The sequence below is a fragment of the Halichoerus grypus genome, chromosome 8 (assembly GCF_964656455.1).
Source record: "Halichoerus grypus chromosome 8, mHalGry1.hap1.1, whole genome shotgun sequence".
Lineage (NCBI taxonomy): Eukaryota > Metazoa > Chordata > Mammalia > Carnivora > Phocidae > Halichoerus > Halichoerus grypus.
In genome coordinates this window covers 96948128-97524843 of record NC_135719.1, presented here as the reverse complement: position 1 = coordinate 97524843, position 576716 = coordinate 96948128, and the positions used below count along the sequence as shown (strand labels likewise).

The 576716-nt window shown below is 35.3% G+C and overlaps 1 protein-coding gene, 1 long non-coding RNA gene and 1 pseudogene across 10 annotated transcripts; 1 reads left to right on the top strand and 2 right to left on the bottom strand.

The window, feature by feature from the left end:
* Window positions 1-140927: 140927 nt before the first annotated feature.
* LOC118553944 (protein unc-119 homolog A pseudogene) lies at window positions 140928-141567 on the top strand (annotated as a pseudogene).
* Window positions 141568-167838: 26271 nt separating this feature from the next.
* LRFN5 (leucine rich repeat and fibronectin type III domain containing 5) lies at window positions 167839-426138 on the bottom strand. Of its 9 annotated transcripts, none has more exons than XM_078053618.1 (7): window positions 421186-426116; window positions 420747-420872; window positions 306301-306472; window positions 193166-194570; window positions 189747-190459; window positions 183429-183472; window positions 167839-177130 (listed from the first exon to the last, which is right to left on the bottom strand). In XM_078053618.1, the coding sequence occupies exons 4-7, from the start codon at window positions 194548-194550 to the stop codon at window positions 177113-177115; spliced, it is 2160 nt and encodes a 719-aa protein (XP_077909744.1). In that variant the 5' UTR covers window positions 194551-194570; window positions 306301-306472; window positions 420747-420872; window positions 421186-426116; the 3' UTR covers window positions 167839-177112. The 9 variants fall into 9 exon arrangements, 8 of the variants coding, with proteins under 8 accessions (XP_077909744.1, XP_077909743.1, XP_077909746.1 ...); XM_078053617.1 differs by having other exon boundaries at window positions 420786-420872; XM_078053620.1 differs by lacking the exon at window positions 420747-420872 and having other exon boundaries at window positions 421186-421333; window positions 421816-426116.
* LOC144382778 (uncharacterized) lies at window positions 387776-391690 on the bottom strand. Its single transcript, XR_013450177.1, has 3 exons — window positions 391498-391690; window positions 390331-390351; window positions 387776-387808 (listed from the first exon to the last, which is right to left on the bottom strand). It is a non-coding gene; the product is annotated as an uncharacterized LOC144382778 (long non-coding RNA).
* Window positions 426139-576716: the final 150578 nt, after the last annotated feature.

Below are 576716 nucleotides of genomic sequence, written 5' to 3'. Positions count from 1 at the left end.
CTTAGGCTATTGCTTTAGGTCCTGAGGAGAAGCTAACAGAGAGCATCTTCTCGCAAACAGGGCAGGACCGGCTTTCCTTCCACTGCCACACCTGCATTTGGTCATTACCACTATATTCCCCACCTAATCCCCTTATCCATCAAATGCAAGGTAGACTTTATCCCTCTAGCTCAATAAACGTTACTGGATTTTACTAAATCTTTCTCAGACAGAGCAGGCTTGGAAAGCCACAGGAAGTTTCAACTGTATGGGTAACACACAGGTAAGATCCAACCTGGGGTGTTGCTGTGCTCTTTTCAGAATAGAGGATGCAAACTGATGGGGAGAGGACACGCAACAGAAAAATAGAAATACTGCAAACCTTCCTGAGGCTACTTCCTCTGGGCCTTTGTGTCCAGCTGAGACTAATGAGACAAACCATTTACCCCCTCAAGATATTTTGACAGTATCTTAGTATTTTCCCCTATCCAGAGACCTTTAAAATGGATCTGAGCAGGATAGTTTTCTTCCATTTAGTTTACCTTAAGGCCACAGGGTACATCCAGCTAAGTTACGTGCTTTGTTTTTCATTTCAAACTACATCAGCTAAGTAGTACAACAAACTCACAAGGTAACACAACGAGCCCTAGATTGCCATACAACTAAAACACACTCTGTCTACCTATATGTATTGTATCAAGTGTGAGATGCCTCAAGTTCACTAAGATTTTTCTAAAAACATAATAGGAACATTTTTACTCTTTAATTCTCATGTAAATCACTTTCTTGGTAGTTTCATCTCTCAATATGCCAAAAATTCTAGAAATTTTATCTCCAAACCAACTACCCTACTAAAACTTCCACTATGTCCCACTATCTCCTTCCATCTGTACTTAGATGCCTAATAGACCTCTCATATTTTATGTGCTTGTGGCATTCAGCCTCCAAACCTCCAAAATGGCCCTAGTGAATTATACTTCCATTATTCATGCCTTTGGAGACCGCTGCCACATTGATTTTGGGTGGGATTATGTGATTTACTTAATCCAATAAATGCTAAGGAAATAGGTACAAGTTCAAGTTCCAAGCCTTACGAAGGCCTACCAAGTTCCCCTTTTGTGCTTTTGGTGCCTTACACCATCACTTAAGCAGTCCAGCTACTGGGCTAGAGAGACCAAGTAGAGACACCACATGAAAAGGCCCCATAAAGAGAGAGAAGCCCTCCTGGTCTCCATGTCCTAGATTTCCAGCCATCCATACCAAAATACTAGACATTTGACTAAAGCCATATTGGACATTTCAGCTGGGTCAGTTTCTGCCTACATCCCTATGAGACTTCAAACGTGACAGTCCAAAACTCTACAGCTGAACATCAATCATTCCTCAGAATTATGAAAAGTCATAAAACGGCTGTTGTTATATACCAGCATGATTTGGGGTGTTATTTAGGTAGCAACTGGTAACCTCATCTGGATGCCTAAGGTACATTCTCATTTGGGTGCTTAAGAGACCTCTTAACCTGACATCCTCTTCCCACCTAAACGTTCCACACCCAGGCTTTCTCATCTCGGTTGATGGCAACTTTGTGTCTTTTCTGTGGCCTTTTCTCATTCTATATGGTCATCTGTCAGATTATTCTTCAGTCTCTATTTTCAAAAGGTACCCAAATTCCAACCACTTTTTGCTACATTCAGACATAACACTCTTCCCTAACCCATCTCCACCCTGGATTACTGTAATAGCCTTCTAACAAATTTCCCTGTTTCTACCCTTGCCCTGCTACTGTCTATTCATAGCACACAGCAGTTAAAGTAAGTCAATATCACTGCTCTTTTCCCAAATGTCTCATTTCAAAAACCAAAGTGTTCATAATTGCTTTAAAGCCCACGTAACATGGGGCACCGGGGTGGTTCAGTCGGTTAAGCATCTGCCTTCAGCTCAGGTCATGATCCCAGGGTCCTGGGATCGAGCACCACATCGGGCTCCCTGCTCAGCGGAGAGCCTGCTTCTTCTCCCTCTCCCTGCCACTCCCCCTGCTCGTGCTGTCAAAAAATAAATAAAATCTTAAAAAAAAAAAAAATGACTCTTAAAAAAAAAAAAAAGCCCACATAACTTATTCCCCATCTCCAAACTTCCTGATCATTTTTCTTATTTTCCCATGTTCACTCTGCTGCAGGCCTTCTGAACCCCCTGATGTTCTTCAAACTTGTCTGGCACATTCCCAGTTTGGAGCCTTTTCACCAGTTCTTCTCTATGCCTGGAATGTTCCTCCCCTGTTACATACCTGCAAGAGTCACTCATTCTTATCCTTCAAGCAATGGTTGAAATGCTTCCTTCATGAGGTTTATCCTGAAAATGCTATTAAAAATTGCAAATTTTTCCCCAAATACTACAGATTCCTTTACTGCTTCTTCCCGCCCCCATAGCATTCATCCAATATACTAAGCAATGTACTTACTACAGTAGTGGTTTTGAGTATCCCTTATTAGAATATAAGCTACTTAAGGGAAGGAATCTCTATTGGCTCAATAATATATCCCTTACACATTCTATGGTATATAGTAGGCAATCAACAAATATTTGTTGAATTAAGTATGATCCAATGCCAATACTTATGAAATTTAAATGAAATCACATGTATTTGAAATCACAGTAAAATTGGTATACAAGATCTATTATTACTTCATGACTGGCTTTGGCTCTAAATTGTCTTTGTAGGATTCACTCATATTGTATATGTAGTTGTAGATCATTATTCCTCATTGCTACACAGTATTTCATTGCATGACTATACCACAATCTATTCCACTCCTGTTGGGGATCAGGTCGTTTTCAGTGTGGATATTGTGTTAGTTTTGTAGGACTGTTGTAACAAAATATTGGATGGTGGCTTAAACAACAAATTTACTTCCTCACTGTTCTGGAGGTTTGAAGTCTAAGATCAAGGTACCAGGAGGTCTCATTTCTCCTGAGGCCTCTCTCCTTGGCTTGAGGATGGCCATTTTCCAGCTGTGTCTTCACATGGCCTTTTCTTGGCACACACATTCCCTGTGTCTCTACCTTTTCTTATAAGGACACCAGTCATATTGGATTTGGCACTACCCGTATGACCCCATTTAACTTTACCTCTTCAAAGGTCCTGTTTCCAAATACAGCCACATTGGGGGTTAGGCTTCAATATAGAAATTTGGGAGAGAAAACACTTCAGTCCATAACAAGAGGTATATTATATACTGTGATACAAATGTATTGTGATGAACCTTCTGTTATGTATTTTGGTGATCCTATACACTTATGTTTCAGGTGTTCCTTAAAAAAGGAATTTCTGGATTGTATATCAGTTTTCTGATTTAATTGATCTTCCCTATTTTATCAAAGTATTTGTAGCAATATTCTCTCCCATCAGAAGCACTTGAGAGTTCTGATTGCTGCACATCCTTAGTCTACACCCTTGCTGTATGTGTGTGTGTGTGTGTGTGTGTGTCTATAAAATATTCTCTCCTCAGATTCCACTTATACTTGTTTTAGGTTTTTTCACTGTATTCCTGTGATAAACAGACTTCTAAGTGGCCCAGTGATTCTTGCTGCCCTTTACCCACACCTATGTGTAATTCCTTGCTTTTGAATGGAAGCAGAAACAGACTTCCTTCTAGCCAACAGAACAAGTCAAAGGTGAAAGGGTGGTCACTCCCGAAATTTTGTGACATAATATAACAGTCTACCTTAGCAGACAAGAGCAAGAGAATCTCCTGCTAGCCTTCACAAGTTAAACTTCCACATTTTGAGGGAGAGGCACACTGGGAGAAGGCCATGGGAAGGAATTGCAGAAGATCTTTAAAACCTGAGAGAAGTCCCTAGTCAACATTCAATGAGAAAATAGAGACCTGGGTTCTTCAGACACTGAATTTTTCCAGTCACCACATGAACTTGAAAGAGGACCCCAAGCTTCATAAAAGAACACAGCTTGACTCACAACCTGAACACAACCTTATGAAACTCTAAGCAAAGGACCCAGTGAGATGATGTTCATACTCCTGACGAATGACAACCGCAACATAATAAAAACATGTTGTTTTAAGGTGCTAGGTTTGTGGTAATTTGTTGTACAGCAATAAATAGAATTCCATGTACCTCTTACTTTTTAAAAAAATATTTTACAATTCACCAGTTTACATTTCATAATGCCTAATATCTGTTAATAGCCTTGGAGCTGTTGGTATTTAGTTACTTGGTTTAAGAATATATTAATGGGTTCTATAGCATTTTAACTTGCCACCTATTTTCCTTCAGCACAGTAACTATATTAATCTTAGTTAGATCTCCATTAAGGCATCAGTCCCATCTTATTTTTGTACCTTCAAAATACATCATTTTGTTTTTCCTGCTTTTAAGATTTACTCATATTTGGTTTTCATAAGTCTTGATATTTGATAGTTTGAAAATTTTTCTTCCCATTTTTTATATTACTTCTATCTTGTTTCTCTTCTCCTTCTAGGACTCCAAGTGCATATATTAGACTTTTTCACTGTACCCCATATGTCTTTTATACAATTTCCTGTGTCTTTTATCCTTTTTCTCTGGATATTTTCTTCTGAAGTCTTATAGTATACTCACTTGCTTTTTACTATAGTTAATCTTCTATAACATAACCTATTGAGTTATAAACTCCAGTTATTGTAGTTTTCAGTTCTAGACTTTCCATTTGGTTCTTTTCAATAGATTTCAGTTCTTGACTTAAATTCTCAATTTTGTCTTACTTCCTTAATCATCACAAGCATTTTTATCCTAAAGTCCACATCTGAATTCACAGGGGTTTTTGGTTTGTTTGCTTTTTTACTGTCTATAATGTCTCTTGATTTGCCGATTGAAGGTCATTTTTCTACATATGAAGTTACGATCCTATTTGGGGGCAAGTAGCTAGGGTAGGAGGTTAACAATGACAGAACACATCAAGCCTGGTGGTTAACAATAGCTGCTCCACTTTGGTAGGCATTGAATTCCAAATTCCAAATTCTTCCCTAGTGCTCGAATCCTCACAGATACTAATCAGTCTCTCAATTTCTCAGCCATAATTATGGAACTGGAAGAAGACTTGAACTAGAAGTAATTCTAAGTGCCAGAGTTCTTTCCTTCTTTTTCTCACACATTGTTTCCACAGTTTCTCACTGATTTGTTAGCTCTTCCAATATCTTTAAGAAAAATCTTTAAAAATTAATTTCTTCCAACTTCCTTGGCTATTCTCAAGAGGAGAGTTGGTTGCAACCACTGTCAGGAGAAGAGTCTTAATGTAAGTATTTTACATAATGCAGGGGCCAACTAATTATTCTTAGGAAAAGCTACATCTTTCAGGATAGATAAAAATAACTGGCCCAGGTAAATAGGTAGCTAAAGCACATTGCAAAGAGAGAAACAAGTTAAAGCCTTGGGCAAGACTTTCAGGTCTTATAAGGAAAATACACTTTTTAAGTAAGAAATTTGAAGCAACAGAATTATCCAGTATGGTTGTATAAAAGAAAAACATTCATCTAGAATGCAGTTCATCTGTTTGCCGTCCTAAGGTTCTACACGTTTAGTCTGGGCTAATTTATAAACACTTCCAAGAAAGAAAGTTTTCGGTATACCTGAAGACTTTTTTCCCATTCAAAACACTATGAATAATTAGAGTATTTTATATTGATACTTACACCCAACACATTGTTACCAGCATCAGACCTTATTATCATGTCGAAAACACATCCAAACTGATTTTTCTCTCTTAAACTTGTCCACCTATCAAAGCTACGTGATACAAATAGAAAGACAGGCAAATAAAGTATTGATCATTTTAGGGCTTGAAGGATTCTAAAGTGGATAGCTCAACATTTGATTGAATAATTCCCTAAGGCATGACAAAAAATAAGTGAAGTGGCTGCAGGATTTAGCTGTGTTCTTTTTTTCTTTGATAAGTGGCCTATTCTTTTGTAATAGTAACACTTTGAACTGTTTCAGAGCAATTTAATAGCTATTAGCTCTTTTTTATCCTCAAGGTAGGAAGAACAAGTGTTATTATCCAGAGAGGTTAGGTGAAATGAGAAGATCACAGAGCAAATTAGTACAGAGCAGAGACAAGAAATTCTTCTGGCTTTGTGTTTTTCCATTATACCACATTTCCCCCTTGTGATGTTATAGGATACATGACACAAATGTATATGTATAATGGTGAGAAAACGAACTTCCCCTTACACACAAACTCTGTTAAAAACCACTTCAATGCGTGTAATGCATGTAAAAAATAATATCTTAAGAGATGCAGTCGATTAAAACTGCAGAAAGTGTTGTTCTCGGCACAAACAGCTGTTCAAATAGTATTCCAAAGGGACAGGCAATATTACAAAGAGACACTCCAGAGTAATAGGAAAGGAGAGATGAGGGAGGCAAATGAGGGAGCAGCTGAAGCATATCAGCAAAGCAAGAAAACTTCAGGAGCCAATAGAAAGGCTAAAAAGTCGATTTATCAGGTCTACAATATGCTGACTTCCAAAGAGGCTAACTTTGGGCTGTTCCGATTCTTGCAGTAAAGAACTTTATTGGTATGTTTACATTTATCAAGATATTTATCATTCTCTTGAGCTACTCAAAGATATTAGAATGATTTGGTTTTTTAAAGGCACCTCTCCTTTACCAATGTCATTGCTCTAGGCATGTGGGATATATAAGCTAATATTGTTCAGTATTCTATCTTTTAGAAAACCACAAATTGGCCATCATCATATCATTATGATTTTGTAAAGTCAGTATTTGCCTTAGTCATGTGATTGTTAATATTTTGCTACTTTTCCTTGCATCTTAGAACTTCCAAATATAATTTTTTTATATAAACATATTTTAGTCACATTCCAGTTAACACACAGTGTAATATTAGTTTCAGGTGTATAAAAGTGTTGAATTGGTATATTGTACAACACCTATTTCACCCATCCCCCTCACCCACCTCCCTTCTGGTAACCATCAGTTCTCTACAGTTAAGAATCTGTTTCTTGGTTTGCCCATTTTTTCCCCTTTTGCTCATTTGTTTCTTAAATTCCACACTCAATATTTTTTCTTACATTTAGAAGAGCCTATATTGAGAATTTGGTTAACCTAAACATAGTTTCCACTACAATATTAAAATAGTTTTCTCAATACATAGTTTCAGCAAGTATTTTTTTTTTCTTATAGTTGAATGGTGGATAGGACTTCCTGTTTCTATTACTGCTATTGAAAAATTAAATGTTAGTCTAGTTTTTATTCTTTGTAGGCTGTTTTTAAAGTCTTCTCTTTACCTTAAGCTTGACTGGCTATCATAATCTGTTTGGATTATTTTCTAATTGTACTTTAGTTGTAGAAATTGTTTCTTTTTCAAATGTTTGGCTATTTATGAGTTGCTACTTATTTCATGTTTAAGCTATTTTATTAAAATATGAAATGCAGGGGCGCCTGGGTGGCTCAGATGGTTAAGCGTCTGCCTTCAGCTCAGGTCATGATCCCAGGGTCCTGAAATCGAGTCCCGCATCAGGCTCCCTGCTCTGCAGGAAGCCTGCTTCTCCCTCTGCCACTCCCCCTGCTTGTGTTCCCTCTCTCGCTGTCTCTCTCTGTCAAATAAATAAATAAAATCTTTAAAAAAATATATGAAATGCATTTATAGGTGAATTCTATACTATGGACGTGATAATGGACCTGCGATTTTTTTGTGCATGATTATGCAGTTGGTTATTTCTCTGGACTCAGTCATGGTGGTTGGTTTTCCCATGTGATTTTTGTCTGTGATTTTATTGTGAGCTATCTTCCTTAAACTTTTATCTGTGGGGTTCTTTAAAGCCTGAATGTGAAATAACTCCATGGAGGATTTGCTTCTGTTTGGTAATTGAAGCCACTTTAAATTTTTGGCAGTGCACTGTTCAGGACAAAATATAAATTCCAGAAGATTCTGGTTCAAAATGGTGATATAGGAAGATCCTGAACAGACCTCCACCCACAGACCTACTGAGCCTATAGTTACATATGGAAAAACTCCTTTTTGAAAAAAAAATGCAAAGGCTAAGTGACAACTACACATTGGGCAAATGGAGACAGAATCTCACCATAAACCCCACTCCTGGTGCAAAGACCCATAACCTAGCGGGAACTCAAAACTAGAAACATCTCCCTGAGGAGCCGAGGGTTCAAACCACTCCAGTCATCTGAACGTTTAAGACATACATTTGAGACAAGCCCTAAACACATGTAACTCTGAAAACCAACAGGACTCATGTTGCAAGACCCACAAGACTGTAACATCAACAGAAACTGCTCTTAAAGGGCTCACACATTCAAACTCACCCCCCCCTCTAGAGCCCAGCTCAGAGGCAGCTGCTTGTGGCCAGACTTAAAGGGAAGGAAGTTCACCTGCTTATATTAAAGCCTCGGCCTAAGAGGCAAGCAACTAATTTAAGACACAAAGCTAGTAGCCTGCCGTAATATTCTCTGGGGATGGAGACTGGCAGGTACCATCTTCACACTCTTCCTTTGCTGTGCTCCAGAGGACCAGTATCTTCCAGAAGGAAGCTTTTACACACATCTGGTGCCCTGATTTTTTAATGGCTGCCACTTACGGGATGCTTCTTGATCACCTGGCTCCAGAGGCCAGGGGAGTTTGTATTTCTGAACCAGTGGACTGTAGTAACTGGTGTCACCCAGAAAAGAACTCCTACCTTTGTGCAGGGTCCTGATTTTTGTGAGTACTGCCAGGGAACACCTCTACATTGCCTGGTTCTGGTGGTCAATAGGGCTTATGCTCATGGGCCCCACAGGACTGTAACCAACAGAGAGCATCCTTAGACAGCCACAACAAACCCAAGCTCAGTCTTTCTGTGAAAGGGGCCTATTAGCTAACCATTATGATTGTGGCCTGAAGGGAACACTGCTGATTAAATAGACATTATCTAGGGGCCGACTATAATCTTATCCAGAGAACTGGGAGGGCGGACTCTTTCTTCGTGCTCACCCTCCACTGTACTCTAGGGTATCACTGTCTCCCAGAGGGGAGATTTCCAGGTGTCTGATGCCTTGGTTATTACATCTGATGACCTGGTTTTTGCAGCTGCTGTCGAGGGAATGCCCCTCAATCACCTGGCTCAGGTAGAGTGGGGGCTTGCGTCCCTGGGACCCAGGGGCCTGTAACAGTTGGAGAGTTCTTGGCAGGCTACCACCCCCAGGGCACTGCACTAATAGCAGACAGAGGCTAACTTGCCTGCCAGTCTTTCTGTGAAGGAGGCCTCTTTGCTTGTCCTGGAGCTTTGGCCTGAGAAGTAGGCTTCGGGTTTGCCACATGTTTAGTGGCCAATGAAGCTGCCCCTCAGGGAACAAAAATGAAATGGCAGTCCCCTGAATGAGAAGGTATTTGCAAATCCTATATCCAACAAAGGGTTAATATCTAAAATTTATGAAGAACTCCACCTCAGTAACAAAATCCAAAAAGTGGGCAGAGGAATTGAACATTTTTCCCAAGATAGCATAGAGTTGGCCAACAGGCATAGGAAAAGATGCTCCATATGCCTAATCAGGAAAATGAAAATCAAAACCACAATGAATAGCTATTCTGAGAGGTATGAGGTGATATTTATCAAAAGTAAGTTTTGACAAAGATGTTGAGAAAAGGGATCCCTCATGCATTGTTGGTTAGAATGTAAATTGGTGCAACCACTATAGAAAACACTATCAAGGTTACTCAAAAAATTAAAAACAGAACTTCCATACAATCCAAAAACTCTACTTCTGTGTGTTTATCAGAAGCACAACACTAACTCAAAAAGCTATATGCACCTCCATCATCACTGCAGCATTATTTACAATAGCCAAGATACGGAAGCAACCTAAGTATCCATCAATGGATGAATGGATAAAGAAATTTTGGAGTGTGTACACAATGTGATATTGTTCAGACATAAAAGAATGGCATGGTGCCATTTGAGACAACTTAGATGGACTGCAAGGGCATTATGCCTAGTAAAGTAAGTCAGAAAGACAAATATCATATTCTCTCTCTTCTATCGAATCTAAAAATAATTAAAATTAAAAAAACCCCTCAAATATGAAGAATAGACCTATGGTTGCCAATTTCCCTTTTATCTGAAACCAAAAGAAGTGGTCTGTTTCCAGTTCACTCACTGGTATTCTTGCCTTTTCAACTTACTTTTTTTTAAAGTGGGGTGGTTGATCCAACTTTATTTCTTGGGACCTGGGCTTTTTCTCCTTTCATCTCTAGACCTTTTAAAAATCCATATGCTACACCACCAGATAGTAGTAGAATTTTCCAGAATAAGCAATAGCATAATGGATGGAATTGTGATTTCTCATCATTTCTGGGATCTGAGTATTACATTACTTTCCTCTACCTCTGAAATATATTTTTCTTTTTTAAAACTGACTTTGAATTTTGGCCCAAGTGAGATCTCTAAAAATAGAAATGCCATTTTCATAATTTTGTCTACGTCCCTTTCCAGGAAGTCTTTCCCTTTTCAACCTGAAGTAATTCAGGAGTGAGGGAAGTTAAGTGATAATTGATCAACCACATTTGAAAGTATGAATATAGGATAGTCTTTACTCCACTTCCATTCAAGTACAAGCTATTTTAAAATTAATGCAAGTAGAATTTTTAAATAATTATTCCTGAATGAAAACAATCACAAATTACCTTGAGAATTCTTTTGCTTATAATCTAAACAGCTTAGTTCAGACTGGAAATATTTTACTCAAGAAATGAAAGTACAGAACTTTCTTTTGGTTTTTAAATCCTTTATGCTTTGTCTTGTCACAGGGAGTATGTTTACCAATATTACTAAGTTCTGAGAAATGCCCACAGAGTTACAGATATTCCCCCACTTTCTAGAAGTTCACATTATACCACTTTGCTTTTTTACCAGAGATCTCCATTTCTTCTACAAGCAAAAATTCTCTTCAGATTTATTAGTGAAATCAAGTACTAATGTACTTCATATGCTAAGTGGCTTAATGCAAACTTTCAGAACGTGGGAAACACTCTTTTCTTTACTCCATTTCAGCTTATGAGAAGTTCCATCGGAGCACCATACTTTCAGATAGTGAGGGAAATTTTTACATATGAAAACATGTGAAATTCTGGCTCAAATCTCTTAAATTCTGAAAGACAAGGTACATTTAGCTCAAGCTGTAAATTTTCACAAATATAAAGTTATATTTGGGAGAAGTCCAACACACACATTTTGAACTCTGGAATTTGATGACAAAGGTTTTGGAAAGGCCAGTCTGTGCACGGAGTCTCAGAATGGGACTCTGCTCAAGCAGCAGGTACACCTGCAATGACAGGACTTAGTTCAAGACACTTCACAGCTAGATCTTAGGACTCCATTCACATTATGAACTAGGGAAAGTAAAAGCAACATGTGCTTAAATAATTTGTACGTTATACCAGATAATATCCACAGCACACTAATGTGTGGGGATAAAAAAAAAAAAATCCTAATAGACCATGCCTATGTTCATGCATTCTTCATTGTAGTAGAATAGAGAATACTGGTGAAAATATATGGATGTGAAATATTAACTTAAGATTCTGCTTTATCAAAATGGTCTACATGACATATTGGTCTTGTGATACTTATTAGTCTTGTATAGTTTTCAGTGGGCTGACAGTTTGTTTAGTTAGGCCTCTCCAAACTCCAAGTGTATATATTGGAATATTTCTTAAAGTGTGTATATATCCTTAAATTTTACAACAGCAATTTTTTAGTTCTTTTGTATTTATAGTTGAGAATGAATTATTTTTATTTAAAAAATATTTTATTTATTTGAGACCAAGAAAGAGAATGCATGTGCACACACGAGGTGGGGGGCAGAAGCAGGCTCCTTGATGAGAAGGGACCCCAGTGTGGGGCTCGATCCCAGGACCCTGGGATCATGACCTGAGCCTAACGCAGATACTTAACCGACTGAGCCACCCAGGTGCCCCAAGAGGATGAATTAATTCAAAAAATACTTATTGGGCAACAGCTCCGTCAGACACTGAAGACCAGGAAAACACAACAGTTAACGGAGAAGAAAGGTCTGCTCCCGAAGAGCTTTCATCCTAGTGAGGCAGTGAGAAAATAGATCTGTAACTCATCAGGTATGCATAAGTACTAAGAAAAATTGGTCACAGGGCTAGAAGATGATATATTCTATTTTAGATTGTTAGAGATTGCCTCTCCAACATCAAATGAAAATTAGTAATAGCAAGATGAATTTTCTTTCAACTTTTTTTAAGCATTGCATTTTTTTGTGCAGTGATTTGATGCATGTGAACTGTATTCAAGTAAGTTAACATTTACTTTGTAATAATAAAATTTCAACTTACCCAATTACCTCTATCTTTTGACTCCTATTATGATAAATGACACATTTAGATACAAGGTTTTATCTAGAGCAAGAGACATGATTTATTGACATAGAGCATAACACATTTACTTGGCTTATAACAAATTAGTTCATTAGCACACTGCTTAACCAATTTGTTTAAAATATATTTTGTAGTTTCATTTCACTGTATCTTTTATATAAAAATCTGTAATCATGGTTAAGGTGTTATGTTATGAGTGAGTAAACTAAAGCAACATTACATTGTTTCTAGAGATGACTGGATTATGCTTGTTATTAACTGGTAACTCAAGAGCCAACACTAGGAACACAGACATCTACTGAGATGGTATCTTCTGTGGTTATTCCAAAAATCTTTCATTATTGGAGTTCTCAATTTTCTTGGATTATTTTCTTTTACCCTGCTGAGTTAATACACTTACATCTGGGATCTGAGTTGTAAGATAAGGAATTCTTTATGCAAAATATAATTTAGGTAAGATGACTGTCATCGTGTTGATTGCTAGGAGTTTATTTTTGCCTGGAGAAAGACCAGCAGAGGTTATGCTTATATACATATTTTTCCATGTAATCCTTTTGTTGCTTGAATTTTTAATAAAATCATTTCCAGAATAGATAGGTAGGTAGTTAATGACAGAAGGAAATTTACTCTATTTAAATGAAGTTGTCAATAATTCAGTTTTATAAACTATTCTTTTTCCAGATAAAACCTAAAAGATATGGAAAAACAAGATGAGTATATCAATAAACATGCATGCAATCCAATATGCTAAATCTTGACTAAATTCCTTCTTGTTCCATTTTGCAAACCCCTTACATATTAAATAAAGTTAGTTTTCCAAAAATTCAAACTACAGTTTATACGTTTTCATAGAAATCAGTGAATTCGTTTTTAAAATACGCCATTGCTAAAATAGTATTTTTAAAAGTTACATTAGGTATAGCTCATGTTTATAAAGATTATGAGAGGCATATGGACATCTTGAGCTTTCAAAGGAATATCTAAAACTTAGAAAATATTTTCACCTCAATTTTCTATGTTATTGCAAGTTACTATTTGGAAAATATTTTATTGTCACCAGTCTTTTTTAATCTTAATTTTTATCTTTTTTATGTCTTTGTGTCTTTTTTCTAATTAGGAACATACACATGTTCTGTGAGGAAAGTTGAGAAAATATAGCAAATATAGAAGAAATAGATTTCCAATACCAAAGACTCATTATCTTCATTTCAACTGAAAACTGAGTGGGGGGATCAAAGTCCTTCTCGTCCAACACTGTGTATTCAGTTGCTAATAGTGTGCCTGGAACAGCTGGACTAAGCGTTCATCCAAAGAATAGACTGTAAGTTATATACATTCTTCCTTTTAGCTTCCTGTTTTTATGCACGCGTGCGCACACACACACACACACACACACACGCAGGAGGGCTTTCTCTATATAAATGTTCTATACCATGCTTCTCAATTTATTAAAGTCTCTTCTATCCTGTTCCCACTGCCTGTAACATCATTCCTTCCATTTTTAGCTCATAATCTTAAGAACTCTCACCTTTCAGCTACTCAATTGATAATCAATAGACAAGTTATCCTTTCTTTTTCCATCCAGCATGAGTTCAGTCAGTCCTCCTTTTCTTTCCTAATTTTGTTTTTTTTTTTGTTTTTACCTTCTGCTGCATTCAGTCTCATGACCTCCCCCATCTAATTGGCTCTACTGATGAAAAGCCCCTCTTCCGGAACTTACCATCCTACAAGCAAGTAAACTTAAGGTTCAATTTGCTAAAACAAAAACAAAAGATAAACACTCCACTAACTCCATTTCCTTTTCTAGCTACAGCTCTCTTGCTTGTTATGTCACCGTAAAGCTTCTTGGAATTTAATCCCTTCTTTGGTTTTATGTTTCTTCATTTTCTAGTTAATCCTCAATCACTGCAATTTTCTTTCTGCTCTCATAGTGCTCTTTCCCGCTTTCAGAAACATCAATAGGTGTCCATTGGCAAGTTTACCAGACATTTCTTGCTGTTATGACAATGACAAGTGTACTTTCCTTTAAAATCATCATAAATAACCATGGTTATTCTTCACATTAAACTTAATTATAAGTGTTTATTAGAAAAGTAAACCTTTATGATTAATCATATTGTTTAGCCTCCATTCCCCTTTTCTGAATAAGTATTTCCAGTTTATGTATTCTTCTAGAGCTAATTTACATATACACACTTATAAAAATATGTATTTTATCTCTTAATACATGACATGAGACTTCTGAAAAACTACTAGAGTTTAAGATGATTATAAACTTGTCCTTAACACCAGAAGGATGTCAAATCCCTGAAAACGATTTTATGAAAGCAGTGTATCAACTATTTGGAAGAAATCTTATCGATGTTTTCAAGAATATGTAAGAGAACACGACATCTATAAAGATAAGCAAGAAGCGATAATGAGAAATGGGTAAGATGGCAAAAACACAAAGCATAGTAAGTAAAAATGAAAATCAACCAACTTTCAATAGTGCAAATATTACTGTAAAGGAAATAAATTTAACACCGCCAAAAATGTAATTGAGTACACTGTATTGTTCATAGAGGCTTCTAGTATATTGGATGGGGGAGTAGATCACATTTAAGAAAATTTTCCATATGAAACATAGTCTTATAAATCAAGAATCTTTAAATCACAAAGACGAAGTTCTAAAAAATATATATGAAAATGGTCTACATTTAAATATATCCCAGGAAATAAAGAAAAAAGCAACTCAGCAATTAGTCAGGGAAAAACATGTTATCTCCTCAAGCTGGCCTCAAAATTTTCTTCTTCAAAACTATGGACCCAGATGTTCTTACCATATTATATTTTCACCATGAGGGATATAAGGAACGTAGAAAAGACTTAAAATCCAGCATATTTTAATGGGGAGTATTAAATTTGCTTTTTCAAAGATTTCAAATATCATCTCAAAGGAATATATTTTACTGAGGTTTATACAGATAATATTTGATCCCACAATTTACAGAAGAGAGCAATTTCCTATTGATTGCTTTTCTCATTTTCTTTCCCATCGTCTTCTGTAGAAGACAGCACAGCTTAGCTATAGACTGACAGAATCTGGAGCCAACTCATTCCCTTATTTGTGAAGACATTAACTTATATAAGACGTCTTTAAAAAAAAGAGATCAGCTGACCCAGTATGAGCCATGAAAACCTGCACACACAAACAATCGAGAGACAAATGCATCCAGACAATCACAGCTTATATCTGCTTAGAGAAGCTGAAACCATAAACTGTAAGAAACATTGAAATAGTAATTTTGAAAAGTTGCTGGAAATGGAGAAGGAGCAACTCATGGGCCTAGAGTCTTAGGGAGCTCCCACATATCCATGCTCCTTAAAATCAGGAAAGCCAACATGTTCTAGAAAAGATTTCATACCGATTCCCTGATGGCCTGGGCACAGAAAAAAATATTCACTGTGAAATACACCTGGAGAGTTCTCCATAGCAAATGCCTACTTCACAGGTGATACTTTGCCAGAGCCCTTCTCTCAGCTAACGTAAGGTAATCCCTCTGAGCCCAGTGCCTTCCAGCCTTTTTGTATCACCTTAGAGTATAATAGTTAATGGACGACAGAGCTTCGAAGAAATAGACTGGGAAACTGTGGACAGGGAATGGAGTAAGGACCCGGAGGAAGAGCTATACCACCAGAAAAATACTGGCAAATGTCATAGCCTCAAGACACAATCTCCCTGAAGCCATAATATTCAACTGGAGATTATTGAACATGCACCTTGCCTGCACCTTACCACCATACTAACAAATATAGGCTCAGATATAGTAACAGGGGATTATAGCTGGATTAGATAAGAGATACAGAATCTGAGAAGTATTTAGGTAAGACAAAAATCAGGAGGGATAAAAAAGATGTATAAAATGCAGGGACACTAGAAAAATCTGAAGCCCCTGGCACCCATAGCTAAAGCAGATAGTGAACACAGCTCAGTTCCCAACCAGATCGCCATAAATCCTCATGCTGCTCAGTTCCTAACCAGATCGCCATAAATCCTAATGCGAAAAGCCTGTTTACCTCAGTTGTTTTGCAATACAACTCATCTTTCAGTTAAAAATTTACAACGCAGTCCAAAATGTAAAGAAAATCACAGCCTAAGGGACAAAACAATCATCAGAACCAGACTCAGGCAGGACATGTATTAGAATTATCCGAGAATTTAAAATAACATTAATATATTAAGGGTTCTAATGGAAAAAAAATAGACTATAGGCAATAACAGATGAGTAATATGAGCAGCGAGATAAAAAAGAGTGAATTAAAAGGAGAGTTTTTAAATATTTTATTTATTTATTTGACAGACAGAGAGAGGGCACAAGCAAACAAGAGTGGCCGGCAGAGGGAGAGGGAGAAGCAGGCTCCTCGCTGAGCAGGGAGCCTGATGCGGGGCTTGATCCCAGGACCCTGGGATCATGACCTGAGCCGAAGGCAGCCGCTTAACCGACTGAGCCACCCAGGCACCCCTAAAAGGAAATATTAAAAACAAAAAAATCCAACAAATCAGGAATTCTTTAATGACATCAGTAGACTAGATACAGGCAAGGAAAGTGTCAGTGACCCTGAATATAAACAATAGAAACTACCCAAACTGAAGTGCAGAAGATTCAAGAACTGTAGGACAATTTCAAGTTGTAATATACAATTGGAATACCAGAAGGAAAAGATAGAAGGATCAGGAATATTTGAATACTGGCCTAGATTTTTCCACAATTGTCACAAAACCATAGAACTAGAAAGTACAAAGTACCAAAACAAGCAAACAAAACCCAACAACACTGTGGCATATTCCTTTAACTACAGAAAACCAAAGACAAAGAAATTCTTGAAAAAAGCCAGAGTAGGATAAACATACTTTACTATATATGGTGTATATAATTTTTTGTGGCCGAGTATATAATTTTAGTGTGTGTACAGCATTCCGAGAATATGGAAAAAAAAATTTTAAGATAACATTCTTTATAAATCTCTTAAATTATGCTTGATTATATTACTCAAATATTCTAATTTTGCCCACATGGAATTATAAAATTACAATAAAACTTAAATTTTATTGTAACAAGTTACCTTGCTTCTAGAATTCTAATTCAGTGCTTCACATTTTGATGCAGGGTTGTGTGCTGTATAAGGATGCAAGTTACTTTTGTACATCTCCTATGGATGGTCATAAATTGTTGTATAAAGTCTTTTATTCTGGTTAGTACAGATAGACTTAATTTTCCTTTGCCCTGATACAAACATAATGAAGTGTTAAATATTAATATTTGTCTCTTAAAAAATTTTAGTGGACTCCTCAAAATCATAGAAGCAAAGAGAAAGTAAGTGAATTTTTTTAAATGTTAAAAAAGAAAAATTTCAGGGGCACCTGGGTGGCTCGGTCGTTGAGCGTCTGCCTTCGGCTCAGGTCATGATTCCAGGTCCTGGGATCGAGCCCCGCATCGGCCTCCCTGCTCGGCTGGAAGCCTGCTTCTCCCTCCCCCCACTCCCCCTACTTGTGTTCCCTCTCTCACTGTCTCTCTCTGTCAAATAAATAAATAAAATCTTTAAAAAAAGAGAAAAGAAAAAAAAAGAAAAAAGAAAAACTTTCAACTTATTATTATATACCCAGGGAAATACCCTTTTTTAAAAAAGATTTTATTTATTTATTTTTATGAGAGAGAGAAAGAGCACAAGCAGGGGGAGGGGGAGAGGGAAAAGCAGACTCCCCGATGAGCAGGAAGCCAGATATGGGACTCAATCCCAAGACTCTGGGACCCTGACCTCAGCTGAAGGCAGACACTTAACTGACTGAGCCATCCAGGTGCCACCTAGGGAAATATCCTTAGAAGAGGAAATTGAAATAAGATTTTTCTCTTCAACATTTATGATAAAACTTTCAAAATGGGCATAGAGGAAATGAGCATACCTCAATATACAAAGACCATATATAACAAGCCCACTGTTGACATTATTCTCAGTGAAAGCTGAAAACTTTTCTGCTAGGATCAGGAACCAGACAAGGATGCCCACTTGTGCCACTTTTATTCAATTTAGTATAGGAAGTCCTAGTCAGAGCAATCAGGCAAGAAATACTAATTAAAATCATCCAAATTGTAAAGGAGGTAGTAAAACTATCACTATTTGCAGATGGCATGATATTATATACAGAAAAACTCTAAGACTCCACACAGAAAGAGAGTGTTACAACTAAATTTTTTTTCAGTGAAATTGCAGGATACAAAATTCAATATATAAAAATCTGTTGCATTTCTATATAGCAATATACTATCAGAGTTATTAAGGAAACTATCCCATTTACAATTGCATCAGTAAGAATAAAATACCTAGGAATAAATTTAACAAAAGAAAGGCCTATAAACTGAAATCTTTAAGACATTAAAGAAATTGAAGACAACACAAATAATTGAGAAGATATGCTGTGTTCAAAGATTAGAGAAATACTTTTAAGTCCACAGTATCCAAAACAATCTACAGATTCAATGCAATCACTATCAAAATTCCAATGGCATTTTCACAGAAAAAGAACGATCCTAAAATTCTTATAGAACTACAAAAGACCCTAAATAAACCAAAGCAATCTTGAAAAAGAACAAAGCCAGAGGTTTCATGATCCCTGATTTCAAAATAAATTACAAAACTATAGGAATCAAACAGTACAGTATTCACTTAAAAACAGACACATAGATCAATGTAATGGAATAGTGCGCCCAGAAATAAAGCCATGCTTACATAATCAATTACATTACGACAACAGAGCCAAGATATACAATGTGGGAAAGTCTATCTCTTCAATATTATGAAAAGGGGAGAGTGCAGAAAATCAAAGGAGTACATTTCTATACTTCACTTGAACTAATAAGTCTTGACACCTATCTTTGTGGTAATGAAATAGTTCTGTATCTTGATTGCAGTGGTTATATTTATCAAGACGTGATAAAATGGCATCTATAAATACACTATATACATTACAACAGTTTTGCTAGTGTAGATACTGTAACATATTAATGTAAGCTGTAAGCACTGCTGGATACTGGGTGAAGAGTACAAGAAACCTCTCTGGAAGAAAAATCTCAAACAGCATAACTTTACACCTGAAAGAGCTAGGAAAAGAACAAAACCCAAAACCAGTAGAAGGAAGGAAATAATAAAGATTAGAACAGAAATAAAATAGAAAGTAAAAAAACAAAAAACTATAGAACAGATCAATGAAACCAGGAGCTGGTTCTTTCAAAAGATCAACAAAATTGACAAACCTTTAGCCTTGAGAGAGAGACAGGGGGAGGGGGCTCAAACAAAATCAGAAATGAAAGAAGGGAAATAACCACTGACAACGGAAATACAAAGGATTATAAGAGAACATTATGAAAAATTATGTGGCAACAAATTGGGCAACCTAGAAGAAATGGATAAATTCCTAGAAACATAACCTTCCAAAACTCAATCAGGAAGACACAGAAAATTTGTATAGACCAATTATCAACGAAGAAATTGAATTGGTAATTAAAAAAGGAGAGAAAGAGAACAACAAACCTCCCAAGAAACAAAAATACAGGAGCAGATGGCTTCACAGAAAATTTCCACCAAACATTTAAAGAAGAGTTAATACCTATTCTCCTCAAACTATTCCCCAAAATAGAAGAGGAAGGAAAACTTCCAAATTCATTCTAGGAAGCCAGCATTACCCTAATACAAAAACCAGATAAAGACACCACAAAAAAAAATAAACAAATAAAAAACCTACAGAGCAAGATCTCTGATCAACACAGATGCAAAATCCTTAACAAAATATTAGCAAACCACATCCAACAATACATTAAAAAAAATCATTCACCACAATCACGTGGGATTTATTCCCAGGACTCAAGGGTGGTTCAATATTCACAAATCAGTGTGATATATCAACAAGAGAAAGGGTAAGAACCATGTGATCTTTTCAATAGTTGCAGAACAAGCATTTGACAAAGTACAACCACCATCCATGATAAAAATCCTCAACAAACTAGTTTTAGAGGGAACATACCTTAACATAATGAAGTCCTTTATGAAAAACCCACAGCTAACATCATACTCAATGATGAGAAATGGAGAGCTTCACCCCTAAGATCAGGAACAAGAGAAGGATATCCACTCTTACCACTTTTATTCAACATACTACTGGAAGTCCTAACCACAGCAATCAGACACAGTAGGGAATAAAAGGCATCCAAATTGGTAAGGGAGAAATAAAACTTTCACTATTTGCAGATGATACTATACATAGAAAACTCTAAACACTCCACCAAAAAACTGTTACAACTGATAAATGAATTCATTAAGGTCGCATGATACAAAGTCAATGTACAGAAATCCACTGCCTTTTAAACACTAATAATGAAGCAGCAAAAAATTAAGAAAGCAATCCCATTAACAATTGCACCAAAAAATAATAAAATACCTAGGAATAAACTTAGGAGGTGAAAGACCTATATTGTGAAAACTATAAAACACTGATGAAAAAAATTGAGGATGACACAAGCAAATGGAAAGATATTCTATGCTCATGGACTGGTTGACGAATATTGTTAAAATGTCCATACTATCCAAAGCAATCTATAGATTTACTGCAATCTCTATCAAAATACCAACAGCATTTTTCACAGAACCAGAACAAAAAAAATCCTAAAATCTGTATAGAATTACAGAACACCCCGAATAACCAAAGCAATCTTGAAAAAGAAGAACAAAACTGGAGGTATCACAATCCCAGGTTTCAAGATATACAACAAAACTGTGGTAATAAAGGCATGGAGCCTACTTAAAAAAAAAAAAAAAATCAGAAACAAAACAAAAACAAAACCTTATGAGATAAAATTAGATGCCCAGCAATCAAGAGAAATAGTGGAAGTTGAAGCAGGTGGCAGGTAGGATGGATATAGAGTCAGAATGGTTATGATGTTCAAAGCTCCTGAAAGAAAGTCAGCCTCTTTGTTAGGACATATAGATCAAGCTTTAAGCATCTAAGAACCTTGAATCACAAGCCACTAGATGGGATAGATTTTTAAATATTTCAGTATCACTACCTTTTGGATATCCTGAAAGCTTCCAACTCAATAATAATAGTATTGAATATAGTAATAAATTACCTTGTCTTCTTCTCAGTAAGTAATGTCTCCAAATTAACTATAGCAGCCACATCTAAGTTTCAAATTGAGTATCTATGATAGTAAGTTATGTTATTTTGTCACATAATGGGAGCAACAACATTAATTCAACTCAAACAATTATTGCAAGAATGAAATTATAGACTTAAAGTCTTTTTAACTATATATTGATTTAAGCACTAATGTTAAGCATTGGACATATATGCTTCAGAGTGATCTATACCTCACACTTGCATAGAACTTACACATTCATATTTTAAAATATACTTAAAATATAAAATATGTATTACATTCTATAAACATAAAACATTTTTAAGTAATTATGTAACATTTACCAGGCACTTAGCTATTTATAAAGAAGCACTTTCACTTCTTTTGTCTCATTGGTCAGAACAAACTTTTGAGGGAGGCATAATTAAGCCCATTTTAGAAATGAAAAATGACTGACTCATGAAGTGGCTTGCCCACAGACACACAGCTAGAAAATGGTAAATCTGACCTGGGGTGTCATTCTTATGCCTAGAATTCTCACCTTCCTTTTAGTCTACCCAGATATGTAAATTATTGTTAAAAATGAAAATCAGTAAGAACGTAATATAAATGAACTACGGCTTTACCTAATAATTTTTAAACACATTAGTATAAAAATCAGATAAAGTTCTTAATGGAGACAACAGCATGAAAATTTTCAAATTGATTAGATAAGTCTGGATAACAGTAAGAGAAAAAATTTGTTCAGATCAATGTTGATTTCTGTATATTAATGAACCACGGGGTCAAAAATAGTTGAATGCTGCTTTCAAAGGGAGTACAATATAAAACTGCAGTGACGGAAAAAAAGAAAAAAAAAAAAAAAGACAGTGCCACTTAGCCAATACTTGCCTGTTTAGCAAGCTTGTTTTTTGTTGTTGTTAGCAAGAACTTTAAGTGTTCCTGGTCTGAGACTTAACAAGAGAATTTAATATTAATGGAGGAAAAAGTAAACACATAAGGGCCAGAGTAAGTTAAGGATCACAAATCTTGAGCATTTGGGGCTCAAACACATCACAATATAAAGTATTGGTTTACCTATGGCTCAATGTCTTATACACCTTTTCTTGGTTCGACAATTCTGACAGCTTACCTTTAATTTCCTTGTCTTACAACATTGTTCTAAATCCTAGATCTTCCTACCTTAAAACCTGTAATTTACAGATGGCATTGAAGAACTGAAGGCACAGTAATACCATGAGAAACAGTACAGAGAACAGGGATCCACAGTGATATTTTAAGAAAGGAAGAAAGTGGGTTAAATTCCACTTTCGTATTTTACCAGACTGAGCAGAGACAGAATTAAACTTCATCCTTACTGAATGGGAGATGCCTGCAAACCTAGGATTTCAGCGATTACATGCTCACTGTACAGGGAACATGGCTAAAAGAACAAGATTGGGAACATCAAGAGTTTTAAAATCCGTTGTGATTATTGATTTCAAGTGATCATCCCCACATTTCTTCTCAACCAGCAAGAGTGATACGTGTGATGGTAATAAATACTGGAGGATCAGATTACATGGGTTTGGATCATGACTAGAATAGTAAATATCTAGGTGAAATGAAGTGAAAATCTAGGTGAAACTTAACATCTTTAATTCTCCATTTCCACTTTTGTACATGTCCATTAGTTATAATTATGGAAATAGTGCACTTAGCAGTTGCTGGCCCAAAGGAAGCGCTTGATGACTTCTCTAGCCATAATTACTAACTAGTAGGAATGCATCTTTGTCGAATACGAGGACTTCTAGAAGAGAAAACTAAAAAGTTTAAAATAGCTACTTTTGCCATCTAAGGGGGATGCTATAATAGGTTTTATGATAAAAAAAATCTGTTTATTCATTTTCCCTCTAGCATATTTGTGAGTAACGGAAAAGTAAACATTTCAGATTTTTTTTTTTATTTTGGTCCTGTAGTCACTGATTCACCAACAGTACAGAACATTGATGAGTTCAAGGATACACAACGGTAAGCAACCATAATATGTAGGAGTGGAAAGTTAAATTGCTATGTGAAATGAAGATTGTAGAGTTTGAGAAATCATCAAAAAGATCAGGTTCCGAAAATTGTGAAGAAAATATGTGAAGGGTGTATTCACAGGAAGAAAAGAAGTCCAGCAATATACTAATGGATAGGTCTGCAGGTGCCCTAACCTCATGAAAATTCTATTCATACATGAACATGCATGTGTGCCTGAGATGACTGATACTTTCCAAGGGAAATCAGAGGGAAGATTTGGGTCTCATCTGGAACCATCAGCAGCAGAATGGGTACACATTGGAGGAAATTGATGATGTCCTCACTGATGCAATTTTATAGAGGCAGAGATTTAGAACTTTAAGAGGCTCAAAATATTCTTCATTGCCCTCCCCACTCTATTCTGCAGCATGACTGAAAGGTCTCCAGGCACCAATTAACATACAACAGGATTCAAGGGGATTTAATGTGACACTTCGAGGAAAGGTATCTAACTAGCATCTGAGTTAGACTGAGCATTTAAAATAGCTCATCTTGTAGTCCTCCAGAGAATCAAACGGTCATCTGTACTCCTCTTTGAAAAGTTCCAGCCTTGGTGGTGGTTGATTTTTTTAATCTCCATTCTGGTTTTTGTATTTGTCTAATATTTTCCAAGAAATGTTGGAGATTTCTCCCTGTTTCTAGGTCTCATTTATTGTTTTTACAAACTTTTAAAGTTGTCATTTCCTACTTAGTAATATCAGAACATATGATCATTTTCAGTATGAATGTTTAATTCATTTTTCTTCAACATAAAAATTAAGTTATAAATTGCTATTCTTTTAATCATTCTTGATTCATATGAGAGAGAGATGTTTCTGTCACCCTCTGCTAATTCATCACCCAACAACCTAATCTCCTTTACTGTTTATACTACCTCTTTAACTTTCCTAACCAGTTTTTCTTTTTTTTTTTTTTTTAAACTTTTTTTTTTTTTTTTTTTTAAGATTTTATTTATTTATTTGAGACAGAGAGAATGAGAGAGAGAGAGCACATGAGAGGGGGGAGGGTCAGAGGGAGAAGCAGGCTCCCTGCCGAGCAGGGAGCCCGATGCGGGACTCGATCCAGGGACTCCAGGATCATGACCTGAGCCGAAGGCAGTCGCTTAACCAACTGAGCCACCCAGGCGCCCTCCTAACCAGTTTTTCTTATCATTAAGAAATATTATAACACTTCCATGCTCATAAGTAACATGTTAGTACAGGAACTCTAAAGTTTTGTTCTCTCTTAGCCCAGCCATACAGAGAGAGATAGGAATGGAGTGTAGGTTTGCATACCCATGGTAATGGAAGAAATGAAAGCAGGGGCGCTGCAGCAGGTGAGAGCAGGTAAGAGAGAACAGGTTAGTCAGGCAGAAGGAGCACCACATCTAGGCTGTCAGGGATTGTGGTTGGAATGAGGAAATTATACAACAGAGCCTCAGTTTTAAGGAATCCAATCTCTAGGGAAACTCAATAGCAATATAAAACTGCTTTGGGTTAATTTGATTTTACGAAATATTGTCAAGAAAGACTGAGGTACAGAGAACCAATATAACTTCATAAGTTTGAGAATGGAGGTAGAAAGTTTAACATTCATATTTACTCATTCAAAAGAGGTGAACTGAGCATGTAGTATGTGCTAGGAACTGCTGTAGAAGGGTAGGAATCACCAAGGGGAAGAAAGTTTCACAAATGACCATTGTAGAGACTCAAACCCTGAAACATGTTCAAGTAAGAAAAAAAATGGCTATAAAACTAATAGAAATTAATTCACCAAAAACAAAGTAAATGGGATCATTGAATTCAGCAATGTCTGATTGGAGACCTTAGGGAGAATATCATCGGTCATGTTGTGGGGGCTGAAAGGCAGACTGCTGGGTGTCAAGTAATGAATGAGAGGCTAAGAGCATAAAATATCAGTTCACATAACAGATGTATGGCAACATTCTTCACTAGAAGAGTTTTTTATAAAATCTTTATACATCATCAAGGTATTGCCTAATGGCACTTACTTAGATTTAACTCACAAAATTGTTGAGCATCTACTACATGCTGTATACAGTTCAGGACGCAAAGATACAGAAATAAATGAGATGTAGCCTCTGCCTTCTTGGTACCAATCATATAGCTAGCCATTGATGGTAAAGATGAGCAAAGAACAGTTTATTAGACAGTGTGAAATATTAGCTGCCCAGAGAACACTCTAGGAGCACTGACAAACATGCTTAATATTTGTGTGTGGTATGGAAAAGGTGATTTTTGAACCATGCTGTGAAAAGTGTGTAAGATTTTTGCCAGGCTTAGAATAGAACATGTTAAGGGGAAAAAAAGTGTACACAAATAAAAATTCATCGAGTGTTTGAAAATGGGAAATAGTGTAACCAGACCCTCTGTAAGGTATACAATGGACGTGCATATGTGAACATGTGCCTGTATGCATGTGTGTTGGGGTTAGGGTTAAAAGAAATCAGTAAAAGCAAAACGAAGCCCGTTTTTTGAAAGTTCAAGTGCAATCTTTAAGAAATGGAAAGTTATGAGGGTTTTTTGTTTTCTTAATCAGGAAAATTACATGACCAGAATTGTGTTGTAGAAAGATCCAAACTGGCAGCAGCTAGGAAGAGGAACTGAAGGAAAGGCAGGAGGTAGAGCTGGACTGGAACAAAGGAAACCAGTTGGGTGGCTATTTTAACATTCCTACAGAAAACCAAGAATATACTGAACCAAAGCAATAGCAGTGGGAGTAGAAAGCAGGGAGCATAGACTTTAAAAGGTATTTAGAGCTTGAATTAAAGTGTCCTGGCAACTGACTGAATGATGGGGTTGAGCAGCAAGGAAGATTAAAAGATACCTGAGGTTTCCCACTCAGTCCCATTAACAGAAGAAAAATCTAAAAACATGCTTGCCAAAAAAAAAAAAAAAAAAAAAAAATCAAGACGAGATTATGAAATTGCTTTTGGATAGGCTTCTTCTGATTATAAAAATAGTTTGTCCAATGTTGAATACATGCAGTATAAAGGTAAAATGAGAATCATAACCTGGCCCAAAAAAGCCACAAGGGTTAACATATTTAATCCAGCTCTTTTGTAGTATATAACTTTTTTTAAAAGATTTTGTTTGACAGAGAACATGAAAGAGCACAAGCAGGGGAAGCAGCAGGCAGAGGAAGAAGCAGGCTCCCCGCTGAGCAGGATCCTGAGATCACGATCTGAGCCGAAGGCAGATGCTTAACCGACTGAGCCCCCCAGGCGCCCTTGTAGTATATAACTCTTAAAATATAAAGTCATATAGCATTATGTATCATGTTCATTTGCTTATTTAAGCATTGCCACAATAAGTCTTTGTAACCATGCCTCTTATTTCTACATAATGCAGTTCGATAAACCATGTTCCCACTCTAACATTAACAGTGATGAGAATCTTGTACATAAAGATTTACATTCAAGATTAAACGTCAAGATTAAAGATAAATTCCTAGAAGCCAAATGATCTAGGCAAAGAGTTAAACACAAATGAGGCTTGTGATATATACAGCTCAATATTTTCCGTTGAGGTGACTTTCTCTTACACCACGACAGGAGTTCTTTCTGAGCACTTTTTTTTTTTTCCTTTAGTGATTAGAATTTATAAGTCATTAGTGCAGAATTTGGACATAATGGTTTTAAATTGTAACAATTTGATGTTGAACTTATTCACATTTATTCAATTTTCCCAATTATTTATTTATTTATTTTTGTTTTTCTATTTACTTGAATGAGTACTTTGTTATATAACCCATTTATTCTTTGGCTTTTATATTTTATTTAGAAGGATAAATTTTAATTCCATTGCTGTTTCTTCCATTAGTTTTAATAAAATGGGAAGAACAAAATCTTTACCTTAAGTTTCAATTTTGATTTTCTCAATTCATATTTCTCCCTGGAGTAGTATGTTAATTCACAGAAGTCATGTGTATTAAGATTTTAGGCTTAGTGTAACTGAGAAAAGCCTTTTATGTCCATGCATTTTTTAATTCAATTTTATGGGAGTATGTTTAATGTTTTTTGATGATCATGGATTCATTAAGTATACAATTATGGTTCACATCTGTTTATTTTCATGTTAAATATTTAGTATGTATTAGACTCCAGTTAACTTGGGGGGTGATGGGAAGATGTAGAAAAAGATGGATTCCTACTTTATAGTTCTTAGGCAAATTAGGAATTTTGCTTTCATGCATTTCACCCAATCCACAGATTATATATATGGATACAGACAATAGATTGAGTCAAATAATATACAGTTCCTGTTTCTTTTAACTCAAATGGAAGATGATACAGTATGGGTAGAAAATGTTTTTGGAATTCAACATAGTTTATCAAATTCTGACTGCTGCTTACTAGCCTCAGGCATTTATATAAATGATTTGAACCTCCATGTCTCCATCATTAAAATGATAATAGCCATAGCCATCTTTGAGGTTTTTTTGTTTGTTTGTTTGTTTTAGGATATGAAGCTTATTATGTATGGTAACATGAGACTTAACAGGTATTCAAAACATTGCCCTCCTATGATATTTCCTCCCTTCTCTTTCCCTGCAACATTTCTAGCAAGGGATGAAGAGCATGAATTCAACAGTAAGTGATTACAAGAGGAATGTAAACTCATCAGCAATTGCCTAATTTGTTTCTTTTTAACTGTAAATTACCACAGTATTAAGGAAAGTGGGCCTATTTTATGTTTGATTTATGATTTATCAGTATTCAGAGATACTGAATTTTAAAAGTAGAATTTAAACAGATCAGTAATACATTGAAGAAAAACTATTTAAGGATGGTCTTTTTTTTTTCATTCCTTCCCCCAGCCCCCCCCCAACACACACACACACACACACACACACACACACACACACACACACAAACCCATAGAATGACTGGTTCCTTATCCGATCATCCCAGGAATCCAAACTGTCCTTAAATTCCTTTTGACAGTTGATACTACGCTCAATCCCTGTTTGATTTACCTTTACTCTTTTTTTTTTAAAACCACTCTACACATGACTACAGACAGTACATTAATTTTGTTGAAGTCAGTAACTGAAGTCCAGTGGGAATAATTTTAGGATTTCTTCTGTAGGTGGTAATAGATCAACTTTTCAAATGTGGCCATAACAAGTTTCACTTATCTGATCCTTTTTCTGCCATATTTTTCCAACTTTGCAGTAGAGTGTTTTATTTGCCTTAAAAAATAAAAGTGATAGACCTGTACTGCCTAGTGTTCACTGGTTCATCTCAAAAGCCTTTGGTATAGAATGAAGCACCCTCAAATCAAAGCCTACTGTGAGCAATGCAGTAAATTGAATCCCATGTGGGTGTTTGTTTCCTTTACTTCACTCCTCCTCTTGGAATGTCTATTAAAGTAACAGTAAGGTAAGTTGCATTAGTTTCATTCCTAACAAGAATACCAAGTATTTAACTGCTTTTGGCAGTCCAAAAAGTCAAAGTCAGATTTGGAAGTTTTACATTCAAATGAAAGAAGCTGAGTAATGTGAATGTTATTAGATGAGGTATACATGACTAGAAGTTCAAGCCAAAAATGATTCTTCACCCTGAAAGGGAAATGCAAAACATTTGGAACTTTTCTAGATATGGGAACAACATCTGAAAACAGCATGTCATTTCTCATTACATGATCTTCGTCAACACAGAATTTATTCAGCTTCTTTTAAGACATTGCATAAAGGATGAAATATTTCTATGATTAACAATTTACTTGGGTAAACTTGTTTTTATTTTTGGTTGATTTTTGGTTTTGTTTTCAATTGATTTTTAAACAAATGTATGAAGTATATTTTACATAAAGATTCAGCAATTTTAAGGGCCCATTTCAGTTTTGCCAAGTATAGTTGAGTAACCATCACAATAATATTCCCCATACAACCAAATTTCCTTTCCCACCCTTCAATTTTCTCTCGGCTCTTGACAACCAGTGATGTACTTCCTGTCACTGTAGTTTTGACTCCTCTAGTATTTCGTATCAATGGAATCATACTGAATTTGGTCTTTCACATCTACGTTCTTTCATTTAGCATAGCATGCTTTTGAGATCCAGTCATATGATCAAGTATAGCAATAATCTGTTCCTTTTCGTTGCTGAATTGTATTGTATGTCTATACCACGGTTTGCCAATGCAATCATCTACTGATGGATACTGGGTTGCTTTCAGGGTGTAACAATTATAAAGAGATATTTGGAGTATTTGAGTACAAGGTGTTTGTGTGGAAATATGCTTTCATTTCTCAGGTAAATACCTTCAAAGCAGCATTGTTAGGTCAGGTGGTAGGTTCTCTTGAACTTTATAAATAGTTCATGTGAGCTTACAAAGCATGTATCTTCTCTACACTGAGTGGGGCAGTTTACAGCGTACTACAAATAACAGATCAAACTTGTAAATTATGTTGTTCCAAATCTTTACATTTGTTATGATTTAGTACTATTAATATCTTATCATAAGTGTCAATTTAAAATTTGCTTTGTAGTTCTATGATTTGGCTCAATATATTCTATTCATAGGCTCAATTTTTTCATGAATAAAACTTAATGATTGTGATTATTTGTGGTAGATTTCTTTTATCATGTAGTATATCTTTCTCCTAATTGTTTCCCTCTAATTTTATATAAATTTAACAATAAAAGTTCTGGCCTCATAGAGTGTAACTATGTTATGATAAAGAGACTAAAGGAAAAAAAAGACAGTGTATTGGATGCTGGACAGTATATTAGATAAAGAAAAGATACAATAGGAAAGAAGGGAAGAGAATTCTGGAAAGGAGACAATGCAATTTAAACAGGGTTGTTGGGAAAGGCATCATTGAGATTTTGTATTTGAGTAAAGATCTCAATGAAGGAATGAAAACTTCAGATCAGGGAAAACCAGAAAGATAGAAAAGCAGATAAAAAGGCCCTGTGTGTATGATAAATTAATAAGAGTCCGAATAAGTGAGGTGAGCCTGGCATGAATGAAGGGACAGAACATAGGAGATAGTGAGTGAAAAGATACATAAGAGATTCATCAGAAATGTGAAAGTTATATGTGGAGCTTCGAGAAGCCTTTGGCTTTAAGTGGGAATAACATGAGAAGTCATTAGAAATATTTCAGTAGGGAAAGGCGATGAGATGATTAAACCTTTAATAGTTTTTTGGGGGGGCGAAGGGCGGATGTTGTGTAGAGACTATGCTGAAGCAGGCTACTGTAATAATCCAAGTGAGTGCTGCTCATATCTTGGACCAGAGTTTAGATAAACAGAGTTAAAGAGAAGTGATTGGAAAGTCTAGTCAAGATCTGCTGATAGATTATATGTGAGTGTGAGGAAAAAAATGACCCCAACTTTTGACTTAAATAAATATGAAGTTGCCATTGACTTAGGGTAGATAGTTGGAGGAACAACTTTGGAGCAGGGAGAAGATTAGGAGCCCAATATTAGCCCTATTACAGTACATATAAAAATACATATTCAGATATATACAAGAGAGAAAAGTTTGGGGTTTTTTTTGCATTCAGTAGAAAAATCATGGGCTTTGACATCAAAACAGCCAGACTACCATTAGTTAACACTTACGAATTTCATGACCACAAATGAAATTTAAAACCTCTGGCCCTCACTTAACTGATCTGGCAAAAGAACCCAAGGAAACCATGGGTTTTTGTATATAGTAACAACACTTAGCCATATTTATTCAACTTTTACAGTGAATCTACACTAAGTGCTATATATACATATCATATATCTATATGACAGCCAGATGCAAAAATGACCCCCAATTTCTCCCCTTCCTGACATTCACACTCTTCTGTAGTTCCCTCACACTGCACCAGGATTGGTCTGCGTGATCAACTGCATACAACAGAAGTGATGTATGTTCGCTTTTGGGATTAGGTTATAAAGACTCTGGCTTTTGTCTTGGCCTCTTGGCCACTTCTTTCTGTTATTTTAACTCAAGAAAATAGCAAGTGACTTCCCAAAATTGAAAAGTAAATACTAAAAAATACTAGTTGAAATAACATGTTCCAAAATGTCACTGAAGAGACCATGAAGAAAACTCCCCAATGCAATTATTGCTATACAAGTTTTGTTTGGTTTCGCCTTATTTTCTAAAATATACTCTGATTTTACTTCAAGTTCTTTCACAACTTTGTCACTCTCACTTGGCCATCTGTATGCTCCTGGCCTGTGCCACGAAGCTGCAGTCAGCATTGTTTCTGGACAGGATTATTACATAATTTGAGAGTTACTGAAGATAGCTCATAATAATTTAAGGTAAGAAGTAAAAATTCCCAACAACAAAAGTCCAGAACCAGAGTTGGCATTCTATCTAATATTTAAAAATTAATACCAAAACTTCTCAAACTTTTCAAGTTTTAAAGATACCATTCATCCCTATACTTGGTGATCGGGTCCAGTTGGTTGCCTCAGGGCTACACCAATGCCTCAGTAAAATCATGCAAATCAAAAGGGAAAGGCACAGTCCATTCAAGTCAGGTACTTTGATAATTTAAAACCATATATTATGCAATTAAGACATAAAAATTGAGTCCTATTCTGCTCTACAGATGCCTAAAAATCATTTTTTTAATGATTTTATTTATTTATTTGACAGAGACACAGCGAGAGAGGGAACACAAGCAGGGGGAGTGGGAGAGGGAGAAGCAGGCTTCCCACGGAGCAGGGAGCCCGATGTGGGCTCGATCCCAGGACCCTGGGATCATGACCTGAGCTGAAGGCAGACACTTAACGACTGAGCCACCCAGGCGCCACCCTAAAAATCATTCTTGCCATTTCATTGTGGTGGCTTTGGCTTTACATATTTTATGATGGGATAAGTAAGGAATAAAGTAATGGAAATAAATATTGGAAACATGGGATAGCAGAATTTTTAAAACCTTTCAGTAAACACATACTAAATATTTGTCTTGAGTCACTACCATTTACAATTCATTTCCTAAACTGGATTTTGTTAACAATTTTAATTTTGTTGATACCATCCCTTAACTATTATGGGTCTCTAGTCAATACATATTTCTAAGTTTACTCAACTGTAGAATAACCCATTTCAGTTTTACATAAACATGCATGTGTATAACTATGTATGTTTTTGTGTATGCACATACATATATGTATGTTTCATGCATATGTTTAAGTATATTCCACAACTCCTTCTAGCTTTAAAATGTTAGCTAATACAAAAAAAAAATTAAAGCATTTGATAAAGAGGGAAAAATAATTGTAACATCTGTAACAAAGTTAGCATTCAGAATTTTTTGAACTTCCACAAACCAGGAAGATGAAAACAGATTATACGGCAAAAGGCTGTGAATAAGTAATTTACAGAAAGTAAATGTGGAGGACAAAAAAAAATAAATAAGGAAAATATATTCAATTTCATTAATTTGGGTGAAATGTTAACAACTGTTATGAACCCTCATCCCAGACTCATGGAATCTGGAATACAAGCCTGAATCTACTCTCCCCAAATACTGTTCTCCAAAATATCGCAATTGAAAGTAAAGTGGGAGCGCCTGGGTGACTCAGTTGGTTAAGTGTCTGACTCTTGATTTAGGCTCAGGTCATGATCTCAGGGTCCTGAGATTAAGCCCCATGTCGGGCTTCCGGTTCAGTGGGGAGTCTTCTTGTCTCCCTCTCCTCCTGCTTATACTTTCTCAAATAAATCAAATAAATAAATAAATAAATAAATAAATAAATAAATAAATAAATAAAGTAAATATTGAGTTGGTAGGATGGTTTGCTGTGAAATTCTTGACAAAATTTGCCTCCATATTGGCAGTGATGAGAGTTGGCACCACTTAACCACTTGGTTAAGTGCCAAGTATAAAAGATTTATCAGGAATGTAGAGGAACTTCCCACTTCAACTTCATGTTTTATAACTAAGGCATCCTGAAATAGGGTAGAAATGCCTTACAACTACACTTGAGATGTTGCAAGATGTCTTGGTGTAACTGCTGCCTGGCTATGCACTGGATTGTCATTTTGTGTCCTTCAAAGCTAGTAAAACTGGTGTTGGATTCATATTGATAGTATTTCTATCAATCATAAACCAGAGACAGAATCACATTAAATCAATGGTCATGGAGCACCCAGCTTGGAATCAGAACATACTACAAAATGGAATCAACTTTTGAAGAAGAAATCAGTCACTTTCAAGTGTTAAGGATTTCAGGGTGATTAAACTCGCATATGGTGATGGTACAACCACTTTCAAGCGAGAGAGATCTAATATAGTTAAAAGAAATACTACAGGGGCGCCTGGGTGGCTCAGTCGTTAAGCGTCTGCCTTCGGCTCAGGTCATGATCCCAGGGTCCTGGGATCGAGCCCCGCATCGGGCTCCCTGCTCCGCGGGGAGCCTGCTTCTCCCTCTCCCACTCCCCCTGCTTGTGTTCCCTCTACTCACTGGGTCTCTCTCTGTCAAATAAATAAAATCTTTAAAAAAAAAAAAAAAAAGAAAAGAAATACTACACAAGTCTATTTCCACACATATCTAAGAATAATAGTTTACTGCTCTCTATACGTTGGAGCTCTTGGGAGTTATAAGGAGGTACACAGCCACATACACAGGATCTGGACTTCAGGAAGAATCTGGGGTCCAGCCCAGGCAATGATTTTTTTTTTTTAACTCCTTAGGGCATCCTAACATACAGCTACTGTTGGAAAACAACTTCTCTATAATGAATTTCTCCAAATGACAAAGGAGAGATTTATAAGCCTATTCACTAAGTAATTTTTATAATGGCCTCAAACTGGAAAGCAACCCCAAGTCCATTAGTAATTAAAGGGGAAAAAATGTCATATTCAAAACATAAAATACAGCAGGCAAAATTAATAATATATTGATATAAATATGGCAAATCTCAAAGTAATGGTAAAGAATAAAAAGTTTACAAGATTAAAGAAAAATGTAAAAGTTTGCATGAAAAACACACATATGATTCTTTTAGGATTACATGTAGGAATAAAATCATGGAGTATTATATATATGACCATTTCCTTAAGGTGGTTGACTCAAATATAGTAGGAAGGAGAAGTTTTGAAAAGATGAACATAGGGGAAATTCAACCTTATCTGTATGATTTTATATTTTGACAAAAGAATGTAATTGTGAAAAATATGTTAATATTCATTATTTGTAATACGGGAATCCTTGGAATGAAATTTGTATTTCTGAGTTGTTCTAAAAACTTTTTGTGTAATCTGTTTTACAGAAGAATTCCAAATACATGCAATACTTTCCCCCCTAAGAAGTGGAGTTTAATCCTCTTTCACCCCTTGAGGGTAAACTAGGCTTTATTTCAAAGAATATAGTAGATATAAGGAACATTGTTGTACTTTTTAGTGGAGAAACCTGGCAACATACTACCCAAGTGATGAGGCTTAACATCACCAATTACAGTATATGGGTACGATGTCATCTCTGATATAAATTGAGCAATAGGACATTTCAATTCCAATATTATTTCCAAAAATCCATAACTTAAATCTAATCATGAGAAAAACTTCACAGGAGTCCAGGTTAGAGGACATTCCACAGAATATTTGGCCATTACTCTTCAAGTCTACCAAGGTCTCGGAAAATAAAGGCAGAGAAACTGTCATAGTGAATTGGATCCTTGAACAGAAAGAGGAACTTGATGAAAACATTGCTAAACTCCAAATAAAGTCTGGAGTTACCTAATGATAACATACTAGTAGGAGTTTTAGTTTTGACAAATGTACCATGAAGTGTAAAAATGTTAAAAAGAAGTTAGATGAGGGTCAATATTCCCTGTATTACCTTTGCAACTTTTCAATAAATCAAAATATATTCTAAAAATGTTAATTCAAAAATATTTATGAACCAAATTCTAAATGTAAAAAAAGCCCTTGCTCTTCCCACTGAAGAAAAATTCCTGTTCAGTTTTCCAGAGTGATATAAAAGTTTAAGAGTTCTATGTATATTGTTTTTAGAATAATATAATCATAAATTTTAATATGGTGACTTTTGCAGGTGGTCTACTATTCCCGATACACTTGTCAGTGACTAGTAAGAATCGTAGACAGAAAGCCAAGTATGTATTTGATTTCCAGCAAAGGGCAGTAAACTATTTTTCATTTCAGTTTAAATCTTGCTATCTAAAAGTTAATGATTCTTTTTTTGAAATTTTTGCCTAACTTCCCAAATTCACCAAATGTTTATATCCAAATGTTTAAAAAAAGATGTAATATAAGAAGTCTTCCCTTATGTTCAAGGAGTACAGAAGCTTGTCTATTTCCCCCTGTCACTGAGGCAAACAAGCTTAGTTATTTGTACAGGACTGGCTTGCATTTGCTAGTTTGGAAAATTACTAGTATTGACCTCTTAATTTCCTTGAATTTTCAGCTCTTTATCCCACAAGAGGTATCTCTAAATTTCTCCAGAAAGGATAGCAATCTAATAAAAAGATGTACTAAAATTACTATTTGTTAAACTATAAACAGCACAGCCATTTCTTTCAAAAACATGACAAATGTGTTGATTAAACCATTGAATATTCAGTTATTTATAAACTAAAACTATTTTGCTATGTCAGCAGATCTGGTTCTTTTGTATGGGTGCATTCCACACCTTGGGTATCTTACTCTTGTTGAAATCGTGAGACAGTTTTCATAGCTTTTATCTTAAAAGTTTTGGAGAATCTGGGCACTTAATGAAGGCAGTAAAGTTTTGAAATTATTGGGAAGTATTGATTTTAATTCATTTCTAGCATTTACCTCTTATATGTGCCAAGCATATAAGCATACAGTTCCCGGTCAACAAATGGATCTCATTATTCAAGCTCGTTTCAAGAGTGTCAGTCCTATTAAAATTTTCCTTTTGCAAGCATAGCAGTCAGTCTTCTTTTACCTTTTTAAAGCATGGCTTTGATTTTCTAGGTCCTTAACTCCCAACATGCTAACCAAGTCCTGGGCTTCAGCATCTTCTATTTCCATTTTCCCATTGTCCTTTCCTCATCTTCCATGGTCTATGTGTTAATCTCTTTATGCTTCTCCAAACCATCCTGTATACCCCGTCACACTGGTTTCCCTATGGTATTTTAAGAGTTCTATTATAGATTTAAGATCAATCAGTGATGGAAAAAACAGCCCAAAGTCCAAGGATCCAAACTGGTGGTAGGAGTCTTAGAAGTAAATGATTTTCTTTTTAAAATAATGTCATTGAACAAATCATTTAACCCATTCCCACAATTGTACAGGGAGAAGGTTGAGCCAGAAAATTTGATATCCAAATTTTTTTCCTGCTCTAAAAACAGAAGTAGAACTAAAACAATTTACAAATAATCTTTTTTTTTTCCTGATCATATTGTTTCTCACTTTTCATATAAGAAAGATTAAACCTCAACTATGAAATCTGGTTGCACTCTAGGAAAACGTGTGTGTGTGTGTGTGTGTGTGTGTGTGTATGTGTATGAGTATGTGTGTGAAACAGTTTAGCTCAACCTCCTATGTGGCAAATCCTCTTTGCCAAATAAGGAATAAATGCTTATTTTAATTCAGTCCACTAAATGTTATGCAACTGGATGGCATCATGATTTATGCATTTCTTCATGTTGTACAAAGGAATAGGCCTCACATAATTACCAATACTTGTTTAAGCAAGCAATTGCTCCATTGTATTGAAATCTAATTTCTGGAGAAATGATTTTTAATAGAACAGGACATAATTTGAATTTTGTACTTTATAAGCCATGCATAAATAAGTGAAGTCCTATCAGGTTTTGTTTTCTTTTTGTTGTTAAGAAAGGAAAGAGCTAAATAAAGTTTAAATGATACGATTATTTAACTAGCCATCTGGAAAATTCAAAGCAGATAACATACCATTGACATGGAGAATAGATAGTAACTGGATACTTTTATGTCCATACATTAATGAAACCCACTGGCAAATTATTCAAATTCCAGTATCTTTTTCTCTGTAAAATTATAGTTTCAATACCTGCTTGGCATGGTACTAGAAGAAATTGGCCTAATCATTTTGTTTATTTTCACAGAGGGCATAATACATTTGCATTACTTTTCATCTCCCTTTCATTAAACCATTGAACTGATTTTAATTCACCACAGATTTCAGAGAAAAATATGGATCTTTGGAAATCAGATCTTTTAATTACTCAATTTGAATAGGTACACAACTGAGTTATCACTCTATGATTGCTCTTTACTCTGTAGTAAATAGAAAATGCATAATGTTGAGGATATAACAGGTAATATAGAAACAAATAGTGGTAAAATAGAAAAAATAAGTGGGGCCTTGAACAGAACCATGAGGATAATGTGCCGTGAACAGGAGAATAATTAAGCCGATCCTCTGCACCTGAGATCCAGTCAAAAACAAAAGGGAAGACAAAAATACTCAGCCATATGAGACCTATGAAATGGAGCTTAGTGTTACTAGTTTCTACATTATGTGGGGGGTAGGCAAAATATGACCTACTAGAGAGTGCATAGCCCCAAGTCTGATGATGTTTTTCTCAACTTTACCTGAACATACCATGTACCTACTATACTGTCAATTTCACATTTTTTTTGGATTCTAAGTAAAAGCATGACTTGGTGAGAAACATGCAAAACTGCAAACATACAAAAAACCCAAGAGGTCCAATATTTTGACAGTCTTATGTTATTAAAATACTTATTCTTAATGTATCTAGATCTTATTTCTAAATACAGGGTTCTGCTTGCTATCTAGCCTATGTAACTTAACAAAATGCAAAAATTGAAAAATTCAAAGTGAATTTCTTGTTCTCTCAATGGGATTGATCAATAAAATTTCTAAAAATTTAGACTTTACCAGATTCTATCAGGAAAATAAGTTTTCTGTCTGAGCCATCTTTTACTACTTTCCCATCTCTGCACTCAATTCTGCCAAACCTACTTCCTTTTCTCAAATATTCTAGGCAATTGTATTGGTTATTCCCTATGCCAGAATATTACATGTCTAATTTAACATCTACTTCAAATAAAGCTCCTTCAGTAGGACCTACTCTGCCCTCCATATTTAAAATTTCAACTTTTCAATGCTACATTTTCCTTCCACCATGCTGATTTATTCTTTAGTATTCATCACATTTTAACTTAGCATGTGCTTACTTATTTACTGTTTATTGTTAATTACCTGTGTCTTCCTACTAGATTACAAACTCACCAAGGACTATGACCCTTCCATGCTAGTTACTGATAGGACTTTAGAAATTAAAACTGTATGGGGCATATCAGAAGGCACTTGCTGAATAAAAGATTTAGATTAGCAAGAAACTAAATTTGTTTATTTGAAATATATTCCTAGAACTTTAATGGATTTTCTTCATGTAAATGTGTTGTAAAATTAATCCTTGACAGATACGTATTTTGTTATTTGAAAGCATTAAAGTATAGATCACTTAAAAGCACTAAAGAAAAAGAGTCAAGGATATTAGCTATATATTTAAAATAGTTTTTTTCTGCACTCAATGTGGTATAACAGTACACAAATCCGTATGATTTATCCTGTTTGAATATTCAATCTGAAATCAGAGATGCTTATTTTCTTAAACATTATCTCTAATATATAAATGTAGGGATTCAATAATGACATAATAATTGATTTGCCAGCCTAATTTCTTATCATCTGAAACAAACTTTTCAGCACTAGAAAGGACTATCCTACCAGTCTTCAACATGAACACATAGAAGTTGCTATTTCCACAAGATATTCAGGGCCTTCAAAGAAGAAATACATCTATTATCATTGTATTGAAGGTGATCACACCTTACAGAGTAACCAAATCTAAAGGTATGAAAATAGGTATGGGGTAAAAATAAATTACCCTGAAGGGGCAATGTCATGATTGAATTGTATCCCCCAAAATTAATAGGTTGAATCACTGAAACTCATGTGGCTATATCTGGAGATGGGGCCTTTAAAGAGGTAACTAAAGTTAGATGAGGTTATAAGGGTAGGTCCTACCAATAGGACTACTGACCCCATAAAAAGAGGCACTAGGAGGGACTCAAACAGAGAAAAGTTCATATAAAGACACAGCAAGATGGTTATCTTCTACAAATTGAGGAGAGAGGCCTCTGGAGAAACCAAACCTGCAGACACCTTAATCTTGGACTTGCATCCTCTGAAGAGTGAGAAAATTAATTTCTGTTGTTTAATTAACCCAGTATGAGATATTCTGTTACGGCAGCCCTAGCAGGCTATGCAGGGAGAATGAAAGGGTTATATTATCTGTCATTTGTTTTATATAGGACAGGTTATATTCATATTTTTATAAAATATGTCCTTTATTCAGAAATTGCAACAATTTGTTTTTTCTTTTACATATTCTCAGGAAAATCCATGTTGTCATGTCTTAAACTTTGGCTACGAGAATAAAATAAGTACCTGACTTCCTGTGTTAAGCACTTTCTGATACTGAGTAGTTTAGAATAATGAGTAGCAGATTAAAAGGTATTATTTAAATCTGGTAATAATTCTAATGTCTAGACACTTTAGTTTTAGGTATTTAGAGTATTCTAATTGTACTGGCTTTTGATCATCAATTAAGTTAAATGTACATGGGCTTATGGTTTATAAGAAGCAATGTTTTCAGGTAATGGAGCCAATTCATGAACTGGATTCTTACTAGATTATTTTACCTGTTTGTCACAGTAGCATCATTCTGCATAAAGTTATCTTCTGCAAAGAGATATAACCAACAACTTATGCATTCACAAGCTTTTCTATTGAACACACACAAGCATACATAACAAATTTATATACCACTACGGACAGAAATGACTTGTACCGTAGGAGCAATGATGCAAGACTGACCTTCTGTGGAACATGGAAAATGGACACCAAGGAAAATGGATTGTTGTGATATATCAAATTTGTGCAACACACAAAATACTTTTACTTGGAGATCTATTATTATTTATTAGGAAACTGTATATGTATTTTAATATGGGAATTATTACAGCAAGTTTGCTGAAGGAAAAGACCTGGTTGAAAGGAAGGACTTTACAATGAAGGAAAAAAAGGCAACAAAACATGATAGTAATAAATAAAATCCACTGATTATATTAATAAAATAATTATACTATGTTAACTATCATATTGGATTACAGGGAGAACACTGTTGGAAACCAGTCATTTTTCAATTATATGAGCAAAGACATTTTACTGACATTTTCAGAGCAGTGAGATCACCTTTTATTCTGAAAGCAGTACTTGCTAAAGAGTACATTTTTTCCTTTCTCTGAGGTTTTAATTGAATGTAAACTTATTTTAGACACAGCCTCTTCATTTTGTTTAACTCAAATAACCACCTGTCCACTGAGTAATAGGAGTGAACTTTTGTGAAGAGATTTGTCAGATGCTCATAAGCTCAGTCATTCTTGTTATTAGTGCACTCACCCATGTGAGCTTGAATGTGGCTATTAGAGTCGCACCGAAGAGATAGAAACCAGGAAAAAAAAAAAAAAAGAATGAACCTGTATTTAAGGAACAGCAGAGAGGTTAAATGGCTGGCAGGAAAGTGAAACTCAGAGCCCAGCATTTTTCCAAAATATTTTTAGAACTACTATTACCCTAAGGTCCCCAAAACACTAATTAAGTTTCTTTTAGCTATTATGTTTCTAGAGAAGTTTATTTCGTCTATGTCTGATTTTGCACATACTAATTCTTCTGGTACTAATATTAAGCTTTCTGGATCTGACAGTATTCATTCAATTTTTCTAGGATCAACTCAATGACCTATTCCGTGTGAAGACCCTTTCAAGGTGAATTATTTGTTTTGTGAACCCACGTCCATTTGTACATAATTTAGTTAAAGTATAGATTATGTATTCAACATTCGATTTTGGTATTTATCTCATGAAATTGCATTCCTTCAGAACAGGATCAGTATGGGGTGCCTGGGTGGGTCAGTCAGTTAAGTGTCTGCCTTCGGCTCAGGTCATGATCCTGGGGTCCTGGGATCAAGCCCCATATCGGGCTCCCTGCTTAGCAGGGAGCCTGCTTCTCCCTCTCCCTCTGCCTGCCACTCCCCCTACTTGTGCTCTCTCTCAAATAAATAAAATCTTAATAAATTAATAAATAAATAAATAAGAACAGGGTCAGTATCTTATTCACATGACAATGCTTTTGTTTTATAAATGTGCTGTGAAGAGTCAAATATGAAACATTGTTTGGTAATTCAAATGAAATAATGAGGAAATCCATTCCCAATGAATTCATGTATCTGTCCTCTTAAACTGCAGATATATAGGTTAGTTTTAGATTTGACAAGAAATATGGTATATTGAGGAAGAACAAAAAGCATATACTCACCTCCAGAAGTATAGAACCAGAAGTATACAAAATGAGATGTTAAAAGAATATAGAATTTTACAGAAAGGTTACAAAGATCCATGTGATAAATCATTTAGTGAATTCATTATAATTTTAGGAAAAAACGTGTACCAAATTTCTTTAGGTAAAAGTATTGGATTCTGATAAACAGAGGTGGATTTGGGGGTGAGCAAATGATAATAGCTAGGGGAGAAAATAGAAAATTGCCTGACCTATTGAGTGCAGTTTTATTTTTTGGCTGCCTGAGATTGGTGGTAGGTAGGGCAAGGCAACACCTCTTGCTGCAGAACTCATAGGAATTCAGATATTAGGTCACCCTCCTCCCCTCCAGTGATTCTTAAGTTTTCCCATCCTAAACTTTGAAAACAGAGACCCATCTGGAGGTTTTGAATCAAGAATGAAACCATGCAAAGAGATAAGAATCAGTTTAAAATCCATATGCTTAAATTGTATTTCCCTCTACTCTCCTGAGCTAGTCACCACATTTCTACTTCCTGCCTTCCATTTATTGAAATTTTACTGCACTCCTACCAATTGTATCTTTCTGTATAGATTAATATTTTTATTGTGTTTTGGTGGGGGTACTGGTACACAAAGGAGATAAAATATCTATGGGAAATCAACTACGATTTAACTCTCCAATATTTGAAATTTCTATCCTGATTATATAACTTACGTTCTATTATCAATAAAAACTCATTGTAAGATTTAAATATTACAAGTGGATTTAAATATTTTACTTAAGCTACCGATATTAGAAATTTTATACTGTTTCTATAATCTTCTGTTAAATTAGACATTCGAACCACTATCATTACACATAAAAGTTTTCTTATAAAATTAAGCACACTGTATATATAAAAAAATAAAAAAGTGAAGTTACCAGGAGGGCATTCATAGTTGAATTTTGATACATATTGCCAAATTCCCTCTGAAGAATTTTGTCATTTCCATTGCTACCCTAAAAAATTGCTGCTGTGGTCAGTTGTGGAAGGTGACACTACAACACTCTAGTGAAGCCATTCCCATTATAGTCTGTATCAGTGGCATCCCCTGGAGATTGGAGATTTTCATAGAATTATTTATCTGATCAATTTGTGAGGTGAACACCAAAATGGAGGATTTCTCTCTAGATAATCAAACGTCACAATCATTTATTGAATATATTTTTCTTGCCTAATAGAAATTGGTCTAGTTTATATTTAACTTATAGGAAAAAGTAGGATCTTTCCTGGTGGGCAAGCAGAATGATTGCCAAAATGCCTAAATCCCTAGAACCCGGGAATATGTTACTTTACATGGCAAAAGGGATTTTGCTGATTCAGTTAAAAATCTTGAGATGAGAGCACCATGGACTGTTCAGGTAGGCCCAGTGTCATCACCAAAGTCCTAATAAGAGGCAGCTGGGTCATAGAGAAAACTATAAATATGAAAGGTAGGGATTGGAAGAGGTTATACCTCTGGCTTTAGAAATAGGAGCCATGGGTCTAGGATTGCAGGCAGCCTTTAGAAACTAGAGAAGGGAAGATGAAGATTCTCTCCTAGATCCTCCAGAAGGAATGCAACCCAGGCAACCCATTCTAGACTTAACTCCAGAGCTATAAAAAAAAATTTTAAGCCACTAAATTTATGACAACTTGTTACAGCCACAATAGGAAAATAATACAGTGTATTATTAATTTTATTCTATTAACTGGTACTGCCTAAGTGCTCTGAAGGCAAACTATACTTCTCCCATCACAGGCAATTAATATATAACAAATGTTAATCGCTATTCACTTTTCAATGCGCCCAATACCAAGCAAAATGGTAAGCCTTTTTTTCTTTTAGTTTTTTTGTTTCAAGTTTTTAAATTCCAGTTAGTTAACATATAGTATAATATTAGTTTAAAGAGTAGAATTTAGTGATTCATCACTTACAAATAACACCCAGTGCTCATCACAAGTGCCCTCTCTAATACCCCATCACTTTTTTAGCCCATCCCCCACCCATGCCCACCTCCCTTCCATCAACCCTCAGTTTGTTCTATATAGTTAAGAATCTATTGTGTCAAGCAGAGAAAGACAATTATCATATGGTTTCACTCATCTGTGGAATATAAGGAATAGCGCAGAGGACCATAGGGGAAGGGAGAGAAACTGAATGGGAAGAAATCAGAGAGGGAGACAAACCATGAGAGACTCTGGACTCCCAGGGAAACAAACAGGGTTACAGAAGGGAGAGGGTTGGGGGCAAGGGGTAACTGGGTAATAGGTAGTAAGGAGGGCACGTGTTGTGATGAGAACTGGGTGTTATGCACAACTAATGAATCATTGAACACAAACTAGTGATGTACTATATGTTGGCTAATTGAACATAATTTTTTAAAAAAGAAGGTTTTGTAATATTGGTAAGCCTTTTGAAGCAAGATCTTCTCCATTAAATATTTTATTTTCAATGCCTAGTAAAATATATATTGTAGTCAATAACTATTGCATGAATTGATAGGGTTTTTATTGATGCTATGAAGATCCTTCATAATTTTATTTCAAATTTTTATTATTTTGAAGTATGCTGATTCGTACCATTTAAAACCTTTTCCAAAGAAGGGATCACTACAGAAAATTTATAGACAAACATTTCAAAGATTTTGTATACACCCTAAGTTTTATCATTAGGGCAAATAAGACCATCATAAAACTTTGTAATTTATAAAGTACATTTGTGGCCTTCCCAATGTTTTCACTGATTTTTGTTTTAAGTGAGGGAGACTATAAAAAATGAATTCATGTGAACTTTTCCTGCATGTACTACTGGAACAATTTCTCTTGCTCTTTCATTACTAAGAATATTTTGCTCTCCCTTGGCAATGTTATTGTGTGCTGGTTTGTTGTGTTTTGCTTGGGGGTTTCTCTTGTACAGAAGAGATCTCCAAGTGATCATATTTCCATTTCACTTTATCCACCATGAAAGATTTTATCCAATCTATAACTGTACAAATCACAGTTTTACAAATTTGCAAATTATAGATTACAACTGTAGGATCACATTTTCCTGAACCTACATTTTACATTCAACTATGTATGTTATAGTCAAGTGAAGTCATTTGTTGTCCAAAACAGATTATAAAACAAATACCAAATTGATTATTATTGATAAAAAGCAAAGCTTGTGGTATATACAGTTTGGTTTTTATCTAACTACTTTATCAGATTCCTTATTTTGATAGATTAACATTTTCTTGATATGCCCTTTTACTTACAGAATGGAATCATCTGTCTGAATGTATTAAGTACTTATATGACTTATTGATGTTTTATATCATTTAGAATTTTTGTATTTTTAAACTAATAATGAAAGCAATGGTGCTATTTATAGCATTTGTAGTTAAGCTCATTTATGGACATTAATTCCTACTGCAAAACGTTTATATATTTTAAATTTATTTTCAATTTTAAATGCTGTCATATTTCAAATATGAGCTCAGAGGGTGGAGGAATAATGACTTTTATTCAACAAGCGTTTACTGAGCTCAGATCATACACCAATGACTGCCCACAAATTATTCAGATAAAATAACTGTCACTTTCAGGAAATTCACAGGGTACTTGATAATTGCAGTACAGATTGCTGTGATCCATGTCACTGATAGAGTGTCTCAGAATATGGTTCTAACCCAGGACCAGCAGGAGGACAAGTTTATAGGAAATTTTCCTTGAATTCATCATGTTCACATTTGTATTTGTCATCTGTACTCTCCACAGTAAAAGGGTTAACTGATAGTAAAATTATACTGTAATATAACTTTCCTGAAACAATGCTTAAATAAGATTTTATAAATAGTTGAGTGTTTATAATTGCAAGATGCTGAATGCTTAACAATCATTCTATTCTTAATTGTTTTATATAGAATGATTTGCCAATATCAGTCTTGATATTTTTAACATGCTCATTTTTTGGAATTAAACCAGAGAACAGATATCATAGCAGCTTTACAAATGAGGTAACTGTGGATCAGGGAATTGGGATACTAGGACCACGGTTACATAAAAATTAGTTATTTATGCACTCTATATTGAACCATTAGCACTAATCTTAATGCTAGTTCTCCACTCCCACTTTATTTTGTTTACAATTCCCAAATATATAGCTGTACCTAAGTAGTTGTAGGAATATATAGGTTACATATGCATCTAATATTAAATATTGCATATACATGTAATATACTATATATACACATACTATAGATATAAACCTCTCCAGTTGGAAGTAAATGTCAAAAACCTCTACAAAACTGAATTCTTCATTTTCTCCCCCAAATCTGGGCCATCTACAATCTTACTTGTCTCAGTTACTGACCAATTCTTCCACTTGCTTAGGCCAAAATTTGTGAGTCAACCTTGACATCTATTTATCTCACACCTTGTATTCTTTCTACCAGGAAATCGTGGAGACTATACTCAATGTGTACCAATCCAAACACATCTCACAACCCTGGTCACCGCCCCCCCCCCCCCAACCTTCCCACCATAGTTTATCCTCAATACCACAGCCTTGGGATCCTTTAAAAAAATCAGATTGGGACACTCCTCTGCATACAACCCACCCCAACTCCCTAATTCAGTCAAAATAAAAGCCACTTCAGGCCCTGATACTTCCTCCCACTACCTCTGATAGTATTTCCTACCACTCTCCCAGTGGTTCACTGTTGCAGCCATAATGGTTTTCTTACATTACCTGGGGCTGGTCAAACATGCTCCCACGTTGGGGTCTTTGTATCCCTCTAGCTCTGCTTGTACCCCTCTCCTCACTGACATCCAGATGCCAATTTCCTCACCTCCTTCAAGTCTTTGCTCAAATATCAGCATTTTAATCACCTTATGTAACATTTCATCTACTCTCCCATTCTATTTCCCTGTATCTTTTTAGCACCTTGTTATGTACTATAAAATGTATAATTTACTTACTATAAAGTCTCCTCAAGTAGAGTATAAGCTTCATAAGGGCAAGGATTCTTGTTTGTTCCTTTGACATAGCCCAGCATCTGGATTACGCCTGGCATAATTAGGTGTTCTACCAGTATTGGATGAATTTTAAAAGGTGGGATATTGAAATGTTGTAGTATCATATTGGAATCACTTCTGAAATAGTGAATGTCTTAATAAAAATAGGATAAAGAATTGTTTTAAGAAAATTTCATTGAGAAAGTTCCTTTGAATCAAGTATAGTTCTTTTAATCTTAAATATACGAATTATACTTGTCTGGTAATTCAAAAATTTAACTTTTTATATTCCAATAAGTACACTTTGCACATACTTTATATTATAACTGGTTTTCCCACTTTAATAGTACAAAATTACAATTGTATCATTTCTAGTTTGTGTCATAAATATATTGTTTTATTTATCTATCCTATGACAGAGTTTCTCCTTTCCAAACTTCTGGATCCAAATACCAGACTGAAAAAAAAAAAACAACTCACATCCTGCCTCAGGGGAGGGAAAAAAAAAAAAGTAAGAAAGAAAAAACAAAACAAAGATTCCACTTTAGTCCTTTGGATGATATGATCCTTGACCCTGTAGTTTCATGTAGTTTCAATAGCCATGTCTGCCAAACTGAAGATAGAAAACCAATTCTACCTCCTGCTGTTGCTGCTCAGGACTGTATCACTGAGCACTTGAAAAGACACCTTCTCAAAAACAGCATGGAGTAAACGGCTTTCTAATATGAGAAAAACAACCTTGACTCTGAACATCACTTGGGGGTGAATCTCATTCTCTGAGCTCTTTGCTTCATTTTGAAGGAGTTTTTCAGACCGTGCTCTAGATAGAATCAAACACTCCTACTCGCATACATACACACACACCAAATATAATTTTCTGTAACCTTGCCTATAACTTTGCATTTTAAATCCAAGTACATGGGTCTTAAAATTGGGCACAAATCCTCTCTCTCCTCCCCCACGCCCATTTTGCAATCTGAAGTAACTGGATTTAAAGACCTTAAATTGATTCATGAATGCAACATCTGATTTACATGTTTAAGTATATATTGGTCATGATTGCCAGTAGAGCTGAAATATGGACTCTGTATTGGTTTTTGTTGTGGCTGTTTCTTCCCCAAACTCCATCATAATCCTGCAGCTACCTGTGTCTTCCACAGCAACATGCACTGCTTTTCATTTGGGTCATTGTGTAAGGAATTATTTGCCACCATAAAGTTGTCTGATGACGGTATCTGTCAAATTTTCAAAGGCAGTGCTGTCCAGCGGTTTTTAGTTTTTAAAAATAAGTTTGCTATATTCAGCATCAATAGATGATTAAAAGCCACTTGATAAAACTCAACACCCATACTAAGAAAAATGTAGGGGTGCCTGGGTGGCTCAGTCGGTTAAGCATCTGCCTTCGGCTCAGGTCATGATCCCAGGGTCCTGGGATCGAGCCCCGCATCGGGCTCCCTGCTCAGTGGGAAGCCTGCTTCTCCCTCTCCCACTCCCTCTGCTTGTGTTCCTTCTCTCGCTGTGTCTCCCTCTGTCAAATAAATAAAATCTTTAAAAAAAAAAAAAAAAAAAAAAAAAGAAAAATGTAATATACAAATAAACTAATTCACTAAATTTAACAAAAAGCAAGTATCTTAAATGAAAAAACACTGATAATTTCAACATTAATTAAAAATTTTATCAAGTATCTGGCTTCAAGATAAAGGTTTAAAAAAGAGCAAGGTTTTTTTTTTTTTTTTTTTTAACATTCTAGCCAAAAAAAAAACCTCACAAAATTGGCAATGGAAATTATTCCATTTCTATTAGCAACTCAAATTAAAATACTCAGGTATTAATTTAACTAACATACAGGGGACCTATGCGAGGAAGGATATTAAGAGACACAACAGAGTATCTGAATAAATGGAAAGGTACATCATGTTTTTGGATGGGAAAAAAATCTAAATTTAAGAACATCAGGTTAATATACAATGTTAATTAGAATTTCATTTGAATTACAATAGTTTCTTAGAATTAGGTAAAGTGTTTGTTGAATTCAAGATTTTAACCCCCAAACAGCTTAAACTTTTTTTTTTTTTTAAAGATTTTATTTATTTATTTGAGAGAGAGAATGAGACAGAGAGAGAGAGCATGAGATGGGGGAGGATCAGAGGGAGAAGCAGACTCCCTGCTGAGCAGGGAGCCTGATGCGGGACTCGATCCCGGGACTCCAGGATCATGACCTGAGCCGAAGGCAGTCGCTTAACCAACTGAGCCACGCAGGCGCCCAACCCCCAAACAACTTAAACATTATAGTAAATATAACTGGGAGTCAGTTTGTCAACACACCTTACGAAGACACTTTAATCTCTTGATAATGGCAAAAGTATAGTAAACGAAATAGGAAAAGGACATATTTCTTAATGATACTGTTACTCAATAACTACAGGAAAAAAATAACTGAGTATTTCTATCTTACATCACATAGAAAAATATATTTCTATCTGCTTAACAAATTAGATGCCAAAAATTGAATAAAAATCTTGCATGGAAATTTAAAAGACCAAATTTAATATATAAGGATGAATACCTTACTTCATGATGACAAAATTATAAGCTATAAAATGAATATATGTACATGTTCTTTTAAAATGTTTAGGTGTGGAAAATAACAATGTTAATATACAATTTCTGCATCAGGAAAATATTTTAATATAGATAAGAGAAAAAAGCATTAATTTCTATAGTAGTTGAACACAGGAAAAGCCTTCAATAGATGAAAAAATTATGAATAGAAGAACAAAATTCAAATGGTCAAAATATATGAATATGCTCAATCTAATAGTCAGGGACATACAAATAAAAAGTAAATTATCAATTTATGTCTTTCAGACTGGCAAAAATTTTAAATAGCTCTGCAACCAGTTGTTTGAAATGCAGATGAATTTTGTATATCACTGATAGAAATGTAAAGTGTCAAAGTCTCTTTAAGACTATAAGAAAATAGCTATTAAAATTTAAAATTCTTAAACCACAATACACAGTCATTCCACTCTTGAGCAATGACAGCACAAGAATAAAGTGTCAATTCCTAAGGACATATATAGAATGTTTATTATGGCACTAATCTTAGAGGACAAGAACAAGAAACGATGATTGGCTGTGGTGTGATCTATCCAGTGAATGAACTACTATATCTTTTATGTAAAAAAATCCATTGAGGGGCATCTGGGTAGCTCAGTCCATTAAGCATCTGCCTTTGGCTCAGGTCATGATCCCAGGGTCCTGGGATCAAGCCCCACATTGGGCTCCCTTTTCTCCCTCTGCCCGCTGCTCCCCCTGCTTGTACTCTGTCAAATAAAATCTTCAGTCAGTCCATCAATAAGCAGCAATTGAGTTTACCAGTGTAATATGTCCAATAGTATGTTGATAAAAGATGCATAAGGTGTGCTTAAGTTATGCCCCTTTTACTCCATTTTTTAAGACAATGAGGGAATGTATGCAGTATTATCTAAACATGAAATAGGGGAGATACATATAGAAGGGGCATTTAGTAGACTGTTAAACATGGCATAATGAATAAAAACATTATGTGGTGCTATGTATGAAATATTATATTACATGTATTATATTACATGTATTTAATGTATTACATGTACTATAATATGTATAGTAAGTATAATAAGTCAGAGAAAGACAAATTTGATTTCACTCATATGTGGAATTTAAGAAACAAAACAGATGAACATAGGGGAAGAGAAAAAAAAATAAAAAGAGAGGGAGGCAAACCATAGAGGACTCAGAACTGAGGGTTGCTGGCGGGGAGGTGGTGAGGGATGGGCTAAATGGGTGATGGGCATTACGGAGGGTACTTGTGATGAGCACTGGGTGTTATATATAAGTGATGAATCACTGAATTCTACTCCTGAAAAACAGTATTACTCTATATATTAACTAACTAGAATTTAAATAAAAATTTGGAAATATAAAAAAAATCTAGTTTGTCTCATAAGTGTGGCTACTCTGGCTTTCTTTTGACGTCCAGTAGCATGATAGATGGTTCTCCATCCTGTCCCTTTCAATCTGCACATGTCTTTAGGTCTAAAATGAGTCCTGTAGGCAGCATATAGATGGGTCTTCTTTTTTAAATCCATTCTGACACCCTATGTCTTTTGATTGGAGCATTGGGTCCATTTACATTCAGAGTGATTATTGATAGATATGAATTTAGTGCTATTTGTATTACCTGTAAAGTCGGTGTTTCTGAAGATTTTCTCTGTTCTTTCTAGTCTTTGTTGCTTTTGGTCTTTCTTTCATACTCAGAGTCCCCTTTAATATTTTTTGCAGGGCTGGTTTAATGGTCACAAAGTCCTTTAGTTTTTGTTTGCCTGGGAAACTCTTTATAGCTCTTCTTATATTTTGAATGAGAGCCTTGCTGAATAAAGTATTCTTGGCTACATCTTTTTCCCATTCAGCATGTTGAATATATCATGAACTCACCTGACTAACTCAGTTGCCTATTGCACGAATAATTAGCTTAAAAAGGCACAAGACTATTAAAGGTCACATTTAAACTCACCAGCAAGTAATTTAAAGTTGAAGAGACTGGAACTGTCCTTCCCCATATTTCTCCTATTTTGCAATTAACGCCATGTTGACATTGAAAAATGTAACTTACACAGCCACAACTTCAATGACTATCCATTGCGTGTTCTTTCGAGTAAACTCTACAACCAAACATTCACCGCTATACACAAGTACGAGGTGGTGGTGCAATCTTATCCCCACTGTTAGATTTCATGTACTTGTTATTTATTGGTCAGACCCTATTCATTTCAGCTCTTTCATCTTCATACCTGGAATTATTTAATGGGATTACTACTCTCTGTACCTAACCCTACTTATCTCTGCAGCTGCATCTAATATATTAGTTCTTTCAAAAGCTGTTTTTTGCCTTTTGCCCCATTTCCACCTATTGATAACCCCTACTTTTTATTCCAGTATTTACCTTTATCTCTTTTAAAGCATGTCTCATATTCTGTTATTCTATCAATGTAATTGCATTAGTCTACCCCAACTAGACTTTTAAGCTCCTTGAACAAAGTTATGTCTTACATAGTTTTGTATCTCTCATAAGGCCTAGTGCAGTGCTCTGCATCTACTCAAAAGGCAGTAAATGTCTGTCAGCGCTAATAGAAGCTTGTATTCTAAAGATTTTTTTTTGAGAGAGAGAGAGAGCGTGAGCGGGAGGGGGGGCAAAGGGAGAGCGAGAGAGGGGGCAAAGGGAGCGCGAGAGAATCCTCAAGCAGACTTCCCACTGAGTGCAGAGCCAGACATGAGGCTCAATCCCAGGACCCTGAAATCATGACCTGATCCAAAATCAAGAGCTGGCTGCTTAACCAACTGAGCCGCGCAGGTGCCCCAGAAGCTTGTGTTCTAGAATGCCACCAATTATCTGGGCATGAACCGTGAATGGAAATTGAATAGGGGTTCTGAGTTCCTTAGTATTAAGTCTTTTTCTCTATTACTAAATTTTGTATACTATTTTATTGAAGACAAAAAAAATTTACATCAACTCCTATAAATTGGTAGATATTGTATTAGAAGTGTAATCTGCTTAATTTATACACAATCTCCACGTTTTTCTGTGAATTTAGTTCAAAACCTAGGCAAATTTGAAGTTATTACTGTGCCAAAAGTAAAATAAAAAATAATACAGGCTAGCCAAAATGGATGCAGGCTGTATTCCTTCCTGAAGTGACCAGAGTAACAGAGAAATCATTACCAAATTATGCATATATTAAATTTTAATAGGTATGAATATATACAAGCCATGTTACATATTATAGGAGTAGGGAAAAGAAATGTATTCAATATCATACCAGATACTAGAATAGGCCTGATTTTATTTTCTTACTGGATCCCCACAAAAATTCTATGTAATGAGTATCTTCCCTTTTTGCATATATGGAAAAGGACAATTATATCCAAGTCACACAACTAAGACTAGCAGAGCCAGGATGCGATCCCTCATCAAAAATCACGTGAAACCTCTTTTGTACGGTTCTTAATATGCCTGGCCTTTCATCTTTCAGGCTTCTAAGATAACTGCCACCTCCTCAGAGAGACCCTCTCTGGCCATGCTGGTTAATAGAATCTGCCACTACCATGCCACTTAATCTCACCTATGACCATGGTTCCTTTCACAGTATTCATGACATCTTACTCTGTTTGGGCTCTTATAACAGAATACTTCAAATTGAGTAATTTAAAACCAACAGAAATGTATTACTCATAGTTCTGGAGGCTGTAAGTCTGAGATCAGGGTGACGGCAGAGTTGGGTAAAAGCCCTCCTCTGAGTCAGATTTCTCTTACTCTCACCTGGTGGAAAAACTGACGAAGTGCACTCATCTCTCTTTTATAAGGCTATTAATCGTATGCTCCGCCCTGATGACCTTATCGCCTCCCAAAGAAGCCCCCCTACTAATACCATCACATTGAGCATTAGGACTTAAACATGTGAATTTGAGGAAGACACACATATTCGGACCACAGCAATGACCATCAGTATCTTCCTTACTTAGTTATTTGTTGTTTGTACCTCCCAAAGTAGCATAATATCCATGAGGGTAAGGATTCTTTCTTGATCACTGCTACACCTGCAATGCCTAGACCAGTGATTCTCATGACCAGCAGCATTAGCATCACCTGGAACTTGTTAAAAATGCAAAATCTTGGGCATCACCGCAGCTTCTACTAAATCAGAACCTCTAGAGAAGTGACTGAGTAATCAGCGTGTGCTTCCAGGTTATTCTAATGCATGCTGAACCTTAAGAAATGCTGGCCTAGAACAAGGCATTTAATAATTATGTATGAACAATAAAAGCATACGAATGATTTTAAGTAATAAGTAAGGATTTAAAACATATGTAACATAACAATATAAATGAGAGTAGGAAAATAATATAGGAAAATAATATAAAACAGATACAATCATTTGCATTTAATCGAGATGAATGTTAACAACATAAGTTTATTTTGATTGTTTCTCTCTTTTTTAAAGATTTTATTTATTTATTTATTTATTTATTTATTTATTTATTCATTTAAGAGCAAGAGAGAGTGAGCGTGAGCAGGTGGGAGGAGCAGAGGGAGAGGGACCAGCAGACTCCATGATGAGCGCAGAGCCTGACACAGGGGCTTGATCCTGAGATCACGACCTGAGCCAAAATCAAGAGTTCAACGCTTAACCTATTGAGCCACCCAGGTGCCCCTATTTCTCTCTCTTTAGCCATTGGGAATTCTGAGAAAAAAAAAACTCTACCCTTATAGGTGATTAGTCCCAACTTGAACAGATTAAGATTAGTTAAACAATTTCTGGCTCAGTCTCTTGCTCTTGGTTTTCTTCCAAGAAGCATGAAAGTTCTGTGCTTCATCAGAGTATGAAGAACTAGCAAAGACCTGTTCACAGTCCTTCTCATAAGCTGGAATTTGAGAGGCCATCTTTAGTGAGAATGTTGAAGAATTGGAAAGGAATACCTGCGTACCCATTCTTGAAGCCTGAATTCTGATGAAGAACGAAATCAAGTAAATAACCAAATTCAATGAGACATATGATTTGCATGGCTCTTCCTGATGCACCAGATTTCCATTATGATAAAATTAGTTGAATCTCAAGTTAATCAAGCAGGTCAATTACAAGATTATAGGACCAGCTGATCTCATCCATCCTTGGTAAGTAGCATCAACTTAGTTTTATAAATAAGGAAAATGATAAAATGTTTCAGTTCTGACACACAGTCCTTGGAGTTCAGTGCTTCTCTTAACCAGTATGTCTTTACTAAATGATACAGTAGCATGCAATTAATTTTCTCTTAATGTTATAATGACTTTACACATCACAAATATGGTATAGATATTTATGTATAAATTTAAGATAGGCCTTGAAAATAAAACAGTTTAAACAAGAATCAGTGTGCCAGAATTTGAGCCCATATTTTTCTATCTCTCAGTAACAAGCAGCACTGTAAACTGTAAACAAAAGGGCAGATCACTGTCATCTTGAGCCTAAAAATAACTATAAATGATAATGACATATGATTTATTTAAAATATTTAGTGAAATATTTTTTATCATTCATTGCAAAATACCCCAAAAAATCATCCAGTTTAGTTAATAAGAGAAAGCCGCAGCATCTTTGTATTTGATTTTGTAAGGATTTTCCATCCCTTTAGATCTACCATAATATTTTGAAAGCTTCCCATTTCACTGCATTGTGGGTGTTCTACCTGATCCCACCAATCAGCACTCCTTCAATATGTCACATCTCTAACAAAAAGAACCTCCACATCCCAAAGGCACAGAGTAACAAGGTCTGGAGATATTTGAGAAAATTGTTTTATTGTGAGTAGCATCACAAGCTTTTCCTCTCTATTTCTAGTGGGAAATATATTTTAAAATGTTTCTATAAAGAGTATTTTTACTACTATCTAACATTTACTTCTCACAAATCCCTTTTTTTCTTCACCACATATATAATTTCTGCATGTCCACCCATTCAGTGACCAATTTTTACATTCCCTACACCTTCAGCCCAGAGGATTTGGCTGCTGTGTGAGACAGTAGGCCCTCAGGCAACTTCAGGATAACACAAAGGTACCGATTTTCTTTCTTTCCAAAAGGCTTTACCGCCAATTTGGATAGACTGAATATTATAGGATGCCAGCCCTTGCTAGATTATTTGGAAGTTGATATCTGTCACAGAATGTATTCATTTTTAGTTTTTCTCATTAAATAAATTTAATTGAGCTACTTGCTATCAATTTTAATACTAATAGAAGTGCAATACAAATCATTTGCCATATATTCAAGTTTTGAAATGAGTTGTCAACAAAACCTACACACTTAAATAGATTATATATATTCCCAAGAGTTAATATAGTCATTGTACTTTCAAAAAATAAAAGTAGGTATACCAGCTATGAAATACTTGAACTTATTGGTGGAGATTACTTCATCTATCTCAGCGCCAACATGGAAAATTTATAAATCATGTCGCTGCATGGACTACACACACACACACACACACACACACACACACACACACATTTAACGTTACACAAACAACCACCCCGCACCACTCTCACCCAACGACAGACTGGATGCATTGTTTTAGGCCATTGGTGGGAAGGATGTTACCTAGATCAGTTAAATAAATCTCTCCAAAAATTGACTAAAAGTGGGTTTACTTTCTAAACAATGAGAATTGAAAATAAAATCCAAAATAAAAATATTGTACTTTAAAATTGATTTTACAAAAAATGATCTAACTTGTTAGATATGATTTTAAAACATAAAAATTTAAAAAATAAATAAACACAAAGAAGTGAGTAAGGACAATTGGTATAACATAATTGGCAAACATATGACTACACCAAAAAATACTTGTGGTGCAAAAAGACAATGTTTTTGTAGCTTTTAGCTTTAGCAACCATTTATTTCACACTTCTGTTAAGTGCCTATACCTAGGGATACCCTGATAATCAAGATTCACAGGTTTCCTGCCTTCATTAATGTTATGGTCTAGTAAGAAAGGGAGAATGACAAAAAAGTTTTCTAAATATCCCTTTAGGGGAAGTAGATGGTGCAAGTAAAAAGGGAAAAAAGAATTAAAACAAAAAAACAAACATGTTTATGCCATTAAGAAATAAATTTGACCTGAAACCATAAAAATCCTAGAAGAAAACACAGGCAGTAAGCTCCTTGCCATCAGTCTTGGCAATGTGTTTTTGGATTTGACACCAAAAGCAAAGATAACAAAAGCAAATAAATAAGTGGGAACACATCAAAGTAAAATCTTCTGCAAACCAAAGGAAACCTTAACAAAATGAAAAGGCAACCTATTGAATGGGAGAAAATATTTGCAAATCATATATCTGATAAAGGGTTAATATCCAAAATATATAATGAACTCGTATAACTCAATAGCAAAACCAAACAAACAACATGATTTAAAAAATAGGCAGAGGATCTGAATGGACATTTTTCCAAAGAAGACATACAGATGGACAACAGGTACATGAAAAGGTACTCAGCATCACTAATCATCAGGGAAATGCAAATCAAAACCACAGCGAGATATCACTTCACACCTGTTAGAATGGCTCTTGTCAAAAAGATAAGAAACAAGTGTTGGCAAGGATATGGAGAAAAGGGAACCCTTGTGCACTGTTGGTGGGTATGAAAATTCTTTCAGCCAATATGGAAAACAACATGGATATTCCTCAAAAACTTAAAAGCAGAACTCCATATGATCCAGCAATTCCAATACTGAGAATCTATCCAAAGAAAACAAAAACACTAATTCAAAAAGATATGTATATCCTTGTATTCATTATTTACAATATCCAAGGCATGACACAACCTAAATGTCCACTGATGGATGGAAGGATAAAGAAAGTGTGATATATATATTATTCAGCCATAACACAGAAAGAAATCTTGCCATTTGAGACACCATGGGTGGAACGTGAAAGCACTATGCTAAGTGAAATAACAGAGAAAGATTAATACCGTATGATCTCACTTATATGTGGATTCTAAAAACAAAAACAAAAACAAAACCCCACAAAAAAACAAAAACAAAAACAAAACACACCAAGCAGCTCATAGATACAGAGAACAGATTGGTGGTTGCTGGAGGGAGGAGGTCAGAGTGTATGAAATAGGTGAAGGGGGTCAAAAGGAAAAAATTTCCACTTATAGAAAAAAGTCATGGGGATGTGATATAAAGCATAATGTCTGTCTATAGTTAATAATGCTATATTGCATATTTGAAAGCCTAAGTAGCTGGACTCAAATCAAATAAATAATCATTTACAATGTAGTTAGATACATTGTATCTCACAGATGTAAAAACAAATAATTTTTGAAATGTATATAAACTACCCCTATTTATTTTGTTCCGAAATTTCTAATTTCTTTCTCTTTCCCCCCACCCCCCAGAGGGGGAATATTTCCTTTCAAACCATAACAACAGATTTATACAGATTTATTGTAGAAATGACCTGATATTTTAATTTAATTGCATATATAATATATATCCCCTCTGCTCCTTGGTCCTGCTATCTCTGAGAATCTTAAGCAGGCTCCATGCCCAGCATGGAGCTCAATATGGGGCTCGATCTCATGACCCTAAGATCATAACCTGAGCCAAAATCAAGAGTTGGACTACACTGTAAATGATTCAGGGCCAAAATGACCATACACACAATTCCTCACAAATTCATATAATCATTAAAGTGAGATATACCTGGAAAGATTGTAAAATCATAATCTTCCCAAACCATTTCATTTCTGTTTGAGGAAAAATATTTTTTTGATAAGAGTGTATTAATGTCAAAAAACTAGAAACTGCATAAAACAAATTATTTATTTGATTTGAGTCCATCTACTTAGGCTTTCAGTGAATAGCTGATGTAAGTAAAAAAATCCTTCCCACAAATCCTAGCTCAAATGATGGTAGCTAGCTTTCTTTTACCCAGTAATATAGAGAAATTATCATGAGAAAAAAGTTCAGGCATCTACAGTGGTACAGGGATAATACTGAAAAGCTTCTGTGAATAAGGCCTGTTCCTTTTCAAGATGCTTATAGAAAAGTGAACAGAAAAATCAAGCAGTAAAAGGAGGGAAGACACAGATCAGTTTCCCAGCTACACTATAAAGGGTTTGAGAAAAGATCAAGTTACCTATAAAATGCATTTTCTGTATTTCACCTCCTTTATAATCTATAAAATAATAATCTATAAGGTATTATAAAATAAATGTAAACCAAAAAACACATAAAAGTATTTAGAACAATAGATGATATAAAATAATGGTTATTTACTGAACATTGAATGTAATTATCAGCATCCACCTACTCCCTTGTTTTCATCATCCCTATCAGAAATCTAGCTTTAGGGGTACCTGGGTGGTCAAGCGTACAACTCTTGCTTTTGGCTCAGGTCATGATCCCAGGGTCATGAAATTGGGCCCCACGCCCAGCTCCATGCCCCGCATTGGGCTCCACACTCAGGACAGAGTCTGCTTAGGACTTTCTCTCCCTCTCCCTCTGCCCCTGCCCCCACTCGTGCTAGCACATGCACTCTCTCTCTCTCTCTCAAATAATGTTAAAAAAGAAAAAAAGAAATCTAGCTTTATTAGGGTGGCCCACCCTTCACTCCCTACTTTTGACCATTTGCTTTCAAGGTGACCAGTTCCCTCCTTTAACCTCATGGGAGGAGATGTCTGATCCGAAGTGATCATGGAGTTCTATTTCCCCATCAGTGATTGTAATAGCTAGAAATGAGGAATAAAATTCTAGTTAATGAGATGCTAGTGTAATTCTAGGAAAAGTTTATTCAGTCTTTTTTTTTAAAGATTTTATTCATTTGACAGAGAGAGAGAGGTAATGAGAGAGAGAGCACAAGCAGGGGGAGCTGCAAGCAGAGGGAGAAGCAAGTTCTCTGCTGGAGTCCGATGCAGGGCTCGATCCCAGGACCCCGGAAGCATGACGTGAGCTGAAGGCAGACGCTTAACCGACTGAGCAACCCAGGCAACCCAAGTTTATTCAGTCTTAAAAAGGAAACATTGGACATATCTCCCTCTGAGCAGTGTTGATTCAGTAGGAAATGTCTAGATTTTTTGAGTAGTAGTATTACAAACACAGGGGGATATATCTTTTGATGGAATTTCTATTACAGTTGCCAAAATGGACAAATGGAAGCAACTTGGGACTTTAATGACATAATTGATTGTGCCATCTTCTACTTTCAGTTGTGTAAAATAACACATTTCCTATTTGCTTAAGACAGTCTAAAAGGAATATAATTTTGCCAACATAAAACCACAAACATCTGAAGTGATACATTATATTAGCAAAAATATACACAATACACATGAAAACTAGCCTATATCCATGTGCAATTAACACATTTTAATGGCCTTCACTTAAAGAGATCACGTAAACGTAGTCCTGAGATTTGCATTAGCCTGACTCCTTAAAACGGTAGTATAGTAAGACTATTTAAAAATGTATGTGTTTTAAGTAGGTTCAATTAATAATAATGGATACTATTATTTAAAAGTGCAAAATCCCTATTGGAAATCATTCATTCTCTCCTATGAACAGCATAATTCTTAAACTTTTTGTCCTTTCTTTTCAAACAGTGAATTATTTCCATTGAGCATAATCTTCTTGAATAAGGACAGCATTCAGAACATCTGATGAAGAACATGACTGAATCTAACTGTGCAATATGTAGTTTGGTTTATAGCTAGAAAACAAACCACTAGTTCTAATGGCCAGGACATAAACTGCCCTCGGGATAACCTAAACCATGGAAGCATCAAGCCTAATGAAACAAAGCAGTGAGGCAAAAACAGTTAAATGTGCTTTACTGTTGTTTTGGGTTCTATTTTATAGAATTCTCTAGGATGATTGCTAACTCTTCCTTCTTTCTCATTGTATTAACTGACACTCAGTTTTCCTTTGTGACACTCTTTTTGAGACTACTCCTTCTCTAACACTTCACATTCTTCAGGATCAGATAACAACATCAATGTCTTCTTCACTTCCATGTCACTTCTAGATGATTACATCTCTAACCTTTTAGAAACCTCTGCTTCAAGACTTCTACTTCCAGCTAAGATAATGTGGCTTGCAGCAAGCCAAAGCTCTGGGATTGTAGGGGAAATTTTGCCATTTGATAAAGAACATCCACAATTAACTGAACTTTATTTCTGTCCCCCCAGTACTACAAGACTTAACAGCAATTTTGTTGGAAACTAAAAACAAATAGAAAACAAGAGGCAACAACAAAAAGCAAAGAAGTAGAAAAACAACCAGAAAACAACTAGAAAAGCTGACTATGATAAAAATAACTATAAATGAATTTCTGATTATATGGAAGAGTCTTTGAGGATGCCAAAAGTTGAAACGACAAAATCTTAAAGAAGAGGGAGCCATGAAGAAGTGAGTCAATTTGCAGCCATTTGTTTTTTCCTCGAAGCATTCACCAATTCTGGACATGAGGAAAGAGTCTGAGGATCTAGGCAGTGAGCCCAGGAAGAGGGATCATCCTGAGAGGCAAAGAAAACAGCAGGACTTTGGCAGTATCACAGGGCTAAGGAGACAGAAATGTGAGACTGGAAGTGTCAGGATCATGGTAGAAAAGGAAAAAAAAATACCTAAGCCCAAAGCTCATCTGATCATCCCTTCAAGATTTCTACTGAGTTCTGAAACTATATGATCCACCAAGCTAAGAAGCCAAACAAAAAGCCTTAGAAGAGCAAAGTAAAGGGGCACCAGCGTGGCTCAGTCAGTTGAGCCTCTGACTCTTGGTTTCGGCTCAGGTTATGATCTCAGGGCTGTGAGATGAAACCCCACTTCCAGCTCCGCACTCAGCCCAGAGTCTGCTTGAGATTCTCTCCCTCTGTCCCTCCTCTTGATTACACAAGTGTGTTCTCTCTCTCTCAAATAAATAAATCTTTATAAAAAAATAAGAACAGAGTAAAAATGCTGGGAGTCTTTTGCTACGGGGGCAGGTAGGGGCGGGAGAGAGAAGGGAAACAAGAAATAGAGTTCAGTATGCTTTTTAAGATATTCCTTATCAAATTTATCAAATTGTAAAACGTACCGTATTCAATTCTAGATTTCTGAGAATTTTTATAATTAGTGAATGTTGAATTTTTTCAAATGCTTTCTCTGCATGGATTGATATGATTTTTCTTTCTTAGCCTATTAATATGGAAGGTTTTTTTTAATATTGAACAGCCTTGCATCCTGGAATAAACCCCATTTGGTCATGGTATATCATTTCTTTAATATTATTACATAATATATCAGATTCAATGGTTTATATTTTTGAGGATTTTTGCACTGTATTATTCAGGAAAATCGATCGGTAGTTTTCTTTTTTGTGCTGTTTTTGTCTGGTTTAGGTATCAGGGTAATTATGGCCCCATAAAATGAGTTGGAATTGGTTCCCTTCTCTTGGATTTTCTTGGAAGAGATTGTGGAGATTTGGCATTAATTCAGTGAAAATATCCCAATCTGGAGATTTCTTCTTAAGGAGTTTTTAATTATGACTTTAATTTCTTTAATGGTTATAGAACTACTCAAAGTTTCTTCTTCATATTAGGTAAGTTATGATAGTTTGTGCTTCTGGAGAAAATTATCTGTCTCATCTAAATTGACAACTTATGTTTATAGAGATGTTTTCAGTATTCAGCCATTCACTTTTTCATGTCTGCAGGGTCTGTAATGATGTCATATGTTTCATGCCTTATATTGGTACTCTGTGTCTTCCATTTCTTTGTCAGTCTTGCTAGAAATCTATTAATTTTATTGATACCTTTAAAGAATCATATGTTTGTTTCACCCATTTTTTTCTCTTTTCCTATTTTTTATTTCATTTAATTGGTTTATGCTGTTTATCATTCTTTTGCTCTTCTTTTCCTACTTTCTTGAGGTGAGAGCTTAGATTATAGATATGAGACATTTCTTCTTTATAATATATAGATTTAGTTGCTATAAATTTTCCTTTTAGCCAATAGAGAAAAATCGGGCAAGAATTACTTCACTTTTTAGAAAGAGTTTCAAGGTAACTCTTTCAACATATAAACATCAACATTCTAAGTCTACAACTGCTGTTATATTTTAGAAATAAAATAGAACTTTGAAATAGTTTAGCTGATGCAGCTGCCATTTAAGCACACTCAATATATCAAAATATGAAAGAAGGCCTACTATATTCAGAACACTCTTGGACATATAAAAGTGAATAATTGTTTCTGCCTTTAAGAGACTATATGAACTTTTGTTTGTTCACCTCCAAACTACATTCATCCATTTCTTTCTCTACCAATTTCTGTATTAAAATCACACACATAAAAATTTACAATAGCTTTTTAATGGGTTCCACTGCTTCCCTATAGCCTATTGCCCACATAGCAGTGAGAGTGTTCTCAAAAAAAGAGGGCAGGTGGCGGGGGAGCAAGTTGGGTTATGTCACTTCTCTGCCTTCATATTGTCAATGACTCCATGCATTTAAAATAAAAACCAATCACCATCTTCTGAACTAATGAGGCACCCATAAGCTGGGTCTTTCCTTTCTCTTAGAATTAATTTCTTAACATCATCCCCTCTTTCTTCCTTCTCCCACATGGAAAGTCTTTTCATTTTTAAACATCCTTTAAATCTGCTGTTCCCGCTGAGTGTGAACACTCTGACCTCCGGTATTTGCTTTCCTGGCAACTTCTTCCATCCAGGGCTCATCTCACCTGAAATCTTTCTCTTTAGAGTGGCCTTCCATGACCATGACCATTTAATCTAATTTGGCCCTCTAAGTCATCTTCTACAATGCACAATGTTTGTTGTATTTATAACAGTTATCAGTATTTTAAATCATTTTGTTCCATTAGTGTTTCATTTCTTAAATTGTCTCCTCCATTTACCATTTCTATCTTTCTCAGTGCTGTATTCTCAGCACATACAGCAGTTCCTGGTGTGAGATTAATACTCAGTAAATATTAAGTAAAATATTATGTGTAATAGAGAGCCTACACAAAATATTATGATGTGAGGCAAAATGATATAAGTAATGTAAATGCAGAAGTATTATCAAACAACAAGTAAGGACTGTTGGTTAGGGGTGTGGGCTCTGGAGCCAGACTGCTTGGGTTTAGAATTCTAATGCTATCATGATTAGCTGTGACCCCAAACAGATCAATGAACTTTCCTGTGACTTTGTTTCCTCTTCTGTGAAAGTGACATATTAATAGTAATTACCTCATAGAGTTTTGAGAAACAAGTGCAGTTTTACATAGGAAACACATAGGACAGTGACTGAAATTAATAAGACCTCCATAAATATTAGATATTATTAACATTAAATTATTATATTTATTATTATCATTATCATTAATGTTAGAAATAATGGAGGGATCTTTGGGATTGAGTAAATTGGAGTTTCACAGAGGTTTTGGCAATTGAAGATAATCTAAAAGTTTGGTAGGATTGTGGTCATAAAAGGAAGTACATCGAATGAATGAATTGTATTATATTGAACTTGTATATATCTATATATGTATATTTATAGGCTATATGTATGTATATCTACATGTATCTATTTATCTATCTACCTATCTATCATATGTCACAGAATACAAAATGCTATACAAAGAGAAACATTTCAATCAATTCAATTCTGCTTAGGTAAATTCTAAGAAAAGAAGATGAAAAAAGTAAATTTATCGACTATAATTAGTCCATCTGCTATCCAAGAAGAGGAGGAGGGAATCAGAAGGCAGGCAGTCAGTCTATTTAGATCTTTCCTTACTATGGAATCTTAATTAAGTGACTCAGGCACTAAGATGCTTAGTTTCATTATTAAAAAAATAAAATAGCACTAACAAGATGCACCTCATGGGATTACTGTGGATATTAAAGACAATGTATAGGTTAAAATCTAGTGGATGAATGAGTGATCAAACACACATGTGGTAGTAGTTTCACAGATGTAAATATATACTAAATTTCTAGTAGCAGATAAAAATTAATAAAATATTTACCCCATTTTATAATAGCTGAAAGATTACCTGTGAAACAAATTGCTACATATCTTCTCATAGCATTTTGCTACCTATTAATATTGCAAAGAGAAAAGGGAGCAAAGAACAAAAGATAGACAAAGGCATAGAGACAGAGACAGAAAGAAGAAGAAACAGAAAATGAGAGGAGACATTTCCAAGTATGGTCTTGAGATAGACAGGTAAAGATAACCTGGTATATAATAGATGCTCAATAAATATATAGCATTAAAAATATGACTTTTAAAATTTTGTCTCCATATTATTAGCAAAACCTCTCATCTTAGTAAATATTCGTAGTTTAAAAAAACACTATTTCTATTGTCAGTTACTCATTAAAGGATACTTATTTTTTTTTAATTGTTTAGGGAAATATTATAGATTTGTGTTTCAAACCAAGCATTTTGAAAACAAGCTATAATTGCATTCTACTTTTGAGAGAACAAAAATAATGATAATATTCTAGTTGAATATCTGTATTTATGTTTTCTATTTCTTTATAATCTCTAACTTTGGAATGATAGCTGTCAATACTGAAAAAAAAGCATGTTTAAAGCCAATATATTTTCAATAAAGTATTATGTCATAATTTTAAAAGTTACGGTTTTATCATTGAATAAAGGGAAAATATATTCATTCAATGTAAGGGTATGAAAATTTTCTGAATTTTTTATTTTGATTAATAGGACTACCAGAAACAAATTCTGTCCTCTGAAGATGGTGTTGTGAAGGAATATGACCAAATTCATTCTGATTATGCTTTGAGTTATGTAAGCAATACTGCTTAATACTTTCATACAATTCAAGATCAGTGTCATTTTCTCACTTGAATTTCAATATGATCAAATAAAGAATGGTTTAATAATAGTAATATAATAATTTTTCATGGAAATAATTGGATTATTTGGAGGGTTAAAAATCTGATCTGAATTTATATATCTCAAGATGTATTTATATACTTTCAAGGACCACAGACATATTCTGCACAACAAAAATAATTATTTTTAATTATTTAGCAGTCATATAGTAGATTGGTAACATACAAAAGTAAGATTATAACTTTTGTTTTTCTCAATATTTTATTGGCTTATATAAATTATATAATTTAGTGGCTTATATGTACACAGTATTTTTTTTTATTTGAGAGAAAGAACACAAGCAGGGAAGAGGGGCAGAGGGAGATGAAGAAGCAGAGCCCTCTCACCAAGTAGGGAGCGCCAAGTGGGGCTCAATCCCAGGACCCGATCCCAAAACCTGGGGATCATGACCAGAGCTGAAGGCAAACACTTAACAGACTGAGCAACCCAGGTGCCCATCCACAGTATTTTTAAAATAGTGGTAAAAGCAGGCACATTGTTATTTTTAATGGTTATCTTTCTGGTATTATACTGTTAACTATTTAATAATTCGTGTCCAGAAGCCATTAAAAGTGAAAAGTATCTCACGCTTTAGAAGATACACAAATGAATTTACCTTCTCCTCATTTCTACCTCCAGTTCAGTGCTTTGTGCTTTTAGACCCAGGGCCCCATGCTAAATTTTACCGACCTACAGAACCATATCATCACCCGGGAAGAAGTTAGAAGAGAAAATGTGTGACTCAGTACAAAATCCCTCAAGAACAAACACAGATAAATAATTCCTTTCCACATGTTTCAAATATGACATTCTATTCCTCAAAACTTCATTTTGTGCTTACAGTGCTTGGTAAATTCCTCAGGCAAAAACTTCATTGTGTAGTACCCTCATGTCCTCATCTGAGGATTTGAGCTCTCTCCAGGGCAATATGCATCAGCTGAACCAACATCTCTATTCTGTTCAGCATAGTCCTCCTTTCAAATAATTCATTTCTGATTTTAACAGGTGCCTTCTGGAGACAGTGTTTTATCCAGAAGAAGGGAGTTTAATTAAAACGTGGTTTTTGGCCAGTTGACAATGGTCTCTGAAAGCCAGCCACACAGTTGGCCACCTCCTCCACTTACACAGTAGTTCTCAGTTGCAGAAATGGTAAGTTTTCTAAAAAGAGGCAAAAGGGGGGGCGCCTGGGTGGCTCAGTCGTTAAGCGTCTGCCTTCAGCTCAGGTCATGATCCCAGGGTCCTGGGATCGAGCCCCACATCGGGCTCTCTGCTCGGCGGGAAGCCTGCTTCACCCTCTTCCATTCCCCCCTGCTTGTGTTCCCTCTCTCGCTGTCTCTCTCTGTCAAAATAAATAAATAAAATCTTAAAAAAAAAAAAAAAAAAAAGAGGCAAAAGGGGTGTTTATATATCTTAAGCATCCTTGAATCAGGCTCTCAATCCTAACTTTGCTGCTTTTAAAATTGTCATTCTTAGACCAAAGTAAGCGCTGAATGGATATTATATATATCTAAATATTAAAAAAATGAGCTTATAGATTTTGAAATTATCGTAAGTGATAAAAGACAATATATATGACATTCTATTAAAGACCTGGGCAAGCTGAAAATTTTTTTAAAAAGCAAGTCTGTAAGAACATTTGAATTTTTTTTTAAGATTTTATTTATTTATTTGACAGAGACACAGCGAGAAAGGGAACACAAGCAAGGGAGAGGGAGAAGCAGGCTTCCTGCAGAGCAGGGAGCCCAGTGCAGGGTTCGATCCCAGGACCCTGGGATCACGACCTGAGCTGAAGGCAGACACTTAATGACTGAGCCACCCAGGTGCCCCAGAACATTTGAATTTTTATTAGCAATTTATGTTATCTAATATTGAATAAATCATAATAAAGAAAAAGGATATGACTGGGGAAAATGAAAATAATCTCTAAAAAATATTTATGTATAAGGCAATCTATTCCATTCATGTTGTTATTGCAGGTTAACAGAGTGAATATGAATTTGGATTCCAGTTGTGGCTAAGGATAAATACTCTTTATCCTCCATTTGGATGTGAACTAGGACACTTCTAACTTAATTATAATGATTCTGATCTGGTTCTACAGAACCAACAAAATAACCAGCACGGGGATGTTGCCTGTTGCTCTATTTACCAGACGTCACTATAAATCTCCTGCTGCAGTCATCTCATTGTGTTTGTCATTCCTGTATCGTGACTGCAGAACATTAATCTTGTAAATTAGAAATAAACACTTTCGGCTATAAAACACTGAAATGCTTTTGAAGTATATATACAAAGCTGGCGTTCTGACACAATTATAATTAACGCTTTGTCTTTTATTAAATGAGTAATAATGAGTTAAATGATTAAAACAATGCATGTTATGGGTTAAAAAAAACTCACTATATAAAAGTGAGAATTAAAAAAAAAAAAGTATCTGCCTTCAAATCCAAAATTTTGTAAGAAAATTTCATCCCCAGGGCACCTGGGTGGCTCAGTTGGTTAAGCGTCTGCTTTCAGCTCAGGTCATGATCCCAGGGTCCTGGGATTCAGTCCTGCATCCAGCGGGGAGCCTGCTTCTCCCTCTCACTCTGTCCCTCTCCCTACTCCTGCTCGCTCTCTCTCTCTCTCTAAATAAATAGAAAAGAAGAAAGAAAGAAAGAAAGAAAGAAAGAAAGAAAGAAAGAAAGAAAGAAAGAAAGAAAGAAAGAAAGAAAGAAAGAAAGAAAGAAAAGAGAAGAGAGAAAAGAAAAGAGAAAAGAAAAGAAAAGCGAAAAGAGAAGAGAGAAGAGAAAAGAGAAGAGAAGAGAAGAGAAGAGAAGAGAAGAGAAGAGAAGAGAAAAGAAAAGAAAAAAGAAAATTTCATTCCCTTTTGGAAACTGAATGTTTAATGTTGAAGTAAAAATCACTACACTAATGTGAATCTCCATCCAGCATCATTTTCTGAAAATTATAGCTTCATATGACATATAGAAATTTAACACAGGGGCGCCTGGGTGGCTCAGTCGTTAAGCGGCTGCCTTCGGCTCAGGTCATGATCCCAGGGTCCTGGGATCGAGTCCCACATTGGGCTCCCTGCTCAGCGGGAAGCCTGCTTCTCCCTCTCCCACTCCCCCTGCTTGTGTTCCTGTTCTCGCTGTCTCTCTCTGTCAAATAAATAAATAAAATCTTTAAAAAAAAAAGAAGAAATTTAACACAAAGGTGACACATTTTGATATAAACTTTTAAAAATAAGTGGCAATTATAATAAGCTATCAGCCTTAGGTCCTTACTATATTTCAAGTACTATTCAAAAAACCTACCAGCATTGCCAACTTAAAAAAAAAAAAAAAATAGGATGGATGGTATAAACATACTAGTAAGGATGAGGAAATTGAGGAATACAAATGATTAAATATTAGGTTAAACCTTATGAGACTGTCATTTTATAAATTAAAAAATCTAAATATCAGCAATTTCATATGGCTCATTCTAAAACGGTAGTCAAGATCACTCAGGCTGCAAATGGCAGTCAGGATGCAGACATGGGCAGCCTGGCTCCTAACCAGGGCCAGCCATTCTATCTTGCTTCAAATACATTTCCACAGATATTTACTGAATATTGACAAGTTAAAGGAAACTAGGGAAGTTCATTAGACTTTTGGATCACATAGACCTTGGTTGAAATTTTGGCTTTGTCATGGGCCTTTGAGAAAATTATAATAGTTTGATCTTCAACTTCAACAACTATAAATTGAGAATGATAATGCCAATTTTGTAAGACCCTGATAAAAATTAAAATTATTTTATAGAGAAAATAGAAGAGTTAAAGAAACCAAGCTCATTTTATGAGGCTAGTATAATCTTAATACTAATACCAAATAAGTACAACGCAAAAAAATTATAGACCTACTTCACCTTTGAACTGCAAATAAAAAATCCTAAATTAAATTTAAATGAAAATTCAATTATTAATAAATAAAATATTACATTAAAATTAGCTAACTAAATCTAACAATGTTCTCAAAAAATATTGTGTCAGATTCAAGTAGCTTTACCTTTAAAATGCAGGGATACCTCAACATCAGAATAATTGCAATGATAATTTACCACATTAATAAGTTAAAATTTAAAATCCTATGACTACCTCAAAAGATGTGGAAAAGATGAAAAATATTAAAACTTTAAAATAGAAAGTATTGTTGTTAACTTGATAGAGTGTTTTACTAAACAAAACCAGAAAATATAAGATGCCCATAGTCCTCACTACTGTTTAGCATAGTACCACTATCCCTGATCACCAATATTACAAAATGAAAATATATAAATGTGTAAATATTGAAAAGTAAATTGTTACATTTACAAATGTCTGAAAATTATTTTAGAAATCCATATTCAACAATTTTTTGTTACTGATAAAATAATTCTGCAAAGTTGTTAGAAATAAAATCAATTCATAAAATTTTATTGTGTCTCTCTATACCATATGTAATCAAGTAGAAAACTATTTAGAGTATCAGCTATAGAGATCTTAAGAGACCTTAAAACTCTAAAAGAAATGATAGCATGAAAAAATAATAACACAAAGAGGCTGCTTATTACCCAAATTATGCCTTATATGTTCATTCAATGCAATCCCATTCAATATTGTAGTTTGAGATTTTTCAGGATTTCAACGCAGTTACTATAAAATCTACTCAAAAAATAAAGATCCACAAATAGCTAACTTAACCTTAAAAAAAAAAATGAAAAAAGTAGCAGGAGGAAGTGCTCTACTAGACGTTAAAACACACAACAAAGCCATAATAAAAAACATTGCATAGTATTGTTGCACAAACAGAAAAATATGTAGTGGAAAAAATGGAGTCCTGAAAGAATGATCCTTAATATACATTACATTACATGATATACATGACATACATGATATACATGATAAAAATGACCCAGCAATTCAATGGTGAATGTACAGACTGCTCAGGACACGATGTTTGAAAAACTGACTCATTACATAAAGACAAAGCTGAATTCCTATCTAATATGACATCCAAGAGTGCACAGTGGATAGAGCAAAGACCTAATGTGAAAGGAAAGTATAATGTTTATAGAAAATGCAAGAAAATATCTAGAGTCCAGAAGAGAATTTTTAAACAAATTTTCAAATACACAAATTATTAGAAAATAGATTAATTTGATTAAATCATAATTAAGTATTTCTATTCAATTAAAACACCACTACCAAAATTATAGAGAGAAGGTGATAGGATGATAATTTACTTTTTATATAACAGAGACACATGAAATATGTTAGAATATTTTCCCAATCAAAAGGAAAAGTCAGCATTATCAGTGGGAAAAATAGGACAGTTATAAAAGTAAGTACAAAAAAATGATCTCTTTTAAAAATAATAATATATGGGGGCGCCTGGGTGGCTCAGTCGTTAAGCATCTGCCTTTGGCTCAGGTCATAATCCTAGGGTCCTGGGATCGAGCCCCGCACTGGGCTCCCTGCTCAGCAGGAAGCCTGCTTGTCCCTCTGCCTGCCACTCCCTCCCTGTTCCCTCTCTCACTGTGTCTCTCTCTGTCAAATAAATAAATAATCTTAAAAAATAAATAATAATAATATATGCAAATAAGTCCATAATTAATAGATAAATGAATGTTAAATAGTTAAGCAATAATGAGATATTCTTTTATGCCTCCTGGACTTGTTAAAGTAAAAACACTGTAATGCCTGGTGTTGGCAGGATAAAAAAACTACAGGAACCATCATGATCTGCTGCTTAGGGTCACTGAACAGCCATTCTGAAGAGCAAGCTGGATGTACTTGATCAAATTAAATACAAGTATATCATATGGCTCAGCAACTCTGTACCAACACATATTTTTGTTGAAAAAACTCCTCCATAGAACCTTAAGAGAACATGTTTAAGATTCTTATTATATAGTTACAGCTTGCCCTGCATTGAAATGGGACTTTGTGATTTATTCCAACCATAGGAATGTAGGTAGAAGGAAGAAATAACATGCACACTAATATTGGTCTGCATAATTGGACCAAAAGTTCAATAGAGTAAAAATATTTGGCTGGAAATCATGATTTGTCCAGATCACAGCAAAAATATTAGATTATTATTTTTTAAAATTCTTTGCCATCTCTTCGGTTATCTATTGCTGCAAAAATAAACTATGCCAAAATCTAATGCAACCATTTTATTTCGTTCACAATTTAATGAGTCAGGAATTTGGGAAGGGTGTGATGTGTTTGTTCACATCTGATCAACATGGAGTCAGCTGGAGCAGCTAAGGCTGCAGGATGCCCTTCCAAAGTCTCTTCTTTACTCATACGTCTGGAGACTAGATGTGCTCTCGCTCGTGGTATTCCTCCTCCAGGGTCTTTCCATGCGCCTCAGGCTTCACAAAGCACAATAATGCTTTTTACGTAGCAACTTGTTTCCAAGAGTCAAAAAGTATAACATTACAGAGCAGTTAAGGGCTTCACCAGGAGGTAGCAGAACATCAAGTCTACCTTATTCAGTGGGTCAAAGCTGTAATATGTGCCAGATTCAAGTGGGTGAAGAAGGAAACCGATTCTTGGTGGACAGAGCCAAAGTCAATAGCAGAAGAACGTGTGTGGGGAGAGATACCGTGGTGTAAACATTTCTGAAAAAGGGCCATGGTTGTTATTGGAGAAGGTTTTTCAGGATATATCAGTATCATACTACTTATGTTTTAAGACTAACACATCTGGTTAATTATGACAAAGAGACTAGAGGTAAAAATACAGAAACAGGAAGGAGTGAGAGAAGAAAGAAGGCAGGTAGGCAAATTAAAAGGCTAGTACATTGTATTCTAGGTAGAATGTGACGAAGATCTAAATTAAGGCAAAGACTACAGGAATGAAAAAGTGTGGCATAGGATTAACTGTGTGGGGAAAATAGAATTTTTTTAAAATAAACTCAACGTAAAGAAGTTGGAAAAGTTAAAGATAAATTATACTTTATAATCTGGATGATTAAAAGGATGGTAATGCAGTTGACTGTTGTCGAAACACTTGGGAAAGAACAAGTTTCTTGGCTCCGAAGTACTATTTGAACAAAGTATGCTTCTGTCAAATTGTGCAATTGGAAAATAGATCCAAAGCTCCCACCTAGGGACTCTGAGATGAAAGTCATCTGTAAAGGGGTGACAGTTAGAGTCATGAGACTAGATAAAATCTCACATGGGTAGAGTTATGAGAAAAAAAAAAGACAAGGCCTAAGGATAAAAATAATAACTAACCTAACTATTTTGACCTCTGCTTCAGATGGAAGCTTTGAAGTTCTTTAAGTCATACTAATGTTGATTAATTTGGACATCAATCAGTTCTGGGCTACACAAAGTGTTTTAGTTCTAATATACATGCCAGAGGTATTGTCATGGGAAGTGACTTCTAACTTTCCTCAAGTAATATTGCAAACACTTACCTTTCAAGGTTATTTCTGAATCCAAGGTCATGTTTTACTTTAGAGAAATGTTAATGGAATATCATTATATTGATTTTTTTAAAACTAATTGTTTCATTTGTATTTGGATTACAATAAGATGACTGGAAATAAAGCGAATTAAAAAAAAAAAAAAGCTCATTGGCCAAAAAAAGAGTTAAGGTCCCAGATTTTGTTTATTATGACTCATGAAAACCCAGAACAAATACTTAAAATTTTTCATGAATGTCATAAGTGATAAGCTTTTGAAGATTTTTATATGAAAGTTTGTCAAGGTTTCAACTCCATTTCATGAATCAAAAAAACTTCACTTACTATCACTTGCATTATGTTTTTTGTTTGTCTTACTCTTAGAATTGGTTTTAAAGAATTGTCCCTTTAAATGTGTTTTTCCAAGCATTTCTCTAATATCCTTGGAAGTCAGTTCAGAGAAAAATAGATGTGAAAATTAGCCAGTATCATGTGAAGTGGAACTTCAAAGCAGACATATTAAAGTGTTGAATTCAACTTTTTTTCTTTCATTGGCCATGCTTGTTTTAATAATTTTGATTATAACTTAGACTAATGGCTATTTCAAGTATAGTATATCAAATATTTTTGCCAATAGAAAGGGAATTGTGTATACAATCTGGGACTGATTTGTCTAAATTTCAGAACTTTGAATAAGGACAAAATGAAGTAAATATATATGTGTAGTTAAAATGGTTTCTCAGAATTTCTTAGCGCTGCAGGTTTTAAAGTTAAAAATGCACAATTTGCATTCTACATCAGGAACTTGGTGATAGTGTGGAAAGATGGAAAGGGATTAGTGAAGTCATTATGGCAGCTACATGGATAAATGGTGATGATATACAGCCATTTAAATAATGCAGGGGATAATACCCTTCGAAGTAAAAACACTGAACTTACATTGTTAATGAAAGTTGCCAAGTAGTAATTCTGTTCAAGATGACTCATTAAATATGTTGAATGCTCTTTCCAAAATGAAAACAAAACAAAAATCATAACACTGGAAGTGAAACCAAAGCCACTAGCAAAAAATGAGGAGATTCTTCATCCAGGGAAAAAAATAAAGCTGCTCAAACACACTAAAGAAAAAAACATGAGTCTGCAGGCCCCTGCCCTTCTTTTCCTCACCAAAACACTGGAACTAGGGACCCTATAACCAAAACCTGCACTCCCAGACGTTCCCAGGTGAGCTAAGGAAGTACTGTGTTCTCCACTTCCCTATACAGAAGTCTCGCCTTATCCATGGGGCATCCATCTCAAGACCCTCAGTGGAAGCCTGAAATGGCAGATAGTACTAAACCCAATATATACTATGTTTTGTCCTATACACGCATACCTATGATAAAGTTTATTTTATAGAATAGGCACAGTAAGAAAGTAACAACAGTAACTTAAAATAGAACGATTAAAATTATACACTGTGGTAAAGGTTATGTGAATGTGGTCTCTCAAAATATCTTACTGTCCTATGCTCATCCTTTTTCTTTTAGTGATGTGAGATGATAAACTGCCTATGTGATGAGATGATGTGGGGTACATCACATAGGCATGATGACATAGCATATTAGATGACTATTGACCATCACCTGGCAGCACATCAGAAAGAGGATCATCTGCTTCTGGGCTGCAGTTAACTGTGGTAACTGAAACCATGGAAATGAGACCATGGAAAAGGCAGGACTACTATATTACTCAAATTACAGATCTGACCAGTCAAAAATTATAATACATATGATAAAAACCAAACAGCTAGAAGGAAATGCCATGAACTCAATAGTTTTAACTCTCAAAGCAAAAGAATACACCAGAAAACAGGAGAAAATTCTAAAATAATTATAATTAGTGATTAATTTTCTCAGAGACTTTTGACTAGCTGCCATACCCAGAAATGGAAAAGCCTTCTCAGAACAAAAAATACTACAATTTTTGGAAACTAAAGATATGATTGTTGAAATTAAGACAGTAACACTACTTTCAAAATGTCCTGATAATAATAATTAACACAGCTGAACATTAAAAATAAAATGAGTAGGGAAAGTAAAAGTCAAACTAAGGAATTTTCTAAGAATGCAGAATAAAAGAACATGGAAATTGAAGTATGAAATAAGTGTTGATAAACAGAGATACAGAGACATAGAGCCTAAAATTCCAACACACATCCTTTTAGTAGTTCTTGAAAAAAAGAAAACACAAGTGATAGGAGATAGAAAATAAAATAGTAATGTAAGAAGAAAATAATTATGTGCTTCAAAAAGACCCAAAAACACTATTAAATATCAAATATGAATCTTGGTAAATTATCCTCATTTTGGTTCATCCAGGTGAAATTTCTTAGCTACAAAGATAATGAGAAAATGCATGGAGCGGGCACCTTCTTTACTAAATATTCATATAGATAAAACTATTCTTATAGAATACAAGAAGGAGTAAAAGCATAACCTATGAATAGTGACATTAAAGATAATATTGTTTTACATTTTTAATTAATTTATTGAAGTTTCACTTACAATAAAATGTGCCCATTATAAAGTCTTCTAATTTAATGAATGTAGCCTATTTAACTTCTACCCTAAAGAAGACTTATATTTCCATCCCAACAAAACATTCCCTCATGCTCCTTTTTGGTTGGCCCCTTCCCTATCTCTGATCATAGGACACCACTGATCTGTTTTCTGTCTCTAAAGGTTAGTTTACTTTCTAGAATTCCATATGAATTGATCAAAAAATATATACTCTTTTGTGTGTGAATTGTTCCACCTGGTATTGTATTTTTTTAAATACCTCACTACAGTAGCATACATCAGTATTCAATTTTTAATTTTTTAAAAAATATTCCATTGAATATACCATGGTTTGTTTATCCATGTACCTTTTGATGGATATTTGATTTCTTCCCAGTTTTGAGGTCTTATAAATAAATTGATTGGGCTACTAGAAAAAATCAATCTGCAAGACATTTTCTGGACAAATACTTTAATTTGTCTTAGATATTCATTTCTCTTAAGAGTAGAATTGTTGAGTCATATGGTAAGTTCATGTTAATTTAATATAAGTTAACTACCAAAATGTTTTGCAAAAAAAATGTATGAGTCCCAGTTTCTCCATAGTCTCATCAACATTTGCTATCATCAGTCTTTTTTTTAATTTTAGGGGATCTAGTAAGTGTGTAGAAGTATTTTAGAGAGAAATTTGCATTTCTCTAAAGACTAATGATATTAATCATCTTTTATGTTTTTAATGGCTTTTTTTTTATCTTTTATGAGGTGTATGTATAAAGCTTTATCCATTTTAAATTGGGTCATGTGTCTTTTTCTTATTGAGTTGTAAGATTTTTTCTTATATTTGAATAAAAACATTTAAATATATGCATATATAATAAATATAAAATATGAAATGAATACAAATATAAAATAAATATTTAATATGTGATATTAAATATAGAATAAATTTTAAATATATAATATATGAAGTTATGAAATGTGAAATATACATGCATTTTCATATTAAGGTTATCTTTCAAACCAAATATTTCTTAAGATGATTAAGTTCAATGTAACATCCTTTTCTTTTGCCATTAGTGTTTTTTGGTGTTCTCTGTTTATGAAATCTTTGCTTATCATAAAGTCACATAAAGTCTTTCTTATGTGATCTTTTTGTTGGCTTTATGTTTAGGTGCATGCTCCATTTTAAGTTATTTTTTGTGTATGGTGTGAAACATGAATTGAGGTTTATTTTTTTCATATCAGGATCTAGATATTACAGCACCTTTTTAAAAAAAGACTACCTTGGGGCGCCTGGGTGGCTCAGTTGGTTAAGCGACTGCCTTCGGCTCAGGTCATGATCCTGGAGTCCCTGGATCGAGTCCCGCATTGGGCTCCCTGCTCGGCAGGGAGCCTGCTTCTCCCTCTGACCCTCCCCCCTCTCATGTGCTCTCTCTCTCTCTCTCATTCTGTCTCAAATAAATAAATAAAATCTTTAAAAAAAAAAAAAAAAAAAAAAGACTACCTTTCCATATTTAATTCCTCTGTTAATTTTGTCAAAAATCAATTGGGAATATTGTGGGGACCCACTTCTGCACTTTTTTGTTCCAATGTTCAATATGTCTATGTTTATAGCACTGTCAAATTGTATTGATTATTGCAGTGTTAGAAAATCTTAAAATCATGTAGTTTAAACCCCTTTGTTCTTTTCCAAATTATTTTGGTTATCCTATGCTATTTGCATTACCACCCAAGTCTTAGAATCAGACTGTCAATTTTCATTAAAGAAAATTGATCTATGAATCAATTTAAGAACTAACATCTTAGCAGCATTTAGTCTTGCAATTCATGATCATGGACTATCTCTCAATATATTGGTATATTCTTTATTTCCTCTAGCAATGTCTTGTTTTTTTTTTTTTGCAAGAGTTCTTATAAATATTGTGCTAAATTTTTCCCAAATATTTCATGACATTGTAAATATTTTTTTATTCAACTTTTTAATTGAAGTATAATTAGCATACAGTGTTATATTAGTTTCAGGTGTACAATCTAATGATTCAACAATTCTATACATTACTCAGTGATCATCAAGGTAAGTGTACTCATAATCCCCTTTATCTATTTCACCCATACCCCCACCCACCTCTCCTCTGGCAACTATCAGTTTGTTCTCTGTATTTAAGAGTCTTTTTTGGGGCACCTCGGTGGCTCAGTTGTTGGGCATCTGCCTTTGGCTCAGGTTGTGATCCCAGAGTCCTGGGATTGGGCCCGTATCAGGCTCCCTGCTCGGCGGGAGGCCTGCTTCTCCCTCTCCCACTCCCCCTGCTTTTGTTCCCTCTCTCACTGTCTCTCTCTCTCTCTGTCATATAAATGGTTAAATAAATCTTAAAAAAAAAAAAAAAAGTCTTTTTTTTTTTTTTTTGGTATGTCTCTTTTTTCTTTGTTTCTTCAATTTCATATATGAATGAAATCCTGTGGTATTTGTCTTTCTCTGACTGACTTATTTCACTTAACATTATATCCTCCAGGTCCATCCATGTTGCAAATGGCAAGATCTCATTCTTTTTTTATGGCTGAGTAATATCCCATTGTATATATACCATATCTCTTTTATCCATTTATCTATAGATGGACACTTGGGTTGCTTCCATATCTTGGCTATTGTAAACAATGCTATGATAATATGCTATAAATAATATTTTTTAAGTTTCATCATTCAACTGTTCATTGTTAGTATTATAACAGTATATATAAGTAGAAATATATAGGTTATAGTGCAATAATATATAGAAATGGAATTGATTTTTGTGTATTGATATTTATTATGGAACTGCTAAATTTACTTACTAGTTCTAAGTAGTTTTTTGTAGATTCATTAGGATTTCTATGCTCAAGCTCATGTCTTAAACACTTACTTTGTTTTCAATATGCATATATTTTATGTAATTGCCTTATTGAACTGTTTAAGGTTTCAAGGTTAAATTATAAGGTATCCTTTAGACATGCCTCCAACATTTTTGGAACACAGCATTACTTGCTGGCACTATAAGATATTTTAATCTCATCCCCTGGAGACAAGTGTTTTCTCTAAAGAATCCTCATTGTTTATTTGAGAATGGCATAGGCACTATGTGTGTTCATTGCTACTGGCTTTTCTTGCCTTCTAGGCCCCTCAGTGGACAGAACTAGGAAACATAAGCATGTATAATACATTAACACATGCATATATACACATCAACATTTATCTCTTAATCAATCTGTAGATGGAGACAGAGATACAGACAGAAAAAGCACGAAAAAGCTGACATGGAGTTGTGGGGAGAGGGGCTTGGGCTCACCACCCTGAGATCATGACCTGAGCAGAAATCAAGAGTCGGACTTAATCGACTGAGCCATCCAAGCACCCCTGTGTCATAGTTTATTAAAACATAATCCAATATCGAATTATTTCCTATATTTCAATTATTTGAAATCCCCCAAAAGAATGTTACAATGAATAATCTTTCATTGAGAATGTTTATGCTCATATTGTGGGAGATATAACATCATGACAGATTTGTAGAGGTAGAATTACTCTATTGGGAATAAGTGCATATGTAGGCTTCTTATCTATTGCCAAATCCCACTTGAGAGGGTTATACTGCTTTATATTCTAACAACCAACGTATAAGACAGTCTATTTCCCCAACAAAATGTGCTGTCATATTTTTAAATTTTTCACTTTTTTTGTAGGTGAGAGTTGGTATTTCACTAGTTTGATATGCATTTCTCTGTGAGTTTAAAATTTTTTTCATATTATCACTTTTATATCTTTCATTGCATTGTATTTTCATGTATTTTACTTATTTTCATCTGTTTTTTGATCCTTTGTTCTTCAGTTTTTAGGAGTTCTTTATATGTTAATAATATTAGTCCTCTTTCCATGCCATATGTTGCAAATATTCTCTTTTGCCACTATTTATGATAGTTCTGCTGTTATTGTTTTGCCAGGCATATTTTTATGTCATCACATTTATCAGTTATTCTCAAAATCTTTGGATTTGAGTCATACATCAGCATTCACCCATGTTTTCTTTTAATAGCTGTATGGATTCATTTTTTTAACATTTAGTTCCTTAATAAATTCATAATTAATTCTTGTGCATGGTGTGAAGCACAGAACTAGTTTCATCTTTTTTTTCCCAAATAGCTACCCAGTTGACCCAACAACATTTACTACAAAGCCTATCTTTGTCCCAGTGATTTGAGTTGTTAACTTCATCATATGCTAAATTTCTATATGTACTGTGAACTATGTCTTTTCTGTTTAGTATGAGTACTGTTATATTACTATTATTTTAAAATTACATATATATAATACATAATATATATATACATATATCATATAACCTATATTTCATTAAAAATGGAAGTAATTTTTAAAAGCCAAACCAACTAACCAACAGAAGCCAGAGAGCAACTGTTTTTCTAAGCTTAGACAGGATATATTAAAACAGTGTTAAGAATATATTAACAAGGGGTGCCTGGGTGGCTCAGTCATTAAGCGTCTGCCTTCGGCTCAGGTCATGATGCCAGGGTCCTGGGATCGAGCCCCGCATCAGGCTCCCTGCTCCGCGGGAAGCCTGCTTCTCCCTTTCCCACTCCCCCTGCTTGTGTTCCCTCTTTCGCTGTGTCTCTGTCAAATAAATAAATAAATAAAATCTTAAAAAAAAAAAAAAGAATATATTAACAATGAGGACGTCTGGGTGGCTCAGTTGGTTAAGCGTCTGCCTTCAGCTCAGTTCAGGATCCCAGGGTCCTGGAATCAAGTCCCACATCAGGCTCCTTGCTCAGCGGGGAGCCTGCTTCTCCCTCAGCCTGCCCCTCCCCCTGCTTGTGAGCTCTCTCTCTCTCTGACAAATAAATAAGTAAAATTAAAAAAAAAAGAATATGTTAACAATGGACTTCCTTCTGTATTTATTTATTTTTTCAAATGTCTCCCTGTTTCTAATCTGAAAGAGAGATGTGTATTCATTTTCAAAAGACATTTCCTCTTGTTTACATGACATCATTATTTAGAGCAACAGTAGCTGGTTTTACTGTGCTCACCTGTGCTAAAATTCTGAGCATATGGCAATTTAAACTGCAAAATTTATTTTTTAGACTGGAGCACAATGCACAGAAATGGACCTTTTGGAGAATAGAGCATAACACTCTCACTTCATTAGATTCAGTGGGACCAAATTATGTTTTTACCATCATCCAACATTAGGGATTAAGGCCATGTCTACACATACAAACTAAAGGAATTAAGTAAACATCTGGATAATTTGAATAACAAAATAATGTTGCTTTAAACAAAAGAATATTCTAAGAGGGCTTTTGGTAAAATCTACAGGTAACTGCCTTAGTTCTATTTGATTTAGCACTTGCAGCCATCAAATCATAGAATATGCTTGTGAAGTTGGTTAATTTTATAGGTTAAATCTTCAATATTGTTTTATATATTTTGTTTTTATTATTGTAATTGTTGCTGGTATTTATACCAATTAAAATATACTGTATTTACTGAAATATATTTGGGGGGATAATATTAAAATTTACTTAGGCGCTTTATAAATTAAAATTACTCTGTCATTTCCAAGCTTAAATGAGCTCAGAGTAGCAAGTAAAATTTCAAAATCTCCTCAGTCTTTGGGAACATACAACCCAGATAGGTAAGATAAAATTTACACACACACAAAAAATGTTTCCAACTATTTTAAAGTAATGCATAATTGCTTTATTCATAAGAAACAGTATGTGATCAATATTTGATTTTCAGAGAATTGATATATTTATAAATTAAATATGAATTTACATTTTGGCTTATAGACATGTTGCATTAATTTGGAGATTAGATTGGAGGTAGTCAAGCTTTAGAAGGTCAAAATTGGGATAGATTTATAAGAATATGAAAATGGTACGGTTCATCTCAATTGTATTATTACATTTGAAATATAGAAAATGTCCCTTTAAAAAGGCAACACTGACACTTTGAAAATAAAATATGCTCACATATCTTGCAAACATAATATATTCTGCCATGTTAAAATTACATTTGTTGTGCAGCTAAATTGCTTTTGATGTTTTTATTACAGTCAGATATGCTTTTCCATCACTCTCATTTTATAGGAATCAAGAATATGTATTATTTTATCATGCATTATGTTTTGAGCAAGGAATGGATAAAAGGAAAATAGATTTCACTGAGTCTGAGAAGCTTAACTATTTAAGAGGAAAGCATTTTGCTTATAATGAATTAGCATTAGCTTAAGGAAAAAAACTATGGCTGACAAAAGCACTTTCACTAGCTATTAAAGAGGTTGAAACAGTTGACAAGAAGCTACTGCTGAAGCAAAAGAAAAGATAGATATTTGCGGCACCACACTTCTGCTTGATTAGAGGCAACCAAGGTGAATGCATAGAGAAACAAGCTGATATTCTAATATAACCAAGGTATTGCCCTTAAAGTCGAAATCAAAGTCTGCATTGGTTTTAGGATGTAAAAGAATGCTTAAAGGTTGTGGTATTAGTTATCAACTGCTACATATAAAAATTACCCCCCTAATTAGGTGCTTAAAACAACAGTAAACCTTTCTCATTACACAGTTCCTCTGGGACAGGAATTCCATTAGAGCTTAGCTGGGTGGTTCTAGCACATGTTCTCTCCTGAGGTTTATTAAAAGATAAAATATTTAAAATTTTAAGAGTTTATTTGAGCAAAAAAAACTATTAGAATTGGGCAATACCCAATCTAACGAGTAGAAAGGAGCTCTAAGGAGCTGTACAAAATGAAAATCTTATATAGGACAGGAAGTTATAGTAGGCAAAAAAGTGGGTTGGTTGTAGCAAGTTTACTTTCCTTTAGGGAATGGCAGAGGGTTATCAGGGAGATTACCTAAATAATACTGATCAGCGGATTCCTGATTATCTGGTTTAAGATTCCATTCCTGGGAAAGCCACAACTGTGATTAAGTCTTGGCTTGGTGATGTGGGACTTAACATAAGGAACCCCATTTTGATTTTGCACCTGTTGTCTGGTTTTTCACAGGTTGTTGTCAAGATACAGACAGGCCTGGACCACATTCCTGTGAAAGCTTGACTGGGGCTGAAGAATCCACTTCCAAAACGGCTTAATAAAATGGCTAGTAAGTTGGTGCTGGCTACCCTGGGGAAACATCAGTTACTGCCATGTGGCCCTTTCTGCTGGGCTTCTTGAGTGTTCTCACAATATAGCAGCTGGTTTTCTTCAGAGGCAGTAGTCCACAAGAGAGCAAGGCAGAAGCCACAAGAGCTGTTTTGAACTTGCCTCCAAAATCCACTTTCATTTCTTCACTATTCCATTAGTTCCACAGGTGAGAACTACCCAAAGTGGTGGGGACTACACAATGCTGTGAATAGTGGGAGAGAAGGATCAATGGGGTGTCTTGGATTGGGTCTTTAAGAAATCAATGTCATTATAAAATCTCTCGATTCATCATAGGAAAAAAAATCAAAAACACCAAAACAATAACTTGTCATTATTGTTTTAATTAAAAGTAGATAATCACTGAGTGTATGCTTTTAATGTGGTATGTTTTCTGAAATATTAAGATGGTAGGAGATACTAAAAATTAATTTGCAAGATTTCTACTTCAATTAATTGTATGTTTAGGACTCTACTGATTATTAAAATATATAGCTCTAGGAATAAAAATATTGCCCACTTAAATACGTACACATTGCCTATATACCATAGTTGCCCTAATCAATTAGAACTTCTGTGAAGGCAACTTGTCTTTTACCAATGCATTGTCAACAGCACCTACATAGTGCTATACACAGAAGGCATGCCATAAATGTTAGTTAAAATATAATAAAATTTTAGGACACAATTCCTCAGAACAAATACATTAATATTCATGATGGTCTTGCTAAGATGTATTGGCATTTGATAGCATGCCTCCACAAATAGAAATACAAAAACATGTCAATGCCTGGATTTTGTTGTTTCAACACTGATTTGAAGGTAGGTCTTACTCTAAGCAAATTATGGAGTAGGCAAAGTTATTCTTTATTGCACTGATCTTTTCCAACTCTTGGTTCATTTTTCCTTTCATGGTAATCTTTCTCTTTAGCTGGGCTTAGAATTCATCTAAGGTGAAGAATTGTTTTGCCCAGAGTCTTCCTAATATCAAGCACTGTGTCTTTCATCAAAGTCTGAAAGGATCTGACAGATCTATTTTGTGAGCTTTTGCATTCTCAGGGGGCTCTTTTTTTCCTTCCCCAGGGGTGTTTTTTCCTCTTCAGATACCCAGTGTTCCCTTTTCTTTAGCTGCCTCTTTTGAACACAGAGAAACACCGTCACTCTATCTGTCATGTTCACTTGTTAATTGATGGATTTTTCTTTGAAATAAAATAGTTGCTGCCAATGTATTACCTAAACCAGACAGTGCACTTCAAATGTTTCATCTCTGAGCGGTAAGTCTGATAGAATCCTTTTAAGCATTCCTGACAGCCAGAGGAAGGTATTAAAAAAGGTTCTTCCAAGGTATTTCAAGCCAATAGACACACACCAGGAAACAGCTTAGCTTGGGCTTCAGAAAGACCATCCGGCCACCACAGCAGCCAAAGGGCCTAAATTACAACCTCTTTAAATGCCAGGACATTCCCTACCCTGTCTACCTCTCATAGATGTCTCTGGAAAATACACTTCATACAGACTTTCTCATACCTTTCATACTTTTTTGTTTTGCTAGTTAAGCTATGGGTACCTCGCCCTCTTCTCTTTTGGATGATCATTTTTTTCTATAATTTTTAAACATTCTTCTACCTCCTTCTAAAGTGCTGATACATATTTTCTTTCTTTTCTTGATTGCTTCTACTTCTGGTGTTGAAGATTTGACAATAAAACATGTTGCTGGGATGTGATGTATCTTCTTTATTAATAGATGTTATTGTACCATGTAAATTATGAAAATGAATTATAAATACACAATGCCTAGTAATTAATCAGAAACAAATAGGACTGGATGTTCTTTTTCCCTATAAAAATAACAAACAAGAGGCACCTGGGTGGCTCAGTCAGTTAAGCATCTGCCTTCGGCTCAAGTCATGATACTGGGGTCCTGGGATCAAGCCCCAAGTCGGGCTCCCTGCTCAGCGGGGAGTCTGCTTCTTCCTCTCCCTCCCTCCTCCCCTTTCTCGTGCTCTCTCTCTCTCAAATAAACAAAATCTTTAAAAAATAAAAAATAAATATAAATAGCAAACATGATAAAATGGGAATTACTATATGGTATGATAAATATAATAATGTAAAAGAGATTAAAAGATGGTAACATTTTATAGCTGGATTTAGATTCAAATGAGGTGAAAGAATTAGATCCAGATACTTGCCTAAGTATGCATAGCTAAAAGAGCATTTTGCTGGAAATACCACAAATCACTGCTGCTCAGGTCCTCAATGATTTTCAAAGTACCTATGATTTCACGTGGGAAAGTGGTGAGCAAGAGATCCTGAACTGAGCATTTACACATGTAGAGAGAAGGGCCAGAAAGAGAAAACCAAAATGAATAATGAACCAGTGGGGCTGGACTTCAGCTACTACTGCCTTAAGGGGCCTAGATGTATTCATCAAGCAACACTATGAAGGTATTACTACATGTCAAGCCCTGTGCGAGCATCCTACCCTCTCAGGATTTACAGTCTAATAGAAATAGAACCCAGGGACATAATCAGTCATAATACCACCTGACATTATAACATAGTGAAACAAATAAGATTATGACAAAATATTTCTAACATAAAATATTTTTTTAATTTTTTATTGTTATGTTAATCACCATACATTGCATCATTAGTTTTTGATGTAGTGTTCCATGATTCATTACCATAAAGTATTTTTAGAAGCATTTGAAGAAGAAATAAAAAAGAAGCATTTGAAGAGCAATTTATGTATATACAAACTAAATTATCGAAGCATCAGAAGCAAGGTATCCAAAAAGGGAAGTATATCAAAAATATCAGCAAGTGCTCTGTCATGTTTTAAGACCTATATGATAAAATAACCAATGTCTGTTTTTTACTTCAATATAAGAAAAGTGGCATTCTTACAGGTAATCATTTTCACATATTAAAGTTTATAATCCAGGTCAACAGTATGGTGTAACTGGCAAGGAATTTATTAACTTGATTGCTGCTACACACGTTTGTCTCCTAATATATGTCTATCAGAGTGTCGTGAGCAGTCCTCAACACCGGGTAGCTCTTAGTACCATTTCCAAGGGTGGTATTTCCTTCCTATCATTCAGTGCATGCTGCCTGCCTATCATCTGTTTGGATGTTGTTCATCAGGGCAGGGAACAATGAGAATTTCCTATCGGCACTCTTGTTTACTCAAAAGTGAGGACAATCAAGAGCTAACACTCTCTTCAATGTGGGGGTGAGGGAGCAGAAAGAAGGAAAAATAGAGAATAGAGCAAGACTGCCAAACTTAACTTGTGGCTCAAACTTTGTGCTGTTCAGCATGGTAGTTACCAAACACATGTGGTTACTAGACACTTAAGGTGACTCGTGAGAATAAGAACCTGAATTTTTAACTTTATTTAATTTTCATCAATTTGCATCCAAATAGCCAACATAGCTATTAGTTACCTTATTGAGCAGTGCAGGTCTAGAGACATTAAATACATAAAAACAGTGATTCCTTAAATGTGGTCTAGGGATGTCTAAGACTCTCTGAGAACCTTTTACAGGGCCACAAGATCAAAACTATTTTCTATAAAATTACTAAGAGGTTATTTGCTTTTTTACTTCCATGCTTTCACAGTGGCATTTTTCAGAGGCTACATGACATATGGTATGCAACAGACTGAATGCAGCAATAGATTTGAGAATCCAACTGTCTTTTCTTAAGCTAAACATAACAAAAGAAAAAATAATGTCAGTTTCTTTTTTTTTTTTTTAAGAGTGAGAAAGAGAGCCCGTGAGTGTGGAAGAGAGGGAGTGAGAGAATCTTAAGCAGGCTCCATGCCCAGTGCAGAGCCTGATGTAGGGTTCGATCTCACAACCCTGAGATCATGACTTGAGCCAAAATTAAGAGTCAGACACTTAACTGACTAAGCCACCCAGGTGCCCCAATAATCCTAGTTTCTATTTTTTTTGAAAAATAAAGTTATATTTTATAAAGCATCTGTTGACATATGCATACATGTAATTTTAATAAATATTATATATTTTAAATTATCAATATTAATTTTTAATATGGTAAGTATCAATAGACTCAACTCATATAAACAAATCTCTTTGGGGTCCACAGTAATTTTCAAGAGTATCCTGTGACCCAAAATTTGAGAATTGCTGGAGTAAGCAACGCAATAATTTCACTGCCTATTTTGAGAGGAAAATTCCTTGCATGTATAACAAAGCTTTGAGAATCCTTTGTGTTGGATGATCCTTTGAGTATGATTGGGAAGTAGTCCAAAACACTTCTAAATGTTTCCCAAAGCAATCAATAATCAATATCTCCTCCTGGGTCAGACTCTATCTTTAAGAGGAGCACTTTTCCCACAGCAGCCCTGCTACTCTGGAGGATTTCAAGCATACAGAGAATGCAATTATTTTTTAATACCAGTAAATTACCCAGCATCAGAACATCTGGTTTTAATGAACAAAAGTTAATGCATATTAATTTCAGAAATTTATAGGCAGATCAGCATATGTAGATAGAATACTATGATATGCAATATTTTGCACTGAATAGGTCCTGTACAACTAAAACTGTTTGCCGACCATGTGCCACCACCATGGGCCAGAAAAACCACACCCTATTTAATGATAGCTCCATTATCTCCCTAAGGATCCAAAGTCATTATGCAAGGAATATTCTTTGAATCAGCACCAATTGCTTTAACTCTACCTTTATGAGGTTCCAAATCTTCATAAAATACTCCATTAATTAAATGTTCTACTCTTCCTAAGAAGAACTGTCTTTAGTCAGAGCTTATACTAACCTCTTAAAGGCCCAATTTTTGCTTTCCACTACTGTTTACTGCTTTGAATACTCCCGTTGAGCTCTACGCTCAGTAGGGGTTTAGGGTTATAAAACACACAAGCTCTTGTTGATACATCTTATCCTGTGGAGGAGCCTCTAGACATCAACCTTACTAGTACAACACTGCCCTTAGATGTGAGCAAGAGAGGCAACTATCCTGGGTTTTGCAGTAAAGAAAGTCCCGTTTGGGACTTTCTCTGACCAACTCTCCACCCCCATTCCCATGGGAAAAAGAGTTGCAAGGTCAAGGGATGTATCCAGCCTGAGAACAAACTTCCCACGTCTAGACCATGTATACCAAAGGTCTCAGAATTATTTGCACAAATGACCCAAACCTTGTTTCTAGGACCTGTTCTGGCCTCTCCCCTGGATCTTTCTTCCCAAAAATGTATGTATATTTCTAGTCCTAAGGGATAGCCAAAGGATCAGAAGTTCATAGGGTTTGAATATAGAGCTTAGGTGTTTAAGCTCAAGTAACCATAAAAATACACAAGAGGGTCTTCCCTGTACAATATGGAACTAGATGTGGGAATAGAAGGGAGCAGGGTGTCATTCTAGCACACAACAAAGAGCATATTTTATATTTTGCTTGATTGGCAACTTTTAATATTAATACATTATTATTTGGGCCTCCATTTATACTCTTGCCATGAGCCACAGAAATGTTAGGAGTGGGCCTGAGCCTTACCTTTCTTTTTTGGGAAACCCTGTGATTCTATCATCCACACTAGTTCAGATCTATTCACCAGATAAGGAGTCAGTGATCTGAAAAATATGGGCAATAGAGATTCAACATCCATAGATTTCAAGTACAATAAATAATGACTAAAATTTTAGTTCCCTAAAGAGACAACGTATTGTTATCCCTTAGCATATGGAAATTGCATGCCGGAGACTTAGTATCAATCCATTTAGAAAAGGTACCTGACCCTGAAACTAATAATATATTATATGTTAACTAACTTGAATTTACATAAAAATAAAAATAAAAAATAAAATAAATATAAAAGGTACCTCACCTATATACTTCTTATATGTATTTTTGAAAGGCTTTAAAAAAAAAAAAAAAACCTACAGGTTGTAGGTAGGTCAATCAACAATTATCCTGTCAATCAACAAATGGCATCATCTTATTTTTTCCTAAATTCTTAGATATAGCTCCTTTTCTAAGTCTTCTAATTTGGCACCTCAGAGTGTAAAGGCTTCTGGCTGGTTGGCAGCTGTATACAAACACATGTTAATTCATCTATCTCTTCACTCTCTTAGCTCTCCTAGGTGCAGGGAATGAAGACAGAAAAATTGTTTGCTTTTATGCTTATCCCTAATTGGGAAATAATTATTTTCACATATTTTAATGGAAGAGAGTCAACTGTAGTACCTTGTCAGTTTCATTCCTGCCTTCTCTAGATGACCAGAACCCTAATGTGGTTTTTCTTTTTCTCTTTCAATGTCCCTACTTCCTTCCAAACAAAATTATATACCAGCACCTCCAAAAAAACCCTATCTCCAATTCATCTCTTTTAGTTTTCATTCATTCAGCATTTATTGACTGCTGTCAGTACATAGTATCATGAGAACTGGAGATACAACAACAAAACAATGCCTCTTCTATCATAGAGCTTAGATTCTAGTATGTGCACAATATGTGGAAAGGGTGGGGAGAGGTATATCAGTAAACATACAATATGCCAATGAGTGTTAAGTGTTTTAGAGGAAGGAGAAGCAGATTAAGATGGAAACGGAAGAGCAGGTGTTACTGCTTTGTTTTATAAAGGGTAGTCAGGAAAGTATTACAGATAAAGTGATCCTTGAACACATATAAAGGAAGTGAGAGAGAAAGTCAAGTGTAAAATTGGGATAAGAGTGTTCTAGGCAGAAGAAATAGCAAAGGAATGGGTGGATGTGCCTACCGTGTTCTAAGAAGAGCAATGTCACAAATATGTGGCTACGTTAGAAAGAATGAATTGGAGAGTCAAAGAAAGGTTAGAAAGTTAGAAGAAAGAGTAGAACTGTGTTTTACTCTGAGCCACTGGAGAGGTTCATGAAGAGGAGTGAACAATATGATGCTTTAAAATGATTGTTCTAGATGCTGTCTTGTGGGTAAAATTTGAGTTTGTAGTAATTAGGATAGGCTAAGTTATGCTACCGTGACAAATATCCTAAAAGCAAATGATTTGCAACCATAAAACTAGTTCTCATTTGTTCTATATCTCCATTGTTAGTCAGAAAGAGGATTATGTTCATTGCAGTTACTCAGAGATCCAAACCAATGGACTTGTTTTCATAACCAAAGTATAAAAACAAAGGCATGACAAACCATATATTGGCTCTCCAAGCTTCTGCTACTGAGTGCTACTATCACTTCTGCTCATATTTCACTGGACCATGCAAGTCTTATAACCCTGACTGCATTGAATCTGGTAAAGAATTTCAATACTAAAATTTGTCCAAAGCAGAACAGACATTTTTTAACATCCTGACTGACAAACATGCTTTCCTTATGATCACAAATATTTAGTTTGCTCCCTTCCCCACATGCAAAATACTTCAAACCCTCCCCCAAGAGTGTTCAAGAATTCTGTCCAATAATATTATCAGATCTAAAAGCACAAGATCCAGTAAGTATATATGTAAAAGTCTAGATGTGCCACTTCTTGTTCTAAAGACCTAGAAATAAAAAAAAAAAAAATGCATACACAAAAAAGTTCTACAATCTACCTCTCTATCCTACTCCCATTGGATTCACAGAAGAGAAATAGAATGACTGGAATAAATATTCCTGGTAAGAAATGGGAAAAATGGACATGGGGAGGAAGCACCTAGAAGTCACTAAACCATAGAAATTCTGCATTCCGAGTGGCCATTGAGAGGGTTATCTACCCGAGAGTAGTTCTCAAGCCTGCAGTTCTCAAGGGTCCTAGGCTCTGACCTCTACACCTTATCTTCACTGTATACATCTGAAGAGGATATAAGAAAATGTAGTCCACTCAGACCTGAGCAGCTTGCTAAGCCTTCTTTACCACCGAAAGATTTGGGGCCCAGGGACTATTTTAAGTCTTAATTGTCACAGTTTCACAGGCTGGTAGGGTTTTTGATAGTACAATTATCGCAAAGCTATAGTCCTCTTGTTCCTAATGTTTTCAGTCATCTTCATGTGCCAATAATCTTACTTACAATTCTTTTGGAGACGTGCCTTGCTCTCTGGACTTTATTGTGGGTATAAACTTAACAGATATCCTGGGAGAGGCCCACCCCTAGTATTTTTTCTCTAGACCTTCTGATTCACCAAAAAGATTTACAAGGTGAAGAATAAATTCATTCAGAGATTTTACGTGTGTCTGATGGCCATTGTTTTTTTTTTTTTTTTTTGGCCCTTACTGCTGCTAGGCTGAATTTTAGTCTTTGTTTTTTAAAGGCCTTAACAGTTTTATTTTATCTTTTTACTGTTGTAACATGTCAAAATGAAGTTAAAAGTAAGAAACTAGTTGTTGATATTTGCTAATGCTCTTGTGTAGAGCTACAAGCCAATGGGTACAATGTTTACTTTCCATGTGACCATAGGTTAGAATTTTACCACTGTATAACATGAATCAACATCCATCTGGTCTCCAATAATACTTCCTTGACACCTACCACCCATTGCTATACTAATGCCAAAGATTTTTGGGGTTTGTTCTTGTTGTTCTGGCATCTCCTGGAACAGTTTATCAGTTAGGATCGGCAAAGTTAAACTGGCTGCCAACCTGAAAGTCTTAGTGACTTAAGGCAACGAAATTGATTTTCCTTTTATCCTACATATCTACCCATAGTCTGCGAGGTTGTGGGGCTTGTAATAGGAACCCTAGTGAATGGATTATGTAAGTTCCATCTATCACACTGGTTCTGAGTGCTACTACCCAGAAAGGATACATATAAATAATTCTTATACATTTCACTGGCCAATCAAGTCACATGACCAAAACAGGAGTTTAAGTGGGGAGAAAAGTAGATTTCTACAATAGGGCCAGCGTGAGAAAAATGACATTAGCAAAAGGTCCTAATGAATACCACTGTGGATAGGGATGGAACAAGGGAGACCATGTAGAAAGATACTGGAGTAACTCAGGCAAAAGATGTTTGTGGCATGGATCAGGGGGATGTTGTAGTAAGAAGTCATCCAAGTTTCAGTGCATTTTGAAGAGAGATCTAATAGTTTTTGTTAATAGAATGAGGTATGAGAGAAAACGAAGGAGTCAAGAATCAATCTAAAGTTTTGACCTGAACAAATAGAACAGAGGTGTCACAGATATAAAGATATAGAAGGAGCCATTTTGGGAGGTAGTATCCAAACTTCAGTTTTGTGCATGTTAATTTTGAGAACCATACTCTGCATTTGGCTCTACACAGGTAATGGTTTCTGAAGAGAGGTCCCTTCTTCTATGATGGCTATCTGGCTACACCTACTCTTTAAAGCTGAAACTGAAACCATTCATGCTGCAGGAAATCTGGTGCACCTTGGGCTTGTAATGATACAGCGATCACTCTGTCTGTGTTTTCAGTGTTCTTTTACCCACATATATTCTAATTTTACAAGATTTATTACGTATTCCTACATTCAGTGACCCATAATACCTGCCAGACTAGAAGCTAATGGCATTAATTAAAAGTTCTTTATTATGCTCTCTTTAGAAAAATTGATCTTGGAGAAGGCAATCATTCTACAGCACTCCCAAAAGTTCTGGGTTATTTTTACTCCATTAAACACTATTTCCTTTTTAAGCAGATCATGCATGTCTCACTTATAAAGATAGAAAAATACTCCTATCTTGTAACTACCCTTTAAAAAACACTTAGAGGCTCAGGAATTATTAAAATCAAATCTGCCTTAAATGTCTCAGAAACTGGGTCCAGTGCTTCCTGATGTTTTTCACAGGACTCTTAGCAAGTACATAATAACATTACCTATCTTATTAGCAACAATAGGAAGTAACTTGAAAAACAAATTTTATTTGATTTCAAATAGAACATTTACTCAATCATGCCTTTCAATTCTGGACACACTTTTGCAGAAGTGGCATTATTAGGTAGTCTCCAGTCTCTTCTGCAAAAACCCAGTTTCAACACACTATTCCCCAGGTTATTGGAATCTGTTTGTGATCAGTATAAAGGACTATAACTTTGTGAATTGTGGCCTGAGTCATACATAGATCAAGCACCACTCCAATGGCTAAAAGTGGTGTTAACTTGTTATTCACTATCCAGTAGCATTTGCCATTAATTACCCATAATTCCTGCTCATGCTTCTTTACTGAGACTTCACCAGCCTTCTTAAAATTTCCTGAAACTTCAGACTCAGCTCAGACTCAGCGTTTGGCCTCATTTCCTGGACTTCCACTTGCTTTGGTCTGGAGCCTTTGTCAATTTCCCAGTACCATAGCTCCGTGGATATTCACTTTTTCTTTTTTTTTTTTTACAAGGGATTTCTTGGTTGGGTGGATTCCAGAGTACTCACTCTTTCCATCTATACTAGAGGAAAATGGTCAACACAGTTAGTAACTTCCTGAGTCCTACACCCAACTCCACTCCAATTAAAACTCATAATATTCTGATACCTACTGTCTTTACTAGGACTGCAATTACTTCAAAATCATCTCAATGTCTAACTCCTATGCATGAAGATGCAAATGTGGGTCATAGACCTCACCACAACCACACAATCTTATTCTTTTGTTTTGTTTTATGCTGTTTTTTTGCCCTCAACTTGCTTCTCCTACACTTATATTTGAATAAGATTAGGCCTTTTGTGTGTTGAAGTTGGCTACCATTTCCCTGGCTCGGGGCTGCTCCTGTAATCACAATGTTTGATCTTTGATTTTGGGTCATGTATTTCCAGTACAGGCCACAATACTCACAAAAAAAAAAAAAAAAAAAAAATCTAATCTCATAAAACTGCAAGTTCTTTTATCCTTTCCCTGCTGGGTGCTAAAAAACTTATGCTTCCATAGAAATTTCTGCCCTGCAGAAAACTTGTTCTATATTCAGTCAAACACAGATGCAAAAGCCTTCCCAACTTTCACCCCATGTTCCAACTTAAAGGATCTATCTCTGCATTATCCAGCTGTGTATCTCTATCTCTAAGGCATTTGATTCTTTTCATCTTTCCCCAAGGGTGTTCAGTGTGTAGTCCAAATTTTTCCTTCCCAAGCACACCTCTTAGCCATCTGAAAAATGGCTGAACTTTTTGTCATATTTTAATTATATCACACAGAGATCTTTCCTTCCCCAGGAAACAACAAAAACAAACAAAACAAACCAGCATTCATTTTACATTTCATGTTAGATAAAGGAGTACATGAATCACCTTCCAGATGCACTGTTTCTTCAAACTTCCTGCATATTAGCTCTTTTCTAACACTACGAAAATTAAGTTCCTGCACTATGTTTGAAACATGCATGTTTGACATTACATCCCCAATGGGCCCACTAGTCATGACCACCAGCTTCCATAGAAAGGGATGTCCACTGCAATTGCTACCTGTTCTGTCTGGCCCCCTCTCCTGAGCACTACTCGCTGACAGTTTAGAAGCTGTCCTTGATTGGCACTAAAAGTATACTTTGATTCTAGCAAGGCATAAAATACCACAGTTCAGGAAGCAAAGACAGTAAATTCTTGCCTCTGGCCCTCAAGTTTAAAAGCTTAAGATAGAACTATACACAATTTACTACTAAGCAAATATGTTAACATGTGAAATCCAGAGGTTGTTTTAATAATAATAATAATAGAGAACATATATGGGGATACTGTGTGCCAGCACTACTTAAGTATTTTATATTTCTTAGCTCATTTAATCTTAACAACATCTTATGAGTTCAATACTATTGTTTATGTAAGTGTGGAGTAGGAAACTGGAGGAAAAGAGAGGTTTGGTCATCTGCCCAACATCACACAGTTGAGAAGCAATAAAGACAGGATTCCAAAAAGACACATGCATTTACAATGAAGTTTCTTTATAATTCAGATGAGCCCCCCCATTCCTCAAACAGCATCAGGGAATCAGTCTACTCACGTCCCCTTCTTCCTATGCTATTCTACTGCTTAACCTGCTCCAAATTCCAGAGTCCCTGCTTGCAGGCAATTTATTTCATCTAGTTTTTGTTTGGTGTTTGTTTCTTTGATGGAGGTATAAAGTTTGACTTCAGTCAGATTTGAACATCATTTCTTTTGTTATTATTTACGACTTCTTTTCACTATCTTACTAAAATCCACTGAACAAGGAAGTCGCAGGTATGGGTTGAAGAAACCCCTATCTGACCCAAAAAACTTTCAATTACTTGTATGTATTTATGTGTATCAAGCAATTAGTCCAAAGTCACATGGAAAACAAGTGGTGAAGTGAAGCTTTGACTACAGGTGGCATGGCCTTCCCTCTGTGCAGTTAACTCTGATAGTTACTACTTCTCACATCATCATCATTTTATGATAATATAATCTACCTATATGGTGGTCACTATGAGTATGGTTCTTAAAAAACTGTCTGGCATATAGTGCTCAATAAACTTTTGTTATTTTACTTAATGTTAAGGATGAGATTATTTTTGGTTGGCTTAAAAATACATCATATTGTATCTATTCCTCTGCATTTTTTTTTTCATGTCTTCAGTTGCCCTCTTACTTTCCCTTCACACTGACAGGTAAATCTGATTTTTCAAGGAAATTCTATCATGCACTACCCAACTTATTTAAGCAATTTTTAATGGTTACACTGTGTCCTAAAGATAAAGCCCAACCTCCTAAACACCCGGCTTCCCCCAACTTCTCCAATTTCATTTATCACCAAACTCCTTACTCTAGAACGCTGAGCCATGTCCCACCTCCCTTACCCCTTACTCCTCAAACTGACTCCTACCTTCCTTCTTTGAACTTTGGCTCAGATTGCATGACCCCTGGCCCTGCCTCCCATGTAGCCAAGACTGAGTGAAGACCCTTGTTCTGTGCACTCCACAATATATAGTGAAGGCACTTAATTTTTCCCCTGCAGCATGTATCACACTGTACAATGATCTGCTTATTTATTGAGATTTCCACAAGCCTATGCCTTTCTCAGAGGCCAAGTGTATGTCTGCTCTGTTTAGTATCAATAAAAGGCCTGACACATGTTAATGACCCAAAATATTTTTGTGGAATAAATCAATGTATAAAAAACAATTTAATGAATAACATTATAATCAGGTCTATGGAAGAAGAATAATGCAAATGTTGGAACTACAACCTCTACTTTTTTTTTTTTTTTTTTTTTTTTGTCTTTGCAAAGCTGGATAGTCAATTACTGATATGTAGCACTGAAGTACAAGGAAGGAGGGTATTGCAACTCAGGAGACAAATTCACAATTACCACCTGTGGTAAGTAAGCAGAGTAGACAGGATGCTTCCAGGCAAGGCTAAGAGAAGAGCAATTTATCCTGGAACCAAAAGTTTTAAGAGAGATTGTCTATGATAGAGATGGAAATAGAAAGGTGAGTATGGAGAAGGACAGAAGGGAAGGAAATGAGGGGGACGAAAGAAAAAAGGAAAAGAAGGAAAGATGAGAAGAAAGGAGAGAGGTAGGGCAGGAAAGGAGGAGGGACAGAGAAATTAAGAAAGTTCTATAGATACAATGGAAGGCAGATACATGTATCTGGTAGGATAAGGTAATGTATTAGCCTGAAAGAAATAATAACTAGGATGATCATTTTAGAAAAGAAGTTGTTCTACAACAGAACCTAGTCAATATATATATATATATTGTTTCTTTTGTAAGTGTCTCTGAGGCTGAACAAACGTCAACACTACAATGCCCCTCCCCCTTCTCAAAGACAGTGCAAGTGATTCATTTAATCCATAAAAATACTTTCTATATTCCATGCATGAAACAGTGAACAAGGATAAAGTCTCTTCCTTAACTGTGTTTATATTTCAGCCAGAGAGTGGGAAATATGAATTTTTTATAATGCCCCAGGCATTGTGCTATGTACTATGCATGCATTTTTTCATTTAATTCTTAAAATAACCCTATAATAATGGGGCTATTATTACACCCATTTTAAAGATGGGTAAAATGAGGCTTGAGGTGACATTATTAGCCCTTGTTATCTGTTAGGATCACTAAGGGAGCTCTGTGAGGCAAGAACCCAAAACAAAAGGTCATGATTTATTTGACCCATAATGTGTACTAGTGATGAATACAGTTGACCCTTGAACAATCAGGAGTTAGGAGCGCTAACCCTCCGAGTAGTCAAAAATCCACACATAACTTTTGACTTCCCCCCCAAACTTTACTAACAGCCGACTATTGACTGGAACCTTTCCCGATAATATAAAGTCAATTAACACATATTTTGAATGTTATGTATATTATATACTGTATTCTTACAGCAAAGTAAGCTGGAGAAAAGAAAATGTTATAAGATTTTAAGGAAGAGAAAATATATTTATAGCACCGTACTGTATTTATTGAAACAAATCTGCATATAACTGGATCTATGCAGTTCAAACCTGTTGTTTAAGGGTCAACTGTACACATTTTTAAACTCTCAGTAATTCCAATATGCACAAAATTTTGAAAACTTTTGGCTTTGGCTGAGATTATAATTTACCCAAATTTATTTCACTCGTAAGTGGTAATCCGGGACTCAAGACCCAAGTCTTTCTGATACCACAGCTTGTACACTTAATGCCTTGCCGTGTCCTTAGGCTAACATCAAAAGATATCAAGAATAGTGCACTGTAGGTTGTTCATTGAAACACACGCCTCTTAATAGTCTAAAGATCCATGATGAGTTAGACTATCGAAAAAAAACGCATCAGGAGAATGGTATTAAAAAAAAAGATACGTTAGATATAAGGATGATATATTTCTTCTGGTTTCTATGAAGAGGTTCAAAACAAATTAAGGCTAGCATTCTCACACAGTAACCTGCTTCCTTCATGTTGAAAAAACTCCTGACACAAGAGACACTCTATGGTCACTACCCCTCTCCCCATCCAATTGGATATTGTAATTGAATACACTCAATGCTCTCCTTCATTCCTGGATGTTAAGTGAAAATTTCCAAAATATACATTTCCAAGTGGTTTTCAAGAAATCCTGACTGGAATATATTGCAGCAATCTAATGGTAATATAATACATGTCCCAAAGTAATATTTAAAAATAAATAATTCCAAACTCTTTAGAAGAATATATTTTAAAATATCAAGACACAAGACCATTTCTGTTATATAAAATGAAAGAGTAAAGTAGAGCTTAATGAGACCTTACCGAAACAAACCAGCAAAAGAGAATAGCATCCATTTTAAACAATGTCCTTTCTCTTCTTATTTTCTTCCATGTTTAAATTTGGCAAAGGTTTTGGTTGCACCTCATTTTCTCATTAACCATAACATTAATAAATCTTTAGTAACTAATGGAAATTAGGGAATCAAGTTAGACAGCTGGAAGACTTCTAATAATTCACTCATTCACTTCCTTCACTAAGGGGAGACAAATTCATTTTGCATGTGAACTTTGAGACGGAACTGCCATGTTGTTTGAGAGGTGGTTAAAGACTTTTCTAGCTTATTTAATTTTTCATATTTCCCCTCAATTTTAAATTCATTTTCTCCCCAAATTCCACCTTACTTTCCATAATAACAAAAGAAATGTCAATAAAGTCCAATGATTTTTTTAAAGTATTGTTTAATTTTTAGTATACAATTGACCCTTGAACAACACAGGTTTAAGTTGTGCAGGTCCACTTACATGCAGATTATTTTTTTCAATACAGTACTGTAAATGTATTTTCTCTTCTTTATGATTTTTTAATACACTTTCTTTTCTTTAGCTTACTTTATTTGAAAAATATAATACATATTACATACAATATATGTATAAATCAACTAGTGTTATTGGTAAAGCTTCTGGTCAACACTATGCTATCAGTAGTTAAGTTTTGAAGGAGTCAAAGTTATATATGGATTTTCAACCGCACAGGGGGTCAACACCCATAACCCTCAAGTTGTTCAAGGGTTAAATGTATATAATGTTACTATTAAATGGATTACTAATAAGGTAAGAAATTTCCTTACTTTTATGACTTTATTTCACATTTTAAAATAATATTTTGAAGATTATTACTCACTTACGGCAGATTGGACAAACAATGGATCTTCTTTCTACACTACACTGCAGTAAACGAGATAAAGCAGGAAAACCAAGTATAAATCATAGGAATAAAGAGAATGGGAGAGAAGGTAACCAGACAAGAGATTCCAATAAAGCTTTGGAAAATTGAAAGGAGACAGAATAGGATGAATTTTAGTTAGGGAAAAATCTACTACTTAAGTCCTTAAAAGGGAGAAATCTCAAAGAAAAAATATTCATGGGACCCTGGACTTAAAGTTTCCATAATGAAGATGTAAGACATAGGCTGAAATTAGGGTGGTGTGTTAACAGTCTGAACACAGACGGGATGGACACCATGGTTCCAGCCTCTTGCCCTTGTGCTGGAGAACACATCCCTCCACCCCAAGGAAATGTAGTCCTTATTCTCAATAGAAATTAAAGAGGCTTTTGAAAACAAAGAACAAAAGAAAAAGCAGGGCGCCTGGGTGGCTCAGTTGGTTAAGCGACTGCCTTCGGCTCAGGTCATGATCCTGGAGTCCCTGGATCGAGTCCCGCATTGGGCTCCCTGCTCGGCGGGGAGCCTGCTTCTCCCTCTGACCCTTCCCCCTCTCATGTGCTCTCTCTCTCTCTCTCTCTCTCTCTCTCATTCTCTCTGTCTCAAATAAATAAAAAAATCTTTAAAAAAAAAAAAAAAGAAAAAGAAAAAGCAGAAGGTAAAGTGAGGCACAAGGCTGAAAAATGGGGAATTAACTGAAAGTATAAGTAACCAAGGTCTGTTCACTGCAGAGGACTGCAGTTCCCGGAAAACTGGATTTCAGGCAAACATTGACCTAGAGACAGGGCCAGATTCATGGGTATGTATCTTCTGTCATCTCATGGGGACCCACACTTAAAAGGATTACATTTTATTTTAAAGCTCTGTGATTGCTGTCTTGAGATTCTTAATTTTCACCAAGGAGCTCTGAATTTCAGTTTGCATAAGGCATCATAAATTTTGCAAGGCTGGCCAGATAAATATTTGATAGAGAAGAATGATTAAAGAGAAAAGACCTCCAGCTATAGGCAAACCTGACTACAAACACTAAGAGTCTAATTATTTCTTTCATACTTCACTCTTATATATGAATAGATATCTAGAAATCAGCAGTGATTTGAGAAAGCTTATTACATGAAAGAAAGAGAAAAGAACACAAAGCAAAATATAAAAATGAATCCAGAGAAAAAAGAATACAGAGAAAAGAGAAAGACATCCTCATGCAAAGAAACTATAATGAATAACTCTGAAAGCTATAATATTGCACATGATAATGTAACAATGAATATTCATCAAAACTAATGAGCTTTTACACATTAAAATAACTAGAATGATAAATTCAATAAAAGCATTGAAAATAAATGTGAAAAAATAAGAAGTTAAAATAAATTCATGAAACAATGGAAAGTAGGGGGAAAAGATAAAAAAAAAAATGAGAGGAATATTCCAACAAATCCAATAGCTGACACATAGCATAATTAATAGAGAAGGAAGAAATGAGAGAGAAGAGCATTTCAAAGTATAATACAAACAAATTTTTCCACAACTAAAGCTCATGTGTATAAACACAATGGCTTATTGAGTAGTAAAATTAAAAAAGAAAAAAGATTCTAAGTAAGTCAAATTTTAGGAGACCAGTTAATTAATGTTATTGCTTTAAATAGTGGGGTTTTCAGAGATTCTACTATTAAAAGTCTATCAGAGAGCACAACAAACCCACAAACAAGTGAAGGGAATACTCTAAGTAAAGCCAAAGTAGTAACAAAACTAAATAGTCAATGAATATTCATGACTAAATATATAACACATGTGCACTGGAATACAGAATTTATATAGGGGCAGAATAACAACAATACTAAAGATAGCAACTGAAATTGTATACACTTTACCGTTTTCAAGGAACAGCCACATCTGTTATTTTGCTATTTAAGATGCAATAAAAAATGTAAAGAGAAAAATAAGCTAATAATGTGACAATAGTTAAATGAACAGAGCCAAAGACAGTCAACATTCTTCTTTTGTTTCAATTATCTGGGTGTTTCAAGACAAAGGACTTCTATAAACTAAATTATTTGGATTATGTCTTTATATATACAAATTTATCAAGAGAATATATAATCATGTAGTCCCTTTACCAACTTAAATGGCAAAGAAAAAGAAAATTAATTTAAAAGACATGAAAGCCCTCTAATGTTTTGCTAAATTACTTACCTTTTTTTAAATTTGAATCCTAAATTATTAATCTCCTCCAATCTACGAAGGTCTCCAATACAATCTCCAGCCATTCCAGCAGTATTTTATGGTATCCCCCTCAAAAACGGTATAAAACTGCTTCACTCTCAGTCACAGCATTTGGGAAAGTCTTTGCCATATGATTTCTGTCATCCTCTATAGGCTTCATTTGCATGAATTAAACTGAATGAGACATTTCATATTTTTAAAGTGAATTTAAACCAAGTAAGTGGAGTGGAATGAAATTCTTTCTCTTCAATTTTCCATTTCGTTCTTGGCTATGAAAAATCAGGTGGCCTGTTGTGCACTTTGCTCTGTTCCAATTGGGGACATCAAGCTGTTCAGCAACATGCCAATGAAACTCCCCTCAGGATTGTGTTTTTCTGCTCTTGTTTCAAGAAAGATGACAATGAAAGTTTAATGTAAAGCCTTGTCACTGAAATGTCAGGAAATTCCTATTTTCCTTCCTCACAAACTTCTGGATATGTTTGAAACCAGAATAAATTTCACTTATAAGAAAATTATTAAAAATTCCAGCTGCAAAACTGAAGACAGAGAAAAATCCCGACTCCATTCAAAAATCAAGAAAAGTGGGGCACCTGGGTGGCTCAGTCGTTAAGCGTCTGCATTCGGCTCAGGTCATGGTCCTAGGGTCCGGGGATCGAGCCCCGCATCAGGCTCCTGAAGCAGGGGGAGCCTGCTTCTCCCTCTCCCACTCCCCCTGCTTGTGTTCCCTCTCTCGCTGTGTCTCTGTCTGTCAAATAAATACATAAAATCTTTAAAAAAAAGTCAAGAAAAGTGAATTCAACACTTTTGTTTTAGTATTTATCAAAATCATATTCTTAAAGTCCTCCTCATTAGTCATCTACCACCAGAATCAAGGAAATAATGAAATAGGAGTTTAAGCTTCTAGGAATAGAACTCACTTTTTATTTTAATAGCACGTAAAAACAATCTTTAATTTGTGGTTTTTCATTTCAAAAGCCTTGGTCAAGGTCCAAGACAGGAAAGAGACGGAAGACAGAATGCCTACCCCAAATTCCTTCTATCCTACCATACCTATGCCAGCTAAATTCTCAAAGTGAAGGTGGGCAAGAACAGAAAGCACCAGGGAACTTATCTATGACCTAAGGGCCATTTAAGTCCCACAGAGGTCTCTGGACAATAACATTATGAAGATTGGCAAGTGATGTCTAGCCAGATCTACTTTGTACAGTTTCAGAGCCTTTCTGTGCCCACCCGAAAATGGTAGAGGCAAGATGGACAATCAAGATCATGGAGGGGTTTCACAAATATAACAGCCCACCATATGCAAAGTAGCATAGGTCATACAACAGAAGACTAACATGAATAGTACAGTGTCTTGAAATGAATTGTTCATATTTGCCAACTTCTAGCAGCACTATCTAACTTTGCTATAAACAGGCATGGTTATATCAATATTCATAAGCTAGAGTCAAGTATAATAAAATATTTTTTACCATTTTACTTAGGAATGTAAAATTAATGATACTTATGCATGATATGAAAAGAAGAGCAGTGTCTAAAAATTACTATGCAATTATTCTTTTATTTTTTTTAAAGATTTTATTTATTTATTTGAGAGAGAGAGAGAGCATGAGAGGAGAGAGGGTCAGAGGGAGAAGCAGACTCCCCGCTGAGCAGGGAGCCCGATGCAGGACTCGATCCAGGGACTCCGGGATCATGACCTGAGCTGAAGGCAGTCACCCAACCAACTGAGCCACCCAGGCGCCCTATTCTTTTATTTTTTAACTTATACTGGGTAGATAATGGAGGCTATAACATGCCAGAAAACCTCCCCCATCACACACAAAAAAAGTAAACACATAACATAAAGCAATATCACATACAGTAATTTATGGTCAAACCACAATAGTTATGGTCAGGAAAAATACGAAATAAAAATATATTGAGATAGAACAAACTATGCATATACACATATATAAAAAACTCCAAACTCTTCTGAAGGTATAAACATTGAGAACTCATGAAATAGATCATATTAAACAAGTTCTTTTCTAAAAAGTATTAAGATAGATTGCCTAAATTCATTGATCAGTTAATGTTAAATACTATTCCACTCATAAAGAAGGATGATTGAGTTTTTGAAAAAGCATATAGAACTGGAGATCTTTTGGGCCACCAGAGTCCTGATGTAATATATTGGGAGAAATCTCATGAATCTCTTTTCTTTAATACTCCACCACATCCTAATATGGTGCTACTCATTCTAACTCAGTGCCACTACAGCTATGATGTAGAGAATGAATGTTACTCTTGTTTTTTTTTTTTTAATTTGAATTCCAATATAGTTAACATACAGTGTTATATTAGTTTCAGGTGTACAATATAGTGATTCAACACTTCAATACTGAATGCTACTACTTGCAATCTCAGGCAAATCATTTAATTTATCTTAATCTCTGTTAAATGGGAATACAGTAATTCCCAGTTATACATCATCTTGTTGAAGATAGAATGAAATATAAATGGTGAAAACATGTTACAGAAAACCTACCACCAAGCAGATAATGGAAAAAAAAATCATTGAGTTTAAACCTGTTGTAACTTCCTGTGAAATTCAAAGGTAAAATAGGAAGGTAACATTTACAAGTCTAACAATAGACTAGTAATTGGGAGGTAATCAACAAGTGGTAGTCTTTACTATAATGTTTATCTTATTTTTAAAAGACATGATCACTGCCTTCCATTAATGAGGAACAGGAAATATTCATGTTTGGAAAATTAATGAAAATTAATAGGTAATAAATAGTACTTAAAAAGTACACATACTATAGAAATTCAGAGAAAAAACTTGAGTTCAAGGTGGAATAATCAAAGTAAGCTTCACAAGGATGTGCTACTCCAGCCTAATAGCCATCAACCTCAGAGCATTTTATGTGTTCCAAATGTGGCTTCCATTACTAACCATAGTTACCCAGACTGAAATCCTGATTTTTTTTGGTAAGATTTATTTATTTGTGGTTTTTTTTTTTTTTTTTTTTTTGCGGGGGGGGTAGAGAAGAGGGGGGAGGGGGAGAGAGTCTTCAGCAGACTGCACTGAGTGCAGAGCCCAACACCAGGCTCCATCTTATGACCCTGAGATCCAAGAGTAGGGCACTTAACTGAATGTGCCACCCAGGTGCCCCTAAAATCCTAAATTAAAAAAAAAAAAACTATTCCATACAGATCATTTTCATCTGAGTCTATAAAACTTGCAGCTACTGAGTGGTTTCTATGTGTCTACATGGGATGTGTCTCAAAAGTTTTTAATGAGTTTCTCATTTTATGTTACTTCACAAGTGAAACCAAATAGAAACCAAAGCCGAATATGGGCAGATGGTGAGAGTGCTGAGAAGCTAAGCAGCAGAGAAAGCATTTCTTGAATTAATCAAGTTCTGTCAAAAGAAGTGAAAACTGTCTCATTTACTTCCAACTATGAGCTCATCCTTTGAGGTACTGACTCAAAAGTGTAACCTTTTGTCTAACATTTATCTTCAATTTGCCTTTTGTCTGCCTTCAAATATATTATTAGTTATTATTCTTTTCCAGATAAGATATAATTAAGTTGGGAGTCATATCATATTTGAAAGTATTGACTGTTATTAATACTTCTTCCTAATATTACTCTCAATAGTCACCAAATTTCAATGTATACAAAGTCATGCTCACTGAAAGGAATAAATAAAGTTTACACTTTACTCAAAATCTTAATCTATTGACTCTCAGCATAAGTACCAAAATGTATTATGTAAAAATGCTACTGTTATAATTTGTGCAAACATTTTCAGGAGTTGGTATATTATTAAATCTTGATTCAGGAACATAAAATGACTCCCTTTTCTATGAATTTCCAGGTAAAATGAGTCCATGAATATAAAAGAAAAATTTTGATCTACCCTTTGAAATCAGATGTGCTAAATACACATTCCTCAGAATATGAAAGTTTCTATGGAGTCAGGAAAGATAAGGAAGATGTGGTGGGGACCTCCATACTTTACCAGTTCCCTGTTTCTAGTTGTGCAGGGGAGATCCCTCGACTGCTAACCGGTGCAGTCCCCATCTTTAAAGATCACTCTGTGAGAAATTACGCGAAAAGTCAAACTCTACATAAAGTCCTGCTTTTGTGCAAAGACCTGTCTCCACTTGCTCTCAATATCCTGTAGCTATCTGCTGGAGAGGAAGTTTGTCCTGCAGCATTCTTTGAATAAAAGGTCCACCTAGCCAATTAAACTTTAGTCATATCTTATATCCCTATCTAGAGAAATCTATCTTAAAAGCTACCATGGAGCAACGCCTGGCTGACGCTATCATTTAAGCGTCCAGCTCTTGGTTTCTGCTCAGGTCATGATCTCAGGGTCCTGGGATCAAGCTCTTGTCAGGCTCTGCATTCAGTGGGGAGTCCGCTCGAGATTCTCTCTACCTCTCCCTCTGCCCTTCCCACTTGTGCTCTCTCTCTCTCCCTCTAAAATAAATGGATAAATCTTTTAAAAAAAAGCTACCATAGGAGAGTTTATAAGCCTCTGGTTCTGAAATCATACCAAACTGGGTATGGTAGAATTCCCAACTGACCTTGCATTGACTGTGTTACATAATCATTGTGTGTCATTCCTCCATGTTTTTATCCCAAAAATAAGTATAATCATAAAATGCACCCAATAATATTACAATTAAGAAAATGCATGTAAAGTGGTTAATGTAAGATACTTCAGAGGGTAAAAACTCATATTAGCTATTATTTTAATGTTATTAATATTATATGATTATATTATAATCTTATCTCTATAGTTGTTCATTGTAAAAATGTCAGCCAAAATATTTGCTGTAATGTGTAGTCACTGACATAAGAAATATTACTATCCCCCTGTCTCAGACTTAGAAAGGTGAAATTTGGTTACGGTCTAGCTTTCACTTATTACATAAGTTACTTACTAGAGTTCTTCTATGAAAATTTTTTTTCTTCTGTAAATTAGGGAGCTTGATTTCTCATGACATTTATCTTGGCAGTCATGAAGTACAACTCTAATCTTGTCATAAAGGATGTTGTAGAGGTAAACCTGAAAACTATAGGACTAGAAAGAAAGGAAAGGAAAATAAAAAGGAAACAAAAAAAGACTAATTTAAAAAATTGTTAGAAATGAAGAAAGAAGGATAATCTTATGTTCTAAAAGAAGACTGTTTACTAAAAGCTAAAATATGGCTGCAATATGGCAATTCCTAAAAAAGAACACTGAATACTTTACCAAATATGTATAGCTACATATATTCACCACTTAAAATTTTGATCAAATAGTAATTATTCTTATAATAGTGAATAACATTAAAAAGTAACATGTGGGGTGCCTGGATGGCTCAGTCGGTTAAGCATCTGACTCTTGATTTTGGCTCAGATCATGATCTCAGAGTCGTGAGATCGAGCCCTGTGTCAGGCTCCATGCTGGGTGTGAATCCTGCTTAAGAGTCTCTCTTCTGGGGTGCCTGGGTGGCACAGTTGGTTAAGCCTCTGACTCTTGGCCCAGGTTATCTCAGGGTTGCGAGATCAAGCAGGCATTGAGACCCATATAGGCTCTGCACTCAGAGGGGAGTCTGCTTAAAAGACTCTCTCCCTCTCCCTCTGCCCCCTCTGCCCCATGCTCACTCACTCGCTCTGCTTCTCAAATAAATAAATAAATCTTTTTAAAAATTCTCTCTTGGAGGACATTAGGAGAAGGAAGGGAAAAATGAAGTGGGGGGAAATCGGAGGGAGAGATGAACCATGAGAGACTATGGACTCTGAGAAACAAACAGGGTTTTAGAGGGGAGGGGGGAGGGGGGATTGGTTAGCCCGGTGATGGATATTAAGGAGGGCACATACTGCATGGAGCACTGGGTGTTATATGAAAACAATAGATCGTGGATCACCACATCAAAAACTAATGATGTACTGTATGGTGACTAACATAACATAAAAAAAAAAAAATTCTCTCTCTCCTTCTCCTCCTATCCCCCACTAGCTTGCATTCTCTCTAAGAAAAAAAAATAAAATTAAAAAAATAAATAAAAAGTAACATGTATCATAAAATATACAAAATAGTGTACTTATGTAAATGAAAGATGAAGATGACTAATTATATAATTATATAACATTTTACTATTAAATGTTAGACTAATATATATATATATACTACATATATATATATACCAACACATATATATTAAAATAGTAGCAGTCTTTCCAATTTCATCAATATTACCATATGACAAAAAAAAATGAAACAGTGAAATTAGAGCATCATATGTATTTCAGTATGCAGTTGTTGTATATATTTATCGTTGTATGCTTATACTCTTCCTCTTGGGGAATTTCTCATGGTCTATCTTTATTAAGTGAGCAAATACTAGTGATTAGGATAGAGAATCTGGGACAACTTCCTAATTGCTAACAGTGTAATTTTAGATAAATCATTTAAATACTCTGGTCTTCATTGGTAAAGTAAGGAAAAAAATAATGACTCTTTAAGTGAGATAATAAAGTGCTTGGTACACTACTTAACACATGAAAAGGGTTATTGTCACTATCATCATCAACATCACCAGAAGTTCTGTGAAAGTAGAGATGGTGTTGCCTGAAGCCCTATAATCCACTGAAGGAGCATTAGTGAGATTTAGATGATGATATCCCTAGTTCACTGCTTATCAAATATTACTGTTTTATTCTGCTTCAATTCCCACAGATTTTGTTCATTTTGACCTCCACGTTTTTAGCATACTAATGACACAGTTTTATTTGAAAGCCTTGTTACCAAAGTAATTTAGTTCTTTGAGAGATTTCTCCTAATGCTTACAATATATTATTTATAAAAACATTAATCATGGGTATTAAAGAGGGCACGTATTGAATGGAGCACTGGGTGTTATACGCAAACTATGAATCATGGAACACTACATCAAAAACTAATGATGTAATATATGGTGATTAACATAACATAATAAAATAAAATAAAAATATTAACTATACTTTAAGTGTTTAAGGTGCATTTGTTAGAGTAACCATAACAAAGTATCATAAAAGTGGCTTAATCAACAAATTTATTTTCTCACAGTTCTGGAGCCATAAGTCTGAAATCAAGGGGTCAGAAGGGTTGGTTTTTTCTGAGGCCTCTCTCCCTGAACTGTAGATGGCCATCTTCTACTTGTGTCCTCACATGATCTTCTCTCTGTCACTGTCTTAATTTCCTCTTTTTATAAGGACATCAGTCATATTGGAATAGGGGCCACCCCAAAGACCTCATTTATAACTTAACTACCTCTTTAAAGATCCTATCTCCAAATACAGTCATCTTCTACAATCTAGGGATTAGAACTTCAATTTATAAATTTGGAGGGGATACTATTTAGCCCATAATAGTTATTTAATTCATGAAAAACCACAGTTTAATTCCTTGTAGTTAAATTTCATTCTGTATTTTATGCTTGCATTTTTTCCTTTCTTAGGACTCAGTCTTGGCTTTAATCTTTTATAGCATTCACATGACATTCTTTTATCAATCATAACCAATTATTTTGAGATTAGCCATTCTTTTATGGAAATCTCTTTAATAGAAACAAACTTGACTTTTCACTTTTTTCTCTATTACAAATATACTTAATCATAAGCCAGTTTTCCTTCCTAAATGAAATCTATTGCAACTTTCAAGAAATAGTCAGTTTTCATAACATGATAAACGTCCTTAGACATCTCTAAGTTTTAAAATGATTGGCAGAGGTTGGCATTTCATGTGTCCCTATATTATTTTCTATTTCATTAGATATGTGATATATGGCCAGAATTATTTGTATCCCTATCATAAGCTTAGGTGCCTAATTTTTAATTTTATGTATATACTTTGTAAGAGCAAGTTCAAGAAGAATGTGTACTGAGGTATATCCTATTTTTTTTTTTTTTTGGAAAAGCCAACAGAGACTGGAAATGCATTATAAATATATTGGATTTATATTAAATTGGATAACCACAGTATTGGTTAAGTTCTATTTTTATTGTTATAAAAAGACACAGAGTATATTAAGTAATGGGCAGGGCTGACCAAAAGGAGGGTGAATGTGCAAACTGTGCAAGGTCTCCAATTCTCTGAGGGCATATATCTTAAATTCTCGATATATATTAGTGGGATTATATATACAATCTTTTTATTTGTGTTTGTTACATATTATTTGTAATATATAAACATTCACAATGTTGTGGCAATTTAATAGTTTTTAAATATGTCAAGCACCTCAAAATGTGGAAATTATCCAGAATTATTCTTATTCCTGTAATGTACCCACGTTAGGGGTATGTATGTTATAAGTGTACAGGAGAAGCAAGAAGTCCAGCAAAAGATTTAGAACAGCACCGTGGGTTGCAGCACTTGCAAGAATGGAATGTTAGCCAGCCTCAGGAGGTATGAAAGCAGTGCATTTGTTTCAAAATTATTTCACACAGCAATAGAAAATCTTGGTTTAGTATTATTATTATTTCTCTTGAATACTATAAGCCTTAAAATATTTAAAAATCTATGATGAAATAGTGATTTTTCACATTTAAAAATTGTTTTTAAAAAAGAAAAAAACTGTTAAAGAATTGCAGAATTGTAGAATTGACAAAAAGCAGCATAAACATTTTTTTTCATCAACCTCATTCCATGGACAAGGGTGCTGAAGCATATTCACTCAAACAGCATGTAGTGCATGTGAGCTATTAAATACCACCTCATTTCTAAGCCTGTGTGGATTTGGTTCCCACTTCTGCTTGTAGCCTACACTCTCTGTCCTCACTCGTTCAAACCATCCCTCAATTGTTAGGCTACATCCTATTCTTTGTTTAAGATTCAGTTTGACACCACTTGGTATCTTGTAGTATGAGGTAAAGATAATGAATTGATAAGATTAATGGTTAAACAAAGAAAAAAATAAACTTAACCATACATAGTGGAATGCATGCTTCATAGTTTCATATAAAATGAAATAATCAGTGTGTACTCTATCATCAAAATTTAGCTTGATTTCATTAAGTAATTAATTTCACAGTAAATGTTCATTATCACCTACTATTTGCTATATGCTATACACCATGCTAGAAGTTGAGGAAATATTTTTGTTTATAATAAGAATAAAGGAGAACTAGAGCAAACAATAATTGAGTTCAAAATAAATTAGCAACTCAATATGAGGAACACTTTTTACTTATTAATATTGTATTAAAAGCTTGTTATTCAATCAACCCCTCCTCAATTTTTCTTCATGTGGATTTAAGAAACTTTGACATCAAAAGACTTAGTATGATGGATTACACCAGCAAGAAAGGATTGCTCTCTGTAATGCTCTATTGCTGGGCCATTAAAATTTCTGGGCCATTAAAAGTCTTTTATTGTAATATTGAACATTTATAAGAGAAGGATGTGGTACAATTTAAAGGTTAAATAAGAACAGCTCCAGTAATTATAGCAATAATAAGACTATCAATATCAATATTTACCAAGTGCTTACTTAGTACAAAAAATGAGCTAATAAAAATATAGGAATTATCTCACTTGATAATAACCTAGCTTATTTCATATTTAGAAATTAATTAATTTTACACTTGCACACACACACATATATATAGAAAAGCCATGTTCATTTTGTTTTCTGTTTGCCGTATCACCATTTTCTTCCTTATATATACTTTTGTCATAAAAGAAAAAAATATTTTTAAGTAGTTTAAATATTACATTCTCTAAATAAATTATCTCTGTCTTACAATTAGACATTCTTAACAGGATGCATAGAGGAATCTAATGGCATTCAATCAAATCATATATCTCACTGAAAGCTTTAACTTTTAGAATTTTGATGGTGGATGACAATAGCTAAGGGAAAAGGTCATCAGAAAAGTCTCTAAATTGACATTTTCACTGCTAATGGCATTACCTGGAAGAATAACAATATAGTAACTTTCTTCTTACATAATGAATACAAAAAATATATCCAGGTATAGGTTATAAGAAAATGCTATAATTTGTATAATTGCTATTATTTGCATTGCTTTAAAAAGAACAATCATTTAAGCACTAAATAAAGTTAAAATATTAATTCCACTTAAGAGAGAAGGAAAGAAGACCCAAGTGTTTGTGAGAAGGTGTGCTATGATTTTTTTCTTCTGGAAAATTTTGAAATAAACTTCAAACGTATTTTGCTTTATGTTAGTCAATGTAGAAATGTTAATGAATGCATCCTGTTCATTCATTTATTCATTCAACAAGTTTTTATTGGGCAGGAAATATCTGCCAGATCCATGGCAAGAGATACATACTTCGGTGAGCAAAACAGAACTGTCCCCATTCAAACAGCCTGTTGTCTAGTAAGGCTAGCTAAGCATGAATCAAATGCCAAAATAAACATAAAATTATAAATATGACAAGTGTTCTGAATGAGAGATACATGGCACAATGGAAAATATAAAATAGGAGAATGTTATATGGTCTGCATAGTTAGGCAAGCCTTCCCTAAGGAAGTGGTTTTTGAATTTCAATTTGCAGATTGTGTTTTCCAGGTAAAAAGAATGGTTACAGTTTTTCTCCCAAGAAGAACTAGAATATGAAAAGGCTTATGACTCCAGGAACCTGATTATTAACCTGTAGGCTACATTAAAGATTTAGATTATTAAAAACAAAGGGAAATAATGGAAGTGCTTTATGAACATAATCAGATTTCTGATTTCATAAAAACACTCTAAGCGAAACAAGACTGTTGAAGGTAGACAAGTTAGAAGATAGGAAGCTAGATGGTGGGAATAAATTTCTTTTTTTTTTTTTTTTTAAAGATTTTATTTATTTATTTGACAGACAGAGAGAGCGAGAGCAGGAACACAAGCAGGGGGAGTGGGAGAGGGAGAAGCAGGCTTCCTGCCGAGAAGGGAGCCCGATGTGGGACTCGATCCCAAGACCCTGGGATCATGACCTGAGCCGAAGGCAGACGCTTAACGACTGAGCCACCCAGGCGCCCGGTGGGAATAAATTTCAAGAGAAGTAGACAGAATCAAGATAACTTAGGAGGTAAAATTCACATGGTGATAGAGTTATATATGCAATAAGTATGATTGAAATGGTGGAGTTGACTCCTGGGTTTTCTGGCCACTGAACTCAGGGTGGTTTTGTGGCATGCAAGAGGAACATTGCATTATGATGGGGGGGGGAAGGGAAATACTAAATGTGTGCACAACTAATAACAGAGCTTCAAAATATATAAAATCAAAATTTTAAAGGAGAAATAGAGAAATCTACAACGATGTGAAAGGTTTGTTTTGGTTTGTTTTTAAATATTTGAACAAGGAAGCAAAAACTCATTAAGGATATACAATTTTGGGACAAAAGATAATCCCTGAAGATAAGGAGAGCATTTTTGGTGTAGCGATCTTGTCAGAAATCAGCCCATGGCTTCTTTAAATAATTTAGTGATACTTGATTATCTAAAAGATCTCCACTTATTTTCATTTTCTGTGTCCTAATCTTCTGCTATTTTGCTACATTTAAGATAGAAGACAACTTTGAAAATTCTTGGAATTACAAGATAACACTAGTTATCCCAAGAACCTGGGACAGAAAAAAGTTAAATAGCCTCAAAACCAGACTCAAAGAAATCACCCAAAAAGGTTAAAAAGAAAGTATCACCTTACCAAATTAATATAGTTGTATAGGAACTTCTTCAATGAATTAATATTTTCAAAAGGATCTGAACAAAACATGGAATAAATGATTTTTAGTATGATAATGATGTTTCAACTAAGCAATGGAAAAATACCATGGGTAACACAGAAAGGTAGACAAAGAGTAACTCCCTAGCCCACAAAACAGCAATTTAGCCTTATTACCAATATAAGTACATATAAAGGGGGGGAAAGGCACTGTGAGAAAGGACAATCATCCTTAATAAGAAATAAAAAATCTGGTAGTCCATGAGGTAGAACAGGTAGATTATATCAAGAACTGAGCAGACACAAGAAACACTGATCTAGGAAACCAAAAGTGTCTAGTTGGGTATTCTTTAAAAGACAAAAAGGATTAATTAGGCTTCACCATGACTTAGGACAAATATCCTTGAATACTATCAATTGATCTCTTTTTTATTCAAATCAATGCCCTCCCCATTCCTTAGTTACTCAGCTTCCTCCAGTATCATAATGCTAGGACAGCAGGTGGTATGCGTACTGAACAATTGGGTAAGTAAAAAGACTATCTAGGGGTGCCTGGGTGGCTCAGTTAGTTAAGCATCTGACTCTTGATTTCAGCTCAGGTAATGATCTTGGGGTTGTGGGATGGAGCCCTGTGTCAGTCAGCCTCTGTGCTCAGGGCAGAGTCTTCTTGTCCCTCTCTTTCTGCTCCTCCCCCTGCTCTCCCTCTCTCTCTCAAATAAATAAATAAATAAATAAATAAATAAATAAATAAAATAACTTATTTTTTAAAAAGGATTATCTATCTGCCCTGGACATTTAACAAATCGGCATTCTTAGGTGTTGGTCTCACATACATTATGCTAACAATGATCTTTCTCACATATGAGCATCCCAATTAACTTTATGGACCTACACAAGTGAGTATAAGACCTGAACCCTAAAAAATTCAACAATAGAAGCTAACCCAAGAAATATCTAGTATTAGGCTTTCTTGATGACATCCTGATGATTCAACACACCCTTCCCTTAAAATGTCTATAGGCAAATATCTAAGGACTAATATTAGATGAACAGCACAAATCTCTCAGGAAACATTCAAGAATACAAATATACAGGTAGCCAAATTAATCTAGATTTTCAAAGAAACAAGTTACATATGGACAAAGAGTGAATAAGAAATGCAATCTCTACTTTTATGTTGTCTTCTTCCCTGAGAAAATTGCTCTTCGATGTGTAAGAAATATGTATGAAAAGAACTGATAAAAGCAAATGCAAGATAGTATCTAAGTTCTTAATAAACAACTACAACTTTTGGGAGTTTAATGAATTATATCACAGGGTACTGAGAAACTCTCAAATAATATCTCTGAAATGCTGCTAGTAATTTTAGAAAAATCATGAATAACATCAAAAGAAGTAAGTATAAATAAAACTTCATTAAAATGGTGGGATGCCAAGAAATATGTAATGGTAAACATGGGGTTAAGTTGGGGAAAGAAATTTGTTGAAGAGGAAGCATGTAGATATATAAAGAAAATTAGTGAATATCAACTATAATGAAATTGCTAAATCAAGTATAAAAAATGTGTTGACGTCTTGTTCATTGTTACTAGACTTGAATATAAAGAAAATATGGTACATTTATCATACATAGATATTAGCAAGATGCTCAACAAATTCTATTTTGACAACTCATATCACTTTGTTAATATTCCAAGCCCACTAATCAATTGTCTGATTATAATTTAGATTGCTGAGTAGTCTGATTTATTGAAAGAAAAATATATGGATCAGAATTTTCAAGTATTTGTGTACTTTTTATATAATTCTTACTGTCGATTGTTATATACATCTGTGTTGTGAGAACCTGGTTAGTGAGAGTTCATTCTTAAGAAACAAACCTAATCTCATTTATGTTTAAAAAGGAAAAAAAAAAAAATTCTGAGTTTATAATCCTGAGTACTAAAGTTAAAATCAAGATGACTTCCCCAGGGGCGCCTGGGTGGCTCAGTTGGTTAAGTGTCTGCCTTCCGCTCAGGTCATGATCCCAGGGTCCTGGGATCAAGTCCCACATCAGGCTCCATACTCAGCAGAGAGCCTGCTTCTCCCTCTGCCCCTCACTCCGCTTGTGCTCCCTCTCTCTCAAATAAATAAATAAAATCTTAAAAAAAAAAAGATGAATTCCTCAAACCCAGCAAAAGAAAGGAAGTAATACATATTAGAGCAGAAATAAATGACACTGAAACTTAAAAAAAGTAATATAACAGATCAATGATATCAGGAGCTGGTTCTTTGAAAAGATCAACAAAATTGATAAACTTCTAGTAAGACTCATTTAAAAAAAAAAAAAAAGATGAGATAGAGGATCCAAATAAACATAATTACTAATAAAATAGGAGAAATAACAACCAACACCACAGAAATACAAACAATTGTAAAGAATATTATGAAAACCTATATGCCAACAAATTGGACAGCTTAGAAGAAATGGATAAATTTCTAGAAACATATAACCTACCAAAGGTAGAAGAAAGAAAAAAAGTAGAAAATCTGAACAGAACAATTACCAGCAATAAAATTGAATCAGTAATCAAAAAACTCCCAGAAAACAAAAGTCCATGACCAGATGGCTTCAACAGGCTAATTCTACCAAACATTTTAAGAAGAGTTAACACCCATTCTTCTCAAACTACTTCAAAAACACAAGAGGAAGGAAAACTTCCAAATTAATTCTATGAGGCCAATATCATCTTGATACTAAAACCAAATTAAGACACATAAAAAAAAGAGGACTTCAGGCCAATATCTCTCATGAATATAGATGCAAAAATCCTCAACAAAATATTAGCAAACTGAATCTAACAATATTTTTCTGATAATAAATACATTTTTTATTATGTTAATCACCATACATTACATCATTAGTTTTTGATGTAGTGTTCCATGATTCATTGTTTGTGTATAACACCCAGTGCTCCATTCAATACATGCCCTCTTTAATACCCATCACCAGGCTAACCCATCCCCCCACCGCCCTCCCCTCTAGAACCCTCAGTTTGTTTCTCAGAGTCCATAGTCTCTCATGATTCATCTCCCCCTCTGATTTTCCCCCCTTCATTTTTCCCTTCCTATTGTATTTTTAAAAAATCATACACCATGATCAAATGGAATTTATTACTGGGATGCAAGAATGGTTCAATATTCATGAAACAATCAACATAATACATCACATCAATAAGAGAAAGCCTTAAAACCATATGATTATTTCAATAGATGCAGAAAAAACATTTGACAAAGTAAAACATCCATTCATGATAAAAAAAAAAAAAACCCTCTACAAAGTAGGTCTAGAGGAAACATATCTCAATATAATAAAGACCTTATATGAAAAAGTCACAGCCAACATCATACTCAATGGCGAAAAACTGACAGCTTTTCCTCTAAGGCCAGGAATAAGACAAAGATGTCCCCTCTCCCCACCTTTTTTTTTTTTTTTTTTTTAATTAAGTAATCTCTATATCCAACATGGGGCTTGAACTCACAACCCAAGATCAGGAGTCATATGCTCTTCTGACTGAGCCAGTCAGGTGTCCCTACTCTCAACACTTTTGTTCAACATACTACTGAAAGTCCTAGCCACAGCAATACGACAAGAACAGGAAATAAAAGGTATCCAAATATCCAAATTGGTAAGAAAGAAGTAAAACTCTCACTATATGCAGATGACATATTGTATATAGAAAATCCTAGAGACCCCATATAGAGAAAACCCTAAAGACCCCACCAAAAAACTACTAGAACTTATAAATGAATTCAGTAAAGTCATAGGATACAAAGTCAATGTACAGAAATCTCTTGCATTCCTATATACAAATAATGAAGCAGCAGAAAGTGAAATCAAGAAAACAATACCATTTGCAATCACACCCAAAAAATAATAAAATACTTAGGAATGAACTTAGCCAAAGAGGTGAAAGAGTTGTACTCTGAAAACTATAAAATACTGATGAAAGAAATTCAAGACAATGCAAGGAAATGTAAAGACATTCTATGCTACTGATATGGAAGAACAAATATTGTTAAAATGTCCATACTACCCAAAGCAATCTACATATTTAATGCAATCCCTATCAAAATACCAACAGCATTTTTCACAGAACTAGAACAAATAATCCTAAAATTTCTATAGAACCATAAAAGACCTCAAACAACCAAAGCATCTTGAAAAAGAAAAACAAAACTAGAGGTACCACAATTTCAGATTTCAAGTTATATTACAAAGCAGTAGTAGTCATAAGGGTGTACCTGGGTGGGTGGCTCAGTCAGTTAAACATCCAGCTCTTGGTTTTGGCTCAGGTCATGGTCTCAGGGTGGTGAGATTGAGCCCTGCTTCTGGCCCTGTGCTCAGTGGGGAGTCTGCCTGGGATTCTTTCCCTCTGCTCCTCCCCCAACTCATGCACGCACACTTTCTCTCTCTCTCATATAAATAAATCCTTAAAAAAGATAATGAAATCTTGCCATTTGCAACAAGGTGGATAGAGCTAGAGAGTATAATGCTAAGTGAAATAAGTCAGAGGAAGACAAATACCTTATGATCTCACTCATATGTGGAATTTTAAAAAACAAATGAGCAGGGCGCCTGGGTGGCTCAGTTGGTTAAGCGACTGCCTTCGGCTCAGGTCATGATCCTGGAGTCCTGGGATCGAGTCCCACATCGGGCTCCCTGCTCGGCGGGGAGTCTGCTTCTCCCTCTAACCCTACCCCCTCTTGTGCTCTCTCTCTCACTCTCTTTCTCAAATAAATAAATAAAATCTTTAAAAAATAAATAAATAAATAAATAAATAAATAAATAACAAATGAGCAAAGGAAAAAAGGAAGAGAGGGACAAACCAAGAAACAGACTCTTAACTATAGAGAACAAACTGATAGTTACCAGAGGGGAGATTGGTGGGGGGATGAGGTAAATAGGAGAATGGGATTAAAAAGTATACTGATCATGATGCAAAAAATAAAATGAAAAAAGAGAGATCAATATGTGAATTGATGGATGTGTTCATTAACTAGATAGTAGGAATCCTTTCACAACATATACCTATATTCACCACAATGTATACCTGAAATATCTTACAATTTTATTTGTGCATTATACCTCAATAAAGCTGGAAAAAAAGAGAAAAAAGATGAATTCCCCAAGATAAACACAATTTTATATTCTCTATGGGCAATTGCTCATCTCACTTTTCCTGTCTGCCTAATGAAGATTAACTTCTGTTGGACAGCATCAAAAATGTACAGTCTTCTAAGACTATTGACTAGTCCCTCTTTAAATTAAGGTCTTTCAAAATAAGAAGTGACTACTTATTAAATGGGTAGAGGAAAAAAGATAGGAGTGGATCCAATTCTTCTATTACCATATTCTTGATATTCGGGGCGAAAATTCATTGCTCTGGGCTTGCTTTGCTATTGGATCAATATGTCTAACCACTCCTTTGTTATAGGGCACCATTAGTTATTATTGCCTCTCTACTTTCCCAGAGAGAGCTGGAGGATCAGAGCCAGATCAAGTCTCCATCCACTGAGGAGGGCTTTAAGCAGATAGCAACAGTTTAAAGATTGCCAGGACTCAGAAATTTTTTTAAAGATTTTATTTATTTATTGGAGAGAGAGTGAGTGAGAAAGAGAGCACAAACCAGGGGCAGAGGAAGAGGGAGAGGGACAAAGAGACTCCCCATTGAGCAGGGAGATGTGGGGCTCGATCCCAGGACTGGGATCATGACCTGAGCCAAAGGCAGACGCTTAACCAACTGAGCCACTCAGGTGCCCCCAGGACTCAGAAATTTATAGTGACTGTCCCAAATTTTTCTCTGTCAATCAAAACTGATTTCTTACTACTCCCTACTCCAAGGCAGTTACTTCAGTAGTGTGTGAGTGTGTGTGTGTATGTGTGTAAGAGAGACAGAGAAAACCAGGGTAGGGCATAGAAGTGTGGAAGTAGTTTAGAAGAAAAGAGCTTCTCTGAATTGGCTTATTTCCTCCCTAAGTACAAGGTTATAAGATAGAAGTCTTTTTTATTAAGATTTTATTTTTATTTATTTGTCAGAGAGAGTACAAGCAGGCGGAGCGTCAGGCAGAGGGAGAAGCAGGCTCCCGATGAACAAGGAGCCCAATGTGGGACTTGATCCCAGGACCCTGGAATCATGATCTGAGCCAAAGGCAGATGCTTAACCGACTGAGCCACCCAGGCGTCCCAAGATAGAAGTCTTGATACCATTAGTATAAATCTCTACTACTTAAGCTGAATAATAATATAGCCTTAGTCTCCTACATTTATATAAATGGAAGAAACATCTAATATAAAGCACTTTACCATTTTCCCAAATCCCAGTGTTAAATAAACACAAGAAAATCTTTAAGTCTCTACATTTCTAATTTCAATTGACACTTGTAACATTAGGTGAATTGACTGCTTAACTGGCCACACTTAAATGTTGATATGGAATCACTGCCCATTTTGACAATGTGGAAAGTCACAGAGCCTCATTTTCTATCTTATTAATGACTTGCATTAAAATATTCAAGGCAAGTTCAGAAAATATATGAATTATATGAATTTGGTAGGTATGATGATCATGCTCCAAGATCTTGACAGGTTCAAGTGATGGGCCAAATTTAACAAGACGGATTTAATCAAAATAATTAAAAGGTTACACAAGGGATATCTTATGTCCAAAAATCTAATTGCACAAAATGATTGGAAAGAAATGTGGCTTACTAGCAAAAAGTATGGTAGAAAATTATAAAGCAGCTTAGGCGTTTCAATTGATATTCTCTCAATACTAATTGTCAATGTCATAAGATGAATGTAAAAGCAAGTTTCAACTTTTCAATTGATTAAAAATAAACATCTACAATTTGATACCTATTATAGTCAAACCATACCTAGATTGTTTTCTTTAGTTATACAATCTGCCTTTAAAAAAATATTAAAGATAGAGGGGTGCCTGGGTGGGTCAGTCGGTTAAGCATGCAACTCTTGATTTCAGCTCAAGTCATGATCTCAAGGTCCTGGGAGCGAGCCCTGCATCAGGCTCTGTGCTCAGCAGGCAGTCTGCTTGGATTCTCTCTCTTCCTCTGCCCCTCCCCCCACTCATGCACACTCTCTCTCAAATAAATAAATCTTTTAAAAATATTAAAGATAGAAACACATCCAGAGAAGCATGATCAGTTAATAAGATTATAAGTCTTGAAAAATGTTATAAAAATAGTTGAAAGTCTCTAGATCTTTATTTTAAACGAAGGGATTTATGTGAATAAGGCAGTAATATTGTACAATCTTAAGGTACTACTGGGTGAAAGCTGGAAATAAACTGATTTTAACTTCTTATGAAGTAAAAAAGGTCATGAGTAAATATTTGTAGAGTGTGTACTAGGTATCAGGTGTTATGTAATTGAACCTCAAGATAGTTGCTACTTTGCCTATTGGACACAGAAAGTGAGGGCTCAATTGAGTTTTCAGCCACAGATGTGACCATATCCAAAGTCTTTGATAATTCCAATTAACCTTTTTCTTATTATCAAAAGTTTTTCTAACTCTCAGATGGGCCCACAGGTGAAATGAGCCATCTGAAAAGGCAATGTTTTTCAAACATTGGAAATGTTCAATCATGGGATAAAACACCATTTGCTATTTAATGAATTCTACTAAAAATACCTTTCTTCTAATTTATCATCTTTACAAATGCAGTGTTTCCTTTAGTAAGTGTGTTCAAAGCATTTCCATAAAGCCATGATTCTTTGAAGATTTTATGAATCTGTCATAACTAAACGAAGAATCCTATTCAACCAGAGTCAAGTCCTACACTAATGTTGATTCACTACTAAGTGAAAATAAAAATTAGGAAAGCACAGACGATATAAGCTCACAGACTTCAGAACTTTCGTCTGAAAACCTCTGTAGTCCATGTTTATACACACACACACACACACACACACACACAATAGCTCACACATATATATGTGTATGTATTCACTAGAATTCCTTAATGGTTGCTAATTATAAACGATAATATAGTGCTTATAGATCATTTAATCTGTTCCAAGGACTATAATTCTACTCATAATAAGATATTTAATCCTCACAACAAATCCATGGGGCAGATTTTACAGATGAAGTGACCGAATTATTGAAACATTGAATTACTTGCTCAAGGCTGCACAAATAGAAAAGGCCCAAACACAATTCAAACTAAGAAGTCTTACTGCTAAGTACATACTCTTAACTACTAAGGATGCTGCCTTTCAAAATTATCTGCCATGGTAATCAAAATAACAAGTAACTTAAATATAAATGTCTTACATTTTGAATTTTAGTGTTCATTGGGTGAGCATGTAAAAAATGTAAATATGTAATATATGAAATTTTTAATAATATAATTTATTTTGGGGGTGCCTGGGTGGCTCAGTTGGTTAAGCATCTGACTCTTGATTTCGGTTCAGGTCCTGATCTCAGGGTTGTGAGATCAAGCCCTGCCTCGGGCTCCATGCTCAGCGCAGAGTCTGCTTCTCTTCCTCTTCCTGTCTCTCTGCCCCTACCCCTGCTCATGTTGTCTCTCTAAAATAAATAAATCTAAATATATATATAATTTATTTGGGGTAAGTGCCAAGTATTTTGTTTTATATTTTTAGCTTAACTTTATCACATAACGCCTTTATTTATTTAGCCATAGAATATGGAGCCCTCATGTGTATAATGAGTATAATTTCTACTAACCTATCTTACAAAAATCTAATGAGATCAGCTATACTCAACTAAAATATACAAATCCTTACAATATGTTTGGCACTGCGTTATAGGTTAGAGAATTTTCGACAAGAATACTAGAAGGTCTCTGCATATAAGGACCATACTATTTGGGTAGATAGAAGTTGAAAAATATTGCAAATCAATGTTATATACGCTATAATTATATAAAAGTGCAGGAATAGAACAGACTGTTTTGGGAAGGGCATGCCAGGCACTGCACTGGGAAATGGTCCAGTGAAACTTCAGCAGTATGTCAGCTGAGTAAGCCTTTGAAAAGTGGATATGGGTTTAGCAACCAACAGAGACTTCATGCACAATAGGAGGGAGGGACTGTGTTTACAAAACGTGAAGGAATAAAACAGCTGAGTGAACAATGGAAACTATATATAATTCAGTATGGGAGTAAAAAATGAGGGTCAGAGTGATATAGGGGCTTGAGCTTGCAGAAGAGTGGGCAACATGTGAAGAGGTACTGCTACTCTGTCCTATAGCCAGCAAGGATCCCAAGGGACAAGCTATGCAGTGTCCCAAATAGGAGAATGATACGTGGATTATTCTGGTGGCAGTGGGGAGTATGAACTGCAGGTAGGGCCAGAGAGAACAGCTCACAGTTCTAACAGTTAGGAGGCTATGTTACTATAGTCTCTATAGTGTTTTGAGGACCCGAACTTAAATATGTAGAAAAGATGGAGTGAACGGGAGTTGAGGAAATTTAAGAAAGTCTAGAAGACCTGGCTTGAGTAATTAAAGGAATGATCGCACTACAAAAAAGATGCCTGGGTTGCATAATTGGAGGGATAGTGGTGCTACTAAACTGAATTCTAAATACAGGTCAAATAATTGCTTTGGTGAGAAAAAAAGAAAACACGTTCAGTACTGGAGTTTGAGGGGCCTTGTGTCATCCATGAGAAATTTGAATATATGAATCTGGCACTCAGATGATAGATTAAACCAGTATTTTTAAACTTGTCGTTGGCAATTTAAAATTATGTAAGTCATTACAATCACACATGGAAAGTAAGTGAAAAAAATGGAAAGCCCTCCAACAAATATGAACTTATACACCAATGTATAAAGTTGATGATATTATTATTAAACACTTGCATAGTGGGATTGGTAAGAGAAGAGGCACTAATCTTTGGTTTCTTTGTCAGAGACAATACTGCTGTAATAATGATAATAAGGTGCAAGGCTTTAAGTTACAGATTGCAACAGATGACAAGACAGGCAATTTGTTTTGCCCAGATTCAGGCCTACCCTAGGGTTATCGTGGAAGAAACTGGCACTAAATTACTATCAGATTTAGGTCAAAGCAATATCGTGAGCTTTTTTAGGGCAGAAATTCAATGAATTTTTGTGGACAGCCTACAGAATTTTTTTTTTTCACTTTACAGATCAGGCATGAGAAGAGCAGATATTTTTCTATTAGAACTAATTTATCCTGAAGCTTTCCCCTATCAACTTAATACTTCAGAAACATTTATTTTCCATCTACAACGATTAATTAGAAAATGTCCAACTGCTATAGAATTGGTGTGAGACTGAGCAAGCAGACAACACAGTGGGAGCCTAGCCATTAATAGCTCATGGAATAAAGATGTTCATTTAAAAAAATAATAACCTCTGAACTGCTTAGAGAATCCTTAACATAACCACATTTCCATCAGGTTCCCTTACAGAGAGCAAACACGATCTTTACAGAAAATGCCTTTAGTTCCTTCCTACAGTTGTGTGGACAAGAGCTCCCATTCCCTGGGTTATACAACGTCATTTGTATAGCAGAAAGTTCTCTGCCAATCAATGAACAAAGTAGTTGTGCTTTGTACTTTGTGTTTAGTACTGTTTTATCTCTTTCCGCAGCTATAAAACAAACACACAAAGCAAGCTTAGGTGAGAAACGTCTAAAATTTAGTTGAAAAAATAAGTTTGTATATAGATGCAGATGAGAGGCAGGTCAAATCAATTCCATGAATGTTCAGTGGAGGAACTTCAGAAGACAACTGGAATAGCCAGAAAAAGCTTTGTGGTAGAGGTAGACATTGGGAAAGGCTTCTATGTTGTAAAAAGAGAAGAAAAGAAGAAAAAAAAATCTCAGATAATGAATTGATCAAAGGCTGTTCAGGTTATCAGATTATGGTTGGTTTTGAAAGCCAGCATAAGGAATGTATAGTTGATAAAGTAAAATATTGACATTTCTCAGTTTAATTTTTTGAACATTTTTTTTTCCATCGACAAAGAACCTTATTTGATTCCCTCATGAATAGAGTGCAATCTCCACTCCATGGCATACAAATTGCTCTGAAACCTAAATTGTGTTTATCTCTAAACCATCATCATATACACTCTGGAACAGTCAATGAATAATTTAATCATAATTTCATTAACCACAATATGCTCTAAATAGCTTTAAGAATTTGCCCAAAATATTCACTCTGTATGGAATATTTTCTTGAGTTGTCCAATCTATGAAAATTGTGCTCTGTAAAGTTTCAGTTAATGTTACCTATATTGTAAAAATTCCCTTTCCTATAAATTTTAATTACTTACTTCCTTTGATCTGAGATAGATCTATATATATTCACTTATCCATTTGTGTGTATGTGTATACACTCACATATACAACTAATATAATACTTGTTAATTCAGCTCAGAAATTCAGCTGAGGGTTTGTGTATTAATTTCCCCTCCTATATTGTAAACTTAAAGACTCATAATATTTTAAAATTATTTTCTGTAGCCCATATGCTTAACACAATTTTTCCATGAGAAACACTTAAAAATATGTGTTAAACACATACACACAATATATACACACATGCAGAGCAGAATTTAACTCACAATCCACGTTTTTCATAATAGATATTAAAACAAACCTCTATGGACTTTACCAGTGGGACTGATTATGATGAGAACAGATTCAAATACATCGACCATGTTTCAGATGGCTAGGGAGACTCCACAGTTTGTGTTCCCCTTCCACAGTAAAGAATTAGTGCTAGGAAGTAGTTTCCCAGCCTTTTGACATTTAGGTCTGGTGTTGTTAGTGATTCTTGCCAACAGTATACAAATCGAACTGGTATGTGTTAATCCCTCATTTTATAAAGAGGCAGGTGTTCCTTCTCTATGATCTCCTTTTTTTTTTTTTTTTCTTCCACAGGCTGAAAACTGAGGTCAACAAAGCCTTGTGGATAGCAGAGCTGGATCCAGAGAATCTTCACATGGAAAAAGTTTAAGGTTCACTTTGATCCGGCAGGGAAACTTGAAAGTGTAAATTATACTCACTGTGCAATGCTGGCCTTTTCTACTCTGCAATCAGTCCACCAGTCCATCAGTGACTAAGGGTACCCATTGGTGATATAACTCCCACAGGCACTTCTGACTCTCTGTGCGTGTATGTAAAGTGGTTGAAGTAACTCTTGGAAATTTCCTGGAAGAGAGTCACAAGTATAGCTGTTAGAAGCAAAAGAACACAGGAACCAGAGGAGGCATGCATAGAAATAGTGAAAGAGACCTGATGGCATCTGAGCAGAGCACTGATAGCATCTGCTACACATACTATGTAGCCAAAAATCATTTGGCCATAATGAGTATGACTAGTGCCCCAGTAGTACCTAATATAACTTCCTACCTAGGAGGAGATTCTAACCAGAGATCAATGGCCTTCTTTTACACTATTCTCAGAAATCTCAGGAAAAAAATAACTATTAGAAATAATAATTGAAATTGATAAATTATGGTTTTTAATATTCATAAGCATTCATATAGATACACATAGGAATAGGTCATGTGAATCGACCCTAAAAGTAGCACAAGTGGAACTCATTATTCAGAGATTACCTCTAGCAATGGAATCTGTCCTATGTCAGAGCCCTGCAAAGAAGAGTGCTACCATTGAAGCCTCAGTTATTTCAGATAATGATTTCAGATGGTTGAATTTTCCATAAGAACTAAAATTTAACCTCGAAAATTCACAGACATAAATGTCTGTGCAAAGACATAAATGTATTTAATATTAGTCTCTAATGTTATTGTTCTTATGAACCTATTTCATGATGTTCTATTCAATTCTATTTCTTTATCCTTCATTAAAGCACCATAAACTCCAACTGTGCAGTAATACATTAAGATAGTGCCTACTTACTACACTACTGGCAATGAAACTGATTTTTCTTCACACTGCTAACCTTATATGCATTGATATCTCTATCCTTCATTTGATCAGATACAGACTAAAATATGAATATCAGAAGAATATTTTCATAGTTCAAATTAAACTGAAATTATAGGCTAAAAAGGTAGCCTAGACAAAGATATAGATAAAAGAAAGCTCATAAGGGGGGCAGCTGGATGGTTCAGTCAGTTAAGCAACTGAATCTTGATTTTGGCTCAGGTCATTATTTCAGGGTTGTGGGACAGAGCCCCATGTGTGGCTCCACACTCAGTGCGAAATCTGCTTGTCCCTCTCCCTCTGCTCCTGCCCTCTCCCAAATAAATAAATAAAATCTTTACAAGAAAGAAAGACAGAGAGAGGGAGGGAGGGAAGGAAGGGAGGAAGGGAGGAAGGGAAAGAAGGGAGGGAAGGGAAAGAAGGGAAGCAAGGGAAGGAAGGAAAGAAAGAAAGGGAAGCTCATAGTGGTTTAGGATATGAGGGCGTTGATTAATGATTAGAGGTTAGGGGATAGAGGTACATGCAGATAGGTTAGGTCAGTGGATCCTAAATAATTAAAAAATTTAAAATTCATGATAATTCACTTGCATTTAACTATACAGATAAAGAACTTCATTTTTTTTTTCTTTTTGAGAAATAAAATCACACACCAGCTGTACAAAGGATGGGCTAGAGATGTAGCAGAGACGTAATAGCAGGATCCTTTAAGAAACCCTTATTTTTGCACAGTAGGCAAAATTTACCTCTAGTCTGTAAGGGTCTTCAGCTGGGCCTGAGGATTTAATTGGCATAAGACAGTAACAGGAGAGAAGCATACAAATTTATTTAATGTAGGTTTTCAGTGACACAGGGGTCTTCAAAAGGAAATGAATTTCCAAAGAAGTAGTAAAACCTAAATGCTTTCATATTAGGTTGAACGAAGGGAGGCAGTTGTGGAAAAGTTACTAAAATATATGAAAAGCTAAAGGAATATAAGAGTTATTTTAACAAGATTTGTTTGTACAGAATGCTCTCGTTCCCTATTCCTGTCTCTGGTGATAAGACTGTTCTTTCATCCTTGTACAGGGAGGACATCTTTCACATGGGAGTTTTATCTCCTGCTTTCAGGAAGAAAAGAGGTCAGAACACTCTTCCTATACCTGCTCTTGTTGAGGTGCCTTTAGCTCAAAATAATCCTTATGCCAAAGGGGCATATTTTGAGGTGGTATATTTTGCCACCCTCCACTTTAATAGGACACTTTAAAGAAGTTTAAATCAGAAAAACTGGTGGTCTGGCTTAGAACAGCAGCAGTAAGTAAGAGACATATGATACAGGTTGCAACTGTAGATGTGGTTTTGCTTAAAATATGGGGGTAATTGACATTAGATGTAATAAATCATTACAGTGGTTCTAATCTAAGTAAGGGAAGCTGGTTATTGTACTACTAAAGATACAGAATAGAGAAGAGAGAACAACTACCTGGAAAGATGTGTTCTGCCTGAAATCCTACCTTTAAGAGTAAGAAAATTATGTGGATTTATACAATTGAAAATATTATCAAGTCACCATTTCATTAAAAAAAATAGGCACCAGGAGTACTTTTATTGCATAATAAATTCAGTAAAATTTTATTTGTCTAGACTTCTAAGTATCAAAATCAACCCAGATCACAATGTCACATCCACTTAATATCTAACAAAATTAAGGGGCACAATAAATACCAGCAAAAATTTCAACAGCAGAAATCAAACAATTAAATTGAAAAAAACCTTCATTCAAAACCTTCATAAGACAGCTGCAAAAGAAACAAAGAGAAGGTCCTGATGAAAATGAGTGAGACTCATCATTGCTCTAAAACTCTACCTGCAACCTTCAGAAGCCTCTAGAACTTGGAACTTGCAACCTCTAGAACTTCTGGCCTCTAGAACTTGGAAAGAAACACACTGAAGAGTATCCTATCCTCTCCAACTTCTAACTCAGGCAAAAGGTTGGAATAGTGCTGAGGTGAGACTGGGGAATTGTAGGAAATGAAAAATGTATATTGTAATTTCTAGGTCAACCACTAAAAAGTATAATTCATACACTAAAAAAAGAAGACAAAATGAAATAATATAAAATGCTCAAAATAAAACCAGAGAAGGCAGAAAAGAGGAAGAAATAATAAAAACACATGAAATGAATTTAAAAAATAAAACTTTTACAGTGGATATTAATCCAAGAAAACCAACATTCACCTTAAACAGGAGTATAATCATATTTAACTCATATAAAGATGAGATTCTAAATACCAGTTAAAGCACAGAGACTGTCTGGGTGAATTAAAAAGAAAATCCAACTGTATGTTGTCTAAAAGAAACCCACTTTACATATAAAGTTTCGGATTGATAATAAAGAGATGGTAAAAAATAAACCATGCTAACATAATCTAAAGAAAGCTGTAGTAACTACATTAATCTCAGGCAAAGCAGTTTTCAAAAAAAAGGAACACTGTGACAAATAAAGAGAAACACTACAAAATAATAGAGTCAATTCTTTAAAAAGAACTATAATCCTAAATATGTCCTAACATAACCTAACTACAAAAATGTCAAAATGCATGATACAAAAACTCATAAAACAGAAAGGAGAATTAGAAGAATTTACTATTAAAGTTGAAGAATTCAACACCCCTCTTTCACTAATTAGTAGGTTAAGCAGACAGAAAATCAATAATATAGATGACCTAAGTAACAGCATCAATCAACTTGATCTAATTGACATTTATAGAATGCTCCATCCAACAATAGCAAAATACCCATTCTTTTCAAACTCATATGGAACATTCATCAAGATAACCAATATTCTTCGCCATAAAACACATATTAACCAATTCAAAAGAATAGACGTCATATAAGTATATCCTCAGATGACAATAGAATTAAACTAGAAATCAATAATAGAATAAGAGTTGGAAATTTTCAAAACACATCTCAACCATTTTATGAGACCAGCATTACCCTAGCAGCAAAAGCAAATAAAGAATTACAAGAAAACTATGCCACTATCTCTCATGAACATAGACACAAAATCATTAAATATTAGCAAATCAAGATCCAATAATAAATAAAATATGTCAGTAATCCAAGTAAATGTAAATATGGTAATCTTTTCAGTTGAAAGCATAGGTTTTCATTTTAAAAAAATACTAACCAAAAAATAGCAAGTACAATTCTATTGAAATCACACTATTATCACTTCTATTCAATATAGTATCAGAGGTTCTAGCCAGCACAATTTGTCAAATTTAAAAAAAAAAAAAAAGGTAAAAATTAGAATGGGAAAACAAATTTGTTATCATTTCCCATCTATTTGGAAAACTTCAAATAACTTATAAAAAATACTGTAATCAATAGATCTGACCAGTGTTATTATCTGTAAGATCAAAAAATGAAATATATCCTGTTTATAACAGTGAAAGAAAATGCAATTTCTACAATTTAAAACAGTATTATGTTACCATTTAAAAGAGCAAAAAAGAACATAAATACTTCCATATGAATAAATATGCAAAAGAAAGAAGAAAATTATAACTTTTAATTCAAAGGTATTAAGAAAGTACATAAAACAATTGTATTTTTATAGATATCGTACCAATTTCTAAAGATGTCAATGCTTCCCAATTTATATGAAGTGTCATTGTAATTCCAACTAACATCTCAACAAAATTTTCATTGACTTGACACACAGGCAACTAAAATTTACATGGAATTCAAAAGGCCAATGAATATTCAATACTTTCAGGACCAAAAAAAAAAAAAAAAAAAAGGTGGTGAGTATATATATGACCTAGCAGAAATAAAGATCTTACAAAAGGAAGACATTAAGATATTAAGTGGTATGATACTGACATGGTGATGGAGAAATAAATAAATGGCACAGAACAGGAAGCTAAGAAGAATACATATACATATGTAAAAACTTAATATATGACAGAGGAGCCATTACAGGTCTTTGGAGAAAAGATGGATTATTTAATAAGTAGTGATGGGACAAATGAGTATTGATATAAAAAAAGCTAAAAACCTATGAAATGCCATTTATAAAATTTTATGTCAATATGTAAATTCATTAATTAGAAAGGAAAAATTTTTTAAAAATAAAGATTTTCTATTCGATTTTGGGATTAGAAGTCTATCTTAACAGGATACATAAAGCATGAGCACTGAACCAAGGACTGAACAAAGATTGAACATTTTGACACAAATTAAGAACTCCCCTCAATAGATACCCCAAAGAAAATGAAAATACAAGCCACTAACTGGAAAAAAAATATTTGTAACAATTAATAAAAATAAATATATGTGAAGTCTCTACTTAGAATAAAAGCAATTTCCCAACTATCATCCCCTGAGCACTGAATATCCTCTAGCATAGAATAGGGATGCTATTTTACATTTTATAAAGGTAAAACTATGGGGCTTTTCTGCCAAATCCAGCAGGGACAGAGCAAGATGCAAACATTCAGGGAGTCGAAAGCAATCTAATATCACAGGCCAGATATTAGTAGTGTATTGATTGCAATTCTTATCCAATGCAAAAATCTGCATTCTGTTAGTGTACTGCATATGGATTGCATATTCGACTTTATGGATGGGATTGGAAAGCATTTCCTCCTTAGTAACACAGAAAGTTAACTGTGTATATAATTTGATATCTTTAGATTGCATAGCAACACATTTCCCAAGCACTTCCTGATGTGAAATTTAACTTGAAAGTTACATTTGTGTGCTCCAGCTCATGAACTTGACACTATTCTGACTACCACCACCGGCAAGTTATTCTCCGCATGGTATGGAATTTTGGAATTTAATTAGAGATGCTACATGATTTCAGCTACTTGTGAACTGTTGAAATGGAGATATGATAATCCTCAGGAAAATGTTCTGACAGAGAAAAAGGATAGATATGCAGTCGATTTGCATTTTAGTGTTTGATGTAAGGGTGACTGCTTTAGAGAAAACTGCAAAATTGTCTATCATTTATCATTTGCTCATAGGGTCTGTTTCTGGTGTGACATTCCTCCTGTGACTATACAATTGATCAGGAAGTTACAGGACCAGGAATTTTGATGTTAGTGGTAATTAAGACTAAAGGCAATGCAAATAGATCTGGGGGATAGGAAACTGAACTTCTTTTTAAATAAAAAAGGCACTCATACAAATCAAGGCATGTAGAAGACCAAATTATACATGATTTTGTACATCTATAACCACCACTCTGCCATCAGCTCCGTGAAAACAAGGACTATCAAACCTAACTCAGTGCATGTTACATGGAGGGCACTCAATATATAATTGCTGAATGAATAACTGAATGACTAGATGAAATGAACTTTTTCTTCTGGGTGAATAGATTGTTAAATACAAAGATGATTTTTTCAGTGTTCTGTGGTAGATACTCTATATTGTAGCAAATTTGCATTCTTAGAGAACCATCAGAACCATCAAAACACACTGTCCACAATGCTGTGGAGAGGGGGAGAAGGCTGTCAGGATTAGAGTTAATTTTAAAACGATGCAATTTCAAAATGTTCTAAGCATAAATGCTATGAGAAAAGTAAGTTATTATTAATTATGGTATTTTCAGCCATCTCTTTACACTATAGTTTAAATGAGGCCAGGTAGGTGCAAGTTAATTATATAAATTTTACAAAGTGCTCTTTAAATATTAGTGTTTTCACTTATAAATCACATTATAAAATGTGTTCATATCAAGCAGAGCCTCAGAAATTTGATATTTCCCAAAGACAAATGGTCTAATGATATTATTGGCCAAACGATAGTATATATTCTAAAACCACTCAATAAAGGGTAACTTAGTGCAAACTTCTGCAAAAAAATATAATAGTAAAAATGGACTCTAGATCTTTTTTTTTTTTTTTTAGATTTTATTTATTTATTTGACAGAGAGAGACACAGCAAGAAAGGGAACACAAGCAGGGGGAGTGAGAGAGAGAGAGGCAGGCTTCCCGCAGAGCAGGGAGCCCAATGCGGGGCTCGATCCCAGGACCCTGAGATCATGACCTGAGCTGAAGGCAGACACCTACCGACAGCCACCCAGGCTCCCTGGACTCTAGATCTTAAGCAAGGCACATAATATCTTTTACACATGCACCTAAAATAATAGATGCATAAGTATATATTCAGCACATTAAACAATTGTCTTCACTTGTATGTTTTTGTTTTTTTTTTTTAAGATTTTATTTATTTATTTGACACAGAGAGAGAGAACAAGTAGGCAGAGCGGTAGACAGAGGGAGAGAAAGAAGCAGGCTTCTCGCTGAGCAGGGAGCCCGATGCAGCACTCGATCCCAGGACCCAGGGATAATGACCTGAGCCAAAGACAGACACTTAACCAACTGAGCCACCCAGGTGCTCCTATATGTTAAACATTTAGCCTAAAAGAACATTAACTATTTAGAAAATAATTGCTATGATTTAACATTAAAATTTCACAATGTTTAACAGAATGTTCTAGATTACTATGAAATGATGTTGGAATAAATTTGTTTAGAATTATTTTCTAAGAAATAAACTATTAATCAGAAGCATTCAAAATATTCCCACAAATTTCCTAGTCACCCCCAAAACAGTACAATGCTCACCCACTGTGTATTTTTTCTGTAATTGGTAGTAGTGATAATGATGACAAGCTTTTAAAATGTCTGAAGAATAATCAAATCTATCTTCTCTTAAATCTTTCCTACCAATCTATTTTATTCCAAACAGTCTTAAAATAACATATGATGGATATCAGAACTTCAGTTTTCACTGGAAAAACATAAAAGGGAAGCCTTTATAAATTTATCTGAAGCTTTTAAGATTCTAACCCTCCTTAACTGATACTAAAATTGCATAAATATTCCAACAACAAATGCTCAATTGTCATTGTGTCTTCACTCAGTGAGTGGATTAAGGCACCTAGGGTATGGACATTAATTAGATAATGCTCAAAAGTAGAGTAGGGAAATAAGCTTCCTACATTTGTAGGTCAGATTTATACTGGTGACTTCAGGAAAGTTGGATTAATAGAATAAAACAGCTAGCATTTGTAAAGTCTTTAGTATATGCCAGGCACTTTTATGTGATTGACATTAACCCCACATCAACTGAGTGAACTCAGTACCATTATTCACTCCATTTCACAGATGAGAAAACCGAGGTACAGAGAAATTAAACAACTTGAGCTGACATTCAGACCTAGGCAATCTGGTCTTAACCCAAGCTTTTAACAACTAGGCATAATGCCTTGCAATGGATTAGATGGATTTGAATTGAAACAATTTGGGGGGCCAGTCACTGGTGTTATCCTGTGAAGGAAGCAAAGACAAATAATACAAAGCAGCTTTCAATCTCATAGATGTTCATAAATACTGAACACTTAGAAAAGTATTCACAGATTTTTGGCATGCCAAATTGTCTTTTCATTTGACGTACGATATTACACCTCTACAAGTTTTCATCTCCCTTCTCTGAATTCCTTGGTATTTAAGTGGCCTGGACTGTTTATTTTAGCATCAAATCATCTACTTTTTCCTGTTGTGTACAGAGTCGCTCACCTGGACAACTCATTAAAGCCTATATTGTTTAAGGAACTATAATAACATTATTTTTGTCCTTTTTCAACCAGATGTCTTCAACCTAGGGTCCTAGGTTATATAAAGACTTTGAAAGAGGTCAGCATGCACAGTTTCAATGGAATTGATTTCTGAATTCTCATATTCTTTTTTTTTTATTCTTATATGTCTTTCTTAAAATTTATCTGAGAACAAATCTAAAGTCACATAGCATGTTCCCACTTTTTACAGTTACAGGCTGTATTTTACCCCTAATTTTAAGAAGGTAGATTAACCTAAGGTTTAAAAGACTCTAGGATGCTAAAAAAAGGGACACATTTTAATACTGATTATAGGAAATTTTCCTTTAATCATTATTCAAAGCTGTCTTAAACCTTTCTTCTTTTTATACAGACAAACACATAGGCATACAATATCAATACAAATGCACATGCAGAGTTTTATATTAGAAATGGATATTCTGACCTATGTCTAAAGACTGCATTCAGAATAGCCAAAGTATAAGTTGCTGATGCTCCTTCTTTAAAATGTTAATATTTTATATTTTCTGCAGGAGTATTAAATCCTGCAAGGTTTATTAGACAAAATACATTGGTTTTTTCGCGTGTTTTATTCAATTATATAGTTTAAACTGATTTTATAAATATATGAAATATTTATTACTATTTCAATGAATTTTCAAGTTTTTTTCATATTTAAAAATGAAACATATGTTATCTGCTTCTTAATACTAAGAAATATAGGGGCACCTGGGTGGCTCAATCAGTTAAACATCCAACTCTTGATCTCAGTTCAGGTCTTGATCTCAGGGTCATGGGTTCAAGCCCCACGCTGGGCTCCTGCTGGGCATGAAGCCTACTTTAAAAAAATAAACACATATATTAATATTAAGAAATCTACTTATTTCACCTTAGGATTAAAAAAAAAATCTCAGATGTGTGCTTAAAATATGAAAGCACGTACGTAGTTTTCCCCAATTATTTCATAAGCAGTAAAAAAATTTGAAGAGAAAAAATTGAAGAGAGCCTAGAGAAAGCTATTACTATTTAAGCTCTTAAAGAACAGAGTTCTTATGAATCTACAGTAAAATTTTATAAGTGAATCTCCACTTTTTTAAGCTGAACGTGTATGTTAAAAGACATGAAATACTAGAAGTTTAAAAAAACATAGTCCAATACTCCACTGTAAACATTCCATATTAATTAGTTTTGCTGGGAGTTAAATAATAGCTCTTCGTATGGCAATGGTTGATACAAATCTTTCTCTATAGCACCGATAGACTATTTTTTGCCACTACAATGATCTATAACATTCATGAAAGCTCTGTGTTGTACATCCATAAGCATTTGTTTACTCATGAATCTGTTGGTTAGCAACAGACTAATCAACTTAACCAACTGGGAAAACTGGAATACTCACCTCTGCATCCTGTGTCATTCATCTTCCAGTAGGAGCCAAGGCATCCCTCACAGCAATGGGAGGAACATAAGATAGCATGGAGAGACACTTTGACTTAGAATTGATATAATGACACTTCTACCTCATTTCATTGGCCAAAGCTAGTCAAACGACCAAGCCCCACACAGAACACCGTAAGGTTACATGGCAAAGGTCACGGTTACAAGGAGTGGTAAATAATTGTAATCAGGGCCATTTTTGCCATCGAGCTCAGATGTATACATCTGGGATCACATTGTTTTTCCCTATTATTTTTATAGAACAGTGAAATCTCAGTTTGCCTAGATGTTAGCTTGGAAACATTTTTAACAGCTTTGAGTTAAAGTGACAATATCCTGAATATTCTTGTCTAAGGAAAAAAAAAAACCCTCACTTTATATAGAATCAGAATTTCCAAACTATGCATTTCAATATACAGGATAATTAAAATAGGTACTATTATGGTTAGAAAAGAGGTAAAAGAAAGACTTTGCAATGTTGTAGGGCCTAGGGTTAATTTGATTATTCTTCCTGCTTTTTATATGTGCTGTATTTAATACCTTCCTATTACATTTGTTTTTTTTCTCTACTTGTCTATTAGTATAATGATTATGTAATACAGCTATAATAGAAAAATTATGGGTCAATAATCAGAAGATGAAAATGAGTTATTTTAATACTTAATTTAAGTCTTCATTTCTCTAACTGAATTTCTTAAGTGAATGATCTTTCATTTTATCTTCTTTGCCTTCAGATATATGAATTTGTATAGCACATTAGCAGTGTAAGAGACAACAAATTTTCTGACTAAATTGTGATGTTAAAAGAAAATTGTGTTTGTGAGGAAAACTCTGGATGAGGAGAGAGTAATTTCACTGTTTAGCAAAAAGAACAGAAATATTAAATTACTACTTTCTATCTATGGATAGGAAGCTTTATATGATATCAGTTGAGAAATGTCAACAAGGGAAATGATGTATTCATATGGGCTTCAATTACCAAATCTACTAAGTGGCCTAATTAGAGTCAGGTGGAGATATGGCCTTTGTGCAAATATTTATGGTGATCTTAAGAAAAATCATTGGCATTAATCGTGAAGCTCTACATTTCACAGAATAGGCTACTGAAAAATAATACAGTCCTGATGATAATAGTGACAATGTATTTTTCCTCCGGTAGAGTAATAACTGATGAAAGCAACAAGCTCATGATAGTGAATCATCTTCCATTTCCCCCAGAAAATATACTCTTTTCTATACTCTCGATGTCCAGTTTTAAATTCCATTAATGTTACACCATTCTGTGAATACACATTTGATGCCTTCTACATGAAAAACAATGGACTAGACATTTGGGATAAAAAAAAAGGGGGGGTAGGGAGTAAGTAGTGGCCTCCCCTTAAAGTTGCTTATGAATTATTAAAAGAAGGCATGTATGCAAATAACTAGAAGACAAAGGTCTATTCTTTATAAAAGAGAAATAGATAAAGTGGTCTAGAACTTCAGAGGTGGGGCAATAGTACCACACTAAAGCAAAGCCATTATTGGTTGCCTTAGAAAATAAGGAACATAGTACAGTCAGATAAGCAACAAAGTACTTTGAAGTTTCCTCTCTGGCCCCAGTAATATGCTAGCAACTGTGATAGAAAACAAAATAAAACAAAAAGACAAGCACAGTGACTGCCCTCCGTGATTTGTCCCTAGTCACCTAGAAAAAGACTTGATGAAGTACAGAATGTAAGTACATTTGGGGCCAACGAAAAAGAGATCAGTGGAGCCTGGCAGGAAATGCTTCAGGAAGAAATGAAACCCAAGGTGAGGTAGAAAGACAAGGGAAGACAATGTCTGAGGTGAAGGCAAGGGCATGAGCAGAGATGTAGAGTCCATAACGAGCACCTGTGTTCCAGGAAGAGTGAGCAGATACATTCATTTTTATAAATGTCTCTTTGGAGGAAATAACAATGAAATAAAAATTTATTATAATAAGGCAAAGGGCAGACAAAAAGAGAAAATGGAATTTAAATAGTAAAATTTGATTCAAAATGCAGTCAGGAGAACTTGGAGTTTTATAAATGAGTTAAGATTTGTTTGGCAGCTAAATGCAGGATGGATTGGAAGAGGCAGAGGGAGGAGAAACAGATGTCAGGAAAATTTCAAATTCTTTTGCCAATATAAAACTATATTCCATTCATCACTCCCCCTTGAGGAATGAAGGATTTATTTCCCCATCTGCTAGGAGTGCTGCCAGCAGACAACTTTAAATTGTCAGCCCCCTTTGGGGATTCTTTCAGCAAAAGGGAAGGACCCTGCCAAACATCACACCCCCTTTCCAGGGTGGTCTGCATCCAGTATTCTTGCCTCAACTGGGGAGATCTCTGAAGGGTCATGCCATCTTCAGAAGTTAAGAAGCTTAACTTCTTCCTCAGTCCAATTCTGCTTCCTTCCCTTCCCTTCCCTTCCCATTCCTTCCCTTCCCTTCCCCAGGACATCTCAAGAGCTCTCCTCAGTAGATCGCCATCTTGGAGTCTGTTTCACAGGGAACCCAAGTTGTGAACATTCTCTTTTGCCTCTCTTTACAGAACTATAAAACTGTTCTTTGAGGCACACAACATTGCCAGAATGGATGTGGTAACAGTGCTTTGGCAGCTATGTTCTCCTGTTCCTGTCTCTGTTCTTGCCTTAAGGAGTTATACTGTTAACACTGACATCTGTACTAAGTACTTCCACAGGGCACAGAAACACTGAAAAAGCAATGGCAATAGCTACAGAAATGTTAAGAAAAATAGTTTTTTTTTTCATTTCTAAATGGTAAAGAGTAACTATATCTTAAAATTTTTCCCTCACTCCATTTACCCTTGAGCCATCTTTTCTTGTCAAGAGACATTATTTCAGAGAAATTTAAACAACATATTGTCGATTCCCTCCTCTCTTCAGTGTACCTCCCCACTATCTCCATCACCTCACCTCCACTTTAGGTAATCTTGTGTGCTGAATTATTCACTTTATGACCCAGCTCTACCTTCACCATTTATGATAGATTAGGCCCATAAGAATTGTGGGAAAAGAAGACAGGTGTATTTGTTGGTAAGTTGGTTTTCTTTTACAAAAGATGGAGAGGGCATACCACTTCTTTTGGAGACTTTTACTGGTAGCAAGCTTTAACAAGTAGAACTAAACAAATTAAAATGCCCTATTCATCTACACATGTTCACTTAAAAAAAATTGGTTTTTTTGTTTTGTTTTTTTTTAAAGATTTTATTTATTTGACAGAGAGAGACACAGTGAGAGAAGGAACACAAGCAGGGGCAGAGGGAGAGGGAGAAACAGGCTTCCCACTGAGCAGGATCCCTACTCGGGGCTCGATCCCAGGACTCTGGGATCATGACCTGAGACGAAGGCAGACGCTTAACATCTGAGCCACCCAGGCGCCCCAACGAAACATTTGTTTTATGTGTTTAGAAACCTGTTTGAAAATGTTTAAAATGCTGTAGTTTGCAAAATGTGACTATACTAAATTTTTAAAATCATTTGACCATTTGAAAATACTATAGATTTTAATTAGGATATTGGAGAGACCAAAGTGATATTTAAAGTGAAAGATAAAGTGGAGCACCTGGGTGGCTCAGACTATTAGGCCTCAGATTCTTGATTTCTGCTCAGGTCATGATCTCAGGGTCTTGAGATGAGCCAGGCCTCCAGCTGGTGCTCAGCTGAGAGTCTGCTTGGGATTCTCCCTCTCTCTGTCTGCCCCTCCCCCACTATTTCAAATAAATAAATAAATCTTTAAAATAAAATGAAAGATAAAGCAAGCATACCTGATACAACTTGTTCTCTTCATAGTCAAGGTGCAGAGCTTTTAAGGAGCTAAAAAAAAAAAACATTACTCCTCTCCAAAATTGTTTACTCATTGACTCATAATGGAAGAAAAAATCCACATTTTTTTGATAGTGCAAATTCACAAGCAAAGCTAAAAGGTCACAACTACTATCATTTAATTCATTTAAAGGAGAATGCTCCAATTAAAGTTAAGAATGGTTCAAACTTTTTTCAGCCTGGAAAACCATTAGCCTGAGGTCTGGTCTTCCGGGGAAGCTGACGGGGTGCGTTTAATCTGGGGTCTTTGGGCCTAGGCACCGGAGGTCAGAGGGTGTCCGGAACGGAAGAGAGGGTAAGGTGGAGTTTCCTGAGGAATGAGGGCGCTCGGGCGTCTGTCCAGGGAGCTTTGTTTCTGCTGGGTAATAAAGGCTAATTAAAGGGCCTGCAGGTGCACATCCTGTTCGCCTGGCCACTTGCTCTGCAGCCCAGCAATCAAGGACCCTGCGCGCTGCCTCTGTCCCTGGGCGTCAGTGGACGTCGATCACCCCGGTTTCCAGGACGGCGAGCAGGGGCTGGTCCCGAATGTCCAGCCAAAGCTCTCGGGGCCTGAACCTGGACGGAGCAGGGCCCCACTTCCCTGGCCAAAACCGACAGGCAGAAACAGACCCCAGCCCTCCTGTCAACCCCCATGGCCGCTTCCCCGCCTTTGGTGTCCCCTGGGGGCGCAGGGAAACCTTGACTGCAGTGGGTGGCAACAACTAAGGCCAAGCAAATTGGGGAGACTGTGCGTGGGATAGGACACCCACAACCGAGGAGTCGAGTTGGGTCCCCACCTGGGGTGGGGCCTGCGTCTCCCCAGGGCGGGCCACCTTGGGGCTCCGGAGGCCTGGGCCACTCTGGCTCTGGGCACGGGCGGAGTGGAGGGCAGTGGCCTGGGTGCTAGGGGAGCAGACATAGCCCCGAGTCTCGCTCAGGCGGGAGTGAGGGGAAATGCTACTTCGTTTCAGCCCCTTTGTCCAGGCATCTCCCGTTCTGTAGCTTCTTGCACTGTAGGGGAAGGAAGACGGAGATTTCCTCAGTCCTGAGCCTACCCAGCCCCCAAACACACCCTCCCCTCACTCTCTAGGTTACATTTTCTGGTTCTATTTTTTTCACTTTGGAGGGAATTGGGTCCTAACTAATGAGGAAAAAAGAAAAAACACACACACACACACACACAAAAACAAGAAAAAAGATTTTCTTTCCTCAAGGAAAGAAAACAACATCATTTTGCTGAGATTAGATTGTGCACCTGAGCAGAGTGTCTGGACTTTCCATCAAATCGTTATAAGTCCTGTAAAATTGAATTTCTCACATTTGTAGGGAAACTTCATTTTAACTCTAACCTTATTTGCATCTACAGTACACCCACCCACCCCCCTTATCCATGGGGCAATGCTTCTGAGAGCAGCAGATATCTGCAACCACAAATAGTACCCTATATATACTATGTTTTTTTCTTATAGGTACCTACCTATGATAAAGTTTAACTTATGAACTATGCACAGTAAGAGATTAGCTTAAAATAGAACAATTATAATAACGTGGATGTTATGTGAATGTGCACTCTCAAGCACTCTTAAAATAACCTATTGTACTGTACTCATCTTTCTTGTAATGATGTGAGATGAAGTGAGGAGAAGGAGGTAGGCATTGTGACTTAGCATTAGACTACTAAAGACCTTCTCAGGTTAGGGGAGGATCTTTTACTTCCAGATTGTGGTTGACCCTGGGTAACTGACACCATGGAAACCGAAAACTTGGATAAAGGGTAACTATTGTATTATCTGTTGTCACTAGGGCTCTCCACCAGTACAAATGCAAATGAAATAAATTTCCCATAAATCCTGCAGGCTGGCAGGGAGAAAAAAATAGAAGAAAGAAGAAAACAAAGATAAGGAAGGAAAAAGAAAGAGAAGGAAGAAAAAAGAGAAGGAAGAAAAGAGAAAAAAAGAAAAGAAAAAAAGATGAAGTCAAAAAGGGAGCAAGGGTTATTCAACAGATTGCCCTTCTCCGACATTATAAATTGATTTAATTTTTCTGAGTTTATGCCCAGAGACTTACAGAAGAAATGCTTTTGCTATATAGATTTTAAGCTACATTATACTGTTAATTTTGTGTATAAAGAAATCTAAATGTAAATGAGCCTCTCTTAATTATGCAGAAATTTAGCTAAATAATACATATTTGTTAAGTAAAAAGTTGTATTATATTTATTATCATCTCAAATGTTACAATACTGAGTTCCTCACACAATATTGAGCAAAACTGTCAGCTTTAAAGATAAAGGCTAAAAAATAAATAAATAAACAAAATAAATAAAAATAAGGCCAATCAGTAAAAAACACTTTAGTATTTTCTGGTAACCAATTAATGAAAACTGCTCTTCAGCTGGGAAAAGTTAAGCTTTTACAATCTAATACCTGGGTTGATGTTAGCTAAAGAAGTCTCATCTTTGAACAGGCATATTTACATCCTTTCAAGAAGGGCAAAATGTCCCCCTTCTCTCCGCTCCAGCAGGAGAGGGTGGCCACCGAGGAAAGGGCGAGCGGCAGCCCCTCTAGGCCATGAATGTGAAGAAGGGCTGAGATGGGGTTGGGACCAGGGCGGAGCCCGCTCCAGGGACCTCAGGCCACACATGGAGCCCAAGCTGGAGCCCCAGCTGCAGGAAAAATCGGAACCTGGGTCTGAGTGGGAGCCAGCACGTGGCTCAGGCTGGGGCCACTGCAGAATAAGTGGCTCTTGGGACAGGAGGACGTGCTGGGGCTACGATGGATCATGGACGATTTACCTATGCTCCCCTGAGGAGAACATCTACAAAATCGATGTCATCAGGTTCAAGATTTGAGACATAGATTCAGGCACTGTCCTCTGAAATCAAGAAGCCCCAACCTCAGAGCGGTTGCCCATCAATCCACAGGACCTGGACCCCAATGCTGGGTGCTTTGTCCGCCCAGCCACCAGTTCCGCGCCTACAGGCCTCCGCCTGAGGCAAGTGGGAGCCACGGAGGCGTTCACAGTGGGAGACAAGCCTGTCAACAGCTTCCACATGTTTGAGAGGTACTGATTCGCAACCAGCATCTCAAAAGCTTTGACTTCCACTTAGGCTTCTGCATCCCCAGAAGCAAGAACACCTGTGAGTACATCTATGACTCCACGTGTTCTGTCTTGGGGGTTTTCCAAGAGCCCTGGACCCTGAGTCAATGATGGGAGGGAGGGGACCTGATGTCCCCAGTCCAACTCTGTGAAGCCCATGGGGCTTGGCACATGGGGTGGGGTGGTAGGAGGGTTGTCTGCCTCCATGTACAGGAAGGCCTCCTGTGTAGGGACCCATTCCCTTCCCCTGCCCACCACCAACAGTCCACTTAGAGTTGTAAATTCACAGATGGAGATCCACGGTGGGGTCTGGCTGCCAAGCTTCCAAAGGGAGTCTGGGCCCTGGCCTGAGCCCCAGCCGCAGCCCCAGCCCCAGCCCCAGCCCCAGCCCCAGCCCCTACCAACAGGGACAGAACCACTGCCTGAGATGTGGGAGGGACCACCCCAGACTGTAGCCTGCGGTAGGAACTGGAATAACTCTATGTAGTTTTCAATAAACTCTTCTCCTTTTCTGTAAATAAATAAATAAATAAATAAACAAACAAGCAAAATATTGGAGAAACAGGAGTCTGAACAGAAAATAACATAAATATGGCAATTTTAACATACTCTCTTGTTTACTAATATCTTCATTCCCTGAGGTAAACTGGCTCACACTTAAATGGATTTTATTCCCAAAATAGCTTCTTCTATGAGTAGTTATTCAGCACTTCAATCTATTAATTAGCATATCAAATTTACTACAACTTGTAACTCTTTTTTTTTTAAGATTTTTTATTTATTTATTTGAGAGAGAGAATGAGAGACAGAGAGCACGAGAGGGAAGAGGGTCAGAGGGAGAAGCAGACCCCCGGCTGAGCAGGGAGCCCGATGTGGGACTCGATCCCGGGACTCCAGGATCATGACCTGAGCCGAAGGCAGTCGCTTAACCAACTGAGCCACCCAGGCACCCCTACAACTTGTAACTCTTAACTGTAGCCTGCTAAAATTGTCAAATAGTGTATTTAGATAATAAAAACATAGTCATTAAGAAAGAGCATATATTTCCCATTTTCTGTGTAGAAGAATTTTGCAAAAAGGACACCACAAACTTAAAGGATTAATTGCAGGAGGATTTGTTTAATAATCTCAGAATAGTTCAACAAACATCAGAAAAGTTTATGAAAACACATAAGTTAAAAATGGCTTCTAATTTCAAATACATAAAACCATAAGCATTCTTATTAAAAAATATCCATTTTTATATGTGCTTTCCTCCCCTCTTCCTAGAATGTTTACAACCTAAAAATAGACATTGCTTTGTTAAATATGTTTCTACTAGATATTGGTTGTTTCTTTTTCTTCTTTTGGTATTGGTTGTTTCTTAGTAGAAGGTCAATACATATTCTTCAACAATGATAAGATCTACTCAGTGTCTTGAAGTACTTGAGGTTTGATACCCATTTCTCTGGATACACACACAGAATAATACAGCTTTGCAAAGATCAGAGAACTCTGAAAAGGTTCATGCTCAGTCTCCTGGATCCCTGGAGCAGCAAAAGGCCTAATAGCAGAAAGAGTAAGGCACAAGAAAGCCAGAAAGCCACCTGGGGAGCAATGTGGTTAGTTAGGTCTATGTAGTTACAGCCTGAGTAATTGCAGGGTGCTTGCTACGGGAGCAATTTAGTTTTCTAGGTCTCTGGAGCCTTGCAACAAGCAATAGATCAGACTAGCCACCAAGGAAAGATCTCACGTTACACAGCCCTACATATGGCAAGGAAGGCAAAACAACAAAGGATAGGAATCAATCTTTTTTATGACCTCCTTTGGAAAACCCAAGTAACATCATATGGTACAAGACTAAGTGACCTACCTTGGGAGAATGCAATTGTACCAATTCTTTGAAGCATGTAAGCAGCTCTGTGGATATTTGGTTGAATGATACATGGCTCCTAAGTATACTGTTGGGAGAAAGGTGTCTCATTCGAGTGAAATGTTTTGCACCATTATTTTCTAGGTTGGGTTGTAGAAACAAGGCTGTTCTAGTTTATTCTGTTGTGGGTTTAAAAATAATATATGCTGGTTTCCTAATGTTTGATATTCAGTTGATAATGGGTCAGTATTCTTTCCAAAAGCCACTGTCTTCATTTAAAGAAATTCCATTTTTTAAAGATTTTATTTATTAGAGAGAGAGAGAGAGAGAGAGAGAGCACGAGCAGGGGGAAGGGGCAGAGGGAGAGGGAGAAGCAGGCTCCCCACTGAGCAGGGAGCCCAAGGCAGGACTCCATCCCAGGACCCTGGGATTATGACCGGAGTCAAAGGCAGACGCTTAACCAACTGAGCCACCCAGGCGACCAAGAAATTACATTTTTATAAAGGGACTGAGTCTATACAATACTTAGCATTGAGTTAGCTTAGCTGAGGAATCATGTATCTAAAATTCAATTTCTTATAGAGAAAGACTGTGTTTCAGATGCACAGTTACTAAGCAGTCGGGTATCCAATCAAAAAATCAAACAAGTGAAAAATGGGTAAGATGAAAATGAATTTCGTCTGAAATTGGTCCCAATTATTACATTTTGTATTTCATAACCACATTCTTTTTAAAAAGAATAAACTCTCCTACTGTAATTGCATTAAAATCATCACAACATGAAAACATGGGAGGGAAGCTGAAGGCCCAATAAAGACAGTAGAGAGATGATTTATCTCTCCTCCACTCAAAGCCATGATTGAGGCCAAAAAGAATGTTAAACAACTGTCCCATCCACTGAGGTAGAGAGCTCTATATAGAATTCCAGGGAATGGAAGGGGCCAAGACTCTTGGATAAGCAAAGTGAACTCCAATGACTTAATACAAAGCTTAGGACAGTAAATGGAGAGTAGAAAGGATAGGAATGATGATAGACATCATTTTCAGAGGAGTAGAAATGTCTTCTGTACAAACATCTCTGGTGTTTAAGGTCAGTAACACAGTATTATTTTCTCAAATATAACACTTACAGTCAGGTTATAAAGACAAAGTTAATAACCATTAGGAGAAAATGAATCACAAAAGAAAAGTAACTTGTTTCTATGCAGGGAGGATACTTCCACCTTGTTGATAGAGAGGTCAAAGAAAGGGCTGATTTTATGTATGTTCTTCAATTATTTTACAAAAACTTGGAGCAGCTTGATCTTTGAGAATTATATAGTCATTGCTATCGGATTTTCTGGCCTTGGGGACAGATTGACTCAAGGAAGCTGACTTAGTAACTCTGTCTCTTGCTTTACGGCTCAGGTAAAATACTCCAGAGGGGATCCCAAACCCAGTATCATTCTTTTTTCTGAGCTTTACAACCAGACTTTTATGTTATGCCCATTTAAATTATTCAAAAATAAGAAAGAAAATTCCAGTAAGGCAGCAAGTAGGTACTATCTACCTCTGTTAAATGCTAGAACATGAGACATCAGGTTAGTCCATGTGGTTTCAGAAATAATGGAGTTGTCTGTTCCTCGTAACAATCCAATCAAAGATAATCTTAGTGTGCATAAAACTAAGAAGGTTTATACATCCTCTCCATCCATAGTCACAAAAAGTATCTATATATAATATATATTATACATATAATATATAATTTATAATTTAATATTATGTATGAAATATGTAACATATGCTATATACGTATATACTATAGTGTAATAATATATATATAGTGAAATGAAAGAGGACTTCAGTTGCAACTAGAAAGTTACAAACTTTCTAGTTGGGTGAAAGCTTGTCTCTTGGCTCAGGTATAAAACCCTGAGGGCAAAGCATCCGGTATTGGAAACTGAAACTACTCCCTGGAGCAATGAGGACCGCCCTGAGCCAAAAAGACCCCATTCATGAGTGACTCCAAGACAGCGATCTCTTTAACTTTCATCATCTACCCGCACATACCCACCCACCTTTGCTCCACATTTTCCTTGTAGAAACCCAGAAGGATTTTCAGCACTTTGGAAATAGTCTTTGAGACACTAGTTCCCATCTTCCCAGTGTCAGTCTCACTGAAATAAATTCCTTTTTGGTTTCACCACCACTCATGTCTCTGCCTTTGGATTTTGTTGGCAGCAAGTGGCTGACCCTGGTCTGTGTGAGACACCCAGAGCCAGGAGCTCTTGTACTCCTGTGCCCTGCCTATAGTAAGAGGCTTGCATAGAAATATTTCAAATCATTTTGAGGCATCAGAATCAGAAAAAACATGTATGAGCTTAACTGTATTGGAATTAGTTTCACAGCTAGCATTTTGTTATCCACCTGGAATTGACCAGTAACAAAAATTAGATCAGAAATATCAATTATAATATCATTGAAGTACTTTAAAGGCTAAACTTTTAGTCTCACAAAGAAACTAAACCCTTTAGTACACATCTTCTTTGGATGGCAGTAGGAGAATGAGGAGCATCAGGAGAGAGATAAGTAATAATATAACATTGATATAATTATTATTAGCATTTATTTATTACTTAATATAATCCAGGCACTATATTAACCACATCACATGTATTAACTCATTTTTAAAAATTTTTTAAAGATTTTTTTTAATTTACTTGAGAGAGAGAGATAGAGAGCATGAGCAGGAGGAGGGGCAGAGGGAGAGGGAGAAGCAAACTCCCCTCGGAGCAGGGAGCTGGATGTGGGGCTCAATCCCAGGACCCTGAGATCATGACCCAAGCCAAAGGAAAACACTTAACTGACTGAGCCACCCAGGCGTCCCTGGATTAGCACATTTAACTCTCTATCTGGACTGTAGGAACTACTGTTGCATTTTCCAAATAAGAAAACTTGGGCAGCGAGAATAAGTAACTTGCTCAATATGACAGAATCATGTAGTATCAGAGTTGGGATCTGAACACTAGCATTTTGATACCAGTGCCTATGTGAAAGTGAACGATCTAAGATGTGTCTAGATGAGCACAGAACGAGGATTTCAAAGGAAATAGAGATAGATCCCAAGATTTGGCATAACTGGCTGGTAACCCAAAGTTATTAACAACAGTAAAGATGAATTAAAAGTTAACAGTAGATTCCTCTGTAGTGATAGTTGTCAACTACTTAATGTTGCCACAAATAAGATGCGTATTTCTATACCCTATACACAGTATATAGTTCACCCTTTGCTTAATTAAACCATGTTGTTCCCTCCATAACATTTAAAAATTAAAGAACCACATCAGACAACAGCTAAGATGACATACCTGAATTTTTTGGTTTAAGCCACCTCTGTAATTTCTATTTTTATATTCAAAATGAGAAGTCAGAAAAGACACACTTTTACACAATGATTTTGACTGTGACTTCTTGGTATAATTTGTATCTACCTACGGTTGTATTTGTTTACTATTCATTGCCACGATCTGCTGAACTTTTGAGCTTAAAAAAAAAACAAAAAACTAAAAGTTTACTAGATGTGATGTCACACGATGCTTTCATTTACACTATCACAAAAAGCTTGCTGCATCCCTTTAAAATATACTCTGTAAAGTATACTTTTAAATCATATTCTGAAATTTCAGCAGTATAAATTTCATTGTCATTAATGGAAACTGCCCTGCTAAAACCCCACATGATGGCCCCATAATGTACACTGTAGTGTCTGGTGACCAATATGGCCTATAACATATTAACTCACTCAGACACAACTAATGCACTATTTTGCCTAGTTTTATTATTATTCTCCTTCAAAATAAAAATATTTCTTCTATTAAAATTACAACTCATGACTTAGGAACTATAAATAAAAGCAATTGCATTCCAACTCATATTAAAAGGCCAATATTGAATTTTTAAAAATGAATTATAATTTTATTTGTCAATTATATCTCAGTAAATCTGGGAAAAGTTCTTTAAGACAAATAAGGAAAAAATTGTAATAGCTATAGATGACCGACCATCCAAGGTAATTCTTCAAGATATAGAGAACTCTGCTCTGGTTTATGAGATGTCTTGTGCAGTATTCCTCAAACAACTTCTGGATAAGAAGATATTATATCCTGTTTGACATAGAACAGTCCAGGCTATGCCTGATGTCTCACCATAATCATTAATAGTAATCCTTTACCTTCTCAAAAGTGCCCTTGTGTGGACTAAAATTATGTGGTTACTTAAAAAAGACTAAATATCCCCTGACCTTTCTGTTCATCAAGTTAGCCGATATTGAATTTGATCTTATTGAACAAAGTCTTGCTGCATCAAGGTTGAGGATATCATGTATTATCCACACTTTCATGGCCATAGAGTTAATATCGTACTACTGCAGAATAGAATTCTGAAACACAAAGCTACTGACTTGAAATGTTTCTTTTCAAGTGTACAGATCTAAGAAGCATTCCTTAAGTAATTCTACCTTGCTTAGTAATTGCTCAGATTTCTGTATTGTTTTTTTCTGTTCTTAGTACTTGTAAAATTGTATTCATTATAAACACAAAATGACTTGCAATAGGTGAATAGTATTTCAAGAAACTTATTTTATTCTGTTTTCTAGCCTATTCCACTTTTTAAAAGTGAGGTAATTAATTTTCTCTGAGGGATGCTAAATCAAATCTAAATACGTATATATAATCATTAAGAAACCAGGATTGCCAGTCAGGAACACCAAGTGTGTAGGTTAAATTTCTTAGCTGAGAGAATTAAATGAGTTGTAGAGAGTTGGGTTAGGCATTTCATTAAATATAGTTCTAGAGAGAAAATTATTTTGATGTTAAATACAATCTATATGAACCTTTTAGGGATTCTGTGAATGTCGAGAGCACTCAATGTATCCTGAGAAGAGATGAGCAGAAGATGGAAGGAGAGGTAGAGTTCAAACTGAGATGGATTCAAAATGCCAAATTTAAGAACACTAATTATTACATAATTTTCAATAGTAAATCCGCTTTCTTGATAGTTGCCCGTTGTCTTATTTTCAGAAGTCCATTTATGTGTATTTACACTAACCAAAAATTCTTAGATGTACCCTAAAAAGAGGGAGACCCAGTTTTCCAGTGTTTTGATGCTGGGATCATGCTGTTAAAAATGTTTAGTCTTGTTCAGTGAGAGATTTCAGCCCTAAGGTAGCCCTATAAATATGTAGATGTGAAATATTTGGCTGAAATTGACACATAATTCTCCTAATTGGATGTGATTTGGATTTGTACACAATACAAAGAAGAAGGTGAAGGAGAAGGTAACATCTAGCATAGTTCTTCTGTGGAGAATCATAACTCTGTAAGATTTGTTACCTCCTCCCATGTTTCCAGGAACTATTGCCAGTCTCCAGACGAAAAAAAAAAGGAAAAAAGTGTCTTCTCTCTGGAACACAAAGTATTACCTACAAATCCAAATCACATCCAATTAAGAGACTGATATGTCAGTTTCAACCAATTATTTCAGTTTATTCCTCAGGTTAGCAAACCTGATACCTAAATCTCCCCTTCTTTCTAACTCTATTTCTATGCCTCTTTAGCTGCATCTCTATGCTCATTGGTTCAAATATCTTATTGAATTATTTTCTCATGTATAGTAGAGCAATAATTACTTTTAAATAAAAGAAAACAAATGCTATGGATATAAACGTGCTGCCCAAAATTAATTTCTTAATCTTTAGGCTCTAAATTATATTGTCTGAGAGCAATACCATCACATTTGGCTCCCAGAGTGGATCAATTTAATCAATGTACAATAATTATTTGAAGATATTTGGTACATAGTAAGTGATTTTAATAAGATAAGAACGATGCCATAGAGTACTCAATCAAGTTGTGGTGTATGTGTGTAATCAGACGGAAGATTGAGAGGGGTTGGGGAATGGGTAAGACCTGATGAGGCAAAGTTGCCTTAACTTTAATATTGTTAGGTCATATATAGATGTTCCCTTGGTCATATGCAAATGCTTATCTTCCTTAACAGGGTTTTGCAAACATTTGAGTTGGAGGAAGAAAAGGAGAGATTATCGGAAGTTAGAAGAAAACACGTATTAAGTAACATTGTGTGTCATGCTGTATATTAACTGAAATATACAATGCATTCTCATTTTAATCCAATGACCCAGTGAGGCAAATAAAACTCACAATTGAAAATCTGATTTCTAGAAACTTTTCTAGGCAGTCCTATACCCCTTTGCCAACCTCTCCCACTCAGAGGTCAAACCCCCCATTCTTCCGTTCAACCTTGAAAAAAGAAATAAAGTGACACTTCTGAGTTTTCAACATGAAAGGTTCAAATGAGAGACATTTTATGATCCTGATGAGACTGACCTAAGACTGAATGAAGCTGCTTTTCCTGTGTGCATCATGGAAGTTCTTTTGTTACATAATAGCCACATTTGACAGTCTGGACATTTATTAATGATCTTTCTCTCACAACTAAGAAATCATATATTTTCTAGCATATGTTTTTGGGATGCCCTTTTGATTAAAAAAATAAATAAGAACACTGTCTCTACCTTCATAGTTTTTATGCTAAAAATCCTCTAAACCTCATGGTTGAGGTTCTTGCTTATCAGGTTTGAAAGGGAGGGATATTTTATCCAGTCGCCAAATCACATGTTTGCACTCAGTAGCCTCAAGTGCAAGTCACCCTGTAAGTCCGAGCTACACAAGTTGGGGGCTTCCGTGAGTTACAATCAGGAACAAATAAGCTGCTCTGTACTGATCTAACAGGAGTTTGATGAAACTTCAAGCTTTCTCACAGAGAATTTCAGAGAGGTGAGATTCTGGGGTGAAAACCATAAAAGCCAGAGAACAAAGTAAAAGAATGTGTCTCTTTGTTGTCATAGTTATGTTTTCTAAATAGGAAACAAATGGCAGTAAATAAAATGTAAGGCAATCAATAGAAGGTTTATCCTGAAATACATTTTTTGACCACTATACTTCCTTTTACCCAGCACCACTATCACTCAGGAATCTCCTGGAGTTTACCTTTTCCATCATGGAATTCATGTCCAGGTTTTCTTTTTTTTTTTTTTAAAGTTTTTTTTTTTTTTTTTTTTTTTTTTTTTTATTTATCTGAGAGAGAGAATGGGAGACAGAGAGCATGAGAGGGGGAGGATCAGAGGGAGAAGCAGACTCCCCGCTGAGCAGGGAGTCCGATGCGGGACTCGATCCTGGGACTCCAGGATCATGACCTGAGCCGAAGGCAGTTGCTTAACCAACTGAGCCACCCAGGCGCCCCTTCATGTCCAGGTTTATGGATCACTCACATTCTTCTCTTTGTGACCTTCCTGAGAATCTTACCACCAAGAAGCCCTTACTTTTGCATCTATTTAAATCATTGCTTCCATTACTCAGCAATACTCTCAGAATATATGAGAATAGAAAAAAGTACAGAAAAAGATGTACAGACTTATTTTAAAAGCATTTAATTAGATCTGCAACACCTCAAAATAATTTCCTTTTGAGGAGTCATGATTTATATCCAAAAATATAAATTACCTAAAGCTTTAAATACTGCTTATAATATGTGTTCTATTTGTGGGTCTTATTGCTATGTTTATTATTAGACTTGGAGTAGTAGTAACAAAATTGATATGCTTCCCAGGGTGCCTGGGTGGGGCTCAGTAGGTTAAACATCCAACTCTTGGTTTTGGCACAGGTCATGATCTCATGGGTCATGAGGTAGAGCCTGGCGCCAGCGGATGAAGATGTTGGGAATCCGGACTGAGAAGGGAGTCCGTTTGAAGATTCTCTCCCTCTGCCCTCCCACAACTCTCAAATCAATCAATCAATCAATCAATCAATCTTTAACAAATATGCTTTTCTTTCTGATGATGAAAGAGGAATACTTGTGAAAAGATTTAATCTGTACATGGCATCTTCAACTTCCCATTTTGAATTACTAACATATTTGATTTTGTTATAATAAACAAGGAAGATTGATCAGCAAAATTTTAAAAAAAAGTCCTTAAATGTGCTACTTATATACCTGAGGTTGTATAGATACAGAGATTTTTTTAGATACATGTGTATTCACATGTATGAATGCAGATAGAAAGTTTCATAGAAAGAAAATATTTGTTTGAAAGACTGAAAGGTAATAATCATGGAATTTCTATCATTATCACAGAATGGAGCTGTAGGCAAGTTATGATTATCATAAGAAGCTACATTTCTGCATTTCTTGACTGTAATGGTTTTCCAATCTCCATCTGCCACACTGTAGAAAACCTCATCCCTTGTTGCCTTCCATAGTAAATCATGCCTGATTGCTCAGCACCAAGCTTTATAATTTGAATCTCTGGGCCAAAACATTTACTAATGATCACTGTTCCAAACAGGAATAATCAATAGAGCCTACAACTGCAGCAGCACTGGCCTTTCTGGTTTTAAAAAGAAAACTGTTTTTCTGCAGCTAATTATGTTCCATTTTAAGCAAATACAACATTTTCCTTTAAAAATTAATTTGTGCCCCTATTATGCAGTCACAAGTAATTTATTTAAAAAGAAAAAAAGACATGTTCCTGTAAGATACAAAGTAAATTGAAATCCCATAGACAAGATGCTAATACTAAATAAAATGCTCAAAAGTAAAATCTTGAATACCACAAAAAGACAGGAAACTCTAGATTTTTCTTTGTGTATTGTTTTCATTCAATTAAATAATTTTCTTCCTTTTATATTTTTCCATTTTTTTGCTATTTTCTTCTATAAGTTTTATCGTGTTTTCTTCAATAAAAATATCAGCTTTCTTGCGTATATAACAGAATGCCATCTGAAAGACTCTAAGATATATCTAAATTGAAGACTCTGTCCTATTTTTTAAAATTTTTTTAAATTTAAATTCAATTAATTAACATATAGTGTATTATTAGTTTCAGAGGTAGAGTTTAGTGATTCATCAGTTGCATAGAACACCCAGTTGTTCATTACATCACATACCCTCCTTAATGCCCATCACCCAGTTACCTCATCCCCCCACCTACCTCCCTTCCAGCAACCCTCAGTTTGTTTCCTATAGTTAAGAGTCTCTTATAGTTTGTCTCCGTCTCTGACTTCATCTTATTTTATTGATTCTGTACTATTTTTAAGGGTCCATTCAATTAAAAGATACCTGCTATCACTAAAATGATTAAAGCCTATCAAATGCCTGTTGATCTTGAAAAGATCAAAGTAGTTACGTCCTTCCTCTTTATTCCCTGACTTGACCAATACTGACACTAAATGTGCCTGTTGATTAGAGACTTGTCATTATAGGGACAATGTACTAATCAGCTGATTGTTAATGGACATCATTAGATAATTCACTGCCACATTTAACAGGAAAATTCTATTCCCATAATTTCCTCCGGAAATTTACTTGATTCACCTCTATTTTTATGTGCTTTATAGACTGAAAATTGCCATACAATACTAATTTGCTCACTTATGCCAATTTTCTTTCAATAAAAAATTTCAAAGTCATGAAGAGAGCAGTTAATGCTGTAGGCAACATTTTTGAGAGGAATACTATCTTACCAGGATACCACATAAAGGTAAATAAACTCATTTCAAACCAAAACGTGGTCCCATCTTCCAAAAAATCTGGAGTGAAGATACAAAACCATGAAAATTCCTTTTTCTCAACATTCCAGGGAATTTCTGGTTGTTTTCAAATTATAATTTGTGATGTAATTCATGAGAAAAACTATAACAATTGAAAGACATTTTATACCATCAGTTTTTTCTCTATTTCCATCACAATTCCCTATTTTGATCTCAAACTATTTCTACATTAATATTGTAGATCATTCACAGTTAGACATGAAAATACAACGAGTTAATGCACGCACAGGCATTGTTTATACACATCAGATACTTATATTTGAGTTGTTTAAAAGTTAGAACGGCTGGTAGGTTTATCTTTTTTCTTTTTTTTTTTTCTTTTCTTTTCTTTTTTTTTTAGAAAGGGAAAGAGAGAGAGCATGAGTAGATGAATGGTGGGGCTGGGGCAGAGGGGAAGGAGAGAGAATCTCAAGCAGACTCCCGGCTGAGCAGAGCCTCACGTGGGGCTCGATCTCATGACCCCGAGATCATGACCTGAGCTGCAATCGACAGTTGGCTGCTTAACCTGAGCCACCCAGGCACCCCAAGGAAGGTTTTTTTCTTTTTAACTTTTTTTTTTAAAGATTTTATTTATTTATTTGACAGAGACACAGCCAGAGAGGGAACACAAGCAGGGGGAGAGGGAGAGGGAGAAGCAGGCTTCCCACGGAGCAGGGAGCCCCATGCGGGGCTCGATCTCAGGACCCTGGGATCATGACCTGAGCCGAAGGCAGATGCTTAACAACTGAGCCACCCAGGCGCCCTGGAAAGTTTATTTTTTAATAAGAGATTATCTCCCCCAACTTTTACCTTGGTTTATCTAATTTTTTTTGTGAATATAGAAAGAATCATGCTTGAAAACTAAGAAATTACATCTAGGAATATTTTATATAAGTAAAATAAAAGGAATAGGCATACTATTTTACTTCCTTCTGAATGTTTCTCTCAATCACTACTTTGGGGATCCGGTAGTAAATAGTTTGAAGTTCTTACAGCCATTCCTCCCATTTCAAAAATACACAATAGCTTCATACATTATCTTAGTTAATCCATAGGATAATCTTTGAAAGTAGTCATTATTATTCAGTTTACTGTAATAAAAATAGGGTTCAGAGTTTAAATTACCTGTCAAAAGACACAGAATCAAAATACCAAATACTTGTCTTAGAGTTTGAACTCAGTACTCTCCACCGTCCGTTATCTGGTCATTTCCAGGCCAGGCTGCATTCCCAATGTGAACGGTCAGGCTGTATGGTATATGAAGTGGGTACCAGTTGTAAGAGCAAACAGCAGCCCAGTGAGAGTGGATCATGGCACTACATAAGCCCATCTCCACCAACCACCACCGTCACCACAAACCAGTTCAGCAGGCCCCTAGGTACTAAGGTTAGTTTAATCAGCTTAGTGATGGTAGAGAGAAGTGCTTTTGCTTTCTTCCTCAATGTTAGAATTACCTGCAAGTACTAGTGTAGAACCGCCTGCCATTCTTCCTGTGGGTCTGAGTTAACTAGAGCTGTCTTGAAAATATCAATATTCAGAGACTATTTTAGATTTTGGTTTTCATATCTATAAGTACATGTATCTGTAGCCAAAAGAACAAAGACTTTTTAGAATCCCCTAGAATAGGGCGCCTGGGTGGCTCAGTTGGTTAAGCGACTCCCTTCGGCTCAGGTCATGATCCTGGAGTCCCGGGATCGAGTCCCACATCAGGTTCCCTGCTCGGCGGGAAGTCTGCTTCTCCCTCAGACCCTCCCCCCCTCATGCTCTCTCTCTCTCTCAAATAAATAAATAAAATCTTTAAAAAAAAAAAAAAAGAATCCCCTAGAATAGAGGTGTTTGGGAAGGATTTCATATGATAAATAATGAAATTAGACTATCAAAGTCACTTGTATGGGAAACAATGAACATCAAATTGACCTGGCCAGAAAAATTCTAATACAGATTTTTAGTTTTTATTGCTGATATAAGAGTATAAATATTAATATAAACCTATATATGGAAGACAGACAATATTCTCCCTAACCTAAATACATTATATTTTGTAACTTGTACATTTGCTACAATCTTATATCTGAGGTAATGTTTTTCATTTTTATTGATTGATTGCTGATATGATGCATTTCTTTATATAGAGTTGTTGAGTCTATGGGTATATTTAGATGAGATATTTTAAATAATATGTTATTCATACATATATTTTGCTGTTTACCCATTTTACTGGGAAAACGAAGTCAAAGTAGTTTTCAAATCAAATGGAGGAAACTTTTTAAAAAATGACATAAGCAAAGGGACATATTCAAAGAGGAACATTAATATGATTTCATTGTAGCCATAAATATGTAAATTTGATGAGAAAAAAATAGCCTGTAAGACTGTAAAACTAATGAGATTTCATTACAAACAGTGTGTCTGTAGTTAATACTACTCTTCTGTAGATAAGAAGATAAATTTTATGTTATGTGTTCTTTTTACCACATTAAAGAAACTGGTGAGATTTTAATGTTTCAAATTCATTTTAAGGATGGAAAGAATGTAAGATTTAAGATTAACACAATTAAATAAATTTTAGCTCAATATTATTATTGGCATGCTTAATAAACAAAATTATGACATTATCATGGAAAAATTTACAAGTATAAATATATTTTATAAAGGATCAATAACAGATGTTGCCAATTTTCATGGTTTACTTAAAAAATATACACTCTAGCTTAAGTTTTATTTTTCATGACATTAAACATGGCATATTTTGTTTGAAAAATGAGAGCATTACAATCTAAACCGAACAATGTCATAAATAATAATACAAAAATATAAAGAAAGATATTTAAATAAATCACCATTTATTTAAAGATTAAAGAACTACAACAGAATCCTTTCTTGGGATTTTTATAACACCAGAACACAACGACAGTATGGATCTTACCAATGAATGTATTTGATCACTTTTGTTTTGTGCTATTGTTCTTATAAGCAACAAACTTCCTGGACATTATTATTAGTTGAAATAATGTGCCTATAGAACATGTTGAGTTTTCTAGATGGATGTGTCCGTTCAAAGAAAGTGTTGTTTTTGTCCCTTTATTTTCCTTGCCTTGGTGCTACTGACTGCAATTTCCAGCACATTGTTTATTACAACAGGCAGGGGTGGGTATCTGTGTGTGTGCATGCGAGGTTTTGATTTAAGGATGATGTCTGTTTAGGTTTTCGTGATCTCAGTATTTATAGTGGTAATAGGTCTATAGTTCTCTTCTTGTACAGTTTCATTCTCCTTTTCTTTGTTCCTAATATTATTCTTAACATAAAGCAAGTGAATGAATTCCTTCTTGTCTAATCATTCGGTACAATTTGTATTGTATGGATTATCTGTTTCTGAAGTTTGGTAGCATTCTCTTAAAAAATCATGTGCAGTTCATCTGTGTGAATACTTACTGGTCTGTTTTGTTTTTCTTTTGTTATCAAATCAATTTAGATAATTGCAGCTTTCTGGAACAGTTGTCTTTCCTTTAGGATTTTAATTGTTTTTTTTTTTCCTTTTTAAGTGAGATATGTGACATATAACGTATTATTATGTAACTAACAAAAACATATAACTTAATATCATACAATTGGTTTATGATATTACTTATTTTAAATTTCTAATATTCTATATACTATTTGTAACTTTATCTTTCTTAATCAATCATCCCAGATGAGATTTTTCTGTTTAATTCCATTTATGAAGAAATGGTTTTGGTTTTTCTTGTCACCTATATTTTCTTTTATTTTTACTCTAAGTTCAACAATCACATATATTAATTTCCCTCCAACCTATCAAATTATCATCTTATTCTTTTGCAGCTTTTTGAGTTGCTACACATTAATACTCAATCTTTCTCCCTTTCTAATATATGAATCTATATTTATAAATTACCTTCTAAATGCCATTTTAGTTACATCCTAGAAGTATGTAATGCTATGTTCATGTATTCAGGTGTCTTTTTCACATGAAATTTTTTCTTCAATATATTATTTTGCAGTACATTTTTAAATTCATGAAAGTAAGACATTAAGTCTTATCTCTTCATTATTGACTTCTTTTTTTTTTTTTTTTTTTTTTTTTTTTTTTTAAGATTTTATTTATTTATTTGAGAGAGAGAGAATGAGAGACAGAGAGCACGAGAGGGAAGAGGGCAGAGGGAGAAGCAGACTCCCTGCTGAGCAGGGAGCCCGATGTGGGACTCGATCCCAGGACTCCAGGATCATGACCTGAGCCGAAGGCAGTCGCTTAACCAACTGAGCCACCCAGGCGCCCTCATTATTGACTTCTAATAATCCATTGAGAAAGAGATCATATTTGGTGTGAACTCAGTCATTTAGTCTGTGCTGAGTTTCTTTTGCAACTCAATACATGGTCAGTGTTTATAAATATTTCATGCATGGTTAAAGAAAAGTGTTTACTTAATTTTTTAAACCAAAATTCTGTATACGTTCTTTAGATCAGATTTGTTAATTACATTATTAAAATATTTTGTATCTGGGCGCTTGGGTGGCTCAATTGGTTAAGCGTCCGACTCTTGATATTGGCTCAGGTCATGATTTCAGGGTAATGAGATCGTGCCCCACATCTGGCTCCGTGCTCAGTGGGGAGTCTGATCTGCCCCTCTCTCCCTCTGTCCCTCCCCCTGCTCTCTCTCTAAAAAATAAATAAATCTTTAAAATAATATTTTGTGTCATTGTTCAATTTTGTCAATCTTATCTATTTGTTGTAGATAGATTCTATTATTTATTTGTCTGTTTGTTTGTTTGTTTTTGTTAAGTAAGCTCCATGCCCAGCATATAGCCCAGCGCAGGGCTTGAAATCTTAACCCTGAGATCAAGACCTGAGCTGAGATCAAGAGTCGGATGCTTAACTGACTGAGCCACCCAGGCACCCCATAGATAGTTTTTATTAAAATCTTCAAATCTGACTTTCAGTTTCCATTTGTCAATGTTGAATTGTTTGCTTTATGACATTAACATTTTATTTGAGGGATATATAGTTTCAGTACAGTTTTATCTTTCTGTGAAATCATAGAAATAATCTAAGTAATTCTCTTTGTCACCAATTTGCACACACATATAAATACATACTGGTTTGTAGACACACACACTGATTCACACACATATATATAATTTTACGCATTTGATATTTTTATTCTCTATTCTACCCTTTATTTCTAAATATAATGAGTAATATATATTCCTGTATATTATGAATATATAACTAACATGTATTACTATATATACTCACCTGCCTGCTATTTTATTTATTATGTTTGCTTCATTTTTTATTATTTCCTCTCCTGCATTAGCAATTAAACTTTGTGTATTTATATTTGTAACAATATGTTTACACTTTCACAATTATTTTTGACTTTGGAAATTTCAGAATTTAATCATTGTCTCTTCTAGCCTCCTTCTGAATAATGTAGAGTTTGAATGCTTTAATTTTAATCAACCCAATCCTATCTTATTTATTATATTTATTTACTCCCAAATAGGTAATTATTATCATTACTGTTTTCCACAGTTTGTGTTTGCTCAGATTTACTCATAGATTTAGCAATTTATTTGTGCAATATTGCTTCAAGCATTTCTCTTAATCATCAGGACTCAATTCACTTTTTTATGGATGTAAAACTTATGAAATTTATTTTCCTGAAAAAAAAGGTCTTTACTCTTATATTGAGCTTACAATGTTAACTCAGTGAGATATAGAAATATAGGTGGACATTTATTTTTGCTGACTTTTTATTTTATTGCTATTTGGTTCAGCAAGTCTAGGTCTTTTTAGCCAAAAATTTACAAATTTTCTTAGTCCACTATTTTTCCAGAATCAGGAATGAATATTTTATTATTGATTTTTTATGAATAGAGTAATAAATGCCAGTTCATTTACCTCAAAGTTTAGTTGTTTGTGTCACTATTCAAAATGTTATTTTTTAATAAAATAAGATCTATGAAGATAAAACATTAGTTTTACTAAATTGATGTATTACCAAGAACTCATGTAATTTGCTTTAAATAATAGCATAAAAATATAATAGTCAGAAAGTCATTATAATACTGATGAACAAACTTTTTAACTGTACTAAAATAATTGTCACTAGAGTTTGTGCTCCTTCAGCTGTCATAGATCCTGTTTCCAGAATCAAATGATGCTATTGCTTGTTTTGACAGGAGTGATACACTTCTGGATGGCTCATTGTATTTGATGTCTAGATGACTCATTAATTAATTTGACTAAACACATTGACTGCATTACAGCTCCTTTTCTTCATCATAGTAATCATATCAATATTCTTATTATATTTTAGCAGTAAGATATAATGCTACAAATAACAGCTAACATCTTACACTTGAGCACCTAAACGAAATAGAGATTTATAATTGAACACTTCCAATTGTTTAGCACTGTTTTAAGTATTCTAGTGTTATTAACTTATTTATATTTTACAAGAAACCTGAAGAAATTTTTCTGCTAATAACTCTATGTGATAGGTAAGAAAACAGAGGTAAAAAGAGCTTAAGTTTCTTGCTCAAGGTCACACAAGTAATGAATGATGAGATGTGTTTACAAATATGCTGGATTCCTGAGATATCTGAAAAGCTCTGTGATATTGCTCCACCATTCAGTGCCATGCAACTGAAAGGGACACTTGCAGAAATTACCTTGCAATTCAAGTATCAGATAATTCAGAAAAAATAAAAAAAATAATATCCTTTTCACTTTTGAAGGTTACTCTTAAATTCACTAAGAAATGTACAAAATCACAGGACAAAAATTATAAATCTTAACTCAAAGACAAAAGAGAAGACTTGAAGAAATCACATTATATTCCTGGTTTGGAAGGCTCAAATGTATAAAAATGTTATTTCTTCCTTAATTCTTTTATTGATTCATTAAGAAAAATACAAGACACTTTTGGCAAATAAATGCATAAAATAAAAAGAGTTCTAGAAAAATTTGCATTTAAGCATGTAGTATAAAGTTAAATAATGTGCCCCCAAAATATGAAAATTGGCATGACAGTCAAGTTGATACAACAGAATCAAATGTGTAGAAACAGGCTGTGTGTGTATGTCAATGTTTCTGTACAGTATTTGGCTTCTGAAACGTAATGGGGAAAAGCACTAAAAAATGGAGGAATTAACAATTGGTGCAAATGAGAAAATTTTAAAATTTGAAAAATCAAAAATACACTCATCTAGCATATACCATATGACAAATATATATTTCAGACAGAACAGAAAGTTAAAAGGAAAAATAAATTTCTAAATGATACAGCAATTTAAAGGAAATATTGATGAATATTTATTATCAAGAAAGTGAAGAACTTTCTAAGCATAAAAACAAAGAACTTCCCAGAAATTAATTAATATATTTAACTACATATAAATCAGATGTTTGCAATTTATCATATGAAAGTATAAGTCAAATGACAAGCTCAAGAAATAGGTCAATATTCATGACAATGAGTTATTGATATTATGTTTAAAGTCCCTAAAATCAATGCAAAAAAATTTTTGTCCCAATAAAACTGTGGGAATGTATATAGACTAATAAACATGTAAAAATGACCAAATTCATTATTACTTGAGGATTTACCCACATAATTACAATATTTTTTCAAGGCTAGAGTTCAATCAAAGACTTTATTTTCTTTAATGCTAATTCCCCATTTTAATGAGGGTTTGGTAAGAAACATGATTCCAGGCACTATTGGTGGATTGATAACTTAGTCCAACTCTTCTCAATGCCATTTTGTCATATGCATCAAGAATCTTCAAAATGGCAATAACCACTGACTGCTAAAAGTACCTGTAGGAATTTCTCACAGTTGTGTTTATACTATTCAAAAAGAAAAGAAAAGAAAACACCTAATACAATAGGTAAGGGTACAGTGTGATTAATTATGATCTATTTATTTTTTAAAAAAACTGATTCTGCATTATTTTATATCATATTTTCAAAGAGTACTGTAACAGAGAAAACAGAGAAATATGTGTGATTCACTGATCTATGAAGTGAAGTGAACAGGTGTTACATTGTGTAAAATAAAAGGAAAATATGCTTTGTTGATATATGCTATTATTAATACATATAATATACACACATGTTATAGATAGAAGTTTATGAAGGTGATAAAAAATTTATTCTCTGCTTCTCACAGCTCCAGGAAAGGAGGGGATAAAACTGAAGAGAGGGCCTGGTTTGGAGCTATCCAGGCTACCATGGACTTCTTTCCAGTGGTGGGGTGGGGACTAGGCTGGTGTTTAGGCCACCACCCCGGAAGTTCTGAAGGGTGAAAGTGTCTCTCAGGTGCGACAGGTTAGCAAAGCCACCAGAGAGACACAGGTGTGGTAGGATGCTTCCCTTATCCAGAAATATCACTACTGTCTTGTTGGGATAATATAATGTTCACCTTTGGATATCTTGCTTTCCCTGTTATAGGTTACTTTTTATCTCTTTATTCTTCAGAGTAATTCTGTTTTACTGATTTAGAATAGTGTTAATATAAGAATCCAACTGCAGGGAAAAAGGATGCTGGTGCTTCGAAAACAGACTTGGTACATTCTTCTATTTGCACCTGGTTTCAATACAATAATGTGAAATTATAACCAAGTGAATGGGTCTATATTTATAAATACAATGAAGATTTTCATTGCATAGATTAACTAATAAATCTCACCAAGAATCTGATCAATTTCCTTAAATAAAATCAGATTATCCTATTATGTTATGTAAGTTATAAAAAGCATCCCAATAGTCGATTTTTTTCTAAATTGGTCCTTAAGTAAACACCCAATTAAGGTAAGTATTTAGGGAGAAAAATTGTTTTAATGGTAAAACAAAACAAAGAAACGTGCAAACAAATTATATTATTCCCATATGATTTTGATGGCTTACTTTAGAATGTTTGAAAAATATTTTTTCTTCATATTAATTTTATTTATTCATTCAACAAGTATTTGTTGACTTTCTACTTCATGTTATGCACACATTTATATGGATTATTACTTACATTTTAAATTAGTAAATTACCTGCCCTCTTAAAATGTAGTGGTCACAAGCCCTCCAAATGGGAGAAAATAAATGTTTATTTTTTTTTTAAGAGTAAAATAATTAATGAATTAAGCTTTTCCTTTCCTCTTAAGCTTTTAAGTTAGCAACTTTGAACTTTCAAACACTTTCAGATATTTATGTGGTGTGATTTTTGGTTTGGATTTTTATTTGAAGTTTATTCAATCTGGAAAACATTCTCTAAGAGAGTCCAGAAAGAGTTCTGTACATGCAGGTCTACTCACCTCCATGCATTCTGTCTGTGGCTAATTATAAATAGTTTAATACTTTTAAATTTACATACCAGCTGTTTGCCTGAACTGACTGCTTAATATTTGGTGACTAATCAGTTCAGTTCACCCAACCACTAGGATCTAATTAAAAGCAGTCTCTGTAACGCCATGGAAGCAAACTTCTTACTTGTTGGTGCTGATACTATCTCCTACTTCTTGAGTGGATTTAGTCTTCTGAACAGATAGCAGTGGCAACAAAAGACGGCTTGATCTCCATTCGATCCATTCATCCCCATTCTTGCAGATAGACAATTAAAATAGTCTCAATCTCACGTAAAGTATTATGAAAAACACAGCCTCGATCTGTGCAGTTCCAACTGCATACTTTAAATAGACTGCGGCCATTGCATGTCCTCACATAAAGGATTTTCTGAGTTGCCACAGAGTATTGGCAAGAACCTTACAGATGTGCCACCTGGTCACATTTGAGGGATTATTCAAAGGTGATGAAACAACATTTAAAATACACTTGCTTGCTCGACATTTCTATCAAGACCTGTGAGTATACCAATGAGAATAAGGCTCAACACACTGTATCAGTAAGTATATAAATATATTATTGTACCACATGAAGCAAATAAAATATTAAAGAATTATGTTAGGGATTGTAGAACTTTAAATATCTGTCCTCTAAAATATGTCAGCTTCCTCATGCTAACTAAAATTTTACAACCAAACTAGAAAAAATAATGCTGTGTCAGTTTTTCATAGTGAATCCAGGTTTCCATCTCCTATACAATGAAACATTCTATTTTTGAAGACAAACATTTCAACTGTAATTTAGTACTGAATACACTTATAAATGATGCTTAAATAATTTAAGCTAAGTGAATTAGACCACACTTACAACTAAAATCAATTTATATTTGTTGGATGAAATAGCTACCTCTCTCATATACATGTCTCCTGGCTCTAAACCCCAAATACTAGACTATGGTTTTTAAAACTTTATAAATTATTTCTATGGTGTCATAAAAAGGTCATCAGCATGTACTCTAGTGGTTGCATTCAAGGGTCAGAAGTCTTGAGTTATATTTTCACTATGTAAGTGATTTTTTTAATACTCTGGAAAAATCAATCAAATAACCAATAGCCAAATATAATTAGTTTTGAATAGAGACTGATGATACTACACTGGGGGTTCTAAATTAGGGCATTTGATTCAGCCTGACTTTAATTTTCCTCATTCTAGGGCACCAGGCTTTGGCAGTTTAAGAAAGGAAATACGGGTAAGATTAAACAAAATTTACAAGTAGAAAATATCTATTGGTATCTGTCTGACTAAGCATGAGAAAAAAACTCTAGAAGACACAGATGCACATGTAAAGTTCATTGCTATTTCAATTTTAGCATGCCCTCTGCTTATTGTCTCCACATCAAGGTATCCTATATTATTATGTTGTTCCTCTTTGGAAATTAAACCTATTTCTTTATGTTCTTTCATAGCTGGTTTAGTCTCTAGACAATTCAGAATTGACTATCCTAGACACTCATCCACTATTGGTGGGAATGCAAACTGGTGTAGCCACTATGGAAAACAGTATGGAGGTTCCTTGAAAAGTTGAAAATGGAACTAGCTTATGATCCAGCAGTTGCACTACTGGGTATTTATCCAAAGAGTGTGAGAACATTAATTCAAAGAGATACAAGCACCCCTATGTTTATAGCAGCATTATTTACAATTGCCAAGATATGGAAACGGCCTGTGTTCATCGATAGATGAATGGATAAAGAAGAGGTGGTATATATATACACAATGGAATATTACTCAGCCATAAAAAGGAATGAAATCTTGCCATTTGCAACAACATGGATGGAGCTAGAGAGTATAATGCTAAGCAAAGTAAGTCAGAGAAAGACAAATACCATATGATTTCACTCATATGTGGAATTTAAGAAGCAAAACAAACAAGCAAAGAGAAAAAAATAAGAGAGACAAATCAAGAACAGACTCTTAACTATGGAGAACAAATTGATGGTTGCCAGGGGGTGGGGTGGGTGTGTGGGGATAGATTGAGTGGGTGATGGGGATTAATAGTACACTTGGGACGACCACAGGGTGATGTATGGAGATGCTGAGTCACTGTGCTGTACGCCTGAAGCTAATGTAGCACGGTATGTTGACTAACGGGAATTGAAGTAAAAACTTAAAAAAAAATTTAAAAAGAAACAAAAAATAGACTATCTTATCAAAACTTAAGTGTTATGTGTCTCATTTACTGAATATGTCTTGGGTCTAGAAGAACCTCTCATAAGTTCATTGTCATGCTCTTTTCCTTATTCACTAATTTCCCCATTAAGAACTTTTGACAATTTTCTACTCTATACCTGTCCTCAGATTCCATATAAAGTCAGCAAATCCATCCTACAGATCCAGTCTTCAATTATTTTAATATACCTCCTCTTCCTGTCCATATTCACTGCCTTGGTCTCTATATTTATATACAGTACTTAACTTCATAGATCCAATTCCCTACCTGTTTTCCCTGCTTAGAGCTTCTCTTCTAATCCAATAAACAAATCTATTTTCATTTACTATTTCTACATGACCTTTACATATATTTGTAAATGGCATTTTTTTTCATCTACTGTATTTAGTACATTTAATCTTTCTCTTATGCATACCTTTTTGGTTATTGTTAAATTGAATTATTATTACCAATAGTAAAATAATTAATTTTAAGGACCGTAACAGTAATAGAGTTACAGTCAACACCAAGAAAGAATCATGTAGCCAACTAAGAGAAGAAACAAAGAATCATGTGATTAAATCATTGTCAAAGATTTTGAGGTAAAAATATAAGAATACAGTTAGATATGTAAATTATAACTCACAGAGTAAATAGTACAATTTAAAGATAATTTCACAGACCTTATGTTAAAAATTTAAACTGTTGAATATCACATTAAAATCTACACCATAGAACAGAAGAAGGGTATGTCAAAAAGATGAAAAAACAAAAAAAAATAGTAATGGTAGAAATAAGATATTACTCAGAATTTAAATATCCAGAACTCTGGGGAAAGAGAAAAATTTATCTTATCTACTTACCTAAAACAATTGGACATTGATTAATTATCCAGTATTTTATCTTGCCTCTAACTTCAAAGACTGTCTGGAAAGAACTGTCCTGTGTAGATTTCCTTGGATGCTAATTAAATATATAAATACAGTATACTTGATGCATTAAAGAATTGATTGATTTAACATCTAGATGTTTCTTTTCAAATACAACCATTTGAGGTGGCTTTTATGGTTGTAAAAATACAGAGCATTAAATAATAAACAGAATTACTATTGACATAGAGACATCATATATCTTCACTGATTTAAAAGAAATTGAGAATAATTTGACCATTTTAATGAAGTAAATGTCATTACTGTCATTGAAATATTTTCTGAATTACTAATGTTGATTTATTCTCTTCCTTTGTGTCAAAGACTTATCTTAATCACCATTTTGCCACATTTTGAGATCTGAGGAAATGTGAAATTCTAGGGAATGCAATAATAGTGACTAACTTGATATTTTTTCCTTTGGAAAATTTTTAATGCTATCTACTTCTATATTCCTCTCTTGTGAGCTAATGCTCAAAATAATGGTGGAGGCATTGCAGTAAGCATCTTTAGAGATAAAATAATTTAATACTTTTTGGCATTTGGAGGTTGCTTAGTGTATTAGAATATTACCTTTATATAATTAAAAATTGCAACCAATTTTTCAATAATTTCGCATGAAAGAGTAAATTACGATTTAAGTGATGGATGGAAGATGCAAACTATTGATATACTCTGCCCCCTCCCCCACAGATTTCCTAAAGCAGGAGTGAAAACCCAAAATAGATTTATTTCTGAGATAATTCTGATGTCCACTAAGTTTGAGAAATGTTGTAGAGACCAGTGTCATTTAAAAAAATGTTGAAAATACTCTTTTGAAAAAAGGGTTTGTCTACACTGTGTTATTCATTCTTGAATAAGAGAGAGTAGGGAAAGTAATAGGGCAATTGGACCATAGAACTGGAATTTAGAATGATTAAATTGTACTGTTTCAAATAATCTGCCTAAAGCAACATTAGAGTGTTGGTATCTAGTTATTATGGATTTCATTTACCATGTAAACAAGTAAAATAGTTTTTGGATCACAATATCAGAGATATAAATGATAATGTATTTGCATCTAAATAAGAATCATTGTAAATTTTAATTTCCCATATTATTGGAAATTATATTTTAAAAATAAAAATAAAGTAAAATTATCATTCTAGTTCTTGACTGCTATTTATTCAAGCATTTGTCAGTGAGTTACTAGAAAAAAAACAGCAGAGCACTGAAAAGACACCAACATTGAATTATTGGCAAAAATTCCTATTCTTCAAGCATTTAAAGTAAAATCAACTTAGATTTATTTACCTTTTACAATGGCAATTTATTTATTTCCTAATTTAATGGAGTAAAACACAAATTAGTACTAACAAAAACAGTAAGTAAAAAACATATGAAAAAACCCACAGAACATTGAAATATATAGAAAACATATACAGCCAATTTTAGCTATTCACAACTGCCAAGGATGTATGGTTTAATTCACTTGACTCAAATCCTTTAGTTCAGTCAGGGTAGCCACCATAGAGAAGGGAGCATTAAGCAGTTTTGAAAGGAGAATCTAGGAAGAAATTTGAATAAATTAATCATAGTATAACAGAAATATTGTGTGAAGACTGCAGTGGCTTTTGGAGAGAAAATAAATTTCTTTTCCTAGAGAAGAGCAAGAGAAGGATAGTTAAGTACCCCAGAACGGTGGTTTAAATTTTATTTTATATCATATATAGTTACATACATATTCCCAGTGTCAAAACTCCAAATTTTTATTGCTATTATTACCAATCAAAATTTTACATGTTAAAATAGGTTCTGGTTACCAGTTCCAATGGGGGAAGGTTTCCCATACCAACAAGCAATTCTCTGGACACCTACTGGGTGTCTCTACAACTCTACTCAATCTTGATCCTATCTACCTGAAGATAGCATCAGATTTCGCAGGTAAAGGTTCAGTCCTATAAAACTGCTTCTCCCTGTAGACACCAGTCACAATCCCAGTACAGAGTGTCACCTGTGCTTCTGACCTGGCTACAAATTGGAGGTTCCAGTAATTCCCTCAAACTCAGGATACCAATCACAAGCCCAAGTTATTATCTGTACTTCTGACCAACCTGCTGTAGATCAGAGGTTCCCATGACCCCTTCCTTGGGTTTGATTAATTTGCTAGAGGAGCTCACAGAACTAAGGAAATCATTTTATTCATTAGACTACTGGTTTACTATAAAAGGATGTAACTCAAGAACAGCTGGATGGAAGAGATGCATAGGGCAAGACATGGGGAAAGGACAGAGTTTCCGTGCCTTTCTCAGCATACCACTCTCCCCAAATCTTCATGTGTTCATTAACGTGGAAACTCTTTGAACCCAATCCTTTTGGGTTTTTATGAAGGCTTTATTACAGAGGTGTGATTGACTAAATCATTGATCATCAGCAATTGATTAAACCTCCAGCCCCTTTTCACTACCCAGATGTTGGGGGGCAAGGGGTGTGGTGGGTGGGTGAGATAGAAAATTCCAATCCTCTAATCTCATGATTTGTTCTCCTGGTAATCAGCCTCCTTCCTCAGCTATGGGACAAAAATCACCTCATTAACATAAAAATAACTTGATCACTCTCATCACTTAGGAAATTCCAAAAATTTTAGGAGCTGTGTGCCAGAATTAAGACAAAGAACAAATATATTTTTCTTACTATAAATCACAATATGATGCATGTCAAGAAAGTGGAAGAAACACTTTATATCACTCATCTTTTCCATTGCTCTCAGTGTTAATCACCATACTTTGGGATACCAAACTCAGAAACACATAATCATTTGTAATTACTTATTCTCTTTGTTTCTCACAGTGTGTCTATTATGCTGATAGTACATATGCTATGTCTTGTTTTAGAACTTGCTGTTGCTGCATCTATCTACTATACATATGAGCCATCTTAGCCCAAGAACAAAATTTTCTATGATACTTACTAAATTGATCAATATAAACACATAGATGTTCAAAGGTCACCTATTCTCTATCTTGATCACTTAAAAGATTAAGAAGCACAAAATTCTACAAATATGTGTTAAATAAATATGCTTATCTAAAAATAAATGCAGGTTCTATTGGCACTTTTTGTATCTTATTTCAATTTCTCTTTGTTAGATATTATCCTAATCTCATCACAGACTTTTCCCCATCCTTAGAGCTGACTCCAAATTTGCCATTTGTCAGTTCTCTCTAGCTACTATTGCAATATTTTTACACAGAAAACATATGACTTGACTTGTGTATTCAAAGCACTATTCTGAGCATCATAGAAGATCCAAAATTGAATAGGACAAAATACCTGATCTCAAAAGACTTTCAAGTTAGAGGAAGGTACACATTTCTAAGAAATAACACAAGAGGACATGAAGTTCAAGGCTCAGTGAAGGTGATTTGAGTAGATGTGGTAAAGTACTGAGGGTAGTTTCAAAATAGGATCATAAAGTCTTGTGGTTCCATAAATGGAATTATGATTTGGGGACATTATTCAATCTTATTCCTTTTAGTGGTCATGAATTCTTTAGTTTTTGTTCATCTGGGAAACTCTATCTCTCCTTTATTCTAAATGATAACCTTGCTGGATAGAGTATTCTTGGCTGAAGATTTTTCCCATTCAGCTCTTTGAATATATCATGCCACTCTCTCCTGGCCTGTGAAGTTTCTGTTGAGAACGCTTTTACTAATTTTAAGTAGCACCATTGGGATGAGCTATATATTTTTTTAAATCTCTCTTGCTCGGGTGGTCATTGGGTTGGTTTGTACTGTGCCTCCACACCGCTGTGGTTCTAAATCCCTAACAATGTCACTTCTTGTGTAAACATATGTGTGCTATGGTCTTACACTTTGCGTTTCTCCTCACACCTAATCAATATGTTGCAATCTTAATACCCAAGATAATATTAGGAATTGGTGGGCCTTTGGGTAGTACTTAGATCATGAGGGTGGAGCCTTCTTGAATCGGATTTGTGCCTTATAAAAGAGACCCTGGAGATATCCCTAACCCCTTCTACCATGTGAGGGCAGAGTGACAAGGCACCACCTATGAATCAGGAATTCACCTGAATGCAACCGTATTCAGAACTTTGAGCAATAAATTTCTGCTGTGTATAAGCTACTCAGTTTATGGTATTTTGTTAGAGCAACTTGAACAGACTAACACAAGATGTCTACACATTTACCTACCACCTAAATATGAACATTTGTGTCATTTATTTCTTTATCACCAAATGATAGTACCAGACCCAGGACAAATTAAATGTTTAACAAATGGTTGCACAATTGAACGAGTTTGATAAAGGTGGTTGGAGATTTTGAAATCTTCCCTTAGAAATAAAAGAGTCTTTCTAGGGATTAGAGACTCCCTGTGAACATTCTCTAAGCCACTCCCCTCAGAAATATATTCAAATAAAGTTTCCAATCACATTCAATTAAATTTCTATATCTAAATTGTTAAATATGATAATGTATGACTCTTAATGCCCCAATTTTATTTTCTTAATTCAAGTGGGTGAGTCAGACCCACTTTATTGTTTTCTTCTTCTAGACATTTGCACATTTCATACTTCCTAGGGGTCATGCAATATCTTATTCCCTAGCTTAATAGGCACCCCTGATGTTCCTTTTCCTTATAAAGGCAGAACAACAAAAAGATAGCTTAAAACAACTCTTTCAAAAAGACTTCATGGACTTCAACTGACTGGCATTTATGCCACAATAATATACTTAGAATATTTATTGTTGGCCTTTACAGGTATTCACAATGTTATGCTACTAAAAAATTGTGAATGATTTATGCAGATAGATAACTTATACATTCTTTTGGAAAGCATTATAGTTTTTGTGGTCTCTTAATTTTTATGTCAGTATTCAAATCATAAGGGCAAATAAAATTGTTTATGACCCACTTTACTAACCTCTATAGAGAAAAAATATCTTTGCTGGTGATCTGATGAGGTGGCATTTGAGAATGCTGGTTTGTGGGGGCAGTCTCCAAGGGGTTGGTATATGTTATTGACAAAGAAACTAGCATATTGATTAGTTGATAAGACTCAAGTGGGTGATGAGTATTAAGCCTTAAAATTGGATTCCATTTAGGAGGACAGAAATGAAAGACCAGGTTTACTTTATGATGTAAGAAAGAAACCAATGATAGTTTGGGTTGTAAACCAGTGAAATAGATGTGACAATGGACCTAGTGAACTCAAAACAAATTCATTCAGTTAACAATTAGGATAATTAAATTTGTGACATTTAAAAACATTCTAAAACCAGTCATATCATCAAAAGAGTATCAATTGGAACTTATATATACTAGCAAACAGTGTCCCAAAATATATGAAGCAACACTGGACAGAACTGAAAAGATAGACAGTACTACAGTAACACTTGGAGACTTCAATAAGCCACTCTAAAAAAATGGATAAGAATGACCTTACATAAAAAGAATTATAGAATACTAGGACAATTGTACATCAACAAATTAGATAGCCTAGATGAAAATGCCAAGCTCCTAGAAACATATAAATTACCTAACCTGACTTGAGTAAAGAGAAAATCTCAACAGACTCATAACAATAAAAAATTAAATCAATAATGCAAAATCTCCCAACAAAGATACTCCAGGACTAGATGACTTCGTTAGCAAATTCTATCAAACACTGAAAGAATTCACATCAATTCTTCTCAAACTCTTCCAAAAAATAGAAGAGGAGAAAACACTTCCTAACTTATTCGGAAGGGCCAGCATTACCTGAAACCAACATCAGATAAAGACATCACAAGGAAATAAAACTACACACAATATCTATGGTGTATAGAGATGCAAAAATCCTTAACAAAATACTAGCAAAACAAATACAACAACATATTAAATGGTTTATATACCATGACTATGTGGAGTTTATCCTAGAGATGCTAAGGTTATTAAAAATAAGAAAATCAATGTAATATACCACATTAATAGAATGAAGTTAATAAAACAAGACCCATGATAATCTCACTGATACCAAAAATCATTTGAAAAAAAATTAACACACTTTCATGATTAAAACAGCAGAGACTAGGAACAGAAGGGAAATTCAACACAATAAAGCTCAGTTTTAAAAAATCCATAGTCTACATCATACTCATCTTGAAAGATTGAAAGCTTTCCTTTAAGATAAAAAGTAAGACAAGAATATCTATTTTCACCACTGCCCTTCAATATTGTGCTGGATTTCTAGCAAGAGTAATTAGACAAGACAAGAAAAGAAAAAGCACTCAGAATAGGAAAGGAAGAAGTAAACTATCTTTATTCACATATGGTATGATTCTATATATAGACATCCCAAAGAATTTGTAAGAAAGCTACTAGAGCTAATGAATAAGTTCAACCAAGTTGCAGAGTACAAGATTAACACCCAGAAATTATTTGTTTGTAAATATCTGCAATGAAGAATCCACAAAGGAAATTAAGAAAGCAATTCCATTTACAAGAGCATCAAAAGAATAAAGTACCTAGGAATAAATTTTTTAAGGAGGTGACTTGTGCACTGGAAACTGTAAAACATTGCTGAAAGAAATTCAAAAAGACACAAGTAAATGGGAAGACATCCCATGGTCATGGATTGAAAGACTTAATATTGTTATGATGTCAGTACTACCCAAATGATCTACAGGTTCAAAGCAATTCTTATCAAAATTCCAACTGCTGTTTTGCAGAAATGGAAAAGCCAATTCCACAATTTATTTGGAATTGCAAGGAGCCCAGAGTAACCAAACCATCTTGAAAAAAAACAAAGTTGGAGAACTCATACTTCTGGTTTCAAAACCTATAAAGCTACAGTGATCAAAACATTGTGGGTACTGACATAAAGACATATAGACCAATGGAATAGAAATAAACATCTGTGGTCAACTGACTTTTGACAAGCCTGTCAAATCCATTTGATAAGGAAAAAATAGTTTTTCTACAGATGGTGCTGGGACAACAGGATTTCCGCATCTATAGGAATAAAGTTGGAGTTTTACCTCAAAATATATACATAAATTTACTCAAAATGGATTAATCACCTAAATGTAAGAGGTAAAACCATGAAGCTCTTAGGGAAATACACAGAGATAAATTTTGGTGACCTTGGATTGGGCAATGAATTCTTAGATATGACACCAAAAGCACAAATGCAAAAGAAAAAATACATAATAGGACCTCATAAAAATTAAACATTTTCGTTCATCAAAGGATATAATACCAAGAAAGTGAAAAGACCTACAAAATGGAAGACAATAATTGCAAATAATATATCTGAGAAGGGTTTAATATCCAGAAGATATAAAGAATACCTTCAACTCAATAACAACAAACAATCCAGTTTTTAAAAATGGGCAAAGAAGGGGCAGCTGGTGTGGCTCAGTCAGTTAAGCATCTGACTCTTGATTTCAGCTCAGGTAATGATCTCAGGGTTCTGGGGTCAAGTCCCGCAATGGATTCCATGCTCAGCAGGGAGTCCGCTTAAGGATTCTTTCTCCCCTTCTCCCTCTGCCCCTCCCTCTGCTCTCTCTCTGTCTTTCCCTCAAATAAAAAAAAAAAAAAGGGGGCAAAGAACTTGAGTTGACATTTCTCCAAAGATATGCAAATGGCCGATAAGCACATGAAAAGCTCAATATCATTGGTGATTAGAGAAACGCAAATCAATATCACAATGAGCTAATCCACACCTACTAGAATGACTGTTAAAAAAATTGGGAATTATAAACGTGGAGAAATTGGAACACTTGCACACTTGCACATTACTGGAATGAATGTAAAATGGTATAGCCATATAGAAAACAGTCTAGCAGTTCTTCAAAAGATTCAACATAAGATTACCCTAAGATCCAGCAATTGCACTCCTGAGTATATAGTTAAAAGAATTGAAAACTGGCACTCAAATATATACTTGACTAACAATGTTCATTGTAGCATTATTCACAGTGCCCAAAAGGTGGAAATAACAGAGTGTCCATCAAAAGGTGAATTGATAAGCAAAATGTACTACATATATTCCTGGAATATTATTCAGCCATAAAAAGTTCTGATATATGCTTCAACATGGATGAACCTTAGAAACATTACAGTAAATGGAATAAGCCAAACACAAAAGGACAAACATTGTATGATCCCCCTGGTATGAAATATCTAGAATAGGCAAATTCATAGAGCTTACGAGGGACTGAGAGAAGGGGAATGGGTATTATTGCTTAATGGCTACAGATTCTGTGTATGGGGTGACAAGAATGTTTTTAAAATAGTGGTGATGGGGGTGCCTGGGTGGCTTAGTCGTTAAGCGTCTGCCTTCGGCTCAGGTCAAGATCCCAGGGTCCTGAGATAGAGCCCCACATCGGGCTCCTTGCTCAGCAGGGAGTCTGCTTCTCCCTCGCCCTCTGCCCCTGCGTGTGTTCCCTTTCTCACTGTGTCTCTCTCTGTGAATAAAATCTAAAAAAAAAAAAAAAAAAAAAAAATAGTGGTGATGATTGCATAACACTGTGAATGTAATTAATGCCATTGAATTGTACACTTAAAGTCGTTAAAATGTCAAATTTTATGTCATATATTTCGCACAATAAAAAAATGGTTTTATAAAAAAATCTAATGTGGTTAGTTTCCTTATATATTATACTTGTTTATCAAATAAAACAATCATGTTCTAGGGCCTTTTACTTTGGTTGTACATAACATATTCTGCATCACTTGCATTTTTAAACAATGGCATATGCCTTGATAGACACATGTACACACACACATACACACACACACCATTTAATAAGTAGATCTATGATATATCAGTGTAAGTACATTTTGGAATTAAAAAAGGAGTAAGTTCCTAACATATGGAAAGCAGAATAAAAGTAGAAATAATCTGAATATATTTTGGACAAAACAAACCAAAAATGTGTTAGAAAATATTCTACAAATATGAAAAGGGGTATTATATAATTGAACAAACAATAGAAATTTGTAAAACTAATCTTTGAGCTACTAAATTACAAATAAAGAGGAAAATTAAAATTATTTGAGTTTTCCTTTCCATGTGTAAGTTATTCCTTTCAATACTAACAATAGTGCTTTATTACTAATCTTTGGTTCTACAGATCATGGCTTTCAAAAATCATGATTGTAGATTTTCAAAATATAAACTATAGTTTTCAAGCCATTTTCATGTCTCACAAATTGTACCTATGCTGCATTCAAAATACTTTCGATTTTCTTGTGTGTTTGATGTAATTTATATTATGTGTAAGATATGTCACAAGTTGAACTGTGAATATTCATACTTATTACAATATATATTTTTAGCAACCGGATTACTTCCAGTATTACTCAGGATTGTAGAATAACAGGAAAATGGAAGCGATTTCCAATGTATATTCAAGAGCTTTACAGTTGAGACTTTTTACCATCCATTAGATCACGCCTGTGACATTATAAGCTCAGCTAAAGAAATCGCTTCTACTTATCCTCAAGATATTTCATCACTTTTTTGCAAAACTTATTTTGCGATCATTATTTCTATTTAGTTATGGGTGTACACTGGTGTTCTCTTAATCTCATAGTATAAGAAGTAAATATCTGTCCATATACAATTGAGTAGTGCACACTTACAGAATCAGAGACTGTGCCTCAGTCTTCCTTACAAATGGCATTTCAAAAAGAGAAACCAAGTACACTAGGAGTGCCCTGATTGATGTTGTTTGAATGTGTGCAAAAGGGGAAGTTTTAGATTTAGGTGTAGGGGATGCAGGGCAAAGATTTGAAATGATTAAGTGTAATTTTAGTTGTAACACATTTGAATTACATGAAAAATCATGTTCCTTGTAGCACAATAGTATGAACATCCTAAAGAGGTGAAGAGGTCGGGCTACATTATCATCAAGAAAAATATCAGAATAGACAAGAATCAGGCCCAAGGGAGAGGGAGAAATATAAACAGGAGAATGGCCTTAAAGAAAAGTTAGCCGGTTTTCCTGAGACCTTAAAAAGTTAAACTCTGCACAGAGATCCAGGAAAGCCATTTGTGTTCCTATCACTTTATATTTGAGGACAAAAGTTGTATAGATCTGTAGATGCATTGTTCAAGTTGTGTGTCTTTTGTCACTAAAAACATTTATCCATGCATATATACACATACACACACATAAACAGGATTGCTCCAGGGCATTAGAGTTGCCAGGAAACAGAATGAAGCCATTTGCCCATAGTCACAAATCAACTACATTTCAGTTCAAACTTGCCACTTCTGTTTCAAGCATGCACTGTGTGTGTCTGCAAGGGAGTGAACTTCTTTAAATTGTTGTTTAGTTAGGCTCTGAGCACAGATTCCAAGTGCCATCTAAACGCTAACATTCCGTAACTTCTCTTTGGATGGTTGGATATTTATAATAGTCTAAGAGATGTGGACTAGCTAACAGATAAGCTAAATTTCTTAAAAGACAGTTTCCTGGCTTTTAAAAAAAAATAAACTACATATTACTTTTAATGATCAATAACTAACAGAATTGTAAAGGAACAGAAATAAAATCTCTAACGTTTTAGAGAACCTGCACTAAGTTGCTAATACTTTTTTTAAATTAAACTTATTGCTTACACCAAGTACAGTGATAAGTTTACATATTTTCAGATTTTACAATATTTCTCCTGTGAGAATATGGAAGAGTGGGTAACTGGCCAAATTTGCTCAGATCTAGAGTTCGAACTCAGGCCTGCTTGATACCAGGACCAGCCCTTGAATGCTAGGCTTGGATCCTGCCTACGTATGTTTGTATTAACATTTATTAGCCACCAAAGATGTCTTAACTCCTATTTTTGTTGGTGTTAAATCAGATGTCTGTTCTTCCTTATTTACCCTGGAATTCTGCAAAATGGGTTAAATGGGCACTTACAATGAAATATAAGGCCTGAAATTATTAAAACCTCTTTGTCCCGGCTCTCCAGAAAGGCAATGAATCAATTTGGATTAATTACTATATGTGCCTACTTTGAAGCTTTCCGAAGCTCTACTAGGAGAAGAGATCCCTCATCACTTTCTGTCTTACACTGAAGCATAAGATTGCTGTAAAGCTTTTAAAATAGCTGTACTGCTCTCCCACAGATGTGGGTGCACTTCAGTCATGGCAGAAATAGGTCCAATATTATAAAGCAAATTTGATTCCTTAAGGTTTTGCATTACATAAATGTAAAATAGCATTATTAGTTCTTACAGTCATCATTGCACCATTCATACTTGAAGCAATTGATATTTCCACAAATCAGGCACTGTACAAATTCTGTCATAGTAAAACATTTATTTGTTAAAGTGATATAGATTATTCAGGATTCTACAGTCTTAAATCATGGATGGCAATGTAACATGGATTGATACAGAACTCGATGCCAATGTAGGCTTTTCTGTTTCCTTCTTTAAAAAAAAAATACTTGTAGGCCAGAAGAAAAAAAAATTTTGGCTTTAAAAGGGGATGAACCATGGTCTGATAGAGCCAGTTCCGCCCGCGCCAGAGACTTCTGCTTCGGCTCCTGTGGACAATTTCTTCTAGGACACCAGTTCAACAATTAGCCTTTGTGAATTGAAACATTTTTTAAATTTTATCCAGTAAAAATATCAGTGGCAACTTTTTTCAGGAGAGAAAGAAGTAGTGCTCTTCAGATTAACTCCAGCCTCTGAAATGGGAAAAGAGAACACGAAAAAAAAAAAAAAAAGAAAGAAAAAAGAAAAGAAACAAAGAGAAAATACGTAGGTAGTAAGATCATTGTGCTAGTAATTTAGAAGTTACAGAACTATAAGCAACCAGGCAGGAGTTTATTGCTAGAGAATACAAGATACACTCCTAAGAACTATCTAGAAATGCACATCAGCTCTTAAAATGTTGCTTGGTAATTTCAAATTCTGAATATATAAAATAATCTCATTTTAAAAAGGAATCTAAATGCATTAAGCCTAAATAGTTATGCAAGTCAAAGCCAAATTGTGGAATGGCAGTTTCCCTTGCTTTGTTTTTCACATTTACATTCTCAAGGAAAAAAAAATAATGATTTTATTCATTAATGCATAGCATTTAAATTTTAACAAATAATCATACCGGTTTTAAAACTATGAGCATATTAGGCCAAATCTGTTCATCACATATAAAATCTAAGTGATCACTACTTTTTAAATATAGTCTGTTGGGAGTTTTGTATCATATTGAAATTTTATAAAATTTAATTATACATTAAACGTTAGTGAAGACTATTACTCCTCTTCATAAATTAGTTCCTCACCCACAGAACAAATAAATGTGTAAACTGACAATAACTCACAAGAAAGGCATTCCATAGTTAATGTGATTTTGAATAACATAATATAAAAACCATTTAAAAATATTTAAATATCAAACTGTAAAAATATTCTTCCTCTAATGTGGATTCTCAGCATCATAGATTTAAGATATGTCTATAAATTCCATTTTGAATAGGGATGAAAAATAATTTTTGATAAATATATAATTTCATAAATATGAAATAGAAGTAATTTTTGTCCCTTCCCATTCAAAAAGAACTATGTTTACAAGTTGGGGGTTATAAAATGCATGGCACAGATGAATCATGAAATATGGAAGACTATTTTATATCAAAATGCTGATGTAGAACATATTTGGTGTAGAAAAAACTTAACGTGATAAAGGTAGGAAAAATATTGTAGAGATGTTTCATTTAAGAAAATATTTCATCTGGGGGCACCTGGCTGGCTCAGTCAGTGGAGCATGTGACCCTTGATCTCAGGGCTGTGGGTCTGAGCCCCACACTGGGTGTAGAGATTACTTAAAAATAAAACCTTTAAAAAACGGGGGCGGGGCGCAGAGAAAATATTTCATCTGAATAGCTGAAGCTACTTTTGGCACAAACAATAGTTTTTGAAAATTATTAAACAAAGGATTTACACCATGTTTGAAAACTGTTAATAGATGTGTAACCTATTTATAAAAAATAATTACCTTGGAAACGACTGAAATATAGATCTCACTATCATTCTTTACCTGGAATGTTCTAAGGAAAACTTCACAAAATCACTTTAAATGACAATGGGAGGGGCGCCTGGGTGGCTCAGTCGTTAAGCGTCTGCCTTCGGCTCAGGTCATGGTCCCAGGGTCCTGGGATCGAGCCCCACATCGGGCTCCCCGCTCAGCGGGAGGCCTGCTTCTCTCTCTCCCACTCCCCCTGATTGTGTTCCCTCTCTCGCTGTGTCTCTATCAAATAAATAAATAAAATCTTTAAAAAAAAAAAAATGACAATGGGATTATATATAAATTCCTATCTATTGGGTTCATAGCATAGCTTATTTTGGTGAAACTGGATTACAATGAGTTTATTTCTGTTTGTCTTTCCAATAATATGTTCCTTTTGATAGAAAAAAGACGTAGTTGTACTATACCAAAGTTCAAGTTTCAGGAAGCAGTAATATAGAAAAGACTAAATACAAATAGAAGAAAAATATAGTGGACAATATAACTAGTTTGACTTTAGAAATAATAAATTCTTCCAGAATAAAAAACCATTTTAATATCAAGTTAATGAGGGGCTCCTGGGTGGCTCTGTCGTTAAGCATCTGCCTTCGGCTTAGGTTATGATCCCAAGGTCCTGGGATGGAGCCTCTGGTTGGACTCCCTGCTCAGCAGGGAGTCTGCTTCTCCCTCAGCCCCTCCCCCCCATGCTCTCTGTAGCTCTCTCTTCCTCTCTTAAAAAAAAAAAAATCAAGTTAATGATTGTATAAGCTTACATATTATAATGAGATTCATTTCCACATTACATAAAAAAACTATTAACAAACTACGGAATTATGGCTTTTATAAAAGCTGTTAATTTCAAAGATTAGACAATTAGCGATCAGCTTTGGAAATTATGGTATGAATTTGCCTGCCCTGAAGCTACTACCATTATTGAAATGGTGACATAATATGAAGCTGAATAAAAACTTGTATATGTAGGATATTCAAAATAACACTTTTTACTTCACTTATCAATAGACAAACTCTTACAATGATTCTATAAAGATCTAAATATAAACACAAATTACAAGAGCATCACAAAGGAAAAAAACAGACTATAATAATCATGCTAAATTGTTACAAGAACTAAAGATAATGAATTTGAGATAGGCTCAGGATGTTTTGATAATGCTCCTTATTGAACAGTGAAAAGGTATCATGCAAAATACTGGGGACAGTTTTATGAACAGTACTATAAAGAAAAGAGGAAATTAAAGCTACCCCAATATTAAAAAAAGGAAAAATGTCCTGACGTTGAATGGATTGTGGGAAAATGCTGTTACTGCCCTTACTCTGAATGCAATTAAGAACTCTGAATGATTTTTATCTTGAATAGTTAGGATATCTAAAAAAGAAGGAAATTATTTCTAAAAATCATTGCTGATACTAGGGTTCTAGTTTTTTCTGACTTACTGTAATGTTCAAGTAAATGTCAAAAATGGGCTTAATTATTATAAAATTAGTTAAAAGTTTTCTACATATGTGCCTATTCTATTACTCTTATTTTTAAAAATTTCACTTGAAAGGAATATCATAGAAAAAAACCAACGCTACAGAACCAAATACTTTATAATGGTAATTTTTACTGGGAAATAACATTGGAAAGATATCTGGATCATATATACACATTTGCTTTGCTGTTTAGCTCTTATTTCATATTTTTTCCTAACCCTATGTTAAATGTTGCTGTTTCTTTATAATCAGCATTACTTTTTATTCATTTATACCTTAATAGTTTCTCTAGGGCGCCTGGGTGGCTCAGTTGGTTAAGCGACTGCCTTCGGCTCAGGTCATGATCCTGGAGTCCCTGGATCGAGTCCCACATCGGGCTCCCTGCTCGGCAGGGAGTCTGCTTCTCCCTCTGACCCTCCCCCCCTCTCATGTGCTCTCTCTCAAATAAATAAATAAAAATCTTTAAAAAAAAAAAATAGGTTCTCTAAAAAAAGTGTCTCTTTTCATGGTTATTGCACCTGTAGCAGGGGTTTTATGACAAATTTTAAATTTGTTAAATACCTTAATTGATACTAAACAGAATAATCAGAAGTCAAATTAATTAGAATCAGGAAGCTATTTCCTTAAAGGCTAGTGCAAGCAATTGTAGATTAAGGGGTATTTCTTGTGCATACTTAAGCACGCGCACACACACACACACACACACACAGTACACATATTTTGTTGGTCCGAATATAACAAATACTTTTTAAGAAAGGTTATTTAAGGCATTTTCAGTATAAATGCAAGTAGTCAGGGGAAGCTGGGGGGCTCAGTCGGTTAAATGTGGGACTCTTGATTTTGGCTCAGATCATGGTCCCAGGGTTGTGAGATTGACTCCCCCATTGGACCCTGCACTCAGCAGGGAGTCTGCTTGAGATTCTCTCTACCTCTTCCTCTGCTCCCCCATCTCTCACTCTCTAAATAAATAAAAAAATGCAACTAGTCAATCGTTCCTATTTTATACTTCTAAACATGGCATATGAATTGTTTTACTGGATTTAAGTATAACAATCTTTTCAAACATAAGGTTAACATATGCAAGTGCCAGTTTACATGTAATTACTACCAGTTTTACTGATTCCTTTTCTCTTTGCTCTCAATTCATCTGAGTGTGATTAGAATCTTATAATTTTATTATAAAAGGACCGTATGTGATATATCAAATATTTTAAATTCATTCTATTTCTATACACATGCAGGGAAGGTCTTAAGGGAAAAAAAATGGCATAGGGCATATTCTGGCTAATGGAAATGATATAAATGTATTAATTCTTCACCCTTAGGGAAAAAAATGATCTTAGCAGATACCTCAGTACAAGGAACACCTATACCACTGACTGGATGAAACCTTTCTGTCTTTTATGTACCTTCCTATTAGAGTTTGATGCTATATGAGGGACTGTGGTATAATTAATTTAATAATGTTGCCATGGAAACATTTTGTTATATTAAAAACAAAAATGTGTTGTAAGGTGTTTTGTTTGTTTTTTGCTTACTTTTTAAAAAAAATATTTATTTATTTATTTGAGAGAGGGAGTGAGCAGGGGGAAGGCCAGAGGGGGAGGGAGAGAGACAAGCAGATTCCCCACTGAGGGCAGATACCGAGACAGGGCTCAATCTAAGGACCCTGAGATCATGACCTGAGCCAAAACCAAGAGTTGGATGCTTAAGTGACTGAGCTACACCGGCACCCCAATTTTTTCTTACTTTTACTGTATGTATGTATATATATATATATATGTATGTATACACACACACACACACACACACACACACACACACAGGTAGCCTTTTAATTTAAATTTAATGCATTGGGCAGTGTCCAAAATTTTCGAAAACATATTTGCCTTTGGGTAGTAAAACACATTTGTTACCATCCTGCAGGAAATAAAAATTTAAAAATTTATATCCCTTCCTCCCCCCCTAAAAAAGAGCTGGGAAGCTGTGAGCACAAGAAATCTCCACCAGCTCTACCTCACTCCACTCACACCTGGGGAAGTACTACTAACCATGGGAAAGGCACAAGACAGCCACGTAGGTCAGTCTCTTCCAAGGGGCTTCACTGGTAGTATGGACAGGGTAGAAAGGATAGGTCTCCTAAGGCAGAAATCATTTGCCAAGTACCAAGAAGAGTTACACCGAGGTCTCATCATACTTTAATTGATAATTGAAAAATGCCTTAGATTGACTCTCCTGCTTCCAATTCTTGATAAAACAGCACTGTTCTGGACTGTGCTTCTGATAGATTAACCATTTACTTTCTAATCCCTTTCTAAAGATATTCTCTTTCAGAACAGCTAGATGTCCAAAGTTACATGATAAATGAACTTTCAGAAATCAAAGGCAGAGAGAGAGAGGGAGGAAAGAAGGCAGCAAGAGAGGTAGGGCAGGAGAGAGAGAGAGGTTCAGAGTGAGAAAGGGAAGCACTGGGGGGTGATGAAACAATGCACCTTCACGCAGGGCAGTTCAGTACACAAAACAGAACACAAAGTGTGTGCCAGACACTGGGCTATTGATTGTTTCTAGTGAGCCATCTGTTCATTTTTTGCAACATAGGATTGGGATCCTGAACTCAGAGACATGATGCATGAAAAATACGGTGTTTAATTTGGGAGTGGAACTCATTAGGGGAAACCCTGAATGATTGTCCAAGTTATTATCTTTTAAATACAAAATGTTAAAAAAAAAAAAGACCCTATTTTTACCACTAAAAAAATAAATCAGTGGCCTTTTTTAGAACTTTGAAAAGCAGAATATTTTTTCTGTGCCAAACCTTAAGCCAATGGCTGATGCCTCCAGCTGTGTGAACAGATTGCTAAAGTGCTATTCTGCTCTGGAAACACACTTTCTGATCCAATTAAAATGCAGGAATCAAACACTCATTTGAAACTTCCAAAAAGGAAAAAAAAAAGAAGAAGAAGAGTAATCAGTTGCTGACAAAAGGAATACCATGAATATTTCATATGTAGTCTTTTGCTCCATTTTATAGTGGCTTCATTCATTTTGGGTAACACTGAAACACTTCTGTTCATCCACTTCCAGGGAGGTATAACGTATCATTTCCGCTCCTATTAGGATGTGGAGGTCAAGGATAAGGAGTGAATACATTCTTATCAAGCTACTGTCTTCACATTGGGAAGTATTTGTAAAAATGCACATTATATCATGCATGGGTATAAGAGTGACTCCAAAGTCACATTAGTATTCCCTTTATTCTTACAGTATGAATCAGAAATGTTCAGTTAACCAGAAATATGTCTAAATTTAGTAACTGGAAATTCATTTAACCAACTAAACTTTAGTTTGTACCACTGAGCACTGAGTAGTTTTAATGGAAAATTTCAACAAGTTACATAAGCTTGCAAAAAATTTAAAAAAATTATTTATAAAAGAATATACCCACTTAATGATGAACTATGAGACAGGTAACAAAATCTCACCTGTGTTTCCTGGACAATCTGGTCAACATTAGTCAGCAAAGCATCTGGGAATAAAATTTTCAGTGTCATAAACAAATACACAAATTCCATTTTTAAGAAACAGACCCGAAACACTTCTCACTGAAATCTTGATAAGATTTCTCTTAACAGAAATTTATCTAGACTTCTTTTAAAAAAACTTACCTGTTCTTGGGCTAATTGCAATTGACTTTTGCAAATACTTTGTAGTTGCTATGGCTACTTCCTGATATATAATACACCATAAAGGTAGAATTTTAAAAATATTGTCCCAGTTGCTAAAGTGAGTAATTATTATTATGGAATGCACTTTTCCTCAAAGAGTTCAAGAAGGGAATCAGGCTTCTACTCATTTTTCCCTACTCAAAGTTAACATTTCAACTACAGAGTTGCATATGATTAATATGGAAAGATACACCAAGGACAAGAGAATCCAAAATAGGAAACATAGCTTCACTATGTTCAACATGCAGAGTATTAAATAATCATTTACAATAATCATTATTCAATAGCCCCCAAAATAATATCATGTTTTATGAAGTACCCAGTATCCTCATATAAAACACTAATGTTCTATATGCAACCATTCTGCCTTTAAATGTCCATATGTATGTTCCAGTTGGCTATAAATGTTTAATACCATTACCTAGCCCTGCATAGCACACATTCTATTTCTTTCCAATATGTCCTCTTTTAAAACAAATACTCTTAGTCATTAAGAAGTGACACAATGATAAGAAAAAATATTAGGAAAAAATTATTCTCAGGGTTCACAGGTAAGTGTGATGAGAAGAGTACAAAATACTTTTTTATAGAACCTCCAGCACAAATATTCAAAGAAATTTATAATTGCCTCTGGAGATTAGGTTTTACATGAAAGCAATAATAAGACATGTTCACATTATCCAGGAAAAAAAATGTTTAGGAAATTACATTATGGTAGAGCCAACATAGGATATTTCATAAGCCCTTCATGTTATTTGAATAATTTATTGGACATACTCTGAGCAGAATCACAATATCTAGTTCACGTTTCAGGCAAGATCAAATGTACATCCACTTCCAAACACAAAATGAAAAGGACTTCATGACTTTCTCTGAATGCATTTGAAAAAAAAAATTTTTTTTAATTTTAAAATCCATGGACATAAAAGTCATCTATTTGAAAAGAGTGGATGAAATTAGACAAGTTGTAGAGATCATAATCATTAGGAAGTTCAGAAAAATAAATTTCTACTAGAGAGTTTATATCCCATTGTAATCTTATAACTAAGTGATATAGCTTGTACAGTTGTTCTGGGAGAAGTTCTCTGGTAGTTAGCCCATTTAAATATAATTTTGCTACATCAATTACAATCTATGTTGCAAGATACAAAATTCTGATTTTAACTGATTAATTTGCTAAGCATACATATTGGTATATCTATATATTACATATATAGATATGTAAGTATATACTGTGTATATATTTTATCAATGGTAACTTTAGATCCTAAATTTCGACTTTGAGAAATAGCTGACAAAACCAGAAGACAATGGTACACTAGTTATTATACTGACTACTTGTAATATTTGATAAAATTGCAAATACATTACCCTTATTTAACAAGGAAATTTCATACTTAAATAGACTCCTAGGTAGAAACTGCTACTTTCTGTGTCCCACACTTCAGACAATACCACATTTTTAGGAAGACTCAATCACAGTAATACTCTCACCATTCTTTCGATATTAAGTGATCCTCGGTACTGCTATAAGAAGGATTGGTTTTATTTCAGAAAGCAAACAAACAAAATCCCCCAAACCTGACAAAAGTAAGTGTATGTGTAGTCCCAGCATGCATTTATCTAGCATGGGAGAAAAAGGATGGACTAATCTGAAAAGACCGAGCTCTGAAACTATTACAAAATCCCAGGCATTCCTTTTGGTTATTTTCTCTTTTCTCTATGAAATTTTAAAGACAAGATATTTTTTATCCATAAATTTGACCCCCCAAAAATGCTTCACTCACAACCATTATAACGTAAATAATAATAATGACTATATAACGATAGTGATGATGATTATCATCAACTGCGGAGGATAAGAAAAATAGCCTTTTCCCATCCAGACCACCTCTGGGTGGACTTCAGTCCTTTCCCCAAACACTACAAACACTTACAGACAGAAGCATCCACATTCACTCTTAAAGAAGAAAGACTGGATGCTTCCTGAAACACAAGGGATGACTGAGCAAGGAAAAGATCATAGTCTTCATTCTGTATAATATAAATGAACATTGCTTTCTTAGCAACATAAAATAGAAGTGAAATTTTGTCATACCAATAAGAAAATGGGTTCAGATCTGCAGTCCTTGAAAAATGACCCATTTACCTTTGCAATTCTATGTACAATAAGATGCTTTATGTTTTTTTAACTATTGGCATTTAAATGATTGTTGTTAAGCTTATTGTTGTGAATAAAAAGGAAAAATGAGAAAATTTCAGAACTAAGAAGCCATTGTTGTGGATCTTGTGATAATTGTTCTAGTTTTTTACCTTTATAAATGAAATACTTAGTTTCCTTTCAGTAATACAAGCAAATAAAATAGTTAAAATTTAGTTTGGAAGTTAAGTACTTTGTGAGTGCTTTAAAGTGAAGTAGAAAGTACTTCTCAAGAAAAGATAAAAAGAGATTCCTGTAGATAAATGGAACACATTTAATTTTCTTTTAATTTCTCAACTTCTTGTGGGAAAGTATGTATCATTCAGATAATAGATTTGTTATGTCTATAAATGGTTTACAATAGTTCTACAACTAATATTCTAAAACATTTTTTGGAAAATATATCTACAGAGCAGATAAAATCAACTGTCTGAAAGCATAAAATAGCTTATTGTGGCCTCAACCTAACTACATTTAATGGTTTAAAAAAAAAATTAGGAAATAAATTGGTCCCAGTGAGGGTATTTACGTATCTAATTTATTTATTTAATGTACCTCTGTTTCAGTCTATTTGTAGGGTCAAAATAAATAGTATTCATCAAACCAAACTTTGTTTCCTCTTAGGATTCCAAGGCAGCACTGGATGCTTCATCATCCCTTTATGATGCTTGGATATTACATATATTAAATAAAAAGACCTACTTTAATAATAGTTGGACATTTTGGAATTGGGGGACACTTATCCAAAAGAAACAAAAACAACACAGGAAGACATATAATTAAAAAATGTTTGGAGCAAATATCTGTAAATATATTGTTTGTTAGTTATCATATTTAACAACCTGTAACCATAGTGTAGCATGGCTAAAAATAAAAGAAAAATAATTTAGGACTTGGAAGCAAAAAACAATATATATAACCTATACATAGTCAGCAACAGCAAACCATATGCTTTGGATCACACACACATAGCTGGTTAAATGAGAAATGCAAGAAATAACAGAAAGAAAAACAATAAGAGACAGAATTTCTTGCTTATAGTAATAAAATAGCTGGATCACAAATCAACATTGTGCATATAATCAAAATTCTTACTATTGCACCTTCCTCCCTGGCCCCATTCATTTAATTATTTATCTATCCATTCACTCATTCATTCATTTGAGTAACTAGTGTGTTTCGGATATTATACCGGGTACCTTTAAAAACCCTCAACCGTCCCATAGATTTATTTTTCAGTCACTTCATACTGAAACTGCCCTGAGCAAAAAGTCTTTCATATATTCGTAAACAAAAACAAAAACATTTGACCCTCTTGATAGGCCAATCTTTCGTTGATCTCTCAAAATATAAACTTATAGAAAGACAGAAACATGAGCCTTTTTATCACTTCTAAAAACATGTGTTCATGCATTTGGTTAATATACCCTGAAAACAGTCTTGAGTAAAACTAATAAAAATTTAAATGGTTTCAATGATTTTAGTCAAACAGAATAAATTTCACATGATTAAATATTATAGAGTTCTAAATGTTTATAAGAAATAAAAGATATTGAATTAACGTTTCATTTGAAACATAAGCAGAAAATTGATTTTTTAAAATACAGGCAACTGGAAAATATAAAATAAGCTAATCAGTAGCTTGGAACAGATATGCTAAACTGTGGCCTTTATGCATGGTTTCAGAGCCCCCTTGACTACAACCTTCATAATGCCAGAGATTTCTTCCTTGGGGATTCACTTGTTTAAGTCTCAAAAGCGTTTATATATTTGGGACTTTTTAATACCATATAGGTAAAAACTAGGAGAGGGAAAAGCAATATGCTTTTGTCCATCAGCACCTTTTGAAGAATTAAGTAATTGATGTTAATTAGAAATGTTAAATTGGGATTAGAGCATTATTACAGAAATAGTGTTGAAGATACACTTCATTCTGTGTAATGTTTTTGATTTTACAAAACGTGATCACACATGTAATCTCATTTATTCCTCAAAAGAACTATACATGTGACCCATGAAAGCTGATTAGATTTTCGAAATGTGAAAGGAAAGCTTTAGAAAGGGAACCAGGGCAGAGGAGGCATTTATGAAACACCTAAGATAATACTAGCCCATTAGATAATTTTTTTCAAGACTGGTGTGGAAAATAATCTCTGCTTTAATTTTACCTGCTTCTGAATGTCATCATGATAAATCGTGTATAAAATGTGTCTGTGTCAAGTTAAAATTAACTGAAGTTTTTACATATGCCTCTAGTAGAAGAAAATTAAACTAATGACTACCATCTGTGTTTTAATGATATTTCCAAATGATCTGTAAGAGATATTAAACTTACTGTTTAACTTACTCCCATGGAGTATGTTATATAAATAAAGTACATATCTTATTATATTATGGCTAAACTTTTTTGTGCAAGATTCTCATGTGAGCCTTATTTTCAACCTCCCATCCCAAACACCAAAGAATGCCTTAATGTTAACCCCCATCTACCAATCTTTAATAAAACACCATCAAGTTGCAATATAATGTAAGATTTTCAACGAGTAGATAGGAACATTTATCTATAGACCTTGATTTCAGTGGATATCCAAGAATGCCATATATCAAGGAGCAATATTATTGTCTGATTAAATTTAAGAATTTTTTAATGATGGATTCCCACTAAGCTGCATGATTTCTAATTAAATTTCATCACAGGTTTTGGTTAAAATAAATGCATTTACTCTAAGAAAGAAACATTCCAATTGAGAATTATAGGCAGAAGGGGAAAACAAAACCACTATCTGGTTAATGAGCAATGACTTTATATTGCTTATAAATGTAATAAGAATTCCATTAGAAGTATTTTTTTTTTTTACTTCACTTAGTGATAACAATAGACATTCCTTTGATAATGGGAGCCTGGTATTTTTGTCTCCCTTTTTAACTTACTTAAAGAAAAACATAAAACTCATTCATTCCACAAATGTGTACCGAATGAATGAAAACACCTTCCTGCGCCTAGGGTAGCAGCATACAGAATTCTGGCCTGTGACTTGAAAGTGAACTGGATTTCTTTGATAAATGCAAAATCACTTGAATTTTCTTTTGCTCCCCGCCAAAAAAGCTATGTCACGGATGAGAAATACCATAAATCCATTAAGGCACCTGAACCAAGAATGTTGTTTAGAAGTGTACCTATTTTAACACTGTCTGGGTATACTTATTGAATATTTTATTTTAAACACCATAACAACACAGAGTTGTTCTTTTTAATATCTGCCTAAAAACAAATGCCACTGTCCTTGAAAGAAAATAGACAATCTACTCACTGAAAAATACTAATCAGCCTAGGTGGTCCTTTGTAAGACTGGAGGAAATAGCATTATTTATGTAAGACTTCTTTGTCCCATGACAACCTTTATTTTGTGCTCTGCTATTGTAGAACCTAGAGGTCAGTCCTAGGGCAGGGGAAGGCACTGTCATGTCATGCTTTTCCCCCTAAACCATCTTATCTGTGTTATCTTCACATATCAAACTGTACCTAGAAGGTTTATACACCTTGGCTCTATGAGGCATGTATCAGAGAAACAAAGCTGGAATTTCAAATTCCAATTTCCTATATGAGTTTTCAAAATAATTTCTTCATTAAAAAGAAATAATCGGTTACACAGTGCTTTCCAATATCCACTCAGAATCTGAGAGAGATGCTTTTCCACTACGCCCATCAGAACTGTTGGACTGAATTAACATCGCATTCATAGACATGCTTCTTTTAGAAAACAGTCCACACGTGTTCCGTGAGTTAATATAACAATAGTATTCCTTTAATTCTCCATTCAGGGAGAACCTGTGCCTCGCTCTGGATCTGTCAGCAGGCAAAGTGAGAAACTTACTTGGCTTTGAATGTGCTCTTTTAGATGTGGGCCCCTCTGTGACAGAATCAGGAGGTCGACTAGCTAACTGCAATGCAGTTGAGTTGTTCCTGTTAGTGTTTTGGGACTCAACATTTGTGACAGCTTCATTCTGTGGTTCGGCACTTGGCTTTGTGCCAGTCTTTCTTTTCTGCTTTTGGGACACAGAAGCGCTTGGAGTCCAGGTAGGAGGCAAAGCAGAGGTAGTGGTAGAGGAGTCCTGACTTGAACAAGTTTCTGAAGACTGCATCACGTTGTCATTGGCAACTTTACAACACTGGGCATTCTCTTCATGTCCCACAGCTTGTTTGGACACGGACTGGGGCAGCGTGACACTGCAGCCTTGTATCTGAGCCCCATTAGTTTGAGAGTAGACATTGCTGACCTTGGTGACCTTGTGTTGCCCGTTATTGTTACAAACCTTATACCGGATCATGAGGATGATGATAAAAACCAGCACAGATGCTACAATTATTCCACCAATAATAATAATCATGGTGCCTCCCAAAAACTGGGACTGCATGAAATGGCATCGCACATAATCCTGTTCCGTCGTAAACTGGATGCAACCCACGACTCTTGTGGCGGTGAGGGAAGTGATGCCGTCGTCATATATTGCCAAGACACACAAGTCATACATAGTTCCAGCAGCCAGGTTATTGACAAGAAAAGTTTTGCTCGTAGGAGGTATCATTCTGAGGGACAATGGAATTTGTGTTAATGTTAAAAACAAAACATACAGACACACAGAGCCATTATGACTTCAGGTCTGTTTCATTCTGGTACTCATTAAGATAAGCACATTTATAACAGATATGAAATATGGGAAAATGATCTAATCTTATATATGCCTAGGTAAAATGGTTAAAAGTCATTGCTGGATTCTGCACTGTATTAATGGTGACTGCACCGTGCCTTGACAAGCTTCCTAATTACATTGCTTGGCAAAGCAGAACTCCTAATAAAAGCCACTGCTAAAAAAATCATTTATGGCAAATTGCTTTTGAAAGGTGTGACTGTGACATTATCTGACTACTAAACAAATCCATTTAGCACTTACAACACCTCTGTGACTAAAAGCCAATTTGAAGGAAGGGAAAACACTGACAATCACATTAGAAACCAGAATGGAAATGCATCGGAGTATTTATTTTCCAAATCAGTTATAAGCTGCTATGGAATGGTACCCAGCAAACCTATATTTTGTAACTACGATAATTACTAAGATTAAAGTACTTTATTTACAGATCTCAGCCTTCTCTTATGCCAGCAACACTTGGTTCCCAGTATGTTTTTATCTAAAAATGAGGTTGATGAGAATGTATGAGGAGTATTATCTTAAAAACATGAACGGGGCAAGGCTGTTGACCAGAGCCTAAATCCCTCATTCTGCCCATTGTGGGCTGATGAAATTACCTTCAGAACAGTTGCTAAGTTTGATAAAAGTTTACAGATACCTCTGAATCCATTATATCACAAAACTCTTCTGTGGGTGCTTTTTTCCCACTAACTTTTTTTTAAGTAGCAACCAAATATGACCTAAGCTAAGATTTCATTTAGAAAAAAAAATGCTTGAAACTATATTTTCCCTGACAGAAATTTTTAGGAAATTTTAAAACTTGGCAATGCTAATCTGTTATACAACCTAGACAATGTGTTCTAAATGAACTAGGAACCTTTTAGGGCACAGTATGTATTTGTGATTTGTGATCAAAATCACTATCATTTAGTGAGTGTATGATAAATACCAGGCATTACTAAGCACTTTATATACACTATAATTTTATTCTTTTTTCTTTTTCTGGAACACTATAATTTTATTCTTACGATGACTGTATGAGGTAGGCATTACTATTTTATTTGTGACAAACACTGAAGTCAGGAAATTTAAGCAATTTTCTGAAGGTCACCTAGAATTTTCTTGTTATAGCAGGATTAGGATCTTAGAATTTGGAAAGTAGAAATTGACCTATGGCACATTATATATATATACAGTGTTAGTAGCTACAGGAAGCTGAGGGGTGCACATTCTTTGACAATGGGTTAAATAATGGATAACCCAGGTAAAGAGCAGCTGAGTATAAGAAGGACAAACAACTTTATGCTAATATGCATGCATCATAGTCTACATGATCATACATTTAGTGATGAGAGAGATATTAGAAACTGTTTACTTTAATCTCTTGCTTTTAAAGATGAGGAAATTAAAACTCAGCAATGTAGGACTTTGCCCAGGATCGATCATACAGCTAGCTGGGCCAGTTTTGTTTTTTTTCTACCAGCCCATGCTCATTTAAAAAAAGTTCTCTCATTTCCATACATGGGTGAAAATCAAATTATCTTCAAGAATTCATCTGGGTATATAAGAATTGAGTTGATCTTATTCCAGAAAAGCTTCAAGACAAAATATATATATATATATGTATATGTGTATTTCAAAACCATGATTTTGCATCATTTCCTAGGAGTAATAATAGTCTATTATGAGTGAAATTATATGGAGAGGTAAAAATGTATATTTCCAACTGAAAATTGGACAAGATGTGACTATAAATCAATGAGGCTGAACTTTAGAAAAACATACCAGAAAATCTATAGTCAGATGCAAATTCTCCATCGAATTCCTTATGAGGAGATTACGTACTTAACTCCAGTGATACTTTCACTGCTCAAAATATTTATAAACTTTCTCTTTGGAACTGTCTTAAGAACCAGTGTATATGAAATAATACACATGCACATAACTCAATCACTCAAAAAAATCAGTCTCATTATTTTATAGTTACATCCTATTTTTTTGACCAAAAATGGCAATACCCATCTTGATCACCCACCTTATTCACAAGACTTGGCTCCAAGTGGCTTTTGCTTGTTTCCAAAATTCAAATTCACCCTCAAAAGACGAAGATTTGCCACCACTGAGGATATTCAAAATAGTATGACGAAGGTTCTAAAGATAATTCCAAAAGTGCTTTGAGCAATGCCAGCATCATTGGGATAATGGAATAGCCTCCCAACGTGACTTCCTTGAAGGAAAGAACACTCATGTGGATGTGTAAGTTCTGGTATGTTTTTGAATTTTTAAAATAAATCAATCTTGTTCTCTGATAGTCACATCTCTTAGATGAGGGGAAAAAAAGTAAGTAAGCAGAATATTAAATATAAATTTGAACTCTCTAAAATAACACCATTCAAAATATTTCCCCACAGGTAATCACCTTTCACAAACCTTACATTATACACTTTAAAAAAAAATGGAGTGCTGTAATTACAACACAGAGTAGCACTGCCAATGAGAAAAACAAAAACAAAACAAAACAAAAAACCAAGTCAGTAGTACCTTAACAAGCCCTACTAATGTAGATGCATGGTAGTATAAAAATTTGGTTAATTTTTCTTACCTGTAAACAAGGGTGTCATCATAAGTACCATTGTACTGGATTTGGAACATACGTATTCCAGGAATATTCCTTTGAAAATTAAATTTAAGTAGCGCAGTAGATGATGTCGCTTCTGCTACTACAATTTTATCTTGACTCATTTTAGTATCACCATTACTACTGCTTGCATTAGAACCTGACTTAGTAGAAGTTGAAATATCTGAAGAACCAGGATCAGGCTCATGGATATGGTTTGTACTATTTAGTAAGTGAGGGAGCTTAATTATATGAAGATCCACTGTTTGTGTTGCTTCCCCAGCAGGATTGGAAGCGATGCAGGTAAAAGCACCTGTATCCTTTACAGTTGTTATAAGAATATCAAGTGTTCCATTATCATACACCAGAGATCTTGTTGCATTTGAAATCAGCTTCCCTTCAGGAGAAATCCAGTGAATTGCAGGTTCAGGGTCCCCCCTGGCTTTGCACCTCAGGGTTGCCCTCTGACCTTCCAGGACTCTCATCTCATGTGTATGACGAGTAATGAGAGGAGGCTCACATAAAAACTCTTCCTCAGGAATTGACCAAAAATAGCGGCCAGTTAAAAGTGCTGGAGAAGCACAAGTCTCTAGGTCATCTTCTCTGGACAGACGCCTCAACCACAACAATTCACAATTGCAATGCAAAGGGTTTCCACCGAAACTTAATGCAAAAGTTGATGGGCTGATTATTCCTGAGGTTGCTAATACCTGAGCTCGCTGAAAGAGAGGGTCAGGTGGTAGCTTCTGCAATTTGTTTGATGTTACATCTAGCCGAGTCATCTTGTGCAAGTGGGAGAAAGTCCCCTTAGGAATGTTATCAATCATATTGTGATCCAAACTAAGGGTGTGCAAGCTAACCATCTTCTCAACAGCATCCCAAGGAATTGTTTCTAAATTATTGTAGGACAGATCCAGCTCCTCAAGGGCAAAGACATCATCAAATGCTGTAGAAGAAATTAAAGTCAGTTGATTGTTGTTCAGTATCAAATGATGGAGATTGGAAAGCCCACTGAACATATCATTTGTAATTTTAGTCAATCTGTTGCTATTCAAATGCAATGCCCTCAAATTTCGTAAGTCAGCAAAAGCATGAGGTGTAATAAAACTTATTGTATTCCTGGATAGAGTCAGGTCCACCAAGCTGGTCATATTGGCAAAATCTTTCCTTTTAATATTTGTAACAAAATTGTCTGCCAACCGCAGTTCCACAGTTCTTCTGTCAATGTTTGGTGGAACAAATAAAAGCCCTTTCTTGGCACAAAGGGTTGCGAGATTAGGAGACAAAATCTGACAGACACAACGCTTTGGACAGATCTGAGCTCTCACTGCTATGCCAATGAAAAACAGATAAAAAAGAAATTTTTCCATTGTAGATCAGATTTAAGAGCCTGTAAGAAAAGATACAAAATGTAGTGTTAGCATCCAGTCATTTCACTAATGTTCATATTCCTAATGGAATAATCCTTTGTATGCAAATTGCAATACAGAAATGATTTACTCATTTGTTTACTTAACAAACAAGTATAAAATATCTACTCTGTATTGCAGGCTATAATTGACACTAAGTTGAAAAATACACCATTCCTTGGCCTCATGGGATTTAAAATCAAATGGGGGAAAACAAAAAAGCCAACAGATTATTACAATTCTGTAAATTATGTGCTATTTTTGAAATATGTCCAGGGTCCTTCATGGATGTACAAAAAAAGTGACATTCAGCTGAGACTGGAGGGTAGGAGTTAGGAAACTTGCCCATAACCCTGAAAGATATCTCATAAGTTCAAAAGATTAAAGATATATTTAAGGATTTGCAAGCACTTCAATTTACTGAGTAGAAACAATAAAAGACAACATTTGTTATTGTTAACTTTGTGGCATAATATTTGAAAGTAATTAATCATTAATCAAATTTTATTCATCTTTACAAACTATCTTGAACATAGTACAACCTTCACAACCTAACTGCAAATGCAAATAAAGGCTCTTATTCTCAAAAATAAAAAGGCTAAAAATTTACCACAAGTGCTCTGAGCTTCTTAAATATTAGAATATTTTATTTGATGTAAAATTGGATTTTAAAAGATAATTTATGAAAAGTAGTCATCAAAATTCTTGACATTGAGTCCCAAAAGATGCTATAATTCCATTTTTTTCTTTTAAAATCTTAAGGCATTTAAATTTAATCCAAATATAATTTTTAAAAAATCTTGATAGTTTCATTTTCCAGTTTGATCTGATTTGTTCTTGAAATTAATCATCAAAAATTAAAATATTAATACATATGCAATCAAAAGTTCTCATAAATTACATGTAGTTTTAAATGCCAAGGAAAATAGCTAGAGAAAATAAAATTTTTTAATTGATGACAATATAAAATACAGAATTATTCTAGAAATAATGTACCTGGTTTTCTAAATAAAACATATTCTTATAGTTTTTATTTATTTTATATCATATTCAATGTGGATGTAATGAGTAAGAACTGTCATGCTCAACAAATGAAATAGTCTTACTCTTCTGTTCATGGTGGAATAACTGGTACTAAACTAGCCTTTCCACAATAAGCAGTAACAAAAAGTACAAAATATATCTATAACTATAGATTTCACACATTGGAAAAAAAAGAAGCACAGAATTGTGATCCTTGAGAAAAGTGAATAAAAAAAAAAAACGAATGAACCCTATCATTGCTCCTGGAGACACTTTTCAAAGCATAGCACAAGGAGGGAAAACAAGGTGACACTTGAACAGTTGAAGAGGATAGACTGGAGTGCAGAGAGTCTCCAATGGCCTGAATTTATGAGGCAGAATACCAGAAAGAAGAGAGTTATCCAAAGAAAGAACTTCAGTAATCCTATAGATAGAAACAGGGTAATAGATACTAGCCATACTGAAACACCGGGGGGAGGGAGGAAGTTGGAGGAAAAAAGTAAACAAAACCTCAGTGACCTGTGGGAAAACATTAAGAAGTCAAAAATATTAAGAAGCATATAATTGGAGTATCAGAAGAAGGCTGTAGACATAAAGGCAGACATTTTTCACATTTGTAATAAAAAGCAACCCATAAATCCAAGCTCAAAACAAGGAAAACTATACCAAGACATATCATAATCAAATTGCAGATAACCAAAGGAAAAAATAATAATCTTAAAAGGAGCACAGAAATAAGACACATTACAAGAAGATAAAGTGAACAAAATAAAAAATAATGGCTGACTCCTCGCTGATTTCTCATTGGAAATAAAGCAAAATGGAAAACAATTAAAAATATATTTCAAGCATTTCAAGAAAAGAAAGTCTGTCAACCTGGGTGGGGGCTTATATATTCATAATGAAGGTAAATTAAAAACATTTTGAGACAAACTGAGAGTTTTATTACCATAAGAGCTGCACTATAAGAAAATATAAAGAATATTCTATTCAGGTTGATGGAAAATTGTACCAGATGGAATCCTGAATCTTTATAAATGGATAAAAAACAACAGAAATGGTGTATCTGTGGGTACATATAAAATATTTTTGCTGTGTTTTAATCTGTTTATAAATAGTACTTCTGGTATGGATATTAAAATTACAAAACAAACAAAAACCAACCCCACATCATTTGCACCCTGGCAATCAAGTAAGCTGGATAAACTGGACATCAATTTTTTAAAAAATAACAAGATCAAAATGCTGAGGATATAAATTTACAGTAACTATATTCCAGAAAGCAGTAGTCTTTGATGGAAGGCAAGAGTTCCATAGATGTCCCCTGATGTCCCCACCCAACAGAAAAGTAAATAAGAGGACCTATCTGGCATAAATTAAGGTAGGGAGAAACTAGTCTACCTTTCAAAAATTTAACAAACTTTTTTTTAAAAGATTTTTAATTTATTTATTTGAGAGAGAGTGAGAGAGAGCAAGTAAGCAGGAGCGGGTGGGAAGGGCAGAAGGAGAGGGAGAAGCAGATTCCCTGCAGAGCACGGAGCCCAACATGGGGCTCAGTCCCAGGACCCTGAGATCATGACCTAAGCCAAAGGCAGACACTTAACCGACTGAGCCACCCAGGTTCCCCTTAACAAACTTCTTTTTAATGCTTTATTTCTTAGAACAGTTTTAGATTTACAACAAAAATGAAAGGGAAGTACAGAGATTTCCTATATACCAACTGCTCCCACAGCAGGCTTCTCCATTATCAATATCCCTGCCAGAGTGGGACATTTGCTGCACTCAGTGCATCTACTTTGACACATCGTAATCACCCAAAGTTCGTAGTTTACAGCAGGGTTCACTCTTGGTGTCGTACATTCTACAGGTCTGGACAAATGTACAATGGCAAATATCCACCATTGCGGTATGTACAGAGTACTTTCACTGTCCTAAAATCCTCTGCACTCTGCTTATTCATTTCCCCCTGGCTCATCCCTGGCAACCACTGGCTTTTTTCTTTTTTACTGTCTCCATAATTCTGCCTTTGCTTGAATATCATATAGTTGGAATTATATAGTATGTAGCTCTTTCAGGTTGACTTCTTTCACTTATTAATATGCCTTAATAATATATTCCTCTATGTCTTTTCATGGCTTAATATTTCATTTCCTTTTAGCATTGAATAATAACCCATTTTCTGTATGTACCGAAGTTCCTTGATCCATCCACCTACTAAAGGACATCTGATTGCTTCCAAGTTTTGGCAATTCTGAATAAAGCTGCTCTACACATCTGTGTATAGGCTCTTGTGTGGACATAAGTTTTTAACTCCTTTGGGTAAATACCATGGAGTGTGGTTGCTGGACTGTATAGTAAGATTATATTTATATTTAGTTTTGAAAGAAAGTGCCAGACTGTGTTCCAAAGTGGCTCCACCATAATTCCCAGCAGCAATGTGAGACTTCCTGTTGCACTATAACCTTGCCAGCCCGTGATGTTGTCAGTGTTCCAGATTTTGGTCATTCTAATAGGTGTGTACTGGCATCTCACTGTTCTAATTTGCATTCCTTGATGACTTATGATATGGGGTATCTTTTCATATTTTATTTGCCATCTGTATATCTTCTTTGTTGAGGTGTCTGTCAAGGTCTTTTGCCCATTTTTAAATTATGGGTTTTTTTTTTAATTATTGAGTTTTAAGAATTCTTTGTATATTTTGGATAACAGTCTTTTATCAGATGTGTCTTGTACAAATATTTTTCCCTGTCCCTGGCTTGTCTTCGCATTCTCTTGACGTTGTTCTTGGTCTTCACATTCTCTTGATGTTGTCCTTGGTGGAGCTCAAGTTTTTAATGTTAATGAAATCTAGCTTATCAATTATTTCTTTCATGGATCATGTCTTAGGTGTTGTACATAAAAAAGAATCACCATACCCGAGGTCATTTAGGTTTTCTCCTATGTTATCTTTTGGGAGTTCTATAGTCTTGCATTCTATGCTGTGCAGTTCTCTCAGTTTGTCATTTGTTACAGTATTATGATAATTCAGTTCACTGCAGCTTCTTGAGACCGTGGTTGGACATTTGCTATTTGGGAAGACATGGGATGTTAACACTAGGATGGTTTTGAAAATCTGTCTTTTATAGATGAACTATCTGATTTTCAAACATTTGGAGAACTCAGCCAACTTTATATCTCTGCTTCCAGGTTTTTTTTGGTGGCCAATGAGAGCTCTTTGATCTTTCATCTCAACCCTGCATTTCCTTGCTTTTGGCTGCAATTGAGTTACCCTAGATTCTATGAAGGTAGAGGATTCCTCTAAGAAGTTTCTGGTATCTCACCAATGCCACCCCAGAAATTCTGTGGTTGAAAGTCAAACATACCTGTATGGGAAGAAAAGGACTGAGGTCTCCATTCCCTCTCTCAAGTCTTTTTATAGCTGAAAGCCCTGAGTGACTGATTTTTCCTTGTGCTCTTCTGCTTCTTACCTATCATTCTTCCAAAGTCTGGGTTGCCTGGAAGATTCATTTCAACTTTCTTTTCCTCCCCCAATTCTTACCCCATTTTTTCTTATTTGAAAATATAGAGAACCTAGGGAAATTGTCTCAAAGAAACAGAAAATGGAATGGTAGTTACCAGGGGCTGGGTGGGGGGTTGGGAAACTGGGGAGATGTCGAATGAGGGTACAAACTTACAGCTAATAAATAAATGAGTCCTGGAAATCTAGTGCACAGTGTAGTAATTATAGACAACAATATTGCATTATAAACATCAAAGTTGCTAAGAGACTACATTTTAAATGTTCCCACCACAAAAAAAGAAATAAGCATGTGACATGATAGGGGTGTTAGTTAATGCTATAGTAGTAATCTTACTGCAATATATATGTATCAAATCAACATGTTTTAAACCTTGAATTTATACAATGTTATATGCCAATTATATCTTTATCAAAAAGAAAAAGCTGAAGTCTTAATCCCCAGTACCCCTGATTGTGAGTATATTTGGAAATAGCATCTTTGCAGATTATCAAGTTAAGGGGAGGTGATTAGTGCAAACCCTATTCCAATATGATTGTGTCCTTATAAACAGAGGAAATCTAGACACAAAGACAGACATGCACAAAGGGAAGAGAGTGTGGAAGCACAATGAGAACATTATCTATCAGCCAAGAAATGCTTAAGGCTACCAGAATCTAGGGGAGAGGAATAGAACAGATTCTCTTTCACAGCTTTCAAAAGGAACCAAATATGCCAGACACCTTGATTTTGGACTTCTGGCTTCCAGAACTGTGGGGCAATAAATTTCTGTGTAAGCCACCCTGTTTGTGGTATTTTGTTATGACAGCCCTATCAAACTAACTCAAAACTCAAAAAACATTTTCTGTAACAGAAGAATTTCAGAAATAAAACGATACATGTTGTAAGCTTCCAAGTACATGTGCATTTAGAACAGACAAAACTAATCTACAGTAACAGAAATCACACCAGTGGTTGCCTAGTTGGAGGGTGGTTGAATGGGAAAGAACACAAAGAAATCTGGGGGTCGGGGGTCATGGAAATAGCTTGTATCTTATTTGAAATAGCGATGTCCAGGTGTATACATTCATCACAATTCACTGACCATACACTTAATATCACTGCATTTTATGTCAAGTGTACTTCAATACAATAATCAACTATGATTAAGTTTAAAAAAGGAAATCTGGGTTTCCACTATGTTTCCAAATACTGGGTCCAAAGGAAGAATTTATAAAGTGACACATTATTGGTGGCTAATCAGAATTTAGTCATATTTTAGAAACAGGTATTTTCTTAGTTCCGCCATATCGCTTCAAAGATGTGATTCCATTCTAACTCAAATCATGCATCCTATTTCATAAGCTGATTTCCTTCATCAACATATATACTGCCTGATATGATTTCACTGCCCATATGGTGATTTAGAAAGTAAGATTAAGTTTAGAATAAAATGTGGGCCACTTTCTTAATTCTATGTTTATATTTTGCTAAAGTGAGACATGTAAGTAATGAAAGAGTCATATGAATTATGATTAATGACCTTTCCCAAGTTATCTTAGGACAGAGTGGAGATTTCAAAATTTCTAGAAGACGGAAGATAAGGAATCATGTAAAGAAACAGCTTTCACTTCCTGCAAGTTCACAAACTAATCACTGACATATTTATTAGAATATCTTACCAATTGAGGAAAATGAGTGTGAAGGGAAGAGCAGAGTAGTTGTCATGTTTTGTTGGATTTCATGATTTAAAAATTTATGAAGATCATCAAACATACTAACCTCATTCTTATCTAGTTAAGTTAAACTCTTTTAAAACATTTTTCTATTGCCTTCTCTAACTGGTTAAATGCAAACAACACAGATCTGTTTTTAATAATAATATTTGAGTGGGGCTATAACTCAGTAAATAGTCATACAGCTGTAGCTCTCTAAATAATATTTACATTTCTCTACATTATATATCCTTTCAAGCTAATTCTTTTCAGACACAAAGTGACACGTTTATAAACAAAGAAGAGTCTATCACACAAAACTGGAAAATGATTTTCCAGTACTGCATCCTCCTTTCAGCCCATGGCTATTACACAACATATGGTCAAGAGAATCAGTATTTATTTGGCAACTAGAACAGGATATACAAGCAAATTTTGATTTTACAACCAACTGAGAGTATAATCTATTCTCTGCAGAAACCAATATGGTACCAATTTATATGTTGAGTTAAAGGAAAGCTATTGGACTCCTCAGGAGCTGCCTTGCCATCATTCAGTGGAGCTCTACCAATTCAATTAGTGTCCCTTTGCCCAGGCTAATGCCTGGGAACAGAAGCTGATGCCTATTGACACTGATGAGTTGTGTTAGGATGTGTCAAAACGGTCACGGTGCTGCAAATGATATTTTATAATACAGTTTAGATAATGAAACACATTTGATATTCATTTCTAATATTTTAGGTTTTCTGCTTATTTTTTCCAAGGAGTATAAATGGACAATATTATCACTCTTTCCTCTACTAAAACATACACAGAGGATACCACTATTGAACAGGCTAAATTCAAGCTTCCAAACAAGGCAACTATAACCTTGAACAATTATCCTTTGATCTTTGATTTTAATAGTCTCCAGCAAAATTCCTAAGTACACTGAAAATTAAATCTTTAAAATATTCACTCACGCATCTATCCACTCATTCTTTTACTAATTTCTTCAGCAAGATTTATTTAGCATCTGCACTACAGGCAAGGTGCTTGGCTAGAATCTACCAAATTTAGAAGGCTGTGATCTGATCAGGACAAGCACATTCACAATTACAATAGAAGGCAGACTGTGAAAAGTTTTAAGTCAACATACATTTTAATATTCAAATTTACACAAATAAAATGGGTCTTTGAGGACTGGGTAATTTTTGTTATCCATGTGTGTATACATATATATGCTTTTTATTCAACACATGTATACATAAACCCATATTATTTACACTGATGGAGTACAGATAAGAGCCCAATTACTAAAACAAACAATTATTTAAAAAAATAATTGTTACCATTCACTGAGCATAGGTAACATGAAGGAAGCAGTGGTCTCTTTATTGTATAGATGTGGAAATGAGATTGAGATACTGATAACATAATTAAAACAGTTTACTAAATGGAATATTTGTCATGCTCTATCTAACTCGTAGATGTGTAGATATTTTAGCACTTCTTTATTTTTTAGAATTAAGGTGAAAGCTACACAGAGAGATGTCATTTCTTTTATAAAATGTTTTAATACTAATTTTGTTAGCTTACATCAGAAAGCTAAGATTGACTTGTTATGCAGTGTACTTACCATACCAAAACCTATTTCATTTTTGCACAACTGAATATAAAGTCGTTATTTTTTCTTATTTTATATGATGAAATAAAATTTAAGAAATCTCAAGGAATCCCTTCAAGGCCACACAGAAGGAAAAAATAAGGTAGGTCTAAGATGGAGATCTATCTATTTCCAAAACCCATGCTTTTCCTAGGATAAGATGATGCTTTATATATATTATTTATATTGTATTTTTCTGATTTTGTAGCACTTGGACAAAAAGGGTTGTTGATTCTAACAATAATGACTCCTTAAGTTCATCAAGTGTTTTCCTCATTTATTTTCCTGGTCTCTGTTCATAATCAAATTACATTTAAAAGGTGCTAGCAGATTACTACAGTGGAGACTTAAGAGCATCTTGACAGAGACTTAATGACAACCCGAATGACACATTTCACCAGCATCATTCATTTCTTTTTGGCATGTCAAGACATGACTGAAGTTACCCAAATAGGTAAGTCCATAATACTAATTATTCTTTTAGGAATATAAATTCTACTTCATAGAAAGGAGATTGATTACTGTGTATAAAGAGGTCTCAGTATTTTCCCACTGATATGGATTGAGTTGTCCCTTTCCTGGCCCACTTGGAAGTCTGCCTACAGAGACTCTATAATGTCACTGAGCGTCCGTGGATTCTGAGAGTTAATACTACTAGTAACTCTGAAAGAGAATGTATTCTCTCTTGCAGAAAATAGCTTGGGGAGAGAAAGCAGCCTAAAACAGCCCAGTGCTAAGAGGCTGTGAAGATTCCCAGCAGTGAGAACAGCAGTGGTTTGAAGCTGGGTCAGCAGGCACAGGTGGCAAGTGGTTTGCTAAAATGAATTTCTGTTGACTGTAAGCACTCCTTACGGATGTTCAGATACAAGTGGGAAATATGTGGGAAGTGGGAGGGGGGATGTGTGTATCAAAGTGTAAGAGAGTTTATATTTAGAACTTCAACTAATTAAGACAGTAGTGCCTCTAAGGAATAGGTATAATTTATCTGGGGAGTAGATGGTTATTTCTTTAGCAAAATAATTTGATAACCCATTTTGTATGTGAATGGTGAGTAGCCGAGGCATGGATTTTAAAGGCGGCAATGAAAGAAGAGCTAATCAAATTCCAGTCTGATAAATTAAACACAAGTTCACTGTGTGGAAAAGGAAGGAGAAAGGACTAAAGGAAGTACACACGAGGAGAAGATTCTGCATAAAGTGTTTAAGGGCTGGGGCCTTCACACAGACAGTCACAGAGAAGGAAACTCTGAGATGCTGAGATATTTGCCAAGATATTACACAGTTGCTTCCCATTAACTTCAAACCTGAAGTGTATACCCCGCCCCCGGCCCCAAACCAATATCAAGCCTGTGGGAAACATCAGGGTAAAAAGAGCTTGCATTCCATGCCTGGACTGGCATTGAATGATGAGGAAACTGAATCTCAGTGAAAATTTGAAAACATTATTAGTCATCTAAAACTCCAACCTGGATTGCATACACCCGTTTCTCTTTCTTTTGCATCTCATCACAGGATAATCAGGTTTCAACAGACATAGGGGAGAAGAAAGGTTCAGGATAGGGAACATTATCACAGACGTGAAATGCAATGAAATCACTAGACTGCCATTGCAAAGTAGCAGATGATCTCCGTTTTCTCCTAATTTCCAAGAATACAGCAGCTCCCGCCTCAGGATTCACCATGATTTTATGACAATTTGAAATGGCATAAAACGGGTTATAACACAAATTTAAATGCCATTAATCAGTGTTTCAAATCTAGTAAATGATTTACCCTTTTTCTTTGGAATTCTGAAAGGTGAATCTCTGAGCCTTTGAGATGTCACGCTACCCATTATGTTTCCATTTCCTAATGGTGTTTAACATTTCATGTAACGAGTCTCAAGTCTTGGTGGTTATATTGGCTCTATTGTGCTGTTGCCATAGCAATTAAAGAGGCACCGTTGTAGAGCAATGCAGACAGGATGATCAGCACAGAGATGTTATTTGACACAATTCAGGCATCTAGAAATCTGGATACTTCTTCAGAAAAAAAAAAAAAATGTGGTTTATACTTTCTCTTGATATTATTGTGGGCATTGAGGCAGCCAAGTTATCTCCAATGGAAAATCTAATTGAAAATCTAAAAAAAAAAAAAAAATGGAGAGGAAAGAAAGACATACACATATACAGAGGAAGTAGTGAATTTACTGAGGGTTTAAATACTAAATATGTGTGGGTGGAAAGTTCCGGCAGTACTCCTACAGAAATGTTTTGACAAACTGAGACCATATGGAAGCTTTTATATCACTGAAAGCAATGTGTGCTTTTTTTTTTTCTTTCTTCTCTCTCTCTTCCTGTCCCTCTCTTTTCCCCTCTTCCTTTTTCCCTCTCTCCTTCCCTCCCATCTCTCTCAAACACACCCACATTCCCAGTCTTATTAGATTCTCCTACTTTTTGTGTTAAAATTGTTTTGCTTTTTATAACATAATGATCATTTCAATTTGACATTATTCATATTTCAAAAAGTAACATGATAGTATTATTACATAAAAAGCCCATGCCCAATTATATAAAAATTATAATTTAAGAGATAACTGAACAAAGAATACAGACATATGTTTCTTAGAAGCCTGGACCATTCTCTTTCTGTATTAAACTGCCACTTATCCATTCCACTTTGATTTCTAACACTCTCAAAATTAACATGTCTGCAACTGAGCTCTTAATTTTCTCTCTCAAATCTGCTTTACTGCTACGATAGTAATTCTCTATAATTATTTAAAACCTACTTCTTTATTTTATTTTTTAAAGTAATCACACCCAACATGGGGCTTGAACTCATGACCCCAAAATCAAGAGTCACATGCTCTACCAAGTGAGCCAGGCAGGCGCCCCTAAAACCTAGTCCTTTTCAAAGTCCAGACCCAGAACATTGGAATTATTCATTACGTCTCTCTTTTTGTCATATACCAAATCCAGTTCACTAATAATCCTGTACACTATACAGGAAGAATATATACATGATGGGATCATACCTATTGCTGTGACTTTTCATCACCTTTCCCTTGGAACGTAACAGTAGCCTCCTAACTAGTTAACCACTTCAGCTATTATCCCCCTTCAATCTCTTTTCCAGAAACCAGTCAGAGTGACCTTGTTAAAACTTAAAGAAGATCAAAACCTTTCTACTGGCTTCTCATCTCACTTATCTTTTGTTCACCACTGCATCCTCAACACCTAGGGGAAAGAATGGCACAAAATCAGTTCTAAGTAAATATTTGTTGAATGAGTGAAGATGGAAATCCAACTATTTAGTAACTGAGAAAGTGTTCAAAGTTTTGGTAATTAAAATGTGAATAAAAATACTACATTTGTAAAACAGTTTTAAAATTACAATGTCAGTGCTGGTGACAATACAATGAAGAGAGATTCTCACACACTGCTAGAGTTAGTAGACATTTAGAATTTTACGTCCTCTAAAATTAAAAAAAGAAAGGGTACTGGAGGCTGGAGAAAAGGATAAAGTATAGAATGAGGGAATAAGAGGAAAAAAAGGGAGAGGGAGGCAAAAAATAAGAGACTCTTAACTATAGATAACAAACTGAGGGTTGATAGAGGGAGGTGGGTGGTGGATGGGCTAGATGGGTAATAGGTATTAAGGAGGGCACTTACTGTGATGAGCACTGGGTGTTGTATGTAAGTGATGAATCACTAAATTCTACTCCTGAAATCAATATTGTATGTTAACTAACTAGAATTTAAATAAAAACTTGAAACAAATGAAAGAGAGAGAAAGAGAGAGAAAAGCCCAATATTGGCAGGCTCTTGACAAGGGTTTCACTGCCCTGATTGATTCAACTGCCTTGAGTTGTGAAAGAAGTGAGAAATTACGAACATTATATATGTTTTATTTTATCTTGGGTGGTGCATTTTCCTCTTATACTCCCTAAGAAAATCTTAAGCAAAATTTGCATGCTTTGTAAATGCCTCTGGATTTGTTAACCTTCAGTGCAACACTATGCTAGCTCATGCCTGCAGACAGGTGTAAAACAAAATGACCAGTTCATGATAAATGTTCCACGAGTGGAAGCAGCAGCAAAGCAGGTATTTAGTGAAAAACAAAACAAAACAGGATAACAACTGTATATATATATATATTCATGTACATCCCAGGCTATAAGTCTATCTATATGTGTGCATATGTATATGAGTGTGTGTGTGTGTACTAGTTGCGTTTTCAATATTTATTCTTCCCTTCTTTAGTAACAGAAACCCAATTTTTACCTGTTGTATTTCTTCCCAGAACGAAGTTTATTTTCTAGCTTCTTTTGCAGGGAGATATAACCATGTGAGTCTTTTTCTTCCAATGAGGTGTAATTGAAAATGGTGACAAAAACTTCAGAGACAGCTGCTTAAAGGGAGGTGACTGACATGGGATGTACCCTTCCTGTCTTTTTGTCCATCTACCTTCTTCTCAACTATAATTTGGACATGATGTCTGGAACTCTAGCAGCCAACTTGTACATTGAAGTAACCTTGAAGATGGGGGTCATGAGTCAAGATGATGGAGAGGCATTCCTGATTATCATGGAGTTGCTCTATCAGTCCTGGATTATCTTCCATCATATTTAAACTACTGTTCAGAAAGGTCTCTACTACTCATGGCCAAACTAGTCTCAGCTGGTTCCAGTATGATTTTAAAAACATTAAAGTACCAAATATGAATATAATAAAAATGAGTAGGATGAAACATATCATGCATTCAATTATATGTCTATAGATATTTCAAATATTTTTAAAACATTATATGTAGTGAGCACATATTTTCTGTAAAATAAAAAAATTTAAAACTAACCTGGATTCCTTTAATACTAATTTATATGTGTTAGCAATGAGTCATACGACTATAAAACTTGTCGATTAATTGAGAGATTTTTGGCTGGTATTCTCTGGGCTATAACAAACCCCACAACATTGCTAAAAACAATATTTTATGATGACCTAAGTGAGTAAACACATTTAGCATACATCTATCATATATCAGTAGTCAATCCCTGGGGTATTTCTTGATAGTAAGTTAGTTTGAAAAGTTCATTAATTATTTCAAGCTAACCAAGGAAAATTTTATAAAATTCAGGCATTGGGTCAACCACAAATATTCTCTGATTATGTGAATGAAATATAAAAATATTTATTTTATGGAAAGATATTAACTTCAGATATAATTTAAGATGGAATACTCATCTAAAGGATCTAAAGATTCAATATAACATCTATAAATGTTCCCGCTGCTTTTTTTTCCAGAAATTAATATGCTGCTCCTAAAATTCATATGGAAATATGAGGAACTCAGAATGATCATAGTTTTGAAATAAACAAAAAGTTGTGGGACACACACTCCTGACTCCAAAACTTGCTCCAAAGATACATAATTAAGATGTGATATTGGGATAAACATTGACATATAGGTTAGTGGAATATAGCTGGTAGCTCAAAATAAACTTATATGTGTAAACGACTGTAGGTAAGTGCAAGTGTTGGCTCACTTCCTCAACTTTGGCTTGGGTGGATCAGGTTACATTGACTATAATATAGAGCCTATATAGGAAAGAAAAAGTTTGCAGCATATATAGGAGAGAAAAGAAGTTTGGATGTGATGAGAGATAACAAGTTTGGTTTGAGATAATCTATTTTTTGAAGCTGGATAAACTTTGAAATAAACAAGATACTGGTATTAAAATCTATAAGCATGCCATCCCTGAAGGATATGATGGATATGGCTGGTTTGCAGACCATGGAAATACATTATTTTAAATTTCTTGATAGCACTCTCTTGTCTAAATTTGGGGACATTTTTCATTGTTATTTATTTGTTTACAAAATATAATTATTTTTTGATTTATGATTATTTTTCAAGTGTCACCTGTCAAAGCTCATGGCACAAACATTTATTAAATAAGATGAATCTAGTGTCTAGTATTTGCCTTTAGGATTTTGAAAACAGAGCTAGCTAGACATCAAGTAGTATTTTTTATAATGTAGCGACTCCTCATTTTTTCCAGTTTTTAAGGACCACTGCTCTGTAGCTAGAAAAACTGAGGCCCAAATATTTTTCAGATATGATTAGAGCTTTCCAAACCTTAAAAACTTGGCATAATAGAGACATATAGATGGTCAACAGACACATGAAAAGATGCTCAACGTCACTCATCATCAGGGAAATGCAAATCAAAACCCCCACATTGAGATATTACCTCATACCTCAAAAATCAAAAAGGCCAAAAATTACAAGTGTTGGTGAGGGTGTGGTGAAAAGGAACCCTCATACACTTTTGGTGGGAATGTATATTGGTGCAGCCACTGTGGAAGAGTATGGAGATTCTCAAAAAATTAAAAATAGAATTACAATATGATCTAGTAATTCCACTATTGAGTATTTATCCCAAGAAAATGAAAAAACTAATTCAAAAAGATATATACACCCTTATGCTTATTGCAGCATTATTTATGATAGCCAAGATATGGAAGCAACTCAAACATCCCTTTATAGATGAACAGATAAAGAAGATGTGGTATATAGAGAGTGGAATATTATTCAGCCATAAAGGGACAAGATTGTGCTCTTTGTGACAACATGGATGGACCTGGAGGGTATTACGCTGAATGAAATAAATCAGAGAAAGACAAATACCATATGATTTCACTTAAATGTGGAATCTGAAAAACAAAATGACTACAAACAAATAAATAAAAAGCAGAATCAGACCTATAAATACTGAGAATAAACTGATGGTTGCCAGAAGGGAGGAGAGTGGGGGAATGAGCAAAATGGATGAAGGGGAGTGGGAGATACAGGCTTCCAGTCATGAAATGAATAAGGCTCAGGAATAAACGGTATGGTAGGAGATACCTCAGTGGAGAGCACAGCATAAGGTATAAACTTGTTGAATCACTGTGTGTACACCTGAAACTAATGTAACATTTTGTATCAACTATACTCAAAGTGAACTTTTAAAAAAAAAATAGGCATAATATTTTATATCTATTAAAACATAAATATATCATGATAATCTAGTGTTCAAGTAAATTATAATTCATGTTTGAATGCAATACAGTCATGAAAAATATTTGATAGTTAAAAATAATAGGAAAATGCATGTTACAATGTATGGTAGGCAGAATTCTAAGATGTTCTCATTATTCCCATTTCATGGTGTATATATTTCCTGGTTTAACCTTCCCCTTGAGTGTAGCAAAAACTTGCAACTTGCTTTTAACCAATAGAATATGGTAAAAGTAAAGGGATGTTGCATCTGTTATTAAGATGCTTAATTATTTGACTTTGAGTTAATAAAAAGAAAGATTATTCTGAGGGTGAGTCCTTTATAAAAAGATTCCTGCTTTCCTCTCAGTTAGATATTCCAAGTAGTAGAGAGGAAATGTATTTTACCAACAACTTGAGGAAGTTTGGAAGTGGTTCTTCTCTAGTTAAGCGTCCAGATGAAAACTTAATTTAGCCAACAGTTTTTTTATACCCTTATGAGCCCTTGAATATAAGAATCAGCTGAGATATGCCCAGATTAATCTATGAAAACTCTGAGACCATAAATGTGTATTGTTTTAAGCCTTTTATTGTAATGCCACAGCAATAGAAAACTAATACAAAATATTTAGATGGAAAAGTAGGATGTAAACTTAGATGTGCACTATGATCACAATTTAAAAATAAAAAACTAAACTATAACTATAATGCTTGATAGAATTCTTATTCCTATAATGTGGGGCTAAATAATATGGTTCACTAACTATTACTAAAAACGCTGAATGAAATACTAATGTAAAGCTTAAAAAAAAATATCTCCATAAAGTTAACAAGGCAGTGAAGCATACTAGATTACATTTTAGAAAACATAAAATCCCATAGAAATAAACCTACTTCTCAAAAACAATTCTGCCCTGAGAGCTTTTCCTGATCATGAAAACAGAGACTTCTTCAAGGACCTGTGGTGTTGCCCATGTGCTCAGAAGATATGTAGAGAAATGTTCTCACTAGTATTATTTGTAATAACCCCAAACTGGAAACAACTCATTTGTCCATCCATAGTAAAATGGAAATATACATTGGAGTATATTTAAACAAAGGAATACTATAAATCAATGAATATGATTGATTTGCTGCTATAGGGAGCAGCATGTTATTTACAAATATAATGTTGACAAAAAAAGAAAGACGTGAATAAACACAATGGACTCTTTAGTTATATAAATTTGAAAAACTAGGGACATATTCAAAAAACCATAAAGAAAAGCGAGTAAGTGATTAACATAAAAATCTGGATTATGTTTATTTGTGAGGCATGGAGGGGTTGGATATGGTCTCCATATGACAGATAAGACATCCGGGGATACTGGCATGTTCAATTTCTTAAATGAGAAGGAGGCTCTATGGATATTCATTTTATGATTACTCATTGTACTATACAAATATGTTTTATGCACTTTTTAGTATGAATGATATAATTCACAAAAAAATGTTTAAAAATGCTTAGGATATTAAAAAGTAGTCAAAGTGTTCTGTGATTAATAATAGTCTTTATTGAAGTAATTTTTCTCTTTTAGGCCAAGAGGGTACCACTAAGGGAATAGAAGTATCATAGGAGTGGGGGGAGATGTGCTCCAAAGATACATTCCAGGCATGGCATATTTCATTTATACCATGCTTCATTAGTTAGTGAGCTCCTGGAGAGCAGGAGCTCATTGTCTGTGATCTTTGGAGAAGTCAGAGGGTTAAGAATTTATTCAGATTTTCTTACAAGAGTTAATGACGACTACCACTATTATCACTGCTAAATTTAGAACTATTAATACTGTGGCCACCATTTGCTGCTTGCTTTCTTTATGCCAGGAACAGTGCTAAGCTTGAGGAACATGAAAGTTTAAAATACTAGCCAATGAGGTATTTGTTTTTTGTGGTGGTGTTGTTGTTTTGTCTTGCAACAGCTTAATCCCTTTGTACATTCCATTGTTCTTTCTTTCCCCTGGTCACTTAATTAGAACCTTGTCATTCACTAATGAAGGGGTAACAGAAAATAAAGAAAATACAAAAAAATAAAGAAAAGTTAAATCCTACCTTATGAGTTTTCAAAGGTCTATGTCTTGAAAAAAATATATATATATATATTTTATAATGTACCCTAGTATATACTTAGTTTGGTATTGCCTTTTTTTTTAAGTCATAGTGGAGGATTTTTTAAAAAGATTTATTTATTTATTTTAGAAAGAGAGAGAGAGCATGAGCAGGGGAAGGGGCAGAGGGAGAGGGAGAGAGGGAATCCTCAAGCAGACTCCTCATTGAGTGCAGAGCCAGACAGAGGGCTCAATCCCAGGACCCTGGGATCAAGACCTGGGCTGAAATCTAGAGTCAGCCTCTTAACCAACTGAGCCCCACAGGCACCCCCATAGTGGAATATTTTGAAAATATTCTGGCCTAGAGAAAGAGTACAAAGGCAAATGTGTATACAGGGAAAATATCTCCAAGGTATGAATATAAAAAGAAATTGTAGTTAAAACATTCACACTGTCTCACATTTACTATCTGGATCCCTGGAAGACATTTTTTCTCAAAAAAGTTGTCTTAACAATCATGGCATGAGATGTATAAAAAAGCTATATATCAAAGACAAAGGAGACATCAAGTAATATACCCAAATAGCATAAAAGAGCACCACCAAGAAGCTTGGGGTGGATGGGGTGGATGGAAAGAGAAAGGGAGGAAAAGAGGCAGGAAAGGTGAGGAATTGTAAGTATAAAGAATCTGTATGAGAGAATCATCAGTCAATTCATCATCAAACAAAATGGCAAAGATAAAACATCTGTACAAATGTTAATATAGAGGTTTGCTATTATCTGAGAATAGCTTGGATGATGTATACAGTAAGCACCAATGCCAATGTAGACTCATATTACAGACTTGACCACCATCCTGATAAAATTTAGTTGGCACTCTGGAAAAAAAGAGTGGAAAGGAGTAAAACATAAGATGGAATTAAAAATAGGTTGAAATGTAGAGATTTTGATTTATATAAATTATAAATTAACTTTTTAAAAAATCAGAGTACCTAGAATAAAACATTTCCACTGTGTACATAAACACAGATAGTGTACTATATCAAATGTCATTCACAATGACACTATGCTGTAGGTGTTACTATAATCACTTTAAAACTAAAAAACAAAAGGTTTAAGTAAATTATCAAGAGTTATAGTGCTATTAAAAAGTATAGCTCGAATTCTACCTACACTTGCAACAACATACATAAAAGCACATGGTTCATAAAATATCATGATCTAATACTGTTTATCTAATAATCTGATCTAGGTCGTATTCTGGATTCATGAATTGTGATTGCTCATTGATCTTTTGAGAGACAACATGGGTAGCTGTCTATGTTAGTGTTCTTAGAGTTCAAATATTAAAATCAGGTACATTCACACTTCATCACTTAAATGCAACCTTTTAATGATGGGATAATTTTAGATTATGTGATATGCCCCATAAGGAAGCTTTTCTGTTCCATACTGATTTTTCCATATAATTTATAACATCATGATAGAGATAGCAAGAAAATGCAGGGCTTTTTTTCTCTTATCTTATATAATGATAAGAAACCCTGCATGGGGTTATCAGGGTGGATTGAAGATGAGGCAGCCACACAATAAGAACAGGTACCAAGGAAGTCTGATCAACATGCTCATGCAGTTTACTGGTATCTTCTGGAAATTCTTAGGCTATGTTCAGATACACCAGGACTTGGGTGAAATGTCTTTCCTAGCAGAGAGCAAAGAGTAGAGCATTTAATAGTGGCAGTGACTTCAACATTTACAATGATAACCTGAACTTGGTTCTCACCCATATCCCCTCTGAGCCTGCAGAAGACGAGGACCTCCTTCAGAGGTGTTGTCCTTCTGGTCTGCTAGAGCATAAGAAAGCCTGTTAGCACAATCTGTAATCATCCAACTTCCCAGGAAGAGAGAAAGATAAATGACGGAGAATGAATCCACTTCCTTACCTCATACACAAAAATGAACTCATTGACCTAAATGTAAGCCCTAAAACTATCAAACTGAAAACATGGCAGTAAATTTTTATGACCTTCAATTAGGGAGAACACTTTAGGTGGGTAAATTGTGTGACATGTGAATCTCAATAAAACTGTTCCAAAATTATAGTACACAAAGTATTTAAAACTCAATAAATGGAAAAGTAAAATTCTGTCAAAACAAAGAAAATAATATTTAAATGTTGGGTGGTTTGTTGCTTGAAAAGTGGCAAAATAACTGATTTAGTTTTCTTATAATAAATTAAGAATATATGCTGTACAATAAAATAAAATAAGATACAAAAAAGATATGAGAAGAGTTAATAGAGAAGAAAAAATCAAATTTAAATATTCAGCATATTTAATCATATAAATCATACAAATATTAATCTAATAATATATAATTTAATTATATAAAATCATATAAATATTTAGTATATTTAAACCAAAATCTATCAGTTTTACATTACATGAAATTTAAATGGGGTAGATGCTTTGTTATGCATTGAATTGTGTTCCCTTATAATTCATATGTTGAAATCCTAATCCCTATATCTCAGACTATGATTTTATTTGGAAATAGGGTTAATGCAGATATAGTTAAATTGAGGTCATACTGGACTAGGATGGACTCCTAACCCAATATGATTGGCATTCATATATAAAAAAGGGGAAATTTGGAAACAGACACATAGAGAGACCACCAAGTGAAGATGAAGACGGAGCTCAGGGTGATGCTTCTACAAGCCACGGAACATCAAAGATTGCCAGCAAACCACTAGAAGGTAAGCAAGAAGTACAGATTCTTAGAGCCCTCAGAAAGAAGCAACTCTGCCAACGCCTTGATCTCAGACTTGTAGCCTTCAGAATTTGGAGACCATAAATTGCTCTTATTTAAGCTACCTGGTTTGTGGTACATTTTGGTTGCAGAAGCCTTAGCAAACTAATGCATACTTTAATTAAAAGAAAATGTTTGTCTTGCTGAATTTAAAAGTTAAACTTCATGCTGCTGACAGGAGATACATATACAATGTGAAAATATATAAATGCTGGAGCGCCTGGGTGGCTCAGTCAGTTAAGCATCAGACTCTTGATTTTGGTTCAGGTCATGATCTCAGGGTCGTGGGATGGAGCCCTTTATTGGGCTCCGCACTCAGCTCTGAGTCTGCTTGTCCCTCTGCCTCTGCTTCTCCCCCACTCCTCTAAAATAAATAAATAAATGCAATCTTTAAAAAATATATAAATGCTGAAAAGAAAAGATGAAAAAAATCCTTTCATTTGTAAAAGCTGAAAGAAGAAAGTATAGCTATAGTCCTATCAGAAAATGTAAACCTTTAGTTAAAAACATTATTAGGGAAAAGATACACTTCAATAGAAAGATATACAAATGATAAAATTATATGATTTTTTTAATAATATCACTTCAAAATGTATGAAACAACATAAAGTCATAATCATCAGGTATTAGTTAATACTCCACCATCTTTTCTATGACAGAATAAACAGAGTAAATAATCAGTAAGGATATAGAATAGATGAAAACACAGCTAGTTGCTCTAATAAACATTTCACATACACATACATATTACACTTGTGCATCAACTGAAAAATACACATTTCTTAAACACAAAATATTTAAAAAAGAAATAGATCTGTACCTCTGAAACAAATAATACATTATATGTTAAAAGAAGAAGAAGAAGAAGAAGAAGAAGATAGCAGGAAGGGAAAAATGAAGGAGGAGAATCGGAGGAGGAGACGAACCATGAGGGACTATGGACTCTGAGAAACAAACTGAGGCTTCTAGAGGGGAGAGGGGTGGGGCGATGCGTGAGCCTGGTGATGGGTATTAAAGAGGGCATGTTCTGCATGGAGCACTGGGTGTTACAAGCAAACAACGAGTCATGGAACACTACATCAAAAACTAATGATGTAATGGATGGTGATTAACATAACAGAATAAAAAAAAGAAAAAAAAACAAAATTTTTTGCATTAAAACAAGTACGCAAAAATTTCAGAGGACTAGAATTATTGAGAATAATTTTTTAGGCCACGAGCAATTAACCAAGAAATTAATAAGAAAAACATCTATAATATATGCACATGTATGGAAATGGACCTGCACACTCTAAATAACCCATGGGTCAAAAGAGAACTAAGAATGCAAATGAGAAAATATTTTGAATTAAATGATAATGAAAACTCTACATTTTGAATCTTGGGGGATATATCTAAAAGGTAAATGTATATCCTTAAAGACATACTTGGAAGAGAAGTCTGAAAAGCAATGACTAATCATCACTCTTAAGATGTTTTAGAAGAAACTGCAAATTAAGCCCAAGGAAAAGAAAAGAAAGAAAATAGTGAAGACAAAGGCAGAAATTATTGAAATTAAAAATACGTCTATAATTCAAAAGATCACCAAATCAATGATATTTAAAATAACTATGAAAAGTGATTACTTACTATCAAGGCTGATTAGGGCAAGGAAAAGGGACTTCATTGGAGATAATAAAGTTACTAATTTTAAAGATTTTATTTATTTATTTATTTGAGAGACAGAGAGAGAGCAAGTGCAGCTTGGAGCAGAGGGTGAGGGAGCAGTGGACTCTGTACTGAGCACGGAGCCTGACATGGGGCTCGATCTCACGACCCTGAGATCATGACCTCTGCCAAAACCAAGAGTCAGACGCTTAACTGACTGAACCACTCAGGTGCCCCAATAAAGTTATTTTTAAAAAATATATGAAGCTGGGGTGCCTGGGTGGCTCAGTTGGTTAAGCAACTGCCTTCAGCTCAGGTCATGATCCTGGAGTCCTGGGATCGAGTCCCATGTCGGGCTCCCTGCTCAGCAGGGAGTCTGCGTCTCCCTCTGACCCTCCCCCCTCTCATGTGCTCTCTCTCTCTCTCTCTCTCATTCTCTGTCTCTCAAATATATAAATAAAATCTTTAAAAAATAAAAATAAATAAAAAATATATGAAGCTATTAGAACAACTGGGGCCATATATCTGAAAATTTACATGACATGGACAAATTTTTTTTAAAAATGTAATTACCAAGTATGGCATGAGAAAAATAATAAAATTTGAATATTCCTATAACAATTAATGAAGTAGAATCCATAATTAAAAACCTCCTACATGGAAACTTTTAGGCACAGATGGTCTTATTGATTAATATTTCCAAACAAGTAAAGAAAAAATAATAGCAATTTTATGCATTCTTTCAGAGAATAAAAACAAATAAAACACTCTCAAATTTATATCATGAAGTCATAGCATTAATGCTAAATACTGATGAGGATGTGGTTAGAAGAAAATTATGAACTGATCTCACTAAGGAACATAGGCACAAACATTCTTAACACATTATTATTAAAGTAAGTACAGTAATGATATGTGATGATGAGTTTGGATTGAAAATGAAAATACATAATGAAAATGAAAATACATAATGATGAGTTTGGATTGACCTCAGGATATTTTTTTAATATTTCAAAATCAGTCTAATTCTTCAATACAGTAAAAGAGAAAAACATGGCAATTTCAATAGAAAGCATAAAAGATATTAATAAAATTCAGCATCTAATTTGATTAAAAAAAACCTTTCTAGATTAGGAATATATGGAAAGTACTTAACCTGATAAATGGTATCCTAAAAATATTATTCTTCATGATAAAATATTGAATGACTTCTGTTTGAGAAAGTAACAAGATGAGAATGTGTCCACAATCACCACTTTTGTTTAACAATGTACTAGATGTTCTAGATGGTAAGACAAACAAGAACACAAATAAAAGCTACACATAATGGAAAGAAAGAAATAAAACTATTATTACTTGAAAACTGGTAATGTAGAAAGAAAAGCTAAAGCTGCAGATAGCAGGAAAAAAGTCAAATACTTAAGATTACATTTAATGAGAATGACATAACAAAAACACAAACAAACATAAATAAAATATAGAATTAAAAATAAGTTAATAAAAACACTAGGGGGGATAAACTCAAAATGGATGAAAGACCTCAATGTGAGACAGGAATCCATCAAAATCCTAGAGGAGAACATAGGCAGTACCCTCTTTGACATTGGCCACAGAAACTTCTTTCAAGATACATCTCCAAAGGCTAGTGAAACAAAAGCAAAAATGAACTTTTGGGACTTCATCAAGATAAAAAGCTTCTGCACAGCAAAGGAAATAGTCAACAAAACAAAAAGGCAACCCACAGAATGGGAGAAGATATTTGCAAATGACACTACAGATAAAGGGCTGGTATCCAAGATCTATAAAGAACGTCTCAAATTCAACACCCAAAAAACAAATAAGTCATGAACAGACACTTCTCAAAAGACATACAAATGGCTAACAGACACATGAAAAAATGTTCATCATAATTAGCCATCAGGGAAATCCAAATCAAAACCACACTGAGATACCACCTTACACCAGTTAGAATGGCAAAAATTGGCAAAGCAAGAAAGAACAAGTGTTGGAGAGGTTGTGGAGAAAGGGGAACCCTCTTCCACTGTTGGTGGGAATGCAAGTTAGTACAGCCACTTTGGAAAACAGTGTGGAGGTGCCTCAAAAAATTAAAAATAGAGCTACCCTATGACCCAGCAATTGCACTCTTGGGTATTCACCCCAAAGACACAGATATAGTGAAAGGAAGGGCCATATGCACCCCAATGTTCATAGCAGCAATGTCCGCAATAGCCAAACTATGGAAAGAGCTGAGATGACCTTCAACAGATGAATGGATAAAGAAGATGTGGTCCATATATATACAATGGAATATTACTCAGCCATCATAAAGGATGAATACCCAACTTTTACATCAACATGGATGGGACTGGAGATTATGCTAAGTGAAATAAGTCAAGCAGAGAAAGTCAATTATCGTATGGTTTCACTTATTTATGGAACATAAGGAATAGCATGGAGGACATTAGGAGAATGAAGGGAAAAATGAAGGGGGGGAAATCGGAGAGAGAGATGAACCATGAGAGACTATGGACTCTGAGAAACAAACTGAGGGTTTTAGAGGGGAGGGGCGTCGGGGGATGGGTTAGCCCAGTGATGGGTATTAAGGAGGGCACATACTGCATGGAGCACTGGGTGTTATATGAAAACAATGAATCATGGAACACTACATCAAAAACTAATGATGTAATGTATGGTGACTAACATAACACAATAAAATAAAATAAAATAAAAAAAAAAACACTAGAGGATTCAATATTCCAAAAAGTACCATTGATTAAAACTCCAACCACCAACACAAGATGTGTAGATTTGTCCTATTAAATAGAACAGCTTATTATAGAGCTGTGGTAATTAAAATAGTATGACACTGGGCCCCATAAAAACAATGTAGAAGCAAGCAACTGTCTAGAAGATATTTGCTACACATATAATAATAAAGATTTCATATTCAAATTATGTAAATAATCCCTATAACTCTCTATAAGAAAAATAAAACCAATAAAAAATAAGTAAAAAGATTTGAATAAGCACTTCACTAAAAGTAGCTCATTAAAGGCCAATATACATATGAACTAGTATTATACTAGATTAGCCATCAAGGAAATGCTGAATAAAATTGCAATGGGTCATCACTACACACCTACATAGCCACCACCACCAACAAAAAAGTAACACTAATTTGCCAACAGGGTACAAGAGTACCTATTGCTCCATATTCTCACCATGTACCCTGTTGGCAAATTGCATAATCATGACCTGGCATTTTCAACTTAATATGGAACATACATATATATATTATGACCCAGCCTTTACACACACGGCATATATCCAACACCAATGTATGCTCATAAGCACTAAGAGGCATGTATTAGAAAATTCTTATGAGTATTATAAACAATAGTGAAAAAAAAAAAAAACAGAAGAAATTCAAATGTCCACAGCTCATGGGTATTCATATAGTTCAACATTATACAAAAGGTACAATGAACTGGACCACTTCTAACATGTAAAAATGTGGATAAGCATAATATTGGGCAAAAAAGATTACACACAAAAATACTAGATGATTCTTCCACATAAACTACAAAACCAGACAAAAATGATTCATAGTGTGAAGTCAAGATACTTTTGAAGAGGAAGGATAGATTACTGACTGGGCAGGGCATGAGGTGAGTTTCTGGAGTGTTGGCAACAATCTTGACAAGGCAGTGTTTACAGAGGTTTTCACTTTGTAATAATTAATTGAGCTGTATATTTACTTTTTGCATTCTTCTGGTTGTACTTCAGTAAACATTTAAAATAAAAGTAATTCACATGAGAGCTGTTGCAGCCCTTTTTTTATCGATCCAACAAGTGTTTGTTGACCACTACTACAATCCAAGTTTTCTGTCAGATACTGGAATTAGAGATGAATGAAACAAGGTTCCTCTCCTCAGAGAACTTTAGTGAAGATAAAAAAAAAAAAAAAAAGCATACAAACATTCATTAAAAATGCAGTGCAGTATTTGCTAATTGGCTAGAACCTTACTGCTCAAAACATGTTTGAACATCAAACTATATCATAGCACTAGATTATAGTCAGTTGAATAAAACAGGAATCCAAGAGTCAATACTGATAACACTAATAGAAATGAAGAAAGATATAAACAAGTGGGGGAGAAGGAAATGATATTTCTTATGGTAGTAGAATGCCAACTGATAAATGTAGAAAAAATAATAGAGCTAGAAAAATCACCATTAGGCAAATATCATGGTAATAATTGATTCAGGCATAATCATTAACAGATGTTAAAATAGTCAATGAAAGTTTGATGAAAAATAGGAAAAATATGTTAAAAGAGACTAGAGACCTGAAAACTCTGTGGATTGGACCATGGAATAGAATTCTGTTTTTTTCTATAAAGGACAATATTGGGATACTTGGCTTTAAAACACTCTTTAAAAGTGTACTATTTGTCTTTAATTATATTTCAATATGTACTAGCAGAGATTTCACTTTGTAGTAGATGTCTGTTGCTTTTGTCAAGCATTCCTTCTTCCATATCCATAAAGAACTGCTCTGTCTCCTGGAGAACCACCTCTGTCCATGCCAGGTGGTCCTGGGGAAATGACTAGTCACAGTACTCTGCCTGCCTGCCTGCCCTAGACACAGGGGTGGGCATGTGAGCCAAAAGAGGCAAATTTGGGTCACTGCCTTAATTATCTAAAATTGAATGGAAATGGAAAGGAAACTTTCCCTTTCCTCATTTAATTCTTACAATAGCAGTTCCTGCAAAGTGATTAAATATAACATGGAAAAAGTATCTATGAACAGTTTTGTAAAAAATGTTATAAGTCTTGGTGTATACTCTAGAAAAATGTCCATAATAAAATGTTAATGAAAAATGATTAGTTTCAGAATAATCTCCTTTGCTGAATCCATTTATATTAAAAATGTTCTCTATGTGGGTATATTAATTTGTACTTGTGTAGAAACAGATCTAAAAATATGTAAGTGGAAAACAAAACTGCTAAGATTGGGAAAGAAAAATCATATTTTTCCTTCTAAAGCCCTTGTAGTGTTTGAAATATTCATAATTATTTTGTAAATAAGGCAAATGCAATAAAAGCAAGTTTTTTGTTGGTGTTCATTATTGTATGTATGAAGAGTACAAGATTTTTTTTTTTTTTTTATGCTAGGTGTCTTATTATGCCTTTAAATGTCCTGTTTTGCTTTGTTTTCTGGGCCATAGTAGAGATTCTAGGCTATATTCTTTTTAGAAAGCTGTTATTATGCTAAGGTGATGCTAGCAGTAAGAACTATCTGGACCCATAGTCCTGGAGTCAATTCTGGACTACTTGGACAAGATTCAAGCAGAAGAATGTATGATGATTACACCATTCCCATGTACAACCCATGTATCTTTCTGTGTCTGGGAACCACAGTAGCTGGCTCCAAGACCCTGTGTGGAAGGTACAGTAGCGTGACTGATGTGATAACTGTTTAGTTACAATGTAAAAGAGACCTAGCATAAATAAGAGGAGAGAAGAAATCAAGATTCGGGAGCTTACCTGACTGAGCTAGCTAGGTGCCCCAACAAGTACTTTTAATATGGTGAAATCAGTGAGGGAGTGTTAAAGTATAACAGTAACAAAAATAAAATGGTATAATATTTATTAAAATATTATTGGAGATAAACTCAAACAGAAATGTCAAAACTGCTACTTTTTTCCTAAGTAATTCCTGCCAGGATGGCCTCGAATTTCTATCCAATCTCCTACTCCAATCATGTGCTAGATAGAGATGGCCCTCACTGATTTGTGAGAGACAATTGTTAAATTTTCAGGAATTTTGTGAGCTAATTCACCTCACAATGATAGCTTGAAATTGGGCCCTGGTAAGAATAATTATATTATATAAATTCACAAATGCTACTAATCAGGATTTCTCCCCCAACTGCTGGCCAGCAATTTATTATACATTTGCCAAAACACTATTATTTGGTAGTCTGTCAGTTAAATAATCTTTGTCTTAATTTGTAACATCATTAAGATCACATGGAACATGATTCTAGGACAGAATTTGTACAGGAAATAGAAGTAGAACAAAAAGTAGGAAAAACAGTGTCAGCGAGGAGAGAGTGCAGAAAGCATTAAGAGGAGTAAACGGTGTGGAATGCCTAGAAAGCCCAAATAAGACTGTGATTGAGATATATCCACTGAAGTTTACAGTTAACAGTTCATTAATTTTTGCGTACTGGTGGAGAGAAGAAAAGTTTGCAGTGAACTGAGGAGAACATGGTAAGACAGGAAGTATAAAAGTGAGTTTCTTTGGAATACTGAAAAGTCTGGCTTTGAAGAGGATGCTGAAAGAACAAGGCTTAGAGAAGCAGGTAGATCAAAAGGATTTTTACTTTGTTGTTTTGTTTCATTTTGTTTTTAGCATAGTCTAAGCCCATACTAGGCTGAGGAAATGAGCCAAAAGAGACAGAACAAACCTATGACAGAAAAAGTACTTGTTAGAGCAAGGCTGCTGTGAGGCCAGGAGGTGATTAAGTCGAGAACAAAATCTGATCAGGAGACAGGAAATAAAGAATGAGCTATACGTAGAATCAGATAAAGTTTGTTTGGAAACAGGAAGTTGATATAGTGTGTCTGTAATGGCTTCTTTTCTCAGAGAGGAAGAGGTGACACAGTCTGCTGATCATGTGCAAAGGTGGCATGGACTGGGTGATGCTCAGAGAGAGAGGAAAAGGTTTAGAATAGGCCTTGAGGTTGGTGAGCAAGGACACTGCCTAGGGAACAGCTAAAGTAATGAGAAGATTATGTTCCTGCTCTTGTATTTACTTTTGGTTGCTTCTCCTCCAGTTTATCCATCAGCTGGCTCAATGAGGTGACCTTTGAAATGGAAAAGTCAAAATGTCATCCCTTGACATAAAAATATTTGCAAATACTATATAGTATATAGACTTACAAAATAAAGTTAAACTTTCTTCATTTATGGCTCTAACCTGTTTTGCTGCTCTCTTCCCCCGTCCTCCCACCCTCACCCCCCAGCTCCCTGCTCTAAACACCCTGGCCAATTTGTTCTTAGACCACTCATTCAGGCTTTTTCATCTCGTTTAAAAAGGAAATACACCTTTTCCTTTCTTGTCTAGTGTAATTAATTCTCAACCTTCAAGTTCCAGCTTAAATATCCTCATCTCCACAAGATATTTACTGACACTCCTGCTGAGCATATATTATCTCTTTTATCTTCTAATAACATTTTTATAAGACCTCTTGTCAAGAACTTACAAGACTACATTATCATTTGTTTTCATTTTTGTGTTTCATTCCCAATTGTGAGCTGAACAGGTGTGTATAGGACATGTGTTTTAAGCTTCTCTTTTATCATAGTACTGAGTATAGAATCTACAATGGTGTTTACTATGTGGGATGTACAAGAGAAACACATTTAATAAATTTAAGGATGAATGAATGGATGAAAAGATGTGTTGCACCCAAGAGATAGTAGAAGAATCAGAATTATAAATAGCAGTGCCACTAACTAAAATAACATGTTATCTGATGGTGGAAAAATGAATAGCATATATACTGTAAAATCAGAATCTACAGAAAGATAGTTTCTAGGAGTTATATAATTCCACCTACCTATTTCCCAAGTGTTTTACTGCATAGATAACAAAATTAATGACTTGTTTTCTGTTTGAGGCAAACAGTATAATTAAATTAGTTAAAATTGTGAGCTAAATTTATTGGGCTCTACCAAACCTTGGCTCTGTCACTGAACACCCTATGGGGCTTTGAGCAGGTCACTAAAATCTTTGGTATCTTGGATTTTATCAATAAAATTAGACTAATAATGATATTATTTAATTAATTGTGGAAATAAAATACACAAATGAAGTACTTAGATCAGCTTTTTCATGGTGTTCATTAAATGTAAACTATTATTATTGGCTACTAATAATTAGGAAAGTATTCAAGTATACCTAGAATATTCATTAACAGAAGTGGACAATTCAGTGCCATACACACACACATGTATGTGCACGTGTGTGTGTATTCAATAAATGGCTCAGAAAACAAAAGTTTGAAATGCTGGCATTCAAGGGGAGTGCACTTCCCAAGATTCTTTCTTCTATTATTGCCCCCACTGGGGCATTAGCTCCTTGAGAAGAAGTGCTATGTATTATTTAAATTCCTATTTAATACATAATCAAGGACTACCTGTTAAATATATGAATTCATAGGTTAAAATCATACATTCAGTATATAACTTTTGGTCATGTGTTTATAGAAAATGATTCTCCCTGTTTATTGACTGGACCCCTAGCTATGGTCAGTAGTTTCACAAAGACAGCCTTTTTGCTAGGTTGTTAAAAGAAGAACAAGATAGAGCGCATTAGTGCAGGCATGCCACATTCCTTTCCTGAAAAAGACTACTGAGATTTGACTTTTCATTGGTGCTAAATAAAAATTTCACTTTCTTTGTTAATATAACAATCTCAAATACATTCATGGAGGGCAACTCCTCTTATGGTACAAAATGAATTGCCTGCAAATGCCTGGATATCAGGATAGTGAAGGGGGAGACAAAGGGTTACCTGCTGATTTCTGAAGTACTTCAAAAAGAAAATGATTATTGAGGATTCTCTAAGTTGTATTATGAGGTTCCTAAATATGAAGAAAAAAAATCTACAATGACACACAATTTCATAAAATAATTTTTTTAAAGATTTTATTTATTTATTTGAGAGAGAGAATGAGAGAGAGAGAGAGAGAGAGAGAGAGAGAGAGAACGCACATGAGAGCGGGGAGGGTCAGAGGGAGAAGCAGACTCCCTGCCGAGCAGGGAGCCTGATGTGGGACTTGATCCCGGGACTCCAGGATCATGACCTGAGCTGAAGGCAGTCGCTTAAACAACTGAGCCACCCAGGCACTCCATAAAATAAATTTTTATTTGATTATATCCTAAGAGGTAGAACAATTTTTTGGTGAAGACATCTGTTTTACTGAACTCTTTGGGTTATTATAGGTAAATCAAAAATTTATTTTAGCCAGTAGGTCTAATTAAACATGTATAGAAATATTTATTCAGCTTGCTAACAGTAATCATCAGGAGCTTTCTTAGGGGACAAAGGTCCCTTTGGGATTACATTTTTCAAAATGAAAATTTGCCTGGGATGCTAAGTGGTTAAAATATTTAGCTTTATTTTAACAGACAAAAAGCACACCTATATCTAGGACATCTTTGACAACTGTACAAAAGAGCATTGTCCTCAAGTGTTACCCTAAGCTTAGAATAGAAAGGATAATATAAGGAAAATTACACCAACCTAAAGTGTAGCTAGATAAGTTCAGTGGTATTAAAATATCATACATTCCAAATTACCAAACAGTAAAGCTCATTATCTACTTCCAAATATATTGTCTAATCACTCTACTGTTCAAAAGCCTCCTAAGTCTCCCACTTTATTACAAAATAAATCTATACTCAGCATGATATTCAAGGCCCTTCACAGTCTGTCCTTAATATTGTATGTGAATTATACCCTACTATGACTTTATTCATCCTACATTTAAGCCAAATCAGCTTTATTACTTCTGGTCATGCCTTTGCTCACCCTCCCATCTCCATCTGGAATACCCTTTCCTCAAAATTTTACACATCAAAATCCCCTTCATTCTAAGAGTGTCATCTGAAATGTGTTTTTCTCTGTGAACCTTTCAAGATCATTGGGTTTAAATGCACCCTTTTTTGAGCTTTGACAGAATTTTATTTATTTTTCACCTGGAGCATTTAATTAATTCATGTCTCGAGTCAAGGATCCTTGACAGAAATTCATGTCACAGATACTTGATGAGTGTATGCTATTTGTGAAACATTGTTTTATTGAATGGAGATGTGAAGATTCTCAGAGCACTGAATACAAAATCTACACGATGATCAGGCTCCCCTCCACAAACCTATCCTCTTTGATTATTTTCAATAAAACAACAACAAAAAGAAGCAATCAAAAGGGAATTACCTTCCATATAAAAACTATATACCAACAATACAGTCATATTGTACATTTATTCATTGTTTCTTCCCTCCAGTTATACTGATTTCTTCAAAGACTGACCTCTTCTCCTGAGTTCTGGATTCTGGATTTTCTTCCTTTTTACCTTCTTAAGGACATGATTTTAATAGTTACATCTTTTTCTTACATTAGCAATTTTTCTGTCTACTAGGTCAGAGCACGCAATGTGTTCTAGTGTCTCCTTATTAAAAAATGAACAAACAAGATCTCACTTCATGCTGGAAAAGTCAATTTACTCCTCTGTGCCTTAGCTGCTCCTTATGCAAAATAAAGATAATAACAGTGCACACACCATTTGGTTGCCATGAGGATTAAATAGGTGTTCTAGAATAGTGTAAAATGCTTAGGATACCAGTTGGCTCAGAATAAGGACACAGTAAATCATAGGCGTACTCTTGTCACTACTACCACGCATTTCTGTCTCCTATCCATCCGACATCTAACATTAATGTTCTGCCAGGATTCAGAAGTTTCTTTGAGCTTCTATTCTTTATCTACATTCTTACCTAAAGTAACTTCATCATTCCCAATGGTTTTAAATAATTTCTGTAAGGTTATTATTGCCTCCAAATATACTTCTAGTTCTGACTTCCATTCTGAGTTTCTGACACTTCTGTCTAATTGCTTCTTGACATCTACATTTAGATGTTGAAGAAGTATCTCACATATATCACATCCAAATGGAAGACAGATTTAATTCAACAAACCTGCTCCCCACAACATCATTTTCCCCAGCTCAGGTGCTAAGAAGTTCATGTAAGAGTTATTATATTATTACCTTTCCCATGTCCCAACATCCAAGTCATTGGTAAATCCTAACAATACACAACCAAATATATCCTGAAGCCATGTTTATCTTTATTGTCACTTCCCTAGATCAAGATGCCATTATTTTTTGCTTAAAATGCTGAAATTTTTTACTAACTGGTCTTTTTGCTATCTAAATTGGTACTCCACTTATTGTATCTAGAATAGATCTGAGCCAATTAGCTCTAAAGTAGTACTTGTTACATGAACTAATGAATAAAAGCATGCCTTCCTCCCTTATACATAAAAGATAATTTAATAGAAAACTTTAAATTTATTCTAATTTTAAAAACTATTTACTTAAAATGCTCTCCATTTTCAAACTGGGAGAGTAAATTCAAAAGTGCTATGACACTGGCTTTAAAAATAAATCAGCGGGGCGCCTGGGTGGCTCAGTCAGTTAAGTGTCTGCCTTGGGCTCAGGTCATGATCCCAGGGTCCTGGAATTGAACCCTGCGTCAAACCCCACGTTGGGCTCTCTGCTGAGCAGGGAGACTACTTCTCTCTCTCCCTCTGCCTGCCACTCCCCCTGCTTGTGCATTCTTTCTCTCTGTCAAATAAATAAATAAAATCTTAAAAAAGAAATAAATCCATGTTAACTCCAGATCCTTTTTGTAAGATTAATTTTTTTTTTTTTTTGCATTAAAGTACTTGCTATGGAGACATATCAACGTTCCTTAATTATCCCATAAGGGGTAGCCTGGCAAAAAGAAAATGCAATAATGATTTCAGTAGCAAAAAATAAAAACAAACAATTCCCTTTTGAAGCATCTTGCTAGAAGATGACCAGAGTCTAAGAAAAGACAGAGGAGTCATGGCACTTATCCCAATATGACAATTTACTGGTGACAGTAAAAACATGCAGATAGTTTCATGATGTGATCACCCAGTACTGTCAAAGAAGCGATAATTTTTAAATGAATATTAGCATAGAGGTTTTTTGAAACCTGTGAGTTTAGGAGAGTAACATTTTGGCAAGGGGCTTAGAACTTAGTAGGGAAAGTTAGCACTAAAGCAAAACCTGGTTTTCAAAAAGGACAAAGTATTAACCATTCAATTCAGGTAAAAGTATATCAAAAGGAAGAGAGGTAGGGGGAAATGGGAGAAACAAATTTTTGCATCACTGTGTAGTATCTAAAAGCCTGGATGCCTGTCACCATTTACTGCACTTATTTTTAAGTTGTTTGGGTTAAGGTAAGGAAACAAATTAATTGTGAACTACCTAGGAACTAATGAAAAGAAATCAATATATTAAAGAAAAATTTACATGACATGCTGAAAATTCATTTGTCATAGATTATTAATAATTTTGTATTAATGTTCATGGCAGTAATGGATTAGAATGTTGTCTTCCTTTAAATATGTATCTTTGATTCTGAATGTAAAAACATTGAAGAATAAATTCATTTGATTATGTTATCATTTGACAGCTTCTGGGAGTAAACTAACATAATTTCATCTTGCTCATAGTTAGAGATACTTTCAGGTAGGATGGTAATAACAATAATAAGGAGAAGGTTGAAAATTGTGTATTAATCATTATGATTCATAGTAAATGGTAATTTAGGGAGTTTAGATGTAGCCACAACCAGCACTAGAAAAGAGGATGTAATGTGAACAAAGCAGAAAAGAAATGATGTCATGGTTTTCAGGTTCTCTTCCTTTCCCTGCATTTCATTACAGCAATGCTGACAAGAATTACTGTTGCCAGAGAATGGAGATCAAGTTAGGCATTGGTTTTTATGTTAGAACTGAATCATTAATAAAACATCCCAATTTCTAACTTTTCTCAAGTGCAACAGACCCATCAATTTTGGTTTATTAAGTATGTGGAAAGGACTGAAATGTCAAATGCTTGGACTTAAATTTCCAATTCTAATAAACTGCCCATGTAATATAAATTGATGTTTTTTTAATCAGCTTTGCTATAGCATTTGGTACTTTAAGCCACCCAATCTGTTTAGGAAAATTAAACTAAAAATTACATTTATAGTATTTTTATTCAATAACCCTTGTTGTGAACAGCTTCAGAAAATGAAACAACTGCCATAAGTTTCCATGTTAAACAGATGTACCTGTTTAATTTAAATTCATTTATGTAAAAAAGTACCTTTATACATATTTTTAATTTTTCACAAAATTATGTTTCCATATTAGGGAATCTCTGCATAAGTGTTTTATGCAAAAATTTAAACACCATATGTAACAAAATAAAAAACCCAGCTTTTTACTCTTTGGCTCTTATATTTCAAGAGAGATTTGGCTTTAAAATCAGGATATTTATGATATATCTGTAATCATATTTAAAATTCTTTCCATATAAACTGGAAAATGCATTTTCCAGAATATAACTCATATGTTAGGATTCTAAACCTGCTTTTTTTTTATTATTATTATGTTAAGTTAATCACCATACATTACATCATTAGTTTTTGATGTAGTGTTCCATGATTCATTGTTTGCATATAACACCCAGTGCTCCATGCAGAATGTGCCCTCTTTAATACCCATCACCAGGCTAACCCATCCTCCCACCCTCCTCCCCTCTAGAACCTCTCAGTTTGTTTCTCAGAGTCCATCGTCTCTCATGGTTCGTCTCCCCCTCTGATTTCCCCCCCTTCATTCTTCCCCTCCTGCTATTTTCTTTTTTTTTTTTTTTAACATATATTGTATTATTTGTTTCAGAGGTACAGATCTGTGATTCAACAGTCTTGCACAATTCACAGCACTCACCATATCACATACCCTCCCCAATGTCTATCACCCAGCCACCCTATCCCTCCCACCCCCCCACCACTCCAGCCTGCTTTGAAAAGTCTGTGATAAGAAATGTTCTCTAGTTTTATTGTTTTACACAATTTATATAATATGTGTATTCAGGTGACATTTTCACCGTTTAATTGGAAGCAGTGGATGCACCCTGCAACTCTTCTGAATACATTTCTTAGTTCTAACAGTTTTCAGTGGTGTCTTTAGGGCTTTCTCTATATTGTATCATGTCATCTGCAAATAGTTTGAATTCTTCTTTTCCAATCTATACGCCTTTGATTTCTTTTTCTTGTCTAATTGCTCTGGCTATGATTTCCAATACTCTTGTTGAATAAAAGTAGGGAGAGTGGGAATCTTTGTCTTGTTCCTGATCCTAGAGGACAAGCTTTCAGCTTTCACCATTGAGTATGATGTTAGCTGTAGGCTTATAATATGCGGCCATTATTATATTGGCATATGTTCCCTCTATACCCATTTTGTTGAGGGTTTCTTTTTTTATCATAAATAGATGTTGAATTTTGTCAAATGCCCTTTCTGCATCTTTTGAGATTATCACATGATTTTTAACTTACTTTTGTTAATATGGTACATCATGTTGATTGATTTATGAATGCTGAACCATCCTTGGATCCCTGGAGTAAATCCTACCTGATCATGGTGTATGACCTTCTTAATGTATTGCTAAATTTAGCTTGCCAATATTTTGTTGAGGATTTTACATCTGTGTTCAATGGGATATTGGCATGTAATTTTCTTTTTTTGTGGTGTCCTTATCTGGTTTTGGTATCCAGGTAATAATGCTGACCTCATAAAATGAGTTTGAAAACTTTTCCTTTTTTTCATTTTTTTAGAAGTGCTTGAGAAAGATAGATATTAAATCTTTGAACATTTGGTAGAACTCACCAGTGAAGCCATCTGGTCCTGGACTTTTGTTTGTTGGAAAGTTTTTGATTACTGATTCAATCTCCTTACTAGTAATTGGTCTATTTCCTATTTCTTCATGATTCAGTCTTGGAAGATTGGATTTATCCATTTCTCCTAGATCGTCCAAATTATTGGTATATGATTGTTCAAAGGTTCTTTGATCCTTTATATTTCTGTAGTATCAGTGGTAATGTCTCCTCTTTCATTTCTGATTTTATTTATTTGAGCCCCCCTCTTTATTTCTTGGTGAATTTAGGTAAAGGATTATCGCTTTTGTTTATTTTTTCAAAGTATCAACTCTGTTTCTTTCTTTTTTTTTTTTTTTTGGTAAGATTTTATTTATTTATTTGTGAGAGAAAGAGCACAAGCAGGGGGAGCGGCAGGCAGAGGGAGAAGCAGGCACCCTGCTGATTAAGAAGCCTGATGTGAGCTGAAGGCAAACGCTTAACCAACTGAGTCACTCAGGTGTCCCTCAACTTTTAGTTTCATTGGTCTTTTCTATTGTCTTTTTAGGCTCTATTCTATTTATTTCCACTCTGGTCTTTATTATTTCCTTCCTTCTGGTAACTTTGGGCTTCATTTGTTCCTTTTCTAGTTCTTTAGGTGTGACAATAAATTATGTATCTGAGATTCCATTTGTTTCTTGTAGGCCTGTATCGCTATAAGTTTCCCTGAGAACACTTTCGCTGCATCACATAGATTTTGGAGTGTTGGGTTTCTGTTCATTTGTCTCTAGGTATTTGTTGACATCTTTGATTTCTTCTATGACCCAATAGTTGTTCAGTAACAAGGTGTTTAATCTCCATTTTTTTTTTCCCGGTTTCTTTTTGTAACTGATTTCTAGTTTCATACCATTGTGTTCAGAAAAGATGCTTAATATGATTTGTCTTATAATTTATTAAGACTTGTTTTGTGGCCTAACATGTGACCTATCCTGGAGAATGTGCCATGTGCAGTTGAGAAGGATATGTATTCTGCTGCTTTGGGTTAGAATATTCTGCATATATCTCTTAAGCCCATCTGGTCTAATGTGTCAGTTAAGACCAATGTTTTCTTATTGATCTACCCCTTGATGTCAGTGGGATACCAAAGTCCACTACTATTATTGTATTGCTATAAATTTCTCTGTTTAGGTTTGTTAATATTTTCTTTATATATTTTGGTGCTCCTATATTGCGTACATATATATTTATAAATGTTATATTTTCTTGAAGGATTGACTCTTTTGTAATTATGTAGTGCCCCTCTTTGTCTTTCATTATAGTTTTTGTTTTAAAGTCTACTTTGTCTGATATGTGTATAGATATTCCAGCTTTCTTTTTGTTTCCATCTGCATGGAACATCTTTTTCCATCCCTTCACTTTCAGTCCATGTATGTTCTTACTTCTGAAGTGAGTTTCTTGAGTTTCTTATAGATGTGTCTTGTGTTTTTATCCAATCAGCCACTCCATGTCTTTTGATTGGAGAATCTACTCCATGTACCTTTAAAGTAATTATTGATAGATATGTACTTATTGCCATTTTGTTAATTGTCTTGCCAATTGTTAATTGGCTGCTTTTATACTTCCTCTCTGTTTCTTTCTTATTCTCTTTTTGTCTTTCTTTGTGGTTTGATGTCTTCCTTTAGTGTTATGTTTAGATTTCTTTCTCCTTTCTTTTGTATATTTACTATAAGTTTTTGCTTTGTGATTACCATGAGGTTCACATATATCATCCTAGGTATATGATCGTCTATTTTGAGTTGATAGCAACTTAAAATTTGAACACATCCCAAAACTATGTTTTACCCCCCCCAAGTTTTATATTTTTGATGTTATATTTTACATCTTTTTATTTTATGTATGCCTTAACTAATTAATGTAGTTTTAGTTGATTTTACTACTTTTGTCTTTTAACCTTCTTAGTGTCTTTATAAGTGGTTAATCCACCTTCTTTATCATATATTTACCTTTTCCAGTAAGATTTCTACTTTTGTATGTTTTCTTGTTATTAATTAGTCCCATTTCTTTTCACCTTAAAGAAGTCCCTTTAATTATTTCTTATAAGGCTGAATTAGTAGTGATGCACTCTTTTAACTTTTGCTTCTCTGGAAAACTCTTTGTCTTCAAATATGAATGATAACTTTACCAGGTAGTTATTCTTGGTTGGAAGTTTTTCTCCTTTTAGCACATTGAATATGTTATGTCACTCCTGTCTAGCTTGCAAAGTTTCTGCTGAGCAATCTTCTGATAGCCTTATGGACTTTCTCTTGCATGTAGCAAGTTTTGTCTTAGGGATTTTAAGATTCTCTCTTTATCTTTAACTTTTGACATTTTAATTATAATGTGTCTTGGTGTGGCTCTCTTTGGGTTCATTTTGCTTGAAAATCTCTTGGCTTCCTGGACCTGGATGTCTGTTTCTTTCCCTAGGTTAGGGAACTTTTTTGCAATTAGTTTTTCAAATACATTTTCTGCCCCTTTCTCTCCTCTCCTCTGGGACCCTTATAATGCAAATGTTATTCTACTTGATGTTGCTCCAGAGGTCCTTTTTTTTTTTCAGTTTGCTAATTCACACTTCTACTTCATCCAGTCTGCTGTTGAACACTTCTAGTGCATGTTTCTGTTCAGTTATTGTATTCTTCAGCTTTGTGACTTGTTTAATACTTTATGTTTTCTCTTTGTTGCAGTTCTCACTGACTTCATCCATTCATCACCTGAGTTCAGTTGAGAATCTTTATGACCATTACTTTGAATTCTTTATCAGGTATACTATTTATCACTTTTCATTAAGGTCTTTTTCTGAGGTTTTTGTCTTGCTCTTTTGCTTAGAATATAGTTATCTCTTTCCTCATTTTACTTGACTCTGTGTTTCTACAAATTAGGTAAAACAGCTACCCCTCTGTCCTGAAGTGCCCTTGAATGGGTGCTGGTCCCTCTTGCTCAACCTTACCCTCACTCTTGGTTGTCTCTTGAACCTTTGTGATGGTCTAAACCACCTGATTATTCTTGCTATGCTCCTGCTGTTGAAGGCATGTGAAGACCTGTCAGTGACCCAAGGGGAAGAATTTCATTTAGTGCCTAGTTTCAGATTGATTCGAAGCCAGAACCTCAGACAGCAGTTTTTGTACGTATGCAAATAAATACAGTCCTGTCAGTTTGCAATTGTAATATCTGCTGGCCTCCAAACCAGGAGATCTGGAGGTGCCTTCTGGGCAACAGTTGCAATAATTGTGGCTTCAGATGAATGTATAAGCTCCTTTCTGGAAAGTCTTGTTGAGTTGCAGTGAAGCCTCGGAGATGCACAAGGATGGTGTTTTCCTGCTTACATTTCCTGGGATTACTTCCTTAGCTCCCAGATGTGTGGGAAACTTGAAGCCTGTCCCTCAGTCTGAATCCCCAGGCTAAGTAAATAGGGTTTTTTTCACAGGAGGATTGGGGTTGTGTTTCAGTCTGTGGTCTGTTCAGTGCCCTAGAGGTGGTCACCTGCCAAGGACTGTCATTTTGATCATTAACATCCCATAGTACTACGGAACACCAGCCCTCTTGGCCACCAGGACCAGGAGATGAAGAGGTGTCCCTTGAGTGAGTTGAACATAACTGCTAGTTTAAAGCAAGTAACTGGAGAATATAGTGGGTGGTGTATGCTTGCCGGCTTCAGCAATGCAGCAGGAGTGACTTGTCTATGCACGAATAGGGGGGTTTAGGCTAGGAGTGGGAGAATGCACTGACTGCTTGGGGCGCCTGGGTGGCTCAGTTGGTTGAGCGACTGCCTTCGGCTCAGGTCATGATCCTGGAGTCCCGGGATTGAGTCCCGCATCGGGCTCCCTGCTCAGCAGGGAGTCTGCTTCTCCCTCTGACCCTCCCCCCTCTCATGTGCTCTCTCTCTCCTCTCATCCTCTCTCTCAAATAAATAAATAAAATCTTTAAAAAAAAAAAAAAAAAAAAAAAAAAAAGAATGCACTGACTGCTCACACTTGCAGACTTTAGCGAGGCAGTAGGAAAACTCCATGACCATTCGCACTCAGGCACGCCAGCCAGGGAGCAGAGGAGTGCTGCAACCACCTGTGCTTTACAGGCTCAGCAAGAGCTGCCACCACCTCCCTCCATCTGTCTCAGCAAGGTAGAGCGAAAGTGCGACATCTGAGCTCACCTGCCTGTGCTAGTAGGCCATGTGAAGAGTGGAACAATGCTGTCCACCAGCACCTCCATTCTGGGAAGCATTTCAACTGCTCCCCCTCCCTCCAGCCAATGTCCCCAGATCAGCAAATGAATCTCCATCACATATAATCTAGGTATATATATATTGCTGGGTCTCAGGGTGAACAATATCATACATGTGACCTCCAAAAGAGGTAGCTCAGTTTCTTACAGCACTTTGGAACCCCCAGACATTAGCTCCATTGGTTTTCTGAGTCAGGTGTTCTGAGGACTCCTATTTCTGGTGCTGATCCCAGGGGCCAGGGTGCCCAATGTGGGGCACGAACCCCTTGCTTCTCCAAGGGAAGTACCTGTCTAGTGAGATCCCCCCCTGTTGTATGTTGGTATGGTGGGGAGAGGGTTATCTGTGACAGTCTCTACTTTTATCCATCAGGATATGGTCCTTTTATCCTTTGCTGTGGAGAACAGTTCATCTAGTTTTCAGATCGTTTTCAGAGGGGAATGATCTGTATGTAGCTGTAACTTGGTATGTCCATGTTAAGGATTTTGCTCTGCCACCACCTTGGACACCCCTCTCCAATGAGCACATATTATTTATAGGTTATAAACAGCATATGAAAGATCAAGAGCTGAACATCAAAATATAAGTAAGCCATTGTTTCTGCCCTCACCCTTGAGAAGCTCTCCATCTAATTTGGGGAAATGGTAGAGGTATCAATTACCTAACAAGTAAGTGCAAATTCAGTTTGAGAAGTGAAGTACCATTTTTTATAAAGTCTTCTTTTAACAAAGTTGACTCCACCAAAAAGAGAAATAAAAATCTCGAATCTCTTAATTAAGTAACAGAATATGGCATTCACTTATCAATGAAAAATAAAAAAAGTAATTTAGAAGTTAGGAAGAGGATGGATGAGGAACTATTTTATAATTTATCAAAGTCTACATACTATGCCTCTTTGAGACAACACACAAAGAAACAAAATAAATTCACATCAGCAAACAACATACTAAACAACTGGGGTGAGAGCACATAATTCTATTGAGGGGAGAGAGGGAAAACTTCACAGAGATGGTGATATTTGAGGTGGTTCTTGAAAAATGAATAGGAGTTTATCACTTGGAAAAGAGAGTGGAAGAACATGAAGGAAAGACAGGGAAGTGTGAAGAAGCAGGTGCCCAAACCAGTGTTCATAAGGGAGTTATAGAACAGCATTTGCAGAGGTTTAAGAAAGGCCTTCTTTACCACACTATGCACATCTGATACTATCTTATTAGGTTATAAGGACTTGTTGGAAACATTTTAAGCAAAAAAGTCAAGTAAGTATTTTAGAAGGAAACTTTCATCATAAAACAGAAGATGGTATGGGGAAAGGTAAAAAATAGAGACCAGGAGATGTGTTAAGATACACTGGCACTAGCTTTGAGAATTTGGGAATATAACTTCACCTTGGTTTTCTCATCTGTGAAAGGGGGTTAGTAATTCTGTAGAAATAGCACATATGAAACAATTACAATAGAGTAAAAGCACAATCAATATTTTTTAATAAGGCAAGAGAAAGTGAGACAATAATAGTGGTGATATAATGAAAAATAATTTCAGAGATATTAAAGAGTTCAATATCAAAATCAAGGAAAATAATTTTTTATGAGTAATGTTAAGAGCTTCACAGGGTACTTTTTTTTTATGTTTCATGTTCTAGTATATTTGGGAAACAATGGGTTAACACAACTATGGAAACTTCTTTACTGCAGAATATCTCAGAACCTTTCTATAGTAATGCATATTATGACTCCCCATGAGGGAAGATAGCAGTCAGGGTTTCCTGAGCTTAATTAAACATTTTTTAAAGAAGTTCACTTTTAACATAAAATCTGGTATGATCTCAGGTAGCTTATGAATCTCAGGGAGTTTGGGGGCAAATGGTATAGGCCCTGAGGAAGACTCTCGCTCTAAGGAAGAATAATTATTCTTGAATTACTCTTGTCAGGATATGGTTTTAAAAATATTTTTGTGAAAAGTTTTAATTTGAAATTTAATATTGTGGTAGGCAGACTAATGACAGCCACAATGATGTCTAAGCCTTAGGGCCTGGAACCCAAGAGTATGTTATTTTACATGGCAGAAAGCACTTTGCAGATAGAAGTTACAGACCTTAAAATGTATAGATTATCCTTAATTATCTGGGTGACCATAATAAAATCTGGGCCCTTAAAAGCAGAAGAGAAAGGCAGAGAGGGAGATCAGAGAGAGCTGTGACAACATGAGAAAAGGTAGGAAAGATGTGAAGTATGGGAGGGACCTGACCCACTGTTGCTGTAAAAAGGAAGAAAGGGGCCAAAACCATGGAATGTGGGGGGCCTCTATAGCTAGGAATGGCCCTCACTGACAGCCAGCAAGGAAATGGGGACCATGGTCCTACAACTTTAAGAAACTGAATTTTGCCAACAATCCAAATAAACAAGGAAATGAGTTCTCTAGTCCTCCAGAAAGGAGCACGGCATAGCTGACACCTTGATTTTACCCCCGTCAGCCTTCTGACCACCAAAACATACATACAGGAAAGTACAGAAAACATAAGTGTCCCACTGGATAAATTTCCAAGTAATAAACATTTGTGTAACCAGAACCCAGATCAAGAAACAGACCACTCCCTCCAATTATACCACTATTCTGACTTCCAACATAACAGCCTTGTCTGTTTTGAATTTTATGTATATGGAATGATACATTATGTATTCTTTTGTATGTGACCTCTTTATTTCAATATTGTTTGTAAGATTCTTCCATGTGGTTTCATTTCATTCTCATTGCTATACAGTATTACATTGCATGGATATAATGCAATATACTTATGCATTCCATTGCTGCTGGGCACCTTTTCTAGATTTTGGTGATTGCAAATATTGCTATTATGGATATTCTTATACTTCTCTTTTTTGAATATATGTAAACATTTATTGAGTTTATAATGAGGAGTAAAATTGCTGGATCTTAAAGTATATGTGTGTACATACTTATTTTTAGTAAATACTGACAAATAGTCCCACCCTCTCCCCAAAACAAAGAATGAAAAGAAAAAAGAAATTATATACCTTATATATGAAGAATGCTCGTTTAACTACATGTAAAATGCATAAATATATATGTATGTATACAGTGGAGAGACACATACAATGTATATTATATATACATATACTCACATACATATATAGTATAAATATGTGATAAATGTGGATATAATAAATAGAATAAAAGGCTTTCTAACAAAAGACTGTAAAAACTATTTTATAATATTTTTTACATTCTCTATACTGCAATAATTCTGTCATGTCTTTTTTTTTTTTTAAGATTTTATTTATTTATTTCTCAGAGAGAGAAGCAGGCTCTCTACTCAGCAAGGAGCCCGATGTGGGACTTAATCCCAGGACCCTGAGTTCATGACCTGAGCCGAAGGCAGACGCTTAACTGACTAAGCCACCCAGGCACCCCAATTCTGTCATGCCCTTGAATAATATTTTAAAAATATTATGTATAATGGCTGCTATTAACCAACTGCATAATTGGATTACAATACTTATTATTACGCATACAGAATTTCTCCAAGGAGTTGCAAAAAAAAAAAAATTCAATACTTCAATGAACTTAATAGTAGATAAAATTTCTGCACATCCATTTTCATTTTCTTAGAATAAATTCCTAGAAGTAGAATTTCTGTATTAAAAGATGTATTTAGACTTGATGCTTATTTCTAACTTGGCCTCCAAAATCTTTTAATTTCACATTTTAAGTATGAAAAATAAACCATATTCAGATCCATCTCCTCAAGTGTAATTAATTTTATCTAAAAGAATGTTGTCAGGGCACCTGGGTGGCCCAGTTGGTTAAGCCTCTGCCTTTGGCCCAGGTTATGATCCCAGGGTCCTCGGATCTAGTCCCCACATTGGGCTCCCTGCTCAGTGGGGAGTCTGCTTCTCCCTCTCCCTCTGCTGCTCCCCACCGGTCATGCTCTCTCTCATGCTTTCTCTCTCTCAAGTAAATAAATAAATAAAATAAAATAAAATAACACAAAAGAAGGTTGTTAATATAGAGAACAAACTGAGGATTTGTTGATGGAGGGAGATAGAGGGGATGGGCTAAATGGGTGATGGGTATTAAGGAGACCATGTATTGTGATGAGCACTGAGTATTATATGTACACTAAATTCTACACCTGAAACCAATATTACCATATATATTAACTAGAATTTAAATAAAAACCTGAAATAAAAAATAAAAATAAAAGAAAAAGAAAATTAATTTTATTTTTTGTGTAACAATTTACTGCTATTTAAAAAGAAAAGAAAAAAGTTACATACAGTGGAATCCTTGTGCTGGCTTCTATTAATTTACAATAGACAACTGTGAAATTTTGTGAGTGTATTGCTAATCTATTAGTAGCCTAAAAATGGCAAAACCTACATCAAAAACATCAGCAAATGTTATAAATCAGAGGTTTACAAAGCTAAATTATCACCATGATTATGTATAACCCTTGGCAGGGTAGTTTAAGCAATAATAATGTGATATTGGTATTCTTAAATTGTCTTTAAAATGTTGGTAATGATTTTAATTTAATCAGGAACTTAAGAGAATGCCCATTTTATCACAAAATCAAAACCATTGTAAATCAGGTCTGTGGATCTAATGTATAACATGGTGACTATAGTTGACAATACTATATTGTATAATTGAAATTTGTTAAAAGAGTAAAACTTAAACATTTTCACCAAAAAAAATAAGGGAAATATGAGAGCTGATACTTGTGTTAATTAACTCGGGTGGGGGTCCCTTCACAATGTATACATGTATCAAATCATCACATGGTACACTTTAAATATCTTACAATTTATTTGTCAATTATACTTCAAAAAAGCTAAAAAAAATAATGTATGTAAGCACTTAGTACCATTCTTAATAAATCATCATGATGGTGACAACATGAAATTCTCCTCTGCATGGCAAAGTAAGCAAAATGAAAATATTCTGAGTTAATAAATCTGTATGAATTCCATTGTATCATCAGTGGAAAGAACAGAAAAAAAATCCTTCTGAATTATATACTGTGAAAATATTAATTTGAGAGTTGAATTGTGACATTATAACAGTTTGCATTTCTCTAATTATTGGTATAGCCAAAACTTTTCATGAGTTTGTCATCTACTTTCCCTCTATTATGTATGAGTTATCTGTTCATCTCCTTTGCTCTTTTATCTGTTGGCCCCTTCATGTTTTTTGTTACTTTGCATTAATTATTTGTGCAACAAAGACTATTAAGAATTCATCTTCATTTAACCACTTGTTGCAAATATTTTTCCATATCTGATATTCTAAGTTGTTAATTAATTTTAATGAGATATAATTGATATATAACATGGTATTAGTTTTAGGTGTACAACATGATGACTTGACACATGTACATATGTTAAACTGATTACCACAATAAGTTAACATTAATCACCACATCTAGGCTCTTTCCATAGTTTGGCTATTGTGGACACTGCTGCTATAAACATTGGGGTGCATGTGCCTTTTCGGATCCCTACATTTGTATCTTTGGGGTAAATACCCAGTAGTGCAATTGCTGGGTCATAGGGCGAAATAAGTCAATCAGAGATAAGTCAATCAGAGACAGACAAGTATCATATGATCTCACTGATATGAGGAATTTGAGAAACAAGACAGAGGATCATAGGGGAAGGGAGGGAAAATTGAAACAAGATGAAACCAGAGAGGGAGACAAATTATAAGAGACTCTTAATCTCAGGAAACAAACGGAGGGTTGCTGGAGTGGAGGGGGGTGGGAGGGATGGGGTGGCTGGGTGATGGACTTTCGGGATGGTATGTACTATGGTGAGTGCTGTGAATTGTGTAAGACTGATGAATCACAGACCTGTACAATAATACATTATATGTTAATAAAAAAAAATTAATCACCACAGTTAGAAAATTTGTGATGAGAACTTTTAAGATCTATTCTTTTAGCAACTTTCAAATATACAATACAGTATTATTAACTATAATTATCCAGCTGTACATTACATCCTCAGGACTTACAAGTGAAAGTTTTGTTGTTTTTTTTTTTAAGATTTTATTTATTTATTTGAGAGACAGAGGGAGAGAGCACAAGCTGGGGGAGTGGCAGAGGGAGAGGGACAAGCAGCCTCCCCACTGAGAGGGTAGCCTGACATGGGGCTCGATCCCAGGACCCTGGGATCATGACCTGGTTGAAGCAAGATGCTTAACTGACTGAGCCAACAGGTGCCCCACATCTGAAAGTTTTTTTTATCTTTTGTCCACCTTCATTCACTTCACTCACACTCACACTCCCAACCCCAACCTCTGGCAACCACCAATCTGTTCTCTGTATCTGAGTTTGGTTTTCATCATTGTTATTTTTATATTCTACATATAAGTGAAATCATACAGTATTTCTCGTTCTCTGACTTCTTTCACTTAGCATAATGCCCTCAAGTTCCATCTATGTAGTTGCACATGGCAAGATTTCCTTCTATTTTTGTGGCTGAACAATATTCCTCCGTGTGTGTGTGTGTGTGTGCATGTGTGTGTGTGTGTGTGTGTGTGTGTGTGTGTGTGTGTGTATGATCTTTATCCATTCATCCATTGGTAAACACTTAGGTTGTCTTCCATGTCAAATAATGCTGCAAGGAACATGGGGATGCAAATATCTTTTTGAGATACTGATATTGTTTTTTTTTTCTTTTTTCAGATAAATATCCACAGGTGGAATTGCTGGATTGTATAGTAGTTCTATTTTTAATTTTTTGTGGAACCTTCACAATGTTTTCCATAGTGGTTACACCAACTTATATTCCCACCAGCAGTGCACAAAGGCTCCCTTTTATCCCCACCCTCGCCACCATTTGCTCTTTCTTGTCTTTTTGATAATAGCCATTCTAACAGGTATGAGGTGATTTCTCATTGGGGTTTTTATTTACATTTACCCAATGATTAATGATTTTGGGTACCTTCTCATGTACCTGTTGGTCATTTGCATGTCTTCTCTGGATGATGTCTATTGAGATCCTCTACTTGTTTTATAATTGGGATTTTTTTTTCTATTGAGTTGCATGAGTTTTTATATATATTGGATATTAATTCCTTATCAGACATATGATTTACAAATATTTTCTCCCCTTCTGTAGGTTGTCTTTTGATATTATTAATGGTTTCCTTGCTGTATAGAAGCTTTTTTAGTTTGATATAGTCCCACTTATTTATTTTTAGCTTACTTATTTAGCAGTTGGTTTCTAATAAACTATTTTCTTAAGTGGTATGTTAAATGTTTAACAACCAGCTCTCTGAAAAGTAAATGTATGCATAAGTACATACATACATAAATTTTTAATAAATTTTACTGATATAAATGATGTGTAATGCTCAATGTACAAATGAAACTAAATACACAATTCTATTTATTGTAAATTTTCTATAGCCAATTTATTCTAACACAAAGATTGTTTTGTATCTGTAGCTAGCCTGCAGTCATAATTGATGAACATGACTAGCTTTGACTTAAATATTTATTGGTATTTTTGTTTATATTAACCTGCAAGACAAAAGTGAAACAACAAAAAATGTATGTCACTGTTTCTTCAATGCAACTTATTTGCTAACTCAGATAATAGTTTCTAAATACCAGAAGAATATTTCTTCAAGTTTTTGTGACATTCACAATGTAATGTCTAGATGTGAGACATCTTTTTTTTTAATTAATTTATTTGGGGGGGAGGGGCAGAAAGAGAGGGAGAGAGACTCTGCGCTCTGCACTCACTGCAGAACCTGACATGGGGTCTGATCCCACTACCCCAAGATCATGACCTGAGCTGAAATCAAGAGTCAGACCCTTAACTGACTGAGCCACCCAGGTGCCCCTAGATGTGAGATGTCTTTAAAATTTAATCTGTGTGAGGGACGCCTGTGTGGCTCAGTCAGCTGAGCATCTGACTCTTGGTTTCACCTCAGGTCATGATCTCAGGCTCGAGAGATGGAGCCCCTTGTCAAGCCCCACCTTAGTGGGGAGTCAACTTCTCTCCTTCTCCCTCTCCTTTTGCCCCTCCCCCCTGCTTGTGCGCGCTCTCTCTCTCTCTAAAATCAATTAATCTTTAAAAAAATAAATTAAATAAAATTTAATCTGCATGAGTAACATTTTCTCCATCACTCCTAAGTCTAGACCAGCAAAAAAAGACAGAAAAAGAAACAAAACAAAAAATCCAGCCCTGATTTGTAATAGCTACCAAATTCTGTGGTCTAAATACTAAATATTCCCACCAGATCTGATTTCATATTCATTGTGACATTACCAAATGCAGAGTTGGAGAAAGATGCACAATAGAACATTTTAATACAGCATTTCTGCCATGTAGATATATAAGAAATAAATAAACTCAATAGCATAGATAACATTAAAATATAGTAATTAGAGTGTGATGAGTTTAAGAATTTTTTATTTTATTTTATTTATTTGAGAGAGAGAGAGAGAGAGCAAGCATGAGTAGGGGGGAGAGGAAGAGGCAGAGGGAGAAGCAGACTCTATGCTAAGCAGAGAGCCCGACACAGGGCTCAGTCCCAGGACCCCAGGATCATGACCTGAGCTGAAGGCAGACACTTAACCCACTGAGCCATCCAGGCGTCCCATGAGTTTGAAAATGTATTCACTTTGTTTTCAATATAATTTAAGTGTAAATTAATATAATTTCATTTTTAATAATATCTGTATGTAGCAGTCAGTTCTCTGAAAAGTAAATGTTATGCATATAAGTACATCTATATTTTACAAGCAGCAATGTATTTAACAAGCAGCACTCATGAGTCAATATATGGTTGTACCAGCATACCTATCTAACCCATGATCAGAAACTTAATATTTAAGTAATCAGAAACTTAATACATATATGCATATGTCTACAAAAAGATTTGTACAAGAATGCTCAAAAAAGCTTATTCATAAGAGCCCTAAAGCGGGAAAAAACTCATAGGACCATGAGAAAAGTATTCATCAAGAAAGTGTGATATAGGGGTGCCTAGGTGGCTCAATTGGTTAAGGGTCTACTTTCGGCTCATGTCATGATCTCAGGGTCCTGGGATGGAACCCCCCATGTCAGGTTCCCTGCTCAGTGGGGAGTCTGCTTCTCTCTCTCCCTCTGCCCCTCCCCCTGCTTGTGCTCTCTCTCTCAAAATCTTAAAAAACAAAAAAAAAGGGAAACTGTGATACATTCATACAATAGAATAATACACAGCTATACAAATAATTATTGATAGATGAAAAACATGAATGAATCTCTAAGATATGCCACCAAGTATAAGAAATCAAACATAAAACAATGCAAAACACCTGATACCATAAGTGGATATGCACGCATGCAACATTCCTCTCTTCCCACCCCAACACACACATATACATATGGATGTACATAAACCAGTGAGATTTACGAACTCCTTAGAAGGGAAAACGAGGCAATGTATTTCCAAAGCCCTAACTTTAGAACTGGCTGTCCCCATCCAGTAAAGCTATTTTTCTCCTTTGTTATAAAATATGCTTCCAGGAATTCCCTTTTCATATTCATAACTAGGACAATAAGAGATAACACCCTTATTATTATTATTTTCTATACTGACTAATAAAAAATATCCAAATATCACAAAGGAGTTATTGATTTAATTTTAGTTCCTATATTTATTTATTTAGTTATATATTTATAATTTACTTATATAGTTACACATTGCCACTGGGGAGGAAAAATTTTTCATTTTCATATTGCTACATGTATATGCTATTATTAACTGGAGTTTCAGGAATATATACAGTTCTCTTGAATACTAACATTATGGAATAAAATTTAAATTCTAACTACTAAAATAAGTAACCCACACATTGATACTGTATATTTGCATTACAAAAAATAAAAACAAAATGCTATCAACATTGAGTAGATTCTTATTCTGATTCAAAAAATAATTCTATCTCTGGCTTTGTATACTAAATGAATCACACATTATTAAAACATTAATATCAAAAAGAGCTAATTATGTAAAATTAAATAACAATGTTATTCACTTAGAACTATTTTAGTTGCCTTCCAACCCTTTGAAGGAGATGATGATGCGTTTGGCTCTCTCAGCTAGCCTGTAAGATAATACAGTGGCAGGGTTACAACTTTCCCTACTTAAGGGATGAAGGGATAAAAGGGTATTCATTATTGATGCATACAAAAGATACTTATGCCTGAGAGTGCTATACCAGAGTTCTTTAAAGGCTATTTAAAATTGCATTTCAATACCAATAAAAGATTTTACATTCTACATCTGTAATTCTGATGTTTTCTGCATATTATTATACTGAAATATTTAATAGGTATGATTAAATAATAACAAGTTATTTCATGGCACCATTGCCTGTCTTTCTGGAATAGTCTGTTTGAAAATAATCACAAAAAAACTTCACTAATAGTATTAATATTAATTTGTTTTATAAGAGAACAAAGACATTTAGAAATATTCAGTCATTAACCTACATATATGTTGCTTAAATTCCTTAGTGGCATAAATACTTTTACACTGGTAAGAAAAAAGTCATGTAAGTATTTTGTAACTTCCTTAAGGCTATGCACTCAGCCTACCACATTGATCCATTTTTGTCTGTGTCTTTCAGGACGTCATGGATCATTTAATAGGTTACTGGATATTTCTCTCTAGCAAAAGTGATCTTTTATAACTAATGCACATTTCAGAGTTGCCTTCCAAAGTTAATGCACATGCCCAAATTACCTTCCCAAATATTCATGAAATTAAAATTACAGATTGGGATTATATGGAAAGAGAGAAAGAATTAAGAAGAAACAGAATACCTAGGATAATGTGACTATTTATAGCAAGAACAGCATGCATATCTACATTTGGTGATTCTTTGCTTGTTCCCCTCTGTATTATCAAAGTTGGGAATACGTGCACACAGCATGCTTTAGCAATACCTGCTGGTTAGGAATTGAATTAGCTGAAGCCAGGGGAGTTCAATCAAAAGACCTCAGCAAGGGTATAGAAATAGGTTCACAATGCATTCAAATCAGGAAGAAAAAAGTGAACGACGTTAACGTCCCTCCATGGAAATAGCTACGGTAACTTGAACCATCTTTTTCCCACAAATTTAAATCTATTGTTAATATAAAGTAAATCATTTGGTTAATATTTAGCCTGAACTAGTAGTTCTCCCAGGATGCATATGCCTTGAGAAAATGGTTTGACCTTGCTTAAATGGAAAACATGGTATAGCATCACCAGAGAAAAAGCAAGATGGTTGCCACCTGGGTTGCAAGGGCTAGTTATAAGTATAATGGATTAATGTAAAAAGAGAGAGAGATTATATAGATAACATAGACATTCTATTGAAATTATTGTTACTGGATTATTTTAAGAATTACACATTGCTTATACAAAAAAATCTTTGAAAATATTTTACTTTTCATGAAGAAGCCCATTCTTTAAAAAAAAAAAAATCTATTCTTAAAGTCAAAAGAAACAGCTAGGACATCATATCTATTCAAATACTCATTCGTTTTTCTTTCTACTCTGAAAATTATTTTGCTTATATATAAAAGAGGGGGGAAAGTTGTTAATAGAAAAATTTGAGAAAATGGAAATCATGAAAATATGACTTTCTGACTAATTTATGAAACTACAACTCTGTTCTGTATACTACAGAACAGACTATTTGGAACCGCCAAAGACGTTTAGAGGAGACTGACATAATTTGATATGGAAACCTGAAGCTACAGAAAATAGATATAAAATTAATGACAACAAATTATATTCTCCAATAGCCTGACTCCCCTAAGGGGGAAAAAAAAGGACAATATTTTGAAAACTGCTCTCCTTCTACTCTCTTTAACAAAGAAAGGGGTTTCTGGTCATATGTTTAGTGGTAATAAGCCAAAACAAAACAAAACAAAACAAAAAAAACATACATTCATGGCCACCAATATTTTCAACATTACATTTTAGAGTCAACATTTCTCACATCAGTCTAACATAGTTAATTTTACTTTCTTTACAAACATATTAAATATTCATTCATTTGTAAAGCACTTATTACTTAATGACTTTTTCAAAAACAGAGCCATGTTATGCCTAGAAATAATCTGGCTTAATCTTATTTTCTTATCTTTATGTATTTACCTCCTCTACCCTACCCATCTTAGTTTCTTTCAAAACCCTAAAGAAGAGAACACGGAAAGATACAGGACGTAACTGCCAGGAAAAGGATAAACATTATTGTCCGACTCTTCTTATTTTAGCTTACATTGTTTATTTTAAATTCCTTTGAATTTACTTCAATTCTTTATTTTAGCTTTGTTCATAGCTGTAAATGTAGAAATTATGAACAAATTCGCAAATAAGTTACATAGTGCTGGCAGGTATTATAATAGGATGCTGGAGGAAAGAATAGAACAAGGGCCTTTCTCCTTGCATTTGTAGCTCTCATACAATATGGTGCCATTCCATCCCAGTCCTACTTCACTGAAGTGTCTCTCTTGGGTGGGTGATACCAGGTATTACCTATACAATAATCCATATTTTCCAAAATGAAATGCGTAACATTAAAAGTCACAATAGTTGATGTATTATATGAGGGATCATCAAAGGAGAGAAAAGGAATGCCAGTGTCAAGTTTTCCTTTGATTTGGTCTTAGTAATAAGTAACATAACAGGCTGACATAGTTCATATTAGTGTTTCCTGGAATTTTACAAAATGCATTAGTACAATATGCATACATCCACCTATTTCTCTTTTTCAACATATTGGTGTACTTTATAATGTAAAACACTTATTTACTGGGTCTTAAAATCTTTCAGATGATACATATTTTTCCCCCAAATATTAGATACAGTTCTCTGTATGTCCATGCCTACATTTTCAACATTGAGTATATTTGTGAAAAATTGGTCCGCAAGATAGAATTAAACTAGAATTATACCACTATTTAGTTTTCATCGGTCTGCATTAGAAGCTTCAATGCTAAATATCATTTTATAAACTCCCAGATAAATTATTTGAGCTATTTTAAAGCAGCAACTCTTTAAACATAGTAATTTATCTGTATGGCTGAGAGGTTGCACATGCAGGAAATAAATCTCTAAAACATGCCTCTGGTATAATTGTTGTAAAAAAGTCCCTATTTTCTTTTTCCAAACTATCCCCTCCATCTTTATTCAGCAAATATCATTCACTGTTTCCCATTACATGTAAATGTATCTATAAAGTGGGTTGTTACTTTGGCCAGATTCTATACTTTCAGATTGCTTTCAGTGAATAAAACTCCATGCTTCCAGTGCAATACTCCAATCTCTTTTCTGATTCAGAGCTCTCCCGTCCACCATCTCAGGAGGTCAAGGTGACTAAAATTTAGGTGGGAGTAGGTTCTGTCTTTGCCTGTCTTTCCACATTGTCCCCTTCTAAGCCATAGCATTTCAGCCTTGGGCAGGCTAGCGGACTGGGAAAAAGTTCAGATTTATCTTAACTGCAAGCTGTGGATGGATGCTTCTCTAACATAAACTTGACTGTTGAGGCCACTAAGATTTTTTTTCACCCAAATGCTGGCCCTGTTGTGGAGTGCATTTGAGAATCCTTCAAAGTCCCTTGAGGGCCTCTCCACTTCCCAGTTCCCTGATTTGGAAAGCCAACTGGAATTAACTGCTTTCACCTTTCAACTCCCCAGAGCTTCCTGCTTTGGTTTCCTTTCTTCAGAGCAATCCTCCTGGGTGGGAAACTGGCAAAATCACTCAAGCCTAGACAGCTTCCCAAATGACCACTAGTCTCAAAGAAAATTTGCTCATCTTAACCCTGTCAATTAGGGAGCTACACATTGCTCCTTTGTCATTCCCACTCTGTGCTTTGCTGCCCCTATCTTCCTCCTTCCTGAGGAAGGCACAGGCTTAACAGGAAAAAAAAAAAAAAACCCAAAAAACAAAACAAAACAAAAAACAAAAAACCTCATTATGCACATACCCAATAAGGAGGGAAAGGACTGTTAAAAAGAAGGGAAAAGATGCAATCATATTGAAATATATAAATGTATCATCAGCATGCTGTATACTTTAAATTTATACAATGTTACATGTCAATGATATCTCAATTAAAAATATTCACCACAAAAAAGAGGGGAAAGGAATACCCTTTTTTGGAGACATTCCAATCTCTATGAGTGAGTCTGTTTAAGGTGCTGTATTTGCCTCATACAAAGGCAAATAACTGCCTCACAGAACAAGCATTACAAATCCCTCAAGGCCAAAGATTCTATTAGCAATCTGAGAAAGATATGATCCATCAATTCAGAATAAATATAATTAGTCTCTCTTTTTCTTCAGCTCTGGGACCCACTCCCCAATTGAGAGGCAACAAAAAGTTTCCTTTTAATATCCTATAATAAATATTCACATGCATGCATTATAACAAATACACACATGCATATACATAGACACATAAGTAAATGCAAATGTTATATATATATATGTATATCAAATATATATAAACAAATGCATAAAAACATACATATTCATAATATGTGCTTCCTTTTACTTTAGGTGTTCAAAATGTATTTGCTTTCTTGGTGGATATATATATATATATATATATATAGCCTTTACTTGCTGAGATCTGCAAAGGGAAAAGTGTCTCTTTGCCAATAGCATATATTAGAAAATTCTGTCAGTCAATACTACCCTTGTCGGTCAATACTACCCCATTTGTAGTAATAATGGAAGCACAATTCACACTTAGAGCGCAAAGCTGAAGCTAAAGTTTGAGTTCAAAGAAATGTATACTCGTCCCTTTTCCTCTACTCCCCAAGTAAACGGGTTTCATTCATAGGGGTCTTTTATATCTTTGATGGTATTTTTTTAAGATGGAAGGTTATATAATTTCTGAGCTTGAGATTTATATCTTTACAGAGTGGTCAGTCCCATTATTATACTTGTAATACAGTGAATTCAGAAGACAACTGAAAGCCACATTTTCAAACATTAAAAATAAGATTTTTTAACCAGGATTAAAATTATTTTTTGATTACATGCTGTTTATGGATGCACCATTACTTTCATCTAGAATCATTATTTTAATATGAACTACAAAGATTTCCATCTACATTTCTAAAATCTTTTTCTCTCCACCTCATTTATTCACCCATTAGTTTTTAATACTCCCTTGACTACTTTTACCTCTATTTAAAGTCATGAGGTCTATTTGACTTCAAAGTACTTAACAGGTGTTCTATTTCCAAACAAGAGCATCTGCTTAAATTATACAGACTAGAGGTTCATTTGAACTCCTTGTTCACTGCCCAAGTTTGTGTCCTAGACAGAAGAGGCAGTACTCCATACCATAGCCTAGAGGCATAGCAGAGCGAACCAGTGAAATGCAGCAACGGGTATTCATTGACAGCCACCACCTCTCTCAACGGAGTTTAACAATCCTGGCTTCAATCCACTCTTCCTTCTCGACAGGGCATTTGCAGACTGAAATTGCCACGTATGTTCTCTCTTAAATCTTAATTTTTTCTCAATTTTTTAAGCACAAATATTCAGGAAATAAGAAGTAATGATGAAATAATTGGCTTCCATGCCCAAGTTTCTGATTTTCTCCTATTTAAGACTTTATTTCAAATTCCTTCTCGTGAAATATATCAGAGACCTACATTCAGATATCAGTCCCTTTATAGTATTTAATATGATTGTCAAGTAATTAGATGAAGATAGAGACTGTGATTATTAAATGTTAGGTTGAAATAAAGATGTAAAACACTGTGTTGTATGATTAACATGAAGAAGATCTCAGCCGACTGGAAGGATAGACTGAGGTTAATAGAATTAAATGTCCTAACTTTAGTTGGGTTTGAAAAGTAAACAGATAGCTCATTCAATATGGTGACTTGAGCCCCTTGGTTTAACTTCTTCAGCTCTGAAATACCCAATGAAATGACAAACAGAATGCAAATCAAAACATAAATAATTTCACAATCAAACAAACCAACAAATATAAGTAAAAGAAAATGAACTTAGAAAATAACAGAAAACTTTGGGAGTGATATTTAAATTTTTTGGCTATCAAACTGAGGCCTAACTATACTGAGGTCCTGTAAAAGCAAAATAGCCTTTAGGGATAAAGTGGATTATCCCTCCATCGGAATCCCACTGACATCTTTAGCTCATAGTGTGGATCTGGTAAGTACACGCCATGCTGAGACATAAATATAAATGTCTTCTTGAGCTCCTCTCTGCTTCCCCTGGACAGCAGGACACTACTGTAGTAAAGTAACATACAAACATATAAACACACACAAAGCACCCCGTTGCATAATATCTAGGGTACAGTTTGTTGAATAAGAATCTACCTCAGCTTTCAGATTCCCAATAATCATAAATACTGACACAACTTCATCTTGTTAAGGCTACTCAGAGTCAGGAATTCAAAAGAAGGAATCCAAGCAATTCTTTCTCCAAAGAGATTTATGCCAAGGAAAGGGAGAAACGAGGAGATAGTTATCATATGAAAAAACAACTTGACAAAGTTAAGAAAGTAGTAAAAGTGAATGATAAATTGGATATTTCCCAAAAGCCAGTAATTGATTATACATGGCTAAGAAGTAATTCAGATTTTCTTTACTCTTGATTGAAAATCACAAATATGGACAGCAGCAGCTCTAACATTAAAATACCACTCAAGGTGACCTTGAAGGACAGTGGTGAAGGATACTTTCTCAGTGGACAAGACTGAGCAGTGTATCTGCTTGCAAGCTTGCCTGGAAAGAGAGATGGATAGAAGTATGGATTTTCTCTAATTCATGGGTAGTGTCTAATATTTTGGCTGTGCAATAAAGGATTTGGAAAAAAATATATGATTAAAAATTTGGTAACAAGAGATTCTGTGGAAGCGGCTTATAGATAGACCTCTCTAGGTCCAGAGAACAAAGAAATCTGTGTCCTTTGTGAATGCTCAGCACACAGCACCTCAGCAGGGTATCTTAATAATCAGGTGGATACAGTAACTTTTTCTGTGGATATTAGCCTCTTTCTCCAGCTCCTTCCATCCTTGTGAAAAAAACAAAAGTTGTCATAGTAGCTATAATGCTACAATGTTTGAACCTATCAAAGTGAATTTCTACTTACCAAGGATGTCTAGCTAAACTACTAAATGATCAAAGTTTTAGCAGCAAAGATCAATAATGGGACCTCTAATATAGCATGGTTCCCTGAGATGGGACATCCAACTGACTGGTAACAGGTTGATTATACTGGACCACTTCTAAAACAAAAGAGACAGCATGATGTTCCCACAGGAATAGATATTTATTCTGGATAGAGATTTGCCTTCCCTGCTTACAATGTTTCTGTTAAAACTAGTATTTCACTTCATAAGAAAGAATGTGGTAATGGGCTTACATTCTTAGAGTTCACAGATATGGCCATATCTACCATCACCCTAAAGCAGCAGACTTGGTAGAAAATGGAATGACATTTTAAAGACTTGGTGGCAATGCTCCCTGTGTGGTAACACATTGCTGGGCAATGCTCTGAATAAGTGGGATATTGGACATGCTTTGAATAAGTGACCTATATGTGGTGCTGTTTCTCCCACATCTAGGATTAACAAGTCCGGAAGTCATGTTGTGCAAATGTAAATAGTTCCTTTAACTATTGCTGCTAATGATCCTCTACTGAAAATTTTGCTGCTCATCCCTGCAACTCTGAGCTCTGGTAATTTAAGAATCTTAGTTCTGAAGGGAAGAATATTTCTCCCTAGGGTCACAACAATGGTTCCACTGAACTGGAAAATGAAAATACCACCTGGTCACTTTGGGCTCCTCATGCCAGTGAATCAACATGCACGGAAGAGGCTGATTATCCTGGTCATTAAGGTAAAATTGGATTGATACTGTAAAAAAGGAAGTAAAATGGGGCATGTTTGGATGGAGCAAACACTATTGGGGACTTTTTTAAATGCTTTCACATCCTGTGATAAGTCAATGGAAAATTGCAACAATCCAATATGGGCAAGACTGTCAATATCACAGATCATTCAGGGATAAAAGTTAAAAGTCCGGGTCATCTAACTAGATGAGAATCTATTACTAGCTGATCATTACTTGATGAGGGCTGCTATGGATTCAATTGTGTCCCCCTGAAATTCAAATATTGAAGCCCTAATCCCCAATGTGATGGTATTTGGAGATGGGGGCTGGGGGGAAGTAATTAGGGTTAGATGAGGTCATGGGAGTGGGGCCCTCATGATGGATTGGTGGTTTTATAAGAGGAGGAAGACAGAGAGACTGCAATCTCTTTTTCTCCACATTTAAGAAAGCAGTGGTCTGCGAGCCAAGAAGAGAGCCTCACAAGGAGCCAAGCCGGCCAGCACCTTGATCTTGAACTTTGCAGCCTCCAGAACTGTGAGAATAAATGTCTGTTGTTTAAGCCACCCTGTCTATGGTATTTTATTATGGTAGCCTGAACTAAGACAAGGGCAAAGGAAAAATAAAATCTGTAGGGTTAGAAGGAAGATGCAAATGTCACCTTGGACCATATGATCAGGTGAAGGAACAGCAGATTGTTGCAGTTATATTACATAAAATGTGGGAAAAAATACGTATATACATTGCATACATTGTACATTTATATATTGTATATTATATGCGTGTGTGTATGTATATTGGATGATGTGTGTGTATATGCATGTATTTAGGTATATATATATATATATACACAATCGTTTTCCTTCACTTATTCCCCCATTCATTAAACATGTTAATAGGGGTTAACTTATTTCTCAGTATTTAAGTTACAAGCTATCAAAGGGTGAGTGTGATTCAGCTAGAAAAGAAATGCACATTACTCAGAATTAGATAAAGTGACTTGCATCCTCTTTGGGGGAGGTTAGGATGTTCTTGGTTTATGTGGGATAGTTGCATCGGTGTTCTATCACTTTATTCAGAAAGAATAAGATTTAAAAAGTGAAATATAAATGCCACATTTTGAAAGGTGGACAATGGTAGTGTTAAAATGTATAAATCTGTAAGCTGGAGTGACATTTCCCAGAATTCCTATTACAGATAAACGGTAGAGGTTGTCTAAAGAGAAACTGTGTGAGAGGTGGAAAGAGGAAGTGAAGTAGCAGTGATTGTTCTCTGCAGATGCCCATGTGAGATGAGGGGAAAGACAAGCAGAGGTGCTGGTGGGTTCCTTCTTTGTTCTGCCACTCCACATCTAGCTCTTCTTTCCAACGGCTGACACTGCTGACCAACGGGCCCACAGCAGAAGGACCATTGAGAGCCTTTTTCCCGCCTTCCCTTATGGCCCCTCTCTGGCAGCCCGGCATGCCCAGCTTCCCTGCAGCTCAGATTCACCTACCTCTGCCAGTGCTGCAGGAGCGCTGACTGGTGACCAATCTCTGACTTCCCAAGTGCCACTTCTGTATTTTACCTCCCAGAATACATTCAATATCCAAAGTACTTATAGTAGTTCTGTTTCTCTGACCAGATACTGACTGATACAGAAGGTTACACATACGGGTACAATAAAGATAAAGCTCTCATAACATTCTGTACATCAAGTAACAGTATTGAAATAAAATAGAAAGCTGATGAGAAGCATAAGAAAAAAGTCTTTTTAAAATCTTAAGATTTTTTAACATTGTTAGCTTTGATTTCTCAGGAACACATTTATTCAAACTAAATTAGAAATTACTCAGGAACACGTTTATTCAAACTAAATTAGAAATTAAAGTATATGGATATCATACATATTGATCATAGAATAGGCCTGAAAGAAAAATTTTGCCAAATCAAAACAAAAACAAAACAAAAACTGTGTGGGCCACATAACTCCACTGCAATTCAAAGGAGACAGATATAAATATCAAAAATATCAACCAAACATTTGGAAGTTAATAATAATAATAATAATAATAATAACAATAACTCACTGATCTAAAAGGAAATAAAATATCTTTTTATTTATTTATTTATTTATTTATTTTAAAGATTTTATTTATTTATTTGACAGAGAGAGACACAGCGAGAGAGGGAACACAAGCAGGGGGAGTGGGAGAAGGAGAAGCACGCTTCCTGTAGAGCAGGGAGCCCGATGCGGGGCTCGATCCCAGGGCCCTGGGATCATGACCTGAGCCAAAAGCAGACGCTTAATGACTGAGCCACCCAGGTGCCCCATAAAATATCTTTTTATAAAATATTTACCAGACAAATATAAAAAGATCATTAATCAAAAGCTAATTTATATAGCAGAGACATTATTAGCAATAAATCCAAAGCTTAACAGTTTCATAAATAATAATGGATAAAATACAGAAGACGTAAACATTGAACTAAATACATTTTTAAATTAGCCACAGAAAATAAGTTCTGAAAGAATTACTTTATATTAGAGGAGACTCCTGTTCCCCTTGCTGTGCTCTCTCTCTCTCTCTCTCTACTCCTGTCAAATAAATAAATAAAAATCTTTAAAAAAACAAATAAATGTTAAAGGAGAAATTTAAGAAGTTATTACCAAAAAACTGTAGGATCAGAAAATTCAAGAAATACTTGTTTAGGAAAAAAAAAAAAAAAAAGAAATAACACCTCTCAAGCTCTAGTCTAATCAATGAAAAAATAAACACATACATATGCAAATGGATAACATTTTAAATGAACAAAGGAATATAATCACTTAAAGGAAATTTGAAAAATAAATGATATATTTGAAATTGCTAATGAAATTTATTTATCCTTAGAAAGGCAGTAATTTTCATATTGATTCAGAAAAATGTAGGAAAAAAATAAACAGGTAAATGATCATTAACAGAACTGGAAAAGTTGTTAACAATTTACTTCTTATTAAGATAACTGGCATTTTTAAAATAATTTACATACTTTTAACTTCTAAAAGGCAAAAATTTTAATGCCATTTAAATTGTTGTATAGAACACAAAATAAAATATTCTGCAAAAACATGGTTGTTATTTACCATGGATAAGTGGATTTAGTCAAGAAAAGAATACCTGAGGAAGTGACTTCTAAATAACTAGTGAAGTTAAAGAAACTATATGTGAGTAGTTCCCATGTAGCAAAACAGGAATTGAAGGCTTTGAGGAAGGCAGTGTTGATAAAGGATTTGGAGTTTAACCTAAATGAAATGGCATTTAACTGAAAGGAGTCTAAACAGAATATAATCACAATTGCCTTTGAAAAAGATCACTCCAACTGCTATATAGAAAATGGACTGGAGGAGTTTAGAGTGGATGAGAAAAGATCAGTCAGGAAGGTATTGCAATCATCTATCAGAAAGATCAAAATGGCAACAGATGGAGAAAAACACTTATACTGGAGAAATAGTTTTTAGGTAAGAATAACAGAGAAAGACATGTATCATATGATCTCACTGATATGAGGAATTCTTAATCTCAGGAAACAAACTGAGGGTTGCTGGAGTGGTGGGGGGTGGGAGGGATGGGCTGGCTGGGTGATAGACATTGGGGAGGGTATGCGCTATGGTGAGCGCTGTGAATTGTGTAAGACTGTTGAATCACAGACCTGTACCTCTGAAACAAATCATACACTATATGTTAAAAAAAAGAAGATATTAGGAAGGGAAAAATGATGGAGGGGGGAAATCGGAGGGGGAGACGAAACATGAGAGACAATGGACTCTGAGAAACAAACTGAGGGTTCTAAAGGGGAGGGGGGTGGGGGATGGGTTAGCCTTGTGCTGGGTATTAAAGAGGGCACATATTCAATGGAGCACTGGGTGCTATACACAAACAATGAATCACGGAACACTACATCAAAAACTAATGATGTAATGTATGGTGATTAACATAACATAATAAAGTTCAAAAAAAAAAGAATAACAGGATTTTGTGGTATATTTGATGTGTTACAGTGAGGAAGAAAGGTGTCAAGGTTGACCTTCTGATTTCTGATTTGTAAAAATAGTTGGGAGAAGATGTGATGGACATCTCTGAGATGAAACTGAGAAATAATTCACTGAAATAGAACACAACTGGAAGATCTCATTTGGTGGTTGGATGGTATAAAAGGAATAATATTCAGGCACCATTTGGCAGAGAGAGAAGGATGATGAATGAATACAATATTGGATATGAATTGGAAATGCCTCTGAAATAGTCAAGTGAAAATATAAAACAAGCATCTAGCAAAATGAGACTGAAACTCAGTAAACTCTGAGCCAGAGAAAATTATTCTTGAAATAACTATCATATAGATAATAATTAAAATCTTAGAGGTAGAACAGACTACCAAAGGGAAATGCATAGAATGAGTTTGAAAGCTAAGATCTTTACTCAGAAGGATTTCAATATTTAAAGTCTTATAATCTGAAAAGATGGTAAAGGGACACAGCAGGGGAACCAAGAGTACCTGGCATCATGAACACCAAGGGGGAAAATTGCTTTCAGAAGGAAGGGGTACACAACAATGCCAAATGTTGAAGGGAGGCTGAGAAATAGGAGAACCAAAGTAGGTTTATTATAAATTTCTCACAGAATTGCAGTTTTAGTAGTGGGGCGCCTGGGTGGCTCAGTTGGTTAAGTGACTGCCTTCGGCTCAGGTCACGATCCTGGAGTCCCTGGATCGAGTCCCGCATCGGGCTCCCTGCTCGGCAGGGAGTCTGCTTCTCCCTCTGACCCTCCCCCCTCTCATGTACTCTCTCTCATTCTCTCTCTCTCAAATAAATAAATAAAATCTTTAAAAAAAAAAAAAAAAAGAATTGCAGTTTTAGTAGTGATAGGAACACAAGCCAAATTTATTTTAGTGAGAATTGAAGAAATTAAGATAACTCTTTCAAGAATCTGAGCTATGAAAGGACAGGAAAACCTGTAGGAGAGTATGAAGGGAATTATTTTTCTTACAATTGTTCTTAAATACAATATTTGGGTAGGAAATTGCACATTTCACAAGTGTGTGTCTCTTTTAATTAAAAAAAAAAAATTAACTGAACTCTATACCCAACATAACTGGGACTCACAACCCCGAGATCAGAGTTGCATGCTCTACTGACTGAGCCAACCAGGGTCCCCTCATAAATGTATATCTTGATGAATCTATTCATCTAGTGAAACTAGACACATAGCCAGGACCTGCATAAAGAAACAAAACATTAATGGTATCTTAGATGCCTCCTTCTCAACTTCTCTTAAATTTTAAAAGCATAGATTAGTTTTGCTTGTTTTTGTACTTTACAGAAATGGAAGTAACTACTAGGTATTTTTTGGTGAGTGTTGTGAAGAAAGATTTCTTTTAAAAAAAAATGGTAAATATTTAATGGTTCATAAGTCACTGTGTTGAAGCAATTCTTTTGAAAAGAAGTTTGGTGCACAAGAGGCAGAAGAAAAAAATGAATCAAATTATGGCAAAAGGACTGGCCCCACAAAGGGGGAAGTACCTCCCCTCTACCTCAAAAGGGGAAGGAAAAAATCTATGTACATGTAGGCAGATTTTTACTCCTAAAAGTGGGAAGTTGAGGGAGTTCTCTTCTGGTGCTTTCTACTTGTCCTTTTCTTTTTCTCTTTCTTTCTTTCTTTCCTTTCTTTTTCTTTCTTTCTTTCTTTCTTTCTTTCTTTCTTTCTTTCTTTCTTTCTTTCTTTCTTCTTTTTCTTTCTTTCTTTCTTTCTTTCTTTCTTTCTTTCTTTCTTTCTTTTTCTTTCTTTTTCTTTCTTTCTTTCTTTCTTTCTCTTTCTCTTTCTCTCTCTCTCTCTCTCTTTCTTTCTTTCTTTTTTCTGTGAAATAGTATCTGCTAGATTTGGGGCAAGTTCAGTGGTGGTTTTGCTCTTCCAAAGTTGAGAAAGAATAGAGGAGGTTTGAAATGATTATGGTGAAGAACTAGAGAGAATGTTAATCAGATAGACATAGATCAGCAGGCCATGTTGACAATTTGTCTGAAATTGGTAATCATGAATTTTACATAAAGAAAACTGTAGCATTTTCATGAAATAGATTTTAAAAAATAATTCAATGGGAAAATATGATCTCTTCATGGAAATAAATATTCATGATCTCAGTGGCCTTTTGGTAATATTGAAATTTAATATAATTCTCTTTAAAAATTTATTTGTGGGTTTTGTTTTTATATTATCTTAAAGAGAATATATATATATATATATATATATACATGTATATATACATATACATGTATATATAATGAGTCTATGTTCACAGAATCAGTTTTTGTCTTCATGTGGTGTATAGTGGAGGTGGAGGTAACAAGGAGTAAATGTAATTATGAAAATGACTAATATAAAGAAAGACTATGTTAGGATTATAAAGCTGGGAATGACTATATTATCAGAGAAGTAAGAAGCTTCTCTGAGGAAGTGAAACATAAGCTAAATTTTGGTAAATGAGTAATGGTTAAGTCATAAAACAGAAGAGAGATGAGTGAGGAGAAAGGAAAGAATATGACAATAAAAGAGATCATGTATAAGGCCCTGTATCAAGAAATACAGAGTTGTCGTACAACTGAGAAAGGGTCATGAATCAGTGATTGTTGTAAAGAAATTGCATGAAATGAGGTTAGACAGTTATAAAGAGGTATGGATATGGAAAAACCATAAAATGAAGTCCATGGTAAGTATTTTCAACTTTAAGAAAAATGTTCCAGTAGTAAATTTGGGATTGGAGGAAGGCATGATGTTACAATACTCAAGGTGAGAAATGGTAGTGTCCTTGACTATCACAGTATTGACAATGAAGCTTGAGTAAGTGGACAGATGTGGGAACTAATTAAGAGAGAGAATCAATAGGACTTATTGAGGGGCACTGGGGTGGCTCAATCAGTTCAGCATCTGCCTTTGGCTCAGGTTGTGATTGCAGGGTCCTAGGATAGAGCCCCACATGGGCTGCTTCTCCCTCTCTGTCTGCTGCTCCCCCTGCTAGTGCTCTCTTGCTTGCTCTTTCTCTCAAATAAATAAAATCTTTAAAAAAAATAGGTCTTATTGACTTATTAGATTTGAATGGGTAAGGAAATGGATGGTTGCCATGGATGATTTCTAGGTTTCCAAGTTGAGAAACTGAATGAATCTATTGAGAAAAGTGAGGGAAAGAGTAGGTTTCAGATAAAAGATCATGAGTTCAATATTGGACATTTGATTTTGGGTGTCCCTGTTGTTAAATAATTATTGGTTATGAAAAAAGAGGCCATATGTATATATGGCCTGGAGAAGAGAGGTAGATGATTCTTTTTCTCACTCTTTTACTGTTCAGATAAATTTTGGTGAACATCATTTACGACAAGCTCAAAAAAGAAATAACATCATGATGAAAAGACTCAACCATATGTCCTGAAGTATCATCATCTAGAGAAGAAAAGGCAAAAGGAGGACATGAGGGCTGAAGTAAAGGAACATTCTGCTTTATTTGGCAAAAGATGACCTATACATCCAGGGCCCTAAATGTAATGTATCTTCATCCACTACCTGGTTGGTTTGCTTTCAGTTAGAGATTGTGGAGAATGTAACTGGATTCTGTTAGCACTACTGTCCTCTCAAGCTAATTTGATACCTATAAAATAGATGATCCATTCAAATTTCAAGACCTGAACTATGATAATTATAACTATAAATTAATTAATATTATAGAACAGGAAAAAATGAAGCAAAAGTTTTGTATTTAGGAAAAATAATGGAAGAAATCATATTAAATCTGAAATATTTTCTCCATATCTAAAATCTAAAATGTATAGTCTGTTCTACTGACATAAAACTTATGACTAGAGAAAGCTAAGTATTTCTCTTTCACTTACTTCAGTTTCATAATAAAAAAATTTTCACTTATTTTTATTGTGAAGAGATATAGTCCTCTTGTGACATGAACCAAACATTCAACATTAAGTATAACCTTGAGGCAAGTGCAAGTTTGAAGGGCAAAAGTTGAAACTTTTGAGGAAAAAAGCACATAATAAATAAAACAGTGAAGATCATGTCTGTTATGTTTTCTTTTACTGTGAAAGTAAAGTACAGGAAGAGAAACACATAAACTAGAATTAGCTCCTAAACTTAGAAACACATAAGCAATAAAACTTGTTGATACTTCAGAATATTATTATACACAAATAAAGCATTGTCAAAACAAAGGTTCTAAATTTTAAGTTTTGGAATGATATCAGGATCTTAATCATAATTAGTGAAGTTTTAATTTGTAAAACAAACATTTGACCTGTGGATTTGTTGTCATAATTCTAGGAAATTAAATTTTTTTTAAATTTCTGAAGTAAAATTTGAAATCATATTGTGCCATTATGGGAATGGCTAATGAATATGTCATTCATATTTTCATTTCTATTTCATTTTCCTCCTATTATTTTGCAATAATAGCCTTGATGCTTCTCTAAGTCATGCAAATATATGCTTTTCAAATATATGTTTCCAAGTAACATAAGCAGTAATTTTTGAAGATGTTTCTATCTTTATTTTTATGCATTTACATTCATTTTCTAGTATTGCCTACAATTTACTTCTTCATGAAAATTAGAAATAAATGCACAGATTTCTTTTTGTGTAACTGAGAAATTCAATTGCCATCATGAGCTTATCTTAAAAGCTCTGCTTTTATTTGCTATGCAAAATGCTAGCATGCTAACATAAAAGAGAAAGCTTTAAAATGACATTAAGTTTCACAAACATGAGAGGAAACAGACTATGTATAATTCAAAATTAATAAACTTGATATTGATCTTAATTAATTTCTATCTAGTAAGTAGGGGTAATTTTGCTCTGATTATATGTGTTTTAATTTCAGATTGTGAATTGAACAAAGCTAATTCATATTTCTGGAACTACTTATGAGACCGTAGTAAATTACCTTTGCTAAGTTGAATTTGATCTGTTTAACTCAGTGTTAATCAGAACTAAATTTTTAAACCAACACTTACATAGCACTTGCAACATGTCAAACATATGTACCTAATGTGTATTAGCTCATTTCATTCTTACAAACCCTAAGAGCTACATAGTATTATTTTCCCCATTTTATAGACAAGGAAATCAATGCACTTAGTTAAACCACATGCCCAAAGGCATAGAGCTAGGCACTAGCAAAATCAATATTTAAACCCAAGCAGTCTGGCTCCCAGTTTATGTTTTTAATCATTATTCAATACTGCTTTGTAATTTATGTAACAACAAAACTACTGAAATGACATATCAAGTCAATATCAAAACATGTCTTTCTTATTATTTGGTATATATTTCACCAAATGACAGACTGGGCATCTTCTATATTGTTAGGGCCGGATGGTAAATCAAACAGATGGGACACTTACTGTGATAAATAAACAAGAGAAAGAAAACACTTCTTAGATGGAAGGACACTTAAATTTGGTATGGCAGGAAAAAAGTGCATTCCTGGTTAAAAGAGAATGGGAGATTCAACAGTCTTGCATACTTCACAGCGCTCACCATAGCACATACCCTCCCCAATGTCTATCACCCAGCCACCCCATCCCTCCCACCCCCACCACTCTGTACCTCTGAAGCAAATAATACATTATATGTTAAAAAGAAGAAGAAGAACAAGAAGAACAACAAGAAGAAGAACAAGAAGAACAAGAAGAACAAGAAGAAGAAGAAGAAGAAGAAGAAGAAAGCAGGAGGGGAAGAATGAAGGGGGGGAATCGGAGGGGGAGATGAACCATGAGAGACTATGGACTCTGAGAAACAAACTGAGGGTTCCAGAGGGGCGGGGGGTGGGAGGATGGGTTAGCCTGGTGATGGGTATTAAAGAGGGCACGTACTGAATGGAGCACTGGGTGTTATATGCAAACAATGAATCATGGAACACTACATCAAAAACTAATGATGTAATGTATGGTGATTAACATAATAATAATTTTAAAAAAAGACAGTGGAAGAACACTTCAGACTAAAGGAACAGCATGCAAAAGTGTCCCAAATGGAAAAGGCATGCGTGGCATTTGAAGAACTAAAGGAAGTCAACCAAGATTAGAACTTCATTGTAAGGGAAGTATGGTACAAGATTATTTTAAAAGGTATGAGTGGCCTTTAAGGTATCTGCATAATGTTTACAATGCAATAGGAAACCTTTTATTAAGATTTTATTTATTATTTGAGAGAGAGAGTGAGCACAAGTGTAGTGGGGAGGAGCATAGGGAGTGGGAGAAGCAGACTCCCCATTGGGCAGGGAGTCCAACACAGGGCCCTACCCCAGAACCCTGGGATCAGGACCTGAGCTGAAGGCAGATGCTTAACTGACTGAGCCATCCAAGTACCCCCAAACTTCTTTTTTTTTTTTTTTAAGATTTTACTTACTTATTTGAGAAGGAGAGAGAGAGAGTAGAGGGACAAGCAGACTCTGCACTGTGTGCAAAGCCCCACACAGGGCTCAATCCTACGTACGACCCTGAGATCATGACCTGAGCCAAAGTCAAGAGTTGGAGGCTTAACTAATAGAACCACCCAGGCACCCCTGTAATAAGAAACTTCTTAGGGTTGCAAGCTGTGAGTTGGTTATAGTTAATCTTCAAAACAATTCCTTGTCTGCATACCCCTACCTCATAAAACCCTTTGAAAATGATAGTAAAGGGATGTAATAAGAAATTAATGCAAAAAGACAAAGATAAGTGGAGGAGCAACAATAGAAGTCAATATATTTTAACACATTGGTGATGGTTGAAAAGAAAAGAAATAGCCACAACAGGCTGAAAAATCAGAAGGAAATAGCTAATTTGCCCACACAAAACAAAAAAAATCTATTTAAGACTTCATGGCAAGTTGCACTTGAAAGAATGGGAGGTTAAAGAACCAAAACAAAAGTTTTGGTCAATAGTTTCCATATAAAATAGTAAGACTTTCCAATTCTCTACCCAAAGCCAACATAATGAAGCGATGACACTTCCTCCACCTCCCAAAAAATGACAGCTTTGTCCGTTTAAATTGATTTATAAGTCAGTATTTGAAATCTATATAAAAAATAACTGGGGGTGGGGCGCCTAGGTGGCTCAGTCGTTAAGCGTCTGCCTTCGGTTCAGGTCATGATCCCAGGGTCCTGGGATTGAGCCCTGCATCGGGCTCCCTGCTCAGCGGGAAGCCTGCTTCTCCCTCTCCCACTCCCTCTGCTTGTGTTCCCTCTCTCACTGTGTCTCTCTCTGTCAAATAAATAAAATCTTAAAAAAAAAAAAAAAAAGAAAAAAGAAAAAATAACTGGGGGTACCTGGATGGCTCAGGAGGTTGAGCGCCCAACTCTTGATTTGTCTCAGGTCATGATCTCATTGGTCATGAGACTGGCACAGCATGGGGTTCCCTGCTCAGTGGGAGTCTGCTTGAGGATTCTCTCCCTCAGCCCCTCCCCCTGCTTGCATGCTCTCTCTCATTAGAAGAAATAAATCTTAAAAAAAAATGTAAACTGGACACAAAAACAATTTTATTAGAAATTAAGATAGATGGAATTAAAAGTTAAAAGAGTTGAAGATATAGTTGTGGACTGCATCCAGGAATTAAAACAAAATGTCATTAAATATTAAATAGGAAGAGAAAGATAAATATGCTTTTGTGAAGTAAAGAAGAGTGGAAACAGGGGGAAAACTAATTATGAAAAATAACAATGAAAACATTCCCAGAACTAAAGAAAATTAACCAAGTTTAAGTGAAGATTCCCATATGTACAGAGGACTATCAAGTCATACCAAAATGATTTAAGATCAAAATGGCTTTGGATGTCATAACATCAACACTGGAAGCTAGAAAACAATGAAGCAATAAATACAAAAACTTATGTGAAGTAGATTTTATCCTAGAAAAACTTCCTATCCAGCAAAACTAGCCGTCAAAAGTGAGAGAAAAATAAAACATATTTAGACATGCTAGTAAGATGCTAGTAGGAAGCTAATAGATGCTGTGACTCAAAAAAATATGGGAATAAAACAAGAGAATAAAAGATATGTTATCCAGGAAAAATTGGTCCAACATAGGAAAACTACAAAAAAGAAGTTCTAGCATCAAAACAAATGGAAGCCAAAATTAGTAATAACATATTTAGAAGCCAAAGAATGGAAGGCATGGAAAGTAGTATCTCTCATCCATAAATTAGATAATTAATTTATTACAATAAAATAAAGAAGTAATTGCCAGAACATAGTGAAATCATTGATAGACATGTGCATGTGGTCGATGTGTTAGATCTTTTGGAAAAATGAAGATGGATTCAAAGAAAACCAGGCAAAAGAAAAAAGTAAATATATTACTACATCCAGGAAAAATACAGGATTATAGAGACAAGGAAGTATGGTCTTAGTGAATCATGCTTGCTTGTATAATCAAAAGAATATTAATCATTATTATAGATTTAATAACAATTTTAATATTTAATAAAAATAAGGACTAGAGGGAGAGGAGTGAGAAAAATTGCAGAAGAGCCAACAATAAACTATGATGAGAAGTTAATTTAAAAATAGGTAAATTTGAAATATAAAGAGTTTTAATATAAAAATATCATTCACAAATGTGGAGAAAAATAACAGGTAAAACAGCACCTCTGGTACAGCAGGACTGTGGCTTTGGAATGGTAAGCCAGGGGAATATTATATCCCTCTTCTGTAACAATCTGCATTTTGAACTACCTACCTATATTACTTTAATAAAAATTAAATATTGACATGATTACTCTGATTTCTATGGGAAGAATTAAATAGAGAAAGAAAAAATAGTTATGATAACATTTATTGGGTGCTTACTATATACATGAACAGGGTTTTGTGTGTATTAACTCATGATTCTCATAAAATACTGTTAATACCAGAAATATTAATTACAAGGTTATTACAATTATCTATGTGACAGATAACAGATGTCTGAATTAATTAGTATAAGTGAAGAGGGAGATTAATTTTTGACATCTAGATATATTTTGAAGATACTATTCATAATACTTGGTGACAGATTAAACACAGTAATAAAAAAGAGGACACATAAAAGATATCTCATAGTTTTAAGGTTTGACCAACAATTCAAACATCATGCTTCAATTCTTTAGCCTAGTTTTTCAGATTCTCTGTAATCTGCTTCCATAACAACTTGCAAATATCACTTGAAAAACTTTAATATTTTCAAGCTGATCTCCTACTAAATATAAGCATAAACATCGTGTCTCTTGCCAAGCTCTGAGAAGCTCTGCTACCAGGAGCAACACTTGTGAGTTCAGACTTAGGTATACTCAGCTACTGAGTTGTGAAGACAGACCCAAGAGGAAAATAAATTTTCTCTTAACATAATAAGGCCTGGGCTAATACCCAAGGAACAGGGACAACAGTACATTAGCAGGATGAATTAATGCTTCCTTCTTTAAGTACAACTAGACTATGTAGTTTTAAGAAGGAAATTAACTCTCCATGGCAAGAAATTAAGGAGAAAACTGGGTACCAGCAATCTTTGTAGATAGGGTAGATGGGAGTCAAAGCACCTGCCATATTCCTATGCAACCCAGAGGACCAGAGCTCACCATTCCATATGCCAGCATTGAGGAACCATATTAGATGGCTAAGAGTTAAGAGTTAGAATATAGTGGTAAGAGACAAGAAGTATTGCATGATTAAGAATTTTGTATCATTTTCTCATTTGTAAAATGAGATGATAATAAGAAAACTCCCCTTTTAGGGCTGTTGTAAAGACCAAAAGAATAAATCAAGTTCTTCAATAATGTTTTACTTACTTCCCTCAAGCTCACTTAAGGCAACAGCCCTTGCAAGACACAAGAAGGAACCTGGTGTCAAGTGACCTGTGCTCTGTGCATTCAGGAATGAGATGAATACCAGATGGGGCAAGACCCTCATGTGTGAGCCCTGGAAAGAGCACAGCAGAGGTTAAGGAGATTAAACTCAGGTCTTCCAACTCTGTACTGTCCTATTATGTCTTTATTAAAAGAACTGTTTGATCCACCATTAGAATTTAATGTGATGTGATATTAGGACTGAAGGTGGTCCAGCTTCTAATCTGGAGATGGAACGCGAGATATTGTCCTTTCTCCTGGATTCTTTGGCAGAATAAATTAAAGGCTAGATAAGACAAAGAAAATAAAAAACAAAAACAAAAACCCTCCCCAAACCTAGGAGACCATAGCACTGATTTCTCTCTTGTCAGACAGAAAGGTCTAGGATTCAGATATCACCTTCAGGTTGTCTTAATGCCCTCTTTGTTGCTTTCCTTCTGCTAAAATCTCATTCCTACTGTACATGCAAGATAAAAAGCAAAAACAAAACCAAACAAACAAACAAACAAACAAAAAACCTATCACCTTCAAATAGTTTTTAAATTATGAGTCTTAAAACATAGGTAATGTAGGGCAGCTTGGAATTTAGAGTCAAAAAGTCTAGACTTTGGTTTTTCTGTTGCAAACTATTTGAGTTATATTGATAGAGCTAATGATTTTGAGTGTTAATTTCATCACCTGAGAAACATGAGTAATTAGGATTCTGAGATTGCTGAGGGATTTCATTTTGTGATGCAGACAAACGAAGTTCAGTACCTGGTTCATGGCAGAATTGTATTTCCTGATCTATTTGGATCTTTACAGATTTATTTTTGTACTTTTTTTAATGTTTTTTGTCTGCACACAAAATGTTCCATTTATTTATTTATTTATTAAATATTTTATTTATTTATTTATTTGAGAAAGAGAGAGAGAGCACACGCAGGGGGAGGGAAAGAAAGAGGGAGAAGCAGACTCCCTGCTGACTCAAGACTGGATCCCAGGACGCTGGGATCATGACCTGAGCTGAAGGCAGACACTTAACTGACTGAGCCACCCAGGAGCCCTAACAGAATTTCCCATTCAGATGGGTTCTATGGTTATCTGTCTATAGGGTTCCCTATGTGCATTTATTATATCCCCAACTTTATTACAAGCTATTTTTTGGGCAAGGACTATGTTCTCCACCTTGTTGACCATTCCATTTAATTTAAACCTTGCTACTGTTAAATTAATGCTTACTAAAAGCCAGTTAAAAAAAAAAAAAAAAAGATCTTAAGGGTAGCCCTTTATAGACCAGACTAATGAAATCATAATAAGAAATTATTAGAAAACATGTTCTAAAGCATTGGCTCTCTGAATCATGTTCACAATCAGAGGGATGGAATTGTTAAAATGGTTACAAATTGTTGTAAATAGTTGTTTCTGTTGTAAATTAAAAACAGATCTTTGTGAACTATATGACCAATTTAACCTAGTATCCAGAATCTTGCTTGAAATCTTATCTGCATAAGTGACCAGCGCTTGTGAATACAGTCATTTCTAAGGATGAGAAACAACTTTCCTATCTTATTTCTCATCACTTTGAACACACACCTTTATTCAGTTAGCACCCTCCACTTGGTTTCCTCAGTTCACAGATATCTGTGTATGTTCTTCTTCTAGTCTGAAGGGTGGTTCCTCTGTTTCTTCAAGTCTTCACCCCTTCCTTGATTTAGGTCAATACAACTGCCTTCATGAACCTTTTCATCAACATATCAACTTACACATTCTCTTTTTGAAAGTATACTGATCTTTATTAAGTGGAATACTGTTCAGAAGGTAATAATTTAAAGATACAATCATTTAAAATACACTTGTACAGAACAAGCCTTTCTCTTTTTTTTTTCCCTTTTTTCACATTTTTATTTAAATTCTAGTTCATTAACGTATAGTGTAATATTGGTTTTGGTAGAATTTAGTGATTCATCACTTACATACAACACCCAGTGCTCATCATACCCAGTGCCCTTCTTAATACCCATCACCCATCTAGCCCATCCCCCATCTACCTCCCATCCAGCAACCCTCAGTTTGGTCTCTAGAGTTTGGAGTCTTTTATGGTTTACTTCCTGAGAGAAGCCTTTCTTAAGAGTGAGATAACTGCCATAATTACAGTGTAAATGACAATTACAAAATGTGGTAAATGCACTTGATAAAATGCGTACACTCACAGTGATGTTGAATAAGAGTAGGTGAGACAGAGCATTATGCCTTCAAAGACAGTAATTTGAGAAAATAGGGGATAATTACAAAAGAAAAAGGCCACCACATCAGGCATAATAATACATGGCTTATTGAGAAACAAAGAGAAACAGTTTTATCATCCTACTGGTTCCCTCATTAATGAGTTAAATAAATCTTTGATACATGTTCACCTTAAAAAATTTTACTCTGATAGTTCTGGAGGTCTCTCCAAAAGGTTCAAGAAGATTTACCCTCAGGGACCAATTAAATTGTGTAGCTTGAGAAGTTTGCCTCATTGGTTCTTTAAGCCCAGGCATGTATATTCCTGGTTCTTGAAGTGAACCCTAACGGCAATAGAAATTTCTTTACTGATTCTTTTTTGCCCCTCTCACCCCCTTTCATTTTGTGTTTTTAGACTTTATTTCTTGTTCTTAGCTAATTCTGCTGGTCCCATCTGTATCCTGCTTAACTTCTGGGGTGGGCTATTTGCTATTCCATGAACAGGTTCAAGAATAAATGTGTCCAGTACCCACAAGACCAGTTTTTCTACTTGACAGAGCTGTCTTTGTATACTTTGAGTCTGATTTGTACACATAGGAAACATTATTCTGCATTGGTAAAGGCACACTCTGATTTATGCTTGAATGTGTCCCCTTGGTTATCTCTTTCAGGATGATCAGATCTATTCTCTGTTGAGTGAGAGAGGACAGAGAATGTAGTTTGATGTTCTTTTGGTTTATCTTTTTGAGAGCACAAATCATTAAAAATATACCTTCGTACCTACTAGAAGAGAACAGATCTTTGTGGATTTTGTCTGGCTAATTTGTATATGTATTTATGTCTACTTTTGGCATGTGGCTGAAGTTATAGAAATAAAGCTGCAAGTTTTCTATGTGCCTATATATATGTAATTGGGAATAATCGGGATATCATTGTTTGAATATAAAATATTTTCCTACCTCTGGAGGTTCTTAAGAAATTAAATGTCTTAAAATGTAAGACCTCTGCTTCGATTAGCTTATAGAAACAGAGTTTTTGCTCCTTACATTCCCATATCCATGGGCCATGGGAATAGGGGAAGGTGTTCATGCTAATTTTTCCCTTTCTTCAAAGCAAGGCATTCAAATCCTTATTAACCTACTCCTGCTTTTTGGTTTTTTCATCACATGCTGCTCCTGTGCTCCTGCATGAACCTAAAAATACACCAAAAGACACTTCATAATCCCCTCAGCTGATACACTGGTCCATGCTTCCTCGTTTTTGCATCTAGTGCTCAGGATCACCTCGAAGCAGAATTTAGTTCCTATTTACTCTAGTTTTAGTACGTAGCACACGTTATAAACTCAGTAAGTGTTTGTTGAACTGAGTTTCATCAGATTTTCCATATTCTTAAAATGGCTAAGATATTCTAGACCATTTTTCTTCTACTTACAAAAAAAAATCTACACTTAAACATGGGTGCTGAATGCTGATAACATATCATCAGTAGTTATTTTTTGCCCAACATCTGACTACATATTTTGAACAAAGTGATTTCTATTATTTAATTTGTCCCCTAAGTGATGTATACAAAGCCACAGTGTTATTTCGAGGCAAAAATATATATATATATTTAACTGAATGGCAAATCTGATCGGGTCATATTTATTCAATAGATGATCAAGTCTATAGACATATTTTCATTTCTAGATTCTGCCTAAAATATCAGCAAATTATTCTCAATGTCTGCATCACTCATTCCTCTTATATGACATATGTTATTTCTTTTTCTCATATTGATTCTTTTTTTTACCTATTAGATGGTATGAATTCGTTCAATTTAGATGTTGAATCTTCTCTGGGCAGTGCTGGAAGAGCAAGTAGTGAAAGGTTTTGAGAGGTGAAGCTGTGAGAGGAGCAGCGGCTCCTCTCGAGTAGCAAACTGGTTACCAGGCTTGGACCACCCGATTTCATAGTTTAGGGATAGGGCTTCAGAAAAGCTCTAGATTTTCAAGCTTTTGTAGTTGTGACTATCAAGAGTCTCTCCATGAAAGAAGAGCTCAGGCTAATAGTTCTGACAGTTGGGACTGCGTCATCAATGAGATTAGTGGGCTTCTCCAGGTCTGTTATAGCAAACAGGCAAGGGTACTTTGGCTTCATACACAAAGGGTATCTGCTTAGCTTAGGGAGACTTTGGTGGTCAAAGCTCAGTCTTTAACTCAGGCTTCTTTAGACATTAGATTTCCTAGAAATAAGTTTTGTATACGTCGATATTCTTGAATTATCCTCAGAATTCAGTTCATCTCAAATGAATCCTATCTTAATCCATAGCTAAGTCTCAATCATACTGTGCTCCAATTCCATTTTCCACCAAGTATCTGGGTTCACTTTACATACTGTATAAAGAATGTGGCTTTGGCCCTGGTTTATTACTTAAAGATACCCAGAATATTGGTCATTATCACATAATCACTGTGAAGCTTTCAGTTGCTAAAAGTCCATCTTAAGTGCTATACTTCTAGGAATATCTCTGTTTACTCTAGTGGTAATAGTGCAATAAAATAGCAATTGACTACCTGGTATATTTTTCCATGTCATATATTTGTGTTTTCCCTAAGAAAAAAGCAGTAAATTCTGGCTAGACAGGTGGCACATATGTCTATATTCCCTGAATGCTGAACACAACAAAAGCAGTCAAATCCAGAGGTGTCAAGTTACCTATGTTGAGAAGGGTATATACCTATCTAACTGTGCAATGTTTCTGTGGAAGGTTATCTTACAGCTCAACTGGGGTATCACTATGCTTACCTTTGGGGTTCCTGGAAGTCCAGTGTTGAACTTTGGTCACAGTAAGGCCAACATGAGCTAATTAGTGCTTTGTAATGTGCTGTTTAAAGTTTGATACTCTCAACTTGGCACCCAGGATTAGCTTGCCTCTATCGTTTAGGGATATATAGACAAATGGTTTTACACTTAGTTTAACTGGCTACACAGTCTGGCTTGGCTGCAAGGTTAATGGTCTATCCAAGACCCCACTGCACTTTTGTCTGAGCTCCCTGAAGCCAAAATTCCTTGTACATATCTCGATGGCTCATAAACTGAAGAACAAGTCATGCTGTGCAACAAATAAAGCACCCTGAGGAACTGTACCAGAAAGCAACTCAGCCCCTATTCGATGCCTGCATTTTTGTCCCAGGTCTGCTGTACCCTATCCTTGAATAAAACCTGATATGAGTATGTCCTGAGGAAACTCATGAGAACTTCCCATGATTGACACCTGTGTAATTGGTCCAGTTTCCCTTCTATATTTTACTCTGTGCTTATGATATATAAGAATTAAAATTTAATCTAATATTCCTGATATGTTTTCCACTTCCATAATTATCAATCTGGCCAACATTTCTTCCCATATAAAAGGCTCAGATGTTTGTTAACATCCAAAGTCTTACTTCGGGGACAAAGCAGGCACAGAATTATGCTGTAATCCAGTTTTTATTTAAATTGAAAATACAGATGCTATTTATTGCTTTTCTTCTATAGCTAATCTTAGTAACGTTATCCTCCATCTGCCTCTTGATTCACATTGATCTTCTCTCTCTCCCTTCATCTGCAATAAAACCATTAGCACCACTAACAACCTAAAGATATTTTTAATACAAGTAATAGCTAATATAATGATTATTTCTAGAATTAATGAACTAAAATTTCAAAAAAGGAAATGTACATCTCTATTCTGAATGTTTATTAGTTTAAGAGCTAATGTCCATTTCTGTTCAGAACATTATAAGGCAATTAAAAGTTAGAAAAGAAATTAAGAGAGTAAGTCACTCATTCATTTAACAAATATGTTTTGAGAACTTGCCATGTTCCAGGCACTGTTCTAAGCATATCATTTTACAAATGATATTATAAAACAGCAACATAATTAAAATGTATGCATACAAATCTCTGTTCAATGAGTTGAATTAGCTTTTGTAACCCGATCACATTACATATATAATGTAGTTTTGAAAAATAATATACATAAAACTTAAAAACTTTATCTTCATTAGCTATCAAAAAATCAATGAAAAATACTGAAGATCTCTCTTCTGGTAATAATTCATATATGCTATAATTTATTATTTAAATAGACTGATTTTTACATACAAAGAATGTGATGCTATTTGGAAACTGCTAATTGCTTTCCAGTACTGATTTTTTGTTTGTTTGCTTGGTTCTCTTATTGGGGGAGAGTATATAACTTAAAAGTGTCACTTTGTCTTGGTACCATTACTAAGGCACAAATATTAAGCAGGACATAAAATACTCTTTATTTTTTAAATTTTAATTTTATTTATTTTTTAAGTAGGCTCCACGCCCAACATGGGAATTGAACTCACGACCCTGAGACCCAGAATCACATGCTCCGCCAAATGAACCAGCCAGGCACCTTAGGACATGGAATAGTCTTATAAAATTTACTTTTTTATACCCAGAACACAAAAAAGGATGATGTCCTCCCCTCCAAAATTAAGTGGTGTTAAAATTTGTCTATAATACCATCTAATTCCCTCTCCTTTTATTTTCTGTCCCCATCTTAATGCCAAATAATTCTTGACCCTTCTCAGATACTGTCTTTCCACTGTATACAATTGATTAAGCAACTTAAACACTGATTAAAAAAAAAAAAAAAAAAAGATATGTTTCAGAGCCTAAGGTTACAGGCAAGGAAAGAAAAAAACAAAAAACAAAAACATTGCTCCCTTTGTATGGCATCTTCACTGTGACTTTAGCCTAAAATTTTCTTACCTGGAAGCAAAGATTCTCATTTTGCAATTAGAACGTAAGGACCTGAAAACTCAAGGCTAAGAAAATGTTGTCCTAGACTATTAAATTTTACTATGGTTAAGGCTGACTATTAGCAATTTAATGTGGCTGAGAGATGATTCTAAAGGGGTGGAATGATGCCGAAAATCAGTTGCCAAATATTCCCATCGTAATGCCATTTCATCTCATCTCATTTCTCCACCACTTGACTCCCCCAGTCTCCCTATTCTAGGGATTTAGAGCCCATTCTTAGTCTGCTTCTTCACTTTGGGTTAGGTCCCTCTCAGTTCCTAGTTTTCCATTGTTTCAAGGCACGTATTACCATAACCAAGTGGAGATGTCAATGACCTCACAGGTAAGGCACTCCTCCTCCCTCCCTCTCTGTGGGAAATGCTGCTTTCCCCCCAAAGGTTTTAGAGCTTTCTCTCATTCTCAGCAGAGCAATTTATGCAGTCATGACCGTCATTCAAAGTTGGCAGGGTGAGATAAAACCTATTTACCATCTCAAACACACTCTGTATGGTGCTTCAAGTGCCCCAACATCCAGGATGATGAGCACATGCTGTGAGCATTAGGCTCCTCAAGGACCCATCATAAAGAGGAGAAAACGGGTTTGGGAGAAAACTGGAAAAATGAGAGAACACTGATGGAGCACAGAAAACCTTAACTCTGAAGTGACTGTCAATAGTAAGGGAAAAGAACATTTTGAGTGTAAAAACAAGTGTTCTTGTCTTTTAAGATGTGTGCAGGTGGGTGTGATGACTCAAGCTCAATATTAATAATAAATATTAATTTCTGAATGAAGGACGAAGAAAAAGACATAAATGTCTTTGCAAGATTTTAACTGTCACTAATTGCATCCCTATCACTACTCTGTTATCTATTAAGTGCTTTACGAACATACATGTACTTAATCTTCACAATGATTTTTTTAAGGGATTGCTCTTGCATTTTTCACATGCAGATACTGAGTGATTGAAGACTTTTGTTCAGCCTTTACAGCTAATGCCAGAGACCATATGTGTATTAGGTTCCAAAATCAGTTTTTTTCCTGCTCCATTACAAATCTTTCCACATGTGTATTATTTCATATTGATATCTGATATTGTTAGCTAGAGTGAGATAATGTCATGATATATCAAAAGTGCCATATTAACTTTGCTATAGTTTATTGAAAAGTTTAAATACTATATATGTATTTCCAGTTTTTATGTTTGACTCAGAAGTCAAGAGTGCTTGAATTTTATCCCTTTTTCTTTGGAGTCCTGCTATTGAGAACTAAGATTTTTTAAAGTAGATATCTGCCTCTCCTTTTATAACACTTTGGCAGTACCACTGTTTTTTTCCACAATATTCTCTGAATTGACTTTGTAGTCCTTTCCTCAGGGGACTCATGAATTAAGAAGGACATAGCATCTAAATTTTTATTCCACTCTTATAGTATATGTTTTCTTCTACCACATATTTTTATATTTAGAAATTTAAAAAGAACGTTACTCCACTCGTTAATGAATTACTTACTTTAGTTTGTATCTCGGTTATATAGCATATAGTTAAATTCATACTAAATAAAGATATTGATGTTATTTGTTTTGCCTACATCTCTAGTTGTCTACTGTCCTGGGCATACATAAGTTGCTTGTACATTTTTAATTATTGAACATATTCATTCAATTATTACAAATTATTTACATTGAGAAGTCATGATCAGAATTACCATTTCTTTACAAAAAAAAAGGATAAAACTAGATAACATATACATAGTCATAAACTCTCCACTTCTACTAATCTTAGGTTATTTAAATTTGAGGAAGTCCAGCATTGTGGGGCTAAAATACTAACTTATTAACTATTTTTTATTTAGGGATAATGAGAATTTTGTTGTTGCTAGCTATGCTCAGTATTTTGAGAAACAACAATATTAATTGCACATAAATCCTGCCCTTCAGGACCTTCCAATTTGGTGGCAGCTGGTTGGGAAGAGAAGGAAGGATGCAGAAAAATAATTATAGGATGCAATATGACTTCAAATTCTAAATGAGCCACATGGCACACCATTAAGGTGTCAGATTTTGGAAATGTCTTTTAGAAATTGTAGCTGGTTACAATAATATATGATCACAGGATTGCTGTTAGTTAAATGAAATACTTTGTCCAGTATCTAACAAATAATTGAAAGTGAATAAATGTTTCATTTCCTTCCGTTCCTTTCCACTGATTCTAATTCATAGGCAGAGATTCTTATTTCCTTCAATTATGCTTTTTATTTAAAAAAAAAAGATGTGTAGGCCACAAACACCACCTATCACTTAAAAATTGTAAAACAACGACAGAAAGAGCAGCAAAAGCCCTATTTTTCCAACTCCCAAATCCAGTAAGAGACTAACACTAACCACATGAAATTACCTCATCTGCCCTGTCATAAAATGATAGTAAGTCAATTTTAAAAGAAATGTATCCACATTGATGAGGAAAACAGGTTTGAAAGTCCACTCCAGAAGAAGTTATACCTGGAAATGCTAACTACAATGGAAAATGAAATCTAGAGTAGAAAACAAAGGGATGAATTCTGAGGGGTTTTTTTACATTTTTAAAATTTTTTTTATTATGTTAGTCACCATACATCACATCATTAGTTTTTGATGTAGTGTTCCATGATTCATTGTTTGCATATAACACCCAGTGCTCCATTCAGTACGTGCCCTCTTTAATACCCATCACCAGGCTAACCCATCCCCCCCCCCAGAACCCTCAGTTTATTTCTCAGAGTCCATTGTCTCTCATGGTTCATCTCCCCCTCCGATTCCCCCCCTTCATTTCTCCCTTCCTGCTATCTTCTCCTTTTTTTTTTTTTAAATATTGTTTGTTTCAGAGGTACAGGTCTGTGATTCATGTGAGTTTTTACTTGGTTTGGTAATGTGCTCCTCCTATCCTAGCAAACAGGCAAACAAACACACACACACACACACACACTACTGTGCCTGGCAGCAATCCACTCTGCACCTCCCTAGGCAAAAAAAATTGTAAGAGTTTTCCCAAAACAAAGATAATAAACTCTGTAAGGATTAGAATAACTTTTCGGTTATTCGTACTCTACAGCAAAAATCTTCATATTCTGGTATTTAGTGGTCTCTTGACTCAGTACAGCAGCCAGCAATCTATCTTCTTACCCTCAAGCTAAGTTCACTAGCCGACAAGCTTGGATCATGCACAATGCTCCCAATTTGATTTATGCTTCATTTTAAAATTTGAACATACAACTAAGTTTTCCAGGTCATCCAAGGAAAATCAGACAGCAAGCTAAAATAAATACCAGGGAAAAAAAACCACAACAGAAGGTCACTATAATGAAAAAAGGCCACACCTCACAATAAATCCTCAATTGGTAGCCTTCAAAAGATTTAAATAAATTTACATGGATAAAAATTAGTATGATACTATGGTAAGCGAATAGTAAGAGACAAGAATGAATGTATACAATATGTTCAAATGAAAGAAAATCCATAGGATTATGTGATAAAATCAATAAACTGACCTGAATGTTTGAACAAAACAAAAAAGTAGACAATCTGACAGTAGGTGCAAGAGTCATAAAAAATTAATAAAGAAGTTTAACCTCTAACAAGACAAAGTTTCAGTAAAAAAAAATAGTGAATTAAATCATTAAAAATTTATATAAGAGAATTCCTATTGCTTCAGGTTAGAACATTTCTAATTGAAGGCGCTGCTGAATGCTAAACAAATGCTCATAAAAAGATATATTCCTAGAACTGTTCATTAGGATTGTCTTTCTCTCCCAGTTCTGTGGTAAACCATGTGAGAACAGGAATTTTGTCTATTTTGCTCACTGTCCTGTCTTGAGTACACAAAATGAAACATAGTCAGCACTTAGTCACTATTTGTTGGCAGGATGAATACATTAAACAGTTCTTAAAGTTTCTAGTGAGGAAGAAATGAAGACATGCCACATGGGTATTGGACTCTAGTCAGCAACACTGGTGCTGGCAAGAAGTGGAACGATGTCTTAAAGCCAACCTACAAATTAAGAAAGAATATTTCCGGAAGTGGAAGATCTCACCAAGATTTCCTCCCTAAAAACTTTCCTAGAAAGTATTTGAAAATTGGTGCAATAAAGTGAGTAAACCAAGAAAGAGTAAAACCTGTGGTCCAAGAAACAAATTGATCCACTGTTCGAACCAGGAGAGCAATTAAGGGAGGTCCCGGTATAACCATTTACAGCAGTCCTAGAGAGCAAGCAGTAGCCCAGGATGAAGCAGGACACAGACAAGTCCAAAAGGAAATCATTTGTGAAAAAATGTTGGTTATCAGAAATAAAGATGTGAAAACCTAAAGAATGAAAGAAAAACTGAATAACAATTAAGAAGATCAGGAAAAGCGAGAAGTCTTTTTTTCTTTAAGATTTTATTTATTCATTTGAGAGAGAGAGAGGGAGATAGCACAAGCAGGGGGAGGGGCAGAAACACAAGCAGACTCCCCACTCAGTGAGGAGCTCGTTGCCCTGAGATCATGAATTGAGCTGAAGTCAGCCACTTAACCAAGTGAGTCACCCAGGCGCCCCAAGCAAGAAGTCTTAAAAAACAGAAAATGTAAACACAGTAAATTTTAAAACTGACAAGTAATATGTGTATGATAGATATATCAGGTGAAGTATAGATTTCTTTTAAGAAATTCTTATAATATAAAATGAAGAAATAGTTTGAGTGAGACAAATGAATACCTGGGATGTCAATTTTCTCAAAGATGATAGATAATTTGCATAATTTATATATTAACATTTACATTAGTAAAATCCAAAAATTTCCTTTGGAGGGAAATTTAAAAAATTCTAAATAGAGAAGTATAGAACCCATTTTGATGAGAAACTTTTTAAAAAAGAAAAAGAATGACAAAGCACTTTTCCAGTAAGATACTGAAAAATATTAGCAAGTTTTACAAACTTAAAATAGAACAATACTATCAAAAGCATCAAGTTAATAAATAAAAATATATTCCAAAGACCAAAATTTGAATATAAAATTTTTAAATCATCACAAATGGAGAGGTGTTATATTCACCAATAAATGGCACTGGAAAATCTGTTTAAATACTGAGAAAATAATCCAGCTGGGTATCATATTTCATGGTACTCAGCAAAATTAACTTCCAAATGGCCAAATAGATAAACAATTTTAAAAACCATAAAAATCGGGGCACCTGGGTGGCTCAGTCGTTAAGCGTCTGCCTTTGGCTCAGGTCATGATACCAGGGTGCTGGGATCGAGCCCCGCATCGGGCTCCCTGCTCAGCAGGAAGCCTGCTTCTTCCTCTCCCACTCCCCCTGCTTGTGTTCCCTCTCTCGCTGTGTCTCTCTCTATCAAATAAATAAATAAAATCTTTAAAAAAAAAAAAATCTATAAGAAAATATAGTTGACAAGTCAATCAATCTCATGATGAAATTTCTTTTTTTTTTTTTTTTTAAAGATTTTATTTATTTATTTGACAGAGAGAGAGAGAGCGAGAGCAGGAACACAAGCAGGGGGAGTGGGAGAGGGAGAAGCAGGCTTCCTGCCGAGCAGGGAGCCCGATGTGGGACTCGATCCTGGGACCCTGGGACCATGACCTGAGCCGAAGGCAGACACTTAACGACTGAGCCACCCAGGCGCCCTCATGATGAAATTTCTATGCATAAAGTATCAAAACTTACCAAAATATTTGATACATTCAATTTAATATATATTTAAGATTCAGTAGATTAAAAACCACTAGAAAAAATATTAGTAACCAAATAGGAAAATATTTGCAACAAAGGCTCTCTTAGTAATCAATTTAAATAAAGTTAATTTTTTAAAATAAGTGAAGGATATAAATGGAAAAGACAAAAATAATAAGAAATATTAGAATTATACTAAAAATCTTTAATGATTAAGATATAGAAAAATACTAAGAAATTATTACCTTCTATACCCAATTGAAAATACTTGGAAGTGTCTGTTTAGTGAACATGCTTAAAGCAAGAAATAGGACAGTTAGATGGGCATACGTGTTTCAATGCTTATGAGATTGTTAACTAGGGCAATATAGCCAAAGAAGATCATGTGGAATTCTATGGTATATAGTACTGTAGAATTAATATACACTGATACAGTAATATCAGTAATACAGTAATACAATTAATATACACTGATACAGTAACACCTAATAAAATGATCCCTAATTACTCCCTAATGAAGTAGAGATACAAACAAAAATTTATGTGATATATTAAAATATTCATAACATAAATATAGCAAAGGTTAAATCTGCTAAGATATGCACAAATAAAATATTATTCAGCCTTTTTAAAAACTTATTTTTGAAGAATATGAAATAATATAGGGAGAATGCTCATGATAGCTTAAGAAAAAAATCTGAAACTATATAAAATACAATTTTAATGAATTTACTTATTTATCTACCATATATATTCACATCCACAAACTTACAAAAATATAGAATATTGGATAGTCTTGTAGCAACATTTTAATAGTTGTAATATCTGAGTAATGTTTATGAATTATTTATAATTTCTTATTTTTGTGCATTTTATATAATAATCACACTTGACTATTAGACAAAATTACTTTCTTAGAAAATTACAGCATCAGTCTTCTATTGAAATATCATATGATAGGCAGGGATTATGAACACTGTAGTATTATTAAACAAAGCAAATACACATGAAAGAGAAATGGTCAGAGGTAGGACATGGATGAAGTACAGCATTATGAGTACATTGCAGATTCTGAGATACAGTTTGAAATTTCCTGAAATCTCTAGGAAGTGATTATATTATTTTCATGTGGGTCATGACTTAAATAAGTTGTCACATTAAAAATAAAACTCTGGTAATGAGGTTACAGGAGTAGACCACAGACAAGAATACCATTGTGGAGGGAGCCATATTTATAAACATGAGACTTGATATGACAGAGCCAAAGCAGTGGAAACGAGAATGATAAGGATGAGTAAAATCAATGAAGTTGGTGACAGATTACTAATAGAAGTAGATGACAAGAGGAAGCTATAATAACTCTCTGTTTCTGGTTGCGGCAAAGGAATACAAAGGCAGTAGATTTCCAAAGATAAATTCAGTTCCAGGTATAATGTACTTGAGGAGCATTTGGGACATTCAAGTGGATATTATCAAAAAACAAATAAATAAACATTTAACAGCAAAAATCTCTAGCCAGAAATTGATGAGTTACCAATCTTCTTTGTGCTTGATCCACATTTCTCATTGGCAGGATGATCATTGGTATTAATATTTTCTTTAGGAGTAGGGTGATTGTATATTATGGTTATGTTTGGATGAGTTCCAGTTGATGCCCATTGCCTCAGAATACTGGCCAGATTAACATTTGTCCAGCTAAAAGTGTCCCAGTTTGGTCAATAAATTTTAATGTTACCCTACCAGAAGCCAGTGGTCCTGTGTCCAAACCAACAGATCTTTTGAATTATTTTCAAGCATTAGAGACAACAAAAAATGCACCATTATGTGGGCAAATAAAAAGTCTTTTCTAGTAAAATTATATCACAAAATTTATAATGTTATGAAATTTTCTTTTTTAATGTTATGAAATTTTCTAAGAAAACGATTTCAATAATGAAATACATATTTATTATTAAGCATGGGATTTTTGCGTATCATAGTGCACAGAGAAAACTCTGACTCATATCAAACTTGTATGCTTGCTAAGCTTTACATATAATTTTGTAATGCACTTGCATTTATCGTATTTGCTGTAAACCCATAATAATTTGCTGTTTTACCATACTGGATAACCAAACTTAAGGAACTGTATTCCTTTTTACAATGTTTTAAGTTCTAGGTATAGCAGTAATCACTCCTTAGTAAATGAGTGATATTCATAAGGCTTATCTAGCATAAATTTTCAGGATAGCCTCACCTTTAAATAAAGAATGGCCTACTCCGTCCTATAATAAAGGATGGATATCTCATCTATTTCAGCAATATGACCTGAAAATTGAGATGAAATAAACCTCTTAATGGAAACACAGCACTGCCAAGGGCACTTTTATCAGTAATAAACCAAGATAGATATTCAGTGACACGGTTAACAGGAAATAATTTTAAAATGAAATGATTGTGGCAAAAACTACCAATCTAAGTTTTAATAAGTCTTGAAACTTTTACTTCCCATATCAGAATTGAGTAAATATTCGGGGAAAAATTAAATGAAACAAATGTTGATCTAAAATGACAATAAACCATATGTAAAAAGTTTAATTATTTTTACCTACTATAACCTATTGATCTCATTTTATTATTGATGACTGGTCAGTCCTTACATGCAAGTAAATCCATTATGCACATGAAACAGGTAGATAACCACCTCTGAACTCTTCTCCTGATATTGACTAATCATCTACATTTCTAGAGAAAATGATCATGACAGATCTGTTATCATCTTATCTTCAAATTATTCTTGAGGTATTTTATAAGCAGTGGTGTACTGAACATCTAAGCTATAATTTCAATAAAGTTAGAATGATTTCTAAAAGACATTTTTAAAAATAATAGGTAATCAAATGACTGCTTTAAGGCAAAAGCATTATACAGATAACAAATTGGCTCAAATTTCAATTCACCTGGAGGCCAACACACTTTAAATATATTTTCACCAAATAGCATAGCCTCAAAATACAGAGAGCAAAACTTTGCCAATTTATGAAGAAATAAGTAAATCCAAGACAATACCTGGGGATTTTAATATATCTTTCTCTGTTATTGATAGAATATAAAGGAAAATGCAAAATGTATATAGATTTAATCACAGTGAACAGGTGAATCCAGTGAATATATAATGTACCTTATAACTAACAATTATAAGATAGTTATGTCATGCATTTATAAATAATTTTAAAATTTAACTATATGAGTCCATATGACAAAGAATTAACATATTTAAACAGAAAGACTACGGTTTCTGAAAAAATGAATAAAGTTTTAAATCAATCATAACTGTTACAAAATAAGAAATATTCCTAAATAATCATTTACAAAAAAAAATGTAAATAAGAAAATATATTGATACAGTGATGTGTGTCAGCTAATTCTCAATAAAACTGGAAAACAAACCCCAAAAAAGAAAAACTATATTGAATTGAATGTTGATGAAAATGCTATACATCAATAATAAGTATTACAACTAAATCAGTACTTAAAACAAAAAAATGGTTAGCCTTATATATACATATTACTTAGGAACCAGAGTTGAAAATTAATTAGCAAAAATAAAATAAAATAATCCAACTCCAGGGGTGCCCAAAAGCATTTGCCTTTGGCTCAGGTAATGATCCCAGAGTCCTGGGATCGAGTCCCACATGAGGCTCCCTGCTCAGTGGGGGGTTGGTTTCTCCCTTTCCTTCTGCTCCTCATCTCCACTCATGCTCTCTCTCTCAAATAAATAAAATCTTAAAAAAAAAAAAATCAAACGCCAGTAATTAGAAAAAATACATCAAAATAATTCACAGGGAGTAACAGGAAGGGAATAATAGTGATGAAAGCTGAAATTAATTGAACAGAAAACAAACATACCAGAGAAAATATCGATACCAACAGCTATACCTTTAAAAGACAAAATACACAAACAGTTCACAGATCACTGATAAAACTAAAAAAGAAAAAAGACAGAAGCACAAATAACCAAGACTGGGGATGAAAAAGGAAATAATACTACTGAAGATACAGACATTAAAATAATAAAAGTGTATTTAGCTTAAAGGTATTAGCTCCTAGAAAAAAAAAATATCTTTCAAAACTAACTTAAATGGAATTGAAAAACCTGAATAGTCTTATAATCACTAAGGAAGTGGAATCTGTAATCCCAAATCTTCATATACTGAGAATTCCAGGCTTAGACATCGTCATTGTTAAATACTACAAAGCTTTCAAAAAAGAAATAACTTCAATCCTACATCAACACTTTTAGAAAATATAAAAGGGATATTTTCCCAAAGCATTTCATTTTATTTTATTTTTCCCCAAAGCATTTTATAAAGCAGCGTTACCATTAAGCATATGAGAAAAGATGATTATAGGAAAATCTCATTCATAAACACAGATGTATATATATATCTTAAGAAAAATATTAGCAAATCAGATTCAATAAAACATAAAAAGGATCACATATCATGGCCAACAGAGGTTTAATCCAGGACTGTAAAGCTACTTGACATTGTGAAATCATACGTTGGTCTCAGCAGTTGTGGACAAAAAAGATGGATGATATACCCTATCATTAATGTTAAAAATTAAGATCATTGGCAAATCAAAATTAGAGAAGAAAGCACATATAATATTTATAGTGAAACATTTAATGTATTTCTTTTTTAAGATAAGGAATAATGATACTTTCCACTACAAATTCTATTGAAAATTCTACTGGATGTTTATCAGAGTAAGGCAAGAAAAAAATAATTAAATAAGAATTGTAGAGGACAAAACAAAGCTGTCATTGTCCATACTGTAGTATAATTGGGAGTAGAAAGTGCATGAAATCTACAGATACATTATAAAATAAAGAGGAAATTTCAGTGAATTTGTAAGATATAAAATCTAAATGTAAAACTCTATTTTGAGTTTTCATTTTGACAATGACTAGTTTGATATGAACCAACCCTCCAGAAAAGAAGTGGGTGTGTCTATGTGTGTATCTGTTTAAAGTGTCTAAGGTAGTGAAAGTTTGTGCCAAGATCCAGAAGAAGAGGAAAGTTCTCCACTGCAACCCCAAAGTGATTCAGGTATTTGGGTCACTATAAACCTAAAGGCAAATTCTAATTCTGCAATGAGCTAGAAGACAGTGACGCAGCACACACCCTCCCCACGCTGCGAATCGTGCAAGACTCTTGAATCACAGACCTGTGCCTCTGAAACAATACATTACATGTTAAAAAAAAAAAAAAAGGAGAAGATAGCAGGAAGGGAAAAATGAAGAGGGGGGAATCAGAGGTGGAGATGAACCATGAGAGACGATGGACTCTGAGAAACAAACTGAGGGTTCTAGAGGGGAGGGTGGGGGGATGGGTGAGCCTGGTGACGGGTATTAAGGAGGGCACGTTCTGCATGGAGCACTGGGTGTTATATGCAAACAATGAACCCTGGAACACTACATCCAAAACTAATGATGTAATGTATGGTGATTAACATAACATAATAAAATTAAAAAAAAAAAAGAAGACAGTGACAGGCAAAGATGTTAAACACAGCTTTTGAGAGTTCCAGGGTTTGAAGCCAAACAAACAAACAAACAAACAAACAAAGAAGGAACTTGGGCTTTCTAAGTAGGAATGGCCTTAGTAAACATACAAGAATTTTACATGGGATCAAGAAGAGCTTCATCTACAAACAAGTGTTAGGCTTCATCTAAGAACAAGTGTGAACTACAAATAGATCAGTCTTCAGAAGGACTAAAGTCAAGCCTTAATTGGATTGAAGTGAACATCCCTCACCTTACTTGCAATTTCTTAGCAAAAGTACATCCTGAATGTGATTTTGTCTACTGAAATATCATCCATAGACTCAAATTATTTTCATATCCAATATTTGGAACAAAATTAAAAAAAAAATAAGCAGCCAAATAGAAAGGCAACATTTGACTGCATAGAAAAAAGTAAAAGATACAAGATATCAAACTTTTTGTTTTATTGGTTGCCAGACACAAACCTTAACATAAATTTAATATGAACCAGAAGTTAAATGACAAAATTTAGGATTATGCAAGAAAACTAGAACTTATTAAAAACTTCAAACAGGGGCGCCTGGGTGGCTCAGTCATTAAGCGTCTGCCTTCGGCTCAGGTCATGATCCCAAGGTCCTGGGATCGAGCCCTGTGTCATGCTCCCTGCTCAGCAGGAGGCCTGCTTTACCCCCTCCCACTCACCCTGCTTGTGTTCCCTCTCTTACTGCCTCTCTCTCTGTCAAATAAATAAATAAAATCTTTAAAAATAAATTAATTAAAAAATAAAAATAAAAACTTCAAACATAAATTCCAGAACAAAAATTCAGAACTCAATAGATGGATTTAGTAGGAGATTAAACATTTTTAAAGAAAAACTGGAAATTTGGAATACTATATTGGAAGACAATAGCTAGATTAAACATTAAGAGGAATGATGTTTGGGAATCCAGAAAAGAAAATTAGAAGCTACTTGGAACATGGTGAACAGATACACCATACATGTAACTGGAGTCCCAGAAGAACTGACTTCCAGACAAGGGGGAAGAAGTAATATTCAAAGATACAATGAACAACATTCCTTAAAGCTGGTAAAAAGGTATCAAGAAATTCAAGAAAACCTATGAATCCTGGCATGAAAAATAAAAAAGTATACCTCACTGTCTTAGTCTGCTCAGGCTGCCATAATAAGATGCCAAAGACCAGGTGACTTAAAGAGTGGAAATTTATTTTCTCACGGTTCTGGAGGCTGACAGTCTGGCATGAGTATGCCTGTGTGGAGTGACGAAAGTTCTCCTGGCTTGCAGTTGACCAGTCTCAGAAGAAGCAAACTTTGCATCTGGCGACTCTTCATATAAAGTCACTAATCCCAACCCATCATGAGGGCCCCACTCTCATGACCTCATCTAACCTTAATTACTTTCCAAAGGCCTCATCTCCAAATACCATCACATTGGCACTTAGGAATTCAATATATAAATTTCAGGGAGAACACAAACATTCAGTCCATAACACTCAAGGAGAACATCTAAATAGCAATAAGAGAAAACATATTATTCCTTCATACTACTTCAAAGAAAAATAAAATTAAAGGAACAACGGAAACTAGAAAACAATGAAATGAAACAAAATATCCACAAACTTAAAATACTATGCCCAGAAAATTTTCAAAAATTAAGGTAAAAATAGAATTTTCTGCTTCCAGCTATGATGAAGTAAATGGGACTGATACACCCTCTCACATTTTAAACAACTAGAAAAATATGATAAAATTCTTACAATACATTGTATAATACAATTATAATATTGTATCATATTTTGTATATTGGACAACAGATAGCACAGAAATGAAATTCCTGATAGAAAAATAGCAATGAGATTATCCCTAAAATTGTCTTTGCTTCCTGTCTGAAGGCAATTTCCACGTTGTAACAAGGGGAGGAGTGACCCAAACAGAACCCAGCAATCTTCCTGATTATGTGGATAGTGATCAGAGTTCAGGGAGGTCAAAGGTCTAGAATATATATGCAGATATTAGAGAAAAGGAAGCTATAGAGAGACTTCAGAGATCTGCATAGGGATCCCTTTGAATCCAGCAACCAACAATATAAATTTATTGTGACTGGCATCCATGTTAAAAAATACCAGGAATGCAAAGAAGCAAGAAAATATGACCCCAAACCAGAAACACTCAATTAATAGAAAAAAAATGTAGAAATGAAAGAGATGATGAAAATAGCAATGACACTAAAAGAGTTATAATAAAGATGATCCATATGCTCACAGAGTTAGAGGAAAAAAATGACCCATGATGAGGAGAAAATTGGGAGATACACAAAACAGACCATGGGGAACTTTTAAATATGAAAACTGCAGTATCAAAGATGAAAAAATAATTTCCTTACACCACACACAAAAATAGACTCAAAATGGATGAAAGACCTAAATGTGAGACAGGAATCCATCAAAATCCTTGAGGACAACACAGGCAGCAACCTCTTTGACCTCAGCCACAGCAACTTCTTCCTAGAAACAATGCCAAAGGTAAGGGAAGCAAGGGCAAAAATGAACTACTGGGACCAACAGTGACCTGTGAGAACAATCACACAGTCTAACCTATTTGTAGTTGGAATCTTAGAAAAGTTCCTGAGCAAGAAATAAAGTTGAAGCAACTATGGCTGACATATTTCCAAGGATTATTTAAAAAAATCATAAACCAATAGATGGAAGATGCTCAACAAACCCCAAGCAAAAGAAATCTGAAAAACTATACCAAGGCATAGCCTAAACAATTTTCTGCAAAACACAGCTAAAAAACATGCACACTACATAAAGAAGAACATAGCTGTAAGAACAAGAGTATACTTTTTCAAAAATTATGTATAGAAGACAGTGGGAAAGAAAAGAGTGGAGAGACATCTTTAAAGTATTAAAAGAAAAAAATATGTAAAATTGGGGTTATAAAAATAACTTTAAAATAAATAAGTACTTTTGAACAAATAGAAGCTGACAAATTCATCACTTCTGGAGTTATAATACTAGAAATGTTAAAAAAATTTCTTGAGATAAAAGGAAAATGATACTAGATAGAATGAAATTATGTAAATGGTAAATATGTGGGTAATATGAAAGTATTTTTCTCATTGTTCATTTCTTTAAAATAAAATTATTTAAAAATAATAGTTGTAGATTTTATTTTACTTTACACATGTTGAGTATATTACATATTTTACTCCTACATAGGTAGAGTTCTACAACATTGTTGCTATACATTCTACAACAATGACAAAGACAGAGTAGAAATATGGGCATAAACCATTGTATATGTGATATGGTATATGGGTAATATGGTATAACATAATTTAAAAGTAAACTGTGATACATTAAAGATGCATATTATAAACCCCAGAACTCTGAAAAATTAAAACAAAGTGGTAAAACTATATAATCTAATAAGTAAATTTAAATAGAATAATAAAAATACTCAATTATTCTAAAAGAAAGCAGGAAAAGCAGAAAAAATTGAACCAAGGATTTATAAGACAAATAGAAAACAAGTAGCAAAATGGAAAATTAAAACCCAACCATATCACTAATCACATGAAATATAAATGCTATGAACATTACAATTAAAAGGCAGAAATTATCAAATTGAATATAAAAACAAGACCCAACAATATGCCCTCTAAAAGAAATCCATTTAAAAAAATTTATTTATTTACTTATTTATTTGAGAGATAGGGGACAGGAGCATGGGGAAGAGGCAGAGAATCCCAAACTGACTCCCCACTGAGCGCAGGCCTCAACACAGAGCTCAGTCTCAGGACCCTAAGATCATGACCTGTGTAGAAATTGAGAGTCGGTACCTCAACCGACTATACCACCCAGGTGCCTTAAAAGAAATCCATTTTAAATTTGAAAATGCAAATAGATAATAGCAAAAAGGTGGAAAACAGATCATGTAAATACTAATCAAAGAAGCTATAGTGTCTATATTAATATCATTCGAAATAGATTTCAGAACAAATAACAGAAATCAAGGGGTCAATTTCTTTCAGAGTACGTAATGATACTAAATGTGCATTCAAATATCAACAGATCTTTATATATGAAGAAAAATGAAGACATTATCAGATAAACAAAAAGAGAAGATATATCAGCAGCCAAACCACAATAATGGAAAAGCCAATGGGAGTCCTTTAGGGGAAGAAAATAAAAAATAGGATAGAAAAAAATGGAGATGGGGCACCTGGGTGGCTCAGTCAGTTTAGCCTCTGCCTTCGGCTCAGGTCATGATCCCGGGGTCCTAAGACTGAGCCCCGAGTGGGGCTTCCTGCTCAGTAGAGAGCCTGCTTCTCCCTCTCCCTCTGCAGCTCCCCCTGCTTGTGCTCTCTCTCTCTCTGCCAAATAAATAAATAAATAAAGTCTTTAAAAAAAAAATGGTGATAAGGGAAGGAATAAACAATGAGGTAAATTTAAATGACTGCTATGGTTGCAATAAAACCTGCTATGAAAAGCTAGGATTATTATGAAATACAACAATGTTGGAGGATTAGCACTACCAGATAACAAAACTTATGATAAAGCTACACCAATTATGGTAGTATGGTATAGGTATAGATATAAACAAATAAAGTGAGGAACATAATAAAGTATCCAAAACACTATCTTCATTTCACTGCTGAACTCTGCCACATTTGCCATGCATTAAGTGTCCATGTATACATAATTTTTAAGAAAAGTGGCAGAACATAGCAGAGGGGCAAAGAAAAATTTATTAATAAGTCATATAGCTATTAATTTAAGAAAAAAATCTTAATCTTACTTTACACTATATGTAAAAAACAATGCCAAATAGATTGTGTATGTAAATGTGAAAGGCAAAGTAATTAAGCTTCTAGAAAATAGCGTAAGATGGTATATTCATGATTCAGAGACTATAGAAGTTTTCAAAAATCAATAAGTAAAAGTTAAGAAAATACTGATAAATTGTACTGCTTTAAAAGTAAATGTAAGGACTTCTCTTTATCAAAATCTACCATTATAAAATTAAAAGGGCAAAAACTAGAACGAGACATGATATTTCTAACACATATTTGATAAAGGACGCATACTGAGAATACATAAAGTCCTTCTACAAGTCCCTGAGAAAAGGACAGACTATTTAAAAAAAATAGGCAAAGTCCTTTTTTTTTTTTTTAAGATTTTTTTTTTAAATTTATTTTACAGAGAGAGACACAGTGAGAGAGGGAACACAGGCAGGGGGAATGGCAGAGGGAGAAGCAGGCTTCCCGCGGAGCAGGGAGCCCGATGAGGGGCTCAATCCCAGGACCCTGGGATCATGACCTGAGCCAAAGGCAAACGCTTAATGACTGAGCCACCCAGGTGCCCCAAAACAGGCAAACTCTTAAACAGCAATGCATTTAAAAGAATATCTAAAAGGACAATAAACATTCAAAAAGTTGCTAAAGTTCATTAGTCATCAGCCCAAATGCAAATTAAATCCTCTAAGGCACTAACCAGAGTGGCTACATTTCAAAAGACTCACAGAGAAAGACAAATACTGTATGAGCTATGAGCTCACTAATATGTAGAACCTAAAAATACCAAATTCATGGAAACAGAGTGGTGGTTGCCAGGGGCTAAGGAGTGAGGAAAATGGAGAGATTTGGGTCAAAGGGTACAAACTTTCAGTTATAAGATAAATAAGTTCTGGGGAGCTAATATACTGCATGGTGACTATAGTTAACAATCTGTACTGCAAACTTGAAAATTGCTATGAGAGTAGAGCTTTAATGTTCTTCTCATAACAACAACAGAAACAAAATGGCAATTATGTGAGGTGAAGAATATATTAACTAATCTTATTGTGGTAAATATTTCACAACATATATGTGTACCAAATCATCACATCCTACACCTTAAATTTACACAATATGTCAATTATATCTCAGTAAAGCTGGGAAAAAATAAAAGACTGGAAAGGTTTCTTCTCTAACATGTAAAGAACTTGGAAGTTGTCATTCTAGTCCTTGTAACGTAAAAAAAGCTGAACAAACAAAATGTCAGTGACTTTTCTTGCGCCAATTAGAGAACTGAAGTCACAAGAAAAACTGCCACCATGAAATCTGGAAAACCAGGTACATCCAGAGAGACACAGCCAGCACACACTTACCTGGGGCAGAAGCTGCTGGAGCCATAAACTGTTAAGAACAATGTAATAGTAATTTTGCTAAATTGCTGAAAGATGAGAGTTAAAGTGAAGCCACAGTCTTAAGATCCCCCACATCGATGGCTTTTACCTCCGTAAACATGGAGGGACTCAGAGGGAAAAGAGAAGAATAATCCCCTTATGTTTCTAGCAAGGGGAAGGGGAAAGTAACCATTTTTAAATACATTTAGATCATTCTCCATAACAAAGGCATACTCTTCAAAGGAAAAAATTTTACCAGAGCCTTGTTCTGCCTCTAGACCTCTGAAAAAAGATTCCCAACCTCCAGAGCTACATTTAGCCTTTCTGACTCACCTAATAAGAGGAAAAAGCTATGACTCCATAGAAAAACTTATGGAGATCACAGACAAGAGCGACACCTCACCTAAAGACAGACTAAATCATAAGATTATAGCAGATTTCCCTTTCCCCACTTGCTACCACCAAAACAGAGCTCCGATATACTCAGAGTGGATTAGCTACAAGACAAAGACTCTTTCCAAGGAGGAGTACTAAGAGAAGCACAAAGTTATGAGGGAAGACAAACACAAAGACACTAGATGAATTTGAAGACTCTGGCACTTACTTATACTAAAATAAATACTAAAGAAAGCCCATCCCTCGCCAGATGAATATAAATCTTCAGATTGAAGGCCTATTTATTTCAATTCCTTTTATCCAGTACATGTCTGATGTTTAATTTAAAAAAAAATTACCAGGTATGACAAAAGCAAGAAAAACAAACAAACCAAGCATCAGAACAAGACTTGAATATGACTTAGATATTGTAGTTGTCAGAGATAAAATTTAAAATAACTATGATTAATTCATTAAGAGCTAGCTATAACGGAAAAAGTAGACAACATGCAAGAACAGATGGATAATATAAGCAGAGAAATGGCAACACTAAGAAAATTAAAAAGAGGGGCGGCTGGGTGGCTCAGTCAGTTAAGCGTCTGCCTTCGGCTCAGGTCATGATCCCAGGGTCCTGGGATGGAGCCCCATATCAGGCTCCCTACTCAGCGGGGAGCCTGCTTCTCCCTCTCTCTCTGCCTGCCATTCTGCCTACTTGTGTTCTCTCTCTCTGTCAAATAAATAAATAAAATCTTAAAAAAAAAAAAAAAGATGTGAGGCAAAAACTGACAGAACTGAAAAGAGAAATAGATGATCCCACTATTGTAGCTGGAGACTTCAATACCCCTCTTTTAGTAACTGATAGATCCAGCAGGCAGGAAAAAAGAATTAAACAGAACTACCAATTAGCTTGAAATAATTGACATTTATAGAATACTTCATCCAACAGCAGAACACACAGTCTTCTCAAGCTCATATGGAACAATCACCAAGACAAGAGCACAATCTGAGCCATAAAACACACCTTAACAAATATAAGAGAACAGAGGACATATACAGTATATTCTTAGTTGACTATGAAAAATAATGTTATTAAATCAATAACAAAGCTCAAAATATAAAAATTATTGGAGATTAAGAAATGCACTTCCAAATAACTAATAGGTCAAAAGTCTCAAGGGAATTTAGAAATATTTTTAACTAAATGGAAATAAAAATACTAATTATCAAAAACAGCAAAATACAGCAAAGCACTGCTTATAAGGAAATTTATAGCATTAAATCCATATATTAGAAAAAAGAAGATAAAAATAATCTAAGCTTCCACGCTTAGAACATAGAGAAAGATGAGCAACATTAACCTAAAGTAAATAGAAAACAAATGATAAAAAATCAGAGAAAACAATTAAATGAAAAACAGAAAAATAATAGAAAAATAATCAATATAACCTAAATCTGGGTCTTTGGAAAGATTGATAAAATTGATAAACTAATAAACAGGCTAATCAAAACAAATACAACAACAAAAACAACAACAAAAACAAAAAACAGATCATACAAATTACTAATATCAGAAATAAGAGGGTCATCTACACTGATTCAATGGACATTAAAAGCATAGTACGGGAACAGTCTCTATTTCTTAACTGAATCAACAATTAACAATTTTCTAAAAAACAACACACCTACCCAAACTGAATTAGTGAATTCTACCAAACATTTAATGGGAAATGATATTGATTCTATATAAATTCTTCCATTTAAAAAAAAAAAAGCAGAAGTAACACTGCTTAACTCATTCTATGTGGCAGGCATTAGCCTAATACTAAAACCAGATAAAGAGATTGCAAGAATAGAAAACTACAGTCCAAGAGTTCTCTTTAACATAAATGTCAGAATCCTTAAAACATTAGCAAATTGAATCCAATGATAAAAATATATATATATATATACATATATATATGTATATATATATATATAATAAACAAATGAGTTATTCTGGGCATAAAAGGCTATTTCAAAAGCTGAAAATCAGTGTTCCATAACATCAACGAGCTAATGAAGAATTAAGGTATATATCAAATTGATACAGAAAAACATTTGGCAAAATCTAATACCCTTTCATGATAAAAATTCTCAGCCAACTAGTAATAAAAAAGAACTACCTCAACTTGGTAATAAACATCTTCAAAATGCCTACAGCTATTATCATACTTAATGATGTGAAACTAGATGTTTTCCCTCTAAGATTGGGAACAATGCAAGAATGTTCCCTTTCACCACTCCTATACAACAGCATACTGGAAGTCCTAGCTAACACAATAAGACATGAAAAGGAAATAAGAGTTATATAGATTGGGAAGGAAGAAATAAAATTCTTTGTAAATGATATAATCCTTGACATAGAAACTTTCAGAGAACTAACCAAAAAAAACTGGAATTAATAAGTGAGTGCAAATCTAACAAAATATATACAGGATACCTAGGTGAAAAATCTATGTGTATGTGCAAAAATGTTCTTTATTTGCATACCCTTACACTTGAGATAACCTAAACATCCACCAAAAAGAGATAAATAAATTTTAGTATATTAATACAACATCACTATAGAGTGATGAATATTTACAATTTGCAACTATATGCAACAACTGAAATACATTCCAAAATATTAAAAGCAGAATTATAAGCAAAAGAGACAAGGTACAAATGGTAAGTACAGAATTAACCCATTCCTATAAAGTTCAAAATCTGACAAAACTAACAATTTTGGTTATTGAAGTATATATATAGAAGTGAAACGCTAAAAGAAAACAAAGAAATTATTATCACATAGCTTACATTATTATACAGTTGTTAGTTTAGTGAAAAAGGATAACATTTCAGATAAGAAGCAGAGTAGGACAATGGCAATGTTCTATTTCTTGAACTGAGTGTTAGTTTCAGTTACCTACAATGTAGTTATTCATTAAGATGTACATATGCTTTATGAACCTTTCTATAGGTGTTAAATGTTTCAATAAAATAAGAACAAATTTTTAAGTAAAACCTTAAGCCATAATCATAATGATAATAATCATAATAACAATGACCATTGACCAATAGAAGTAAATGGCAGTATAGAGAGCAATGATGATCAAAGAAATAAATTGGAACATGGAAAGCCAAGAGATTTTATCTTTAAAACAGTCCCAAAAGAACTTTAAATTTTTAAAGGTATACCTTAGAGAAGATAAGCCAGTTTCTTAATTGTCTGTGGAAGTTCAAATAAATGAACAATCTTTTCATAGCTCCTAATCTTTCAATTATAAATAAAGTCAAGCTGTTTAAAATTCTATTCAATTATGTGACTATCTGCTTACTTGCTTTTTTATTTAAAAAATGTATTTCCTACTTACTTCTAGATTCAGACTAGAAATTAGATTTCTATTTCCAGTTATCATAAAGATTTTGTATTTAAATATGACAAAATCAAGTTTGAAAGTAGAGAAGGACATTATTCTGGAGGTGGACGAAATTCTAATAAAATGAATATTATTAAATTTTGAGGGTTCCAAAAGCATAATCCTGTCCTTCCCCAACCCCAATTTTGTTTTAAATAAGCCATGAATTTCCTTAGTGGTATTTTAATGCTGACTACAGTATAAATTGGGGAAAAAATAACACATTAAAGACAGACACTGGGTTAGGGTTTGATGAGTTCCATCATCATGATCCATTAAAAACTCAAACTGATTATTGCAATAGAAACTCCATATAATGTTCATTATGAAGAAAATGGTAAAAAGGACAATTATGCTTCTGTAGTTTGAAAAAGTGTATATATCTCAAATTACTACTTACCATAAAATCATCTAACACAAAAATCATCCACTGTGGCAAAACATGAGAAACAGTTCCTTTAAAAGTCAAGAAAAATATAAGAATGGCCACACTCACCATTTGCGTTCATCACTGTTTAAGAGATCTCCTAACCTGTTCAATTAAGTAATAGAAATATAATACAAAGGAAATTGTAATGATGCTATGTGCAGATACATAAATAAAATTATATAATTATAAGAACAGCTGCAAATAACTAAAACTAATTAAGAGTTTATCAAAGTTGCTTAGAAGACATAAGGATAAAAAGCAACGTTACAATACAGACACAATCATTTGAAAAAAATATAACATTTTAAAAGCTCATTCACAAAAACACAAAAGTTTGTGAAGAAATAGAAAAAAATACAAGACATATAAGGAGAAAGGTATAAACCTTTATCATCAGCCTTGAAAAAGTTCATTGATAGATAAATTTCATATTAAATTTTTTTAAAAACTATTTCTTTCCAAGCCAAAATAAAAATTACTACAGTAAATGTGACTCCAGTAAAATTTAACACATGATTTTTCATCAAACTTGTCTATTCCCAAAATTGAAACAGAAAGGTAAAAAATAAAGAGCCAATGTTATTATAGCCAAGGAAATTTTGAAGGAGAAACAAAAGCAGTGGATTCATTTATTTTACAATCTATCAAAACTTAGAAGAATAATTCAATTACAGCATGGTACATGTGCAGGGATGATGAGGAGAACAATGAAATAACACAGAAAAACTAAGAAATATATCTGTGCATATATGAAAACTCTGTGTATGGCAGCATTAGAGTTGCAATTCAATGGGGTAAGGATGGAATATTCAATAATCAGCATTAGAACAATTGGTTATCAGTATAAAAAAAAGAAAATAGAACCGAACTTTACTCCAAATCCATTTTAATCTCCACCACTATATAAAAAAAGTGAAGAGACTTATTTTTATTAAGTTATTTATTTATTTATTTATTTATTTATTTATTTGACAGAGAAAGAGACAGCGAGAGAGGGAACACAAGCAGGGGGAGAGGGAGAAGCAGGCTTCTTGCTGAGCAGGGAGCCTGATGTGGGACTCAATCCCAGAACCCTGCGGGGTCAATGACCTGACCCCAAGGCAGACGGTTAATGACTAAGCCACCCAGGCGCCCCAAGAGAGACTTTTAAAATATTAACAGAACATATAAGAAAAAATCTTTATTTAATAACAGAGAATAGCTTAAACAATGCAAAAAAAAAAAAAAAGAAAAGAAAAGAAACACACACACACACACACACACACATTCCCCAAACCAAAAGAAACAATTGATAAACTTGCCAAATTAAAATGAAAACATTTTATCTGGACAAGGACTTCCTGGGACATTCCCTTTCTTGGAGCTTGGGATCCTTTGTGCAAATTCCTCTTTGTAAAAACGATTTACTTTCTCACTGCACTGTCCCTTAAAATTAAGAACTGAAATTATTAAATATTAAAAAATGCTGATGAAAACTTGATGACAATACAATACACTGAATTAAGTCATCCATCCTATGTGTGAAATATTAAATGTGTCAGTAGCTTTATATTTAAAAAACTATCTCTGGGTTACTAGTATAGGTAAGCTTCCGATTGCTCACAGATCTACACTAAATAAGACCTAGAAAAACTCTCAGCTGACACCATAAAAGAGGGTGCTTAATGACCATCTCCCCAGTACAATCTGAGGCAACATAATCTTTCCCCTGACTGGATGGGAAAGGGTCACGTTTCCTTGGGGATCTGCCAGCTGTAGGAAGGATTCCACAACCCCCACTCCACTTTTACTTTAGTGTGTATAAACAACTCCTGAATGGTTAAAAAATATAAGCTATATCTTATTTCCCACTTATGCCCTTTTGAGTGTCAAGGGTCTGGTGCAGCATTAAAGCAAAGTTGTGTATTACTCATTATCTTATGAGTTTGTATCTCATTTAGGAAGAAAAAATGTAATTCCTGCCTCAACCCCTGAACTTACAATACTAGTCCTTGATGAACATGGTATAACATTTTAAAGTGCAAACACTAGCCACAGATTGGGGCAATTTTATATAACTCAAGAAATCCACAAAAGACTAGAATGCAAAATACATTTTTTAAAAACTACTATAATCTGATAAGAAAAACACAAGCTAATATGAAAATTAACAAAGGACTTCACCAAAAAGAAAATCTGAAAGGCCAATAAACTCATGCAAAGATTCTCAATCTTAGTAAATCAAGTAAATACAAGTCAATACAAGAATGAGAAACCATTCCATATCAAATATGGCCATTCCATATACAGTAATATTTCATAATATATAAGGAATTTATTTAAAACCTGAAACATAGAAGAATGTAGTTCAACAATGAAAACTATGGACACATCTATACAATTTTTTTAAATTAAGACTATTTTTTCAGAGCAGTTTAAGATTCACAGCAAAATTGAGGGGAAGGGAAAGAAATTACTCATATACTCCCTGGATCACACATGTAAACACTCTCCTGTTAATAATATCCACCATAGTGGGACATTTGCTAAAAATAATGAATGTAAACTTGACACACCATAATCCCCCCAAAACCCATACATAGTCTATACTATCATTCACTCTTGGTGTTCCACATTCTATGGGTTCGGACAAATGTATAATGACACATATCCATCATTCTGATATCATACAGAGTATTTTCACTGCCCTAAATCCTCTGTGCTCTGTTTACCCCCTACCCCTAAACACTTGGCAACCACTGATCCTTTTGTTGTTTTGATAGTGTTGTCTTTCCCAGAATGTTATAGAGTTGGAATCATACAGGATGTAACCTTTTCAAATTGGCTTCTTTCACTTCCTAGCAGGCATTTAAGTTTCTTCCATGTCTTTTCATGGCTTGATAGCTGTTCTTTTTTAGTGCTGAATAATTTCATTGTCTGGATGTACAGTTTATTTATCCTTTCACCTACTGAAGGACATCTTGGTTGCTTCCAAGTTTGGCAAATTATGAGTAAAGCTGCTATACAAATCTGTGTGCATGTTTTTGTATGGACATACATTTTTAAGTTTTTTGAGTAAATATCAAGAAGGATGACTGCTGGATCTTATGGTAAGAGTATGTTTAGTTTTGTAAGGAACAGGCAAACTGTCTTCCAAAGTGCTGCACTATTGTGCATTCCCACCAGCAATGTATGAGTTCCAGTTGCTCTACATCCTCCCCAACACTTGCGTTGTCAGTGGTTCGGGTTTTGGCCATTCTAATAGATGTGAAGTAGCAGCTCATTGTTGTTTTAGTTTGCATTTCCCTAATGACACATAATGTGGAGCATATTTCATATGCTTTTTTTTTTTTTTTTTTTGGACCATCTGTATACCTCCTTTGGTGAGGTGTCTATTAAGGTCTTTGGCTCCTATTTAAAACATGTTGTTTGTGTTTTCACTGTTGAGTTTTAAGAGTTCTTTATATATTTTGGGTAACAGTCCTTTATCAGATAGGTCTTTTGTAAGTATTTTCTCCCAGTCTGTGGCTTGCCTTCTCATTCTCTTGATATTTTCTTTCACAGAGTTTTTAACTTTAATGCAGTTCAGCTTATCAATTATTTTCCTGGATTCTTAGGTGTTTTATGCAAAAAGGCATCATCATACCCAATGTCACCTAGGTTTTCTCCCATGTTAGCTCCTAGGTGTTTTATTGTATTGCATATACACATAAGGCTTTGATCCATTTTGAGTTACCTTTTGTGAAGGTTTTATGATCTGTCTAGATTCATTTTTTTGCATGTGTATGTCCAGTTGTTACCACACCATTTGTTGAAGAGACTGTCTGCTCCATTGTACTGCTTTTTTTCCTCTGTCAAAGATCAATTGACTATATTTACAGGGATCCATTTCTGGGCTCTCTACTCTGTTCCACCAATCTATTTGCCTATTCTTTCACTAATCCCACACCTTTTTGATTACTGTAGCTTTATAGTAAGTAGCTTTATAGTTAAGTCTTAAAGTCGGGTAGCATCAGTCCCCCAAGTTTGTTATTCTTCAATATTATGTTGGCTATTCTTTGTCTTGTGCCCCTCCATATGAACTTCAGAATCAGTTTGTCAATAGCCATGAAATAACATCCTGGAATTTTGATTGGGACTGAATTGAATCTACATATCAAATTGGCAATTAATGACATCTTGACAATATTGACTTCTCTCCATGAACATGGAATATGACTTCTCTCCATGAACATGGAATATCTCTCAATTTTTTTGTTTATACATTTATGCTATTTTAATGTTTTACTTGCATGAGATCCTTTTATAAGTTACAGAATTTATAATTTGGGGATCATATTATATTACATATTTGGGTTTGTGATACAAGATAATTATGTATAATTTTAATCAAAATTATTTTCAGCTTTATTCTTGTTTTCAATAAACTTCTGTTTATTAAGAATGATCATAGAATGCTGGTTAATTTACATTCTAGTGAAGTAAAAAATTACTGAATGCCCTAAACACAGATTACTAAATTTCAAGGAAATACAGCATACCAAACGCACCTACTACTGAAACAAGAAATAAGATATAAATCTCTAGAGATTATGGACTCTGAGAAACAAACTGAGGGTTCTAGAGGGGAGGGGGTTGGGGGATGGGTTAGTCTGGTGATGGGTATTAAAGAGGGCACGTACTGAATGGAGCACTGGGTGTTATACACAAACAATGAATCATGGAACACTACATCAAAAACTAATGATGTAATGCATGGTGATTAACATAACATAATAAAAAAAAGATATAAATCTCTATAACTTACCATTCCTCATAAGGATTTCCAGTGCCTTGGACTTGTCATTGTTATTTTTAATGCCTTTGATATATGTATTTTTAAAGTAAATCCCCGATATCTGTTGTTTCACATGAGTATTTTGCATAAAAGGACATTGCAAAATGTGTAAATAAATGGTCTTTTTGGCTTATTTGGAGTAGAATAAATAGACTTTTTTGTATCATGGTATGTCTTATAGACTGAAGTTACTATTTTATTAATGTCTGGACTTATTTCTGAAGATGGCTCAAGAAGTATCCTGAGAAACAAAAGCATTTAAAAAAAAAAAAAACTTACTTCAGCAAAACACCTGTCTAGGTGTAGAGGAAAGACTTGATAATTTCTGAGGTCTAATTACTTGTTCACATGGGTATCATGTGGCAAAAATAAATATAAAGATACTACTAAGACTGGAGAAAGATGAGCTGGACTTAGGCTTGATGACTGCTAGATTCTAATTGGATGTTTTCTTCAATATCTTCCTTATTTATCATTATGATTCATAATGAAGTATTATAGATCTCTATACATGAATACCCTTGCACAGTAAGTCATATATATGGATTTTGTCTCCAAATGAAATCAGGTAAACCACTGAGAAACTGCCCACAAACCATAGTAAAGCATTACCAAAGAATTTTAAAGAATCTCCTATACCTTTAATAAAAGTTACTTACACACTATGATGACTAGAGAACAAACCCAAAAAGTGATTCAGATGTTGTATTTCTGCTGGACTCACTATTATGTGACTCATTCTTGGATACCAGTTTCCAGACTGGGGACATTTGAATATAACTACATCAACAAAAGCCATGAATGCCATAGGTCTACTTCATTATCATTATAATTATTAAATGGAGTCATTCTTTAACTAAACCTGACCTAAAATTTTGAGTTTCACCATGTCATTTCAAGATACACACAAGAAATATTGAAAAATGCTCCAAAATATAACTTTGATTAAATGAAAATATTACATTAAATTACATATAATTTTATTTGTCAGTATATTCTTTTAAGTAGAGAATTCTCAGAAAAAGTTTACTCTCTTTTTCTGTCTCCTTATAAATAATGAATGTATGTTTTCAACTGTGGATTACTTCTGCACTGAGATCATTATTGTAGTAGGTATTGAAATAACCTAAAAGGCACTCATTTGCCTGTAATGGAACTCTATCTTCAAGACATAAATAAGTAAGCAGGTATTAAAAGGTTATTTGTTTTTCAGATATTAAACAGTATGTTAAAACTTCAGGCTTTAGAACAGTAATCCGTATCTGCATGCAAGTGATCAAAAAGAAAGCCAGATTCTTATTATGGATTTAGAATTAATTGCCTGACACTAAGAGGAACAGTCACCTTAAAAAAGTTGCTTTTTCGCCTCAGCAACAAAGCTTTTACCTCAGCTTCCAAATCTTATGTGCCTGATGTTTTGTATAAATATAGGGGGAATGCATTTTTATGTCAAGTAAATTACACCTTCAATATTCCTAATGACTGAAGGTAAGATTAATTAGACAAATGAGATTAAGCTACTACCTGCCAAGTCACAGTCATCATCCAGCTTTATCTACGTAATGAAGGATGATGGAAAAGGTTATCATTCGAGACTAACCCATATGTCTCCTCCTGTTTGTCCCCATCCCCAACTGGTGTGTTTTACTTATCCCTTCTGGGTGATAAAATATCTTCAACACCAGTGAGGTTCTCCAACATTCTAGATATTAAATACTTCTGTGTCAAAACCATATAATCTAAGTTAACTGTGTTAGATATCTAGATAGCACTTTTCGAAATCAAGTCTCTAGGTTTTCCTAAATTATTAATGTTTCCAGCCATAGGTCTACTTCATTATCAAGCTGGCACTGATATGTCTACAAAGTCCCTGATTTTTTTTTTCACACATCTTTCCATGTAGTTCTGTAATTTCATTGTGTTTTCCCCTTCATAAGTCATTAGTAATAATAAGCGAGTGTTTATAATCAGTGTAGCCTACACTGATTCTTTTAGTCTGTGAGTTTCTTGCTATGGTAAATCATAGATTTTTCTCTAAATGAAGTCTTTGTACCCCCAATTGTTTTCCTTGCTATAAAGTCTCCCATGGTCTTTTTAATATTAGTAAGAGATGCCTCAGTTTACCCAGAGAATTCTAAATTTGACATATGTTAAAATGCCCCCAATGCAGCCCACAGTGATATAAGGGAGGTTTACTAGACATGAAACAGGGTGTTCATCACAATAACTGGGATAATAACCTAGGTTAAGTCTGTACAAATTGGACTTTTTCCAATGAGTTCCATAGCCAATGCTTTGCAATTAAGCTTGTTGCCATACATCTAATGTCAGTTGCCAGGAATACTCTCCACATGACATCAATCTCTCCTGGTCCTAAATGTAATCATTATCTCCTAAAGCAAAACATTTATTCAGACCTCATCCCAGGACACTTCATAGTAAGAGCTATAGTATTAGCAACCCACAGAAATGACACTAACAGTAGGCTGAGAGAGCAGTGGCCTTTCTACATCATGTATTGCCAGCTAAGACATTTTTAGTTTTGGTGTCAGTACTTAAGGGCTTTTGGGAGAACTGTGCATTATCTCTCTAGCTTCTGGGATATTTACCTAAGTGAGACAACACATCAGCACATTAACAATAGTCTAATGTTGAGACCTATCTCTGAGGTTCAAATTCTACTTATACTAAGTAGCATATTTGCATAATCTCAGATGGAAAAACTTCTTTTTCACTGAGCTCACATGACTATATGTAGTTTTCCATCACTAGTTATGGTAGTTATTTCTGCATTGCAATACCTGTATCACTCCTACTGATCTATAATTATTTTTCAACAAAAATTCCAATTGGATTCATTTGTACCTGCTTCATAACAGCAAGGACAGGGTCTTGATCAATCACCTATCAGAAAATAAGACCCTAAGGAATGTAGCCAAGACTAAGAAGGAGAGAGGGTAGCAGTATAAAGGCACTAGAAAAATAAACACCCATTGAGAATGGCAAGCCTGCAATAAAACTTTGACAACAAGAAAACACAAAACCAAAGAGATTTCATAGTCGGTGCTTAAAAATTCTATTCCAGTTGATGTCCTTGAAACCCCCACGGTGGAGTAGGGCTGGGGGGGAAGGGGGCTCTAGGCCCATGTTCATAGTGCCTAAAAAATGAAAAGAGGTTTCCATGATGAGCAAAATGGACATGGATCATGACCTCATAGTGCTCACATTCTGAAAGGGAGGTCAACATTAGATAACTGCATGAAGAGACATAAACTTGTAATGAATTTCAGTTATACGGTGCTGTGGAACCAAATGATAACAGGTCATGATCTGGTCAGGCAGAACAAGAAAGGCTTCCTTCAGGAAGTGACTATTGTGTTGAGATACTAGGCAAAAAGGAACTGGGAGTGGTGATCTGTTGAGGGAGAAATAATCATGTGCAAAGACTTTGGTGGAAGGTCATATGATGTGCCTAGAATGCAAGAAAGGTGAAGAGCACAGTGTGAAATAAGTGGGGGACATTTAGAAAAGGGCTAAACCACTCGAATCAAATAAGTTAATGTCTATTAAAAAGTACTGGAAGGTGTCAAATAATAATATATTGATTATTACGATAAATGGTTAAGCCACTGTCAATTAATGTTATCAGAGTTGATAATTTCCAAGTCTTAAACATAGGGAAATTTGTTTCAGAAAAATAAAAATATGATATATTTAATGTCAGTAAGAATACTTAATATTTAGAAGGCATATTAGTTTTGTAGAGTGATTATCATTACTGCTGTGCATATAGTAAATTATCTTTAGATACATATATACATATGTATATATTTAGACAGGCATGCACATTTCCTGTTCAGATATTATTGTTTATTGTTTAATTTTATCACAGTGCTTTAGTTAAACAAGAAGGAACAGTAGAAACAGACAAAAATACTATTTTACTGACCAAGACTAATTGAAAATGCCACAGTGAGAAAAATAACCATCATAACAACAACCACTACCTCAACTGTCCTCCACTAGTAACGAATAGATATTCCATTGCCTCATTATTTTACTACTTCTCCATGCTTTACTTCCTCTAAGAAAGTTCCTAGTATTCCATTTATTTTTAAAGGGATTTTAATGGACGTGCTATGAATTTTCAATGAGCTATTTGAAATCTGAGGAACCTAATTAGGAATGTATTTACTTTCTCTTTTTTTCAGGGTGATTAATTCCATGCAAGACTTTCAGCCTAATGTTACTCCAAAGAAAAAAATAGAAAGGAAAAAGGAGGTTCTACTTCTACAGACTAATGGACTGGTAATTTAAAAATTGAATTAAGCATTAACTCAGAAGAGTCCTTCTCAATATATAAATTATTTCTGTTTAGCCTTCTATTGCCAGGTTAATTAAGGAAATCCTCCAGCCTTGATTATAACCATTAGTAAATGAAAATGTATTTGAATTCACTAGTCTTGTGATTTACACTAGAGAATCTATGTGAGTAAATATATTTCCTATGCTAACAGCTTTCATAAAGTCAGATGTGTTATTTAGAAAAGTCAGCTTTATCTGTGGAAAACAAAAATTTATTAAGTATCTAATTTATTGTTTGGGCATATAAAATCTCTGTAGGTTCTTGTGGGGTTGCCTTTAAGAAACAAACCTTATATATCTCTATATCTTCAAGATGTGTGAAATCAACTCAAGCTTAGTCGGTCCTCCATTTCTTTAAAAAAGCAAAACCTAGAAAATCTGAAATGTCTCCCTCAAGTTGCTTTATTTAATAAAAAGCGCAAGAACAAAAACAGCCAAAGCAATTTTTAAGATAAATGAATAAATGATGTACGAAAAGAGTACAAGGTAATAAAACATGCATAGAAAAAACCTACACTAAAATAATGATTTGTAATCTATCTTCTGCATACTCAGACTCATCATTTTATGCTACAGTTATAGTTATAATGAATTAACTTCAATATAACCTAATATATCCTATTTGTTTATGTCTTAAAAGTAGTCCTTCTACATTACTTTGAGTACACTAGCAACAACATACTGAATGCCTGTTTTAACTATTAAATAGATAGCACCACAATTCAGAAATAAATTCTTAACAACAGTCTTTCTGTTCCCTTAAAGATATAGACCTATCTATTGCTGGCATATTGAAGCTGTAATATGTTGCAAAATAAAACTAAGGTTATTAAGTATTTTCTATCCATTCTCTTCAAGGAAATTTTAATTGCTAAGCACCTAATTAAAATAAATAATCTAGGCTAAATCAAACTTTTACTGTCTATAAAAATGCACTCATAATCATTTTGTGTGGTGACATTTTGACACAAATATATCCCTAAGAGAAGCAAGGGACGCCTACACCGAGTATTTGGGAAATGGGAAAAAAGAAATATGTCAAATTTAAACCAAATAAACTAGAAAAATGGCAAAACAATAGGACTAGAAGTATGAACTAGGAAAGTCTGAACATTCCCCAAGATACCGTTTTTACTTTTCAAATCCTATAAACATAAACAATCATGTAATTGATGTATTTACCTGATATATCCAGTAATTAAAAAGCCCAAAGATAAGTATGCAGCTGGGAATTGGTTTGGGGGTGGCGTGTAATATATTACATTACGCATCTTGTACAATCTTCATGTCCTGATTTCAATCCATGTCCCTACCTGTGATTTCTCTTTTATTTTTTAGTATGCATATTTGTAAGTTGCCATAAATTCTCCTTCAAGGACACAGAGAACACGTTACTCAGTAAACCAACAAATCAAGAGAAATGTCATTTCCTGCACCAGTCTCTTACTCTCCATATACCATTGGAGATCACAGTCATGAAAAGGGTAGTTGATATTTAAGAATCAAAAGACCAGAGATTTTATTCCATCTTCTTAATTCATTAGACAAGCAAATTTAATAAAATATTTGGTCATGCTGAATCCATTTGCTTATGTGCAAACATTATTTTAATCTCTCCCCTTTCTATGCCTCAAAGCTGCAAATATAAATCATGATAACCATGTGAAGCAATCCTGAAAAAAATCTCAGAAAACCCCATAAACATATGGGTTATCAACATAAAAAGTAATAACTATATCTTCAGAAAGATAAAACTCAAAAAAGAAGTCAAATAGTTAGTGATGAATAATCCTGGTTTTAATTTGTATATGAATTTGCAAGATTTCCAGTTAGCCTCCTCTAAGTATTTTTAAAACCACGGGCAACGATCAAACTGAATGTAGTCAACTTACTTCTGGAGCCAGAAGAGTTCCTCACTGCTGTGAAGGAGTCAGCACTCTGCCTGGCTGCTGAAGAAGACGGACAGGGTGAAAGCATCTCCAAAGCTGATTCTGAGGATAGTGTCAGAAGGGTGCTCAGCTACTACATATCTTCCCAACACCTGGCTGAATGGTTACAGGGACTCTTCAAAGGAGACAAGCACAAAAAGAGTGTATCAAAATATGTCTATAAAGTATCTTTGAAAAATAGAGTTGCTGTTAACTGTGTGATCAATCCCAAAATATATCAGGAATATCACTAAATATAATTTGAATAGATTTGCATAATAAGGCTTTGTAATGGCCCTGATTCCAACAGCTATGTCAGCGTTGTGTTTTTCATCTTTAGAAGTTTTCTTATCTCATAATTGAAGATAGTTTAAACAATTGAAAGATAAGATAGTTCAATTTTCTTTACATTTCAATTAATTCAACTTGCAGACTAATGTTAAAAAAATTACAAAAGTCAAGAAATGTTTAACCATCATCTACTATGTACCAGGCACATGATACTGGCCATTCAGCAGTGAATGAAGCTCATAAATCCTGCCCTCATAGCAGCAAACTGTTTTATGTTGTGATGCCTGTATTTCCTTCAAGACAGAATCTACTTATTTAAACACATCGATAATCTACAGAGGAAATCCTCAGATGTGCCACTTGTATTTGAACTTCATGTCAGAAGATTGCTGATTTCTACCTATTTCTGAGAGTCCCGTATTAATCTAAATAATAACTGATCTACCTCTAGGAGACACAATATTTAACTTTCTTTCCCCTAACATCTATATAATAATGCCAATTAATATTCAACCACTATCACTTTTAATGCAGAAATAGGCTGAATTGTTTAAAATGTTTTTTTAAATGAACAAAGGCATTGTAATTTTACTTAGGCCATGATTTATTGTATCTGCAGAAGCAAAAGTGAGGAATAATATAATTCCAAAGGGTATTATTAAGAATCATGTAAGATGATACAAAAACAGTTTGGGTTTTGTTTATTGTTTCTGCTGTCTCCATTTGTAAAAATGTGTGAATGATCTTATAAAGTCAAAATTTAAGAGGGCGATTATATTGTCCTGAGATGGCTGATAATTACGGCTTAAAAAAAAAAAAAAAGTAAAGCTACTGCTTAAAGTTTATATTGAAATTACTCAGGAATGTTAAAAATCAATGAACAGATTAATGGTAAAGTGGAATAAAAGTAAATTACAGTTCATTTCAAATTACCTTTATGAATCTGCCAACTGATGTTATCTTTTTAAAATTTATATTTATTACAAAAGATAGATGTGTCTTAGAGAATTAGGGAATAACTTAGATATACCACATACACACATACATGAATATAAGTCAATCATATGCCAACCATTCTGAGACAGCTATCATTTGCCTTGTTATTTATTTCTTTCCATGAATATTTTAATTTTTACATTTTATATGCATGATAAAAATATAAGAAATACAAAAGCAAATCTCCCTCCAAAGCAAGACATATACCCCTTAGAAGAAACCAATTTCAAATTTCAAGAACATCCTCCCAGAAATACTTTACGCATATATGAATGTGAGTCTGTGTGTGTGGATTTTTATACATATATAATATTGTACCCTATTTTGCTCTATTCCTTTTATTTCATACACCATGAAGATCACTCCTGTTTTCTATTATCGACCCTATTCATTCTATCCATGAGTTTCTATTATATACATACAATATAATCTGCTCATAATATGTCCAGGTTGAAAATTAGCAAATGTCCAGGATTTTATCATAAGATGATATAATCAATGTCCTATTATACATCTATCTATGTACACATATTAGTGAATACATTTATGACAAATTCCTAGAAGTAAAATGTTTAGGTACAGAAGCCTGTTATTGAAACTCTGATTATGCTCCCTCCCTGTAGTAAAGAGGAAGTATAAAGCAAGAGCAAAATATTATTAATATCTCCAATTATTATACTAACAATAAAAAAGGACTGATGATCAACAGTATTTCCATGTCTTCATTTTAGCGTGGAAAGCATAGTAACCGCTACAATCCTTTCTAAATTCTAATAACCCAAAGCTCTTTTTATCTACAGTTATATCATTTATTAATGATAACATTTTCCCTTTTCTTACAATAACTTTTATTAAGTACTTACTATGTGCCAGCTGCCAAAAAGCATCTATTATCTAAACCAATTCTCCCAAGAATCAAATGAAATAAATGCATATTCTTATACACTGCTATGAAAAGTAGGGATAGAGGCAAGTCAACTAGCCTTGAGCAAGGTCATATAGCTAGCACCAGGCAAGCCTGGGACTCTTAATCTAGGGCTAGCTCACTCCAAATCAATGCTCCTATATCTGATATTGTAAGTGAAGATTTCAGAAAGCCATTATAGGATTCTATAATAAAGAAACACAAAGAAGGTGCTGGGTTTTTTGTGGTTTTTTTTTTTGTTTTGCTTTTTGCTTTTTAGTCCATATATTTTGGTCAGTGCAATGCCAAAAATAGTAGGTTTTAGACTGGTATTCCAATACTGCAATTTTGTAGTGCGATCTTACAAAGATGTCCTTTTCTACTTGATAATATCTTGAAATAAAACATCTTATGAGAAATTCTGATCAGTCCCTTAGTTCCAAGTTGTTGCTATGTTGGCCTTCTTCCACAGTCTTAGAAAATTTGGCAACTGTTATTGTTTATGTACATGTATTCCCAAGAAATATGGTTCTTCCTCCAACAATTATCTTGAATGCCAACATTAAACTCTGAAAGAACTCAGGAAACATGGGCAAGACTCAGAAAGTTATTAGGGAATATTTTTTTCAAAATGGAGAATCATGATCCCTTCCAGATCCTAGTGGCATTTTCTTCCCCTCAAGGTCTTCGCTAAGTGCTCATCAGTTGTCTGAACATATACTTTGATTCAAATCTCACTATCAAAAAAAAAAAAACAAATCTCACTATCGATAAAGGCAGGACTTTAAAAGTCTTATGAGCCTTGACTGGAATCATAGCAATGACCATATTACTCAGTTTTCTCTCTTAAAATGAAAAACAGTATTACAAAAAGTTGTCATTATTTCAAGGTATCATACATCTGAAAGTACCAATCTGGAATAGAATTCATTGTAGGCATGTGATAATTTTGTTTCCCTCAGGAAGTTTTTCCTAAGGTTGCCCTAAGTTTTACCACATTGATCACTAAAGAAACCCTTGAAATATTTGAAGGTAGCAGTAACATAATCTTAAGTATTTCCTTCAAATTTAAAGATCCAGTTTGAGGGCACCTGGGTGGCTCAGTTGGTTAAGCGACTGCCTTCGGCTCAGGTCATGATCCTGGAGTCCCAGGATCGAGTCCTGCATCGGGCTCCCTGCTCAGCAGGGAGTCTGCTTCTCCCTCTGACCCTCCCCCCTCTCGTGCTCTCTCTCCCATTCTCTCTCAAATGAATAAATAAAATCTTTAAAAAAAAAAAAATTTAAAGATCCAGTTTGAGCAATTATGAATCCACCAAAAAGCATCATTACTTATCTTTCTCCACCTTACCTCTAATAGTACAAAATAAATAACATGAAGGAGCTGATCTCATTAGTTTTTAATTATATCTACCTTGTGTTGAAAATGATTAAAAATTAAACATTTAGTCGTCCAGATGTTTCAGCTACATGATGCAAAAACCCAGCTGTTTTGAAATATATGATGAATAAATGAATTAGATGGTTTCACTGTAATTTAGTCAATCACTTATTTGATAATCATATAATAATATATTGTTTGGTATAATATAGCCATGATCTTAGTGGACTACTCCAAAAATGAGGGTATAATATAAGAAATACTATTTTATTAAGACAAATAACTTGAAAAAAAATTTGGACCAGAAATACAGAATAAAATCAGAAATTATTTTTTGATAATGGGTTTTTGAAATGCATAAATATTCAGGGGGATTCATAAAAATGCTATTATTAAAACATGCTTGCCTCATCACCAGTATTGTTAAACCTAATTTAAAAATTAAATCAGAAACCCTGATTGAATATGACCTCACTGATATGAGGAATTCTTAATCTCAGGAAACAAACTGAGGGTTGCTGGAGTGGAGGGGGTGGGAGGGATGGGGTGGCTGGGTGATAGACATTGGGGAGGGTATGTGCTATGGTGAGCGCTGTGAATTGTGTAAGACCGTTGAATCACAGACCTGTACCTCTGAAACAAATAATGCAATATATGTTAAGAAAAAAAAGAAGAAGATAGCAGGAGGGGAAGAATGAAGGGGAGGAATCGGAGGGGGAGACGAACCATGAGAGACGATGGACTCTGAGAAACAAACTGAGGGTTCTAGAGGGGAGGGGGGTGGGGGGATGGGTTAGCCTGGTGATGGGTATTAAAGAGGGCACGCTCTGCATGGAGCACTGGGTGTTATGCACAAACAATGAATCATGGAACACTACATCAAAAACTAATGATGTAATGTATGGTGATTAACATAACAATAAAAAATTTTTAAAAAAAGAAACCCTGATTGAATATGGAAATCTATTTGTGTTACTGAATAAAGTGTACCATATACCCAGCTATAGGAAAATGTTTACAAATTATTATACACATCCAGGATCATATGATAAATAAATTAATGCACCACTAGAACATTTGTTGCTTAATGTAAATGTCACTTTGTAAATGAGAACAACTAATCATTCCTTTCCTCTAATAGCAAGTGTTCAGCAGTTAAATAAAACATAAATCTTGGTGACCTAAAAATTTTACTACTGCATTTGTAATTTCCTGTTAACAACTCAAGAAAATAATTTTAAGTGATGCTGTATTTCAGTAAGATGCAACCCAAGGTGGAGGCTTATTTGGGAGGGGCAGGGAGAAAGTATAGACAGTTAACAGGAGGAACTGTGGTAATAGAACTGCTCTATATTTTGACTGTGTTTATATCACCTACATATGTGATAAAATTTAGGAAACAAAATGTAAATACCCACAAGTATATGTAAAACTGATAACCTGAATAAGATAAGTAGATGGACTCAATGTCAGTTCCCTGGTTGCAAAATTAGATATTGTACTACAGTTATACAAAAGGTTACCATTAGGAATAAAACTCTGCATAGGGTATATGGGATCTCTCTGAATTATTTATCTCAACTGCATATGAATCTACATAATGGTATATCAGGTGACTCAGAGTGACCCTTAAGGGCCAATAATTTCAGGCTGCAGTCTCAGCATTCATTAATAGAAAAGGAATATCTAGAACACCAAGTTTAAGATTGCAATGAATTATTTGGTCCTTATCAAATCACATCTGGGTTACAGTGTGTCTCACAGAAAGACTGGGAAAAAACTTAAATCCATTAGTCAATGAAAAGGATTGAATTGCTCCTTGCTTTGGGTGCTAGAGTGCATCAGTGACATTATTGTCAGGACAAGGATTAGATTTTATACCAGGAATGTGGTATAGTAAATTATCTAACTGCTGAGTGCCCTACTGGGGTGAGGTTGAATAGAGTCTCTACCTGCTCTTAACTGGTATTTTCCTTTCTTAGTTAATAATCAAAGAAAATGTAGATTTCTTGTGTTTGGGAAATGTGAGGTGGTTTAAGAGTGGAAGAAAATGCTTAGTAGTGTGGACAGGAATTCTGTGGGTTTTTTTGGTGGTGGTGGTTGTTTCTTCATTTTTAATCAATGTTAAGCTCTTATCAAATGCTTAACAAATTATATTAAAAATACATCCACTTAAAATTTATAAATCTAAACAAATGCATCTATGATATAAGTAAATTGAACCCACAACAGGCATACTATATAAATATATATAGTATAGTAGAAATATCTATACAGTATATATATTAGAAATATATACTTTAAGCATATATGAATAAAGTAGATATTTTTATTAAGCACACCCACATAAGTGTGTACTAGAATACTATAGAAGTATATATAGTGGGATATTTTAATGTATATAGATATAGGTGGATCAAAAGAGAGAAAGAGAGAGAGAACATGCTCTATAATAAGAACCCTAGAGCGTATATATTTGACTAAAATCAGTGAGTTGAACATCAGGCTGTAAGTCCTGAGTAACTACTGAGAAACTGTGATTAAATGATTTTGGAGCAATCTTAGACAATCCAAGGACTACATGAAAACTGGGAGCTGAAAACACTGCAAATATGCTGAAAAGCAATATGCGTGTAGAAAATATCTAAAAGCACAAGGAATACTTCTTTGTGGGGATGAGGGCTGGCTTAAAACCATTCTTCCAACTACAGAGAAGAACTAGGAGAATGGAAGTGAGAGAAAGCACACTTATAATGTACGACTAAAGGCACCTCGTGTACCCTAGATCTCCAATTGGCCTATAAATTCTTTGAGTCCCTGGAACATCATATGGATAACGGTGTACCTCATAGCATCCACCGTGCTCACTTACATACAACAGACACGTGAGAAATACAAATTAAAGAATTTTAACTGCAAACAAAGGAAAACCATATACTAAAAAAACTCAGGGAGTTAACACTTGAAGAGAAAGTTTCTAAGAGAAAAGATGATTTAAAAAGAGAAGAAAGTTCTAAAAGTAAAATCTGTATGATACAATTAGAAATGATTTTTGATGGTAAAGAGGTTATTGGAAGGTAAGTTAAACCATGAAGACTGCAGAGGAGAAATTCTCCATAAAGTCAGATTATAAAGTGGCAAGTATAAAACAGATGGAAGGACGTAGAACCAAAGATGAATATAAAATAGTGTTTGCAAAATCACTTTCAGATACATTATTTCATTACACAGTAACCCCGCTGTCCTTGGTCTTTTCTTGCTCAGCATTTTAATACTGACTTGCAAGAGGACATAAGAAACGTGCTTATTAAATCTGTGAATCTGTGACTGACACAAAACTGGGATTTAAAAATGTCTCCATAGGTTTAATGGATGGGCCAAGACTGTCAAAATGAAATATAATGGAGCCAAAGGTAAAGATGCTTAGATTAAAAAATTAAGCTATTATAGTGTAGGGTGAAGGATATGTCTTTAAAGGCAGTTTATATGAAATACACTTAGAGTATTAATTGTCCCCATGGTCCTAAGGGCCAATAGTTTCAGGGCTGCAATCTCAGCATTCATTAATAGAAAAGAAATACCTAGAACAACAAGTTTAATAGTCACAGTGAATTATTTAGTCCTTATCAAACCTCATCTGAAATACAGTTTGTCTCATTCTGAATTCTTGCGAAACATGCCTAGAGACAGACTCCCAAAGAAAGCATGGCCAATCCCAACCACTACAATGAAAAACAGTTGAAAACTAAAACTGGAAATATTATCTTGGAAAAAGATTAAGAAACAGGGCAGATATCTTCAAATACCATTTGTAAGAGGAGGGAGGAGGTGGTGTTAAAGTCAGAGACTCAGAATGAAGAATAAGAACTTCCTGGGGATTTTGTACATTAAGGATCATGCTATTTTCATAGTACTGCATTAGTATGGTCTGCCTGAGAGCTCACTGTTAGCCAACAGGTTCATTCTATATAACTATCAAAGATGATGTTCTTGCATGGGACTTAAGGTCAGAAGAGATGGCCATGAGAATACCTTCTAATGTTAATATTTTATGAGATTGCCTCTAAGGCAAACTGACTTTCCTGCACCCTGAGAGTGTGGCTCTGTGGAGTGGCCTCTTCCAAAGCTATGAGAAAAAGAGATACATGTATATTTCATCACTGAATTTATAAAATGATAAATATTTACGATTATAAATGAGAAAATTTACCTCAAATTCTAAGACATATCTCTAAGCAATAGATTCCTACTCCAACACATATGTGTGGGGGGGGGGGTTTAGTGTTAATTATTTTTTCAATAAGTTCTAGTTTGTGATTTTGATGTTTGACCAAGGGAACTGTAACTTCCTTTATAACTAAAAATATGTGCATTTAAATTTTACTGTAAGTGCTATTAGCTCTGTAAACTTTTTTTTTTTTTTTTTTTTTTTTAATATTTTATTTATTTATTTGAGACAGAGAGAATGAGAGAGACAGAGCACATGAGAGGGGGGAGGGTCAGAGGGAGAAGCAGGCTCCCTGCCGAGCAGGGAGCCCGATGCGGGACTCGATCCAGGGACTCCAGGATCATGACCTGAGCCGAAGGCAGTCGCTTAACCAACTGAGCCACCCAGGCGCCCTAGCTCTGTAAACTTTAAGTCTCTAAGACCACAATTTAATTTTCTTCTTTAGGGTGATTATATGCATTAGCTAAATGAGTCTGCATTGGTGTAACTAACCTCAGAATAAAATAAAAACTAATTTCAAACTTTTATGTTTTACCATTTTCAAAGCTTTTTCACACATATTATTTAGCGCGGTCTTCAAAATAGTCTTACAAAGCAGGTAGCACTGTTATTTGATCTCATTTCAAAGGCCCAAATATAAAAAGGCATTTGCACAAAGCCATACTGCTCTTTGGTAGGAGGTAAAAGAACAGATTATAGAATCTCTGATTCTTATAAGTCTCTTTCCATTCAACTCCATTTTAAACAATTTTAAAAAAAGTTATTCATGCACAGGAAACTTCAACCAAGTTATGTCAAGAAAGAAGAGAATTGATAGCACTATAAGGGATGTGAGCAATAAGAAATAAAATGGAAATTTAACTCATAGGAGCCAAATTGGTAAATCATTTATGCACACTTCTAATTTATTTTGGAGCTAACGGCAATATATGTTGAAATTTATCTCAATATATCAAAAATGAATAAACTGAAGAGAAAATGTATTTTAATATAGAAATGAAAGTTAGAGACAGTTTCAAAATGTGCATGTATGCCTATTGATGTTGGCTTTAAGTTACTATTTTTGAGATTACATTATTAAAATATGTGGTTTTCTGACCTCTATCAGTAACTACACTTCTTAATTATTGAAATAATTGAATGTTAATGGCACTTTAAATTAGGATAAAATTTTCTCATCTAATCAATGAAGTTCTCTTGATTCAACAGCCTCAATATCCTAGATCTGTTTGCACCCGTTCCTCACTACCATTATCGTAATTCACTATTTCACTATATTTTACCTACATTAATACAACAGCTTCATAAATGGAATTTTTGTTCCCATCTTATCACAAGACAACATATTGTCCAAATTTTCATTTTGCCACCACCATAATTATCTCTATAAAATGCATATCAAATTATGTGCCATATATAAAATTCTAATATGGCATACAAGGCCCATAAGTATCTGGCTTCAAACATTCTTCATGCCCCTAAGCTCCATGCATACTAACCTGTATCTTTTCAAAGACAAACTTGAAAATCTCACACCATACTTGCAAGTCCTCAAAACAACTCGCCTTTTGGATATGTGAGGCATCTGCATTGGCTGTTCCTTCAATATTCCTCTCTTCTTTGCCTAGCTAACTCCTTATCTTCCAAAATTAGCCCCAATGTTGAAGTGAGACAGAGAGGGGAAAACACACACACACACACACACACACACACACAGAACAAGAATGGGTCACATGATCAAATTTATATTAACAAAAAATTATTCTGGCTAATGCTGGCCAATGTGGAAGAAGAGAAACACGTTAGGAGATGATTTCCACAGCCCAGGACACAGACAAAATTTTTAGAGTAGGATGGTGGCATAAACACAAATGGAACTTGGTACACATCTGTCTGCTGTTGAACCATTGCAAACCTCATGCTACAAAGATCATACCTAAAATTGTGACTCTATCACTGACTAGCTTTATGATTATGAGAAAGCCCTTTTACCTAAGCACCAATGACCTCATCTAATATATTTTATGTGAAAATTAAATGAGATCATGTAAGTGAAGAATTAACACAAAAGCCTGGAATATAGCTGCTAGTCAAAGGGGGGATTACCTTTTAAAAAGTATCAAATAAGGTAAGTTTCAGAAAAATTTAAAAAAGTAGAGGAACATTACAAATACCAGATGCACACTTAGAGAAGAAAATGACCCCCAAAATTCATATGATCTAAAAACATAATGTTAACAACAATAACAACAAACCAACCAAAAAAATCAAAAGGTTTAGATAAATTCAACCATAAGCAAAAGGAAAAAAATAGAATGACAAAGACTTATAGTCTGTGTGTGCTCAGACCTTAGTCCTAGACTCAACACTGAACACTCAATATTTTTTTTGTTGTGGTTGTTCTTGGGCAAGTTAATTAATTTCTTGAATTATTAAATATTTTAGTTATAAAGTAAGGCACTTGGACTATATAAATACAAAGTTTCTTTTCACTTTTGAAACTGAACATCTAGATACCAAATGCTCATTTTGTGCAAGGCACTCTACTGGGCACTACCCATTAAATAACCTCACAAGGGCCTTTTATTCAATTTCAAACCAGAGTGCAAAAATACAGAAAAAAAAAAAAATTCAATTTAAAAAATCACCTCTTTCCAGATGGTAGCTACACTTGCTGTGAGCAGAGCATAACATATAGACTTATCAAATCACTGTGCTGTATACATGAAATTAATATAATATTGTGCATCAGCAATAGTTCAATTAAAAAAATCATCTCTTCCATAAAAGTATTGAAAATATCAAGAGCTGTTCAAGCATTATTTAACCAAGGTAAGAAATTATTGAAATTACAAAAGTGCTTTCATTCAAACTAATAATCTCCCTGTACTTAAAAGGGATTAATGTAAAATAAATAAATAAGGATAGGGAATACAGTTTTTGATAGCTTGATTACATGATAAATTGCAAAAAGTGAGCTTACTATTGGAAACCTTCACTTTGGATTTCTAACTACAATTCAGATTCACTTTTTAAAGATGCCATATGTAAATAGTTAATTCATGTATTGAACTGAAGGGGAGTTTTTAAGCCAAAATGGATGGGTCTTTAGCATTATCAGTTAGTAAGCTCATTTTTCTTAAAAGGCCTCACAAAAACAACATACTTGATCAATTTTTGATGGAGTCATTAAAATTAAAGTTGCCATTTTTGTCAAAGTGATAAAAATGTCTCTCATCTAAAATGCTCAGATATTCAACTGAGTTAAGAACATTAGAACCAAGAGACTCATAAAATGTTTTGGCTTCAAGATAAAAGACAGCTATAAAATTTGGAAAAATTCCCAATCTTATGCAGTAGACTTGATGGATTCTCTTAATGATGAAGAACTTAAAAAGAAGTCTAGAGAAAGACTACAACTCTTATTTGCAAAGGAAATCTGAGAGTTAATTAAAGGACTAGAAACATATGTAAGGATAATGCAATGTCTTACACTCTTGTCTTATTAAAACATAGATAGGGATACAGGTTTCAATTTATTTTATTTTTATAGTCAATTTTTTGGCCAATTTTTGAAAGAGGTATGTTTTTCCTTCATTGAGAATCTTTGAGTTCATTAAGATGATCTATCTCTATGAGGCTCAGACACTGTCAGATTTTTTTGCTGAGTGATTCTATCCAGTCTTTCATTTTCCTCTCAATTACAGATTGTTTTAAAAATTTTTAGTCTGAACTCTCAAAGAGGTAGTTACAGCCATTTTATTTGTGTTTTCTTCAAAAAGAAGCAACACCAACTAATTTTGTCTGCACGTATTTTACTGACTGCTGACCCTGCAAGTTTATCCAATAAATGTGACTAACGGCAGATTGCCCAAAGTGAGGTACAGCCCCTTAGATTTTGTAAAAGCCACACACAGAGCAGAAATATTGCCAACATCATCGCCAGAATCTTCCCACTAAATGAGGACTGATCTGAAAATAAGGACAGGCCATGTTATTGCAGTGTCATGAAAACAAAGCAGATACTACCTGAAATGAAAAAAATAAAAGCTCCTTAAGGATGTCCTAATGTAATTTGTGTGTGATTAAAGCTAGAAGAAATTCCTAAAGAAGAATATGAGGAGAAATAAAAGTGGTCTTCTTAGGACACAGATCATGAACAAAATTACTTTAGGTGAAAATGAATTTAGGACCATTCAGATGGTTTTCTTCCAATAGACTTGTCATATTCTCAATAAATCCTAAATGCTACAATAAGTTTCTTCCAAAAAAAAAAAAAAAAACTCTGAAAGAAGATCTGGGTGTTTCTTAACATGGTGTTCCTGAAAAGTAAAACTTCTTTTGATATTTCAAAAAAGCATTTAATAATCAACCCTTAAGCAAAGATGTAAGGAGGTGAATTTTTTTTTTTTTTAATCTTTCTCTTTTGGCCATATGGCCTTTTTCAGTATCCATTCCTGATATGACAAGACCATAAATATCTCCATACTATCCTGGAATATCAAATTCAGTCCCATCTGCAACTGGCCTTTCTGGAGTGAGAGAGAGTAATCGCATTTGAGATTATTGGCTACCCCCATACTTCCTGCCCCTCAACACACAAACCTCCCAAAACCAACACAACTTTCATGGTTGAAATATTTTAGTCATACAGACAGTAAAAGGACTTTGGTTCAGAGTCATATATGCAGCCAAAGGCATTGACAGTATGAAGATCCATACTTTCCAGACTTCAAGTCTGAATATTTTGAAATTTTTTATTGTTGATAGTTTGTTTTTATTCTTAATTTTTCATTATTTACTTTTTTTTACCACACCATGCTGCTTGACTTTTGCTACTTCACCTCAATTGCTGAAATTTATAAAGCACTTACCCCAATATTAAATGTTATTAAGGTAAAACATTACCAATAAACAGCTCATCATTTAATTTAAAAATGCCTTTTAAGTTAATTTCCAACATTAAGATTATATTCCTCTGGGCATGTATAAAATCATTAGCCTCAAGTAAATGATTAATAAAAGTTTTTCACTGTGAAAAGCCAATGGACGTTCCATTTTCAATTGGAAGTGCCTTACTGTGTACAAGTATTCACATATTGCAAAGGTTTCATAAAATGCTACAATATTATAACCCTGTCCTGGAACAACATTCAAATTAAGACTAAGATATGGAAAAAGAACTAGTAAACAGCCTGAAAACCAAATAAATAATTTTACATAAAAATGTTAATACATACAATTACCTTTTATTTATTCATGTTAATACTATATGCATATATTGCTCTGGCAAATATTATGTTGATTTAGTCTTTTTACTGACAACTTATCAACTATCTATTAAAGTAGTACTCATATTACTATATGGCATATATTTATACAGTTTAACAGTTTAACTATAATATGTTTTAGAACTCTGAACCTCACGTAAAGGAGGAAGGTTAATAATAGAATAATCTGACAGAGGAGAATATGGTGCATCAAAATCTAAAGAGCCTTTGAAAAGTAATGACTGATTCCTATGACGGTCATTAAAAAGTCAAAAGAGTAGGAAAAGGGGCACCTGGGTGGCTCAGTCATTAAGCATCCGCCTTCGGCTCAGGTCATGATTCCGGGGTCCTGGGATCGAGCCCCGCATCGGGCTCCCTGCTCAGCAGGAAGCCTGCTTCTCCCTCTCCCACTCCCCCTGCTTGTGTTCCCTCTCTCGCTGTGTCTCTCTCTGTCAAATAAATAAAATCTTTAAAAAAAAAAAAAAAAAAGAGTAGGAAAAACACATGAACCCTTATTTAGATTGTGGTGAAATTATCACTAATCCTTTTTATAAGGATTTTATTTATTTATTTGAGAAAGAGAGAGCACGAGGTCGGGGAGGGGGAAGAGGAGGGAAAAAGGAAGAAGGAGAAGCAGACTCCCCGCTGAGCAAGGAACCTGATGTGGGGCTTGATCCCAGGACCCCAAGATCATTACCTGAGCCAAAGTCAGGCACTTAACCAACTGAGTCACCCAGGTGCCCTGAAGTTCATATGTATTTACAGGGGCACATCAGGCTTCAATTTCAACACTCTAATGTCCTTATGGAAATTCATGCATGATCGATATTCTACTTGTTATTTCTAGAATGTTCCTAAAAGGATATATGTGTGTTATTTGCTCTAATGCTCATTAGCAAGAATTACATTTCATATAGTATACTGCTTATTTAACAAAGATTGAGTTGCACTAAACTATTACTTAAGAAAGAGGAGTTTTGACTGATAGGAATTGGGAAGGAAAAAATGAGGTACTTTATAGAAAAGGCAAGCAATAATGAAAGTTCCATGGATTCCTTTGAATAATCAGATTTACAAAATTGGATAATTAGGAACACAGATGTTGAAAATAATAAATAAGGGAAACAAAGACTGTATTCTACTTTTGAGCTCCAAATAGGCACAGTCCTATAGCAAATAACAAGCCAAGCTATTTAAGTAATGTGTTCCCATTTTGTCTAATTAATCTATTATGATCATTAATCACACTTGGTACTATATGCTTGGGTCTGTAAGAGTAAGCTTTAAAAAAATAACTAGATAAAAGCACTATCAAATAACTTATGAGAAATTTCAACCAACTGCATCATAATTTTCTATTCAGGAGAGAAGAGGTTAACAATTTGAACAATAACTTTTTCCAACATTTTTTCAGCCTAACATGAGAGAAAGCAAAAAATATGTAAAATTGCAGAGTTAGGAGTAAACAGTGATTATTTCAGAGAAGAAGAGCATATGTCTTCAGCATACGGGGACCTAGAAATCCTATGAAGTAGATCTATATTTCCTGGGCGATCTTCAAGGATTTTAAAAAGTAAAGCAATATGCTTCAATGGAGATTGAGAAATGTTATTTGGCCAGAAACTCTCTGAAATAATTACATAGCTGTGAAAATTTATAGTAATCCTAGCAAATATTAAGCAACTCCTAACAAATAGATTGGGCTGAGGGTAAGAAAGGTATAATTTTTTTCTCTCCAAAAGATGGCACAGTAACTGAGGAATTAAGGAGGACTTCTGGGTTTCCATTTTGAGCCAGCTGACTCGTTTCCATGTGTCAGGCAGTGGAAAATATCTGGTGAGAGTTAGAAGAGACAGGAAGATATCTTGCTAGGCCTGACCTAACAGCCACATGATATACAGGAATGAAATTTGTGAAGCAAGATGTAGTCAAATGTCAACTGTTTCCAAACAACAGATGAAGCCATGCAAGCAAATGGGAAGCAGAAAGCATAAGGTAAAACCTTGGGTTCGAAATTAGATAAGCCCTGGATTGTTATGTTGACCCTACTTCTTAATAACTATCACCTGGGGATGATGTGAACGTCTTTAAGCCTCCAGTTTTCCATCCCTAAAATGCGAATGCTTGGACACCTGAGTGGCTCAGTCAGTTAAGCATCTGCATTTGGCCCAGGTCATGATCCTAGGGTCCTGGGACAGAGCCCAGGGGCTGGATCCCTGCTCAGCAGGGAGCCTGCTTCTCCCTCTCCCTTTGCCCCTCCCCACCCTGCTCATACATACTCCCACACTCTCTCTCAAATAAATAAATAAAATCTTAAATAAATAAATAAATAATATAAAATGTGAATGTTAATTCTAGTGGTAATGCGATCATAAAACTTAAATGAGAGAATGAATGTAAGACCCTATGCCTGACGTGCAGGTGCTCCTTAAAATACTGTAACTCCTGCTAAACTTGATTAGTCATACTAAACTACTAGGAAATACGAAAGGAAAAGGACAAAGCCCCAAGGGAAAAATATCGTAGTGGTTTTCCAGCCAATATGATCAATAAAAATAACAACTCGGGATCATTAAAAAAAGAATAATCTGATAGAATGCAGGAAAAAATAAGGGAATTTCATGCTAGAAAATCTACAGGGACTTTGAAAAGTAATAACTGATTACTGAGATATGAAATAAAAAGTGCAAAGAGTAGTAAAAATGATGCTTTTACTGTGGTTGTAGGGAAAAGATGAATTAAGAACTGATATGATAATCATATGGTGGGTAAACAAGATTACGTGTATAGATGAAAATAATTATTGCAATACAATAAATTCCTAAGTTTAGTTTATTATGTTATATTGTATATTAATGATAATACATTCCTGAAAATATGCTTACAATTTTAAATTTCTTAACCATGTTTATTTGGATTATATCTATCCTCAGCAATACAAAGTACAACTTTACAATGTTCTATAAAAAAGGAATATGCATATTTATTACATTACACAAAGATAAAAGAAAAAACTGATCATATTGGTCATTTTTCTGCTTAAACCATACTGTAATTTAATATGTCTTTGTACTTTTAATTAGTATAAGTCAATTCATGTGAGCTCATGAACATCATTTTTAAAGCTCAAATGTAAATTAGGATAAATTTTAGATAAAGGTGCTGGCTAATTGATAATGAAATATAATGTCTTAATTTGTTTCAAAAGCTTTTAAGTTTGTAATTCTGGTGACCTCCAAGACATACTGCAAACTTGAAAGGTTATTTCAGTCTTGCTAAATCTGACAAGTCAGGCATGGCTTTCAATGTTTTGAAATCATTTGAATAGGATATTTAAAAGAAATACTCTTTGGTGGCGCCTGGGTGGCTCAGTCGTTAAGCCTCTGCCTTTGGCTCAGGTCATGATCCCAGGGTCCTGGGATAGAGCCCCACATCGGGCTCCCTGCTCAGCGGGAAGCCTGCTTCTCCCTCTCCCACTCCCTCTGCTTGTGTTCCTACTCTTGCTCTCTCTCTGTCAAATAAATAAATAATATCTTTAAAAAAATTAAAAAATAAATAAAAAATAGAATACTCTTTTTTTTTTCTTTTAACAGAAACTGTCATTAGATTTTTTTTCCTTATTGTATTGTGGTAAGAACACTTGAGATCTACCCTCTACACAGATTTTTAAGTTACAATACAGCATTGTTATCTATAGAGACAATGTTGTACAGCAGATCTCCAGAATTTATTCATCTTGACTAACTGAAATTTTATCCCCATTTCCTCCTACCCCTCAGCCCTTGGCAACCACCATTGTATTCTTTGCTGCTATGAGTCTATTTTAGATACCTCATATAAGTGAAATCACACAGTATTTCTTCTGTGACTGGTTTATTTCACTTAGTATAATGTCTTCAAGCACAATCTGTCATTTCTTATGTTGAATTTTACCAAAAACTTTTAGCAAACATTTTTGTTTATATATTTTTTTTGGTCTGCTTTGTTTGGTTTGTCTTTTGTCTTCTCTTCCAATATTATATATATATATAATATATATTATACATATATATATTCTCTTCCAATATTTTTATATATAATAAAATCTTAAAGGATGAAAAGAATAAAGTTATTTGAACAATATTTGGTTTGTCAGAAACAAAAGGTGTGATCAGAGAGAATGTAGGAGAATATAATGAAGTTGTATTAGAGGTAAACTGAAGGTTACAGATTACTAAGTGAGTTTTATGGTGCCATGATAAAAACAGTGGTGAAGATAAAGGCTGTATGTGGGTGGCCTGAAATAATAGCTCTTATGATAGTAAGGTAATTTTATCAGTGATTTCTTAAAATATACATATGCATAATGGATATAAAAATACCATGCAATATGACTACAAAAGAATGCTATAGTCGTGGGCTGTTTTCATATTTTAAAAACGCATACATTTTTAAAGCTATCAGCTTAAGGATAATAAAGTCCTCACTCAAAACATATAAATTTTGCTGAAATGGAAAGACTTAAATAGAACAAACAAGATTATATATTTCAATAAATACGTACATAAGCCCCTTTTAAATGATTTGAGTGCCCAAAGTCAGGATAAGAGTGAAACAACCAAAAGAACACAGTCCTACAGAAGGTGATCTTTTTTGCTTTTCATGATGATGACTAAAGACAAAAGATTCTACTGGTTCATAATTCTGGAAGGCCAGAGGGAAAGCACTTCAGAAAAGTCACTGAAGACCCTAAATCTCTCTAGTCTGACACTGCAGTCCAGCATTCACCTTCATACTAACGCTACTCCCCTTTGTGATTGTAGGATGGCTTCTGATGGCCCTTGCTTCTTCAATTCCACCTGCCACAAGGGAAGTGGCAATAACCTCTCTCTCTAATCCTGAAAAGTACCCTTCTATGGCTCAACAGAGGTCACATGTCCACTCATAAAGTAGTAGCGGAATGTCAATCACTAATGTGCTTAGAGCTGAGTTTCTGAAACCCATTGTTAACAAAACAGGTAGGATTATTATGGCTGGCTTAGATTAATCAAGCCTGAACTGTGGAGCTTTGTCCCATCCCCTAAATGGCGATGCAACTGGGGAGAAGTAAGATGGATTTGAGGAAATCAAATTTCCTATTGCACCTGACAAGGACATCCTTTCCACACAGACATGGCATGATAAACAACTAATATAAACAACTATAATTCTAGAAATAAAGCATTCTATGTTATGATTTTTAAATGTGCAATATAGGTAAGTATGTGTACCTATTGCACCTGACAAGGACATCCTTTCCACACAGACATGGCATGATAAACAACTAATATAAACAACTATAATTCTAGAAATAAAGCATTCTATGTTATGATTTTTAAATGTGCAATATAGGTAAGTATGTGTAAAATATAAGCTTAAGAATGGTTACAATAACTGGTACTTTTGCCTGTTTTTAGCAAAAGACATATTTCTCTGCCCTTTCTAATCCTTGTCAAACAAATCAAAGGACAGGTACATAACTTGACATTTAATAATATGGTTGGCTAATTCAATAAGCTCAATGGTCACTTGTACTAGTGATACTTCAAATTGCAAGACAGAAAAGTACATATTCTGGAATTACATCCCATAACCATCATATTGTGAACCTAGTATTTGTCAGTCTTTACCTTTAATAAAGTAGATATGCTTTTCCCTTCTGACAGATGAGGAAGTGGAGGTATAAAATGGCTAAGTAACTTCTCTAAGGTCTCTGAGTTAGTAAGAGACAGATCCAATAACATAGTCAGTTCTCTTAATATAAGTCCAATTATCTTTCACTATATGCATTGAAAGGTGTTTACATTGTTATCTATGCCTAATAAGATGTCAAAAGTGGATATGCTCTGTCTTAGTTTTGGGAGAAGTCACAAAAGCTAAGAGCATAAAAGTGACAAGTACGCTTGTATTTCACAGTGAATGCATTTCCTCTAGGTTGCCATGCATGATTCTTGTTTCAGCCATCAGAAATTTGTCTATTACCCATATTTGGGTAAACTAAAATAAACCCAGTCTTGTTTGCTAACAAGAGTTTCACATCTGATCAGTTGGAAACAGGTACTTCTGACTCATCATTGATGGAAGTATAACCTCCTTTACTTTCTATGTCCCTATTCAGAATGGCAGCCATATAGCCCAGATCATGAATGCAGGATCTAAAACTTGTTTAGTAACTTTTGACTCATAATCCTCTCATAAGGCAAGTAAGTGGTTTGTGACTGAAGAAATGAGCAGAGAGACTTCTTCTTGGAGGAATTTGTAGGAATCTTGTGGCATATTCCCCTCCTTACAGCTCATACAAGAAAGGGGGTATGCAATTCCCTCTCTCTTAAGTTCAATGAGGAACATCAGAGGGGACTGTTCCTAGAAATTGACTTGTGCCTGTTAAAGATTACAGAGGAAGCTGAGACTGATACTAGACCACAGTTTGGAAAATACTAAAAATAAGGTGGTTATATGGCTGACATTCTGGCTAGGGTCATAGAAAGCAGAGAGACATGGACGCCTTAAAGCACTAATCTATAAGCTCATGAAATACTATCACAGGAATATGTAAGAAAATGATCACTGATATGAGATTGCGTGTGTGTATGTTTCCAAAGCAGTAAGTATAAAGTGAAGATTCTATGATTTAGGATATAAATTGGTTTAACAAAAAACAAAGGTTGAAAGAATGAGGGAGAAACTAGAACTCAGAAAAACAATTTCATTAGAACAAAGATTCCATTGAGAACTAAGACTTGAAGAAGAGAAGTCAGGAAGAAAGCCAAATAGGAACCAGGAAGAATTATAAACTCATTTGTTTCTTTTTTTTTTTTTAAGATTTTATTTATTTATTTGACACAGAGAGAGAGAGAGAGAGAGAGAGCACAAGCAGGGGGAGGGGGAGAGGGAGAAGCAGGGTCCCCACTGAGCAGGGAGCCTGATATGGGGCTCGATCCCAGGACCCTGGGATCATGACCTGAGCCGAAGGCGGATACTTAACCAACTGGGCCAGCCAGGCACCCAAACTCATTTGTTTCTGAAAGAATAGTCTCCACCTGCAAATTAAGACCAGATGTGAGATATGATTTGAGGTCTTTTTGTTAAAGGAGGAGGTTAATAAAAACCAAAGACACAGAGCTGGAATTCGGACCTATGGTATGGAGTCATAGAAAGCCATTCTAATTCCTACACTATAAAGCTATTTTAAAACCCAAGATAAAGTCAATTAAACATTCCATATGACTGGATCAGAGGATAGAATGTTCTGATGACTCAATACAGAGGAAGAAGACAAGAAGAAAAAATTTTTAAATGTCAAAGATCTGGTCTTATTAGAATTCCTCTTTGATTTTTAAGCAAACCATTTCAGAATAGTAATGAGGAGCCATTTATTTGGGGAAGCACTATATGTGGGGAATGTTTTCTCTCTCATTTATTTTTCATTCTTTCCATTTCATTATATTCTTTTCTTTAAAATATACAATTTCCTTTCATTCATGATTACTCATGAATATGAGGAACCTGGAAATCTGTCTGCCTCTATATTCTTTACCCACTAATATTTCATATAAACCCATTAATAGTCCTTATTCTGGGAAGTTTGAGGGATATACGAGAATAGCACTGTTGGGATGAGAAGTTCTGGAAAATCATGATGATTTAGTATATTTGACCAAAAAATCTGTAATACCACTAACCTCTGCATCATAGAAAATAAGAAAAGCCTGTCTTTAAATTCCTATCAAGAGTAGGAAAGTTCACCAATGGTTCACTATGGCAAGGGGAGAAATTTAATCTGAAACTGTTAAACAAGAATAGTTTCTAAATAATGAAGACTATTCAGCAACTATTTCTGTATGGTAATTATGTGTCAAGTATTACGTACTTGGCTTTCAAGGTAAACCAATACATTGATGCTGTCCTGGTAAAGCTCATGATTTAATGCAAATCTTTAAGGAGATGCATGACCAAATATGTAAGGGTCACCAAAAAAGAAAAAGAAGCAAGCACATGGACATGTTCATACTATCTCAAGAAAACAATAATAATGACTCTCAAGCCCATGTTCCTCTCCATTTTATATTTCATCCATAAGCAGTAGCCATGTTCTTGAGTCTCATATTTTCCATTTCTATTACATCATTAATTTTGACTGTTTATGCTGTATAATGTCCCCATGTATGAATATACCACAATTTACATATTCACTGCTCTGTCAATGGACATTTGGATTATTTCTGACTTTTTGCTATTATAAGAAATGTAGCCACATTAAGAAGAACTTCTCTGGAATTATATTACTATAGTGAAATTATCAGGTTATAAGGTTTGCACATATTCAAACTTACAAATTGTAATGACAGATTGTTTCACAAAGAGATTGTACCAATTTACCTCTTACCAGCAGACAAAACTACAAATGTTGGCCTATATATTCTAATAACTTGATTTATGAATGTTTTAGGGTTTGTCAATATGGTCAACTTGAAATGGTATCTTACTTTGTTTTAAATTTGTATTTCTTTGATTACTAGTAATAGTAGATGCATTTTTATTAGTTTATTAACCATTCTTATTTCCTCTTCTGGAAAATATCTATTTATGCCTTTTGCCCATTTTACAAGGTGATTGTAGAGATTTTAGTTTGTGAATAGATTTTTCACATATCCTGATACTAATCTTTTGTCAGCTATAGGTGTTACATGGATCTTCAAGTTTATATTAATGAAGAGAAGTTTATGGCTTATCCGTGTTTTACAGAATATTTATATATAAAAAATCTAATTTAATGGGAGTCACATTTCTCAATATTATCCTGTATGGTTTGCACATATCTTCCTACTGTTTACTGTTGATACATTGCTTAAATATTTTCCCTTATATCATATCCTCCCATTATTTACTTTAAAATTTTTTAAAGATTCATTTTTGCACATTTAAATCTTTACTCCAACTACAATTGATCTGAGAGTACTATAGCCACAAATTTCAAGTATTTTCACATGTATAATCAATTGTTCCCAAAGCATGATTAATAATCAATTCTTTCCCCCTCAATGATCTGCAAAGACCCTTCTGTTTTGTATAGCTTTCATATTTGTTTGGATTTGTTTTAGATTCTTTTTCATTTGACTCTTTCTTGAGTATCTCTGTGCTAATTCCACATAGTCTTAACTACTCAAGTTAGATGAACACTGTTGCTCTTTGGTTTGGCCAAAATCTAAACTTGTTTATTTTTAAAATGTGTCTTGACTCTTCTTAATAATTTGTGTTCTTCATTAATTTTACTAATTGTCAAGTTTCATAACAAAACCTATTATAATTTTCTTTGGAATAACATTTAATCTATGGGTCAGCTTTAGAAGAGGGTATCAATAAGTAACACGATCTTAAAATTCAAAATATTTTTCTGGAGAAAATTATAATTTTTTAATCCTTTCTTGAAAGACATTAAATGATACACGCACAAAAAATAGATATACCTAGTTTATAGATAAGAAAACTGTTTTGATATATATTAGATTCTCCAAGCTATCCTTCATGTCTCTTAATATCTCTTGCATATCCCCCATTTCTACTTCCATTGTTTTTTTGTGTAATTTCCTCAATTCTCCCTTCAATTCATGATTTCTTCCTTTTATCATGTCTAATCTGCTATTCACTGGATTACTAATTTTAACATTATTTTTTCATTTGGCTCTTTTCATAGTCTCCTATTCCTTTCTATGTATCTACTCCACACACACACACACACGTTTTATATTTTGACATCCTTCTAAAATCTGAAAACACTGAGTCTGGTTTTGTTTTCTATTACTTCTGCTTGGTCTTCTTGTCTCATTCATAATTCTTTTTCCCCCCTCATACATTATCTGATGTTTTCTTGTGGATTTATGTTAATAAAATCTTATCTATGAAATTATTTGAATCCCATGTTTAAGGAGGGTTTCTTTTAGGGAGAAACTATGACTGCATCTGCCAGTTGTCTGGAACCACTACCAACCAGGCACTAATCTGAAAATAATTTACATCTTAAGAATGTCTGGAACCAGAAGTATAATAAATTGATATCACAAATCTATTCCATATATGATAGTCAGTTTGAGGCTTTGAGTTCTCAGGAGACCATTTATACACCTCCCATAGCCCCAGGGCTAAATTCAAAGCCGTGAAGTTTGCTTGTTTTTTTCCCCCTCTGTGTAAAGCATTTCTTACTTCTCTCATTCACTAAGCATGTCATTCCCCAGGACTTTGGCTTTAGAGAGGCATCTCCTGTGTGTTACCTCATCCGATATGTGTCCTGGCTTTTGTCTCCTGTCCCCAGCATCATATGTACCCATCCAAAAAAAAAAAAAAATGGAAGTCCAAAATCTCCCTGAGAACAACTAACAAATTTATAAGTTGCTTACCTCTCTAGTTTTCTATTTTAAACTTCATTTTTATGCTTCAGTCAGCATCCATTTATTTCTTACAAGGTGTGTGTGTGTGTGTGTGTGTGTGTGTGTGAGAGAGAGAGAGAGAGAGAGAGAGAGAGAGAGAGAAAGATTTAACCTACATTTTTTTCTTATTGAAACTAAGATATTTGTTCAGGATGTCTGGTCCTCCCTTCTGACAGAGAAACTCAAAACAAAACTTAAATATATATTTCCAAATGTTATTTTTTTAGTAATTTTTAGAATTAAGTCATTAAATTATAGATCATTAAATATGACAAATTAAAAAATGCATCTTATACTATTTTCTTGATAGTTACATCAAAATGAATTACTGTTACCTTCATTTTAAAACAGCTTGATGTTGTTACTGTAAACACATTTGCACTAATAGGAAACCCTCTATTGAGTACATATTTGGTACAATAGACCATATTACTTCAAAAAAGATTCAGAAAATTTATGCTAAATGCTTTCTAAAACTTTGCCCTAAGGAATTTTCATAACCTATGATGCAGGAATACACCATAAATGAAACTTGATTAATCTTAGGTTTTTTTTCAAAATGACTATGAACTAAGTAAAAGTAAGGTTCTTGGTCAGGATCTAGAATTACTTCATACTTATGTCTACACTAATATATTGATACTTCCATGTACTTTCAAATTGAGGTGCAGAAATAACTAATCTACTGTATTTATATCATTACTTTAAAAATGTTTTACCCCAAAACAATCCCGATCTATAGTCGTTGAAAGTTATAAATTATGCAATGTATTATTTTTTAATAATAACAACTATGCACTCTCTCATTATATTTGAGTTCAGAATAGATAATAATTTATATTTAACACTTCAGTTACTCTACCCCCAGAGAAAGAAATCTAACTCAGACCCTGGGTTTCAGTATTACACTTTGTTTCACCTTGTTCTTTGTTTCTTTGGTTGTTGTATGTTTCTTTAGGCATCCTTATATCTAATGATAAAGTCACTTAGGCCAGAATATGCCATATTTTCCTCCACATCTTTATATTAGATATATCTTAACATTTTTACATTTAGGTAAAATTGAGATGAATCTATTTAATATTTCCAAAATAAGCTTATATTTTCTTTTAACTTACTCACTATATTATTTGGATTTTATGGGTAAATATTCCTAGAATAATTAAATTTCAAACAAGTACAGACTAAATAAAGAGGGATGGCATACAATAAAATTTCCACATACAAAAGGAAATCCCAACACCATAGTTAATGCTATATGAAGACCGGAAGGTAAGATTTTTAATAGGCATAAAACATTTCTTTCACATATTTTAGGAACTATTCAAAGCAAAATATGGTAAGTGGAATCCAAAAATGTGAAAACCAATATATGAGTGTCAGCCTAACAATATGTTTATGAAACAATGTAAAAAATGAAAAGTAACTTCAAGTTCTAGTCCTCAGAAACCCAATCGGATTCCAGGTCTGGGTTCAAAAACATACAAGAAGAGTCTGTTATCATCTAACAGATAAACAAGGAAGATTACTGAGGTCTAATCAAAAGTCCTTAGCAAGCAACAAAAGGAGTTTTACTAGACAAATTTGGGGTAATTTAAACATAGTGTTGGTGAACAAGCAATCAATCCAACAAATTTAAAAACATACTGATTATGTTTAGACGATGTCAGGAAACCAAAAATTTGAAACCATGTAAATAATTAAAAGAATCAAGCATCTATTCTGCTCTTCCTCTACAAGAACTATATATACCTAAGTGTAACAGACAGGTGATGAGAGTTAAGTTTTACTTTCTATATTTTCAGCTAATAGATAAAGAAAGAATGACAAACCTAGAATCTAATGAAATAATGAATCTCAATAGTAATCAACAAATCACTAGTGAACAGCTAATGGATAACTGGGTAACAGATATGTGAATACTTGAGAGCTCATACTTGAGAGAAACCTAGACATCATTATCTCCTGATGAAAAACAATTGGAAGTACACAGCACAATCAATAAAGAATACTAGTCAAAAAAAAAAGAAAAATATGGATTTAAATCTTATCCAGCCTCTATATCTACCAGTCTACAGGAAATGCAGTCAAGAGAAAATATGTAAAAAAGTAGCAGTCAGTAAATCCATAAGGTGGGGATCTATAAAATACAGAGCAGCCTAGTGTCCTCTCTTAATTCATTGTAAGGAGGAAAAAAAAAGGAATGAGAATTCATAGATTAGAAGATACCTAAGAAATATCAACTAAATGTACTTTTGGGAACACCTTTGAATCTTGATTATAAGAAACCAAATATGAAAAGAATGTTATGAAGTAAATATGGAAATCTGAATACTGATTATTTGATTATATAAAGAAGTAATGGTAATTTTTTAGGTGTGATAATAGTAATGCATGTGTGTTAAAACAAAAATTCCTTATTTTTTTATTTTATTTTTTTTAAGATTTTATTTATCTGACAGAGAGAGACACAGCGAGAGAGGGAACACAAGCCGGGGGAGTGGGAGAGGGAGAAGCAGGCTTCCCGCCGAGCAGGGAGCCCGATGTGGGGCTCGATCCCAGGACCCTGGGATCATGACCTGAGCCGAAGGCAGACGCTTAACGACTAAGCCACCCAGGCACCCAAAAATTCCTTATTTTTTAATTTTTTTTTAATTCCTTAACTTTTAACAATGCATACTCAAACATCTACAGATGAAATAGTGTGATGTTGGAGTTTGCTTTAAAATAATTTAAGTTGTACAATGAGATTAGCTAGATGAATGAAATAAGATGGGCTATTTGATGATAATTATTGAAGACGGGTAATGCGTACTTGGAGGTCTATTACATTGTTCTATTTTTTTTAAATGTAAGCTTGAAATTCCTATAATAAAAATAACAAAATTATTTAAAATGTAATGTAATACAATGCTTATTAGAGATGCTTATCTCGAAAACAACTTCATTAATAATGAAAAACAAAGGGGTGCCTGGGTGGCTCAGTCATTAAGTATCTGCCTTTGGCTCAGGTCATGATCCCAGGATCCTGGAATCAAGCCCCACATCGGGCTCCCTGCTTGCTGGGAAGCCTCTTTCTCTCTCTCCCACTTCCCTTGCTTGTGTTCCTGCTCTCGCTGTCTCTCTGTCAAATAAATAAAATCTTTAAAAAAAATTTAAAAAAAAATAATGAAAAACAAATACTAATATGAAATGTTTTACTCTCTAGTTCTCTGCATGGTCTTTTTTAATGTCAAAAATTGGTTTTGATAATTTATTGTATAATTTGTATGAGTGTGTATGTATGTCATCTTATTTATTGTTCAAAACAGTTAACAAATGATATTTAAACATCAACAGATGTTTAGTTTCTGAATACCTATAAATTTGGTGAAGAGCCACCCAATTAGCCATTCAGAAGCAGCAAACTTCTGTAAAGGGATAATTGAATTTTAGGTTTTGTGGCAATACGATCTCTGTTACAACTATTCAACTCTTCTAATGTAGCACAAAAGCAGCCATAGATGATATGCAAATGAATGGCATGATCATGTTCCAATGAAACTTGATTTACAAAAACAAGCAGTGGGGTGTATTTGGCCCATGAACTGTAGACGATAGTTTTCCAACCTCTGAAAAGTATGTATGGTATTCACCATACTTCAAATCAGTATAGTGTTGATAAAAGAATAAGAAAAAGACAAGAAGAGAAAGCCTAAAAGTAGATTTCAATATATGTAAAAACAATAAATGGCAAGGGTGGTATTTTAGTTCAATAAGAAAAAGATTATACATTTCATCATCTTCATCAATAATGGTAACAAATTTAATATCCGTTAAGAAAAAAGATCATTTAGGCCCTTAGCCACATTATCTATGAAAGTATGTCCAGACTGATTAAATATTTAAACATGCAGAATAAAGCAATTACAGTCTTAGAAAAGCTTTATATAATCATGTACATTCAATGATTTGGGAAGTGTTCCAGAAAACTTGGAGGAAAAGGACATACCTGACTATATGAAAATTATAACTTTTATGCAATAAAGTAGTTCATAAACAAAGTTAATATACAAATGATATACTTTGGTTAATATTTGCAATCTAGGTATCAGGGAATAACCTAACACTTAATGGAAAAGACAACCCAAAGCAATATAGAAAAGGATATGGTTGGCAGAAAATGTCAATGGCTTCCTAATGTATATGCTTGCCTTCTTCCTTAGTAACAGGAACCTGCTTTTAAGCCAGGTATTCTGTCAAAAGTTTAAAATATTATATTTTACAAACTATATTGTAACTACATACAGCAATACCTACCTTCTAGCCAATGTAATATAGGCAGGAAAAGTAAATATGTGCCTTTAAGGAAGATTTATTTTAAAGGAAGGAAGCAAGCACTTATTCCTCTTCTTACTTCCAAGTGTCTGGAATTTAACAGCTAAGGTTCCAGCTTGTGATAATGGACTCAATGGAATATGCCAAGCAGGACAGAGCACAGAATAGACCCAGAACCCAAGTCACAACAGAAAGCCAATACTTGTACTGCTTACTTGTAGATCCCTTCTGTTCAGTGTACTACTATTTTGAGTGTTTCATTTAATGTAGCTGAATCTAGATCTAATTAACAATAAGAACACAATTCATATAAAAGAAAAATGAACAGCCAATAAACACATGAAAAGATGCTCAAACTCAAATTAACAGTGAGATATTAGATAATATCCATCAGTCTGACAGAAATTTAAATTAATAATAACAACAGATGGCCTGGATATGGGGGTATACTCACATATTGCTAGAGGACTGTGAATTTTGATAGCCTTTTTAAGAAATTAAATGGATAATAGTAACAGAATTTTTGACCCAAAAAGTCTTCTCCTGGAAATCTACTTCATTCAAGGGAAGAAAAAAAAAAAAAAAAAAGAATTTAAAGATTTATGGATAAAGGTCCTGTATTTTATGTTGCATGGTTATAGTGGTAAAAATCAACAGAAACAATGTAAGTGTTATCAATGAGCATATGGATGAACCAACTATTGGCAGATTTATTATGAAGGAATTAAAATAAATAAGGTATACTAGTTAATGTGGCAGAATTTCCATGAGGTATGCTTAAATAATGAATGTGCATAATAATGAGCCGAGGCTTATAAAAGCTAACAGTGATAACACACATGGATAAGTGTGGAGTTTGGGTATGTTTGATAGAATTAAAAAATATTTGTATTGCAGAATACAGAAAAAAAGATACATGTATAGACGGTGTAAAGGTCATTTACTCTAAATATGTAAACCCTATACATATCATATATATGATATACAAGCATAATGAGACATACAAAATTATAAGCTTATCACCAAGGATTACCTGGGGTAGGGATAGACTCTGATGTGGATAAAAAGGGGTAGAGCTAAGAAAAGAAGAAAAGAAAGCTTTATCTCACTTGAAAAGGGTCTATACAATGGTTTATACAATACTGTCATTGGGGTATGGTGTGTGTGTGTATGAGAGAGAAAGAGAGAGAGAGGATGATGTAGGAATAATCACCAAAACACTAATGGCCATTTTAGAATGATTACTAAAGATATTTTATAATTCAAAATAATATGTATTATTTTTGCATCAGGTCTTTAACCTCAAATTGTATTATTTCATTTGTAAATAATTAAAAAATTATGTTAGTTACCTTAAGAATTTTCACAATCTAGAAGATATTTTGAGCACTGGAAGCTATGATGACATCAATATTTACACGCATTAGTATCTTTGCAGTCTCCAGGAAAGCAACTGAGACCACAGCGGCTGCTTAGAGTAGTGTGTTATACTGGTTTGTTTGGGGATTTTTATTTATTTATTTTTACATTTTAACTGAATAGATTTTGAGGCTTATTTGAAGTTATATTAGTAAATTTATAAGAAAAATTGTTACTTTCTCCTTTTGAAAAAATGATACATTTTCGTACTTTAAAATGTTTCTAGAAACAAATAAGTGAACTAGTCAAGCTACATAGTAATTTATCCTTATAATTAATGGATGATGCATACAGCTGACTGCCCTACATACATCATTTCATACATTACATAAGATATAACAAAGTATATCTTATATTTATCCTTCATTAAGAGCATTTAAATCATGAGCAGATAGAAACCAGAAACCTAATTACTTACAATAAGCTTATTTCTCCAGAGATATATCATATATTACAGCTAACATAATAGGTATCTTCTTTATTTCCTCTCCTAAAATATTTTTAGAAAGACATTTATTCCCTGTTGAGTGCAAACCAAGGAACTAATAGGAAAGTGACATGATCCTTCATACTTGATGGTGGCTAGTAGATTTGAAAAACAGCCAAGGAAGTGAGTTGTTAGAAGGAAACTTGTCTTAAATATGGACAGTAGATAGAGGTGGAAGGACTATTTGCAAACCTAGGAAACAAGCTTATAAACTAATAATTTGTTTAAAAAAAAGTGTGCAAAAGATAAAAAGAGCCCTAGCAACTGATATAATGGGTGACAATATATTTTGGACATGAGGATAAGGAAAATGATGTCAAGTAAATAATAAATCTAGAAAACGGAGGTGAAATTCTCATTGGAGGCTAAGTACAAGCAATATTGTACCTGTTATAAAGTACTGAGAAGATGAGACAATGTGAGGGAAAGGGGACAAAGAGAAATCATACAGCTACTCTGGAAGTTGGAAATAATTCCCCAAACTACAGCTGTGGCTGCTACCATCTAAAGATGGCCTCTGTATAGAGAATAAGAGAACACCCTAATTTTAAAAATATGCAATCCAAAAGCCATTTAGAAAGGTCTATTTTGGCCACTGCTGGCCCACAGATTTTTAAAAATGTACCATCCTTCATCCACTTCTTGTGGAGCTATTATCTCCTTGAATCTAGAATACTGAGGTCATATTCTCAGGGTAGAAATTTTGGGATAAATAAGGGAGTTAACTAGATTGGAATGATGAGCAAATGAGACACAAATTTTCAAGAACCTCTCCATCCTTATGCTCTGCTTCACATTATTACCATGAGCATTAAGTCCCATTAAAAGAAAAATTTCCTTGAAAAAGTCCCACTAAAAAAATAAAAAGTTAAGTGATTTCACCCACTAATATTTGTACAATAGGGATTTTAGGAAACACTTCAACCTTAAAATAAGACTGGGCCCATAACAGATAGCACCAGCTAGGTGACACTATTTGCAAGGTTGGGTGGGGCAAGTTTCTCCAGAATGAATACTTGAATCAATATCCAAAAGGTCCAGGAATCAAGGGGTGGAAATGGAAGTGGCACTACTCACTGCTGCCCCTATGCTGTCATAGACTCACTAGCAAAATTTCTGATTCCTGTTCCTATGACTTTATGCTCTGCTAGCCTAGAGATCTTAGTTTCAGAGAGAGAAATGCTTCCAGGAGGAGATACAACAATGATTCCATTGACCTGGAAATTAAGACATCACCTAACCATGTTGGGCTCCTCATGCTTCTGAATCAACAAGCAAGGAAGGAAGTTATAGTGCTGGCTGGGATGACTGGTCCTGAATACCAAGGTGAAATACTCTACAATGGAGGTAAGGAAGAGTATGTCTGGAATATAGGAAATGCCTTAGGTATCTCTTAGTATTACCATGACCAGCGATTAAAGTCAACGAAAAACTGTAACAACCCCATCTAGGCAGGACTGCTAATGGCCCAGATCATTCAAGAATGAATAACCCCACCAGTGAAGTACCATGACCAGCAGAGGTACTTGCTGAAGGCAAAGGGAATACAGAATGAGTAGTATAAGAAAGCAGTTATGCAAACAATGAATCATGGAACACTACATCAAAAACTAATGATGTAATGTATGGTGATTAACATAACAAAAAAAAATTAAAAAAAAAAAGAATTAGAGGGAACAGTACGCTGGGCTCATATAAGGAACAAAGCATATTCCAAAAAGCCATAAGGAAAAACTTTATAATTAATGGCATTGGTTAGAATACTCAGAAGGGTTTTAGTTCAGAAATGAGAGATAAGTAGCACTAGATTAAATGCTGTTCTGGTCCCACCAAAAAAATATTAAAAGACCTAAAGGATCAAACAGTTAACATGTAATCCAACTGTGCCCCAATATAAAGCTTCATAATGTATACCAGACCCTTGAACAGCATGGGCTTAGACTATATGGGTCCACTTACATGCTAATTTTTTTACAGTACAGTATTATAAATGTATTTTCTCTTTCTTATGATTTTCTTAACATTTTCTTTACCTTAGTTTATTGTAAGAATAGTATATAATAAACATATACAAAAAAAAAAGAAAGCAGTTACAAAAACGAGCTTACAACCATGTGACTTGTTATAAAAATAGGGATTGCCATTGTCATAAGTATTTCCCCTAGTATTCATAACAAAATAAGGGGAAATACTTAATATACATATATTAAGCAAATAACCTTTTTTTTTTCTTTCTTGGTTTTTTCCTTCCTTTCTTATTCCCTTATCATATGACAAAAGTTGTATTGACTTTATATCAATATTTAAGTATTGTTCATTTTAAATCATAGCAGTTGAGTTACAAGATATCATGAGAAGAATAAAACCTTCAAGGACTTCACACCCTCATCTGGAGAAGGGACTAGTGTTTTCATTTGTATACAATATAGTTGTATCATGTTAGGTGAAATTATGTCCTTGTTATTGCTTTTACTTGGAGATTAAGTATGGTTTAAGAAGATGTATATAGGTGTCAAGTTGACAAGTGGTGGACTTGTGATGGTTAATTTTATGTTGACTAAGGTAAGGAGTGCCCAGATAGCTGATAAGACATTATTTCTGAATAAGTCTGTAAAGCTGTTTCTAGAAGACATTAGCATTTGAATTGGTAAACTGACTAAAGCAAACGGCCCTCCCCACTGTGATTAGACATCATCCAATCCACTGAGAACACAAATAGAACAAAAATGTAGAATAAAGGCAAATTCCATCTCTCTGCTTGAACTAACACATCCATCTTCTTCATCTGCCCTCAGACATCTGTGCTCCTGATTCTTGCTTGGGCTTTTAGACTGCAATCAGGACTTACACCATCAGCCCCCTAATTCTCAGGTCTTTGGATTCACACTGAATTATACCAGCAGCTTTCCTGGTTCTACAGCTTGCAGTCAGCAGAGTGTGGGATTTCTTGGGTTCCTTAGCCACATGAACCAGTATCTATAATAAATCTCCTCTTATACATATTTCTCTCTATATATATCCTATTGGTTATTTTTCTCAATTGGACCTTAAAATAATTGGCCCCATGACAGATCAAAATTCAGAACCTTAATGGTTTAATGTACTATGACATACAGCAGATTGGAAATTGTTTCTTTTTTTTTTTTTTTGCCATGAATAGACATCTTTCCAAAGAAGACATACGGATGGCCAACAGGCACATGAAAAGATGCTCAACATCACTGATCATCAGGAGATGTATGGAAGTGCTGATCACTAAACTGTACAACTGAAACTAACATTACACTGTACTGGAATTTATTATTTATTTATTTATTTATTTTTTGGATTTCTTTTTTTTTAATTTTATTATGTTATGTTAATCACTATACATTACATCATTAGTTTTTGATGTAGTGTTCCATGATTCATTGTTTGCATATAACACCCAGTGCTCCATTCAGTACGTGCCCTCTTTAATACCCATCACCAGGCTAACCCATCCCCTCACCCCCCTCCCCTCTAGAACCCTCAGTTTGTTTCTCAGAGTCCACAGTCTCTCATGGTTCATCTCCCCCTCTGACTGTTTCTAATCAAGAACAAGTAGAGGCGCCTGGGTGGCTGAGTCAGTTAAGTGGCTGCCTTCAGCTCAGGTCATGATCCCAGGGTCCTGGGATCGAGTCCTGCATCCAGCTCCCTGCTCAGCAGAGATCCTGCTTCTCCCTCTCCCTCTACACCTCCCCCTGCTCATGCTCTCTCTCTCTCTCTGTATCTCTCTGTCTCAAATGAATAGATGGAAAAAAATCTTTAAAAAAAAAAAAAAAAAGAACAAGTAAGTACTTCTGAAGACTAATTTAAGAAACCCAAAAATTACCTCAGATTTAAACAGAATCTCAACATGGCTATCTAAAACATTTGGAGGCTGTCTTCCAGAAAGAATCTCCTAATACGAAAAGGTGCTAGACCTTCCATATGCCTGGACTGGAAAGGTAGAGGATTAAAAATAAATAACTTTCCATGAAGAGGAATCTTTTCATTCATAGCATTAAGGTGAAAAAGCCTCCTCCAACTCAGGTGATACTAACCTAGCTCTGAAGACCAGATTTCTGATTACAGTTTCAACCAGAAATGCGCTACCTTGTGGGCCAACCTGATGCCAAAATGCCATCTAAAATATCTCTTTTCAATGTGATGAATGCACCTCAGAACCCTGTGCTACAGAACCATTTATGTGATACGCAGCTTTAGAGCTGAACGTGTCTGATGTTCCATTTTCCCACATCCACCTGAATCATCTACTGCCCATAATTATGGGCTCCACTTAGTTACAGGGAAAAGGGGGGAATTAAATATTAAGGCTGGCTCCTAGGAGAGTCAGATTTGCAAATACTGCACTTCTCACATATAACGAAAGATAGAAAAAGATATTCAATCCTTTACAACCCCAAAGAATGAAGCAATACCATCATCAACATTTAGGCTAATTCTACACACAGGCAAAAAGGGAAATAAAAATGAAAGTTTGTCTCTAGGAGAGTCAGATTTGAAAATTCCACCAACTCTCATATATTAAAATATTATAAAGATGTGCATTCCTTTCTGGCCCCAGAGAATGGAACAGCATCAATCATCTACACTAAGTAATTCAGGATTAGGCAAAAGGAAGTTATAGTCTTAAATCAGATGTCTTCCTTTTTTCCTACTTCAGAGAAAAGACTTGGAACTGAGCAGAGAAAGCATTTTAATGTGAAGGACACTCCACATTGATACACTGAGTTTTAATTCAGGTAAGAGTTGAGTATTCTGGAAAGTCAAAGAGGGACTTTTATATTGTTTGCAGTGTTTTTTGCAAGGTAGAGAATATATTCCTCCCATTTTATTTAAGAAGCCAAAATACATGAAGGTCAAAGTCCTCCAAAGAAGAAAAAACTACACTATCAGGGTGTGATACAAAAACAAAAAAAAGCAGACATAATGATGCCGATAAAACACTTTGACATCTATTGTACCACCTAGCAGTACCATCTTAGAAAAGGAAGTGTGCTGATTTCCTAGGGCTTTTACAATGAAATGATCATCAAATCTGGGGCATTTACTCTGGGAAATGTGCACAGTATTCTAGACAAGTATTTATAAATAGTCATTCTCCTAAAGGAAAGATGACAAGGAGCAAAAACTGAAGCCCTTTTAAAAAAGCAAACACTTTAGCCGAGAAAGAATTGTCTTACTGTCATCGCTCTGAAGACCATTCTGTTTAATGGAAAAAAAAAAAATGTACTCAAAATAGATAACAGAAAACTGGTCAAATAGACTGTAATTAATGCCATTTTTTGAAAGCAGAAAATGTTTTTACTTCATGGACCTGGAGAATCAATTTGATTTTTTCAAGAAAATAAAAAAGGAATAAACCCAATGCTAGTTTATAGAAAAGTTTCTTCTAAGGAGCCATTTTTGAAGCAACATTCATTAAAATTCTCATCATAAGATAATCACATGGTGCCTAAGTCAGACTCATCATCATCAAATATCACTACCCATCATCTATATTAAAAAGATTGGACTAAATTAAGTTAAGTAATTAAAATAATTGAATTGGGGCGCCTGGGTGGCTCAGTTGGTTAAGCGACTGCCTTCGGCTCAGGTCATGATCCTGGAGTCCCTGGATCGAGTCCCGCATCGGGCTCCCTGCTTGGCAGGGAGTCTGCTTCTCCCTCTGACCCTCCCCACTCTCATGTGCTCTCTCTCATTCTCTCTCTCTCAAATAAATAAATAAAATCTTTAAAAAAAATAAAATAAAATAAAATAAAAAATAAAATAAAATAAAATAATTGAATTATTTACTTGCTAATTACATAACTATATTCCATTTGTGGATAAATATAGACATCATCATCAGCCTTTGAATGGCTACACTGCAGTCTTAAAATATTCCTAATTTTTAAATTTGGACTTTCATTTTTTTCTTCTTGAAGTCTTACCAGAAGATCTAACAGGATATTCCAATAATTAAGTTAGACGCTGGAATCTGACAGTGGTAAGAGCACCATGGTTTGAAGAGCTATTTGGCTTACTTAGAGTCTATAAAAATATACTTTGAACTATTTCAGCTTGAAAGAAGGGGGCTATTTCACCAAGTTCTTTCTACGTCTCTAATGAGAGATAGAAAACTTATACACTTAAGTAGTACTATATATCCCCTGGTCTCCAGGGAGTCCAGTGGGAATTAATGTGATTAGGTTTATAAAACACACTGAGCCCTTAGACAGAAGCTGGCCTTTTTATAATCAGGATTTTAGTTAATTTTTGTGCCAGTGTGTCCACATTGACTTAATTTAGAAGTGTAGGCTGTCTACAAGGTGTTGGATTTAGTGTTTAATCATTCTCCTGCCAGGCCCGAAACCAACTCTATCTTCATCCTTAGAAGTCACCATCATCAACATTTAGGCTAATTCTACACACAGTCAAAAAGGGAAATAAAAATGAAAGTTTGTCTCTAGGAGAGTCAGATTTGAAAATGCCACCAATTCTCATATGGAATTGAATATTTATAATATTTAAAATATTTATAATATTTTAACATTCATTCACCTTCACTTCTGGGGGCCTCCAATATCTCCTCTGATTTTTCGCAATCATTCTTGTGAGCTACACCTGCAACTCTTACCTTGTAACTCTCATTTGAATCAACTTAGTTTCTTTTGGTGATATTTCATATCAACAGAGTCCTGTTACTACCAAATTTTTATCACCTTCCTTCTCCACTTTTTTGTTTTAGCAGAAACTTGGCATTTCCTACACATCAACAGCCATCTTGCCCAAGTGCCCATTATGAAAAGGCCATATTGTCTCTCCTGGCTCCTGATTATGTGTGAAAATGTAGTGAGGACATGATTCTTGCCAGCCAGGTCATTTCTCATTTAAAATACTGGCAGGAGAGCAAAAAGAACAGACTCTGCCTCACCCTGAGGAAGGAAGTTCACTTCTCTGAGCTGTAGTGTCTTCATTTGTAAAGTAGACAAAACCTCAATTTTTTTCTAGGCTTCACTAACTTGTGTTTACAGATGGAGTCATGTTAATAATCATTACGAAGATTTCATTTAAATTCTCTTTCATCTGCTCCCAGAACATCTTTACCCATCAAAAAAAGCAGTATAGAATCTTCGTAAGTCTTACACCTATTCCTGGCAAGGCTGCTCTCCCTGACATTGCCACTGCTCTGCTTGGTTCTGTTTCAATGAACTGCTTGGCCAGGGATCACCCACTTTAAGGTGGGAAGCTTGTTAAAATGCAGTTTCTGAATCCATAGATCTGGGGTGGAGCTTGAGGTTCTGCTTTTCTAAAATGCTCTCAATATGATGGTGATGCTGCTGGTCCAGGGGCTAAATCTGAGAGGTCACAGACGTTCAGAATAGTGTGCTAAACTGAATGTTTCCTTCTGGTGTCACTCTGAACCTTCTCAACAATGAGCAATCCGTGTCAAAAGAGTTGAAGGAGTTTCTCTCTCCATCACATTACTCATTTTCCCAAGTATTCCACCAGTTATTGCAGCAGCCTTTCTTCTTGCCAGCAGAACACACATGGTAACATACAGCTAAACTGGGGGAAAGGTTCCATCTATCACATCAGAAACTCCCATTTGATAACTAATGGTTTTTGATCGACCCACTTCGGCCTGGCATCTTCTTTGTTTTAGGAGACATTCTTTGCCAAGAAAATCCTTAATCCTCCTTATAAATTATCTTCAATGTGTTTTGCCCAGTGAGTTCACCATATATTACTGGCCTGAACTTTAGTAGTAGGAAATAGCATAAGTACATCAGGTCTCCCATATTATAATTATTACTTTCAAGAGTTGTAATGTGAATAAAAAAATATGTACATCATATGGTTCACAATGTGTGTTCAAAAGTGTTATCTATTCTTACTGTCCATCAATACTTAATAAGCACTTGAAGTGATTGGCATTCAATAAACATTTCCCTTAGCAGTCATAATTCTACAGTAGCAGCTAGCTGATTAGCAAATCCTAAATTTAAAAATGTGTTTTAAACATATATCCAGAAGATATACATGGAATAACAAATATCTATTAGGGATATACCAGGGAATACACCAGATAAAAATCACTTCCGTCATGGAGGGAACATTCTGGAGGGGGAATTAGAATCAAAAAGTCATTTTAGTTTTTTGTTTGCATTAGCTATGAGCAAAGTTCCCATCTACAGTAAGCCCTTGGTATGCACACCTAAGCTCCTATTGTCAAAAATGCTGCCATCATCTTCACCAGTACAAAGAACAAGAGAGGTCAATCATCTTATATCCTAATTCCAACTCTTTTCTAAGAGATTCGTGTTTTTGGACAAGTAATTTACCTTCTTTATTATGAGCTTCCTCATCTATAAATTATAAGCATTTGTATTAGCTCTAAATTTCTCCCCAACCATATTGATCTATTATATTATTATACACTTTTTACAGAAGTTCAAAACTGGGATCCATTTTCTCCTTCCTTGACAAGTTCAAGAACTGGCTTGTATGTTTTTTTTCCATCCCATATTTGCAGAAATCTGTACTAATTTTAATAATCACATTGTGGAGCTCACACCACAATCGTTTCAAAGAAACTTCTCTCCCTCAAGACATTCATGATAATAGTCACTCTATATCAGTCATCTCTGCCTTGTGTAACCATGTTTTATAATTTATCATCTCATACCATATTCTTATCCCAAGATTTCAAATACCTTTTCACCCCCAGATCTCATAAAGTAACACATTTCCCTCTTTGTGTTCATCAGAAACTTAGATGAAAGTGCCTTTTTTTTTTTTAAAGATTTTATTTATTTATTTGAGACAGAATGAGAGAGAGAGAGAGAGCACATGAGAGGGGGGAGGGTCAGAGGGAGAGCAGGGAGCCCAATGCGGGACTCGATCCAGGGACTCCAGGATCATGGCCTGAGCCGAAGGCAGTCGCTTAACCAACTGAGCCACCCAGGCGCCCATGAAAGTGCCTTCTAACTCACTCAACTCATTGGTCATTTCTAGCTACTTCCATTTCCCCTGAAATGTATGGTCAGCCATTCCCATGTAATCCTTACTCCTCTCCACAATTAGGTTCTGTGATGCTATTAACAGTAGTCACCAGTCCCTGCATACACTCAGCTACTTCTCCAGAGACTCCCCTGGGCTGCAGAACATAGATGGAGAAAGCATCAACACCAGGCACCAATTCTGCCAAAAATGTATGTGTCTCATAGCAAGTACACTCTTAACGTTGCTTTAAGAGTGCTTTAGTCCTGTCTTGCTGATTATTTTTTTCCTGATCTATAAATCCTCTCCTTTTCATCACTATTGACAGATACTCTTTCCTCTTATTCCCCTAATATGAACAGCCCACCAATACACTTTCACTTTTCAGTTTTTTTTGTTTGTTTAAACAGACAAAAATGGGTCTTTTCTCTTTCCATGGTTACTCTCAACTTTAATGTTCTTACTTTATTTCTTTCATTGCTCTTTGTAATATTCCTTCTTTCACTTTTACTATTGACCATATCTCCATATAAAGTACATGTCAGGGTGTGTGGGTGGCTCAGTTGGTTAAGCGTCCAACTCTTAATCCCAGCTCAGGTCTGGATTTCACGGCTGTGAGTTCAAACCCTCAAGCCCTGTGTTGGGCTCCATGATGGCCTTCAAGCCCATTTATAAATAAATAAATAAATAAATAAATACATACATAAATAAATTGCAGATCATTTTCTGATTAGTATCTGGTGTTGACTCAATAACCCTGTTCTCTGTAAGGCTCTCATCCACACAATATTAATGTCACATAAACAGGTAAGGACATGCATTCATGAAGTATGTGGATTTTTATACTATGACCAAAGTCAGTTGGAAATAAAACAGCCCAGCTGTACCCTAGAAGTTCCTAATCTCAGAAGTTTTATTTACTCTTTTAAAGGTGAACCAAGTTCTGGGGTGCTTAAGTGGTTCAGTCAGTTAAGCCTCGGACTCTTGGTTTTGGCTCAGGTCATGATCTCAGGGTCATGGTATCGAGCCCCTCATAGGGCTCCGTGCTCAGCACAGAGTCTGTCGGAGATTCTCTCCCTCTCTCTCTCTGCTCCCCCCCCTTACTCATGTGCTCTCTCTCTCTCTCAAATAAATAAATAAAATCTTTAAAAATTAATAAGAAGATGAAACAAGTTCTTCCTGAAATAACCTTACCTTTGTAAACTGCAGAAACTCTTTCCCCAAACTCCCCCTTCATATTATTTTGACATGTTGCTCCACTGGAGTTTATATCATTTTCACCTGTATTTCTTAAAGTGGTGCCTTAGTCTTGCATTTGGGTTTGGGGGTTAGTTATCAAGGAAACTAAGAAACAGGCATGAGCAGATCAGTTTTTAGTGAGATCTTGCTCTGTTTGTATCATGTAGTAGAACATCCACTCCTTACTGCTATAGGTGTGGTCCCAATACCAGAAGCTTTTCATCACCTAGAAGCTTATTTGAAAATCAGAATTGTAGGCCCTACCCCAAGACTTACTAGGTCAGGATCTTCATTTTAACAAAATCTCCTTGGTGATTCCTGTGTATATTAATGTTTGAGACTGATCTAGTCCTTCTCACTACTCTGGTGGGTGGAAAAAACGGGAAAAAAATCTGCAAGTCTGTCATTTACTTTTTCCCGTTTTGTTTTTCTCAAACTCTCTTCAACTTATATCCTAATAAATTCATTGGCTTATACAGTTTCATTTCTACAGACCAACTTTGATTACTTTTCCATTTTTGATACAATAGATGCTTCTGATCAGTACTACATGCTTAATTCCTCGAACAGCTACAACGAGCAAACTTTTTTACCACCCACTCACCCAGTGACCCTATACAGATGATTACCACCAATCTATTATGTGTTGCCAATTATCTCTGAATTTATAAATCATAGACAGCAAAATCAGATGATTTAGGAATTGGAAGGGGTTTGGAGATCATTAATCCAACTCCTCTCATGGTGTCTGGCACAAAGTATGCCCTTAATAAATATTTACCGAATACAAGAAAAAAAGATACAAAGAGAAAACTGATTTTGTAGAGGATAAATAATTTTTTATCAATAGCAGAACAAAGACTAGAATCCAGCCTCTGAAATCCTCTCCAGTTCTCCTTGCTCTGAATTAACCAGTTCAATCTTTGTTCTCTTCTGTATCCCTATAGCACTGAATCTCAATCTTGGCTGCAAAAGAGAACCACCTGAGAAGCTTTAAACATACTGATTCCTGAATCTCAAGAATCCTAAGAGTTCTCATCACAAGGAAAAAAAATGGTTTTTATACCTATATGAGATGATGGAAGTTCACTTACTGTAGTAAGCATTTCACAATATCAAGTCACTATGCTATACACCTTAAACTTACACAGTGTTATATGTCAATTACATCTCAATAAAACTGGAAAAAAGGGGAAAAAATTACAACTATCCTCTCTTGCACAGGATTGTTAATTCCCACCGCCACCCCAGCCTCTGCAATTTCCCAGGAAATCAATAGCTCAAATATGTGTTAATTTTAATAATTTTCTAACTAATTTCTCTGGCCTCATTCCCTGTCTTAAGCAATGATATAGCCTAATTCTCCTACAGCAAAATCCCCATCATTTTATTTTAACTTCAGAAACATTTTAATAACTCATGTTTTCTATGATATAAAATAAAAATCTTATATAAATTACGTTAAGATGTAAACAGACCAATATTTCATTTAAAATACAAAGACTGAGGGGCACCTGGGTGGCTCAGTCAGTTGAGCATCTGCCTTCAACTCAGGTCATGATCCCAGGGTCCTGGGATCGAGCCCCACATCAGGCTCCCTGCTAAGCAGGGAGCCTGCTTCTCCCTCTCCCTCTGTCTGCTGTTCCCCCTGCTTGTGCTCTCTCTCAGTCTCAAATAAATAAAATCTTTTAAAAAAATAAAAAATAAATAAAATAAAATACAAGGATTGAGACACTGTTTAAAAACTATATTATGTTTATAACAGTCATGCCTTAAGTAGGAGGACATAGAAAAGTAGAAAATAAAGAGATGGGAAAAGATAACTTTCTCCAAAAAAACCACTAGTGAAGCTGTATTTACATCAGAAAAATGTTTTGAAACAATATCCCCTAAAATAGAAGAAAATTTAATGTGTCAATACAAAAGGAAATATTAAAATTATCAAAAATATCTGCTTTTTATAGTCTCAAAATATTTAGAGAAAAATTACAAAACTCAAGGAGAAATAGACAAATCCAAGATTTTAACATCTCTCACAATAATTATAAGATAAACAAAATAAATAAGAAGACTTCTGCTTCCAAACGGAAGTAGAAAGTCCTAAAAAATTACTGACTTCTTAAAGCAAAAAATAGTAACAATGTATTTTGGAGTTTGGGGAACGTGTTGATATAATAATTGTACTAACAGTAGGAAAGAGTATTGGATAGATAATATAATGAATATTAGAGATAGATATCAAAGGTGAATATTGCAAACTCTAGAGCAATCACTAAAGCAGTAGATGTGAAATTGTAGATGGAAAAGCAATAGAGAAGATAAAATGGAATATTTTAAAATATTCAGTTAATACGGAAGAAGAAGGAACAAAGAAGAAAAGAAACACATGCAAAGCTTCTTGGCAACTCATACCTATAGCAGAGCCGCCATACGTGGGGCTGAGTGGTGTGGGGATAATGAAAGTAGCCATGGTTCAAATGCCAGTCTCTTGCTGTTCTTACAAAAATACAGTAGATATTCTTGAATGGATGTTTCTGTTTGTTGTATTCCCTTATGGTTAATTTCTGTAGACCTTATTTTTTTTAAGTTTACTTATTTATTTTAAGTAATCTCTACACCCAACAGGGGGCTCGAACTCACCCCAAGATCAAGTCACATGCTCTTCTGACTCAGCCAGCCAAGCACCCCAATTTCCATAGACTTTTGATATTTTATAATTTTCATATAACTTGTTTGGCTGAGAAGTTGTGCCAAGCACCTTACTTCATCTTCCTGGAAGTTAATCAACCACCATTAATTTTTTTTATTTTTTTTTAAGTAGGCTCCACCCTGGGCGTAGACCCCAACACAGAGCTGGAACTCATGACCATGAGATCAGGACCTGAGCTGAGATCAAGAGTTGGACACTTAATAGACTGAGCCACCCAGGTGCCCCTGTTTAATTTTTTTTAGTAATCTCTATACCCAACATGGGGCTTGAACTCATAAGCCCAAGATCAAGAGTTGGATGCTCTATGGACTAAGCCAGCCAGGTGTCCCTTCCACCATTCATTTTTTAAAAGCTCTAATTTCATTTGGTCAGTTGTGGAAAAAAATAAAAAGAATTATCCCTTTAGGTCTTCATCTAATAAGATAAAATAAAAACAGAATCTTAATAATCTCATATACTTAATTCTTAAAATGCACTAGATCTTGCATTGAAAGCACAGAGTTTAAGAAAATGATAAAATAAACTTATATAATAACATGATAGAATATCCACTATTGATCAAATTGAGTATTATTAATTTGGTTCCTACTTACTAAAGAGGCATGGATAAAAACAATAAATTAAAAATGGTTCCTTACATATTTGTGGGCCTACCACCTATCCTGGGGAAAATACGCATATTCACATACTCCAAATTCTACACTTTCAGAGGCTTTGCTCCCTTCTGAAGCCCATTCACAAATCCCAGTGAAAGGATTCTTATATTCAAGGAACATCCAATGATTATCATGTAAAAATAGAAAGACATGTGGATTGCCAGGTTATAACTTTTTTCCAAGTTGCGTCCATAAGAAATATACATAACATGTAAGAAATTTGTTACTTTATTGATTCTGTCTCTTTGTGAAAGAAGTCTGAGCATCCAGACATTAGATGGAATCAAATAATTAAAACATAATCTCTATTCCTGAGAAGTATCTGATTAAGAGCTAAGTGAAATTTGCAGTCTAGTGCTATTAGGTGTCTGGCTGAAGTGCACAGAGATACTTGTATCAGAAAGAAGTCACTCAAACTGTGATCTGCAGGAAGGATAGAATTTGAATAACCAGAGATGAGGAGGAATAGAATCTTACACAGGAGACAGAGATGTACCTAAGACAGAAGTCAAATACAACCTTGACTCTTCAAGGAGGAAGGGAATAAAAATAGCTAATATCTGTAGAGTGATTACTATATATGCCAAACACATTTCTAAAATGTTACATGTGTCAACCTCATTTAATCCTAACAGTATCTAGTAATGCTAAGTATACTTTATCATCCCAATTTCACAAATCAGCAAACTGTAGCATCTAGAGAAAGAGCACTTGCCCTTGCTTACCTACTAAAGCTAGAACTTGAAAATGAATTAAACCTCTGGCTTCCAGAAACACTAGTGTTAAGAAGAGAGGAAATAAGTCTCTGTAGACCTTGCAACATGGCCAGATGCTGAATAAATAGATCTTGAATCAAGATTTGACTCTGAGGTATTTTCTCTCTCCTGAACATATTATGAGATATTGGAGCTTCTTCGTCTTGGAGATGATACAGTAAGGTGAAGCTTTAGAAAGATTTATTTAGCAATCTTGTTTGAAGAGAGGTGGATTGTTGAAAGAGGTACTGGAGTGAAAGAAACAGGATTAATTGCCTCAAGAGAGGCGAGGATGAACAGATACAGATGATGAGTTAAAGCATCCGGTATCTAAGATGTAAGAGCTGCAAGCAAGATGTTAAAAGTGGGGGGGAAATAAAGAGGAAAATGCTACTTAGTTGCCCTTCATTTTTAGGATAAAATAATTATTAGTTTCTCATTCAGATAATTTTTAGACTTCAGGAAATAAAGTCCAAATTCTCATCTTAGGCTATTATCGTATTAAGAACTTGATTTCTTTTTAAATTATAAATTTTCTTGATAATAGAAATATCTTTAAATAATTTTGTCAAATATTCTAGATATATCTTCAAAGTATCCTCATATTAGAAAATGAATTCCCTTTGTAGCAAAGGATGACCTTTACAGACTAATAATAAATTAAAAGAAAAAGATATTAGCATTTTTAGTTTGAAATTCTCATGTTCCATTTTGCTAACATTTTGTCCTTGCAGAGGCAGTTCAAGGTTTTTACAAAATAATAAAATAGAAGCTTTTAAAGCTAAAATAGAACATATAGGAAATGACAGCACAATGTAATAGAATTAATCATCATTGAATACTGACTAGAAGTTAGAAAATAGAGTATTTAGTCCATTTCTCCCACTACCATGCTTTCTGACATTATGCAAATGTAATCTTCCTGGGTCTTTATTTTGCTATCGGCTGAAATAAAAATGATTCAAATTTCAGGACTATTCCAGTGAGGAATTAGGACTTTATAACTTAACGAAATATAACCAAAGGTGAAATTTAAAACAATGAACTTCGGAGGCCCAAAGATCCACTGTGCCAAAATAATGAATGAAATTAATATTGTTACAGATGGCTTGAAACATAAGTTATAGAAATATAATTTATTTTGAGTTTCTCAAAGGGATACTTACCCTAATTAACATTTTCTATTCAATTTATATGTATTTTTGAATAGGTAATGCATATATGGTATTCATAAATCAAAAACATACACAAAATTATATAGTAAAATGTTTCCTTCTAATCCCTGTGTTCATACATCCAGTTCCCACATTACACCTCCAATAATACCCATTCTCCCAGAGGTTTATATATATATATATATATATGAATACAGAAATACATATTTTTATTGGACTGTATTTTTGCTTTATGCTATTTACTTCACATACCATACAGCAACTTCTTTCTTTCTTTTTTTTTTTTTTTTCCTGTTAAACAAGCTCTGGCTAGTTTTATTAAAGAAAAATTTTTCATGGTTTACTTTTCACCAGCCTGTTCTAGCATGGCTTCTAATGATATCCTTATCACCTGGATCAATGATAGTCAGTGTGCATACTCTAGTATTTCCCACATGCTGTGCCCAATTCAGTATTATTGCCACTATAGTGACATCAGTTTTGGCCAACATGGTGTAGTACTCCATTTCAGATTTCCACAAGGCTGGGCAGTTGTTGGTGAGGATAACCAGTTTCCCTTTGCTATGTCTGATCATTTGCAGAGTCTGCTTGTACCTCAGCACGTACTTTCCACTTTTCATATCAAGTTGGAGCCTAGAGTTGATCGACTCCAGCGACTTTTTCATCTTTTTGCAGCCACCATCTTCCTGCCTTAGGTACAGGATGGCACCAACCAAGAGCAGCCACCACAATGGCCAGGAGAGAGAAAGGAAAGAGCTCCCACAATGCCTTGATTCTCTGCCAATATAGCTTGATTGTCTTTCATATCTCTGTATTGAAAATTTCCTTATTCATTTTGTTTTTGTTTTTATTTTTAATTATTAGAGTTTGAGAGCTTTCCATTGTATGGACATACTTTAATTCATTTAACCATCAAACACTATGAAAGTTTAAGTTGTTTCTGCTACTATAATAATACTACAGTATAATTTTTAATGCTTTTTCGTGTGTGTGTGTGTGTGTGTGTGTGTGTGTGTGTGTTTTAAGTAAACTCTACCCCCAACGTGGGGCTCAAATTCATGACTCAATCCAGAGTTGCATACTCTATCAAATGAGCCAGCCAGGCACCCAACAGTATAAAGTTTTATACAAATTTTATTTCATGAATATGTAACCATACAACTAGTAATAAATTCCTGGGAGAAGAAATGCCTGGGTTAAAAGATGCATAGAGTTTTAATATTTATAGATCTTGTAAAACTATCCAACATGTGAGATGTACTGTTTACACTCTCACAAGCAACACGTGAGAGTGTTATTTTGTTTCTATCAATTATACCAGTAGTGTGGGTTTAAGAAACTTACAGATGTAAATCAATTCAAGAGATTAAATTCTATCATTGTTGCTTTAATTTGAATTTCTATTAGGATTCTGATGGACATTAGGGTTAAGATTAGGACATCATTCCCTATGTGTAAGAACCATTTTATCATTTTATTTTATTTAATCTCTGCCCTTTTTGTTCAGATTTAATTTTTGTCTTATTCTTGATTTCTCGAACATCTTAGCAATATTAGCACATTTCTTTGCTATAAATTGCAAATAGTTTTCCCTGTCTTTGTATTTGATTTTTGTATCTTTGCAATATAAATTCTATTCTAATGTAACTGATTTTTGTAATGTAATGTTTTTCCTTCCATGGTTTCTAGATTAGGAATTATGGCTATGAAGCCCTGCTCCACTGTAAGATTATACATTTTCTCAGGTTTTCTTCTTATATTATTAAGAGTTCATATTTTACATATAAATGTTTTATCTATTCATGTTGGAATATGTTTTTTTGTTGTTTTGTTTTGTTTGTCTTGTTTTTTTGCTAGGTAGCTAACAATATCTCATAACACTACTTACAAAGTAGTCATTTGCCTCAGTAAACAAAATTATATATTTCTACTACATAGCTGCCAAGATTATTCATCTTGATTTTCCACTTTTTTCTTCTCTTCTACAGGGCACAAGTGCTTTAAAAAAAATAAGCAATTACCAACATATACATGCATATATATATATATATATTTATATATAAATTGAATGTTTAGAAGACTAGAAGCCAGAATTAAAGTCAACTGATAAAGTCAGTGGTACTGAATGAGGATAAGTACACAGTGTCCTTGGCTTGGTTATTCTTCAGGAAATCTGATTTTCATATAAACTCTGCCTGGTATCTGGTATAGAGATACCAATTATAAAACAAAAAAAAATATTTCAAACCTAGGACACACTAATTCTAGTAAATAAGTATAGGTATATGAAAATAAAAATCATTCTCGGGGCACCTATGTGGTTCAATCAGTTAAGTGTCGAACTCTTGGTTTCGGCTCAGGTTGTGATCTCAGGGTCATGAGATGGAGACCCTGTGTCAGGCTCAGCACTCAGTGTGAATGAAGTCTGTTTGAAATTCTCGCTCCCTCTCCCTCTGCCCCTCCTGCTCATGCTCTCTCCCTCTCTCTCTAAAAAATAAATAAATAAATCTTTTTAAAAAAATAATTCTCTTACAAGTTATTTGAAAAGCTATCTTGAGCTTGGGGACAATATTCTGCATGGAAAAATTCTAACGCTTTTTGGGGTAGTGGTAAAACCCAAAAGGGCATATATAATTAATAACTGACATTTTTAAAACTACCTTCTAAGAATTTCTAGTTGTTATTAAGTTAGGCAGTAATGGGAGATAGGAAAGAAAAAGAAAATACACATACATTTAATGGCTGAAGGTTATAGATTAGAAAACTCTGGGTGAACATTGAGTGTTGAATGCGAATTTCAAGTTCTTGAAGTTGAGTATGTAATATAGTCTCTTTCTTAAGACCCCCCCCTACAAAATTTTCAATCTAAATTACAAAAAAAAATTAAAAAGAATCTTATTTTTGTAATATTCTGACATATAATAAAAATGAAGAGCTAAATGAAGAGTTTTAATCACAGCATCTGATGTAAACTACTGAAATACTGTTACTAATGGTGATTTATATGGCAATCTTTATATTCAATCACCATTCAAAGCTCCTCTCATATTAACTCATTTATTCCTCAAGTAACCAAATGAGCTAGGTACAAGTATTGTCTCCATTTTATAAGTAAGGAAGCTAGAGCAAAAGGATTAAATAATTTGCCCAAGTTTCTACAGCCAGCAATGATCCAGCTGTGCAGCAACAAAATGAAAAATGACAGCTTCATCACCAGATCTGGCATGCAGGGATCTAGGATAGCTGTGGAAACTAGCTAGAGAGCCCTAATGAGCACAGCCAAGATGTCCACCGCACACTACAGAAAGGAACTTCTATGTTTAAGAATCGAAAATCACCAATTGCGAATGGCTGTAACTGTCAGAAGTCATGCCCAGTAGTTGTCAGTGTAAGTCAGAATTGGAAGGAACAGGATCCAGTCCCAATTAAAAAAGAGTCAGAGAAAGCAAACAGGTCACCAGTGGTCCAAAGCTAGAGGATGACTAGGAGATGTCGGCTAACCAAAGACTTTTATAGATAGAGATCTAGTTCTTCAAGCTGGGCCCACATAAGGGAAAAAGGAATGCTCAAATTTGTAAATGAGGTAGGGGTCAATGAGCCCTAAGAAAGAACCAGCACTCCATATATTCAGGAAAGGAACAGGGGCATGGACATCTAGCAGCCACTTCTGAGCTCTCGTGCTACCCACATCACTGTCCAGTGTAGTAGTCACTAGCCACATGGGGCCATTTAAATTTAAATTAACTAAAGTTAAACAATTGAAAATTCAGTTCCTCCCTCACATTAGCCACATTTCAAGTGTTGAATAGTACAAATGGCTACAAATATCACATTAAACAACAGTGCTACAGGATATAACAACTTTATCAAATATCCCCCTTGTTAAATAAGGGTGATTGTGTTCTTTACTACTGTTTTACATCAAATTTTAGAATGAACTGACTCCAATCCTAATCTGGACAATATGTATACACAACCATGAAATTTAGGAATGTACAGTCCGAAGAAAACAAAGCACTGAAGCCACCATTCTTGTCTAAAGTAACATTCCATCATGTCTTGTTTCTCTCGATCCTTAGAACTCACAAACTCCAAGTGTAATGGCTGAGGAGTCCTTCCAAAGAAACTCCTGCCCCATGGAAAGGTATTAACAGGAGTTAGAATTTTTCCTGGCTTTTTTGTTTCCCTTAGCTGAACAATTCCTAAGCCACAAAATTGAAACTTTAAGAGAATGAAATCCAACTATAAACTATAACCTATAGTTTATATACTATAAACTATAAAAATAACACTTTCATCGGTTGAAAATTAATTCCCTTAGCTTGCATTTTTCCCCTCATAAACATGCACACTCCCTACTTAAAAAGAGCCTTGAGAAACTACAAGGGGAGAAAATGCAAAATCTATTGCAGGATTCATTTTTCCATTCAGCAGAAGTAGTGATAAGAATTTGAAATATTCATTAAGGAAACTATTAAAATAGATCATCTTTGTTGATTAATGTGGCCCAGCACAGGATACTTTAAACAACACTCTACACATCAGTTTCCATTTCTGAAAAATGGGGATAAGACTAATATCTTTCTGAAAAATGGGGATAAGACTAATATCTTCCTCTAGGATTTTGAGATTTTGAAAAATGTAAAACTCTTCTAAATGAACTTCAATGTCTTGTAACCGCAATTGCGACTCAGGGCTTCGACAAATGAGAAAAAGAAGCGGCACAGATTAAACGTATCACTGGTCAATTTTCTTTCACAGCATCGAGAAACATCCAGATAAAATAATTTAAAAACTCTTGGAATACGTAACTTCTGTGACTTCTTACCACCTTTCAATTACTGTTAGTAATACGGATTTTCCTTATGTGAATAAAACAGAATGCTGGTTAAATTTGAAGAAATGATCTCTGAAAAAATCTTACTGATTAAAAGAAATTATCCATGAACTAATATACAACCAGACATATTTAATACTGACACAAAATATGCCTTGATAACAAAGTTGGTAACTTTAATTTTAGGAAATATTCAGCCATAATGGGAAATGAGAGAAGTAAAAATAAATTTAACATGGTATTATAATTGGATTTACATTTCTAACTAGAAATGGACATATATATCATAAAAGAAATGTATTTTGTAATTTAAGTGAATAGTAGGTATTAGTTCTAGACATTAAAACTGCAGTGGGAATTTTTTAAAAAAACCGCTATTCTCTTGTATGAAGGGAGCTTCAGCTTCATCTCATTCCTGGTTTCTAAAAATAGAAATTGCATGTTTATACTAAAAATTTCAGAGCTAAAAGAAGTAAGAAACTAAGCAGGATCATATGATAGTAAAGTTTAGTAGCCCATGGACTGAAAATCCTAAATATATCTTCCTTGTGTGATGCTTTTCTTGTACTCTGATATTTATCATCTCTTACCTATGTAAAATGTGTTTCACTGACTGATAATTAACACTATCAAACCAAGAAATGAGTAAGTGGTGGGAGAAAATGCCCAAGTGGGTTTCCTGCACTGGATGGAGGATAGATTAGAGACTTCTACGTCCCATCCAATTACATGGTTTTCCTGATGGTACCTTTTACCCCTCCTTTGTTAACCCCTTATAGAAATTCCTAACGTAATTTACTGCTCTACTTCCCTTGGTTTTCTTTAGCTTGGTACACAAAAATGTCCCTATGAGAGAACATTTCATTAGTGGCAGTAGCATCTCATTGTCTTATACCTGGTCACAAGCACCTTCCTGTATAAAACAATACTGGAAACCAGACAGCATGAGTATTCTGAGACCAGCCATTCTCTAAAAAGTCAGAAAAGGAAGTCAAATTTAAGAATGTGCATTTTCAAGCCTTCCAGTCATGATATATAACATATATATTACTTATGTAATATAATAATATTGATATAGTAAGCAAAATGTATATTTTGAGAAAAATAAGTATGATTTCATAAGCCAAAGAGAGCAAAATGGCTCCCTGACAAATTATCATGTGCTGACCAGCCAGCTGAAATACAATCATTGGTACCCAGACATTTGGCAGTTACCCTGCAGATAGAATTACTGTCATCACACACAACTTGTCTTCTCATGTATTGATTTGTGTGGACCATATCTCTATTCAATCAATACCAACACATTAGGAGAAAGTCTTTTAAAAATTCTTTCTGATCGGATCCTATCTCACATTAGAAAAACAGTTCTTCTGTGATTGAATGTACATTGCATAATTATTCCAAAGTGGGTTTTTTTTTTTAGTGTCATTGGATCAAAGAAGAAATTCTAGAATGTTTGAGTAATAAGACACCCCAAGTAAATTAAGAACGTATTTACTTAGCTCTCAAGCTAGTGAAAGTCAAACTCATTAATCTTAGTAAATATCACCAAGAAAAATTGCCAGTAGGAAAAAGATACAAAATGTTGGCACGAACAACTGAAAATTGCTTTACGCACTGTTCTGGTATGCTGTTACATTTTACAGTTAGAGAAATAGCATACATTTTGCATTTTTAAATAAAGTTTTTTAGCTTTTTTGATATCATTTTAAAATTAGGCTAAAGGCCGGGGCGCCTGGGTGGCTCAGTCGTTAGGCGTCTGCCTTCGGCTCAGGTCATGATCTCAGGGTCCTGGGATCGAGCCCCGCATCGGGCTCTCTGCTCGGTGGGAAGCCTGCTTCTCCCTCTCCCACTCCCCCTGCTTGTGTTCCCTCTCTTGCTGTCTCTCTCTCTGTCAAATAAATAAATAACACCTTAAAAAAAAAAATAAATAAATAAATAAATAAATAAAATAAAATAAAATTAGGCTAAAGGTATAATATAACGTATAAACTTGCCCAATCACTATGTTGTACACCTGAAACTAATGTAACATTGTGTGTCAACAATACTTCAATAAAAACAAATAAATAAATAAAAACTAAAGGTACAACAGCACTCATATAAAATTTAGCAACTGCCTGTGGGAGAGAATCTTACTGTAATTTTAATTCCCCATGTCTCCCCTACAAATGATTTGCAAACACTTGTAAGGAGAGCTTAATTTTGCAGTTATGTTTCTGGGAAGGATGGAAGGTGAGATGAATGAGGATATTTTCCCAGTGTTTATAACAGGACTACTATGTGAGAAAAAAGGGGAGGGAAGAAGAAACGGAAAACATTTTATTATGATTGCTACTGTGATCACATTAACAATTCCAATCCAAACTAAACCTATGTTTGGTGCTTAATGTGTATTGATCAAGTTGTATTCCTCCCATGAGATATTTTTTCATTTTCAAAGAATAACGTATTTGATTTTTATGTAAGCTCATCTTAATATTTAAATATAACCCCTGTATAAACTAGACTGGATAGGTGTTATTTACTACCACCACCCCCCGAAACTTGTAACTCTTCCCGCATTCTTGAACTGAGTACATGGCTCCATGTCCTGCTTTGTGTACATACAGACCAGACTACAGAGCACATAGAACAAATTCTCTGCTAGATTCTCACTAGACTATCAATACACAACTAGGATAGATAGCCAGGTTATGCCAGAAAATGAAGAATGGAATAATTCTATGAGCAGTTGCTTTACATATGAGTAATGTTTTCCAAAAGGAAAATTAGACTCCATTCAATTGATCCTTTCTTATTATTTTTTTCTGATAGCTACATCTTTCTAGGTACTCTTCCCTCTCTATCCCTACACAAAGCGTTCAAAGTAGATTAGGAACCCTATCAATACCAGTGCAAACAATTTACCTCCTAATAGTTCCTTCTGTCCTACGAGGCTCTGCACTGTATCTCCCAATCCTCTTTGCCTTGGAGAGCTGCGGCCTCCTGGTTGGCCTTTCTGTCAACCTCTGACCTATTCACATCACGGGATGAAAGTCAGTCCTACATAAGAAGGAAGAAGTGTAAACACCTACCAGAATGCTGGACATTCTTCCTATCATTATTCAAACTAATAATGAAATCCTGGTTTTTCTCTCAATAGCATAGTGGTTTGACTATACTCCATAGTCTAACAAACTCTTTTTTTTTTTTTTTAAATAGAAAGACCTTATAATTTTGGCATATTAGTTAACATCCATTAACCTCAGCTCTTTCATTTGTTGGAAGAGAATGATAAGGTAACTTCCCTCTCACATTTCTAAGAAGACAAAATTAGATTAAACTGTATGTAAATAATTCCCACAGTTCTTGCAGATCATAAATAGTCATTAAATGCTGTCTCTTTATAGTAGTAAGAGAAGGAAGAATAGGAGCAAAGTAGTAGTCTATCTTCTGATTCACATGGCATCCCTTATGTTCTTTTTTTTTTTTTAAAGATTTTTATTTACTTCTTTGACAGAGAGAGAGACAGCAAGAGAGGGAACACAAGCAGGGGGATTGGGAGAGGGAGAAGCAGGCTTCCCAACAGAGCAGAGAGCCCAATGCGGGGCTCGATCCCAGGACCCTGGGATCATGACCTGAGCCAAAGGCAGATGCTTAACAACTGAGCCACCCAGGCGCCCTGGCATCCCTTATGTTCTTATCAAGGCAAAACTTCCTAATATACATGGAAGCACTACAACTCCCAAAAGCAAAGCAAAGAACGTTGGCCATATAAGTTACCGGGTGGTTGTGTTGTGGCAACTTGGTTAAGCTGGGAACTACATTTCCCTAAATTCCCTTCTTTGAATTGCCCAAGTTAGAGTTAACCAAAAGTTGAATTTCCACAAGATTTATTTTTTTTTTAAGACTTATTTATTCATTTTATGGGCGCCTGGGTGGCTCAGATGGTTAAGCATCTGCCTTCGGCTCAGGTCATGATCCCAGCGTCCTGGGATCGAGTCCCGCATCAGGCTCCCTGCTCGGAAGGGGGCCTGCTTCTTCCTCTCCCTCTGCTGCTCCCCCTGCTTGTGCTCTTTTGCTCTCTCTGTCAAATAAATAAATAAAATCTTAAAAAAAAAAAGACTTATTTATTCATTTTAGAGAAAGAGGGAGAGAGCACACAAGTAGGGTGAGGGGCAGAGGGAGAGAATCCTCAAGCAGACTTCCCGTTGAGCCCAGTGCAGGGCTCTCTGTTCCAAGACCCATAAAATCATGACTTGAGCAAAAGAAACCAAGAGCCAGTCCCTCAACTGACTGAACCACCCAGGCACCCTGAATTTCCATAAGATTTAGAAAATAGAAGTGAAGCAACTGTCATAACTTTCTGACAGTCTTTTTGCAAACAGATGTGGTGACAAACAGATACACAGGTGCCCTGTGGGTTCCATGCAGTTTCCACTCCTCTGCTCCGTGTATAGCTCTTTTTCCTAATTGACCTTGTGACCAAACACAGATCCAGGCCCACAACAGATGCTTATCTGTGAACTCTTAGAGAGGGGAAGTTACACAGAGTTCTCCCTATGAACTTACCTTTTTGGTCACACTTGCGCAGGTGAATGTGGTTGGTTTCTTGGATTGGCTGGTTAGTGACTTCTCCAACTTTCCTTCCAGAATTTTACTCCCCAACAACTCCACAATTGTGTAAGGTAAGGTCCATTCCTATAGCTCCATTATCCCATAATACTCATAGTATTAAGTGTGAATTGTGGGCCAGAATATCTGTTAAAATTATTTCTCCCTACATGCCTATGGTTGCTATAATCATCATTATTTGGTATTTAGCACAGAAGACAGTTAAAAAGTTTAATATTATCTGGCATAAAAATTATGCTACTATTAGAAATATAAAGCATGGGATAAAAGCTTAAGAATGATGTGTTAAGGGACACCTGGCTGGCTCAGTCAGAAGGGCATGCTACTCTTCATCTTGGGATTGTGAGTTCGACTCCCACGTTGGGTGTAGAGATTACTTAAATAAGTAAATAAATAAACTAATAGAAGGAGAAGAAGAAGAAAGAGAAGGAGGAGGAGGAGGAAGAAAAGAAGGAGGAGGAGGAGGAGGAGAAGAAGGAGAAGGAGAAGAAGAAGAAGAAAAGAATGATATGTTAAACTACCTTTCAATGAGAAACCTAAAAGATTTTTATTGAAATGAATGATAGGACACAGTTTAAAATACAATTCTGTCCCTATCACATCCTAGCTCTGTGATGTTCAACAAACCACTTAACCACTTTGAGATCATTTTTCTTCATCTCTTTTTTAAAAGATTTTATTGATTTATTTGAGAGAGAGAGTGATAGAGAGAGAGAGATCACAAGCAGGGGGGAAGGGTAGAGGGAGAAGCAGACTCCCCACTGAACAGGGAGCCTGATGCCGGACTCAATCCCAGGACCCTGGGATCATGAGCTGAGCCAAAGGCAGACGCTTAATCAACTGAGCCACCCAGGCACCCTCTTCATCTCTTACTTAGAGATATTACTCATCTTCAATAATAATATTTGTTTATAAAAGTGCATGGTTCATAGAAAGTACCAAGTTAATATCATGTCAATAATATTCTAGACTTTAATGAAGTAAGTTTTACTCTTAAATAAGCAGTTCAAAGGTCTTTTATTCTAAGTCTTTTTTGGGGGGGAATATGCTTAAATATTGAAGATTCCTAAATAGATAAATTAGATCACAATATTAGCAAATTAATACAAAACTACAACCTCAGAACTCAAATAAAAGTTATTTGGTAACTAAGCACATGATCCAGAGTATCTTCCGAGCTTTCTAATCAGAATATTAACAAACTTAAGTACTTCCACGTTTCCTATTAGTTCAAACAAAATACAAAAACAAAATCTTTCCTTGACTTAATCATCTTCCTATTTCCTGCCTTGCTTTCATAACAAATCTTGTCTACACTTGCTTTCGCTCCACTTCCTCTCCTCTGCGTACTGGTTAAAGCTGTGCAGTTGGTTGTGCCCCTACCACATACTGAAATATATTTCTCTAGCTCACTGGTTCTCAAACTCCAATGTGCAAAATATTTTTCAATCAAGATCCTTATGCCGCATACCCCAGAGATTCTAATTTAGTAGTCCCAAACTGGAAGGCAGGGATCTGAGTATTTATCAGCATCCCTAAATGATTCTGATGTAGGTGGTTAGGTATAATATCATGAATAGCTAACAACCAGATCCTGTTGGCAACTCCTCAGCTCTTATTCACATTTGACCTTTCTGCAGTATTTGATACTCTAGGATATCTCCTTGAAATTTCATCTTCCCAGATGCTCAAGGCCCAGGTCCTTGAAAATCGCTGGCTCTCCTGTAAATAATTTATCAGTGAGTTCGTAAGACTGAGTTACAGACAATATCATCCACCTTAAGTATTTGCTTAGTGCTTGATGTAATAAAGCTTCAGTTACCCCAGGCCTTCCCAGATGTCTTTCATGGGATTCTCTTTTCCATTTCTTATAGTCTTAGTCCACTGTTAAATACGAATAATGACAAGTATTTCCTGAATGTTTATGATGGGTGCTAAGCACACACTTACTTCCTGTAATAATCTTGTATGTCACACTTTCCCTCATCACAAATTTTTGTTGTTTACGGTCCCCCCCTCCCAAGCTACATGCCTTGCCTGACAGCCCCAGGCCACATTCTACTCCCCACACTGGGGTCACTTTTTCTGTGTATTTTTCCTGATGGCCTTACTGAGACTCCTTTCCCTGTGCTCCATATCACAGGATATGCTATGAGTGGTTCATTTGCCTACTTGTCACCACCATCTCTAACCAGTGGGCTTCTTGAATGGTAAGGACTATATCTATTAGCCCAGGACCTGTTGTAGAACCTAGCTGAATGGTTTTTTTTTTTCCTAACTAATTAAAGCTGGTTATCAGGTCTCATTTATTTAACTCTTCAACCCTTCGAGCAGGATATTGTACTTCACATAATGTGGTCCTTGGACCACTTACACTAAATCTCCCTGGATGATGATTAAAAAGATAGTCTCCTATGCTCCCTGCTTCCCATAGCAAGATTTCTGAGGTTGAGCCCTAGAATATTCAATTTGATAGGTACCTTAGATGATTCTCATAAATAATAAAATTTTCGAAATATTGCTTCAGTGGGAAGAGTTCCTACTGAGACTGAAGAGACAGTCTTCTACTAGTGACAATACCAAGAACAAGCTTGTGTTTAATTTAGAAAACCTTTAAAAAGACTAGATTTTATGTCATTTAGAAACAGGGGATTAGAATAAATTATCTACAGTGTATCTTCTATCTCTGAAACCTTTTAGTTTTAATAAATTGGAAGGAGTAGGGATACACTTGCAAGTAAAATTTCTTCTAGCCATCTGAAATTGAAGTCTATCTTTTGTACCTCATAGAAATGAATGAGTAATAATTTCAGATCATACAAGGATGCAAGAGATAGAAGTGCGATGAATCCAAGATTGGAGCCAGAGCTATTCTTCTTGTTGCAATTAGGTAGGAAGGAGTATTGGATGCTCAGACTTGGCCAAAATATCCTAACTTCTTTAATTTCATATCCTAAGTAGTACACATATGGAGAAAATTAACTTTTTTTTTTTTTTAAGAGTATCATCCTTGGACCACATGCACCAGAATCACTTAGGTTTCTGCTTAATACTGTAGTTTCCCAGGTAACACCCAGTACCTACTGAATCAGAATGTTTGAGGAACAATAAATATCTTCACAAGCATTCCAGGTGACTTACTCAACTACCGTTTGAGCACTGCTGATACACATAATCTAAGCAGTTGCACTGAGGTGTACATGACAAACGAACAAATTGTTCCAATCTCTAGAGCAAAAGGATAAATAAATCCTCTAAGGTCTTATGCAAGCCAGTCTTCTGAACATGCACAGAAAATACTTGCACAGTCATGTGGACTAAAACAGCATGTTTTCTGACTTTAGTAGGAGTGGGAGAATCCAGGCTATGGGCCAGGACACAATTATAATCCAGCGTATAACTAGTGCCTTGCAAATGTTCAAACATTTTGATCCAGCGTAATTCTGGGTAGCAACAGAGGCAATGAACAGGATTTAAGAGATGACCAGCGGCACCTGGGTGGCATAGTTGGTGAAGCGACTGACTCTTGGTTTCTGCTCAGGTCATGATCTCATGGTGTTGGGTTGGAGCCCTGTGTCTGGCTTGGCACTCAGCGCAGATTCTGCTTGAGATTCTCTCTCTCCCTGTGCCCCTCCTGCTAGACACTAAGCTTTCTCTCGCTCTCTCTCAAATAAATAAATCTTTAAAAAAAGAGAGAGAGAAAGAGAGATGACCAAAGAGTGGAAGGTGGCTCTAGGGACTGAGAAAATAAGAAACAATCATAGTACACAGAGAGGCAGGAGAAGAGAACAATTAAGGAATCAGATAATGAGATAAGTAAGTGCAATCAGTTTTGCTGAATTAGATAAACTGGCATTGACCCTAAAATCTGTGATTAGAAATCATCTGATTGAACAAAAATTACATGTATTAAAATATAGTGACCATTGATATATCATATCCAAGGGCATAGGTATATTAAACTAATAGTAAATAAAGATCTTCCTTCTTTTCTAAAAGGAGAAATAAACAATGAGAAAAATTTTACAAGGCATTAAGGTATTTGGGGAAATTATGCTAAAATTTCAAAATTGTACATGTAATTCAATCTTTTAATAGGATAAATACATGTCATTGGCTATATATGTAAAACTTTCATGAAGTTCATTATGTTACTCACATTTACATATGAGAAAATTCTATATAATAAGAAATGAATTTCATGACACACATGGAAACAAAAATGGTTTGAAAGATACAAAATTTCAGAGGCTACTTTCAGAGAGTAAAAAGTGAATAACCATAGCAACAATGATTATTCACCACTTTTCCTGAACAAAGTTGTATGTATTAAGTTGTGATTTAAGGAAGATGGTACAAGTGCCAATCACACATTTATCAGAAGTGTATCAAGTAAAATTATAGGTTATTGTTCCCCCTTTATAATTCTATGAATAAAAACGTCTGTCTGCTCATTGGAAAATTAGTCTGGTATTTTCTCAAGGTCAAACTTCTCTGACAAACATGTTTCCAATATCTTGTTCAAATATAAAATACTAACAGCTATTGTCTGCATTGGATCTAAAATGATTTACAGATCCCTGTGACATTACTTTTTAAGCACAGGACCTATTTTTTTAGATATAAGATTTAAGAAAAACTTTTCTTGTCCCTTTATTTAATGGTTAAGTAGTGTTAAATTGTTGATTATTTAAAACTTTGTAAATAGTTAGACTATAGATTAATTTGATAATTAAGGCCTGAAAGAGCCCAGGGAGGCCATCCTCTCTTCCAGGGCCAGCTGGAGGCTGGCATGGAGAGGGTCAAGGTCTCCCAGGAGGTGCAGAGTTTCAACAGTACTGCATGCAGAAAGCCTGTAAGGATGCCCTGCTGGTAGGTGTTCCAGATGCAAGCAACCCCTTCCAGGAGCCCAGATCCTGTGCTTTATTCTAAAGACTGTAGGGAAGAAGTTCACTGAGGAACACTTTTAAGCACAAAGTGATGAATGACTGCCTCCAAATCTCAAGAAAACACTTTTCTCCAGCCAAATGACTTTTAGATATTTCAGACCTTTCCTGTGGCCTGGTCCCACAGCCAAAATTCTACAGAAATGAAGGAGTTTCTACTCAGATAAGGAAACTGGGTGAAGGAGGATACTTTAAATAATAATGACCTGGTTCTTTTGGTAAAGTGCTTTTATATTCAAGACAAACAAAAATGTTACCACCAAATGGTCTCTTTCATAAGTGTTGATGTCTTAATTTTCCTAAATGAGACTGTTTTATTTGTAACACTAAACATGGGACTGTTTCTTAGCAAACTTGTTTAGAAAGATTCATGTTGTGTTGTGTATTAGATTACCCCATCCTGTATATGCAGCAGATTTGGTCTTTGTCTTAAGTTCCTCTCCTTTATAGTTAGGTTGTCCTTCAAACAAACAAACAAAAACTACATTATTTCATGTCTTTAAAAAAATGTTTACATGTGATATTCAGACACTGCAAATGATTAAAAACAAAATAATGTGAAAATACTACAACCTAAATGAATTCTTAAGGTCACAAGTGTTTTACTTTGATGAGATGCCTTTGATTTAATATAGGACACTTTTCAAAGGATACTTGTTTGTAACAATCTTTGATGAGCTTAGCAATAAAATTGCTGCTTAATTCATAAAAAAATAAGGCTTGAAAAAATGTAGATATAGGTTACAGTTCTATTTTTTTCAAATCTAGTTTTCAAAAGCCTCTTTCACCTTACCAAACAATTCCTATTCCCATTTGATGTGGGGAACAAAGGCAAAAGAAATGTAGATAAAATAAAATTTCCTTATAATTTTCAGCCCAGTGACAGAAACTTGAGGCAGGCAGAGTATGACATTCCTCCAGGAACTCCCAACTGTCTTCCCTAGAGGGAAAAACCACCTTAGCTTGACAAAAGCTAGGGCCCCAGAGTTCTGTGAGTCTTTTTTAGCATATGAAAATCCTTTTGTAAACTTCCCCTGTCCTTACCTCCCCCAACTCCATCGTATATAATCAGTTGCTCCCCACAATCCTAGGGCAGCCTTTTCTGCTCACTAGTCCTGTCCTTGTCCCCTTGTTGTCATTAAATCACTTTTCTGCACAAAAGACGTCTCAAGAACGCTTTCTTGACCATTGGCTCCAAACCCCAACATTTCCACATCACTATTTTCTATGTGAAAGAAAGCAAGAATATTTCTGATGAGATGAATGGACAAAGAAGATGTGGTATATATATATGCAATGGACTGTTATGCAGCCATCAAACAAAACACGAAATCTTGCCATTTGCAACAACATGGATGGAACTAGAGGATAGTATGCTAAGCGAAGTAAGTCAATCAGAGAAAGACAATTATCATATGACCTCACTGATATGAGGAATTTGAGAAACAAGACAGAGGATCATAGGGGAAGGGAGGGAAAAATGAAACAAGACGAAACCAGAGAGAGACAAACCATAGGAGACTCTTAATCTCAGGAAACAAACTGAGGGTTGCTGGAGTGGTGGGGGGTGGGAGGGATGGGGTGGCTGGGTGATGGACATTGGGGAAGGTATGTGCTATGGTGAGTGCTGTGAATTGTGTAAGACTGATGAATCACAGACCTGTACCCCTGAAACAAATAATACATTATGTTAATTTTTAAAAAAAAAGAATATTCCCAATGACAAATAGATTTAAGATTCATCAATTCCACAGGGTGCCTTTGACAAAAAGGAATGAGGGATGGGGCTTTTTAAGTTATTTCATACCTATTTCAAGCCCGTTATAACAAAGCTTTCAAAATGACTATGGGTATCTATGTAAATTTGGCTTCATCATGTGATCACAATATTGCCTAACAAGTTATAAGTACTTAAATATTTTAAATGGCTTTAAAGGCTTCTCCCATATTTTGAAGGTGCTCATGAATATCAAAGGATTTTAAAAGCCATTTGTATCTTAGTTACAAAGGAATTTTTCAAGTTACCTTATGAGCTTCCTACCAAATGCTGTAACTATTTTTATAGAGTTATTTTATAATTTTAACTCTAAAATGCTGCATTTCTGATATCCTCCTGAGATGGGTCAGACAAGAGAACTAATTCCAGTGACAACCATAGGACTCTTCCACTTGCTCTTACATCATTTAGGGTAAAAGTGAAATGCTAATGCACATGCTTGCTTAACAGGTTACACAGATATCCCCAAACCTTTATTGAAAACAGGATTGTGAAATTATTTTGTATCTGTCTTGTACTTAAAACTTAATTAAACCTATAAACTCACTTCTTCTCCATAAAACTTTTATAAAGCAACGCAAAAGCTCAAATATTACACTTTTTTTTCTGCTAATTAGGAGAGTTCCAGTACCTAAATGACCAAGATTTCAAAATGCAATTGTAGGTCTGAAATGTAGTTGGGAGATAAAGATGAGCCACTGGAAAGCAAGGTTGTATTCCTTTCTCTTAGTAAGCAAATGACCCTGTGATTTGGTTTCTCTCAGCCTCAATTCCCTTTTCTACTAATTAGGAATAATTATATTAGCCTAAGAAGCATAACTCAATGGGTGAAAGAATGAAGCTTTTTAGTTTAAAATAAGTCCACATGAAGAAATATCTGTGAGTAGCAAACTAATGTAAAATAATGAACAGTGGTGGTGCTATGTATTCCTACCTGGTTTAGGAAAAATATACAGGGTTGTTTTTTTTTTTTTTCTCCAACCTCAGTCTCAGTAAGAACCTGACAACTGAAATAAGGAGAACAAAAGCCATACTCAGTCCCTTGGTGTTCTTTCCTTAATTTTTGCCTAAGTGATCAAGGCTTTACAACTTCCTCCCCTCCAAAGAAATGCTGTTGAAGTTCCAGTAATTATCACACACTAGATTTGCTGAGCATTAAAAATTGTTAACAGTTGTGTTCCATGGCTGTACCCTGCATGTAATGTGCAGTATGTGCAGTATGTAATATGCACTAAGGTATGGAGCCCTCTTAAGCTGAATGACTTAGACATATGTTCTAAACTGCCTTTTGCCTCACTCCCTTCCTGGGTCCAATATTCATCCTGAGTGAAAGATTTGGGTTCATTAAATCTTTTTAAAAGTGGTTCAATAGAACTGCTCAGGTCTCAATAAATCCCAAACTGCGAGATATAAAAAACAAACCTCACCAATAAAAACATTCAAATATTACCAAACAAGAATAAAACTCAGTGTGAATGACTAATGCATTCAAATTCATTTCTTTCATGCCTTTAAGTGGCTAGGATTAGCATAAAGAGCCTTCTCAGAGTGTAGGCAACAATAAAAACTGCAATCCCTCATACTTTGTAGTGACTTTCATTTTTGAATCTAGGTATTCTTTAATTTTCATAATAGCCTTGGGAGGTAAATATCATTATCCTCATTTCGTAGGAGATGAAATTGAGAGATTAGTAATTTGCCCATAGCTACACAGTAAGTGAACTATATGCTGATTTCAGTCCTAGGCCCTGGCATAAGATTACTGCATTACTAAAATTTATATAGCTAGATGGTTAGCACTTGAGAGAAATAGTGTTAAGGTGACAGCCAAGTTAAAATCCAGAAGTCAAAAACATGAAAACAAACAAAGGCATAAAGGATAGAGTGGAAAATAACTGATAGGCATTAAAAATAATAAAAAGCTAATATTGATTGATTGCTTATCACATCCTAGGCACTGTTTAAAAATACTTTATATGAATTAACCATGTAATCCTTATCATAGCCCTAAAAATCAATGGCCAAAATTATGAAGCCATCCTTGATTTCTTTCATTCTCCCACATTCTACATCTAACCTGTCCACAAATCCTGTGGTCTTCAGCTTCAAAATATATCTAGAATCTGACCATCTCCCACCATCTATCTGTCCCACCCAATCCACAGGATAATGCAGGATCATTGCAATAGCCTCCTAACTACTCTTTCTTTTCCTAATCAAGCCCTCTTCAGTCTTTCGCTAACCCAATGGCCAGAATAATCTCTTTAAACCACAATCGGATGGTGTCATTATTCTTCTCAAAACTTTCTAATGGTTCCTCATTCACCAGGCAGAATACAAGTCTCTACAGAGTTCTAAAGGCCCTCCATGGTCTGGCCTCCTCCCTGCCACTCAACTTTGCCTCCCACTGCTCCAGGCCCACTAACATGGCTGCTCGTCCTAGATCATTCTAGGTATTACTCACCTTTCTAAGGGGTTGTGTGCTTGCAATTTCTTGTCTGAAAAACTCTCCTAGGTATTAGCATGATTTAGTCCTCAACTTTCCTCAAGTCTCTCTGTGTAATGTGGTGGCAGAGTGCCTGCTTCTAGCCACTGAACACACTGCTCTCTAGATAAATTCCAGGGACCTAAAAATACCTATGTTACCGACTACAATAGCAGTACTGTCCAAATGCCCTGCCCTCACATATTTTCTCCTGTTGTTATAAGGCTGCCTTTTAAAAAGACATCATTAAAACCCAATGCCCAGACCTTGGTTTCTAAACAGAACTAGAGCTCCTGGAGACATAACTGATACCAAGAATGGTAGGAAGAGGATAAAGTAAAGAGAACTTCTTCTGCCAGAAAGTAAGGAAATACTGGAAAACTGATAACCTGTGTCAAAAGGATATATATAAATCTATCTATCTATTTATCTATCTATCTATCATCTATCCACTTACTAACTACCATGTGCAGAGCATCATTCTCCCCAAATCATCTCTGCATATAGGATACATGCAGCAGTGTATCTCATATAGGCAACGATGTATCAGATGCAGTCATTTCTACCACCTAGTCTTTGCCTAGTGGAATTACAGAAAGGGAAACTGAGAACACAGTAGGTAGAAAGCATTGAATTCATGAGTCTGCAGTGAAAATCATAGAAGGAAAAGAAGGAAACAGAAGAAGGAAGGATTAAGAGGTGAGAAAACAAGAGAGACAGGTCGTGCGTAGGGAAGGAAAGACACAGTAACAATCAAAATAGAAAATAATCACTTTGCCACAAGCTTTTAATTCTTACTTCAGTCAAGGTTCATCAATAGGATGAAAAGTTGTTGGAAAATGGGATTTTCACACATTCTTAAAATATCACCTCTCTGATTACTAATTAATGACAAAAGGAAAAGGGTAGCTTTCTAATGGAGAAATAAGTCAGACACCACTGTTAACTACAAAGACATGATATCACCAATAATGGGGAAAACTAATACCACAGGTGTCCTAATGCAATACCCTGTGACAAATGTTCACCTTGAATCTAATCGTGAGGAAATGATCAGACAAAGCTCAGAAATATTCTGCAAAGCACTAGCTTGGACTCCTCAAAAACATCAATGTTATTAAAATATTATCTTTAAAGGCAGAGAAAGTAATCCTGACAACTAAATGCAATACATGATCCCTGTTTGCCTCCCAGATTAGGTTAAAAACTAGCTATGAATGGCATTACTACACAGTTGGAGAACTTTGAATATGCTGTATTTTAGATAAGGGTATCAAATTTGTGTTACATTTGCATTGCACACTGTATTATTTTTATATAGAAGAATGTCTTGGTTCTTCAAGGAGGGACATGCTCGAGTATTTAGACGTCTTGCGTCATGATGCCTTCAACAGTTCATCTAGATCAGCAAAAAAACTTACACCTATAGCTAGCTAGATATCCATTTATCGGAGAAACAGGAAGAAGAGGTTAATGTGACAAAATATTAACAATTACTAATCTAGGTAAAAATTTATTGGGAATTTATTGTATTTTTTCAGCAGTACTGTCATTTTTTTTTTCCTTTTTTACAACAAATAGTTGGAGAAAAGGCTATCTTTTGGGTTCCTGGACCCAGATCCAATGTGTGTGTGGATGCTTCCCCACACCAATAGGCAATTCTTGAACACCAGCGGGCTGTCCTAAATTCAACTCAAGTCCGACACTATCTACCCGGAGATAGCGTCAGTCCTACAAAACTAGCCCCTGCCCTTCTCCCACTCTCGATGCCAGTCACAAGCTTAGGTTGTTACCACTATTTCTGACTGACCTGCTATAAATCAGAGGCTCCAACGACCTCCTCCTTGGGTTCGATTAGTTTGTAAGAGTATCTCACAGAACTCAGAGAAACATTTTACTTACCAGATTGCTGGTTTATGATAAGGAATCAACTCAGGAACAGCCAGATGGAACAGATGCATAGGGCGGGAAAGAGCAAGGAAATCTCACGCCCTCTCCAGGTTCGCCACTCCCAGCATGCACCAACCCGCAAGCTCCCTGAACCCTGCCCTTTTTTGGGTTTTTATGGAGGCCTCATTACTTAGTCATGATGGATTAAATCATTAGCCACTGGCAATTGACTCAACCTCCAGTCCCTCCCCCTCCCCAGGGCTCAGGGGCGGGACTTAAAGTTCCAACCCTCCAATCACAGGGTTGGTTCTCCTGGCAACCAGCTGCCATCCTCCGGTCGGTCCAACAGTCACCTCATTAACATAACAAGAGGCACCTTTGCCGCTCTCTTCGGGAAATTCCAAGGCTTTTAAGAGCTCAGTGCCAAAAATGGGAACGAAGACCAAATATATGTTTTTTTCTTATAAATCACACTATCACGGGCTGCTTTCTAAAAGTATTAGAAACATTGAAACGTTTTTAAAACTTTATTTTTTTAAGATTTTATTTATTTATTTGTCAGAGACAGAGCACAAGCGGGGGGGGGGGGGGGGGGGGGGGAGGGAGCGGCAGGCAGAGGGGGAAGCAGGTTTCCCGCTGAGCAAGGAGCCTAATATGGGGCTCCATCCCAGGATTCTGGGATCATGACCTGAGCTGAAGGCAGCCGCTTAACCAACTGAGCCACCCAGGCGTCCCTTTTTAAAACTTTAAAAAAGTAAAACCAATTTGTTGTCCCAGGTCCCTTTGTGTTACTACGGGAGTTTTTTGGTGCCCTGCAATTCTTCCATAACAATTCAAATTCTGTAACTTTTCTCCATTGTTTACATTGATTTTCACATATTAGAATCTTAATACAAAAAATATCAACAACAATGGTTAAATTTGAAGATTACACAATAACTGAAAGTAGAATTTGTGTCAAATTCACTTTTTTTCCCTACCATTGGGATTCTCCTAAATATTTCAAGTTTGTAAATGGGGTCACAGGTTAAATTCTAGAAGATTACTTCCATAGAACACTAGCATTAGCTCCCAGAGCACATCATACATAGTGTTCACTTTAATCTCTGACCCAAATTTAAAGGGTTAGATTTTCTATGTGCTGTATGAAAATATCTATTTAAGCCCAGCATTCCCTCAAAGGTACTAAAGTTATTTATAGTATCAGTTCATTTTGCAGTCATATTGTTCTCTAAGTCAGCTTTTTAGGAAGCTAGTTATCTCTCAAAAATGCAAGTGTGTCTGTTCTCCTGCTCCTGTGGCAGAGACAACTAGCTACTAAACTAGGAAATGTCTCCCTCTTTTGCAGAGAACACAGTTGTTGCTGGGAAGCAGCTCAACTGTCAAGGATTATTCCAAATGCCTCTCCTTCCACCCCGCCCATGTGAGCAATCCCTTTCAGGCTGAAATTACTAAGTATCAGATACACAATCTTCCTCAAATTGGCTCGGTTCTTTGGGCAGCTGAATGCTGTTAATGCAGCAGGGGAATCTGAGGAGACCCTAAAGTACCAAGGAGCAAAGCGAGGGAAGGACCTCTGAGAGCAAAGGACCTCTGAGAGGAAAGCCACCCAATAAACCTCCATTTGACTTTATATGAGGAAGAAATAATTTTTTGTTACATTAAGCCTTTGAGATTTACATTTGTTACCGCATGTATAGTTAAATCCAATATTACATGTAGAAATCTGTTGACAGCAAACTTCCCTAAGAAGAATCACCTACACTAGCTTAGGTCTCCCTATTGAATTTGCTTCCTAAAACCAAGTCTTGCCTGTTCATAATGATGTGGGGAACAAAGGCAAAAGAAATAATTAAATTTCCTTACAACTTACAGCCCACTGACAAGTCTTTGAGACAGACAGGGTGACTTTCCTCTAGGAACTCAACTGCCTCGATGTTAATATTTTACTACGGGCAAAAGGCAATCTTAGCTTAACATTATCCTGACCTCCAGGATCCTGTAAAGTCTCCTTCAACATATAAAAATTCCTTTGGAAAGCACCCCCCACACACACCAAGATATATGTTAGCCGCCCTTCTCCAAGCATATGGCCCACCGATATACCTCTGAAGGGTCTCATGACTAAGGTTTTATTAGACAGTAATAAATGACCTTTTCCTAACAATAGCTAGCCCCCTCAAGGTCCTGGAAACCTTGCTTCCAAAATTCCTTAGAGACTTACCCTATCCCAAACCCCCTCCCAACTTGAAAGTATATAATGGGCCGGCCACTCCTCATGACCCCAGTGCAGCTCTTTCTGCCCACCTGTCCTGTCCCTGTGCGTTAATAAAACCACTTTTTGCATCAAAGTCATCTCAAGAATTCTTTCTTGACCGTTTGCTCCAAACCCCAACATTTCCACATCAATAATACTCATCATATTTAATTATAGGTTTTGTTAGCATCTACTTCTGTACCTAGCCTAGGGCCTGACACACGTAGGCATATCATAAATACCTCAGAAATTAATGAGTGACTCTTGTTTCAAGTAACATTTCTATTTGAGAACAGAAGGGTGAATAAGAAAATAATTGAGGGGCCCCTGGGTGGCTCAGTTGGTAAAGTGTCTGCCTTCAGCTCAGGGCATGATCCTGGAGTCCCCAGATCAAGCCCTGCATCAGGCTCCCCACTGGGAGGGGAGTCTGCTTCTCCCTCTGACCCTCCCCCCTCTGGTGCTCTCTCTCACTCTCTCTCTCAAATAAATAAATTAAATATTTTTAAAAAGAAAAAAAAGGGGTGCCTGGGTGGCTCAGTGTTTAAGCATCTGCCTTCAGCTCAGGTCATGATCCCAGAGTCCTGGGATAGAGCCCCGCATTGGGCTCCCTGCTCAGTGGGGAGCCTGCTTCTCCCTCTCCCTCTGCCTGCCGCTCCCCCTGCTTATGTGCTCTCTCTCTCTCTGACAAGTGAATAAATAAAATATTTTAAAATAAATAAATAAGAAAGAAAGAAAGAAAGAGAAAGAAAGAAAAAAAGAAAAAAATTTAAAGAAAATAAGAGTATGTTGGTGAGGGTAATTCTTGATTCTGGAAAACAATGTCATTTCGAGAGTCACTTTATAGTATTCCTAAGCTACTCAGCAGTATTTTAGATACTTCTACATACATGTGAGTGTGTGTGTGCGTCTGCACGCACACACACTACACATCAGCTCAAGAGTCTCTCTCCCCAATTATCCAGTGAATGAGTTTCACCTTATAAAAGTAACATCCATTATCTCTCATAATTGACTTACTTATTTCTTAAAAAAAAGAGAAAATTTGATGATTCTAGTTAATACTTTTTAACTCCCCAAACCCATATATTACTAGATTGTGTGTCCAACCTCAGGCAAATCATCTACATTGAGGAGGAGGAGTTTTAGGAAAGGAAAGAATCTATCCTAGTAGTATAAGCAAAGGACATTTATTATAAGATATAAAATGGTTTTAAAAATCACTGAGAGAGGGGCGCCTGGCTGTCTCAGTCAATAGAGCATGCAACTCTTGATTTCAGGGTTGTGAGTTCCAGCCCCACATTGGTTGTAGAGATTATTTTTTAAAAAAATCACTGAGAGGGCCCAAGAGGCAGATTCTAGGCTGGGCTTCCAAAAATAATGCCTCTTCCTTGGGTACCAAAGGAGCTGGTACTCCTTCCACTATCAAGAACCAGATGTTGGGGCTGGGAATTGCCAACTCCAGAACCATTTTGTCTCTGTCACCATCTGTACCAGCAGAATGTGATGGCTTTTTTCCCTGTGCCTTCCTCCCCTTAATCCAGTTCCAAACTCAAGTCTCACCCAAACCCATTTGATTAACGGAACCTAAAACGCATACAGAAACTCTGCTGAAATTTGCCTGGGTAATGTAGCCTTTAGTCTTCCAACCTTTGTTGTATAGGAAGGTCCATTAGATCGTGGCTGGTATAGACACTGATTTAAGCAATTCAGGATATGACAGATACCTTGACTGACCTATACCCGACAATGATTTAAAAATACCTCCAGCCACAGGAAAAATCCAGAACTCTCCTCCTCCCAGCTTCTCCTCCCAGAGTCCAGCCCTTCTTCAATCACCTCCTTTTCCATGTATTCATTCTTTCAAGACTACGACCAACTTCCCTGAATGGTCTTTGCAAATTTTCCTTCCTTGACAAAATTTCACTAGTCTCGGGGGTAGCTTCCCTGATATCTTAAATAACATCCAGCCCTAAAGACCAGAGATATTACCATGATGCATTACAACTATTCCTCATCCATCCATCATGAAAACACTAATTGTTGTAATTACTGTATTCAAGAACCCTCCCCCACAAGACTTATTACTATTCCCTTTAAAACTTGCTCTCTGATACTCTAAGTTTTCTCTGAAACTCACTTCAACTTATTACTATGATACTTGGCTCTTCTTGAAGACATGCTTCCTCTTCCCCTTCTCAAGAACAGGTTTTTGGTTTTTTTTTTCCTTCCAATACACAGAAATAGAGGAAGAAAATAAGCAGAGTAAGAAAGGCGTGGAAGCAGAGTGAGTGTCCTCTTTGCTTCTCCTTGATATTTTTTTAACTGTTTCCTCCCTTTTTCAAAACCCCAACTCCTTTGAAATGCATGTCATCAGACTTTTCCAATCCATATCCTTCCTAGTTGTCCTCACCTTTTGATAGTCTCCTTATCATATTCCTCATTCACTGATGATTTTTGGTTCCCGGTTTACTCTCCCCCTATCCACAAACGATACTCTCACCATGCATAGCTACATTAAAAGTCAGGATAGGATCCATCTACCACAATGGCCTTTTATTTCTTTGCATCCTTTGTCTCAATGATCTTTTCTTCAGCTTTACCTCAGTCACCCAAGCACATGGTTGTACAAAAGACCTCTCATAACTGATAACAACACCTCCTATCTGACTATCACATCTAATCCCCCCAGGTCACTTATTCTAAATTTATCAACAATTTTCTGATCTCACTGAGGCCTCCTCTCTACCATATCATATTTTCACAATTCATCACCTTCTTCATATCTTCATATCCTTCTTGCTCAGACAACACTCATTTCATTTTCTCCCATTCTCTTGGTTGCACAGCAAAGAAAACCATCAACAAATGAAAAGGCAAGCTATAGAATGGGAGAAAACATTTGCAAACCACACATCTGATAGAGTTAATATCCAAAATATATAAAGAACTAATACAATTCAATAGCAAAACCAAACAACATGATTAAAAAATGAGCAGAGGATCTGAATGGACATTTTTCCAAAGATGACATATAAATGGCCAACGGGTACATGAAAAGGTGTTCAATATCACTAATCACCAGGGGAATGCCAATCGAAACCACAATGAGATATCACCTCACACCTGTCAGAATGGCTAGTATCAAAAAGACAAGAAATAACAAGTGTTGGCAAGAATGTAAAGAAAAGGAAACTTTGTGCACTTTGGGTGGAAATATAAATTGGTGCAGCCACTATGAAAAACAGTATCAAGATTAGACAAAAAATTAAAAACAAAACTACTACTGTATGACTCAGCAATTCCACTTCTGGGTATTTATCAGAAGGAAACAAAATCAGTATCTCACAAAGATTATCTGCACGCCCATGTTCATTGCAGCATTATTTACAGTAGCTAAGATGTGGAAGCAACATAAATGTTCAAATGATAAATGGATAAAGAAAATGTGGTGTATATATACAATGGGATATTTTGCCATTGGCAAAAACACAGATAAAACTTGATGACATTATACTAAGTGAAATAAGTCAGACAGAAACAGATAATACTACATGACCTCACTTATATGTGGAATCTAAAATAAGAATTAAAAAAAAAAGAAAGAAAGAAAGCAAAAAACCGAGTTCATGGATATAGATAACAGACTGGTGGTTATTACCTTAGCCAGAGATCGGGAGGTAGGTGAAATGAGTGAAGGGGGTCAAAAGGTACAAATTTCCAGTTGTAAAATGGAAAGTAACATACAGTATCATGACTATAGTTAATAATACTGTATTGCATATTTGAAAGGAGGAGGAAAATGAATCTTGAAAGTTTTCATCCTAAGAAAAAAATCATATTATGTATGGTGATGGATATTGACAGGACTTATTGTGGTGATCATTTTATGTTATATACAAATATTGAATCATTATATTGTACACCTGAAATTAATATATTATGTCAACTGTAGCTCAATTAAAACAAAAACAACAACAAAAAATACTCAACCCAGTAGTTGAACAATCCTGATTCACTCAACAGAACCTGTCAGCTATATTTCCAAAATATATCCCCAATTTAGTGACTTCTCTCCATTTCCACTTCTTCAGCCCTTCTGGAATACATCTTTACCTCTTTCCTATATGAGTGCTGCAGCAATTCTCTTGGTCTCAGTGCTTCTCTTCCTGCCTCCTTCCTGAACAAGAGTGATCTTTCTTAAGTGTTGAGGGGGTCAAGTTACTCTCCTGCCCCAACTCTTCAATGGAATGCACTTAAACTGAAAATCTAAACTCTTTAGGGCAACTCCCAAATTTTTCTATAATCTGAAGGCCCTCCACTTTCTTTTATCACATCATTTAAGTCCCAATCACCTTATTTCTTCCCTTTAAATACTTGATCATTCCATTCGAAGGGTTTTTTTTTTTAATAATGTTATATTTCTATTTATAACTTGGATGTATTAAACTGGTGTCTCTCATCTACACTGCAAATATCTTTTACCAATATATCATTTGTTTTATTAACTTTGCTTTTATTTCTTTTTATCAAAAAGAAAAATGTAATGCTTACATAATGAAATCTCAGTATTTCTTAATGACTCTTGCCTTTGAGCACTACAAAAGGACAATGTGTTCCCCTCATTTTATTTTAGCAGTTGATAGCTAAGTAATTAATATTTGGGTATTTATTTTGATCTATGATGATAAGTAAATATCTTACCTTAAGTATTTTCCAAATTGGAAAATGATCTCAACATTATTTACTAGAGTCAGCTGAGTGATGTTGCATTATTAAAGCATAACTTGAACATTCATTAAAAGTTTCCATTAAAGAAGCTCAAATTGACTGTGGTTGCTCAGGATTGATGAGAGTGTTGTGATAGCAAACAATTTGCACAATTTTATTCCTTTCCATGAGCTGAACACAGAATGTATTTTCTGTTTTCATGTCTAAATAAATGAGACAATACTTACAAATAGTCTTATCTTTCCAACCACAAATTAATATATGCTTATTTTATGTATAAAAGAGTACAAAGTAGAAAATGAAGATAATTTATAGGCCTAGTATCATTTTTCTGAGATGTTGGTGTATCAACTTCCAGCCACTATATATGAAAGTCTCTCTCCCTTTCCCTTTGCCTGTCTCTTTTTTTCTTAATGGGATTGTATTACACATGTAGCCTATAATACTTACTTAAGAGCATATTGTGGACATGTTAATTTAAGGATTTGATGGCCCCACCACATTCTTTTTTTTTTTTTAAAGATTTTATTTTTATTTATTTGAGAGAGAGGATGAGAGGAGAGAGAGAGCACATGAGAGGGGGGAGGGTCAGAGGGAGAAGCAGACTCCCTGCTGAGAAGGGAGCCTGATGCGGGACTCGATCCCGGGACTCCAGGATCATGACCTGAGCTGAAGGCAGTTGCTCAACCAACTGAGCCACCCAGGCGCCCAGCCCCACCACATTCTAATGTATGTGTGCGTGTGCATGTGTATGTGTATACATCAATGTACTCTAAGTTAACCATGATTGTTATAATTGAAGATGTTTTCCTTTTTTGCTTTATAATATTGTCTGTAAATCCATATTTTTTTCCAATTATTTTCTTAACAGATATTTCTCAGTGTGGATTTTCTGAAATAAAAGGCTTGCTAATCTTCAAATTTTATACATACTGTCAGGTGGCCCTTCAAAAGGTCCCATCAATTTATCCTCCAACAAAGAGTTCATGTAAATTCCCATTTGCTCACAGACTTGCACATATTTGTGCCCTGGGGCACATATGTGACTGCTAATGAATTTAGTCATATCTTCATTGTTATTGACCCTGACCATTTTGCCTATTATAAATCACCTAATCATTGTTGGTCTTGTTTATATTGTCATATTTTTATTTATATCATGGACATATTTAACCTTTGTTTCTCATCTGCATTGCAAATATCTTTAACCAGTATATCATTGGTTTATTAACTTTGTTTCTGTTTCTTATCAAAAAGAAAATAATAATGCTTACATAGTGAAGTCTTTTTTTCTTAATGATTCTTGCTTTTAAGCACTACAAGGGAAAATTTATCCACCTCTTTTTCAGTGAATAGTTAGATATTTAATACTTGGGTGTTTATTTTGATCTATGGTGATAAATAAATATCTTACCTAAGTATTTTTCCAAATTTAAAATTACCTCAACAACAAAAATAAATAAATAAATAAAAATAAAAAATAAAATAAAATTGCCTCATCATTATTTACTAAACAATCTATTTTTTTCTCAAGATTGTAAAAATTCTATGGGGTATCTGGGTGGCTTAGTCAGTTAAGCATCTGCCTTTGGCTCAGGTCATGTTCCCAGGGTCCTGGGATCGAGCCCAGCATCGGGCTCCTGCTTAGTGGGAGCCTGCTTCTCCCTCTCCCTCTGCTTGCCATTCCTCCTGCTTGAGCTCTCTCTTTCTGTCAAATAAATAAATAAAATCTTAAAAAAAAAAAAGATTGTAAAAAGTCTAGCCTCAAAAGTAGATTGTCATATTTACTTGGGCTTGTTTCCCTAATAACTTTTTAGTCTCATTGAATTCCTTGTCAATCTTTTTCATCAATATTTTAATTACATGTTAGAAGTTGACATGTTAACAGTGCAAGTTTTATATTATTATTCTTCTTTACCATAATTTTCCTGATTTATTCTTTCAATGTACAGATTTATTCTTCAAATGAAATTGGGAATTATTTGGTCATGTTCCAAAAAAGGGTGCCATTTTGTAAGGAGTGGGTGGTAGGGGGATTCTAATAAATGCATAAAAATATCTTGGGAGAAATGACATCTTTACAATAGTAAGACATCTCATCCAAGAGAGTTAATGTCATTTATTTTCATCTTGTCAAGTTTCCCTCATGAATGTTATAGTTTTATTTAATAAAGTACTTGTACATTCTGGTTGAGCTTATTCTTGGGTATATTATGCTTCTGTTACTATTTTGACAACACAAGCATTTTATTTCCATCTGATTATTGCTGATTTTTAAAAGTAAGCTCCTGAATCATACACATTTATATTCTGACCAGGCATATGAATCAACTCTTAGTATTTTTAATGTATTTATTGATTTGGGGAGATTTCGAACAAATAATCTGCAAATAATAATAAACATAACTCTTGATTTCCAACATCTATTTTTTTCCAGTATACTTCAAGAACAATGTTAAACAATAATGATAATTTCCATTCCAGAACCTTATTAATTTAATTTTATTTTTTTAATTTCTTAAGTTATCTCTACACCCAACATGGGGCTCAAAATCACGACACCGACATCAAGAGTCGCATGCTTTACCAATTGAGCCAGCTAGACACATTCTGGAACCTTGTTAAATAGTATTGGTAATAACAAGAATTACTGTATTGTTTGATGTAATAATAATGGACTTAATGATTCCCCACTAAGTATGATGCAAATGTAGCTTGTATATTAGCTACAAAGTGTACTCCTATTAAAAAAATGATAAAACCATATGGAAAGCTAGAGAAAGATACCAATACAGATAAGTTTTTATTAGCTATGATTATATTCACTCCTATTGCCTATGTAATTTTTACTCTTCTTGAAATTCCCTCAGTTCAGAATTTGTCATCACTCTTCCCACCATCTTGGTCCACTCCTCTCAATTTGTTCCCAATTGATAGGCTCATCCATTTAATCACTTCAACATTTCTCTGATTGACCCCAAATCTCTTGATCCAGCTTTGAACTCCCTTCTTACTTCTATTTTATATTTTGAATCCCTGCTCTTATCCTACTTGCAACACAAAATCAACTTAAAATCAGTATGTCCAAACCTGGACTTACCCTCTTCCTGATAACCCAGATGCTCCAGCCTTTATTACCCTTCTTAAAGTCATAATTCTTCCATTAATTAATCAGACAAAAACCCATAGTATCACCTTCAACTAATCCTTTCCTCCTTTTCTCTTCCTGCCTCATTTGCCAGTGTGTTTGTGGATTGTGCTTCTCCACGGCCTCTTCATCTTCTTCTCATCCCTACTACAAGTCTCCTGATGAACCCCCATCCTGTCTCCTATGTATTGCTATCCATGTGAAATTGCTAGTCATGTTACTTCTTGCCTAAATTCCTCCATAACATAAAATATTCATAGAATAATGTTCAAATTCCTTTGTCTGGCCTCTGATGACTGATATGCTTTCCCAGATAACTGGGGCCAGAGGCCCATATATGAACCATAGTCTGGGTATGTAGACCAGGCATTGGCATGTATCATCTTTTGTTCCTGTGGTATGGGGATTGGTGACAACTGAAATCATTTTAGAATACGCAGAATCAAAATCTCTTCATGTTATCCAAATACATAAATTATAATAACAGGATGAGAGGAGCTACTTGTTATAAAGCCCACAACAGTATAAACACCAGGAGAAGTTGATGAGACAGGGCTCAAAGAAGGTGGGAGTCAATTCCCAAAATAATCTTTGAGCTAATGTTCAGGTGCATATATGGATGTATAACAACAAAAGGATAATATGGACATTTACACTTCAAAAATCTTTCATCGAATTCACCTTTCCAGTTATGTCTCCTACTTCCTCACAGACTCCCGGGAAACCAATGGAGTCCTGCTGTTCTTTGAATACTCTCAGCCCTTGCGTAAATTTATATACGCCGACGGTGGGGACAACACAGGCTGTGCCTTGATCCAACTCCAAGTCAGTTAGACTTGAAGGCTATTGGGAAGCCTCCTGTCACTCCCACTTTTCCACCAAAGATAGCTCCCGAAATTGCCCTAAGACCCAAAGCCATTATCAAAGGTGCTTCGTGAGGAGAGAGCCCCCTAATAACAGGGAACACAGTCTTTCACAGCATAGATGTTCAATAAATATTCACTAAATTGAACTAAATTTTCTAAGAAAACTGAGGGTCCACTAACATTAAAAAAAAAAAAAAAATAGCCCAAAGTAAACTGATGCTGCCAGCTCATCAGGGCGTAATTAGCAGGCAGATTTCTCATATTATCTTACATGGCCAAAAAAAGTATTTTAGGGGTTAGTTACAGGGGCAAGTGAGCCTAGGAAATGGGACAGAAACAGGAAGTTTGTGTCCTGAGATTTCTGCCTTGTCGAGGGAGCACTATTTCTCCTTCCCCTTAGAATATCCTCACCAGGAAATTCAGGCAATACTTGCTGTAGTTCAGCAACAGACGAGATGGTCTCAGAGGCTTAAATTATTTTTATAGACATAGAGGGAAATTTCTTCACCAAGACTTAAAAATATCAATTAAACTAAGACAAATATACATGATGAAGGAAACATGGTAACGGCATCCAATCACAGGGACAGAGAATAAAAATCATTTCAGATTTTGAGTTGACTACAAACTTGGTTTCAGTGATGTTGCTGAAAATTTCATGTGTCATTGCCGCAACATAACAAGAAAACTTAACCTGTTCAAAATGAAATATGTAACTGCCACCATATGCAATAGCACCACTGGCAACAGAAGCCGAGGACACAGGAAAGTGGTGGTGATGATTTTGCTTGACTCCTGCTCAGTCTGCTAGGAATATTGTATTGAGTTTCTATGGAAACACTAACACATGCTCAATATCCAGAGGAGAATAGTCCTAATGATAAATCATGTCATATGAAGAGATAAAATAACTTAGAATTTTTAGACTCAAAAAGACTTAGAGAAATGTTACCTGTACTTAAATGGTTCTCATTTGGAATAGCTTCCAAAAACCATAAACTCTTCTAACTTGTAAAAGCAGCACGCTTGTTGTTTGGGTCTTAAAATATGGAGAAAAAACTTTTTAATGAGCTCTCCAACAATATAATCATATGAAAACAACTGCTAATAGGCATTGAGAGTTTTTTCCAGGCACTATGCTGTACTTTAAGTGCATCATTTCTTTTAATCTCCTTAACCACTCTGAAGTATTATTACTAACTCTGTATTACAAAGAAACTGAAGCATAAAAAAATTAAACTTTCTGAGCTAGCAAAGGTAGAAGAGATAGACCCAGTTGGACTGATCCATAGCAATAGCTGTTAACCATTACATTAGTTACTTCGCTGTGGTTGTTCTAAAGGAACCAGACAGCTGCTTTTAGGAGACTATAAAAAAGAAATCATGCTTTAATATGGAATGGTAAAGATGATCCTTGAAATTTCTTCTCATCTCATTTTTAAGATTCTCTGCTCTTGTGGTCTTTAGGAAAGATAACCCATGTCTTTAGCCAACATTCTCCCAGGATTCCAGCTACCATCTGTTCTTGTCCTCAGTGTCTGGGAAGTAAACTATCAAATAGAGTGCCTGAAAGTTGAAGGAAGCAGGGGAAGGACATAAAACACATGTGATAGAAACATACATTTTGCTTAGGATGATTGTTGTTCCCCCTTTCATCACAGGGCTCAAAAACTATCCTCAACTTTAACCTCTAACACACATACATATACTCTCTCTCTTTGTCTCTCTCTGCTTACCCCAATCTGCCATAGTATGTTCTATATCTATATGGTTCATGATATGTAATGAAACGGATGGCATACTGTGTATAGTAGGATATGTGTTATTTTATAGATTATGTGTTATATATAGTTATCTATTATAAAATATAATTTATATTTCATAGTCATTATGCTACAGAAGCATTAAAAAGCAGAGTCAAAGAAACTATATTTCTGGTTACATGATAGTGTTAAACAGTTACTGAAAGCAACATAAATGGTTTTCATCCATTCTATATGCTCTAACATAAAGCTATGGTTTTTTTTTAAGATTTTATTTATTTATTTGAGAGAGAGAGCAAGAGGGAGAGAGAGTGCGAGCATAGAAGGAGAGGAAGAAACAGACTTCCCACCGAGCAGAGAGCCCAACATGGGGCTTGAGTCCAGGACCCTGAGATCATGACCTGGACCAAGGCAGACATTTAACCAACTGAGCCACCCAGGTGTCCCAAAGTTACGTTATTTAAAAAAGATTCAATGACCAATTGATAACACTTGGACTCTGCCTGCATGCATGTTGTAAAGACACACGGTTTTAAGTTTTCTGGAAAATCTGAAATTCACACATGAAGTATCTGAACTATCAAAACTGGTTACAATCATTTTATAGGACTTTCAGGATCTTAGAGTATCTGTTAATTCTAAAGCTCTCAGAGGTTTGCAAAAACAAAGCAATGAATAGTATCAAAAATGAAACATCACTTTCATTTTCAACAGTGACTTCAAGCAAGAAAAATATCCTAATTACTTCTAATTTCAATTTTCTACATTAGCAATTTATTTTTATATCACCATCTGTTATATGGGGCAATTTGCCAAAACGTGCATTGGCTATAGTGGTTCTGAGAAGGAAAAGATTAGTTTTGGAATACTGAAGAATTCACTTTGAGACTTTGACAGGTAGAGATTAGAAGCAAAGGTGTTCCATGCCCAGGAAAAATCTGAGCACAGGCAGAGAGAGGAAAATAATGGTTTCCTGTGTAGGAAAATATGAGAACACTAGAGCATCTAAAGCAGAGGGTTAAAGAATATATGGAATTAACAGTAAATAAACTTAAGCAGAAAGTGTGTGGTGTGTCCCAGTGGAGAAGGAGAGAGTGTGCCTAGGGAAGATAATTTATAGAGGAAAATGCAACAACATTACTAAATTCACCTTTATTTTTAGGGCATCCTGGGAAGCTACTGAAGTTGGAACGAGGATCTTGAATTAACTCAATCATGCAAAAGCAGTTGATTTTCAAATATACCAGAACATTTAGAAACTAATATGCATAATCTGTTGGGGAGGTACTTTAGTTTCAAAGATACCATGAAAGGAAATATTTTCTAAAATATTTTTCCACCTCAATGTTTTCAAAGGATATTGCATAAATCAAAATATATATCTTTAATTGTACTAGTATGCGTTCAATATTCCATTGGTTACAATTGTTTAGTTTCTATTCCATCATTATTTACTCACAGTGTTGTGAAAAATGTAATAAAATTAAGAATGCTTTTAAACTCAGATTGGTATATTTTCCTCTTGCTTTATTTTATGAAGGAATTACCAATTCATACCTGTGTAACCCTATATTAGTTTACCAATAAAACAACTGGAGAGTCAAAAGTACATATGATTTCCCTAAGCACTAGATTTTGCTCCTCAATTATAAATCAGTTAAAATGTATTTTTCATACTACATTTATTGTGATTGTTTCATACTGATTATGTAAGGCTTTTAATCCACTTTTATTACTTTTTTGCTAAAATATATGGTATAAACTGTGACAAAGAAGTATGAAATAACAGCATACAGGCATAACAAATTATTTGTGTTTAAATGACTGGTGATTTAATCCAGGTAATTATGTTTCTCTAATCTTTACCTAGCATTCAAAACACCTATGTCATATTATTTACAATTTTGTATATCTTCCTCAGCCTTTCACTTCAGAGTACAAGATGCTAAGAAAAAAAAAAAAGGAAAAACAAAAGACAGTTAATAAGTAGCAAGCAGGGGGGTCTATGAGTCATGATGCAAATTGTCTTTCTATCAATTCATATTGGCAGTCACCATTTAATCCAAGTCATCAGGAATGGAGAAGTGGGAAACAGGGCTAAAATCCTGGAATCTATTCCAGTATTTCATGATATTCCATGTCTCTTGGCAGTCAGCCTGCTTTGACCTTACAATGGGAGAAACTAAATATCAAGGAGAAGAAGCACCTGCCTTAGCCAGTAGTTTTGGCGTACACATTACCTCAATCTGCACAGCAACTTTCTTTCAAAGCTCTGTGAACTATTCACATATGCTGTCTCATCTATTTCTGTAACATCCATTGAGCTAGATGAAGACTAATGTTATCACCATTTTCCAAATGGAAAATGTGAAGTGCAAAGTGATGATACGGTAAATCAGAAAAACTAGTATTCAGGTTCTAACACAAACAGCCTTTTGGTCTAGAATTTATCTTCTCTGTATGTTTACTAGACAGGTGTACTTTGTAGTAACACAGATGATTCACCACGCATACATATTTCAACACCTTGTTGGAGGACAGAAGTGTTATAAGAGTTATGATGGATAATCTGTTAAGCCTTACATTGAGTATAATGCTTGTGATGTTTCCCAAATGCTACAAAAAAATTCAAAGAATAAGACAGATCTTACATGGGTTTTTTGCAATGAAAATTATTTTTGCATCTCTATTAAGGCATAAAACAATAAATATCAACACATGAAAGGAATCTATTGTCAGAAATAAAACATGGTTTAGGGTCAATTTCAATAACTTCAAGGTATTATAGAAATGCACTTACAGTGATAAATACACGCTTTTCTTGCTCAAGAGGCTTTTATGCTGATGCATTCATTTTCAACAAGGGAAAATATGTTGAACTATGAAAACAAAGGGAAATTGGTTGATTTATGTGACTACAGTAATGTTTCACATTTTCAACTTCTGATGTTTCAGGACAGTAGAACCTTTCAAAATCTTTTAAATGTAAATCATAAAGCCATTCTCAAACCACAAAGAAGCCCATGAATATCTGATATAGGACTCTACAGACCAAATAATTATTACTTTGGCAGCATATTTGTCGAGTTTAAGGAGCAATTTGGTGTTAAATTTTGTGTTATCTTCCCAAGAAAATGAAAAATATCAACATAAAAAATGCATAGAAAAGTCATGCCATGCTAAAAGTACTGACGTGTACATGAAATGAGAAAAAAATAGTAATCTTATTGCTACAGCATGGTGTTTTGAACACTGAAAAATATACTATCATAAAATAGCTAAAATTTGCAATTTACATTAACCAAAATATTACTCTTTCCAACCTATAAGCATGTAATAAAAAACCGTACAGGTCATATTTTCTTAATGATGGTGAAAGAGAGATACTAATTTATTTTCTTCATCCTTTTTGTTTTTGAAATTCACAATCAAATGCATTCCCATTTTTCTGGAGTTCTCTAATATAATACTTGAATGTAGCTAATATTTCATATGACCCATCCAATGTCCTTTTCAGACCTTCAGAATAACATTTTCAAATGCCCACCAAATAGATCATCCTGTCTCCAGGAATGATCAAATATGTCTCAAGATACTGTGCTGTGGTTTTACATTAGGAGGGGAGTATCGGCTGCCAGTTTATATAATTTGCACTTGAGAGGGTGAATTTTTTTTATTCTTTGTCTACTCAGCCATCCTATATCTTTGAAAAACGTAAAGTTCTTTGTGCCATTTCTTCAAATATTCATCCTTGAAATTCTAACACCAGGGGATTTAGATACAGTTCTAATGTAATGCCCTATGTATTCTATTTAGACCTGAGATCTTTCATCTTTCACTGATATAAGCTACCAAAGATAAAAATAGGTCACTTAGGGAAAGAACCCTAGAAGTATGCAAGACAGAGGTGCAAAATCATGAAATATGAGACAAAGGGCAAAGAAATTTGAGGAAGAAACTACTTGGATGATCTTTTAACTTGATACTGTCTGTTATACATGGTAGATACTTTGACAATAAAGAAAGTTCAGACTTATCTAATTATAATACCCAAATACAGGTTAATCAGTGACTATGATATATAAATTTAATAAAGAATGAAATGACCTACTTCTGTGTGTGCTGAGGGCATTTAATTTTTCATGAGTGCTCCACATGACTGTATCTTCACAGTGTCCTAGTCTTTCCTATCTGTTGCTCCTTCAAAGATATAAATGCAAGTAAAATGTGATGTAATAAAGGTCATGATGGGAAAAATTAGGCTGTGGAAACATATCTTCAATTTGCTTATCTAAAAGGAGAAGTTTTCCTTTAGTGTAGAACTGCATTACAATGTAGTGCTTTGGTGCCTTAGAATGCTGGAATTATTATAGGTTTCTAACAATAGCATATTCCCACTTGCTTTGGCATTAAAAAAAACATATGTTTCTATATTAACAGCCTAAGGCAAAGGAAAAATGGCACTCCAACCTACCTGAAGCTGTAAGACTATATTGACAAAGCTTACTTGGAATGTCAGGATCTTCAGACTGATGATTAAATATGTTTTCACTTCTGACATTTTCATTACTTAAGTTTCCTTTCATCTCTGATCCTAGTGGATATGGGACCCAATTAAAGAATGTGCTAGGTATTGTCAGTGTGGCAGTTTTTATCATAACTCTAGTTACCTGATAGTAATTTCTCAACATAGTAACCAGAATTAGACATTATTACTCTGTATTTGTCTAGTCCTCTCACATTTTTCAATTTCAATTTTACCTATAAAATGTTTTCCTCACACCAACCCTATGAGGTGAGTGGGCCAAGTTTTATTTTATAAATGAAAAAAACTAAGGACTGAGAACTTTAAATGATAATCTCGAAGTTGTATACGTTAGTATCAGAGGCAAAGAAAAAATCCAGGTGCCCAGTTCCTAGGAGGGTTCCCTTTCTACAAAGGCTATCCACTCAACCCAGCAGAAGAAGCTTCTCTTTGCTCAATTAGTAATATTATAGGAAAAAAGATAATATTGCATCATGTTGTTGGCTAAAGGAACAAGAGACAAATTATTCCCTGTGTCTGTGATTTGCAGATTAGACTATGACATGGTCTATAAAAAATATTTATCAGACCATCCATCCTTTGAGGGCCAAGGCAGTCATTTACTTTGCATTCCCAGTGCCTAGCAAAATACTAATCATAAGAGGAACATAATGGATACCTGCCATTGTTGAACAGTTCATGAGCTCTGTCTTTAGGGAAAAAAGTATTATTTTAGTGTTTCAATAGAGGCCACATAATACTAGGAGTGAGAAGAATACTGAGCTACTAGAATATTAAGAGTCCATTTCTGTCACTTTTCAAGCATGTTTTACTAAACAAATTTCCTATCTGTACTGTAAAAACAATGGTACCAACCTTTTCTACCTCACAGCATTTCTGTAAGGATTAAAAAATATAACATGAGAAAAATGCTTTCTAAGAGATGCAAAGAGATATACAAATATCATCATTTCCATCTGTATTTGAAATACCACATCTAATGTATTTCCAGAAGCATAATTTAAAGGCTCTGATAAAAATATTTAATACATATTAACATATTTAGTTATCATTACTTTTACGCTTTATAAAATTTACATTTGCTTATATATTATAGAATTTAGCTTATGTTATAAAAACTACATCTTATATAATTAGGTTATATTAGTTTTAAAACAGACTTCCAAAAATTAACATTGCTTGGAATTATTTTTTTGAGAACTAGGCTCTTTCTTTCAAAGAATATAACTTTTTGTAAGAACTGATATACAACACTATGCAAGCTAGAAGTTGGTAAGTCAGATGTTTTAAATGTCTTTTTTTCATTTAGCAAGAGCAAGAATATTATATGAAATGTTGTTCAAAGTTTATTTTTTCTTCACTAAATGGGTCTCATCATTCAACCCATCAAAAATATATTTAAGCAAGAATGTAGAAGGCTGCCTTACAGTAATTTCTGAGGATAGCAGCTCCTGACAGTGTAGAGTTGACTATTAACAATACACAGATACCCCCACTGCATTCTAAGCAAAATATGACAGCTCTTGGTAAAACTATCTTGGTTCCTAACCCCCTACCATTTTAATAAGAGAAACAACTTATCTGATATCTAGTATAATATGAACATATATTAGCATCTACAAAGTCCTCACTAATAACAGCAGAAATCCCAGAGACCCAAAGTCCTCAGGATGCATCATTTCTGTGACCTGAGTAAAGAAATAGGGGTCTCATTACCTGTGTGGATGACTGATCTCATATTATAGCATCTATTAAGATTTCAGAACTTCTAGCAAGTGGAGCCAGTCCAGTCACAAAGGGCCACAGCAGAATGGGTTTGGTGTTGATATGATAGGCATAAATGAGTCTGGGAGTAAGGGAAGATCTTAATCTTAAATCCAAGAGAGAAAACAAGCAATGGAATCTGGATTTGAAGCAAAACCTGGAAAGATTCCTTAAGGGAAACTTCGGCTTGAGAAAGAAACCTTCCCCCCACAGTGGAGCCCAAGGGCACAGAAGAACTGTTCAAGGTGCTGAAATGACTTGAGCATCTGTTCCTGACAAAGGTCCTAAAGACTTCCTTGAGGGCGCCTGGGTGGCTCAGTCGTTAAGCGTCTGCCTTTAGCTCGGGTCGTGGTCCCAGGGTCGAGCCCCGCATCGGGCTCCCTGCTCGGCTGGAAGCCTGCTTCTCCTTCTCCCACACACCCTGCTTGTGTTCCCTCTCTTGCTGTGTCTCTCTCTGTCAAATAAATAAATAAAATCTTAAAAAAAAAAAAAAAAAGACTTCCTTGAAATTGTGGAGAATGTGGTCATACCTCTGGGTCCTTAATAAAAAAAAAAAAAAAAGGCAGGGGCGACTGGGTGGCTCAGTTGTTAAGCGTCTGCCTTTGGCTCAGGTCATGATCCCAGGGTCCTGGGATCGAGCCCCACACCGGGCTCCCAATTCTGCAGGGGGCCTGCTTCTCCCTCTCCCACTCCCCCTGCTTGTGTTCCCTCTCTCGCTGTGTCTCTCTCTGTCAAATAAATAAATGAAATCTTTTAAAAAAATAAAATTTTAAAATTTTAAAAAAAGCAAATCCAGGGCGCCTGGGTGGCTCAGTTGATTGAGCGACTGCCTTCGGCTCAGGTCATGATCCTGGAGTCCCTGGATCGAGTCCCGCATCGGGCTCCCTGCTCGGCAGGGAGTCTGCTTCTCCCTCTGACCCTCCCCCCTCTCATGTGCTCTCTCTCATTCTCTCTCTCTCAAATAAATAAATAAATAAATAAATAAATAAATAAATAAAGCAAATCCAGCAGCTCTTGCACTTTTGATTCTGCTGTTAGATACAGGCTGCAATTTTCATTTAGCCCTAAGCAATCCTATGTATATCTAAAAACTCTAAATGAAGTGTAAAAAGCTCAGAACAAAAATAAATACATACATACATACATAAATACGTAAATAAAATAACATGGGAGTTATCCACACAGGCCTGGCAATTGACTGAGATAAACCCCAAACTTGGGTAAACAGAATAATCCCAGTCCTGACTATTGTTCTGGGATAGCAGGTTGAGGGTAGTGTATGCAAATTCAGAATGGAGTTCTTTAAGAATTAGAGATGACTATGGACAGATTCTGGATCTAATCAGAACACCTTGATTTATACCTAGAAAGGAAGAAAGGAGATTCAGAAGAAGAAGTAAAAATCCTGTCCTCTTTCTTACCTCAAATGCTGGGAGTTTTAAAGTGTCATGAATGATTAAATGAAAACAAAACAACATATCTGAACATGACATGCTGAAAACCATGTAATTCCACCACCATAAGATGATAGATGTACATGAAGAGAGAGTAACTCTCCCTAATTGTAATCATAGTCTTAAGAAGCCTGACTAGTGAGGGGCACCTCCTACTGAAGACCCTAGCCTGAGCACCTTTTATCTATCTGGCCTAAATAATGGAACTGGTACTGAGGGGCCCAAAGGTCATAGCAAATGCCCATAGTCAGGAAGAGTATGGGAGATCCATGAAATAAATCCCTTTCAGACTGAGAACCTGAGATGAAAAGAGAGTTTATTATTAACTCCTGTGATCTCACAGAAGACAATGTATTAAAACAAAATTCCTAAATTCAAATGAAAGTAACTGGAGTTCCCTGAGGTCACTGAGCCAGATGCTTATTTCCTTTTTTAATACAAACTCCACAATGCAGGTCCTTATTGCTTCCCACCCAGAATGTTTGTGCTGTCTTTTAACCAGTTTCTTTGCTTCCAATATGTCTCTAACTCATCAGATGAATCATTTTCTGATTATACTCACAAAAGAAGTTCCAACTGTATAATTCCTCAACTCATTAAACTTCAATGGCTCCAAATTTCCATCAAAATTTCATATGAATTCCTTACCTCTAAAATATTTTCAGGCATTTTCTTCCATTACTCTCCTATTTATACCCTAAACTCCAGTGATATTTAGGCTAGTCACTCCTAAAGATGATTTGTTCAGCCTTCTTTTGTTGTTTTCTTCACATGGTCCCCATATTCTAAAATGCCTACTCTTGGGGCACCTGGCTGGCTCAATCAGTAATGGGTAACTCTTGATCTCAGAGTTGTGAGTTCAAGCTCTATGTTGGATGTAGAGATTACTTAAAAATAAAATCTTTAAAAACAAAAGAAAAGAAAATGCCTACTCTCTTACTTCAAACCACTCAATCCTACCAGTTCTTCAAGGACCATCTCAGCTGCATCCTTCTTTTTTTTTTTTTTAATTTTTTTATTGTTATGTTAATCCCCATACATTACATCATTAGTTTTAGATATAGTGTTCCATGATTCATTGTTTGTGCATACCACCCAGTGCTCCATGCAGAACGTGCCCTCCTCAATACCCATCACCAGGCTAACCCATCCTCCCAACCCCCTCCCCTCTAGAACCCTCAGTTTGTTTTTCAGAGTCCATCGTCTCTCATGGTTCTTCTCCCCCTCCGATTTCCCCCCCTTCATTCTTCCCCTCCTGCTACATTCTTCTTCTTCTTTTTTTCTTTCTTAACATATATTGCATTATTTGTTTCAGAGGTACAGATCTGAGATTCAACAGTCTTGCACAATTCACAGCGCTTACCAGAACACATACCCTCCCCAGTGTCCATCACCCAGTCACCCCATCCCTCCCACCCCACCCCCCACTCCAGCAACCCTCAGTTTGTTTCGTGATATTTTCTGGACTCCTAACTAGATCTTATCTTTCTCTCATTTAACCTCATAACCCAATGGTCTCATATTGCACCATTCACAATCTGCTTTGATAGATTCATTTGTGAGGTTGCCATAGTTCCCCCAAAATATAACTATTTTTTAAAACAAAAATTACCACTTATCTTCTTATCACTCACATTACAGAACATAGTGTATTATGATACTTGGGAAATGGGGAGCCTGGGTGGCTTAGTCAGTTAAGTGTCTGTCATCACCTCAGGTCATGATCCCAGAGTCCCAGGATCAAGCCCCATGTTGGGCTCCCTGCTCAGCGGGGAGCCTGCCTCTCCCTCTGCCTCTGCTCCTCCCCTACTCATGCTCTCTCTCAAAATAAATAAATAAATAAAATCTTTAAAAAAAAGATACTCGGGAAAATCTCCATTAAATCATTAAACTTACTTAAAGAGTTAGACATTTCAACTTAACTTTCTATGGCATGTGTTAACTTTTAAAACTGGACTCAAAAATATTGACATCTGAATATCCGGGTTTTTTGGCTTATAAAGTTTCAGATATATTATATATACTAGCCAATACAGAGTCCTGCGAACATACAAGTTTTGTGTTTGTCCTTTAAAAATATTTATAACAATTAAGATACTTTAAGGAAATATGGTACATCTAAATGTTCTTGGTTTTGAAGGATATAACTGAGTCAATGTTCAGAAGCCAATATGGTTTGCTGACCTTAACAAAATATAATTACTAGAAAGAAATAGGTTCCAGTTTCATCACAAAACCATAATGTTTTTCTGAGTCCTAAAATCATAAAAATATTAACATTCTGCCCTTTTATACTTGTCATTTGGGAGAAATTTGTAACTATTGATGAACTGTTTCCTAAAGGAACTACACTAATGCAATTCCTAAATTATATGCCATATTAAGAATAACCCAAAGGAGTCTTAATCCAGTATATGTAGAAAAGTGAAAGAACAGATCTCACTTTCAATATGTCAAAACAGAATCAAAACTGAAAGTGACAAAAATAAAAATGGACCAAAAAATAAAAAATAAAAATGGACCCAAATCCCACAGCTTGAAAGAAATCAGATCACTTTGGTATAATTTATGCAATAGGTCTTTAATTATATACTGGGACACACAGTTCTTAGAATCAGTCCACAAAATATATTATAGTTAATCATGCCCTAGAAGAAGTGTCATATTTCAAAGTGTCAAGAATTATATCTATATAGTTAGTGTTTCATGAAAGACTACAAAATTCTCCTGTGGCTCCCAAATTATACTATTATACTATTTTATTTCTTCTCTTAAAGTACAGAAGCTCTTATACCTAGTCAACAGCACTGTGTGTCCTTTCTCTGTATTAAGCTATTTGTCTTTATGGCTTCTTGAACACCAGGAGACTCCATGGGGAGAAAGTGCATTAGACAAAGGAATATCTCTGGATGAGCCCATCACTGGAAGAACATCCCAATATAGTGACACTTTTTGGGTACTATTCAAAGATGAGTATAACCTCTAATCTAGAAGAAATGTTAAAACATTTCATTTCAGAAAAGTTAGGATCATTGTCAATTCATACAGGTCTACCACTGAGTGAATGTAATGAAGCTCATTATAGTGAATGTCCTTCACACACTGAATCTAGTTTTGCTTAGTTTTATTAAAAGCCATTACATAGTAATCCTGAATTTATTTTATAACAATCATAGTAATATTAAAAAAATCTAGTGACCTTTAAGAAGAGTGAAAGCCAATGGAAATAACTGAACTTAGAGGCAAGGCAAACCAAGATAATGTAAATCATACAAAAATAATTTAGTAGGACTGATAATTTTAAAACAAGATTGCAGAAGATTGCATTAGTTTTTATTTCTTCACATTCTTATCTCTAGGAAAAAAATGTAATTCAGTCACATTAAACAACATCTAACAGCTGTTCATTTGGACTGCTAGGTATAAGACGTGGAAAAATTTATACACACACACACATATTAGAAAAATAGGGTCATGGGGCTCCTGGATGGCTCAGTCAGTTAAGCATCTGCTTTTTCCTCGGGTCATGATCTCAGGGTCCTGGGATAGAGCCCTGTGTCGGGCTCCCTGCTCAGTGGGGAGTCTGCCGCTCCCTCTGCCCCTCCCTCCTACTTGTGAACTCTCTCTCTCTCTCAAATAAATAGATAAAATCTTAAAAAGAAAAGAAAAGAAAAATGGGGTCCATTTCATTATTTTAGGGGTGCACTTACCTAATTCATCTAAATATTTTTCACCTTATGATTTTTAAAAATTTCTTAACTATAGAGGGCAACATTTACAAAAATTGCAGAGAACATTTTGCCTGCTGTTTTTATTTTTTTTAATTTTTTTAAAAGATTTTATTTATTTATTTGACAGAGAGAGAGACACAGTGAGAGAGGGAACACAAGCAGGGGGAGTGGGAGAGGAAGAGGCAGGCTCCCCGCCAAGCAGGGAGCCCGATGCGGGGCTCGATCCCAGGACACCGGGATCATGACCTGAGCTGAAGGCAGACGCTTAAGGACTGATCCACCCAGGTGCCCCATTGCTGGCTGTTTTTAACCATCTATGTGTATAAAGGGAATCTTAACTTACACTCACGACATTACCACACATATTGTCATAACTGCAATGTTTTTATGGAATTGGACCTGATCCTAAAACCTGAATGAATAGAAAGCTAACATTGACGTCAAGTGTGTTTTTACAGCACTGGCCCGCACTAAGCCAGTGTCTAAAAATGGTCCTTAATTGATTATTTATAATTGTCCAAATCTATTTAAAAGAACTCACTAAAGCATTTTATTTATTTTTAAAGCATTTTAAAATAAAGAGAATCAATATATGTTAAATATTTTTAAAAATTTAAGGAGAATATAAATTCCATCCTCCAAAGTAACAGGAGAGCCTATAATTAAGGCATGACATTGGGATATAAAAAAATTGTAAAATTAACCAAAGTTCTTAGTTGAAATTCATTTTCATAGCAATTCATTAGATACAGACTTCAGCTATATTGTTTTATATATATTATGGTATTGTAGCCTTTGTCTTATTTATTAAGTAATTAAATCCAAAAACCTACATCATATGGACATGATAACAGTGCCCATTTCGTTGTACTCTATTGTTTCAGGCATCGTGCCTAACCCGGTTATTTTGTTATCCACTTGCATCCTGAAAACAAGCCTGAAACCTTGGGACTGTTAGCTTCAGTGTACAGATAAGACACACAGGTCCAGAAAGGCTACGTTATTTGCCCAAGGTGACAGAATCTGAAATCAAGTCTGAGTGTAAATCCCACACTTTGTCAATTATAAAATTAAAAAGTCTGGTAAATTGAGTTAAAAATCATGATTTTCACATTTAACATTTATTAGATTGTAAAGGCAATATCCTTATACATCTAAATTTAGGAATTCTAAAATAAGTAAAGGAAAACCAATGCCTATTTTTAAAAGGGATACAGATAAATATAAATAAAAGAAAAATTATCTACTTTTCTACCACTATTAACAATGTGATGTATTTATTCCTAGCCCTTTTTTGCCTTCCCTAAGAATACAGGAAGATAGACACATATAATATTTTCTAATAATTCAACTTCTCTATTTCCCAAGTACTTCATATATAAAAATGTAACAGTAATATTTAATACCTACAGTTCATAGGGTTGTTGTGAGGTCTAAATATGAATAATGTAAGTAAATAGCTTAGTAAAGAACCGTGCACAGATATTACTGCTAAAAATAAAAAAGTAATGGTAGCTTTGAAGATGAAGAAGGAGTCTACAAAACAATGCTGACTTTTTGTGTGTTACTTCTTACCTCCTTTTAAACATAGTCCCTTATTTCACAAAACTAACCCTTATCTAGTCACTTCCTACACCAAAATCCAGGTTCAATCCACCATCAAATCTTGATTGACATAGCCTTTTGTGCTCCCTTGTTTTCCCTCTGTGACCTTGTAGCCTATTCAAAGGCAGCGACCAGAGTGATTCTTTATAATAATAAACCAGTTCAAGTCAAGTCTCTGCTCAAAAGCCTCCTTGTTTTACTATCTTCCACGCTGAAAGTCAAAATCCGTAGGCTGGCTCACAAGGCTTACTTCTTTCTAACATCTTTGCTCACTCACTCCTATTAAGCCACCAGAGCCTGACGGCTAGTTTGTAAACACAGCCAGCTCACTGCTGTCCCAGCGGTCTCGAACTCACGCTTCCTACAGTCTCAGGTTCTCTGGATATCTCCATGACTTAGTCCCCTACTCATTTTGGTCTCTCTGAAACTGTCCGCTCATAAAAGAACATATGCCTGATCACCCTTAATAATATATCAGCCCTCCACCTCTGATTACACACTCCTATGGCAGTTTCAATATTTTCCTTCATAGCACTTACCATCACTTAATATTTTATATTTTTATTTATTTATTTATCATCTAACACCTTGGCCTAATAAATACACTCATTATAATAAGGATTTTAACTCTTTCCTTGATTGTACCCTTTACTAATGCCTTACAGATAAATATGTATTGAATCAACAAATCAGGAGAAGCTTCTTAAAGACATAGACTTCTGAAATAGTTTCTGAAGGATAATCAGTTGAATTTGAACAGTCAGAAATTACAGAAAACAAGTGTTCCAGGAAAAAGCTCAAAGAAATATACAGAGTGGAAAAAAAGATAGTAGAATCTGTACAAATCAAATAATTCAGTTTTATTACTGTATGTGGTGTAAACAGAGGAGTAGTCATAGTTGAGACTAGAAGCTGGATCTTATTGGGGTTTGGAGGGTCATGAATGTCAAAGAACAAGTTTGAATCTAATTTAATAAGCAATGGGGAACCTCTGGAGGTTTTTGGCCAGGGAAATTACATGACTGAAGCACTGTAGGAAGATTTATCTTGCAGGAATATAAGTATAGATTAAAAGAGGGAAGAGTATAAGTAGAGAGTCTAGAACTTTGCATAAACTATTTCAACCTGATTCACCCTAACATTTAATAAGTCAGAAGAAACAGTCAGATTTTAACTTATTCTTCCATTTAAAGTCAATGAGTTGAAAATAAAGAGAATACAGAGACACATGGCATCTTTACAATAAAAGATGGAAACAAAATGGTAAAGAACACAAATATCGAAGGAAAAATACCAAGAAAATAAAATGTATGTACTTGATATAAAGGACTTTTTTAAAATGACCAAAGAAAACCTCAGTACACAAATGTATGTCCAATGATTAAATCATAGATTTTATATGACTAAGATATTCTACTGTAAAAGAAAATTATACTTTTCCATTTATTTCCTCTCAAAGGGATATGATGCAAAATAGTAATGCTGTCAAAGAAATGAGAATCTTCTCACTATTTTAGCACTGTACCTTTGAATTAGCAAGTAAATGACAACTATACTATATGTACTATGCTATAATGCATATTATTATATACTATACATATAGTGTATATATGCCATAGTGTACATTACTATATGTACACAGTGGTATATATATTGCTACTAGTATACATACTAGTACATAACTAGTGTACATTATTATGCACATACTATACTGTACTATAATGTACAACATGGAATTAGAATTTCTGGGTTCTGAGAAAATGATATGGACTCAAACAAATGGGGAGAATGTAATCCAAGAAAAAGATCTGTTCTAAAGTCATGTATTTCTCAAAAGCAGCCTTCAGAAATCCCTGAAAAGGGTCAATAATTCAAATTATAACTTTGAAATGATAAACATTTACAGTATTTGCTAAATTTACATTATCTAACAGCCAATTCAGAATGATAATTATATATCTGAAAGAAGTCATTGCTTTAAACTGGTTCAACTCAGAGAAAATGGGATGTGTATATAGGTCCTTCCTGGTTTTCCCCAGTATTTCTTTATTGAGTAAGTCTTCAAATATTACTAAGTAGCAAATCTTTAACTTGAAATCAACAAACCTGGGGAAAATTTTTGAGAAAACTATTGCCCGTGTTTTGCCCGTGTTACCTCCTTACCCATACATAAGTGATTCATTTCAATATTCAATTGAATAATTTCAAACACTATTCTAGGTATTTGGATAAAAAGTAAATTTTAAGGATGTTAAATATACCATGCCCTCAAAGACATCAGAGTCTGTCTAGTGTATGTGGGGAGAAAGATAAGGAAATGATTTAAATAGGTTGTGTAAGTGCTGTGATTTAAAAAAAGAAATAAAAATGCTGTGATACTGAATGGCCATTACATTACATTTACATGGGAACACCGAGAACCACTTGATGCCTCTCCAGAACATATGCTGAGGGCAACAAGAAACAAAGATGTGTGACAACAATCTCAACTTCGAGGCATCAGAGAAGCCTTTCCCAAAAGGGCATTTTGGAAATTCTGTTAAATAAATAATTTGAGGATAATGAGAAAATGATACTTTAGGGGAAAAAAAAGAGTAGAATCAAAGACTGAAATATGTAATAGCTAAGTATGTTTAGAGAACTGCAAATAGTTTAGTAATACTTGGACAAGATTTTATACCAGCTGTACTGGCCACCCAATTAGAAAATTCCATCCAGAGAAATAAAATGATATTTGTCTATCCTAAATAACGCACAGGAACTTTTGAATATGTAGTTATGTTGAAGAGAATGAGTTGAAGTAAAACAATGGAATTATTTTACAAATAAGTAATAGGGAAGTCTTTCAAAGCCATAAAACAGCTTGGAAGCATAACCCACAAATAAGTGAGCCCAAAGTTGATTGAACAGTAAATTTCAGGCTCCTGTTGTTGGATAATTTATCTGATGGTGTAAAACAAGAAATAACCCGTAGGGCAATACATTTTTGATTAACAGGAAATACTCTTCAAACAAATTTTTAAGCCAACACTTGAGCCAGAGCAGTCTATATTATCTAAAATAGAAAGACAAGTAGGAAAATCCTCGATACCTCATAAATAATCACAGAAAGTATTTTTTTGCAAATACAGAGATACATGGCGTCATATATACACATGTACGTACACATATACAATCTGCAATACTATTTTTTAAAAAATAGCTGGTGATGAATCTAGCCTAACATTTGAATTTTAATAGTTTACAGATTAAATGAGAATTTACAGGAGACAAAACAGCAGCCCAGATAGAACAAGCCTAACCTGTACCATTATTCATTCATCCACATGGAACATGGGCTGACAGGAGACCCAGAAGAAGGTGAGCCTGATAGATGGGATCCCACCTTGAACATTCTCAGAGCACACTGGACTTCTTGTGTCATAACAGTCTGCAAACATGCAAGCCAACTCTATTTCTTTGATGCCAATACCAGTATCAGACACATAATACCTAAGTGGTGCTCAACAAATTGAATCCATGAATTTCAAAGTATCTTTCTCCCTGCTACTCTGTACATTCAACAAGGACAACAATCATGTCAACAAGGGCAACAATCATATCTCTCTTGTTTACTGTTGGATCTTCAGATCTTACCACTATTTCTGGTACGTGTAGAATGTTATCTATAAATACTTATTGAATAAACAAATCAGGAAGTTAAAGATACAGCACCCAACCACAGAAAAAGAGGACCAGTTTAGAATTGTTTCATTTTATGTATTCTGATAAATGGTTTCACTGATACCTTAGTGAGAAAGAAGTAAATATTCTTAAGGAGAAATGAGGGATAAAAGGAACTTAAAATTAGAGTCAAGATTCAAAAACTCAGAATTGAGAGACCAAATAAGCCGCACTCTTGACAACAGTCTCTGCACAGTGCTTAGATCCTCTGTGCAACAAAATATTAACTCAGCAATATTGAAATAAGTTATCAGTCAAATGTCACTAAAATCAAGAATGCTGAATACTGAGAAAACAATATTTTTTATCTGCAATAAATAAAATCAGCTTCTAATATACAGCATGCATAAACAGAAACTTTAAGTATATTTCATTGTTTCTCTTTTAAAGATGTTTTTAAAGATTTTATTTATTTATTTGACACAGAGAGAGAGAGAGAGAGCACAAGCAGGGGACCGGCAGGCAGAGGGAGAAGCAGGCTCCCCGCTGAGCAGGGAGCCCGGTGCGCGCTAGATTCCAGGACCTTGGGATCATGAACTGAGCCACCCAGGCGCCCCTCATTGTTTCTCTTTTAAAAAAGGGAAAAATATATACAATTTCAACCAATATACAAAGGGGCTTTTAACCTAGTATTCTTTACTCCAATCACTGAAATTACAAGATTGTTTAATGCATCAAAAAGTATCACTGTAAGACAATATTCACTAATGAACCATTCACTTATAGAATCAATCCCATTCAAATCTCTCTTTCCACTTCACACCAGTATAGATAGATGGTCAGATAGATCAATAGAGAGAGCTACATCTTTGACCACGCTGTCAACTTCTTTATCATTACTCTCACATTACAAACATGTTGCATATCTATAGTAAACTGCAATTTCATTTATAAAAATTAGGATTTCATGAATTCTATGAATGATGTGGAATAACTGCTAGAATCAAATGCATAGACAAAAGAGGATCTCACAGAATAAAACTTGATAAATGAAAAAAATATCTACAAGAATGCTTCAAAAGAACAAAGATTTAAAAAGGTCCTTAGGAAAATTAATTAAAAAAAAAAAAAGCCCCAGTTTGGTTTTGGTGTACTTTTTTTTCTTTCTGCCCACTTCCTCAACCCCCCCACCCCCCCCAAAAAAAAAAACTTAAACTCCTGGGAGGGGGAAATAGGCAGTGATTGCTAATAGATATAGAGTGTCTTTGGGGAGAGATAAAAAAAAGTTCTGGAATTAGATAGTGGTGATGGTTGCGCAACTTTGTGATTATAATAAAAACCACTAAATTGTACACTTCAAAAGGGTGACACGCAGTATTTGAATTATATCTCAATAAAAAAGTGGAAAAGAAATTTTAAGAAATTAACTTCCTTAGAATTATGCTGTTTAAGTTAAATGTGAAATAAAAACTATCCATTTATGCTATTGATAACTATTATTTGAAAATGTACCTCGGAATGGTAAGATTTGAGTGTTTTTCTTACTCTAGGAATATGCATAGTTGTAATTATTTATTTTGTTGTTGTTAAAAATAGCCTCCAAAAGTTGAGCTCCAAAAGTTGTTAAGATTTAACTTTACAGGGCGCCTGGGTGTCTCAGTCAGTTAAGCGTCTGCCTTCAGCTCAGGTCATGATCCTGGAGTCCTGCATTGGGCTCCCTGCTCAGCGGGGAGCCTACTTCTCCCTCTGCCCTTCACACACTCATGCTCCCTCTCTCACTCTCTCTCAAATAAATAAATAAAATCTTTAAAAAAGAGTTTAGCTTCTAAATAAAATCTTAAAAAAAAAAAAAGGCGAGGGGGGCCGCACGTGGGTGGCTCAGTCAGGTAAGCATCTGCTTTTGGCTCAGGTCATGATCCCAGGGTCCTAGGATCAAGCTATCTGCTCAGCAGGGAGTCTGCTTCTCCTTCTCCCTCTGCCTCCCTCTATCTTTCACTCTCTCTCTGTCAAATGAATAAATAAAATCTTTAAAAAAAAAAGTTTAGCTTCATACTTCTGTACAAAATTCAAATAATACTTTAATCTCTGTTAATGTGGAATTCAGTGGTATTTTCTTTCCCTATTATCATTTTTCTAGACTGGTGTAGCAGGACCTCCTATATACTTCTGTTTTGTTTTGTTTTATTTAGTTTTTTAATAAATTGGAATAAATTAGAAAACATAATTTTATCTTCAAGTTACATTAAGATTATAGAAAAAAGTTAATTCTTTTTTGATTTAAAGATCCAATCTTTCATCTATCCATCTTTCATCTTTCAGGGCAAACTTTGTGCTGGTTGTCCAATGCTAACACAAAACACTCAAAATTCCAATCTCCAGAAACAAAGAGTTGTGAACTTAAATAAAACCCAGAATGAAACATCCTTTATCATGGAAGTGAAATTTACCTATTACTTTAGATTAAAGTAAATATTTAAGTTTCATAGATAGTTTTCCTTTAAAAAGTTGCAATATAAGGCAGAGAAGGAACTCTGAAGCAATTGAGCACTGTTTGGTATTTCATATTGTTAAGGAAATGCTCTTTAAGAGGCAGATATTTAGTTTGTTTTAAACAGTGCAAACAATATTCTAGATAAGCTTGGTTGCTAAATTTCTACAATTTATTTATAAAAAATAAATTTGTAAATATCATTGATATTTTTGTTGACTTATCTAATAGTATAACATCTAGCATGTAGTTTCATTACTTAGAATATTCATTTTTAATTTTATTTGATCTATAACAATAATGGCTATTTAAACCCTATATTTAAGCTTTTTTTTTTTTTTTTTTTTTTTTTTTTAAGATTTTATTTATTTATTTGAGAGAGAGAGAATGAGAGAGAGCACATGAAAGGGGGGGAGGGTCAGAGGGAGAAACAGACTCCTTGCCGAGCAGGGAGCCCGATGCGGGACTCGATCCAGGGACTCCAGGATCATGACCTGAGCCGAAGGCAGTCGCTTAACCAACCGAGCCACCCAGGCGCCCTATTTAAGCTTTTTATTATTATGAATTATTACATGTACAAAGCAAAAAAGTGTCAAGGTCTATAAAAGGATAAAATTGAAAATCATTTGACCCTCCTACCTGGAGGAAACCACCATCTACTTTTTTGTGTGTGTGTATACTTCCAAAGAATGTTAATTTATAAATATGCATTTATGTGTATCTGAATACATGTAGGTATATTTTTTATAGCCCCCATAACTTCTATTCTTATGTAACCATATATATTGGACAGCTTTCTTTATCAACAAATATAGATCTATTTCAGTTATTTAAAGAGCAGCACAATATTTCGTTAAGAAACCTGCCCATTATTGATAAATACTTAGGCTGTACAGTGTTTTATAAAATATGTTTTTGCTATTATAAATCACACTGCAATAAACTTTCTTGTAATGTACCTTTGACCTGCATAACTACATCTGCGAGATAAATTTCAAAGCCATACTTTGATCCTATCCTTTAACAACACTGAAGTACTCTGTAATGAAAAGCACTCTGCCACTGTACCCTCCTCTCTGAGTCATTAATGTATCTCTAAGCATCCATCACTTAATCATGATGAAGATAATACAGCAATATATATCTTAGGAAAATTTGAATGCAAATACTAGCAAAGAGTATATCCTTAGAGGTGCTTCATTAAAAATTAAACTGGCGACTGAATAAACTGTAATTAAGATCTTTTATCTGGAATTAGCCAATTTTTAGAACTAAGACAAAGAAAAAAGGAAAAAAGAATCAGAAGGACATTCTTTATTGATTCAAACAAAAGAACAAAAGAAGGGAATGAAGAAAATTATAAGTCTGTGTATGTGTGAACTGTGAGAGAACCGATATAAAAAGGTACCATGATTCCGTTATTTGTTCCTTTGTTTTTGCTTTGTTGTTTTACCTTTAGTTGGACCTTATACTCCAATTAAAGTTGCCAGCAGTGATGGAGAGTAACAGGATTTCATAATTCAACCACTGTTTAATCAAAATGTCACTTTGGTCTGTCACTGGCTATACTTCAAAAAGCTCAGGGTTACCTCAATTAAAAGTGAGTCTCAGCACTTTGCAGATTTCATGCAGAATCATACAATGAGTGCTCTGCTCAGATTGAAAAATACAGGGAAGAGAGTGCTATTTTTATATCTTTTGCTATATTCTATTTTTGCTGATAACCATCTAGCTCAATGTTTTTCCCTCTATAGAATCACCTGAAGAGGTTGCAAATGATATATTACATCACATTCTCCTTGTTCACAATTATGAACAATCTAGTGTTGATTTTAATTAAATAATAGCAATGATACTTCCACAAAAGGATTAACTGCAGGAAAACTAACCAGTCATTCAAATTTCAGTCCACACTGACTGATTAAAAGTGCAATGTCTTGGACTATACTTAAAATTACAAAATATGTTTTTTTGTTTTTTTTTTTTGAGGTCCCCTCAAAATACGCCACTTCAGCATGTGGACTATTTTGAGCTGAAGGCAGACCCGGAAGGCTCAAGAGAAAATTTTGTCCTTCCTTTAACTACACAAAAGAATCTAAATTGGAGGTCTTTCCCAGAATAGAGGTTATTACCAAAGATAATTTTTATCTGAGTGACTCACCGATATGGCAGGGAAAATATCTGATTACCAAATATCTGCTCTTCTTATTAGTGCTATGTGAATTGCATTCCTTCCCTCTGAGGTTCCACACCTCTACCCTTTCTCCCTAGTTCAGAATGACATATATACCTCATTTTGCCTGGCTGTCTTTGGAATTTCCATGTCTGTGTGAATTCCTGGTACATACAACATTAAATTTGATTTTCTCCTGTTAATCTGTCTCATGTCAATTTGATTCTCAGTCCAGCTGGAAGGACCTAGAAGAGGACAGGAAATTCTTGCTCCCCAACAAAATTATTTCAAACCTTGGCTAGATGAAGCTAGAGATATTTGATATTAAAATATTTTATATATAGTGGCCAGGAACCATTTCCTTATTGGTAATTTAGGAACTTCTTGTGCCTATGTAATTGATTAAACTAGTCACATTCCACTAGAGGAAACAGGAACATTGGCTAACCACACTACATTATTTTCTTCACAGGCTGCCACCAACTTCTCAACGAAGAATGCAGAGTTGTGATTTCACTATAATTAGTTAGTAAATTTTAGGGTATGCTAGCCAAAACTGACTACAAAAGGGATGTTTCTATCTCCACTATATTGAAATAAACTAAAATGAAGGCAAATATCCAACCTTTAAAGAATGGATGATACCTTAAGAAGCCTGCCCAGGGAAATGAAAATATAATAGAAATATGAGTAGATATTGGGGGTACCTGCCTGGCTGAGTCGGTGGAGCATGTGATTTTTTATCTCAGGGTTGTGAGTTTGAGCCCCATTTTGGGTGTAGAGATTACTTAAAAATAAAATCTTAAAAAAAAATGAGTACATATTGCTTACAGTTAGGCTAGAGAGTGAGAGCTACATTTTTCTTCATGAATTTTATAATAAAGACACTGAAAATTGATTATTAAAACCATTTAATAGAGGGTCCCTATACCAGTAACTGCATTATGTTGGAGTTCCCTAAAAAACACAGGTGTGTTTGATTACTTCTCTGATGGACCACTTAATAGGAACTCAAACACACAGACATTTTTTTCAAAATCCCCACAGGTATTAATTTTAGCCATTTTATTTTTCAAATGGAAGTTTCTTTATTTAATGACCATAGGAACACTGCAGTCCTGAGGGAACAGCAATGAGCCTTTAAGGAGATGGAAGGCTGAGTTTGAACAGTTGGGCTGACCCTATGCTGAAGCAGTGTCTCTCAAACTGACCCGGCTCACCCCAAGCCAGGGGTTTATTACTTCCTTCTTTCAACTGAAAGCCTACCAGAGAATCAGTACAAAACGATGGCCTGTCCCAGTTAAAACTCAGTTCATTATTACTGCCTATAACATTTAAATTAAATTATAGTGGAAAGAAAGTTGGTCAGAAAATACGGATTTAGTCTTATCAAAAAAAGTGCGCAATTTTAAGAAATGCATAAATCATAATGGAGAATGCTACACTTCAGAAGGCTGAAAAACACCATGAAAACAAATGCAAAGTTACAATTATTCAGGATTTGTGTGATCTCTGCTTTACAAAGAGAAAAAGAAAAAGAAGCTACCTGAGACTTTTAAAATTTATATTTAAATTCAGTCATTGTCATTTTCTTTCTTATAATTTTACTACACGTTATTTGACAATGAATAAAAGACGATTATTTTTCCACAACCATTTATCCAAGGATTTATTCACATTCTTCTTTTAAAGTGTGATAATTGCTAGCAGTACAATATATAGCCTGCATATTAATAACGATTTGGTATTTGATAAATATAAACAATTTATGTGTTTGTGTATGAATAGTCTCTTACTGTTTTATTATAGTAAAATGAAGCCTGACTTACGTATATATTACAGGTGTTATTTAACTTCTCCATGATTAATAGACAGATGCAATTTTCTTTAGCTAAAATCTATTAGAGCCATTCATTTTATTAATCTTTTACTTTTTATTTATTTTTTACAAGATTTTATTCTTAAGTAATCTCTGCACCCAACTTGAGGCTGGAACCCACAACCCTGAGGATCAGGCATTGCATGCTCCACCGACTGAGCCAGCTGGGTGCCTCTAGAGCCATTCATTTTAAAGATTTTATAGTCGGATGATGGCTTGACCACTTTTAATTTGTTGCCACAAATAACAAAACTTGCTAAGAAATCTTAAAGCAAGGGGAGAATTTGCCACCCCAAAATAAGCCTCTTTGGCATAAAGATTAATTTAGGTTGATTACTTTTAAGAAATAGTAGACACAGGAAAGGCTCTAAAAACCAAGTAGAAGTCACCCTTTTGTAACAGACATTCAAATTTATAAGAGAAGTCTCCATTTGTAAGGGTGTCTTCTTTTCTGTACCAGGGAGAGGAGGATTAACTAATTCTCTAAAAATTCTTATCAATAGTGGAAGAGGCACAATCTACATATCAACCATACCCATAACAACCATTATTATGTTTTGTCTGGGAATCTCCCCCAACTGGTTTCCCCTCCCCTCTAATATCTTTTTTTTGGTGGGGGGGTCTTTAGTTGGAGATGGTATTTAAGGTGATGGCTTGGGTGCCTGAGTGGCTCAGTCGTTAAGCGTCTGCCTTTGGTTCAGGTCATGATCCCGGGGTCCTGGGATCGAGCCCCACATCGGGCTCCCTGCTCAGCAGGAAGCCTGCTTCTCCCTCTCCCACTCCCCCTGCTTGTGTTCCCTCTTTCGCTGTGTCTCTCTCTGTCAAATAAATAAATAAAATCTTAAAAAAAATAATAAAGTGATGGCTTGGGCCATTTAGAGGAGTTATTCAGTTTTTCTGGGTATCTTCTATGTATACAGGAGGTATACATGTTGTTAAATTTCTGTTTTTCTCCTGTTTATCTGTATTTTTATTATGAGGCGGGGGGTGGGGAGTTTAGCCAAGAATCTTGAAGGGTAGAGGGAAAATTATTTTTCCTCCCCTACAAGTTTGGTGACCACTGAAGGGACATGCTGAGACACCATACTCACTCTGGAGTCTGCAGATGGGATCCTGGAAATTGATACATATCATGCTAAGAAAATAAATCTTTATGTACATTGCAACATGCAGCAGATGGAATATGTACTTGGCTATTTTAGTATTCACTAGCAGAAATTTCAAATGATTAGTACAACATACATTACCTACCTTATATTAAACTCTAAAATCACAGAAAGATATAGCAATAAGAAAATGTAAATAAAATAGTTCATATTTGATATATTCCAGGGAGACTTTCAAATTCATTGGGCAACACCTCCATAGAAAATATTTATGTGAACATGACTTGCATTCCTATGCATCCTCTCACAAATGTATCTCTTTAACTAAAAGTAAAAACACTGAATTGGACTGCATTCATTTTGTAACTATGTATTTTTTACAAATAAATAATAATCAGAAAGTTATGAAGCTATTATAATTATACTGCCCCATGGTCTACACCCTGCACCTTATTATACCTGTAACAGTATGTCAAATGCTTGTAGAATAATTTGATACATAAATGAGAACATTATTAAATAAAATGAGGGTGTATAAAGTCCCAGAATAAAGTAATTGTGCAATCTAGATTCAATTTACAGAAGAAATGAATAGTAAATATGAGTCACTGAAACATAATTAGAAGGTAACATAAAATCTTGCAGAAATGACAAAATGTCATTCTGAACCAAACCAAGCCCAAAAAGCAACTTAGAGAAACAAAGACAAATTCTCCCTTGGACTTTAGGTGAATAGCATGATCTCTAGCATAAGAGGACAGCCCTTTCAGAGAAGCTTCTCTAATGCAGTGATAAATAGGTACAGTAGTAAATAGGCAAATCAAAATTAATTCCCATATACATTCAGCCATGTTAGGAAACACCTTAGGAAAGGGAGTTTTGAGGAAATTTGAGGCATTTGAGGAATCAGCAAATACTTCCAGAAGTTTAAGAAAGGAATGTATTCTTTTTCAAAAGTCCAAGAATCCATAGGTATGGGGCAGCATGCCTAGATCTTGTAGATATGTAACAAATATTTTTTGAAAGTATAAAAAAGGGAGTGGGGAAGGGCACCTGGGTGGTGCAGTCAGTTAAGCATCTGACTCTTGGTTTTGGCTGAGGTCATGATCTCAGTGTTCTGAGATGGAACCCCACCTGGGGTTCCACACTCAGCAGGGAGTCTGCTTCTCTCCCTCCCCTTCTACTCCTCCCCCTACTCGCGTGAGCTTTCTCTCTCTCTCTCAAATAAATAAACAAATATTTTAAAAGGGGGGGTGGGGAAAGAGACAGGTTTGTCTTCCAAAATAGGCATAATGGCTGGCTATATCCCATTACCCAAAGGTGTGTCTCAGTTATCTATTCCTGCCCCATAACTTAGTGGTTTAAAATAATAAGCATTTTATTTGTTCATGATTTGTAAGTCATCAATTTGAGCTAGTTCTTCTGCTGGTCTCATTTGTGGTCATTCCTGTGACTATAATTACCTGGAAGCTCAATTGTATGTGGATGCTGAAAGGAGGCCTCATTCGCATGTCTTGCCACTAGTGCTGGTGTCAGCCAGGCCACTTGTTTCCAGCAGGGGACCCCAGGCTTCTTCACATGATAGTAACATTTTTTTCCAGGAGGGCAAGAGTGAGGGGTGTATGATCTCTGGAGGATTCAGCTTGGAAGATATACCACATTACTTCTGCCACTTCCTGCCAAAGCAAGTTGCAAGGCCAGTCCAGATTCAAGGGGAAGGCAAATAGACACCTACTCTTGATGGGAATACCTGTAATGAATGTGTGGCCATATTGAGTTCACCAGAGGAAGTAAGAAAGTAAATCACAGATGGGCACACACTACAGGGCTTAATCTAGAAATGGTCTGTTCTGCCAACAAATACATCTATGCTTAAGCATCAGATTTTGGCTGACTGTCAGGCCCCTCTGTCATTGAAATAACAGCATAGAAATCTGGATTCAAGACGACAAAATGAATTTGTTATTTGACTTTTTTTCTGGCCCTGTCTCAAAGGAAGGAGGTAACTGGAGGTATAGACTGAAGCACTCATTAATGACAGTAACAGCTGCACAAATAACATAGTAATGGGAATAAGAGGTAAATGGAATGCAGAGCACAATTAGACAAATGCAAACATTTTAATGATAAATCATCATTAATGATCTCCAAGTTCCACTTGATCCTAACATTTACAGAATTCTCTGGTTCTTCTGTACTAGGAAAAGTGCTATAGGGAACAATTATTTATTAATTACTTAAGATATACCAGCTAGTTTACACTGGCTTGCAATACACTTTTGCAGATGGGAATTGGAAATTAGAAAGAGTAAATCACCCAAAATCACACAGTCTAGTTTCGCAAAAAAACGTTTAAGATATACTTATATCCCAGACCCAGGATCAAACATTTCTCCAAACAAATAGCTACCAAATCCCCTAATCAGTAACCATAAAGTTTTTCATAAACTTCCAGATATAAAATATGGTAATTCACAGAGTACCATAAAGGAAAAGAAATTAAGAATAAGGTACATATCCAGAGGATGGCCCTACTCCTTGATGAAGGTTAAAAACACATTTATGTAACAGTCAACAGAAAACAGCTTTAAGAGGCAGCTGAAAATGGATGTCTCCTAAGTACAGCAGATACAGCCTTTTTAGAATCAGAAGTATTTGAATTTGAATTTTAGCCCTATCATCTATTAGTCATATAATCTTGGACAAGTAAGTTAACTGCCCTCAGCCTCAACTTGCTCCTCCAAAAAAAGGAATATAATAACACCTAAGTTGTAGGTAGGATTAGAAGAAAGTAAAAACCAACAGTGCCTGGCACAGAGAATATTCTCAGAAAATTTACTTATGATGATGATCATCATCTATTATATTTATTATCCAAGATATATTAGAATTTTTCAGTACTTTCCATATAAACTACATGAAGGAAAACTCCCGCTTTCCTTAGCAGAGGAGGTCTTGGAATGTTATTCATCCTCAGGCTCTTAGTTCACAAAGATAGCTAACAATCTTGTCATTTTGTTAATAAGTTCCCATCACTGAGTTAAAAAAGAAAACACACGCACTGAAAAAGTTTGCTACGTGAGAGCAAGGAAATAAAAAAAAAAATCAATGAAAAATCATACACAGACAGGAAAGAAAAGAAGTTGGGGAAATTTTCATATCAGTACAAACTGCCTTAAACATGCCATGGATTGGTTCCTGAGGGCTTTCCACAATCACTAATATATACAACAAAGACCTGAAATCGTTAAGAAACGGTTAACTATTTAGAATTGGTGAGTCAATTTTAATAACTATTAGCATTGGCATTAAAAGTAAAACTTTTAAAAGAAACATTTTTAAACATGATGCCTAAAAAGAATAACATTCGAGGCTATGGAGAATGTTGATAGACAGATGAGTTGAAGACTCATCCTGCAAGGATACCAGACAAAGGGGGTTTTACTGTTATTTCCTTCTGTATTCAGATTATTTTCCCCTTATTAGAAATCGGGTGACCTCATATGGAGGCTGGAGAAACTGCTGGGAGCCTCCATATGAGGTAATTTTATTCATTTATGGAGGAGGTAACACAAACTGACTTGGTAAATAGTCTAGAAATCAGTATCATCTAGGTTTAAGGGTAAATTAAGACGCAAAGACGTAAGTATCATCAAGACCGACTCAGGACTAGGGTTGTCTCTCTGAGAGAATATTTGTTTCTCACTCTAGATCACAGTTTCCCCAGAGTGGCTTCTATGCCATTTGGCTTTTGTGTCTCAAAGGAGAAATAGTTACTTAGCAGAATAGGGAAGCATGCATTAAATGATGAATAAATGTTTTTAAAAGAATCAAAGAAGCCTTGAGTCATTCTTTTCTAGATCAGAGAGCCCAAGATGCAGCCAGATCCTTCCATCACCTTAGGATAAGATGAAAATCTACTCTTCTTATCTTGCTCCATTTCATTGTTTCTCATATACATTACGAATACTACTATAATATTTATGTTACTTTTTCTCTCAATATTTAGTAGAAAAGAATTAAGTAATTTGACCATTATGAGCAAATCATATGATGATAGGCTGAGAAATATGATGTGAAAGTGATCTCAGATATCTTTTTTTTTTTAAGATTTTATTCATTTGAGAGAGAGAGACAGAGACAGAGATAGAGAAAGCACAAGCAGGGAGGAGAGGCAGAGAGATAGGGAGAAGCAGACTCCCCACTGAGTTGGGAGCTGCAACATGGGGCTCGATCCCAGGACCTGGAGATCATGACCTGAGCCGAAGGCAGACGCCCAACCATTTGAGCCAGCCAGGTGCCCCAATCTCAGATATCTTCACTAGTGTCTAGACTCAGAATGGCAAATAATTTTAATCTCGTGACAGAACGTGGGTTGATGAGTTGTAGCATCTTAGAGGTATATGTTAAGGACTCCAATGCCTTGTTCGGGCTCAAAAGGAGAGAAGGCATTGATCAAATAGGTAGTGTGACATGAGTGCTGGATAGACGATTACAGCATAGCATGTACCTGCTTTCTCTGTTCCAAAAGCAAGGAAATAATGGTTCTGCTCAATGCTACGCTAGTCAACCCGCGTGGTTTGCTGGAGTGGCTATCATACTTCCATGTAAGGTGAGAAAAACAAACTGGAGGTAGTGATAAAGACATATGATAGATAACATTTATTGAGTATAAAAGGTAAAGGCCTTGAAATCATGACGCATAGAAAACTGTCCCAAATCAGTTTAGGGCTAGTTATGTTTATTTATTTTATTATTTTTCTGTTAAAGATTTTATTTATTTATTTGAGAGAGAAAGGATGAGAGTGGGGAGGGTCAGAGGGAGAAGCAAGGAGAAGCTGAGCAGGGACCCTGAAGTGGGGCTCTATCCAGGATTCCTGTCATGACCTGAGCCAAAGGCCGACGCTTAACCAACTGAGCCACCCAGGCACCCAGGTCGAGTTATGTTTAATCATAAACAAAGCAATCATGGATTGGGGATCTCAAGTAACCCAGTTTAAATATTTGAGGTACTGTCATTGGGAATTAGACTTATTGTGTGCCCCTCCTCCCATATTAAAATTAATTACAAGCCAAGGATGTCAGATGTTCGGCTCAACTCCAAAAATAAATTTGATAATATGCCTATACAAAAATGGAATAATCCAGTTTAGGTGGAGTGATTTTAGAATAACTGAAGATACTCAAGCTTAGTCAAGATGACCACTTGGCAGGGATGCTTTAGATAAAATTTAAATTTGAACAGATGTCAGAGTAACCCAGAGAGTTTATGATGCCAGACGCATCAAGGGGTAAAATGAATTTAAATTTGAATGTCTTGGGTAAATCATGCACTCACCAGTGTACCAAAGATCCTTCAACCTATAATTTCTTTAACCCAGCCAGATTTCCTGTTTTGTTTTGTTTTGTTTTGTTTTTTACATTACATTTACATTTTTACATTTACATCTGCTTGGTTTCTGAAGAGAGTGGACTGTGTGGTGCTTGGTTTGGATGAGCTTTAGCATTCCCTGGAGCCCTGAGGGTCTAGGATCCCAAGCATAGGCTTTGACATCATCCAATTACTACCCCTTTACTTTTCTCATTTACCCTCAGGATAGCTAATGATGAAATGATAATGATGATGGTAATGATAGCAGTTAAGTGTCTTTTATTATTAGCTTCATCTTATAGGTGAGGACACTAAGGCTCAGAGAGGTTACAAGACTTGCTCAAGGTTACATAAGCCTAAAACATAGGTTTGTGAAATCCCAAAGTTCATGCTTCTAACTACTGCACAATATCAACCTCCATAAAACACAGTAACAATTTCCAAATGTCCTCTTCTCTTTTACTACAAAGCAAAAAATATCAAAATAGAATAAAAAAAAAAATATCAGTTACTTTCAAGCTTATGTATTTGTTTACATCTTTCCTGTTACTAAGACAATAAGTTCCTTGAGGTCAGGATTCAATGTCTCGTTATAGGTTGTTAAAGTGCCTGACATTTGAACAGTCAATACATGGCAAATATCCTACATAATTCTTATAAATAACCCTTAAATTTCAATGTAAAGGTAGGCACATTTCTATTAAATGAGACACGTGAAATTAAACTATCTGTGAATAGTAGTGATATAACAGTATCCATGTAAAAAAAAACATATTTACTACTCTATGCAGTGTTCACTATTGCCATGTAAATAGTATGCATTTATTTTATTTTATTATGTTATGTTAATCACCACACATTACATCATTAGTTTTTGATGTAGTGTTCCATGATTCATTGTTTGCCTATAACACCCAGTGCTCCATGCAGAACGTGCCCTCTTTAATACCCATCACCAGGCTAACCCATCCCCCCCTCGAACCCTCAGTTTGTTTCTCAGAGTCCATAGTCTCTCATGGTTCGTCTCTCCCTCCGATTCCCCCCCTTCATTTTTCCCTTCCTGCTATCTTCTTCTTCTTCTTCTTTTTTTTTTTTTTTAACATATAATGTATTATTTGTTTCAGAGGTACCAGTCTGTGATTCAACAGTCTTACACAATTCACAGCGGTCACCATAGTACATACCCTCCCCAATGTTGTTAATACAAATGCTTTAACACTAATAAATCCACATAAATCATTTAATAACCTAATTTTAATACCATTGAAAAAATAACAAAAAGAGGTAATGCTAAGAAAATACCACAGCCTGTATTTCCAAAGAAGAGAAAGTTTTCATAACAGAGTTGATATGTTCCCACTACTAAATCACTTTAATGCAAATATCCTATAACTTTGGAAGCAACACCACTAAGATTCATGAAAAACCTACTTCAAGACAGGAAATGGGAAGTCAACATGGGGAACGGAATGCAGGGAGCGACTGAGAATGCATCCTTCAGGTCTCTTTAGTATTTCCTCAAAAGAGCTGCACAGGGCAAAGTAAGAATAGAGTATTATAAACAACTCTGTTTTGGCTTCTATCTCTGGTTAAATACACTAGTTATAATTGAGTATATATTGAACTAATTAGCGTTTTCTTTCTGTCTTTTTCCAAGAATTCAGAAACTGTTTCCAGAGTTGGAAATAAAAAGATCCTACAACTTTATATGTTTATCTTATTACTTCTTTTCTAGACCCTTTCTGCTATAAAATCTAAAATAGATTCAATATCAGATGGTAATTCTGCAATTGTTCTTCATAACATTAAATTCAAAATATTTCTTTGGAAGGTTTTTTAAAGCAATGAATTGCATATATGCTCCCACAAAGAAAAGAATAACATGAGGTTTACGGTTAGACAGATTTCTTTTATAAAAAGATATATATTATCTAGGAAGGCACAAATTAATCAATTCACATTTTCGTCCCAATGTGACCAAGTTTGTAACTTAATAAAAATAGGCCATCAAAGCCAATTTCTGAGAAACCTTACTGATATAGCTTGTAGTTTAATAATAAAGCCCTTTCATGTGGTTTACTTGGTATCAGCAAGATGATAGTGCATTTATGTAACCATGTAATTCCATTATAATTTTCTCTCACTTGCTAACCATCTTCATAATTAGTATTAAATTATGTCATAGTTCAGTAAAAAGCATTCTGTCAGAACAGTATCTATCAGAATACCATGATGAAAAGCTTTAAAATGGCATTAACTAACTCTGAATTAAATTCTTATATTTCTATCTCTTGTTATACAAAACTGGAGTTTTCATAATAACATACAATTTATGTTGATAGGGCATAACAAAAATGGTTCACTTCCAACCAGAATAGCTTCAATACTGATAAACATAATTCTTCTTAATTTCACCATGCACACACCATGTAATGGACAAATTATTACTGCCTTAGGTTTTAAATAGTCCTCACTGATTGAAGGATGCCACAGGAATAAAAATGTGGTCTGTAGAAATATAATAAGTAGTCTCACTTTCAAGGTTTATTGATAAGGCAGAGCTATGTACATGCGTGTCAGTGGAATGATGTAGCAAAATTACCTGTTAGTCATATATCCTATTTATTTAAAGGCCTAAATTATGTATTTATTCTTCAATAAAACATAAAAGTTAGAACTGATTCCCCTATACACAAAACTCTGAAAGTAATGTCAATATGTTACTTTCCTAAGTAAATGAAAAATAACAATCACTGGGATCAGTCAGTAGATTAGCCAGTTAAGCCACTAGAAAGTTTTAAGTAGTCTTCCTCCAACCTCAAAATGGGCACATATTTATTAGCAATCTTATTCATTGTAATTTTTTCTTAAAATTACTGAATAGATTTGATATGGAGCTTATTACAGGGTAGTTTTATGTAGAGGCAGGGACATTGTTAGATATCTGCAAGCATCTCATCCCAACCACAAAACAACACAGCAATAGTATCAGCAGAAAGCGAGGACCTAATTTCACCAGCTAGAAAACTCAGCCAAACTACCAAGCCTAAAGTGCTTCAAGCAGCAAGAGGAAACAGAACACTGGTTTAAATGAACAAAAGGGAACTGATAGTCATTCAGGAAAAAGATGAAAGGCAGATATAACATATGATGGTCACTTAAACACCAAGAATGCATTTAATGACAGAGGAGACAAAAATGATGGAAGAGGGGATAAAGGTGGGACAATTTTCCTTCACATGACCACAGCTCTTGCTATCCCCTCATGAGAAAAAAGGGAAAAAAAATTCACCTCTGGCTTGTATTAGTCAAAGATATATCCTAATAAACCCCTCCCAAATCACTCAAAACACAGGAATCTCATATTTCAAAATTGAAGTAGATAGGCATATGTGTGTATATTCGTACATACATCACATGTTTGGAGAGGAAAAGAGGTGTGTGAAGACAGAGGACTGGTGTTGCTCAAGGTCATTCTCCTCTTGAAAAGAGAAAAGGAAAAAGTGACTAAAAGAAATGGTCTGGGGGACAGGAGTCAAGTGGCAAGTTCTTCCCACCTGCCTACAGGCTCACCTCGGTTCCCATGGGGGTCCTGACTGCCCTATTTTTCTTCCCCTCTCGCTGGTAAGCATAAGAGAGACTAAAAGGAAGGAACATTTTGTGGGAAATATCCTATTAACACCTGACAGTCTTAACCCATTAGTGAGACAAGCCAGCTCCATCTAAGTACAAGGTCAGTGGACTCAGATCTTCAAACTACCTGGTGTGTACCTCTCTGTCACTCCAACAAGGGAGAAGGGAAGAGAGGCAGAAATCTCCATTTTTAAGTAACTTCTATATAAGAAACTCTGTGCAAGGAGGCCTATTTGGTTTTGACATTCCACCTAACTCCCATCTGCACAAGTGAATGGCGTTTTAAAACATGAATCACACCATAATCTACGTTTAGGCTTCTAAGCACTCAACAATCAGTTAATGCATTTGTTTTGCCTTCCCTCAGGATGAGGACACAAAGACAAGACTTAACCTGCAGAATAGTGAAAAGGCCAGAGAGAAGTGAAATGAGGAGGGAGATGTAAAAAACACATTATTTTCCCAGGTACTTATATTCCGCACCAGCATTCCTTCTTTCTTGAGTACCCTCTAAAGAGGTATGCCTTTATTTGCTAACAAATATTATGAGTATGATATAGTTTCTGTTGTAATAATATTCTGGAGAAATCTGGGGGACAAAGAAGTGTCTTTGTGAGATTGTTAGTACACACCAATCAGTTTTCTGACCAGGATTTGCTGAGTGATGGGGGAAATACAAATACACTAACCTAAAAAGAAGATAAAAGAAACAAAAAACCCTCACCTAATTCCTCCCAAATTCCCACTTATTTTTAGTTTTTATTCAGGCAGTACCCTTTTCTTTGTGAGTCTACAGAGAGTAGAGTGTGGACTTGCTTTACTGTTAAAGTCGAGTTACCCTCTGTATCCTTTCTTGGTTCTCCCTAGAGCTGGAACTTATAGAGTAAATCTATCTGAAGAGGGGCCCTCACCGCCTTCACGTTTATTGCGCATGGGAGTGGGGGGAGGAGGAGTTGTCTTTTCAGTGGTATTCCAACTGGAGAGAAAACAGGAGTATAAATGACCTAATTAAATCCAGGAGAGCAAGAAGGGAGAAAAGAGAGAGGAAAAAATGGAAATCTAGTATAAACACACTTAGTTTCAGGTTTTGAATCCTGAGAAATCGTGCAATATTTGAGTATCAAGGCGTTTTTGCAGCCAGCTTTCCTTCTATGTTCTTGCATATTCATTTACAAGAGGGTGGAGGATTGCAGGCGCAGGAAGTCAGGCAGGACTTCACTGCCCTCCACGCGTCTCTCTCCACCTCCCTCTCACATCCAGGCCACCACCTCAGCCATGATGCGCCTACTGTCTGCCAGGGGGCCTGCTGAGCTCTCCTGCCCCTCCCCAAAAAGTGTCCACGAGGGCCTGGCAGCTGCAGTGGCAGAGCCCAGCCCCCAAGCCCGCTGCATATACGGCCTTGTAGCACCACCAGCCTGCGAGGGCTGCAGCAGCAGCGGAGCCCAGACTCCAGAGGAGTCAGGGACATCAACGCGCAGGGACAGCGAGAGCAGCTAGCTAGTGGCCAGCTTGTAGTCTGCAAATGCCATCATATGGGTATCTATAGATAGTCAGCAAGCAGAGAAAAAGAGGCAGCGCCCCGACACTTTTCTAAGCGGCTTTAGCAAAGAGAAACCTTCGGCGCATCTCCAGTGGCTGCCTCCAAGAGCAGGGCGCCTTGCACTTGGCCGGGCCAAATCTTCTCCGCTGGGTGCACCCAGCAGGCAGCTACCGAAAGCAGGACAGAAACGAGCACTCCTTAGCTGAATTATTCAGACCGCCTTCACTATGGAATAAAACATTGATGAGACTACTTTGCAAGTGCTTTATCTTGTTAATCCCAATGGTCTCGAGAAAGGAATGAAATTTCTGCAGGGGGACGCAGAGGTGATGGAAAAAGGAAATGAGAGAAATAAGGTGCAAGGGTAAGGGGCTTTGGAAGTTCGCTAAATTTGGTCTGACTCTGCCAGCCATGGGAATCTCCGTTTTAACGTATCAGACCCAATATGTTAATTAGGCAGTCGCAAATCCACCCTATTCCTTGTAAATCAATGCACTGGCAAGAATTTTCAAAATACATATTATACAGAAACAAGCAAACCCAAACCAACCAAACAAACCACGCACACACAAGCTCCACAACCGAGACAATATAGCTGGGGATGGCATTGGGTTAGTGGTTATGGTTTTAGCCTTGCTCCTCTAGATATAAAAATGACTTCTTTCATGGATCTATTCTGTCATATCTAAGCAAACGCTCGCAGTTAAATACCATATCTCAGCACACAAGCCCGTGACAATGAATTCCCTTTCAAGCAAAGCAAGTTCCAAGAAAACTCCATTTCAGATTAAAGTCTCCCGATGCGTAATTTACAACTACTAAAAGATCTGGCAAGCTCCTCCACAATAAGGAAAGGAAAACAACCTGGCACCAGAGGTAGAGAAGGGTCAAAACGATCCTTGCCTGAAATGATGGGTGGAAACCAAACACCCTCTGGCACTCCACAGTCTGGGGAGGGTTGGATACCAAATGGTCCGTGGCAAACATAGCCTGAAGGAAAAATGGAATTTTAATCTCTGGCATCTTCAGACAGGTTCAACATGTCCAGCTTTCCAGTATCATCACTTAGGGTGGAGCATATCCATATTCCCTTAGCTTTCACTGCTAGATTAAGTGCTCAGGTATAGATTTATATCCCACCTACTAGAAATTTTATTACAACATCACAAAGCGCCCTTGGATATCCAGCCCTTCCTAATGATTTTCGAAACATTAATAAGTAAAGTAGCCTGCAATGCAGATAAGACACTAGAAACAAGATCAGAAGGAAACTGGGTGAGGCGGGTGGTCGTTTGCTTGTTACCTGGTGCCTCTAGAGGAAAAGACGGTCGTAGGAGGACTTTCTGCCCGCAGGTACAATCCCGGCAAGGTGGCTCCAGGTGGCTTTCACAGTCGTACGCGGGTCTCGCTCGTCACTTTGCTGCCCTTTGCCATAGCTCAGCACCCGCATCCTAGGGAGTCCGAAAGGCGGCTCCTGCCACTGCCGCCGCTGCCCGCAGGTCGCGCTGGGTGGGGGATCCGCGGCGATCGCCCCATGAAACCCGCGTTTCTGCGCCCGGGGAGCGGGCAGAGGCAGGGCGGCCGCGCACGCACACACAGACACACTCAAACACACACACACTCACACATTCGCACACAGGCGCGCGCGCACTCGCATTCACTCTTGCACACGCACATCCAGCACAGCACGGGGAGGGAGAAACAAGGAGGGGACTGGTCCTTCTCACGATCGGCTTTGATGCCCACCGGACCACAGGCAGAAAAGAGAGTGGTTTGACATCGCCTTTTGATCACGTTTCCTTCAAGTTCTCCTCCAACCCAAATCCACGTAATTCAAGAGCTGGTGACATTTTGGTGGGGAGGAGAGAGCCGGGAAAGGGCTGAGGAAGAGTCGGGGATTTTGTTAAGCAGTTTGAAAAGCAATCCTTGTTACCTTGTTTGTACAGAAACCAGCTCGAAGGGCTGAACTTTTGGCTCCAGATGATGTGGACCGAAACATAAATATCCTTCTGGCCAAGACAGGAAGGTCTAGATGCACGGAAACAAGACGGCTACAAGACCCTCTGGTGACCTTGTGATGTACCTGGAAGCAAGTTAATACTGGCGCTTTCCAAGGCTCTGCGTAAAGCGATCCACACACATGGGTCCACAGCAAGGCAGCGGTTCCGAATCCAGCCGGGAAAATGGGTCTGGGCGTCCTCCCTGCTCTTTGAGAACCTGGGCATCGAGGGGGCACCGACGAGTTAACAACATTTGCTTCTGGGCAGTTGAATAAAAGACAGTCAAATGCATCAGAGAGGCGCGCGCGCGCGCGCGCACACACACACACACACACACAGCTAGCTGGAGAGCGGCTTACAAAAAAAAAAAAAATGCCAAGATGACTTCAAAAGGTAGAAAAGATCCAGAATCTTTTCGGAAAACAGAAGGGTCAGCAGGAAGGTTATGAAAATCTCCTCAGGTCTTTCATTCTTCCTCTCCCTTGTGAATGTGTGTGTGTATTTCCAGAAGGTTTCCTTGGTCGGCCCCACCCCCGTCCAGTTGCGCTTTTTTCTCTTGATAGAAACCCACCGTGCAAAATGAATTATATGGGTGGGTTGTGCTCACAGCCCAGAGCTCCACAGTCAAGAATCCTAAGGGAGCAGCCAGCTGCGAAGCCATTCACATCCTCTAGGGAAAAGGAAAAACACGCGCAAACACACGCACACACACGCGCGCGCGCACACACACACGAGTCCTCAGTTCGGGCCGCTCTGCACACGCTGGCCGACTCCCTGCGCTCGGCTGCACACAGCGCCCCGCCCGCTGTCCGCCGCGCCGGGGCGAGTCCGCAGCTCAGGCGTGCGGCTGGCAGCCCAGGTCCCAGCCTGCGACCAGGGCGGGCCCCGCGCCCCGGCTCCCCGCGGCAGCCTGTTTGGGCAACGGCAGCCGCCCGGCCGGGAAGGACTGCGTCCAGCGCTGCAGCATGGAGGCGGCCGCGGCGGCGGTGGCGGCGGGCGCGCGGCCGTGGGCCCGGCCCTCGCCGCAATGACGGGAGCTACAGCGCTTCCCAGACTCAGAGTCAGGCGAGACCCCCTCCCGGGCCACCGCGCCTCCCTCTGCCCTCGCGAGCTCCGGACTGATTTACCCCAGGCTAGAGGAGAGGGTCCACCAGGTGCCTGCAAATCCCCAGGCAGGGGAGGCGCGGGGGCGTTGCAGGGAGGGGGAGGGGAGAAGGCAGAAAATCTGGAGATAAAGGCGAACTTCTAGGGGCGTCTCCAGCCTCTTGTAAAAGGGAAACTTGAGGACCACCCACTGCCCCCACGGTTATGGGATAACGGAGTGCACCGGGTCAAGCTGCGACTGCTAACAGCGGTGGGAAAAGTCATTTGCTATAACCTCCAGGAAAATCTGAGACGGAAGGCTGCTGATTTGAGCTCTCTGTCACCTGCGACTGGCCTCATCCAGGGTCCCCTTAGTAGTAGTAGGCAGTGGTTCTCTTACTAATCAGATTGGAAAAGAAGCTGAAAAATTTATATTTGAGAAGCAACTCAGCTCAGCCTTAGACATTTTAAGTGCTGCAGTTGGTCACATTTTAGTATGTCAAGGGCAGAAAGCAAGCCCAGTAGTCGACATCAGCCAGGCCTGACCACTAAGGTCAGTGGGAAAGAGATCAGATCTGAAGTAGCAAAGAGAAGGGTGGTGGGGAGAACGCTGGACTGGGCCCTGGCGGAGAGGGGTCGAGGGGCCGGCATTTCTCCTGACTCTGCCAAAACTCCTGGAGCTTCTCTCCTAGACCCTACCCTCACTCCCTCCAGTCTGGAAAAAGCTTCCTTCCGGGAACTCCCAGTGAAATCACGCTGAGCCTTTCTACTGGAGCCAGGAAACCCTTTCACTTCTCTTTGGTGGGTTCTCCAGCACTCGGTCTTCGGCCCCAGGGGGCACCTTCTCTTTTAGCTCAGATCTCGGCTGACCCGGACACCAGTCAGAACCCAAAGAGAAGGGTAGAGTTGCAGATTGCAGACGGAAGCTGGCTAATAAGGGCCTCTTCCTGGGCTACTTGGCAAAGCCACGTGTTAGTGGCCCCCTCGAATGGGCGCTATCGAATTTTGCTACCAATATTGCTCTCCCAGGCTTTAGCGTTGCCCTGCGGATGCACAAACGCACTCACACTGGAGCACACCCACTGAGCTCACCCAAGCGCGTACACGTGCACCCACGCATAAGCAGGACCACACAGCCTCCTCTTTGGGGAAAGAAGCCGAGGGGTGGAGTGCTTGAGGTGGAAACTGCTCCCATCTCCTTCCTCTGCTCTGCTCTCCCTTTACGCCCCCCGGGCTCCAAATCCAATCCCGGGTTGAAGAATCCGCGCAACCCTCGTCGCTGCTTTGTTCCGAAGGAGCGCAGCTCTGGGGCTGCAGTTCCTGCTGTGCCTCCTTCCTCTAGATCTGCTGGTGGCGCGGGGTCCGGGGCTCTGGGTGGGGGGAGGAGTACCGCGGAGCCCGCGCGGCGCCTCACGGTCCGAGTTCCAGAGCTGGAGCGTCAAACTCGCACAGCCCAGGGCTGCGCGGCGTACCTCACAAAATAAACCAAAGGGACACCGCTGCAGTCCAGGCGAGTCTCCACTAAAACCGCCAGTGCTTCCCCTGTGGCTTTTTGTCCTCCGAAGTATAAGAATTGAGTTTCCGAAAAGTCTACGGCAAGAACCAGCGGCGAACTGAGTCCAAGGACTCCCCGAGGAGCAGGGAGAGAGAGAGCGGCCATCTCCGTTTCACTTTAAACTTGGCCACTTCTGGGACTTCACTGGAGGGCGGCGGAGTTGCACCAGTACCAACTAGAAGCCGCTGTGAGCGAGCACTTCCAAATACTTTAGGACGCGGGGGTGACTCCTTTTTCTTTCAGGATTGTCCCACTTGCCACCCTTCCCTGCTGAGCTGATAGGAACCGCTTAAGTCCGGGAGGTAAAGGTTTGCAGTTCTTCCTGGGGACTGAAGTATGGAGAGATGTTGAATGAGAAATCCAAAGACCTTGCATCGCTGGACTAAATAACTTTTCTTTTTCGTTTTCTCTTTTTTCTTTCTTTCTTTCTTTCTTTCTTTCTTTCTTTCTTTCTTTCTTTCTTTCTTTCTTTTTTCTTTCTTTCTTTCTTCTTTTTTTTTTTTCCTTTTTCTAGTGCCCAGATGGAGGTGAGGAGGGGGTATACTTAACCAGCTGTAAGAAGTCTAGAATTGACAACAGGGCAAAGTTCAAATATATGACTGGGTGCTTTTAAGAAAAGGTGTGTGTGTGTGTGTGTGTGTGTGTTTGCACGAGAAAGATGAGACCAACGTTTCCTTAATGTGGAAGAGTAATAATGTATAACTTCTCAGTATTCTCTTATGTTGCAAGCCCTATCGAGCTCATAAAAACATCCTCTCTTCGTTTAGTTTAGCCTTACTGCACCATTATGCATTATATTTGAAAGTGCTTTCCTCTACTTTCCTAGTTTTATCTCATTTCAAGAAAGCACTCACTGGTAAAGCCTTGTAACTCTCACTCTCCACATACAGTTTTTGTTCCTTTTCCTCCTATGGAAGCTGATTAGAGTTTGCCAATAGAGAAGAAGAAGAGAGCTTTGTTTTACCTGGTTGTCAGTAGAAGGTGGCAAGACTTTCAAGGAGAGGCTAGGATATTCTTTCCCAAAGGATCTAAAAGTAAACAAAGGATCTCAAAATTTATTTTTATTTCCTTCAAAGGAAAAAAGGCGTCTGAAAGGAAGAGAGATAGCAATTTCTGGTTTGCCTATATGGTTGTTGTTGTTGGCACTAACCAGCTATGTAATTGGTAAACTTTTAAGAGTCCAAGCAAATTCCTTGTAGAACAGAGTCCATTTATACATTAGTATCTAAAAAGAACCAAAATGTATTCCAATAAATAATTTAGTTTTTACTTTTCTCAACATATCTGCCTGACTTTAATTTGTCCCCAAATCCAATGTTTATGCCAAATCACTTTAAAAATCATGTCAAGTTTCTCTCTCCCAGATTGTTTTTCTAATGATCATGGTCCTAAATGTTGGATTGTTTTCCCAGAATAATCCAGCATTTGAAAAAGTTGTGTTTTGCCAATTTCAGACAGCAAATAGAAATGTGAATGTTTTTCAGTTAAAATAATAACTAAAAGGTAACCTAAGTTTCGGGTTATATTATTTGGCAGTTGAGTTTCTTCTAAGGAAATGAGAGAGGCATGATTTACTCTAAATTTGTTGTTAATAGTCTGCTTACTCCATGAATTTTCTTACTTCTGCAGATTGACATGTGTGCTAAATTGTCTTTTCTCATTTTTTCTTGATGTACATTTTTAAAATCTTACTTAAGGTGAAATTACTTTCACATTGGCTGGGTGATAAATCACTAATATGAAGAGCTTTTGATTCTTTTTACTAATATAAAGTTCTCTGTTAATTAAAGACTGGAAAATGATATGAGGAAACAATAGGGAAAGACAAGTTTCTAAAATGAAGTAATAACATTAAAAAATTAGTTAAAATAAGTGAAATCCAAACATAAAGATTAAAAAAAAAATAACTGTCATAGTTGTGCCCTACATAGTTTTGAAATGTAAAAGAGATTTCATTATCTTAGAAACATGTTTCTGATGTTGTACCTGCCTATAAAGTTCTAAGGTACAAATTGTGGTGGCAATTAGATCTTAACAACAACAAAAAAATCAACTGAACTCTAAACAAAGTTGAAGACCTAGCATATTTCTTTTTTTTTTTTTTTTTAAGATTTTATTTATTTGACAGAGACACAGCGAAAGAGGGAACACAAACAGAGGGAGTGGGAGAGGGAGAAGCAGGCTTCCCACCAAGCAGGGAGCCCGATGTGGGGCTCGATCCCAGGCCCCTGGGATCATGACCTGAGCCGAAAGCAGGCGCTTAACGACTGAGCCACCCAGGTGCCCCCTAGCATATTTCTAAGTGAACAGATGTCTCATGTATTTTGGGTCTTCCAAAAAAATCAAATTTATTTACTATTTAACATTCTTACTAGATACAGAAGATATGTTCCCTTTATTTTTAAATACAAATTCTTTATTGTTTTGTGATAGTTTTACTTGTGTAAAGTATACATTTACTTTTCTTTTTCTTCCTGTTTCTTTGTTGTCTTTTTAACCTTGATGGATGATGATAATGGTGTATTATGTGATTAAGGTCTACCTCATGAAAGCTGGAACTAGCACAAAGACCCCAATAAATTATTAGGTGAAAGTGGCCATTTCTTTTACTAAGGAAAGTCTTTATTGAACCTTACTTGTTAAAACACAAGTGTAATGGTTTTTAAAGATTGTGTCATAGGCAAGAACTTTTTGAGAGAATTCAAAGAGGAGGGGTTATTTCAGAGATTAGCATTGCTAGAGAGACAAGGCAATTCTTAGGCATTATTGTAAGCAAGATGTAGATATTGTCTTTACTATCCATCCATCCGTTTTTCTTCCATTATTTGGTTATGTCCTGGTATCTATTCCCTGTTGTCTGGTGCTTCCATTTAGTTACCCAGAAGCCCCAAAGCACAACATCCTACCTAGAAATATCTAATCCAGAGAAGAATGGTACAATATTGTGAATTATTTTCCTCTTCTTGTCAAAACCTCTATTTAGTCATATTAGATGGATCTAATTAAATTTTTAAGAAAACAATCAGATCATGCTAATTCAAACTAAAGTGTCAGTGACTAGTTGTTTACCCACTTCAGAAATATAAAGCCAACTTGATTTCTAAAAAGTAGAATTTCTACAAAGTGTGTTACATATCCAGGATGTGAAGCCATTACAGTCATTCTTAAATTTGCATACAGGACTTAATGTTAAGTATGGTACTATTTTTCCAATTTTATTTTTTATGTATTTTTGAAAATCCTGGTTTTTAACCTTGGCAGAAACATTTTGAAAGTTTTATGTTTATACATCCAGGCACATTTCCACTTGATTTTCTTTCTTTCTTTCTTTTTTTAAAGTAAGCTCTATGCCCAATGTGGGACTTGAACTCATGACCCTTGAGATCAAGAATTGCATGCTCTACCCACTGAGCCAGCCAGGGGCCCCTCCACTTGATCTTGACACTCTGTAGTAAAATGGAGCCAGTCATTACATAATTATCTTAAAAACAAATTATCTTAAAAGGTTGCATTGTTGTTCTTATGACCTGATTTGTGAGTACCGGTAGACACACCAAGTCATATTAGATGGAGGTGACAGTTGTTGAAAGTCTATGGACTTAACTTCTTCAAACTGCATATATTACCCTCAGTTCTAAAAAATCTGATAATAAACTGTATAAGAAAGCTTTTGCTCTTACGCTTTAGTTTTTTACAGTCTCTTTTCTAATGTTTATTTTTCTCCAAAATCTGCCCCTGAATTTCAGTCAGGTGGCCACAAGTCGGCAGTAATGTGACACACTCATCTGGTTGAAACCACAGGGTTTGGCTTTCTTACAAGCCGCCACAGATTTAGAATTAAGAACTATTTTCTATTTATTTTCTGAAAGATGTATTTTCATTAAGATAAATAGTGTTGGAAAAGTTTTATCTACATGAAAAGAGATAAATTTTTTAGAAAAATTATTTAACATAAAATCCTAAAGTATGATTAGGTAATTTCCTCCTTTACTCTTCACCAGTTTGCTTCTCCTTTAATTATGGTCTCTTGAGGAAACTGAGTTACTTCTCTTAACTTTACTCGTGTTTTACCTCCGAGTCATTCGGGTCCTTTCACTGACTCCACTTTCTTAGCTAGGTTGGTGGTAAAGTTCCCTTGGATTTATTTCTTAGTTATAGCGCCAGTGATTTCTGTAAGGAAAGCAAATCCTTTTGTGATTGTTTACCATCAAACTTTGTTTCCATATAATGGCCTTTCTCTGCTTGCCCTGCTATTCATTTCATTGTTTTAGCCAGTGTCCAGCACTAGGCACTGGGGAGGGAAGCATAACCATAATTCTCTTGGTCTGTGTCCCCACAATAGTGCTTACCATCTAATGCAGCTTATAGACCAACAAGAGGTCATTACAACATGACCTTGCTTTATTTCATAACTACAATTTGCTATTAAGCCCAAATCTTCTTTGGTTAGACCTCTGGAAGGCACTTCCATTGATTCCAATAATAGTTTCTTTATTGCTGTTAGTTTCTAGTTTGTTTTTCCCACATTTATTCAAACTGTCTTGAGAGGTAGCCTGTGAAATATCCAGACATAATCTTTTAATGAAGTACAAGGTACAACACAGCATATTCAATAAAACACTGGAAAATAATACGTCTGGATTAGAATCTTGGTTCTGAAATTCACTGCATTACTTGTGGAAATCATTTAACTCTAGCCTGAGTCTCCACTGTGTGTAAGATAAAAATTATAATACTCATATTTGGTGTTGGTTAAGAGATTATAATGATTTGCTGGTATAAACTGTCTAGGAAAAGCAAGTACTCCATACATATCACTTCTGTTCTTTGTCAGTCTATTTTAAATTATGTAATGAATAACTGATTTTACTGAAATATTATAAATTATCTAGTTTCTCAAAATAATCTATTTTTAATCAATAAATTTTTTCATAAAAGTGAGATAAAAACCCTCAGGAAGATGCCGAAATCATTCTACTAATATTTTTATTTTCCTTCATATTAAATATTCTGTAATTTTCGTGACATATTGTTGAGCAAAGTCTTGAATACTCAAGTTGCTCTCTTCAGACACTATTCACCCTCAAAATGTATTTTAAAAGTTTAAAACTAGTTCCCTAAATACCTTCCTTTTATGAGAGGTACTCTTGCTTGAATATAATCAAAGAAGCCTCAAACTTATGTAGCTTAACCCTGGCTCTCAAATTAGTTAAAAAAAAAATGTGTATATATATGTGTGTGTGTGTGTGTGTGTGTGTGTGTGTGTGTGTGTGTGTGTGTGTGAATAGTCTCTTGGCCATTAGGTTGTTATAAAATTAAGAAATTGTTGAGAACATGAAAAGTTGGGAAATATGAAAATAAAAACATTATTAAATACATATTTAAGTTATTTGGTGTCTGATATATTAAGATCCTTAATATTTGTATTTGTAGAAAATATAATTATTTTTAAACACTATATCTTTTTATTACGTTATGTTGCTATGTGATAGTATTTTCCCAGTTTCTCTGAAGTGAATTCGTATATTGGCAATGTTATTTTAACTATTATCTATCTGTTGTATCTTTTGTTACTACATGGATTTGCCAAAAACATAAAATATTCTTATTTTGTGTTAGATTGGTATGTTTTAACCCTTTGATAATATAAAATTAGAAACTTTTTTTTAAAGATTTTATTTATTTGAGAGAGAACAAGCAGTGGGGATGGGCAGAGGGAGAGAGAGGGAGAGAGAGAAAGAGAGAGAGAGAGAAGTAGACTCCCTGCTGAGCAGGAAACAGGATCCATCCAAGGAGCCTGAGCCTAAGGCAGAGGCTTAACAGACTGAGCCACCCAGATGCCCCTAAAATTAGAAACTTTTTAAACCAAAAAAAATATATTATTGAACAATTTACCTAATTTACTGATTGTGAGGTATATTAAATACTTTAAATTGTTTCATTAGCAACAGAATTTAGGAACAAAGAGTTAGGTGGGAAATCATTGTCAACAATTATATGAGATTGCAACCTTTCTATATGGTTTTCAAATATGTGATCAGCACTATAGCTAGTTTTTACAATTTTACAAATTTGAGGACTTGCTATATTTTATGGTAGAAATTGTTTAAGACTCTTGATTTCTGTACTACTAATAAATGTAACCAAAAGATAAAAACATTGGCATTGAATTCATTCATTCATTTGTTCATTCACTCATTTTCATACGTTATGCTTCAAGAAGAGATCCTTCCTGTTCTTTTTTTTTAAGATTTTTTTAATTTATTTTAGAGAGCGAGAAAGAGAGAGAGCGTGGGGTGGGGGGGAAGGAGCAGAGGGAGAGGGACAAGCAGACTCCATGCTGAGCATGGGGCCAGACCTGGCCTATCCCAGGACCCCGAGATCATGACCTGAGCAGAAATTAAGAGTCCGAGGCTTAGGGGAGCCTGGGTGGCTCAGTCCTTAAGCGTCTGCCTTCGGCTCAGGTCATGATCCTAGGGTCATGATCCCAGGGTCCTGGAATCGAGAGTCTCACCAGGCTTCCCGCTCCGCAGGAAGCCTGCTTCTCCCTGTCCCACTCCCCCTGCTTGTGTTCCCTCTCTCTCTGTCAAGAAAAAAAAAAAGAGTCCGAGGCTTAACCAACTGAGCCGTCTAGGCGCTCAATGGTCCTTCCTGTTCTTTTTTTTTTTTTTTAAGATTGTATTTATTTATTTGACAGAGAGAGACACAGTAAGGGAGGGAACACAAGCAGGGGGAGTGGGAGAGGGGGAAGCAGGCTCTCCGCAGAGCGGGGAGCCGGATGCGGGGTTCGATCCGAGGACCCTGGGATCATGACCCGAGCCAAAGGCAGACGCTTAATGACTGAGCCACCCAGGTGCCCCAAGATCCTTCCTGTTCTTGACTCCATTTACTAAGAGATATTATTGCTCTCTAGTTGCCATTCATACTAAAAGGAACAATGTCTTTTAAAAAAAAGGGAAGCAAAGAATGTGAGCAAATTGTAAAGTTAATAATCACTTAGAACTATAAAATCAATTCCTTATATATTGTCCAGAAATATTTTCCCCCACTTCAAATATTAGTTCTCTATTATCAAAATTTTTTGATAATAGAGATTTTCATACTGTTCCACTGAGATGTTTGTTTATACACTTTTAATAAGATGGAGATAAATGGAAGATTTACCTGTACGAAAGATCTGTATAACCTGTTAAAGGTTTTATTTTTCACTTTGATGAAGAGTAGAAAGTTTAAAATGTAGTTTTAAACTTGAACTTTGTCTTAAATGTGAAAATGCTCATAATGCAAAAAATAAAATACATTTTTAAATTAATTTTGAAAGATGGACACTTGTTTGATGCAGTGAACTAGAATAAGACTATTTCTTTTTCTAGTGACCTCATCTTGGAAATTTTGATTGGATTCACTAGTACTACACTTACTCATTCATTTAGAAAATTGCCAGTGAGATATGAGATGGATTCCTTGACCTCCTGAACTCATTTCTGCCTATTGTGTTTTGTCCTTACACCATGCAACTAGCTTCTCTTTCCCACCTTTGTTATTTAATCACTTCTGCTTTCTTCTTTGCAAGAGAATGCCACTTTATAGGTGAAATGCATGCCTGTTTTCCACCACCAAGCAACACAGGAATGATTCTGCTTGGAATAAGAAGAGAATTAGAATACTTCTTTGAATAGTTAGGAAAGAGCCTTCTAGAAAATTTTGCAGAAAATGCCTCAACTGGAACTTACAGTGAAACTGACAAAGTTAAAGAAGTAAAACAGTGTGTGTAGAGTGGCCATATTTAGACTACTTTCTATAAATGTTAAAACATTTTTCTTTATAAAATACACAGGTCATTTTATCCTCACACAGCAAATGTCCAGTTCAAGTGGCAACTGTGCTTTGAAAGCTAACTTTACTTTCCTTGAAACATTTTTTTGTTTGTTTGTTTTACGAAATATATAAACACACAGTTACCTTTTTGGATTGTGTTTTGCTTTGACTTTTCAGTATGAAATCTCTCCCACTGTGGTTCATTTGTTATTTGTTGCTTTAATACAATATATCTGTGCCGTGGTGTGCACTAAGAAGCAAATGCTGAAACCGAAAGGCAAGAGTAATGAGTAGCCCAAGAGAGTAAACCGTGGATTTGAACAAAGTTGTTGAATTTTGGAAGAGAAAGTGAGCATCATCCACGATATACCCAAGTGTGTTTGTAGTTTCAGCTATGATCCAGTCAGCAAATTTAGTGTTTCACATTATCTGTAGATCCCATTTTACACAAGGTGATAACTATTTTTAAAATGTAATGAATGCGAAGACTTAATTTTTGTCTTTCATATTTTCAAATTTAATATTTATTCCAATATCTCATAAATGTTGCCGTAAGATAATATGAATATGCATAAGATAATGTGCCAGGCTTTTTCCTTAACAATTTATTTTTTGATTTCAAACAGCTCAGTTTCTCCTTTGTTACTTTAATCTTCGAAAGAGTCATATATATAAAACTTACATGGAACAGACTGTTCAATAGAGGGTATAACATTTATTTTTTAAATGTCTTTTGTTTTATTTTTTTTTAAGCTAGCAACTGGGTCATGGATAAAACAGAATATCTGCCTTTAAGAAACTGCAGTCCATGAAAATAATTTTTTTTTTAAATATATATTTAGCAGTCACCATGAAAAAGCAATTGATACTTTGTTCCATTTTCTGTTTCTGGTAGTTTTTGTGTTTCAGGTGTTAACAGCATGAACTGATAATGAAACATTCTTGGAACACAATCTATTAGTGGTTACCTTCAAATAAATAAGTACTTTTTCTAGCTAATCTGAAATTTTATTACACTATATCTTTGATTTACTCAATTTTTTAAAGATTTTATTTATTTATTTATTTAAGAGAGAGAGAGCAAGAGCACACGAGTGGGGGGTGGGGGGAGGAGAAGGAGAGGGCGAGGGAGAAGCAGACTTCCGGCTGAGCAAGAATCCTGACACAGGACTCCATCACAGGACCCTGAGATCACGACCCAAGCCAATGATTTACTCAAAATTAAAATCAGATAATTGACATTTACATTAATTCCATATGTAGCCCCTATACTTTTATATGTATGTTACTACAATCAGAATGTTTTGTTGTATTTGCACCTAGGGAGGGAGAAATTCCTTAAAATATTTTAATTTATACTTACACAAGCAGTAAGTATATACCTTTAAGTAAATATATATGCTGATCACTAGTGATTATTTTCCAAATTATTCTGTTTATTAATAAAATGTTTTTTTCAAGAACAGAAATGTATAATTGAAAGGGAATTTATAGAGTTTAAAAATTTATTTATTCTATTTATAGTTGGCACATAATGTTATATTAGTTTCTGGTGTACAACATAGTGATTGAATGTATCTATACATTATGCTATGCTCACCACAAGTGTAGCTACCATCTGGAGACTGGCTATTTCAACCATTAATTTTGTTTTTTAAAACTGACATGCAGAGACCCTAAGCTAACGTTTCCTTGCTTCATGGAGAGAAGTTAAGGCAGAATTAGAATCAACTAGATCACACTGCCTACTTCTCCCACTCTCCAGTCCTATTATTAAGTCTTCTCCTATTGTAAAGAAGGGAGAATCACCTGGCCTACATTTGGATAAAAGAAGTTGGCTTAAAAAATACTTGTAGAATTTGAGTAAAAAAAAAGGTAAATTGTGGTTCCTTGTGGTTCTAAGCAATCACAGCAATATGTGACATAATTGGAAGTGCCATGAAGAGAACCATTAACTTAAATAAGACTGGGGATTTATGAGTTTAAAGTAATTAAGCAAGGAGGTCATTAGACTAACGTGACTCTAATGCCTTGGCAAACCAAAACCTAAACCAGAGTCAATACACTGGAATCAGAGAAAATGAAACTTAAGAACCAGTCATAAATAGCCAACTAGGCTCTCCCAAATAAGGCAACTGCTTAAGCTATAGCCAATCAAATAATTCCCTTGCTTTGCCTCCTCTAGCTCCTGTTGGTGGAGCCCTTCTAATCACCTTTGGCTGGGTGCTGCCCAATTCAAATCAATGTGTGTTCAAATAAACTCTTAAAATTTTTAATGTGCTTCAGTTTATCTTTTAAATGAGCTCCTTGACATTTAGAAGAGGGGCAGTATGAACTATAATAATTCTAAAGTTGTCCTTTTTCTTGGAGAGAAGGACAAATAGATTATGGATTAACACATATACCAATGGTTAACCATTAGGATCCAGGAAGTCTAGATCTACTTTAGATTATACTAATAACTTCCTGGGTTTCTTCATATTATAATAAAGAAACAAATGCTATGTAAATAATGGAACATTGTTCTCTATCAACAATGAGCTCAGGGGCACCTGGGTGGCTCAGTCGTTAAGTATCTGCCTTCAGCTCTGGCCATGATCCTAGGGTCCTGGGATCGGGCCCCGCATCAGGCTCCCTGCTCGGCGGGGAGTCTGCTTCTCCCTCTCCCTCTGCCTGCCCCTCCCCCTGCTTGTGCTTGCTCTCTCTCTCTGTCAAATAAATAAATAAAATCTTAAAAAAATAAATAAAGAAACAATGAGCTCATATTCTGGAAAGAAGAAAAAGCATTTAAATAAAAGAAATAGAATAGATAAATGCATATGTGTGTATATTCCAAAGAAGGGAATGATTAACTCTATTTGGTAGGCCAGGGATGATTTGCAAACGTAAGCACTGTAGGTAGGAATGGTCCAGGCAGTAAGGTAGAGAAGTGCATTCCAGCAAGCAAGAATGACATGAGCCAAATGAAAAGATACACAAGACAGTAAACCTTCAGGATAGTGCAAGGTCATCTCGGTTCTGGACATACAGTGGTTTGCATGGTCTGCTTAAAGGGATTTGACTTCATTTGGTAGTCAGCAGGAAGCCATTAAATGGCTTTATGCAGAAGAAGAATAAATATGGATTCTTATTTTAGAAAGTTTGGTCCTGTAGCAGTGTGGAAGATAGAGGGATTGAAAAAAACAAAAACAAAAACAAAATTATTCTCAAGGAGAATTACAGTAGTTAAGGTAAGAAATAAGAGGGTATGGCTATGGACTGGAGAAAGAGATTGGATTCAAGAGTGGATAAGAAGTTGATATCCATATGGCCTAACTGCTAATTTGATCACTGTAAAAGAGTAAATTAGGTTGACCCCCAGCTGTTACAATCGAAATTTATTGGATCTCTACAGGAATATCTCTTATCTCCAAGAAAAAGATATATAGAAGAACTTCAGAGTTGTGAGGAAACAGGGGAGCTACTCTATCTTTCACACTTACTAGGGTAACATAGTTGCTCATTTCTACTGCTCTCATCACATGGGCTTTTTATGAAACTGTCCTTTCAGACCAGCTTTTATTTCAGCTTGATAACCAGAGAACATGGCCCAGATATAGTCATCTCATCCACAAATAATACCACGTTCTGTCTGTGTCTCAATTTCAACCCCCAGGAGAGATGAGACTAGCTCAGCTGTACTCAGGGGGTGGGGTAACATGGCCTGCTACCTACTTAGCAAACAACCATGGGAGCCAGACTCCAAGAAGAGATTCAGGTAAGTTTTCTGAGAAGTGGGTCTAGAGACAGGAAAAAAGATATTAAGGTCTCTAGTCTACCAATATATGGATGTAGAAAAAAGCCAGGTTAGAATTGATTCAGTTTTATCTGTGAACTTAAGAGATTCTCAGGAGATACCTGGATATATAAATTGAGCTCAGACAAGCAATCTGGGATGGAGTCCTTAATTTATAGGTGACAAAATCATGGGATTAAATGAGAGTGCATGAATGAGAACTTTGGACTAAAGATGGATCCTAGAAGTATAGAATAGCCAAGGAATTGATGAAAAAAAGAGAAGGAAATAAGTTGAAAAAGAATATATCTTAATACAGAGATGGAGAAAATAATATCAGGAAAAGCAAAGACAGAAACAATTTCAAGAAATGGGTTGGAGAACTGTATCACTAGTGATGCTAGCAAGACCAGTTTCAGTGGAATAATGTTAGAGGATAGCCCCTTCTTGCAGTGGGTCAAGGAGAAAATGGCAAATGAGAAATCTAAGACAGGGGTACGGATCATTCATTCAAATGAAAAGACGTAAGTGCAGATAGAGGGTTTTGAAGGATCCCATTAAGAAATAAGGCATAAAATACAGAAGAGTTAATAAATTGCTGGAGTACAGCATCCAAGGAGTTAGTAGAAGATCCTATCTACACGGGATCAGCCCCAAGCAGAAGAGACTTCTTTCTAGAAGCATGACAGAAACTAGCATATATTGTCTTGTCTAAACTCCATAATTATTTACTTTTACTGTAGCCATTTACTTTATATTTTTAATTAAATTGAGGATATTTTCTTACTGATATTTTTTAATTAAATTGAGGATGATGGCATATAGTAAAAAATATATAAATATCTGTCTTTTAGGGTACAAAGGTTCTGTGATAGATGTATTATGAAAAATTTGTGCAAACAAATTAGTAGCTGGCCAATATTTTTAAAAAATTGAATAATCAAAGACAACATAAAACATGTAATGCAAAACTAATAAAAAACAAAAAAGATGACAAAACATTTTAAGGACACCTTGGTTTTTCTGTCACCAATTATCACAAATTTTTCTAGAATTCACATAGGTACAAATTTTTCTTCTAACAGCACACACAAAAACTGATTTTCCAAGGATAAGTGCTTTATAAATGAGGAAACAATGATATAGTGGGAGAATTGTTTTATAATATAGGAAATGATAAATTCAGAATGAATGTTTGAGTTACTGGGTTTCAGAAAATATACAATTTGTTTTTTAGAAAATCTAAGCTATTTGTTTTTTGTTTTTTGTTTTTTTCCATCATGGGGCCAACTAGTTGTGGATATATTAGAGGAGGTCATCAAGCGGATGTGACCACTGATTGACCAACCAGCTGGACTCAGGCATTTGGAGGCTCCTCACCCACCCGCTGACCTTGGAATGTCCGTTTTGCCTACTGTTCCCACACTGCAAGCCATTTTCAAGGAAACAGACTTGAGAGAGCAATGTGCGTTAAGACCATCTGGAGGGTATATGTGACTGAACCCAGTTAAGGCCTCTATACAAATAGAAGCAGGTGGGTGGAGAGATCTACTTGTCTTGCAGCCACCCAAGACAACACTCATATGTAAGTTTTTTTGTTTTTGTTTTTGTTTTGTGTTTTGCTTATTAAACTTACCACCTACCAATCTGAAGTCGTTTGCCTCTTTCTTTGGTTTTTACTTGCTCTCCATGTACAGGGGACAGTTTTGAACCAACAGGATAATAATCTCGAAAAGATTTTCTTTATACTTCTAAAAGTAAAGGTGCTGAGGTTTATTAATTAGGCAACAGCTCAACTCATGTTTCAAAGAGCTAAGTAATTTGTCAGGGTAAGGGTGGTTCGCCTTGATAAAGTCAGTATCCAAAAACCTGTACGTTTAGAGCAGTACTTAGCACAGTATGGCCCCTGGACCATTATCTTGTTAGAAATGCAAATTCTCAGATATACTCCAGATCTACTGAAAGAGAAACTCTGGGTTGGAGCCTAGGAATGTTTTAACAAGACCTCAAGGTGATTCTGTGCTTCCTATATTTTGAAAACCATTGTTTTTAAGGTTAATACTATAATAAATATTAGTGGGGCCAATTGATACAAAACAGATATTCCAACTTTACATTAATTTCATTTACATATTAAAAAATTTTTATTAACTGTCTAAATGATAAAACACATTTTATTTAAATACTGAAGTCCATCAATTACTATATATTTGAATGGAAAAGCACAAAAAAAGCACTTTAATAAACCTGCATTTTATTTAGAATTAATTTTATTTTCTTTGGTTTTTCTCTCCCCTCTATTCTAGTTGAACTCGTGCTCTTAGCTTAAATTAATTAACTTTTAGGGGCACATGGGTGGCTCAGTTGGTTAAGCATATGCCTTTGGTTCAGGTTATGATCCCAAGGTCCTGGGATCCAGCCCCACGTTGGATTCTGCTTAGTGGGGAGTCTCCTTCGCCCTCTCCCTCTTCCTCTCCCCTGCCCCTGCTCATGTTCTCTCTCTCTCTCTCTTTCTCAAATAAATAAATAAAATCTTTTTTAAAAAGTTAAAAAACTAATTTTTAATAAAAATGCTTAAAGTATGTAGACAGTTTTAATACCCTGTATCTATTGACAAATGTATATTTGAATCAAAAATAAAGTTATAGCTTTAAGATAAGTACATTCATTTAAAATTTTTCCTCTTTTTAAGAACTAATTTCACAAGACTGAAGAATCTATGGAATCAAATTATGTATGCCAGTATTTAATTTTATGGAAGATGACAAATCTTAGATTTTCAGATTAGAACTCATATATTAGATAATGGTCTTCAATTACCAAGCACAGTTCTGTAACAACGTGGACATTGTGAGTATAAAAACAAAAATAGAAGTTCTAGGTTTCTGTATATGTATCATAGAGCCAGAGAATTAGTAGGAGAAATCTCAGCAATTTGGACAGTGTTGCACAGAGAGCACACAGCCAAAGAATAAATTTGATGCTGGAAGGTATTTTCTAGCTTTAAAATTGCAACTGGCTGTAGTACACTGGTAAATGTTTAACAACCAGCTTGGCAGGAGGGGATAGGATAGGAAATATTTGGATATATAACCTTTGCCAATCTCCGTGGTTTAAATGATCCAACCTTGGGCGATTTCAATCTACTATATGAGGTCAGTGAATCAGATTTGGGAAGAGATGCACCTAATTGGCTGCATCTAGCCAACAAGCTGGTTCCAGACCATAACTGGCTACAGGGTTCTAAGTGTCCTCGCATGGCTCCATTATTAAACAAACATTCAATAGCTTTGACCAATATATACCCTGCCAAATATTCTCAAATCTGGGTGGTGGTGTATATGAGGAGGTGGTGATTTTTCCCAAATGGAACCATATCTTTGATGTAATATTAAAAGATATTTTTTTTAAAAAACTGCTTTACATTTAGTAGGCTACTGAATACGTACTTTATAAAATGAAAAATATCTGTAATTCTCCTTCCTTCTATTCATCATTATGATTTTTTTATGTGATGGGCATTTTCTTTTCCTGGCTGTCATACAATTTGCATTCGTTTTATACTGCTAAATATAGAAAAACGCTACAATATATAGGGCTTGATGAAACTTTAAAAATTGACAAATCTTAATTCATGTCTTATATAAAATAATTTCAGAAATATTAATTTTAATATATTCACATGCAATTTTTCAGGAATTTCAGAATTAAAAAAACCTTTCACCTGAGTTGTCTTAAGTAATTTTGGGGATTTCTATTTTTTTAAATTTTTGTTTATTTTTTAAAGATATTATTTATTTGTGAGAGAGAGTGCTCTCATGAGCAGGGAGAGGGGCAGAGGGAGAGAGAGAAGCAGACTTCCCACTGAGCAGGGAGCCCAACATGGGGCACGATCCCAGGACCCCAGGATCACGACCTGAGGGGAAGGCAGATGCTTAACTGACTAAGCCACCCAGATGCCCCAATTTTTAGGATTTTTAATTGAATTACTTGTGTAATCACTATTAAGAAGATGTGAGGTAATTTTGCTTAGTATTTTCTTTAGCTATTTTGCAAGACTGAAAATGCTTAATATTTAAGTATTGAGTCAAACTGATTTGGAGAGATAATTATTGAATACTATTATTAAGTGATCAGAATATAAGGGGAAAAAAACCATGAGTAAGAATATCGTTTTAATTTTTTTAAGATTTTATTTATTTATTTGAGAGGGAGAGAGGGAGAGCCATTGTGAGTGGGGGTAGGGGCAGAGGGAGAGGAGAGAGAGATCCCAAGCAGTCTCTGTGCTGAGCCCAAAAGGGGCTCACCTCATCACCCTGAGATCATGACCTGAGCCAAAATCAAGAGTTGGTCATTTAACTGACTTAGCCACCCAGATGCCCCAAGAACATCATTTTTAAAGCATACAGCAAATAAATGAAAATTTCATTTTCTCAGAACATGTTAAAAAGCATAGGATATCCATGGTATTTATTTATCTTTACAAGATAATTTTTAAATATCCTAGTCACTGAGATACTTGTAGTTTCCTGTAGGGTTTTATGTTCTGAGAAGATCATGTAGAGATAATGGATATTTTGGGGACAGGTACATCAATGATAAGGTTTCTCTTCTTTGCAAGAGTTAAGGAAAGAAAATGGAATTGAAAAATAAAATATAGATGCTGTTAATATTATATATCAAAAGAATGCTAGTTTATATTCTTTAGTCTGTAAGATGGGGGAGCTATTGCATTACACAAAATACTGACCACTTCTGTTTCTCTGAGCATTCTTCTTTGATTAAAACCATTTGTAGTAAATGATGACCCAAGCCTTTGGTTACATTTTAATGGGGTTATGGTCTAATGAAATTGTGTCTTTAAAGGGGTTTCAATTATCAGAGCTATAAAAAATTAGCCTACTAGTAATAAATTTAAAGTGAGGTATCAATTCTTTCTATAACAGCAGTACATACTGATTATTATCCCATTTTTGGACTAACACTTTTTAGGCTTTACATGGCAGAGTTTGTCTATCTGACCAGCATGAAACTACCTTTCCTTAAAAATAAATACTTTGCTATTGTTTAGTTATGCTTCTTCTTAAAACCCTGATAGTTCTGGCCAGTCTCTTAATCCCTGTTAAGAGTAAGAAGGAGAACAGAAATGCATTACAGACTTAACCTTGAATGAATCCAAGTCCGAGAAACAAAAGTAGAATGTCTTAAAATTTTAATCCTACAATATAAATGTTGAGAGAGAGAAAAATATGAACACTGCATAAATTATAACTTAAAGTCTTGCTAAACTAGGTTGAGAATGTATTCATGAGCAGCCAATAACATATTACATTTATATAATAGAATTCTTGTTACAGAAAGAATTTCTGTGATATTCTAGGAATTTAACATTAGCTCATGTTGTTCATATGGGAAAACTGAGACGAGGAAAAGCTCTTTGCAGTATGTAGTTTCTTTTCTCCTGTTGTGTCTTGGTATTAGAAAGCCTTGAAGTAAGAAAAGTGTATATTACGAGGCCTGTTCTGTAGGTTAAAAAACTGAGGTGCAGAAGTGTTATTATTTTCTTAAAGATACTCAGTAAATACTCAGTAAATGAAAAAAAAGATACAAGTAAAAGAAACAGTGTTCTATGAATATCAATGTTTTCACCTATATTCAAGAATATGGGGAAAAATAAATTGCCGCCTATGTAACTTAAGGTTCTTGAATATAAAGTGTAAGAAAGAAACTTGTAGTTATGAAATGTTATAAAAATGTTAGTTCTCAGTCTCTCATAGCCACAATAAATGGCTGATCATCACGTATCTCTTTATGCATACATTTATGTTTTTAGGTGTTCTAATGCTACCCTAAATACACAGGAAAAAGAAAGTTCAGTGGTAGGCACTTGAACGTAGGGTCACTCTCTTTCCTTGATGTCCAGTCTGAAATGCCTAATGACTATCTACTCAAAATGGTGCATGGTGAAAGATGAGAACATGTATTCATTTCAGATTCGCAAGTTTTTAATTCAAAATTGCATTTATCCATCTCTGTTTGAAAAGGAATAAATGTTTCTCGATTATTCACCATGACTTTAAAACATCATTACCAATTGATGTAAAGAAAGCTACTGAAAATAATTTTAGAAATAAAAAATCTTTTTAAAATTTTTTTAAAGATTTTATTTATTTTTTTGACACAGAGAGAGAGAGAGCGGCAGGCAGAGGGAGAAGGAGAAGCAGGCTCTCCGCCAAGCAGGGAGCCCAGCGGGGCTCTATCCCAAGACCTCGAGGATAATGACTTTAGCTGAAGGATCATGACCTGAGCCTAAGGCAGATGCTCAACTGACTGAGCCACCCAGGGGCCCCAGAAATAAAAAATCTTAATACTCAAAATATGTATGGTGATTCTAGGAGTATAACTAAATAAGTAATTCAAGCTTACTTGTGGGACCACTGCTTCTACAAGTTATTCATATAACTTTTCCATTAACCATATATCAAATCAGCCTTCTCATAATGCCCCTGGATGATATGACCCACAATAAAATGTGAGACCTGTTTAGAGATTTGGATTGTTTTATTTTGTGTGTGCATGTGAAAGAGAGAAAGAGTGATAACTGATGACAATTTTAAGAGCCCAAGATACACAATATAGGATAACAGATATGGTCAGAAATTTAGGAACCAGATCTTAAGTTTTTTTCCTGTGTCTGCCACATTTTAGCTGTTTGCCACATTGGGCAAGCTGTTTAACCTCTCTGAGTTTCTTCATCTATAAAATGTAGATGACAGGGGCGCCTGAGTGGCTCAGTCGGTTAAGCGTCTGTCTTAGGCTCAGATTATGATCCCAGAGTCCTGGGATCAAGTCTCGCCTTGGGCTCCCTTCTGGGAGCCTGCTTCTTCCTCTGCGTACCACCCTCCCCCCCCCACCGCTCATTCTCTCCCTCCCTCTTTTTCTCTCTCTCCCTCTCTCTTGCGAGCACGCACGCACACATACAAAAATAAATAAAATCTTTTAAAAAAATTTCAAAAAATATAGATGACTATAGCCACTGCACACAGTTGGTAGAAAGATGAAATGAAGTAATATTTGTGGAACACATAGAAAAGTGCCTAGCATAACATAAGTGCATAATGTAAAATTATGTTAAAAATTAACATTAAAATGGCCTCAAATATATAGGATTTTGCTTCTTGTTGTTTTCATTAGAACAGACTTTAGGAAAATTATAAATTTATCTTAAATCCAAAAATTAATGCTTTAGTCAGAAAGGTCTCTGACCCAAACACAACTATTAATTTAATATATATCTGAGAACTATAATTTTCATTCTTTTAGAAGTCAATACTACTAGCCCATTTTGGAGGACTTTAAAAGCATTACTTTTTGTTTGTTTAAGATTACATTGCATTTTGTTGAATCAGCAAGAAAATTCTTTTAAAAATCCAGATTTAGATATCTGGCATCCAGTTTTACATAAACCAGCCTCGAGAGTATGTTTGGTAAATTTTTACTTCCAAATCTTGCTTCAACTTACTATTTTATGGTGAACAGAGTTTTAATCATTGGAGGAACTCTGACATCCACTAAATTTTATTATTCTAAGTAAATGTCTATATCCTTACTCTTATTTATAATATCACATATGTGTCTATCTTTTGTCCACTAGAAAACATTATCTACTTTTGATACTAAGTGCAATTCTTTCATTGATAACAATAGGTAACAATAGATAGAGGTTAAAATCGCAGGCTCTACCACGAGGTTACCGGGAGTCAAATCCTGGGGCACACTATTTAACCAGTCCCTTAGCTCAGTGTTTTCTACTGTAAAATGCAGTAATAATACCATCTATTTAGTAGACTATTATGAATATTAAAGGAATTGACACATGCCAAGGGCCTAGAATAGTGTCTGGTCTTAGTAAGTGTTCCTTAAGAGTAGCTATTATTTTTGTGTAAGAAAATAACACATAAGAAATCACTTGGATACAGATATTTGAAAAGGAAGTATTGGTCTTAAAGTTAGACCCCAACTACTGTGGGTATGAACCTATCAATGTTGTATTTTCATATCACTGAAATTAATTATGTAAATTCCTTAACAAGCTTTTTTTTTTTTTTTAACTCAAAGTGTTTTTATCTAAAATGGCTTTCCTCTCTTCCTATGGTACCATCAAGGCAATAGATAACAAATGTACAAGGTTATATCATGGCTCTCTGGAGATAATATAGTTTTTCTCAGAGGCAAAATTGAAATGAGGATATGTCGTTTCTGGGATCAGATCATTAAGCACAACCTCTTAAAAGTTGAAAAAATATCAGAAAAAAATCAGTCATGTGCATTATTAATTCCTTAACATGCTAAGACTAAAATTAGACTTCAGAGAGTATGGAAAGAAAAGATAGGGAAGGAAACCTTTTTCAAAGGGAGGAAGTAAATTAAACAAGTTTTTCCCATAAGCCATTAAATCTACCTTGAAAATAGATAAAGGGGAAAAAAACAACAAGAAAACAGAAATTTGAAAGGAAGAGCAATTAGCCCAAAGCCACAAGAAAAAAAAAAAAGCACTTTTTGTTTGTTTGTTTTCAAAGCAATCAAATCTGGTTCTGAAATAGCTTTTCCATTTTCTCCTTAGTGAAAACAAACATCACACAAATCCCCATGTGAAGGGAATGCTGAGAAAGTAACTTCTCCAAGCAAATTTGCATGTGCCCACAGACCAAAAGTATTTGAATGGGCACTTAATTTATTTTAAATTATATCAGCTTTTGCTTAGTAATTCACTTTATAAGACTTTGTGGTTAAAGAATTCTTTAAATTGCTTTCAGATTAATAAAAATCACTTGGAAAAAGGATACACATTACTGTGTATATTGTTGGTAGCTCTTTAAATCATGTCAGTGCAAATACTTAGAACTCTGGATTTGATTTCAACTTTCAGTGCTTGATTATGAAATCACTAGCAATTACTTAAAAATATTTCATCTGTTTAACATAAGTGAACATATCAGGAATCCATTTTATTACATTTTAATCATATGTAACATAAAATGCCTGTTTACATGCATACAGATTCTACAATATACAGAAAACGTATTTTAAAAATTTCCTACCACACACTTCAAATCCAAACCCAAGACCAAAAAAGGTTTACAATATTATGTTGAATTTAAAACATATTTATGTTTACAAATACATGTGGACCTTTTTTTTAAGATTAGAAAGTAAACACCAATATAGTAAAGTGATTATTTCAGAATGTTGTTAATTATGGTTGATTTTTAAATTCAGATTTTACTGGGGCACCTGGGTAGCTCAGTCGTTAAGCGCCTGCCTTCGGCTCAGGTCATGATCCCAGGGTCCTGGGATCGAGCCCCACATCGGGCTCCCTGCTCAGCGGGAAGCCTGCTTCTCCTTCTCCCACTCCCCCTGCTTGTGTTCCCTCTTTCACTGTGTCTCTCTCTGTCAAATAAATAAATAAAATCTTTAAAAAAAAAAAACAAATTCAGATTTTACTTATCTGATTGTTTAAATTGTCTCGTTTTCATATTTTATATTTTAAATCTGTAGCTGTTTCTTTTACTATATATTTTTGAGTTATTTTCTTAGTGGTTGCCCTGGGATTACAATTTACATCTTAATTTAAGACAATTTAAATCAGATTAATATCAAGTTAATTTCAATGGTATATTAACAAATTGTTTCAATATAGCTCTATCTCTCCTCTTTCTTTGTACAATGTTTTCCACACAAATTACATCTTTGTGCATTATATCCCCATCAATGCAGTTTTTAAAATATTGCTTTATGCAGTTGTATTTTAAACAAGAGTGTAGAATAAAAGAGTTACAAATGAAAACTACATTTACACCTTCTCTTATGTTTTTCTATATAATTACCTTTACCAGTGCACTTAATTTTTTTGTATGGATTCAAGATAATATCTAGTTTCCTTTCTTTCTTTTTCTTTTTCTTTTTTTTTTTTAGAAATTATTTATTTATTTAAGAGCATGAGCAGTGGAGTGGTAGGGGAGCAGAGGGAGAGGCAGAAGCAGATTCCCTGCTAAGCAGGGATCCTGATGCGGGGGCTCAATGCAGGGCTCCATTCAGGACTCGATCCCAGGACTCTGGGATCATGACTTGAGCCACCCAGGCACCCCAAGTTTCCTTTCATTACAGCCTGAAGAATTCCCTTCCAGGGCATTTCTGCTAACAATAAATTATCATTTTTTATCTTGGAATTCTTTTTTTTTTTTTTAAGATTTTATTTATTTATTCATGAGAGACAGAGAGAGAGAGAGAGAGAGAAGCAGAGGGAGAAGCAGGCTCCCAAGGAGCAGGGAGCCTGATGCGGAACTCCATCCCAGGACCCTGGGATCATGACCTGAGCCGAAGGCAGACGCTTAACCATCTGAGCCACCTAGGCGCCCTATCTTGGAATTCTTAATTTCTCCTTAATTTATAAAATATAGTTTTTCAGAATGTAGGATTCTTGGGCTGTCAGTATCTTTTCTTTCAGCACTTTGAGTACATCATCACACTGCCTTCTACCCTTTATGGTTTCTGAAAAATCAGTTGTCAATATTATTGAAGATCCTTTGTATTGATGAGTGACTTTTTTTTTTTTGCTACTTTCAAAGTTCTCTCTTTGTACTTGTTTTGCAAGTGTTTGATTATGATGTATTTACATGTCGATCTCGAGTTTATCTTACTTGGAGTTTACTAATCTTCTTAGATGTGCAGATTCATGTTTTTCATTAAATTTTGGGAAGTTTTCAGCCAGTATTCCTTCAAATATTCCTTCTCTCTCTTCTTCTCTTTAAGGATCTTCCATTATATGCATGTTGGTATGCTTCAGGCTGTCCCACAGGTCTCTGAGGCTCTGTTCATTTTTTCTCCATTCTTGTTCCTCAGTTTCTCAAACGGGATAATCACAGTGGACCTGCTTTTAAATTGATTTATGCTGCCTGCTCACATCTGCTGTTATTACTCTAGTGAATTTTTTATTTCAGTTATTATACTTTCAACTCCAGAATTTCTACTTGATTCTTTTTTTATAATTTCTATCTTTTTATTGATATCTTTTATTGGTAAGACATCTTTCTCATACTTTCCTTCTGTTCTTCGTGCAAGATTTCTTTTAGTTCCTTGACCATATTTAAAATGGCTGATTTAATGTCTTTGTTTAGTAAGTACAAATTCTAGGATTTCTTAGGGGCATTATCTATTGACTGCTTTTATTCCTGTGCATGGTTCATACTTTGCTGATTCTTTTCTTTGCACGTCATATATTTTGTTGTTGGAAAAATGGACATTTTAAATAGTGCAACGTTCCAACTCTGAAAATCATGTTGTCCTCTCTTCCCTAGGGTTTGTTATTGTTGCTGTTTATTTGGTTACTCTGCTGGACTTAGTCTGAAGAGTATGTATTCTTTGCCATATGTGCTACTGAAGTCTCTGCTACTTTAGTTAGTGGTAGCTAATGATTGAAAGGTATTTCCTTCAATACTTTGGACCAGTAAATCTCCCAGACATTGCTGAGGAGTGCTATGTTTATATTGAGGTATTCCTTAAATGCTCTGGCAAGAAGTTCACAAGTCTGCCTTAGTATTCACTTTTAGCTTGTGCACAACCTTTACAGCAACTAGTGGTCAGAGATTAGGACCTTCTCAGGTCTTTCCTTAGTATGTTCACCACTCAGCATATGAACGTGACTTTCTAGATTCCCAGGAATATGTTGGCATTTTTAAGCCCCTATGGACATGTCATTTCCCAGTTTTTCCATATATATATATATATATAATTTATTTATTTATTTGAGAGAGAGAGCAAGCTTGAGCAGGGGGAGGGGCAGAGGAAGAGGGAGAGAGAGAATCCTCAAGCAGACGCCCCGCTGAGCTCAGAGTCCTATGCGGGGCTCAATCCCAGGACCCTGAGATCTTGACCTGAGCTGAAATCAAGAGCTGGCCACTTAACCTACTGAGCCACTCAGGAGCCCCATTCTTTAATGGTTTTCGTCAGCCTCTTATTAGCCCTAACTGGTAATGCTACCCAGGCAGCTATGATGACAAACAATTACTACTAATTGTTTTTCATAAATGTCCTGAGGATAGAGTGGTTTTCACAGAGCAGGCCCTGAATCAGATCAAATAAAGGCATCCCTTGAGAATGGAGCTTTTAAGTAGCTGCCAGACAGGTCAGATCAAATAGTGACAATTCTCTGGGACTCAGGGGAAGCTACAATCCTATTTTGTCTTATCCAGTAACTTCCAAATGGCTGGTTTTTCATAGCATTTGTAGGTACCATGCTGTTAGTTTTTAAGGCTACTGCAGAGCTGGGGAGATGGGGAATGAGATAAAGGTGTAAAAGATGTAAGTTTGCTGCTCTTATTGAGATTCAGCCACTTTTCTTGACTAAACAAATACACTTTATTTTTTTTATTTTTATTCTTTTTAATGTTTTATTTATTTATTCATGAGAGTCAGAGAGAGAGAGAGAGAGAGAGGCAGAGGCAGAGGGAGAAGCAGGCTTCCCGCTGAGCGGGGAGCCCGATGCGGGGCTCGATCCCAGGACCCTGGGATCACGACCTGAGCCGAAGGCAGACGCTTAACCATCTGAGCCACCCAGGTGCCCCTAAACAAATACACTTTAAATTGTCACAGGTCTTTAGTTGATTTCCAAAGTTCTGAAAACGTTGGTTTCAAAATTTGTTGATTTTGAAATGTTTTCAATTGTTCTCATTGCTTTTATGGAGGAGTGGACTTTTGGAGGTTATTATTCAACCATTCTAGAATTGGCCCTCTCAGGAACTAAAATTGCAACTTAGATATCCTGACTCTTAACTATAGAGAACAATCTGATGGTTACCAGAGGTGGTGGGCGGGGGGTGGGGGGGGGTAGGTGAAATGGGTGATGGGGATTAAGGAGTGTACTTGTCGTGATGAGCACAGGGTCATTTATGGAAGCTTTGAATCACCATATTGTACACCTGAAACTAATATAGCACTGTACGTCAACTATACTGGAATTACAACAAAATAAAGTAGATGTCCTGAATTTAAATCCATGCATTGTCTGAAAATACCATTTTCTTCTACCACATGGTGTTTACTGACCTTCTACATATATTTGATTTCCTGTACATGTTTTTATTCTTTAGATAACTTCCTTTTTCCTTCTTATCTTATTTCTCCACCACTCTATTTGTGAAGGTTTTCCTTATAATCTATATAGCAATATCTATAATTCTACATAAAATTCACCACACCATTATTTTTACTAAATTGAGAAATTTGGTAAATTTTCCAAGAGTTGTTTATTCCTTTAGGGTACAGAGGGTTGATACTTTAATTTTACTTAAACTTTGTTGCCTAAATGTCAGTAAAGTGATAATTATCTAACTACCACAATTTTATTATTGAAAAAAATTGTTATGTGTAAGGTAAAAATGGTTAATTAGACTTTTAAAAAACATATTCCCAACATAATGATTGATTGTGTGTGTGTGTGTGTGTGTGTGTGAGAGAGAGAGAGAGAGAGAGAGGGAGGAATAGAGGGAGTAATATGGGGGTTACTATTGCATATTTGCTGTATTAGTCATTTTTAACATATGTTTGCTGACATTTGAATTCAAGAATTCTTCTCCATCATAATTAGTGGTATAAAGTTCCATTGAGGCTTTTCAGATATTAAAGTTCAAATGTACTGAAAATTATTGCTAGTCACCTGGTCAACAATTTGTTTTTGAAGTTTGAATATTATGCCAGCAGAATTTTTTCCAACTGTTCCATGTAAACACAAGTTAATGTTTTCAGCAGAATATAAGTATACAGAAATAGAAAATTTTCAGATTTATCTTCCTGCCAAATATGCATCATTATATTATTTAATGTCTTTCCCTTCCCTCCATCTCCTCTTGATATTCACTTTTCATATATTTATTGACTATTAAAACTTCTACCAAGGGCGCCTGGGTGGCTCAGTCGTTAAGCGTCTGCCTTCGGCTCAGGTCATGATCCCAGGGTCCTGGGATCGGGCCCCGCATCAGGCTCCCTGCGCTGCGGGAAGCCTGCTTCTCCCTCTCCCACTCCCCCTGCTTGTGTTCCTTTCTCTCGCTATCTCTCTCTGTCAAATAAATAAATCTTTACAAAAAAAAAAAAAAAAAAACTTCTACCAAGATGTTTGTAGAAAAATATATTGGAGATATTGGTTTTCTTTTAAATAATAGGTCAGGGTATCAATCAGCAGAAAATTTGAATTTTAAAGTTTAAATGTGACTGTTATTTGTTTTTATCATGAATTTTGAGATATAGAATTAGAAATATTAATGTGTACTTAGGAGATCCCACTGAAAATAATCTTTCTAAATCTAATATATTTTAATGTACATAATAATTTAATGATTTAAATAATAACCAATAACTTTTGATCATTAAAAACTCTACAAATGGGATATAAAATTAATATTCAGAAATCTGTTGCATGTCTATACATTAAAAATGAAGCAGTGAAAAAATAAATTGAGAAAACATCTTATTTACAATTGCACCAAAAAGAATAAAATACCTAAGAATAAACTTAGTCAAGAAGGTGAAAGACATATACTCCAAAAACTATACAACACTGGTGAAAGAAATTGAAGATGACACAAACACATGGAAAGATAATCCATGCTCATGGATTTGGAGAACCAGTATTGCTAAAATGTCTATACTACCCAAAGCAATCTACAGATTTAATGCAATCCCTATCAGAACACCAACATTTTATATAGAGCTAGAACAAATACTACTAAAATTTATATGAAACACAAAATACTCCAAGTAGCCAAAACATCTTGTCTTTGGAAAGGAGGACAAAGCTGGAGGTAACACAATCACAGACTTCCAGATATACTACAAAGTTTTTTACTACAAAGTAAGTCAAAACAGTATGGTACTGGCACAAAAATAGATTAATGAAACAGAATATAGAGCCCAGAAATAAACCCACACTTATATGATCAATTAATGTATGACAAAGGGAGCAAAATATACAATGGGAAAAAGACCAAATGATGTTAAGAAAAATGGACAGCCTGGGAAAAAAACTGAGGGTTCTATAGGGGAGGTGGGTGGGGGGATGGGTTGGCCTGGTGATGGGTATTAACGAGGGCGTGTACTGAATGGAGCACTGGGTGTTTTACACAAACAATGAATCATGGAACACTACATCAAAAACTAATGATGTAATGTATGGTGATTAACATAACATAATTTAAAAAAAGAAAAAAAAAGAAAAATGGACAGCTACAGGCAAAAGAATGAAACTGGATCACTTTCTCACACCATATACAAAAATAAACCCCCAATGGATTAAAGATGTAAATGTGAAACCTGAAACCATAAAATTCCTAGAAGAAAACATAGGCAGTAATTTCTTTGACATTGGCCATAGAAACATTTTTCTAGATATATCTCCTCAGGCAAAGGAAACATATGCAAAAATAACTATTGGGACTCCATCAAAATAAAAAGCTTTTGCACAGTGAAGAAAACCATCGACAAAGCAAAAAGGCAACCTACCAAATGGGAGAAGATATTTGCAAATGGTATACCTGATAAGGAGGTAATATCCAAAATATATAAGCAACTTATATGACTGAAGACCCCAAAACAAATAACCTGATTAAAAGTGGACAGAACGCCTGAATAGACATTTTTCCAAAGAAGCCATACAAATGGGACCACCTAGGTGGCTCAGTCGTTAGGCGTCTGCCTTCAGCTTCGGTCATGATCCCAGGGTCCTGGGATTGATCCCTGAATCGGGGTCCCTGCTCTGCAGGAAGCCTGCTTCTCCCTCTACCACTCCCCCTGCTTGTTTTCCCTCTTTTGCTGTGTCTCTCTGTCAAATAAATAAGTAAAATCTTTAAAAAAAAAAAAAAAAGTCATACAAATGGCCAACAAATGGCACACATGAAAAGATGTTCAACATCACGAATCGTCAGGGAAATACAAATCAAAACTGCAATGAAATATCACCTCACACTTGTCAGAATAGCTAGAATCAAAAAGACAAGAAATAAAAAGTGTTGGTGAGGATGTGGAGAAAAAGGAATTCTCATACATTGTTGATAGGAATGCAACTTAGTGCAGCCACTGTGGAAAACAGTATGGAGGTTCCTCAAAAAATTAAAAATAGAATTACTAGAGAAACAAAAATAACATATGATTTCACTCACATGTGGAATTTAAGAAACAAAGCAAACAAAGAATAAAAGGGACCAAAAAAAAAAAACCAAATTCTTAACTACAGGAGTTCTTTAATAAAAGGAACCAAAGAATTCCAATTAAAATTTCTATAATATTTTTAATTGATTTTTTAAAGATTTTATTGATTTATTTGAGAGAAAGGGAGAGGGAGAGCATAAGCAAGAGCAGGGGTGGAGGGGCAGAAGGAGAAGGAGAGGGAGAAGCAGACTCCCCGCTGAGGAGGGAGCCTGATGAGGGGCTCGACCCCAGGACCCTGAGAACATGACCTGAGTTGAAGGCACACACTTAACTTACTGAACCACACAGGCACCCTTAAAATTTCTATAATATTGACACAAGTTCATCAGGTTAGGTAAGGATTTTTTTCATACAGTCCAAAATATAATTAAATTATAGGTATGAAAAGTCTATTCACCGTCATATATATATGATGCGTATAGAAACTCTATAATAAGGACATTAATTGTAAGTGTAGATTTTCATACATAGCCAGTCTTCAGGATGTACAGAAAATGCAGCTCCATGCCAGGTCCATTTGGGGAGATAATGCATGAACCGACCCTGTCATAGTGTCTGACATTTTCACATTACTCACTGCCTCAGTCTCAGCGTGAGAAGAGAGAGATTTTAACATATGAAAAACTTTATTTCAAAATTCTGTTTCAGATTGTACAATTATGCACCAATAGTGAACCAGCATGTTATGAAGGGAAAGAGGCGGAATAAAATTGGGAATAAATGTGCTCGTTAGAAGGGCAAACAAGGGTAGGATACTGAATTAGAAAACCCTGGTCTAGATAAAAGAAGTCGGTGTGTGGAACTGAAGAGAACAACTGACAATTTGGGAGCAGTTACCATGTAGCGAGTATTATTTTTTTTTTTAAAGATTTTGTTTATTTATTTGACAGAGAGAGATACACAGCGAGAGAGAGAACACAAGCAGGGGGAGTGGCAGACAGAGGGAGAAGCAGGCTTCCCACCGAGCAGGGAGCCCGATGCGGGGCTCGATCCCAGGACCCTGGGATCACGACCTGAGCCGAAGGCAGACGCTTAACGACTGAGCCACCCAGGCGCCCCTGTAGCGAGTATTATTAAGCCTACATGAATTATTCTCAGATTGAAGTGGGAGAGCTGATATAATGACTAGCATTCTGTAGGGACTTGGTAATTTAATTTGAAAACTCGTGTTTATATTCACTTGTTATGCACACACATTCAAATGACACATACACATTAAGAACTTACCATTTGGCACCTGCAAGCAGAGGGATCAATCTCGTGAATGGGGATAGGCAAATTCTATTGCTTTTTGGCAGCTTTGTCTTAGCAAGCAGTACCATTTTTTTTCTTTCCTTCCTTAATAAATTTATGTCTCCCCTAGGATTTATATTACCTTGAGAGATTTCATACCAGTATATTTCTGTGTTTGAAGAACACATGCTCGTATGTTCTAAGATAGTAATGTCCTTAGCTAGTGCCCGTTGATGGCAATTTGAAAGGTAACTAAAAACTAACACTTCTTTTCATGAATTCTGTGTTTCGATTTCATTTTTCCTTTTGATTATTAAGAAAAAAAAAAACAGTTTAGACCCCAGTAACTAAAATAAGAAGCATTTCATTGCACTTGTCTAAAAAGATATAATTAAAAATATATGTTGTTAACAACAATTTAAATTTTTCTGGTCGACAATTGTAAATTTACAAGTGTGTTTCTTATCTGGCACTGCTGCAAAATCTTCCAAATATTCAGATTTTCTGTATTTTGGAACACAGCCTAATAAGGATCATAGATTGAGGCAGTGGAAACTAGAAAAATTCATGTTGTAAACTAATATTTATTGAGCACAAGGTGTATGTCAAAGATGTGGCTTAATTAGTTACTCTCAAAGGCATAGGAGGAATGTCCAATAGGCTAGGATGCAAGATGGCATGAAATAGTCTTGGATTAAGATATTTCTTCTCTACTTCTCAAATAAATTAAGCTTATTTAAAAAATCAAATATAATATGCATGCAACTAAAGAAATAATGTATTTGTTGGGGTAAAGCAATGAAGGGAAGGGGGATTTTTTTAAGCCTGAAGCCAAATACCATTATTATAATATTCCAATACAGAACTTTTTTTTTAAGTTTATTTATTTTTTAAAGTAATCTCTACACCCAACGTGGGGCTCCAACTCACGACCCCAAGATCAAGACTTGCACACTTTTCCAACTTAGGCACGCAGGCACCCCATAATACAGCACTTCTGTGACTCATCATCACTTTATTTCCTTTGGAAAATAATACTTCCTGTCTTTATGTTATCAACGTAGTTTCTAAGCACTACCTTTATTTTAACAAAGAATTATATCATTTTATAGACATCATCTTATCATCCAAAATCTGTACACTAACACTAAAATAACCAAGATAATATGATTTAATAAATGTCTTTAAATATCTTATTGGCCAAAGAAATTCTTATATCTATTAGAGGTTTCCTGAAAGTCATGGGGTTTTTTTCTATGCATCTATTAACTTCCTAGAAAGAATTCTATAAATAGAGCTACTTTTTTTTAAAACCAAGGAAAGAAGTACAGTGATATATAAATTTAAGATTAACCTTTGTCCTTAAATAAACCACAAATTTTTACCAATATTTTTACATGTACTTCATTACTCACAATTTCATTACTTTAACACAACTGAGGATTATACTCTAATCTCTCAATAGCTGTAATTCATTTTTAAATGCTGAAGACGTCTATATTTAATGGCAAAATCTCCATATATATATAATAATTATTAGACAGAAGGAAATAATGGAAATGTTCACATTTAACCAGTATGTTATAGGGTGAATTTTATGTCATTATTGCTTAAAGATTTTATTTCCACTCTTGGTAAAAAGATGCAATGCCACCATGAGAAAATTCTGAATACTGTGCCCAAGTGCCTTGCAAGTGTCACATTTCGTTTCTAAAATCCAGTCTGGATTCTCTGTTGACACTGGCAGGCAGCTTTAATGAAAATCATCTCCCAAGCAGCTGCAACTTCCACCTCAGTTTTAGTCACAGCAGCTCTCCTGATTAGTGCCTGCAGGAGCTGCCACCAAGCTGAACCTAAATCTGCTCTCCAGAATCACAGACATGTGTAACACAAGGCCACATGTTACCAAAATTCATAAGCGCGACGTGATAACCTTTCTGTTTGGCTTAATCATTTTGTATGCTGAGAATAGCCATAGAGGTTCACATCATATGCATTGTCTAAGAACTTTAAGCACAAGGCTGGTAATTTGTTATTATGTGATTTTTGCCCACTAATGATATATGATGTACAAGAGCATGGAGAGTTAAAAGAACAGCAGAAACCATAGCCACCTATGGTTTTTATTCTAATCTTTTGTACTTAATCACATGCACTGCACTCTTGGTTTCCTGTAGATTTTCTGTATAACTCAACAGGTGCAGGATCTGCATAGTTCTCTCCAATTCTTATGTAGAAATGGCACAGCATGGAGGTGAGGTTTTATTTAGAATAAATTCTACCACCAAAGAGTCTAATTGAACAGTCCTTGGGCTGGCAGAATTTTTTATGAACGTGCAAGGTTTTTTATGATACAGTTATAAATTTGTGCTTTGTTTGGTCTTCTGATTTAACTTGCTGTAAGGTCTTAGATTCTGACTAATTATTCTGCACTTAAGGGAAATTTTTCATTCATGGGGGTGTGAGCATGAATATGTATATCTGTGTGTATGCTTGTGTGCACTTAGCTCATAAAATAGACTGGGTCCTCAAGGCACCTGATTAAATTGGGCGCACAGGCATACCAAAATGTGTCAGTCATGCAAGGGACTACATGGGTGGAACATTTTTAAGAGACCAAAGGAAAACAATATGATGCTTTGCACTGGATAGGGAAGATATATGAATGAGGTAAGCTCTGTGTATTAAACAGAAAATCAAAGTTGGAAGGCAAAGATGAGCACAAAAAGACCAGAAAAAGGGGTGCCTGGGTGGCTCAGTCAGTTAGGTGTCCAACTCTTGATTTTGGCTTAGGTCATGATCTCAGGGTTGTGAGATCGAGCCCCACCTTGGGTTCCACACTGGGCAGGGATCCTGCTTGAGATTCTCTCTCTCTCCCTCTCCTTCTGTCCCTGTCTTGCCAACCCCCCCCCCCACTCATGCACACGCATTCTCTCTCTCTCTCTCAAAAAAAAAAAAGACCCAAAACCTGTAGTAGGAATTTACATGGCATCCCCAAATGCCAGTAAATAGTTTTAGACATTGTGCCAACTCCCCACCCCCACCACACACACATTTTGGTAAAAGAGGAAGAAATTACTTGAGCTAAGCTACACAGCACAGGTAATTGATGTCAGAGTAAATCTTAGATCTTGGGTCTTCCCAGGGTTTGGAATGGGTAGAAGTAAAATAATAATAGAAGTTGATATTACTGAATGACATTACTGGGTCAGATACTGTTTTAAGAGCAAGCAACAAAGAACGTAAAATGTAAAGCAATTTGAGGTCATGAAAAATGAAGAGAAGCTGAATACCAACCAAGGAGGGGAATGGGTAAAGCTACGCTCAGGCTAGATCTGTGAGTGATGAAGGGGACTGAGGGAAGAAAGCAGAGGGAAAGGAGTGTCAGAAGAATGGAAGAAAGGGAGAGAAAGGGAGGAGGTAGGTATGGTTCCTCTTGATCTCAGGGGTCGTAAGTTCAAGCCCCATGTTGGGCATAGAGCTTACTTAGAAAAAGAAAGAAGAAAGAAAGAGGAAAGAAAGAAAGAAAAGAAAGAAGAAAGAAAGAAAGAAAGAAAGAAGGAAAGAACGAACGAAAGAAGGAAAGAAAGAAAGAAAGAAAGAAAGAAAGAAAGAAAGAAAGAAAGAAGGAAAGAAAGAACGAACGAAAGAAGGAAAGAAAGAAAGAAAGAAAGAAAGAAAGAGAAAGAAAGAAAGAAAGAAAGAAAGAAAGAAAGAAAGAAAGAAAGAAAGAAAGAAAGAAAGAAAGAAGGAAATAGGAGGCACTCCTGCCTGGCCTGGGAGGCTAGTGGGGGCAAGGGGAGGCTTTAAGAAAAGGGTATTAAGTTAACATTAAAAAAAAATATAAAGAGTCTATGTTCAGCCCTCTGAACTAGACAGTGACCCCAGGCAGAGTTATGGTCACTGTATAAAGTAACAGTGTTGTACACAATAACAACATGGGGCTTAAATTAGACATAAGGTGGTTGGTAAGGAATAGAATTTGCATTAAGAGAAGTATTTCAGGATTCAAACCATCTAAGCAGGTGAGCAAATCACAGGAAAGTGGCCACCTGCCCTCCATCCTGATTTAAGTGGTTCTTTTATCATAGCTGATTAATGTCACAGATGCTCCGGTGAGGCTGAGCTGTTTGTGAGGGGTGTTGACTGCAGCACACAGAAAAGGGAGCTCTCACAAAGCAGCTATAGATTCAAGCATGAGAAGAGTTTTGCAGACCTGGGAGAAGCTTTAAGAGAATGAGTTAGATGAGTAACATGAAATAAGGTTTAAAATTATGGAAGATGAGGAAATAAACTATTTATTTAGAGACTAAGAGTTTGTGATAACTTATGTATAGTTTCAGCAGTATTAAAAAGAAGAAAGAAGCAGAAAATGGATGAAGAGGAAATTGATTCAGGAAGCATAAATCCATCAATATGATCCTTGCAAGGGAAGAAAAAACAGTATTAGTGTGTTTTATAGGAAAAGCTGAGTCAAGATAAAGTGCCAGTGGGAAAAGAGATCTAGATGATAGTATAATAAATCTTAAAGTCAGATGAGTTGAACTACATAGCCTTGGAAAATCCTACTGAAATGAATAATGAAGCTTGGCAGACTTTTGGGAAGTAATGGGAGGAAGTCTGAACAAATAAGAGGAATGCTAAAAAAAAAAAAAAAAAAAGTTCCACAAGCAATTTATTGAGCATCTATTAGCACCAAGTTTTGTCCTAGATATTGAGATAACAAAGGCAAGTCAAAATCCTGTAGTTTGTAGGGTTAAGGAAGGGATAATAGAGAATATGGAATAGGCACAAAGTGAGGTGGGGATCCATCAGGGGGACTCTAATCCAGCCTGCAATTGGGCAGGGAGGTCAGGGATAAGGGCAGTTAGTCTATATCTATGTAAGTGAAAAATATAGGTTTTCTTACAAGAACTTTCAATGTTCCAAGGTTACCAGGGGAATCATCTATATGAGGCATGGTGGACCTTCTACCCTTACTTTTGCTCTGAAAGAGAAACCTTTCCCTGGGAGCTCTCTCTGATTTGTTTTGTCTCCTACATTGAGCTTAGGGCTTAAGGTACACCCCTTAGTACCCAAATATGAATTTATAAGATCCTTCCACTACATGCTGGTAGTACACCAGAGGCCAAACTAAAATTTCTACATAGGAGTTTATTAAGAAATTAGTTATAATAAAAGGAAAATAAAGTCAGAGTAGCAGTCAACTAAGGCAGTTGGTTTTAAAAGCATAGCTTTCTTATCTTCAGCTTGGGGTTCTTACCTTCATATGGGAACAACTATTTTTTTTTTTTAAAGATTTTATTTATTTATTTGAGACAGAGAGAATGAGAGAGAGAGAGAGCGGGGAGGGTCAGAGGGAGAAGCGGGCTCCCTGCCGAGCAGGGAGCTGGGAACAACTATTTTTTAAGTACTTCTTCCTGGGATGACTTTTCCTCTGTAAATCTAGGTCCAAAGAACAAAGCGCAGACAGGTGTCATTCTTTTCTATATAAGTTACACTATCTACAAGGAATAACACCAGGACTAATATAAAAGGATATTAGGAATCACTTCATCTTTTTCCTAAGTTCTGCACCAGGTATATATACAAGAAGTAACAAGGGGTCCACCTTTCTAAAATAGTCTGTATTTTTTTTAAGATTTTTAAAAATTTTAAGTAATCTCTACACCCAACGTGGGTCTTGAACTTCCAACCCCGAGATTGAGTTATATGCTCTACCGATTGAGCCAGCCAGGTGCCCCTAAAATGGTCTTTAAACAAAGAGTGGGAATCAATACGGGGATTTAGCAACATGATTTCTAGGAAGATGGACTAAACACGGTAGCACCACCTCTGCAACGGAGATATTGAACTATTACAAAACAAATTAGAGCCAAGACTCAGTTACTGCAATGGAAGGATAACATGAACTTGATCACAAAGAATGAGACAAAAACGCAAATACGAGAAGTGAGTTTAAAACCATAACAGGGAGGGAATTCTGGCATGATGGAGTAAAGACCTGCAGAATTCTGCTCTTCAATTAAACCAAGGAGAACAAGAACAAAAGTTGTCAAAGTCAACTTTTTTTAGAACTCTGAAAATTTATCTAAGGCTTACAACAGTTCAAGGAGCATTATTCAAAAAGAGGACTGAACCCCAGCAATCAGGTCCAAACGGTATAGGATATTAGACTTGAACCAGATCCACAGAACTATTTTATTTAGTCTTCTGGACCAAAACTTGGCCAGCCCATTCTTGAACTAGGTGAGTTAACATACATAAAGCATGAGCACTGGTAAGAACTACTGCCCTTTTTCCTAAAAGCAGACTTTCTCCTAATACCTAGCCCAAGGCTGGGCATACAATTAACTTCTGCAGAACAACAACAACAACACAGATAAATGCAGGTTGAATGAGTGAGTGAATGATGGCTTGCTCTACTCTTGTATGAATATTATCTGGCCGGCTTATTATTCATGGAAAAACTCAGTAAGATGTGTCTAACACTTACCATCTCAGGGCAGTTACCCAAAACCTCTGAATCTTAGCTTCTTTGTGTATAAATTGGAGATGATAACAGTACACAGTACTGTCTGCTTTCCTTTGCCCAGTAACAGTATCATAGCCAATGAGGATTATCCAAAGCATGATTATTGCTAACGGATAAAAATAGTATTGCTAATAGATAGATAGTATTATTGGGAAGGCAACGTGAGAGTGCCCAACACAGTACCTGGCATGGAATAGATTTCAGTAAGTATTTGTTAAATGGATATATGAACGAGTGAAAGAACAGATCAGTCCATGAGATTCTTTTGTGGAGAGGGATAGCTCATGAGTATTGGGCCACCTTCTTGCTGATCCAAGGATGTACTGGCTGTTTTATGTACGTTCTTTACATTCCCTTACTAGGTATAGGACCCCTCCAAGGCGTGAAGAAATGCCCTTCAGGCACTTTGGGCCTTAGAAGAGCAAGGGAGCTGAAAGTCAGATTGGAAAACAATTACAAAGACGGATGAATAAGAAATGAGATTGTGGGGCACCTGGGTGGCTCAGTCAGGTAAGCATCTGCCTTTGGCTCAGGTCATGATCTTGGGGTCCTAGGATTGAGCCCCATGCCGGGCTCTCTGCTCATCAGGGAGTCTGCTTCTCCCTCTTCCTCTGTGCTCTCTCTCTCAAATAAATAAATAAAATCTTAAAAAAAAAAAGCAAAGAAAAAAAAGAAACGTTAGCTTTGAAAGGGGAAGAATTTAAAACAGGATAGTGGGAATTAAAATAGGCAAATTTTGAAAATGTAAGCATTAGAAATTCTGAGGCTTATCACACCAACAATATTACACAGCAGAATTATCAGCTGATTCATGTAAAGCCAGTTGAACTTATTTCAAATAATGTGATATTGCAATTGTCCTGCCCTCATTAAGCCTACAGGTGATGGGATTAATAACATAAGCCAGACTTGGGACACTTCAATGCCACTACACTGTATTCCTTTTTATTATCACTTTCTGAGTCATAAATGCACACCTTAAAAATGCTAACACCCGTTGTTTATATGTTTTAAATATACCATAACAGCTCAAGGAAAAAAAAATGCATCCATATTCTTATTTAGAGGTGGATACCTATATTAAAGTTTAATAATAAAATAACAATTGGGGCGCCTGGGTGGCTCAGTTGGTTAAGCGACTGCCTTCGGCTCAGGTCATGATCCTGGAGTCCCGGGATCGAGTCCCACATCGGGCTCCCTGCTCAGCAGGGGGTCTGCTTCTCCCTCTGCCCTCTTCCCTCTCGTGCTCTCTGTCTCTCATTCTCTCTCTCTCAAATAAATAAATAAAATCTTAAAAAAAAATAAAATAAAATAAAATAACAATAATGATCAAAGTTTAAACATGGGGTTGACTGTGTACCAGGCATTGTTGGAAGGTTTTAGGTATTTTTAATCTTATACTCCTCACAAGGACCCAGTAAGATACTACTAGCATCCTGATTTGGCAGTTAGGGAAACTGAGGCATGGAGAGATTAAATAACTTGTCCACATTTACTCAAGCTAGGGCTAAAACTTGAAGCTAGGCCTTCAAATACCAGAATTTTTTCACAAAATTTACTACCTTGACTCAGAAAAATTGCATTATGCTTTGTCATTATGTAATAGGATTTATCCTTTTATAGTGCTTTATGAAAATAGAGGACATGGGAAGTTATGATTGACACGGGGAAAAAATAGACTTAAACATGAAGCCCAGAAGTGAGACTTTTACTACAAAATGTCCTCTGCAGCTAACTACGCCTCTGCCCTCATGTTCATGCTAACATCAGAATCACAAGCAACAACTTACCCAATTGTGCATACATCTACTTTTATATTTGATGGGGTTTGGCTTCTTTTCTATCTCAGCTCCAGGAATTTTGCTCAACAAACAGCTTATGAAGAGAAATAGGTGAAGTGATAGGAGAGAAAGGCTGTCAGGAGATATAACTGTTCCTGGATTGGTCCATATTGGCTGTGTAATATGGGACCGGTCCTTAAACTTGATTTACCTTTGCTTCTTTGTCTCAAAAATTAACACACCACAAGACTGTATTATATACTTCAAAGTTACCAAGGGACTAGATCTGCAATGTTCTAACCATGCAAAATAAATGATAATTATGTGATCTAATGGAGGTGTGAACTATGCTTTGGTAGTGATCATGTTGCAATATATATATGTGTATCAATTGACGTGTTGTTCAAGATGTTGTGTGACACCTTAAACTGAAGTGATGCCATATGTCAATTATAGCTCAATTTAAAAATTTTTAAAAGTGCATTGACAGGAAAAAAAAAGGTGGAACACATCAGAGTGTGCCATGGTATGGATTCTTCTCAACAGTAACATATCACGACTAGGAGGAACACCCCTCCTGCCCCAAGCAGGGCCTTCTTGTAGCTTGGTTGCCTACATTCACTTACCTCTTTGTGACTTGTGCTGTTACATGCTCTTAGCTGGACTGTGTTATGGCTTATTAGTCACTGCTTTTCTACAGGGCCATGTGATAACTGAAAATAATTCACAGTTTCCGTTAGAAGAAACTCAATGCTCAGGCTTAACATAGAGCCTTCTACAAGATTCTGTAAATCTTGTAACAAGAATTTCTAGGAATTTCTCTTCATGTTTCTTTCTTTTCAAATTTGTTACAAATATTTGGACTTAAAGAAATTCCATCTCCTTTACACTGTATGAAACTTATTGAAAATATGTTTGCTATAATTCTTATTATAAAGTCTTTCCTCTGGGGTAAAGCGGAACTATGATTTTGTTTTGTATATGTGTGTGTGTGTGTGTGTGTGTGTGTGTGTGTGTGTGTTAGAAAAAAACACAATAAGAACATAGATTTCACATTTTACTTTTAACAAAATATATGGTTGGAGAAAGATGGACTCAAGAAAATACATTAGATTAATTAACATTATGTTCATATAATTCTATCATTAAATCAAATAGTCCAAAACTGTATCAGTTCAACATAATGTTGGTAGAGAAATTTTGGTCTGAAAAGGAAATTTCTAAATGAAAAGAATTGTGACTTGAAGCAGATAAAGTCTATTTTTTTGAGTGCCCATAACTGCAGCCCTAATTTTAAATGTCTCTAGACTTAAAAGACATGACTAACTCATACTTTGATTTTTTAAATGTAAGCTTTTATATTGAGAATGCAAATTTATGTGTTTTAATTCTTATTTTAGGATAGAACAAATTTAGTGGAGAATTCTTTCATCTTGGCAAAAAATAAAGGCCATTTATCTTCCTTAGTATCTAATTCTCTTGAGGCAGAAAGTACAGTGTGAAAGAATAGTTACATGATAAAATTATGAACAAAACTCTGATGTTAGTCTAAAAAGAAACAATGAAATATAACAGATTTGCTGCTATTTGCAAGGTGTTTTTTTTTTTTTTTTCTGTTGGAAAACCTTATATGAGGTCAGAACTATGTCACTATAACTATTTGTTACCCAACCATTTCTTTTGTACATTTTTAGGACACTCCTCTTACTATATCAGAAACAATTATTATTTTCAGGTTTATCATGGCCAATTGGGGAGGCCAGAAATAGACTGGCAAAAGTAGAACATTATCCTTATACAATTTTGTTCAAGTCATTCTTTCATTGAATATGTGATTTTTATCATTCTTGATTACTAGACATTAGAAACATCAAGTTAACACTGCTGATTTTTTTTTTTTTTAAGGGGGGAGGGTCAGAGGGAGAGGGAGAGAGAGAATCTTAAGCAGGCGCCCATGGAGCCTGACTCAGGGCTTGATCCTACAACACTGAGATCATGACCTGAGCTGAAATTAAGAGTCAGATGCTTAACCCGCTGAACCACGCAGGCGCCCCAGAAGTTATTGCTTTATAGCTGATGGATAAAGTCATGGGTATGCAGTAAGGCAGGAAGAGTGTAGAGAATGAAAATAGGAAGTTGACTAACATTTAAGCCCATGTTTAAAAACTTATGTAAATTATTTCATGTTTCTAGAGTGTTTTAATATTCTTATCTAAATAAGCACAATTGCTAATATGGGATTGAAATTTTCAGAATGGCAACACTTTTCTGGTAGAAATACACTAGGCATATATGTAAGGTGACTACATAGTAACTATCACACAGATGACTGTCAGTTATTCAGAAGGAAGACAATTGGTTGTGCTTAGAAATCAGGACATTCAGGTTAAGCTAAATTGCACATTCATATTTATCTAAATAGTGTATAGACGTAATTTCTTAATATGAGTTTCCTTTTGAAAAATCAAATATTGCTATAAACACTGGGGTGCATGTATCCCTTTGAATCAGTATTTTTGTGTCCTTTGGGTAAATACCTAGTAGTGCAATTGCTGGGTCATACGGTAGCTCTGTTTTTAACATTTTGAGGAACCTCCATACTGTTTTCCGCAGCGGCTGCACCAGTTTGCATTCCCACCAACACTGCAAGAGGGTTCCCCTTTCTCCACATCCTCACCAACATCTGTTGTTTTCTGACTTGTTAATTTTAGCCATTCTGACTGGTGTGAGGTGGTATCTCATTGTGATTTTGATTTGTATTTCCCTGATAATCAATGGTGTTGAGCATCTTTTCATGTGTCTGTTGGCCATTTGTATGTATTCTTCGGAAAAATGTCTATTCATGTCTCCTGCCTATTTTTAATTTGGATGGGTTTTTTGGGGGGTGTTGAGTTTGAGAAGTTCTTTATATATTTCGGATACTAACCCTTTATCAGATATGTTATTTGCAAATATCTTCTCCCATTCCATAGGCTGCCTTTTAGTTTTGTTGATTGTTTCCTTTGCTGTCCAGAGCTTTTTATTTTGATGTAGTCCCAATAGTTTACTTTTTTTTTTTGTTCCTTTTCCTCAGGAGACATGTCTAGAAAGAAGTTGTTACAGCCAATGTCAAAGAGGTTACTGCCTGTGTTCTCCTCTAGAATTCTTACAGTTTCATATAACAGCATTATCTACAATAGCCAAATCATGGAAATAGCTCAAGTGTTATTTGTTGACTGATGAATAAAGAAGATGTGTGAAGAATGAAATATTACTCAGCCATAAAGAATAATGAGATCTTGCCATTTGCAACTACATGGATAGAGCTAGAGAGTATTATGCTAAGCAAAATAAGTCAATCAGGGAAAGACAAATGCCATATAATTTCACTCAAATGTGGAATTTCAGAAACAAAACAAATGAACAAAGGATGAAAAAAAAAAGAGAGGCGAACCAAGAAACAGACTTTTAATTATAGAGAACAAACTGATGGTTATCAGAGGGGACATGGTGGGGTGGGGGGAAGATAGACAAAACAGGTGATGGGGATTAAGGAGTGCCCTTGTCGGGATAAGCACTGAGTGTTGTATGGAAGTGTTGAATGACTATATTGTACACCTGAAACTAATATTACACTGTATATTAACTAACTGGAAATTAAATAAAAACTTAAAAAAAATAAACTTGCATGTAGAAGTAAAACAAACAAAACCCAATAGAAAAGTCACTGCATGATTATTTACTTAAAATATTATGACTCTGGAGGCGTCTGGTGGAGCAGTTGGTTGAGAGTCTGACAATTGGGTTCAGCTGGGTCATGATCTCAGGGTCATGGGATCAAGCCCCAGGTCTGTCTCCGTGCTCCAGGCCCAGTCGGCTTGGGATTCTCTCTCCCTCTCCTTCTGCCCCTTCTGCTCGTGCTCTCTTTCTCTCTCTCAAATAAATAAATAAATCTTAAAAAATATTATGACTCTGATGTAAATACATGTGGGCTTACATAATTTATTTTTCGTATAAACCGTCAATTAAACTGTTTACTTGTTCATCCACAATGCCTTTTTTCTAAGAAGCATAATAAATTTTCTATCTCGTCAAAAAAATAAAAAAAAAAAAAAGAAAAATCAAAAACAGATCTTAAAATTATGTTTGCCAGATGACCTAATTCAATGTGACACTTTCTTTTTGAAAATAAATAATATTTTATATTTTCAAAATACTATCTCATACATTGTAACCAATAGACTATCACCACAACCCCATGAGAGAGGTAGGGCACATAGCATTTCTATTTTGCAGAACAGAAACTGAAGTACTGAGAGGTTAACTGATTTGCCCAAGATCACACCTTTAGTGAATGACTTAAATGTAGGAATCCTAACTCAAAGTCCTCTGAGTTTTCCAAAAAACTGCTCTGGACTGCTTTGTTTTTTTAACTTGGAGATAGATTTCAAATATTTATATAGTTATAATTAGCCATTATGAAGCACAATCATTGTTATTCTAAAGTTTTGATACACTGTAGTCGCATATGCCCTAGTTGATTTTACAAAATAATTAGTTAATATGAGTGCTAATTTCTGTATTGGATATTTTCAATTGACACTGCAGACCTGCTCTCTGCCCTTTTCTATCTTACATTCTTTCCCAGAAGACTATATGACCTATAGGGGTAACTCACTGGGTCCCCATGTCCTCTGACTTCCAGTTGGCTTAGGCCATTCTGGGGCACTGAAACAAGATTAAAAGGCAGGAGGATAGAATTACAGCGTTAGTAGTTCTCTTGTTCTCATCCTCTGCAATTACCTTAGGCTAATATGTCTAGTGAGAGTAGGTCACTGCTTATTCAGAGTGGCCTTTTCTACATAATTCTCTGTCCTTCCCAATTCCAGCAACCTCTCTCTTCCCTCACACACACAGGACTAGGAGTGGTGACAGCTTCAGATTTATACTCTAGTCCTTGTGATTCTCCCCCACTTTCCCATGCCTCTGCAATTAGTTGTTTTACAAATAAACCTACCTCAGATAAACCTAATTTGAGTGTGTCATCTGTTTGCTATTAGTGCTATTGATAATATAATCTCTAAATCAAGAATTGCTTCTAAAATCATTAATTTCATTTTTGAAAGAAGATATATTCTAGAAATCACCTATTAACAGAGCAAGTACTGAAGACTCCTTAAATAATTCCTTGGTAGAATAGTGAAATGTATAAATAAATAAAATATGCATTTTCAAGTAGACCCACTTAAAAAATCCCAAATAGTGAATACTCATTTTCAGAACAAAACTTTCCAAATATTATATGGTAGTATCATCTTCTTAGGCTATCGCCTTTCTTAGTCTTTCATGTTTTCCAAGAATCATTTGGATTAGGATGAGGAAAACAATGACTGCTATAAAATGGTTCAGCTTGTGTCTGAGATTCATCTATCTACAAGCAGAATCATATACCAAAAGTTAAAATGAATAGTCTTACTTTGCGAAAAATATCAAAATAATGGGCAGTTTGATTACAAGAATGTTTCAGTGACAATGAATTATCATAGAAAATGAACTTCTGAGTCAAACAGACCTGGCCTAGAGTCCTAGTTCCAATACTTGGTGACCAGGTGAACTCAGACAAGTCATTTAACCAGTTCCATCGTTTATAAAAAGGTAGATAACAGGACTTATCTCACAGTGTTGTTGGGATGATCAAATAAGAATGAAATGAGTGGCAGTGCTATGTATTAGAAAGAACAGAAACTTAAGAGTCTAAACAATTAATGCTACTTACTAGTTGTGTTCCCTCGGGTAACTTATTTACTTAACTTCTCTAGGCCTCATTCTTGGGAGTCAAGAATTCACTTGAATTATACGGTAAAATAGAGTTTGAACTCAGGCTGTAGGACTCTAGAATACAGGGGACTTATGTATTCAAGGGCTTTCTTTTATTTTCCAAGAAGGCATATTGGTTAAGCATGTGGACTCTGATGTCAACCTGCCTGATATGAGCCCTGGCTCCAACATTTACTGTGTATGTGACATGTTCTTAAGCAAATTACATAATCTCAATTTCCCTGCTTGAAAAATGACTATAGAAATCAGACCTATCTCTTAGGATTATTGTGAAAATTAAATAACGAAATGTCTCTGAAGAATTTCCTTGGCATATTTAGTTAGTGATCCATGTAATATATGTATAATGAATAAAGGTGAAATTTAGAAAATTAGTAAGGAGAAACACATATCTGTTTTGACTCCCAAGAATTTTATCTTTCTTCAATATCATCTTTCTTCCAACTAAGAAGAATATAGAGAGAAGCATATATAATTATGTAAAATTAATTATGAACTTTGGGTTAGTAGAAATATTGTATGTAAACAATATATTTGGGACAATATAAAAAGACCAAAACCAATAATCATTTCAGATTTAACATTGTGTACCTACACATGCACATACAAACACAATTAAATTTAGATTTGTTCAGATTTAGCTTCCATAAAGAAGAAAGGATTTTTCAACTCCCAGTAGAAAATTTCAATTTATCCTTGAGTTTCCCTCTGAAAACTATGATTCTCCACAGCTCTTCTGGGAGACACAATTGGTGATAAAGCTAGGTTCTGACTCTATGTGAGGTGACTTTCATTGCAGAATAAAGATAATTCAGTTCCTGAAATTCCATTTCTGGATATAGATTTTATCTTATAATGTTTCTTTTAAAAGTGAGGTATTGAGAAGTTTAGAAGTGGTTAATTATGAAATAAATCTATCTCTAAGAGTTCTAAAATTCAGGGACTCTTCACTTAGGTGATATTTATATTTGAAGCAAAATGAAATGCAGAATGAGATTTTTCCTTCTAGAGCTTTCTTTCAATTACTGTTTACCCCTCTTCCCTTTATTGCCCCACAAGTAGCTGCTCTTTAACAATCTGAGTAATCAGTCTTCAGTAGACATCTTTTACAAATTTGGTCAACCTGCTTTCATTTCTTGTGGCCTCTTCAGTGTAGGGCTCCACCCCTTGTACTTGAGTCATTTCCTAGCAAGTCTATTACGATTCTTCTAGAATTTTTTTAAAAAGTCACCCCCTTATATTTGTCAAAAGATATGGTTTGGATCTTTGCTGGTTGAGTTTCTAGGTCATGATTCTGGTTTTAACTACAATTTCATGATTTATGGGAATGTAGATCTTGCTATGTTGTACACACAGACCTTCTCCAGGGACTAATAAATGTCAAGCGTCTAGGGCAGCTGAGTGTTGTAAGAGCCTGATTACCAGAACTGGAATTGGTTGTATTACCAAGAGAAATCATGTTACAGCTTAATGGGAAAGATAAATGATTGAATATTTTTAAAAATTGATGTTTGATTGTAAAGGGTTTGAAGAGTGAACACTTGACAAGAATAGTGCCCGTGTTCTATCATTTTTAATTTGAGATTTTCAAACACACCTTATAGCTAACCTAGTCTCTTAAGAATCCTGAATGACACTACACATTGTCATCTACAAAATAAACAATACCTTGTATATTTTAACTAACAACAATATATTTTTTCTATTAAAAAGAAGTTAAGAACAATTGCAGAGCTACTTATCCAGAGGCCCACCCACTCCTAAGTATCTAACTGTCCTATAAAGTTAAAATGTCTGGCAAGTCTTGGAGCTAGTTTAATTGTGCCAAGTACAGTTGTGGCTTTAATACTAAAAACTTGGAAAATGTCGTTTAGCTTATTTGGCTTTTATGAATATTGTCTGCAACATTAAATATTATAGGTATTGAGCTTTTATAGATTAGGAAAGGACTGTAGATGGATGGCAGCAGTGATTAAATAATGTTTTAACATTTGAAAGCCACAGACTATATTAATTTCCAATTCTCTCACCTTCTTTTAAATTAGCTAGATAGCAGTGGGTTGCTGGTTACTACATACATTCTACAAGTGCTTTTCTATATGAAACTTTACAAAAACTTGCAAAAGGAAAATTCAGTCATAATCAAATTGAAGAAAATAACAAAGGGTGAATAACTTTGCTAAACATATCTTATCATAGGCTTCTAATTGAAACTCAATCAAAGATATTTACCAGGACATTTATAATATTGTGAAGTTAATATTGACATGCTATAACCTAGAAATACAAATATTAGTATTAAATCCTATTCCTGATGATGCCCATCATTTCCTGTAAGATATGAGGCACTCTGAAGGTAACTTCTTTTTAATACTTATCACACTGAAATAATACTTCTCCCTGGTACTCTCTAGACTTGTCTAAACAAGGAATAAACTATGAGTTTCTTGGGCAGAAAAATCTTTCTCTATTTAGAAAAACTCACAATAACAGCTGATCTTTATGTAGCACCTGCTGTGTTCTAGACATTATTCTAGATGCCTTGCATATGTTAACTCAAAATACTCATAATGCTTTGAAGGAATTTTTATTACTAATAGCATCAGCCCATGTTTTACTGATGGGAGAACTGAAGCACAGATGAAGGAAGTGAATTCCAAGGAATTTGCTAAAGACACACTGCTGATTAAGTACCAGAACCCAGCTGGTATCGATAGCCCTGGCATCTGTGTGCTTAACCACTGCAAAATGCAGTGCCTGCTTCTCAGTAGTTCACTTAATTTTGGTTGAATTAAAATAAGTAATTTAGTATTATCTGATTACAGTTTACAGAAATCTTTACTTCTGGATCCAGAGGAATAATTTCAGAGCTACAATGTAGAGACAGTTCTCTTTCCTTCTGTTTATTTTATAGGACAAGAAGGTATTACTTTCTTCTCTTGAGATTATAAATTTTCCTCCATAAGCTTTGAAAATCTTATTCTTGAATGATAATTTCTAGAATTGGTTTGGTGTATAAAGATCATTATATTTTACCATCACTTGCTTTCAAATGCCTCATCATTCAACTGTGCTTACTTCTTATATGCCTGAAAAAGTGTTTAAAATACGTTAGCACATTTCTTTAAAGATTATTTTTTCTTTAAAAGAATTTTATTTGCTATGATAAACATGATAAATTTATTCATAAAACAAGAATGTCTGGCATCCTATTATGAACTGTGTTGTAGGATTGGATAGTCACATATTATATTTCATTCAAATCAGATATAATTACTCACTGATTGGCTATGTTAAGGCATAAGCCATGTTTCTATGTGCATAGAGAGGGGGGAGGGTCAGAGGGAGAAACAGACTCCCTGCCGAGCAGGGAGCCCGTGCATTCTCCCATTGTAATAGACCACCTATGATGGATTATGTTATCTCTCCTTTCCTCCGTTTACAGAATTCAGCCATACTTGAAATTATTAATTGTTGTATGCTCCATTAAATAAAATACATATCTAACATATAGCGAAGCTCTTGAAGTGCAATAATTTAGAACTTGGTTTGAATAAATAATTTTTTATAGAAAATTCTATAATTGCTCAGGATTTTAAATACATTAAGAAAAATCTGTTTATTATTCGGTAACTTTAATTTGGTCTGGTTTAATTTTCTCAACAAGGCAGCATTTAAAGTTCCTAACTCCTTGTGGGTTTCACAATAAATTATTTTCATGTTTTTACTTATATTATTATTTAATGTGGGAATTTTAGAAATTATAAAGTTTCCAGTGAGTTAATGAAAACTATTCAAAACATAACTTTTAACATAATTTGTTATTAAGTATGCACAACATTTTAAAATAATAAAAATTTTAATGAATATTTCTTTAGTGCTATAATATGATAGATATTGCTTGGGCACTCTTACATTATCTTATTGTTCCATTTATATAGTGCTTTTATAATGCTAATTTTTCTCCAGATTAGAAAAGCACTTTCAAAGCCTTTCCTATATTCAACGACTGTGACATTTGTATTTTCACAGTCCCGTTGACCTCCATGTGCAGGGCTGGTTCTCTGGAATTCTAGACAAGTCATTCTTGCTACCAGGTTAAGAAAAATCTCCCCAGGTTATCATACCTGGGTGTCTGTCTTTTTCCCAATGCTTGTATCCTAGTCTTGGTAACTTTTTGAGACAGAACATTAGGGCTTCTAGTAGAGTCTACCTGGTTTTTGACAATTCTCCTTTTGGGGGCAGTGTAGTATAATACCAAAGAGGGCAGGTTCTGGTTGACCCTGCTGTTCAAAACCTGTTGTACCACAAAGCTATCAGGTAACAGAGGCAAGTTCCTTAGCCTCAGGGCTGCTATACAGTGATGGGCTTGGTTTGAATGATAGCCTCATCTCCCAATATGAATGAGTGCACTTGAATACTTTTCCTTTTTTTTAAAGATTATTTACTCATTTGAGAGAGATAGAGAGAGAGAAAGCATGAGCAGGGAGAGAGGCAGAGGGAGAGGGAGAAGCAGGCTCCCCGCCGAGCCAGGAGCCCGATGTGGGGCTCAATCCCAGGACCCCGGGATCATGACCCGAGCCGAAGGCAGACGCTCAACCATCTGAGCCACCCAGGCGCCCCTGCACTTGAATACTTCTGTTCTCTTGTGAATTTAATTAAGGTTAGTTCTCTAAAACGTGGGGATGATGTTTGTTAACTTAAAATCTTGTTTACAGGGAAAAAATACGATTACACATTAGGTACGTGATATATACCAAACAAACAGTTTCCTGTCTCTTTCCTGTCTCTCATTTATTCTTTAAGTTTGTATGGTTTAATTGTTATATATTTCTGTGCATGACTATGTTCATAGTCACTGACTCATTCTTCTTCTTGCTTAAAATCTTTCATTATCCTGCAGATATACTCACAAGAGTGCCCAAAGATGCTATGTACAAGAATGTTTATTATGGTTTTGTAAATAATAGCAAACAACTGAAAAATAATTTAATATTTATCAATATGAAGTGGGTTTAATAAATTTTGTAAATTTATTTGGTAGAATACTACTTAACTGTTTAAAAAAGTATACTAATAATGTGAGGAGATGTCCAGGATATAGTAACTAAAACAGGTGGAGCACATAGGATTTTTAGGGTAGTGGAACTACCCTGTATGATACTATCATGGTGAGTACATGTCATTGTAAATTTGTCCAAATCCATAGAATGTACAACACCAAGAGTAAACCCTAATGTAAACTACGGACTCTGAGTGGTAATGATGTGTTCTTCAATTTTAACAAATGTACCACTTTGGTGGGGAATGTGGATAGTGGAGGGAGCAATGCATGTGTGAAGCAGAGGATATATAGGAAAACTCTGCATCTTCCTTTCAATTTTACTGCGAACCTAAAATTGCTCTAAAATAAAGTCACTTTATCTTATAATTTTATTATTTTATTTTTTAGAGGGCGGGGAGGGGCAGAGGGAGAGGGAAAGAGAGAATCTTAAGCAGGCTCCATGTCCAGTGCAGAGCCAGACATGGGGCTCGATCCCACAACCCTGAGATCATGACCTGAGCCAAAATCAAGAGTTGAATGCTTAACCAACTAAGCCACCCAGGTGCCCCCAAATAAAATTTATTTTTAAAAAAGGAAAGCAAATAGGAGAACACTATTCGTCACATGAGGAGTGTCAGAACTATTAACAGAGATTAACTCTGAGACTCAGTTCAGGACACTTACTTTTCTCTTCATGTCTCTCCCCCCCTTTTTAAACAAGGTCAGTTAAATACTTCTAACAAAAAAGCAGAATCTTTATTTCAGTCATATGTTCTTACAAATGATACTTTTCTTATTACAGATTAGGATGACTAAAATGCTAGAGATAAAAGAAAATTTAGTTTTGGCAAGGAATATTGGCACTTAGTTCCTTGCTAGTGAACTATAAAGTTGATTCATTTTTAGAAAATAATTTGGCCATTTTTTTCACAATTTAAAATGTATATAACATTTGACCCATCAAGTCTATACCTAGAAATCTTGGAATAAATCCTTATAAAATTGTGCAAACATATGTATGGATTTATACACATGTTTTCAAAAACATTTATCAGAGTTTGTTTTTATAAATTATGAAAATGAAAAATTGAAAACAAGCTAAAAGCCCATTAATAGAAATCAGGTTAATAAGTTATGGTGCATAATAAACTGTAGTGCAAGACAACAGCTACAAAATTGGTAGGTTTGTACACGCTACCCTGGAAAAATGTCCATAATATATTATTGTGTGAAGAAAGCAAATGGAACCCAATTTAGTAGAAACAATTAATGAATAGATACATACCAAAAATCTTACGGAATTTTATTGCATTTAAGGCTTCTGAACAACAAGAAAAACACCCATTCTAGTTTATATAAACCAAGCTCCAATTTAAATTATAGACAATTAAAATTACGACTTCCCATTTTTTTTACTTCTCAAGTGGATTGTAAGCTTCTTGGGGAAACTTTTGATTTCTTATTTCTCTTGATCCTCCTCACATGGTGAAAGCACATAATGGATTTCAAAGGATGCTTCCTATGTCCACTATTCTTTTTCCTAAGTGTATGGGTTCTAGAATCAGAATGCCTATGTGTGAAAGCCCACTCCAAAACTTCCTAGCTAAGTGGCCTTACATAAGTTACTTAACTTCTTTGTGCTAGAGTTTCCTTATCTATAAAACAGGAAAAAAGTAACTATCTCATAGGTTGTTATATGGATTAAAGGTATTCAGAACATTACCTGTCATATTGTAAGTACTCAGTAGTTGTTAGCTATCATATTAATGAGTTTTTATAGTGTTTTGACTAAATTTGAAAAAAGAATAATATGACATTCCCTGCCTACCAGATGATGCACGAAGTTGGTGTCTTTGTGTTCTATTTAAAACAAAAACCATTCTATTGTGCAAGACAAGCAAATTGTTTTTACTAACACTGAAAAATCTGTTTTGTTTTGGAGGTTACGGATATGCTCCTTGTCTCCTATCTTTAACTTATCCCATAATATTACAATAATCACATAATATGATAAACCCTAATATAATCATTACCATCATTATTGGGGTCAGACCACAGATCTAACCTTCTGGGTCCTCTAGGTGCTCATTCAGTCTTCAGAAATCCACCTGGTCATTTATCCACTTGAAAACTGATCCCTGACCTTGTTTCCTTTCTGTTGGCACTCCATCACTAAGCCACTTGAACTGCATTCTCCCCCCCAACCCCCCGCAGCCCCCCATGTCCTGACCATTACTACCACATGTATTTCATTCTGATATACTTTGTATGGGGAAAAATATATATATTTACTCGGTCCATCTTCTAATATCAATAAAGTAATATAGTAACAACACAAAGTAGAGTAAGGCAAAACTCTCTAAAAATATCAGGGCGGAGGGCGCCTGGGTGGCTCAGTCGCTAAGCGTCTGCCTTCGGCTCAGGTCATGATCTCAGGGTCCTGGGATCGAGTCCCACGTCGGGCTCCCTGCTCAGCGGGAAGCCTGCTTCTCTCTCTCCTACTCCCCCTGCTTGTGTCCCTCTCTCGCTGTCTCTCTCTCTCTGTTGAAAAATAAATAAAATCTTTCAAAAAAAAAAAAAAAATATCAGGGCAGAGGATAGATAAACAATGAAGGCTGACAACCGTAATGCCAGCTACTTAGCAAAACATGGAGGAACTAACAAAACTGCTCTCCTCCCCGACTGATTAAAAAATAAATAAACCAAGGGGCACCTGGGTGGCTCAGATGGTTGAGCGTCTGCCTTCGGCTCAGGTCGTGATCCTGGGGTCCCAGGTCAGGCTCACGGCTGGGCAGGGAGCCTGCTTCTCCCTCTGCCTGCCCGTCCCCCTGCTTGTGCTCGCTCTCTCTGTATCTCTGTGTCTCAGATGAATAAATAAAAACTTTATAAATAAATAAATAAGCAAACAAAACAAAATAAAAATAAAAATAAACATCTAAAAGCACAAAGACAAAAAAAAGGACATTTACCAAAAACAATTCTATTTTTTAAGCCCATTCTATTTTTGAGTATTTCTGAAGTTTTCTTATTTACCTTTAGTCCTTTCACAGAAATTATTTCTCATTGGAAGCAAATCTACATAACTTTTCTCCTAAAGGTTGATTTTTATAATTTCTTATTAGCAGAAATAGCAAGAGAATGAGGGTTTAGTAAACTTTTCCTTTAGGGAATCATTGTCTGATAAAAAGAAAATGATATTCTCCAAATATTTCCACCAAAATTTTATATAACCAATTTATTCTAAATAGAGTGTCTAATCAAGAGGACCTGAAGATTAATATTGGTATTTCACATTTAAATTGTCCTTTATCATCTAAATTTTTTGTATGTAGCCTTATTTTCTACATGTAGCCTTATTTATTTTTAATAGCAATCTATTAAGATCAGTAATCTAGGTTTACTATTCCCATTTACAGATGAGATAATTGAGACTCAGAGAGGTATACTGTTAGATTCCCAATAATTAACATAGTGCAAGACAGAATAAATATTCAGAGTATACACAAAAGATTTCAAGTTCACAAGGCTTTTGATTAAATAGGGGAGAGAACTCATTTATTTAATTTTTACCCCTTCCTCTAGAGATGCATTGGGCTGCATCTCTTATTTTAGAGATTATTCAACTCCTTTTTCTTAGAATAGTTCTTTCCCTGAAATAGTCTACCTGAATACAGGTAGACTCAAAAATGTTTGGTACTAAAAAGCATGAACTTGAACAATGTTAGTCACTTTAAATTTCACACAGCTCATTGCTAAATGCTTTCTTTATTTTTATACTGATGATCATGATGAGAATAATAATGAAGTATTCTTCCAAACATCTGAATTGCCTCCAATATATTTGAAAAACCTCCTATTAAGAGTCCTTTCAAAAATATGTTTTTAAAAGCAAGTTCTGCTTTTCTTTCTAACACATTATTGTTCCAAATGAGAAGAGTTTCTGCCAGGTTCTTATCATGCACACATTACTGTAAACGAACCAGCCAAAAACTTCATGAAATTGCTTTTTTACCAGTCAATGAGAACCAATTGTGAAAAAATCCATTTTTATTTATTTTTGTGTGTTTTCTTTTTCAGGATTGGTCTTATATTCCAGATTAGTCTTATATTGCCTTTAGTCCATTTTGCCAAAAGAGTTATTGAAGATAGGAAACACAATATTTTAAAAGCTGTGTGAACAATGACTATGCCACCAATGAAAGAGAAGGGTGTGTTTTTTCATCACTCTCTAGGGAAAAGAAAAAACTTACCTCCACTAGAGGGAGCTGTAGTTCTCAGATGTTAAGACATCTGAGTTACCCTGATGACTGAGCAGGGTCTAGGCACCCTTTATTTTTCTATCATAGATAAACAAATTACAGTGCTTGCGTGTAGGTGATGAAGAAGAGGGTAGAGAGAGAGGCAGAGGGGGTTGATATTTGACCTGTCATGAAAGTACAATAAATTAAATATCACTGTCTAGAAGGAGATAAGTAGATCCTTAAACAACATGGGTTTGAATGAGGTGGGTCCACTTATATGTGGATTTTCTTTTTACATTACAGTACTGTATTTTCTCTTTCTTATGATTTTCTTATTAACATTTTCTTTTCTCTCATTTACTTTATTGTAAGAATGCAATATATAGTATATATAACATACACAATATGTGTTAATAGATGATTTATGTTATAGGTAAATCTTCAGGTCAACAGTAAGCTATTAGTGGTTAAGTTTTTGGAAAATCAAGTTGTACAAGGATTTTCGACTGCATGGTGGATTGGCAATCCTAACTTGTGTTGTTCAAGGGTCAGCGGTATATTTTAAATATGATTGAGATTGTGTAGCCAAAACAAGAGTAGTTAATTTAACTTGTTATTCTTAAGATTAAGTAGATAAATAGGATCATGTTGTTTTTTACATGTATGTGCATGTGGATGAGTATTTTCTCAGCGTGAAGTTATTTCCATGTGCATGTATATCATATAGCATATATTGTGTACTTGTCAGAGAGAGAGAGAGAGCACAAGCAGGGGGGAGTGTCAGGCAGAGGGAGAAGCAGGCTCCCCGCTGAGCAAGGAGCCCTATGCAGGGCTCGATCCCAAAACCCTGGGATCATGACCTGAGCCGAAGGCAGACCCTTAACCGACTGAGCCACCCAGGTGCCCCACCTCTCCCCTTATTCTATTGAACCTTCCCTAATTAGGCTTTTGTTTCCACCAGTTTTGCAAATGTGCAAAACAGATTTTGTCAAAATCACCAATGACTGTCTTGTCAATTTTCAGTGTTCACTTTATTTGACCTATTAGTTCTCATTTTTGTGATGTATTGACTTCATCACTTTCTCCTTCTTAATACATGATCCTACAGGATTTTCTCTTCATTCTCTTCCCATTTCACTGGCATTCCTTCTCAGTCTCACTTATGGATTCCCTATCTTCTGAATATTGGTATGCCCCAGAGTTCAGTTGCCAACACTTCCTCTATACCCTCACTATTTTGGTAATCTCACCATATGGTTTTAAATACCATTTACTCTAAAACTCCCAGATCTAGACCTCTAGCCTGAACTTCAGCATCACATTTCCAGTTGTACATTCAACTTCATGCAGGTGTCTAATACTCATTTCAAACTCAACATATTTCTAAACAGACTCCTTATTCCATAACTCTTCCCCATCTGCTCTTCCCACAGTCTTCATCTCTGTAAATATAACTCTCACAGATGCCTTGAAACATTCTTACACATATTTAGGGGACAACTTTGGGGTCCTCCTTGACTCTTCTTTTTTTTTTTTTAAATCTTACTCATGAATCTGTTAACAAATCCTACAATTTACATCTTTGAAGCACATACAGAATCCGATCATTTCTACAACACCCTTTGTGACCATCTTGGTCTAAAATGCTATAATTTTTTTTCCTTGCTTCTGTCCTTTCTTCAAAAGCACACCAGAAGATCCTATTAAAACATATGTCAGATAATGTCACTCCCATTTTCCAAATCTCCAAATGACTTACCATTTCTCTCAGACTAAGAGCCATAGGTTTTTTTTGTTTTGTTTTGTTTTGTTTTAGAATAGCCTATGAATCCTTTCTGGAACTTTTCTGCTCCATATTCTATAATCTTTCCTTCAAACCCTGAGCTCTGGAATGATTCCACAAATATTTAGTGAGCTCCTACAATGAGGTCAACATATTTGAGATACTATGGGCAAAGTAGTAAACAACTTCTGGTGGCTTCCTTGTTTTTCTTCAAACCTAGTATACGCATTACTGTTAGGTTTGCACTTGTTAGTTCTGTCTAAAACACTCTTTGACCATATGTTCATATGGATGGTTCTTTTCCCTCCTCAAGTCTGTGCTGCAGTAAAGACCTGGCTCATCTTGCTTCTTTCCTCCCATCCCACAGTAATGTGCCCTACAGTCTTAACCCTCCTTTGTTTTTCTTCATACTGTTTATTACTAACTGATGTGTTCTATATTTAATTGTTTATTTGGTTATTTTATATTTCTATACATGAGAACTTATCAAAAATTGTGTGGCAACAAAAGACAACAGAAGAGAGAAAAGGAAAATAAATATAAGTTATTTTTAAAAGCAGGGATATAAATAACATAGATGAAAAACATTAAGGCTGTATTTATTGAAGCTTTTTTCATTTAAGTATATACAAATGACCCTTGAACAAGTGGGGGTTAGAGATTCTGACTCCTGTGCAATCGAAAATCTGCAAAGAACTTGTGACTCCCCCAAAACTTAACTACTAATAGCTTACTGTTGACTGGAAGTCTTACTAATAACATAAACAGTCAATTAACACATATTTTCTATATTATGTGTATTATACACTGTACTCTTATAATAAAATAAGCTAGGGAAAAGAAAATCATAAGGAAGAGAAAATTCATATACAGTTGTACTATAAAAAATCCGTGTATAATTAGAGCCAAACAGTTCAAGGGCCAACTGTACATTGTCCTGTTCATATGCCAATATTAAGAAAATAGAATACTGTGTGTGTGTGGCTTTTTTGGGCTCACTTGTGAATAATAATTCTTCATTAACAAAGATGTTCTACTTGGCTTTTAAAAGACTGATAGAGTAGTGCTGAATAAAATCTTTCCGATTGTTTGATTATCAAAATATTATCCAAACTCAAGAAAAGCGTACACAGCCAAAGTATTGTCTATGCTAATTAAGAATTGGAATCCTTGCTGGGAAGATCCAAGTGGCTCTCCACTCTGTTCATGGACAAAAGCCAACCCTAATCTAGCTATTGGCTGTGTTCATCACCCCAAAATATTTGTACATAGTCTAATGCAATCAGAGTCTTTATTTCAATGTATATTTATATTTTGGTTTACTTGTTACAACATGTGATAAATACCTTTGTTGTTTAAAGTAGTCATCTTTTCATTAGCAAAACAGAAAAGTAGAAACCATGATTTTGAAATAGATTGCTTGTAAGGCTAACATTCATGAAACTATCTATTCCATTGGAGTTGTATACCTGTAATTGGTAAACCATCACTAACCTGGGATATGGCTTTGGTTTCAAAACCTAGGCTTCCTTCTAGTGTTACTACCATAAGTAATAGTAAACTATTGTTTCATAATATTATTTTAAAATATTTTAAAATAAAGTTTAAAAATTGCATTCATAACACAAAGATTATGCCAATAGGCTCTAACATATTAATTAGTCCTTTAGTGCTCAATGGAAAAAAGCACCCAATTTCTCATCAAGCATTGATGATCTTTCAAAACAAGCACTCAGTATATCTTTCCAGCCTCCTAACCCATCACTTTTTCTAGTATCTGTGCAGCCAAGGCAAGCACAACCATCACTTTTTATAAACTGGCCCTGTAGAATATTTATTGATTTTGCTTCCTACTTCCTTCTTCTCAGAATTAGTTTACTGTATTTTCTCATAAAATTATATCAAAATTTCTCTCCTTAATACTAATAACATCGAATGGTTGGAAATGCTTCTAGGAAGAGGAAGTGACGAATAATTCTAAACATGGGAACTGTTCTTAAAAGGATATGCAGCAACCATGGGGTAGCTCAGTATCAAGCACAGCAAAGGTATTTGATTTCTTATCCTAATAGCAAACAACACCTGAGACTCAAACCAAGGAAACATTATAGTATAGTAAAATATGGATAGTCCTGATGGTCTGAACAGAATAGTTTAAGTCCTCAGAAAATTAGTTGCTCCTGAGTGTGGATGAGAAAGAGGGTCCAAGTGAGGGGCTGGCCCCTTCCACTGACCTGTTCTTAAGGACAGTATAGGAGTTGTTTGTCCCAAGCACAGTGGTGAAGAGCTAAGATTAAAATATGGAAAAGCCAAAGGGAGCATGGTGTAAGTGTAGTAAAACCATATGTTGTTTTCTGTAAGTAATCATGCCTCCTGGAAGCTCAGCCCACAACATCTCCATACAGAGCCTGAGAGACTTCATGTGGAGAGTCTGGCCCTAGCAGCAGCAGTGCTTTCTAAAATCTCTGAGAGTGACATGAGCTTTTCAAGGAAGGTCATCCATCAAGGAGAATCACAACAGTCATATATGAATGAAAAGACGATACCAGCTGAAGAAAACAATCTTATTTTGAGGGGGAGGAAACAAAGGCAGTTGGGAAGACTGAAACACAAAATAAATTAGGTTTTTATTTTTTATTTTTAGTTTTCACATTGAGCTAGGTTTTAAGGTGGAAAAGTATAATGATACCCAAATGGTGGTAATTATAACTTCATTTCATGATTTTACTGCTCTAGGTAGTCAGACAAAGAACAACGTTTCTAACAAAATATTGCCTTAGCTTGGTTAATTTTTTAAATAGGCAAATAAAGCAAGGATCAGGATATTGGCTATTGGCTATATGGTGTGTTGGTAGTATGGTCTGATTCAAAGAATATCAATGGTTGATGCAAGTGAATTTTGATGTCAGCAGAGCAGAATGTATTATCACCTAGGACTTGGACACATAAGGGAAGAAATCTAGGAAATAGAGTTTATATGAAATTTGCTTTCCCTTATGGGAAAAGTATATATTCCTTCATAAAACAAATGTTCTTTTTACTGGCATAAAAGGCAATATAAACGTTTAGCTAAGTTGGGTAAAGTGAAGTCTATAATACTATCTTAAAATTGATGGTATTTTTCCAGACTTTTTCTAAACTGTAATAGGAAATATTACAGGATTTTTCTCTTTAAAAAAAAAAAGTGTTCTGAAGTTGAACTTATCAAAACAAGAACAAAATTTTCAATAGCAGTATGAAAGTTGCAGCTTTTTGTGTAACTGAAAGAGGAATGAGACTTACAGTTTCAGCTCCAACATGTCATTACTCCAATCCTTACTAACTGAAAATCAGCAACTTTTCTTGAGTCCATTAGAGAACTGAGGTTTCAGGATAAACTACTGTCCTAAATCTGGACACACAAGTGAATATAGAGTCACAGTTAATATATACTTGCCTGGAGAAACAAACAAACAAACAAGCCGGTAGGAACACTTAACTGGTAATCTTAACATATTTCTGGAGGCTAAGTATGGACTAGCATGATAGTTAGAAACTCTGGGGACCACAGTCTTATAAGGTCTTTTACATTTTTATGGACTTTCCTTTCAGAAACCCTATAATATTATGGTAAGGATCTGACAAAAATAACTTCTTAACTCTGGCAGGGGTAAGGAAAGAGTAATCATGGGGAAATATGTTCTATATAATGTTTTATATGTTATATGTTATATGTTATATGTCATATAATGGGTTCTATATGATAAAGGTCTACTCTCCAGAGGGAAAATAGTTTGCTAGAGCCCTATCTCGCCTGAGGGAAGTAATTCCCACCCACTTCAGCTCCTCTAGGCTTCCTGACTCACCTAAGGAGAAATATATCTATACCACCACAAAAATACTAGTGAAGGTCAAAGCCAAGAGACATAGGCCCACTAAAAGACTGAGATTTAATCACAAAGTTATAGAATGCTTCCCGTTCCACATTGTAACACCACATCAACAGGACATAAATATAAGAGTGGATTATAGATAAAAGAATAGAAAAACACAGACTTTCTCTGAGGAGGCATACACAGGAAGCACAAATTCAAGAATGGAGACAAGAGTAAGAATACTATGAGCATTTAAACCTTCTGGCCCCAAGCATCAAACATTAAACAGAGCTCAACTCCTATCTAGTAAATATACATTTATACACTGATAGTCTATTTATTTCACTTCCCATTATCCAATCCATGTCTTTATTTCAACAACAAAATTATAAGGGATCCCCAAAAAAGACATTGCAAGGCATGAAAAGAATACACACATTCTGAAGAGACAAAGTGAACATCAAAATTAAACTGAGATATGATACAGATGTTGGAATAACCAGACAGGGAACTTAAAATAACAATGATTAATATGTTAATGACTGTAATGTAAAAAGCAGGCAATATGAAAAAAATCTTAGGTATGAAAGCAGAAAGATGTAAATTCTAAGAGATCACAAAAGAACATGCTACATTTCAAAAAAAGTAACAGAAAAGAATACCCTTGATAGATTCATCAGTAGACTGGACACAGGTAAGGAAAGAAGCAGTGAGCTTGAAGATGGGTCCATAGAAACTTCCCACACTGACAAGCAAACAGAAAAAAAAAAAAAAAAAAAACCCCTAGAACACAATATTCAAGAAATACGTGATAACTTTAAAAAGGGATAGCATATATGTAATAATAAGAAGAAAGAGACAAGGAAGCATATTTAAAGTAATAAGAGTAAAAGTGAACATCTAGCAAAATAAATACCAAAAAATCTGAATGTTTACACATAATGTTCAACTGAGAAAACCATAAACTAAGAGGAAATCTTAAAAGAAGCCAGAAAAATAAAAATGTTCTTTATACAGAAACAAGTATAAGAATTATAGTGGGCTTATAGTCAGAAACCATGCAAACAAGAAGAGAGTTGAGTGAACCATTTAAAGTGTTGAAAGACTCCCCCACCACACACACTTAGAATTATATATCCAGTAAAATAATCCAAAAATAGAGAAAAAAAAAAAGACTAAGATAAACAAAAACTACAGGAGACAGACCATTCCTGCAAGAAATGTTCAAGAAAAATGTTTCAGGGAGAAAGAAATTATATAGGTCAGCAACATGGTTCTCCATAAGGAAAAATAGAATGTCAAAGAAGGAATATATGAAGGTAAAGTAAAATATCTTATTTTTCTCATTCTTAATTGATCTAATAGATAACGTTTTGTTGAAAATAATAATAGTAACAATGTCTTGGGTGATTATAGGATATGGATAAGGGAAATGAATGGCAGCAATGTCAAAAAGAATGGGAGGGAGGACCTGGGAATATTTTGTTATAAATTATCTGCACTATACTCTAGTATTATCTGAAGGTCGACTTAGACTAGTTGAAAATGTATATTGGAAACTCTAGTGAAACACTAAAAGATTCCTTTAAAGTACAATTGGTATGATAAAAAATGAGATAAATAGAATTATATAAAATACTCAAACCCAGAGAAGACAGAAAAAGAAGGGATGGGAGGAAGAAACAAAGAGGAAATACAGTTAATAGAAAACACAATGTGTTAGATATTAATCTGACTCTATTAATAAACACTTAAATATGAATGGCCTAAATATGCCAATTAAATGACATAGATTGTCAGTCTATAACCATACAAGACTCCACTATATGGGGTACACAAGAAACTACTTTAAATATAAAGACATTGAGATATACTTCTAGCTGAGTTTTCAACTAGATATCAACTCACATCCAAGTCAATAAACTGGAGAACAATCTGAAGACTGGTGGAACAAATTCCACAACTAAATATAGAGAAGAAGCTGCATCTGAAAGGTTAGGAAGTTCAGAAAGGTGAAGGGAAGATGCCCATAGGAAGCAGAGAGCTGTGCATGTAGAGAGGGCAGAAAAACAGGCCCTGTACTAGCAAGCTCACACAGGGAAAATGAATCCCCATAATGTTTGGCTTTAAAAATCAGAGGGGCTAAATTCCATGAGTTTTTTTTAAACCAGTGGGACTTGGAGCCTGGAACTTTAAAAGTCAGCTGACTGAGCACTGGGCAAGTCAGAAAAGTGAATGATAGCTGGGTTGCCTCCCTTAAGGAGACAACAGGCTACACAAAGAGGCAACATATAAATAGCAGTTTACACAATGCTGGGGGTAAACGGGAGACAGATCTGTTCATACTGATTTTGGAGCATATTGTGGGATTTTTATAAAAATATAGGAGCTGGCAGGTGCCATTTTTCTCCCCTGCCCCCAGAACAAACACAGAGCAACCTGCGGGAGGTAGTGCTGCACAGACGCTTGCTACCTAACCTACTAGCAGTGTGCCTTGCCCAAAAGTTCTCCTGAGGACTTGCCCACTCCAAGCCTGCTAGCTTTGGCCAGGGGCTCAGGGCAAATTCTGTTTTAGCCTTATGCACACCACACCCAGCTGCTGGGTGCACAGCTGCCACCACGTGCCACACCCAGCTGCAGCACCACACCCAGCTGTGCATCCCCAGCCACAGTCACACACCAGACCCAGCCAGTTTAGCCTCACACCCCTGGCTGCCCCAGCACACAGCCCTTAGCCCCCACAGCTCTTCAGGGGATCTGCCATAGGACTAGTGGTTCCGTGCAAATTTTGCTAACACTGCTGCCCCACGCCCAATTTCCCTGGTGGACACACCCACTTAGAGCTGGCTTGCCTAAATCCCACTAATACCACAGCGAGCAAGCACAGCCCACAACAGGCAGAGAGTCAGTGCAAATGATGGCACTGAAAGGAAAAGTGACTCAGACACAACAGTAAGGCCTAAGCAACACACAGGATACTCTCCTGAAGTGCCAGGTTCTGGTGAACAGAGAACACTGCACTGCAGGGCATTCCAAGACCTGTTCTTCATAAAGTCTCTACTTCCAAGAGCAGAAGACATCATTGACTCTCTTAACACACAGAAACAGACACAGAGAAGCAGATAAAATGAGGAGAGAGAGAAATTTATCCCAAATGAAAGAACAGGACAAGACCATGGTCACAGATCAAGCAAAACAGATATAAGTAACATACCTGATAGAGAATGTAAAGCAATAATCTTAAGGATTACTCACTGGACTTAATAAAAGAGTGGAAGACATGAGGGACACCCTTAACACAGAGATAAGGAATAACATAGCAGAGATAAAGGGCTCAATAAATGAAAAGAGAAACTTACTTGATAGAATGAACAGCAGGATGGAAAAAGCAGAGGAACGAATTAGTGACCTAAAAGACAGAGCAATGGAAAGTAATCAAGCTGAACAAAAGAGAGAAAAAAGAATTATGCAGAAAGAGAATAGACTAAGAAAATTCAGTGACTCCATCAAATGTAATAACACTCATATTATAGGGATCCCAGAAGAAGAAGAGAGGAAAGGGGGCAGAAAATTTATTTGAAGAAATAATAGCTGAAAACTTCCTTAATCTGGAGAAGGAAACAGATATCCAGATCCAGGAGGCACAGAGAACTCCCATCAATATCAACAAAAGCAGACCCCCACCAACACATATTGTAATTAAATTGGCAAAATATAGTGATAAAGAAATATTTTAAAAGCAGCAAGACAAAAGAAGTCAGTAACTTACAAGGGAAAACCCATAAAGATAGCAGATTTTTCAGCAGAAATTTTGCCAGCCAGAAAGAGTGGAATGATATCTTCAAAGTGCTGAATAGGAAAAATCTGTAGCCAAGAACACTCTATCCATCAAGGCCATCATTCAGAATAGAAGGAAAGATAAAGAGTTTACTGACAAGCAAAAACTGAAGGAGTTTCTAACCCTAACCTTAACCAGCCCTGCAAGGATTATTAAAGGGGACTCTTTGAATGGAAATGAGAGACCAAAAGTGAGAGTATAGAGATGTGAAACACAAAAGCAGTAAAAATGAATATTTCTATAAAAAAATCAGTCAAGGAACTCACAAAAAAGTATATAAAATGTAATAACATATACCTAAAACATGTGGAGGAGAGGAGAAAATAATGGGTTCAAACTAAAATGACAATCAACTTAATATAGACTTCTACATGTAAAAGAGGTTAGATACAAACCTAATGGTAACATATATCAAACCCATTAATAAATATTCAAAGAATAAAGAGAAAGAAATCCAAATATATCACTAAAGAAAACACACAAAAGACACAAAATCTTCAGAAACAATCACAAAACAAGAAATAAAATGGCAATAAATACATATCAATAATTACTTTGAATGTAAATGGACCAAATGTTCCAATCAAAAGACATAGGGTGACAGATGGATAAAAAAACAAGACCCATATATAATGCTGCCTACAAGAGACTCATTTTAGACCCAAAGACACCTATAGATTGAAAATGAGGAGATGGAGAAACATCTATTATGGAAATGGGTGTCAAAAGAAAGCTGAGTAGAAATACTTATATTGGACAACATAGACTTTAAAACAAAGACTGTAACAAGGGACAAAGAAGGACACTATATAATAATAAAGGGGACAATCCAACAAGAAGATATAACAATTGTAAATATTTATGCACCAAACATGGGAGCATACATAAAATACATAAAACAGTTAATAACAAATATAAAGGAACTAATCAATAATAATAAAATAATAGTAGGGGACTTTAACACCCCACTTACATCAATGGATAGATAATCTAAACAGAAAATCAACAGGAAAACAATGGCTTTGAATGCCACACTGGACCAAATGGACTTAACAGGTATATTCAGAACATTTCATCCTAAAGCAACAGAATACACATTCTTTTCGAATGCACACAGGACAGTCTCCAGGATAGATCACATATGAGGTCACAAATCAGGCCACAACAAGTACAAAAAGATTGAGATCATGCCATGCATATTTTCAGACCACAACACTGAAACTAGAAGTGAACCACAGAAAAAAATTCTGGAAATCACAAATACATGGAGGTTAAGTAGCATACTGCTAAAGAATGAATAGGTCAACCAGGAAATAAAGGAAGGAATAAAAAAAATACATGGAAACAAATGAAAATGAAAACGCAATGGTACAAAACCTTCGGGATGCAGCAATAGCAGTTCGAAGAGGGAAGTTTATAACAATATAGGCTTATCTCAAGAAGCAAGAAAAATCTCAAATAAACAACCAAACCTTACAAGTAAAAGAGCTAGGGAAAGAACAACAAACAAAATCTAAAGCCAGCAGAAGGAAGGAAATAATAAAGATTAGAGCAGAAATAAATGATATAGAAATTAAAAACAACAACAACAACAACAACAACAACAAAACAATAGAACAGATCAATGGAACCAGGAGCTGGTTCTTTGAAAAAAAAAATGAATGAAATTGATAAACCTCTAGCTAGACTTATAAAGAGTAAAAAAGAAAGGACTCAAATAAAATGACAAATGAAAGAGGAGAAATAACAACCAACACCACAGAAATACAAACAATTATTAGAGAACTTTATGAAAAATTATATGCCAACAAATTGGACGACCTGGAAGAAATGGATAAATTCCTAGAAACATACAAACTATCAAAACTGAAGCAGGAAGAAATAGAAAATTTGAACAGACCCACAACCAGCAAAGAAATTGAATCAGTAATAAAAAAATCTCCCAACAAACAAAAGTCCAGGGCCAGATGGCTTCCCAGGGGAATTCTACAAAACATTTAAAGAAGAGTTATTACCTGTTCTCAAACTGTTCCAAAAAATAGAAATGGAAGGAAAACCTCCAAATTCATTCTCAGGTCAGCATCATCCTGTTACCAAAACTGGATAAAGACACAACTAGGGCACCTGTGTGGCTCAGTTCGTTAGGTGTCTGCTTTCAGATCAGGTCATGATCACGGGGTCCCCAGATTGAGTCCCGCATCAGGCTCCCTACTCAGTGGGGAGTCTGCTTCTCCTTCTCCCTCGGCCCCTTTCCTTGCTCCTGCTCGCTCTCTCAATTAAATAAATAAAATATTTTAAGAAAAGGACACCACTAAAAAAGGGAACTACAGGCCAATATCCCTGATGAACATAGATGTAAAAATCCTCAATAAAATACTAGCAAACCGAATCCAACAATACATTAAGAAAATCATTCACCCCGATCAAATGGGATGTATTCCTGGGTTGCAAGAGTGGTTCATATTTGCAAATCAATCGATGTGATATATCACATCAGTACAAGAAAGGATAAGAGCCATATGATCATTTCAATAGATGCAGAAAAGGCATTTGACAAAGTACAACATCCATTCATAATAAAAACCCTTAATAAAATACATTTAGAGGGAACATACATCAACATAATAAAGGTCATATATGAAAAACCCATAATTATCATCATTCTCAGTAGGGAAAAACTGAGAGATTTTCCCCTAAGGTCAGGAAAAGACAGAGATGGCCACTCTCACCCTTTCTATTCAACATAGTGCTGGAAGTCCTAGCCCAACAATCAGACAACAAAAAGGAATAAAAGGCATCTAGATTGGCAAGGAAGAAATAAAACTTTCACTATTTGCAGATGACATGGTACTATATACAGAAAACCCAAAGGACTCCACTAAAAAAAACCTGCTAGAACTAATACACGAATTCAGTAAAGTCACAGAATATAAAATCAATGTACAGAAATCTGTTGCATTTCTATACACCAATTATGAAGCAGCAGAAAGAGAAGTTAAAGAATCAATCATATTTACAACTGCACCAAAACTAATAAGATACCAAGGAATAAACCTAAGAGGTGAAATACCTGTACTTTGAAAACTATAAAACACTGATAAAAGAAAGTAAAGATGACACAGAGAAATGGAAAGACATTTCATGCCCATGGATTGGAAGAACAAATATTGTTAAAATGTCTGTACTACCCAAAATAATTACACATTTAATGAAATCCCTATCAAAATACCAACAGCATTTTTCACAGAACTAGAACAGACAATTCTAAAATCTGTATGGAACCACAAAAGACCCCAAATAGCCCAAGAAATTTTGAAATCAAAAAGCAAAGCTGGAGGCATGATAATTCCGGGCTTCAAGTTATATTACAAAGCTGTAGTACTCAAAACACTGGCAGAAAATAGACACATAAATCAGTGGACTAGAAGAGAAAGCATAGAAATAAACCCACAACTATATGGTCAATTATTCTTCAAAGAAGCAGGAAAGAATATCCAGTGGGGGAAAGGACAGTCTCTTCAACAAATGGTGTTGGGAAAACTGGACAACAACATGCAAGAGAAAGAAACTGGACCAATTCCTTACACCATACACAAAAAGAAATTCAAAATGGATTAAGGATCTAAATGTGAGACATGAAACTAGAAAAATCCTAGCAGAGAACACAGGCAGTAAATTCTTTGACATCAGCTGTAGCAACTTTTTCTAGTTATGTCTCCTGAGGAAAAGGAAACAAAAGCAAAAATAAACTATTGGAACTACACCAAAATAAAAAGCTTCTGCACAGCAAAGGAAACAACAAAACTAAAACGCAGCCTACAGAATTGGAGAAGATATTTGCTAAGACATATCTGATAAAGGGTGAGTATCCAAAATATACAAAGAATTTGTAAAGCTTAACACCCAAAAACCAAATAATTCAATTAAAAAATTGGCAGATGACTTGAACAGAGACATACAGATGGTTAACAGGCACATGAAAAGATATTCATCACTTACCATCAAGGAAATGCAAATCAAAACTACAATGAGATATCACTTCACACCTGTCGGAATGGCTAAAATCAACAACAGGAGAAACAACAAGTATTGGCAAGGATGTGGAGAAAAGGAGAAAAGGAGAAAAAGGAACTCTTGTGCACTGTTGGTGGGAATGCACACTGGTGCATTATTGTGCACTGTTGGTGGGAATGCAGCCACCGTGGAAAACAGTATAAAGTTTCCTCAGAAAGTTAAAAATGGAACTACCCTAAGATCCAGCAATTGCACTACTGGGTATTTACCCAAAGAATATAAAAATACCATTTCAAAGGGATACATTACTCAAACATAAAAAAGAATGAAATCTTGCCATTTGCAATGATGTGGATGGAGCTAGAGAGTATTATGCTAAGCAAAATGAGTCAGTCAAAGAAAAGTAACTACCATAATGATTTCAGTCATATGTGGAATTTAAGAAACAAAACAAATGAACAAAGGGTAAAAAAGAGAGAAAGACAAACCAAGAAATGGACTCCTAACTATAGAGAACAAACTGATGGTTACCAGAGAGGAGGTGGGCAGAGGGATGGGTGAAAGAGGCGATGAGATTAAGGAGTGCATGTGTCATGATGAGCACCAGCTGATATATGGAATTGTTGAATCACTATATTGTACACATGAAACTAATATAACATGGTATATTAACTAACTGGAATTAAAATAAAAACTTAAGGGTGCCTGGGTGGCTCAGTTGGTTAAGCGACTGCCTTCGGCTCAGGTCATGATCCTGGAGTCCCAGGATCGAGTCCCGCATCGGGCTCCCTGCTTGGCAGGGAGTCTGCTTCTCCCTCTGACCCTCCTCCCTCTCATGCTCTCTGTCTCTCATTCTCTCTCTCTCTCAAATAAATAAATAAAATCTTTAAAAAAAATAAAAAATAAAATAAAAACTTAAGAAATGTGAAGCTTTGTTTTTCTGAAATTCCTAATAAGTTCTATTAAATTAAAAAAAAACTTAAGAAATGCAAATATAAAGACTTCAGTAGGTTAAAAGTAAATGATAGAAAAAGATATATACCATGCTAAAAGTAAACAACAGAAAGCTGAAGTAGCAATATTAATTTTGGAGAAAGCAGAATTGAGAACAAGGAAATTTACCAGTAATAAAGAGAGGCATTACATACTAATGAAGGGGTCAGTTTGCCAAGAAGACAAAAACAATCCTAAACATGTATGTTCCTAACAAGAAATTGTCAAAATATATGAAGCGAAAGCTGATAAAACTGAGAGGAGAAACAGGGAAAACTACTATTATAGTTGGACACTTCAATAATCCTCTTTCAGAAATTATTAGATCAAGTAATCAAAAAATTAGGGATATAATTGACCTAATCAATACTATCAATCAACTTGATCTAATTGATATTCATAGAATACTCCATCCAACAACAACAGATTACACATTCTTCTCAGACTAGGATGGAATATTCATCAAGATAGACCACATCCTAGATATTAACATGTACATTAACAAATTTAAAAGAATAGAAATCACAGAAAGTATACTTCCAGACCATAATGGAATTAAACTGGGTATCAATAACACGGAAATATATAGCAGTAAATGCAATTCATTAAAAAAGATCTAAAAACAATAACCTAAGCTTCCTGTTTAGAAAACCAGAGAAAGAAAAGCAATTTAAGCATAAAGCAAGCAGAAGGAAAGAAATAATAAAAAAATAGAGTAGAAATCAATAAAATTTATAGCAGAAAATGCAGAAACAAAAACTGTCATTCATTGCCTGTAAGAATACAAAATGGTACAGCAAATTCTTACAAAACTAAACATACTCTTACCATATGATCCGGCAAGTGTGCTCCTCAGTATTTACCAAAGGAGTTGAAAACTCATGTCCACAGAAAAACCCACATGCAGACGTTTATAGCAATTTTATTTATAATTGCCAAAATTTTGAAACAACCAAGACATCCTTTAGTAGGTGAATAGATAAATACTGTGGTACATCCCAACAATGGATTATTATTCAGTACTAAAAACAAATGAGCTATCAAGCCATGAAAAAAAGAGAAGACATACATTACCAATACTAGCAATGAAAGAGTAGTTATCACTACTCATGCCATGTACATTAAAAGCTAAAAAATAATAAATGAACAACTCTGTTCTCATAAATTTGATACCTTTGATTAAATGGACTAATTTACTGAAAGAAAAAGACTAACAAAGTTTATACAAGAAGAGATAAATCATCTGAATAGGCTCATACTTATTAAAGGAATTGAATAATAATAACTTTCCCAAACCAAAAACACTAGGCCCATATGAATATCCTAGTGAATTCTACCAAAAAATTAAGGAAGAAATTATACCAATTCTTTAAATCTCTTCCAAAAGAAAAAAAAACTGAAGCAGAGCTAGTACTTCCTGACTCATTACATGAGGTCATTATTATTATCCCAATATTAAAATCAAATAAATTCATTACAGAAAAGGAAAACTACCAACAATGACTCTTATGAATATAGATACAAAAATCCTCAATTATTAGCAAATAGACTATCACAATGTATAAAAAGAATTATACATCATGACCAAGGGGAGATTTATTCCAGTTATGCAAATTTTCAGCAGGCTGAAGAAGAAATTATATATGATCATATCAATTCATGCAGAAAAAAATGAAAAAGTCCAATATCTATTCATGTTATTACCTATCAGGAAATTAGGAATAGACAGGATCTTAAACTTGATAGAGAACATCTACAAAAAACCTACAGGTAACATCAAACTTCATGGTGAGTAAACACTTCCCCCATAAGATAAGAAAAAGTTAAGAATGTCCTCACTCAGCATTCCTGTTGAACATTGTACATAAAGTCCTAGCTAGTTTAATAACACAAGAAAAAGAAATAGTCGTATGAAGAATGGAAAGGAATTTTTGTCCTTTTCACAGATGACATGATTATATATGTAGAAACTCTAAATATTTATTCTAGAAATAACATAAGCAAAAATCACCCTGGAATTAATAAACAACTTCAGCAAGATCACAGGACAAAAAAGTTAATATACAAAAGTCAATTGCTTCTTTATAACTATCAGTAATGAACAATTGAAATTAGAAATTAAATAAAAACCACTTAAATAGCACCAAGAAAATGAAATAGGTATACATTTAATACAATATGTGCAGGATCCATATGCTGAAAACTAGAAAACACTGAAGAAGGAAATCAAAGAGCATCTCAATAAATTGAGAGATACTCCATGTGTGTGGGTTAAAGAACTCAATATAGTTAACATGTCAATTCTTCTCAATATGATCTATACCAGATCTTTTTTTTTTTTTTTTAAGTAAACTCTATGCCCAATATGGGACTTGAACTCAAAACTCCGAGATCAAAAGTAGCATGCTCTACTGACTGAACCAGCCAAGTCCTCCTTCTCCACTTGATCTGTAGACTCAATTAAAGCCATACCAAATCCAAGCAAGGGATATGTCAACAAACTACTTCTAACATTTATATATTAAAGGAAAATACCTAAAGTAGCCAGCACAATACTGAAGAAGAACAAATTTGGATGATGAACATTTTGTGTATTAGTTTTCTCTTGCTGTTATAACAATGTTTTCTCTTGCTATTACCACAATCTGGAGGGCTTAAAGCAATGTACCATTGACCTTTGAACAACGTCGGTTTGAACTGCGCAGGTCCACTCATAGGCAGACTTTTTACAGTACAGTACTGTAAATGTATTTTCTCTTCCTTATGATTTCCTTAATAACATTTTATTTTCTCCAGCTTACTTTATTGTAAGAATACAGTATATAACACCTATAACTTAGAAAATATGTATTAATTGACTGTTTATGTTATCAGTAAGGTTTCTGGTCAACAGTAGGCTGTAGTTAAGTTTTTGGTGAATCAAAAGTTATATGCAGGTTTTTGATTCTGTTGTGGGGTTAGCACCCTACCCTTGCTTTGTTCAAAGGTGAACTGTGTTTATGTTGTCTTAGAGTTCTGGAGTTCAGTAGTCCCAAATGGGTCTTGTTGGGCTAACAGGAAGCTGTGTTCCTTTTGAAGACTCTAGGGACTATGGACTCTGAGAAACAAACTGAGGGTTCTAGAGGGGAGGGGGATGGGGTGATGGGTTAGCCTGGTGATGGGTATTAAAGAGGGCACGTACTGCATGGAGCACTGGGTGTTATACGAAAACAATGAATCATGTATCACTACTTCAAAAACTAATGATGTATTGTATGGTGACTAACATAACATAAGAAAATTAAAAAAAAAAAAAGAAGACTCTGGGGGAAATTCATTTCCTTGCTTTATCCAGCTTGTAGTAAATGCCTGAATCCTCAGATTATGGCCTTTTCTTTTTTTCAAAGCCAGCAATTTTTGGTCAAGTCATTCACATGCTTCATCACTCTGACATTACCACTTCAGTCTCCCTCTTACACTTATAAGGACGCTTGTAATAACATTAGGTACCTCCGATAATATAGGATAATCTCCTCATCTTAAATTCACCTACTTTGTGACTTTTTTCTTAGGGAATTGTAAATGTCTTTGTGTTTCTTTTTGTTAACAGCTTTATTAAGGCATAATTAATATTTTAAAATGTCACATATTTATATAAATCGATGAGTTTGGACATATGCATACACCTATGATACCATCACCACAATTAAAAAAATGTACATATTCATCATCTCCAAATTTTCTTGAGTCCCTATGTTTTCTTGTTTGAATGTTTGTAGTAGGAACACTTAATATGAGATTTGACCTCTTAACTAGTTTTTAAGTGTATAATACTGTATTGTTAACTAAAAGTACTATGCTCTACAGCAAACCTCTAGAACTTATTCATTCTGTATAATTGTGACTTTATACTTATTGAACAATAAATTTTCATTTCTCCCTCACTATTATATTTTCTGTTTCTGTAAGTTTGACTATTTTATATACTGCATATAAGCAGAATCATGCAGTAATTGTCCTTCTGTGGCTGACTTATTTCACTTAGCATGATGTCTTCCATGTCTATCCATGATATCACAAATGACATTAACCTTTTATGAGGCTGATAATATTCCATTGTATACAATATTTTCTTTATCTATTAATCTATCAGTGAACATTTGGGTTGTTCCCTTATCTTGTGAACAATGCTTCAATGAACATGAGAGTGTCCATATGTCTTCGAGACCCTGATTTCAATTCTTTTGAATATATATCCATAAGTGGGATTGCTGGATCGTATGATAGTTCTGTTTTTAATTTTTGAGAAGCCTCCATACTGTTTTCTAACATTTGTAATTGCTTGTCTTTTGAAGACAGCCATTATAACAGATGTGAGGTGATATCTCATTGTGGCTCTGATTTTCATTTCCCTGATGATCAGTGATGTTGAGCACCTTTTCTTGTGCCTCTTAGCCATCTGTATGTCTTCTTTAGAAAAAATATCTATTCTTTTTTTTAAGATTTTATTTATCTATTTGAGAGAGAGAGAGCACAAGCAGGGAGAGGGGCAGAAGAGAAGCAGGCTCCCTGCTGTGATGGCCTTGGGATCATGAACCAAGCCAAAGGCAGATGCTTAGCCGACTGAGCCACCCAGGTGCCCTGAAAAATATCTATTCAGATCTCCTGCCATTTTAAAAATACAATTGCTTGTTTTGTTTTGTTTTTGCTATTTAGTTATAAGCATTCTTTTATATTGTCGATACTAAATCTGTTACTCATGAAAGTAAAATTGGTAAGTTGAACTTTATTAAGATTAAGAACTTCTGTTCTGAAACAAATAATACATTATATGTTTAAAAAAAGAAGATAGTAGGAAGGGAAAAATGAAGGAGTGAAATCGGAGGGGGAGAGGAACCATGAGAGATTATGGACTCTGAGAAACAAACTGAAGGTTCTAGAGGGGAGGGGGGTGGGGTGATGGGTTAGCCTCGTGATGGATATTAAAGAGGACACATATTGAATGGAGCACTGGGTGTTATTCCAAACAATGAATCATGGAACACTACATCAAAAAAAAAAAAAATTAAGATGTTATTTATTTCTATGAAAAAAAGAAAAAGAACTTCTGTTCTGTAAACGATACTATAAAGAGAATGAAAAAACTAACCATAGACTGGAAGTAAATATCTGCAAAACACATATCTGATAAAGGAACAAAGGACTAATATTTAAAATATACAAAGAACTCTTAACAATAAGAAAACAAATAAAAATGATTTAAAAAATCTAAATAGTTACTTCAATATAGAAAACATATAGGTGGAACAAATAGGTGGAAAATAAGCACACGAAAAGATGCTCAATATCATTTGTCATGAGAGGATTGCAAATTTAAGCAATAAGGTACCATTGTACAAATGTTAGAATGGCTCAGATCCCCAATTTTAACAATACCAATTGCTGACAAGGACGTAGAGCAACAATAATGCTCATTCATTGCTTATGAGGGTAAAAATAGTACAGCCACTTTGGAAGACAGTCTAAAACTTTCTTACAAAGCTAAATATGGTCTTAGGAACTAACAGTTGCACTCCTAGGTTTTTATCCAAGTTATTTGAAAACTTACTTCCACACAAGGACCTGCATACAAGTGTTTAAATGAGCTGTATTCAAAACTGCCCCAAACTGGAAACAATAAAGATGTCCTTCAGTAGGTGACTGGATTACAAAACTGTTATACATTCATATCATGTAATATTATTTAGTGATAAAAAATGAGTTATCATCTCCCCAAAATACATGGATGCATATTTAATGCATATTGTTTAGTTAAAGCTAATATGAACAAGATCCTTAATATATGATTCCAATTATATGACATTCTGAATAAGCAAAAATAGAGACAATAAACAGATCAGTATTTGTCAGGAATTGGACTGGTGGAGAGAGGTAGGGTAGTTTGAATAGGTGATACACAGGATTATTTCAGATAATGAAACTATTCTGTATGATACTGTAATGCTGAGTAAATAACACCATACATTTGTCAAACCCTTTAGAATCTTGTAGCACAAAATATGAACCTCATTATATACAAATTAAAAAAAAAATTGGGGGGGGGCGCCTGGGTGGCTCAGTCGTTAAGCGTCTGCCTTGGGCTCAGGTCATGATCTCAGGGTCCTGGGATTGAGTCCCGCATCGGGCTCCCTGCTCCACGGGAAGCCTGCTTCTCCCTCTCCCACTCCCCCTGCTTGTGTTCCCTCTCTCACTGTGTCTCTCTTTGTCAAATAAATAAATAACATCTTTAAAAACAAATAAAAAAATATAAAAAATAAAAAAATTGGGAAGTTGAATGATACAAGGATAGAATGCAAAATTGACAAAACAATCTGATAATTTGAAACACTCGTGTGAAACAACCTCAGTGAAGAGGTGGAAAATAGGCTGCACACCTAATAACTCTGTAAATGAATGGATTTTAAAAGGACTAAATGCAAGAGAAACTGTACAGTAACACTGCACTCTAATGATGAACTGTTTCCTCCTGGGAAACATGTGAACAACTACGAGCTGCTTGTGTTAGTTTCTAGAGGCGGCCGTAACAAATACCACCAACTGTAGCTTCACCTATTTACTGTCTCACAGTTCTGGAGACCAGAGATCTGAAATCACGGTGTATTTAGGGCTATGTTCCCTCTGAACATAGGGAAGCTTCTGCTCTAGGTCTCTCTCCTAGATCCTTGTAGTTCCTTAGCTTGTAGCAGGGAGATACTTACTCCACTCTTAACATGGTGTCTGTTGAAGGAGATCACTGAGAAGACGTGTTCAGAGTTGACCTACAAGCTGGACCTTGGCAATCAGATGTTTCTTACTCCCTCCCCTGTCCTTTGAATGCATGCCCTGCCCATCATTCCCACAGTAGGAGCTTTCTTTAAGCACACAGAATTGAGAAAGCAATATGTTATTGCAACCATCTGAATGGTATATGTGACTGAACCCAGTTAAGGCCTCCATATAAATCTTTAAGATTCTAGTGGGCAGGTGTAGAGATCTACTCATCTTGTGGCTGCTCAAGACAAGCCTGGTAAGTAAGTTCCCTTGTTCCCTGCCACCTACCAGTTTGGAATAGCCTCTTTTTTCAATCTCCCCCTACCCTCCGTGTACAGTGGTCAGTTTCAGATTTCACCTGAGAAGCTTCTGAAGTTTTAAGCCAACAGTGCTCTCTTTATGTGTTTATCTGTGCCCAAATTTCCCCCTTTTGTAAGAATCCTAGTCATGTTGAATTAGGGGACCAGCTGGGTGGGGGCGTTCAGTTTGGTTTGATTTGAAAAACTAAAATTATGATGCAAACCTGAGGAACAATCTACAAAATTCCTGATCAATTCTACTTAAAACTTGTCAAAATTGGCAAAGTTATCAATAAGAAAAGTCTAAGAAATGATCAGAACCCAGAGGAGCCTAAGGAGACATGACAAATATACTGTGTCACCATGGATGGGATTCCAGAACATAAAAAGATGTTATGCAAAAACTAAGAAAATCTGAATAAAGTATAGAATTTTAATTAATAATAATATATCAAAATTAGTTAATTATGTATAACTAAAGTACCATACTAATATAAGTTGCTAATGATAGGGGAAACTGGGTATGTAATACATGAAAACTTCTGTACTATCTTAACAATTTTTCTGAAAATCTAAAATTATTCTAAAATAAAAAATTAATAATCATTTTTTTAAAGGAATGAATTGTTTGCCTTAGGCTTGTAACCTACTCTTTCATCCTAAATCTTTTTTCTCTAAGGCAATTAAAGATAATTGCCTTACATATTTTTACAACCTAGTTACTATTTAGGAAATATAAATTCATGATTTCCACCTTTGTAACTTTATTAAATTTGAAAGCTAATGTTATTTTTTCTCCTTAGATGAAGTTTCTATTTTGTAGTGAAAGTAACTTCCCTATTATTTCAAGAAATGAATTTTGTCCTTGCTTTTTTGCTAACTAGATATTTGACTTAGATCACTTAACACTGAAGAAGTGATCCACAGACTTTTCACTTACCTTTTAATATTTCTTTATTTAAATCCTATACATATACACATTCAAATTGTATATGCTAAAAGTTAACTAGTGTCCTATATATTTGCCTTCAGAAAATCATCATAATTGATTAAATTCAGCTAATGCAAAGAATCTTGGGATTTTATTTATTTTAAATAATGTGGAATTTCCAATACTAAGGAGTCCACAGACCCCAAACAAGAAACTACAGTACTAAATGACCTCAAGTTTAATAGTTCTCTTAAATAAATGATTGTATTTAGACTCATGAATCCCAGTATAGTCAAATACCTTTCTAATGCATCTGGGTTGCAGAGGGTCCTTTAGCTCTGTGACTCTGATATTTACTCATCTAGCTGTTCATGTATTCAACAGATACACGAGTCTCCTCATGCTGAGGACTGTGGTAGGTGCTAGGGATATAAAGATAAAAAGACACAGTTCTTGCCCTGTGGTCAAAGTTTACACACAAAATAATAATAATAATAATAAAACATGTATACATGGCCATTTGATTCCTGCGTGATTATTTAGAAGTTTCTAAAGTCATTAAGAAAACAATTTAGGAAACTATATTTGCAATGAGCAGGGGAAAAAAAAAAAAAACACCGCTTCTATGCTTAGTGAATTATTTTTTCTTTATGGCAGCAGGGTCTCATGTAAGTGATATTTTTAGAAGTGGGGCTGAAAGAAAAAAGTACATAAATAAAAGAAAAATTCTCAAGCCAAAAGGGAAGAGCCGAGGGCATGCATGCATCAAATCTTCCGTTTTATCTCCCCGAAACACAGCTTCCCAAGACACAGTCCTTTCCTTCAATAACCTAGGTGTTACCAATCAAAGTCCAGGTTATTTTTTTCTCTGATTAGTTGATCTAGTTTTAATTAAATACACTGTTAATATGTAAAATTAAGTGCTTTAATTTTCTCAAGATATTAAGAGAAAAATATTATTTTCTATTAAAGTAATTAGATATATTTATTATAATATAATCCTTTTGACTTGAAAATATTTTGGTATATTTACAGCACTAACTGTAGCAACATCATTATGTTCTAATAATAGTAAGAAGAATGATCACTTTCTAGATATTTGTTTTCATTTTGAAATTAATAGCTCAATAAAATTGCATCCTATTTGGGTTCACAGTTGTGTCACTTTTACTATAGTGAAATAATAGCTAGTATTTTTACTTAAGTAGGCAAAACTTCCAAAATACAATTACTTTTAATCTCATAAAGACATTTTACAAAAATTAAATGCATTATCTTCCTTTCCATTTCTGCTTCTAAATTGATCATATGTCAATTATATATAGCTAAAATAAATATATACATAATATAAAACTTATTGCATTTTTATATCATAATATACCAAAACATTCAAACCTACACATATATTTATTAATCTTATCATAGAACATTACTGTGACCGGGAATCACAAGTAATGTTGTTTTAATACCCTATCTTCCAAACACCTTATTTTCTCAAAATACACAAGAAAAAAATATAGCACGGTAGAAAATTCAGTTCTAACTTGTAGAGATTTTTATTTTTACCATAGAAAAAATATGTCATTGGAAAGGAAACAAGGCAGAGATCATAGTTAATTAAAAAATTATCAAGTTCTAGCCATACACTTCTTTGCAGAAGAAGTTAACTACGCTGAATATATTCCTTACCCCATGACCTTAATCTTGAGGACTAACTGGAGTTAAAATAAATGTGACTGTATTGTCAGTTCATCTACCTAACAGGATCTGGAGATCAAATTTTGCATAACCCCTTGTACTGGTAAGAATTTAATAGATATTTATTAATGTGATAGTAAACACTTCCTTCTATTTTAAACCTTCCTTTTTATTTTTCAGGAATGTGTACACAAATATTAAACTGGTTTAACAACTTAATCAGTGAATTTGAAGAAAGTCTTTTTAAAAATTAAAAAAAAAAATTTCTCTTACTGAATTTATTCTCTTCCTGTGTTTCATGACTCTTCATTGTTCATGCGGTGCTGGCCTTTGTTCTCACTCCCTTGTTACTCCAGCCTTCTGTCTCCCATTCCAATGTGGTCATTCAATCCAGTTGTACACATGCCTGGACAAGATCCATAATACCATTTTTAGAGGAAAAAAATTCTCTCTGGTTCATTCATTTTCTATGAAACCTGGTTTAATGCTTTCTTATTTCTGGAATAAATCTCTTGTGTATCTCTGGACAAAATGTTCTCTCTAGAAATTTTTGTCCCTCTTCCTTTGCATTTGAACTTTTTATTCTGCCTCTCAGATTTGCAGGCTGAACCTGTGTCTCTTATAATGCAGTCCCCTGAAGAGCCAAACTCTATTCAGTCTTTAGAAAGGAAAGCAGTATTTATTTTTGGTAGTGTGAAGTTTCCCTAATCCCCATATCAAGAAAATCATATATGCAAAATGATTGTAGAAAATGTGGAATGCGGTGTTTTCTTTGGGGACATACTGAGGGATTTCAGTAGAAGAATGATCATTGTTCCATTTGAAAAGTGAATTCTTGAACCTTTAAAATTTATGACAGCAGCTATGTACAGTAGATTGTGAGTAAAACAGATTCAATTTCAGTGCCCATAAAGGTGAAAAATATTCTCCCCCCTAGGCATACATATTTTCTCTGCTGGGTTTCATTGAAAGCAGACTTTTTGTGAAAAAAATAGCAGTCTAGAGTTATGATTTCAATAATATAAAACTTTGCAGGCAATTTTAGGTGAATTTGCTCCTCTGTACATTTTATTGATTATATTTCTAATTATTCGCTAAGATTAGTAAGATGGAAAAAAGAATTAATATATCTAATTTAATAATTTTGGGGAGATGAAAATAAAATGTCCATAATTACCAGCATGGATTTTTTTTTTCCTTGTACTTTCTCTTCTGTATATTCTCTTTGTAACTTTCCACAGAGCTATTTAGACCAGGTATGCAGATCATTCTAACAAATTCATTGAAGAAAAAAAAGGTTTTACTTTCATTCTAGTCTGAAGTATCTATCTGTTCAACATACTATAAACAGATAACTACTATCAAAGTAAAGTTTCCTCTGAGAATAATGTTTTTCTGACTTGATTTTAAAAACATTTTTATAACCTCTGTCCACTCATCTATTCAGTTGGTTTTAAATAATTTTCAAGAAAATGCTTTCAAGTTTCCCTTTATGTATTACATAGTGACAGTATTTTTTTTTCTGAACAGAGCACAAAAGTTAGGTTATTTATTTTGATAACAAATATACATCTCCAAGGGATCTTATAGCACTTAATTTTATATTTATGTGTAATTATATATTTGATAATGACTAGAGAGGTTTATTTTTCCCAATGGCTTAATATACCTTCCAGTGGAAAGCTAATTTTTTCTGCATTGATTAATTTTCCTAAATAATATATTATAATCTACATAAAGGCAAAATCTTTCATACATTTCAAAATCTTTCCCACATATCACTGGTCACATAGTTGGCCCATGCTGAATAAATGTGAATGAATAGGAGAATATATAGAAGAAACCCTTATCCAATCTACTAGAAGAGACATGAAAACATGCAATCAGTGATCAAGAATTGTAGGCAACACTATTGGAGTAATTTGCCAAAAAGATTAAGATTTAGGCAGGAATATTATAGCAATAGTGGGTTCATCTTGGAAAGGGGTGGGTGGCATCGGTACTTTAGATCCCTATAAGCGTCACCATTTGAGAACCATAATTAATAAATTGATCATCTAGCTTATTACCTTTATTTTTTAGATGGGAAAATTGAATTCAGGAAGGTTATATGAAAGAATTCAAGGTCAAACAATTAATTATTGACAACCCTGAGATGATGACTTGCAACTCTTGACACCTAACTTGATCTTTTAAATTACATAACAATGACAACTTAGTTTACATTTTAAATAAAGAAGATTTATTTCATAGTAAGGAAGTGTAGAATATGATTAATAATAAAATTCACAGTCATCTATGGTTTGCATTCAAGCATACTTACAACCTGATAAAGACCTCTACAATAACTACTGGTAGATTAATTCCTTGGTTTCTTATTCTGTGCTCCTTTTGCTACTCAGAATCATTTTGGTACTTCAAAAACTAGTTAGTTATAGATCTATTAGCTTCAGCTGTGAATACACATTGAGGAAAGCAGAAATTTCTGAAGGTGTGAAAATAGCACTGAACTCATACTCAAACTGAACAAGGTGTGACACATTAAAGAAATGTCAACTACCTGTTCTAACTATACTAAATGTAAAGCCAATTTATGACATGGAGCAACAAAATTATATAATTTTGTGAAAACAGTTTCTGTCAGACATAATTTTCACCAAAAAAGGGGAAGTAACAGGCTAATAATATGTTGATTCTGATATGTTTTTAGATTATGCTATTTTTGACATTCTAATTAACATATTAAAACAATCAATTTTAACATAGACAATATCTAAGACATTATGCTTTAGCTTTGGGGTGTTATTATGAAGTATTAAGTGATGTGTTTTTCCTTTCCATCATTTGTTCCTGCCCTTCATGCTGTCTTGACCCAAAGACAAAATTAAAAAGAAGGCACCAGCAACATGCTGCCCTTAGATAAAAATTGATGTAGTAGAAAACAAATGAATAAAAAAAAGAGAATTCTCAGATTTTGATTGTTAAGACAGTTTTTGTCTAAGCAATAATTATTGAAAAATATATGATCATGAAAATGCTTTCTTACCCAGTCAAGAGAAGATCCCCCAGGCTACAAGGAGAGAGAACAATACCGAAAGGAATTGTGTACTGAATTGTGTACCCTCAATATTCATATGTTGAAGTCCTAACACTTAGTACCTCAGAATGTGACTGTATTTATAATAAGAACATCATTAAAGCAAAAATTAAGCTAGAACGAGTCATAAGAATGTGCCTTAATCTACTATGATTGGTGTCCTTTTTATTGTTATGTTAATCACCATACATTACATCATTAGTTTTTGATGTAGTGTTCCATGATTCATTGTTTGTGCATAACACCCAGTGCTCCATGCAGAACGTGCCTCTTTAATACCCATCAGCAGGCTAACCCATCCTCCCCCCCCACCCCCACCTCTAGAAGATTGGTGTCCTTTTAAGAAGAGATTAGGGCATAGTCAGGCACAGAGAGAAGACACAGAGAAGACAGCTATCTATTAGCCAAGGAGAGAGGTCTCCAGAACAAAACAACCCTGCCAACACCTTGATCTCAGATTTCTAGCCTCCAGAGATTGTTTGTTTGTATATGTATGTATGTATGTATATATTTAGAGCGTGTGTGGGAGGGGCAGAGGAAGAGGGAGAGAGATAATCCCAAACAGACTCCATGCTGAGCACGGACCTGATGCGGAGCTCTATCCCAGATCTCAAGACCATGACCTGAGCTGAAATCAAGAGTTGGATGCTTAGCCGAAAGAGCCACTCAGGCACCCCTCCAGAGTTTTGAGAAAATAAACTTCTGTTGTATAATCCACCCAGTCTGTGATAGTTTGTATGGCATCCCTAGTAAGCCAATACAGGAATTGAAAAATTCAGGTGCTGGTCTGAGTTGTGTAATTAAAAAGAGCCTTCTGGCCTGCCTGTCTTCCCACTCACATTAGCCCTATAGGTAAGAATATTCTGATAATCAAAGAGATGTCTCTGACCTCTTTCTGACATGATACAAGAAGCAAATCTTGTAGGAATTCACCATGTGCACATGGTATGATCTAGTGAAGTGGTCATTTTCCATGTTCCTTAGTAGATACAAATATTGGTTATAAAAGACTAGGCAAACCTGAAGGGGTCTTGTGAATATGATGAAGGGACACTTCATTATAAAGGGAAGGAACTTCAAGATAGTTGACAGAATATGAAGGGTGACTCCTTCCCTCTGTGGGGTTGATACTGGTATGAAGGGTTAATGGTGTTCCAAAGACCACATGATATTGAACATCTCAGCAAATGCCAAAGGTAATCTGATGATAAGCAGAATAATGTCATGATGATTCATAAATGTCTTGAAACATAAAAATTCTTCCTAGAGGTGGTGGTGATTTTGAGAATACTGTGGAGTAATTGAATTTACCCTCACTTGCCAAGATTTTTGGCTAAGATAGAATAGTTGTGTCAGTTTGGGACTTCAAGAAAGCAGGCACTGCAGTGAACACAAGAAATAAATTGGGGGTAATGCTGACAAAAGAAAAAGGAAAGGAGGTGCAGAAATAGCAAAGAAAACCTTTAGACTGTGATGTAGGTCTGACATCTGTTAAAGGAGAGGAGGGAGAAAGAAGGATTGGGTACTAACAGTTTCTGACTCCTGATAGTTCTGAGAGACGTGCAGTCATCCTAACAGGCTCTGGTGCAGAGATGGTGCAAAGAGGAGTCTTGCACTGGATAGAAATGGCCAGGCCATAGTAACCTCACTAGGCTCAGTTACTGGCTGGAAACTGCCCCAAGCAAACACAGCATTGGCATGAATGCAGCTGTGAATCTCAATGAGGCTGTAGCTGATGGCTGTTAGCTAAACACTCTCCATGTAGCCTTTGCTCTCTTGAAGGGAGATCTGGGTAGCACACCTCCATGGCTGATACACAGGGTTATCTGTTTTAGATAAAATTTATTTATAAAAATATGAAGAATTCTTTATGTTTTACTCATCTGAGTTCTGTGGTCTCAGAATATTTACTCTGCTGTGTTTGACATTATATCTAAAATAATTATTTAAATTTAATTCCAAAAGTTATTAAACTCCACGTGTAAGGAACTATGGATGCTTACAAATGGCCTCACATTGCTGCTATTCCTTTCATCAGTGCAGGGGTCCAGTTCCCCTTCCCTTGAATCTGCAGTGGCATTGTGACTTGCTTTGATCAATAGGATGCAGCAAAAGTGATTTTTGTGCCTGAGCTTCAAGAGGCCTGTAGCTGAGCAAGCCCAAGTTAGCCTGTTAGAAAAGTCCCCTGAAGAGAGTCAAGGCATCCCAGCCAATAGTCTTATAACTGTCAGTTACGAGAAGGATGTGATCTTAGATCATTTGGCCCCAGCAGAGCCACCTGCTCTGTCACATGCATGAACCCAAGCAAGACTAGAAAAATTGCTCAGCTGAATTTAGTTCAAATTGCCAACTCACATAATCATGAATTGATGAGTCTTGGTGTTTTTAATCCACTAAATGTAGGTGCATTTAATCCACTAAATGTAGGTTTGTTGCACAGCCAAGGATAACCTATACACACACACACACACGATATTCCATGTGCAATATAAGTGGTTCAGAATAATTTGAAAAAGAGTTGAGATTCTTATGTAATGTTTTTCAGTGAAGTGTGAACTGCTGTCATATTTAGAAATACTGAACTAATGAAGAAGGTGAAAATTTGCTGTGAGTAAATTTAAATTTAGAATTATTTAAAACTACAATGAGATATCACCTCACACCTGTCAAAATGGCTAAAATCAACAACACAAAAAACAACAAATATTGGTGAGGATGTGAGAAAAAGGAATTCTCATACATTGTTGGTGGGAATGCAAACTGGTGTAGCCACTGTGGAAAGCAGTATGGAGTTTTCTCAAAAAGTTAAAAAGAGAACTACCCTGCGATACAGTAATTGCACTACTGAGTATTTACCCCCAAAATACAAAAACATTAATTCAAAGGGATACATGCACCCCAAGGTTATTGCAGCATTATTTATGATAGCCAAATTATAGAAGCAGCCCAAGTGTCCATTGACCGATGAGTGGATAAAGATGTGGTACACACACACACACACATACACACACACACACACACACACACACACAGAGGAATATTATTCAGCCATAAAAAAGAATGAAATCTTGCCATTTGCAACTACATGGTTGGAGCTAGAGGGTATAATGCTAAGCGAAATAAGTCAATAATGGAAAGACAAATACAATATGATTACACTCATATGTGGAATTTCAGAAACAAAACAAATGGGCACAGGAAAAAGAAAAAAAGACACAAACTAAGAAACACTCTTAACTATAGAGAACAAACTGATGGTTACCATGGGGCACGTGGGTGGGGGGGTGGGCAAAATAGGTGAAGGGGATTGAAGAGAACACTTACCACGATGAGCACTGAGTAATGTACAGAACTGTTGAATCACTATATCGTACATCTGAAACTAATATGACACTGTATGTTAAGTATACTGGAACTAAAATAGAAACTTAATAAAAATAATTTAAAAATTTAGAAATATTTTGTTAACAAAAAATATCCAGTGAGTTATTATCTAAGTTATATCTACAATTGACAAAATAAAACAGTAATATATAAATAAAATACAACAAACTATAATAAAATATAACAAAGAACATGTTGACCCTTGTCAAGGTTGGGAGAAAATACTGGAGGAGTACAGTTACAGGGACCAAGAAATTCCCTAATAAGAGTAAAGTCATGCAAATTGGCTGTGACAAATCAGACTGTAGTGTAAGTGCCTGACATTAAGCTTTTTGATTTTAGTATAAATTTTGATATCTCTTTCCCTTGGCATTTTATGGAGTTGGTGATTGTATAATATTTCTTCGCATATATATAGTGGTTTGTCTAAGCCATTTTCATACTGCTGGATATTTAAGTTGGTTCTAGTTTTGGCATGTATAATATTTGAATACATATTACTAATATTCCACAGACCATACTTTTGGTAACATCTCCCAAAGTAACTCAAGTGACATTTCCCAAAATATGGTCTGTGGAATATTAGTATTATGTAAAATAATCATAAGTGATTTCTGTGTGTTTTGGGGATGTAATAGAAATGAATACATTTGAATGCTGACACTTTATACTACTCCTGAAGATTTGCAAAGCATATTAGTTTCTTACAGGCTCTGAGGAGTACTATAGTGGAGAATTCTGTTTGAAATAGTTTAGCTCAGAAAGTTCCCGACATATTTAATCAAATAACTTTTTCATGTGGCTCTCTATCAACAATTTTGAGAATATTTATGTTCACATGAACACAATTTGAAGAATACTTAGATCTAAAGTTGGATGGCACTACATCCTAAAGAAAGTCCTCCATAAATATTGTTTCTCACAGTGAAGTTTTTGAAATTTCTTGAGTGGAAGCAAGTTCCAGATCATATTCTGACAGAATCTTCAAACATCGCTGTTTGACTGAGGTTAGGATTAACTTTCCTTTGACAACAGAACCTCCAGCACAGTTGTCACCTAATTGGAAGGGGGGTTGCAGCCTTCACAAGGGAAACATAATTTGGCAGAGTATGAAATTATCAGAACAATTTTCCTTAAATTTTTTGTATTCACTGTTGCTTTAATTTTAGGCATTTACCAACACAGAAGAAAGCCAGAGTTTATACTGGTTTGTGTTCATTTATGAGAAATCTAGTTTTACTTTTTTCATTTTTTTCTCATCAAATTCATGCAGTTCTTTGTCTCCAAAAATCTTGTTGTATGTACTGGGCAAATGGTAAATTATCTTGTTCTGTGTATTTGTATCATTTCAGATCAAGAATATGTATTTTGCTTTATATTTGATCACTGCTTTTGTTCCTGTTCTGTGTTTTTTCCTCAGGAATGTTTATTATGAAGCCTCCATTTTTGTGGAGACAAATCTATCACCTATCACCTTCTCATTCATTAATTTTATACCTTTGTTCTTTTCTGCTTAGTTATAGGAAAAAGAAAATTTCTTTAAGCTTATCTTCCTTATAACTGCTCCATAGGCATTCCACTCCTTACAATCTCCAGGGCAGCATTTAATTCTCAAAATGAAATATGGTTTTCAGGAGGCGGAGCAAGATGGCGGAGGAGTAGGAGACCTGGATTTCGTCTCCTCTCAGGAATTCAGCTGGATAGGAATGAAACCATTCTGAACACCTACAAACTCAACAGGAGATCGAAGAAAAGAATAGCAACAACTCTCTGAACAGAAAAGCGACCACTTTCTGGAAGGTAGGACGTGTGGAGAAGTGAATCCGAGGCGATATTCGGCAGGATAGATGGCGGGGGAGGGGCCTCCGTCGGCCGCTTCTGGCAAGTGATAGAGCCGGAGCACAAAATCGGAACTTTTAGAAGTCGGCTCCGCTGAGGCACGTCACTCCGGTGCCTAAGTGGGGGGTGGAACCCTCGTGGGACAGTGTGGACTCAGGACCCTCGGGGTCACAGAAAGACCAGGGGTGCCTGAGTGCGGCAGAGCTCCCAGGTATCGGAGCAGGGAAGCCGGCTGCAGAGACGGAGCCCAGGCGCGGGCTCTCAGCTCGGGGTTGTCATAAACCGTGATCCGCGGCACAGTCAGGCCCCTGCTCCTCCAGCAGGGACCCAACAAGCGGCAGATCCGGGGAGACTCACCTTCTTCCCCCGGGAGGAGAGGTGAGGGAGCGCACCGCAGGGATCTGCTGGGTTTGGAGACTCCACACGGGGTCAGGTGCCAGAGATAGAACCGCTCGGTCACAGGCCGGGTGAGCATGGAGTGCGGCCGGAGACCAGGGAGATGGGAGTGACTGGCGGCTTTTCTCTGGGGGCGCACTGAGGAGTGGGGCCCTGAGTTATCGGCTCCTCCGAGGCAGAGATTGGGACGCCGCCATTTTCACTCTCCGCCTCCAAAGCTGTACGGAAAGCTTGCAGGGAACAAAAGCTCCCGAGAGCAAACCGGAGCAGATTACTTAGCCCTGGCCGGGCAAGGGCGGGGCAATTCCGCCTCCGGCAAAGGCATTTGGAAACCACGGCAACAGGCCCCTCCCACAGAAAATCAGAAAGAACAGCCAGCCAAGACCAAGTTTACCGATCAATGAGAACGGCAGAACTCCAGCAATAGGGGAATAATGCACATAGAATTCATGGCTTTTTTACCATGATTCTTTAGTCTTTGGAAGTTAATTTTTTTTTAACTGTCTTTTTTCTTTTTTTTTTTTGAATTTTTCTTTTTCCCTTTTTCAACCAACATATTATCAATCCCTTTTTTAAAAAACATTTTTATTTTTCATCTTTAGAGTCATATTCTATCCGTTCATAGTAGTTACCCATATTTTTGGCATATATATATAAGTTGTTCTCTTTGAGAGAGTTTCTTCTAACAGATCAAAATATACCCTAAATCTCTAGTGTATGGTTTTTTTCTACTCCCCTGCCTGATCACATTCTCTCCCTTTTTTTTTCTTTTTTTTTAAATCCTCTTCTTTCTTTTTTCAAACAATTCTTATCAATTCCTTTTATAAAATTTTTTATAATTTCCATCTTTACAGTCATATTCCATCCCTTCATCATATCAACCCTTATTTTTGGACATATATAAGTTTTTCTTTCTTTAAAATTTTGGGAGGCACTTTCTTCTAACAGACCAAAATACACCCAAAATCTAGTGTGTGGCACTGATTTGTATACCAGCCTGATCATATTTGATCACATTCTGGTTTTTTTTGTTTTGTTTTGTTCTGTTTTTGTTTGTTTTTATCTTTAACTTTTTCTTTTTTCTTTCTTTTTCTTTTTTCTCTCTTTCCCTTTCTTTTCCCACTGCTTCAGGTCTTTTCTGATTTGTTTAGAGTATATTTTCTGGGAACGTTGTTACCCTGCTAGCATTTTGTTCTCTCATTAATCTATTCTCCTCTGCACAAAATGACAAGACGGAAAAAATCACCCCAACAAAAAGAACAAGAGGTAGTACCGACTGCCAGGGACCTACTAAATACGGACATTAGTACGATGTCAGATCTAGAGTTCAGAATCATCACTTTAAAGATACTAGCTGGGCTTGAAAAAAGCATGGAAGTTATTAGAGAAACCCTTTCTGGGGAAGTAAAAGAACTAAAATCTAACCAAGTAGAAATCAAAAAGGCTATTAATGAGGTGCAATCAAATATGGGGGCATTAACTGCTAGGATAAATGAGGCAGAAGAGAGAATCAGTGAGATAGAAGACCAAATGATGGAAAATAAAGAAGCTGAGAAAAAGAGAGATAAACAACTACTGGATCACGAGGGCAGAATTCGAGAGATAAGAGATACCATAAGACGAAACAACATTAGAATAATTGGGATCCCAGAAGAAGAAGAAAGAGAGAGAGGGGCAGAAGGTATAATGGAGCAAATTATAGCAGAGAACTTCCCTAATTTTGGGAAAGAAACAGGCATCAAAATCCAGGAAGCACAGAGAACCCCTCTCAAAATCAATAAAAATAGGTCAACACCCCGACATATAATAGTAAAACTTACGAGTCTCAGAAACAAAGAGAAAATCCTGAAAGCAGCTCAGGAGAAGAGATATGTAACCTACAATGGTAGAAACATTAGATTGGCAACAGACCTATCCACAGAGACCTGGCAGGCCAGAAAGGACTGGCAGGATATATTCAGAGCACTAAAGGAGAAAAATATGCAGCCAAGAATACTATATCCAGCTAGGCTGTCATTGAAAATTGAAGGAGAGATAAAAAGCTTCCAGGACAAACAAAAACTAAAGGAATTTGCAAACACGAAACCAGCCCTACAAGAAATCTTGAAAGGGGTCCTCTAAGCAAAGAGAGAGCCTAAAAGCAACATAGACCAGAAAGGAACACAGACAATATACAGTAACAGTCACCTTACAGGCAATATAATGGCACTAAATTAATATCTTTCAATAGTTACCCTGAATGTAAATGGGCTAAATGCCCCAATCAAAAGACACAGGCTATCAGATTGGATTAAAAAACAAGACCCATTGATATGCTGTCTGCAAGAGACTCATTTTAGACCCAAAGACACCCCCAGATTGAAAGTGAGGGGGTGGAAAACCATTTACCATGCTAATGGACACCAAAAGAAAGCTGGGGTGGCAATCCTTATATCAGACAAATTAGATTTTAAACCAAAGACTGTAATAAGAGATGAGGAAGGACACTATATCCTACTTAAAGGGTCTATCCAACAAGAAGATCTAACAATTGTAAATATCTATGCCCCTAACATGGGAGCAGCCAATTATATAAGGCAATTAATAACAAAAGCAAAGAAACACATAGACAACAATACAATAAGAGTGGGGGACTTTAACACCCCCCTCACTGAAATGGACAAATCGTCTAAGCAAAAGATCAACAAGGAAATAAAGGCTTTAAATGACACACTGGACCAGATGGACTTCACAGACATATTCAGAACATTCCATCCCAAAGCAACGGAATACACATTCTTCTCTAGTGCCCATGGAACATTCTCCAGAATAGATCACATCCTAGGTCATAAATCAGGTCTCAACCAGTACCAAAAGATTGGGATCATTCCCTGCCTATTTTCAGACCACAGTGCTTTGAAACTAGAACTCAATCACAAGAGGAAAGTCGGAAAGAACTCAAATACATGGAGGCTAAAGAGCATCCTACTGAAGAATGAATGGGTCAACCAGGAAATTAAAGAAGAATTAAAAAATTCATGGAAACCAATGAAAATGAAAACACAACTATTCAAAATCTTTGGGATGCAGCAGAGGCAGTCCTAAGAGGAAAGTATATAGCAATACAAGCCTTTCTCAAGAAACAAGAAAGGTCTCAAGTACACAACCTAACCCTACACCTAAAGGAGCTGGAGAAAGAACAGCAAATAAAGCCTAAACCCAGCAGGAGAAGAGAAATAATAAAGATCAGAGCAGAAATCAATGAAATAGAAACTAAAAGAACAGTAGAACAGATCAATGAAAGTAGGAGCTGGTTCTTTGAAAGAATTAACAATATTGATAAACCCCTGGCCAGACTTATCAAAAAGAAAAGAGAAAGGACCCAAATCAACAAAATCATGAAGGAAAGAGGAGAGATCACAACCAACATCAAAGAAATACAAACAATTATAAGAACATATTATGAGCAACTCTATGCCAGCAAATTAGATAACCTGGAAGAAATGGATGCATTCCTAGAGATGTATCAACTACCAAAACTGAACCAGGAAGAAATAGAAAACCTGAACAGACCTATAACCACTAAAGAAATTGAAGCAGTCATCAAAAATCTCCCAAAAAAACAAGAGCCCAGGGCCAGATGGCTTCCCAGGGGAATTCTACCAAACATTTCAAGAAGAATTAATACCTATTCTTCTGAAACTGTTCCAAAAAATAGAAATGGAAGGAAAACTTCCAAACTCATTTTATGAGGCCAGCATTACCTTGATCCCAAAACCAGACAAAGACCCCATCAAAAAGGAGAATTACAGACCAATATCCCTGATGAACATGGATGCAAAAATTCTCACCAAATACTAGCCAATAGGATCCAACAGTACATTAAAAGGATTATTCACCACGACCAAGTGGGATTTATCCCTGGGCTGCAAGGTTGGTTCAACATCCGCAAATCAATCAACGTGATACAATACATTAACAAAAGAAAGAACAAGAATCATACGATCCTCTCAATAGGTGCAGAAAAAGCATTTGACAAAGTACAGCATCCTTTCTTGATCAAAACTCTTCAGAGTATACGCATAGAGAGTACATACCTCAATATCATAAAAGCCATCTATGAAAAACCTACAGCGAATATCATTCTCAATGGGGAAAAACTGAGAGCTTTCCCCCTAAGGTCAGGAACGCGGCAGGGATGTCCACTATCACCACTGCTATTCAACATAGTATTGGAAGTCCTAGCCACAGCAATCAGACAACAAAAAGAAATCAAAGGCATCCAAATCGGCAAAGAAGAAGTCAAACTCTCACTCTTTGCAGATGATATGATACTTTATGTGGAAAACCCCAAAGACTCCACCCCAAAACTGCTAGAACTCATACAGGAATTCAGTAAAGTGGCAGGATATAAAATCAATGCACAGAAGTCAGTGGCATTCCTATACACCAAAAACAAGACAGAAGGAAGAGACATTAAGGAGTCGATCCCATTTACAATTGCACCCAAAACCATAAGATACCTAGGAATAAATCTAACCAAAGAGGCAAAGGATCTGTACTCAGAAAACTATAAAATACTCAGGAAAGAAATTGAGGAAGACACAAAGAAATGGAAAAACGTTCCATGCTCATGGATTGGAAGAACAAATATTGTGAAGATGGCAATGCTACCTAGAGCAATCTACACATTCAATGCAATCCCCATCAAAATACCATCCACTTTTTTCAAAGAAATGGAACAAATAATCCTAAAATTTGTATGGAACCAGAAAAGACCCTGCATAGCCAGAGGAATGTTGAAAAAGAAAAGCAAAGCTGGCGGCATCACAATTCCAGACTTCCAGCTCTATTACAAAGCTGTCATCATCAAGACAGTATGGTACTGGCACAAAAACAGGCACATAGATCAATGGAACAGAATAGAGAGCCCAGAAATGGACCCTCAACTCTGTGGTCAACTAATCTTTGACAAAGCAGGAAAGAATGTCCAATGGAAAAAAGACAGTCTCTTCAACAAATGGTGTTGGGAAAATTGGACAGCCACATGCAGAAGAATGAAATTGGACCATTTCCTTACACCACACACAAAAATAGACTCCAAATGGTTGAAAGACCTCAATGTGAGACAGGAGTCCATCAAAATCCTTGAGGAGAACACAGGCAGCAACCTCTTCGACCTCAGCCACAGCAACTTCTTCCTAGAAACATCGCCAAAGGCAAGGGAAGCAAGGGCAAAAATGAACTATTGGGACTTCATCAAGATAAAAAGCTTTTGCAAAGCAAAGGAAACAGTCAACAAAACCAAAAGACAACTGACAGAATGGGAGAAGATATTTGCAAATGACATATCATATAAACGGCTAGTATCCAAAATCTATAAAGAACTCATCAAACTCAACACCCAAAGAACAAATGATCTAATCAGGAAATGGGCAGAAGACATGAACAGACATTTTTCCAAAGAAGACATCCAAATGGCCAACAGACACATGAAAAAGTGCTCAATATCGCTCGGCATCAGGGAAATCCAAATCAAAACCTCAATGAGATATCACCTCACACCAGTCAGAATGGCTAAAATTAACAAGTCAGGAAATGACAGATGTTGGCGGGGATGCGGAGAAAGGGGAACCCTCCTACACTGTTGGCGGGAATGCAAGCTGGTGCAGCCACTCTGGAAAACAGTATGGAGGTTCCTCACAAAGTTGAAAATAGAGCTACCATACGATTCAGCAATTGCACTACTGGGTATTTACCCCAAAGATACAAAAGTAGGGATCCAAAAGGATACGTGCACCCCGATGTTTATAGCAGCAATGTCCACAATAGCCAAACTGTGGAAAGAGCCAAGATGTCCATCGACAGATGAATGGATAAAGAAGAGGTGGTATATATATACAATGGAATATTATGCAGTCATCAAAAGGAATGAGATCTTGCCATTTGCAACGACGTGGATGGAACTGGAGGGTATTATGCTGAGCGAAATAAGTCAAACAGAGAAAGACATGTATCATATGACCTCACTGATATGAGAAATTCTTAATCTCAGGAAACAAACTGAGGGTTGCTGGAGTGGGGGGGTGTGGGAGGGATGGGGTGACTGGGTGATAGACACTGGGGAGGGTATGTGCTCTGGTAAGCGCTGTGAATTGTGCAAGACTGTTGAGTCTCAGATCTGTACCTCTGAAACAAATAATGCAATATATGTTAGGAAAAAAAAAAAAGAATGTAGCAGGAGGGGAAGAATGAAGGGGGGGAAATCGGAGGGGTAGACGAATCATGAGAGACGATGGACTCTGAGAAACAAACTGAGGGTTCTAGAGGGGAGGGGGGTGGGAGGATGGGTTAGCCTGGTGATGGGTATTGAGGAGGGCACGTTCTGCATGGAGCACTGGGTGTTATGCACAAACAATGAATCATGGAACACTGCATCTAAAACTAATGATGTAATGTATGGGGATTAACATAACAATTAAAAAATAAAAAAATTTAAAAAAAATGAAATATGGTTTTCATGTGATCGCTGTGTTACATTATGTTCCATCTCTCTTTTCATCTTGGTTTGTGTTATCCTATCAACTTTTTGAACTTGGACAGTTATGTCCTTTTGCCTGTTTCTTTTGTTCCCAAGAAATTGAGAACTCTTGCCTTCTACTTCTCATTATTTTTTCAAGTAACTTACATAGCTACCCTATTTCATTGAATCTACAATGCCATCAACTGTAAGACGTTTTGTCTTTATATCACTAAGGAAGAAAAAAAGTGAATTAAGTTATAAAAATTTCTCAATACATTTATTGTTATCTGAATCCCAATTTCAGACATGTCAAAATATATCAAAATTATATGTATTAGAATGAATAAAACACAATATATTATTTTTCTGTGTATTCAGGATACTATTCCTTAGTTTTTTTTCCAAGTTTTTCCCCCCTAAGATCCATGTATTATTTGTTTTTATTTATTTTGAAAAATAAAATTTATGGGAACTTTAACAACAAAAAGGTGTGCAGATTTCCCTTGCCTCTCTGTTCACTCTGGTGCCAGTGCTCAGTGAGTGCTCATACATCCTACCTCTAGATCTTCACACTTACTATTCTTTCCAGCGTGTTTTTTTTTTTTTTTAATGGTGCCTTCCCTCACCTCCTTCCATGCATTGTTCAAATGTCACATTCTCAATATGGGCTTCCCTAAATGCCTCTTAAAATTTCAATCCTCTTTACTCCCAGATCTTTGTTATCTGCTTATTTTTCTCCATAGCACTATTTACTTTCTTTATATTGTCTGTTTCCTTTAAAAGAATTTAAGTTCCACTTGTTTTATCTGCTGTGCTTACTACTGTATGCTCAATACATACCATACAATAATGCCTAGCACTTATTCAATAACTGTGTTTTTAAAAAATAAATAAATATTAGATCCAATTATCTTTGTTATCAAGTGAGAAAACTAAGGACCAGAATTATGGACAATGAGTAAACTAAGTGGGATTCCAGCACAAGTCAGTCTGATCTCAAAGTCTATGCTCTTAATTGCTAGTCAGACTTATCATTAATAATGGTTTAGGCAACCTTCTCTAATCTTTGAATTTAGAATGACAAGTAGATCTTGAAATGTATGTGGTTATTTTCTCAGTTGCTTAAAACTTGAGATGTGGATCAATATTCCCGGTGGTTAAGGAAGTTCTACCAGCAGCAAATAACTCCCCACACCTATTTCTCAATCCTACTTGGCACTACCTCTCAGTTCAGAAAACTTGCTCTTTTACATCATCAGATGGATTCAGAAAAATTAAATCTTTTTATCAACAGAAAGAAAGATATTTTAAAATTTTACTTGGAAATTCTTGGTGTTTAAATGGCCTTCAGGAATTAAGAAATAAACTCCATAAAGTTTTATTTTAGGCCCTGTGTTAAGCAGAAATAAAGACAATTTGGCATCTGCCTGCTATCTCTACATTGGACCAAGTACTCTTTTTATTCCTAAAACCACCATAGTACTATGTACAAGGCATATCAATGCCTTTTTCATTTCTAGTTCCCTATTTAGGAATATTATACACTCTAATTAGAGAAGTTGTCTTTAAAAAAAAACTGAGTAATAATGTATTTTCCTGAGGGAAAAGAAAGCTAAAAATAAATACATGCAGAAAAGAGAAATGAAAAATAAACTAGGTGCTAGTTTGGAATATTGCTGCCTTTTCGATCTGACTTTTGCCATGAGAGTTTGCATCGGGGGGTGATAAAAGTACATGCCTTTAAGGGTCTGGATAGCATCACCTATAAGAGAATCCACTAGGAAAATCAATATGGTGGTGGGACTCAAAAGTATCAAAGAATGCAGATTATATTCAAAGTGCCTTTTAGGAATACTGAAGAAGAGTTTCTACTCTTAGTTATAAAACTATTTAAGAATGATGGACTAAAACTTGTAAATATAGGGACGCCTGGGTGGCTCAGTCGTTGAGCATCTGCCTTCGGCTCAGGTCATGATCCCAGGGTCCTGGGATCGAGCCCCACATCAGACTCCCTGCTCTGTGGGAGGCCTGCTTCTCCCTCTCCCACCCCCCCCCCCCCCGCTTGTGTTCCCTCTCTGGCTGTGTCTCTCTGTCAAATAAATGGATAAAATCTTTTTTTTTTTAAGATTTTATTTATTTATTTGAGAGAGAATGAGATAGAGAGAGAGTATGAGAGCAGGGAGGGTCAGAGGGAGAAGCAGACTCCCTGCTGAACAGGGAGCCCCATGCGGGACTCAATCCCGGGACTCTAGGATCATGACCTGAGCTGAAGGCAGTCGCTTAACCAACTGAGCCACCCAGGCGCCCTGGATAAAATCTTTAAAAAAAAAAATAAAATAAAACTTGTAAATATAGAATTGTGCACTCTATAACAAAAATAGGATTACAAAAGACAATTCAATATATTGAAATATTTTACTGAAATATAAGGCCATTTGTTATTTAGGTTTATTATTAATTGTCTCCTCTATGGAGGAAGTTTTTTTTTTTAAGATTTATTTATTTATTTGAGAGAGAGAGACAGAGAGAGCGTGGGGAGGGCTAGAGGGAGAGAATCTTCAAGCAGACTCCCTGCTGAGCACAGAGCCCAATGTGGGGCTCCATCCCATGAGACCATGACCTGAACCAAGACCAAGAGTGGGATGCTTAACCGATTGTGCCACTCAGTCACCCCAGGGGCAGGGATTTTTATCTATTCGTTATTAGATTCCCAGGTCCTAGAGCAGCGCTGCCACTTGCTGTATTTGTTGAATGAGTAAATTAAAGAATTTAGAAAGTCGGCCTTGAGTGTGATGAAAGACTAGCATATGGTTTAGATGACTGGCTTGATGTTGAACTCCTTTGGAGTTTATATTTTCTTTGCTCTCATAGTTTTATGAGTCAGGAATTTGGAAAGGGCTCAGCTAGAAAATTACTCATCTCTATGTGACATTCAGTGTAGTTACTTGCTGACTTGGCAAGCAGCTGCTCTGGTTTTGAAAAACCAAGTTGCTTTTATTTTCATGTCTGATGTTTTGGTGAGGATGACTGAACCTCCTCCCTTGCCATGTAGGATCAGGGCCTATTCACAATATCTCTAGACTGATAGTCAGAATTCTTACATAGTCTAGCCCCACAACTTCCTACTGGAGAAGTTTTGGGCAAGTTACTTAGTTTTTCCAAACCCCAAATGTCCTCATTTGTGAAGTAAGATTAACAATTTATCTACCATATTGGAAAGTTACAAATGATAATTTGGATAAATGTTTTTGTGTGTTTGTTTTAAGTTTTTATTTAAATTCTAGTTAGTTAGCATATAGTGTAATATTGGTTTCAGGAGTAGAATTCTGTGATTTCATCACATACCAGTAATACCCAGTGCTCCTAATATGAGGATATGATAGGAGAAACAAGACAGAGGATCATAGGGGAAGGGAGGGAAAAATGAAACAAGACAAAACCAGAGAGGGAGACAAACCATAAGAGACTCTTAATCTTAGGAAACAAACTGAGGGTTGCTGGAGTGGAGGGGGATGAGAGAGATGGGGTGGCTGGGTGATGGACACTGGAGAGGGTATGTGCTATGGTGAGCACTGTGAATTGCGTAAGACTGATGAATCACAGACCTGTACCTCTGAAACAAATAATACATTAGTTGTTAATAAAAAAAAAGAAAAAAAACACCCAGTGCTCATCACAAGTGCCCTCCTTAATACACATCACCCATTTAGCCCAACCCCCACCCATGCCCACCTCCCCTCTATCAACCCTCAGTTTGTTCTCTATAGTTAAGAGTCTCTTATGGTTTGCCGCCTTCTCTTTTTTCCCTCTTCCCCTATGTTCATCTGTTTTGTTTCTTAAATTCCACATATAAGTGAAATCATATGGTATTTGTCTTTCTCTGACTGACTTATTTTGCTTAGCCTAATACACTCTAGCTCCATCTAACTCCATCCACATCATTGCAAATGGCAAGATTTCATTCTTTTTCATGGCTGAGTGATATTCCATTATATATACATCTTCTTATCCATTCATCAGTTGATGAACATTTGGGCTCTTTCCATAATTTGGCTATTGTTGATAATGCTGCTATAAACATCAGTATTTTTGTATCCTTAGTTTAAATACCTAGTAGTGCAATTTCTGGGTCATAAGGTAGTTCTATTATTAACTTTTTGAGGAACCTCTATACTGTTTTCCAGAGTGGCTGCACTAGTTTGCATTCTCCTGTGTTGTTAATTTTAGCCATTCTGACAGATGTGAGGTGATTTAGTATAATGCCTTGCCCATAAGTGATCTTTTCTATGAGCTATTATTGTTGACTTGAATTTTATAGGGGTATTTTGCTGGGGTAAAAGAGCAAGAAAGATGTCCTGGGTAGAATGAGTGTGTTGAGCCAAATCACCACAATGACTAAGTGTCTGTCAATAGACAATGGATAAGGGAGGTGTGAAGGTGTGGTATGTACACACACACACACATGCATGCACACACACATAATGGAATATCATGCAGTCATAAGAAGGATGAGATCATGCCATTGGGACAAAATGGATGGACCTAGAAGGTATTATGCTATGTTAATTCAATTAGATTGAGAAAGATAAATACCTTGTGATTTCATTCATATGTGGAACCTAAAAAAAAATGAATAACAAACAAAAAGCAGAATCGGGACTATAAATACCCAGAACAAACTGATGGTTGTCAGAGGAAAGGGAGGTGGGAGGATGGTCAAAAAAGGTGAAGAGAGTGGGAAATACAGGCTTCCAGTTATGGAATGAATAAGTGACAGGAATAAAAGGCACAGCGTAAGGAATATAGTCAATAATATTGTGATATTATTCTTTTGTGACAGACGGTAGCTACAAGTGTAGTGAGCATAGCATAACATATAGAGAAGTTGAATCACTATGTTGTACACCTGAAAGTAATGTAACATTGTCAATTATAATCAAATCAAAATTTAAGAAAGGAGGGATGCCTGGGTGGCTCAGTCGGTTAAGCATCTGACTCTTGATTTCGGCTCAGGTCAGGATCTCAGGGTCACTAGATCAAGCCCCATGTGGGGCTCCATGCTCTGTGTGGAGTCTGCTTGAGATTCTCTTTCACCCTCTGCCCTTCTCCCTCCCTCTGCCCCTCTCCCCACTTTCTCTCTCTCTCCAAATAAGTAAAATTTTTAAATTTTTTTAAAAAGGAAGTAACATGGAAAAATGCTTCAAAATACATTTATTTGAAGGAAACTTAATATGGGGATGAAGTATTTAAAAAATCATTTGTGGAAAGGGTGATGATGGCATATAATAAGGGATCTTAAATTAGTAGAAAAAGTATAGCTTGACTGGTAATAACAATAGCAAATTTTAATTAAATTAAAAGCATGTTGGATCACTGCCTAACCTGAATTTAATTTTTCTAAATTTTTTCTATGCCTGTTAATGAAGATTTTTCTCTAAAACTATTACAAAATTCACTTCTTTTTTAAAAAAGATTTTATTTATTTATTTGAGAGACAGAGAGAGAGAGCATGAGCGGTGGTGGGGGGAGGGGCAGAGGGAGAAGCAAGCTCTCTCCTGACTGGGGAGCCCAATGCGGGGCTTGATTCCAGGACCCCAAGATCATGATCTGAACCACCAAGGCATCCCTACAAAATTGACTTCTTTTAACTACCTCAGTTTTCCCAAATACAAACATGTACCATGACCTGACAATTGATATTTTATCTATGAGTCAGCATATAAATTTATACTTCATAGAATAATCTTTTAATATAATTACTAGGTCATTAATTTTGATATTAGTTTTCCAAAATTCACTCCTCTAGAGAGTCATCTTTATTGGATACATAGATTGGTTATCATTCTTCAGGAAAGGAAAGTTATCTAAATACTGGATTTCATGAATCAGTGAGATGTTCTATATAAAAGCAAAGGAAATTGCTAATCATGGATGTTATAATTGGAATTTTATACTCCTGGAAGATGGTTGCAATTCAATCAAAGTGATTTTGGATCTTTGGAAAAAATATAGGATGTGTAGCTTAGCATGGAATTAGTATTTCAAGCTTTATCTTGAAGTCTATAATGTTACCAATTCTCTCCAGTTATTAAAAACAAAACTTATTTTGAAAATCGTTCCCTTCACTAGGTATAAAATTCTAGTAGTTTATTATCTCCTTTGATGGTCCCAAATATTGGAATTTATTTCTCTGTAATTCTTGTATTTATTCAAATCTTTATTGAACATCAACCACTGAGCATTATCTGTACTATGCTCAAAGTTCTAAACAAAATTATTTTTTCCAAAATTATAACGTTTCTGAAATTACACACTCACACACACACACAAATGTGTGCATAAACACACAAACATATAATAGTAATCATTGGTAATCTTTTCAATTCTGTGAAATGCACAATTTAGTATGAACATTATGCTTTTGGATTTTTCTTACAATAGAAATGTATATATTTGAATATGTAAGCATTCAAAGTATTTTTTAATATTTCTTTGGCAAACAAACATGGGTTAAAAATAGTTACTTATTGCATTATTCATAAACTTTCAAGAACATGACTAAAATTAGTGTCTATACTACTGTCAAATTAGAAAAATGGGAATATTTTAAGCAATAGAGAACAGCCAGATTTTATAGGAAAATTCCTATTTTATTTTACAAATTTTATTCATTGCTTATATCTTAAATGATAGTAAAACAATAAATCAACATCAAAATCACTGTATTTCTATATTTCAGAAATACTTTGCCTCAAGTTTCTTATTTCCCCTAATCTCATTCTATACCTTTTACGCTATAATTGCTTATTTTTCTCTACAGTGATAGTAGAGCATAAAATGCCATAAGACTTGACAGAGATCAGGATTTGATGATAACAGATACTATTTGACATGCCAAGCTAAAGTCAAGATTTAATTTACATTTAGGTTATGATCAGCAAGTTGCAGTCCTATAAGAAAAATGAGAACCATGATCAAGAAACCATACTGTTTGGATGACTGCCTGTCTTCAGAACAGTTTATCTGATGTGACTCGGATGGAACTATATGATTGGGATAATGTTACTTAAGGCATATGGTGTTTTGTCTAAATGAGTTTGAATCCAGGCACTGCAATTTACTAGTTGGTGATCTATTCGATGTCTCTATACCTCAGTTCTGTAAGAACACTTCACTCAAAGTGTCTTTTGAGTATTGAAAACAATCATCTGTAGAGAACTCTTAGCATAATATTTGGCACATAGTAAACACAGTAACTATTATCTGTTACTATTAATTTAAATATTATTAACATCATCACTATGTTCAGTCAATAACCAACCTAGAAGAGTTTCATTAAAATAACATTCATAAATTTGGAATTACTATTTTTACTTTTTGTTTTGAAATAATTGGAGACTCACAGGAAGTTGCCAAAGAATGTACTGGGAAGTCCCAAGCACACTTGACCCAGTTTCCTCACAGTACAATAGCAACATCAGGAAACTGACATGGGCACATCTACAGAGTTTATTCAGGTTTCATCAGTTGTGTATATACTCTAGTTCCAAGCTAGGCTGGAAATCAGACGCCTACATGCAGTTGCTAGAGTCTCTGAGGGAGGCTCAAAAAAATACCATCATTCTATCTACACTGATTTTTGAACAAATTTGGAAAAAACCCAAAATGTAGCTAACAGATCCTAAAATAATCATCTTTATTATTCATAGTAGCAAGGTTGGAGAAAGTTTTATTTTCAACATGTTCCATTTCTGGGATGTTGGAATATTCTGTTATTTATCCAGATGCTGTTACAAGAGTGTGTTGTTTGTGAAAATTGATCAGGCAATTTACCAGTAAGTTGTACTTCAAAGGTTACTTCCACATTTTCTATCTTATATTTCAATACAAAGTTTAAAACGAACAAATATGTGGAGAAAAGACTTTGGGTGTTGATACATGTGGGAGGAAGCTTTAAAGAATGAAGATACAGCTCCAGGAGACTAGGGAGGAGTTTGCCGTGCAGAGTGTGGCCTTTAGAGCTTAACGTTGTATTAGCTATGAGTGTTCACTAACACCAACGCATAAAGCTTCCTTTGCCGTGGGACAGTCCTTATGTTTTGCTCTTAGTCATGGAGTGATTCTTGCTGAATTGATAGCTAACTGCTGTTCAGAGGTTTTAGATAATAGGGATGTTTTCACTGAAAATAGCACAAACACAAAATTTTTGACCCATTTTTTCCCCTCTTCCCTTCAGTGGGGGTTTTTAAAGATGTTTGATCTCTTTGAGAGAGTATGATATCGTCTTCAGACTTTGAGTTCTAAGTTAGCTGTCTTTGCAGCATTTCAGCCTACTGACCTCAAGCTTAAAAAGTTGGGCAATCTGAAAAGTTACAAAATTGAGAAATGAGCAAAAAAGAAAGGTTTGGGGCAAAAATAAAACTACTAACATCATCACCTACTATTTTTAATGTAGACTGTATATTTTTCAACACATTCTACAAAGCTTTTTTTTTGACAATAAAAACTGAGCCTTGCTAAAAAGTAAGGATAGGAAGAATGATCCACAAAAATAATCCATAACAGGTTTTACACTATACATAGATGTGTTATATGAAAGACAGATATTTGAGGCTTTTAAAAAACTATTGAAAAAGCCTGTTTGCTTAAGAATTATTGGTCTGACGTCATGTCTTGCCCTGAATTTCTCCCTTTGATAATTCTCTACCAAAATTCCCTATTCCTCCTAGAGAAGAAATGTGCCCATGACAATATTTAAACTCTATCTTTAAAACACAAGACTTAGATCATTAAATATACATATGGCTATATGTAAATGTGTGGCATTAACTGTTACACTTTTCTTCTTCTGATTGATTGTGTCATGATTATGCTAGTTTATCAAACAGTATTTCTACCAGTAATAATATATTTGCAGTAACAATTTGTTCGTGATAGGTTTCTTTTGCTCTCTATGGACACAGCTAGACCTGCCTGGGTACACATTCACATGTTTCAATGTCCAGAACAGTTTTGATCTTGTTTTTGGGACTTGTGATTTTCCAATGTAGACATTTTATAATTTTATTAGAAATTTCTTTGTCATTATATTAATTGTTGATTTCAAGTAACCTTCTTTGACTTATCTCCAGCTTACCCTGAAATCTTTTACATTTTAGTTCTGTATATAGAAATCAGCCTTTCTTCAGAGCAGAGTAAATGACAATTTATTCATGATACTTTTCGAGATGAGTCAGATAAAAATCACTTTTTAATACCTGTTCCTGTGTAAAAATCTTTGAGCAGTGATTATCACTAAGTCAGGAATCAACAAATAAGGCCTAATATCATCACCATCATCAACTTTAATACTGATAACACTAAACTTTGCTTTGTATACTTGTGACTCTATTATTGGACTCATGTCTCTTAAGGAAGTAAATTCCAACTCATTTAGGTGTCTCCCAGTGGGCTTGAACATAACTGTATCTTTAAAAATTAAATGACTGCAATTAATTCACCACATTAGTTGTTTGTTACCAAGGCAAAGTGTTGAGAAAATTGGATATATGTGATTTTTCTAGGAAGGAAAATAAAAGGGAGTTACATAGCAGAATGATGGATGCGGGATGAAGTAATGGCTTGTACTACCATGACAAAGGGTGGACCTGAATAATCACTGAATAATTGTGTAAGTTCTGGTCCCTGAGTACAAAGTCACAAAGAAGGGAAGATAAAGCAGAAAATCTAAGTTGGTGGATAACGGAAAAATAACTTTACTTTGACAATTTTACTAGCCATAGACCTGATCGGAGAAAGCAAGCCTGTAGCAATATTATCGATGCTGAAAATTATTCAATATGTAATTGAATGTTATTTGTGTTTTGGATAATTGAATTTTGATTCCCAAATAATTCGAGTGCGGCAGTGAAGCAAAAATCAGATTCCAGTATATTTTGCATGAATACTTTCCAGTTATAATACACAAGCTGTTCTGTGGTTCTATCCCACTATTGCATCATGGCCAGGCTGCCATAGTAGATCATACATAATGGTAAATAAACAATTTAAAATGCAATGCACAAAAATGAAAGTGTCTTAATAAAACGAACTGTAGTTCTACTAGCATTAAGTGAAATAGGTTAGTTTTATAGCTTATGAAAATAAGCTATAATTGAGAATTGATAGGGCAGACACTGTATTTTGGCCCTTTTATTTTATTTATTTATATTTTTATTTTTATTTTTTGGCCATTTTAAAAAGTGAGTAAAAATTCAACCTGATTAATCATTATTACTAAGATTAAGTATATGTGAATCAACAAAATGCTCAAAATCTTGTATCTGGTTATAGATATAAACTGTATATGACCTTTAGCAAATTAATATCTTAAAAATGTCTGAATCATAGTATTTAATGTTAAAGCTAATTCTGTGTCCTTAGAAATTATTTTGAAAATAGAAGCTTCTTGCATCTAGTTTTAATCATTTCTACATGATTTCTTTTTAATTTTCTTATTTGAAAATGAGCTAGAATTAATTTTTTAATTCAACTCTGGTATCTAATTAACACATCTTTAAAAGTGTAGCCAAAATAGAAAATAACCTTCATTCTTATGTTTATAAGGGGTCCTGGTTTCTATTATACCTAACTTTTGCTTTAGCACTGTGTAATTTAGTCCGTATTTCAAAGGTTATTAGCTTACTTGATGCCAAAAGGTCATCCATATTAGCGGTAATTGGCTTTTATAAATATTGCTCATTATGCAAATGTATTATTTACAAGCACCATTAGGCCAAAGTGGATTTGAGAACTTGGGTAATAGGTTCTCTGCATTCATTATGAGGCAAATATTTGACAATAGATAAATTAGGAGTTCATCTTCAATATTAGAATATAATTGAGAATATGAAAAATTTGTAATGTTTTCTGGCTCATAAGTGCTAAAACAGGACCAGTTGAGAGACAGTGATAAAAATAGATTGGGTATAGGGCACCTGGGTGGCTCAATTGTTAAACGTCTGCCTGTGGCTCAGGTCATGATCCCAGGGTCCTGGGATTGAGTCCCGCATCGGGCTCCCTGCTTGGTGGGAAGCCTGCTTCTCCTTCTCCCACTCCCCCTGCTTGTGTTCCTGCTCTCGCTATCTCTCTCTCTGTCAAATAAATAAATAAAATCTTAAAAAAAATAGATTGGGTATAAATATCTGAATTCAGGAGATTCATCCTTAACCATCTATGCTGGAAGTATTTGGTAATGCCTCTAAACAATCCAATATGCTACCATATTATACCAAGTCAGTATCAGCTAACTTTGCTAGAACTAACACTAAAATATTTGGTTCTGGATTCACAGAGTACTGGAAGTAATAGGGGTTTTAAGTTTTAGACACATCTAAATCTCACTTTCCTTCTTATAGATTGAGAAAGCAGTTTCTGCCTGGTTTAGATTATTTGAAAAGTTGTTTTGATATATTTGTGATGGCTTTAGTTAATAATACTATACTGCATACTGGAAATTTGCTAAGGGACTAGATTTCAGATGCTTCTATTCCCTCTCTCCCCCAGCGCACACGCACAAAAGGTAACTATGTAAGGAGAAAATATGTAAATTAAGTTTTTAGTAGTCATTTCATTATGTAGAGGTATATCAAATCATCATATTGTATATCTTAAATATATATAATTTGTATAAAAATAAATGAAATCAACATAATAAAGAAAAGTTCTGCAAGAGAGCCCAGGCCTAAATGGCCTGCGGGGGTGGGGTGGGGTGGTGACTTCAGAACCGGGGATGGAAGTTGCAATGGTAGCACCGAATTGTGGCAGGTACTCCTTCATTATTTCCTTTAACTAACAGTTTTTGAGCACTAGTACTGGAAATGGGAATAGAAAAAGGATTAAAATACAGTCCTTGCCTTGTTGAAATTTAAACTCTGGCAAGAAAGGCACAAATAAATTTTATCCTAAGTAATAAGCAATAGAATCTATATGAAGTGCTCTGGGAGCAAGACACATGGGGCATTAGTCCTTCCCAGAGCTGGGGAGTTTGGGGAAGCACTGTCTTTGCTTAGTTAAATACTCTCAATTTCACTTTCTATGAAAAAATGATAATATCCTGACATATTTCAGGGAATTTCAGATATTAATTTATACTTACATTTGATGTATCTAAGCGTACTTTCTGTAGCAGCCCACTTCCTTCCTTCTAAATCACTGCTTCCAGAGAGGCCTGGTCTCATAGTCCCATGGGAACTGTGCAGGGCACCTTCAAAATCAACTGTATATTTCATAACCCTTTAAAAACTGTACATCTTGAAAATATGGCAATTCTGGATTTGTTGCCCGAGGGCTTTTATTTTTATTTACCTTTTGTTTGTTGGTTGATTAATTTCTTTTACTAAATTGCTTGGACTAAACTTGAAGACTCTGTCTCTCTCATGGTGTGCAGTCACTAATGTTTATGCTCAATATTTTTCATGATCTCCCATTTTAATCTTTTTTGCTTGGCTTCTTAGGGGTGACAGCTTCCTCTGCATAGCTTAGTGATCACCTTGTAAATGATCATAAGTTGTCTTCAAACATCTCAAACCAGGAAGGCTTTCACCCTTTACCAATAGATCTTAGTGTGGGTTAAAAGCACATTTCAAAGTTTGGTCATTTTTAGAGTCTACCTTGATTTTTATTTTTTGCTAAATTGTCCTGTTTCCTCTGCACACAAATGCAGCTTCCTGGTAAGTCAGGCATGCATGGAAAAATTAGACCTTTTTCAGTTCCCTTGGAATACATTTAGACTTGCAGTTGGCCAGGGGATGTATGGAGAGATTATCAAGCCCCTCAGTGTCTCTCTCATATCTAGGATTTTCTTTTAACTGTTTAGCCCTCCCCATTTACATCTTACCAAGATCACTCACTGAAAACTGCTAGATTTTTCATCTTCTATACCAGATCAAGTAAACCCCCTCCATCAGCAAGCCTGCTGGTTTTCAGTCTGATCCATTTTATTTATTTATTTTTAAAGGCAAGGAAGAATACTGTATTAGTGTATTCTCAATTTTGCATTTTATGACCAAGATATTTGCCAAAAGCATCAAAGACAGGATTGACATTGAAGTAATGTGAAAAAAAATTCCTGACCAAATATGATTTTACAGAAAGGCTAGAGATAGAATACTCACTCATTCAGTTAAGGCAATAGTCAGGTCCAGGGTGACAGGTTTTTGAATTATGGTAGTAGCAATGCAAATAAAGACTGTCTACATGAGGTAATCTGAAAATATTAAAAATGGGTGGTGAATATGATTTTGGAATTTTTAGAATAGAAAAGGGTGCAACCATAAATCAAAAGAGAATTCAAGGAAAACTTTGTTTCAGATAAAGACAATACATTATCTTTTAGGCATGTTAAATTTACAATGCCAGTAGGAAGTGTCTTTAGGAAAATGACATATACGTACTTAGGAAAAAGTAAGAACTGGAGATAAGATTTGGAAATCATTCTCATAGGCATGATCATTTAATCTATGGGAGAGAATGAGTTTTCTAAGATTATAAATATATAATATATATATATATATAATCTAGTTTTCTAAGACACACATATTCTAATTTCTCTTTCAAATTCCTCCAAATTAGAGATTGTATGAGAGGAATAACAGCCAGAGGGATGACAAACTACTTGGCAAGTTCTAACTGACAGAGAGAGGGAAGGAGAAGGGGAGGAAAGGGCCGAGATGGGGTGAGAGAGAGAGAGAGAGAGAGATTGTAAATTTAGGACAAACTGAAGGAAGTTCTCCCTAGAGGTAGGATAGGAGGAAGAGATCTTATCAAAGGAGACAGAAAAAGAATGATTAATGAGGTAGGAAATGAACTAATGAAGTCTTCTGAGAAATGTGAATGAAGCTCCAGAGAGAAAGCCTGATTGTATCAAATGCTGCAGAGAAATGGCAAGCAGGATGACTGAGAAAAGGATTTTAGTCATTAGGTTGTCATTGGAGATCTTGCCCATATAACACTCAGGGAACCTAAATTTATGGTAGATAATAATTTTAAGTAAGGTATTTCTATAGAAAGAGGATGTTATTTCTAATTAGATTCATGCAAAGTCTTATTTTATAAGTATTTTTATTATTTTAATAATGAGAAGAGTTCAAAATCTTTTTGACTTCATCTATTCAGTAAACAATAGGAATACCAGAATGATACGATAATTATATTAATAACTATTCTTCTAAAATTTACATTTATTGATTTGTGTACATTATTTTAAAAAAGACTTTTTAAACACAAAAGACACCCTAAGGACTTTGTGCGTTGTATTATTTTTATTATAACATTCCTCTGAATTTGAGATTGTCTAAGAAGAATAAGAGCCAGAAGGGTGATGAACCACTTGCCAAGGTCACACAGCCAGTGAGTGAAGGAGCTGGGATTCAAACTTAAGTCTGTTAGAGCCAGTAATCACTCTGCTAAGCTGTACCTCCAGGAGCAGAGGGTGCATACTCCTGTGCTCATACAAACTCCCTACCATGCGTATATAAGCACAATTTTTCCATTCCTAATCTCAATGCTGCAATCCATACTCTTCCTACATCTTAGCTCTACCTTTCTCCTCTAGTGATTCCTCTTTCCCCACCTCTAATTTAACTTACATAATGCAGCCTCTGTGATCTTTTAAAGTGACAGTGATCTTTAATCAAAGAAAAGATATTCTTGCTCCTTTCAGTACTCTTATAGTTATTTTTAAACTTTTTCTCTAGTATTACATCACATTTCTCCTTTTATTAGGCTTATTATCAACCTGTCTTTCTCTTTGTCCTGGCTTTTATTTCCATACAGCTACATTTACAAGAGACTATAAACTATGTAACAGAAAGAACTATGTGTTGTTCAGCTTGATGTTCCTATCCCTCCCAAGTTAAAATAAAAACTTCTTGTAATATTCATTGGATTTGCTGAAGTTTGTGAATGGCATGTATGTTTCATTACACACCTCAGTATCCAGCACTTTTTTCCTTCCAGATATTCAATATATATTTATTGAATATATGAATGAATGTGTGGATAAAAAGAAATTCCTAATTGGCTACCAAGGGTCATTAGATATATAGTGCAGTTTATCTCTACTCACTCTAGATAAGACAGCAAGATACCATCTTTGGTAAAAAAAAAAAAAAAAAAAAGTATTTTTCTTGAAAAATAAGAAAGATTATCCCTTAACTAAACTTTGCTATTTTTAGATGCCCACAGATGTCTCAAGAGTGCATAATGTGTGCGCGTGCACATGGTGAGGGTGGGGCAGCAGAGTAGCTTTAAATTTATACCAAGCACGTACATGTAGTCCTTATGACTCAAATTCGCAATAACATGGCTACAAAAAGTGGTCACTTAGGTCAATTTAAGGGAAGATCAGTCACTAAATTATTTTTTCTCTTAATGATTGCTGCTGATAAGCACAGCTTTTGATTATCTGGATTTCCACTTCTTAATCAGTTGTATTGACGATGTGTACTAGGTCCAAATAATCTACTAATGTTATTGCATCTTTACATAAACCCAACTAATTGTAAATAGAAATTATACTCAAGACTCCGTAATATTTCAAATAGCATTTAGAGATTATTATGAATACTGATCTTCTCTCCCTACAGCTAAAAACGGATAAAGTTGCCAATCACAGATTAGGGATAAGATGATAACAAATTATTGGTTGTGGTCTGATAATAGGACCATAATCACCTACAGAATATTTTTGCTTGCCTGAGTGCTAATGAAATTGCTCAAATCAGCAGGTGCTTCCTTTCTGCGCCAAGAAATCTCTCACTGAAATCCACTAAAGAATTAGAGCTTTGTAATGGGGGGGAAAAAAAACCCATAATACAAAGCACCTGGATCCAAATCTAGTTTGATTTCCAGGTTTGATGAGGGTAGTTGGGGCTGGATGGATAAAGACAATAAAAGGCTGGAAATATTGAGCAGGTGTGCATATATCGGTTCACTTTTCATACTTAATATAGGCACAACTTTCATGAATGTAAAAATGGAAATATGAAGGATCTTCAAGATTATATTAAGATATTAGCAATATTAATGCCAAACCAATTAGGTTACCTGAAAGCGTATATGCACCATCTCTAATCCTTCAAATTATTATTTTCTTAGTTTTAAAAATTCTTGGGGATCAGTGACAATGGATACTTCAACTGTATCTGTAATTGCTATCTCATTAATTCTTTTTTTTTTTTTAAGAAGCACATCTGACAAAATGTTACCAATTTTCAGTTGCTATTATTGATGACCTAGATTCCTGTTATATAATTTTCTGGACTTACCTCTTGCTGAAGTCATTTGCCAACATTGATGGGAAGCTATAATTAGTATTATTGACTCCCTCTCATAAATGTGACAACGGAGGCACCAAGAGGGTCAATGACAGACTTTAATGGCAGGGTCAGAATTAGAATTTACTTTTCTGATTCAAAGGCATAACAATATCTTTTCAAACCATAGCTTTCAAATATCATAACAATATCTTTCAAGAGCATAACAATCTCATGTTAAGTAAAATAATGACTCTCTACTTATGTTATTGTATTTCTTCAGAAGGCTATACGCAAATTTTTAGGTAGATAATCTACCATTTCCTGAACATGTATTTATTGCTCAGAGTGATGCTATAAGGCTAAAATCATTCTTCATGTTTGATAGATAAAAAAAACTAGGACAATGTGTATTGCTTAGCTCAGCTGTGCTTTTACTTTTTTTTTTTAATGCCACATTTCTGTGATTTACAATAAGAAATATCTTATTCACATTATATGCTTATAAGTGTGAGCCAACTACTTATTCAGTGTGAAGCAGTAGCCCCTAGGTGAAACATGCAATTCTCATTTCAGAGGGGAAAGAGCAAGTTAGCTTGTGAAATGTAATGACTTTAAAAGATTTATTTATTTATTTTAAAGAGATAGAGATCATGAGCAGGGGAAAGGGGCAGAGGGAGAGGAAGAGAGGGAGAATCTCAAGCAGACTTCCCGCTGAGCACAGAGCCTGATGCGGGGCTCCATCTCAGGACCCTGAGATCACAACCTGAGCTGAAACCAAGAGTCAGACTTAACCCACCGAGCCACACAGGTGCCCCAACATAATGACTTTTAAAGCTTCTGCTCAGAATTGACCCATGTAATATCTACTCACATTCTCTTGGCCAAAGAAAGTCACATGACCAAGCCCAGCTTCAAATGGATGAGGTTTCTACTGCCACAGCTGTCCCTGCAAGCGCTGGGAAAGCAATCCTCTTACGGTAGGGAAAAAAGTGGTGAGCATACCTGTGCACATTGTTTCACTCAGATTAATAACTGACAGAGGTGGACTTTTGGTCGAGGTCTACAAACTTCACAATCATATTGTCTTTCAAAGATAGCTTATTTTATAGAACAAAATAAGATTATAAAATATGTGTTATTTGTTCTTGACTCATGCTTTTTACGATGAAATGGACAGAGTTGGAATTTCAGTTATCATAGGGGGCATGCCCGTGTTTAATTATAAATTCCAATGTTGGTTTTCTTTAATGAATCATTTCCTTTTACTGTTTTGGCAGAAATTGTATTTGCATATTTCATGTGACATAAATGAAGATGTTTAGAAAACAATAAGTGGTTAATATGACAGTTCTCTTCCCAGTTTATTAATTTAACAAAGGTTCTGTTTTTGTCAAAATAGCCAACTGTGCCTGAGAACATTACCAAATAATTAAATCAAGGTTCACTTTTTTTTCTGGATTGTGATTGTCAAAAATCTGTATGCCAGATCTATATGGGATTCAAAAACACAAAGCTTGAAAGGATTAACCATCCATTTCAAAAGCCAATCTCTTGAGGAAGCACTGAGTGGCCAAGTGTACAGGAATAATGAGGTTAGAAATAATAAAAGTCAATACAATAACCTCTTTCATGTGTCAAGAACACATCACAACATTGTGAAGGAAAAGTTTGTCTCCATCTTTCCTGCTTTTCTTGTGTATCTCCCTGCAGCCATCTGGTATAATTAGGACTAATTCGTACTCTTCCTCCACTGTGTACCTCCTCTGTCAGTCTTGGCATACCACAATTTATGTGCATTTTGAAGATATCTGGTTGTTGCTAGGCAAGGTCAGTTAGCTAGATGCAATGATAGGAGAAAGATAGCATTCAGCTTAGTGAATTCTCTATTAAGTGGGCAGCTCAGAAACTTTATTTCTCTCTTCATTTTTGTGGACAGAGCAGTACTACAGGTTAGTGGTTAAGAACATGTCCTCTCAACCAGGCTTCTCTGCGTTTGAATTCCAGGTGACTTTGTCCAAACTACTTTCTGTGTCCCAGATTATATATTTATAAAATAGGGATAATAGGTTTGTTTTGAGGCTTAAATAAGTTTATATATCTATCTGTAAAAGTTTAGGATGTTTTCTATACAGAGTTAATAGTATTTACATAATAGCTATAATAGCTGTAACTGGAAGGGATTCATATCAGAAGACAGTATATTAACCATATTAGTTACCTAATGCTGCATTTAAAGTCATTCTATAATTTAATGATAATAGAATAATCATTTATTATTTCTCATGGTTCATGTGGAACTTAAGAATGGCTCAGCAGAGAGATTCTGGCTTGGAATCTCTTTGAATCTAATACAGTCCAGTGTCAACTGATGCTATGGTCATTTCAAGGCTGGGATGGAGTTGGAGGATCCATTTCCAGTGTGGCCTATGCATATGGTTAGGGGCCTCTGTTTCTCTTCCCTGCAGGTCTCTTGAGTATCCTTATAGCATCATGGCTGACTTTCCCCAGAGGGAGGGATTTAAAAGACCAATGTGGAAGCTGCAATGTCTTTTATGATGTAGTATTAGGAGCCATATGCTGTCATGTGAACTGTATTCTATCAGTCACTCAGTCAAGCTCTATGTCAAGGTGAGAGGATCTATGCAAGGGCAGTAATACTACAAGGTCAAGATCATCAGGGGCCTTTTGGGGGCTAACACCCTAACTAACTTCATAAGGGAGTGAGACATTAAATGGAAAAGAAAATAGATTAATTTGCAATGTGGAATAAAACTGCATTTGGAAAGAACTAGTATGCTCATGTTAGTGTGATCACTGCATTCTCTTTTTCAGAGCATCTCTAAAGGTGAAATCTAATAATAATCAACATGCAGCTTGCTGATTATGCATTAAGAATAAGGAAAATTAGATGGAAGATTAGAATATTTAGTTGCACCAGACAATAATAACCTGATACATTCAATGTTGCAGTTGGGGTTAAAACTGCCCCAGAATTAATTAAGTCTGTGAGTCAAAACCCTGCCAGGCACTCTCAGGCTGTTCCTGGATGGGATTTGTCAGTATTTGCTTCTGTCACTCCTCAAAAATCTCTTTGCAACGATGACTAACCCTGTGTAAATGGCACTTCTTCTCTTCATTCAAACCTTTTTTGAGGAGATATTCTATCCTATTGGGCCAATTGCATACCTTTATTAGACCAATTGCCTAATGATCTTATAGTTTAATGCTCAGAGGCCAATCCCATCAAAAATGGAGATATCTTAGTGTTTCCTCCATGTGCTGTATATACACCCTATGCTCTATTCCATTCCTTCCCATTTTCCTTGGCTGCACAGAATTTGTACCTCAGGGCTCCTGTGGGTCTTTCAGAAAGGTCTACTTCTTCCCAGATCTAGCTTTCAGTTCCCTTAATGGGAAACTATTGATAGTCTATCACTTTAGCCTCTCTCACTCTCTCACTCCTTCCTCCTCAGGGAAGGAAGAATGACTTAATCTCTCCCCTTTCTCTTGGAGTGAGCTGCCTGTGGTGAGTGTTCTCTTTTCCTCCATGTTTGGTGGTCCTGCCCCACCAGAGAAAACTAGCTTGTAGACTAGACTGGTACTGCAGGTTTGGGGACGGGGAGGGGGGGGAAGTTAACCTAATACTGCTTTTTGTTTTGTTTTGTTTTTTTATAATTTAGAAACTCAATTTCCTTCAAATAAAAGCCATAGTCTTAATCAGTAATAAATATGATACTAGGTCCCTTTCTGCCTTACTTCTTGTCTTATTTCAGGATTGTATTAATTATCAGACAGGTATTCATTATAAGCCTGCTCAATAAAATTCCCTATAGTGTTCTATTTCTTGTTATTTCTTCAGTAACTTTCTCTCTCATATTGAGGAGCTAGGAAACAAGGGATTACAAAGCCAAGATGGCAATTGCATTCCAACAACGGTTTTTCTCATCAAAATGCCTTTATCTGTGATACATACCATGTGTTCCTTTGGCCTCATGAAACCCTTTCACATGCAACTGGCCTTTCATTTTCTGTTATAGAACATTATTTATTATTGTATTTATTTATTATTTATACTTTATCTATGTCTAAAAAGGATTCTGTTGCAGTTTAAATTTTATGCTAGATGAAAAATTCTAAATGGCTTATGAACACTTATTCTTTTCATCTTACATTACACCGTAATCCTATTTGTAACTTCAGAGTCTTCCAAGTGAGCTCTATGGAATTGTGGTATATTACAATGACAAAGAGACTGCTAGTCAGAGACTTTAATTCAAGTCCCAGCTTGTGACTCTGGATAACTCACTTATTCATATATAACTTAGTTTATTTATAATTCTATCTATAAAACATCATTGTTATGAGGATCAAATAAAATAATGTATAAAAGAAATTAAAAATTTCCAGGAAAAATTACCATAATTATAACTAAACCATTAATATTATAAAGAAGATCTTTTAATAGTTGTAATTTTAGTGGTGTTTTTGGTGGTTATGGGGAAAGTTACCATATATTCCATTTTAGGAGATATTAATAGTAATTATTAAAATCATATTTTAAACATGTATATGTCATGGGAGAAAGACAACTTTAAATCTTCTTTTTAAATAGGATACTCAGACTCTTGAGAGAATAACATATAGTTGTCCCTGACTATTAAGTTTTTAGAAGGTGTAAGGAGATTCTATGAACTAGCCTTGTGACTTGCTGATAGTAAATAAAATGGTTACACGTGTAAGAAACTTATTTATAATATCAAAGAAACATTTACACTACATAGAACAAGAGGAATGAGAATACTAAGCATATTCACTACTGATATAGTTCATATTTTATGTTATTTAATTCCAAATTAATAGCAGATCCTTTTTTTTAAGATTTTGTTTATTTATTTGAGAGAGACAGAGAGAGAGAACGAGCGGTGGGGAGGGGAGGAGGGAGAGAAAGAGAGAAGCAGACTCTGCTGAGCAGGAAGCCAGATGCGGGATTCCATCCCAGGACCCGGAGATCATGACCTGAGCCGAAGGCAAACGCTTAACCAACTGAGCCACCCAGGTGCCCCGAAGATTCTTGATTATTCAGTACTTCTGTTTGATTGGTGTTATAGTGTTTTACCCATCTTCTCATTGCAATTTTTTCTCTAAATGTTTTTGCCTGTCTCCATTTTCATCAAGAGGTAACAAACTTGTGGCCCAAGGACAGAATCTGGCCCAGAGTGATGTTTGATTTGGGCTACCGGGTACTCACTTTTTTTTAAGCTAATATGTAAAATCTGACATTTTACATAATAATCCATATCACTAGAGTCTACTGAAAAATTTAAAAGGAGAAGTACTATAACATTGAGCTCTCATTTCTGCATGGCTGAAATACACTGGAGCCAATTTTCCTCCTTTGGGTAAGGTAAGATCTCTCTAATTCACCAGAGCCAGCCCCTTCCATACACCCTGCTTGTTTGCTTCACCTGTGTATTATCTGCCTGACTCCTGAAGCATTCGCACTCTGGACCTGATACAGTTTTCATTCATTTGTAGTCTCCTTGAACTGTCTTTTAAGTGTTTTTCTCTTTGACCTTTATTTATGATCCTTGAAATAATTATCTGGAAGTGGGCCTTCTAATTTAAATCTTGATTGATGAAATTTTAACGTAACTATTTTTATTCTTAAAATTTAGAATTCTTACTATTGTTATTTTATGGGTTCTTTGACTGTATAAAGGACACATACAGTGAGAAAAAAAATCCATCAGATCTGCACGGCTCGATAGGAGGAATTTATACACTGAGAAATTGGAAAGGCAGAGGTGTTTTTGAGAAAACCAAATTGAGATCATGAGCATGGAGAGCTTACTATCATGACAGGTAATTACAAATTTGCTTATCTTGTGCTTACGCTTTTCAATGTGGCTATTCTCTCTTCTTACCAAAGCTATCTTACAAAGTGGCTGGCATTAAAAAAAAAAAAAAAAAAAGAAAATTTCATCCCCGAAATGAATTCAGTGGATAATATCTGGACATTTTCCAAACAAATTATTTTTAAATTATGGGAGGAAATTTAGCAAGCTGTGCTCAAAGTATTAAGCATCTTATTTTTCAGAAGAGTTTGTAGGGGGATTCCTTAGAGTTACTGAAATATTCCTGCTGTTAACAACTTTTTTGTTGAGTCCACACATCTGTTTGCTCACAAAACAGGCTATGAAATATCCTAGGAGTGATTTGGGTTTAAGTGATATCCTGATAAATGGCTCTAGTTTAGGTTATTGAGATGGATGGAGCCTGTACCCTAATTAGGCATAGGGTGAGTGTTCAGGTGACACCTCTCTCATTTGGGGTCTTTTGGAATGAACTTTGAGGAATGCCACTCCCTTAGAATGAAGAACACTGCTTCAGCATCTGGGAAGAAGCTGCCTTGTTATCTTTAGGGAATATCAGTACTCCTGGTGTGCACAGAGAAGCCTCTTAACATATGCACTGCAACCTTGGATCCTTGTTTCTGTCTGAGTTTGGTTAAAATATAGAGATCTGCTTACTTTTTAATTAACTAGGATTTGGTTTGGGATTCCTAAATTTTAGTTGAGAATACATAATATTCTTTCATGTGTTTCACACAACTGGTGTAGAAAAGCATTCTGCCTTACATTTCAGACCTATATTATTTTCCATCTGAGAATTCTTTATAGTCTCATCCAGACTTCATTCTTTATCTGTATCTCTATTTTCTGCTTCAGCTCACCATTTTATTACCATGAGATCTTAAGGAAGTATGTTGCTTCTCTCAAAAATGGAACAATTGATCACACCTCTATTTATACTTTTGAGAAAAGACAGTCTTGACATGATATGCACAAAGGTTTTACTTATAGGGAAGAGGTAAAAGGAATATACCATAACTTGCCTTTTTATTATCCACTATTAATTTACAGGGCAAAACTCTGAGTTAAATGCTCAGTTCTCTCAATTACTAATGGAACACCCTTAAAGCAAATTAATTCTGTAACAAAAATCTCTTGGGAATTGGTTATATGGTCCCAAACACTTATGAGTGTCTTCAACATTTTTTGAAGCTATTTCTCAATAGCTCACTAACATGATATCGATTAGGAAAGAGTATAAGCCAGATGAATTAAGTTGTCTGGTTAAGTGATTATGCATAACAATATGCGGGGATAGAATCATAGTTCATTTATTTTTAAAATTAATCTATAAACTATCATCTATTTTGTAAGTTTATAGGAAGGACATTACTACATGTTAACAAATAATCTCTTTAAATATTTCTCCACAAAAATCTGATCTGTTTGATAAAGGTATTGACAGTGTATCATAATATTTTTATAGAACTCTATTTGCTCACTCTGTCCACAGCACAGGTTCAACTATTGTTTGTTCCTTCTCTCATACAAAACTTCAAACTCCTTACTTTAGATAAAATCTCAATTTAATGTAACCATTTTAGAGATATACATTCTCTGATTGAATCCAGCCAAGCCATCTTATAGATATCTCATCTCTAGTACCACCTGTCAATCTCTTAATATTCCTTTGGATTGCCTGTTACCAGAGTGTTACTCATTCCTGATTACATTGCTCTCATCTTAGAAAAAGACCCTTCATGGCCTCAGGTGCTTGGATGTGTGAAAATGAATAAAAGAAACCTCATTTGAAATGGAGTTCAAACACCCTGAATGGGAAACTCTTATGCATTTCCTCTTGCTAGTTTGCAGACCCTAGCAGGAAAGAGCATACTTTGCATTTCCCAAAAGGAAAAAGCTTACTTTACTACCCTAGCAGGAGGAAGGAAGATTTTCTCCTTGACCAGCAACACCCCAGCCAATGAGAACTGCCACAACCCTTAACTCTCACTCTCTTCCAATGGACTTTCATTACAAACAGTCCTCCCAACTTCCTTCTTTCCTCTTTAAAAGAATACTTCTCTCTTTTGTTCTCTGGACTTGCCTATGGTTCACCATAGTGTGCATATTCTGAATTGCAATTCCTCCGCTATTCCCAAATAAACTCATTCTGCTGGTAAACTTACTGGCTATTTTATTTTTAAGGTTGACAGATGTTTTCTACCTGATTAACTCATTTTTCCAACAGCAGTAACAAGATTTCCCTTTTTATCTCAAAGTGGAGAAATATTTATTCAAAGTTGTGTAACAGGAGATTTACAATAATTTTACATTAACATGTGTATATTCTTTTTAATGATGCAGCAAATCTTACCACATAAAATTAAAACATAAGTTTAAGTTGATTAAACTTGAAAACAAATATATGTAATTTGATAAATTATAAAACAATAGTTAATTATATTCGTTATCTTATAACCTTGGTTGATATACATATTATATCATATATATTATATAAAACTTATATTTTGCCTTTCTCCCTCATTCAGCCTTTAAAATGTTTAGGACCCTCTGAAGGCTGTTTCACATATGCTTACAAAGTATTCTCAATAGTGATATGGGGGCGCCTGGGTGGCTCAGTTGGTTAAGCGACTGCCTTCGGCTCAGGTCATGATCCTGGAGTCCCTGGATCGAGTCCCGCATCGGGCTCCCTGCTCGGCAGGGAGTCTGCTTCTCCCTCTGACCCTCCCCCCTCTCATGTGCTTGCTCTCTCTCATTCTCTCTCTCTCAAATAAATAAATAAAAAATCTTAAAAAAAAAAAAAAAAAATAGTGATATGGTAACTCTGGTTTTATTTCTGTGCTCTTCCTCAACCTCCTTTGCATGGACACAGGTACAGTCATGGCCTCTGGGCACTGATCCTATTGCTCTCTGCTGTGGCTCCTGCTTGCATTTTCCGGGTCTGCTGTATTTCCATACCCACTCTGTGGTCTCCTGCTTTTACTCCAGAGACAAATCAGTAAAGTTGGGGAGAATGCCTCTTTCTCCTTTTACATTACTGCCATAAATGGGCATGAAAGATAACTCTATTGGCAGTTAAGACTTTGAGCGTCTCTACTGTAGTTTCATGGGTTTTTTTTAAAGATTTTATTCATTTATTTTTGAGAGACAGCATTCATGAATGGGGGCGGGGAGGGGCAGAGGGAGATGCAGACTCCCCGATGAGCAGAGAGTCCAATGCAGGACTTGATCTCAGGACCCTGGGATCACGACCTGAGCTGAAGGCAGACGCTTAACCAACTGAGCCACCCAGGCACCCTCTACTGTAGTTTATGTGGCTAAATGTGACCTCTGATTTGAGAGTTCATACTTAAAACAATTTACAACTTTATCTTGCTAGAGGAGGAGAGGATCATCCATGAACTGGTGAGGTGTGGCCTGGCTGCTGATTTGGGGAAATTGGAGACACAATCATGATTGATTAAGGAAGAGGTTTGGAAATGGGAACCACAGTCAGAAAAGAGGTGTTGTGTTTAAGAGGTTGTGTTTCATAAATTTTGCCAAGAGAAGTCAGTGCTCGGATATATTAGGCTAAAGCTCAAAAAGTGAGGTTTGGTTAACTCTGACAGAAATTGTGCAACTCTCCAGTCTCCAGGGACCTGACCTGCAAGGGAACCATAGGCCAAGGGAGATGGGAGATTGGATTTTCCTGCTGAACATTTCTGTGTTCACGCTGTCCTGTCTGTCTAGTTCTTCTGCCTTCTCTGTCTCATATCCCTGTCCATCCAGTCTCATCCCTCCTGGCCGAACCTTCATTGTTAATACATTCTACAAAAAGATAACCAAATCAGTGTCTAAAGAGAAATCCTGGATTTCTTTTTTTCTTAGATTTATGTATTTATTTGAGAGAGAGAGAGAGAGAGAGCATGAACGGGAGGGGCAGAGGGAGAGGGAGAGAGAATCCCAAGTAAACTCTGTGCTGAGCACAGAGTTTGATGCAGGGCTCTATCTCATGACCCTGAGATCATGACCTGAGATGAAACAAAGAGTTGGATCTTCAACCAACTGTGCCATTCAAGTGGCCTGAGAAATACTGGATTTCTAATAGAAAGGCTATTTAATTTTCAAATACAAAAATCCAGGGCTGATGTATCAGTTTAAGTATCTGGGACCAGGAGACAAATCTAGATAACAAGCAGCATGTTTTCTTCAAAATCACCCGGTCCTCCTGAAGACAAGCTTTGATATTAGGTCAAGCTCATTGGAGTGTTTTTGTTTTTGTTTTTGTTTTTGTTTTCACTTTTTAGACTGTGTTCTCTCTTCAGGAATCTTAAGTAATTTATGCAAACAGGCTTCCATTGGGCCTGCACCAGCTATTCCCAAATATGTCTGGACTGAACTGCAAATAAAGCTTAGAAATATGAGAGACACCTGCCACATTTATGTAGTTGTACAAATACATTGCATTTACTGACAGGGTTCACATGACTATGATATTTAATTGTTATTTCAGATATCATTGGTTATCAACACATTCCTATTTAGTTATTTACAAATTTCATCTTTATAAGTAGCTAACACTTTTTTTTTTTTTTAGTTGCCTACATGGTGTACTATTTCCAAAGCGGAGGGACTAGAGCAAGATTTACAAATAGTTTTATAGCTTATTATATATTTTCCTTCTTTTGGTCATTGAAAAAATTTATTAAGCAATATCTAAATTCAAGGCATTGGATTATGAATGGGTATATGGTGGTAGGCAACCTGGACATGTTCCCTACATTTATGGTGTCAAATATGCAAATATAGAAAACCACTGAACAGTTAGTTATACAAATACAAGTAATTATACATTGTAAAAGAGTTACAAAGAGAAAATCAGGGAGAAAGCTAATTTAGACCTGGCACTCCAGGAAGTCCCTAAACTAAGATTTAAAGCATTTGTCTGTCTGTCAAACAGAGAGTCAAGAGAGAACTGCTGCAGTAAATGCGCAGGGTGCATTTTAACAGGTTGTGGGGCACTGCGGCTGTATGGTAGTGAATGAGGCAATAGAGGCACAAGAAGAGATGGGCAAGATGTTATGCTGGTGTGTGGCTTATAAACTATAGTGTTTATTAACCTGTTATCCTAAGTATAGAGGGAAACAATTGGCTGGTTTTAAACATGGGGGCAGGTAACAATTTTATTTATCTTTTTTTAAAGATCACTTTGACTTGTGAATGATAAGTGGAGGGAGGGGAGACTGAAAGTAGAGAAACCAATTAGACATTTATAATAGCCTAGGCAGGTGGTGAAAGTGAGTGGCTCTATGTTAGTGGGAATGGACATTGACAAAATGCAGATATTAAAATGACATTTTAATAGATAGAATTGGTAGGGTCTGGTGATGACGAGGCATCAAAACTCTCTTTCATATCTATGGCTTGAGTGAATAGAGAATAGGAAAAGTCAATATGCAAATTTGATGAATATGGGTTATCTCATTTAAAGTTGAGAATTAGAACTTACTTATAAGTTTATTTCTTTCTTAGAATATAGTTAATCAATTGTGTATTTATTCAAAAACATTTATTAGCATAACATGTGTGCCAGGCATTTTACTAAGTATTGAAGATATAAAAATGAATAAGATATGGTCCTTGCTTCAGAAGCCATAATTATTCTGCAAGAGATTGACAAATAAACAATTATGTGCAAGCAAATTCTGCTCATGAATATTTATGAGACAATCCAAACAAATTATTAGCAAAACAAATTCATTGATGTACAAAAATGATAGCACATCATGACCTAGTTGGTTTTGTCCTAGGAATTCAAAGGTCAGTTAACATTAGAAAATGAGCGCTGTGAATTGTGTAGGATTGTTGAATCACAGACCTGTACCTCTGAAACAAATAATACATTATATGTTAAAAAAAAAAAAAAAAGAAGATAGTAGGAAGGGAAAAATGAAGGGGGGGATCAGAGGGGGAGACGAACCATGAAACACTATGGACTCTGAGAAACAAACTGAGGGTTCTAGGGGGGAGGGGGGTGGGGGGAGGGGTTAGCCTGGTGATAGGTATTAAAAAGGGCACGTATTAAATGGAGCACTGGGTGTTACATGCAAACAACGAATCATGGAACACTACATCAAAAACTAATGATGTAATGTATGGTGATTAACATAATATAATAAAATTAAATTAAAAAAATAAAATAAAATTCTTGCTTAAAAAAAGAAAATATGTAATGTATTAAAGGAGAAAACATGTATAATCATCTCAATGAGAGCTTAAAAAAGATTGTGATAAAATTCAGTACTCTCTCATGATTAAAACTCTCTATTCAATAAAAAGAGAAGAAAATTACTTTCACCTAGTAAGAATATCTACCAAACCTACAGCACATATAATTTTTAATGGGGGAATTTTAGAAGCATTCTCTTAGGTTTAGGAAAAAGAAAAGGATGCTCCTAATCTTACTTTTTTTTAGCACCACACTGGTCTCCACACTGGAGACCCTATGCAGTATAGGAGGATAAGAAAAAAACTAAATTCCACAAGAATAGGAAAGAGAAAAGAACACAACAAAACAGGATCCAATGCTATTGTGTATCAGGTTGGGTTAAACTTTCAGACCTAACATAAAAACACCAAAATCTCATGGGTTTAACACACAAAAATGTTTACTTCTCAACAATATAATATTGAATTCAGTATATTAAGAGTTGTGAAGGGTCTGGTATTTTACCCTACTTGCAAACTATATATTAGACATATGCATCAGAGATAATAGACTTTATTACTCAGGGCAGCAATTAGCATGTACCTCATGTTTGCTTTGTTCCCATTGCCCAGTTCCCACAGGATGACTTAGAGGACCAGGTTTTATCTCACACTCAGTGGACTGCATTACAGGAGAGGAACCCTGTGCTTAAAGAACCTAAATATTTTATACTAGAGAGTAAGCATGTCTGCCTTGTGCAACAGTCAGACTATCGCTATTCTCCAGTGTTGTTTGCTATCTAAGCCCCTTTGAAAAGATAGTCCAGACAAAGGCAGCCAGTGCTTCTCTTTGTAAAATGGGCAGAAACATGAGAAACCAATGGATAATTGTCTCCCAACACAGTAAAACCATTCTCCTAATCTCATTCTTAAGGATTCAGACTCTCTTTCATTTCCCATGCACCACCTCATTACCAAGTCAGAGGAAGAGAGAATATGGAGAAATCACACACATCCCAGAAGTATCAAGCAATACTTTCTCTCATAGCCCATTGTGTAGACCAAACCCCCAAAATAGAAGTATATGAACTATTTAATGAATATACTGTTTCTGCCATAATTTCAAGTCAGTATTACACAAAGGTTTTAAACAATCCATTAATTAGCTGATTGGCTAATTTTAGAATTTAATGTGGAAAAGCAAAGGCCTAATGAGAATCAAGATTCTCCCAAAGAAGAGTAAGGTAGGAGTTATTTTATCACATATCACCAGATTTTAGTACCTATTAAAGCCTAAAATAAAAGCCATTAACTATTAGCACAAATGGGGCAAAATAGAGACTCCAAAAATACTCATGCATACATAGAAACTTGATATATGACAGATGACTGTGGGAAAGGAAGGTCTGTTCATTAAATGGTGCTGATATTATAACCAAACTCTATAGAAAAATTTGTTTGTTTCTTAATTAAAAATGAAAAAAGTATACTTTTTAAAGATTTATTACAGGTTTAAATATAAATGAAAATGAAAACAGAAGAAAATAATGAAGAATAATTTCATGACCTCAGGGTGGGTAGGAATTTATTAATTCCAAAAGGTGCTAACTATAGAAGAAAAGATGGCTAAATTAGAACACATTAAAAATTAAAAATGTTGTTCTCCCCAGGGCACCACAAAGACACTGAAAACATAAGCCGCAAAGCAGGAGAAAATACGTACAATGCATAAAATTGATAAATGTTTGGTATCACTGTATATAAATAACTCATAAATCAACAGAAAAAAATTAAACAAACCTTTAGAAAAATCTGCAAAACATATGAAGAGGCATTTTTATAGAAGAGGAAATAACTGCTTAGTGAACATATGAAAAAAATACATATATTTTTTAGATAGAGAGAAAGCACAACAGGGGGAAGGGGCAGAGGGAGAGAGAGAATCTTAAGCAGACTCCATGCTCAGTGGGGAGCCCAATGTGGGGCTCCATCTCATGACTCTGAGATCATGACCTGGACTGAAATCAGGAGTCAGACACTTAACCGACTGAGCCACCCAGGTGACCCTGAAAATATTTTTAATCGTATTAGTAGATAAATGTAGATTAATATAACAGGTTCTTATTCTCATGGCCCAGAGTGACAAATATTTTAAAGTCCGAAAATACCAAGTGTTGATAATGATGTAAAGCAATAAGAACTCATTTGGTGTATGTGTGAGCTGAATTAGGTCAATAACATTTTAAAACAATTACTCACCACCTAAACATGGACTTACACTAAGACTCAACAAATTTACTTCTTGCCATAAACTAGAGAAAATTCTGCAAATGAGAATATTCTGCATACAGAATATCCTGTACCAAGAGACATGCATAAGAATTACCATGTTTGTAATATTAAAAACCAAAGGGTGTGAGTAAAATCTTCATTGACAAGACGTTAAAGAATTCCTCCTGCCTGACTACCTTCAAACTAAGACATTGGCTTTTCCTGCCTTCAGATGTGAACTGGCACAATGGACTGTCTAGTGCTTCAAATGGGCCAGCCTTTAGACTGGAACCATACCATCCGCTCCCCTGGATCTCCTTGTTAACTCACTCTGAGGATCATGAGACTTAACTTGTCAGCCTCCATAATCACATAAGCCAATTCTTTTCTCTCTCTTTCTCTCTCTGGTTTGTTTTTCTGGGCAACCTGACTAATACAGTTATTAAAGGTATCTGTTTGGTGGTATTGGAGAGCTAATAAGTAGTGAGGAATTACTAGATCAGAAATGGGTAAAAGGGGGAGGACAAGAAAGTTTAACCCAGATTTGGGTTTACTTGATGTTGCTGGAAGGGGTAATTGAGAGGGCAAGACAAAAGAAAAAATGAAACTATTAAAAGGAGACAAAGAGGGGAAAAAAATCAAATCATGTTCAAAGAACAGCTCAATCTAGAGTTCTATACTATGTGAAAATATCCTTTGGGAATTAATTGAAATAAAGATAATTTCAGTCAAGTAAAAACTGAGAAAATTATTATCATTAGATACATAATACAAAAAATAATGGTGTTCTTCAGGTTAAGAAGAAAGTTCAGAAATTCAAGAAGGAATGAAATAAAACAGATAAATCTGAATAAATACTAAATGAATAATAATGAAATATCTTGAGTTTTAAACATTCACAGAATTGGAATACATGGAAATAATGTCAAATAATTCAAATGGAGGACAATCGAGTTACACCCTTTTAATATTCCTTGCATCATCTGGAAAGAGAGTAAATTACTAATTAATATTAGATTTTGGTAAATCAAGAATGCAGGTTATAATTGCAAAGGTAATAATTACAGAAATTGAAAAAAAAGTACACCAAGCTAACTGGAAAAAAATGGAATAAGAAAAAAATAATACAGAAGATGGCAAGAAAAAAGAGAAACTTAAGAGAGGAGAGACGAAAAGAAAGCCCACACAAAGATATTATATTTAAACTCAAATATATCTGTGATCATACTGCATAGAAATTGGTTAAAAGAGACTTAAAGGACAAACTTTGTCAGACCAGATTTTTAAAATCCCCAATAATATGCTACTTACATAAGACACATCTAACATATAAATTTATAGAAAATATAAAAGCAAAAGATAAGAAAAAAAATGGACCATGTATAAACAACTAACGTAAGAAAGCTGGAGTAGCTATATTAATGTCAACCAAGTAGAATTTAAGAAATAGGGGCACCTGGGTGGCTCAGGTGGTTAAGCATCTGCCTCTGGCTCAGGTCATGATCCCAAGGTCTTGGGTTCAAGCCTCACATTGGGCTCCCTGTTCAGCAGGGAGTCTGCTTCTCCCTCTCCCTCTGCCCCTCCTCCCCCACTCATGCTCTCTCTCCCTTGCTGCCTCTCTCTCAAGTAAATTAACAAAATCTTAAAAAAAAAAAAAAGGAAACAAAGAGGACACTGCACAGTAATAAAATAATAGTAAAATTATCAAGAAATATAAAAATTATTATTATTTTTTTTTTAGAGAGAGATTAAGAGAGCAGGTTGGGAAAAACAGAGGGAGAGGGAGAGAAAATCTTAAGCAGGCTCCACGCCCAGCATGGAGCCCAATGTGGGGCTCGATCTCATGACCCTGAGATCATGACCTGAGCCCAAATCAGGAGTCGGACATGTAACTGACTGAGCTAGCCAGGTGCCCTGAGAAATAGAAAAATTCTAAAACTGTGTTCAGTTAATAACATAGGATCACAATTTATGAAGTGAAAATGAACAAAACTACAAAGAGAAATGTAAAAATCCACAATTGCCAAGGGAGATTTTTAATAGAGCTCTCTGAGTAACTGAGATAAGTAGATAAGTAAGTAAATAAAAATAGATTGTATAACCAATGTGCTTATTCTAGTAATACATTTAAAAGGAGAAAAATAGAATAAATTAAACAACCAATGTATTTTACTACATTAACAGAAAAAGAAGAAAAATTAAATGTTTATCTCAATAGATTAAGAAAATGTGGTACAATTTAACATTCATTTATGATATAAATTCTTTGCAAATTAAGAATAGATGGGTCCTTTATAAACTTTATAAAAGGTGTCTACAAAAGTCATAGAGTACACATCATACTTGATGAAATTTCTAACGTGTTCTTTTAGAGGTCAGAATCAAGACAAGAGTACTTGCTATCACCCTTTGCATTCAACATTATACTGGAGGCTCTTGGCAATTAATTAAAGCAGTAAAAAGAAACTACAGGTAATAAGCATTGGAAAGAAGAAATACACTATCATTATTTTATGCTTATGTACATAGAAGATCAAAACAATATTCAGATATAATGTTAGAATTAATAAGTGAGTTCACCCTAAACAATTAGATGCACTCATGCTAAATGTAGTGGATTGCTCAGTTAGTATGCCTAAAGCAGAAATATGTGTTCTTCCACTGTTAGACGCTATCTAGTTCTTTGGATGTCATAGACAAAATTCACACTTTACCCTTTTTTACCCTGCTTTGTGCCTGGGAAGGCCCAATTTTAGAGATTGCATCAGTAAGTTACCCTGTCCTATGCATCCCAATTAGGTTAACCAATGGTAAACACCAGTAGAAAATCAGAAGGTGGGAAGAGAGTGAAGTTTAGGTGTTTATTCTCCCAAATCTATGTGTATTTCTCCATCTCCTTCTCTTTTCTCAGAGAGGCAGTGGTTACTTTTCTCTCTTGAAGGCCATGGCTACTATTGACATCGGTCTCCCTGAATAACTATGTTAACTATTTTCTTTGGATAATTATTTCCATTGGGATATGCTGAATTTGAAATGCGACTATATCAAGCAGGTAATTGGATATATGGCTTTGAATCTCAGGTATGACATAAGAAGTATAGAAAAAAATATGAACATCATCAGTTTAATGATGGTAGCTAAAGTAAGTGGGGTGATGGAGGACACTCACAGAAAGTGTACACCATGAGAAGAAAAGAAGGCTAATGAGTTTCCTTGGGGGAAAACCTCACGGGGTGTTTAAGTGATAGTCTCAGGAGGCACGATATGCAAGGGAGATTAAAAAGGCATGGACACAGTAGAACAAGAAGAACCAGTGCCGATAGATGCCAAAGAACATTTCTAAACTAAGAGGGTTATATGTATTATAAAATGTTATAAGATCAAGAAAGGTAGGAACTCAAAGATATTCAATAAATTTAAAAGTAAGGAAGAACTAGTGACCTTGGTAAGAACAATTTCAATGAATTAGGGGAGCCAGAATATTGCCAGGTGAACTGGAGAGATCCTGGGCCCTGCAGCCTTGACCCAACCAGACCCAAAGGAGTTGCTGAAGGTTCTTGGTCTTGTCATGAGAATGAATTCAAGGACAGACGTGCAGCACAGTGAAGGAGTAACACAAGTGGGAAAGTTTATTAAAGTGAAAAGTAAACTGTTGAGAGTGGGCAAGCTCAAGAGGGATAGACAGCTGTGCACCCTGGGGGTTGGGTTTCTATCTTTTATTGACAGTTGTTAACTAGAGGGCAGAATATTCATTACCTCGGGTGGGAAGTAGGGTTTCATGCTTTTTCTTCCTAATTTGGTCAGGGGATTCCTGTCATGGCCTTTGCCATCTTGGGCTGTCTTGTTTGATCTGGCTTCTTGTGGAGTGCTGCCAAGACAGGCCTCTGACCTTCCCAATAGCTGGCCATGACTTCCTCATTGCTGACCTCCTGTTAGAACCTAACTAACTGCCTACACTAGCAAGAATACAGATTCTAATAGTTGTCAGGAGCAAATGGATGGTGAAGAAGTAAAAACTAGGCATGTTTATTTCATGAAAAGAGGATTGAAAGATTTATTGGGGATGAGAGGAAGATAAAGAATATGTGGGGGAGGAAAATGAATTTTCCTTCACCCTTCTAGTTTCTTGGCTGAGACCCTCTTGTAATAAAAGACAGATTAACCAGAGAAAAACAAATAAGTTTAATGACATGTATACATCCTGTATACATGGGAGACACCCAGGAAAAACTAAGTAATAACCCCAAATGGCTCAAACCATCACATTAAATACCATCTTCAGTTAAAGATAAAAGATGCTGGAGGGTGGGGGAGCCATTGGTCTATATTTTGACTTTCAACTTCCTTCCCTGTTCTTTACTATTATTTCATTACCTAGATCTCTGAGTTTATTTGAAAATCCCTTGCTAAATCAGTTTAAGAGTGTATTTGTTATTTTTATATTTTTGGTGAAGTAATCCTAAATTCCCATCCTAAGCCAGAAAAGACAGGAGAGGAGAAAGATTCTACAATCCTTCCACAAATTCTATCATTTATAACTGTGGAAACCGATATCTCCTTTTATGAAATGAACTCTTAAGTTATGCCTGTAATCCACCTGTAATCTAATGATTCATTATAACAGAAACCAGGCATCTATGGTGTTAAAAAGAAAACTATTCTGATACTTGTTAAAATGGTAAGGAAGACTTTCTTCAAGACTATTGCAATAGGGGACAGCTCTACTGCAATAAGGAAGAAAAAGATTGTGTAAAACTCCAAATACAGCAAAGACAACTGGATATTTATAGCCAAGGAGCAGAGTAAGGGGGTCAGTGAATGGAAAATAATTTAAGAGCAGATTTCAAGGGGATTCTTGCTAAACAGACAACAGGATTCTTGCTGAAGTCAGGCAAAGGTGATCTAATATCAAGGGTAGAGGACAAGGAACTTGAGCAGATATCAAGGGTAATCAAATATCAAGGGTGGAGGGATTCTTGCTACACTGACTAAGTAGTATCCTTTGTTGAAGGCAGGCTGAAGTTAAAGCCTAGATGAGAAAAAGGCTCAAAGGAGCCTAACCAAAGTTTGGTCAGGAGGAAGTTTTGTCAATGATTGATTATGGTAAGATAAACTTGTTGGGTTGGGGTACCTGGGTGGCCCAATTGGTTAAGCGTCCGACTCTTGGTTTTGGCTCGGGTCATGATCTCAGGGTCGTGAGATTGAGCCCCATGTGGGGCTCCATGCTCAGTACAGAGTCTGCTTGAGATTCTCTGCAGAGATTCTCTCCCTCTGTTCCTACCCATGCTTGCTCGCGTGCGCACATATGTTCTCCCTCTGTCTAAAATAAATAAATAAATAAATAAAATCTTTAGGATTAACTTGTTGGGTTGACTTGAATCTGATAACATATTTTCTAATGAAAGCCAGACATTATTTGTCTATTTTTTTTTATGATTGAACAATGTAAAAAATTATCTTATGTATTGAGGACTCTAGCATTATGCTGAAGGGAGTTTATCTTACCAAAGAAACAAGAAAATAAAACAATTTAATGTACCATCTAATACAATTGCCTTTTATTATTTACTAGGCTAAACAGAACTATGTGAAAAATCATTAAGAAATACACTGTCTCTGGTAAGAAATTTCCCCTGTCATACTAGTTACTTAAATAAGCTATTTGTACGTGAACTTGTTCAGGGAAATATTTAGTCAAAGCTATAACCATAACTTTCTTGCTTGCCTATTGTTTATTATTACAGAAAACAAAACAGAAATAAACTAAGAAAGTAAGTCACAAAAGAAAAAAATAAAAACTCCAGTCAACGAAAATGAACTTTTCTTATTCTTTAGAATGTTATTCTTTCCAATATATTGTTTGGTAGTATGGAATATGCAGATCAGCTCTTTCAATAATTTCATACTGACGTGCATATCCTACTGTTTAAAATCAGTGAGGAAGAGGACCTCAAAAACAAAGTAGCAACAGAGCTTAATAGTTTTTTCTATTTTTCTAGTTCTGTTACACTTACTACACATTTTATAACCTATTTATTTGCCTGTCAAATGCTAAAAGCATAAAAAAGAGTCATAGTTTTTTTTTTATAGCATTGCAAGGTGGACATCATTGTTCTTAAGTTTTTTTATATGATAGCCACTAAGTGCTCTTAAATAGGAAGATAATAGGAACTTAATTAATCTTTCCAGCACTGATTAAGGAAACAGCCATTCATTAAAGTCAGATTAGCTCTGACCTCTATAAGTATTTTGCTGCTTAGTCATATTCCATCATTTACGTACTTCAGTGTAAACAAACCAGCTAGTAAAAAATATTAAGGGATCTTTTACAGGAAACCCTGCAGAATCTGTCAGCTTTTTATATTTTCCCAGTTAAAAAGAAAAAAAAATCCCCTCTGGTACTTTCCATTTCTCTTCTTCATGGAGACTACATTGCATTTCACAGAATTAAACCAGATGGGTGGTAAAAGGAATTTATCACCAAGTTTAACTAGTGCATTTCATCAAAGTCTTTCAATTTATACATGGAAATTTTATGATGTGTTTCTTCTTCAAACTCTTATGTAAATTAGCATGGGCCCTGAGGCCCAAAGTTTGAAAAAAGTTAGGTCAGATTTAAAAAGCGTCCGGCTGTGGAGAGATAAGAACCATAAAGTAAAGCCAAAGCATTAATCTATACTCATGCCTTCAACGGGCATTAACTGACCTGGCTCATAAATGGTCATGATTATGCATAGAGATATGTAAAGAAGGTTGTAGACTGAGAAAAGATAACAAAATAATAGTCTTATCTGAATAACTAGCCTAAAGCCTTCTTAATCTTTATTGTCGCAGCTTTTTCATGTAAGCAGATAATTTAAGTAGCGTGTCTGTCCAGTTCCGGAGACCTGGTCTTTTCTCTCCATTGCTAGTCACTGACTTTTTCTCTTCCTCTAAGTTTCCTTGCAGTCACTTCTGGAATTAATATTTATAGCCCTGATGGCATGAGTGTTCTGATGACATCCAATTTTCAATCTTCATTTTATTGCAGGGTGCAGCTTTAGAGGGTGTGGAGAGTGTCAGGTTATGGTTAACTCTGCCAGGAATTTCTTCTATTCATAGACTTTGTTTAAAAATAGGATGTGAGAAGGACATTAATAATAAAATGCATTGTTTCCTTCATATTTGACGATGATACTGTGACTGGTATTATTATTCCAAGGTTTGGGGTGTGGCTGAAAACCAGGAACCTTTTGTAGCAGCTTTTTCTACCCTGTTTGAATGTTAAAGAGAGCCCTTTGGTCTGCCCTGCTGATATATTTCACTAAGCCTGATGCAGCTTGGAACTGTTGCCTATTTCTTTTTCAGAAATTAATTCAGAACATGGAAGGCTTTTGGAATGAACCTATGTGGGTGCATACATGTTAATAATGTATCAGTGAGAAGCCTCTGGTTATAAGTAACAGAATATGACTCAGGCTACATTAAAATAAATTTATTATCAGGACACTAGGAATCACAAAGAATTTTTTTTTTTTTTTTAATTCTGATCATCTATATAGTGATGAGGATAACCCAGATTGAAAGTCAGGAACTGAAGATGAGTCTCGTTCATATCGATGTTGTAAAGATGGATGTTCAATGGCCTCTTGTCTTTTTGCCATGGTGCTTGAGATTCAAATTCTAGGGAGGGAGAGAATTTGATTGACCTTTTTTGGAGGGACAGCTCCACCAACACACCTTGGGGTTGCGAAGGGTGGTAACTCAGGATTAACTGATACCATAAGAAAATAAAAGGTATGATTCTTTGGGTTATTGGTCTTACTACATTACTGCTACTGGTCTTTGAATAATATAGTCAATTGTTTAAGATGTGCTTTTGGATTCTGGTTTCCAAGGACTCTCCAAAACATATCAAGCATTGGACCTAATCCAACCAAAAATACTACCAAATCTGGAAAAGAACACATTCTTAACGTGGGTAAAGGAGTAAAATGCACTTAAGAAATAATACAGTGAGCAAGCATTGAAATCTAAACTGACTTTTTCCAATGTGAGATAAATATTATGATAAAAGAATACTGAAAGGGGTTTTGAGGACCTATAATTTACAATAACATTCCCAATTATTGTGATACTTAATGCATATCATATTGAAAATGCCTAAACACTTGTGGGAAAATAAACTATTTATCTGAGTCCTAAAAATTTTAAAGACAAAGCTGTATGCATTTTGACATTTTCCCATTTAAAACTGGGCAGTGCTACACAATGGGTATTTGTGACACTGCAGTCATGAGACTGGTGTATCTTTCCATTGTGACTCATTGTGTTTTTCTGTGATGAGAACATACGTAGTGTTAGGCAGCTGAATTAATATTTTTTCTTCTTTGTTTTTATAGCTACCAAATGTCCATAAAGAATCTTCTTAAATGCTCTGATAGAATAAATACTAATAAAAATAATAATGGCAATGAATAACATATGTAGTGTTGACTGTATGCCAAAATTTTGAAAGTACTGTTGTTGCAGGATTTTTTCCTCTGTCGGTGCCCATGGTTCTTGGTCATGCTGCTTGGAAGAATGAAGAGGTAGACCAGACTGAGCGACTGGCAGCAAAGCAATGTTTATTGAGCAATAGCAAAGTGATATTGGGAGCAAAGCTCCCAAGGAGGGAGGGGACGCCAGGGGGTTGCCACCAGAGTTTCTAAGTCTAGGGGTTTTTATGGGCTTGTTGGAGGGCTGTTTTAATCCCTGCAGCTGTAATCCAATCAAATTTTTGTCACCTATCTATCATATGGGAAAGGGTGGAGGACTCCTTCCAGCATGGTGTAAGATCCTCCTAAGGGTGGTTTCCTCTTAGGGTGGCCTGGGGGAGGGGGGAGCGGGGAGCTTGTCCCTGCCTGCCTGCCTTCCAACTATCCTTCATCATTGTCTCATTGAATCTTCACAACAATCAAATGAAGTAGATCAGGGTATCTCAACCTCACCATTACTGATATTTTGGACCAGATAATTCTTTGTTGGGTGGGGAAGGTGGAGGTTATCTGATGCATTAAGATATTTAATGGTATTCATGGTCTCTACCCATCTAGGTTCCATAGATGCAGGTAAGCCAAAAATGTCTCTAGGCATTACAAAGTGTACCAGTCAAGAATCATTGAAATAGATGTTACTGTAGTCTGCCTCTAGAAAAATCTGCTAGTCAAGAAAAGTTTATTTCATTAAATTTACTGCAGCAAGGGAGAATACCACTTCAATAGTAGTATCTCAACAGATAGAAATTAGGTAAATTTATTTTCAGAGTTTTCTTGGTTAGGCTCGAGAAGTTAACAGTAAACCTTTTAAAGTAGGGAATTGATTAGGACTGGGTAAATTTCACATAAAACAGTTAAGGATTGGAGGACACAGAAGGTGTTAAGGTGAATCTTGATGAGTAAATTGTTTTATTAAAAAGAGAACTGCTTCCTGAAATGAGCAAACTGTTTGCCCAGGTATATTGGTTTTCAATAATTTCCTAACATAAGCAGTAAAGTTATATATAGGCTTGATGTTTCATCTTCCTGGGCAAGAATTTCCTGGTGCAAATTGTTAAATTATATTGATATAGGTGGTCTCAGTTTTCAGTCCCACCAGTTTAGTTACGCTGATGCAAGTGGTCTCAATTTGCAGACCCTCATTTTAATCTTTCTTTAGCCTAAGATGGAGGATAAATAATTAACATGTGGGGCATGATTATTCCAGATCTGTACTGCTGTTTGAGGCATTATCATCATGTATCATGTTTTGGAGAGTGTCTGTTTCAGCCTCTGTTATCAACTATTTCTGTCCTCTCCTCTCTCTGTCTCAATGATCATTTGATGGAAAAAATTCTGTGTAATGTTTTGATCACTGTAATTATAATGGACTGAATGTTTGTGTGCCCCCCCCCTTCATAAATTGTTCTCCCTAATCCCTAATGTGATGGTATTAGGAGGTGGGGCCTTTGGGTGATAATTAAAGTTAAATTATGCCGGGGGAATTTCATGAGGGGATTAGAGAACCTGCCAGTACCTTGATTTTGGATTACCTAGTCTCCAGAACTGTGGGAAATAAATGTCATTTAAACCACCCAGTATTTTGTTATAGCAGTGTGAGCTAAAAAGTAATATCTACAAAATTTAAGAAAAGGATTAGGACTACAGTTTGTTGTGTACTTTCAATTAGCAGACTAACATGTCCAAATTAATCTAAGACAATGGATCCAATTCCCAGTTTGAATAGCACAGAAGAAAAGAGTTTGGAGATATTAGCCAAATTACTTATTTCTTGATTTCTGTATTTTCTAGATCTTTGTAGTAATGTTAAAGATGTTAGAATGACTCTAGGGATTAAGTACAACATTCTTTGACTAAAATCACACATATTTTACCTTGAAAGTACAATATTATGTTTAGGACTCCTGTGTTTTGAAACATGACCATACAATCTCATGAGTCTCAAGGGCAAGAAAACATATGGTATTAGTAACATTGTCTATATTCTATGCAATTCTCACATAGGATTCCCCACCCCCAATTTTGAGACCTCTTATAAACATTAAAGGGTCTGGAAGACAGAAGACAGAAGAAATTGACACTAAATTTTGATTTTTGAGTCTTAAATTGAGACTAAAATATTATCCTTCTTCAGTTGTCTTAAGATCTTTTTTTTTTTTTGCCAAGAGGGAAAGTTGATGGGCCAAATTGGACTCTAGGTAAAATCAGAGATTGAACTGAATGCACATACCAATTTGCTGAGAAAACAAATCACTGTCCGATTTGTAGAGTTTGGCCAATAGGCTTTTGTGGAACAAATATAATAGCACTTAATGGGGTGGGGGCACAAAATCATCTGATTTCACCCAAAATACCTTTATGGGATTGCTGAATCATATTATATGAATGGAGTACCACTGAAGAGTGGATTGGCACATAGGTGGTGAGATGTATAGTTCAGAGATTACCAGGTCAAAGTAGAACATGAGATGTAGCTTAAGTTATGAGACTTTCTTGTGAAGTCTGTGAGACAGTTTCCACATATATACCATTTTCCTAAGGAGACTTTCTAATCTCTATTTCTGTGCAAGTCAGTTATAAAGGCTGCAAAGTCTAGTAGGTGCCCAAGTATAATTTTGGTTGGAGACATTACCCTCTCTTTTCAAGAGTGGCCTGATAAGAGATTTTAGAATTTTGGATGTCTGGCCTATGGTGGTATTTTCACACAAAAATCATATCTCACAGAAAATGAGGAGAGAAAATCACATTTGCTTCGGAATGTACACCTGAATTATGTCCAAATATGTTCAATAATCTATACTTTACTTTTCCAATGGATTTATCCTTTTTTTTTTTTCTCATACAACTATATTGGAATGTAATGTAATCATAGGAGTATCTTTGGGATTAACCTCCAAATGTTCTTGCCTAACATCTGTAACTTATCTTCTTCTTTTTTTTTTCTCTCAAGATTTTATTTAAATTCAAGTTAGTTCACATACAGTATAGTATTAGTTTCAGGGGTAGAATTTAGTGATTCATCAGTTGCATATAACACCCAGTGCTCATTACATCAAGTGCCTTCCTTAATGCCCATCACCCAGTTACCCCATCTCCCCACCCCTCTCCCCTCCGGCAATCCTTAGTTTGTTCCCTATATTTAAGAGTCTCTTATGGTTTGCCTCCCTGTCTTTATCTTATTTTATTTTTCCTTCTCTTTCCCTATGTTCATCTGTTTTGTTTCTTAAATTTCACATATGAGTTAAATCATATGGAATTTGTCTTTCTCTGACTGACTTATTTCGCTTATATCTATAGCTTTTCCAAACCCCTCTGGTTTCCTTTACTATTTGATGTCTTTTAGATCATGCTCAGGGTCTTCCTGATGTGGGAAACAAAGGCAGGAGAAAATTACTAAATTTCCTTACTCCCTACAGCCCACTGACACGTCCTTGAAACAGAGAGAGTGACCTTCCTCTAGGGACTCAGCTGCCTTGATGTTGATACTTCGCTAAGGGCAAAAGGCAATCTTAGCCCAACCTCCAGGACTCTGTTGAGTCTAATTTAACATATAAAAAATTCCTTTGGAAACTTCCTTTATCTCTAAACCCCCCAAGATACTTGTTGACAATCATCCCCCAAGCATATGGCCCACTGATATACATCTGAAGGGTCTCATAACTAAGGTTTTATTAGACAGTAATAAATGACCTTTTCCCAACAATAGCTAGCCCCCTCAAGGTCCTGGAAACCTTGCTTCCAAAATTCCTTAGAGACTTAGGCTATCCCAAACCCCCTCCCAACTTGAAAGTGTATAATGGACCAGCCACTCCACATGACCCCCAGTGCAGCTCTTTCTGCCCCATGCTTTAATAAAACTACCTTTTTGCACCAAAGATGTCTCAAGAATTCTTTATTGGCCTTTGGCTTCAAACCCTAATGTTCTTTCCTACATCATTCCTAATCTGCCTTTCCATATATAACCTGAGTTATGTTAGCTCTCCCTTTCATTCTCAAAACTTTTCTAGCTTGAATAATAAAATATATGTTCATCTTTCATTTAAATACCTCTCAGTCTTCCATCTGGTTCTCTTTATTTTTATCAGCCCAGCTCAAATCAAAGCCACCAATATTTTTTGCTCAGATCACTGAAGTAAACTATTTGGTTTCTTTACTGCTCCTGCCTCCTTCTCCACTGCCCCCAACAACATCCCACTCCACTCTAAGGGATACCTTATCTATTCTGCATCCAGAGAGATCTTTTCAGATTGCAAGTCTGGTTATGCGCCTACCTATCTCCCCTGGTTTATCTGAAAAACCTCTCTCTGTACTCTATGCTAGCATTATCTGACCAACCTCCTTTTCTTTCACCAATACATAGTAATCTCTTCCATAAAAAAGTATTTTCACATTCTTTCCCTCCTCCTCTCACTCTGATTCATATCTCATCCATCATATCTAAACCCAAGGGTCATTCTCACAGGGTCAATTTTCTATTACTTCCTGTGGTAGGATGAATAATAGTCCCCCAAATATGTCTACATCCTAATCTCCGGACTCTGTGAATGTTACCTTGTATGACAAAAGAGACTGTAAATGTGAAGAAATTGAAGATCATGAAATGGAGAGATTATCTTGGATCATTCATGTGAGTTTGATATAATAGCAGTGGTTCTTCTAAGAGGAACAAAGGAGGAATCAGAGTCACAGAGGAAGGTGACTTGATGACAGAAGCAGAGATTAGAGTGACTGGCTTTGAAGAGGGAGGAAGAGGCCATATCCAAGGAACACAGGAGGAGGCCACAAGAAACTGAAAAAGGCAGGGAAATAAATTCTCCCGTTAGAGCCCTCAGAAGGAAACAACCTTGCTGAAGTTGAATTTAGCCCAAGTGAAACTTATTTTGGACTTCTGACCTCCAGAACCATAACAGAATAATTTTTTTGTTGTTGTTTTAAGCCACTAAATTTGTGGTTATTTGTTACAGCAGTAATATACCTTGGTACATTAGATCTTAACTAATGGTATCACCTGATTCTCCTTTGTCACACTCACAAAATCAGCACTTTTACATCTGATTAAGTATTTATTTTTAGCTCTCTGTTTCATAAATTGTAAGCTACATAAACCATAAACTCCAGTAAGATAGAATTTTTTAAAAACTTGCTTTTATATCTTCAGTGTCCAGCAGAATTCCTGGCATATAGCACACATACAATAAATATTGTTGTTATGAATGGATACATTGATAACTTTTACTTCTTAGACAAACAAGAAGTTTCATAATAACATTAAACATCTCAATTATTGTACATCTTTTTCTTTTTCTTCTGCTTTTTAAGCAATGGTTGTTTCTTTAGAGACAGATATGGAAGTACAATTATTTCCAGCTATGAGAACTGTTCTCTTCCTTCCATTCTCCTTCAATATATAACTGAAGGGAAGCAGAATTTATCACCCTCAAATAAGGATAAGGCATGAAGACTAGTTTGACCTGATTTTTTTTTTAATGGTTTTGGGAAAAAGTAATTTTTTTTTAAAGGTGATATTTTTTTTTTTTTAAGATTATTTATTTATTTATTTATTTGACAGAGAGAGACAGTGAGAGAGGGAACACAAGCAGGGGGAGTGGGAGAGGGAGAAGCAGGCTTCCTGTGGAGCAGGGAGCGCAATGCAGGGCTCATCCCAGGACCCTGGGATCATGACCTGAGCCGAAGGCAGACACTTAACGACTGAGCCACCCAGGTGCCCCTTGACCTGATTTTTTTTTAAGAAAGAGCAGTCACAGGAGAAGCTGTGAAAGTCACGTCAAAATTACCCTTTTGTAAGAGAACTGAATCCTTTTTTACTGTGCTTTCCTGGTAACTTCTCATAACTGGTCTCACCGCATCCCAACATCTTTTTTTGTCTTTAGCAGAAAATGGTACTCAAAGTGATGACTTGGGCTTTTTGAGGGAGTTAGTCAGTTTTCCTGGGGGATGTACATTATTAAACTTCTGTGGGTTTTCTCCTGCTAATCTATCTTTTTTACAGGGGGAATCTCAGCCAAGAACCTACAATGATAAAGGGAAAATTCATTTTTCCTCCCCTACAATGGTAATGGAGCGTTCCATCTCATCCTTCTGGATATTACGGACAAAACTAATAGGTCACACAAAGAAGGTACTTCCTAAATTTTACGAAATGAAAAATTAGTTTTACTTTCAGAAAACTACATATAAATGTGCTTTGTTTATTACAAAATGTATACTCCAAAAAGTAGTAAATAAAATATTTGTTAACAAATAATTCTTGCTTTAAGGAATCATATGGAGTTCTTTTATAAAATTGAATATTTATCTTTCTTCTGTTTTGCAAATACTATCATCATTCTTGGTGACTTCCTTTTAAAAATATACTATGCTTAAAATGCACATAAACTACAGGTGAAAGCAGGAAGTTTCAGAGTACTTGCTTATGAAAATGGACTCATTTTCTCTAAGTTTTCAAAGGGACATTATTTTACAAAGCCATCTCCTCTAACATATTTAAAATTCTGTGCTTGATTTAAAAATCCCAATTTATACAATTTCATAAAAAGCATATTTTGTGTATAAAGACTAAATATTTTAGTGTTATTTGTTAATATTTTGCTTTAGATATTTCCATCTGTTTATATGACCATTGTTTTAGAATTGATTGACCTTTCAATTTGCCATAATCTTTAATGAATTGATTATGGTAAAGAAAAACCTCAGATTATTATTTTATGGAATGGGTAGGGCTGTCTTCTGTTTTTTTAATCACAATATTTGAAATATTGCAGAAACACCAAAATAGCCCAATAACAGCACTTATAGAGTTCATGAAAGCCTGATAACTATGGTTCATGCACTTTCAATTTTCAATTTTTCTCTAAGAGATTGAGGTCTGCTCAATGGTGTGTATTGAATTGAATCTTTTCTCTGCTATCAGGTATATCTAATTTTTGCTTTTAAAAAATGCTTCTTGGCTAGGTGATTATTAAATATAAGTATATGCCAAGAGATCCATTCGAAGATTTAAAATGAGGGTTCTTATGTTAAATCACACTTATAAAAGAAATAAGGGCTCACTTTCTAATATAAGCAAATTGAGTCCTGTTTTTCTTCTAAGTTTTAATTTTTCTGTTTTGCCCTTCAAGGCATTTCAACTTAATGATTTGTTAACCAGAGGCTTGACAATATGGTTACATTATGGTCCTTATTAAATTTAGAGGGAACTCTAACATGTGATACTCACAAGAGTGATCCTATCACTACGGTTGCTCATTAGTACCAATGTTTTATTTTTAAGGTGATTATACCATATTGTTTGATGTCACTGGATTTCATATCATGCTATTTTTGGAGACACTGATAATATTCTTAAATTTACCATCTTCTTATAATATAAAATAATTCTTTAACTGCTTCAATGTATTAAAGATAATAGGCCCAAAATGGAGAGACTATTCTAAACTCCACATCACCAGAGATTTAACTAACTGACAGTTTTGGCTGTCCCAGAAATGGAATGTTAAACCAATCAATCGGGAATCACCTTATCAGCATTAGTTAGGTCATCTGCCTTATCAAACCCTGCCATCTCCTATAAGGAAAGTAAACTTGCAATTACTGATCTGCCTTTTTGTTTACTGCAAGGTCTTTGTTCCTGCTTTCTTCTACCTGTAAGATCTCTTGCTTTGTATAGCTCTTCAGGGCTTCTCTCTACCTGCTAGATTGTATGCTACCATGAAATGCTGAATAAGCCAATATGATCTTTAAAGTTACTCAGTTAAATTTCGTTTTCTGACAAATGGAAGACAGATACATCTAAGAAAGGACTATGATGGATATTTATAGCAAGGCTTATTATTTGGGGGTCAGTTGAGCTTTCATAAATGTAATGTAAGCAGTTTGTGAAGCCTTTGAAACTATCTTCAAATTTCTATGTACGTGTACATTTCTCTGAAGAATCCATAGTCACCCAAAATGTTAAGAACAGTGCTAAGTTAGTGATCTTTATAGCTTAAAAGAAAATAAAGGTGACCACAGATATAATGTAAAAATAATTTGATTTCGACTGATAGCAGAGAAGCCTTAGTTTTATTTGCTATGCTAAGTGATTTCATGTAAGAGATATTTTGAAGTTTAAGATAAGTGGAATCTTTTAATAAGAATCGAATTTTAGCTTAATGAACTCAATGAATTCCATGCCTAAATGTAATATGCATTTTTGAACAGTGAGTGTTACATTTTCATTAGTAGGAGTTATTTCAGTTGATCAGAAGATCTGGTACCTGCAAACTCTTGCTTTTTCTGATTCCCATCTTGCCAACACCCCTGTCTTTTCTTCACACAGCAGTCAAGGGGGGTTGTAAAAACCTTCACTTAAAGCCCTCCAGTTGCTTCCCATTCCAATTAGAACAAAATCTAAATGTTTATGTATGGTTTGCAAAGCTATGTGTGATCCCTGCCTACTTCTTTAATTTCATTACATACAGATTGCCCTGTTGTCTTTTATGCTTCAGTCATAGGAGCCTTTGCCAGTTTCCAGAGCTTGTTCTTTTTTTGGAGCCTTTGCATCATTTATTTTCTCTGCCTAAAATGCTCCTTCTCTAGATCTTTGCATGGTTTACTCAGTGTTCAGGTGCCTCTTTGAACATTGTCTCCCAGGACAGGCTTTTCTTGACTACCAAATGTGAAGTTGTTTCTTGGTTTTCTCCACCACTTCATTTTGATTTGTTCTCTTCCTACCACTTAGTATGAGTCATTAATAGCTTACATATTTGTTTGCTCATCGTCTGCTTGTGGACACTTGAATGTAAACTTCATGAGAGCAAGAGTGTTGTCTTTCTTGTTCACTGCTGTATCTTCAGTGCTTGGAACTTGCCTGAAATATGGGGAAAACTCTGTAAAGTATTTGTGAAGTAAATTAAATAAAATTTCATTAAATAAGGGTTTATATTTACCTCCTAATTGGTATGGTTACAGGAGATTGGTGACAGGGAATAAGAAATAGCCTTTGACAATAAAGTGCTCAGCTATGGTCATACCAGATGAGCACCACTCTGCAGGTGTTCCTATCTTATATCTTTATTTTTCTCTTCATTCGGATGTCTGTAATAAAATGAAAACAAATAGGAGTTATCTACTTTTCTCTGAATGACCTTGAGAAGGCATTGATACATGACACCTCTTAGTCTCCCCTTCACTTTCTCTCTATGTGGACGTAGTCCTGGTTTTCCAATTTGTTGTTTGATAAATGACTGAAAATCTTACAATTTGATTAATAACTAATACTTATTCAGATTTGAAGATTGATATTTTGTACTCATTGTACAAAGGTTGATAAACTTTTTTAAGGATTTTATTTATTTATTTGAGAGAGAGAGAGAGCACACAATTGGGGGAGGAGCAGAGGGATAGGGACAAGCAGACACCACACTGAGTGTGGAGCTTGACTTGAGGCTCAATCTCACCACCCTGAGATCATGACCTGAGCCAAAATCAAGAGTCAGATGCTCCACCAACTGAGCCACCCAGGTGCCCCTCACTTATGATCTTTTAAATAAAGACCTAAGAGTTTATATCAGAAGACTGGCTGTTCAGCACAGCATAGATGATACTGGAAGCTCCTGCATATCAAGCCAACTTGCTACAGCGGGACTCTGGAAGAACATGAGGGTGTAAACTAAAAAAAAGTTTTAAATTTGGCACCAACAGGGAGCACTGTTATAATCTGAGGAGGGATGGACGTAGAGGAGCTGCCATAGATGTACATGTCTGTAAATCTGGGTTTGACCACATGGCACTGTGTGTCAGCAAGAAGGAAAATCATCACTAATGACATCTATGGACTCCAGTTTGCTCTTTCAGTTTGCTGTTTACAAACAGGCTTAATTCCCATTGGTTCTTTTTTTTTTTTTAATTATTATGTTATGTTAATCACCATACATTACATCATTAGCTTTTGATGTAGTGTTCCATGATTCATTGTTGCATTTAACACCCAGTGCTCCATTCAATACGTGCCCTCTTTAATACCCATCACCAGGCTAACCCATCCCCCCACTCTCCTCCCCTCTAGAACCCTCAGTTTGTTTCTCAGAGTCCATAGTCTTTCATGGTTCGTCTCCCCATCCGATTCCCCCCCTTCATTCTTCCTAGCAAGCCTCTTAATATCATACAGCCAGCCACAACCTCAAAGACGAGATGTGAGACTTCCAGCTAGTAAGCTCAGTAAACACAAAAAATGCTCTCTTTCTATATAACATCCACATATCAGATTTGTACTCTGCACTAATAAATAGGCTTACTAATTATGTATTTCATTATGCAAATTCCAAAATTGTTTTTGAGATAGCTGCTCAGTGAAAAAAATGATGTAGATAATATTGCATTAGAGACTAAAGTGTGGTGGTAAAAAGATATTGAATTATCTTATTCTGAATAATGGTATTTATAAGAATGTATATGAAGGGATCGGGAAGAGCAAATATGAATCCCTAGTATATCCTTCCAGAACACTGAACAGTATATAGGCCTTAAGTCGAAGCACAAAAACTGAAGTAAACAGTAAGGAAGTATGGAAAGCTAAAGCAAGATGACAGAAATAAGACAAACTATTATAAAAGGTAATAATTTTTTATTACAATGGACAAGTAGGTAAGAACAAAGAGAAGGAGAAATACAAAAAAATGTAAATGAACATTTAGCTAAAAAAGTTAGAAAAAGACTAAATATGTAAAAGGAAACAGGAGAGAAACATTGATGAAAGTAAAAATAAATGAATTACAAAAGATGATTATATCATAAATTTACTAACTAAATTCAAAAAGTAATATATTATTTTTCAATAGCCAAATTACCATTAACATTTATTTAAGGAATAAAGAAATAAAACACTTAGAAGTCCTGAAGTAGATAATAGCATAACTGTGGGTGAGGTTAAAAATAATAAGCTATATGTCAAATACAGTTATATGTTATAATAAAGATAAAATGGTTATCAAACAAGGACCCTGTTATCAAGAATGAGACTGGGGCACCTGGGTGACTCAGTCAGTTGAGCGTCCACCTCTTGATCTCAGCTCAGGTCTTGATCTCAGGGTTGTGAGTTTGAGCCCTACGTTGGGCTCCATACTGGTTATGGAGCCTATTAAAAAAAAAAAATTATTAAGCTGTATCAAATTTACATAGGTTGTAAATGTAGGCTATCTGAAGTGGTGACATCTAAGCTGATACCTAAAAAGTGAAGGAGGGGAGTAAGGTCACAGGCAAAGGAAACAGCATATTCAAAGGCCCTGAGATAGGCAAAAACTTGGAGTGTTTGGAAAGAATTGGCCATGTTTACTTCTTTAGTAAATTTGAGAAGATTCAAGATTATATTTATAATAATATCACTTTTCATCAGTTTTGATACTAATATGTATATGACAAATGATAGAATTATGTTAGGATTACTTTTGATAAGGATATGCCTATGGAGATTTGTTTTATGTGTGAAATTCATCTGTCATATGTGTTTCAGCAATACAGATAAAGGGAAAAAGTAGAAAACCATCTCTCTAATCATGTCTTCCTGCTCATACTTTTATAGCAGTGGATTTTAATTTTTTGTTTCAGGTCTCCTTTCCATTCTTAGAAATTATACTGTGAATCATTGAATACATGCTCTACAATTGTTCTTTCTATGTTGAGCCTGTTTTTCTATGAAGAATGCAGTCTTACCTTTATCTGGACATTTTAATTTTTTCCCCTAGTTTTTCTGATGTGCACTCTTTTTTTTTTTTGCTATAATTCCTTGTCTAGAAAATCAAATTTTATTATTTTATGCCACCACATAACCTGCTATTTACTTTTCACTTATCATGATACTCAGCTGCAAAGAAAAATGAATTCCTAGTCTAAATTTCAGTTTATTATATATGAAATTCTATTCACTTGAAGGGGATACTGAGGTTATTCTGTCTTTGGTCATTTGTTGCCAAGTAAATCAACAGAATTGGTATCACGGTTTTTATAAGTCTCAGAAGGCTTTCCATTACTTCTTTGATACATACATCAGGAAAACCATATTTGTAAAAGATGGATGTCACATATGCACATGGCTGGCTTTGTACTTCTCCACAGAGTCACTGACTACCGCTGTCATTTAGGATTAATGATTGAGTATCTCCAATAAGCTCTTTTCCTTGAACTTATTTATGGCTTTATAGAACACTTTATGTTCCTTTATTTTTGTGACTCAAGGTTACTCTTATCGCACTGAGTGTTAAACCCATTGTCCTACTTCAGGGTTTTAGGATTTTGTTTGTTTCCTCATCTGGGCTATAATTCCTCTCTTGCCCTAAGTTTTCTGGCTTCATTTCTGGATAATGTTCACTACATTCTAAAGTTGTATTGATCACTACATTCTAAAGCTGTATTCCTTGAATTGTTTCACCACTTCTAGTAGGGAGATAACCTTGCAATTACAGTAAATATAGTACATACAATGCATAAATGCATATAGTACTTTTTAACTGTCTTAAGAAGAAAGCCAAGCATCTGTATGACCAACAGGGCACTGTAAGAATTCCAAATATAAGAGCACATGGTTGGTGCTCACTTGAAATATATGTATTTATGCAAATTCTTCTGTACTTTTGTTAACCTAAACTTTTTTCTGCCTGTATGCAGACACAATACTTTCATTTTTAGTTACATACTTCTGCTAAAATGGCAAATGTTCATAAACAGCAATAATTTGTCCCAGCCATTTTTCAACAGAAGCTTGTTTTAATGAACAATGTCATATTGAAAAGACCCTTGACCACACTCTTACAAAATGAGCTATTCATGTCTTTTTGTATTTCTTGCTGACAGTAATAGCTTTGTTCAATGGAGAAGTATGTTTTAAATATGCTAAAATGTGTAGAATTCATGTCCATAATAGTTGTATTTTCCAAATACGAGATAGAAACTGCAGAGTTGTAGAGGAAATCTGTAATAAAACTGCTTTTTACATTCATTATTATTTGTAATTAGCCAGTAGTGATGTATGTGTTTATATGCTTCTTTTATTTATATTTATGTCCTTTTTCTGGGTTTCTCTTATAAAGTCATCTGTAACTGCTTGAAAGAAAATAAGAAATGCTTTTAGTATTTGTGCATTTTCAGTATTCATTCGACCTGAAAAGAATCCTGATATAGTGGAGAGAATATGACATTTAGAGATAATCAAAGGCAGATTTGAATCCTGGCTTTTCCCTTTTGATATGTGTGTGTGCGTGTGTGTGCATAATGTTAAAAGCATTTTTAATGATGGAATTTAAGTCACTGTTGTCAGTGAAATATTTTTTGATCAGAAAATACTGCATAAGCTGCAGTATCGGGCTGCATAAGCTCTTCTTATATCATACAATTCATCAAACTGCCTCAAAGACCCTTTAAAAATACTCAAGTGTGTGTTTTCAGCATTGGTTTCCATTTTTTTTTCTTTCGTCTCTCTTTTTTTTTTGTCGTCAAGATTTTTTTTAATTTTATTATGCTATGTTAATCACCATACATTACTTCATTAGTTTTTGATGATTCATTGTTTGCATATAACACCCAGTGCTCCATTCAATATGTGCCCTCTTTAATACCCAACACCAGGCTAACCCATCCTCCCACCCCCCTCCCTTCTGGAACCCTCAGTTTGTTTCTCAGAGTCCATAGTCTCTCATGGTTCTTCTCCCCCTCTGATTCCGCCCCTTTCATTTTTCCCTTCCTATTATCTTCTTTTTTTTTTTTTTTAACATATAATGTATTATTTGCTTCAGAGGTACAGATCTGTGATTCAACAGTCTTACACAATTCACAGCACTCACCATAGCACATACCCTCCCCAATGTCTATCACCCAGCCACCCCATCCCTCCCAACCCCCACCACTCCAGCAACCCTCAGTTTGTTTCCTGAGATTAAGATTCCTCATATCAATGAGAGCATATGATACATGCCTTTCTCTGATTAACTTATTTCGCTTAGCATAATACCCTCTAGTTCCATCCACGTCATTGCAAATGGCAAGATTTCGTGTTTGTTTTTTTTTTTGATGGCTGCATAATATTCCAGAGTGTGTGTGTGTGTGTGTGTGTGTGTGTGTGTGTGTGTGTGTGTATGTATATATACCACTTCTTCTTTATCCATTCATCTGTTGATGGACATCTTGGCTCTTTCCATAGTTTGGCTATTGTGGACATTGCTGCTATAAACGTCGGGGTGCATGTACCCCTTCGGATCCCTCCATTTGTATCTTTGGGGTAAATACACAGTAGTGCAATTGCTGGGTCATAGGGTAGCTCTATTTTCAACTCTTTGAGGAACCTCCATACTGTTTTCCAGAGTGGCTGCACCAGCTTGCATTCCCACCAACAGTGTAGGAGGGTTCCCCTTTCTCCGCATCCCCGCCAACATCTGTCATTCCTGACTTGTTAATTTTAGCCATTCTGACTGGTGTCAGGTGATACCTCATTGAGGTTTTGATTTGGATTTCCCTGATGCCGAGCGATGTTGAGCACTTTTTCATGTGTCTGTTGGCCATTTGGATGTCTTCTTTGGAAAAATGTCTGTTCATGTCTTCTGCCCATTTCTTGATTGGATTATTTGTTCTTTGGGTGTTGAGTTTGATAAGTTCTTTATAGATTTTGGATACTAGCCGTTTATATGATATGTCATTTGCAAATATCTTCTCCCATTCTGTCGGTTGTCTTTTGGTTTTGTTGACTGTTTCCTTTGCTGTGCAGAAGCTTTTTATCTTGATGAAGTCCCAATAGTTCATTTTTGCCCTTGCTTCCCTTGCCTTTGGTGATGTTTCTAGGAAGAAGTTGCTGTGGCTGAGGTCAAAGAGGTTGCTGCCTGCGTTCTCCTCTAGGATTGTGGTGGACTACTGTCTCACATTTAGGTCTTTCAACCATTTTGAGTCAAGGATTGTTGAAAGAGACTAATGTTGTCTGCACTTTTAATATACCTCCTTTTACAAATGTCATTCAGTCTCTTTTCAAGCAGCCTAACTTCTTTCTGCTCCCATTTCAAGATACATTTTGAATTTCAATTCCTAAATATAGACTTCCTGGATCTCCACTTAGTTTCTCTTGTGAATGCTCATAGACCTTATATCCAAGACACCTTGATTCTATTTCAAGTATAAAAAAAGGAAGCTCTTAAAATGTTTGATAGCACTGTAGTAGTTGGCCTTGTGTTGCTTAACTGCCCATCATATGCTTGTTCTTCTCCAATTGTTTTTCTCTTCTTTCTTGATTTAAAGCTTTCCTTGTGTTATTCTTTATGCCTGGGACTCTCTTCATTTTTCATTGCTTTCATCTGCCATTTCTAAGTCATCCTTAGACATCCTTTTCCCTGGGAACTTCAATGTTCTTTGCATGATTCAGGCTGAATTAGATGTTCTTCCTATCATGCACCCAGTTCCTTCTACTTAGTTAGCACAAATAACCCCATGTGAGCATTTGTCACATTACATATGTACTTGCTCATTTATCTGGCGTCTCCTTCACCATAATGTAAGCTTTACTAGGAAAAAAAATGTCCTGTTTACTATTGCAAGCTTGAATGCCTGGCATAGTTCTGGGTACACGTGAATATTATATAAGTATCCAATATATATCTTTTAAATAAAAGAATAATTTCTATTTAATAAAGTGATGACTTTTTATATTCCTATTTGGGACATGTTTTTTTGTTGTTGTTGTTGTTGTTTTAATTAAATTATTCCCATTTAGATCTTTATTTTTTTTAATTCAAATTCAATTAGCCAACATACAGTACATCATTAGTTTCAGATGTAGAGTTCAGTTATTCATCAGTGTTGCATATAACACCCAGTGCTCATCACATCATGTGCCCTCCTTAATGCCCATCACCCGGTTACCCCATCCCTCCACCTGCCTCCCCTGCAGCAACCCTCAGTTTGTCTCCCTCTGGATCTTTTTTTTTTTTTTAAGATTTTATTTATTCATTTTGAGAGAGAGCACAAGAAGGGGGAGCAGTAGAGGGAGAGGGAGAAGCAAGGAGCTGGATGCAGGGCTTGATCCCAGGACCTCGGGATCATGACCTGAGCTGAAGGCAGACGCTTAACTGACTGAGCCACCCAGGCACCCTGTGACATGTTTTTATTTACACTATTTTATTGCAAGTTCCTTGAAGTCAAGGAAGTTTTAAAATTCTTGACTTATCATGCCCAACCTAGCCTAGTACTCAATTGACATCTTTTGAGTTTATTTATGTTCAAGGGGTTTATAAATATTATTTTTGTAGTTACGAAAAACACTATCTTATAATCTTTTGAATTGTGAGAAAATATCAGCGCTTTTTATTTTTTATTTTTATTTATTTTTTCTTTTTTTGATATTCAGTGTTTTTGAAATGGGTGTACAAGAGCATGCCTTTTATATTCTATGGTAACATTCTGAGCAGTTGATATATAATGAGAGAGAGTAGACTCCATGACTAAAGCTCATTTTTTTAAACATGGAAAGAATAAAGATGTTTGTTTGATAATATTGATGCCTAAATTAAAGTGGGGAAATCCTTCTATTGAATTATATGGAAGAATTAATTTAAAAAGTCAGAGAGGGGTGGTCTGGGTGGCTCAGTTGGTTAAGCGTTTGACTCAATTTCTGCTGTGGTCATGATCTCAGGGTCCTGAGATCGAACCCTGCCTGGGGCTCCACACTCAGCAGGGATTCTGCTTCTCTCCTTCTCCCTCTGCCCCTACCCTGCCCACCTGTGCTCTTTCTCTCTCCCAAATAAATCTTAAAAAAATTTAAAAATCATATAGTGTATTTTTATTGCTTAAATAAATAAAATTTACTTATAAATAAAATAATTTATAAGTAAATATTAAACTTTAGAGCACCCAAAATTAGAAGTTCAGGGGCACCTGGGTGGCTCAGTCAGTTAAGCCTCTGACTGTTGATCTTGGTTCAGGTCTTGATCTCAGGATCTTGAGTTCAAGCCCCAGGCTGGCGTGGAGCTTACTTAAAAAAAAAAAGTGTATAACTGGATTCTAGTCCTGGCTCTACTAGTAAATGTAAATTCCATGGCAAGGCACTTATTTAATTGTTTTATATATAAGCAAGAATGATATCAAAATAGATTTTTAAAATCCTTTTCAGTCTAAAATTATGATTCAATGTAAGAGATCTAAAGATGAGCATGCAATGAACTCTTAAATCACACAGTTTAATTTTATCTCTGTTTCAATTTTAGTCGACTAAACTCCTATTTGGTGGTTAGAGGAAAGAGGTGGATTATAATTATTAAAAGCATAATAAATGTTAAATAATAATTGATTAAATTATAATTGTATGCATTTTAATGACAAATTATTTCTCATATATACTTACTAATTTATTTATTCTTATTTTATTTTTACTGCTCCTTTCACATGCCTGGTAGAAATGTTAGATTAAATTAGTTATCACCTGCAGAGTATAAAAGCTTTAATAAATAAGATTACCTGGAGCTTACTTATTTATTGGACCATTCTAGATTTTTATAATATCTGCATAGTGGCTGCACAAGAAGAATCCTTTATTCTTCATTCCCCCATGGTGTGTGTGTGTGTACATACAATTTCTTTAAACCCCAGCTATTATACCCTACAATACCCTATTATCATGAAACAGTGAGAGAACAAAATATGCTAGGAACAATATTCTCTGAAAAGCAATTTAATAACAGCAATGCCACTTCTGAGATCTTACAAATTCTAACAGTAGTTATATCCATTTTTGCTAATGTAATCAATTAAACAAGAGAAATCGAATTACTCAGGTTTATTCAATTTCAAGTAGAGAAGAAAAACAAAAATTTTGATGCTGAAATGTTTCCTAGTAACTTGTATTAATTGTAACCTGGTCTTTTTGAAGATGGCATCTTGATGATGTAACAGAAAACTCTTTATTTCTCCATCTGTATATACCATAAAACATTTTACAAGCTATGGACCAAATATGTTTTCAGTGGATCATTGAGGGCAGATAATTCCTGTTCAGTTATGTAATAGTTTATTTTATCTCTGTTTCAAATAGAAATAATCTAGTGAATTATTCACTCCATGTTAACTTCCCCTGTTGAAGACTGTCAACAATCTCAAAAAAACAAAAAACCTTTTTGTGATACTATTCCTCTGGAAAGGTTTCTGCTGAGTGACTTTGTTTTCACTTGGAAAAACAGTAATTCACAGATTCTAAGGTAGGATGCACCGTGATGCTCTTGGTAAGTAATGTCAAAATATTTGCCCTACTAGGAAGCCTCTCTTATTTGCCTCTCAGAACTGAGCCAGGGATCAATAAACTCTGTGATCTGCTCCAGGGTGTTCACTCAAAAAAATTAGTAGCAGAAGTAGCTTCAAGAGTCAATATAACTGCCTAGAATCTGAGTGTGAAGTACAGAAAGATTTAACACAACTTTTTTGTCACTTTGAAAATTTTTCAGTACCTGATTATCGCAATTATCATAAAACTCTCAGCTTCTTTTATTAAGTCATATGGATAATTGATCCTCAAACTCACTACAGATTTTAACTTTTTCTTGATTTATGAAAATATTAGAGATGGATGTTAGGGCAATTAGTGTTTAGTAACATTATTTGCTTGCTAAAATAAGGTAAAATTTTGTATTGAGTTATATTTTTAAAATAAATTTGTAGATTTTAAGTGCCTAATTTGATTAGCTTTTACAAATGTATACACTCATTTAGTCATCTTCCAAAGATCAAGATACAGAACATTTCTCTTACCCTGACATTCCCTCATGCTTCTTTCTAGTCAGTACCACACTCTAGGACCCAAGCAATGATTGTCAGGACAATGAATTTTCTCAAATTGCATATATAACTGAAATCATGCTATGCACTTTTCATGTACAAGTACTGATTTATATTGGTCAACTTGATGTTTTGAGATTTATCCACATTGTTGCTATATCAGCAATTGTCTCTTTTTATTTGCGGAATATCATCCTATTAGTTAATAAAACCCAACTTTTTTGTCACTTATAGAGAAGTGACAAAGAGAGAAATAATCATATTTCTCTCTATAGATGTTTTGAGTTGTTTCAGTTTTTGCTCATTACAAAGAAAGCTTATATAATTGTTCTTGTGCAAATCTTTTTGTGGAAATGCTTACATTCTGTTTAGGATAAACCTATGAGTGGAATTTCTGAAACATAGTGTGGTCATATGACATAATCTGGAATTTGATTAGGTTTCCTTAAAGGGTCATATAAACTGAAAAATATTAAAACTACGAAGTCAAAATAACCAGCTATATGGTTATGAATATGTATATTCAATATAGCCAGGAACATATGTATATGTTCCTGGCTATATTGAAATCCATGGGTATTACATATTCGATGATGAAATTGAGGTAGTTTTATGGGTAGAGCAATTGTAATTTAGACAAATTACAGGAAATTATAGTTCATGGCAATGATCAGAGCATTGACTTTGGGTGAAGCCAAATGCTTATTTGCAGGGACATGAAAGCAATTTGCTTTCAGATGGTGTTAGATTAACATACTTATGTGCTATTGAGAAGTTACTTGATGTTGATCAGCCCACTTTTAACTCCCTGAGTTTTGGTTTCGTTTTGTTTTTAATTGAGAACCCTAATAACTACAGCGCAGGGTCACTGTCATGCTTTGAGATGAAATATGTAGAGTATGTAGCAAATTCTAATTAGTAGTGTTTGTTATAAAGTATGTGAAGAATACACGGCTTTCTTGTTCTCAAAGTTGGAAGCAGTATTTTAGTGGAAGCGAATGACAAGACAGGACCTTTTAACAAACCACATGAAAGTTCATCCAGCAAGTTGGAAAGAGAAGGGTTTGGAGTTAGTTTACATTCCTCAGGGAGGCATGTGAGCATCTTTTGAATGTGTATAAAGTCTGCATAACAGGTCTAGTAATTTTATTTGGGAATACGAGTGATAATATCCAACCCCGTGTTCAAATTGAGCATTTGTTAACCTTGCTGTATATTAAATATAGGGGAACAGCACAAAGAGATGAACTCTGTACAGTAACAAATCTGTGGGTACACACTGAATTGTATGTGTACATGAAAACATGTAAGTTTTGCAATTAAATGTGAAGATTCATAATGCAGACCTTATAGAGTACAAATAAAAATTTAAAAAAAGAAAAAAGCTAGGTTCTTTTTATTCAAGATCTGGAAACATTGTTTAAGAACAGAGGTTCATACTATATTTTGATGACTACTTATATCTTTTCCCAACAGTTTTGTAATGAGAATCCTACATTGAAAGTGATGTAAAATTTTAATACAAATTTTGATTATGTGGATTATATAGCTGGACTTATATAATGATACTCAGCATGTTTACAAAGTAAAAATTGCTCCTTCTAGCCCTCCTTTTTATTTCTTCTCACCAAAAACTCCTTATGAGGTCAACAGTGGCACAATTGCCCATTTGTTTATTTCAAAACAAATGAACAAACATAACCATAATGAAAAAAATCCAGAATAGTTCATTTAGTATAATGAGACCAAAAATTGATCATCTGATTTATTATTATTTTTAATTATAAAGTTTATTTTATACTCTCAAAGGTACAAACTCACCTTTCTTATTTCTTCCTCAAAATTATTTCTGACTGTAAAACATGTTATGCTAGAAAGATCACCTAGCTATCCATACACATGGTTTCAGTTCTCCTGTTGACTTCTGGGAGCTCAGAAAAGCCTGTTAGCATATGTATGCTTCAAATTTTTCTGTTTCCTCTTTCTAAATGACTAATTTAAAACATTGTGCCACTGGGGTGTAAAGATAATGTTTTCCAAAGCATTTTAGAGTCTTAAATCTGAAAATTTCATGGACAGGAAAATGGTTTTGTATAACCACAGCTTTAATGCTTTTTTCCTAGGAGAAATTACCAAATTATTATTCTTTCATCAAGAACTAAATATATTCTTTTACATTTCCAAAGCATGGTCCCTGTGGACAAGGACAATTGAACATAGTTAAAAAAGAAACAGTGTTTAATTTATTTTCAGCTGGCAACCGCAAGAATGGGTTCTTTCTCTTATTTATTTTTATTTAATCTATGAGGCTGATGGCTCCCTCGTGAGAGGATAATATGAAT

What these genes read in the sequence shown, in the direction of transcription:
- LRFN5 (XM_078053619.1), bottom strand. Translation starts at nt 194,550, where the DNA reads ATGGAAAAATTTCTTTTTTATCTGTTTTTCATTGGCATAGCAGTGAGA. An exon ending in GATGACACCCTTGTTTACAG is followed by an intron (nt 190,460 to 193,165) that starts GTAAGAAAAATT and finishes ATTGTCCCTCAG; the next exon opens with AATGATACCTCCTACGAGCA. An exon ending in AAGAGCACATTCAAAGCCAA is followed by an intron (nt 183,473 to 189,746) that starts GTAAGTTTCTCA and finishes TTTTATTCCCAG; the next exon opens with ATGCTTTGCTGACTAATGTT.